Here is a 534,884-nt window from a genome sequence, read left to right as displayed (position 1 = left end):
ATGCTTCGATACACTGGGCTCAGATTGATGGGTTATGAACAGGCTTGTGCAGAACTCGAGGACAAGCTGTTGAGGAGACAGCGGCCGCTGAGGACCAGAGCAGAGGAACACTGATAGGGACTGGTGGTACAGTAAGTCTCCGCACTTTCATACAGGAAACAGGTTTGTGTTCCTCCTGGTACGATTATGTTTTTAGATGTAGGACCAGATCTACGGACTCATGTCAAATGCAAAATGTAACACTTTTTTTCTTTTGGAGCAGCAAAATAATAGTGGAATCTGCAGTACATTGCTTATTGTAAGCTACTTTGTATGATAAATTTCCATATGTTCCTCCCAAAATGATGTGCTCTCAAAGAGGTCATTTGAAAAACACATTTGCAACAGTGCCAGCTGCGAAAGTAAGCTGGCACTGTTCAGGCACCAACCTAAGACCGGGCTTCTTTCGTAATTTCTAACTGAGGTTTGTTTAATGCTGAAACATGCAGGAAACAGATGAGTAAGAACTTTGAAATCACAAAGTGATCTGGGAAATACAACTAGAAAGCCAGGGATTTCAATAGGGAGGTGATATATGTATTTATACATAAATTCATATATATATATATATATATATATATATATATATATGTGTGTGTGTATGTGTGTATGTAAGAAGTACTGTGTGAGTGTTTGTGTGAATGGGTGAGTGAGAAACATGTGTTAAATGCTTTGTATCTTTATACAATGACTAATAGATTAGTTATGCTGCTTACTAGTTTACCTCTTGTGTTACACCTGGTTTCTGTTGCTGATTTATTGTTTTTTTGCCAGATCATTGCGTGTTGTTTGTGTCTCTGCGATTCCCTCCAGGTTTGGTCTTGTAACTTGCTTTGATTTACATTCTTCACCTGTCTGTTGGATTACTGCTCGGTACTGTTCTGGTGTCCCTGCTCTGCAGCGACTTCGGTTGTTATGTATTAGAATCGATTTAGTTATCATATCAGCCTTGCTCCTGCCTGCTGTCTGTAATTTGATCCACTTCTTCCATAAACCCTGACAAAAAAAAATTATAATCTGTCTGCAAGGAATTGGAAGAATCCCAGCTCAGGTTTTATCCCCTGCAATGGGTCAACTCTTTGGATCCATTTTTCATCATGTAACTGGAGGGGTTGCTCTCATTAGACCAAAACACTCACATGCTTAATGTCCACATAGTGTGTGTACAAATCCATTACAGTATTACCAAACTAAAACTAAAAACTAAAAAGGAAAAAAAGATTATTTGACAGTTGTCTCTGTCTGACTCCTTAGTAAATTAATCATATTCTTAAAATCGTCTGACTTTTCTTTATGGAATATGTTTTTAAATCAAAAATCAAATCAAATTTATTTATATAGCACATTTCATGTACAAACAAGTCAAAGTGCTTTACATAAAATAAAAGCATTGCAGTAGGGAGTGGAAGAAGCATTAAAAATACATAAAAGAATATAAAGAGAAACAAATAAAATAATTGAAATTAATTTAAAAACAAGCAACAGTCTAGATAAGTTAAAAGATATCGTGCAGATTTCATGCATAGACACATGAGAAAAGAAATGTTTTTAACCTGGATTTAAAAATGTCTACATTTGGTGAAAGCTTAATCTCCACTGGCAGTTTGTTCCACTTGTTTGCAGCATAACAGCTAAATGCTGCTTCTCCGTGTTTAGTCTGGACTCTGGACTGGACCAGCTGACCTGAGTCCTTGGATCTAAGAGCTCTGCTGGGTTTATATTCTCTGAACATATCACAGATGTATTTTGGGCCTAAACCGTTCTGGGATTTGTAAACCATCAGCAGGCTTTTAAAATCTATTCTGTGACTGACTGGAAGCCAGTGTAAAGATTTTAAAACTGGTGTGATGTGTTCAGATCTCTTAGTCCGGGTTAAAACTCCAGCAGCAGCGTTCTGGATGAGCTGCAGATGTTTAATGCTCTTTTTGGGAAGTCCAGTTAAAAGAGCATTACAGTAATCGAGTCTACTGGAGATGAATGCATGGATGAGTTTCTCCTGGTCTGTTGATGTTTCTGAGATGGTAAAAAGCTGCCTTGGTGACAGCTTTGATGTGGCTGCTGAAAGTCAGATCTGAGTCTATCAACACTTCGAGGTTAACTTGGTCAGTGGTCACCACTTTTTTATTTTTGCACTTCCAATTATTTAATAACTCCAGGTGTTGTTCGCTTAGGGACAAGTCTTTGCCGTGTTATTTGTCAGCACAATATGCATACAAAAGGAGATTTTCACTCTGCTGGAAATCCTGTTGTTTATTTATCTGTTTGGTATTTAGTGATCTTCTTCTTTTGTGCTGTCAATCCTTGCCACTGTGCTTCTCTTTCTGTATCTCATCTCATTTTCCTCTTTTGCACAAGCACACAAAGGGTTGCAGTCTCAGTTTCATCTAAAAATGAATCAGGTTATGTCTTTGAAATGTAGCCCTGTGGATCATTTAGATCTTGTCAGAGTTTTAGTAAAGAGTCAAGAATGATAGCAAGCAGTAAAATAATACAGAAGGAAAAATTAAGATTGTGTTGTTAATCTGATAGTATGTTGTAGTTACATTGGTGCAAATCTCAAAAATATAGATGTATCACAATCCATAGTATTTAGTGAGTTAGTAGTGGTATAGTATTTATTTAGCAGTTCATCTGTGGGCTGTTGTTTTATAGGTGTAGTGTGCATGTGAGATCATGATAGCGGAGATCCATGAATAGTAAAGTGTGATAAACCTTAAAACATCAGGAGACACTGACGTTATGCTTTAGAACTTGGTGATATGTCCAATAAAAAAAAAAGATACTTCTGTATGTTTAGACAGAATGGCAGTACATAATAAAAATCTTTATATTTTGTACAAATTTTTACCATCATTCGGGTACTTTAGTAACAAAAATATCATTTCAGTTGTGGAAAAAAAATAGTCTGAATGTCTCATCTGAATGAGTGATAAACAATAAAAGAGAAGACGACAAAGAGGTGTATCAAACTCTTTGATGCAGTGTGGACTCAAAATCCGTCTCTCGTATTCTCAATTTTTAGATTGTGGAAGCTTGACTGATAACTTGACAGCAGTTTGTTTAGCTCACAGCTGAGATCACCCTGTAGCTGCTTCGATAAGTATGTGTTCATGCCGTCCCTCTCAAATAGGGAAGTATCCACAGTTTGCTCAACAAGTCACAAGATTTAAGGCTTCCCGCCTTTTTGACAAAATATGAAAAGTCAGTAAGTGGCTAAGTGTCTGCAACTCTCTGTGTCGCCGGTATGGAGGTGGCTACGCTGAGACTGAGGGTAAAATACACACTGGCATGTCTCTCAGGGAGAACAAGTTGTCTAATAGTATTATCTGATTATCTGATATCATATAGTTAAAAAAACAATGCTGTAGTGAATTAAAAAAATCCATATAACACCTAGACTTAGAATGCATCATCACGTAGCGACACGTGTAACAGTCGCATAGCAAGATGTAAGCTAATGTTTAGTGTTGTGGGTTATTTAAACAATCTTGTAGAGGGCTTTAAGACATTAAAGCCGATAATACATGATCATCTGCTTAAAATAAACAGCCATGTCTCATGAAACACTGTACCAGTAACACAACAGGTCATATGTGTTATGGTTGTGCATTTTGTGTGTCATTGTACGCAATGCACTGTGAAGGGATGACACCTTGCCCTGTACTTTTACCCTTACCTTATCCGTCTGACATATCATATTAATGATGAGTAATGCCACACAAGATGTGTGAGAAATGGTGTGTTATTTATATGCAACATTGTGAGAACATGTTGAAACAGAAGCTAATGCTGCATGTCCGTGGCGAAAAAGGGTCAACATCCATATTGTCCAAGGATCCATGTCAGGATACGTAAATGAATCATAATAAAAACGAAATTTTCTCCTGTTTTTGTAAATGCATAATTAAAGCTAATATATTGCGTTCAGTGCAACATTGTTTGGAAGCTTCTGAGCTGTGAAATAATTTTCAAACATTATGTTTTCACTTTTAACATCCATGTGCCTGCAAAGCAGTGATGGATTAACCAGCAAAATTGAAGTTCTTTAGAAAATATTCTGGCATAGAAAAAGTGTATTTGTAAGACAAAATTTGCTGCTTGGAGACTGCTCTCTCATCAACTTATCTTAACAAAACTAAACAAAACAGCTTAGATGTGGCCTCAGGTGCTCCCACTATAGATATGAAATATTTCAGCCACATAACTGCTTTGGACTGAATTTCTTTCCGTAGTAAACTAAGCACACAAGGCAAATGATGCTTATTGGAAGGTATGTACTGCTGATGATGCAGCACCAGATGGTGGCGCTTTTAAGAGAAAAAAAAGTCCATCTGATGAGATAAAACTTTGTAAATCCACCCCACTATAAATGGTTACTACAGAGGCAGGTATTGGCGGTAATCGCAACATGTCTACACAATTCGAGACGCAGCGTATGACAGGTAACATCTGTGGCACGCCCTTACACAGTTTTACATCGTTTTAATGAAATATTCAATCTGAATGGGAAACCATACTTTGTATCTACTAAAGATGTGATTAGACAGCTGCTGTTCGTGGGGGAAGTTTAGCCAATACTCAGTTATCAACCCTGAGGGTTGTTGTGTGCACATGGTATCTCTGAGCTGCAGCATGGATACGTGGGTGGTTGTTATTTGCGTAACAAGAGAAATTGTGTGTGTGTGTTTGGATCTGAGTGTATTTGTCGTCTGTGCCCTTATGTCTACTTTTATATTTGTCTCCGTGTTTATCGATTGAAGCATTGTGGGTGCATCCCTGTTGTGTCACCTGTTTAGGTGTCATATGAAAGAGAAAGTAAACCCTCTTTCAATTCTAAGGTGATATATATTAGGAATGAAAAATAAAAAAAAAAGAAAACATGTTGTTCTTACCAGGTCTCAGAATAAATTAAATACTACCACAAATACAACAGCCCATTACATAAGCCAAAAGTCAAAAACAAGATTTCCAAAAAATTAGCTCGCCCACATGATTCAGTAACTTGTTGAACCAACTTCAGCCTCAATAAATTAATATAATCATTTACATCATTTACAGATTTAATTTTAGATGTCAGGCATTAGGCTGATTTCAGAATCAGTAATATGCTCATTACTTTATCTGTAGACGGGACTTGGCACCATATGTGGCTAAAACAAAATTTCAATTTAAATCAGATCCAACTGATAAAACGATAAGAGTTAGTCATCATTTGATGATAGATACATTTTGATCCGTACCAGAGACTCAGTCTGACCTCTCAGTCAAACACACAGTACATAACTGTAAAATTATTTGGACCAGAAACAGTGATTGTTGTCTTATATTATGCATACATATGTTCACTGATGTCATGCAACAAAAGGTTAAGCTATCTGAAACCGAGCAGAGTATTAAGTGTTTTTTGTAAGTTCCAAAGCAAGTTTTGTAAATCCGTTTTCTATGAAAGTTTAAACACATTTTGACCTTAAAAAATGTAGCCACGTGGAACACATGAATCTTTATGTGGGGAGTTTGTCTCATACAGAGAGAACATCCAAGAACATGTGATCAGGGCCATTAAAGCAGAACATCAGAGAGAGACATAAATGTATCTCTGCTGTGGCCTGGTTAATCTCTGTTTGCTTATTAATGGAGACTCCCTTTCACTAATATAACATTACAAGATTGCACCTCTCTCTCTCTCTCTCTCTGTCAGCTGTCTCTCTGTCAGCTGTCTCTCCATCAGCGTCTTCATATATTCATGAGCGTCTTTAATTCTCCCAGAATTATTTTAATTACCAAAATGTTGAGAGCAGTGATGCATGAAATGTGATGTTGTTGGTTCAATAAATAAACAAGGAATAAATGCCAGGAGTATGTGTACCATATTACCCATTATAAGCATAATTAAGAACATTTTGCCACTCATAGGCTCCAGTGAAAATGATCCCTTTATGTTTTGAGTGAGGCTCAGTTACATGTGGTCCACATGATGTGGATGACCACAAAACCTCAAAAGTTACCAGTTCCATAGCAGCTTGTGGTTGTTCATTACCTTGTAATATTATTATTCAAAACTGCAGTTTCTTACCTTTTCTGCTGATCATAGGAGCGCACACTTGAATCGTTTTCAGGACCCTTTCACTGTAAGGGTCAAGCACTGAGTTATTTTTTTGTAGGTTATAAGATTAAAGGGATATTTCGCCTCTTTTGCCATGAAGCTGTATGACATCCCATATTAGCAATATCATTTATGAACATTGACTTACCCCCTGCTGCGTCCTGTGAGCGGAGTTCCAGCTTCGTTTTGGTGTTGACGAAAGTAGTCCGGCTAGTTGGCTGGGGTTACAAAATAAAGCGTTTTGCTTCTCAAAACAATATGCGTTAATATATTTGCATCACAAAATCGTTCTCCAGGAAAAAGTCAAACCTCACAATCAAGCGATTGTCAATGTTCATAAACGATATTGCTAGTATGGGATGTCATACAGCTTCATGTCAAAAGAGGCGAACTATCCCTTTAAGGGTGAATGTCAGTTGATTAAATTTAGTTAAATGATTTACATTTGGTGACACAGTGGTGTCTGATTTTTTCAGCATGAGTGGCCTTTATTGGAAAGTTGCTTGACAGCTAATGGGACAGAGAGCGAGAGAAAGTTGAAGGACATGCAGCAAATGGCCCCGAGACGGGACGGCTATGTCGAGGATCTTAAGCCTCTGTCGAGGATCTTAAGCCTCTGTATATGGGACGCCTGCTCAACCCATTGAGCTAATCCCAGGGGGACACCTGTTTTATGTCTTTTTTTGTGCATTTTTTGAGGGCACAGAGAGTTGTTACTCATTAATCCAGGGAAAGGATATTTGTGACCTGTCATTACAGTGTCTGATTAGGAACAAGCCATGATGTTTTCTTAAGCTCGAACAAGTCACTTTTACCGGCGTGACTAAAACTAAAAGTGACTTTGCGAAGCAAAACAACTTCAAAACATTTCATGGTATACATCCAAATATACAGTCCAGTGATGCCTTGATGTGGCTAATGTACTGTAACTCTACTCCGTTGCCTAATTTACATGCAAAAATGATGAATATATATTTTTTAGCCCCTCCTACGCTATTTCCACCACACTGTTGGCTTGATACTTCTGTTTGATACTGTGGCACTCTTTGAGAAGAGGAAATAAGCCGTCTGACAAGATAGCAACAAGTTGGATGGAATAGTAAGAAAAAAGAAGAAGCCAAAAAGAGTTCAAAGAAATTAAAAGTGGCTCAGATTTGGTTTATCGGATTATTTCAGTGGTGTTCCCTCAGGCTCTGACACATTGCGCTGCTCTCATGGCAAATCACTGTTTTCCCTCTGTAAATATTGAATTTTGGTTTGGTCAGAGAGTGTGTTGAACTCCTGGTTTTTGAATTATAGTTCAGTAAAGGATGTATCCGTCTTTGCACAGGTTATAGTAGGATAGTAGGAAATGTTGTTTTGTCTCTGTCCGTGGTTTTTGGCAGGAATCTGTTTTCTCTGGGCTGCCATGTCTGCTTTCATCCAGCTCGATGAGTGAGTTGAGGTTAATGTCTCTCATTTTCTGCCAGCTTAGATAATCTGCCTCTTCATATTTTCTGTTGGGGCTAAATTGCTTTGAAGGTTTTATTGGTGTACAAATCAACTTTTTTTGTTACAAATCTGTCCAAACTGTCCCTGTGTTGGGTAACAACATCTAATGAGGCCAAAATGTATGCTTCGTGTAAACCAACATTCACTGAACCAACGACACAGTGACTGATATTTCATCATTCATGGCAGAGCATAGTAATGTGCAGTGTCCCTGCTCTGTGTTTGCTTTGAGTTATGGCTGTTTAATATGCCTTGTTGGACATGAGTGTGTGTGTGTGTGTGTGTGTGTGTGTGTGTGTGTGTGTGTGTGTGTGCGTGTGCGTGTGTGCGTGTGCGTGTGTGTGTGTGTGTTTCACATTGTGTTGTACAGAGGGAAGTGCTGCCCCAGGACAAAGCTAGCTGAAGCATTAAGGAGCAGAATATATTGTTGAAAATGTGTTGTGAGTGTGCCAGTGTGTCCAGCAGCCCATGAATAAACAGCTAATGTAGCTCTGCATTTTCTTTTGTTTACACTGCGTCTGTCTACATCGAAAATCTCGAAAACAATTCTTACCTCTATTTGACTTCTCCAAAGAAGCGAGTCGCTGTTTGGTATTTTCATATTAGTCCTCTCTGCTTTGCCTTTCTTGATATGCTAAGATAGCTATGGGGGTAAATTAATTTGTTTCCATTTATTTGTGCCGTTATTACATTCTAAGTCAGTTCAGCTCTTTCTGTTTCTTTGCATCATTGCAGATGTTCTGCCTTCCCGTGAACTCTGTCTTCCTTGCTTCCTTTTCCTCTTTTATCTTTTGCTTTTCTCTTTCATCTGTCCATGGGGCAGCTGCACAGAAATAGCCTCAAATGTATTCCTCAGCAAAGTGTTTTCATATCTTTCAACCCCTGTGTCTTCCCATCCTCTTTCCCTACGTCCTCTGGCTGTCCTTTGCTCCTTTTCTCATACAGGCCACAATTCATTATGCTAATTGACTTCAGTTCTTCTAGGAACCTGATCAGACCTTGTTCTACTCACATCTTTTTCTCTTCACCTATGTTAGAGTTCTGCCTTACAGTGAGGGATTTGCATGATCAGATTCCCATGGGATCAGATAGCCATTAAACATCCTCACTGTGTGTTTGTATGGACTCCCCCATCATCCCTTCCTTTCCTCTCCTTCCAACAGAGTAAACAGAGCTGCTGTTTGTTCTCTGTTCACCTCTTTTATCTTCCTCCCCACGTGTGACTGTGTGTCACTGTGTTTGTGTATGTGTGTTTTCTGCATGCATCCAGCATAAGCAGCCTAATAGAGCTTCTAGAGAGTTTAGGAAAACTCATTCTCGCTAAATCAGATCACATCGAATCAAATCAGCAATTGCTGAATGACAAACTGAGACGGTACCAAGATATGGAGGGAAGAAAATGAAAAATTATATCAGGGCAGAAAACTTTATCTCCTCTGATGAAAGAGGATAAAGGCTGAATGTGAATTAGTTGGAGGGGAATGGTCTTGCATAGTAAGAGTCAGGGGGATAAGTTGAAGCTGGATATGGAAACAAACAGAGTCAGTCTTTTTGTTAAGCTGGAAATAAAGTAGGCGTTTCAAAAATGTGGAAGTGGCTTTCCCCTCCCTGAATTCTGGTGACTTACATACTTGTAAAAAATGTGGAGAATGCTTGCTACTTTTGTTCTTTGCGACTCCTTCCTGGTTTGTTCTTGCAGGTCATTGGTTTAAAGTGACGTTTATCAAAGATGCGACTTCCAGTGATCATTAGAGCATCTGCTTGTGAACTGTAAAACTTACATCAATAAAGGTGAGGGTCAATGGTCGTGTTGTAGAAACAATGTTTTTTTTTTTTTTGTCTTAACCACGACTGTTTTTTAACTCTAACCAAGTAAAGTTATTTATTTAAAGCCAACCAGGAAGTGATAAAAGTGTTGTCATGTTATTAACTGAATTTAGAGGGGTAAAAAAAGCTGTTGTTATATGTTTTATATATACCTTGAACTGTGTTATAAACGCATGAATGACTGAAAGTACTGTGTGTTAAATTGTCATCCAACCCATTTCCTAACTCCCTTTGAGCATTTTATGACATTTTTGAACATTTTGACCAAATAACCTTTATGATTGTATCAACTGGATGACTTGACTTTTTTCTGTATCCACTCAGTGTCAGTGGGTTGTTGGGAGCTGCTGTTTGTGTCTCATCCTTAATAATACACGTAATGATAGTGTTGGCAGTGTTTGATACCTACTCAAATACAGAGACAAAAAAAGTTTTTCTATTACAAAATACAATTGTAAATGATATAATAGGTAAGCCTCTGGTTGATCTTCTTGGTATTGTAGCATCAGTTATTGATTCATCCCTATTCCTTGATTTTTCTTCATGGCTGATACTGATAACTGTAGCCCAACCCAGTGCTGTCATTAAAAAATCTCTGCATCACAAGGCAAACGTGTTAGCATGTCCTTCTATTTATTCAAATTTTCTACTGCCCTGCAATGAAATATCTCTTTTTTTATGCTTGTCATCACAAGAGTAGATCAAGCAATTGTGGTGTTTCTTGCAACCTTGGTAATATCTACTAATCTTCCTCTCAAAGCTCTCCTTGCCCACTAGAGCCGATTCAGCCTGCAAATGTGCTCATATGTGCCCATTTGTGGCAAAGCTTGTTTCAGAGTTAATACGTTATTTCTCGTAAGAGGTAACCAATCAGATAACGCTGCGGGTATGACATCAATGGAGAGAAAGCATCAGAGCCAACGCAGCTCAGAAAGTAATTTGTTTTATTAGGAATGATATTCACTTATAATAATCAGTCCAACACTAAATTAAAGCATCAGTAACATTGTCAACATCTATTGGGCTTACTCATCTCACACTACAAAGCAATATTTGACATTAACAGATGGAGTAATGTTTGCAAAGTATATGAAAGCGACTCAGTTTCTGTCACATATTTTCCATCCTTTCTTATACTGAAGGATTTTGATTGATAACTGCATCTAAGCGTTAAAAAAAACTTGCATTAAAACAATATTTTTTGCTCTGAACTCTTTTTCAGCCTTACTTCCACATCAAGAGCTGAGTTGTGTTTTCCAGGCACACATTTAATTTCCTCGATCATTTGAAGATCTCAGCCTGTGTCCGTAATGACTTGAACTCTGTCTTCACTCCAGGCGGATGGCAAGGTGGTCGATGGCAGCCTGCTGGGAGATGCCAACGGCGTCGAGCCTGCACCAGGCAGAGTGAAGGATTCTGGGAAGTGGCAAAAGCCACGGTTCTCCAGGAAAGCTTTGATGAAGTGCTGCCTGGTGAAATGGATCATCGCCAGCACGCAGCCACAGGACAAAGGTGAGAGGAGACACAAAGAGGTCTGGATCAGGTGCTGGTGAGACTGACAGAGGTCTGACTCCACAGCGAGTGACTCAAGTATCTTTGGATTGATTGCTGACTTGAATAGATGAGCCTCTCCTGGCCCGCGGAAGTCCCTCAGGGCTCAGCTGACTCATTATGTTGGGCAGTTGACCTCAGGGTCGGATACCAAGAGCTCATTGAACCACATACACTCATCTATCAAATGTGTCCACACTCTTGGTTCAGCATTGATATTCTCTACACACCCAAATGCTCTTCCCATCAGTTTCTCTGTGCTTCTTTCCTATCTGCCCAATGACTGTTTCTGCCTTTGACAAACACAGACATATGTTTACAAAGTTATGCTGTAATTCTGCATTAATCGGGCACCAGTGCAGTACTTACTCTTAACTTTAAAAAAAATTAACTTGAAAGAACTAAAGATTTTGATAGATCTGATTGTTTTGTTTATATTAGTTATCTGCGGGTTAAAGTACTAAAAAATAACTTGATAAATAGTCCACAGACTATATTCTTACAGCTTAAGAAAATTAAATGATTACACTGTTTTCCTCATCAGCTGACAATAGAAGCACTGCATACTGCTGTATTTGAATATTATATAATTGTCTTTGTTTGACTACACCTTTTAGGAGCAACTGCAGTGCCAAACATGCCTACTAGATTAAAAAACAAACAAAAAAAAAAAACAGTACTATCTAATAACTCAGTAAGTCTCACAACGTGTTGTAAGGCAAGGCAAGGCAAGGCAATTTTATTTATAGAGCACAATTCATACACAGGGCAATTCAAAGGGCTTTACAGCTACATAAAATCACAAGAAGACAATAAAACCATTAAAAAGGAATAAAAAAAATAAAAAAAAGAAATTAAAAAAGAAAGAAATTTAAAACCCATTAAAATAATCATTAATTAATTAAAAAGTGAAGAGTGCAGATAAAATACTTTCAGGTGTTATATGCACAGCTAAATAGAACTGTTTTCAGCCTGGATTTAAACATTGTCAGAGTTGAGGCCTGTCTCACATCTTCTGGAAGACTGTTCCAGATTTTAGGGCCATAAAACTGAAACGCAGCCTCACCTTGTTTAGTCCTGACTCTGGGCACCAGCAGGAGACCCCTCCCTGAGGTTCTCAGAGCCCGAGTTGGTTCATATGGCTCTAACATGTCAGAGATGTACTTTGGCGCTTGACCGTGAAGAGACTTGTACACAAGCAGAGCTGTTTTAAAGTCTATTCTCTGAGCGACAGGAAGCCAGTGCAGAGACCTGAGCACTGGACTAATATGGTCGTATTTCCTGGTTCTAGTCAGGACTCGAGCAGCAGCGTTCTGGATGTACTGCAGCTGTCTGTAAAGTATTACCACAGCTGAGAGGCTAATTGAGACTTCTTGAATGTTTTCCGTACCCATTGTGTTGCCTGGACTGGGCTCCAGTCCTGGTTTGTCCATGGACTTGGGGTATTAGTGCGCCATCTAGTGGTTGTGTGATTAAACATGATTAATCTTTTACCCGCAAGAAGCAGGCCTAAAAATATTCTGCCTGCTTGCTCCCAGTATCGTCACATGTTGGTTTGAAGTTGTAGGTTGATTATCTGAGTCTCATTCTATTCTATTTTTGAATTGTTATTACTTATTAGATGCGCAAAAGCTTTAATTTCTTCTTCCTAATTTCTTCCATCATTGCTCTTCTTCTCTTCCCTCTATCCCCTTTTGTGTCGCCATCTCTGTTTCCTTCAGCAATTCTTGCTGTGTCCTTATTTCCTTACTTCTCCTCCTCTAGCATGTATCTCTGTATCTAGTATGTTTCTTTCTGCCATCTTCTTCACTTCACCTGTGTTTTTTTTTTCCTCATTCATTGTTTAATTTGTATAATCTCAAACTGTTAATTTACTTCTTTTTGGCTTTATTGTCACTCTGAGTCTCACCAGCATACACTTTCCTTTCCTGTTCTACTCTTTTGTTTCCTTGAATGTTGACTCTGTGATAGCTTCACCCTCATGTACAGTATAATACAGCAGGTCACTTAAATCTGAGGTCTCCACTCAGACCAAAATCCTGTTTAACACACACGCACACTTTGTGCGTGTGTCGTACAATATGACAAATTGGTTACAAACAGACATACTTATCATAGTGGGTTGGGGTGATGTTTTAAAGGTGGGAATGCAGTTTAAAGGTGGCCTAATATGCACGCTAATACACATTCTTGGTCTTTGACATATTCATTTAATCCTTTTTTCCCCCGTGTGTCCGACTGCAGAATCAGTGAAACATCACTGGAGGGTAAAACAATGAAACAGTGATAAAAAAACAAAACAAGCAGTCATAAAGAGGGAAATAAAGAAAATACCTGAGATGGGATCGGTGTCATTGCAGCAATGCAGAGGAAAGAGAGATTGAGCATTGGCAGTGGGCAAACCCTCACCTCGATAATGGCCAGCAGCTAAAAATAGCAGCACAGAGGATGGGGATGTGTATCAGCAAGAGTAGGGGTGGTGGTGGGTGGTGGTTTGTGTGTGAAAAGGTTGAGAGCAGTGAGCAGTGTTTGAGCAGCTCTGATAGACTACTGGATTGGAAGTACTACGGCTGAGAGTTTGTGGAGAAAAGATGTGGTGAAGAAACCACAAGGAGAAACTGAGCATGAGGAGGCTGCAACTGTGGGCTGGGTCAAGGATGATACGCCTGCTGATGTTTACTTAAACACTCCTAAGATCAATTGATTGGTCTTTTTTTCAGTTAATAGAAAAATCCTGTCGGTTTAATGGACTTACACTCCAAGAGAGTGCCTTTTCCAACAGATGAATGGATTTCCTAATCTGAATGTTACAAAACCTTTTTCTGATCTCTGACAAAATGTTTAGAAGACTGGGATGATAGAGGGTGAAAGAATTTGGGCTTGTTTTTAAGCCATTGTTGTTTATAGATCTTTGTCACAACCCATCTATCCAGATATTTTCAGCAGAATGGCTGAAGGTTTAAATTTGTTCAGTTGTTTTTCAGTAGTTTTGTTCTAATGATCTTCTCAAGTTTATGTTTCTTTCGCCATTTGCTAGATTTAACCATCAGTTATACAAACTGAGAAACCTCATTGGAAAAACCATTTCATTTATCTTTCTTGACTGATAACCCACTATTTCCTATATGATCTGTAGATATATACGGTTTGAAGAAAAGACAGCAAAGTTTTCAAGATGTTTTTTCAAACAGTAGCAGACAATCTTCAGTAGTTAACTGTCTTTCAGCACAGCAGTTATATTTTCCTAAATCCTCCGTCTCATCTTCCTTGACATAAATATATAAATAAGCCATGACATATTGGCCTTAGATGAGGCTTGCGCTCTTCAGTTGACCTCCTGGTTTGCACAGCGGCTTCTTTAAGTGGAAGAAGCTTTTAGCAGTCTATTTGGACATGTCAGCATCCTTGATGCCCTCAAATGGGTGTTGACTGTGAGTGAAGGTGTGATCTTAGCTGGCTCCTGGCTTTTCCCTATAATAGGACAGTAAATATTCTGTACATACCATATATATATGTATATATGTGTGTATATTGTTGCCATGGTGACTCTTGAAGTTGGAGTATTAGCTACGAAGAAGATCCTCACTTTCTTGTTTTGGTAAACAGCTGAAAGGCCAAACATATATGATACAGTATGAGCAGCACTTGGTGATGGATTCAGTGCTGTTTGCGCGTGTTAAATTTGCTTGTTGACTTAGCAAACTGATTGCCAACAAAATAGTTGTAATGATTCACTTTTCAACTGTATCTATTATCAACTATATTTCCATACACTACTGATTTCACTTCAAACCCAGAAAGCTGTAGATGCTCAGTGTGCTTTGTGTTTTTGAAATTAGACATGACGTTCAGTCTGCATTATTAAGAACTCCCACAGCATAACAGAAGAGTCCGATAATGAAGTAAACTGAGAGAAGAACCGGGGATATATCCGTGACTGTAATATGAAAAGTGTAACATGAGCTGGGTCAGATATGGAGCAGAGAAGAAGATGGGAGGGAGCAAAGAAGATATTTGATATCTTCATTGAACCACAGGAGCCTCTGCCTGCATGACATCTGTCTGCAGCAGAAAGTGAAATGAACTCCATAGGTGAAGCGTTCTTACAGTGACCGCTGCGGCCTAATGACCCCAGGAACAGAAGTGTCGATGAGTGTCGGTGTGTTGTGGTTTGTCTGGTGCGGTCAAATGAATCAACAGGACCATCGCAGCTTCATGTGAGTCACCACTTCTGAGACAAGTTTAGTGGAGGGAAAAAACGGTGAAGAAGAAGAGGAGTAAGACAGAGGGAACCTCACCTGTTAGCAAACTGGGAGGTCAGTTTAAAAAGGTCCCTTATCTAAAGCAGAGAGGACTACATCACACTGAGGCAACAACCTTAATAGTTAACACTGAACAGGAGTATTTTTTTTGTGCCTGTTTTAAAACTTCGACATCTTTGCTCTTTTTTTGTTGAATATTATTTTGGGGGTGTTTTTTTGTCATTGTTCTTGGAGACTCTTTGGCGCAGGTGAACTTTAGATGATGACTTCATGCAGGACGGAGTGTGAAAACGAAATCAGCAAGCTGCTGCGTTTCCTCTTTGGCTTCATCACTGGGAGGGTAGTTCAAGGTATTTTCCCTTTTTACTCTGATGCTTGTTGTACTTTCTTATTTTTGAAATAATTGTAATGTTTTATGTTTTATGTAATTATGTTTCTAAAAATAGTTGGCTGAATGTATTCACTAAATATGAACAAGTAGAGAGTACAGTTCCTTTAATCATTATTTTCGCATGCTACTTTACACTTTTAGCTTTTCTCTGCCAGAATGGTGCTTTTACTCTTCTACATAGATTTATTTGATATGTATGGCTACAAGTTACTATCAGAGCATACATTAAATAACATGTGAAATTTATAAAATATATACAATACTCCTTACACAAAAATATTGTCTGTTTGGGGTTAAAAGACACTCCTCTCCTCTAAACTCCTCAGAAAGTCCTAAGATGTCAAATTATCCTAAACGAAGACGACCTTCTAACTTTGTTTTACTTGATTAGGGAACTGGCAACCTCTAAGACTCATGTTGTTACCCACTCTAAGGAACTCACCCGAAACTTTATTTTGGTATCATAAGCAGTTAAAACTACCTGCACCTGTAGTAACCTTGAGATTCATATTCTTTCACATATGCCATATATGCGTCATTCAGCTGATTCTTATGCACTTGAGTCCATGTTTGCATGCAGCTTTTACTTTTCATGGAGTATTTTACGCTGATGTGTTGGTACTTTTGAGTCCTTCATCCACTCCATTGAAGACCAATTTTTCTTGCAAAGTATGTTCATTTTGAAGTGTGTGATTGGAGTTTGCCTTAATTCGCATGTCTGACTGTTTGATTGTTTGGACCGTGCTGGAGAATGATAGACATTGGTCTAATTTTTTATATCATAGAAATTTTAAGGTGACACTTAAAAGAAGTGATGTGCAGTCATTTTGTTTCTTAACTGCTGGGAGGTGCTTTTTATTTTAAAGTTAAAGGAGTGTGTAATCAGTGGCCCCTGCAGTCGTATCACTGCTCTCTTAATCTTTAATCTTTTTTCCAACTCTGTCCCTCTTGAGGTAATCTTCATGTCCTTCTGTTCTACAGTGATCAGACAAAAGTCTCTCCTGTCCTCTTTTGTTCTTTTGTTCAACAAACACGCCGCTTCATCATCACCAGCAGCTGAATAAGCCATGGCATCCCTTGCTCTTCATCTCCTCTGTCTTCTCCTCATTCACACTCATTTTTCTTCTCCCCGTCTTTTTTTAAACATTGATCGTGTGTCCCAGTGCTGGAAATGTCTTGCTGTTCCCCTTGTTCTATACTCTCCTGCAGTGTGTACAGGAGACAGGTGAGCACACCTCAGGGTGCAGTTTTTACACATCCTCTTTGGGGAGACAGGAGTTGATGATGGAGCACCCTATTAAGAAAAAATTGGTTTTATTTTGCTTCCCGCTTTATTTAGCCTCTCTGCATCGTTAGTCTTTTTGAAAGTTTCTCGCTTTAATTGTCATAATTGAGCCCAGCTCAGATAGCTTCAGGTCCCCACTGATTAATTCTAATTCCTCCCCCAGCAGGAAAGACAAAAAAAGAGAGATAGATACTTGGATGCTGAAAAAAAGAGAAAATCCGAGGAGTTAAAAACAAGCCAGGTAGAGGGAGAAGAGAAGAAATAAGCTTTGCTTATGAAGTCTGTGTTTTAATTACACAGCTATGGCAGGCTTTGGACATCCTTGGATCAGGTGATTTCATGAAATGGAGATTAGATCTTATAGGGACCGGACTGTGTTTTAATTGGAACACATCGAGCAGTATAAAGGCTGAGGGAGAGGCTGGAAAAGCCTGAAAACACTTTAATCTCCTCCCTGATTATTATTTCTACAGCTTTGAGCTGCTGTGCAGCTGGATTAAAGTTATGGGGTGTTGTTTACTGAGTGGGTAGAAGGCAGTTCTTGTCAAGATCAGATGCAACATAGAGACGCTTTTTTTTTTCCCTTTTTTCACTTCATTCCCTGGAGCAGGTTGTTTGGGAGAGTTGGACAGTTTAATCTGCTTTCTGTGGAGTAGAAGCAGTGTGTTTAAAGTCGCAGCTGGTTCTGTATCCACTCTCAGTGAGCAGATTTCCACTGGCATGCACAACTACATGATTGTACTGACTGTAAAAAGCAGGCGTCGTTTCTGAACCTCTTTTTATAGCACAGACTTCTTCATGGTTTGGTCTTTCCTTGTATGCTTTGCTTGCTCCTGATACAACATTCTTGTGAAACAGAAACCGTCCCCATAAAATATCCACCTATTGGTTTGCAGAACTTGATCCTAGAATAATCTGCACTCTCTCATGTTACATTTCCTCTCTTCGCTGATTGCTTTAGCGAAGAACTCTGCTGCAGGGCTTTATATTGTGTGGTTTCTAACGTCCTCCAGTGGACAGAGAGGCTTTTTGTAGTACATGTTTATAACTTAACCATATGACTTGTAAATGTCTGTACTGATGACTTGTCAAAAACCAACAAAATATTGGGTAAACTATAACAGAAAAATAAAAAAATAAAAAACATGTGAGATGCAAACATTTTCGCCATTTGAATTTTTATCTGCTTCGTCTGACATTCAGGGACTTAATGTCAGGTTTGGGTGTGGAAGGGTGGACACGGATGCGGACTTCAAAAAATAAAGTAGATTTATTTAACAAAAAACAAAGTATAAACAAAAGGCGCGGCTAAGCCGGATTCAGAAAACTTGACTGTGGAAAACAAACAAAAATATTTGGCAAGGAATAAATAAATACTTAGCTTGACAAAAACTTGGAAAACGTGGTAATCATGGGAAGCAGGAATCGTGGCATGGGTTACAACTGACATCAAACAAAGATCCGGCAAAACTGAAAGGGGAGGCAGGAAACTAAATAGGGAGTGAGAGTGATTGGGGAGTGAGTGCAGCTGAGGGAAAAAACACAGGTGAAGTGAGTGAACTAATAAACAGAGTGCAGGGAAACTAAAGCATGACAAAACCTAAACCTGGACTGAAAACAAACATAACCTAAACATGAAACTAAAAAAGGGGGTCCATGGGTGTGACACTTAAATTATATTTCTGGACACGAACGGCTGTCACTCATTACGAATACAATCATAGTATGGTTCAGGTTTAGGTTTAAGGATATAGATATTTTTAAGTGTTATCAAAACCATTAAAAATCTAAATTCATCAATGATTTAATTTTGTTATAAACTGTTACATTAATGCCTTAATTCACTGCAAGTTTTCTTTTGTGATAACATTAACTTACAGAAGAGACTTTTCAACCTCTTCCAGTGTTAATCAGATTCTGTCCGTTGTTGTTTTGCTTGTGCCGTCCAGGAATAAAAGCTCCATTAACTTGATTGGGATTTACTGTAAATGCACACTGCAATCCAGTAAACCCTCAACAACCATTGTGTGTCGTCATCACAGCAGGATATGTGGGAAATTAGATGAATTAATTCCCACTTCATCAAAAACTGCAGCAAAACTATCATTTCAACCAAGGACAAATAATTTTATGATGCCATCGATGCACAGAAGGTAATTCATTTAACATGTATAGCCTACATCTGTTGGAAAATCCACCAACCAGAACCTTTAATGTTCTGTATTAGTTTAAGTGCGGATGGTGCAGTTTGCATGACACTCGTCATGTTGTGTGAATTCACACAAATGACCTAAACTTGATAACTTCAGTATCTCATCAGAATAATTTGTCTGTGTGACTAAAGCTTGTCTTCTTTCAAGATCAAAGTTAGGCATCTCTATCACAATAAGTGATACATACAGACGATGATCATCATCACCCTCTCAGCTTAATGCAGAACCAGACTGTAACAACCAAAAGCTCATTTTTGGTGGTTTATTGTCACTGTTGTTGACACTCTGTGTCACATGACATTTTCCTCTGCGGCTGGCTGCGTGGTGCCAGCTTTGTGTTGTATTTCCAGCTGTGCTCTCTGCTGTCAATCTTTTGAATGAAATCATATCATCCATCCATCCATTTTCTATACCCGCTTAATCCAACTCAGGGTTGTGGGGGGGGGGGGAACATGCAAACTCCACACAGAAAGGCACCAGCAGGGATTCGGACCAGTGACCCCCTTGCTGTGAGGCGACGGCGCTGAATTCATATCATTATATGAAAATTGACTATTTCTTTAAATACATGAGTGAAACTTAGATTACTCTTGATCTTCTGAGATTTAGAACAGTAGTTTTTAAAAATGCACCCAAAACAGTTATGAAAAACCATCAGACAACTAAATTAGATCATACAGATCAGAGAATTCCAGTAGAATCATCATTATCATTGTCATGAGTAATAGTTTGACCAGAAATGAAATCTCACATTAACGACACAGGATTTAAAAAACATAAAGATGGCTTTTTACAGTAGTTGCAATGTCCATCATGTCAGGAGGAAACAAAATCCCCAGGAGTAGCCATCCATCCATCCATCCATTATCTGCCGCTGCTCCGGGGATCGGGTCGCGGGGGCAGCAGCTTGAGCAGAGAAACCCAGACGTCCCTGTCCCCGGCCACTTCCTCCAGCTCTTCTGGGGGGACCCCAAGGCGTTCCCAGGCCAGCCGAGAAACATAGTCTCTCCAACGTGTCCTGGGTCTTCCTCGGGGCCTCCTCCCAGTGGGACGGGCCCGGAACACCTCACCGGGGAGGCGTCCAGGAGGCATCCTAACCAGATGCCCGAGCCACCTCATCTGACTCCTCTCGATGCGGAGGAGCAGCGGTTCTACTCCAAGCCCCTCCCGGATGACCGAGCTTCTCACCCTATCTCTAAGGGAGAGCCCAGACACCCTGCGGAGGAAACTCATTTCGGCCGCTTGTATTCGCGATCTCGTTCTTTCGGTCACTACCCACAGCTCGTGACCATAGGTGAGGGTAGGAACATAGATTGACCGGTAAATTGAGAGCTTCGGCTTCTGGCTCAGCTCCTTCTTCACCACGACGGGCCGGTGCAGAGCCCGCATCACTGCAGACGCCGCACCGATCCGTCTGTCAATCTCCTGCTCCATTCGTCCCTCACTCGTGAATAAGACCCCGAGATACTTGAACTCCTCCACTTGGGGAAGGATCTCATTCCCGACCCGGAGAGAGCATTCCACCCTTTTCCGGCTGAGGACCATGGTCTCAGATTTGGAGGTGCTGATTCTCATCCCAGCCGCTTCACACTCGGCTGCGAACCGCTCCAGTGAGAGCTGAAGGTCACGGCCCGACGACGCCAACAGAACCGCATCGTCCGCAAAAAGCAGAGACCCGATTCTGAGGTCGCCAAAATGGACCCCCTCAGTGCCCTGGCTGCGCCTAGAAATTCTGTCCATAAAAATTATGAACAGAATCGGTGACAAAGGGCAGCCCTGACGGTGTCCAACCCTCACAGGAAACATGTCCGACTTACTGCCGGCAATGCGGACCAAACTCTGACACCGGTCATACAGAGACCGAACAGCCCATATCAAGGAGTCCAGCACTCCATACTCCCGGAGCACCCCCCACAAGAGTCCCCGAGGGACACGGTCGAACGCCTTCTCCAAGTCCACAAAACACATGTAGACCGGTTGGGCGAACTCCCATGCACCCTCCAGGATCCTGCGGAGGGTATAGAGCTGGTCCACTGTTCCACGGCCAGGACAAAAACCACACTGCACCTCCTGAATCCGAGATTCGACTATCCGGCGGATCCTCCTCTCCAGTACCCCCGAATAGACCTTACCAGGGAGGCTGAGGAGTGTGATCCCCCTATAGTTGGAACACACCCTCCGGCCCCCCTTTTTAAAGAGGGGGACCACCACCTCGATCTGCCAGTCCAGAGGCACTGCCCCCGATGTCCACGCGATGCTGCAGAGGCGTGTCAACCAAGACAGCCCCACAACATCCAGAGCCTTGAGGAACTCAGGACGGACCTCATCCACCCCCGGGGCCTTGCCACCGAGGAGTTTTTGAACCACCTCGGCAACCTCAGGACCAGAAACAGGAGGCCCCACGTCCGAGCTCCCCAACTCTGCTTCCTCATCGGAAGGCGTGTCGGTAGGATTGAGGAGGCCCTCGAAGTATTCCCCCCACCGACTCACGACAACCCTAGTTGAAGTCAGCAGAGCCCCGCCCTCACCATACACGGTGTTGACGGTGCACCGCTTCCCCCCCCCCCCGAGCCACCGGATGGTGGACCAGAAACTCCTCGAGGCCGTCCGGAAATCATTCTCCATGGCCTCCCCGAACTCCTCCCAAGTCCGAGTTTTTGCCTCAGCAACCACCAAGGCCGCGTTCCGCTTGGCCTGTCGGTACCCATCAGCTGCTTCCAGAGTCCCACTGGCCAAAAAGGCCCGATAGGACTCCTTCTTCAGTTTGACGGATTCCCTCACCACTGGTGTCCTCCAGCGGGTTTAGGGGTTGCCGCCACGACAGGCACTGACCACCTTACGGCCACAACTCCGGTCGGCCGCCTCAACAATGGAGGCACGGAACATGGCCCATTCGGGCTCAATGTCTCCCACCTCCCCCGGGACATGGTTGAAGCTCTGCCGGAGGTGGGAGTTGAAACGTCTCCTTACAGGGGATTCCGCCAGCCGTTCCCAACAGACCCTCACAATACGTTTGGGCCTGCCAGGTCTGACCGGCTTCCTCCCCCACCAGCGGAGCCAACTCAGGTGGTGATCAGTTGACAGCTCCGCCCCTCTCTTCACCCGAGTGTCCAGGACATACGGCCGCAAGTCCGACGATACGACCACAAGGTCGATCACCGAGCTGCGGCCTAGGGTGTCCTGCTGCCAAGTGCACATATGGACACCCTTATGCCTTAGCCTACACATAAAAAAAGGAAATAGCATCCTTTGCCTTCCTTTATGTTCCAGTCATGTATTTAACTTTTCATTTAGATATAGAGGTGCTGTTGGATCACATGAGCTATGCAACATTATGTTGAGCCATATATACACAATACATACGGCGCATTAATGGTTTATGTTGTTCCATCTGTTCTTGTTTACAAGACAGAAAGCTACAGGTTTTGTTTTTTTAAGTTATCAACTGGTAAAGGGAATTTAAGAAAAAAAACTGCCATGACAAGTCAGAGTTCCTAACTAACACATTAACTTCACTGCCATGAACAAAAAGGCAGAGAGCAAAGTAAACCAAAGACAATCTTTCTGATAATTTCCTTTATGTGATATAACATTAAAAAATGTAGCTTCCATCCTTCTTAAGCTCCTCTGAGTGTTTGTTGTTCATGAAAAAGACAACAAAGCCTGGAGGCAGCCATGGTTTCACACTGTGTGTATTGAATGTTAAAAGGTCAAAAATTATGCAATTTTGAGGTGTGGCTTCCCACTTCCAAGGCGCATCGAATGCATCATTAACTTAACCTGGGTTATGTGAAGTCTCCAAGAAAAACAAGGAGTTACAGTCTGCAGCTTTATTCCTGAGCTTTGGATCTCAGTGCAGGCAAGATGGTTAGAAGTACTGTGTTTCCTCCTAAAGATCCTGCTGTAATTCATTACTTCGTGGCTACATTTTGATGCTAGTAGTTTCAGGGAATATCACCATCAGAAAGTATGTGAATCATAAAAGTATTGTAGTCTGCAAAGGCATAAAAGAGAAAGACTGAACCCAGCAAACTTTAAGGTGAACAATGCACAATGCAACATTTAACTAGTTATAATTCACATCATAGGAAATAAATAGAGAATACTGCAGTGTAGTGTATCCACGTGTCTTGGGTGAAACAATAGAGTAAAATTGGTTTGTTCTGGGTTTGTCAGATGGAGACAGTGTACAGGAGTCCCATTTATGTTTTGTGTATTTCGATCAGAAGGGAGGAAGGGAGGAAGGGACTGGGACGGGCAGAAAAAGAGAGAAATGTGGAGGTGTGCGACGTGTGTGATGTGAAAGGTCAGAAGCTCTGAGGTGCTTTTTGATCCTGTCCAATTTTTTTTTATTTACCTCCCTCTCTCACCCTGTGATGTGGTGTCACAAACTCAAACAGATTTTCAAATGTGGCCTCTCATAAAAGCTCACGCACACATACACACCAAAAGCTAAACTCTCCCCCAACTGTCGCCTCTTTTACGGCGCCTGCAGTTGCCTTTTAGAGTTTGTCAGAGTCAGACTCCCTCACTTCTCTTCTTTTACCCTCAGCTAAGATTTTTTTGTTCTTTTTGTGTGAAACTTAAGGATTTAAAATCTCCTGTAAGCATTTTTTTTCAGAGCTTTTACATTCATTCCTTTAAAGTTTGGACCTGGCCTTGTTAGATCAGCTGCAGGATGGGAGCTGTGATGGCAGCTCTGTCTGTAGAGGCCAGGAGGCGCCTCTCTCGGCCCAGCTGCCTCTCACACTGCGGTCACAGCGCAGCCAGGTACCATCGTTCAGGTAGGCCCACTAGGTTACACCTCCAGGTTATTACTTTGTCTCCACATTTTCAAATACAAAATCATTTATCACCCCATCTGTTTGTCAAAAACTTCTTCACTCTTTCTCATCTTTAATAGAGGCTGGACTGGATGTGACTTTCTCTTATTCTCTTATCTTATCAACTTCTAGTCTATTAGTATCAAAGCAGCATCATAACATCATGTTGTTGATAAAAAAAAACAAATCCTTTTAATCGATGTGTAATCGACTGATGTGTAACTGTTTTCAATTTAAAGCGAAAATGTTTTCTTGATAAGTTATTGTTTATCAATTAATGTGACAATCATTTAATTTTTGATACAAAACATTTTCCATGTGGAAAAATCAATAGTTAAATTATATATATATATATATATGTATATAAAAAATAGTAAAATGTTTTTTTAAAAATCATAATCACATGAGGATAATTGTATATTCAGAAATATTTCTAATTTTCATGGAGAATGAGCTGTACTTTATGATTATCGGACTGCTGTTTTATATAAAAAATGATCTTTTAGTTAAATAAGTCCGTTTTGGGCTTGTGACTAAAGGTTGAGCGATATTAGATTTTGAATGTGTTTAGTCTCCTTTTGACAAAATTAACCATTTTCAAACACAAATATTGAGAGAAAAGTCTGTAACCATGTCTGTGCAAAACTAAACAAAAATAACCATTACACTTAAAGATTTTGAGAAGGCAACCAGATTAAATGAGAAACTGCATTTCATGAACAAAAGTTTTGTTTAAAAGATTCCCATCCGACACCACTCAGTAATCTAAAACAATAACTTGTATGACGTGTGTATTATTAACAATATATCAACATTTTATCTGAAAAATATATACACGAATATAAAATGTATAAACCCTAACTTTCAAAGTATTAGAAACTACCCACAAAACATTTTAAAGATCATCTAATTCATTTGATTCATAGGGATGATGTTTAAATCACAGGTGTGTGTATAGCTTCTGAAGAACAGTCTTCTTCCTCTCTGTGAAGGCCTTTGTTGATGTGTCTGATTGAGAGGAAACCATCTGGATCACTATTTCCCTATTTACAGTCTGTTGTCTCAGCAGGCAGCACCAGGCCTATCTGTTAAAAACCTGTTAGTGGTTTAATGGCCTGGCCAGAGAAACACTCCCACTCAAAAGACCATGCAAAGTCAACAGCATCAATATACAGGAGAATGAACCTAAACGCTAAAAATAAACCAAACACGCACACGGACACACAGTTATTTCTCATTAAAACATAAGTCTGCATTTGAAGATCACAGTAGTTCATTGTGATAGGCACGATGGAGTTGGGATTTAAGCGTTAGTGTGTAGCCTCAATTTTTCTAAATAAGAGTCTACAAACTTGGAGGGAGAAGAGGGAGGAGCTCCACTGCTACCTCGCCACAGAGATATTGATCGCTCTCACTTTGGCCTCCCATCTGTGTCTCGGGCCGATCCAATTTATAAACACACATTCACACACTGTAACCTGATGCATTAGCAAATGCTGTGTCATCAGTTACTGTATCCTCTTTTGACCTGTTAAACGCACACGCATGTTCACAAAACAAGTAATATTTCTCTAAGTTGTGTGTAGTGAACCTGTGGCACATGTTTCAGGAACCATTAAGGTAATATAGTAATGCATTTTGATAATAATAGGAGAGGTGGCCCATCACAGGGTCAGATAACAAAATGACAAAAATGACCACTAAAAGTTGCAAACAGGCTTCAAATATCTGAGAAATTATTTTAGATTGATGGCGATTTATTACAGAGATGCAGTGTGATCACTGAAAGTGGTGCAAAGCTGATTAAAAAAAATACAAAATAATTAAATTTAGATTTAAATTATTCCTAAAACATATAAAATGACAAAGATACAAAATGTACCTGTCAGTAGCAGCTATTTATTGACAGTTATATGTCAATAAATGAGAATAAAAAGAAGTTAAAAGAAGTTTCTTCTCAAGAAGGAAAAAATGTGAGTCGTGCACCCATTTTTGCTCATTATGCAAATTTGAGTCCATATTTAAAACTGTGCCGCAGAGTGACCACAAATATTTCTTAAGATGCCTCTGGTTGTAAAAGAATTTAAGAGGTGAATGTGAGAACTGAGGGGAAAGTTTCGAATGAAAAGGCCAAGTCTCACAGAAGAAGAGAGAAAGTCAGCGGTTGGCCAAACTTATGACAGAGGAGATGGAGGAAGGAAGAGGAGGGGGTAAGCTCCAGGATGCGAATCAGATACACAGAGGAGTGCAGTGGAGTAAAGAGAGTCCAAGAATAGGATAGATGTTAGGTTCCTGAAAGGGCGCTTCGGTTTTAAACTTTGGTTGCAGCAAAGGCTTACTGAGTGCGAGGGGAAGTTTTATCTGGAAGTAGCAACAGATTAAATTCAGGAAGCTGCAGAGAGAGGTGGGAGTGGAGGAAAAGTACGTGCAGAGGAGGCTGACACCGGGGGAGGAGGTTTTATTCCCTACAGCTCCATACTCTCAGTTTCTCAGGATTTCCCTCCCTGGATGCTACTAAGTGTCTTCTCTTCAGAGCTTTCGTATGTAAACCTTGACTTGGACAGCAGCGCCGAGCCTGAACTGAACCACGAATAGTTAAGTTAATGCTGAAAAGTCTACCTGAGGTTCACTGTGAAAGAAACACTGAAGCAAACGGGGTTGCGTGGATGATTTAGATCATCGCAACTCTCAAAAGTAAGCCTGATGATCAGCTTGACTGATTGCATGGATAGAGCAGAGGGGAGAAGAGTGTTTTTTATTGGATGCTGCTGGCACTAAAAAGTCCGACTGCACTCAGGTTGCAGATGAAGCATTTTCTGAATGTTTTTGCTCCAGATCGGAGGTTTAATGAATTCCTCAATTAGTTTGTGGTTATAGTGAGGTACTTTATTTCTGACTGTTCACGTTGTTTTATTGTTCTAAGGCATGAAAGATGAGAAGATTTGGGTAATTCATGTTAAAGGATACTCTTGTATTTACTCGGACCTCCATCCAGATGATATGTAGTAAAATCATAGGAATGGACACAAAGGCTCCTCTGCATTCTTTTCTCTTTCTTAATGACAGCTTCATCCAACATTGTAGGGTGATTTATTGGTGCAGACTATGCTTTGAGGACTGATAGTGGTTGTTTGGATTCAAAGCTGAGCTGTAACTTCTGTCCAGGAAGAAAGTTTGGAAAGTGACTCTAAACGCCTCCTTTAATCCACTGTGATAAATGGCTTGTGACACAGCCGTTCTCCCTCGTGGGTCTACGGGGGGAGATTTTCCATATATGTCAGCTTCCACATATTTTCCACGTCAGCATCAGTGTTGACATTAGCACAGCTTTCGTCCAGCTCGCTGGCCTGGTTCTCATGCTGTGTCCTGGGCCTGGAAACAAACTCATGCTGTCACCCATCGACCAGACTGACTGCTGTCGCTTCTTGGCTCACCTCGTCTGAAAACACTTGCTGTTGTCTGGTACGACCCGGTGTAACTTGGGCCAGCCCAGGCCCTAGATAATCTTGACCAGGCTTGGCCTTAAGCGGTTCCTGGAGTCATGGGGATCCAGGGCATGGAGCTGTTTGCCATCGGTGTCGTTCTCATCATTTTCATGGCCGTTCTCAAGCAGTTTGGCATCCTGGAACCCATTTCCTTTGAAGGTAAGGGCCAACACGTTCTTGCAGTTTGGTGTTATCTTGATAATAATTGTCATCCGAGGGCAGCACTTTAACCCGCATTTTAACACCACACGTGCATGTGATAAATAGTCTGCACCACATAATAATATCAAAACATTTTAAAGTGTTAGGTAATGTTTCTTGTAAACTGTAAAGTTCCATGTATTTTTAGGAAAAACTGAGAAATCCTTAAATGATGCTGCTGTGTTTCTGAATTTGGTGATTAAATGACGGCTAAAATGTTCCCTTATGGGTTACGTAGTGCAAGCTTTTAAAGTCAGGAAAAGCGTAATTATTTTTGGGATAAAGTCTGTTATCAAAATGTCCGACATCTCAGTGTAGTAAACACAGCTGGAGGTGTATATTAATTAAATGGATTATTTCTAATAAGGACAAAAACGTAAACAAAGAAGTAGTATCTGCTTTATACCTCTAAACTAGGTCAAATTTAATGTTTTTTTAGCTGATGATACCTGAAAATGGTTGATGCCTCTTTATACAGCATGATGCACTGTATCAAATTGCAATTCTTGTTTTTATTCTTTTCATCTCTAAGATATGGGGTAATTTGCTTTGTAGATTTACTCTGACTAATGAAAGTGAATTATTGAAAATACTTTTTTTTTTTTTGTTAATTGGACAGTTTTGCAAATCAGTGTGCATATGATACCATAACTCATTTTCATATTAAAACACAACATTTCTGAAAACATATTACTTTTAAGTGCAAGAAATCACCTGGGGATGTTTCATGTTGACATCTATTCGGTAGAGTTCATTTCACAGGAAAATAAAGCTTCCCAATGAAATTTTGTTGACTTTTATAATCTGTATTTACAAAGACTGTTGTCTCGGAAATTAATTTGACCAGAAATATAATATTTACCTCAGTAGATATTTATTTATCTATTTTCACCAAACATCATAGTTTTATTTCGATATACACAGTATGTTTAAATAAGTATTTATTTCTTTGTCCTGTAATTTCTGATATATAAAGTAAAAGAGAACATTTCAGAAACTCCACAGTAAAAACTTTTTTTATTGCATAATTTAAAAGAAAATTAAGCAAGAATTTTGAACCGGGTTTGATCCAGTGCTCAGATACCTGGCCTGGAATTGTGTGCAAATTGGCACAATTTTGATGGAAAACACAACATTTGTGTATTTAATATTTAATAAAGTATTTAAAAACCCATCGCTGTTTTACTTTAAGCTATTCAAGTCATGCAAGTTTTATAGTGAAAGTTTTGTATTGCTTCCTTGTAAAACATTATTAATGGACTATTACGAATTTAGTTGTAATTACAGAGCAATATATAGAAGGAAGTTTAAATATACATTCACCGATACTACTGTAAGCATGTAGCTTGTGTGTTAACCCATCAGCAATGAAAGTAATCCAATAATTTAGATCCATATAGAATGATATAATAGATCTGTCATGACAGGACAGGTGGTCCTACTGGTAATCGTCAGTTATATTAAGGCTTTTTTATGTAAATTATATTTACATTATTTTGAATCTGTGGTTAATATATCTTGATAGTTCGGCATCTGAGATCAGGTCATAACTTTGTCCACAAAGACACTGAGAGTGAAGCAAGTTAGTTTGGCATATACTACATACAAAAATAATAGATAAAGACAAGACTTATCGTTTGTATCAGAACAACTAACCACTTTTTATAGTGATTTCAATCAATGTACAGTTGCCCTGAGAAACATAACAATTATTAAAAGAAAAAGAGGCAATGGAGTTTACAAAGTTCAGTTTCTAACAACTGTGTCATCACATCACTGCTGGGTCTTACCCCTCAATCCTTCTTCTAAAAATGTTCTATTAAAACAGAGCTGTAGTTTAGTCCCTTTCAGTTGTATGTTTTTTTTATACCTCTAAACTTAATATTTTGCACCAGTCCTTGTCCTGTCAACATCAGAGTGCGAAAAAGGTTCATGGGTTGTTTTACTTTGTTTAAACATCATCATTGAAACCTGGATGGTCTGTGTACATTTGACTGTATCTGAGAAATCAGATATTTTGAATGATTTAGTTCCCCATGATTAGACTTTTACATTGAAGGCCAGGGAATCAGAGTGCCCTGCTGTGAGCATGCCAAGACAATTACAGCCGGAAGGCTCCAGTCTGCACGTGCCTCTTATATGGCCCTGCTTCATAAATTAATAAATTCAACAAAAACACCAGTAATGTCTTTTCATAATTTATCAGTCCTCTTAGTCTCTCCAATCTTTAATTCTCCCAAAAGCTCCCCCCTCTCTCCTCCCCCTTCTCCTCCTCCCACTGTGGCTCTGTCTAAACCCCGGTTTAGCATTACTTCACATTAATTATACATGCAGTATCGAACAGGCTTTCTCTGAGGCCACCTAAATGTGGAGCCTGGATTACTCCTCCAGGACCCTGAAGGACACTGGCCATCCGTCTGTTGCCTCCAAAATTCTCATTGTGTTTCTTCATCCTCATTCCAGCCTCTTCATCACGCTCCTCCTCATCTCCCAGAGGGACTAATTTACCAGCTGCAGGGTCGTCAACTGCTGGATCAGCTTCACCGCGTTTAGCTGTTTGGAAGATCCAGAGTCGTTATAGTTCAGGCGGTCCAAGTAGTTGAGCTCAGCAAACATCTCTGTACAACAGCTCATTGACCAGCTGTTGCTCACACTTTTTTGAGTCTTCTGCCAGCTGCTGCACGTCCGTCACTGATGCTGCCCTGTACTGTTCTTTGGAACGTCACACCACTAAATACATACTGTGTTCAGTTCTACACATTGCTACTGCATAGATGGATCTTTTTGATGAAAGAGGTTCTAGACTGAATTGATGATTTACAAGTTCAGTAATGTAGGAAAAAGATTACGCTATACATGTGCGTCATTTGACTTTTTGGAATCCACAGGTGCAGATATTTTCTCCTTGATGACTGACTTATGATAGAAACAGCATTATCAGACTCTCATTGTGGTCCAGATTTACTTCCGATCTAAAAATCTAATCTAATATTTAATTCAATTAGTAGCTAAATAGGCAGTATTATCATTTCCTTAAAAAGATTGTTAGTTCGTCCTTGTCTAAACAACTTTTTTTTTTTTTTTTTAAGGAATCCGAGTCGATTTATGTAAAGAGGGAACAAAGATTTCATCAGCTTCACTCTGCCTCATTTCCTGTCTGTGTGTTCAGAGAACATTTTAGTCCATTTTAGGTAAAAATGCAGGCAATGCGATTCCCTCCTGAAAGTCCTGGTTTGAGCTTCACTGTGCAGAGGGAAGTTTGTGTAAAGAGGGACTCCTAAAAGAGAAAGTTCCCCCTCAGTCACGCTAAGTCTGTATGTCAGAAAGATTGATCATTTAAGCATAACTATATGTTTGATAATGACACGAAGCATCAGCAGTAGGTTAGAGATCCTGTACTAATCAGCAGATGAATCATTTGCAGTTGCTTGTTTCTTAAAATATTCACATTATCGGCACGAAACGAAAAGATCCTTTTAAATTTGCCCCATTAGAAATGCACACATCAACTCTTGTTTATGTCTAAGCATGTGTGTGTATGTATACTTTAAGTGGGACGTAATCTTAAACAAAACTGCTGGCTGGGTGATGGCTGTCTCAGTCTGATGGCGATTTTGGATTCAGTCCAGCTCAGGTTTATTTTGAGATGACATCAATGCCAGAGGAAGCCTTGTTATTAGAGATGTACGAGCATTATCTTGAGACTTTCTGATTCCAGTGTCTGGTATTTTTTTACTCAGCAATTGACTCTGGGTGCGGCTATTTTAAGTAATGAGTCATCAATACTCTGAAAGGAAAGAACGGGATGAGTTTAATTTGTTTACAGCTGTTAGATAGCTTTTAGCTTCTTTAACACAGTGCACACACTTCATATTAGAGCTTCCAATTTTACTAATTCTGATCAAGTTCCCAAAAAAAGATGAAGCAGTTCAACATAAATATTTAACCATAACATCCCTTCCAATAGAGTCTGGATGCTGTTGGAAAGTAAATAAAAACAGAATGTAGTGATTTACAAATCCATTTTTATTACGCCTGAAAGCCTCAATCTTTTAATAATATTATGTCTTTGCAATTTTAAGTCAAGATTCTTTCATCTTAAACTCTTTGAAGTATGTGCCAACACGGTCTTTTGTAGAGAGGTGAACACACCCACGTCTTAACTTCTGACAGACCCTTTAAGATGCTTTTCTTTTTAAAGAAATCTAATCTCATTACCGAGCTGTTGCCAAACTAATTATTTGTAAAATTTTCCATGAGGCGGTATCTGAGTTATGGCTGCATATTAAAACTGGCCTCCAAAGTCACTATTTTTTTTTAAATTATTATTATTAGGAAGTAACATAAGACATAGAATACATATTTGTTCAAACTTTTAAAATCCCATTTTTATCTTTTTTTCCTCCATTTCATGGTTTCAATATAATTTTCTTACTTCAGTGTCTGTGTTCTCGAGGCACAAAGACCAGAAATGTTGGTAGCCTCGTCTGAATTCGACTGTTTATTCACAGCAGTGATCTTCTGCAGCAGTCCTTAGTCATTTTAACAGTAGTGAAGTTTTTTGTCTATTGATAGTCCTGCTGTTTTATTTCTAATGAATAAAAAGAGAAACAATCACCTCGGAGGTTGAGGTTTATGTGAGATGTTCCTGCTGTTTCATTAGTTTCCACTGGAGGGAGGCAGACAGTGAGATGAGCTCTGAAGAAGCGTCACAAGGCCTGAGGGAGCGTTTCCTCACCGTCTCTCTTTATTACATGACTGTGTGGCAGGACTCCACTCGTTAAATCTGTGCTACAGACCCCAAGAGAGGCGCGGGAACAATTAGAAAGTGGATCGCTGAGCTGAGAGGGAAAATGAGATTCAGGACACCTGTTAACCTTTGTCAGCACCCTCTCTGGTTCCTTAAAGACAAATGATCATTTTCTATAACATATTTAGCAAAATGAACTCCAAGCTTTGTTCATCTTGACCTTTCAAAGCTCTGATACAGAGTGATGTTATGGTAGTGCTGTCTGGGTTTTTTTGGTTCTTGTGATGAAAATGGGAGTGACTTCTCTACTGTTCCGCAGGAGTTCACAGGTTAATTTTCAGGGGAGAAAAAATGATGTGATGGAGGGAGGAAATAGCAAATGATCAGTTGTTCAGTCTGTGATGGCTCACAGAACTCTTTCATATGAGTTTTGTGAGCAACTGCAGAAGAGGGATACTATTGGAGGAATCAAAACTACCTTCTGCAAACTAAAGAAAAGAAAACATTTGTGGATGAGTTTTCTGCACCTCCAATTGCATTTCTTGTGGATTTCCCAGATTTTGGGGTGAATTTTTCTGTCTTTTTTGAGACATTTTTACAGCAATCGTCTAAACAAATTGGCCTTACTGAAGGAGTTGGACAGTCGCACTTTCCTCTTAGTTGTGGAGTAATCTGGTGAGCTCCATTTGGAGCACAAGAGAGCACAGGGAAAAAAATACACTCAATTAAAAAGGCAGAAGGGGAGGGCTAAATAGAGTAACAGAGTTAGCAGGGGAAAGAAATGTGACAGAAAAAGAGCGATGAGTGAGTGACACTGTTTCAGAGACAGGAAAGATAAAGAGGAGGAACAGACTGTGAGAGGCTGGAAGACACGAATGGATTCAAAGAATGTGTAGATTCAGTCCAGTTATGTAGAAGAGAAAAGGAAGAAAAGGACCGGGGAAGATAAGCTAGAAGCAGAGGTGAAGATGAGTGTGAGATGGGAGACGGAGGGACTTCAGACAGTTGGTATCGTCTGCCTTGTGATCATGTTCCTTAAGCTGATGCACCTGCTGGGCCTGATCGACATCACTGAAACCGGTGAGACAACACGGGACGGGGTAGTGAGGATAAGGAGGAATGACGTCAAGTGAGAGGAATGGAGAGATTATTTTATTCCATCCAGAGATATTCTTTTAAAGACATGAGAAGGGTACAAAGGGTATAAGTAAAAAAGACGTTTTCCACTATGTGGGATTTGACGTTGGGGTCATTTTAAGGGTTAAATTAATTTTAGTTAGATTTGTCAGCAGATCCCATGAAAACACCAGCAGTGTCAGTCAAACCCCTGTCTGTAATACCTGAGATCATTGAGTTAACCCCAGAATTATTCATATACAATGCAAAGTTTTAATTTACAGTGAAAATATTTGCCCGACAAGCTTCTTCTGGCTGGAAATTGCAGTAAAACCCTGAGCTAAAATATAAATGAAAAACTTTGAATAAAATTGTCATGCACGGTTTTATCAGCCACCTCTTCTTCGACTTTACTTGCCACCATAGCAGCCAAATTGTTGTTGTAATTGCTAACAATGTATTTCTTTTTGCATTTCTCTGGTGGGATTTTGGACCACTTCTGTAATGATTTACAGGTGTAAAGACAGTCAGTCTGATCTTTAGTTACTTCCACAGATTGTGAATGGAATTTAAGGTCTGCACTCTGGATGGGCCACCCATAATTTGTTGACATTTACCATTTCTTAACTTTATGTTTCATATTGTTGTCCAGTCAGAACTGCCCAAGGACAATTTTTACTCCAGACTGTCATTCCTCAAGGTGCTGTTTTCTTCATCTAGGTTGCATAGGCTGCTGGATAAAAATAGCCCAAAGCATCACATTCCTATCTCCATGATCCATGAACTGTGATGATAATTGAATGGTCTTTATTTCTATCAACGAGTAATAGCCACATCCTCGTGTCCACCCATCTCTGTTTTATCACATCTGTCCACAGAATTCATGACTCAAACCTGTCTTTTAAGTCTTGGTAAGTTTTTGTGTGCCTGTGTTGTTTGGGTGAGTTCTCCTTGGTCAATGACCTGCCTTGTGCACAGTCCACTGGATTATCAGACTAAGATATAATATAATATGGTGCAAGATGACTGTGCAGGATGGCTTTGGTGGTGATAACTGGACCTTGATCCTTTGAAAAGAGAATTATTTTAAGATTTTTTAGTAAAATATCAGAAAAATAACAAGTAACAGTGACCTGAAACCAACAGTCAGTGTGATCAAAACAAATACTAACAAAGTAGAGCAACATGATTTTGGAGTGGACCAACCAGGCTTCAGAATCCAAGAATGCTCCATCTGTGCAGGAAACTAAATACCAGAGTGTTTTTGAAGAAGCCTTCCAACTTCAAAAAGAGGTTAAGATTCCAGTTAGGGACATTAAGGAAGTTTGTTTGAATACTGTACTGATAGCTGTGGTGGCAGGTAACCAGCAATTACAGAGAAGAGTGATCAATCATTTTGGACATAGCAATGTTAAAAGTATGTATGCAATTCCTATGACACAGATAATTACTGCCATTTCGAGCCATAAAAAAATGGCTTACTAAGATTCATGATAAAAGCAAGCACAGATGTGAATAATGTTTAGGATTGAACAAAGCAGAAGTTAATGGAGTATCACTTGCAGCTGTGCAATAAGACACCTTTGTTGTTTTAGTGATTATTTAAAAGCACTAAAGCTGAATAAGATATGTGATAACAAAAACATCTGGGATCTTTTCTCAAAGATCAACGGTGTGATCAGTTCACTGTAGTGTTATCAAAAACTATGGACTATCTTTACTCTCATAGAAATATGTGTATGAAGTACAGTATCTGAAATAAAAACACACATAAACACCCAGTCATCATTTGTGCCAAAGAAAGGTTTGAGTTTTATCACATCATTCTATAATTAAAATAAAAATGGCTGACCGTGAAATGAGACACACTTGCATGCACCAGGGTTCTATGTAGGATCATCTTGGCTCTGGCAAAGTTCTTTTGAAGGTGTGGGTATTTCTTCTCAAACCTTAGATTTAACCTGCATTATACAGGGGAATTTGATAATGGTGCATTTGTACACTTTACAAGAAAGATGTTAAGATGGTATAAGCTAAAATTACAAGGCACATGAGCATGGCCACCCTTGCAGATGCAACCCATACTGTCAATAGATGTATCTTACAACACAATAACTTACAGGTCTGTGTGCAGTCTTTAAGTAAATTCATGTACAATACAAATACAGGATTACCCCATAGGTAGAATATAACACTTCGCCAAACCCTTTCATTATGTTTGAATCTTTTTCACAGAAAAATAAAAGCTGAGGGTCTGATGCTGTTCCCCAAAGGTTTTCCCAAAGTATAGCTACGGCTCGGAGTCCAGCGGTAAACAGAGAATAAAATAATCCCAGAGCTCATAGCAGTGTTTACAAACTGACTGTGAAGATCAACCATAAACCGTGTGTGCTGAGTTTATGTTTGATGTCTGTGGACGTATTGTGTTGTGTGGGATTATTTTGGTTTGTTTTCAGGCATTTCATTTTTAGTGAAATAAGAGATTTAGACTCATGGGCCTGGCAAAATTCTGGTACAGGAATGTACATCACAGGAAAGTCCGAGATGCAAAAAAGACGCATGCAGAGTCACGATAATGCAAAAGTAATGAGTTTTGATCAACGGACAAATTATTTTAGTGCAAGATGACGAATGTTTAGTTAATGAAAACTTTATTTAAATGTCTCCACATACTACAGTTTTCACTTCTGTCTGCAGTTGTGGAAAGTTCTGAAGAAAAAGATGAATGGTTTAAAACAGGTTGCTAATGCTCTGGAACCGAGATTAAGAATTAATTTATATGCTTCAAGGAAAAATGTGTGTTACATTGAAAATAAACCAGAATTATTGGTTTAGCATCATAGGAGCTTCATCATCTGGTTCAGAAGAAGAAGCTCTTTCTTAATTTTCACTGGACTCAACAAACCTGAAATGAATGGAAAAATGTGACCTCAGACTGGATCCCCTCCAGGCTTCAGTTCCAGTCTTGCTGCTTTTTGGTTAATATTCCAGTGTAAATTATGTTTTACTGCTCTGCTGGATAACTACAGTCTTTTCCCCCCAACTCCTCTGTACAGATCATAAAAATCTCTTGGCGTCCAACATGCCTTGACTTGTTTTCTTTTGTTCTTTCTTTCTCTTACTGTCACTCTCCCACTGTTCTCCATTTACTCTCTTTCACCCCATCTCGGTGTCAACACCCCTCCTCCTCCTCTGTTCTCTTTGTCTAAAGATGGTGAGTATGGAACAGCAGAAACCGAGCTTTCTTTGAGAAAACATCCCTCCTCTTTTTTTTTTTTAAAGTTTTCTTTTCCCAGTTATGCAGTGCTTTCTCTTAGCGTGTGTGAACTTCTGACCAATACTGCTGCAGAGATTACTTTGTGATTTAAAAGCATCTTTAAATGAGATTCTCAAATTAAGATTTTCTGCAATGGCCTTTTTGGATAAGGATGCAATAAAAGATTCTAGTTTGGTGACACCGCCGCCTTAAAGAAAGTACCCCCTCCTTTTTCTTTACTTCCTTGTCACCTTCCCTTTGCTCATTTACACAGTTTTCCTACTTCTTTTTCTTGAACTCTTACGTTTTCCCCCACCTGCCGCCCTGTTGGATGTGTAAACCCACCCTCACCCCCCAACTGTTGGCCTGCAACCATTCACTCGGCGTCTGCCTCGTCCTTCCTTTTTCTCTCTCTATCTTTCCCTCTCTACATTATTTCTCTTTCTCCCCCCCTTCCTGTCTGTCTATCCATCCCTCTCTGGCTCCGTCTATTCCTCCTACAGATAGCAGCGACAGTGATTTGGAACTGTCGACAGTGCGTCACCAGCCGGAGGGTCTGGACCAGCTGCAGGCGCAGACCAAGTTCACCAGGAAGGAGCTTCAGTCTCTGTATCGAGGCTTCAAGAACGTACGTGTGGCTGCTGCCTAGATGCTTTTAATTGCCATTGTAAGGTGAATTATTCTGATATATATGCATCTCTTCCTGTCTTGAGCAGGAGTGTCCCAGTGGACTGGTTGATGAGGAGACATTCAAGTCCATCTATTCTCAGTTCTTTCCCCAAGGAGGTTAGACGTTAAAACAATTTCTCCCGTCTTTTTCTTTCTTATATTTTAAGGGACTGTGCAAAAAGGGATTACCATAAAGGCATGCATTTCATTTTCTTAGAGATTTTGGTGGGAAAAATTTGTAAGTACAATGGAAGATCTCTCATTTTTTCATATTTTATTGCAGGATTTTATTTGTCTTATTGACCTAAACAAGGGCATCTTTGGAAAAAAGAAGGTGTGAGTGGCAGCATCTGTTGCTCTAACACATGTATGCATGGTTCAGCAATAATGGCACCTTTACAATTATGCATTTTAACCATGTTATGAGACCTCCATACCATCGTGAATGCTGGAGTATCATTAACAATACATCCTTAGTATCCTGAGGGCTGTGGGGTGAGTCTTTGTGAATTGGACCTCTCACCAGTGTTGGTCAAGTTACTTTTAAAAAGTAATTAGTTATAGTTACTAGTTACTGCTCCCAAAAAGTAATTGAGTTAGTAACTCAGTTACCACATTGTCAAAGTAATTAGTTACTCAGCAAAGTAACTGTGGCGTTATTTTTTATGTTCTATAACGCTGTTACGTTCTATAACATCTTTAACATCAGATATGTTCATATTAACTGATTGAAGAATAAAAACACTATATACAGTAATTTAGAACATTCGGTATTTATTTGAACTCAATAGATTGCAGCCTGCCATAAGATGCATAGAAATAAAAACATAAATATTGAATATAAAATGGTGATGGTGGTCACCTGTTTCTGACCCGAAAAATCGAGTGTTGTTTGTTTTCGAGTGGCTCCGTCTCCTTCGCTGGGGCTCACGCTAGCTGCATTTGGGCCTGGGGTTGGGTTAGCAGCTGCAGAAGCAACAAGTGTTACATTCGCATGGGTTGATGTAAGGTGCTTCATTAGATTTGAGTTACTTGAGGCAGACGTGGATAAAGTTTTTTTTCCCTGGGCATAGCGTGCATGTTACATACACATTCTTGCCTTTTATCTCCACGGGTGAGAAGTAGTGCCAGTAATTCCAGTTAGAGAACGCTACCTGTGAACTTCCCTGGCTCGTCGCCATTGTCGCTGTCTTGTGTGTGTAGCACCCCACTGCTCTCTCCTCTAGTAACTGGAATGCGAACTTAAACTCACTGGTGGGGTGGTTAGTTGGGTTCGTTAAGTTCTGGTAGATACCACGCAGGTTTACCTATGTTGAGTGAAGTCTTACTCATCTAATTACCATACACACATTTGAAGTAACATAAATAATTCCAGACAACCAGCTAACTGAATATTTTCTTTTAATAAGAACTTGACAACGGTGTCATCATCCCCACCCCTGCTCTCTCCAGGCAGCATGCAGCTGATGTGTAGTGGTATTGCAATGTCATGGGAATAACTGGTCTACAAAAATGTTTAGATCTGGGGAAAGTGTCAAAGTTACATCCATGCGAATGCCAGGGCAGGTTTTCCCAAAGCAACACGACGAGCAGTGTTACTCACTTTACTTGTCAGTGGTTTTAATGTTGGGGCTGATTGCTGTAAAAGGCATCTTTCACTCTGTCTTCTCAACAGCAGACTGAATCAGTGTTCTGTTTCTTTTTCATAGATGCAACCACCTACGCTCACTTCCTGTTCAATGCTTTCGACATTGACAGAAATGGTTCAATCCGCTTCGAGGACTTTGTCATTGGCCTGTCGGTGTTGCTCAGAGGCTCAGTCACAGAGAAGCTCAACTGGGCCTTCAACCTCTACGACATTAATAAAGATGGCTACATCACCAAAGAGGTGTGTGAAAGTGGGACACATAACTTTTTACAATGAAAAGTTTATGAAAAATGACCATTGAAATATATTCAGATGACATCCCCTTTTTGTTTTCATTCCCCAGACTGAAAATATAGGCTGGGACAGGAGGCCCTGATCATTAACATACCTAAACACAAACTACACTGTAGTAGTTTTAGTCAATCTAGTTTAAACTTTCTTTGCATTTAGCATGTTCAACTAACTAGTTTGTGCTCAACTTTAACAGTTTTACACACAAAAAATATCTTTTTATGATAGTGACATTATATCTTGTTGATTTAAAGCAAACAATAGTAATTTTTTATACATTTAAATTTTACAGCAATTTCAGAATCTCTTTCATGTCTGTCATGGAAGTCATCTTTCGTCCTTACTTGCTTCAGAGTTAGTGCTCAGTCATCTGGGGTCGTAACCATAACGGGAATGAAAAATTCATAGTGAGACCCTTAAGAGCTGTGACACCAAATGGAGCACCGCGTTAGTTCTGGCAGGCCACGTAGTCAACGCCCCTTTGCCTATTAGCTGACGCCGACCCAACCCCTATGGCTTTCCACAACCAGCTGCGCTCAATGGGTAATCAGCTGCGGCTCGTAATTGGATGCTGGCATTTGGGGCACTTCATTTAAACTTGGTTTGCTGTCACTGCTTATTTTTTGCTTTCTGCTTGCACCCACCACCTCCCCTGCTCCACCGACTTTTCATTGCCAACAATGCCATACTGTTGTTCATTGTTGCTTGCTCTGTTCTAGGGGGTTTGTTGCCTTTACAGCAAATGGAAGGCACTGAGGATGCTGCTGTTCCCTGTCTTGGCTTCCATGGAGCTCATGGAAAAGTCGGGAACTTCCTCCGAACAGAGCCATACCGCCAAACACAATTGTATGCATTCAGAATACGCTTCTGAAATTCATCTCTGTTTCTCGTCTCGTTTTGACGAGAGTGGTTCTGACAGAAGTGTAGTTGTGCTACTTACACACACATATTGCTTTTAAGCTTTTATGGATAATGGCATGCTAAACTGTTCTACAGCGAGCTACACGTGTAAAAAAAAACAAAACAGCTTTTTAACATATTGTCCATGCCTGAAGGGACCCTGAAAACTGAGCAGACAGCCAAACTTGGAGAGAGTGTCCACTGTGCCTAAACACGCCCAGGAATTGTCTGTTCTTGCAGTCAGATATGACCTTTAACTATGTTGAAAAATATTTGAGACCTCTAGTGATTGTGATAGCAACTGCATATTTGAGCCCTACCTACGATTATTTTTTTAATCCAGCCCAAGTGTTTTTTCATTTCTTAACCTGACAAAATTATGTTAATGCCCAAAGACAACCAAAGTGACAACATTTTGTTGTGTTGTGTTTACATGCAACCAAGGAAACCAGCAAAATTACATCCATGAGGGTGATGGTTACATTGTAGAGAGAATATATTCTCGACCCAACCATCATCGTTTTCTAGCCCCAACCAAGAAATATCATTCTCTAAACCCCACCAGAAAATAAGTAGTGCTTTAGTATATACAGATATATATATATAGTAAAGTGTTGTTCCTGTTGTTGACTGAACAAAAAAGTCGGTCATTATAGTTTTGGTTTCGATCGGTTCAAAAGACTTGAGAATGATGTCTGCTCAATGTTTAATCGCTAATATAACTCTTATTTCACTCCTGCTTCGTGTAGGAGCAGTACTTTACAGGACACCAATTACTGCTCATTGTTAATGATGTGAATGCCTTTATCAGTCTCTGGATTTGCTGTACATCAAGGTAACAAGAGGGTACTCTATTGAATAAGGCTAATTATCAGATTTCACCACCTCCCTACCTTTGCTCAACAGTGCATGATTTTAAAAGTGATGTGTTTTAGTTATTCATTTCTAATAGTTTTATGCAAACATTTGTTAGATCTAAGAAGACAGTGTTTGTCTTTGATGTGAGTTTCCCCACGCAGTAAACGACATGTAGGTTTGATTAATGAATTACTCCATATTTGCCTCCCTCTGAGGTACACTGATGTAACCTCACCTTTATCTTTTATCCTCACCGTTATCTTTATCTTTACCTTATTTATGCTTTGTTTTTTTTATACTTTATTGTGTTCATTCAGGTCTCAATCACTTCACAAACAGTCATGATAATTCATTTGTGAACACATTTTCTCATTTTTTTCTCCCCTTATGTGCATTTCACCTTCCCCACCTGTAAAATTTACTAAATGAAATACATATGAGTCATAGTCATGATAAACAAATAAATAAACAAAAAATGAATACTAATCATCATAGTAATAGTAAAATATGCATTAAATACATTGAACAAAAAACAAACAAACATAAATATGTACCAATACAATGCATGCACCTATGTATGCTGTTTAACCTGTGCTTAGCAGTATTCCTCTTCATTTTAATGTACATGTACTCTTAGACCCTCCCGCCCTTCTAACCCCTCTTTCCCTCCCATCTCCAAGCATACATCCATCCATCCACGCATACGCCCACATTCACACCCATATAAACGCATCAGCATATGTTCATCCATCCACACATACACCCACATTCTCATCAGCATAAATGCATCCACATGCATTCACAATCCCCCATCCCTCCCCTTCTTTCTAACCCCCCCCCCCCCCCCCCCCCCCACACACACACACACACACACACATGCATTCACCCATCTATATACAAACACACTCATGTCTAAACCCCATACACAAAATAACAATAAAAATTAATCTAAAGTAAAAAACTTAAGTAAGTAACCAATTTAACCAAAATACACTGCAGAGGGTATGCATAAATATGAATTGAGTATTAATTTCTCATGAGGGTGGTTTAAGATGGCTCCTCATTGTAAAGGGCCCATTTTTTGTCGTATACATTTTCTTTATTATTAAGTCTATACATTATTTCCGTATTTCTCATTTCCTCTATACTTTCCAACCACTTATCTGTACTCGGTGGTTCTATTTTTTTTCCAATTTCTTGTTATTTGTTTAAGTGCTGTTATTCTAAAGACCCAAAACAGGTAGAGGTGTTCCTTTTGCAGTCCTTCTGGTATTATGCCCAAAATAGCACAATGTTGTTGTATTGACACTTCCTTACTTAGTTTTTCTCGCATAAGATATTTAACCGCTTGCCAATACTTGTCAAGTTTATCACAAGAGTAAAATATATGTGTATAATAAGCGTAGTTTACACCACATTCCCTCCAGCAGCTGGTATTGGTTTGCGTGTATTTTTGATTGTCTTAAGAAGTATCTAATATTTATCTTCCAGGCATACTCCTGCCAGTAGGGGGATCTTGTATAGGTGTTGGTATCTTTCAGACACCTTTTCCATTCCTCTTCACTATTGGTTTTGTACAAATCCTGCTCCCACTTGTCCTTAATGTGATCTAACTTTTCAGCCCCGTATTCCTGTAGAATGTTATATATTTGTCCATTTATTTATGCTTTGATAGAATAAAACAAATAATTATTTAAATATTTCACTTAAACAGAATTTTTTTTTGCCACAGCTGCTACTTCATCACTTTTTACTATCAAATAGTTTGGAAATTCTTGTTGAATTTATAATGGATATAATTGAAAAACGTGTTCATATTTCTCAAACTAAAGTCTGTAAAAAGTTTTTGCTCTAAAACAAAACTCAGATGTTGACTGAAAAATAAGCCTCAAACTGAACCTATCCCATCTCAGTAGTTGGTGCCATATTGTTTGATTCTTGATTCATGTGTTGAGTACACAACAAAACATAAACTTTGCTCGAGGTCCGTAAGATACGAGCTAAACAAAGTGATTGTTTTTTCACTTGCTTCTGTCTTTTCTCCTCAGGAGATGCTTACCATCATGAAGTCCATCTATGACATGATGGGGAGGTACACCTACCCTTGTGTGCGGGATGAAGCACCTTCTGAGCATGTTGACAAGTTCTTCCAGGTTTCGAATGCACACACACAAAACAACAACAAATACACAAGATATCTCTGAAAAAAGCCTCTGACTGACGTGTGTGATGTTTCTTTTTCCAACAGAAAATGGACAGAAACAGAGATGGTGTAGTGACTATCGAAGAGTTCATAGAGACTTGTCAGAAGGTGATTCATGCTTTTTCACGCAGTCCCACGCACAAACAGATGCCCTTTGCTGCACTATCAAAGCCACCTCATAGTTACTCATGTTACAGGTCAGGGTCCCTGATTCAGTGTCAGTGACAGCAGGATTTAATTGGTTAATCAGACACTCGTGTTATCGATACCCACACGTCCAGGAAAAGGTCCCCCCGTTGTCCAAAAATATTGCTGTTTTCCATCCCCCACTGGAATCAGACTTTTTCATCTTGTGTGTTTACATTAAATACAATTAGCACAAAAATTTTAAAATTCAAATTGATTTCCTGTCTGAAATCTATCTATCTATCTATCTATCTATCTATCTATCTATCTATCTATCTATCTATCTATCTATCTATCTATCTATCTATCTATCTATCTATCTATCTATCTCATCTTAACTTTTCATGTATAGCACAGAAAATTTCTAAAGGTACAAAATATGCCAGGCTTACTTGTTGTAAAAGACAAAGACGGCCTGTGCATTATTGATTGACAGAAAATATAATAAATCTTATCAGAAAGTATGTTCAACACAGATCCACCCACACCAGAGGGGAAAAAACATGTGTAGTCATTTTGTTTACTCCCTTCCTCCAGCTGCAGGCAAACATGGATTCCTGTCCAATTTCGAGGCAGTGATGAAAACCAAACATGTCATTTTCATTGTACCGTGTCATGACCCAAAACCAAAAAGACTGGAAGTGCTTTAAGACAGTTTCTACAACATGAAGGAAAAGAGATTAAATCATCCACTCAGCACATTATCAAGAATACAATTGTCTGTGTTACAGTTTTTCTCTATTGGTTTGGCTCAATTTCTTGAAACAGAAATTGCATTCTCAAAACTCTAAGATCATTTGGCATAACACTCTTATAGTTCAGCACAACACCATAGCTAACCTGCAAAAGCACACATCTCTCCCAAAACTGTTCACCCATGCTTCAGACCTGATTTCTTTCCCATGTAAAGAGTCAGTGCCACCCAAATTGCAAAGATCTTTCTCAATTGCCTAGGCTCATTTCTTGAAACAGACCGGACGTTTTCAACACTCTTTAGTACTTTTTGCAAAACTAAACTGAATGGTTCAGCAAAACACCATGGTTCACCAGCAAAAGCTCATGTCTCCCCCTAAACAGTTCACCCATGTGGCAAAATGAAGTTTCTTTCTCATTCAAATAGTCAGTGCCCCCAAAATGCATTGTCCTTTTGGCATTGTGTGAGCACAACAAGTCAAAATGTTTAGATGTTTTGTCACTATGGCATAGGACTACCTAACAGAATACAATAGTGTATAAAACTGAAGGAAAAAAGTTTCACAGTAAGAGTAGCCTCAAAGCACACACAATACACTCAGACCAACCATTTTTATTCACATAAATACTGTGAAGTACGTAACTTCCATACAGTATAGTATTGTAGAAGGAAAATAAAAATATACATAACACACATATACTGTAATATAAACACAAACAAAAAACAAGCAAAATTATGTGGCCTACAGTACTGTAAATAAATCTGCAGCTTACAGAAAACACTATTGCAACACTTTACTGGTCGCTCACCCTCACCCTCCCCCGCCCCTCCCTCATGACCACTGTCCTCACCCTCCTGGCCGTCCATACGTTGCTGTCTGTCTGGCCACAGATTCTCATCAACATCGCAACGTATATTTTCCCTTGCAATGCAACGCGGGAAGAAACGCCGTGCATGCCGCAACCATCCCCTACACTGATCTCCTGTAATGCAGCGTCCATTACACTGGAGCAGGGATCTTTGGTCTTGAGCATGATGCTCATACACTCTCCACCTCCAAGCAGAGAAAAACTCCTCAATAGGATTAAGGAAAGGGGAATAACATGAGATTCTATATGGTATTGATGGTATCATGTTCTTGGCCCATTTTGACAATTGAACAGATTATTGTGCATGTGATGACTTATACAATGAAATCATGCTGATATATTTTGGATAGAAGAACCATTAGACCAAGAATCAACTAATCAGTTCAGATCACCAAAATCTATTCACCTGGAAAATGTGCTAAATGTAGGCAAACTGTGCAAACTGTAGGCTACTTGTACTTAATCTTTTGCAGAGATGCACTGAAACAATTCACACATGTATTAAGACAATTGCAATTTGATGAAAGCAATGAGAAATGCCATTCTGTTGTGAACAATTGCGGAGGTGGTTTGGAGATTTCTCCATGTTATTTTGATAATGTAATTTCTGTTTCAAGAAATGAGCCAAACCAACAGAGAAAAACTGCAAAGCAGAAATGTATCAGTCATAACCTTTTATGTTCAGTCAGATTCAATGTTCATCTTTTCAAAGATTTCTGATCCATCTGTTTGTTTTTTGAGAGTTAAGGTTTCAAAAGAATATGTTGTACCATACCTCTTACGTAAGCCACCATCATCTCTTTAAATGTTCTCAGGAAAACGTGAAATAGGTGTTGTCTTTTGTTCCGTTCTGTCAGATGATCCCACATTGATTCAATAATGAGGTTGAAGTCCAGTTCTTGTGTCATTGGGCATACCTCAGCCTTTTCTCCCTGTTTCTCGTCCTAAAGAAAGGCTTCCTGGCAGCCACCCTTACATGGAGACCCTTTCTGATGAGGCTTCTTCTTTCATCCTCCACTTGTCCAGTTTCTTCTTATTTTTAACATACTGCACACTGTGCTGAGATATGCCAACTTTATGGCAAACAGCTCTTTGGGAATCGTCTTGTTAGTACAAAAATAATATTTCATGTTTGTCAAACTGTGTTATCCTTTTCATTTTTCATAGGTGTAACTAAAACAATTGGAATAAAATGATATGTCTTTGCAAGAGGCTGCTAGTAACAAAGTGCCTAAGGATACTGTTCAAAATTGGTTCTTTGCTAAATTGTCTGTTATGTATCACCACACTGGTTCATCCATTGAGTTAGGTGCCTTTTTATGCTTGAATGATTCATAGTTTGCAGTCAAGTCGCTTAAACAACAAAATAAAACAGAGACACATTCCTTTGAAATGGCCAGATACAAGGTCTGGACTGAAAATGAGCGAAACCATGTGCTCAAAAGTAGGGCAGCCAATATCCAAAGAAAAACTTGAAAAGACCCACAGAAAGTCTTGAGAACTATTGCTCAAGATCACTTTAAAAGTTTGCAAATAAAGTCTGTCTCCTTGGAAGCAAAATCTAAAGAAATGAGGGTGTGGCTCTAGGTTATTACACAGTGCTGTATGCTGTTTTAGCAGCTTCTCCACATAAGCTGTCATTATATCATGCAACGTTTTTCTCATGATGTGCAGCCTACACGATGCATGTACACATTTTTTTTACGTCAGTTGACTTCACATCAATGAATCTACACTGATGCAATCATGTCTCTGGGCTTTCACAGCAGATAAAAAGCCTAAACATTGTACATCCTTTTACAGTGCAGAAAGCGTTAACTGGTTCTCAGTGGAGGTTTTATCTCCTAACATATATTGTAGCGCCTGGAAAAGGGAGTTATCATTGAGAAAAAGAGAAGTCATACTGGGGCAAATATTTGACTGTTGGCTTTTTTTTGTTAGAATTTGGCCACAAAAAGTGAATCGTATTGTGGAGGATTTTCTGATTACCACTTTTCTTCCTGATTTCACGATTAGATTAAACTATGTGGGCTCATTCGTGTTGTGTTTGCTTGTTCTGTAAACATCCGTAGAGCTCTGACTCACATGGCATTAGAGTGGGTCTCAAACTTTCTCTGGCATGCATCTGCTTAGAAACTGAAAAAGAAAACAGTCCCCCAGTACAAATTCTATCAATTAGTCATGATAAATATATGGAAGAAAAAAATTTTTTTGTGCATTTACTAAAATATGTTTACATGGCTTTATGTGAAAAATAAAACACTGTTTTCTGAATGGCATACATTGCTGCCTCACCTTCTGGTTATAATGCCCTGTTTTCAGCTGACTGATCAAATAATGATGGTGTGAGGCTTACACCTGGTAGACAATACATATGTGTTTAACAGTGAATTTGCCAAGTCCAAGATGTGAAGTCTGGACTTCCAATGAGGTGTTTCAAGCAGTTTGGGAGCAGCAGCATCTGTAGGGAATAAGAACTCTCTTTAATCTTCGCTTTTTCCTTCATAAAAAATGCCAGAAAACTATTCCTAATAAGGGAAAATCCTTAAAGTATAATATGTGTATGCATAATAGTTTATATGTGTATTTATGCATCCAAATAGTAAGTTGATACAGAACAAATAGTTTTGATCACAGCTTTGAATGAAGAGAAAACCACAAACTGCATGTTTTGTTCTCCATGCAACTAGTAATTTTATAGATCTGTTTTCTTCAGTCACAGCTATCTCTTTTAAAGCCGTTTGTAACCAGGATTATACACGAGAAAAAGCACCAGTAAACCCCAACAACAACAACAACATATATTTGTGAAGACATGACTTCAGAACCACATAATTGAACATAAGTATAGATTTGGGCAGTAAAAACAGACTCATAAGAGCAAACTGACAGGTGAGAATGTCTCAGTGTTGGTAAAATGTTCTTTAAATGAAAAATCGTGTCTGTATCCTAAATCCTTAATGAATCTCACCACTTTGAGATGCCACACATAGAACATTTTAAAGTTATTAGTTGTTTTGTTTTTAAAATAAATAGTTCAGGTTGGGTTTTTCCCACCATCTTTGGGAAACCTACTTTATGCATCAGTAAACAAACAACAGGCCATGGTGTAATAGTTCTATTTACAATTAATGCTCCAATCGCTTTTCCCTGAATGGTGTCACTGTATCGACTAGGCAAAAAAGATGTGAACTTTTACAACTTTTGTTTGTTTCAGACTTTTTCATTGACCGATGCTTTTTCCATATTTTTTATCTCCAGGACGAGAACATCATGAACTCCATGCAGCTGTTTGAAAATGTGATATAAAAAAAATCCGGATGCTCTCAGTTGTTCATTAGCACAACTCACATACAAACGCTGCAAACTCATCCACTTTGCCCATACCTCAAACTTCACATTAATGTATGCTGTAGGACATGCTGGTAATGTAGGTACTGTAAAAATACAGAAAACAAGACGTTTTTCTACTTCCCACCGGGCTCCTTTAGCTGTATCTTACAACTGTTCGTGGATTAAAAGGACTGCTTCCTGGGTAAACTGTATGCCCACGATAGTGCAACAGAAGAGCTCCTTGTGCTTTTATAATCGGAGAAAAAAGGATCAGCAACCAACAAGGAATGAAGCTTACAGTAACGCTTTGACCTGAGGCCACATGGATACAAGCTTTAACACTAATGTGCACTAACACACACATGGACCAGCTGTCTCTTCAAGAGCCTTTAGAGCGCTGGATGAAGTACAAAAAAAGACAAAAAAAAGAGAATAAAGCATGTTTGTCATGAAATATGTGACGTGAATTAGCTTGCACTACAATTTTATGACTATGTATTATACACGCCTGAAATAAATGCGCTGTAGATACTTGCACCTGTTACACCACTGATGCAAACCAGTGTGTATGTATATATGTATAGTTAATAGTTATATTATATCCTGCATTGTGTTGGTCTCCTCAGTGCTGCGCTGACTGATGTAATAGGACCAGACCTGAATATTTGTTGATGAAATCTCTGTGTTCAGCAGTTTGATATTTATCAGGTTTAGTAATTTAAATAGATTGTTCAAGAAAATTTCCTTTTTTGTGTGTTTTGGAAGATTATGTTGCCTGGTCAGATTGGAAAAGATGTGCGTCTGTACGGTGCTGTGGAGAAACTAAAGGACTGGTAAAAGTGTGTTTCTATGCTGAATTAAGGCTTTAACGTGTTGGTTCAGTGTATGTGAGCATGCTGACTCAAGTCCCACAGTATTATGTACAGTCGAGCTGGACCTTTGTGATGTCGGTTCATTAAAGTTGCTGTCAACAGCCCTGACTTTTCTTTTTAATGTGTCTATTTCTGCATTCTGTGACAAAGCATCTTCTACTGTGAGTGAACAATTCAGTTCAATTCAGTTCAGTTCAACAGTAACCACCATGGGGAAATTATATTGCTGTCTTAGAAATAACTGCTATAGATATGTTACTCTTATCGATATATAACAAAATAGAATAAAACTAAATTCAGGTAAACTTTAGACCACAGTGAGCAGTGTTGTGCAAGTTTACATTTTACAAGAAGTAGTTAAGAGTTCACTTCACATAGATTCAAACTGAACTACTTGGTATTAATGGTTTACTATTTCAAATTCTATTCTATTACTATTTGAAGTCCCAGAATTAGCTAGTGTGTGTTCATTTATCACTTTCTTATGACTGCTTCTAAATTCTCTTGGTACATACTGTTATGGAGGGCTATGAAGTACTGGAACATGGGCACCATGGCCATCTGAGCAGATACATGCACATCTCTACATGTATCTATTTTATTACAAACCTAATTACTTAAAGTGTGATAAATAAAATATGTTCTAGTGCCTGCTTTATTGGATCCTTTTCACATACCATTGAAAGTATGAGTCAGCAGAGGCCGAGGGACAAATGCTTCCGTCTCAAATGTAACATCAAATTACTATAAGATGACTTAAGAAAAGAGGGGAAACAACAGCAACTGTGTGACAAAATCTGGTGTGGGAGCACAGCAGCAGATAAAATCATACTCAGTGACAGTGAATGACACAGCTGAAACTGTCTGTGTCAAGGCCAAAACAAAAGTTAAACTTACTGTACATTACAGGTGCTCTCCTCTAGCTTTTTCTACAATGCTAAGTCATCTATCAAATCTATCATATCCAGTTGGCAGGCCTCACTCTTTTGTCACTTCTTTATAGCCGTCTTCTGAAACCTTTTGTTTTGGCACACGACTTTTGTCAGTTTCTGTTGTGCAGTCGGCTGTGATTGCTTTTTCTTCTACACGTCTGTCACCAAACACGATGTACCTGTAACTGGCCTAATGCAGTTAAGCTAGTTGTATACATGCTATTTATGCCTGTGGTCGGTGCAGAAATCATTGCAAAGTCTGAGGCCTCCACCAGCACGTGCACTAGCAGGAACCGTCATTACACCCAAAAGATAATTTGCAACTGAACAAATGCTACTGAAAATTTAGCAGTAATTCGCCGAATATCAACAGATAACTTTCTACCCAAAGTAAAAACTTTTGTAGTTTTGATATACATTTATCATTTTTGCATTGTATACAAAAATGTTCATGTTAATGTCCTAAATATAGCTCCAAAGTTTAAATACCAACATTTTAAAGGTATTGAACTTCTTAGTTTTTCAAGAGAGTTTGTATTAACTTCCTTTAAACTTTATATAAAAGTGTTGATTGCGGATAAAAGAAGAAAAAATAAAGATGTTATGTGTGCCACTTCATATTTAGGTCATTTTTTCAAAAGAAGGTCAATTTTACTTTTTTCATAGCAAGTTATTTGAACCGTAAAAGGCTTTTCTTTTTTTTTTTTATCTGTGTGATACCTACTGAGCCTGTTGAATACCATAGGAAAGCATCTGCTTCATGTGTCTTGGTCAAATATTTGTCCTGTCTCCAGTTCAAACTTTCACAATAATACCAAAACGACAAGTGCTTCTAAAGTTACAAGCTGATGATATCAGAAATAAGTTCAGGAAACTCTAAAGTTGCGAAATAACGTACATGTACAGAGTAACTGAGCAATGATTGACAATATCAAACATAAGCAAGAACCAAATAACTTCTATATGGTAAAAGCTTATTTATAAGAAAGAATAAGTGACTATTGAGGCCCAGAGAGTGAGAAAAAATATGACATTTACCATTAAGAGCTAAAATTCATGACTTCAAAGGATTCAGAGTGGACCTTACAAGTCTTGCCAGATCCTCTGCACTTAATGGCATTTTCAACATCTGTTTTTTTTTGTTTTTTTTTCAAGAAAATGTATGTCATGATCTTAGAGGGTCGGGTGAGATGACATGAAATGATGCCTACATTTATTATTGATATCTCACACTCTCTCACATTTAATTTGTGACTCTTTAAATATGTGAATAAATGATCAAAGTGTATGCAGGGTGTGTATCAAACTACTGTGTGGCAACAATATTCATAAACTAATAAACTGTATTTAAGTAGGAGTGCTATATATGATAGTAATTGTTGAGGAAGGAGTTAGAAACCGCTCTGGGCGTACATCTTTAACAACTTGGGTTTCAGTTGTTCTTACATGAAGATAGCACTTTGTTGAATCAGAACAAATTGATTACTGATCACTTAATGAAAAGTTGTGATGTTGGGAGATTATGTGCCTGCAGGTCACTGTTGACCTGTCATATGACTTAAGTTCATTTGGCATCATATCTCAAAATACCAAAGAACGATTTATGAAAATATGGTAACTCCTGTTACCCTGAAATCATTAGCAATGTTTTCTCTAAATTCTTAAAGATCAGGTGGTTTGAGTTTATCACCTTCAGCAGAGGTGAAAAAACCCCAATGCGCTTGCACACACCCTTTGCATGTAAAAATAGGCGTAAAGGGCGTGTGCTAAAGTTAAAGGTGTAATAATTGGCAGTAAATGTATGTGAAGCATCAAACTGGAAAGTGTTTGTTCATTAATACATCTTAATGTGCAAGATTTTTAAATTATGCCTTTAAATTGTGTATTTATCTTTACTTAAATGTGGACTTTGTTGGGTCAGACGCAGTTATTTAAATAAATCCATCTGAGAGGTTTAGAGGGGGAAATGTGTTGATCTTGGATTTGCTGTTAACACTGACATCTTAAACATAAAGATGAATTTTGTATGGATGTATGATAATGTTCTGTTTCAGTTTGGAAACCAACTTGTAACTACAACCGTCACATTAATGTGGTGGAGCAGAAAGTGGAAAAGTGCAAACAAGAAATGTAAATACTCGTGTAGATCAAGAAATGGATTCTTGAGAGGTTCTACCAGGAATAGCCACAGGGGCCAAAAGAGTCAGGGGACCTCTATTCTTATCAAGGAAGTATATGTCTTTGAAAGAAACACAAATCAACCAAGAGATATGAATGAAGAGATGTAAGCTGAACAGAGGTAATTCAACAGATGAATATCTAACTCATAGTCATAGAAAATTTTGTGTAAAGAAAAAAATTGTGTAAAGTATGACTGACAAAATGAGAGATCCAAGTAAAACACAAAATGGCCACCCAAGGAGCCAAAATGACCAAAATGTGAGAGAAAATTGTCAATACTAAATGGAAAATGACCAAAAGGAATGTAAAATTACCAATATGAGACACAAAACACAAAGAGATGCATAGCATTAAAAAATGGCTCACAGTGACCAAATGTGAAAAAAGGGCCTTATAAGACCAGAAGTCCTGCAAAATTATGCAACATCTTAAATAAAGAAATGAATGAATAAACTAAACTAAATGTAAAAAAAAAAAAGGACCAATCTTGATAAAACGTGCTTTATCTCTTTCCACCACTGGTTGCAGCCTGAGCCATGTTATTCAACTTGGTTATGCCACAGTAATGACTTGATCCAAAACGTGTGCATGTAGGCCAGTCAAGACAGTGCAGGTAAACAACCATCAGGTGGCACTGTGGCAGAAAACAATGGCCCAAATCCCAGCAGAAACGTGGCTTATAAAAGGCCCACTTTTATAAGTTTAGGATACAGGGAACTCACTGGTTAAGCAACTGTCAGACCAGCATTAAAAAAATAATAAAATAATTAGCTTATGCAAGGAAGGTTATTATTACAGAAACCGTTCCACACTCTGCTCCTGACATCTTGCCGGGAAGGGACGCTGTACTGCGTCAACGCAACGCCTATTTTGATTGGCTGATGCTCGAATCCAAGGCGGGGCAAGAGGCTGGCTCTTGGTGTCACGGGTTATGTGGGCATGCGTGTTGGCGACGCTCAACCCCCGTGGCTTTATGAAAGCCGATATCGCTCCCTGGGTAGCGCGCCTGGCAGCTGTTTCAAAACGATTGAGGTAATATATAGCCGAAAGGAAGGAGCGCGTCTTGATCTAACGGTGGTTGCAGACGGTCTTTTCTCTTCTCTTCTTCTGGCTGTGGTGTGAGAGCTGCCTTCCGCGTTAAGGTGTCTGTGCGCCTCCTGCTTCAGCAACACAGACCACGGGGACCAGCCAGCGGACGTAACGTTACCCAAGAGGGGAAGTGGGCTCCGTCTTCTCTTTCATCGGGCAGGTGAGTACCAAACGGGCCATTTTTAATCCTAGGTGACAGATTTTCCATTCATGGGGATTTTAGGCTGGCGAGCCGGAAACTTTTGTTTTTGATGCCGTCAGAGCGTCGTCAGGTCAGGTTGGTAGCGCGTAACGCTTAAAGATTTTAGGGTCTCTCCTCCGGCTGATTATATGACTTCGTGGGCCGGCGTGACCGTGGGTCTGCTGATGCTCTTAGCGTGACCGTGAAAATCAAGGCCCAATTAGTCAAGCTCGTCCTTCATCTCCTTCACGATAAATAATTGTGAAAATGAATTTCCAAGCAGGAACCATCACTTATCTGTGTGTTACGGAGGCCTGAAGCCTCAAGGTTTCCAGATAAGGGAGGGCTTTATTGTGACTCTGACACGCCAAACACGTGCTGAAAAGCTAAATATGTAACAGTAAAAATCATTTTCATGGATTTGTTTGGATTAACTAGGCGTGAAAAGGTAGAGCTGCTGAGAAACAACCGTCTCCAGGCGGCACTGGCTGGGACATTAAGGCTTGCTTACTCATTAAGATTTATTGTTTCCTGGTGATGATAGTGTCCTGGAGACGGGGTTATATAAATGCAAATGTATGCTAACAGTTTGTGCTCAACTTGTTTGTGTATAGGTTATTCTAAACACAAATTTCTGATAAGCTACAAAAAAAAAAAAAAAGTAAAATGAACAAATTTTGGTACCGACAACTAAAATGTGTTTGAAGATGCTGCATCCTTATGGAGTCTGGATGTGGGCCCAGTTGTTGAGAGATCCAACAGATCTCAATATAAACCAGCTTATGGATGACATTCCTATTCTTAGGGTAGGAATTTATGGCACATTCCTGGCTTAAACAAAACAACTTTATTGTGAGACTGAAGTTTTTCATCTTGCCTCCTTTATAATCAGGGTCATTAAACCATGATAAACAATACATTACAGAGAGTATGTTAAAGCTCTTTATTATGCTCCAAAGACTGACTTTTTGTTCTCCTGTATGTCAGCGTACTTAAAACTGAGGAAATTGTGTAAGATCCCTGATCAGTTGGACATGATACTCCAATAAATGTACGATGGTTCCCTCTGCAGTGTGATAAGCAAATGTCTATGTGCTCGGTTTTAGTTTGGACCATAAAGATGCTGGGTTGTGGCATTTTTTTTAAATCTTGTCCAAAAGTGCCCACAACCTATTTTTTTTTTATTTATTATTATTTTATTTTATTTTTTTTAGTTTACACATAACTTGAGAAACTGGTATGTTGATGTTTAAGATCACAAGCAAGATTTATAATAATAATCTGAATTCACGGGTATGTGAGCAGTTACTTCTACCCCCATTGTGGCAAGCTGGTTTTTGGGTTGTGTTCTTCCTGCAGTTATCTAAAGGTTTATCATCCAATAACAAAAGCAAAAGATCCTGGTGAACTTTGTTGTACACTCACACGCAAAGGGGTTTGACTCTGGTCTAAGTACCAATGTATGTAGAGTCAAAACAAATAAACTAAGGCATAAAAATCTGATCATTTGCTAAGATAAATTCATTAAAAAAAAACTAAAACAACATTGTAATGAGGCCAAACTGCATAATAAGAGGGTCTGGGAATTTACTTGGTAATAATATCCAGATAGGCCGGTACAACTGCTGCTAATCTTCTTCTGTACTCTGAATCCTCACTTTTTCATTTTAGATGTGACAGATGTTTTTTTTTTTTACAACCTAACACGCCCCTTCCGCACCTCTGATATCTTTTCAGTGGCTGTGCAGTAGTCTTTTGGGCGTCTTTATCTTGGTTTCCACACCTGAACAGATGTTTTTCTGCCTTTTTGTTTCTGGAATTCAACCTGGGTCTTGCGAGCCACAAGTCAAGTTGTTGCATAACTTTAAGACGGGCACATGATGATCCGTTAAGGAGAAGTCACAATCTTCAGTGTGAATCACAGTTTTCCAACAGGTTCAGAGTAAATTTGAGCGATCACATGATGAGTTGTGCATAGTGTTGCATGGATACAACGGCTGTCACTCCAACTCAAGGCTAAAAGCTCTACTCACAAATTTCTGCATCCTGTTTTTGTGCAGCTTTATGATCGGAAGTAGTGTATTTCCTCTGCTTTGACGCTTCTTTCAGGATGTTTGTCCGTTTGACCACTCGGGCTTCTGTTTACAGAAAAAGTTGCCAGGTCACTGTTGTGGTGGTCTCTCCTGTTGCTGTTGGACTCCAGCGTCTTGTGCGTAAGGGGATGATGGATTTCACCACAGACTGGACTGTGTAGTGTCCTTGTCCGGCTCTGCAGCCACACTGAGCACGGTATAGTTGCACATGAACCGCATCTTTACCTGCTGCAGCTTCTGGTTGGAGAAACCCTCTGGGCTCATTAGAAGAACCAGGACCTCGGTAATTTGCTGCTGTCCAGGACAGTGGAGGTGGTCTTTTAGCTATCAAGGAGCACTATGACCGTGACATGGCCAGCCTGCTGATGGGTAAGCATTTGAAAGAGAGGGTGGTGCTAGCAGGTTAGCAGTAACTGAACTTTTGTAAAAATGCATTTAATCACACACCCTTTACAATCCCGTTATAAGTAAATCCTATTGTAAATCAAGGATGTACAGGTTATAGGATTGTCCAATGGACCACCCTAATGATCCAAGTGTGTCATTGCACAGAGAAGGAGGAGCTGTTGGCGGGTTCACATCACCGTGAGGGGAGCATTGATTATACAGGAGCTGGATGTGAGGTCGTACAGGCGCCACAGCTGCCTGAGCTTCGGAAGGGAAACTGATCGTGTAATACAGCGCGTATCAAAAGCCTGTGATGGTGGTGCATATTAAACAGAAATGACATTGTACGCCATTGGGACCAGACGTTCTTGTTGTTTCTTAATTGTTCTTGACATTGTCAGCATGCAATAAGCTCAGAAATCCCAATAACAGGTTGACTGCAAGGTGGATTGGGGCATCTTAGTTGCGAGTTAAATCCGAAGATCTCTTGAACGTATGTGGGATGCTCTCAGAATTATTTTGCCTCAAAACATCTCGATGACGAAAACAACAAAGCCCCACGGTCTGACTGTCACATGGAGGGAAAATGGTTTAGAACCAGCTTTGTCAACGGCAAGAGGAAAATTGTTGTCCATAAACCACAAAAAAAAAATTGGAGGTAAATATTTATCTTTTCAGTGGCCAGATGATGACATGAACTCTGTCATCCAGTTTGAAATGAAGATGGGCTATAAGCATGTTTTCATGACACTAGGAGAAAAGTATGTAAACATGTTAGCCTGACCTATATCGTTCAAAATCAAATTTCTCAAAACCAGACTAACACACTGAGGTAATGCAAATCCCACTAAATTGCCAGTGAAACTTATCTCATTCACACATATTATTTCTTTAATCTATCAGAAATTATGACTGCAAATCAGCCAATTAAGCCTGTACTGCGTTTAGACTGTTGCTCAGTCAGCTCTAATAAAATCCTGATCTTACAACCACAGCATCATCGGCGTCAATCAAGTCACATAAAGATGTCTGTGCGGTGAGTTTAGCTGTACTAATGTGCCGTGATCTCCCACAGAAAACAAAGTGCGATGGATAGTGATCGCAAATATGCAATCAGCGGGATGACTGATATCATCAGTTCATCTTGTCCAAAATACCGCTGTCGTCACTGCCATTGTTTCCCTTCTCAATCCTTCACAACAATTCCTTTTAGTCACTCTGACTCAGGCATTTTGAGCAGAGGCTCACGTCACAGGATGACGGGCCAAGCTAAGGTGAACAGGGCCGTAGAAATCTTTCTTTGCCCTGTTTGCAGTCGGCAACACGTGACTAAGATTACACTGTAATGTTGAGTCATGCTATGCAGGTGTGTGTGTGTGTGTGTGTGTGGAGGGGGGGTAAACAGTGAAACCGTTCAGCATGTGGGCGTTTTAAAAAAAAAAAAAAAAAAAATCACTAAAATAACTTTTACTTCTGTTTTGAAGTCATTGTTTCATTCAATCTCGCTGTTGAGTAAAGAAAAGGGAACTTGCACGTTTACTCTTCCTGGGCGTCGGGTTGTGTTTGTGTGATGAAAGAAGATGGAGATTTCGTGGCCAAAGGCAGCATAGCATGCCATATGATTCTTGCATAACACAGACTGTCCAGCTGTATTAACCTCATAAGCTAACAAATCAACTGAATCAGCATCAAGAGTCATTTATTCCCCTCAGCACCAGTGAGTGGTGGTTGTGAGCTGTCACTGATGCTCTCTGATTACTCCTGTGTTATATCAAACAGCTATTCTCAGCAAAGGAAAAAATGTCATCGTCTGTTTGATCGTGTCAGTGTTGCTCGTTACTGTCCACAGCGACCTGCGCTCTTGAAATAGAGAAGACGTACATAAGATTTAGTGCTTCACATCTGGCTCCCCTTCTGTAAATGTGGATGGATAAAGCCATACAGGTCACTTAATGAGTTATTGTTGATTTCAACTAACCTCACTTTAGTGCATCCGCTAAAGCTGCAGTCGGCAGGTTTTCAAAATTGCGAGTCTGAAGTCGGAAAATTCGAACTGATACAACTTTCTAGCCTGATTAACATCGACTTTCAAATCTCTTCGAGATTCTGGTCTGACCAAGACCATAACGAATACGATTCGAAATGGCCTGGTCAACCCGCCTCCCTCGGGTTGCTACTGGTTGTGGCCAGAAAAGGCTGTGCCTAAGCTTAAGCCAATCACACCACTCTTTCCTCTGACGTATGATTTAGCTACCAGCGGGGCTAACTGGTAGATTAAACTCTTACCAAAGCCAGTAGGGAGCAAGGCGAAAACGTCTTTCCTGTCAAGAAATGATTCAAGGGCTGTTCTTTGCTCGATTTTTAACGAGAATCTCCCGTCGAACACTTTCATTACAGCATCTACAGCAGTGTCAAAAGCTTGACGCTGCTCCATGTTGATATTGAATGAAGCGCTTCCGTGTACAATCCATGGGTTGAGTGGCAGTTCAACCACGTCACTACCTTGAACACGCCTCTACCCTGGGCCGTTGGCGCTGCTCAAAGTTGATTGCTTCCCGACAAAGTGGGTGGAGTTCCCATTTTTTCGGGAACTCGAATCCACCTGAATGAGCAGTTTGCCTGAGTAAGTGTAGCAGAGCCGAAGGTGTTGCGTCACTGCGAGGGCGGAGCCTGGGTAACAACTTTCAGGTCCCTCCCCCAACCTTTAACAAGCTCCGAATCGCCCCCCAAACCCCTCCCCCTCTGTGGACGAAGTTGTGCACATGAGTTCACACCAGTGTGAGCGCACACAAGCTGCGGGTAGACTCACGCTCAGCAGCGTGTGCACAAGCTGTGATTGACAGGTAGAATTCCTCCACCCTAACTTGATTGGTTAAAAACAGCCGGGAACGCTCGGTTTTTGCAAGCATGATTACAGGCTTCAGAGGGAGCTACAGATTTCGTTATTTTTCCTTAACAGCCTATTTAATATTCTACTTCCAGAATCCATTGACAGTTCAAGCTAATATGACTAAAAAAAAAGTTGCCGACCGCAGCTTTAATGTTTGCGTTGTAAATTTCAAGTATTTTTAATCTTGTTGGTTTTACGGGAGAGGTTCTTTATGTCACTCCTACTATAATTCACTTAGTATTCAAAGGCCTGTGTGGGCCATTACTGTTTGCATTTATGTTAGAGTGAGACTCAAACACTCTGTGGCACACTCAAGTTTTTTTTTCTGTAGTGATTCTTGCAAGTCCTAAGAGACTTCTGGAAGACTTCCCCAGGCCTGAAAATCTGCATGAATAAAGATACTCCCACCTGAGGGAGACTTCTGCACGACGAGATCCGTCTCAGAATGTGGTCGAGTCTGCTTCCGGGTCTCGGATCCACACGCCCACTGGATCCATAAAGACCTTTTAACTCTTGGTCTGCATTATCTAAAGCAGGGGTGGCCAACCGGTCAGAGACTAAGAGCCGCATTTTTTTACTGTGTTACCACAAAGAGCCACATTATTTTTGAAAAATGACCGAATTCTCTCCGTTCCATCCGTCTGTTCTTGACTCGCTCTCGTCTCGGTCACGTGACGCATCAACGCTGATATTAAGCCCACGAACCGAGCAAAATGAGTCAAAAACAGGCGTGTTTGGAAAGCTTCTTCCCAGTGAGGAGACAGAAGAAGAGGCTGTGACCACTAAGAAAAAGAAAGCTGCATTTTGAAGGTATGTTTAAGCGTTACCATAGCGACCAGAGAGCGTTAGGAGGCAGAGAGGATGTTACGTCAGGAGGACGCTGCTAATAAAGTTACACACAAGTACACAGTGGATTCAAATTTATTATTATATTTACTAAATACCACAGAGTCTGTGTTAGTTAGTGATGGGAAGTTTGGCTCTTTTGACTCGGCTCCCAAAGAAGAGCCGGCTCTTTCAACTCCCGAACGGCTCTTTATTTAGGATCTTTTGTAGCCTATCATTTACCTTTTAACTTTGCAAAAAAAAAAAAATAAATCATGGTTTATGTGTTGAAAACCCTTTTGCTTTCAGTGTTTTTATGAGAGACCTTATAATTGCCTAATTCTTTGCATTTATTCTGTGACAAAACCACTTTAACATTTGTTTATTTCAATTAAACTTTTTTATTGCACAAATTAACAATAAACTTCAAACAAATCCACAGAACAGAACCAAACTCAAGCTAACATTAATAATGTCCTCAATTAAACTTTTTTATTGGACAAATGAACAAAAAAATTTCAAACAAATCCACAGAACAGAACCAAAACCAGAACCAAACTCCTTAATTCTCACGTGAATACCACATGCTGGTCACCATGCTGGCCAATCATAACAAAGCTCTGTCGTAACCAGAGCTGGGACTGAGCACTGAAAGTGAAACCTAAGCAGCGAATGGAAAAAAAACTTGGAGTCGGCGGCTCTTCTGATTCACTACAAAGAGCCGGCTCTCAGAGCCGATGCTTGTGCGCATGACCCATCACTTGATATGAACTTAAGAGCCGCATGAAACCAGACAAAGAGCCGCGGGTTGGCCACCCCTGATCTAAAGGTACCAAAGTGGATCAGGGGCCTCATGTACAAAGCGTGCGTACGCACAAAATAGTGGCATACGCACCTTTTTCACGTCAACGATCAGATGTATCAAGAGCGAAAAGACCGTGGAAATGTGCGGTGCCTCACGGCAGCTTCAGGGCTGGTGTACGCACGTTTCTGCAGCTGCTGATTCTTTGACGACACCTAAGGTGATGTTGGGAAACTGTTATAATAAATAAATGTGAAAACAATTAGTCCTCAGACTGTGATGTGCACATCTGAGATAGATGAACAATTAATACTGATAAACAATTAACACACCCATGTGTCTGCAATTACACGAGTGGATATAAAAGCAGCGCAAAGTGGTGTAATGCATACCATTAAAAACAATGGCTGCTTTAGCTGTATTAGAAGACTTTGCAAATGATGCAATTCGAAGAGAGCGTGTTTTCACTAGACAGAGAGGATTTGATGGCATATAATGGCGACTCATTAGCTGTTTTGAGGGAAATCTTACTAGAACTGTGCGCAGAGCTGCGGCCGTCGTTGGAGCGCAACACAGCGAGGAGCCATGCGCTGCCTGTGCTCACAGGTGATGTGCACACTGGGGTTCCAACCGGGGCATTCCAGGGGGAGCTGGCCAACCCATTGGGACTGTGCCAGCCAAGCCATGACAGCCGTGTGGGACAGAATTATCCGCATCTCAGTCACGTATATCAAATTTGCATACAATGCAGTTGAACAGGCCAACATTAAAGCTCAATTTGAAGCGAGAGCCGGTTTTGTAATCGGAGCTATCGACTGCACACACATTGCTATAAAAGCGCCATCACATGATGAATTTGTATGTTAACAGGAAACATTTTCTTTCGATCGATGTACAGATCATATGTGATGCGTAAATGCAATTAACCAACATTGTGGCGAGGTGCCGTGGTTCAACGCACGATTTATACATTCTGAGTAACAGCATCGTTGGGAACAGACTACAAGGTGGCACTGTGTGTGATGGCTGGCTTCTTAGTAACTTTATTGTGTAATTGTCCTAATATTATTCCCCGTGACGCGCCCCCAGTTTCTATCCCGTCTTCACAAGATCATAGTCGGTGGTTAAAGTTAGTTTCTTGCTGTTTTTTGCTGGTTAAACTTAAGCTTAAAGGATAAGACCGGTTTTTTTACATTGGGCCCTTGATTTCACATTATAACATGATGTTCTACTCACCCCTGCTTGTTGTTGGTCATTTGGAGCTGTTCCGAAGATATTCGCGAGGCGTCTGGCTGCTCTCTTGAGATATTCGGCCATGAAACGGTTTCCTATGGGCAAGTTTATACAGGCACAAACTATGCTGTTTATAATTTATTAATTACTGTACACTAGCACTGATAACGTGGAGGTGCGTCGCTTACTTAAAAAAATCCGGGTTACTAATTTTGAATTTTAGCCGAATGAATAAATAGGCAGCAGGTCTGTGGGCTGTCTGTGGTAGTAGCACGACGATGACGTCAGTAACACCCACTTTACGACAAAAATTCAAAATTACAGTAACCCGGATTTTTTTAAGTAAGCGACGCACCTCCACATTATCAGTGCCAGTGTAGAGTAATTAATAAATTATAAACAGCATAGTTTGTGCCTGTATAAACTTGCCCATAGGAAACCGTTTCATGGCCGAATATCTCAAGAGAGCAGCCAGACGCCTCTCGAATATCTTCGGAACAGCTCCAAATTACCAACAACAAGCAGGGGTGAGTAGAACATCATGTTATAATGTGAAATCAAGGGCCCAATGTCAAAAAAACGGTCTTATCCTTTAAGATCTTTTTAACAAGCCCCTGATCGTCTCTGTGGGCAAAGAGCAGTGTCACCCATAGTTGCACCGACTCTCTGTTCAAACAGTCGGTCACCCCCCCACCCGCCTGTTTTGGCCACACTGCGGCGGTGGGCAGCCAGTCTCCGCTTCACATCCACCTTAATGTTGGACCACTTCTTCTTCACCTCTGCTTGTGAGGCTTCTCAGACCCCACAGCATTGACAGCCTCAGGCTCTCCCACCCACTCCTCTTGCGTTTGCTGCTTATGCCGGAGGAGGACAGCGTGCCAAAGAACACATTTTTGTGCGCCTCCACTTCAGAAAGTAGCACCGACATCTCGCTTTCCGTAAAGTTCAAATTTTTTCCCGTCTTATTCATTCTTTTTTCTTTATTTTATGATTTTGCAGCGAGGGGAATCGCAGGTGCAGGGCTCATTTAAATATGATTTGCAAATTTAAGTAGGGGCATGGACAGGGAGGAGTCGGGTGCTCCGACATGTGCGCTCAATTCCACGTTGATTGGGATGTACAAACGAAATGTGCTTGGATTGGTACGTGTGCACATATTCTTACATCCGACGTTGGAGGGCATTTGGGTTTGAGCGTACGCCATGTTTCAGTAGGAAATCCACGCAAGTCTTTGTACATGAGGCCCCAGGTGACTGGGCAGTAATCCAGAATAAAATTGTTTATAGACTCTGAAGTTTCATCTCGGAGAAGAAGTTGTGATATGATTTTTCATTCCACAACTGAACCAGTTAGTCTTTGAACTGATTTGTTGATTTAAAGCATTCGGTAACTATTTTGTTCATTAGTTATGATTAAAGCAGTTTTTTTTCTTCAAGCCAATCTTAGGAAGATTCTCAGCAGATATTTCGCCGTCAGTTTGAAATGCATTGAGTTTTGACCAGGGAAAACAATTTTGATCTTTTAGCATTTCTGACCTTACGTACCTATGACTCACTGTGTTATCAAGAAATCAATGCCGCAAAGCATTCATGACGAACAGAAAGAATGGCTGCAGCCTTCTCCCAGAAAAGCGTTTTTCAATAAGTGATAGAATAAGAAAAATGTGCGTCATTTGAAGCTTTTTTTTAAGTCCCGTGACATTTCTTCAGGTCAGCCGTTTATATTATAAATTTAAAAAAACAAAAAAAAAAAACAGAACCGTCTACTGACCCACATCATGTCTAAGTTTCATCAAAATTTAATCAGCAGCCTGACAGATGATGAATGGACTGGTAGCAGCACACTAAAGAGGATTACTAATTGGCTTTCTGTGTCTCGTTCCGCTGGAAGTGTGCCACGTGAGGTCTGCTCCTATATCCTCATTAGGAACTCTGTTCAAAGTGTTAAAAATGATGTGCGTCCACATTAATGTTACCAGGTCAAGGGAATAAGAAAAAATACAAACTTAAGGCTAAAAGTGCTTGAAACCGTTATTCAATCAGCAGGCTATAAACCAACATGCTGAATTTATTATCACAGAACAGTCCTGTGTAAGTCGTGTTTCTTTGGTCAGTCTGGTAACTCGGTCCCTTGCATGATCTCACTTTGTGTTTGAGGACTGTGTTCAGTGAGTCAGTCATTGGTTCCTGTCCTCTGCCCACCCCGGTCTCAGTGACTGTCGTCATATCGTGCCTCTCCGTATCTTTCATGGCCTTATTTGTTTTGTCAGTCCTCTCCCTTGTTACACCTTCATGCTTCATGTCAAGCTGAAAACTTCTCCTGTAGCGTATGAGTGTGTGTGTTTTTATTCTATAGCTCCAACATTAAAGCAACAGCATTAAACACAACCGCTAAAGTGTTGAGTTTAGATGTCTGACCCTCGACTTTGTGGGATTCACCTTGTGTATTTCAGAGTTATATCAGATGATCATCTGGATCCAGTTGCTTGATATTTTTCACCATCTTTCTTGAGCAGTTGTTGCTTCTGAGTTGCACACTTGGCACCATAATGCTGTCAGTGCAGTGAACGTTGGATAAGAGCAGTGACACGAAGATTAAATGTCCTCTGAAAATAACTCCAAATGATTAATAGTGACGTATAGCTTATAATTTTAGTTACTGCATTTTGTTTGGTGTCCTTCTGTTAGCCATTTATAAAACAAAGCTTTTAAATTCTGATTCAAAATGTCGATTACCATGGCAACAGTCAAAGCTTTAAAGCATTCGAGGAGCCCTATTGCATGAAGTTTTCTATGGTTACTGCAGCCTCACCAGTGTGACATTGTCCTTTAGTGAACTGAATGCCTCTATTAGCAGGCCGCGTTCCAGGAAGAGTCGAGCCGTCTGAGAGCTGTTTCCTAATATTTTCTGACATCGAGCTGACAAAGCCAACGAATAAAAAAAAAAAAGGAACCTGTGGATTAATCAATAACAAAATGAAGCTGCATCTCTGCATTAAGTTTGTGAACATCGGCTTGAATTGGAGGTGCAGACCACACTGTGTAGTATCTTAATTCTGTATTACAGGCTGCTGAGCATCACTGAAAGGTAACCCAGTTTTGCTGTTTGAAATGTGTCGGTACACATGCAGCCTTTAAACTTGTATAAGTGTTTTAATGCAGTGCAATCACAACGTTTCCTCTGTGGTGACCCACTTTTTATGCACTTTCCAACTATTTGCTTGAAAAACTCGTGTGTTTGACGTCTCGGGTCGGGCATTTTCAGCTGATAATTCCAACTGTTGAGGGACCGGGCGAAGTCTCTACGGTAACTTTGCGAACAAGTGACAGCCAGTAGCAGCGGGAGTCTGGCTCATGTAGGCTTAAAAGATTTCATCAACTTCAAGCAACAATGGATACTTTCAATTTATATCCCTGCAGGGCTTAATGGAAAAATGCCTGAGGCAATGGGAGGTCGAACAAACCTATACGAAGTGTTTCAGTAGACCTTGTCTGAGAACAAATGTGAGAAACTTCTCTCTTTCGTGTGCTGCTGATGGCACGCTGTGCGTTGCTTTGAGAACAGGATGGAAATGCAGCCAAAGGCTGAGCATCTCTGTCCTCTTTGGTTTCACTAATTGAGAACTGTGTTCGTCCAACCCACCATGGATGTCAACTTGGTGCATAACCCTTAAAAGGCTTCAGACCAGTCAGAATGTTGAATAACGTATCTGCACATACACCAAGTCTGGAAGTCGTTGATGAGGAACAGTTTTTCACAGTTCATTTTGTGCAGCTGTGGTCTATTTGAAATGTGTGTTCGTGTGTTGAATATTCCGGAGCTGATCCCTCTCGTGGCTTCATCATTTGGAAAAGGAGGCAGAAAGTTGAAGTGGATCCCCAGAAGTCCTGAAGTGACGCAGCACTTCTGTCTGCTCACATGCTGCAAAACAAAAAGGCAAACAAAAGGGATTCTGGCTAAATGGGCAAAAAATGTTCCTGTTTTTATAGTTATCGCCTACATTTGAGCAGCATATGTAACAACAAATCCTCCAGCAGTCTAGGTGCCTCTGCACATGCAAGTCAATGAAGTCTTTGGATTACATGTTCAGGTTACAAAACAAGAATAGCTCACACAACACGTGCTCATGTGGTTATGTGAGGGGCTTTTTTTTTTGGGGGGGGGGGTGCATACTGGCATGTGATTCTTCTTGTAAGTTTTGTAATTGATCTTGTGTTAACGCATGGGCAGCATCTGTGTGTGGCTGATAAGAATGAATTGTTTTTGCAACAGAGAGCCAGCATGACACGGCAAGTATGCTCTGCCTGAAATGAATACAGCACCGGCTCAACGGGATTGTGAATAGAGAAAGAACAAGGAAATAGTTGTTTTAATTGAGCCTTTTGGCTTTGTCTTGTCTGTTTAATAGTAGTGCTGGCAGGTTATGCCCTAGAACCACAAAATGTGCTCTTATAAACAATATGCTGCTCTGAGAGTGTTGAGAAATTTCAGTGGAAACTGCATCCAGTGCTTCACTTCTTTTAATAGAACCAACATGGAAATTAATAGCAAATTATATGAAGTAGTGGTAAAACATACTTTATGCTTAAAAATAAGGCAGCTCAGTCATTGATGGAGGTTTTTTTTTCTTTATAAGAATAGAAAACGTTGATCAAATTTGTTGAGGCTGAACTAAACACACTGCTGAGTGGTAAGGGGTGAGTTTGGTCTGAAGGCAGACTGCTGCAAAGGAAAGTTTTGCATTTGATTTGAAACATTTAAATGTTTGGATGCTGGTTACTATGGAAGTAGTCAAAGCATTCAAATCGACGGGGGAAAAACATCTGTCCAAGCGAAAGGTTGAAATGTGGCGTTTTTGCTTACTTGGCTACTAATTTTGTCCTTTTTAAAAGCATTTTAGTTTCACTCTGACGTTTCACGCTGTTGTGTTAGCTCAAATTAGGGGGAAAAAATGAATCGTCAATAATGGTGACAGTCGTTCATTAGTCAAGTCAGTTTGCAGTTTCCGGCTTAGAAAATTAAGATTTATAACTTTTTTTCCAATTATTTAAAAATAAAAAAATTATTTATCACAGACTTGTAAACTGAAAATACTGAGTGTGTTGGGACAGATATTTAATGGAGGGGGGCGACTGCTTTTAAAACAACTCTTATTGCTTTGCGTTTTCCTTATGAATTCATTCATAAAATCAGCTGGAAGGGGAGGGTGGCATATTTGTGGTTATCTTTGGCACATTTAGAAGTATTAACAGACGCTCGGTGCACAAATGGGTCGGCGGGCCTTCTCATTCCTTCTGTCTCGAAACATCTGTGGTCGCTATTAAGACAAACCCCTCTTATCTCTGTCCACCTCTGCGCGACTGGCAGGGAGCTCACCAGTGTAAACATGACCTTGCTGCTGCTTTACATTCTCTCCCTTCTGTGGTGAAATGGGAACCACTCGGGGGGGGGGGGGGGGCGCCACATGTAACTTGTGAAACTTTAAAGCAGCTTATCCTAAAAAGGATGTTTGTCTGCATCACGTGACATCTGTGAAACTGTATAAAAACCGATAAACGGCGTTTGTAGCAGGATGTGACTCGCCAGCTGTTAATATTTTATAGATTAGAAGAACTTTACACGTCCTACTATGTTTTTATCCTTCCAGGTCAAAGTGTACAGGGATTCATGAAGTTAATGTACGGTCCTCAGTCGGCATAATTGTCTTTCCTCAAATGTTTTTTTTATTTTATTTTATTTTTTTATAATTTGGCTGTTTTGTTAGTTTTAGGTTCTTATTAGCTCTCATACCTTTTAGTAATACACGATAAACGGACACTTAGCTTAAGCTGGAGGAAATCACAAGAGAAAAAAGAAATCATAAAAAACCTGAAATCTAAAATCTGTTTAAAAAGTAGCTCAAACCTGTAAATGCACACTTTAATTACAGTCGCCTCGCCAATCGGAAGGTTGGTGGTTCGACTCCAGGCTTCTCCGGTCACATGTCGAAGTGTCCTTGGGCAAGACACTGAAACTCACGTCGCCTACCGATATGAATATGTGTGAATGAACAAAAAAGCACTGTGTGTAAGGCGAGGCAAGTTTATTTGTATAGCACAAATCAACAACAAGGTGATTCAAAGTGCCTTACAAAGACATTAAAACGGTAGAAATAAAAAGCATGATTTAAGATTTAAACAAAAGGAAGACATGAGAACAATAGATAAAATCAGTAGTTAAAATGTTATTAAGTTTTGAAACTCAAGCTTCAGATTTGGAGCTTTATTCAAATGCAGCTGAAAATAGGTGTGTCTTCAACCTGGACTTAAATATATTGAGTGTTTCAGCTGATCTGAGGCTTTCTGGGAGTTTGTTCCAGACATGTGGAGCATAGAAGCTGAATGCAGCTTCTCCATGTCTGGTTCTGACTCTGGGAACTGATAAAAGACCGGATCCAGATGACCTGAGGGGTCTGGAAGGTTCATACTGGGTCAGGAGGTCACTGATGTATTTTGGTCCTAGACCCTTCAGAGCGTTATAGCAGCGTGCCGTGCGAGTGAATGGGGAAATATGTGATATGTGGTGTGAAAGCGCTTTGAGTGGTCAGACTGACTAGAACAGTGCTACACAAGCACAGTCCACTATTTATTTTCTAGCACCAACATTGGCATCTAGCATCTACATTTCGATCTGAATCTCTGTTGGAAGCTCAAAGAAAAGTTTGACACTATTCCCAAACCCTCCTCATCAATCTGAAGGGGTCATCTTTGAGAAACTTAAGTCTTTTTTTTTTTTTTTTTTTTCATCATTATCTGGTTGTGTTGACACAAAACAATCAATCGTGTGATTGGCAGATTAATCCGTATTGGTATAAAAGTCATTTGTTGTAACCAACTGTGATTTTAGTCCTTAATGAAGATCTACAACTGAAAAAAAAAGTATCCCCGACTTGTGCCTTTTATAAGACTGATATGACTGATATTCTTAAGCACACAAGGAGCTACTGTAAATCTTGAGGCAGATTGGAGTCATGCTGCAGGGATAGTACAGAACAGTCTAAACATTGATGCCCCCACCAGCATCGCACACTCTCAAAGTGTTTAAGTGCTAAATGAAACCAGTAACGCAAACATCTGGCTCGTCCTTCTCTTGTGGAATCCCACACATCACAGCTCAAGCCTGCGTATGAGCCACAGATCAGGTTACCATGGTTATAGATCCAGGCGGTAAGTGTCCACCAGGCTGTGTATTCCGGGATGAGTTAAAATTACCGCAGCAGTTATCGTTGTTCCTCTTCGCCTCTCTGCTTTTCCCCTCTTTTTCCCCACCTCTCTTCGATCCTGTCTCCCACAAGCGAACACACACTTTCTCTGCTTCTTTTTCTACATTTTCTTTCGCACAACGTGTGAAGTTATTTTGATGAAACTGCAGATTTCTCGTCTGTTGCATAACCAGGTTCCACCCTCCCTTCTCTCGCTCTAGTTCCCAATGTCTCCCTTGTTTTCTGCTGGTTGTCTGATGTTTTGTTTGTGTCTATGTATGTGGACGTATTCCTAGTCAACAGCAGACAGGAAAACACACATGAGTCGAAGTGAGAGAGGATTTCGCGCTACAACAGCGTTGCTCTTCTGGCGTTAGCGCACGGATCATCAGACCTTAAGTCACCCAGAGGCTGCGGGGATACTTTCCGTCACACTCCACATCTCACAGCTGATGCACAGTGCTGTGAGAGCCAGAGGCTGGTCAGCACGCAGGTCAATTATTCGCTCAGTTTTCATGTGCTCTGTGCAAATTCTGCCAGTTAAAATACGACTGAAAGGGAATGTTCTACCCAAATCAGACATGTGCTTTTTCCCTCTGGCCCGCTGTACCATTTATTTATTACGTCGTTTTGGATGCGTCACCAGTCGAAATTTCTACCTTTGCCTATACACTTTAACTTGGTGGCTCTGGTGGTGCTTAAAGGTTCCAAAAGAATTTTGGGGGAAAAAGTCATCAGCAGTTTCTCTCTTTTGAGCTCGTAAAAGAACAATCACAAAGACAAAATAACCAGAAAATGACAGAAAACAGTAGATGAGGTGGGTGTTACCCCCATCAATGGATATTTGCAGGATTTAGTTTAGTTATGTAGAAGAAAGCCGCCACGATTCCAAAAGGGCAGTGAAGTCACTGATGGGTGACGCGAATGTCACATCAGTGAAGCCAGAGATGCTCCTCTCCTCTGCAGATAGCATTTTTAAGGTCTCCTTCCCAGTAACAAAGTTACTTTCTTTCAGATGTGATTCACTAGGGATGCACAAATATATCAAACAGCGGCTGATTTTGATGGCTAATTTCTGTGCGACTTTGCTCTCAAACTTATAGGATTTGTTTACATAAAATTTTGTCGGGCACAAAAGATTTTTCCCTGATCATGTAAGCGCCAAGAATTCATTGAGTTGATGAAAGTGTAACAGAAGTCTGAAAAGTCTTTTGAAGCAGTTATATTGTACTGGGATGTAAGGATGGTTTTAATGCATTTGTATGAAATGATTTGTGCTCGCTCCAAGGTGGTGTGATGAAGGGCTGAAATACTTTAAAACTGTTCAATTCCTTTTTCTTTTTCTTTTTTTAATGGTTTGTGCTAAATTGTTTTACTGCAGGTAGAAAGAAAATGGATGCTTCATAAAACCACAACTTTTGTATATGTTAATGTTGTTTTTAGTGCTTTGAGCTCCATAAGTGAAGTACCAGCCAGTTTCATTATGTTCAGTACAGTCGATATCTCCAAAACGAAAAAATAGATGGATTATTGGCGTCACAGGCTCGAGGAATCCATGTTTGATTTTGGGTGAACTTCTCCTTTAATAGTATAACAAATGACTTGTGATTATATAGCATTATAAACAAAGTGTGGTTTATTATCACATGGGTCTTAATTTTGTAGTTCGGTGAACATTATATTTGACAATGGTTCATAATTTGGGAGTATGTTGGGATCAAAAGTCAAGAAATGAGTAGATTCAGGCCGGATTCAGCCCACAGGATGTGATTAAGCGGCATGTACAATACTTCAGGAAAGTATACAGAATATGATTTCATTCTTAAATGAGGTCTTAAGGTTTGTGAGTTACTAGTATTTAATCTAACATTCCTGATAGGTGTTTCATCTACAGTTTAGCAACAGCTTCCACCGTCATTGTCATTCTCCACGGATGCAAAAGGGTTTTATCAGGAAGAAATAAGAAGATACGAGTTGGTAGTATTAGAAAAAAGCCCACCTCGTGGCCCTTTGGTGGTTTGCATTTGACTAACTGCTATCTTAATCACTGTATGACATCTGATTGGTCAAATCTCCCTACAAAGAGGATTTTTTTTTTTTTTAATTGTTAAGCTGGTGCTCTAAAAATATGTTAAATGTAAATTGATGCTATAAGTCTATCCATCAGTTTCTCATGTCAGCTAAAGAAATAAAGCCCCGTTCCTGGATCTCGTCTTCTCTCCTTTAACTCTCATGAAAGGCTCCATGTTATGTCTGGCACTGTCTGATGCAGGTGTCTCCAGCCACATTTCACCTTTTATAATCTGAATTCTAATCAGCACGTCAGTCACACTAATACGTTTTGTTTGTGATTAAATGCTATCTGTCAAATTAACTTTTGTCTTACCTCCCTCCTCCTCCTTATCCTTGACCCCCCTCTGTGTTTCTCCTCTGTGCCTCCTCCCCCTTCTCTTCTTCTCTTTGCTCTCATCCTCTCCTCTTCTACTGCCTCCTTCTTTCCCTCTCTCTTGCTCCTTCCACACAGATGCTCCCAGCCGCCCAGCTTGACAGGAGTGATGGGATGTGTCAACTAGGTATTACACCTGTCCCAACATCTTACACTGCAAGCAGGGATAGTGGCTCAGGAGGGTGCGGGGGGCCTAAAATTTTACAAATTATTTAATACTTGTTGGCAGAGGAGAGCTGGCAGCAAACGTGTAGAGAGACGGAGGATGCAGCGATCCCCAGCTAGACTTGAATTGGCCATGAGATCATCATTTTTATTTCTGCTGTGTAAACGCAGCAAAACCAATGGGTTTGTCGTGTAAAGATAAAACTAAAGTCTTCTAAAATGGGCTGTATTTATATTCGTGTTGCTCATAGTACAAACTCAGTAACCGGTATTATGAGCGTGCAGCTCATAGTCAACAAAGTCGAACGCCACATAGGACTAATTTCCAGTAAAAGTAACTCAAAGTGACTCATGTAAGGAAAAAGAAAAAAAAAAAAAGGAGCTGCATCCTTTAATGTATGTTTTCGCTGCCAAATGGCACTTAAATGAGCGTCACAGACAAATGTCAGTTGTAGGAAATGATGAAAATGAATCGTTTAGAAATGGATTTGGGATACATTGCCGTAATGGTAGAACAATGTTTTTATCAGGAAGAGCAAACTTGGTATGGTAACTTGTTTTCCAAGTGAAGAATTGAATATAAAATGAATTGCTTTGAATGATTCAGCAGCTTTGTATTGGAGTTGAGCGAGAAGAAGGAAACACAATCCTCTGTGATCCATGAATATGACAATAATTTGTTTGGATGCCTGGATCAATATTTATAGGTGGCTCCATTGGAGTGTTGCAGCACTCGGCTGACCCCGAGCATTCATGCATTATGCAGTTTAATTCCATTGGATGTGGTTTGTATACTCGCTCTATTTGGTTAATGAGTTCAACACGAAGATGCTGCTAGTTTTTGTAAACAAGTTGAAACCAGCAGCCTTCCAGTTTTCTCAAATCCAAACAGTAGTATTGAAGATTTCTCTTGCAGTGTCGTGTTTATCTGAAGCCCAGAGCTTAATTTACTGTCCGTCATTTGTAGGGAAAATGTTTTCTTTTCACACAATGTGCACAAAAGAATCTCTTGATTTGATACAAGTCAGCAAGTTCAGCTTTATTTGATCAGGAACCTCAAGACACTTTTTTTTATAAGATATGCAATGAACTTTAGATGAAAACGCTGAATATTTGTATCACGTTTGAAGTGGTTGAATAGATCATAAGTCTTATCATCTCACGCTCAGAGTCCGACAGAAACAATCAGTTTTGAATGACTTTGGGCTCACGATCGACCAGGAACAAGAACGTGACGCCATGGCAACATTTCATCTTACTTTCCGTTGGTTCCAGTGCACTAAGTGCGTGGCGGAAAATTTAACGAAAGAAACCGACTGTTTTATGAGGTATGTGAGCCAAAATGGTGAGAAAGAGGATGGTGCAGATGAACTTCACTGAAGTTGACACAACACCAGGACCTAGGAACAACCTCCCCACGCCTGATAGAACAAACTGACATTCCTCTTTCTGCCTCTGCTGCTTTTGTTTTTTTTTCTTAATCACCTCCCAACTGTTATTTATCTTTGCTTTCTTTCTCCCTCCTCTTTCACAACCCTTTTCATAATCTCTCCTCTCTCTCTGCCTTCCCCTCTTTTTGTGTCTATCAGTCAGTGATCGGTTGGCAACAGTGTTGAACTTCCCAACTGAGCTCATTTTAGTGCCCAAATCATTTCTCAAATGGTTTATGTTGCAACAAAGGATCATTTTATTCACTGATACATATCTTGATCAATTTATTAACTGCCTGGCCAGTTAGAGTTCACAAATAATGATTGATGACCTTTTATTATTGTTGTAGCATCTCTTTGATTGTTGTTTTTGTCTGACTGACGGTCCAAAAAAGCATATAGACAAAGAAAATCAGCAAATCCTCGTAATTGAGGAGTTGGAATCTGTTCTTTCCTGACATTTCCATCTGAAAAACGACTTAAACAGTTGGACAGGAATTAGGAAACTCGATGACTACGTGATTAGCTGATCAAGAATCTTTCAAAGGGATTTTTTTATCTGTAGCAACCAGGAGCACCTGCATCTGATGAAAAGAGAACTGAAAGGGTGTGGTGTGGAAAAAAGAGGCAAATATAGCTATTTGTACAATCATATTCCACACATTGAATACTTTTTTTTAGCCGATAAATAAGTTTTTGTGTGAACTGATCAACAAGAAGTACGACCTGGCTGCCTCTGATGTTCTCAGACCTTCACAGTGAGATTAGGATATTGGACGCCTTTACGAGGATCAATATATAAATCTGTTTGTCTGTGTGTTTGTTTTTCTCTAAGCAGGTGAGACACTCCTGGATGATGTCATTGGACTGAAGGATTCATCCGCAGTGTTAACATCAGAGCAAGATCCAGGAGGGACTGAGCAAGAGGACGACATTACGGACGCAAAGATGGGCGTGGGGAAGAACACCACCTCCAAATCAATGGACAGCAGCAGCGAGGGTGGAAAGTATGAAGAGGAGGGCAAACATGGCGCAGACTTCTACCCTATTCCGGTACGTAGCTCTGTTTGATGTAGTCATTTGAAGTTGTCATGGAGATGAAACCAGACAGTTTGGAAAAACAACAAGCTCGTACAAAAGAAATGACAAAGATGGGTTTGCACACAGCCTAATAACCGTCCTCTTTTCCCAACGCCCATAAACTCTCTTCTGTTCTTTGACTCACATGCACATGCTTGAAACTGATTTTGTTGCCTTTGTTACTGTATTTGTTTGAGTGGTCAACCACACCGAGCAGTCCTCTTCATACACATTTAGGGTCCCGTCCATTTCCTTTGTTTGTCTTCTTGACACTAGGCTGCGGCTTCATGTGGATCACTAGGCAGGTTGGTAACAGGGCAACATTATCTGAGTCAAATCACACAAAAACACACCTCTGTTGTTTTTTTGTTTTTTTTGTTTGTTTTTTTTAAACAAATCCAGTGGTGCAAATGAGCTGAGGTATTAGGGATGAAATGGAGCACATGTATGTTCACTGCAGCAGCAGAGAGGATGATGGGGCTCTCTCCTAGAGATGGATGGTATTCAGAGGGAGCTTTGTTGTTTAAAACAGAATTTGCTCAGGCACCTGAGCATCTTCCTTTGGAGGATTTCTGAAGTAGTACTCGCCAACAGGGGTGGATTATGCATCTCATCTGGCCAGGAAACACCTTGTGACCTCCCAAGAGAAGTTTTATAACTTCACTAGCAGGTCACAACATTAAAGAAGTGAAGTACTCTAATTGATGGTACTTTGCAGATTCATGTTTTAGATTATATAATTATGTCACGTTGAGGTGCTATCATTGACTTTTATCAAAGCAGTAAATCCACAAAGAAAACAAATCTGGGTTCAGCAGTTTTACGAGACTCTTTTCTGGTGTCACAGTTTAAGTTTTTTACGTCACTGTCGCCCCTCTTAAGAACTTCACTCACAACCAAATGATTGACACAGTGTGGACATTTAGCAGCTTAAGAGCCCGAGAACATCCTCAGAGGCTGATGTGCATCCAAACAGATCTAACAAGCCAGCTAACTTGCACTCATCAGCCTTCTAGAAACGCAGACTACACGAATGCAAACAGAAGGAAAGAATTTGCGTACGGCACCGTTTTAAAAGATGCTGGTCCTTTAAAGTCTGCTGGTTTCCTTTAGAAAAATAAATGGCTTGAGTTTCTATTGACAGATTTTGTGCAGTTCAGTTGAACACAAAAGAAATTCAATTAGAAGTCAGACATTTCCTTTGAATTTAATTGTCCAATTAAGTCATTGTGAGGCTATACTTGTTTCCCTGCTGATACGTGCATTCCCTCTCTGCTGCCTAGTTTACTTTTGCTATACTTTTGTGAATCAGTTTTGTTTCAGTTTGTTTGCGTGTGAAAAATGTTTTCCTTAGAGCAGGGGTCGGCGACTCGGCAACCTTTAACACTCAAAAGAGTCATTTGGACCCGGTTTCCACGGAAAAGCAAACACTGGGAGCCGCAAATACTTTTTGGCGTCTAAAATGAAGATATTGTTTTTTTTACCTTTACGCTTTGTGTAACGAAAACTAAATCCATGAAGTGCTACACAGAAAATGAAATTTTATTTATGTAGTGAACACATTTTGAACATTTTGAAATTAATAAAAAAATAAAATAATGATTTGAAACAAAAAAAAAACACGCCGAGTTAAAGGTCTCTTTCTCACCACAAATTAGGCATGCTGGTAAGCCACTCTCATCAGAGGTAAAGGCAAATTAATCTGCCCAGGCATCATTAAATGTTCTATTTTCTTCAGATATCTTTCTTTTCTTACATTTCTCCATACTTGGCCTACATGGGGTCTCGATAAATGCAAAGGCATTTTGGCAGGAATATATTGCACATATTTTGAGCGACGAAAAATAATCAAATATCATTTTATTTTAATATTTCAAGATCACAATAATCTTCCAATTTAGAACTACAATAAATAAAATAAAAAAAAACGAACGAACACAAATAAAATACACTTCAATGGGATACTTTTTAATTTATTTTCCCAAGCCACGCGGAGCCGCAGCATAAGGATGAAAGAGCCGCACGCGGCTCTGGAGCCACGGGTTGCCAACCCCTGCCTTAGAGCTAACTTTCAGGACTGAGCTTCAAAGATTCGTCTTTGAAACCCTCTTCTGAACTGCAACGTAACGGCAGATTCGGGTGGGCGGATGGATGACTGTACTTTCATCAGTTTGTGTGTCGTCTTTCAGGCAGGAAAAGGGCTTCTCATGTATTTTTTGAAACGACAGGGACACACTGAAAACACATTTTAGAGAAACACACACTCGCACGTAGCCCATGCTTACACTCACGAAGAAATTGGTTTGCTTGATGACAAGTTTGCATAAATCAGGAAGCGCATGTTCCTGTCCAGGACGTTTAGTTTGTTTAACAATTCGTCGGAGAATTGGCCTTGTATTTCTGTTCTTTCACACAGCGTAACGCTTAGACTTACACTTTTATAGGCTGTCAGCATGTCTGTCTTTTCTTGTGGCTTTGTCAGCTGACAATTTGTCAGAGCTTACATCCTCATTCTGCCCTACAGGTGCCCACAGTGGTTGGCCAACATGCTTCGGCAAGCTGTGATTGCACAAACTGCCTCACACTAAATTGTGTGCGTTTGTGTGTTTAGGTGGTAGTAAATGGAGTAAACAGTGCCAGTGGAGACCAAGACACTGAGAACACCGAGCTGATGGCCATCTACACTAAGGATAATCAAGTAGCTGAAAAGGTAACTTGAGAGTAAAAACATAGAAGTGAAACACAATCCAAAGTGACCTGACAAGTGTTAGTTTGCAGTTTGAAAAGAACACACTGAGACAAAGTCACGTGGTTAAAAATGCTTACTCATAGGCTTGTACTTGTTATGATACTGTTATTCCATAACCGCAGTCTTCACCGTACTTTAAGTGTCTTTTTCTTTTCTTTCTTTTTTTTTTCCTTTGCCCCACATCCTTTAACTTATCTAAGTGTGGTTTAGTAACATAACGTTTTGTCAAAAGAGCCGCTGGTTTCTATTTATCAAAGAATGTCGTCTCAAATGACTGTGCCAGCTGTGGTCTTGGCTCTCCCTGTGACAATAAAAGCCCCCCTGTATGTTCCCAGCTGAGAGGGAGCATAAAGTGTGCCTCTGTGAAAGGAGTCATTGACATTTTAAAGTGAACTGCGATGACATGCTGCATTATTTCTTGTGAATTTTGTGTAAGGAGTCGAAACCCAGCGTGGAACGGGCAGATGACACCATTACTGTGGTGACAAAAGCTGCAGTTTCCTGCTCTGGCCAACTTCTCTCTGTTTCATTAGTGGTTTGCTGTCCAAACTAAGAGAGTTTTAGGATAAATTTCTGAAATGAAATGGTAATCACAGAAGATTCCCCACACAGAGTGACCTGTAAGCAATTAAATGTGAGACGTTTAGTTTTTTGTGTCCCTTGTTCAAGCTTGTTTGAAATATCTTGCTCACTGATCAACTGGTTCTGATGATTAACCTCAACAGTAGCAGTCATGTTGGAGCTACAGCAGGGTGCGGATAAAGCCACAAAGGTTTTTAAATAGATGTGCAGTGACTCGGTCAGTATATTTATGTGTTGATTTGTAAATTGGCAGTAAGATTTCACCTCATCCAGTTGGTAACATCATGAAGCTTTAGGCCACAAAAGAAATCCCAGATTTTTATAAGAAGGTTTTTGTTCATAGTCTCTCAGCTCGCCTCATTTTCTCTCTTTGAAAATACCAAAGACAGAAACGTGTGCAGAAAGGTGCTGATGAGATGTGAATCGGAGACTGACTGAACAATCTTCCTCTTTTGTGCCCTTTTCTCCCTGTCACTATGACAGTGCATTTTTCTTTCAGGGAGCATAATGTGTTTCACTTTATCTCATAATCTTCTATTTATTCATTCCTTGAATTCAGGCATCATCATGACTGCCGTTCCAACATGCACATTTAACATTCTTTTCCTATTTTCCTGTATTTTCTTTCTATAATTTAATCCGTGATGCCTTACTGTGACGTTAACACAAAGCAAAGTATACAAGACAAGATAAACAAGTCAAAGCAAGATATCAATCATGTTGTTTTTAATGTTTTTGTGTACATAGAGCTCAATATCTGAGACGCTTGACAGCACAGACAGTATCGATGCAAGGAGGATGGATATGATCTATACCATTGAGGACACCCCACCCTGGTACCTGTGTGTGTTCTTAGGCTTACAGGTAAATCTACACATGGATTAATTGAAAAAACACCACCTACACATGTCTATTCAAACCTCGGATGTGTAGATTGTTGTTTTCTACGCAACCTCGGTTCAGTACTTTTCCTCCCGCCATTCGCAGTACTCATTACACAGAAGGACGACAGACAAAAATAGGATTTTGCTCCCAGTAGTCATCATGCTGGTGGTTCTTGAAGATAATGCCCTCACTGTGTGGTCATTATGGTGAAACACACTGCGTTTGTGTCTGACACTGGACTTTTGACATGTCTCAACTCCCTCAATCCCTTAGTCACTGCATGAAAGCGCTCATATCTGAAGTGTATGATACAGGTCACCAAGTCGAACACAAAGCCCTACAAACGCCACACTGTAATTGTAACTTTTATCTCCGTTACTGACGCTAAATACATAAATTTATCAAAATTGTGGAGGAGAAACGGCAAATGCTGCCGGGTAAAGATGAAGAAATGAATCTCTAAACCACCAAGCAGGATAAACCGCCATTTACATCTAAGCTACCTACAGTTCAAAGTCTTTAAGGAGGATTTTGTTCTCATCAGCTGCCTTTGTTTAAAAAGGGTTTGGCTTCCTATAGAAACAGAAGTTACCCCCACATGGGGGAGAAATCCAAACCAGGTGTAGCGAGGTTAGAGTGCTACTTAATTTTCATACCTGCTGCCTGGCTTATAGACACAATGAGTCATAAGGATCAGGGAGTCAAGGGACCGTTACAGCTATTTAAAAGGTGATTTCATCTAAAGGTGAACTGCTGTCAAAGTTTTAATGACGCTTTTGTGAATTATGCTTAACAGCAAAAAGTGATGGACAACCAAAGATGCACAGATCAGTTATAAAATGGGACCACATACCTGATATTGACAGGTTGTGGACAAAGAACATCTTTGGGTGTCCTGAAGTGTTTGGTAGCGATAGATCCTTAGGGCCTTGTGGGTTGGGATTGTGTGTGGATTCCCACAGATGCCATCAGTATCAGGGGAATTTGGAAGCTGAATGAACACCTGTTTTTCCACTTGTACGGTTCAAGTTCAGGTTCGCAACCAGATCCCAATTTGGGAGCCAGTTATTTCTGTTTCCACCTCCAAAGTACTTGCTCCTGTTTTGCTTTTGGGCAATTTTTAAATGTTTGTTTTTCAGTCATTCTTATCAACATTGGGATTTTTTTTTTGTTTTTTTTTTATAAAACCAGTTTTGTGGATCCCACTGGAGAAGGCATTTATAAATCCTGCTTGTATTACTGCTCCTAAACTCTAGTTACTGTTTAGAAACACCGGTTTGTGCTCACAACCACCAACTGTTTAAAACATTCATTTAGAAACTAGACTGATTATATTGAGGCATGAGGTATGTTAGGACAATGTGACAAACACTATAATCTCTTTTTGTTTTTGTTAAGGTAAACTGCCTCCCCAAACATGTATTTATGAGACGGTTAAATTGACTTCATGATGTAGTGGCTCCCTGCTTGGGAAGATCAAACCAGTTCTTGGCTAGAACAAACTCAGAAGAGACTCTAGTACCAGCCATAAATCGGCTTTGGCACTGCTTTGCTTGAAAAGGTACTCTGAAGCCTTTCAAAGCAGTGTTTGCAGGGCTCTCTGCTGTCCTGCTGGGGGAGGCTGTTACTGTAATAAAAGTAATTTTTTTTTTAGGTCGTTTGCGAGTATTTATGTAAAACCCATGTGAGTACCAGGATGCCTGTCAGTGGTTTTAATGTTGTGGCGAGAGAATGTGGGTAAAAGATGCAGAAAGTTTTAAATGATAATCAGATGTAGTAGAAAGATCCCAAAAGGGTGTAGCTATGGTGACAGTAGAATCGTGCCACGCCAATTCAAGGGACACACATGCGTATATGCACCCTGACCCTGTGGCCTCTTGTCTTTCCAGCACTACTTGACATGTTTCAGTGGAACTATTGCGGTGCCGTTCCTCCTCGTTGAAGCGATGTGCGTCGGCTTTGATCAGTGGGCCACCAGTCAGCTCATAGGGACCATCTTCTTCTGCGTGGGGATCACCACCCTGCTGCAGACCACACTGGGCTGCAGGTAAACAACGCTGTCTCGCAGCAACACAAAGAATGGAAACGCCTTTCTTGAATACATCAAATCTATGCTGACACCTGTAGTCTTTGCACACTGATAGGTTGGACTTGGTCATTCTTTTCATATCCCTTTTATTTCTTTTTATCTCATCACTGAGTAGCACTGACTGGCCATTCAGACCAGCATGTCGTTCCTCTTTCTCCATCCTTCCTCTTAATGTCACCTCGTGAGTGTGTTTGAGTGTGAGCTTGCCTTTTAAGTTCTTTCTCTTTTCATGTGACCGCTGCTCTCGGTTGAGACTGAAACTTTCCTTGATAAGAGTAGAAAGTAGGCTATTCAGAAGTAGTCCGTGCTTTATAAATTTAGACGGGAAAACAAGGGCAAAGAAAAGTTCCAAAAGTACTAAACAAACTGGGAAATTTACTGCAGAGGAGGGAACTTGGTGTTGGTCAAGTGTTGCATCACTTCTGGGCAAGTGATCCGAATACTCTGAAGCTATAATTGATTAAATCCACAGGCATTTGTTTTTGAGAAGCTTGTGTATTTGGAAGACCTACTTTCAGACATGCCAGTACACACATGTCAAGAATAGCTGATTCGGCCTAGTTCTCACAAACTTGTTGTGCACATTAAACTATTTTTCAGCTTGTGTCACATTGCTCAATGCTGACAAACACTTTTCCTTCTTCCTTCCTCCTTATGGGTGACTTACAGTCCTCCGTCATCCTAAAAATCTGGAACCAGCTCATCTTTTGTCTTCTTTTTTTTTTTGTTATGAATCCACTTATGCAACCTTAAATATGCTTGTATAAAATCTGATGTGTAAGTTTTGTAACCAGTGATTCCCTGGATTCAGCTCTGGCTTTATCAGTCCTACTTTTCACCAATAGAACAACAACTGTCATGAGACATTACCAGTTGCCATGGATATTATCCAATCCTTTAGGGGGAGATGTTTTAATGAAAGCCAGGCCCGGCTGGCAGTAGTTGTTGTTTTTCTTTCATAAAAGGAGATCAGTTCCAAGAGGTAAACTGCTCCATTTCCCCCCTCGTTAATAAACGTAATCTTTCCATCTTGTCATAACAGATTCTTTGTGGGTCATTATCGTTGCTGAGGTGCAGCGGCCTTGCCAACAAAGTCACATAATTCAAACAGAGGCAGACAGTAACTTGCTGTTCTTTTTGAGATTGACTCATGTCATTACGAAAATAGTGTGCAAGCCGCGTCCTACTTCCCTGCCTCCCTGCCTCCCAATCATTCAGTGGGAAGCCCAGAGAAACATGTTTTCTTTTCTTCTTTTTTTTTTTTTCAAGGGTTACGAAAGTGAAATTTACTTATGTCAAACAAATGTCAGGAAACTCTGTACTGGCATGCCTTGCTAATCATTGTCAATACTATCGGGCTTTACGTATCTATAATCTAGAAGTCCAAAATAGCTGAGATGCTGAATGAAATGTAATAAAAACAGAATGCAACGATTTGATTGAGCGTCTCAGATCATCAATCTGTATTAAAAAGTTGACTTTGAATATTCCATCTTACAGTACATAATACCATCACAACTGAAAAACAATAATCAGTATTTACTGTATTATAAGCAGGCACGACTCTGCATGAAGAGCACTGCATGAGCTCAGGGAAATCCTTGTTTGTGAACACAGTTCAACATGTCATCCACAAATGCAGCATCACTGTCTCAGAGGGTGTGAAGGCTGTCATGTTTTCAAAAATCCTAGTCAAATTGTTTCAGATTTGTCATTATTGTGCTTAAGCTCTGAAATAATTTTTGCCTTCATTAGCAATTTTAGGTTTTTTTTTAAGATACTTTGGCGTCGTGATTCCTCGAAGATCACGTGTAGTCTTTTTGGAACATGTAACAGGTCAAGCTGTTAGTGAAGTCGGCGCCCTCTGTTGGGCATTAGGGCCAACTACTTTAACCCCTCTTGTGCTTAACACTTGATTGTACAATAAAGATGTTCACATTTGTTTTAAAACAAGCAAAGTAGTTGAATTTATTAATTTAAAAACTGATGGAGTTGGAGGAATATTTAACTTCTTAGATGAATGATGCATTAAAACTGTAGCAACATTTTGAGTTTCAGGTAATGATATAATATGAACAGCAGCACCAGTATGAGGCGTCTCTCTGCAACCTTGGATCTCCTCACATTTGAGAAACAAACTTGCATACTTTGACGGCACAAACTGGGTTATTTGAATATGTATTCTGCTGTAATAGCCTTCAGAAAATGTTGATATAAAAAGTTCCTGGCCAAAAGTGTAATATACAATGACGACAAGGACATTTAAAAAGAAATTTAAAAAAACGGTGATGGAGGGTGTTGGCTCTCAAGTTAAGAAGTTATGTAAGTTGTTATCCTTCTCCCTGTCTAACCTAGTTCTTTCTTGTTCTCTGACACAAACAAAGACACACAAGAGTCTGGTCTTGGCTTCAACGTGAGAGGCATTCCTGTCACACCAGCAGCCCACTCTCTGAGGCAGGGCTGAGCTGAGGTGACACAGTGCCTATCTGTCCATCTCTCAGTGGATTACTGTCTCCAGAGAAATGTCACTGAATGGAAACGACTGAGGGAGGCGGGGAGGGAGGGAAAGGAGAACGTGGGGAAAAGAGCAGGGTGATGGCGTCACTAAAAACCAAAGAATATACCTCTTTAGTAGTTTGTGTTCACACAATTCATAGGTATTTGTTTTTTGTGCTTTTACCTTCCAAATATTTGATTTGTAATAAGATAATGCATTCAAGTGCAAAGCCCTGGCTTTTTTTCCTTTTTAGTTTACGTCAATAAATGCAGAACTGTGTGGGAAATGTGCCCCATCCGACATGTACTTATTAGTCCTTGCTGTCTGTAATGGACCAGATTTCACCTGTTCCCAGATGATTTGGACTGACGGTGTGTGCAAATCTCTTCGATTTGGCATCCCTATTATATTTTTGGCCTCAGAACTATCACACACATCTACTCGTATTATCATTGCCACTAAAGAATAAGAGTTTGTGTATTCATTGCAGCAGAGAGATCTCCTTTTCAGCTCAGTTGCATTGTAATTGCCTCAGGATTTATACAAGTTGTATATTTTGCTTTCGATCACAAGATGCGACTCTTGAACCACATTAGAGTAGTGTGTTCATGTAAAAGTGAGGCGCATTGAAACGTGTGCTGAGCGGTAAAAGAGGTGCAGGGAGGCGGGGACATGCATTGTGGTTTGATTAGTCATGGTGCCAAGTGAGGGTGCTCTTCCAAGGAAGGTGGAGCACACGTGTGCGTTGCACCCACGTAACCTGCTTATGTATGCAGGTGGTAGCTGCACACATGTGAAATGTGTAGTACACTTCGATGTTTCTTTTATTATATCTCTCGTCCTTTACGCTCCTTTGTCAGTTTTATTTTTTTTAATTTTATTTTGATTATGAAAGTGAAGTAGAGTTTCTGTGTGATACCACCATTCTTAAGGTTTTTACCCTAAAGTCCCCAGACTGTCTCTCCAATTAATTTTTATATTGCTTTGAAAGCAAGCAGCTTTACAAAGAAGCATGGTTATACAAGCACCTTATGTGGGTGTAGAGTTATTGGAAAACGGCACCCGTTAAAGACTGAGGCCTGTACTCTTTTTAACGATCAGTGGCTCAACCCCAATCTGAGCCTTGCTACATAATCGGGGGTTTTGACATGACGGAAATTTGCTTTGAAGGGAGTGAAACTCTTTGACTCAAATTGATAACAAACTGTTAAAACTCAGTAGCTCACCATTGCCCTCATTCCTTTCAGTAACATTCCTTTTTCGGCTTGTTTTCACTTGTGCTCTGTACCAATAGAAAATGTAGCTCCCAGTCGCCCGGAACCCTAAACTGCATAAAGTGGATGAATAGAAATGATGGAAATCATTGCAACCTGCCTCTTCGGTTGACTTGTCAGATTGTTTTTATTTAGCTTTTTCACATGCAGCCCAGTTGGCATTACTCTTAAAATCTCTTAATGTCAACAAATGCACGCCTTAGTGTCTTGTACAGTCTAGAATCTGCCTCTCTCATAAAGATGGAGCCACTGGATATTGTAGGAATGATGGTGGTGTTGTCCAAAATAACTGATTGGTCAGTCGGCTGGGTTTTAATGAATTCTAAATCCCTAAATCCTACTTTGTAAAACGGAGGACTCCAGGAGGATTCTCTTCATTGTGAATAGCGTTAAAGACGGGAATAATGGCTAGCAAGATGGTACAAACTCTGTATCCCACAATAATGGGATGCAGCCTTTCTACACAGAAACGACTTAAGTATTTCAGCCTTTAAAAGTCATATTTGAGCAGATTGTTTCTTGTGTTTAGGTTGCCTTTGTTCCAGGCCAGCGCATTTGCCTTCCTTGCACCAGCCAGAGCCATCCTGTCACTGGACAAATGGAAGTGTAACAACACAGGTAATACTTCTCCTCTACCTGACATGATCAATATGGATGCTCATTAAATAAGGCGTGATAAAGACTGTGGTTATCATTCTAACTCCATATGTTCTCAGATCAAGGCAGTAGAGAGTTTGTCTGTATGCTTAAACAAATATCTCGAGTTCACACATGTATTTTGTCATCTTCTGACTCTTTTCCTCATCTTTTTCCATGAACAGTTCTTCCAGTACTGAATGGGACGGAGCTGTTTAATACGGAGCACATCTGGCACCCCAGGATACGAGAGGTAAGGCGAAATGGCAAATACGAAATACGATTCTCCTGTAAAGGTGTTCTTGTGGAAAGGCGGGTTGGGTTTACCGTTTGGAAAAAAAAAAAAAATTATTCAAATTAACTTTAGAAACTCCTTATGCAACGTTTTACACAACTGTTATTACATACGGGTCATTTCTTAACCTAATATTTCTACAGTTGCACGACAGAGAAATGACTGTCTGCATGTCTGCGGGGTTTGGCTTTATATGGCAGATGCTGTAAATCTGTGTTAACCTTTTCAGTTTGCGTAAGCCTGTTGAGTAATTGTCTTTTTGCGTGACGTGAATGAGGCAAAACTCAATCAGATCGAATTGTAAAACGGAGGAAAGTGCATGTGATGAAAGTCGACAGCGGAGAGCACAAACCGAGTTATCACTCAGAACGCCGATCCTGTTTCCACATCTCATTCAACCGTGGTACTAACATGGTCCAACATGCTCGTTTCTGATTCTTACAAACAGTGTTTCCCACAGAATTTTTGGAAACTATGGGGGTGGGGTGGTGGCAAATTCACGCGCCGTAAATTTGTGCGACTGCAGATTTTATTTCATTTGATTGATTTGCACACATTCATTCAAATATATAAAAAAAATACACAATAAAACCCAACAAATTTTAAAAAAAAAAAGGAATGTGTGCTGGAGATGTCAGAAACCCTTGTGGGCTTATGAGGAAACCTCATCTTGTCATTAAAACCCAATGATAACAATTGTAATAGAAAATATTTACAGGTTAAAACTAAACTTCATGAAAAATATGAATGGATCATATACAGTGAGGACTTATGCCTTTTTGAGAAACTTGAAAAGGTTTTCCTTGATAATAAAGGGTATGGGAAGTACACAATGAGTTCAGGAACACATCAGAAGTGGTTTGGTTTTGATATCTTTAAAAACAAGGGAGCTATTACAAAATAAAAGTCTAAAATGGAATTAACTATGCACACTGAGTAAATGTTCTACCTAAATGATTTTTCTGGAAACTAAAAGGCTGTGAAAGCTTTATAGTGAGTTCACAAACCCATCAGAAGTGGTTTGGTGTTCATTGGTTGAATATCCAGTGAGAACAAAAAAAGGCGTTGCACTTTTGCGACGGTCCCTAAGCGCTCCGGCTGCCGTAGTTCACTTAGAAGTATATTCGGCGCGGTTACTCTGATCTTTCAGGCTTACTTTGGTGAGTTGATAAAGCCTGTGGTATGTTAGTCTTAGTTTTCTGTAAATATTAATACCATCCTGAGGCTAATCGGTGCGGTTTTTGTGACGCTATTACAATTACAAACCCGGAAAATAGGCGAATGTCGAATATAAAACCAACTTCTCCCCGCTCCGCCTAGTCGGGACGGTTGAACCACACATGCGGGACGGATGAAACACCTTATTTTAAACAGAAACTATTGAGCTTACTATTTTTTTAAGCAACATACTGGACAACATACCAGTGTACTCGTCATTGCTCAAATTTCACATTATTTCTCAGAATATAAATAGGTCAAAAAAATATGTTTGTCAACGAAATCACGATGATTACAGCTGACCTTTATGCACGCGCACCCACTGATCTATAACGTGTGTCAATCGCCCCGACAGCGACTAATAACACATAAACCTTTTTTGCCACTAAACTTCAAAACTCTGACACTGCACTCTTTAGGACATGTTTAATTACTACTTCACCTGTTGTATAGTCATATTGGTTGGTTTTCGAGGAAATCGCTGTGTTTCAAAAAAAAAAAAAAAAAAAAATCGCTGTGTTTCCAAAAAAAAAATAAAAAATCGCCGTGTTTCAAATGATTGGGATTCGGAAACTATGGCGGCCAATAGGAAACTATGGCGGCCCGCCATAGTTTCCTCAATGTATGGGAAACACTGTTACAAATAATTTTACATGTTGTTTAGCTGGAGGGAAAGAAAAACATGGTTCCGTACAGTTTTCCCCTTAGGCAGTTGGTTAGTTGAGGGATTTGATGGCCGCAAGGCAAATGTTAAGCGTGATGGATCAGTGCTGAGCCTAAACTGACCTTTACACGTTTACAGCGTGCACACTTTCTGTTGTGAGTTAGTGCCACTGCTCGTTTTAACTGGGTCATTTCTTTGTTTATTACTTTAACCCTCTGGAGTCTAAGGCCTTTCAGAGACTTTGAGGCAGTTTGCAACACCTTGACATTTTCAAGTATTTCAACTAACTGTAAACATCTATGCAAAAGTGACACATATGGTTATATTCTGAAAAGCCTCACAAAAAACAATATGAGAGTAAAGTGAATGTAATACAAACAAGTTTTATTTAAATTGAGGGTAAACACAACTGTACAAAAAAACAAGTTTTAGAGGTCTTCAAACAGTGCAAGAAAACACACTATAAATATATCTAGCCAAGACTTTTGAAGGTTGAACCTTGTAAACAAAAGTGTTGGCTGCATAAAAGTAAAAAGTGCAGTCAGAAATGTTTTGTTGTTTCCACACAAACTGTAAAAAAGTAATTATACGGTAACTCAATGCAGTGTCTCTGTTAGTTGAATACTAAATAGATGGGTGTGTAACACCCCTGATTGCCCCCACCCCCCTGTCACTCTCTATGTGATAATTGTCTGTCTGGGGCAGGACATTGTTGTTGAATGGGGCGTGTTCTCACCTGTGAATAGCCACTGAATCACCTGGTACTTAACATGTGAATAGCGATAGGTGTGGCCTAGGAGGCTGCTGCAGTCAGAGATCTCTACAGTGCATCTCGACAACATGACCTCTCCTGTCTGGAATTTCTTCAAAGTGTGCCAGAAAGATGTGAAACTTACTGCGGTCACGCCATCTGCGCTTCGGAGAGGCACGGTCGCGCTAGCTACACTTGAAAATCGAGTGCCCGTTTACATCGCGTCATACGGTAAAGCGTGTGAGCGGATTTATGGTGCATTCAAGTGCACCCCGTAAAGTCAGAAATCTATATCGAAGTTGATTTTTCATTTGTTGGAATACATACACCTGTCATTACTTGGTTGTTTTTTTACTACATTCTTTTTAATGATTAAAACAAAATGATAGAACAAAATTATTGAAGCATATTCAGAATCAAACTCATTTCTGCATAGTCAGATTTGAACCAAATCAAAATGTTCTCTGCCGACTCCACAAGATTCTTGTTCTACATGTCCCCAGCTACCTCTGGCGGTTTAATTTTTATAAATGGTGCACTCTCTGCTAGATGAAAGGCATGGAAATGTCCGATTCCTTCCGTGATCGGCAGTGATTGGCAATCGGGCAGATCATGATTTTGGTGATCGGTGATCGGTCTAAAAAATGCTGATCGGAGCGTCACTATTTTATTTTTTTTTTGTTAGATGGTTTGTTTTTTTATTCTTTTTCTAAATGTTTTATTTGAATTTTGACATCAGCTCGTTACAGATATCATTATATTCCGTAGTTATCTACTCCAGCAAAGCGCATAAAGTCCAGCTACAATATTGTCTTCTTTAGGACCATTATAGACATTTAATGCACGTTGACAGGGTAACATGTCTTTTTGCTACTTTACAGGTGATTTATTTATTTATTTTTTTCTCTCCCGACTTTTTTTCTCCTTGTCCTTTCGGCACATCTGTGCTCACACTTGTTAAATAGAAAAGAATTGATAGATACTCAGTAAGCCATTAACGAGCAGGTTTTTAAACTGACAGAGACATCCGGTCTCAGCATCTCCAATCAAGGACAATAAATTATGTTACTTTGTAGGTTTGCAGTTTGCCTTTCATACTGGCAAGAAAATTGGGCTGTGCTTACATGCAAGCCTTAAGGCTGATTCTTACTCGGCGCAAACGCGCTTTGACCCATTCTTACTAGCTGGTCGCAAATGGCGCAAACGGTCACGTGTCCCAAAATTCCGCCACGCCCCCCTCCGCAAGCTAGAAAATCCTCGCGCGGCGCGAGGGCGCGCACACAACTTTTTTTCTGACTTCGCGCGCGTTCCACCGGAAACAGCTGACCAAGAGAAAGGAAACATGATAGATAGATAGATGGATACTTTATTAATCCCGTGGGAAATTTAAGGATCCAGTAGCTTATACAGAATACAAAAAACAACACGAGTGCAACACAACACACAACCACCGACAACAGCATACTAACATCACAGATCACAGTTCACATACACAAAACAAGGAATGAACAAAAACTGTACAGAGGAGGAGTGGGATGCTTATGTTGACTGTGTGGATAGTGCAAAAACAGAAACAAAGTGTGTCCGTGATAAAGTGTTAGCAGTGCAAATGGGAGAGTGCAATAACGATAGTCTGTGAAAATGGCTAAAATAAAAAGTAGAGGAGGGTGTGTTGGATGGTTCACGCAGTGAAGTCCATCTCGCTTCTCCTCTCCTTGCGTGTGGCGTTGAAAAGCTGAATGGCCCTGGGGACAAAGGACTTCCTCAGCCTGTCCGATGAGCATGCCAGTGACCGGAGTCTGTCACTGAAGACACTTCTCTGACTGTCCAAAGTTTTGTGCAGTGGGTGGTGAACATTGTCCAGGATAGTCAGCAGCCTGCTCAGTGTCCTTCTCTCATGAACACTGCAGAGACCGCGGTGACCGAGAGGGTGCGCCTCTACAAACATCTGTACGACACGTCTATGAAGTTACACTGGGACAACACGGCAGTTGTCAGCTCTGAGATACATTCAGTTCTACACCCAGAGTAAATTCATTCCGCATCAGATTAGCCAGCCTCTGCTGACGTGACACCACAGGTGGCATTGTGTATGCTCTTCTTCGTCCGGTTTTTCAGCTTGTTTCCTCAACAGTGACGCCCGCTGGTCTTGAGAGAACTGCAAATGTGACGCATTCTCGGCGCAAACTGCGCTTATGAGCTGAAGGAACTGTGAAGGGGCTGGCGCTTTCGATGACGTCATTAATGGTTCTCGAGCCAGAACAGTTGCGCGTTTGCGCCGAGTATGAATCAGCCTTTATGCAGGCTTTCAGGAGTTAGTCTATTTAAAGATTTTGTGTGTGTGTGTGTGTGTGTGTGTGTCTAGTGGCAAACTGGCAATTTCATATTGCTACAGATTCTGGAATAAAAATGTAGAATTTCTCTTTAATAAGCTGTTGGTGTGGCTGTTATGGGGGGGGGGGGGGTCTTTCCTCTGATATTGGAAATCTTGTTCATAATTTAAACCAATAAAAACGAACAAAAAATTATATTTTTCGTCATTTTGAGAACCTGTGCTGGGTGCAGCCGCTTCGCTCGCACGAGGTTTTGATGTTGTGCAGCGCTTGAAATGGACGAGCAGGATTTTTAACCAGCGCACATTGTCTCAGTGTCCTCATCCACTTGGTCAGTTTGACACTGCAGAGTGCCACAGGTCAAGTTACCTTAAATGGAACATGCAAAACAATAGAAGTTGACCCAGAGTGCTTTCTGTTTAGAGCAATGAAAGGAAGTATAGTATAACAACAGTTATGTAACAACGTTGCAGATGATTAAAGAAAAACATGAAAAAAAAAGAAACTTTACTGTGTAAAGACAACAACAGTGAGTAATAGACAAGTAATGGTGCTCCAATCATTATCAGCTGATATTCATCCTGAATAAATTGATGCGTGGTCTCAAAAAAAGGCTGATTAGAAGTGCCTTTGTTTTTTCTTTATTACAATGGATGATAGAGGTCCACTGTCTAAAGCAAAGCTAGCTAGAAGGTAACTTGAGTCCTCGCAGCTGCAGTTGAGTCAAGTAACTTCATATTCAGGTCAGATTTCTCACACATGAGTGAATTGTTGAACAAGCAATAGGAAACTTTAATATAAAGTAACAGTGTGCTAAAAGAGAACTTGGCAAACTATCAGCATCACACAGAATTAAAAGCAAGTGGGGAAAAAAAAAGATGAGTCTTGAAATGTGCTTTAAAATGGTGGAGAAAGATTTTACATTAACATTTCAATCAAACATTATTCTTTGTATTTTGTAGAATAATGATATATTAGATATTTTTCATGCCCAAGAAAATTGCTTGATAAACTTTGTTTGAAATCTGCCCACTCGGCATTACCTTTTTACCCACAGTCTGCTTCTGTACTTGATGGGTTTAGTTCAAAGACAACATGGTGTAAAACTGGGATTTTCTATGTTCCTGACGCCTTCCTGAGACTCTACAATTGCTTTGTTCCATCAGATACAAGGGGCTATCATCGTGTCGTCCCTAATCGAGGTGTGCATCGGAGCGCTGGGTCTGCCCGGGATGCTGCTGAAATACATCGGACCTCTGACCATCACCCCAACTGTAGCCCTCATTGGGTTGTCAGGCTTCCAGGCTGCTGGGGAGAGGGCTGGAAAGCACTGGGGCATTGCTATGCTGTGAGTTCCTGCAAAGTAACGCACTGATGTGTCAGTAAAGACCTCTTTGAAGGGACATTTCACCTAAAACCCACGTCTCTGTTGTTCTGCTTGAATGTTGGAGTGCAGCAGGGCATTAGGCTATTATGAGTATAAGGGGGGGGGGCAGGCAATGGTCTGAGCGTACAGGTGTTACAGCTGTATCAATGTCATGCTCTTATCTGTTTGACACTATTTTTGTCTTCCATTAAGGCTGTCTCCGTTGGAAACCGCTGAAACTACCTGAACTAAAATTGCGTTGTGTAACCAACTGTCTTTCAGAGCTGCATGTTTCATAATGAGAAGACTTCAGGCTTTGATAATCATCTTAATCTTTTGTAAAAAATCAAGTAGTCGTAATTTAACTGAAGTGCAGTGCAGTGACTGCATTAAGTATAACAAATCAAAGCTTTCTAGGTGTCCTCTGCTGCAGAAAATGTAACAGAACGAGAACATATTAGATCATGTAGACTGTTGTAATATTCAGGTAGTATGACCTCAGCTCCCACTGAGTCATTGCCATCTCCTCTCGCTCCACAGGGACAGAGGGTTTGTGCCCGTAATTGCCACTGATTTCTCAGGCAGTTAGGATAATTGATTGCCTCTTAAGCCTCTGGAGTTGTAGTCACACACAGAAAGGACTAAATGGAAAATGGTCGTACAGGATTAGTTTTCTCACAGGGGCCATTTCAAAGGATAAGAAATAATAAGATGCTGTTAGTCATGATCCACCCGACTGAGGAGGCCTCTTTGTGCCTGCAGGACTATCTTCTTGGTACTCCTCTTCTCTCAGTATGCCAGGAACGTTCACTTCCCCCTGCCAGTCTACAAGGCCAAGAAAGGCTGGACCTTCTATAGGCTACAGGTCTTCAAAATGTTTCCAGTAAGTACCAGCTTTCTGCCTTTTACACAAACCATGTCTGGGCTCACTTTTATTTATTTTATTTTTATTTTTTTTGTTATCCTAACCTTCCTTTTTCTTGTAAAGAATTATATTTGGTTTCTTTACAGCTAGGTGCTCATTTAAGTCAAATCATTCAACAGAGCTAATCTCATTCTCCCTGGGAAGTGTCTGAGTAGTGTGTAAATCAGTCTTTTTCTACCCTCTGCTGGTCAAATAATTAAAAACACCACGGTTACCTGAACAGTCAGCCTTATATCAGTCTCATCAAAAGGCCTCCCTCTGCTGTTATCTCTCTATTTGAAATAAGGCAGCGCCGCCTTGGTAGCTGACGACAAGCGTTTTTATAAAAGCTCCTTAACTTCTCTAGTTTTCTGTCAAAAATGTCTTGAATGACAATTTAAAATCCCAGTGATGCAGAATTCAGTGTCTTTTATATTCTGTGAAGTCGAGTATTTAGCTGTAGGTAATGATGCCACTTGTGTTGTTTGACCAAAAGGTGACGCATTAAGGAAATCTTTTAAAATGTAAACAACTTTGATAACCAGCTAAGATTCAAACACAAATCTTCTAACAGAATATTGCTCTGTTATCTGCTCTGGTTGACACTTTTCAGTTCGTCCTCATGCTCATTTGATTCAATTCCCCCCTGAGTTGATGATGTATTTTTTTTATCTTTTTCATGGTATATAATAACTTAGCTGAAGTGAAATCAGCATTCAGGACTGAAACCAGGTAAATGTGTTTTTCTTTTATGAATCCCTGATAAATTCTCTCATGTCTCTCGCACCCAGATCATAATGGCTATCCTGGTGTCGTGGCTGTTGTGCTTCATTTTCACTGTGACTGATGTTTTCCCGCCAGAGAAGAACAAGTACGGTTTCTACGCCCGAACAGATGCTCGTCAAGGAATCCTTTCGGCCGCACCGTGGTTCAAAGTCCCCTATCCTTGTAAGTCTGTTAAGAAGGGTTCCTTTTTTTTCTGCTGCTACTCGTGAACATTTCAGAAGCAAAACTTAGACACACTTTAATGCAACAATTTAATGATTTTTTTTTTTTTTTTTCAATCTTGAGGCAAGGCAAGGCATCTTTATTTATATAGCACATTTCATACCACAGGCAACTCAATGTGCTTTACATAAAGACAAGGCATTTAAAAGAACAGCATAAAGCAGCATTAAAAACAAGCAATTTAAAGAGAAAAAAGTAGAATAAAAATTAAAACACAGTTAAAAGCAATCAAAGAAGAGGGGAAAAAGGAAAAATATAAACTTGACCGCCTTTCTGAAGAGGCCTCGGCAGCGCTTCCTTCGCATGAATGAAGGCTTTGTTGAACTTTATTGTATTTTCACTACCTTCTGCAATTTGAAAGGCAGACGATCTGCTGTTCAGTGAATCTGCTCCTGAATAATTTGTGTCGAGCATGAAAATGAAAGTTTGCGGTTCAGCCAGTGAACTAGTTCTTCTCCCAAATGTTGGGCCACACAGTGAACGCTGCCTAGAATACATGACGTGGCTTTCTTTGCAATATCCTGACCTTATAAGCTCCATGAGCATTTCATGATTGAAAGGGGTTTTGATTTGTATTTTTCCACGTACCTCGCCCCATCTTGTTAGCTCTGCACTCTGTCATTCAGCTTTGCCTCTTTTGTTCTGGTGTTTCAGTGGATATGTACTAACAGACAAAAAAAATCGGACATATTTCCAAGTCTCACTGGTGCACTTAGTTTGAAAATTTAGCCGCACTGTCTCCAAAAAAAAAATGGGTCTAAATGGTCGTAGTCTGAATCCCTGAAGGATGAAGGTTTTTGAAAAGGGCTGTGACGCCAAGCTGTGGATACTCTGCCTCTGAGTTCTCCATTCATTTGATAATGAATAGGAAGAGTAAGTTCACTGAGGCGACAGTTGTAAAACTGCAGCTGTGTTCTTTCAGTGCTGTTCGGCCCTAATAATACAGTGGGTGTTGAGTCTGGTTGTGTTGCATGCTGAAGGGTTAGCGGTGTTGTTATAGAGATGCTGCCTGTTAGAAAGCAGGCATGTCTTCGCCCTGACCCACTCTGTGTTCTCACCTCTACAGTCCAATGGGGCACTCCCACTGTAACGGTCGCAGGTGTGATCGGGATGATGAGCGCTGTGGTGGCCAGCATCATCGAGTCAATCGGCGATTACTATGCCTGTGCTCGCCTTTCTTGTGCTCCTCCACCTCCCATCCATGCCATTAACCGGTAACTGTCATTCATCTGCCTCCTTATTCAAATACTTTAGTTGCTCGACATGACTAATTCACCGTAAACGTGTTAATGATGCAGCGCTTCCTCTGTCTTTGTAGGGGGATATTTGTCGAGGGTATATCCTGTGTGCTGGATGGTCTTTTTGGGACAGGAAATGGCTCTACCTCCTCCAGTCCGAATATAGGCGTCCTGGGAATTACAAAGGTAACACACAGCTGCCTTTATTTCAGCTGTACTAACATGCACTGCATTACAAAGTAGTGCTGTATGTGAATGCAGATGTCAGGATGAGTGTCATTCAGCAGGGGGCGTGTCAAAAGTATGCATTTTCTAGCCTCAACAGGTTCTTACAGTCTCTGGACCAAAAAAGATCTGAAATGCTTACTTCTCTCCACTGATTGGTCCTCCAGGTGGGCAGCAGACGCGTTATTCAGTACGGTGCCGCCATGATGCTGCTGCTTGGGCTCGTGGGTAAATTCAGCGCCCTGTTTGCCTCGCTGCCTGACCCTGTCCTGGGAGCCCTGTTCTGCACCCTGTTTGGAATGATTACGGCGGTGGGACTGTCCAACCTGCAATTTGTCGACCTCAACTCTTCCAGAAACCTGTTTGTCTTGGGTTTCTCAATCTTCTTCGGTCTGATGCTGCCGAGCTACCTCAAACAGAACCCGCTGGTCACCGGTGAGTTTCACATGAATACAAACAAGAACTAAAAGAAGTAATTTCAGATCAGCAAGGTCGGTTAGGGATGAATTATTTCAGTATAAATACTGATACAAACATTTCACAGTCAAACGCTGATCTTCTGTCTCTTTATCTCTCTCTCAGGCATAGTTGAAGTCGATCAAGTGCTGAATGTGCTCCTCACCACTGCTATGTTTGTCGGAGGATCTGTTGCCTTTATTTTGGACAATACTATCCCCGGTAAGGTCTTGTAGACTTTAATTTTTTTTTTTGGACCATGATAAAGTTTATATGTGATGGGCTGTGTGATATCGTGACAACATAATGGTAGTTCAGGTTACGCATCTTATCTGGCTGTGACCACTAAGCAGGCACAGGTTTGCTTAGAACGCCGGAACAAGTTGACTCAGTCGTTAACGTGATCGCCAAGATCCCTCGAGGGGAGCCGCAAGACGTGACTGGGAGAAGATTCTCTGGGCTTAAACCTGCTGCCGCTCAGAGAAGCAACAGAGGACGGATGCACATTTATGGCTTTCCTCTTCTTTTTTTTCTTTTTTTTTCTCTTCTAATTTTTTTGTTCCACCTTGTTTTATTCAATTTTTAAATTAAAAGGACAAATTAAAACGAGACAAATATGCTACAACTCCCCAAAGAGTCATGCTCGGTCTCCATCAGTCTCAATGCGTGTCAAGATCAACCCCAAATAACCAAAACAAAAACACGAGGCTTTGGGTTTAAATGAATATCAAGGCAACATTTTTTATTGAATATAAGGCGTTACATATATAATAGATAACTAAGATCCATCATGTGGATCATCCAACAATTAATTTTTCGGCCAGTTCATAGTAGCTGCTTGGAGTGGCTCATCTTCTCATGGAAATGTCTGTGTTAAGCGTTCTGGATAAAGAAGACATTAGATGGATGGTTTTTCTTGGGCCTTTTTTTTTTTTAATGATTGCCACATGTTGTTGATGAAGACCAAATAGAGGCTACAGCACCAGAAGATGCATTTAATCCTAATTTCTCCACAGCAGCAGTGACGCCTTGTTTACACTTCTGTTTTGGAACATCTATAACAACCCCAGAAGACTCTATGATCATATTGCTTCTTAGTTTGAAGATTGAACTGTGGATTTGGAGAAACTCCTGACTAATCTTTCTTCCTCTAATCTCAGGTTCCCCTGAAGAACGAGGCATCAGGAAACTGAAACGTGGTTCGGGTCTCAGTGCAGCAGAGCTGGAAGGGATGAGATCGTATGATCTGCCATTTGGAATGGACTTCATGCGCAGGCACTCAATCTTCAAGTATATCCCCATCAGCCCTTTGTTCACAGGCTACCACTGGGGAAGGCTACGGGAGGCCGCCAGGAGCAGAATGGGACATGGGGATGTGGTGAAGGGAGGAGGAGCAGGAGGAGGAGTGGGAGGGGAGGGAGGCACCGCACCAGGGGAGAGTCGGGTATAGCCAACGGGCTGGAGAGATCTTAAACGTGGCTGATTGTGGGGGAGCAAGGGATGGTACACTAAAATGAAATGATGGGAGAATGACGCACAGAAGCGGCGCAGGATTCTGTGGAAGAAAATGTGTTGCACCAACTCCCCTGTCAGTATGTGTTTTCTTAAGCTTGTGTCTGTCTTTTCCCACTTCTCACTATGCTATTTTTAAGCATGCTATAGCAAGTCACAGCATGCTATAAAAGATGTCACCATGTGGAGGTTAGTCGGTGTGCGTGCATGTGCGTTCAGTATGCAGCAAGAGAAAACGGGTTTGTGCTTTAATTTACTTCCTAAAGAGGACGGGTGGACGTCGGACAATCAGAGCTGAATGTTTGATGATTCACTGTCTCAAAATTGCTGCTAACTTGTGCTCCCCAAGTCATTTTATAAGACGCATTCTACTAAAAGCACAGTAGAGTGGATTATGTCAATTGAGGAACATGTTATAAATCATTTGCCTCTAAACTTGTTATGCAACAACATTAGAGATACACGCACACACACCAACAGCCTCAGTAGAAGTAGTTTGAGCGCTTCAATGCACAACGTGGGGTCATGCAGACTGGTGGTAGTAGTTTGTCAGGTGCCCTTAGTCACGCAGAGTGATTGTGTAATTTATTTTTGCACTATCTGCCTCTTGAGTTCAAAACTAGAATGTCACTTCAGAGCCCTCCCCCCCTTTTCCTCTGTCCCCATGAAGCAGCGCATCACATCTGCTCCGCTCCCACTAAACAACCTCGCTTCCCTGTTTGAAATGTAGAGAGTGCTAATATTCACAAGACCTCCCAAATGTCTGGGCAAAAAGATCACCAACACACCCCTTTACATCACCTTACCATGTCAGTATTATGCAGGAGTTCCTAAGAAAAGTCGACATTACGTCAACACATTGAACACATTGAGCTGTTAAATGGGATTTAGGTTGATTTATGTTATTCTGGAGCTAACATTTTGATTTGATAACCTTGATTTGCATTTCATGTTGGCTCGTGCATAATGAAACGAGCTTTTAAACTGTCATGGTGACAGCAGTACATTTATTAAAGCTGCAGTGACGCACACCGTAATAGACGGGGCCTTGTTCGAGACACTTTGTTTACGTAAGGCTCGAAGTGGGTAAATGATGACAGGAAAATAAAATCATTTTTATCCGGTGACTGGAGAGATATCTGATCCTCTGTTTGGATCTTCTCTCGCAGTATTAGGAGTCACTTGGGATATCTTTTTAGCAGTTATGTGCCGCATATCCAAGCTTACTTTGTGTTTCTATCAGTGTATCCAGCATAATTGTCCTGAAAATTAAGGAAGGTTGTTTTTTGTTTAAGTTTAGAGCTCTTTTCTTTCCTTCTCTGCGTCCACTCATGACAGTTCTCACTATTTAAATGGTGTTGATGACTTTCCCTCACATTCCTCCTCCTGTCCTCGGTCATCTGCACAGCGCTCGCTCTCACCCCCACCGTAGTTAGTTAACTGCTGATATGTGTTACTGCTGACGTCTGATGTTGCTCAGACTGTGGCACAACTATTTAAAGCTTCACCTTATAAACCAAGGTGTGACCCTAAGGAGTGGATACTCTGATTATTCAGTCGAAACAAAGCAATTTAGAAAATACCTTTTTTTTTGGAAGAGTTTGCAGCAACAAAGAGAAGCTCTACTACAAAATAAATTTTAACTGAACTGAGATTTTACTGAACCAAAATGCTAGAAGTTCTTTATTTGTATTTCTCCTAGTGGTCCGTTGGCATATACCAAAATTTTAATCATTTGGCATTTGTTGCTACTGAGAAATGCACACGTCTCTTGTTTAAGCTATTTATTTATGAGAGAGAAAGTGGTTGAGAGATGTTTTTGCAGCAGGATTGTGTCCCAGTATGGCGCAGTGTTGAAGTATGTTCATCAGTTTACATGTTGATCCCCTGTAAAGACCACAATTGACCGCTACTCCTCTGCCTCAGTTACAGTCAGCGCTTTAAGAGGCACAGAGGACAGAGGATTTCTGGTGGAAGATTTTAGTTGCTTCCGTTTCATTCCATTCATGGCATGTTGTTTTTAAAAGCATAAGGAAAGCACTTTGAACCACGTAGGTGTTTCAATCTTCAGAATCAAGCCTTTTGTTGCAAGTACTGTTGGCGCATGGAATGGTGCCAAAAGGTTCAGGGTCCGAGTGAGTAACTCTCACTAACCTGGAACCCTAAAATGTCACTAGAGTGCTAATTCAGCTGGCATGGACATTTTTTATTTTTTTTGGTCAGCAACCTGAAGACAAGTGGCTGAACTGCTTTGCGAGATTATTCTTGGTATTTTGTATCTGATTGTAGCTATAGCTCCCTTTGTGACTTCATCACTGATATGGTCATATTTATTTATTTATTTTTATTTTTTTTGCCTCTCATAGAGCAGAAACAAGTGTTAAAGTCCAACATGTCCACAGACTGGCACATCGAGCAAAGAAGAGGAGCACCAGACTTGCAGAGACCAAAGTCTGTGTCTCAAATGGGGTTGTCACTTTCCTCCAATTAAAACTCCAAATTTTCACAGTAGCTTTTAACAATTTGTCTTATTTTGTTCATTTTATGTAACGATTTATGTATCTACATTCGCCTGAAGAAGAAGAAGAAGAAGAGTCAATAACTGGCATTAAACATTGTAATGAATAGATGGACAACAACTTGAATATACAGGCTTACGAAAACATTAAAAGTACTGTTGATTCTGTAGCATCACACAGACCTCACCTTCAGGTTTTCAACATGCAGTAAAAGTGATCAGAGAGAGAAAATAATTCATGGCTTACATGGCCAACACTCCTTATGAGGAGTCAACACGCAGGGTCCGTAAAAATGTTGGATTTTTCTTGTCAAATATTTGATTCGATGTTATTCTATCTTATAATTATTTTTTTTTTTAAGAAATGTGAACATAACACGTGCTGAAGTCACAACAGAAGCTGAGCCCGATGAGGACTATAAATCTAAAACCTCACCATCCTCATCTCGATGTGCAATCATCTAAAATGCAATGGGTGTGATATCGACACACCAGGTGATGTTTTTGACGTTCTTTCCCACACTGTTAGTGTTACTCCGGGAGCTGGTGGTGATGGAGCAGAAATCAGAGAAGCCATAGCCTGCTTCTTATCTCTGAGAGATGGAGGCTGATTTGGTGTTTTTGGCACCTCCTTGTAGAGAATATTTCAGTACATGGCATGCACACATGATGATAACCTGTACAACATGTGACCTTGTTTTCTATCTCATATGTTCATGCAACTGGCACTTCTCCCGTCACATTGTCTCTCATCTCCCTACATCCCCTCCGTTTCTGCAGTGAAAATATATTGACGTCCTGTCATGTTTGGTGTACCTGGTTTTCTCCCCGGGAATGCTTACTGTTCATGTTTCTGGTCGCAGGAGGAGACACCTGCTGGTCACCTTCTTAAGAGCCTGCTGTTCACTGGCAGCTCAGTGAACCTGCTTTATCGCTTAACATCAAGTCAAGGTGAACAATGGTTTTCTCTGTGGCTAAAAGCAGCTTCCTGTTGATTTTAACTCTAACCTCCACAGTTTTTATTAATACTTTCTCTTACCTTTGGAGTTTATACTAGCGTGTGTGCATTTCTCACAACGTCGTAACATACGTCGATTACAGAGGAAAAAACACACGGCTTTCTGGCCTTGAAGTACATTCAAGGCAGTTTAACCAACAGATGGCTCTTAAGAAGGTGACCATGCGGTTTATAACACAAAGACATTGATCCCTTTCAGTTATTTTGAAGGGGACGCTACCTGAAGATTATACTTCTGTGTAAAGTGTTTTATCTTTTTCAATGTTTTTTTTTTTTTTTATACATCATTTTTATGTTTTTGCAAGCAGATATTTGTAAGAAACAAATCATAACTTTAAATCTTAAATCATGCTGGAAAACGCACCATCTTGTTGTACTTTTTATTTCAAAAGTAAATACATTTTTGACCCTATTTTGAAACTGGTTTGGTGGAATCCTTTTGTTTGTTAGGACCTTTTTCATATTGTATTTTTTTACTCTAACATTGCTTTCTGTCCATGTTACACATTACCAGTTCAAATCAAAGAACGAGCTAAGAAACTTTAAATAGATGTTAAAAAAAAATGTATATTTAATGTTTGCTAAACATTCTGGAAGATAGATTGTGTAAACTAATTGTAGCATCAAAATGTTTTATTCTTTGTTCTTAAAACTATTTAATAAGATGTTATAGAAGTGATTCGGTCTTTTGTCTTTTTTGTCATCAATCCTGGTGGTGACAACTTTATTTTTATTTTATTTTTTGTATCGTTATTATTTTCCCCTCCCGCACCGCATGAATCCATGAACTGCAAAGAAGAGGTGGATATACCTTCTCAAAAATGAAGCCAATGAAAAATAGCCAGCGAGGGTGACATTTTTTTCACACTTGATTAGTAAATGCTCACCCAATTAGTCCTGTTTTTAGTTTATAGTTTTAAACCATTCTTCAGGCAAGAGATTCATATTGAAAATTCTGGCCACATTTAAATAAAGCTGGGAATACCTTAGGTGGGACTCTCCGGTGATTGAGAGTGAAAGAACTCAAATAGGAACCAAGCAGCTTCTTAGATTTTACGCCATTTGCTCTGCAGTATTTTGCTGGTTATGTCGGCATAAAACTGATATTTGTGGTGGGCTTCAAAATTCAACAGTGAAAATAAGACCACGTGCTCATGTATTATAGAAGGGCCCTCGTGAACGCTTCACCTTTTACCAAACATATTTAAAACATATATTAAAACATTTTTCAATGTTGTCAACCAAACTAGTTAGAACCCTTCAAAGTTATTGCAAATAATTGAGACAGACTCATCGTCGCTAGTATAATACAATCAAAATCAGCCAAATCTACCTAAGTGGGAAAACTTGTTCTTTTACTAGTCTTTATAGGAGACCTAAAAACTACCAACAGTAGTAGTAGCAGTAGTCCCATCCTATATTTTGCTTTTCAATCAAATAAGAGACAGTCCTATGGTACTGTTTTGCTACTTTCCAGTTTCCCAGAATAATCTTAGCTAGGGTCAGCCCAGCCTCTGGACCTTTTGAAACATGTTGTGCATTTGTGATACGTTTCCTAACAGATGCTGAACAGAAGGAAACGGACTAATAAGGGAGCCATTCCACATCCTCCAGAGCTATGACCCAGTCGAATAAAGCTTAAGGACAGGGCAATACAGGAAAAGTTCCCACCTCTGTTTTACATGTCTAATTTAGAATGTCATTTAGCTTAATCCTATTGAGTCTTGTTCACATGGTAAAATATCATGAGAGTAATATCTTGTACCATCTCCCTTGACAGAAGTCTGTTACATTACAATTTTACACTGAAAGATTTTAACATTCCTGGGTGTGTAGCTGGACGCTTCTAACTGCCCCAAAGATTTAAAGACATGTCGGCTAATCATAAGACATTAAATTACCATCGGTATACAGATCTCCTAATGCACTGGAATGCAGCTCCCTCCATTTATATTTTCCGAATACAAATATGCCATAGTGAGGCATATTTCTGTACAAAGTTAATACCTTGTTCTCAATGTGCAAAAAGTGTCACAAGATTTAAATAATCCATCATTGAAGTTGAGCTGAATTATCTTCCGAATATAAAAGGATAAACCGTTATTTACAATGTAAATGTGCGGGCAGAGTTTGATAGGACATTGTACTTGAATTCACCTTTAATAAATGTGGGTGTTCATTAATAACAATGAGTATTCCTGCTGAGTGCGCGTGCTCGGCTGTCCTATTGTTGCCATGTTTTCATTCATCTCCGCACGCAGCGCTAACAAAGGCGCGTCAGTCTCGGTTTTTGATTGGCTGCTAAGCTGGGGCCCCGCGACGCTGCTGTGCCGCGAGCTCCACCACAACAGATGGACTTCTCGCGCTCTCCTCCTCCTCCTTCTACCAGCCGTCGGATGCACTGCTGCTCGCGCTCTACTGATTGTTTCGAACGATAGGAGAACGAGCGACTCGAACGAGAAGTCAGCCGTTAACGGACAGTTGAGTAGCTACGCGAAGAAGAGGAAGGAAGGCGGAGGAGAGGGACCGAGGAGAAACGCTGAAGGTAAGCCGGGGGAGTACCTCCTAAAGTCGGCAGGAATCAAACACTGGGGTCGGTGTAGCTAAGTCGGCTTATCATGATGATGTCTGAGGGGAGATGTAGCGATACGCTCATGGGGTAGTTTGAATATTTGTTTTAAAAAAAGAGAGCTTTATATTGATTTTACAACCCTAACCCTACAAAACAGTCACAGCTATTTTTCTAATAAGATTCTTAACAACACCCATAGACTAAACAAAGCTTTAATACGAGTAATTTATGGTGTGTTTAATTCACAACGTTTAACAGACGTAACCCTCAGCTCTTTATGTTACGTGACGCCTCGACGAAAATCATGTGCAGAAAACGATATAAACTGCCTTTCTTATCACACGTGGTTCCTACCAGGGAGCGCACAGAGCTATGTATTACTAAAACAGGTTACATAACAAGTAATAGAGATTCCTCTCAGCACACAGATGGCCAGCTACAAGAGACAAAGTGAATGCTGTTGCGTGCAATTCGCATTTGATTTTCGGTATATTTTAATCTCCACTTTATGTCAACATTAGATCCTTCCATGGGTTTTAATTTGAAATGTTTTAGGCATGCCAGGATTCAACTTAATGACCATGTTGAGTATCATAAAACAGCACTGGCCAGCACCTCTAAATCATAGTCTGAGCAATAGATGTTATTTCTAATATATATTTTTTAGTTTGGGTTCAGTTTAGATATATGAAGCTGGGATCTTTTTACCCAGTGGTTCATAAAAAGAGAAAATGGAGAGCAAAGATTTTGACTTTAGTTTTTCCTTGAGATTTACTTCTGCTTAACAAAATGGTTGTTTCAGCTCTATGTTCAGATACTGGAGGACCTGTATTTGGATTGAACTTGAGCTTCACAGCATTTTTGACAACCCCGGTAAGGAACAGGAGAGACTAAACACTATTTTTGGCTCAGTGTTCAGTGTTGTGGGCCAGTTTCTGGAGCTCGGTTGTTTTTGGTGTTGCTATGACAATAGTGACAATAGTGAGGCAGAGCAATAGTAATGTGGAGGCTGAAAGGAAGGCAGGGGAGGTGGTGTTGGTGAGAGGACAGGCGGAGTTTTGGAGCTATTCATCCGCCGTGTCAGCCAAAGACGTTGACAGAGGAGGTCCAGAGGCAGCAGGGCAGGAGGGCAGAAAACGAGGGGCAAGTGTATCAATGAAAGAGATAATGTGGGGAGAAAAGTCAGGAAGTTGTGGTCATGAGTTTTAAAAAGGAGTTGGACAGCTTTGTTCATAAGGGAACAAAAAGGAGGTGGAAAGACGAGAGGGAAGCTGATTCATTTTCTCAGCAGAAAAATTGGACGGACACTCATGAACTGAGTTACTGTGGTCCGAAACAACTGGGCAGTGGAAGGCGAATGAGACATAAGAGGGGAAGATGGAGACTGGGTATTGGCTAACATTGTAATGGGGCACAGGGGAATTCAGGCAGTCAATGAGTTCTACATTTGGACTGTTTTCCAGCACAGACAAGAGCGCTCTGATTTGAAACATGACTGGGTCAGCCATGGGTCAGTCTGGCTGCATTTGTATGTTGATGTTGGCTACGCTACTGCAGTATGTTATACTGGTTATTTATGGTTATAGCAGGCAAAAGCCATCAGTAGTTTGGAGCACTTTCAGTTAAACATCAAAATGATTTATACAGTATTTTTTATGGCTTTTATCAAGAGAAATCTAAATGTGTAATAATTCAGATCCTGAACATGTTATGGGTGGAAGTTTGTGTTTATGTGGCTTTATAAAAAGCAATGCTTGGGTAGTGATTATTTCTCGGTTTTCACTTGTTCAATTCCGTTAATTTGTCATCTACTGTAGCAAACATTGATGTTAAAATCAATAAAGCAATATTAATAGTTTTTGGGGGTAGCTTGTGGTACTTCCGCTGAGCTGTAGGTGCATCACCAACCTTTTGAGTTCTCAGGCCGTGTCCTAGAAAATCCTAGATTTTTCTAGGATTAGTTTATTTGTTTATCTCACTAGATAACACATTGATCCATTCTCACACTATGATATTAAATCCATGTTTTTGTAAATTATGAACACTGAATGTTCACAGTTATCGAACAGCAGTGTCGCCTTTACATCCAGGAAGAGTGCTTTGTGACTAAACAAACCCTGGATACCTCGTATAACACCATCAGTTCTGCACTGTGTTAATGTCAAGCTTTGCTTTGAGGTTTCAGAAAACATTCCCAACATATAACGATGCTTCAGCAGCAGCATTAAAGGGGAAGTGTCTTATTCAATTTATCTGGAGCCTGTGGTCACGTCTGAATTGTTTTGGTTTGACAGCCGGCCACGTGTCCATCTCAGACCACTGGCATCACCAGCTAATTAGACTTCAAGCCCAGCCGCCTTTGATCACGACTGTGATATTAAAGGCTAATGACTTTTATTGTGTAAGTCAATGGTGAGCTTTTGGCTGCAAGACAGGCATAATATAGGTGATGAAATATTAACGGCCCTGGCATGAGACTTGACTGATTGGTGTTTAATATTTAATTTGTCCATTTTATTTCAGAGATTGACAGCCTGCTGCTGCTCATCAGCACTGTGTGTAAGGCTGCCTGTGAGCAACTTTTGAACTGCTGAGGTATGTGTTTGATAACGGAGAGGGACGGTTCGTGTACAAGCTTTATTTTTTAGCTCATGATAGCTCCTTCGTGCTGTTTGAATTGAGGAAGTTTTGGGCTGTATAAGGGTTAGTGTCAGTTTCCTGTGTGACTGACTGAGCAAAGGAGGAAGTGATTTGACGGAAGGGGAGCACTTCCTTTAAACACCCCCGCTCTTCGCCGTCTTTTCGCTGTCACAATAGAGAGAAAAGACCCTCGTGGGCTGTTTGAAACCGACTCCTGATACTTACACACTACCCGAGGACAACGTATAGCGTCGACCTGACTAACGTTTTACTCTCTCCTCACAGGCGGCTCCATCTCTCTGGTGACTCAAGAAGAATTGACAGTCTTTACTACGGTAAAATCTCTTGAACTCTTGCAATGCATATTTATGTTACATTTGCTCTGTGTCTGACTCTAAAAGGCTGTTTATCAGAAATTATTTGTTCTGTGCTTCAGTAATTGTTGAGTTATTTCACTCTGGAACAGAGTGGTGGTGCCACCAACACTAGTAGCAACGATTTAGTCCTCTTTACTTCCTGAAAATGGTCAAATCCAGTGAGCTCAGCAAAAATGTGAGTGATCTGTTGGAGAAATGTCCCATGGATTTCATTTTTGGGTCGACCAGAGTGCGGTCTTTCTATGTAGAGACATAAGTCAAGAGTATATAATGTGTTTTGTCAGAAGAATGCTTGGAGATAAATCTTTAAGCAGCTGAAATAATTTGAAGCAGCAGGTGGCCCATGTGTGCCGCACCTGTCCATCTCCTTCCGGAGGATTCTCTCCTGCCAAATTCACAGTCACGCACTGAATCAACAAAGCAGGAAGGAAAACTCTACACGGTGGTGGCAGAGTGCCTTTTTAAACAGCTGCATGTATGAATGCACTGTGTGTTTATGTGTAAAAGAGGTAGACATTTGAATTAAAGCGGTGACAGGACAGAAAAAAAGATGTAAAAAATGGGTAGAGCAGCTGCTTCATGACACGCTGAATGTTTTGATTGTGTCGAGGGACTCAGAGGTGGTTTGACTAGAATCTGGGGGAAATGTTTGACAGGAAAGTAGATAGGATCTAGTGTTATTGTTTACGGCCTGGAGCTTATTCTCCTCCTCTTCCTTCAGTCGCTTTTTTTTCCCCCAGGGCCGTTCTCTTCGTGTCTGGTTGTCATGAGGAGTCATGAGACTCAATCCGATGGATGAAAATTAACTCTGTGGTGCTTCTTTGTTCCTCAGCTCCTCTCATGCTTCCTAAAAATGGATGATACACAGGACGGGGTCCAGATTGGAGAGAACAAGTTCATCAGCAAGTAAGGGATTCAATTCCACACGGTTTCTCACGTCGACATGTATTCAGCGTCATCAAAACATGTTCGTGGTCACACAGTTTTCTGTCTGTTGGCTATTTTTCAGGCATACGTGATGTAAATGCTCAGATTTATTGAACGATGAATATATTTATGTAGGCGTTATGCGAAACCAGCATAACTAAGTAAAATGACTCACAAATCAGACTAAAAGTTCAGAAAGAGAGCATCTGTAAAGAATGTATTTATAGAAATGTCTCGATAAAAAGCTTCTTTGTTGTAGCTGCTGAGCAGCTCAAAACATCTCATCAGAGTCAAAGTTTTTTCCAGAGATGCTCCAGTTTTTGTGTCTTTGGATGAAGTTGGTTAACCGCAGAACTTTTTTCCTTTATGTACATTTTATCTATTAATGGATTGATTTAATTTTGTGCAGTCAGTAAACACAGCGCACACATAACACAAGTAATATTTTAAGGTCAGTGAATGCACGGTCCCCTCCGCTAGCACCGAGCTGAGAAATCATCATTTTCTGGTCAATAGAACAACAAATGCAGAGCTTTATTTTAAAGGTTTTTATCTATTTATTTAAGTTTTATTTCTGCTGGATTTTGAACTGTGACCGAGCGAAATTGCAGAGATGAAGTCTAAAAGTTGTAGTTTGTGTTTATTACAGTTTAATGTACAATTAAAAACGAAACGTACGACGTGTTGTTGTTGGTTTTAGTTCCTAGAAAGAAAATCAGAATCAGCCAAAATCGGCATCACCGGGTCATTCAATAGGCAAAACAAATCAGGGTTCTTTGCCAAATGTGTTCAAATTTTGGCATCAGTACTAATAATCCAAAATACATTCGCTAATTGCCAAAGAGCTGGTGCTTTCATAAGATCCTTTATAATAAAAATCAGACCCAGAAGGGCAACAGGGCACATTCGAAGCTGAATAAGAAAGTTATATTACAGGGTTAGGGTTCAAACACTTGCACTGACCAATCTGTGAATGGCTTGTTTGTTCTCATTTGGGGAGAAGCTTCTGCAAAATGAATTAAATTTACTCTTGTAATATTCATGTGAAATTGAATTAAAGCCATTCATTCCTTTCAAATTATACACGTACAGCGAATCAGTTCAACCCCATGTGCCATGTTTTGTAAAACATTGAGCAGTGATGTGTTTTCATGACTCCGGCTAAAAATCAATGGTATAACATTTTGTCCTCAGTGATTTTCTCTTCTCTGTCTTCAGGGCAACAGTCCTCTCACATCTTAAAACATACAACCTCTATTATGAGGGACAGAATCTACAGCTACGCCACAGAGAAGTGAGTAAATAGAGACAGATGCCTGTCTGTTCATCCCTTTAATGTTTCATTTTCAACTGAAGAATCCCTGTGACTTTGACCTTTTCTCTTTTGCTCTCAGTCATTTGCAACATTATATACATTATCCATTACACCGTCTGAATCTGTGAGGTGAATAACTGTCCATTGTGTGTCTATATTTGTGTGTGTGCATTGATCATAGCTTGTGCCTCCTAACAGGAAGAGGAGGAGCTGATTGTTGAGGGCTTGCTAAATATCTTTTGGGGCCTGCGGCGACCAATCAGGCTCCAGATGCAGGATGACCACGAGCGAATTCGACCACCCCCTTCCTCCACATCCTGGCACTCTGGTTGCAATCTGGATAGTCAAGGGTAAGTGGTCCAAAAAGATCCAGTTACACCTCAGTGACCGGAAATGGTGATACATGGAAGGTCAGTGAGAGCAAATATAGATTATATCTAGTTTGTCTGAGTAATCGGATTGTATTTAGCATTTTTAAAATAACTCTTATTAAGTTGTTTTGTTTTCTATGTCTCTGTGTAAGTTTAATCAGAGTTAAATCCACGTAGACATATATACAGTATATATCTTATATCTATATCTATATCTATCTATATAGATATAGATAGATAGATAGATGGATAGATGGATAGATGGATATGAAATCTTTTAAGCTCTACTATTGGCTCAGTCTTGGATTTTGCCCCAAGATGTAACACATCTGTCTTTGTCAATAAACTCAAAGCTCCTTAATCAGCTCTGTAATCCCATTTATCAAGTGAAGTTAGTCTTGTTAAGAATGGCAGGCCTCAGCTGGCATTTTGTTATAAAAAGGTATACAGAACAAGGACAAAAGAGCACAGTTGAATAATTCCAAGAAATGGCACACCTGCTGAAAACTTAAAAGAAATGCTGTCAGAACCCGCAGCAAACAAACAGCTGGAAGGTACCAGCATGTGTATGGCATACTTACTTCAAAGTTTAAGTCTGTCCTCTAACCGTACAAAGTTCTGCTCTGAAACCTCTCTCACATTTGGTTGAAAGAAACATTCAAAGCTTTTTTCATTGTCTTTAATGAGTTAACTGCTTTTATTGAGAAGATATTTTTGCAGCGGTCTTAAAAACTGTCTCTCGTGTCCCTTCTGCAGCTCCCCCAGCAACACAGAGGGCCAGCAGACGACACCGATGAGTCCGCCCGCCGTGGAGGTGACGCCTCCTGCCTGTCAGCCCGAAGACAACGGTGTGACGGAGGAAGACCCAGAAGGTGAGTGGCTTTGAAGAATTAATGAATACTGACACATAAAGTCTATTACTCCCATGGCGATGAGTGCTCCATGGCCCAGTCAACATCACACATCAGTATGGTGTTTGTGCAAACGGGAGGTACGAAGTAACGCTGTGACCTGTCTGATTAGCAAATAACCTCTTAATAAGCACTGGATATTTAACCCATCATCAGCTACTTTATGTAAGCTCTCTAATCCAAATTGGTCATTTATTGTGAGAAAGAAATCTCTCTTAAAAAATAGTCAAAATGTTTTTTCTTTCAGTTTAAACGTAAAACTTGTACACAGTGGGTAACCCAACTTTTACTTATGTTCCGCTTCTCTCTGGGTACTCTGGTTTTTCACTAAAGCGTACGAAGCATTGTGAGATTTTTAGAATTCTTTGTTATGGTAACGGCACCGGAACATTTCTGCCCATTTATTTCACAGAGGACAGTGACAGCTCCGCTCAGCTCCTAAGGACAAAGAGTGATGCCGGAGTTTTAAGACGAGGCCAGCGAAGGTCCCCGAGCGACCAGAGAAAAATCAGACGCCATCGATTCTCCATCAACGGCCACTTTTACAACCATAAGGTGGTGTTGTCGTTGGATTCTTTGAAAATAATGCAAATAATGTCATTGTGCGCTTAAAAGAAGTTTCACAGGCCTGAACTAAAGTATTGTTGTTATTTTTCATCTATTGGTTTCAGACGTCAGTGTTTACACCCGCTTATGGTTCCGTCACTAATGTTCGGATCAACAGCTGCATGACCACGCCTCAGGTGCTGCGAGTTCTCCTCAACAAGTTTAAAATAGAAAACTGCCCGGAAGATTTCGCACTCTATCTTGTCCACGTTAGCGGAGGTGAGTGTGGGTCATTATGAGTTTTACTGGCTGCTCCAGAGTGTAAAGATTTAAGGTTGAGCACAGCATTCATTTCACTGTTAATGCAAATGTCCCTGTAGTTGTAGCGTTTGCTATCTTAGCTGAAGCATCGTGGTAATACGCACACATCGACTCTGTAGAGTTAAATTTGCAGAATAAATGAGAGGCAGAGGAGTATCACACATTGGGTTTTATAGGAGTGGATCAGTGGCAGCAGTGGTGATTGATTGCATTTATCTTATATAATTCAATTTTGTTAACCGCTATCTTTGCGTTTGTGTTCCAGAGCGTGTGAAACTCAAGCGGACGGACTATCCTCTGGTCCTGAGAGTAATGCAGGGTCCATGTGAGCAGGTCTGCAAAGTTTTCCTCATGGAAGAAGACTTGGGTGAAGAAGTCACATATGATGTAAATCAACACGTTCACTGTAACCTTTTCACTTGATACAGAGAGCCTCGTTTCCTTTAGTGCGCATTTGTCTCTCTGAGCCTTATCATAAAAGTTCTTTCCTTCCACCAGGTGGCGCAGTATATCAAGTTTGAGATGCCTGTCCTGCGGAGTTTCATCACCAAGTTGAAGGAAGAGGAGGACAGAGAGGTGCAGAAACTCAGGAGAAGGTGACAGAAATACCGTATTTCTGCGTAATCTCTGCATTGTCATCAACTGCAACGAGCGTACAGAAAAGTTTTTCTACCCTGGTCAACATTTGATCTCCTTCTGTCTCCATTCTCATAGGTACAATTACCTGCGGTGTATAATTGAAAAGCAGCTCCATTGTCTTCCAGAAGGTGCAAAGTGTATGTGATCCCCTCATGGTGAGGTTTTCCTCCAACACACCAACAGTGTCACTTCCTCCCTGCTGTGACTGACAGAGTGCCCAAGAATCAGCTGACAATTCCTGCAAATCTGTCAACCTGCACTCACGTTTCTAACATGCTAAATTGTGTGCATGTTAAAGTGTGACTCTCATCTCTCTGCTTCCTTTCTGTAAGGCACAGTGTTCACAGAATGACATTCCTCTTCCTCTGAGTGATTTGAACCTTTTTAAGGGACAAAATGAGCCTGAAATGAAACGTCCCGTCGTCTGTCCTCCCTCCAACAGTGTTCATATCGTTTTAAAGCGCAGATGTACTGTCGTGTGGTCCGAGCAAAGTGCCTGTTTGAAGGTTTATTAAAGCACAAAACACAGAAACTTTGATCAGATATTTTAGATTTAATGTCGAGTGTAAGATTTTAAGCAGATAGTCAGAATGTGCATCTGAACAAGAGAACAAGATAGTTGTTTTTGGACGTGACACCAGAGCACAAGCAACTGCTTGTAGCCCCAGATACAGACACCAGTTAGTCCCATAATGCACTGGGGGCTTTTACATTCCCTCAGATTTGGGGATTGATTAATTGATGGTCTTTCTTTCATTGCAGCAGAGAAGTTTTAAAATATGTTGTTACCATCTGTCTGTCGCCAGTCTGATGGTCATAACTGGCGCTTCTACTCTTCGACGGGCTCGGAAAAGTGACAACACTCCCGTAGGAACCTGTCAAGTTCACTTTTTAACACATTTATCATCTTAGTGTAAATTTGGGGTTATGCCGGGGTTTATGTTCTGGACTACTTACTGTTCAGAACATAGTCGATGTAACCTTTTACGAAGCAATACGTTGCATTTACATTCGTGAGGAGTTAACAAAGGAGAAATGACGTGTTGATTATTGAGTGCGTGTGCTCGCAGGCAGATTTTCTCTCTCCTCAGACCGATCCAGGCCAGCTCTGAAGGAGCCGGTTTCTCGCTGCAGCTTCACACAGACATGAGATTATTTCCAATCTTCCCATCAAACTCTTTAAGTACGACTTAAATAAGCAAACGCAAATGTTTTAAGCCTTTATCCTTTTGTGCTAAATGCATCATTGTCTTAAGCTTGAAAAGAAACGTCTTAATCGAAGGAAAAAAAAACAAAAAACTTCTTTACGTCCAACAGAGAGACACAAGAAGCACAACACAGAAGTGTCCCCCCCTCCCCTCCCCTCCCCCCCCCCCCCCCCCCCCACACACACACAGTCATACTCACACTGTGAATGATGCTGATGATCCTTTCAGAAGAATGTTTTAAACGTATGAATGAGCATTTCAAAGCAGCACAGTATGTCTCCACATGTACAGCACTTTGCATCTGTCTGCTTTAGACTGCGTACCTCCCATCGGTTCAGTATTTTTGTTCTTCTCACCGTGGACTGCGTCCTTAACAGTGACTGCTTGACTCCGAGGGTGTGCATGTTATATTTTTAATTACCCCTTAACACTTGCCTGCTTTTGTATTGTCTTTTACAAATTACTGAGGGATCATTGGGCCTTGAAATGTGAAGAACTCCTGCTACAACTCTTGAGAATGAAGTTTTTTTTTTTTGTTTGTTTGTTTTTTTTTCCTTGCAGTGATTGTTATTTAATAAAAGATTGTCTTAATGAGTATGCGTAATGTCCCTCTGTAGTGTTCTGGTCAATAATACACAACCCTGAAATCTTCCATCCTTCTTTTAAAATGAAAAATGGACTCCGCCTCCAAAGACGGACAAGAAAACAAGTCATTGTGGAAGCTTCGGGAGAGCTTGTGGTGTGTCCTGGTTTCTTCTAATCAGTAAGTGGTTAAATAATTCCGACAGAATTAGAAACACAAGCGTGGCCGCGCTCGCACTTGCAGGTATTTAAGCGCGTCGGCATCGGCAGCTTACTGTACAACCCAGCCAATGAGCATTTGTGAAGCTGCTCCACCCGATTGAGATTGTCTGGAGGATAACAAGCTGACACATAGTTTCCTGCAGCACAGACAGGCTGAAGACCCTCGAGCTGCTGACACGCTTTGGCTTTTGCTGAAAGAAGAGGAGCTTCTGTGTTCTTGTCACTCTACAGGTGAGACTGATTATTCTTTGAAAATCAAAGTCATTCTCTGAAGTTATCATGTTACCTCATTATTGTGAGCAAGTCTGTAGACGTTTTCTGTATTTAGCCAGTTAAAATAACGCTTTTTGTGATACTATTGGCACAAATAAAGGCCTATCTCTAGAAACCATGATGAATAAAACGCACAAAAAACTATTTTATCATCCGTGTGAATCCGGCCTGTGGTAGCTGTAATCTCGGAGTCACTGGATTAGGCTACTCTCAGACCAAGTGACCCAGTGTAATTATAGCTCGAACACATCATGAGAGGACACAGATTAGTGTGTGCAGTTTGTTGACAGCACAATAAATGATGTCATAGTAGTGATAGATGTATGAAAACGGTTTTATTCAGATGAACATTGTGAGAGCAGCAGTTACAGTCACGGGTAAAATAATGGGATTTCTCTTTGAAAAGAAGCAAATTCAACGGCACTATTTGCACAGATTATGGTCGGATCTTTAGGTTAATTTTCCCAGCACAAATATGTGTGTGTATATAATGGTTCAACTTGTTGAATTCATCATTTAAATGTTATCTGTATTTTTGTTTTTATTCATTTCTTCCAAATTGATCTCCTTATCCTTTCCCCTCTTGGTATAAATAAAGTATGGTGAGGTCACAAAGAGTTGGGGTTCATTTAGGATAAAAATATCCATCCAGCAGGCCTTGTCCACAGATCCAGTCTGCCAAATCCTAGTTAAAAGGACTTGGAGATTATGAAAGCTATCTGATCTTATGTCAGCTTCATTGTTACGACACTGTACTGCTTGTGTAAGATGGGCTTTTCAAAGCTGGATTAAGAGAAGTATTCTCTACTTCTCTTGACATAACAGTGATGTAAAAATATCACACAGGGGGACTAAAGCAGTGCTGGGCACATCTCATTAGTCTGTGTTTGTGTAAGAACTTTGCATCTGCAAGAGCCAAGGTAGGTTTTTTTACAGAGATTTCACTTTTTGATACAAGCATACTTGTGCTTAAAGCAAGAAGATCTGGATGTAGTTCAGGAAGAGAAACCCACAGGTTAAGATTTTTTGGAATAAGATAGGCTGTTTGTTGTTATGAAATATGAAGAAAAAGAGACTCATTTCGAGTGTAAGTAATGCAAAATGATCCCGCGGATAGACTCATCTAATATCATGATAAGAATAACTCAGAAGGCAGAGTAGCCTTTATTTGTCAAAAGGATTTTCCTCCTAAAGCAACTGGATAATGTATGAACTAAAAGTAAGACCAACTGGACCTTTCAGTCTGAGGATGATTGGGTTTTGAGGCTTTTGCAGTGGAAGTGCAATATGGAGATGCTTAACTTTTTGGTTTGCTCGTATTCATTTGTTTATTTTCATTCTTTTAACTGAAGTAGACCCACCTTAATGTGACACTTACAAGCAATGCTTGAAAATCAATATTTTCCAGTGTTTTATGTGTGTATGTGTTTCTAAAATGACCGCCTCTCACCCACTGACAGCTGGGATAGGCGGGTTTAGAAAATGGATGGATGGATTCCGTGTTTGATGTTAAGGCTTAAAGCCGCACGCACCTGTACGACAAATTTATTTCTCACCTCTGTGTTTTCCTACTTTTCTTTCTACAGGTTAAAAATCATGTCGGGGCTTCAGAAACGTCCCATCACAGTGACCCTCTGTTTGCTTCTACTTGCCACACTGCTGCCAAGCTCTGAGGCCCGGCGTGGAGGAGGAGGAGGCTTCGGCCGAGGAGGAGGAAGAGGAGGTGGTTATGGCCGGGGATGGGGCGGTCAGGCCTACAGACCGCCGGCACCTGTACAGAGCAGCGGTCCCAGTGCGGGAAAAGTAGCTGGGGCAGCTGCTGCAGGGGCAATAGGAGGAGCTATGCTGGGGTCTGCATTGAGCCGCCCTGGGTATGGATATGGATATGGTGGCGGATATGGAGGATATGGTGGTTATGGAGGTTATGGGGATACGGGGGCTATGGAGGGGGGTATGGTCCCCCACGATATGGAGGTGGCTATGGTCCAAGGCCTGCCTATGAGCCGGAGGGCTCTGGAGATTTGGAGTACTACACAGGCGCTTCCAGTGGCCCCATTTACAACAGTATCGTCGTTGTCATTGGCTCCCTCGTGTCCCTGCTCATGGGCCACTGGGGGGCACTCGTGTAGAGCTGGAGACGGAGCTGACATCCCAAAAATAGACTCCGAACCAACCCTTGTCCAAAAATAACTCGTGACCTGACGGTAAAGAGGATTTTTAAAGTCACAGGATATCTGACTTTAAGAATGTTCTTTCTTTGGTGACCCTCTGTGAGGACTGGATAAGGATGACATCATCCTTCAGCCTGCAGGTTTTCTGCTGAACAAGAAAGCAAGATGAGAGATTACACTTCATGAAGATATTTGCCAGAGATAATTTGATTTAATCAACGACTATGTGCATTATAGCCCACTCTCTCGGGTCTTCCTGAATGTGGCCACTGTTTTTGCACATGTGATAATGATTCTGTTAATAGTAGTGACAGTGAAGATGGACCAGTAGATTATAGATTATACTGTAATCAGATTAAATCTACCTCAAGAAATTATGCAGGGACTAGGTTTAAAAGCATCTTCACATTTAACATAATGCCATTTCTTAATACATCACATCACCTGATATTATTTTAACACTTTTTTTTTGTCTGTTATGATTTAAAGTCTACTTTGCATATTTGAAGGTTTATGTTTGAAATATTTGGCTTGTATGCACACAGCTTTACTGAATTAAAGTACGTATTTTATGCCATTTTGTAGGGAGAGATAAGTGTGCTTCCATGTTTAATGTTATTTAAATAAAAACACAAAAAACATTTGTGTTGATTTTTTTTTTCCCCCTACAAATACAACCTAAACTATCAAAAAGTGAATAAATAAGACAATAATATTATATCTGGTTATTTTTGAAGTGATACAACAGTGGCTTTCTCTTTGCAGCCCTGTCATGAACACCAGTTTGATTCAGTTTTTGACTGATCTGATTGGTGGACTCATGAATACCAAAGAGGAGGCTACAGCTGTTCAGGAGTTGCACCGAGTTCTTCTGTTCCCTTACAGACGACAGAGAAATCTTTTGTTGTTCAACCACTGTTGGTCAGAATTAATGATCCGTCTCAGTTCCCTGCATTTGTTCATCTGCCCTAAGTTTTATGTCCATATTCCAAAGTCCTTTTTCACATGAAGTGCTACACAGTATAGGGCAAAAGACATCCACACATAAATGAGTTTTAAGCATCGTATTATTTTCATCCTTCATATAAATCTCTCCTTGTATCTAAATTCAAGACATTTTGGATACCAGAGATGCTACATTATATAAAATCTTGTGGTTTCTATTTGATCATGAAAAGCTTTATTATTATTATTATTATTATTGTTGTTCGTGGTATAATTCATGCGAAAACTAAAAAAAACATTCACCGATTGACTATTTCATCGCCGGTTTTCGCTGCAAATGTTAAACCAAATTCAAGATTTAACTCATTGTGTAATAAAAGCAAATATACTCAAAGGTGGGTTAGTAAAGTTTATTAGACAAATTTATCAGACAAGCAAAAAGTGCAAAACAATCCCCAGTAGTCAGCAGAACATCCATAAGTACAGTAAATATGTCCTCCGATAGGAAACAACTCAGTCGGTCATTTGTATCAACAACTTGTTACAACCCAAAGATATTTTCTTACCATGATAGCATATAAGGACGGATGGGTTGATAAAACTGTTGACCTCTTCAAATAGGTCACAGTTTAACCACACTGTTAATGTTGCAACATCGACAATGACAGTCACACAAATCCTGAACTTTTTCCCCATACCCACGGTATCCAGTATGCAGAGGTGTAAAATGTCTAAATTCACCTATTCAGGACGTAGTCCTGTGGGTTTAGGATTATTGAGACATGGGCCTTTTCAAATACATTTAAGACCAGACCCAAGATCATTTCGACTACATGCAGACACATCAAAGACGCACAGAGGAGGGTTTTTTTTTTTTTTTTTAAACAAACTTTCAGAAGGAATGGGCAGAGCTCACATGAATGTGTGTGTAGACATTCCAATGGAAAGTCATACAGTATTGAAATGAGTTCTGGGTATTTTACTTTGTATTCCTTTGAATTTTCTGCTGTGGAAAGTTTGTTCTTGCAAACTGCAAGAACAAAGCATAGACATAAGCATAGTTATATATAAGAAAAGGAAGGAATCATAATGATGTCAGCCGTTGACTGTGGAATGCTGTTCTGAAGCCTTGATTTGGCGTATGACCATCACCGAATTGCTCTTCTTGAAACAATAAGTGATCATTATTTGGTGCAGCTGGAGATATTTTTACCAATATCTAATGTCTAATTAGTTAATTGTGGAACCATCAGTTCTCTGAACACAGTCAGTCTAATTCATGACACCGTACTTAGTATAGCATGTGAAAAGTCGATGTTCTGTGAGTCTGTTCACGCCAGAGGTCTGCAGGAGCCAGCAGCCATCAGTGGAACTTATGTGGACTTCCACATGTGCTTCACTTTTGACAGCGAGCAACAATGTCCAATTTTTTTTCATTTGTTACAATGCTGACTCGAAAAAAACATCAGGTACGCCCTCTGTCAAGCAACACATGAAGCTCTGCCCCGTTACATAAAGTGGTTTGTGTTTCCATAAAACTGACGAGCAAAAAACTGAAGCAAATATTTCAGATGTAGCAAAAAGCATGAAAGAAAGACTCGGTCACTGTGACATCTGAGAGAGAAAGATGGAGAAGGCGTCGAGATGGAATAATTCATTCTTCTCAGCTGCACAGAAAAACAGTGGTGGAACACAACTAATATTTCTATCAAATTAGAATTTACATTTACTTGCTCACTGCCCAGATAGCTGCAACATCTTATTTGGTATAGAGCATGCTCAATGGAACAATGACCATGCCATGACCAAATATTTTGGCATATGTCCATCAAATGTATTGTAAAAAAGAAAGAAAGAAAATGAATAGTTTGTTTGCAGCAAAAACTCCAGAGAGTGCCTTTAGAGCGTAATCAGCTTCTATGACTGGAAACATTCTTGTACCAGTATGAATGTAGCGCACTGCACATAAACACAGCTGACAGTGGGGGATAACATTCAGATGGGTTCGCACATGCGAGATGTTACACTTTAAGAGCACTTCTGTGATCTCAAACTACTCCAGCAAGTGGAGAAAAGAGGCAAAACAGTGGAGGGCAGGAAAAAGAGAGGCAAGTGGAGAAAAAGATCAGGAAAAGATCCAACACACACTACAAAGAAAAGGTGGGACATGAGGAGAAATGCCAGAAAAAGAGAGAAAAAACACTCTGAATGGACCACTAGTCCAACGTAAAGGAATTAAGGAGTATGAGGACAACGGCACGCTCACAGTTGCCTTATTCAAACAATGACAAAGAGAGATAATCATTTCTATGTGAGATCTGGATATGATAACAGTCCGCTTATGTTTTTTAAGTTGTGAATACATGAGTAAATATTATCTGTTGCAAATAATAATGCTTACATTGAATATTTGTCTACATCACTGATATAACAGTATAGATCAACGGACAAGTAAGAGCCCTGCAACACCTGATCATTTCAGAACATTACCCGCTGCTTTCCAATTCTTTGAACGGCCACACAGTTAAAGCAGTCGCCTCGCACTTGAAAAACGTCCCTTATTCCAAAGCAGTTTATTTACAGGCCTTCACCCTGAAGCTCGCCCCACAGGCGCAAGCCAACCCTATGAAATGCTTCTCATATGGAGACAAAAAGACAAAGACCAAAGTCACCCCTTCTTTTTTCCTTTGAACATAAATTAGAATAGACTCAGAATGTCTACTGTTATAAAATAAGTAGATTTACAGTAAATGGACTTAAGAGGCCTTGAATTCCCTGTAATCATGAGAAAAGGTTACAGGTGTATAGTGAATGTATGTGTACCGTTATCGATCGTTTCTCTTTGTGTTCTTCCGGACCTTTAATACACAGTTCTGTGCGTGTGGTCCACTGTGTCTCCCAACTTTAATGTTAATAGTCAGTATTAAATAAAAAAGGGAATTCTGAGTAAATTTTTGCAAAAATAAATTAATAAAATAAAAATGGCAGCTGTTTGCCTGAATGTAGCGTCACACTGTTTCCTGGTGGCTGTCACAGGACGTATGTCCGCAGTTGCTTAGGAATATAATAATATACCATGAAGGTCATTATTTTCTCTTTTAGAAATTGGTGCCTGCAGTGTACTCAGCCTTTCTGACCCAAACAGTTTACTATAACTTAAGCGGTGCCAGTACAGTACTAAACTGTGATGCATTATTGCACGTTTAAGATAAAAAGCTAACAATTGGACTTCTGCTTCTCCCTGTCATCTGACAGCGAATGCCAACCTATGTTGTGTGCTATGTAATGACCAAAATATTAGAGGCTGAGTTACGGTTTTCTTTCTAATATCACAATAATTCACTGGACTGCCCCTGGTTATGAAAATTAAATTGAAAAGTCACTAAAAGATTTTCCGATTCTGTGTGTGAAACTGTGTTAGAACTTTAAAAGGAGCATTAGCAGTAAGAGATTTCTCCCAAATTATTTCCCATCAACATTTCACATTTTCTTTCCAGTGGCACATTCCCGGCCACTTCCCCTGCAAATCAAGACTTTAATGGAGTAACGTTAGGATGTTGCTATTAATTACCGTCAATATAGTACTGAAAACCACAGCTAAAAGCCCCTGGAAACCCATCTTCAGTCCTTGAGCCTCTCCAGTCTGTCTCACCAAGTACTTTTCCGAGTAAACCATGTACAACTCCACGCATCTCCTGGCCTTCAGCTGCTCGATCAGAGCCGGGTAGCCGATTTCCACAATGCTGACTGTATCGTCATCTTCAGCGCTGCTAATGGTCTGTGAAGCTGGTGGCACAGCACCTGCTGCAGAAAGATTTAAAGGCTGCGGCGTTGAAGGTGCAGAAATCAACGAGGTTGCCTCTGCACTGTCGTTCTTTGTTGAGTTGCTGCCTGTGTCACTGTCTGAAGATGAGGGGACTGTATCAGAGTTAGTGGTCTTAGCTGTAGTTGTGGAACTGGCTGGTTTGTCTCTTGGCTTCTGACTGTCTGCAGGCAGGACGTCTGTCCTCTTCATGCAGGAGTTCATGTAGTTTTCATAGGTCTGAGGGGCTGGGCTGAAGCGATAGTCTCTACTGTAGTCGTTAGTGTCAGAGGACTGAGTACCATATTTCTTGTACATGTAGTTGTTGTAGTAGTATTCCTCCTGGGGGTTGCGGAAGTGGAAATTAGGACGCGGGAACCTTCCTAACCCATAGCCCACTGCCATTCCTACTACAGCCCCTCCAGCTGCTGCCATTACTGCACTGCGCCCGAACCCTCTGGATTGGGCGTTGGGATACACCCCCATTGCCTGGACCGATTGGGAAAATGGAGATCCACCCCTGGTACCATAGCCCCCATAACCAAAGGAACCACCATAGCGAGGGCTCAAGACTTTGTTGTTTGGGTTATTGTTGATGTATCCACCTGGGTAACCACCATAGCTACCATAACCTCCTCCGTATGGGGACCCTCTTCCAGGATACTGGTTATAGTAGCCACCTCCACCCTGCTGCCTGGGGTAGCCTTTATTGCCTCCTTGGTTATTTTGTGTGGGCTGTTTGGGATATCCACCTTGAGAGCTGGAGCCCTTGCTGCCTGTATTGGTGTGGGTGTTACCTCGGTTGGATGTAGGGACCTTTTTTGTATTGAAGCCTTTACCGAACCCCCCTTTCTTAGCAAGTAAAAAAGGGGTATGAAACAAAAGAAGTGACAAACACAGCACAGATGGGGCATACAGCATCATCTTCACCCTGTAAGGAAGGAGACAGGTTAAAATATGTGTTAATAATACTTGGAAAGCATCATTTTACAATTAAAAAAAAACGTATGGGCTGCTGTGTGGCGTTGTTTAGTCATGTATTCCATGAACTTCTGTTAAGCCAAGCATTTACTCGGAGCATCAATACAATTTTGTATCGTGCAGCTTTGCCCACCCAATTCGCCATAATGTTTCAACACAAAACTGTTGGCTGTAAGGTTGAGCTGAAATAACATTGTTCACTTTGGACCTTGATAGTATTGTAATTAGCCAAAACAGCAAAAAGCAGCTATGCATTACTCTGGATGCATGGGTGGCAGGTTATTTCATTACGTGGTGGGGCAAACTTGGAGAGATACACATTTAATATTGTTAATATTGAATTAAGAGAAAAAAAAAAGCTCCACATTTTCTTCAAACTATTTTTGGGCAATTTAAAGTCTAGTATGAGGAATTTTGTTCCATAACAGCGAAAGGACCTGCATCTTCTGTAAATAAAAGTTAGATTTTAAGGTAATGAAAATATAAAATTCTGAGAAGACGGATATCCGTTTGACCTGAACTGGAACTTGAAGGTCGCGCCAAACAACCCACTGGAAGTGTTTTTTACTGGGACTCAAAGGAATCTACTTGTTTCTCTTTTCCTCCAATAGTTTTTCTCAATTCCTTCCCGTTCTGGTCAATAGCTGCACTGCCACACCTGCCACTTGTCCATTATCCTCAGCTGCTACCAGTCATGAATCAGCTCACCCACAGTATTTAGGCTTCCTGTTTTCTCACAGTCATTGTCAGAGCCTCGCTGTTACCACCTTGTTTTCGGGTCTTGGTCAGTCAGGTTTGGTTGCTCCTTAGGCTTTTGTTTTATCAGTTCAGGTTCACAGTGTTCCGGCTCGGCGGCGCTTTTTGGCACAGCTTCAAAATATATCAAATCAAGTCAACTTCTTCTACAGCCTCCTGTCTGAATCTGTGTCAGCATTTGGGTCCTCACTTCACCACTAACCCTGACACACTTTGCCTGATTCTGAAAATGGAACAATTTGGTGTTTGCAACACGTTGAAGTGGCAGCCACATTTTAGCTTGCTGAAAAGGGGGTTAAAATATGCCATGGAGAGCAGACATTACTTGCTCTTCAATTATCAATCCTGGTTGGTGCTCACTGGGTGGAGACAAAATGGTGGCGGCAGAACAAGAACTTTGCTCCCTGTGATTGAATTATGCAGAGGCTTTTTCTCCACTTGTTCCATTGCTCAGGCGCCTGTGTCTGAGTGCCTGGCCTGTAAATCAATAACCAGGACTGGATTTGGCAGATTTTTTTTTTTTTTTTTTTTTTTTTTTTGCAGTTTACTAATGCATATTGTTTATGAGAGAAAACACAAAATGCATCATGAGTGTATGGTTCAATTATATAAATCAATATTTTTGCAATATTTTTCAAAGCAGCAATCATTTTCATCCTTTTGATATTCATAAGTAAGGACTTTCAGGCAAATATTTACCCTGTTAAATCACTTATCTCATGGCCATCATCATATCCCAGAGCCGAAGCAACATATGAAAACACAAACTGACTTGCTGAAATACTGATTCAATCATCCATATATCCAGCAAAATCTCTTTTTTTTTTTCTAACTTATTTTTCCTCCTTGGTCTGTAATTATGAAAGGTGTTGGTGGTCATGTCCACAACAACGCTACGCCTTTGAGGCACAATGCGTTGCATTGATGTCAATATTTGAAATACTAAGAAAAGTGAAAAAGCTGTTGGCTGTGGGTCAGTCAGGAGGTGTTTCCATAGTGTAATCCAGAGGTCTTCAACAGGGGGTCCGGAGGTACTGCAGGGGGGTCGCGAAATCTTTGGTTGATTAGACGATTTTTAACATTTAAAAAAAAAAAAAAAAAAAATTTTTTTTTTTTCAGACAGTTTTTTTCTCACAAATTGTGTGCAAACGTGTGCCATCCACAGATGGTTTGAGGATTCATTGTCCCATCTACATGCATGTTTAAAGTTAAAATCTGTGGATTATTTGAATAGCTCAGTGTTGTATGCAAGATGTTTGTTTATAAATGGCAGTGGCACGGCCACCCTGTGCCTTGCACATGTTTAAAATAAAAACATGAATATATTAACCTGTGTATTATTTGAATAGCTTAGTATTGAATGTACAATAACAGAGTAGCTATGTTTATACACGGCACTAGGCCCCGTTAAATATAAAACACAATTGTATGCCATATAAATAGTAGGGGGGTCCCTGCTCCAAGTCTCCATCAGTTTGGGGGTCCCTGGCCTGAAAAACGTTGAAGACCCCTGGTGTAATCTGTTGGTCTATGAAGGGCTCCGTTTCAATGTTTGCTGTCAAGCAGATGTGGCCGTTAAAAACAAGGCAGTGTCCACAGAAACATCATCAGAAAAGAAACCATCTGCGAATTTATGTTTTAGTCCTGATGTGGCCGCAGATCTTTGCCCAGGAGCTGATGAATGTACACTTGAACCACTCCAATCTCAAGAAGGTCAAAGCTGACTTGTCAGGTAAATATCAACCTATGATCTCATGAAAAAAACATTAGGACATAAGGCCGGGATCTGGCCTTTACATGACTGACTCTCCCCTCTGAAGGAAAACCAGTCAAAGCAGCAAAGGCTAGGTGTGGCATCAACAGTTCACCCTAACACAGCCCGGGAGGTCTTGTGAGAATACTGATGCACATTTGATGCATCACCCCTTGATCTGAATAAGATTAATAATGAAAAACGGAAAAATAAAAAGCAGCTCTAAAGATTGCCTTTATATTCATAATAGCTCTCTGGTGGTAATAGGGTAACCTATTATTCACAGGGCTTCAATGTATGACCGCTACAAAACTTGCATTCAATTAGAAGATGGCGCATACCAGGTAACTGTTACATTACACACGCGGAGGTCATATTCATTCCTTTTTAATGGTAAAGAGGTGATCGCTCGAGGACTAAACAGAGTGCGTTTTATTTGCCAGATAAAAAGATGCGGCCACGTTGAATTCAACCTTACCTTGAGTAATGGCTGCTCGGTTGTCCACTTTTCGCCTTATTTTGTCTCTGAGAGCCTCCAGGTGGCTGTTTACCTCCTCGGAGTTGATGGAAACGTTTCCACCGTCTGAACACCGCTGCTTGACTGACGTAAAGCCGAGATGTCGGTCGCCTGGAAACAGAGGACTGGGGCGGGGCTTGATTTGACTCATTTCCCTGCTGCTCGAGCCATGTGATCATGCATGTTTGATGTGGAAAATCACAACACACAAACAGTGGTACCATGAGGGGAACGTTAAGCGGGCTTTACTCGTGTTATTTTCTACAAACAGACACACTGCTGTGTGACTTCCATTTTACCGTATCCATGAAATACAATGAAACACTTTTAAATCCTCCTCATTCAGAACAGAACCATATATTCTATCATCCAAATCATTTTTTTTGTTAAGGTTATATTACATTTAAATGTGTTTTTTACTTACTCATTAAACGTCCAGCAGTATACAAAACTATGTACAAGTCCTTAGGCATGCATCGTTTCTCATTTACTGCCAGAAAAATGTTAAATGGGTGCAGCAATTTATTGAAACGTAAGATTATGAACAGAAATACAAAAGCAGAGATTTTGCAACTCTAACAAGCTTGAAAGTCAATATATGGTCTGAGCACCTTTATTTTTCAACACAGCCTGAACTCTCTTAGACAAGCTTTCTGTCATTTCTGTAAGTAGTCTTCAGGAATAGTTCTCCAGGCTTCTTGAAGGACATCCCAAAGCTCCTCTTTGGATGTCGGCTGTCTTTTGTTCCGTTCTCCGTCAAGATGATCCCAAACTGCTTCAATAATATTGAGGTCCGAGCTCTGGGGGGGATTCATCCCCCCATAAAACCTGTTGCCACTGATTTTAAGTCCAGTTCTTGTGTCATTTGGTAGAGAGATGATCAACTGATGGATCTCTCAGGTCCTGCATCAGGCCTTTTTCTTTCTTAAGGACATCACTTTCAGATATTATTCATCTATTGGAGATAGTTTTGTTAGCTCTGTCACTTCTTTTGTCCCACACTTGCTCGGTTTCCTGTAATTCTTCTAACACACTGCACACCACGCTGAGCTATACCGAGTTTTCAACGAATAGCTCTTTGGGGATCATCTTTTTGGTGCAGAACTTTAACATCAATTATCACAGTTATGCAGACGATACACAACTTTATGTGTCTCTGTCAACGGACGACTGCAGCCCAGCAGACGTACTGTGTCAGTGTCTGGAGGAAGTAAACACCTGGATGAGAGAGAATTTTCTACAATTACATGAAGACAAAACTGAGATCATTCTGTTTGGTAGCAAAGAGAAGAGGGTCAGCGTTGGTAAATATCTTGAGACTCGGGACCTTATAATCACTGACCAAGTTGGTAACCTCGGAGTGTTGATAGACTCAGATCTGACTTTCAGCAGCCACATCAAAGCTGTCACCAAGTCAGCTTTTTACCACCTCAGAAACATCAACAGAATTAAAGGTTTCCTCAACCAAAAAGACCAGGAGAAACTCATCCATGCATTCATCTCCAGTAGACTCGATTACTGTAATGCTCTTTTAACTGGACTTCCCAAAAAGAGCATTAAACATCTGCAGCTCATCCAGAACGCTGCTGCTGGAGTTTTAACCCGGACTAAGAGATCTGAACACATCACACCAGTTTTAATATCTTTACACTGGCTTCCAGTCAGTCACAGAATAGATTTTAAAAGCCTGCTGATGGTTTACATCTGTGATATGTTCAGAGAATATAAACCCAGCAGAGCTCTTAGATCCAAGGACTCAGGTCAGCTGGTCCAGTCCAGAGTCCAGACTAAACATGGAGAAGCAGCATTTAGCTGTTATGCTGCAAACAAGTGGAACAAACTTAGCCTGGCGACGCCATCCTACGTACTTCCGCCCAAAGATTTTGGCTCCGCACATAGTCTGGCCAAATCCCCCTACCTCGGTTCGCTCAGTGTTTTGCCAATCAGCAAACAGTTGCGAGTGGTGACGCAGAACTCACGCGCGGAGTCCATTGTAGTCCATATAATTGTAGTTCAACCGCAGCGGAAATAAACATGGCGACGGAAGAACGCTAGAAGCTATCCATGAAGTTGTCTCAACTCTGGAGAGCATTACACAATTAAAACGAGAGCAAGAGGAATGCCTCTTCAATATTGTTAGTGGCAAGGATGTCGAAGCTCTCCTTCCAACTGGCTTTGGGAAAAGTTTGATTTATCAAATGGTACCGGTATAATGAAAGCGGATGTGGGAAGCGTGATTCGCGAGCTAGAGCCTCGCGAGAGTAAGCATGAACCTCGGCGCATAACCAACGTCATTTCTAAACATTATGATTGGTTAAGGGAACTCCGTTACTCCAATGAATTTAAGTTGCTGGGTAAGGTCCCGCCCTCCATGGAAACGGATTCCTCTTGGGTTTTCCCAGACTGTTTGACAGAGTCAACAGTCGGCTTTCGCCCAGGCTAGAACAAACTGCCAGTGGAGATTAAACTCTCACCAAATGTAGACATTTTTAAATCCAGGTTAAAGACATTTCTGTTCTCATGTTTCTATGCATGAAATATCTTTTAACTTATCTAGACTGTTGCTTGTTTTTAAATTCATTTAAATTATTTTATTTGTTTCTCTTTATATTATTTTATGTATTTTTAATGCTTCTTACACTCCCTGCTGCAATGCTTTTATTTTATGTAAAGCACTTTGAACTGTTTGTACATGAAATGTGCTATATAAATAAATTTGATTTGATTTCACAGGTCAGTGTTAAGTGGTTATACAGGGGGAAAAAAACATTTCTCAAAGATGTTTGGGTACAAGAACCTGACTAAAAAGCAGCCAATTTTGATAGAAACACTTTAAAAAGACCTTTAAAGAGTCTGGGAAACTATTCGTCAATTCCCGTTTTAAAGATGACATGAAAGTCACATGAAAGAAACGAGGGGTGGATAAACTGGACTTTTACTATGTGGCTATTGTGGGTACATTTTTTATTTTTAATTCAAATTTTTTCAAAAATCACAAGATCGCCCCAAGGCTCCAGCACCTCAGTCATAATGCTAGTTTGGGAAAACCCAGTATTACCTCTGCTACAAGCTGAATATTTACTTTAGATTTGGCCACAGACGAAGACCCGTAAAAATTAAATCATTACAAACCAAAGCTTACTTTGATTAAAACTGTTTCATGTAATTATTCATTTGTATGGTTGACTCTAAAAGGAGATCTGCTGATATGAGGTGGATTCATCAGAGACACTAAGCAAAGGAAAAAAGCTCTGAGCAGTATTCTAGCTGCATCATGTTTTTGTGATGCTTAGAGAAAGCTGTGGGAGAGGAAATGAGCAGTTGCGGGTGCTATTAAGAGCTTTTCTTTTTGCATCAATGCATTCACTGAGTTGATGGAAACTGCAAGTGACAAATTATTCAGTGAACTATACGCATATCATATATTTTTTCACAAACGAAAGGCAATCATGGCTGGATTGAAACCTCACATTAATGCCAAAAATCAAAGAAGCCAATAATAAGCAATACATTGGGGTATAGTAAGCTCCTTACAATAATAATCGTATATTTCCATATCAGTAACACTGCTTGCACCAGCAAGAGTCCAAGTCTGAAGCTGTCTTTGTCTCACAATGGTTCTTTTACTGAGCGTATAAACCATCTATTTATGTCACTTTTGGTTGTTTCAGCTACATGCTAATGTCACTACGCTGACATGTTATCATGTAAGATTAGGTCATTTTGATAAAGATAACTGACAGGATGATGGCATCTAATGAAAAACACTAAAACACGACACAACCCCATTTTTTAACCAGTTAGGACACTATAAAAAAAAAAAACTTCCTCACTTTGAATTCAATATCAGCAACATGTTTGAAAAAAGAAAGTTTATAGAGCAGCGTGTTTACCACTGTGTTGCAAAGTTTCCTCTTTTAGCACACTCTTCTGAAAGAGATACGTATTCCTGTTATTGACTGATATTAGGATTTCAGGTGTTTTGTTTCAAGTCAGCCGTATCACGTTTACTAATGTACCTCAGTACTATCACAGATAGTAGTATTTTGAACCGAGTACTGATAACAAACGAGAGTGTTCCTCCCCACAGCAGACTTTTTGCTGGATTTTGAAGTAAAGTGATGAACTTTGATCACTGACAGTGGTTTTCTGAAGCATTCCTGAGCCCAACACAGACAATCTTGACTTTTGTAAGAGACAATTTCACGTTTTTTTCTTTGACATATTTTCAGTTGAAATTGCATTCTGTTTCATTAACAATTTACATATAATTACAATACTTTTGGAAGTGAGGTTTTTAAACATCTTTCTAGAGCTTAGTTCATGTTTATCGTGTCCTTCTGGGATTTTAAATATCTGGGCAAAAGCTCATAGGAGTCCGTCTAGCAGTGACACTCTGCTTATCTCTATATTTCTCCATCACCTCAGAGCTAATGAAGGCCTCAGTCCAGAAGCATCAACATGTTGCTGCTCAGTAGCACCAGTGTCGCGCTGGTGATCACGGACAAAAGGCCCCTCAAGCCCGTCTCCATTCCCTGCCCCCGACTGCTGGCAGTGGGAGCAATCTTTTTCTTTAGGTACTTTTCAGAGTAGACTGTGTAAAGTTCGATACATCTTTTGACCTTCAACTGTGCTATCAATGCCGGGTAACCAATTTCCACAATACTAACTGTATCATCATCACCATCGTCATTTTGGAGGACTCGTGAGGCTGCTGGAGGTGCAGGATTGACCTCACTCTTATTCAGAGAATGGGGAGTTGAGGGTGAAGTGGTTGAAGAGTTTTCTGCTGCAGTGCTGTTGCTTGTCGTGTTGTTGCTAATGCCAGTGACATGTGCAGCTGCAGTTGTGGTAGTTACAGTGACATTTGCAGCAGTTGTAGTTGTGGTGGGTGCTGGTTTGTTGCTTGACTTTCGATTCTCCTGAGGCAGCAGGTCTGTTCTCTTCAGGCATGAGTCCATATATTGTTGAAACGTCTCAGGTGTTTGACTAAACTGGTAGTCTCTGCTGTAGTCATTGCTATCAGTAGACTTTGTGCCATATTTCCTGTACATGTAGTGGTTGTAGAAGTACTCCTCCTGGGGGCTGTGGAAATGGAAATTAGGATGTGGGAATCTTCCCAATCCATAGCCCAGGGCCATTCCTGCCACAGCGCCTCCAGCGGCTGCCATTACTGCACCACGCCCGAACCCTCTGGATTTATCAGAGGGAGCAAATCCCATTGCTTGAACTGAGTGTGAGTAGGGAGAACCACCCCCGCCTCCATGGCCCCCGTATCCAAAGCTGCCACCATAATGAGGGCTCAAGATTCTGTTGGATGGGTTGTAGTTTATGTTACTACCTGGATAATTTCCATAACTGCCAAAACCTCCTCCATATGGGTAGCCTTGCGCGGGATGACCACCGGCTGGATACCCTGGATACTGAGGGTAGCCCCCTTGGTTGGGGTACCCCCCTGGTCTAGCTGGATATTGTGGGTATCCTCCTGCTGGTTGCTGAGGGTAGCCCCCTTGGTTGGGGTACCCCCCTGGTCTAGCTGGATATTGTGGGTATCCTCCTGCTGGTTGCTGAGGGTAGCCCCCTTGGTTGGGGTACCCCCCTGGTCTAGCAGGATATTGTGGGTATCCTCCTGCTGGTTGCTGAGGGTAGCCCCCTCGGTTGAACTGTGTAGGCTGTTTAGCCTTTTTGAGGATTGACTCTTTAGACTTGGTGTCCAGATTAGTTTTTGTTTTGGGAGGCTTCTTAAAAAGATTTAGAATTCCTCCAGACCCTCCTTTTCCTCTTTTGGCTGCCAGTGAGCGATCGAGATGAATCAAAAGAAGAGACAGACACAGCACAGCTGTTGCAGTCGGCCGCATCTTTGCTGTGCAGAGGGGAAGGAAATGTGAAATTAACAACAGATAGACGAAATATGAGAACAAGTCAAATATTGCCTCACCATATTCGGAATATATATTTATATACAACCAATTTATGGATAATTCAGAATAATTTCAACCTGGCATATATACCATTAATCAAACTCTGTAGCTCTTAACTTTGTACTTTTGCAGTATATATAAAACTGTGTATATCAGGTAAAAAGCATGAGCACCTCAAAGCTTTTCCAGGAAACTTAGACTGATAATCTTAAACCTTGTTTTCCATTATAACCAAACTAAAAAACAGAAAAGTAGCTTAATGGAACAGACATAAGTGCATTAGGGCTTCCCCTCCAAAGCAATATTTTCCTGATAAACCGTACTCTACACCTGAGGCTTAGAGAACAACGTTTTTACTCATAGAGGTACCACAGCCACATTGAAGGAAAATACTGATCTTTATAGACATTAACTACTTCCCAAAAGGTAAAGCTAACAGGTTTAAAGGATTTAAATGTTTAAGTGCATGAAGATGATTGAAGATATAATCAGATTAAATCATTAAAGTAAATAAAGAGGACACTGTTACAAACGTTAGCCAAAGATATCATTCTTGGTCATTTCTTTGAGGAAAATGATCCAATAGTACTGTATATATCTATGAGTGGAGAAAGTATGAATTTATGTCGGCCCTTGCTTTCATCTGGTGTGATGCCCACCGTACAGTAACAACTAAAATTAAACTTCTGTAACTGTTGATCAGTCTTTCACATCAGTTTGGAGGAATTTTTGTCCGTTCCTTGATACAAAACAGCTTCAGTTCTGGGATGACGGTGGATTTCCCCACATGAACTGTTCGCTTCAGGTCCCTCCACTACATTTCTGTTTAATCAAGGCTGAGATTAAGACTTGGCCATTCAAAAGCCCTAATTTTATTCTTCTGTTGACATTCTTCAGTTGAACGGCTTGCATGCTGAGGGTCATTGACAGTCAGGTCACAGACAGATCAGAAATCTGTAATATGGTTTTAGACTCTTCTGAAGCATGTGACCTACAGTAACCCCAAACCAAAGCTCCCTATATTACACTACATTTACTTCTCTGTCATTTAACATGTACACCTCTAAAATCAGAGCAGAAATTATTAGATTAAACCATTCCATGTTTTCCCTCTAACACACCATAGAAAAATAAGTATCACTATCTACCAACCGTTCTGTATAAAGTATAACATATAATACCCTATGCTGACACACGACACAGCTTTCGCGTGTTTTTACAGCACACAGCGTCGCTCTGCTGTCACCAACGGGAAGCTGGCAGATTCAAAATAGCAGCGTAAGAACTCCTTTAGGCTCAAGGCAGGCAGACGCATGTTAACCTTTGCCACTTATTAGTTTGTTATTAGTTGCTTTGAGCTTTTTGAAAGCTCAAAAATCATAATCCACAGAAAGGGAAATTATTTTGCCCGCTCATCTGATTTCCCATGCAAATGTTCAAATGTCTTGTTTTCCTGGAGAAAAGCCAACCTTAAGGAGAACAGCAAAACATGGAAACACATGCTGGGAAAGAGGTTAGAACAAATCCAGTCCACTCTCAAAACCAAACATTCAGAAACACGGGGCCGCATATACTGACCTTGTGCTATCAGTGGACACACTAGCACTGCTGTGCGACTCCCTCCGCTTCTCCTCACCCCCCTTTTGAGGATACAATTTCAGCCCCACCTGCCCTCCACCATCTGCCAACACAGACTCAAATAAAAACACACATGACATGCGTTGTTTTCCGCATGTGAAAATAAAAGCAACATTAAAAGTCTGCAGCCTTGTTCCCCATTTGATCTAACGTTAAGAAGTTGATGATTGTGAAGTAGACATATATATCTAAGCATGTTAGCATTAAATCAACTTAACTGGTCGGATAGTTTTGCAGTTATGCTGTTATTAGCAGACAATATCTTCTTATAGTGAGCAAAGATGAAAGACTGACCAACTGAAATAAAGCAGCTGCAGCTGCTGAGGACATCTCTGTTCACCACTTGACATTTTCAGCATGAATTAGTTGTCAAGATTTAGCCCTGCTGATGTCTGTTACCAAGTAGAGGAAACCCGTTGGTTTTCTTCACAACAAAATGAGCTTTGTTATCTCATGGTCATGAGATTATTCACTCATGATCTTGTGAATAAAGAAAATGTTCAAGCAAGACTTCTGAACATAGTTTACAAGATGCAGATATGCACGTGATGATAAATCCCTCAAACACATTGTTGTATTTCCCTTAAGAATATGTAGTGGCAAACAGAGCAGTAATTACCACTAATGTGTGTGTATATATACATATATATATATATATGTATACTGTTCATACCAGCAGGCAGGCTTTCATTTGTATCACATTGAAATCTTTGCTTTTAGTTAATATCTTCAACACTTCTTCAGGTTATTCCGATCAGATGTAATATGATTTCATATCTTAAGGAGCTAAACAGAGTAATCAAAGACAAAACAAACATCCAAAATCATTCTAAGGACTTTTCCTACCAAATGGAATACAATGGAAGTGTGTTGTTTGTAGATTATTGTGCAACACATGGCGCCACCTGGTGACCAGGAAGAATTAATGAATGAAAAAAAAAGTTATAACTGGCTCTAGTTGTAACCACCTGCCCTTTATCTATGAATACGAAGCCCCCCATCCATCCATCCATCCATTTTCTATACCCACTTAATCCAGTTTAGGGTCACAGGGGGAGCTGGAGCCTATCCCAGCTGTCACTGGGCAGGTCACTGGTCCATCACAGAGAAGCCTCCCAGAACAATGTAAAGACATTTGATTTTATACCCATCTTACAGTCAGTCGACAATGAAGGACAGGAGACAGCTGTAAAATATGTAATTGTTTAATTCATATGAATTATTTTCTGTCATAGCCCCCACACTCATTTACCTTGTAGAGTGATGCAATGCAGGATAAAAATGAACTGGACAGCAGTGCAATATTTAGAGTCAAACCATAAGAGGAAGCAGAAGGTAGTTACAGTTTTCACAAAGGAACAGCGCTGTTAACACGCACAACAACGCCGATGACTGAAAAGTAAACACACACCGTTAAACAGAGCGACATGACCATGGTGGTTAAGGAGAAATGAGTCATGGACTTCCAGTCTGGTACCTGCTCTGGACGACAGAGCAGGTACCAGTGCAGTCACATTGTTTCAGTGCTGTGGGATCTTTAGGTTACTTTGTCGTGCAAAGTGATCAGAGAACCTTCCAGCTGATTCCCCCTCAACAAGTTGCACGAAACCTTTCTCAACCATCTGAAAATGAAAACTGACTTTTTTTCAAAGCAGACCTGTGGTGGCTCTCAGCTGCCTGCAGTGATATGCACTTGCACTGCAGGACCCTGAGAGGCCACCTTTGGTTTAGGTGTGATTACAGGTGCAATGAACCACACTAAACCACATCTGTCAACCGCGAGAAGTGAGGCGAAACCTGCCTGAACCTTTTTTTTTTTTTACTGCATTAAAAGCACAAACCCTTAGTTTGGGGGGGAAAGAAGCATAAATCATTTCACGTCTAATCCAAACTTCAGCGTAAATGCTGTTTTTTTTTTGACAACAAGACAGAAAAGCAGCTATAATATTTGGATTCTTTTTCATGTTTTCTTGATCTCCGTCACACTGCAGTTGCAGTGCAGTTTGATAAGGTGGTCGCCCCCCCCATCAGCATCAACGCTGATCATTACACGGCCAGTACAGGACCCATCTGGATCAAATGGGAAGGGGAAAGGGAGACATTCTGGTAAAGCGAAGAGGTACAACTGGGCACTTCAAACACACTGAGGTGATGGTTCAAATCAAAGACCTCTGCCGACAATCGCCCTTTAGCCTTAGGCACACATTTAAAACCAAATAACACGTCTCCACAAGCAGCCGTTTGGTTTGAAAGACTCCTTTCATGCGCCACATCCACTTGCAGGAGGTGCGTACAGCCATGAGGAAGAGATGACGTGGGTACAGGAGCATGGGAAGGTTACAAAATCTGAAACAACTGGGAAAGGAAAAGAAAAAAAAAAAAAGCATAATATACAAAACTTTCCAATAATAACTTTAAGGATCATATTTCTGGAGATTCATTGCCCGCTTGTCCATTTTAATTAGTCATTACACAATAAATGTATCTCTTTTATTGCCACAAAAATAACTATCTCCACTGTGGCTTCAGGATTTAAGCCCCCTTTATAACAGTATATCTATATGGGTAACATCAAGTATTTTCTCTTCAGTTTAAAGATATTTTAGCATCCTAGTGTTAAAACACAATACATACACCATCTATGCACATAAAATCTGTACTTTTGGTACAGATTGTCCTTTCAGTGGCTTATCAGTGGAGGCGGACTTTAGTTAAAACAGCCACCTTCAGATTTAAGGAGTGAGCCAGCTCTCTATAATGTAACAGTCTTCATTCACCAATTACAGCAGCTGTAAACTAAAGGAGCTACACCAGCCCGTTGAGAGGCAGGGCCGGTTCTGCTTATCCACCAGCAGAGAAGAAGAAGAACTTCGGACACGTTGACTGAAACCTCAGAATTCGTCTTCTTAAAATGTCTCCTTCGACCAAACAGCGCAGCTCAGGTTCTGAAGCATATCTGAAGGTGGCGCAGTGACTGAACCGAACAGTTCAGCTAAGATTTAAACGTCTGCAAATAAAACTAAATAAAACCCAGTGAGGAAATGCTGGCATTTGCATAGCAAACTGTACAACGCTGCTGCTTCTGAGACGCAAGACAGGGAAATGTACATATTTACAAATTTACAGGGGAAGGAGGAGAAGGAGGGGACTGTGGGAGAACTCCTCAGACAACAGGGTGATAAGGGACTGCAGAGGGCGGTCGAAGTGCCACGTCCCAGATGTTGGGTCAAAGACATCTCACCATCAATGTGGTGAATTGTCAGGGGGGGCTATTGAAAACCGAGTGGACAAATGTCAGAGCAGAGGTTTGATGGTGGAAAGATGAAGCCAAATGTTCTTAGGAGGTAACGAGTAGAGGGACAAAGTAGCCAATGAGATGTTGGTCCAAAGAGAGAAGAGAGGCGTTATGGGGCTTTTCCTGAAGGCTACTGAATGCAGGCCATCACCAGGGAGTCATCTGACACCCCTCTCCCCCCCGAGGACACCAGGGTGCGAGTCCTTCTGCTGTCAGTCCAGAGGCTCCTGCTGCTCTTTACACACCGTTGGCACTCATCTTGCTCTTCTGGGTCACCTCTGTTGCTGCTTTAGCCTGTGAAAGAGATGACAAATCTTTATTTATTCGTTTAATGTGACCACTTACTGGTGGTCGGTGAAGCAGTGAATATGCGCTCTTTAGTGTTGATTCATTTACACAAAAGAAACCTGAAGCGAATCTAGGACGAGTGTAATGATCAAATCCAAAACCCTTCGAGGTTAAGACATTCAGCCCAAATCTGTTTTAGGGCTCCAAAGTAACACAATAAGCATTTCTGCTGTCCAAGATCTAATCCCTTTGAACAAAAAGTGCCATTTCTCGGCCTGGAGAAGAGCGCATCGGCATAGAGCTTAACTGCAGTGGAGGATGTGGCGAATAATCAATACTCACTTAGCCAGTTGCATGATGTCATCGCTTTGACAAGAGACAGTGAAGCATGATGACAGTAATGCAACATTTCCTCAGGAAGGGGTGTTGTCTGGACTTTGCAGAACAACATCCCGTGTGAGAAATGGAACGTGTTTAGAAGTCGATTGGCTCATATATAAAGAGATGTAAATTTAGTTTCATGGAAAATATTTTGTGGTAAACATATTACGTAACAGACCTTACGTGGAGCATTTAAGCCGAATTACGTATGTTAAGACCGCTGAACGTCTGTAGTAAGAATAAAACAGGGTGCTAATTAGACATTAATTCCACACGCCACCACGAATGTGTTGCATTATCGGTGGTTTGTGGCTCAACGTTTCCAGCTTTGAAGTCTGTGTATAGAGCTATCAAAGTTAATCAGCTCTAAAGCCGCCTGGCAAGACCAATTCAATCGCAGGAGTTTGAGAAGGCTTCCACAACGACACAGAGGAAGTTCAGGACTGAAAACAGTTTCGCAGATCTCCCCGGCAATGTTCCCTCTAATTGTTCATGTGTCTGGGCATACACACAAGCTCTCTGAGCACACTGAGGACCACTGTGAGCAACATCAGGTGTGCACACTGTGGCCACACACCAGTATCACACCTGTTCAAAACCTTGGATCATACAAGTTACATGGCTTATTAAAAGAATCAAATCACAGCAGCAATTTCCATTAGTTTACTTTTAATATAAGTGATTTGGCCCACTTAAAATGAAAAAGACAAAAATCTTGTTGTTCATGAGATGTGTAGTATATATGAGAGTCATGCTTTGGCCATGGGAAGAGTCATGCTTGCAGCCTTGTTTTGCAGAGTAGATCTTTCTCACTCGAAAAAGAAAACAATCTCACCCTGTTTCACCGCTTGTTCTTCTGTTTACACATACTCAGACAGCCATTCCATCCTAAAAGAACCGCATTTCTTTTTTTTTTACGTTGGCTTGGTGAGTGGATGTGTCGCTGGCGCTGCTCGTTCGTTTCGCCACTGTTGTTAGCTAGCTAACCTGCACGGCGCGTATGGGCAGGGCACATATGAAAGCACTATCAATGCTATGATTGGCTGCATAGCGTAAGTAAACCGTATCATTGGCTGAACACCTGTCACTCACTTCGTTACATTGAAAAATGGTACAGAAAAACATCAGGTCTGGTATTAGATATTAATTAATACGTTTATGGTGAATTTTATTTTATGCGCTACATAGATTTTCTTGTGCGCTGAGAATGTGCGAGCAAGTGCGCGATTGCGCAGGCGCGCAGTTTAGAGGGAACATTGCTCCCCGGCATCTTTTGAAAAGACCCAGCCCGGACTTGTTGCTTAGCTTTAAAAGTGTATTGATAAGTGGCTTGGCAGCGTACCTGCGCAACGGATCGCTTTTCCATTACTCATGAATACTTCTAAAGAGTATTGGAGCGGAGTGCTCCCAGCGGAGCAGCTCTTTCCCACTGTGAGAGATTAACGCGTCATGTGAAAGAGATCTGACTGGAGTAAGAGGTTCCTGCCCGTATCAAACACCACTCTGGTTCCTGTGGACGCTGCAGGTTTACTGAGCTCTCACCTGAAGGACTTCGGCAGGTGTCAGAGGTTTGTCAGACACCACAGGCGCCTTGTCTCTCATCTCCTCCACCTAAAACGCACAGAGAGCAAGAAACGCGAGACAAATTTAGGATTAACTTTTCTTACATCTCTTTGTTTTCTTACGCAGTTAGGACGGGAAGATCGACATCACTCCTGCCAGTAAATACGAAGCTACACCTAGAAGCTGACTAAATTAGCCAAGTTAAAGCACCATTTAGCTGAATGCTACTACATGGTTACAAGTTTAAAAAGGAAATGTGCCAGGATTGATTAAATGAGGTCTAAAATACTTGGAGATTTTGTTCACATTGCGAGAGGCCGTGCACTGACCGGTCTGTCTTTGATGATGAGAGCGGGGTCTGTCAACCTATCAGAAGAGACCGAGGCAGCGTTTGCTCCTGAGTTCTCTGCCGGAGGAGGAGCAGCAGCCTTCTGCAATAATAACAACAGAGAAAATCTGATAAGGCAACCACATCTCCCTTAGGACTGTGCAGCAAACCTCACTTTGGTTTATCTTCTTGTCTATGGTATTTTAATTTAATAAAAAAAATCTCTCGTTTAGATTTAATGGCTAAGGCCCTAAAACAATTTTAGGATAAAACTTTGTTGCAAATGTTAAATATTAACTGGAATAGTTGGTGCTTTCCAGCAGAGAAGCAAAGACTGAATGTACCAAGCAGCAGCGACACACATACCAGCTATAATACAGCTGGAATTTTAAGCAGAATCAAGCGCTCTGTAAGCTGGATATTCATAGATCTATACAATACTGTGGCTTGTGAGGGCAACTGAACAGGTCGAACCTCGAGTTTGGGAACAGGTGGGATGACGGGGGGTTTTGGCTTGAGGTCTGTGAGGTACATGGCCCTGGAGAGCAGCAGCAGTGATGGAGGAACGTTCTCCTTCAGGTGCAGGTCCAGCCACTGCGCGGTGAGAGAGAGAAAAAAAAAAAAAAGAAAAGATCACCAACAACACATGAGAAGCTCACAACTTTTAGTCATCAACTGCTCTTCAGTCACAGACTCAACAAAAAAGCTACAAACAAACACTGAGGCGCAAACCTGCTGCAGCTGCTGACGTAGCTGATCCGTGGTGAGACCCAGAGACCTCATCCCACGACTACGACACGCCGCCTGCAACTCCGACACACTCATGGCCGGCACGCCCTCTGCTGCAATCATCTGTGAAGACGTGGAGAGGAAGAGAAAACAGTTGCACGAGCGTGAGAAAAGAAAACGGGTTCACAATAAGAGGAACTAAAATAAAGTTGGGAGGATGAAATTTTGTAGATTTACAACCTTAAAGGAACCACTCAAGTTTCGAATCATATCACCCTAATGTCTACAAAGTTAACTCAGTGAGACCTGGAACTTTAACAGTTTTAGTCAGTTTATCTTCTTTATGAATCTGCATTACTTCCATGCGCTGAGAGCAACTGCGATGGCTACTTCGTGACAGCGAAATAGAACAAACAGCCGCACAACTACGAGGTACCGATCCTCCGTCTCACCTCATCGTCCGACTTGATGGTTCGAAGTTGCAACATGAGCTGAAAACGTAGCAAGTTGTTTGTGCCGATGGGCTGCAGCTCCAACAGTTTGCACAGAGCAACCAGCTGGGGGCGCTCCAGGTGCTCCAGCGTCAGCTCGTCCTCGAACAGCTTCGAAAATCGGACAATGTCCTTCGTGGTGGGCTGCTCGCCGGTGCCCCGAACCTGAGATGATGCATTGAGTCACAGTCACTAAAGAGTAAAACCGCTGCGAGTTTTCATTTCAGATCGTGGAAGATTTGTGCATTTTTGAGTTTCATTCACCGACCATCATCACATTCCTGAAGCGCAGCACGGAGTAACTGTGCTCCGTTCGCACAGCGGTTAGCATCACCTCTGCTGGGACTCACCTGCTGAACGTATTTTGAGAAGCGCTGCGTTTCATCGTCCGTCTGAGCTTTTGCTTTATTCCTTCGGGCCATCTCAGCGATGGTTTCTTGGAGAAACTTGGCCAATTCGAGTTTGGCAGCCAAACCCTTCATCTGCTTCTCCTCCTGTACGAGGAGGATGGAAAAAATCCTTCAGTTCACTTTGAAAACATCTGTAGTTTGATGCATGGTCGGCACTAACAGAGATCCTATATCCAGAGGCCTATTTTTCTAACAACAGAACAGAGCGTTTGATGCTTCGTATTCTGAAAGCTGGGACACTTTTTCACCTTTTCTGCCAAGGCACAAAATTTACTTCTTAATTGATGGCTATTTTTTTTTTAGTGCAACTAGTGTGCCATCTTCGTTTTAAACAAATAGCACAATGCAAAACAGATCATCTGTCAGGGAGTCTAGCAAAGGAGTTTGCAGCTTAATGAAAAGGGGATTGCACAGATCATCCATAAAACATGTATTTTACGTGACTCGCTGATACCTCCCTGGTTGTTACTGGCAGTGCTGTAATCTGCAACTACCATGAGATGTTCACATTTTCAGAGGCTGTGCATGTCTTTGTCGTCCAGGAGCATAAGCGCATATCTGTGAATTAATCAGGCGAGCTCACAGACTGCTGACCGGACTGGGGAGCCTTATACAGACACCGGCTGCCTTTATTTACAAGGAGATCATTAGACAACTGAAGAATTACTATTGCATTGACAACATTGTTCCAACTGAACATTTAGGTAAATATATACGTATTATTCAAGCAACTATAAAGAAGTATAAAAATGTAATTAAGAAATAGCAGCTTGAATGCTGCCTTCCTACATGGCCTAAAGCCCTGAGCTGCACTGAAGCCTGTAGCAGGGTCACTCAGGCGGCAGCGTGTGTGCACCTTTGTGTCTGTGTGTGCATACAACACATGCCTTTTTGGACTCCGACTCGAAGGTGGAGGGCAACATTTCCGGGAAAAGTTTGAGGAAAACGGGAAGAAGGAACTCCATGAAAGGGACGATGATAAACACCATGAAGGGCAACAGGCGGAAGAGGTCAGCGCAGGTCCTCAACAGCTGTAAACACAAAAAAAAAACAGCGATGACGTGACAAAATGTGGATAGCAGGGGCAGCATTTGAGCCTGTTTTCGGTGCTCGAGTCTTCGCGAGTATTTCTGCCTGTAAGATCCATTACACGTGCCTGTCTGTCCTCTTCTAAAATAGCTCAAACATAGTTTGGCCACGGCATGTGCACAGCTCGTGTCTCTGCATCTTTGTACACCAATCAGCAAGGCAGACAGTCAAAGGATTTCAAAGATGAGTCAGCAACCTCTCAGCATGGTCAGTTCAGGAGGTGTAAGAGTTTTAAAAAGGTTGACCATCAATACCCGTCACTGCTTCAGTGAAGTAGGTGGCATGTTTCACTATTGGCACTAGGCCTGCGCAGCACGGCGAGGTCGTCAGAACCAGCACTTTTAACGAAAGGCGCTACCTTTGGTTTCAGCGAAACATCAGCTGTAACTGAGCCTGGATGAAATCATCGAATCCACTGTGCAGGTAAACCTACTCACTGACCAGAAAAGACAAAGAGAGCCCAAACAGTTGAGTTGCTGAGTGATTAAATAGCAAAAACGGGTTCATCTTTCATTGTAAAGTATCCCAATCAGCATGAGAATTTCTGACTTTCATGTGATCATTTCTTTAGGTGCTATTGCATCAGTTTATCATCCGAAACTCTACAACACCTCTATCAACAATTCTGTAGGATTTCTCGCATAGTTTTGCATGTGTGCGTAATCTCTACACTCTCAGAAATAGGGGTAGAGTACGAGTCCTTTTTTGTCCCCTGAGGTACAATCTATACTAATATACCCCCTAGGGTTAATTATTGGACCTAAAGGTACCTTTATGTACCTTTTTGAGGGTCCAAAAGGTACATATATGTACAAAAATAAATGTAAAAGGTACATATATGTACCTTTTTTTTCTACATGCTGGGGTACAATAGACAGTCTGTGTTAGGCTACTTCAGTATAAGGGTACAAAATTGCCACCAGATGTACAAGATTAGTCTCTGTAAGGTACAAACCATGAGGGTACAAAACTATACCTTCTGAGGGTACTGCCCCAGTGACAAGCCATCGTACCCCTAAAGGTACAATTCTGTACTTTATTTTCTGAGAGTGTACACTCCTGCTGGTAGTTTAAAACTACATTTAAAAACAGAAATGATAGAAAAACACATATTCAGACTTGTAATTGACACTAGGTGATGGACACTGCATCAAGTGAAGAGCAATGTCCTTCTGAGAGCCGCTTTTCTCACGATACGCCACATCATAACGGTTCACATCAGCCTGACAAGGTGCTTTGGTTGTGTGGATGGAAGCAAGTGCAAATTTTCATTGCGATTCATTTTAATTTGACAGGTTTTGTATCATTTCAAATTGCTTGTGCCGTCTGATGAAACTCGCCTCAGTTACAAACATGAGGGAGGACATACGAGTATAACGCAGTCCCAGTTTTTGGACATAGCTTAAAGCTGGTCAGACTTAACAAACACCAGGCTTCTCTTACCCTTCTCCTCTCCCTGCGCGTGAGCAGTTGTCCATGCAGAAGCCTCCACACCATCCGACCGGCAATCTTGATGTCGATACCGAGTAACCGGAAGCCATTATAGTAATGCTTCAGCTCATCCACAATCCTCTGATACAGAGACTTTTTGACAATCGCCCGCTCCTGAACCGGAGGGACGGCGGCTGCTGTGGACGTGGGAGTAGGTGCAGGCGGAGGATGGGACTGGGGCGCGGCCGCCACAGAGTCCTTTTTATCTCCTGTGGAAGCATCCTGGGAGGCTGCTGGAGTGGCCTCCGTGTCCTCCTGCTTTATGTCTTGGAGCCAAACACCTGAGCTGTGCAGAGAGCGGGCGAGCAGGGCGGAGCCGTGGCCACGGCTGAGGGCGTGGCCTCGGAAACAGTGGGCGTTGCTGTAGCGGGAGTGCCTCAGAGGGAAGGAGGATGAGAGGTGGCGGGGAGCGTCTATGTGAAGATAGGCTTTGGAGGACAGAGAGGAGCAGCTGTGCCTCTTAGAGAGCAAATATGATCCCCTGCTGACAGAGAAAAGAAAAGAAGGCTCAGATATTCAGCATGATATTGTTCCATGAAATGTTAGAAAGAGGTAAAGGGAGTATCTGCTGGTGCAAGAACGGGTGGTTTCTAGGCATACATTCTGTATTACTTATAACAGGGCAGAATATTCAGTATGAAGTTTCGGCTTCATACTGAATATACAACAATCACACTGTTGATCAATTGATTTATTTATTGAGCAGAAACCACAAAATTGCATCACCTCCAAAGTGAGGATTTTCTTTTGGATTTAACTCTGTTATTACAACTGATAATGACTGTAACTGAACATTGAATGTAGTGTTGCACCAATACCGATACCAGTATCGGGCGGGGCCCTGATCGGCACTAAAATGGTGGTATCAGTATCGGCGAGTACCAACAAATAGGGCGCCAATACCATTTCCGATACTTGTATGACATTTGAACGTCTCACGACACTCGCTACACTGTGTTGTGATCACTGTGCAGCTATTGCTATTGGCCTGCTCCAGACCAATGAGAGCGGGCCAATAGCCGCTCTTAACCAATGCCGGGGCAGCTTTTTCTATGTGTGAGGAGCAAGACGTCTGGCGACACGGCACTCTGTCAGCTGGGGAGGGAGCCATTCGCAGTCATCTAGAGCTGCCGGCGACGAAGACAGCTAGCCAGGGGGAGTTTGCAGCGCGAGTGTGAGGAGGGGAGGCTGGGTGCTTCCTGTAGTCAAAACAGGGTCCACGATAGAGAGTGCTGGGCCGCCATCGCTCCCTGTGCGGTCGTGACAGCGCACTACCAGCCGACAGCCAGTTACCGTCTTCGCCGTCCAGCAAAGCCCCGGGGAGTTGGACGGCGGCACAAGCTCAGACCCCGGGGGAGGGTCTCGCCAAGTGGGCGAGTTAATTATTCCTCTCCTTTTAATTTCGTGTTTTAGTGTTTATGTATAGGTCAGCCTATTGTTATGTGGTATTGATTGGTGGGGTTTCATGGGGAGGAGTGACGGGTCTGTGGTTAAACGGGCGCCACATGCTGCAGGTTAGCCACGTGTTTTGTGGTGTGTTGACTAGGGCTGTCGCGATAACCGCAAAATGCAATCACCGCGGTGCTGAGAGGACCTCCGCGGTGCGTGTCCAGGCCACCGCCACCACCGCCCACCGCACGCACGCTTGCACGCGCAGAACAACTCGAGAAACTAAACGAGTTTTTAAGACTGCACAGTAGATACAAAGCGACTGACAGAACTGATACTTTTTAAAGCCAGCACAGTAATAATGATACATTGTATATTCCCCTCAAGGCAAGAGAAACACATTAACACAGCGAGGTGCCGCGTTTCTGTCGTCATCTTTGCATATAGGCACCGCACACGCACACACGTCTGCATGCTACTCGTTGTGGTCTCATTCTCCCTCGGCAGCTGATATTACAAGAATATGCCTACTCAGTGTCGTAGCAATAGAAGTTAAAATAAAATGCAGTGGCCTACCTTTATCTCGGCTTTACTCCTCTGCCTAGTCCGGACACTTTATGGCTTTGAATCTTCCCTTATTATCCATTTTAACATTGTAAATGCGACCGTCTAATATCAACAAACAACTAGCTTCCACAGAACCACAGCTTGGTGTGCACATTTGCTGTTGGGAAATACCTGATCATTTCAACAAAACTGTGTGAAACTATTTAAAAAAAAAAAAAAGTTTAAAAAATGTGCCGGGGTTGGTTGGTCGGCGGCAGTCTGTTAAAAAAAACTGTATCCCGGACACGTGAGCTCAACTGCTGCACTGATCTGCTTCGTTTTTCTCCGTCATTACTAAACGAAACGTGCGCAGGTCTGCAACAATGTTGATATTTGCCATGTGGCACTGGCAACAATGTTGCAGACCTGGGCTATGCTGCTTGATCTCCGCTATGTTGGTCTGTGAGCGAGTAAATGACAGGCAAAGCAAAGTGAAATGTCAGAATCGCTGGGAAAAAAAGACGGATTATGCGCTCGATTTTCATCTAACATTGCATGTCGTGGAAAGTAGTCTAATGAAAAAAAATGCGATATCACCGCATACCGCGCTGTTTAGCGGCTATGAGTCACCGCGGTGGGAATTCCCTCACCGCGACAGCCCTAGTGTTGACTCTGTGTGCTGTGTTTGAAGCGTGCCTTAAAGCTAGTGAAGCTAGCCTGACTTGTAGTGGGTTTTCATTCAGTGTGCTGTGTTAAGGGTTAGTCTGTCGTGTGTCGCGACCAAGGAAGCCTGCGTTCCCAATCCTTCTCTCTCTCCATTAGATCGGAGCCCCCCACCCCATGTGTTTTATGAACTTGTAAACTAATAAAGATTTAACATTTTACATCCAAGTAGTATGCAGCTCTTCATATATATATATATATATATATATATATATATATATATATATATACATATACATATATATACCGATACCACTTTGTTTGAAAAAAAACAAAAAAAAAAACAAAACATTTTTTTATATATATATATAAAAAAATGTTTTTTTTTTTTTGTTTTTTTTTTCAAACAAAGTGGTATCGGTATATATATATATATATATATATATATAAAAAATTTTTTTCAAACAGAGTGGTATCGGTATGGTATCGGCCGATACTGCACAGCCAGGTATCGGTATCGGGGCCAAAAAATGGTATCGGTGCAACACTAATTGAATGTACTCTCTTTTTCCCCTCTCCTCATTTTCTGACCTTTTCTCCACCTAATAAAGGGTCAATTTATTGTTTCTAAAATCTTTAGTATAATTAATTATGACTGGCAGGGACCAAATTCTGCTAAATCTGTCACAACTATGTCAATTAACCACTTAATAGCATCTATTTGGTATTTCTATCATTTGTTTATCTACCCACCACCAACATTTTAATATTACAGTCATTTTAACAATTAAATGCCAAGGAAATGTTTAAAACTAATCAATAATGCTTGTTGAACTCTCCAAATCTATTTAAAACTTTTGCTCTTAAACAAACCTCTAAGATCTTGACCCATCAATCTTAAATCAATGAATGCCTTCATTCGGTTCCTCTTAGGCGTCACACATAAAATCAACTCAGTCAATTCAGAATCCTTGCTGTGTGCATGTTGAGCACATCTAGCCCCATAAACCTCTCTGTAACATGCTTTTCTGAGGTCTGTGTCGTCTTAATGATTAACTCGACCAGCAGGTAAAGTACCAGCTCACTGCGGTGCACATCGGTCAGACAAAACAAAGCCATATGTCACCGGCAGGAATAACTGCAAAAAGAAAAGAAGAAAAGAAGAACCAAAAACCTTCTCTGTCGCTAACAAAACCAAGAAATGAGAGGGAACTTCTGTGCAAATAAGTAACGTTAACCTGTTAAAGATAAACTCTCATCACATAATGTTAGTTCGCCGGCACTGAAGAGAGAAACCAAAAGGTTCACTTGAGGGACAGTTCTCATCCGTGTTGGACCGGTGCACGACTGAGCGTATATACTCTTAATTTCTGCCTCATCTTCTTAAACACCCCGAGTGTTAAAGGTAGTGACGTGTAATAGTAGTCTGCCAAAAATGGGGCAATAGTATTTGCGGGTTGTCGCCTCTCCGTTGCTGGGTAACGTCAGGGAGTAAACATCGGTGCCAAATGAGTTCCCTGAACCTCACGTCTTAACCTAACAAACCCATCCGATGAACGCGCAGAGACGGAAAGTGAGAGGCGCCGTGTACCCTGCGATGAAGATTACCGCTGGTACTCTACATGCCATAAATGTTGCTCTACATCAGAGGTTTAATCCACAATTAAGAGTTTATTAACGACACGGAGTTTGGTGGATGATCAACATTTCTCTGAAATGTTTTTGTGACTCATCACACAACATGTTCAACTCATCCGGGAAACCTTCACCCGTCTCTGAAAAGTCGTCCGTTATCCAGGGATTGGCTGTATATCCACCTTTGCTTTGTCTCGTGACTACTTGTCAAATCAAGTCTTTTCCTCCCGAGGCACAAAGTCGCAGACACTGAACTAAAGTACATTTTAGCTCCTTGAGGAGACTCATTTTGGTGAACACACGAGGCTGCAGTGTGGCGCTCAAAACCCCCCCACTGAGTAAGTAACCGTGTCGTTACTTCAGCGTCACGGCGGGCACGAAACGCCGCACCTTTCCAGCTACGTTTACCCGTGCAACATCTGGGACATCTGCTTGCAGTCGGCGGGACAAAACCAACCGGACCTCCAAATTTCATTTGACTGAGAAGTGCAAAACGTTCGAAATACGTGCAACACAAAGAACATCTCTAAAGTGTTTTCTAATCCCGCATTGTTCGATAGCTCCGAGTCTTATTTGTTCCCGACAGGAAAGATGGAGAAATGGATCCTCTCGTCTCAGCCTCCAAAGGTGCATCTTTCTCAGTTGAAAACAATGACTTTACATTAAGTGTACGGAAACAGGGGTCTAAACCAGCTTTTGTGGACTAATCTGTGGAATGTAACAAACCTTTATTCTACAACCGAGTCATCGCCGTCTTTGTTGCAGGGGGCCCGAGATAACTGAGAAAACCCAAGGTCAGAAAAATCAGACCCACAAGGGAGCCGTGTTGTCTTTTCTAATCTTGCATCATGAGACACAGAGCTCTGGCCCTCAGTAAATTAGACAGTAAAACACACACCGCCTGCACTCTGCTGACTCTCCCAACTGTTGTTGTTTACCCAAACTTTGTATTGCCCGCTCGCTCCCAGCCCACAGAAAACAAAGTCAAGTGTGTAACAATGCGCTGCCAGCTTACCTTGATCTTGTGACTGCAAGCAGCACCTGATGACTGAAGACTGCCATTGCAGAGGCAGATCACGGAGTTCTGTTGGGGAGACAGGGCTCGGGTTACAGCTCAGGTTACAGCTCACACACACACACACACACACACACACACACACACGCTGCTGCTGTTACAGGTTGACAGGAACACAACACAAACTGTCATAAAACTGCATCTACGCAGTCACTCTCATAACCACGCACACCAACTACTCGCACGGCAAGTAAACTCATATTATGTCATGCAAAGTTAGGTCAAAACTACAGAAAAGCAGGTGAGCTCGTTATTACGTAAGAACAAAACTTGACTGGCGTCTACGGCTTGTTACACTTATCCTGTGTTACACAGGGGTAGACGATTTAACATCGGAATGACCCCTCCGTGGACTTCCTGTTTCGCACTGTGTTGATTATTAATCAGACGTAACTCGATACCAAGCTCCGCAGGAAATCCGCAACGTTTGGTAATTTTCCACAAACGTTACCCCCACACAGCAACCCTCCAAAATGTCTTCATAATCTAAATGCCTCTTTAGAGACACTTTCTACTTGCCGGTAAATATAGAATAAAATAAAGAGAAATAAGGGGGAAAACAACACCTGCACACTGTGATCATGCTAGTACGTCATTACAAACCGGTGCCTTTCGCTAGCCTAGCCGGTTAGCTTAGCCGGCGGTTGCACAGTTAGCTACATACTGAACTGAAATGGAGCTCACTCACCTCCAGCGCCAATGACCGAGCTATGGCTGCCGCTGCTGACTGGGCGTTGTAAGGCTTTTCGGTGAGACGTGAAAAAGATAATCCATCCAAAACAATCTGTCAAGGTGAACGGGAGTGGCGAGAGTAACGTCTGGAGTGGTGATAAACCCATTTACGGTGGGTTTATTTGATTAAATCATCTCCGTGTTCGTCGAGCTTCAGCCTCAGTCCGTGTGTGCAGCCTTCCCAGGCAGCCGCACTCAAAGGTCACGATGGATGCATGCGCGAATGTTGTGTGCGGAGGCCGAAGATCGTTCAGCTTTGGAGAGATGGATCACTCTGTTTCGTTTTAAAAAAAAATCTGTCCAGAGTTTCCACATCACCACACATCAGCCAGTTTTTCAAGACAGAAAATAAATTGCAGTATAAAAGAAAAAAAATAATATGATTCTTACAAATGTATGAGCAATAACAAAGAAAAAATAAGGAGTTTAAAGGCTGGCTCATAGATCTTTCCCTTCGTAAGTTTGTCACCATCCTGGTGCTGGGGACATTTGGGAGCAGAGTATTTCTGCAGCACCACTCTTTAAAGTTACCAGCTCACTGTCCCCTGACTCTATCTGATCCATCCCATAACCACACAGTCACCAGAGAACTTCTGCAGGTGGCATGACATGGCAAGGAATTTGTTTTGGTGATTGGTGCAAATAACAGCAAAGAGTATTTACACTGTGCACAGTGATGGGAATGTGCAATAATCTGCGGTGGAGCTGGGTGGTCAGTGAGGCTCTTTATCCTTTTTGATAAGGCTGATAAGTTGGGGAAAAAAGTTGGGAAAAAGCTGCTTTTGTAGCGAGAGGTTTTGGTTCAGAAGGACCGCAGCATCTTGCCACAGGGGAGCACCTCAAAGAGTTTGTATCCAGGGTGCGAGGGGTCAGCTACAGTCTTTGTTGCACTCCTCAGAGTCCTGAAGGTGTACAGGTCCTGGAGGTAAGGTAAATCGCAGCCAATCACCCTCTCAGCAGAGCGGATGATACGCTGCAGCCTGCTCAGGTTATTTACGGTGGCAGCAGCGTACCATACGGTGATGGAGGTGTAGAAGTTCACCATCGTTGTCCTTGGCAGGTTGAACTTCTTTAGCTGTCTCAGGAGGTTCATCCTCTGCCGGTCTTTCTTGATAAGGGAAGTGATGTTCAGCCCCTCACTTGAGGTTCTGCGTGATTGTGGCTCCCAGGAAGCGGAAATACTCCACGAAATAATCGCTGGGATCCAGTGCTGATGGTCTGGGAGTCAGAGACATGCTTTCCCACCTTCACGTGCTGCTTCCTGTCAAACAGGAAGTCAGTGATCCACCTGCAGGTGGAGTCAGGCAGGCTCCGCTCGGAGAGCTTGTCCTGCAGAAGAAGTGGAATGATGGCGCTGAAGGCAGAGTGGAGAAGTGGAGAGCCATGCTGACGGTGTTGTCTACAGACCCGTTAGCTCTGTAAGCAAACTACAGAGGGTCCAGGAGTGGGTCAGTGATGGATTTGAGGTGGGAAAGCACAAAGGCACTCAAATGACTTTATTACCACAGAGGTCAGGGCGACAGGTGAGGTGTTGAAAATGTTTGTGAACAGCTGGCCAGCACAGTTCTTCAGGGTAAAATCTGAGGCACAGAGAGCAAAAAGCAATGGTGCTCCTGTATTACTGACCATCACGTTAGGCAGGGAGCATCTAAGAAAACTAAGGCCTATTTAACAGTCAAAGACCCAGGAAATACCATACCAACTTTATTTATAAAGCACTTTAAACACCCACAGGACCAAAGAGCTATACACAATCATAAAATAGAAAAGGTCAAATATAAAAGCAGTGATAAAATATGAACACAATAAAACAAAGTCAAACATCTCAGATTGTGCCAAAAGCCAAACATAAGAGATGGGTCTTCAGAAGGGATTTAAAAACATCAAGTGAAGAGGCCTTATGCCCAAGGGAAGGTCATTCCATAGCTTGGGAGCTGCTACAGAAAAAGCACGGCCCCCTCTGAGCTTGCCTTTGTCTTTGGCACCCTCAGAAACAACTGGTCAGCTGACCTGAGGGAATGGGAGGGTGTGTAAGGATGTAGCAGCTCAGACAGGTAAGGAGGGGCAAGGCCATTAAGAGCTTTAAAAGCAAATAAAAGGATTCTAAAATTAATCCTAAATCAAATCAAATCAAATTTATTTATATAGCACATTTCATATACAAACAATTCAAAGTGCTTTACATAAAATAAAAGCATTGCAGCAGGGAGTGGAAGAAGCATTACAAATACATAAAAGAATATAAGGAGAATGAGAAACAAATAAAATCATTTAAATTAATTTAAAAACAAGCAACAGTCAATATAAGTTAAAAGATACGTGCAGAAATGTACAGGCAGCCAGTGTAAAGAAGCTAAAACAGGGGAAATATGGTCAAATGTTCGTGTACCTGTTAAAAGACGTGCAGCAGCATTTTGTACCCTCTGAAGCTGGGAAACGCACGAATCACCAACTCCTATATAAAGTGCATTACAGTGATCCAGCCGCGTGGTTACAGATGCATGGATGCATGGAAATAGCCTGACGTCCATTTTGAACTAATTGTCTCTCAGGAGGTTGGATGGTAAAAAGAGAGAAAAGGAGTCAAAAACTGTACAAACAAATTAATTCAAAAGGGCTAGTGTAAGATGCTCAACATATGGCTCAGGTTCTGTGCAGTGTTTCTGCCGTGGATCAGTGGTTAGAGTGGGTCCTGCTGCAATAACCAGAGGTTTGGCGGTTTGATTCCTACTCTCGCCACCCAAAAAGATTGGTGAACTGACAGCTGGAGGGGTGGCACTGCAGTCCACCTCCTTGCCACGGCCATGGTGCCCTTAAGCAAGGCACCATGCTCACCGGGTGCTGTCAATGGCTGCCCACCACTACAGTGTATGGCCAACCTGGATGGGTTAAATGCGGAGGAGAAATTTTGTGTATTTCCCCGCATTGAATCTGATCTCAATCTTAAACTCGGGACAACAAGTTTACAGAAACAGGAGCGGAGTGAGAGGTCTTTCTGCTCACACCCTCCCAGCTGCAGATCAGGCGAGGAGGCGTTGAAAAGCCAATCAGAGACTGTGGTGCAAACGTAACTAGTATTTTTTTCTTAGCCTTTCGCTAACAGAGGAAACGTCTAAACAATTACAACTGAACAGTCACGCAAAAATAAGACCAATTGAAACTCTCCATTCGATTTTTTTTTTCAAATAAATGTAAATTGAATGGGTGACTCATCAGTTTCTCATTTCATCTGAGTGCAGAGGTAACTGTTAAAGCAGGCCGATGGGTCTGATGCCCTGTTCCTGTTTAAAGTGGGCATGTGGAGTAAACTACACATCCCGGAGTGCCTCTGTTGACCCCTGCGGCCCGGATCTGTGCGGTCTGGCGCCGAGCTGAGGACCGAGCGGGCCATAAAAGCAAGCAGGGCGCTTTAGTGAAGCCGAAGGAAGAGGGAGCTAGAGGTTATCATTTAGAAGACAGGAAGAGGCGAGGATTGAACGTGTCTGTCTCCAACAGGGTTGTGACTGAATGCTCTGGTCCTCACACTGAGGACGAGCCAGGCTTTGGGATTGGGTAGCGACCAGATAGCGTAACACCCCCCATCCTCCTCCTTTCTGTTGAGAATTTGCGTTAATACGAAAAGGAAAGGCTTGAGCTTTGTCAACAGTGCAGGATTGTTTTAAGTTTTTTTGATTTTTTTTTTCTCTCCCTATAGATTAAACGAGGAACCGTTGCAGGCTGGTGTATGTGTTTAGAATGGGACACGCTGAAGGTATTGACATCTTTTTATTTCCCCGCATCTTTCGACTCGGCATCTAAATCTGTGCTGCTCCTTTGCTCTCCGCTGTGGCGACAAGCGTGTTTGCCATATCTGTGCGTCGTTTGCCCCCCTCTTGCACCCGCTCGGACGGTTTTGCCCGTTTGCTAGCTGGCTCGGGGCACATTTTCCTCCAAACCGCCAGTGATGGAGGTATAATCACGGCAGACAATTTGATTTAAAGGGGGCACAGGCAGCCATATTGGCAATGGAACGTTAGCCTAGCCAACATTAGCTTGTCCTTTCATCTTGATCCATGTGTGCTAGGTGCAGATAGGTAAAAAGCAAACGTTGAGACGTGTTTGACTGAAGACTTACAGACACACTGCCTTCTGTTGTCTTTTCTACCCTTTCAAAACGTCCCCATCTTTCCATTGTGGCCCCTTTGATGCCAGATAGCTCGAAGCTAGCATCGCAAGAAGCTACAACATCTCTTAGTGAAATATTTTTGTGTGCGCAGTCGGGTTTTTTTTTTTAGGTAAAACCACACATCTGTAGCCAGGTGTTACAGTTTAAAACACCAGCTATTAGCCAAAAATATTATTACAAGTCGATACAGAGCAGCCAGTGACCGCTCATCGACACCGTATGGATGTTTACATTATTCACCTTTCTGGGGCTGAGCAGCCTGAGTTTGCTCACAAATTGAACCACAATGAGTGGATTAGTCCAATTCACTTAACCCCTTTAACCCGATTAATTGCTCTTCACAGATATTAAAAGTGACTAGAATAAAAGGGCAGCGCAGCCACTGGCAGCAGCTCTTTGTTTTGTTTGTGCACCATGTGTTTGCGTTGATGTAATAAAAACACTAAAATGATCTATTGCTTGTGGAGAGAGGCGCTGCACTCACGAGCAATGGCTGTCAGAGAAGAGGCTGCACAACCTCCCAGTCCCAAATACAGCAGGTTTACACATTTAAGAGAGTTTCGGACCGAAAAAGGGTGGTGTTGTTATTTTGGCTGAGAATTTACCATAAAAGTTCACAGATTGCCCCCTAGCATCCGACCCCCGAACTGACCCCTTTTTTACATGTGCAAGAATTTCCTGGTTTTGATCATATGCAGGATTCGAGAAACCGGAGTATTTTTATTTATTTTTTGTATGTTTGGCTGTTTAAATGTCCACCCCACATTACTATTAGATTTTATGTAAAAAGAAAAAAAGGGGGGACTAACACTTGCATTTTAGATGTAAGATCTGGGATTTTGTTTCAGCTAAGTTTATTAGGAGCCGAGGTTGGATTGGCTTGGATGTCCCATGGGTACTGCTGTCAAAATCCTAAATTACAGATATCTTTTTCTTCCACATTTACATCACCACAAACCAGGGTTTATGACCCTGTTGGCAAAGCATTGTGAAGCTGCCCTTTGTAGTCTACTGCATACAAAGTGTCTGACGGACATTTGAACATGTCACAATGTTGAGAGAAGTCCCAGGAACGGGGCGATTTGACGTCTGTAATCTTGTGAAGTACGGATGTGGGGATCTTGCCTGTTTTTGGGTGTGTTGTTCGAATGACGACGGTTTAACCGCAGTCCTACTGTGTCACACGTTTCCGTCAACAGGTCCAGTCAAAGAAAAAGACAGTTAAGGATGCAGGAGCCCAACAATGGATTTCTCCTTCTCTTTCATGCAAGGGATCATGGGAAATACAATTCAGCAACCCCCTCAGCTCATTGACTCAGCCAACATCAGACAGGAAGGCACCTGTGACACCGGCAGTGACCCGGGTGAGGATGGTGGACCCTCCTACGATGCTGCCCTGGATGCAGAGTTTCCTTACCCGCCGTCAGCCTCGGAGGACATGCCGCAGGTCCCCAATGGCTACCCGCCAGGTCTGGGCATTTACGAGCCACAGGCAAAGTTTTCAATGTACTCTCAGTTCTCCAACGGCTCGGCTAACGGTTACGGGGCCATACGGAGCTACGGGGACCTCCTTCCGGGGGAGGGAACGGTCCTGAGAGGCCCTGGTCTCCAGGAGAGGCCTCTGTCTCCTGTTTCTCCCCCGCTGCCCACACATCACCCACACCTCCACCACCATCACCTACATCACCACCACACTCACCCCTTCCACTCAAACCCACCTCATATACAGACCCACTCGCAGCCACAGAGTCCTCCGCCGCCGCCGCTACCCTCCCAGCATCACCTGTCCCAGACGCCTCACATCATGACACACAATCTGCCACCTCCTCCCCCATTACACTTGCCTTCGTCGAGCCCTCCTCCCTCTCTCGTCGACAGCACCCCCTCACCTCAGCCTGCTCACACCCTGTCCAACACCTCTAGCGGAGTCCTGAAGAAAACCAGCTCCCCGGAGATCAAGCTGAAGATCATAAAAACGTATCAGAACGGAAAGGAGCTGTTTGAGTCTGCGCTGTGTGGAGATCTGCTGCAAGAACTGCAGGTATTGCATGAATGTCTGCACATCGTGTGTACGCTGTCTGTGCATCGGACTGAAAACTCTGTTTTCTTTTTGCGTTTTCCTTTACCAAGGTTTATTTTTCAAAGGGAAGAAATAATCAATTATTCTTATAATATTTAGAATTATCGATGTTAATGCTGAAATAATCGACTGCCTGATCAGTTAGTTGATTATCCAGATGACTGTGGAGGTGTATTCCACACAACCACATTGCTCATTGCTTAAATCCAGTACCTCGGTCTCTTTCTCTGCTCCCCGCTTACCTCCGTAAGGTCCTTACAAGAAGGTAAAGATCCCAAAAGGCGTCAATCAGTAATAAATTTTCTTAATTGTTCACCTGATCTTTCATAAAATAAATGTTGAATGTGCTCAAATGAGAGCATATAGTGTCAACACTGTCTCTGCTCTCTTGCAAACTTACAAAGTTGCGTGTTAGACAGCAGTTACTTAAAAGTGTTTTTCATTTATGTTTTGCTCAGGATTTTTAGGGCAGGTTTAAAATCACCAATCCGTAGGCCTACTACACTGTATTACTCTCGGACTTGCAGCTAGCTCGCTAACTGTCCCGCCTTCATCACTGAGGTGCGTTTTCCCTCGCTGATTGCAATGAGCAGAACTTGAATTGTCTATTTAAGTAGCAAAACAGTGACAACAAGGGGGGAAAAAAAGGATTATATTAATGAAGAATGAAAGTGAACTGCAGCAATAACTGCTGAGAGAATCAAAAGTTTTCAGGAGTAACTAAAGTCGGTGGATGCTCTTTGAACTGATTTCATGCAGAGCAGAAGTGATCGAGGGGTTTGGGCCCTTGAGCCAAATGTATTGTCTTCAAATGACGCACAAATATTTGATGTACCAGCTTGATAAACAGAAAGATTACACCACATACTAAAGTCCAACGAGTCCCTTTAAAACGCATATGGAATCGTCACTATGCATATCTTTGTTGACTTTAAGTCTTCTTATCAACCGCACTACACCCTCACCGACGCGTCCTCGTCATCTTCACAGTTTTCCTGCGCCTATTTTTCTATTTTCTCACCTCATGAAGGAGTCTCAGAAGAATGAGGCCGCTCAGATGCAGCGCAGACATGAGAGGAAGAAGGAGAAGAGGAAAAAGAGTGCGAGGCTGCAGCTGCAGGTTCAGGAACAGAACCTGGACTCGTGCCAAACGCAGGCAGGTACAACGGGCCAGACGGACGACACCCACGTCCAGCCCCAGCTGAGTGAAACGCCGCCGGCCCAGACAGAGAAACCTCCGAAGACCGTCATCAAAACTGAACCAAAGACGCCAAAGGCAAGAGTTCTTTGCACACCAGTTGTTGTAGTGTGTAGCAGACATGCAGCACTTGTGATTGTTTAGACTTTGAAAGCAGATCAGTGACTCGTTTGTGTTCATATTTAGGTTCCTAAAGTTCATCATCCGTCAGTGATCCAAGAGACGGGCTTCTGTAAGGAGTTTGTAATTGGGGATCTTGTGTGGTCCAAGGTGGGCACCTATCCCTGGTGGCCCTGCATGGTCTCCTCGGACCCACAGATGAAGGTCCACACTCGCATCAACACCAGAGGTAAGACCCATCAGAAAAACAAAAAGCAATCCCAACGCATTTTGTCAATGTGTCGGGACCTAAAATGAGACGGCACGTGTTCCCCTCTGCTGCACAGGTCACAGGGAGTATCACGTCCAGTTCTTTGGCAGCGTCGCAGAGCGAGCGTGGATCCACGAGAAGAGGATAGTCGTGTACCAGGGGAAACTGCAGTTTGACGAGCTTCAGGCGGAGACGCTGCGCAAAACTACAAACCCTGTGGAGAAGCACAAAGTATGTCCAAATAAATCAAAGCATTGTTTTTTTTTACTTATTTTCTCAGATGCTATGTAGTTGCACAATTGTACTCTGGCTTGTCCTCTATATATAGGACCGTATGTTCTGTATAAAGCAATAAATCAACGTCTGCTCGAGTCATGCAATCTCATGTCTCATCCCTCGTGGGACACCTTTATAGAACATCAATATGTATACTGCAACACTGTCTTTCACTTCCAAGAATTCACTAAGTAAAAATGCTAATTTTGCAGGTCCCTTCTGAAGCATTTCAGCCACTAAGATAAATGCAAATGTCTCGTGCCCTTTATATCTCGACTGCGATTTACAGTCATATGATCTGAGCAATATTTAATTCATCATGGAACACAAAAAACTATTTAAAGTGATCTGATGGAGCCTTCCCAGCTGTGCAGGATGGCACCACTGCAGCCCCTTACCAACAGAAATGCAGACTTATGAACTGAGTGCTAGTCGGGGGGGCGCTCTCCTCTAGTTTTGAGAACAGGATGTTCAAGATTTTCCAAAAAGAATTTGAAATTTTGATTGGTCTCACCACAGAACATTTGTCACTTAGCCTCAGTCCATTTTAAATGAGCCTTCGCCACGGGGGGGGGGTTGTGGGTGGTGGGTGGTGTTCACATATGGCTTCTTCTTGGCTTGGGAGAGCTTTAACCTCAAGTTTGTGGAAACCATACTGTGATTCTACCTGTTTTAGATGATGCCAGTTCAGAAATTGGAAATGAATGACTTTATTTATTTATTTATTTTTTTTCCCTCCTCTTCTTTAGCTTCTGAAGCCTATTCCTCAGCGGGAGCGTTCTCAGTGGGAGGTGGGTGTTGGCCACGCTGAGGATGCCTTCGTCATGAGTCGCCAGGAGCGAATCGACAACTACACTTTTATCTATGTTGACCCCGACCCCCACGAAGGCCCCTCGAGCAGAAAACCCAACATCAGAGCCGAGAAGCGAAACCGGCGCTGCAGCGGCTCAGTCATTAAGAAGGAGGACGGAGGCGTGAAGTCACCAGACAGACAACAGCCGCCGCGAAGGCAGCTGCCACGGAGACAGTGCAGCGTTTCAAACACAGACGACAACACATCCCAGCCCCCGAGTGAAGAAAAGAACCAGATGGAGGACCAACGCAAGACGGCCTTGCCAAAACAGAACGCTGGCTGTGATGAGCGAGTACGACAGGACTCGCCGCCTCGAGTCAGAGCATGGAAAACGGCAGCTGCAAGAAAGCTGCTGCCTCTCTCCATCACCATGAAGAGGCTGAATGTGGAGATCACAAAGTGTGACTGGCCTCTCCTGCAGAAAAAGGCCGCTCCGTCCCCAAAGAAGGAAGATGAAGAGGAAAAGGAGGAGAGAGGAGAGAGAGAAGCCAGACAGCCCGACCTGGGATACTGCTCGCCTGAGGTAGGTGTAACTCTGTGCACCTACACAGAATAGATGTATGACAGATCCTGTGAGCTCATGTCCAAATGTTGCTTTCAGCAGGACAGCAGAGCTAAACCTGAGCCCAGTCCAGAGGAGGAAGAAGAGGGGGATGAGGGGGAGGAAGAGGGGGACGAGAGGAGAGGCTCCCCCGCAAGTCGGAGGAGTGAGGAGGGAGTAATTCAGCAGACGTCTTCCCCTGGATCACAGCACAGTAGTCCACAAGGTGAGTGCATTAAACGGGTCGATTTGCTGAATATTTCACCCGTAGAGTCACTCTGTGAAGTCGGGTGCGAGATGAAAGTCAATATTTTTGTGTTTTCAGGTTCTCAGGAGAGGAAGCTGCAGCGGCGGTCAGTCAGGAGCAAGTCTGAGTCAGAGAGAGGCAACGATGCCGTCCCTAAGAAGAAAACCAAAAAGGAACAGGTATCAGTCATCCTCAGCGAACCTGCTGTTCAGACCCAAAATAGCATGCATGGAAGTAGCTGCAGTTCTCTCAAATTTCATACCCCTCTCTCCCCACATCTGCTTCATTGTCCTCTTATTTTCTCTGCACTATCCTCTAACCATGAAAAAGGTGGAAGAAGAAAGTCAAAAATGAATGAATTAGATAGACATAAGCTTAGAATCCCAGTCGCAAATATATTTTTAGTTCTTTGTGGGTTTATCGGTACCTAAAATGCTGCCAATGGATTTGAGATGATAAAAAAAATCACTTTTATCAACCGTTTGTCGTTTGTGCAGCAATCCTTTCTGCCACAAAGCTGTAAGATGTTATCACACAAATCAAAAAGATCACCACGTCTGTATAAAGTCTCACATTTATCCTACTCGCAGGCTGAGATGGCTCCAGAGACTACGCTGAGGACGGGTTCACAGAAAGGTAGGCGATTATTCTTTCACACCTGCTCTACATCTGACTGGAGGCTACTTAAAGAGAACCAAATCCATCCAATCTGTGTGATCCTTTAGGGGCCAGTGAAATCTCAGACGCATGCAAGCCCCTAAAGAAGCGAAGCAGAGCATCAACAGATGTTGAGATGGCTTCCTCCCAGTACAGAGACACCTCTGATTCTGACTCCAGAGGCCTCAGTGACCCACAGGTAGGCTTAAACACATGTACAGGGACAACCCCTGACACACACACACACACACACACACACACACACACACACGTTTCCTGCACACAAAATAGGTTGATCCTGTTCAATAAAAATGTTTTCTATATTTGCTTTCCTTGTAAGTGAGATACAAAGTTTCAGTCCTCTTCTTAATGTCTCATTTTAACTCCTTGTCCTAATTTGATAACATTAGCACATGAAATATGAAATCAATGCTTTGGTGCATCTGTGCTCCAGGGTTTATTTGGGAAGAGTCTCGACAGTCCAGCTGCAGCAGATGCAGATGCTTCGGATACTCAGTCAGTGGACTCCGGCTTGTCCCGTCAGGACAGCGGCACCGGCAAGAGAGACACTGTGTGCCAGGTCAGAGCAGCACGGGACTCATTTCTGTTCAACTCTTTCCTCTAAGAAGCTCACACGCTTTATAATGATGTAACCAAATGTCTTTCTTTCTTTTTTTCTTTCTTTTTTTTTTAGATCTGTGAGGTGTACGGAGAGGGTTTAGTGGTGTGCGAGGGTGACTGCAACAGACAGTTTCACCTGGACTGTCTTGGTCTGTCGTCCCCACCTGAAGGCAGATACATCTGCTCGGAATGCAGAAATGGTGAGGAAATCGGACAACTCCTGCATCCTCACCGTCCTCTCTGCCAATCCGAGTTTGTTCTTTACTATGATAGCGTGTCATTCTTTCTTTTTTTAGGCAGTCATCCTTGTTTTAGCTGTAAAACGGTGGGTCAGGAGGTGACCCGCTGCTCTGTGTCTGGATGTGGTTGTTACTACCACGAGGAGTGTGTCCGAAAACTCCCGGGTGCCTCCAGCAATCCTGGGGGAGGCTTCTGTTGCCCTCAACACAGCTGCTCAACCTGCTGCCTGGAGAGAGACCTGCAACGGGCCAGTAAAGGTAGAGCAGCTCCTGATTTGCCTCTCGGTTTCTCTGGCGTCCTGTTCGAGCGTGCAGGTCGAACCTCTATTCCTTTGTTGTAACGTGTAAGAGTGAAGCGCTGGAGAACAGAATGAGACGCGTTGCATCTTTTACTGATAAACATCTTGAACTGATCAAGTGTTATTTTATATTTTAATGACCTTATTATAACATCCAGTTCACACTCAAACTAAAGGGGCTCCGTTTGATTTGAGTGCTGGAGAAGAATAAAATAATTGCACTGTTCCAGGAAATGTCTTAACATGACGGAGTGTTTCCTATCTGAAAAAACGTCTTTCTAACTTAGATTTGGCATCTTGAGATTTAACAAAGACTCCTGTACACTTTTCACAAACGCACACCACCATCAATCGGGGATCTGGATAGTGTAGTGGTAAGATTGCCACCAGGGTTCAAATCCCCTGCATGAAAGGTACTACCTCCAGTAGGGGTCCTCAGGCAAGACCCCCGTTACCCTACCTGTAAGTCGCTTTGGATAAAAGCGTCTGCCAAATGCATAAAAACATAAAACATCAACAACACTCTGGTACTTGGTCAGTGTTTGGTCTGACAATTGAAATAAAAATACATAAAGCTTCAACCTTAGGATTAGACAGGAAGTGAACTTCTCATTGCTAGTGAATTTGATGCAGGAGAAATAGGCGGGTGCAAAGACCTGAGAGACTTTGAGGCCATAATTGTTGTGGCGAGTAGACTGGTTTAAGGCGTATTATTAGAAACAAACAAAGTATGAGCTGTCTTCTTGGTCAGCATTGTTGCTCGTCTGAGCAGGCTGTGTTTGGGCATTAGAACAAAGAGTATGTTGTAAAATCAGTCAGCTTAGGTGAGTTGAGCTACAGTTCTAGTTCGACCTGGTCATTTAATTGGACCGCCATTGTTGTCCCACTGTCCATGCACCGGGGGGCGTATCAAATGCTGCGATGCTGTGGACTGTGTAGAATAAAGCTTCAAGACATTCTGCTGCTTCTGTCTTGCTCTGTAGGCGGTCATTGTACATGTAATTAAAGCCAAATTCACTGCACAGACTTCGTCTTTAACTTGCTTGAATAGTAATTTTGTCAGATGATGCTGCGGCCACGAAAATTAAGATTTTATTAGAGCGCAGCAGCAGTCTGGATGCTGATTAGGCTGAGCCTTCTAAAAAGGCTGTATTAATACACACGTACCTTTTACCGTTTTTACAAAAAGATAGAACTTTGAAGGACGTGCAGAGCGCCTCGGTCCATTTGAGTCGATGTAGAACTGCATCATCTGGGTGTATTAGCCCTGTTTGCGGTTAAGGTCAGACTAAAGCCGCATTCGGACAGAGCAATTGAATCTAAGAACTGCCTTCTTAGAACTGCTCTGTCCGAATCGGCTTTAGAATTTCGTTCTGATAACTGTCCTTCTCCAGCGGAACTGTTTCAGTTTGCATTCGCACATGAGTCGGGACCTGATAGAGACAGTTACATGTTACTTTAGCGCCACATTCAACAGCAAAACAAAACCCGTGAAAAGTAAGGAGAGAAGGAAAAAACACCACAAAGAAGCTAACATGGAGAGCGGGGAGGCCACCGTGTTCATGGTCTGCATGATGGTGATATTAATCATGGACGATCACATCGGGCGTCTAACATCGAGGCTGGAAGAGCTCACAGAGAGAGTCAGGATCGAGCGCAGGCCATACTTCTTCGTTTCATGAAGAAAGGAGAGCAGAGCGCCGCAGACAAAGGAGACCACGTGTCCGTTTAACTTATTAAACACGCGCAGGTTGTGTCTGTGTCGTATGAGTAAACATTGCAGCCGTGACAACATGACATGGGGCGTAGCTACCGACCACCAAACACCTCCGTCAGATGTGTTCCTATAGAACCCAAAAAAAGACCCAGCCTCGGAGAAGGAGCTGAAATGGTTATAGGAACTGAGGGAGATGGTCCCGAGTTCCTGCATGTGCGAATGCGGGAAAGAACGGCCCCGTTCCTGAAAAGTTTATAGGAACTGCCAAATGGTCCTACAGTGCGAATGTGGCTAAAGGTACTTACATGTGTTTTTAAAAAGTTTGGCACAATAATTAGTTTCTTTCCGGTGTCATGTAATAAACGCTCCGTGTTCTATTGAACAGAATTTATTTGCACAGCCTAAAACTCTCCACCTGCTAGTCTGGTGATGTTAGTTTTGGGCTCCTTAACATGTATCTTATTTTGAATCCCGTCCAGCTTCTCGGGTGATTTAGTTTGGATAATAACTTGAGCTTTAAAAAAAAAAAATCAAATTGTTAAATGTCTCATTGTGAAACCGAATGTTTCTTTTCTGCTCCGTTAACATCTCACAGCTCTTCAGATTGATGCTTTGACTTCTATTCTCCTTTTTTTTTTTTTTTTTTTTTTATCTGTTTTAGTACTTAGGAGGTAAATTAAGTCCAACAGCCACCAAAAAGTGTCATGTGGTTGCTCTTTTCTTTAATAAGATTACTGCTAGAGCCCATAAAGAACTACGACCTGTATTTTTATATAAACTCAGCAGTGAAAGGAAATCATCAGCTCTTTGCTGCACTGTGACAATAAAACGGCAAATACGACGAAAGTTTTCAGTTCATCTAAAGCCAGAGCTGAGCGTAGAAAATACAAGATCTTAAAAAAAATCTCATCCTCCTCTTCCCCTCCAGGGCGTCTGATTCGTTGCATCCGCTGTCCGTTGGCCTATCACACCAGCGACGGCTGCATGGCGGCTGGAAGCGTCATCCTCACCCATCACATCATGATCTGCAGCAACCACGGCAGCGCCAAGAGGAACGGCCTCCTCACCTCCCCCATCAACGTGGGATGGTGCTTTCTGTGCGCCAGAGGTAAGCTGTCAAAGCCGCCAACACTAAAACACCACCACAGCCAGGATTCAGCAGTGACCTTTTCCCCGACTCCACCACAAGTGATGATTTTTGCTCCCCCTTTCTTTTTACTTGCCCCTCACATTAGAGTTCCATTAACTCGGCCTCCATGACTGTAGTTCTTTCATCTTTTTTAGAAATAAAACCACTTTTTAAAGCAGTCGCAGCTGCACTAACATTTCATGGGAGGGGGGGGGGACTGAAACCTACCATGTTTAGTATAGATGTATGTTTAGGGTATCGTTCATGTTTTTAGCGGTGTTGTTAATCAACAGCAGCACTTTTAGATGTAAAACTATGAGTAACTCCAGCTGTTACACTGCACTCCACTTAGAGGGATCACTTCTTTCCTGAATGCTGCTGAGGAAGAAAACTGAGCTTTTTTTTTTTTGTTTGCTTTTCAAACTTTCAGCCAGTTTAGACCTGACACGTAACAACAAGTTGAGTGCACTGTTTGGCCTCCGTGTGTAGGGACAAAGTTTTTGTGTTAAACTGTGTGTGCGTGCGAGTGTGAGGCTGTGCTTATATGTTTCTCTTTTTGTGAAATCTGGGTAATTTCGAGTTTGACTGCGGCTCACCCCCGTCTCTTCCTGTGTGTCTTGTGTAGGGCTGTTAGTGCAAGACCTTACTGACACCATATTAAGTTCATATGCCTATAAGTCCCACTACCTTCTGACTGAGTCAAATCGTGCTGAGTTGAAATTACCTATGATTCCCTCTCCTTCGTCAGCTACCAAAAAGAATGTTGGGAAAGGTAATTGAACAGTTTTTCTCTTTCTCCTTTGTCCCACTGGTTTGTGTTTGTGTTGTGCCTGCTCCCCTTCTCAATTTGGTTTCCCTTTTTTTGCACACATCTTTCATTTCAAAGCCTTGAGGTGCATAGCTAATTAACTGGTAAAACATGCAGTTAATTTGAACGCAGAGTCGATCAAAGGGACTTCAGCCAAGTTCAATATGATAACGGTGGGCCTCATGCAAGAATGTATGTATTTTTTTTAGGACACTCATCCCAGAGCTCGCTTCTCATATGAGAAGTCGGAGTCACAAGACAAAGCATGTTGAGTTCCAACAAGTCACAGTTGGAGGTGTAAATAGCAATAAGCTACGTGAGGGTCATTGGTAATGTCATTAGTGGGGCCCCCCCCCAGGTTAAAATGTCTGCCGCTGTAAGCCGTGCTGCTCCTGTCAGGTTTATGAATGCCACCTGCTCCCTGCATCATCATCATCCTTGAGTATAATCGGTGTGTGAGGCTACCTTTGGGTTCTACACTTTAGTTATAAGTCTGCAACAGACACAGCAGCGGCATCGCAGGACCAGCAACCATCAGGAGAATATCAAATCAAATGCTCTCAACGTGTTTTCACACCAGCAGCGAGGCAGAAATTAGAGACGGAATGTTGTAAACCTTTCAAACTCGAGTGCACCTATTTGCACTGCTTTTGCAGCAGGTGTCAAGTGACCTATATACAGGACGTGTGTCAGATGACAACAGGTGGTCACACTGTATAACTCCTGGCACGCTTGGTGCTGGGTGTGGCGTGGCATTAACAGTGAGAATTATTATTAGTATTAAGAATCACACTGTACAGTCCTGTTCAAAAGTAAAGGCTCCAAAGCAAAAACGCTGCCATAAATATATATTTCTTTATCTGTCTGCATCATATAATTGTCAGCAAAGAGGAGAAAAGTAGATAAACTCTCTGTCTAAAACTGCACCAGTTCTATTTAACCCTGGTGTTTTGTTTTTCAAGGTGACATTTAGCTCGTTTCAAGCCTTTTTGGAGAATTGCCACAAATGTGCTGATTTATCCTCTTTCAACCTCCTCTTTCCCTTCATTTAACGCCAGGCTGATGCCTTGATGTTGAGACCCGACTCTGTGGAGGTTCGCCACAGGACGTCTCGCTCTTCTTGTTGCTGAAAATGATTCTGTACGACTTCTGCTGAATGCATAGGATGATAAAGGATGAATTGTGCTTCCTGCATGATATAAACACCTAAAGTGCATTCAAATTCTGCACGGCACAGTTCAAAAAGGGAATGGACTAGCTTAAAGTTGAATTGAGAGCCTATTGTAATTTGTCCTATCATAGTAATTAGTTTTGTGCGTAATGGTTATTTAAACTATGTTATGTTAATTATTCAGACAGTTATGTGGATGTGGACTAATCTTCGGTCATGTGACAGATCCTGACTTCTCATGAATTTCAGTCTCTAGCATTGTGTGCCTTGTTCTGTTCATATCAGTGGTTCTTGCATGAGGCTCAATCCGAATTTGGTTGAACATGAACTATCAATCTGTCTTTGCAAAAAAAGTGAAACGAGATTACTGAATCCCCCTGCTTGGAAAACACAAACTTCCAGTTGTGCCGTGCTCTGATTCAGGATGCTCTGCGTCAGTTCAGGTTGTGGTTTGTGGATCCTCTCACTGCTGGAGGTGTACTGCTTTTCTGCTTCAGCACTCTGGGCTTGTTTTTTTTAATTTTTTTTTTAATTTGAAAGGCCTTGTCCAGACTCACCTCTTCTGTGCTGACTGCAGCCATTCTTTTGTTTGTTTGTTTGATTTGTTTTTTTGACTGAAATTTACAGATGGTAGTATATATTATATTTTTCTTTTGCGTTGACCTGCCTTGGATGGAATGCAATTCAATCGGGACTAGATTTGTGTACATGTAAGCAATCACAGGATGAAAGCGGTGACATTGCTCTTTAATTTTGGCGTTAGTCTTACATTTCATTAAAATCCACTTCTGTAAATGGCAATATGATTCCATGCAAGCTGGTCTGTGCAGGATGTGACGTGATTTGGGCGAGTTTGCTTCACTGGCAGGACTGCATGGCTGCTTATTGCCAATAATGTGTTATTTGAATATAACCCTGATTAATTTCTAACTTGCTCGCTGACTTTATCCAGCGCTGCCGCATGTATTTCCCATAAAACTGGTCTTGGTACAGTGCTCTGAATCTGATTGCCAGACATGCTGTTACTGCTGCAGCAGAAGCTGTAACCAACATGAGAACCACATGCAGGGTCTTTCCAACCATGCTTTTTCATGCAGTGCAGCTGTCGCAGGAGCCCTCATTCAAGCAAAAAGCTCCTGGCCTTAGTTCTTTTACTCAGAATAATGACCACATGCTACTCTGGTAGCTTTAGATACAGATGTTTCCCTTACTGGAACTCTATATCATCTCACAGTAGATGTTTGACAAATTACAATTTGATATTTGTATGTTTCTTAGGCTTGTCTGCAAATGAGATTCAGAGTTTGTCCAGGTGTTAAGGTGCATCACCCTAATCATACACTCCTCCTCCTCTCTTTGCATACTCACGTTCCATAACGCATGCACACACACACACACACACACACATGTGTACATCCATACAATTGTAGGAGGCAAGTTGCTGTGCTGCGACTCATGCCCAGCTTCCTTCCACCCGGAGTGTCTGGAGATGGAGATGCCCGAGGGCGCGTGGTCCTGCAGTGATTGCAGGGCAGGGAAGAAACCTCACTACAAACAAATTGTTTGGGTCAAACTGGGCAACTACAGGTAGGCAGTGAGCTCTGTTTATAGTCTGCTGAGGGTTGTTCTTCTGTCAGCATGTGGTGTGGTTACATCTAAATGAATTCTGGTGACATTTTATTGTTATTGATGGCAAGAAAATCTTATGAACCGACACTAAATGTAGAACCCAAGTAGACAAATTCGGATCCTTCTGTGCCCTTGCACTGTTACATTACCTGACATGTTCCTTTGATTGCAAAGGACACGACTCTTAAAGCATACCAACCTACATCACGATGCTGCTGTAAATCTGCTGCAGGAAACGGGGAAACTTGAGCCCGACAACTCATACAGACGGGTGAAAAACTAACATGATACTGGCTTTGGCCTTTTCGTAGCATGAACTGACATGAACAGAAAAATTAAAAAAATAATAGCAGTTTTTATGTCCAGTTCAGCAGATTTGCTTCACACCTCACGAAACAGGATGTGATGTCATAGATGCAGGCAATCAGGAAATGCTGAGCAGATTACTGCTGTAGTGCTGTTTTCACACATTAGCACAGCCCTCAAATCTTTCAGACTTTTTCCAGAAGGGCTCTATCTGAGGATGCAAATGCTCACAGCATCAGGCTTTTTGCAGAGCTAATCCAGCCAGTTCCAACAAAGCTGTCTTTACACAGAGATTTTGGCATGCGTGTTGTCACCAACTTCTGTGTTGAGGTGCCGCAGCTGCCAGCAAAATTGTTTTTAATCAGACCGTAAAGTTTTCCAGCTTGGTGCTTAAGAGCGACTGCCGAAGTTGGCAGAAAATCATCTATTATCATAATCATAACGGGGTAAGTTGTATGTGTGAAGATAGTGTGATGACCAACGCACGTTTTCACTGTTTATTCTACTGAGAACCAACTTCTGTAATATTTACCTTGCATATAAATAAATAAAAATAGGCACCACTTCAAAACTCGAGACTTCTCAGATGTACATCTAATGCAGCCGGTGGAGATTTACTGATCTGTTGACATGGGAGCTAACGTGAATGTCCCCACGTTCTGCCACACTCCCAGTTTGAATCTGGTCTAGATATCAGAATCAACACAGCAGGTTGTCTCTGCTGGGTTGTTCGTTGTTTAGCACCCGTTTTTCTGTATCACTCATCACCTAAGACGCCTGCAGCACAAATATCTTTAAAAACAGTCGACATTACAGAGCCTCTTATGCCATCCCCTATTTCAGCCTCCTCGTCTCCTCTCCCCTCCATGTAATTAATTCGTGTAATGCGGCCGGAGGAGAGTGGAGGTTTGCCAGAGTTCTAGGCAAGGACGGTCAGGTATGTCCTTTGAATGAGTCTTTACAGCATCCATGTCTCAATTTGATTTAAAAGCAGAACTTTTGACACGCATACTCATTCAAAATCAATGCGCAAGTGAGTCCAAACTTTTAACTTGCGCTGTACATTGTTAGAGACGCCAGTAATGCTTCTCTGATAGAAACGGTAAGATCCAGTGACCAGATCTGTGTTTTTATTTTTGAAAACATTGCTCTTGAGATCAGTTTTTGCTACACTCTACTCTTGCTTGCCGTCTCTTTGTTGTTACACGATGTCTCTCTCTGGGGCAGATGGTGGCCAGCGGAGATCTGCAACCCTCGCCTGGTGCCGTCTAACATTCAGAGCCTTCGCCATGATGTCGGTGACTTCCCTGTCTTTTTCTTTGGCTCCCACGACTACTACTGGATCAACCAGGGCCGAGTCTTCCCCTACGTGGAGAATGACAAGAATTTTGTAACGGGTCAGATCAACATCAACAAAACCTTCAAGAAAGGTAACCTCTGCCAAGAAAGTTTCCTCCTACTTCCAGCCTGATCTGTTCTGGTTCTGTTCTTTCAAGCTGAAGGAGAAATGGATTTTCTGAGATATTGTCGATGTTTCAGCTTTGGAAGAAGCAGCCCGGCGGTTTCAGGAGCTTAAGGCGCAGAGGGAGAGCAAGGAGGCGCTAGAGCAGGAACGCAACTCTCGCAAACCTCCACCCTACAAATCCATCAAGGTAGTGTCCATTTGATATCTCATTGGATTTGAAAAATGATTTAAATGGATGTAATGTTCATTAAGTCCTTCTGTTTGTGTTGTCTTTTTCTATAAAAGTCAAACAAGCCAGTGGGGAAAGTGCAGATGCATGTGGCTGATTTGTCAGAAGTCCCACGATGCAACTGCAGACCAACAGATGAGCATCCTTGCAGCTTCGACTCCCAGTGTCTCAATCGCATGCTGCAGTACGAGTGCCATCCACAGGTCTGTGTGCGTCTTTTTTACCTACCTAGAAGTAGGAAGAATTTAAAAAAAAAAAAAAAAAACTGAACTTGCCATCTTAATTTTGTTGCTGTCAGGTGTGTCCTGCGGGAGACAGCTGTGAGAATCAGTGCTTCTCCAAACGGTTGTACGCAGAAAACGAGGTCATAAAGACAGAGGGGCGTGGCTGGGGCCTCAGGACGAACCAGGCGCTCAGGAAGGTGCGTGCTGCCTTTTTTTTTTTTTTCCAAATTCTCAGATTTACTTATTTCTCTATGAATTGGTGAAGAACGTGATTAAAGTGGCCGCCTGGGGTTGTCCTTTTTGACAACTTATACTTTTCCAGAAATGTCCATGGCTTTCCCTGACTGACCCATCATCTCGCTATGGCAAATACTGGATGACATATTTATCAAAAGCTCACAGGGTTAATGGCTGTCAATCAAACATGTCATATTGAGTTGGGGTTTTTTTTTAGATCAGGGTGTCTGTTTGTTGCCTAAAACGATGCAAATGTGGTGTTTGTTGTTTTCTCCAGGCTGACTTTGTGACTGAGTATGTGGGAGAGGTGATAGACTCCGAGGAGTGCCAGCAGCGAATCAAACGCGCCCATGAAAATCACCTGACCAACTTCTACATGCTCACCCTCACCAAGGTAAGCACAAGGGATGGAACAACACCACAGAGGTGGTAGTTGGTGCCAAAGCCGTTAAAATCCTGATATTTATGTAATGTAAACGAGAAACTTTCTCATCTTGAAACTTTGTATTGAAGCATCAGTTCATGGGACATGCACAAAAAACACTGCAGCATTGATTAATGGAGAGCATCTTTTACCCCGGTCTCTTAATGTCCGTGTTTCCTGGTAGGATCGTGTGATAGATGCTGGCCCAAAGGGGAACTCGGCTCGTTTTATGAACCACAGCTGCAGCCCAAACTGTGAAACCCAGAAGTGGACGGTAAACGGAGATGTTCGCATCGGACTCTTTGCCCTCTGTGATATTGACGCTGGTGAGTTCACTCGAAACATGGAGGTTCTTCTGTATCCATTGCATCCACTCAGAGTAAACTCGAGGATCTTTTTAATGAGGGTCTGGTTCTTGGTATTCTTACAGGCACAGAGCTGACGTTCAACTACAACCTGCACTGTGTGGGTAACAGGAGAATGTCCTGCCACTGTGGGTCTGACAACTGCTCCGGATTTCTCGGGGTGCAGCCAACGGTGTGGACGTTTGCTCCAGCATCATGAATCTAGCATTATACTTCAAACATGAGAGCAAAGATGACTTTGAGAGCTGTTCTAAACGCCATTTCTTTGTTTTTTTGATGTTCCCTCCAGAGTGTTGTGGTGATGGAGAAAGAGGAGAAGGCCAGGAATGCCAAGCTGAAGCCGAAGAAGCGAAAGCTGCGGCCGGAGGGCAAACACGCGCACGAGTTGTTCTGTTTCTGCTGTGGAGAAGGAGGAGAGCTGGTGATGTGTGACAAGAAGGACTGTCCGAAAGCGTATCATCTGCTGTGTCTCAACCTCAGCAAGCCCCCATATGGTGAAAACTACATTTCCTTTTATATGCATTTGTTTTGATGTCGATATTTTAACTTCTATAGATGCATCATATTGAATTGGAAGAGTTAAAAGAAATGGGCATTTATTTGGACAGTAGTGTTTGCATGCAGTCTCAGGCAGTTCGCTCGAGTGCTAACCTACAGCTCACCTAAAATAAACAGAATGTGTTGGTTGCTTTTGCTAAGATTTGAAAAAAAACTGACACTTTGCCATTGTAAAAAAGTACAACAAAATGTTTGGCACATGCCCAAATATTAAAGAAAGAAAAGCAAGAACATGAAAAGCAGATACAACTTAACTTTATTCTAAAGCTAAGGGACCAGCTGCATCACCACCACAAGATCCAATAAAAAATTAAGAATAAATGACCTATTAGAAACATTTCATCAGCAAGTGAAGCATGTCTTAGGCCGGAAGCCCCTGCAGAGATGTATGGAGCATCAGGAGGAATAATTTAACTTATGAAGAGAAGTTAGAGAACAATTTGTGCTGATTTGTTGACCTTTTTTGACTTCTTGTGGGGGCGTGCTACAATAAGATTAAAAAATAAATAAATCAGAATGAATGAATTGTAAATATAGCCCAATTAAAATGAGCTGAATTAATCATGACTAAACATGCTGAATTTGCTGCCAGGGTTAGAGTTGCCAGCAAGTTGCGAAGACTAATGTCCAGATTTCTTTTCACCGAGAGGGAAATATTGTCCGTTTCAGAATATGTGTAGTCGTGAATTACAAGTGGATGTTTGCATGATTATATTTCAAATGGTAGAACATGAATGTGGTATCAGTCACTGGTTTAGCATATCTTTCAGATTTATTAACTTTGTTTTGTTTGATCAGTTTCTAGAAATCTAAAGAGGTCAATTTAATCATCATTCAGTCCTGACTGCTCAGATTTCTAAGTTGGGAACAGCGACAGTGTCGATGATTCTTAATAAAAATACATTTTAATACAAGACGATGAACACAAAAAACTTCTTTTTTTAATAATTTATTTGGCCTCATCTTTGAAAAAGCTGTTTAAGAGTTGGTACATTTACATATACACGCGTGAAATGTCTTCCATATTAATGGCTTCAGTGGTCTGTTGAATTGACCTCGTTCAGTCATTCAAATATTTATGACATTTAAGGTAAAGCTCCCAACAGATTCATTCAATCATACCCTCGAAAGTGATGGAGAGAGAGCCTCGTTGAGCAGGCAGGATTTGCCATTAACACGAGAATTCTCACGCTCTAGCAACAACACGTCATTGTGCGAAAACAATTCGTAATGGCATCAAATGCACAGTGGTTGAGTAAAACACCAGGGTGGGAGCAGCTGTTTGGGCTTATTGAACAGTCGTGGTTATAAAGAGCTCTTATTGGCTTCTCACTTGCGAGATTGTTATTGTGCTCAGTAAAGAGTAGTTTTCACCAAGTCCAGAAAAACGTTATCCTTGGCTTCAGCTGGGACTCTCCACCATATTTTCTGTGTTGGCGGAGTGTGAGAGCAGAGAGTTGAAGCTGCAGCACATGTAGCTGCTCTCTGAATGGAAAGCGGAGCATGTCTTGTCACGGTGTGGGGTGTGATTATTTTGACTTAGTTTTTTTTCTTTTCTAATCTTCATTTAAAAAATGTGCTGACGGCACCCCTTCATCATCGTTCTCCACTAATACAGCTTGGAAGGCAGGTGCTGGATGTCGTAACCATTTTTCCTTTATTGTGATCTGCATTTACTTCTCTGCTGATGTAGAAACTAGATTTCAGACTCTCAGCAGCTGGTAAAGAGGTTACAGTTCACTCAGGTTGGTGGGAGGTTTTTTGTGTCCAGTAGTCGGCTTATTATAGTGTGTAGTTTGTTGTTATTGTGGCGATATTTGAGACGGATATGCAGTTAAGTTGTGTGTTCCTCTTTAGTTGCAGAGCTAGGCTTCAGACTTCGTTGCTTTGAATCTCTGGCTGCCTCCATAGTGACCTCTCCTTCTGTTTGCAGGGCGATGGGAGTGTCCGTGGCACGACTGCAGCGTGTGCGGCGCCCCAGCCTCGTCTCTCTGTGACTTCTGCCCTCGCTCGTTCTGCGGGGATCACGAGGCGGGGGCGCTCACCGCCTCCTCTCTGGATAACCGCCTCTGCTGCTGCAGCCACAACCCTCTCAGTCCACTCGGCTCCAGTTCCAGTTCGACCCAGCCGCACTACTCTGCTCTGAGCCCCGTTCGGGTCAAAGAGGAGCTGGACGCTGGCCAGCCGGCCGCAGAGTGATACCGCAACTCTCACAATACCTCATTCCCCGCGAAGCACACTCTGATCGGCAGCAGTGCACTCCAGGCGGGAATACAGTGCTTTTTGAGCAGTGTGATGGCTGCTGTTCAGAGCCGAGACGCGCTGATGAACACTTAATTGCTGTCTGTGGCGAGAGCAGAGTGACTGAGGGAGGGACGAGGCATAATTGTGCGCCGCATTCTCTCCTCTCTTGCCACAAAACACCATTACTCACACTCTCTGCAGCCCACCTGCACCCATCAGAGCTCCCAGACCACCACCGCATTGTGTTTTCTCTTTATTACCGTTACTTTCACAGCTGTAGAAATCCTACGTGTGGTCACACTGTCGGTAACGGCACTTTGAAGAACTATGTGAGTGAGGGGTAGAGCGGAGGAGGAGGAGACGTTGGGTTGAACCTCTCCATGTTTACCTGCTGTAAGCTGCGGTCAGCACCTCACACACAGGATGGCTTTACGATGAAGACCAGCCAGCTCGTCTTCATCGCCTGTGACACACTCGTCACCCTTCTTATCACTTCTTGTAGAAAAGGAACCTGGTGGGGGGGGGGTAGGTATTGACTGAATTTGTGCAATTTGTTGGTTTTTTTTCAGGACCACACTACATTCCAACCTTCCTTAAACATGGTTTTAATATTCTTATGGGTATAGATGAACATAATTATATACAGTATCTATGTTTGTTAATGTTTACAGACAGATTCTTTCACGTCATCTCGATGAGTGGTGTATTACGTTTGTTTGTTTAGGTGTTGAACATTACACAGACCTCCTTGTGAAAATAGTCCTATTAAGGTGAAATATAATGGTATATAGTGTAATGGTATGACATTACAGAAGTACTCGTGATTTCATATTACCAGTCTCACTCGCCATTGTGTATATAGTTGGCTCACAATATTGTAAAGTACTTAAAGATCAGGAGGCGCAGAGCCTCGTCTCTCTTGTTTCTCCTGGAGGAAGGAAAAGCTTTTTTAAACGAGACAGTTTCTTGTCGTTTTCTTTTTCGAGTTACATTCTCACGTGTCCTCCGAGTAGTTCCTGTTATTTGTATAGTAGATGGAGGCGCCCAGCTTGTGATCACTGGTGCTGTCTTAAAGTATTGTTGACAAGCCTTAAGTTTGATTCTCCCTGTTTTCCTTCGTTTATTTTTTTGTTTTTGTTTGTTTTTGCTGTAGTTTGTGCTGCGCAGACGCAGTCCATTTCAGTAAATTCATTTCACTTGTGTACTGTGACAGCTCTGATGCTCAGTTTTCTTTTTCAGTGCGCGTGTGTGCGTGTTTTTTGTTTTTTGCCAAAATTCTCTGAAAAGCACTTTTACACAGCTCGTTGCTACACAATTTAGCTTGGGCAAATATACAGAAATGTATATACAAAGTGTTTCAAAATGGATACCTCTTCTTGTAGTAACATTGGAATTTAAACTGTGTCGTAACATTTTGCCTCTCGGTCAGAGATCTGGTGAATGCTGGGTCTTTTTTTTTTTGTTGTTGTTGTTTTTTCAAGAAAACAACCTAATCTCTTGTATTTTGGGTGGGAGGGGGGTTGGGTTTTTGGCACAAGTAGGAATGACTTCTGTCCCAGCTTCATTTAAAAAAGAAAAAAAAAAAAAGTCCTCAGTGTCCTCTCGAGGCGCCTCTTCTGTTTCCACCACAGGGGGGAGGGGGGGCATCCTCACGGCTGGGGTTTATGTGATGGTGTAACAACAGTCCAGTATAATGTACAAACAGAAACTTCTGTACAGTGTTTTTAATCGCTCATCTGTCAGATCTAAATTTTTGTATTTATTGCACCACATTTTATACTGATTTCTTTTTCAAACACCAGTGCAGTAATTTGTCTCCCTCCTCACTAGGATGTAAGTTAAATAGACGGTTTAAAACAAACAAAAAAGAAAAGAATAGATGGATAAAAGAAAATAAAAACATGGGGAGCTTTACCTGATATGCCTGTATCTAGCCATTTTCTTATATTTGGTGTAATGATTCCACTTTTTGGTAACAGCAGCTGCTCATCGGCCTTTTTTTCGTGACTCACTGTAATCAGTGTTTGAAAGCAGTTCAGTGTTGGAGCGTTTTTCTGTTTCAGAGCAGTTTCTGTGCAGCTAGGATTATCACACAGGCTCAGCCTTTTTTTTTTCCCCAGTAGTCAGGTGACCAGTTTTTGGTAGTTGTTGTTTTGTTTTTTTTCACTTGAGAGATTTTGTCTCCATTTTTTTTTATTTTTTTTTATGTCAAAAGTCGAGCCACAGGGTGAAATGATGCAATTGATTCCAAAGCTAAGATATGCTCAGTTTGCCCGTCTTTTTTTTTTCTAAAAAAAGAAATGATGCAGCAGTCCTGCAATCCCGAAATCATTCAGTCATTTTTGTTGCCATAGTTTCAGAGGTCGTCAGCTATTTGGTACGTTCTAAAAGTCGTCGTGTTCTTTGTTTTTGAGCTGCCATGTAGCTTTTCTTTTAATTGAGGCCTCCTTTATCTGGATGAGATTGGAACAGGTCAGCAGCCACCACAAATTGCTGAGCGGTCGTGGAGCTGATTCAACGCCTGCTTTTGAGTAGAGAAGCTGAACAATCTAAAGAAAAAAATTTTAAGATATCTCACTGTTTGGCTGCAGTAGTTTAAGATACTTTTACCTGATGAATTGGCGGCTGAATGTGAATGAAGAAGAAAGCCTCAAAAGAGAAAAGGGAGAGGGAGCCACTGAATGCAAAAAAAAAAAAAAAAAAAATGCAGCGAGGAAAGAAAATCTCCAGTTTGCTTTGCTGAAAATTCATAAACATTATTTTGTTCTTTTTATTAAACATGTATGCAAATAATCCTTTTTTTTTTTTTTTTTTTTTTGTTAATATAACTTTACCGAACAGTGAAGCTCGTGTTTATGAACCAGAGGCTGTAAAACTTGCTCCGTGTGTTTGTTTATTGGACCACGAGTCAGAACTTAGCAGTCCTAAACTCAGATTTATATGGAGCCGATTAAAACGGACTCCTAGTTTCAGAAGCTCTTCACGCGCTTGATTTCTATAGAAAACATACGTAGAGAGGCAGGAAAAGGTAGTTTTCTAACTTTACTCTAACCCTTTGTTGTAGACCCCCCCCCCCCCAAGACAAAAATTTGATTTCTTTATGCAGCTCAACACTGCTCTCCATTTTTTTTTTTTTTTTTTTTTTTTTTTTTTTTTTCTTTCATAGTACTTCATTGGGTGCATCATTAAGGCACTTTATATACTCAAAACAGTCTGTGCATCTAAACTTGAATTGTCTTGATTTGTATTTATTCATGTTATTGTTTTTATGCAGGATTCATCTGTGTGATTACTTGACTGCAGGCATCCTTGACTCCTGTTGCTTCAGAAAATGTCTGCTGGATAACTTTAGGATATATAACTGTTCTTGAATCATTTTTTTATGTTTCTTTTTGTGGTGAATGTTGAGCTGGATTGCATGCTTCCAATATCAGACGGCGATTTGTTGCCAGCGTCTGTTTTTTGTTTCTGTTCGTCTTTTATTTTTCTACGATATTGCACAGAGATTCTGCAAAACCGAACAGCCTTTCTTTTCCTTTGCACCTGTGGATCGCATGATCAACGCTCATTTCTTTGTGCCAGTTCGTCTTCTCCTGCCCTGCTGAGCTGATACAGCAGCAGTATTATTGGTTTAAGTGTCCCTGTGTTAACCAAAATTACGTGATGGTGTATGTTTTCTTTGTCGTTGCCCGTATTTTGTTTTTGTTTTTTGTTTATTTTGGGGTTATTTTTTTGATAGACAGCATGTTTGTTCTCATTTAAGTGACCCTTAAATACGCCTGAGGAGGATTTTTCACTTAAATTTAGGATGGACCACCCCCTTTGTGTGTCAAAGGGCATGTTTCCGTTCACTGTGACGTCTTTTTTTTTTTTTTTTGTGCAATTTGCCGACTGTCATTAAGTTTTTACTTGACATGCTGTCAAATAGTGTTGGAATAAATGAATAAATTCACCTGCATAAGCACTCATCTCTTTTTACTTGTAGTAAAATTGCTTACAGTAACTCTAACTGGGGTCATATCTATCTCTCTTGGTGTTGCTTCAATTAAAACGTGGATGAACACAAAATGCCATGTTGATTACTGTTCAACCTGTGTTACTGCATACTACATATTGTTGAGGAACCTGTAAATAGTTTGCATAGAATCATGTTACTGTGGCGTGCTCTTTTTTTGCCTGTACAATTCTGCTTCTAAATGTGTGTGACTGTTGAGAAGACACTCTTTTTGTACATGACTGTCTTTTTATTTGAGAATATCGATTCTGTCCTTTTTCATTCTAAAAGTTGAGTTTTAAGAGTTCAGACATGCCTGAGGTTTGACTTTAATAAAGCTGTACTCTGTCTCAGTGAAACACTCACAGTATGTAACTTTTTAACCAGCTCGTGGCTTAGTAAAACCACAGGGGATCAGAGGCAGGTTTGATTCTTGATTTTAACGTTATGAATAATCACCTTGATGGCAGATGAATGGATACTTCATCACCCCACTGATGCAAATTATTTTCTGCCACACAGTGTTGTTTACCATTAGCGTTGTTGTTAGGGTCCCAGTTGGTGAAGGAGCTTTTGTTCTTGTCGGACCAAGTCCATGGAACTCTGTACAGACCGATCCAAGCTTTAATTCCAGATGGTTTTGTCCTGTTAGCCTCAGCGTTTTCTTCCTCATTTTCAATCATTGCTAAGTCCGTGCATTGATTTATTCAAAGTATCATCTAAGGGTAATCGGAAAGAAAGCAAGTTAAAATAACACTGTTACATGGGAGGGGGGGAAAAGGCATCAATTTGTTTTTGTTTTTTCAATTTTTTTACGTCCAGAAGACTATTTAATGTGACGTGGCTTCTTGCATCCTTGTATTAAGGCGCGTAAAATAACCTACAGAACTACTTCCGGTTTTTAGAAATCTACAAAATTCATTTTTAAAAGTTTAACTACAGAACAGACAATGAAACAAACAAACAATAAAATAAAAATACGTAATCATGATTGAATACACAGAAAACGGAACACAAAAGAGAAGTTTTACACCACAAAACACAGTCTCTTTAGTTAATTGTTAGAGTTTTTGGAGTGAAGCTGGTGGCCTTTTTAGATACATGTTTTCTTGAAAAACTTAAAAAGTGAGAACATCTTCTAGTGTAGAAAAAGAGATGTATATTTGTGTTCATTTAAAAAAATTACAAAAAATAATAATACCACACGTCGACTCACAGTTATGTTTGAAGACTGTCAGATGAAACAAGCAGACGTGCTTCAGCCTGGACTATGTTATGAAAGCCCTAACCGGAAGTGTCGCATCTTTCCGTGGGCTTCACGCGCCGCTCACCTCCTCCGCGGCATCCCTGTTTCTATCAAGTCCTGAAATTCACGACTTCCAATCTCAGCAGAAAGAGGCCATGTCGAGGCCTGCTTCGTGCTATTGAGACACGTTAACCTGAGGGCGAGGATACCAAACCCGGCCTGTTTCAGGTCAGTGACCGACACAGAATTCTGTGTTTGACAATGCGGAAATGGGCCAGATGTATTGTTTGACAGATGTTGCTAGCTAGCTTAGCTTTTCACAGATCTGTTTAAATGTTAGCTTGTTTTTTTTTTCCTGTCAGGTGCAGTGATAGGCGGTTGTTGTAAGCTTGGTTTTTATTTGATGACGGCCTACAGATATTTTAGAACCATCTGAAGACCCGGTCTCACCTGGAAGTGAGGGGGCACAGGTGCGTCGTGTTGGCCTTTTATATCTGACACGTAGTGCAGCTGATATCTACTGATGGTAAGAGTGGTGGAGATGCATTGCAGCACATTTTCCTCATTAATTTGGTGGGGTTTTTCCCCCCACCACTCTTTAAAACTCATGGAGAAGTTGCATGTGACCCTAGATTTGACACTTATATCAAATTGAGGCAAGTTTTTTGTGTGTTTGTGTGTCGTACATTTTGTATAAAGGTTGTTCAAAGTACTTTGATAACTACGTTAAAAGTAAGAAAAGCTTAAGGGATTCAAGAAGTCCCAAAAAAAACCAACCTGAACAAGTTTAGTGCACTAGAGGCATTATCTGAAAACTGTAGACGACACACAACTGGAGTCTGATGAGATGAAGCTGCTGTGTGCTTTGGGTACATCCTCCTCTCTGTGCAACTCAGAACAGGAAAGGAAAGCCTCTCGCTGTCTGGGTGTGGTCGGTGTCGGCCGCACTGGGGTCATACCCAGTAATCACATGAAGACGTGAGCTGAAAGAGGGCATGGTGGTTGCCCTGGTGGGTTTCCATGTTAGGATGCCCCGTAACGCCAACAGCAGGGAGACTGCTTTGTTTTGATAAAGGGAACTTTTGGTGCTGTATTTTTATCTCATGTGGTCTTTGGTTTGTTTGTATTTCTTGATAAGTTTTTTTACTTTGAGCATTTGGTCCATGCTCTACTATGATGCTGACCTTTATGACGATGAAACATTAGTGTGTTTTCTTTTTTTTTCCCTCTGATATTGCAGAGAGATGCACCTTGGGGTGTCATCAGTCGTGACTGTGCAGGCTTTGGGATTAACCAACTGATTAGTTAACCATGGCATCTGCTAACCTAAAAGAATGTAGGCAGCCTCTGAACCAGCTCCAGTGAGGCATCAGTTGATCGGAGTTGGCTCGTCTGTGGTTCGTGTTTTGAGCTTTCACGGTTTTGAAATTTAAGTAGTGGATTATTTGTCGTACAGATAGTTGTGGCTTATGATTTGCTATTTCTGATTTGTTAAGTGTTTGTTACGAGTTATTAGGCTCTCCTTTTTCATGTGGCTTAGGATTGATATGTACCCACAGTGATGCATTTGTGTTAATCTTCAATCCTAAATCCACAGCACTGATGTACATGGATGCTCACCAACATTTGCATTTACTGCGTTTATAGAAAAGTAGCCATGACGTAACGTCAACATTTCCCATGACTGCAGATTTTAAATCATGAAACATTTTGCTTTGAGCTGATACCAACTGAGGTGCAAACATGGCTTGTCAATTATGCTTTCCACAAACTTCCCATGTTTTCTGTGTCCATGACTTTAATGATTTTTTTCTTTTTCTTTTAGCTCCAGTTAAGTTAAAAGAAGATGAAGTGACAATGTTTTCTGTTAGCTGAAGTCCACTCTGAGAAACAACATGAAGAGGAGGCTGCTGCGTGGCTTCCTGTCGGAAATTTCCATCCGCTTGGCGCTGTTGTTCGTGTTCCTGTAAGTTAAGTTTTTTTTGTGTCTTAAGTCATACCTGTTAATACATAGGTGCTTTTGCAGCGTAGCTGATCCGTCTGAAGTGCTGATATTGTTTTTCCTCGACTTAGTGTGACGGAGCAGCTTCCTCCTTTCTACCGTGAGATCCAGGCCGAGGAGATGTGGCTGTATAAGTTCCATCGTGTGGAGAGAGACCACGTACCCACCTCTCTTATGTTTGTAAGTATATGCATCTAAGTAAGTGGCACAGCTATCTATTGTTGTCTGTTATTATTTCTACTGAACAGTTCATCAGGCTGATCAAGTTAAGTCACCTTAAAACTACACAGCCACTGCCAACCTAAAGCATTCAAATGTTTTGACTAATGCAGAAGTTGTGCTTTCTCTGGCTCTTCTGCATTAGTTTTGGTTGATTTGTTTTGGTTGTCTATTGTCATTGTGGTTTTGTTATTTAAATCTAATGTGGAATCTTTCAACAAAATTTAAATTTTTTTTGTTTTTCCTGCGTTTCTTGTTCTTCTGGTCTTTTCTGTATCAGAGTGTAGCTGTTTTTACCCCGCTGATAGTAATCCTGGCTTTCACATTCTTCAATAAATCAGAGCGTGGAGATCTGAAAGAAGCCTCTTTGGGTAAGAAACAAACTCGAACAAATTTTAAAATATCTGGGCTAGCTTTTCAAGTTGATGTGTCTTTCTCATGATTCAGTTCTGTTTCCCCCTGTCTGCCAGCGGTGACTCTGACTCTGGTCCTCAATGGAGTTTTCACCAATGTCATCAAACTTATTGTCGGAAGGTAAGCATTAGGTACCTCATCGTAAGTTTAGCCTGTGTTGCAGCGCCTCAAACCCTAAATGTGTCCTCTTATGTCCCCTCCGTCTCGCTGCCTCCTCCCTCAGGCCGCGACCAGACTTCTTCTACCGCTGTTTCCCAGACGGTCAGATGAACTTGGAGCTGCGCTGCAGCGGTGACCCAGATGTTGTCATAGAGGGAAGAAAAAGCTTTCCCAGTGGACATTCCTCCTGTAAGAAGCCATTATGGTCAACTGTGCTTGTATATAAAGCAAATGAATGCACAAAGTGAGGCAGGGGGGGCATACATCTAAAGATAGATAAATGTATGTGTGTATTTTCTCCCTCTGGCCCCTTTTCTTTTTTCTTTTTTTTTGTATGAGTAAGAGCTTCTAGTGTTACTGTAACAGAAGTCTCTTGTGCTCTGATCCTTGCCCCCTCTTTCTCTGCTGCTTTCTCTGACTGCTCTGTGTCCATAGAAAACTTCCTCTCGCTCTGATCACCCTTTTCTCCTTTGTCCTAGTTGCCTTCGCTGGTTTGGGTTTCACAGCGCTGTACATTGCAGGAAAGCTGCGCTGCTTCAGTGCAGCAGGGCAAGGCAGAGCATGGCGGCTTTGTGCCTTCCTCGCCCCTTTGCTCACTGCGACCGCGATTGCCCTCTCCAGGACCTGCGACTACAAACACCACTGGCAAGGTCAGAGTTCAAAGTCTGCTCGGATATGAAATCGCCACGTACACAATGTACAGGAACAGATACTCGGGGCTAGTTTGATCAAGGCATCATGTAAGAAAAAGATAAAGAAGTAGCTGCGTGAACATTGGCTCAGAGGAGCGAAGCCTAAATGTTTGAAAACAAAATGAAATCAAGCGCTCGTCATAGTGCCATTCCCCCACATCTGATTGATTTGTTGTAGTAATGAATAAATGAACCTCTCCAATATTTTACAAGAAAAATGACTTTAAAACGGTAGAACATAACAAGCTTTCTATAACAGAATTTTACCCTGTGGTTATAGTTATTTTAAAGTGAGACTATACATAGCGAAATATAAAACCCAATTTCAGTAAGAAGCATGTTAAATTTACTTGTACGATGTTCAGCATTAAATTTAGACTGGGATTTATCGTCATGTCTAACTGACACTGCCTTACAGCTTGTTTCAAATAGGCCTGAAAAACAAAATGGATTAATAATCAAACGGTACTTATGGGCAACAATGTTAATGAAGCATTACATTGTATTTTTGACTTTTTACATTGTTGGTAGAGCAAAACAAACTATTTAAATAAATAAAAAAGTCAAACAACATTATTTAAGTGAGTTATAAACAGACTGTTGACTAGAATAAAAGTCAAATAAGCACACGTTTCATCCCATCACACGTCATGTCGTTAATCCTCTCTGTCCTTTATGCAGATGTCTTAGTGGGTTCCCTGCTCGGTCTTGCCTTCGCCTGGCTCTGCTACAGACAGCACTTTCCTCCACTTCAAGACCCCGACTGCTACAGGCCGCTGCGCCACAGAGAGACTGTTCCCACCGCACAGGAGCGCAAGCTGGCCAACTCCAACTACATCCTGCCGCTGTAGAACAGCTGTAACCGCATTATTCTCTCTACTGGTGTCATTTATACTGGGTTACACTGGGATCCCTGATGCTTTTGCATCGTTAGGACTGGACTTCATGTCGGTATTTGACGTTTATCATCAATCTTAACTGTAATGTGGGAATTTTCTGAATTGACAAATTAATGCATTATCTGGTGCGTCAAACAAACAACAAAACAGATGTCATGACAAAATGGATTTATCAGTTTTAGAGCTAGTTATCGTGACATTGATTTCTTTTTTTTTCTCCACGTCCAAGCTCTGCACACACTGTGTGTTGTGCCGATCGATGACCAAACTTAAACCACCCACAGCAGCTGTGCAGGTTAACTAAACAAGCACCGCGTCGATCGTTCACTGCCCCTCAGTCTCAGGCTCAGCTGCTGGGAAACGGTGTGTCATGCGGGTCACTATTTTGTGTTGTTTTGTAAACTTTCAACTTTTTAAACAAGCAGGGCTGAAGCATTGGGGGGGAAAAGACCTGACAACTCCGTTTAGTTTCTTTTCCTTAATGCTCAGGCTCAGTTTAATGGGACACTGTACGAGGAGGAAGATTGAAGCTTAAAGAACGGCTTCATAACAGTTCAGAGTTGTTTCCTTTTAGCCGCCGCGGATGGTTTTGGAGCGGACTCGGGTGTAATAATAAAACTAGTCAGACGCCGGGAGCTGACGACGCAAACTGAATCAGGGTGTCGATTTCGCTGCTGATTACGTCGGCTCAAAGATCAAATTAGCACAAGCACACGTGTCCAAAAACTTAGAGGACATGGATCACATGATATGATGTGGCAAAACGTCACATTTGGGACCACACGAGCAGCTTAATTTGCAAAGGATCACACTAAGATGTGATTGAAGGGTCCAGCGTCAGTGGATCTCTGAGCTTAGATTTAACTTGTCAGAGGAAGCCTGGAGTAGTACGGGCGGTGTGAGTGGGATGCTTGCATCTGAAAGAGGTGGCTAATATGAAATAAAATATTTTGGCAGTTTGCCCATTATTGTACATCATGGTATTTATAGTTTATGAAAATACTTTTTCTGGAAGATTCGTTTTCTTAATGAATATGTTTAAGATACAGGAGATGGTTTCATTGAGAAATATTAAAACGGTTTCCTTGGATGATGGTTTTTGGTAAACTCAAACTCTTGTAAATAGTGAATCCACGCAGGTTGTTTTCAGACTGTTGAAATAGATTTAGTACTTAGAGGCTTTTAGAGGTAAAACTGGGTTGGATCTCCTTTGATCAGGGGTTTTATTTAAGAAGAAAAATAGCAAATACCTCCAGATCCTTTGGTTTTTTTGGGGGTTTTTTTTGTAATTTTTTCCTCTGGTAAAGTATAAATAGTGTTGTACATGCCCACCCCTTTGATTTAAGATCAAAAAACAACTCGATCAGCATGACTTGTTTATGGCTGCCTCTGTTGGTAACTGCTTTGACTCTTTATGTCTTCCTACAGTATGCTTTGAATGTTTCCATTCACAGATTTATTTGATTTGTTTTTTATTACTATCTGGGAAGGCTTCACGTGCCCTGTCCTTAGTATAACATCCAGATGTAGCAGTGCCACTCTGTGCTTCTAACAGTTTTACCAGTGCCTGCTGTCCTTTAAAAACTTTTAAATCTCTGCTTTAGCTGGACGGCTCATATGATCTTTTTACTCACGAGTTAGAATGACTGTAAAAGAAACAACGAGGTGAATGTTTTCCTGCCTCAGTGGCCTCGGGCTTAGAGTAGGTCTGGATTTCGTAACGGCACACCGGCTCCTAAGCCAACTCCTGTAGCTCCTGTCTCGAGTCTGAATGTTCAGTGGAAGTGGAGAGATGAGGTCCACGGGGTAGGAGTCGGACTTAACTGATGGGCATCAGTGGGGTTGGACTGTAGCCTCTCCAGCAGGTGGTGCTAGGCTCCCAGTGCTCCTGCTTGTCAGGTTTCTCATGCTTCTCAAAGCTGGACTGGCATCTCAAGTGGTTTGTTATTTTAGTTCTCAACAACCCTCATTTAAAATGGTCAATGCTACAGTTTGTATTTCAGTTTTGTTGTTTTTGTTTTACTTCTTTAAGATCATACTGTACTGTCCTTTAATTATGTTTGACACAATGGATTTCTTTGGAAGTTCATGTTACTTTGACTGTTTCTAGCCTGGACCTCATGTTACTGTCTGTGTGTGAAACCAGCCAAAGTATTGCAGGGTCAATTTTTTTGTTGTTCTTTTTCTCCTTTGAGCTGAGCCAATAACATCTGGATCACAGTGATCTCAGACCGGACTCGGCAGAAACAATGTTTGAATTTGTGCCTTTTGTTTTCCACGTTACTGATTTCTGTTCATGAATGAGGTGTATATTTGATGTCGGTGTATGCGCTCTCTCTGTGTTTTTCCACATGTACAGACAAAATTGACTTGAGAAGAAAGTACACAACGTTTGAATAGCATGCTGCCTTTCTTTACCTCTGAAAAGAAAACCTTAACTATCCTAAATGCCACTTTCATTGCATCAGATGTGAATGTTTCTGTGTGGAAACTGTAAATCTTTATTAGAGGGACAGCAAGAAAAAGAGACAGACCTTTAAGACTAATTTATTTATTCCGTCACTCTCACGGGTATTTTTGAAATGATGTAAAAGTGTATTTAATTTTAGGGCGTGTTGGAGTTTACTTGAATTTTGTCGTATTTTCCTTTAAATGTGATGACCTTGAAATTGGGATTCATACCTGGAAATATTTGGGTTTTGTTCATCAGACTCTGATGCTGCATTTTGATTAAATCCTGCATGTTTCGCTGCTCTTCAGAGCAACAAACCATCCTTCACTTCCATACATCCTACTATCTTCTGTAACTGTCAGTACATGTATATTGTGTCAGGTTGATGGAAACGTTTGAACTGCCATCATATAGTAGCTAAACATGTTGGCACCGTGTCCTGATTGTCCACATTGTGATGCTATAGACAAAGTTTTTTTTTGTGACACTTGCCCATGTTTTGTTTTTGTTGATTGTTTTTTTTGTAGATAACGGGATGGGAGGGAGTTTTATAGCATTGAGTATTCTGAGGTAATTTAAGTAGGGGGTTTGTCAAATCTCAGATCAAATAATCCTTACTGCCCTTCTCCTTCACATGATGTGATCAAAGCATAACGGTGGAAGAAGTTTTCGTGTGTTCTTTTTCATGAAGCGATGCTAACTTCATTTGAGTTTTGTAGAAAGAAAAATAGATATCCAAATATGCATAATGCAAAGTAGCAATTTCAGAATATTTAATATGACTGGACTGTTATCACGGATGCGTTGGTGGTCTATCGCTGGTGTTGCAGCTGGTAGAACTGGAGACATTTCAATCCCCGTACAAGCTACTGGTTTAACTGTGAAGTCGTTCATCTACATTGATGCCCAACAGATTATTTGGTCATTAATTGGTCTTATCGATCCTAAGAAATGAGGTCGCATCAGTCGTCAAAGTTCTCAAATAAAAGTAGCGGAGTAAAAAGTGATGCATCAACTGACATTTTTATTGAAATAGAAGGGTAAAGTAGTGTGAAATAAAAGTCTAATACAAGTACCACAAAATTGTTTAGTATAAGATAAGATAGAACTTTATTAATTCCCCAAGGAAATTCCTGTGCCAGATGGCTCCAAAATTACAATTACAATGTAAAATAAGTGTAATGAGTAGAAAGCCAGATACGTTAAATACAAAGTAAAACACAAAATGGCAATTTTCATTGACGATAATGTTGGTAATGTTGGCAGTGTTATTGAGAGGCTGTATTGCACCAGATAATGAATATTATTGTACATGGTAGTAATGATAATAATGAAAAGTGAAATAATATTGCACATACAGTTAAAATATTGCACATCATATAAAACATGATGTAATATAAAAGTATGTTGCACATGGTTTAAGAATAAGAAGTGTACTATTGCCCATGATACATGGAATACGTGGTATGCCGACGTTTCTAAAAATCTTTACAACAGCATCCAGTCCTGTAAAAACATCTTTATGGGAACATTCAGTCACCTGAAAACTCACACCTCCCTATTAGGGTTCACGAATACGACCTGTTGCAGGAATCGGTGCATGTGTCTCCTTGTCTCTGCCCCTTCCTTTCTGGCAGTCTTGTTTGTTTTTCTTTAGAAATAAACTTTATTCAAATGTTGGTCAGTACAAAGAATGAGAAATAACTGAGCGCATGAACAACAAATGATACCAGAGGCACAGACAGTTAAAACAAATTGTAGATTATTTTAAATAAATGTTATAAAGCAGACATAGTTCAGTGGTTTGATGGCTTTCCTGTTTCTAGAGTGTTGTATCGCTATAATGTATTGTATGGTTTCCCTTTTCAAACATTAAAAAAAAGAAGGTTTGTGAATAGAGAATTTAGATTTATGAATATGGGATTTAGCAAGTGACAGACTTGGATGGATTATAGAATATTCATCTGATTTGTCTGGAGAATAAGAAAGGGAACCAAGCGACACATCTACTTATGAAAGAGAGAAACCAGGATCCGTTTTTTGGGATATAAACGTACACACATTTTGCCAGAAAGCACAGGAGAAATGACAGGGACCAAAACAAAGGATACAGATCTTTTACAGACGAGCAGGTTACATCAATATCCATTTTGTTTCTTCATAAAAATAACTTGCAGGGATAAAACCAGTGACTAATTTTCAGAGATACTTCGTTAATCTTCTTTATAATCAGGTAGTTAGAGGAAAGATACCATATTTTCTTCCAGTTCCGGTCTGGAGTGAAGCTATTCCTGTAAGAGACTACACTTGGAACAGAGATCATGTCCTTTTGAAATAAAGCACGTTTGTCACAGTTGTTATTTCTCTTATTAGTGGAAAAACACATTTGACCTATTGTAGAATCAGCAGGATCCAAATTCAGACGTCAGATGTGATAGCATCAAAAACAGTAGTATTTTCCTTTGGTGGAATACCATACTTGTCTAGAAGTTCACAGTAAGACACTAAAACACCATCACAACTGAAGAGCCGCTTGACTAAATAAATTCAATGGTCAAACCAGTTTTCCAAAACTTAAGATTTATGTTTGTAAAAAATGTCTCTATTGTTCCAAATGTAGTATCAGTGGGGAGAGAAATTGTGTTTATAAATGAAAGACCCTGTAACTGCAAAGTAATACAAATTTAAGTCCACCCACTTTTGAAAATAGATAATTGATAATTGATAAAGATCTCTGGCAGTCTTGTTTTCTCACTTCACTGGTCTGCGCATGACGCATATGACGTAGATGGAGTCTCTGCGAAATGATTGGCTGGTAGTGACGTACGGATTTGGCGCCACATTTCCAACAAGGAACACAGCAACGCAATCTGCTGTGGAAAGACGTCCGAGCCTGACAGCAAACAAAAATAAATACCTCTTTGAGGCACTTCAGGGTTGTATTATCTGAAACATTTTATATCGATACTGAAAAATGTTTATCACGGACATAAGGAAGGATTTTTATGAAGTTATAGCCAACCAGGTAAGCTTTTTTGGGCTAACTCGTATCATTAGGTTTGTTAGCTAGCTCATGTAAACCACTTTAATGTTCATAGCAGAAACGCCAGCGTCTTGTGAGACGTAAAACATTTGCTTTACGTGCTAATCTGATGTCTCTTTGCATTCAGAGAGTCGCGCTCCTGGTTGCAGCGGACATCGATGCTCTCTGTGCCTGTAAGATCCTGCAGGTGAGTTTATGGGATACCTGTTAGCAAACATTAGCTCCTCTGCCCAGGCTTCCAAAGCTGGTTATCAAAAAACTAACAGTATATTTGTTTTTTTTAATTGTCGATATGTAACTATTATTTGTTGTTCCGACAAAGACTACATTAATTGCTGATGAAATATTTACAGTAATATTTGTATATGAATTTCTCGTGGGCTTTCTTTTCCGTGGAATGATGCCTCAGCGTTGTCTCTGTTTCACAGAGTAACGAGTGGAAATAAGAATAAGGTGTTTGTGTGTTTAGGCGCTGTTTCACTGTGATCAGATCCAGTACACACTTGTGCCAGTTGCAGGCTGGCAGGACCTCGGCACAGCCTTCCTTGAACACAAAGAGCAGGTATGATAACTTCAGACTTGAGTGTAAATGTACATTTGTGTGACAGAAGGCAGGGTTAAGGAAGACCTGTTGAGTTTCCCCCACACACTGATCTAAATGTATTGATTTTGTTGGGTTTTGTAGTTTCGATATTTCGTTCTGATCAACTGCGGGGCGAACGTTGACCTTCTTGAGATGCTGCAGCCAGACGATGACTCCGTCTTCTTCATCTGTGACACTCACCGGCCTGTCGATGTGGTCAATGTCTACAATGACACCCAGGTGATGTGCAGTGATCTGCTCAGTTCAGAGTTTCGGGGCTCTTGCGGGTGCTGGAGATCATGAAAAATGCTAGACGGTGTTTTCATGTTTTGAAACTGTTTGTAAATGTAATTTCACCTCTTTGATAAAATATCTGAATCGTTTGCTACTTGGATGAAGAAACCGAAACGAGCCCGACTGTTTTGCATCAGCAGCTATATCCACATCAACGCATAGATTTTCATCTTTGGAAACTTTATCTGTTTGCATTTCTTTATGCATCTGACCTTGACCATCAGGTGATTTTTGTATCCGAAGTTTGCTGTAAATATTTAAAGAATATAATCAGCCCTAGCTGGACAAAGTGAGCGTTATTATTATAACTCCTGTCATATCCTTTACAGATCAAGCTGCTCATCAAACAGGATGATGACCTGGGCGTGCCCTCATATGATGACATCTTTCGAGATGACGAAGAAGACAATGGGGATGACTCTGGAAATGAGAGCGATGAAGGCTCGGAGCCGTCTGGTAAACGGAGGAGATTTGATGAGGTAAGTTGAATTAGTAGATCCAGCAGAAGTGAGCTGGAGGGCTGTGGAGCCCCTCTATGACCATGAATAAGTAGAGGTGGGTGTGGGTGGATGGGTAGGTGCACTGTGGAACTGAATGTCATTATGATCATGTCATTGCAGGGGGCAATTGAGAGAAGAATTGAAAGACAGCGAGCGAGGAGGGAGTGGGAGGCACGAAGGTGGGGTGTTTTCACACGTTTACCTAAGCATTTAGTTAATGTCACTGAAAGGTACAATGTCTACGTTTATGATACCTTTTCCCTCATTTCACAGGAGGGAAATCTTGTTTGACTATGAGCAGTATGAATACCATGGGACTTCTGTAAGTACACGGTTTTAAAAGGATGGAAAATTAACCCAAACTAACACAGTTCTGTTATTGTTGTTAATATTATTACTGTAATTATTTCCACATATGTGTCACCTCTCTCAGGCTGCAATGATGTTTTTTGAGCTTGCCTGGGTTTTGACCAAAGACACCAAGGACATGCTCTGGTGAGGGTTTTTGATAGTTTTCTTTTCTTTTTTTCCCTCTTTTTTTTTGAAAATGTGAAGCAGATGTTTATCGCACGGTAAAGTCTGTTAAAAGTAGTCTCTCTCTTTCTTCTTTTCTTTTGTTTTACTTTGCAGGTGGGCCGTCATAGGGCTGACAGACCAGTGGGTTCACGATAAAATCCCACAGTAAGAACGTCCTCTGTATTTTCATGAAAACTTCAAATTGTTTTTATGAAGTGTCTCAACAGATTTATTTAAATCATTTTTTTTCTTTTAAGTATGAAGTATGTAACAGATATCGCCACAATGCAGCGACATGTTTCCCGTCATAATCACCGAAATGAGGATGAGGAGAACTCTCTGTCCATCGACTGTATGAGGATCTCCTTTGAATACGAGTATCCTTAATCAATCCGACGTGTTTTATTGATGTCATCCTGGCAGGAGCATTTTAGTGCCCTTTATCTTCCTTTAACCCTATGCTTCAGCTTGCGTCTCGCGCTCTACCAGCACTGGTCTCTGTATGAGAGCATCTGTAATTCCTGCTACACCTCCTGCAGCTTCAAGCTTTGGACCTTAAACGGCCAAAAGAAACTTCAGGAGTTCTTAGCTGATATGGGGTATACATCTTAAGTTTTCTCTATTCCTTCTTCTTTTTTTCTTGAAAGTTTGATTTGCTAAATATTATCTTTCTTTAAACAGACTGCCCCTGAAACAAGTGCGACAGAAGTTTAACTCCATGGACATCTCGATCAAAGAGAACCTGAGAGACGTCATTGAAGAGTCCTCTAATAAATATGGGTATGAACATAGGCTTAAAATAACATTCACTGTTTTTTTATTTAGTGTCTTTTAAAGTTAAACTCTGCTGTCCCCTCTTCATCAGTATGAAGGACATCCGCATCCAGACGTTCGGTGTTCACTTTGGCTTTAAGAACCGTTTCCTGGCCAGCGACATGGTGCACGCTGCTGCTGCCCTGCTGGAGAGGACAGAGAAAGAGGACAGCGACACTGACAACTTCATCAAAGCTCTTGAATCCCTTTCAAGGTGAAATTATAATTCTTTAAAACTATAAGAGGAGAGTTTTATTCAAGTGCTTGGGTCGCCAGATCCATCATATTTCTACATTTAGAGCTAGACCAACGTAATCCTAGTCGTTAAATAGGGTTTTAAACGAATCGCATGGTTTTTATATATGGTTTTGATTTTATTTGTGACTCATCTGTTAGCTGACTTCCTTAAAAGAATAACGTTAACCAAACTTCTGAATGACTTCTTTTCCACTAGTGCTAGTGACTTTCTAGTGTCCTACTCAGAATAACATGAATTAGTTGATATATAATGGCCCAGTGATGTCATACATTTTCACAAGTTGACACAGAATCTCTGCATCTGTTGTAGCTGCCGTCCAATACTGATGCAGAGGCAATTACATGCACAATAACATTCGGTAATAACATGAGGTTATTATCCCACAAACTTTGTTAACATCCAAAAATGTCAATGTCCTTCCTTTTAAACTGTTGAGCGGGTAAGAGTTTTACGATCAGATGACAGAAACCCTTGAGTTAAACGTTTCTGTGACTTTGCTCGTGCAGGAGTAACCTCGATCGTCTACATGCAGGCATCGATCTGGCTAAGAAGAAGCTGATTGCCATCCAGCAGACTGTAGCCAGCTGCATCTGTACCAACCTCATCCTGTCACAGGGACCCTTTCTCTACTGCTACCTGATGGAGGTACACGAGTCTGCACGCCTGATTACACGTGTTCATTCAGCATGGATAAAACCTTCATCCTGCTTGTTCTTTTGTAGGGAACGCCTGACGTGAAGCTCTTTTCGAAGCCCATGGCCTTGATTCTGCTCTGCAAGCACCTGCTGAAGGCTTTTGTTCACTCGGTAAGAATCAAACAAACCCGATCCAGAATGTGTGGGGAGTGGAGCCTGAGCTCACAGTTATTGAAGTCTTTCCACTCTTTCGCTCGCTGTGTTTTCCGTTGTTTAGACGAGGAATAAACGCTGCAAACTGCTTCCTCTCATCATGGCTGCACCCAGGGATGTGGAAAAGGGAACCGTTATTGTCGTGGGAATCCCACCAGAGTCTGAGACGTCTGACAAAAAGAAGTAGGTTCTCTCTTTGAACTGCTGTTAACAAGAAGACGAGCTGATCGGCATGACACAGCTTCAGGAGTTGTTTGATGGAAACTTATTTATTTTCTTATCCTTCATGAGTTTCAGTTCTTTCACAAGGCAGCTGAACGAAACATGCAGATACAGAACATCTTCAGTGTAGAAACGTGTTCATGGGACGCTGCGGTATTGACGGCAGAGAACTTGACGGAACTTGTCTCATTAATTTTTGTTCAGGTCAACCAATGACATGAAATGGTGTGGATGCAATGGAGGTTAGAAGTCACTCGATGGCCTGGAAGACTTTATTCAAATTAAAATCAGAAAAAAGATCACATTGCGCCTCTTTTAACCCTTTCACTAGAACATGAGGTTTTCTGGAAAGCTTCAAACTTTCCACTGAAAACTTTTATCTTATCAGCTTCTGAACTAAGAGGAAACATGAAATAAAAAACCTTCATTAGGCTTTTATTGTAAATGACTGACGTTCTGTTTATCCGTGTGCTTTAGAAATCAGTTGAAAAGTGTTGATGCAACACTTGCCGGCCGCTCCAGGCTTGAAAAACTAAAACCACAAAGAAAAGTTGCAAACTTTGATTTTAGAGATGCTGAAACCTTTTTATTTCTGTCATATTTGCTTAAAATCACCAGCACAAACTAATCTGATGCTTTGTTCTGTCCTCAAAGTTTCTTTGGTCGAGCGTTTGAGAAAGCAGCAGAAAGTACCAGCTCCAGAACCCTCCACGACCACTTTGACACTTCAAGTAAGTACCTTTTCTTTAATAATAATAATAATAATAATAATAATAATAATAATATTATTATTATTATTATTATTATTATTATTATTATTTACGCAGATGTTGGGCTGCACGGTGGGGTGGTGGTTAGCACCGTCACCTCACAGCAAGAGGGTTCCAGGTTCGATTCCCAGCTTGGGCCTTTCTGTGTGCAGTTTGCATGTTCTCCCCATGTACACGTGGGTTCTCTCCGGGTACTCCGGCTTCCTCCCACCCCCCAAAAACATGCATGTTAGGTTAATTGGTGACGCAAAATTGTCCCTAGGTGTGAGTGTGAGCACCCAGCCACTGTGAGCACGAGCCAGTGCATTTCCAGTGCTGGTCCCAAACCCGGATAAAAGGTGAGGGTTGCGATAGGAAGGGCATCCGGTGTAAAACATGTGCCAAATCAATGACGCGAGATCGACTCGCTGTGGCGACACCTGATAAAGGGAGAGGCCGAAAGAAGAAGAAGAAGATTATTATTGAAGCTGATGCCAGTCTCTTCTGTAGCCAGTAGGTGACAGCATTGTGTTTGTTAAATGTGATATTTCTGTTAATCATTCAATCTCTACTGGCAAGCGGCACAACGGGCAGCATGAAATAATTATGACATTTCATAAAATGTTTGTAAGAGTTACATTTTTAACTCCTCCGTCATGTTTCATATGTGGCAAATAAACAGACTATTTCTACTCATTTCTTGTGTGAAACATTTCCAAACTGCCATCATTTGGATATTCAGCTGCACAAAGTTTAACCGTTTGCTTTCCAGTCTCCTCGATGCGTTCACGTTTATCAGCAGCCTCTTAGCCTTCATCTGTGTTTCTCTCCGCAGTAATTGAACTGAAGACAGAGGACAGAAGTAAGTTTCTGGACGCCCTCATCACACTCCTTTCATGAGCTCATCGGCAGCCACAGAACTGCCACCTTTGAGAACACGTCGACACTCTTGGTCTGAACTGACAGTCGTGCTCGTGTCTTCATGTTAGACGCTACTGAAACAAATCAGTGGCATCAGACTTGTAGAGTGTGACCAGATGATGATGACCATGATTTTATGTTGTTTTTTTAAAGGTTTTAATCAGTTCTGCTTGTATATTGTACAGTTTGTATGTAAATGCTTTTGGGTTATTTTTTTTTGTTTTTTTTTAAGTTGCCGTCTTTTATTCCTGTCTATGTATGTGTGTAGTTCACATCTAATTACATTATTAAATGTTTAATAAATCAATTTAAATTACTTCAACTGTTGGTCTGTCAAGTGGTATAATTGGTGATGATTTACGATGCTCAGTCATCAATTGAGAGATTTCTTCCACAGGCAAAACTTGTGCGTAATTTAAGCAGGCCTTGAGACACAGGTATCCATCTTGCTGAAAAACTGGTTTGAGTTTAGAAAATTAAATTTAAGAATAATTTCTTGACCACTTTTAGTCTGCAGTGAAAAATGTGATGATACCATAAAGATCTGTAATAATAATTTGAATAAAACGGTGATATAAATAACTATATATATATATAGATATATATAGTTTTTCTTTTATTTATATATATATATATATATTTCAGACAAATGCAAAATGACACAATGCAAATCCATCCTAGAGCTATAACAGGTAGAGCCACGAGGGGTCTTGTGGTTGTCCAGTCAGAGCTTAAGCACAGCAGAGAGGGAAGATGAAAGGCTTCAAGTTGTATTCATTCACATTTTAAAGCTTGTCAAATCCACCTTGTGCTCACGTTTGTGTCTGCATCACCTGTATCTGTTCTGCTGTTAAAATTAAAAATTTGGGGGGGGAAAAGCATTTCATTAGATGCAAGCTGTACATGTCCCTGAGTGTGGGAGTAGTTAAGTGCAATTTCTCATTATTGTTTGTTATTACCGATGGAAAAAGTGACACATTGTGCAAGAAAGATTATATACAAACATTTAACTAACAAATTGGATTTTATCGGACTTAAAGAATCACATAGTGAAAAATGAAATGACCTGAACCTAGTAAACGCATCAGCTTTAATTAGGTTAACAGCTTCTCTTGAGCTCAATCTGCTCATGTTGGCCAAAGGTCATTGTTGAAAACGTGGCCCACTTTGCTGAATTTAGGCCAGGCCTTTCTGGTTGTGAGTTGCTGCCGCCCAACTGCAAAGGAGATGCCGGAGCGGCTCTCTGCGGGGTAATTAAGATCCTTATCGTTCTCGGATCAGGATGAGATCATGACCTTCAGGGTGAGGGGTGTTTGGGTGGTTTCGCAGGCAAGTCCGGTCTTAGTCGCCGCAGCAGGATTTAAACGTGCCACGATCTGCATTGTGCTGCAGCAAAGGGATGTCATGCAAACGATCTTATTGTCGGGAGGACGCGTGCGTCATCATGACTTAACTCTCAGAGTGCTTTACATCCATTATGGCATTGTTTACAGTTACAGCAGAGGGATGTTATCTAGGAGAAGTGCCCCGGAATGCTCAAGAGAATGTTTAAATTTAGAGATTTAATTATCAGGAATTTCTGCTAGAAACAATTTTTGCAGCCTCTCCTTTTCCCCAAAGTTTGTTTTCATCCTTTTCTTTCTTGTCCTTTTACATTCTTTAACTGATCTAATCTGATTTAAAGGTCTCATTACCAGGTCTGTCTGACTTCTGATTGCAGCGCCACCTGGTGTGTTGACACCTGTTTCAACCTTTTGTGAAAGGTTTGCTCATGAAACAAAATGAGCCTGGACCGTCCTAAAAATGTAGATCTCAAACTGTTTGGTAACTAATTTACTGAATGAGATGTTTATAAGACCTATAAAGCATCTTTTTCAAAAGAAAACGGTGTGATCAGTGTCCTACAGTTTCATGGAGATGAGAGAAATTGTAATTACTGCTTGTAAATCTAACTGTCATCTTCAGTAAATGCCATTTACAATGACTGGGGTATGTTTACACGATAAGTTAGGCATTAAATGAAGTTATCTAAACAACCTAATGATACTGAAGCTTTCCATTTTATTACATAATCTTCATGAGCAGATGGAGTTGTTGCCCAGTGTTGTTAATGCAGTTGCAACTGTCAAATATCTGTGTAATTTTAAAGCCATTACAAATAATTATTTTTTCAAACTAAGATTCATTGGCCTTGGCTCATTTTCTGTGAGGAACATAAATCCGAAAAAATTTTCAATGACCCCCCCTTGTATACCCCCCATCACATTTATATTACATACAGGGTCTTCGGGTCCACTGGACCCGGGGCTAGTGAAAATGTGGAAATCATAGGTCCTGTGCACCCATATTTTCCCTTACTCCTCTCTGGAGCTCTGTGTGTGTGTATGTTGGTAATTTACCAACTTTGTTGCAAAATTAGAGCACCCAACACTGTCTGAACCCAGATTCCCACACATTTCACCATTGCACCCTCTGTCTTGCGGGAACCAATCTTGGGGACCTGACACTATAAAACGCTCTGTCAGCGTGGTTCCATACCACAACTGATCAAGATGGCAAAGCGACTCTCTGTTCAGGCTGCCTTACAGTTGGTAGTTGAAGAGACAGAGGGTTTTGATGGTGATGCAGAGGAAGTAGAACGTGAGGATCACCCGAAATGATCATGGACCATAATGCCACAAAAGGAGGGGTGGACAACCTCGATAAGCTGGTGACTGCTTACAGCTGCAAACGGAAGACCCTACGATGACCTCTGGTGATATTCTTTTATATGTTGGATATCTCCTCGTACAACGCCTTCGTCATTTGGATGTCACTGAGCCCAGAGTGTAATGGGGCAAAGCTGCAGAAGAGGAATTGGGGAAAATGTTGGTGAGACCTCAGATTGAGAGAAGACGACATCTTCCAAGAACCCCAATCTCTGCAGCCATTGTGAGGAGGATTCAGGGGGAAGATGATGGTGCCACATCCTCCCAAATTACAGAACCACCATCTGCAGAGCCTGAGGTAAGTGTTTGATGCTGCTGCAGTATAATAATTCATGTTTCTGAGAGAGAGAAGTGTTAGTAAAGATCCTTATCTTTTCTTTATTTTAGATGGCCGGCAACAACAAAAAGAAGCGCTGTGAAGTGTGTGGACCCAAGAAGGATAGAAAAACACAATATACATGCACCCAGTGCAAGAAGTACATATGCAATACACACACAGTGAAACTCTGCTCCTCAAGTGTGGTATAGTTTGGTATGAAAATAGTCGTGTTCAATGGGGCTAATGTGTTGTTCAGACAGATGATGTGTAAACTGACCTGACTAGGTTGAATATCTAATGAAATTAAAAAAAATAACACTTGCTTCATTTGCTGCAGATTGCTGCTGATTATGTTGAATTAAAAGCCCCAAAAAGCAATAGGTCCACCAGACCCAGCAGGACTCCCTGTGTAACAAAAAGACGAGGACCCTATGAGGGTTAAAGTGCAAAGATGCATTTGTGTTTGAACAAAAATTGGCGGGATTTGTCAGTATTTATTGATTGTTTCTTTGTCGCAAAACCACTTGAATGTAAATCTGTGACATGACAAAATGTAGACAAATAGTTGAAGATATGTGTCCTTCAACAAATCGACCTCACTTGCTCCTGACAGGTCACATGGGATTGTCACGGGTAATTCAGATTGTTGAGAAAATTAAGATGATGTACTCTCAGGAACACATACAATCTACTGTCCTCTTTGTTTGCTAACTCCTGGGTTGTTATTTTCGCACTTGCCTGACACTCACCTGGTCAGCGATCACAGACAGTGGCGGTATCACTCAGCCTCTTGGTGCCCCGGTGTGACATCCACCTGTTGAGTCCTTCATTTGGTCGTCTCCTCTCAGCCATCAATCACTTTGCTCTCCATCCCCCCTCTTGCACCTCTAGCGAAGTGGGGCCACTGCCCTTTACGCCTCTCTGCATCTGAGGAATGTGGCAAGCACCAAACCCAACACACACACACACTCTCGCTAAGGAAACATCTCTGTAAGGGAGGATCACACAGACAGTGTGTAGATGTCTGGCGCAGCTTTTTGAAGGCTTCGCCCTCGAACAGCGTGTTGCCTTAACGGGGGTGAGATGTTGGTGGAGTAATGATGTCAGCCACCGGAGGCTTATACAATGTTGTTATGTGAGACACTGAAATCTGTAAAACTTGTCTTCAGTCTGTGAAATGTTTTTAATTTAAGCTCACAGAACATATACTGTTTATTCACAAAATATCTTCAAATACTGGCTCTCACAGAAACTAGATAGCATAAATTGACTTGCACGGTTGTAAATATTTCATCCTATATCTCCAATCATTCCTTTTTTTATTTAAATTATTTCACATTATTACATTATTGTTTACATTATTTGTACCATAACTTCCTGGAAAGGTTGATATCATTCTGACGCTCTGACCTGGACCATTTAATCATAGATTTAGTTTAAGTGCAGATCGTCCTGATACTGTAATGATTTTGGTGATTTAAAACTTCCTTGAAGCTGAAACATCTCCAAAAGTACTTCTCAGGGACAGAAGAAAGGTTGTTTCACGAGACACACTCGCTCCTCCTACTTGAATTAGAGATTTATCTTTAGGTTTTAAGAGGTTTCTATGAATTTCATGACACAGTGCTCCCGTAAATGAACTTATGGTAAAGTTTAAATTGCTCAACACTCAAATAAATCATTGGCAGCTGCTTCCCTCTTCCCTTTGTGTCTCTTAACAAACCCAGATTCCTGATAGGATTAGCTTTACAGGACAGCCTGAGACAAACAACTACAACTGACTGTTTCTGCCCGCTGCCTGTCTCCGAATCATGCTGTGAGTGGACGATCTCTAACACAAGCACTAAAACACACACAGAGCCACAATATAGGAGCAACCACACAGTTTCTCATCAGCTCTTTAAACCTTTGTCTTCTGTGTTGCTGTTCCACCTTTTTTTCAGCCTGTCAGCCCACGCATGCCCTCAATGATTTCTAACCTCTGCCACCTTTAACCCCTCAAGCCCTCTCACGGCTGGAGGTGCTACTCCCTGGATCTGTCTCTTCCAAACTTTTTTAAAGGTGTTCAAGCAAAAGAAGATTAGCATTGCCAGGAAGAACATATGCAAGAATTTGATACTGACTGATGTTACTGAAGTTGGCTCCTACTTTTGCCAAAATATGCTGCAAGTCTGCTGAAATACCTGGTTTTATCCATTTCAAATATAAAAATATTCTAAATAATTGATCTGTTTTCCCCTCTGCTGCTCTCCATATGAAGGCCATCTGCCTTTAAAAGTCTGTATTGAACCAACAAGTGATTTTTACATCAATGTTCTTTATGTGCAAACCAAAATAATCAATGCCACATTAAGAGTTGTAGTTTACAATTTTGCGACAGATGGTGCACCTCATTAGATGGAACACAACAATGTATGAGATGTATGACACTTGCTAGAACCAGCAGATGATTAGCTGAGCTAAAATCTGGAAACAGGAGGAAACGGCTAACCTGGCTCTGTTTAAAGCTTACTACCTAATGTAATATGATCTCACACCCCTAGCAAGCAGTTGTTTGACAACTAAAGCAAGATTGTATGCATATCAGTTTATTTAGTTAAAATGCTTTATTAGATGCTTATGTTTAGCTTTTAGACTCTACCTAACTTACCACGTGTCCTTTTTTATAATCTATTTCATCCTCTTTCCTGATTTCTAATTATAATCACACAAGAAATGAATAAACCTTGTGCAGGCATCATTGACCTTTGGCTAAATAAAAGTGCTTAAGATGGGTGAAAGTACTGGCTACTGGCACCACATTTCACAGACCTTTTTTCTTCTGTCTTGCTAATTTTTACAGAATCACAGAGGGAGCTTATTTAGAATCTCATGCTCACATGATATCAGTCATTGCGCTGGCTCTTATCATGCCAGATAAATCAGCTTAAGCTTTAATATAAACGGCAATGCTCCTTGCACGAAGATGTTTTAAATAAGGTACGCTCATGTGTAAATACTTTGTTCTCCATGGCTTGTTATTTGAGCCACAGTGGGGACATATCCAGCAGGCGTGACATCCTCATTATATAAGGGTTTGCACACTGGAATGCTAGGAAGAAAAACTGATTAAGAGCAGGCTCAAACACTAAGTCTGCAGTCGGGTGTGATGAGAGTGTCTTTTACTGTTGGTCTCTGCGGTGGGTGGCTCAATCATGCAGGACTCCCTTTAAAGGATAACAAGCAGAGCGACCTTCATTTTTGAAAATGCATCGTGGTCGTCTGCACAAAGACGGAGAGAAGATCTCAGGAAAGAGAGCAAAAGAAAAAACACACCAGTATAAGGTTGACTTGTTCTATTCTTTTTTCTCTCACACGTCGAACAGATGTTTTTGCGTCCAACAGTCTTGAGAATAAACGTTTTCATGGAAGAAGCTTTTAATGTGGAAACGATATAATTGAATCTGTGTTTACTGTGTCCTATATTAATATTAGAGTCCAGAATACCCCTGAAGGCCTAAGCTCGATGTAATTCGGCCTGATGAATATATCTTGATGTGCTTTTTGTTAATGAGGAGGTTTCTTTTTCTTTTTCTTTTTTTTTATCCCTGACTGACATCACATACATTTTGCTAACCATGCCAAATCAGAAATGCTCCCTGATCTCTCAGTAGACATTCCAGGACTCCTCTTCATCTCAGGAGAGGACTTTTATTCCTCACCACTTTGTCTGCGCTGACTTGTGTACGAGTGTGTGCAAGTCACTACATGCTTTTATGTGCCCAATTTTATGTAGAATTGCCTCCTACTGATGATATATAGTATGGGAACATGATCTCACTCACACAGGCATGAAAGGAGTTGAGACTCCCTCGTTCAACTTCTCCTCTCTCATATTTCTGAGATAAAACCCTCCCTGTGTGCACTGTTTATCACTCTGATAAGAAAACACACTTCATCTGTAGCCGTAAAACATTGTTGGCTTGTTTCAAATTACACACAAAGACCTAAATATTGTGTCGTTTTTGTAGTGATTAAATATTTGGCAGAACTTTTTTTTGTAAATACTGAGATGAGGTGGGGTTTGGGTTAAGCGTACAACTCTCTGTTCCTTGAGTAGGGAAACTGTTATGACATATCAAAAGTTGAAACTGAAAATGTTTGTGTCTGAAACACATATGCTCATTTTGAATTTGATGCCAGCAGCATGAATTTAAATTTTTTTTTTAAAGGGTTAGCAAAAGACTGGAAAAGTTTTATACAGGAAAAACAACTCACTGTTAACTTGTTTAACTGACAGCTGATTAGATGATTTGGCAAAAAAAAGAAAGAAAGAATAGCATTTCAGATGTTAAGAAGGAGAAAGGTTCACTACGGTATGAGAGACCGTGTGGGTAAACAGTTCCAACACTTTTAGAGGGTCAGGCTTCTATGATACAAAATATCATTTTCAAATTCAGAATCTTTTAAAGAAATCTCTGGACACAAGATACAAGACCAAAAACTAACACTGAATGGCTGTAATCTTCAGGCCCTCAGGTGATGCTGCGTTAAAGATAGACATCATTTTGCTGTGAAAATCATTGCACGGACTCTGGGAACACCATGCTGATTTCAGCAAGCCCATGCCAAACTACATTTTGCATGTATTGCAATAGTATGACTCCTAAATGTAAAGGCTGGGTGCTGAACTGGCAACCTGATACCATGACAGAAGATGAAATTGCTGCATTGATCCACAAAGCAAGATGTTGCAGGTTCACAATTAAGGCTCAAAAATTGTACAACCAGAATATTTTCCTTAGTCTGTTCCCTTCTCAGATACAGCTCAAGTACTTTGCTAGGTCTGCGTGTTACAAAATACATGGTTAGACAGTTAGAAAACTCACACATATATTATTTGTAATTCATGGGTAGTTCATGGATAATTATTCCTATCATGTCACTTACATGCTGCCAGACAGATTAACTACAGCCAAGGGATAAGTTACCATCTCACAATCTACAAACATGGATTGTGACACTGTCCCTTCATATCAGACATGAGGACAAATGTACCTATTACACAGTTTCTGGTGAGACTGAACTGAAACCAGCTGAGACCATCTAATTATGACATTTGCAGTATTATTGAATGAACAACACAACGTTTGAGACGCCAAACTGTTCAGCACATAAAATCTTTCATTTATTTTCTTTTATTAAAGAGGCTATAAGTTGATGATATTTGAGCAACACGAAAATACCTCATTCTTGTCTTCATCTAACCAACAATTAATAGAACAGGTAACAGGCTTTAATGACTCTGAACATCAAATCCTGATAGTATGCATCTGTGGTACCATTTTCTCCCTGTTCATGTATTGTGTGTCTGCAGTATGTAGTGTATCATATGACAGGCATATTTCAGTATGCCCATTTACAAATTAAAGTTAGTTCATACACTTCTCTCTAGATTTTGGGAGAAGAGTTGATGAGTGAATTCTAGCGATCTGCTTTGTGCATTTTCAAATGATTCAGCTTAGGCACAGTCTAGCTGTGGAGCATGAGTGTGTATCACTCATGAGGTTAAAGATGCCCTGCTTCATTGAAGTTGTGTCATTACATCAAAAATGACAACTCTGTGTTTTGAGCCTGCAATTACCTCAAGACACTTGGTACATTTAAAAAATCTATGGAGCTTGACTGGAATTCAAAATAAATGGATTAAACACAACTATAAAATGATGGACTTGCCATTCATTTGTCCCTTATTGTTACAATTAGAGCTCAAAATTCAACACATTGTTTGGTGGAATTTCTCATTTCCTTACATCAAAACAATCACAACCCACGAAAGGAATACTTTGTGTTTTTACGCGTGTTTTGTTTGTTTTGTAAAGGTTTCATCAGAACAAATGTGAGGATAAATGTGAGGAAGTAAAGCTGAAATTGCATACCTGTTAAACACTCATGAACCTTTTGTTTGCTTGCACCTGTCTTTCTGTATTTACACTCGGTTTGTGAGTAATTTACACGGATCTCCAAGTCCAGAAACACACGCAGTCCACCCTCCTCCGCCTCTCCACACCCTCCGTGTTCCTTCCTGCTTCCTGTTCCGATGTCCCCTGCACAGGAAGCCTGGTCGTGCAACAGGTTTTCAACAAAAACCAAGTCACCCAGCTGTAAACTTTGTGAACATGCAAGAGAGCAGAATGTGTTTTTTTCTTTTCTTTTCTTTCTGATCTCTAACCACGCTAGCTCTCTTTTTGTTTCTCAAACAAACGACTCAGGGGGTCTTTAACTCTCGAGACAAAGCCGCATTTGTCCTCCACAGTTAACCACCTGCTGACTCTTGGCTTCACTATCTGTAAGCATGCTTCATCCAGCTGGGAAGTCTGCAGACTGTATGCACCTGCTGGCTCTGGTGTAAGTCTGAGTCAACCAATGACGACATTGATGAGGTCCAATTTGTTCCAGGAATCATTTAAACTGCTTTAGTTGCCTTGTGGTATGCATTCTTTGTATAATTAAGGCCCTACATTTGCACACCTTCTTTAAACTGGGTCTGTGACCTGTTATTTGTTAGAGTGAGGAGTGCTGGGTCAATGGTTGTGACCCCTGTTGAATGTGGTGGTTTCTGCTCCGATGAGATCACCCCTCACTTGTGCAGGGAAGTGACTTTCAGTCTTATTCAAGACCAGCCTCAGAGTTCAGAGTTCATGTCATGAAGCAACTTCCCAGCTCATCCACCCCTAAAATGCAAGTCCCGCCAATGATGCACAACCTGACCTCAGCCATGCGACCTGCTCCATTGGGCTGATTGAGGTCAAGTTTGTTCATTTTAGACATGCTCTGTGAGTCACGCCATCTGTTTCTGAGAGGAACTTCCTTAAAATGTAAGTTACTTCTGGTCATGTTTCAACACTTATGATAACATGTAACATTTGCTCTTAAAGTGACACACAAATATGTTTTGCTGTCACAGCTGTTTGCAGTGACCATTATGAGCTCTCAGAAAATCCCTCCTTCTCCCACCAGACTGTTGTGCATAGGCTCTGTGTATGTTGGTGTGTGTGTGTGTTATGTGTCCATGCTTGCTGGAATGTCTGCCAGCCAGGCCTTTTATTAGGCTCATCCATACCACCACATTATAGGCTCCCGTAGCCAGGCAACTGCAGGTTCTGCCTGGTTACCATGGCGAGTGCCCATTGAGTGACGTCGCTGGCCCTATTTGCCTCTCTTCTCATTGGAATGAGGGCTTTTTTAAAGGTGCCCCCACCCTTTACCTCCTTCAACACTAACACATACATGCGCTCAACACGTTACTCACACACACACACCGCTTCGTCACTCTCCGTGTGGTGACAAGAGGAGTGGAACTAACAATCCGACAAAAACATCTCACAGAGGCAGATCACACTGCGCCTCGCAGGGACTGCCTTTGTATGGAGAAACCCACCCAGACCAGAATGTTCACACTGTAGCCAACTCTTACCTATGATCTGCTTTCTGTGCTCACACAGACATATTTTACTGGAACAATCTAACAAGTTTGAAAATGTCATTCACTGGAGGGATATAATAAACATCCATCCAACCATTTTCTATATTGCTTAATCCAGTTCAGGGTTTCGGGGGGGGCAGGAGCCTATCCCAGCTGCCATCAGGCAAAAGGTCGCCAGTCCATGACAGGGCCCCAAAGTGGCCAGTTATTCCCATTGCTGTTACACTGAAAATAATTTATGAATCATTTATTTTTGTAATACAAATTCAAAAGTATAAAGGAGGACTGATTCCTCTGAAGTTTGTATATTTTAGCAGTTTAAAAAAAATTGTACTCTTATTAAAGTGGCTGATGAATTTTCTGTCAGTCAATTACAAATTTATTCATATCTTTAGAAACATTAAAGATTGAATATTCATAACACTTTCACAGCAAGCAACTGAATTATGCTTGTAAAAGACCTTGGAAATGTGTGGGATTTTGTTGTTGTTGTTGTTGTTGTTGTTGTTGTTGTTGTTGTTGTTGTTGTCTTCAGATCCAACTTGATAAAAGCTCTTATAACTTTTCTGACCCCAAGGAGCTCTATTGGTCCAACTTTGTTTTGCGTTTTGCTTTTAACCGGTGTTCTTGCATGTACCCCTATGTATGATACTTAATAAATGAAAATGTCTTGCCTTGATGAAAACTACATGGAAATAATTGTAGCAAATGTGTCCACTTAGTCTCTTATCACAAGTGAATTCCCCCCTTGAAGTCTGCAGATGGCCTAACAATCTCTCCTGGCTGACTGTATACAGATTTCCTATGTTCAACATTTAAGAGGCCATATGACCTCAGATTCTTAAGTCAGCAGGCAAAACAAGTATGGATAAGCTCCTGTAATCCAGTCACAGTTTTAAATCAGGCTGCTGTTACTCATAGACTGAAATATCTCGTGTTTTTCAGCTGTTGCCACAAGTTAAACAGTCCTGTAACTTCTTTACTGCATATCCACAGTATTTGAGCAACTGTGGTGCCCATTAGGTAAACTGAGGATGTGAAATTTGGAGACTATCTATCTTATCCTGTTGGAGGGAGATAAGGTTGAAGACTAATGAATGAATGGAATGACTTGCAGGAAGACGATTCCAGCAGCTACGCCACAGCTTTAATTTAAACGCCTTTCAGTGACTGCGGATGAAGGGAGGGGTCTGAAACGGGAGTGTGTGTGTGTGTGTGTGTGTGTGTGTGCGCGCGCGCGCGCGCGGGGTGGGGGGGGGGGGGGGTAGTATTGTGAGTTGAACAGCAGAGCCCCACTCTTGCTGAATGGGCATTGTCATCTGGATTTCTATGGATAACCAAAATACTTTCTCCCGCCGTGGGGGTTGGTTTATGGATTCATGGTGGGAACGGCATGTTTTACGCACAGCCCAGGAGAAAAGTCCTGCCTCTGTTTTATTTTAAGAACACACTTTAGCTAAAGATTTAAGACAATATATTCAGTTTAATCTTAATCAAATGAAGCAGTATTGCATCTTCGTATACATGAATAATGAAACATTACATCAAACGTCAACAAAGCAACAGAAAACATATTTTTATTCCAGGAATTTGTGAAAAGACAAGGTACTTCCTGCACGGACAATAATGCAAAAAACTTTCCAGGTGCTCAGTGCGGCCGAATAACGGACTACATGTTGTAACCTACAATTTCAAGGCTCTCTGCAATGAGATCCAGAGGGAGACAGCAAACCTCAGACAGCCCTCCTCATCAACCTCTGAGCTACAACAAGCCTGTCCGGGATTAATTAGGGCTTTAAAGCGTACGCACTTTTCTTCTCCGGTCTTTATTGTCACTGGACATTGTTGTGAAGTTGTTGGCTGTGTTCCCCTCGGAAATGTGTCTTTGAATGTGTGGGAGTGCGCAGCCTTTCTCAGTTACTGTACAACTTTGTGCTGACAATGCAACAAAACAAAAAAACAAACAAACAAACAAAAAAAAAAACAGCCGTAAATATTTTCGGTGCCAAGACTCCCTCAAGTAAAGAAAAACATTGTGGTTACACATCAACAAGCAATTCCAAATACCAATAATTTCGAAGATTTATAAAAGCAGGTACCTAACAAATATACTCCTTTTTGTCGCGAGCTACTTCTTGTGGCTGATAGTCTTTATTTTTTTAATCTCCTGTAGACGCAAAAAGGACGTGTGAATATTTAGCCCGAGCACACTGAAGGACCAGTGTAAAAGCAGCAGAGGTGCTTCCACTGATCAAGGTTTAGATTTCTAAAAATCAATCAAACAAACAAACGAATACAAAAGTTGGAGGTGCAAAAACAACGTCCGTAAAATAAAATAAAAATCAGTTTTTTTGTTTTCAAAAGCTGCAGGTCACTTTTACGCATCGCCTGCTGTGAGCCACGTAACTACACATAATTCCTCTTGTCATAGTCCCCGTTCTGCGTGGTTCTCTTTGTCGGCGCATATTTTACCGAGTATCCCGAATTCCCGCTGGAGGGACAGGAGCAGCACAGCAGCGATCCTCCGATCAGCAGCAGCGCTGCGGCCGCCCAGCCGATGTAGAGCGCAGCGCCGATCTCCCTTTTCTTGGATGGGGGCACCTGCGGATTGTAGAAGTCCGATATGATGCTGTTGGCCATCCAGCAAAGCGGCACCAGCACAAACAGGCCACTGACGATATAGACTATCCCACCGGCGTTCACCACTCGAGCTTTGACATACTCAGTGCGGATACAGTTGGTGCACTGCGCCCCAGCAATCACAACCATGAGACCCAGCACACCCATCACGGATGAGATGATGGTGAGCGCTCTGGCCGCCTGCAGATCGTGGCCGAGGGAGAGGATAGAGTCGTGCACCTTGCACTGCATCTGGCCCGTGCTCTGCACCACACACGACATCCACAAACCGTCCCAGATCGTCTGAGCCACCACGATGTTGGCTTCGATGAAAGCCGTCACCTTCCACATGGGGAGCCCGCACGCCACCATTACCAGGAGCGAGCCAATTACGCACATCGAAAGTCCCAAGATCTCCAGTCCAGCCGACACCATTTTTACGTTCAGTCTAGTCTGTCTGAAGTTCCTCAAACTCTCCAACTATTTCTCAGGTGTCTGAACCTGCTGTTTTGCACCTTGCTATGGAGTAGCTCCAGTCGTCAGTTGCTCATCTCTCACCACATTCACTTGGAGGTGTACGATAAGAGCCTAAGTCTCTTTGTTTGTGCGGGGATGTGAAAACAACTGGATTCACAGTGGCACCGGAGTATGGATATCTGTGAGGTGGGGGTGTGTGGACTCCAGGAGAAACTTTCCTCCAATCCGCTGCTCCCGCATCCTCAAGGGGCCAATGAAAATGCAGGGAAGTTGTGCGACTGAATAGCGGTCCAGAGCGAATTGTGAGTTTGAACAGTTATTTACAATGAATAGAGGGGGTGAAGGGCTTTTGCGGGAAGGGGGAGTTAGGGGTGTTTTAAGGTTATGGAGCATCAGAGAGACATTGGTTAATAGAATGAGGACCCTTGTTACTGATTTTTCAGACAACTTACAGATAAAGATGTGTTATGACTGCAAATCTGCTTTAAAGTTTGGGCCAAGTCAATGCCTTTAAAATTAATGTAGGCCTATTCTTTATTTCCTCTTTTCGTCTTAGAACAGCCAGAAAGACCTATGGAATGGCTATTCCCGATGCAAGCCTATTATAGATTATATTTGTGATATTTTTCTTTTGGTTTGTTTGTTTTGATAACGCAAAACAATTTATATTCAGAATTAAATTTGGGAAATTTCAATTAGTTGTTCTTATGCTTTATAGACTAGATATTTATTTTGATTATATCTATTTGTCATGTTCATGTCCTTTAAAGCTGTACTTATTGTCTAATGGGCTGTTTTATTTGACTTCTGGTAGGATGGATGGTAAAGGTACCAACAACATTAAAGAACCATGTGGGAACTGTGAGGTTCTAACCTTTCAGAAACAATCAAATGTGTCTGCATTCCAGAAATAATACAGACCAAATGTACACCAGAAATGTTCAAAAAAGTGCTTTTGACTGTGTATAAGGACCTACCATTTCATCTTAAATTCACATATCTTCATTTCCTATGGATTTAGCCTTCTTTTGGACATCCCTGACAGCTTCCATTTGAACTTTAAAGAGTTTTTTTTTAAACATATTTAAGATAACACTAAAATGTAAAGACTAAGTTAACGTAGGTTACCGTAATTGATTAGTGTTGTAGAATAAACTGTCATAAAAGATTAAAAAAAGATTTAAAAAAATAAAGCGTTGTCCTGTTGTCCAAAGTAAATACAGTGGCATACAATGGAAATATATTATTAGCCTAGATGGTCATCGGAGTGGTAGCTACGGACAGTTAAAAAAAAACATAGTAGCGAACAAAAATATCTTATATTCCCAACGGCAAGACCTGTTGCATACCAGACATTGAAATTAACTGTTTTACTGTAGCAGCCATATTGGCTCCTGCCAGTGTGGTATTCAATACTCCAAGTGTCCGACATTTGAGCCACAATGGCGTCGGTGACGCCACACGACAGCGGTTGGTAACGAAAACCTTCTGGGACGAGGGCGGACTCGGGGAAACGGTTTCCGGGTTCCTCTTCCTGGGCTGGGACAGAAACGACAGACAACAGACTCCGGTTGATTAACCATTTCTCAAAGTTGCGCACAGGTAAGAATGCTCGACTGTTTAGCGCTCTTTTAGTTGTAAATTTCTGAGTTCGGTCGGAGCACGGGGAGGAGGATACGCTGGAAAGTACTGAAGCCGAGCTGGCAACATGACACCAGCCGCGGTAACAACTGTTGCATGCTAAAGTTTGGCATGTAACGTCAACTCAGCTTCAGCGTTGTTTTTTAGACCCAAAAATGGTTTATAAAACATGTTTTTAAAGCGGAATATACTCGAGATGGCTGCTATTATCCACTAAGCTGTTTAAGTATAAACAGCAATGTCACTGTCCCAGAAACTGAGTGAGTGTCTGACAGACTGGGTGTGGTGGACATCAACTGTTTCAGTCTACAGAGGCCCTCACACAGGTTTCAAACTCCCTGACCAGTGACTGAAGCATTGTTTCATTTTCTCCCTCATTATTTTTATTTGACACCCTTGTACTGGTCCACACTTATTTTTCTACAGCTTTTCAGAACACTAATTATGGCCGGACACATTTCTGAGTGCTTTGAACTCATTTATTGGCCCATTGTCCCAGCTCGTTCTTGGCATCTGTGGGGCAACTCTACACTTATTGTAAGTAGGCCTACATATTTCCTGAATCGGTGCTATGTAAGATTTGTTTCGACATGCTATCCCCTGGCATTGACTCCCACAAATGCCTGTGAAGCCCATTTATGTAACCTCTGAAATCTGAAACTGCTTTCATATGTCTGATTATTCCTCGACCATCTGATTATACTGCAGATTTGCACAGTAAATAAATTTTGCTTTCAGACAACTTTACAATAATGGTGGGAAACGGTAACATAGTTCTCATTATGTGTCTAAGATGTGGCGAAGCGCCACTATTGAAGAATTATCATCCATCTTTGCTTGTGTTTTCGGCTCAGTGAAAACATGCAGATATACTTCCGCGCTTGCTAAGTTGTGACTATTACACGATGGCAGAATTCGCGAGCTGTAATCTCTGGCTGGCAGCTGGCCCTTTCTATACAAAACAATTTAGCTTTTTATACCCAGCAGGACAGAGATCAGTGTGATATCAGAGGAACAACATCTCTTTGTATCGGAAGACGTTTCAGGTCTCTGATCCAGCTCCTTCACCGCTCTCTGACCTTTGCCCTTCCTGTGACCTTACCTCACAATCACTGTCCAACACACGAGTGCCGGGAGACACATGTTTGAAACTATAAACTACAAGCCAATGTGTTCTGTCGTTTCGTGCTGTCAGACAAACTGACAGACAAAGTGGGCCTGGACTATTGTGTCAAAGCTTTGAAAAATGATATTGCAGAGCAAGAATACCTTTTATACATCGGCGTGTACGAGAAAACTGGATAAAAAGATGAATTTAAAAAAAAAAAAAGCACACTGACAAGCACTGGTTTAGCTTTAATAATGAGGAAAGTGGTTGCCATGGTTGAAAGTCTTTGATGAAATATTTGATGATGCATGTAATTTTCTTGTCAAAGTTTGTTGGGAAGTGTTTAGACACCTTTGATACATGAACAACTGGAATCTCTACCTACTGCCAAGTTTTGCTCCCAGATTTAGAGATGTTGAAGCATTCACTATTTCCTTACTAATAGTGTAGCTGAATTTTAGCCAAATTTATTTCCCCTCCCAATGTTGGTTAAATGCCCAATGTAAATGTGTCTTTTTTTTTTTTTTTAATGTGTGTTTTATCACAAAAACGTGAAGAAAAAAGTGTGACAGTCCTGGTCCAGCTGTCCAGGATCACATCTTAGGTTTGAGCAAATAAAGGAAAATGTCAGTATTTGTTAACCTGTGCTCTTTACCGCCATCTTTTCCCATCCATGTCAGTCATATGAAAGACGGTATTGATTCGGTCCAGCGTTGAGTTCAAAGGCCATAAATGTCAACTGTTTCAGCAGTTATCAGTGTTAAAGTAAATCAACTTGTTTTTCTTTTGGTTATCTAACAGATGGTCAGCAAATTATTTGGCCAGACACTATTTGACCATTTTTGCTAAATGTGTTATCTCATGTAAGATTTTGTGGAGGGTTTTGAAGCGTGTAGCCTCGTGTGACCTTCCCATTGTTGTATTTGGTGGATGTGAAACACCATCTTTCAGACAACAAAGCTGATCAAAGACTGCAATATAATTCTAAATACTAATTTGTGAGCTCAGAATAAAATAAATATGGCTTAACAACAAACTGATATAACCTACTGCCTTTTATAATGGTCCACAGGGTAATCCATTCTTTCCTTTTTGTCCTCTGAGCTGATAGATTCTCAATCTGAGCCTGTCAACAAACCAATAGGAACATGATTGGATAGATATGCCAACAATTAGGCCAGCCGACTGGTCAGTCAGTGGGGTTACATGGCACTGAAAGGATCGGATAATTGGCTAAATTATAATAAGATTGAGTTATTAAATGCATGTAGACACCTTCATCTGACAAGAAATTGGATCGGATCGGATTACTCGCGATCGGATTAAGACCCCGAGATAATTCGGTTGAAAGTTAAATTAAACGTGTTTGCAGTGAAGCACGTGGTGAATTAGACTTTGCGTTCTGCGCATGCTCAAGATTTTTTCCCGGGGTCGTGAACCAGAAGTCGGAAGAGACGATATTACAATTGTTGTCGCCGTCAGAAAGAAACAAAGAAGGTGATGGAGAATGCGCCGTTGTGCATTGTGTTTGTGCAACAAGCAGCTCATCACAAACGAAATGTAGAGGGACGTAGCTTCATCTTGCTCTTCATACGCCATTTTCTCGATTGCCTGAGTTTGATTCGATTCATTCACCACCATATATCCAAGAATAATTACCCTTGCTCAACTCATTGTTATTGTAATTTAGCCAATTATCCGCTCCTTTCAGTGCCATGTAACCCCACTGAGTATGGTTAGAAATACAGTTAGCTAAATGGCCATGCAAGGCTAATTTCTGTTTTTACCTTTCGTTAGTCAGTAAAATCAGGTACTTTTAACTTGATTCAATTAAGTTTTATTTATATAGCGCCAAATGCTATCTCAAGGCACTTGAAATCCATAGTTGAATTTAATCCACACAGAGAGCAGAGGAGATGTTCTCGGTGCAGTCTTGGCCTAAAGAAGCATAACTAATAGGGGTGGGCGAAAAAAATCGATTCATGTACATATCGCGATTTTTTTTATTTTTTTTTATTTTTTTTTGTTATATGGGATGATTTTAAAAATCGATTTTTCTCCCCTGAATCATATATATATATATATATATATATATATATTTTTTTTTTTACTCTTGTCCTGTCCAGCATTATGGCAGCAGAATTGTAATCTGAATACCGTTTATGCTAAACACATTTGCTATGCCAGGGGAAGCTTTATCGATTATATTACATCATATCCGTGTCCAGATAAACTTCATCAATTCATTACATTAAGTTATGTTAAAACTGGCCCACATTTGTGCTGTGTGGACATTTCAATTCATTTTGTAACAGTAAACTTTAAAAAAATGCCTCTTTTTGTCTCAGTTGAAATAAATGTCAGCTGCTGGACTGACTGACACAGACTGATGTGCATTGTTTTTGGGAACGACATTCATTCTAGAAGTGTATGATTCAACTTGTTTGTTTTTTTTTAAGGAGGAAGAAAATTGCAATTACTAATTATCGCAATACTTGGAGAATCGCCATTATCAAGAATCGTGATACAAATCGAATCGTGACCAAAGCATATCGTCCCACCCCTAATAACTAAGGGATGCTTCAGGGTCACCTGAGCCATCCCCAACGATAAGCTTTATCAAAAAGGAAAGTCTTAAGCCTAATCCTAAAGGTAGAGGTGTCTGGTTTCTGAACCCGTATGTGAGTCAAAAATGACCCCAAGGTTTCTTGCAGTTGTACTATAAGCTATCTAGAGTCCATATCGCCTGAGGTGCTCAGGTCCAAAGCAAGGAATTATCCCTCGAGATTACACAGCAGCTGTTTGGCTGTTGCTGGTTATGATGTTCTTGCTCAATGTCAGACCAATGCAGGGGTTGTCATACTATCAGATTTTTGTTATCCATCTTGACCAAAAGAATCAACAACAGCGATATGGTTGTATGATAGAAAATGGGAGAAAAAAACAATAATAATGCTGTCAGGCCAATGAATCTCTAAGGTTGTCCGATGGTCTTTTGTCTCTGTCCTTTAGCACCAAAAAACACATGTTCATATGGTGGAAGGGAGTGTGTAACAATGATTGGACAGAAAATAATCGGTCTCCACCCCCAAAAATAAAACACACACACCTTCTCTTCAGGGCTCATATTATTCCCAAACCACAGCTTCAAGCCAGTATTGTGTCTTTATTTCTGCACTGTTGCCCAAAACCACTACCTTTGACCCCCAAAGGCTACTTACATGAGTCAGACATTGCTTCATTATGTTCAGTGGCTTTGAGGTCTCTCTCTGTGATCTTTTGCCATCCATGTTGTTATGCCAGCAATCTCTTCAAGATTGCATGTTGGGAAATTATTGTATCTGTGTTTCTAATAAGTGTAGAAAGTACTTAATCCAAGCGGATCTGGTGTATGGACCCCTGACACTGCCTGACAGGAAGTTAAATAGTTCTAATATTACTGCCCCTGCATGGCTTCAGCTAATAAATCAACTCTAAACTGGCATCACATGCCAAGAACTTTAGCTTTTTTAAGATGGCAGGGTTTTTTTTCCCCTTTTGGTTCAAACTGTTTAATCCCACCTAAGTCTGGTCTATTGATGGCCATGTTTATGTGTGTGGAAGCAGCTCAGCAGTCTGGCGATTAAATGGCCATTATTAAGAGAGCATTATTGAAGTGTGCCTCCCGCCTGTCTGTCCTGTAGTGTTGTCTTTGTGAGATTACAACTGCGTTATTGGAACAGTTTAATTAATCTGCTGCTGGACTAATGTTGGTTCCCACAGAGTCTGAAGAGGAATAACACTTGGGGTATGTGTATGTGTTTGTTGCACATGAGCACACTTGTGTGGGCAACTGCATTAGCTGAGGAGTCCATTAAGAATGAAAACACATTAATTATGTTAACTGGTGTGTTTTTAGGCCTGAAACCAGTTATTCAGCTTCATCAGCCCTAGGCGGTGAGTCAGTCGGTGGGTCAGTCCACCAATTTGCTCCAAATTTCCAGGGCTTCCAGTAATCCCAGCACTTTTTGAACTATGAAATAGATTTGTCATGATATTTGAAGATATCCATGGTGCACTAAAGATTCATCTTAAAAAAGTTTCACTTTCCTAACTTTTTCAGCTCAAGTTAAATTAGTATGAAAGAACTTTTTATTCAGTTTTTGTTTCCATTACACTTATGCTCAGAGAATGTTGGTGATTATTTATTAACGTCTCTTCGTTTCCTGACGAGGCCTCAAATGTTCTGCATGTTCTTTGATTAGGTTCCCCCCTTGTCCTTACCTTGCCCTTGTCCACCCTGAAAGATTGGTGTGTCCCATTGCTGTCCTGCATGTGTTTGGTTTTAGATATAATCAAGGGGTTAGACACGTGTTCTCCTTGCTCATTCAGCCAAGCTTCTCTGTATAGGAAAATCTTCAGGAACCAAAGGGATAAACACCCATTGTTCTCCCTTTGGGCTCGATGAAACCACCCTGTTAGAATGAGGGATCTCTGCCCACTTTCTTATTGATACAGAGCCTTGACCCCATCTACCATCTAATGCATCTAACTTAGCGAAATGCTTCCCCAGCGGTCCAAAAAGACATGTTTTTGCCACAAGCCAACAGAGAATGATGAAATCCGGTTCCCACGCCACCTCTTTCCTCGGCTATCATTTTGTAATCACCGTTTATCTCCATTTGGCAGTGTGCAATAGCTTCCTCCGTCCTAATGCTTATCACACTTCAGCTGTCAAGGGCTTGTGTATCAATGAGAAACTGGAGGCAGTTCTTCCTGCTCAGTCATTGTGTTGATAATATATCAAGTGACTCCGTTGCTCTGTTGTCTGTGGGCAGAAGCACGGGATACACGAGACTGTAACAGTTTAATGGCATTTTGGGAATGGTGTGAAGAATGGTGCATCCATCAGCTTGTCCTGACTGGAACATCTGATCTGAGTGTGCAGATGTTTCTGAGTTTACAACATAGATATTCTGCAATAGAAGCCTGTTTTTTCACAGTGCAGATTTACTGAAGATGCATGATGGAAGCATAACTGGGTCTTTCACATTTTTGTAAATGCTCTCTCCGGGTCGGGAATGAGATCCTTCCCCAAGTGGAGGAGTTCAAGTATCTCGGGGTCTTGTTCACGAGTGAGGGACGAATGGAGCAGGAGATTGACAGACGGATTGGTGCGGCGTCTGCAGTGATGCGGGCTCTGCACCGGCCCGTCGTGGTGAAGAAGGAGCTGAGCCAGAAGGCGAAGCTCTCCATTTACCGGTCAGTCTATGTTCCTACCCTCACCTATGGTCACGAGCTGTGGGTAGTGACCGAAAGAACGAGATCGCGAATACAAGCGGCCGAAATGAGTTTCCTCCGCAGGGTGTCTGGGCTCTCCCTTAGAGATAGGGTGAGAAGCTCGGTCATCCGGGAGGGGCTCGGAGTAGAACCACTGCTCCTCCGCATCGAGAGGAGTCAGATGAGGTGGCTCGGGCATCTGGTGAGACTGCCTCCTGGACGCCTCCCTGGTGAGGTGTTCCGGGCCCGTCCCACTGGGAGGAGGCCCCGGGGAAGACCCAGGACACGTTGGAGAGACTATGTTTCTCGGCTGGCCTGGGAACGCCTCGGGGTCCCCCCAGAAGAGCTGGAGGAAGTGGCCGGGGACAGGGACGTCTGGGTCTCTTTGCTCAAGCTGCTGCCCCCGCGACCCGATCCCCGGACCAGCGGAAGATAATGGATGGATGGATGGCTATCTTATCTCAACATGAAAGTCATTCGTCAAAGATGCAGAAAAAAATGTTCCCATTGCACCTGTTCAAATAAATCTTTTGTCTCTTCCCACTTGCAGGCTTTTCAGACGTGCCGTAAAGAGTAGCAATGTCGCAGTCTGGAGAAAAAGCGAAGGTGAGTAACCGGAAGATAGTCACCACGTTGGAGGTTTTACAACAAATTCTGACAAAGCAGCAGTATATAGAGGAGGCGTTTGGTGAATAAAGTCATGGCACTTGTAATCTCATGCTCACATCCTTGCACAAGCATCCAGGGAGGATATCCTGTATAAATTTCATGGCTGGACTTTATTGCCTGTTGGAATTTCTCGATGATATGCATCATCAGCAATCTCCCTCCTGCAAATCAAAAAATTTAAAAACATGAAATATTTAGGAATCTGATTAAATTACTTTGTTGATTTATTGAATGAAAGGATCAAGTGATGTAGTGTGTGAAATAATCCTATTATCCCCTCATATGTGGTGCATTATATAATTTAATGGCCGGTTTGTAACTCGTGAATTTCTTTTCTAAATACTTAAAAATCTGTTTGCCCTCTTTGACCTACAGTTCCCAGATGCAGCAGGCTATGTAGGGTTTGCAAACCTCCCAAACCAAGTGCACCGAAAGTCAGTGAAAAAGGGGTTTGAATTCACCCTAATGGTTGTAGGTGGGTAACCATTCTTGTCGTTTTATAAAGCCCAAATGCATAGTTTTAAGACTGTATATTTATTCTCTTTTGTTTTTGTGTGTCAGGGGAGTCTGGTTTGGGCAAATCAACACTCATAAACAGCCTGTTTCTCACTGACCTCTACCCTGAACGCTACATCCCTGGTGCCGCAGGTACACTCTTTTATACACATGCATATGTACAGACACACGTGCGCAGCGTAGTAATGAAGAAAAGTCTGTTGCGATGTCTCCAGCAGAGCATTACTTTAAGAGGAATGTTGGGAATGCTGCAACCTCCAAATATGGCGCTGCCTTTCTTATGACTGGACTTAGATTAAGACTTCTTCTGGCTTGAAAACAATTATCCGAGCCCTCCCCAGTCAGTTAACTTAGACATAAAATACATATCCCTTTTATATGACACAGCTCTGTAGGTTTTAAGGCGCAGCTTCCTCCTTGAAGCCTGTCATTGTGGGATCTCAGCGGCTTATGCATCAAGTCACCTTGTGTGGGGAGGAACTTGTTTGTACTTTGAACTTGTTGGTATTATTGTTATGAATCTGCCTGTGTTGAATGTTTCTCATTCTTTGAATCCACAGAAAAGATTGAGAGGACGGTACAGATTGAGGCATCCACTGTAGAAATTGAGGAGAGAGGGGTGAAGCTTCGTCTCACCGTGGTCGACACCCCTGGATATGGCGATGCCATCAACAGCCAGGACTGGTGTGTTTATATGTGGTGGAGGAGTGATAACAACTTGAGATGTGTCTGCCATTCTCCCCCATCCTTCCCTCCTGTCCTGCATCTCTACACTTTCTCACATTTCCTCCCCAACGCCTCATGTTTTACCTCTGCTGTTTGTACTTCCTGTGTCTCGATACCTTTATACTCTTGCTTAAGGTTTCCAGAATCGTTTCAAGTGATTCCTTGTGTGCTGAGAATATTACACCTTCTTTTTATGTTTGTTTGTCAGCTTCAAGACCATCATCCAGTACATTGACAATCAGTTTGAACGATACCTCCATGATGAAAGTGGACTGAACAGGAGGCACATAGTGGACAACAGGGTGCACTGCTGCTTTTATTTCATTTCTCCATTTGGACACGGGTAAAAAAAAACATTTTTATACAAGCACTAACAATGATAAGTAGTTATATTTCTGGTCTAAAACATCTTTATATGTACTGCTTGTTCAGGCTCTGGCTAACATTTGAGCGTTAGTCTTTTTGATTATGCAGAACCATAGTTTCTTGTATAAAGTTTCCTGTAATTTCAAGTTGCAAAATTCTCACCATTTCCTTATATAATTTTTCTCTCTAAACTATTTTCTTTTTTTTGTATCTTTGCTTTTCTCTCTATTTATTTTTCCTGTCCCAACTGTCCTCCGTTTTCTGTTTTTTTTTTTTTCTTTCTCAAGTCTGAAGCCTCTGGATGTGGAGTTTATGAAGGCCATCCACAGCAAAGTCAACATAGTCCCTGTCATTGCAAAGGCTGACACGCTGACACTGAAGGAGAGGGATCGTCTGAAGAGAAGGGTGGGTTTGATAAACTAACACAACTAATTTTTCTGGATATTCTGTGCATTGGTTTTATTTTAACAGCACATGTGTGGTTTATCCACAAGGCTAATACCATCATAACGGCACAATATTGTGTCCGTGCTTACTGACAACCTGGTTTGTCTGGCATCTGTGTGTTTGTATGAGAAAGCGGGCATATAGTTCTCTTTTTAATTGCAGTGATGCATGGTTTTCTTGTTGTGTTTTTGATGACACTGCCAGGTTGTTCAGAAGGGTAGGGAGTGGCGACATGAGAGAGGAAACAGTAGGAGGGACGCACAAAAGTTTTATATGATATAGATGAAGCACATCTCATCGCATCTTAACCCACCCCTGATGCTTCCTGTTGGAGGTGACCCAAGAGTTTGCCTGAACGCACGCTCCTCAGCTTCCCGCTGTCCAGAGGGGAAAGAACAAAGTAGCACCTAAAATCACACACACTTCACCGGAGTGTGCTTAGCTGATAACCTCTCACATGTAAAGTTATGTTAGTAGGATTTCCTGCTTCTGTAGCCTGTTACACATATGCCTTTTCAAGCTGGGACTTACGTGCCTTTGCTGGGCCTCGTGTGATGTGTAAAAGTTCAGAGAAGGAGTGGGTAATCAAAGTTGACCCACTGCCGATACTCCCTTTCTGATTGAAGAGATGTGCTTAGCCTTGCACTCTAGCTAGCCTTTGGATGCTTTTCTGTGCCTCCACTGGTGGATGCTGTAGCCAGCAGGGACCAATTGCTGTCCACACAACAAAAATGCTTGCTAGTCTAGGTCTCACTCCCTACCAGACAACCCTGTGCCCACATTCAGATTCACTCCCAGCATCTAAGTTAAATTATATTAAAGGCCTACAGAAAGCTGACACTACACCCAATACATAATGATAATACATACACAGAGGAACAATAATGATCATTGGACTCTACACAAAAACATTTCATAAACGCATGAAATTTGCGATTTTGAATTTGCCGCTTGGAAATCCTTCCTGGAATTCCAGACTTCCACACCGCGGGATGGTTGCCCTGAAATCAACTCTCCACCTGGCGGAGAGTGTGTCCGCTCTCCGCCAGGTGGATTCCCCCTGAGCGTCCGCACCGCAGGGAGCTGAACACGGCGGGATGGCTCCGGCTGATTTCACCAGAGAGGAGGCAGACGAACAGGGAGACACAGACACAAGACCGCGGGTCTCTCTGCTTCCTCTGTCCCCGGTGGTGTGAGCTGCTGAGGGCAACACACGCACTTCGTACATCTACTCACAATAAAAACTGCATTGAACCCAACGTTTTATATTTCCAAGCGACGTCCCGCGGCACACATCGAAATTTGCCGTGAAGCTGTCCAGGTCTGGCAAACTGCTGCTTCGCTGCTAGAACTACTGGGGGTTGTTCCAGCAGCTGGCACTCGCGACGTCACGCACCTGTCGTTCCAGTTTGCCAAATTCAAGTCAAATGTGGTGATAGTTTATTGGGCCTAATCAGGACTATCCAGGGGCCTAAAATTATTTTAAAATCATAAAAAAATGCCATGGTATATAAGGAATCGATCTGCTACTTCAGTTTTATGCAAAAAATCACCTTTCTGTAGGCCTTTAAAGGTTTAAGGAAAACCGTTACGTTTAAAAAAAAAAAAATTTTTTTACTTCAAAGTCTGAGTCATCGTTTTAGATATTTGGGATCTCAAGATTGAGCAGCATTGATATTCGCCCCTTGCACGTATTCTTTATGTTTGGCTTGATGAAGTTGAATAATTAATTGATTTATCTTTTATTATGAAATTAAATTGAATAGAACATTTTTTTCTTTTTTTTTTTAACATGAACTAATTTACCAATAAAATGTTATTATTCTAGTGAATGCTAAACATTGATTCTGAACAGCTTCTTAGATGTGAGCGTTTGGTGTGTTTTCTCTGTCATCATTATGGTATTGTACATAAAATATGTCAGATCCCAGACTCTGAGAAGTGGTGTCAGGCATTCTTTCGCCATTCTCTCACATTAAACAAACAAAACAATGACCTGAGAAAGTAATTGTTAGGCTAATAGACAATGAAATGACCACTGACTGAAAGTCCTACTGCAGGGACATGGCCATTGTATGAGGTTTTAGCCACAAACAACTTTCATCTCAGGCCACTTCAAGCTTTCCTAATAGGAAGTTGTCCTGTCTCCCCACCTTCCCTTCTTGCCTAGACCTCCCACCTGCCTCTCAGTCAGCTTTCGGAGCCGGTGGTCTGGCAGGCATCGGGCTTGTTGGCTGACAGGCTAGCAGCCAGGCAGTTTTGTTCTGAGCTTCTACAGTCCAGTTGCTTCAAATCTCTGATGCAATGCCTTGGTGAAACAGAAGGCCTTTCTACTTGGCCCCCACTTTTCTTCCTGTACTTCTAAGACAGCAGGATTTCTAATTTATCACTGTATGAGAATATGTGCACATGGTAATTCTACTTTTTCGTATACGTTGACCAGTGCCAGTTCTTCCATTGCCAACGAAGAAATCCCTCCTCGGCCTTGTCCTAAAGGGACCTTCTTGTAGTGTTGTTTTATGCTGTGACCTTCCTCAAACCTTCAAAGTGTTCCTTTGGCACTTAACATGAACAAAACCATGTTTCCTGCCACCAAGAGTCCCACCTTAAACTACAAAAAAATCCCCAAGTGTGGTGGCCTTCTGATCCCGCCAGGAGCATTTAAAACAGAGTTCAAGCATAACCTTTGCTTAAATTTTTTGTTTTTTTGTTGTCGCTTACTGGAAACATGTAGTCAGAGCTGTGGAAAAACAGAACGTAGAGCAGTGGAAATATTGTGCCTGTATCATTTTGATCTGATCTCTTTTCAGCTAAACTGTCCACAGCACTATTTGTCCAACAGTTTGTTCACATGCTCCGCTAAGTGTTCCCTTAACAGACATTTCCCATTGTACACTAAGCAGCAATTAGCAGGAGAGGTCGGCAAAAGATTCAGCTATGCACGTACACACACACACACACACACACACACACACACACATGCAAACACATTGAAATCTAATAAGGATAAAAAAAATTTTTTCACCCAAATCTATTTTCTATAATTCCAGACAAAATCTATTTTATTTCGTTCACTAAAGCCTATTTGGAATTTATCTCAGCCCTATCTAATGTTAGTAAGTTCCTGGAAAAGCCATTATTATCAGGAAATGCAGAGGCTTAATTGAGCTATCTTCCCCACATTTTGAAATGCCATTGTGTGTCTCTAAGGAGGATGTATAATTCCCGCTATCTCTCGTTGAGTCGCAGTTTGAGCATACACAACTTTTATCTTCATCTCTGTTTGTATAAATTGCTATGCTGCTGTGATGCTTTCTGTGCAGACTTTTACCAGTAATATTTCACTCTTTGGGCAACAAACTTGATGTACTTTGAAGCAAAGAGACAAAAATGCATGTTAAATTCCTGATGGAAGAACATTGGGTTGTGATCAGTTCACCTGTACCCTCATGTAAGTCTTTGTAAACATTTTACACATAGACGTATTTATGATGAAGACCAAAGGTCAGGAATGTATATCTGTGGATGTCTGTCTGGAAATAGTGAGACGCATATCGTAGCTGAAGCTGAACACAGATATACATTAAATGGGATTAGAAGAAAGCAAGACCACTGAATAAGTTGTCCTCCACCGTTGAACAGTAGACTACTTTACACAGGTAGAGCACAACGCCTGTTTTTTGTAGCTCTGTTGCTGCTCTCCCAGCAGTATATTAATTTCCGTTTTAGGTTAAGCCTGTTCATGTAAAAGTGAGTCATTAAGGATATCTGGTACACTCAATGGATCTGAGCATTTTTGAATGCGAAAAATGAGTTACTTAATGTCCTGACTTTATTAATATGTCACAATAACACCCTTCCTTGCATACATGGAAACAGTCTTTGTCACCGCAAAGCGTCACAACATCGTTAATCTCTATTAAGTGTCTCAGGGGAACTGGCTCTAGTATTTGCTCGTTTGATCAGATTAGTTGAAGTGGCTCTTAGGTATACATGCCTAAATGTTGTGGTGCAGTCCCCTGTATTTAAGTGGGGCACCAGGCTTCCCTTTGAGGAGCACCAGCAGCCAAGAACCTGCCAGAAACCTGAGTGCGGGAGGATGATTGATAAGCCTGAGTGTTTCGCCCTCACAATTTATTAGTTTGTTTTCTGCAGGGCACTTTCTCACCCTTTGGTGCCATTTGTCTCGTGGTACATTTGCCCCCTCCCTCCCTTCCTCAATGCTGGTCCAGTTCTTTTTGTTATTTTTAGGGGGAAACCGCTTGTATAGAACAATATAAGTTTCCTGCAATGTTTCAAGACTGTTCCACTGACAAGACACAACCTGCTGCCCTACACAACTCGGGCTCTAAGGACACAGCGAACAAACCTCCCATCGTTTACCTCTCATCCCCTTAGTTATGCTTGCTGCTTGCGCAGGCCTCCTTCTCCTGGCAGTGCCTTGCTCAGCGGTCTCTTTCTTTGTCCGTCTACCTTTGTGTCCTCCTTTTTTTTCATGTGCTCTAATGCCAATTTCCTTCACCAGGGTTGCTGTGGTCTCTGACTCATAAGTTGCCCTGAGGAGGGTATATTGAGTGGCTGATCCTCTCAGTCTGGGACCTTACAGTCATATCCTGTGTGGGGCTTTAGACTCAAAATGCTTTACAGGCTGTTTTCTGTTTGAACAAAGAAAATGGTGCTCAGCCGGTTTAGACTGGAATTCTGGTTGAAGAAAACAGTTGAAGATGCCAGCTTGTTTTGTGTCTCTTTTTAAGGTTTTGACAATTTAAAGTTTGTCAATGTCTGTTATGTGAAATTTCCTTTAGAATGCAAAAGGCTTATAACGGTAGATAACTAATCTCAGCTTTCATAAATGACCATGTAGAGGGAGGGACTTGTACTCTGCTTTTTGAAAAGGTCTTGCAGTAACAACAGCATATGGACATTTTAAAGTTAATAGTATAGCTGTCTTTCCCATAGGTAAACCTGCAAGACATTCAGGACTCTTTTAATCAGGATGAAAAGTTAGCAGAAGCCAACCAAATGTGTAATATCTGTTCTTCCTCAGGGTTAAGCTTAAAGACTGCTCTCCTAAGCCAGAACTCACAAAGTGATGGAGAACTCCGCTCTATTCTCACACTACGTTGAAGGCAAAAAAAAAAAGGCTTAATGATAATATGTACGTAATGAGTCTAAGAATCTGTTCCATTTGAAATATTCTTTCATTGTACACAGTTAACAAGAGCCTCATGAGTAAAGGTTGACGGATGATGACTTCATTGTTGGTTGCTCTTGTGTTAGTGTGTGTGTCCCTGGTTCTTGTGCTTGGCCCTTTTCCTGCCAGTGTTCAAACACGCGGATATATTTATTTTTCTGCCCTCCTGCAGTCATTGTACCCGGGCATGCTCCACATCTCTACTGATTTTGAAACAATAAATATCTGCTTTCCCTCATGGAGCGTACAAGTCAATTACTCACAATCTTTTGTTCTCAGAAGAAGAGAGCGCAACCTGACTTCTGATACTGTGTACGTTTTGCTGTTGTGTTTGATGTTGAGACCGTCAGACCGAATCACAAAACCTGATTTGTGGTTGAAATCCTAAACTCGCACTGTCCCCCTCTAAATCTCACTTAAATACAAGATTACATGAATGGCTCGATTGTTTCTCTCCATGCTCTTTGATCAGAGGAGAGGTGGGTGGTCTTAACTGTACTAATATGTAGCTCAAACAATAGAAGTGTGAGGGGGTGTGGATTTAATCCATGTGGATTGTTGCTCATATGATGCCTTTATGGAGCCGCGGTTCTAAGACTCCCTCCGTGCTTTCCATCAATAGCAAGTCCAACTCTTTTGGTTCAGACAGTGGCTGAAGATGCGTGCACATTTTGGACCATCATGCCAAGCTGTTCTTCAGTTTGGTGACTCACTGAGTTCCTGGAGCTACAAAGCTCCACATACGTAACACACAAACTCTTTTCTTCATCCTGACGCCAGATTATACTAGTTCACAAGTGAGGCCGCAGTCGACCACCGATATGTGTATGTAAAAGTGTGTGTTTGTGCAGGAGGCTGGTATGAGGACTAAATCCCTCCAGCCCCCTGAGATCAGGTATTGTTGGGGCTCCCTCACCCCCGTCCAGCTCCCTGCAGGCGGGAGAGAGCAGGATTTGTTCTCTTGTGTCTTGAGGTTGGCAAATTAATTTTGGGAACTAAAGGATAGTAGTTACAATCTAGCAAACAAATAAGCTTCTCGTTTTGTGTTGCTCGGTCTTTATTTCTTTTGTAATGTTGTAGTTGAGGTATGCAATGTTTTTTTAAATTCTTTTATTATCAATTATATGGGTGCAATGGTCAGTACTCTAAATGTAATGTTTGATCTGCTTTTGAGCCCCGAGTTAGACTAATACAAATGGTCCTGTTCTGTGGTTTGAGAAGTTGGTAGTGAGTGGATAAGTTTATATTGTTTATAGACAAAATGCAGTTTGTTTTTGAAATTTCAAAGGGCTTATTCCATTTTATACTTGGACTGAGACTCATCACAGTATAAGTGGGTTGGACCTTTATCTTATTCAGAAAGCAACTGAATTTCCTTTTTTGTCGTGAATTGGACAAAGTGACTTCATCAGACTCATACGCGTGCTGTGATACAAGTCAGACTTAGGCTTAAAGCTGGAGCTGTATTGGGACACTTGCTCGGATGTGAGTCGAATGTCAACAGTAACTTGTTTGACTGATTTTTAAAGTTGTTAATTGATTGATGTGAATTCTATTTGGCTTGCTTTCACTTTGCCTTTAATAAGAACAAAACAAAAGATAATCAAGTTTTTCTTTTTCTTTTCATATTTGTTTTACCAGCGTGATTTACTTTGCAGATGATGGTGTAAATTATAGCAGTTTCCATCAATAAGCATTGAAATAGGCATTTATTGTGTGTCAAAGTATGCATATCTATCTATATATATATATATATATATATATATCAATTTATATATATATATATATATATATATATCAATTTATAAACCTTTTTATCTCATAAAAAATTTAGTTGTTTCATGACACTTTGTCACTTGTTGGTCTGCAATTTGTCAGGGTAATTGATTATGTCAGTAAACCCTTTGCCTTTGGCTAAATAAATGGGAACAAATTAGGTGTCTTTTGAACAGGCTGCTTGTAACAAAGTACCTAAAAGAATAATTTAAAGCTGGTTCTTTGCTAAGTTGTCCATTATATATAGACACAACACTGGCTCGTTCTATGATTTATGTGCCTTCTTCATTTCTGGATGATTCACAGGTCAGTGTTAAGTTGCTCAACAACTGGGGAAAAAAAAACCCATTCCTCTAAAAATGGCCTGGTAGGAGGACTGCACTGAAAATGATGTTCAAAGAAAAACTGTGAAGCACCCTCAGAAAGCCTGGAGAACTATTGCTCCAAACCTTTTTAAAAGATTACATGAAAGTGCATATTTTACTTGGTCAAAGGTTGTTGACTCTTTGAACCTTTCTCAGCTAACTTGGGGCACCCTGGACAGGTTGCCTTTCCATCACAGGTCAAAAGTTGACTCAGTATTTTAAAAAGAAATTGAAGCAATTTGGCAAGAATGTAAGGAAATGCTTCTTTGTCGCTGAAACTCTCCCAAAATCCCTTTCAGACATAAGATCCATAAGAACAGTGACTTTCATCAAGCTGTTGAAGTGATTAAATTTAGTCATCAATTACTTTTTGTGTTTATGTTCTGCACAGTTTCAATCAAACATGCCGGTTAAAAGCGATGGAGAAAACCACCGTTAAGCATGCGATACTTGTATTTAATCCCAGTTTTCTCACAATATGTCATATCGCCATAACAATTCACATCAGTGTGCCAACGTTGTGGCTGCGTAAAACCTAGCAGCTGTGAAAAATATAACTTTATTACATGTCTATGCATGTTGGAAAGCCATTGATATAATTGTCATGGCATAATTACACCACTGTAAAAGGCACAGTTGTTATCAGCTTGAAAAAAGCATGATCTTATACTTCATCTGAGGACACCACGTCCCCCCCAAAGCTTCGGGTGCAGCTCAAATGCTAATCACAGTTTTCTCTTGTTCATTTGGCTTAGATGCTGGGGAAAAAAAATTGCTAGGCACTGCATCTAATTATTGAAGCTAAGACCCCAAAATGGAAAAGTAAGCACAGAGTAGATAATTATTCATTAAACACGAGCAGCTGATCATATACCAGAGCAAGAAAGTGGGGCATGTATGCTCTGAGTTAGATTGCCGTTGCAGTATTTTACAGAAAACCTCAGATTAATGGAAAGTGACGTCTGAAAGGGGCTTCAGTTGTGTTTTCGTTACCTAATGCTTCTAGCTGACCTCTATGGTTACATCTCAACCTACTTTCTCTTTCCACAGAAGTGCAAAGATTTTGCATAAAAGTAAAGGCATGGATTTATAGGTACAAAGTAAGCAGCTGTTTGGCCCTACTGGAATCTGATTAAGAGTGCAGAGCAATCTCCATGACCGGGATTTTCTTTTAATAAATTCTTCAACCTTGGAAAAACAGGGCCCCAGTCCATTAACGTCAGAACAAGTGTCCCACCAGTTGGTCCATCCTTACAGAGTTTTTCTGTGCTTCACAACACTGTTCACTCCTCTCCCAGTATAATCATCATACAGATTTAATGAAGAGATGGAACAAACTAATGTTCAGAGAGGAATAAAATGAATAAAAGCTACTTGAAGAAAAACAGGAAGGAGTATTTGAAGGGGATTAAGTGTTTTCCCTGAATAAATTAAGCTTAAAAACCAACTGAAAGCTGGTTAGATACACTACTTAATGGTCATTTCATCCCCGTGGTCAGACTGCCAATGCTGGTAGGGAGCTATAAGGTTATGTAAATGTTACTTCAATGTTATGCCACTCTGGTACCCAACTGTTGGGTTCCGTTAAGGCTTGATTAGTGTCGAGATGCCCTTATAAAGTTTTATTTTTTTTCATTGAAACTTTTTTACTTCTCCTTTTTGTCCTCATTGTTGATTTCTAGGAATGCTCTGGTACATGTTTCCACTTCCAAGTATTGTTCCCTGTTACAGTTTTTGTTTAATGGATGTAAACACCATGCCAGCCCAGAGAAGGCTCACTTCTGTCCTCAACTGACATTAGACAAAATTCATTGTGAATGTGTGTTTATGATGTTTTATTGCGCCTTTCTTTAGCACGTTATTGTGTCCCTCCAGCGATGTTCGTCATTGAATAACAAGAAATCTTGAAGCAGGTGTTTTAGTCATTCATGTTTTTGTGGGTTTTCTTGTGAGATTAAACCAGTTGTGAAAATATTGTTCACTTGGCAGGTTGACGTGGTGAAAATTTGAATCCCTGTAATGATGGGTTTGCACGTTGTTTCTTTATAATTGGAGGTTTTGGTACAACCTGCTGTGCAGTCACAAAAAAATATATTGCTTAGTCACGTCTTCCACCACATCACCCAACGTAGTTATTTCTATGTAAAGGCCTGCAGGTGTTCTATATTTGGACCACGCATGACCACTACAGTATAATTAATACTGGTACTGCTATTCCTAGAACTGAGTAAGCCTGACTTTTCTGTGGAAGTACATGTTTTGGTATGATTCATCTACCATTCATCTAATTTCTGACCCATTTTCTAACTGACCAGCTGCAGCCTCCACCCTCACAATTCAAGTGTGAGGGTGGAGGCTGATAAAGAACAAACTCCACTAACATTACTTCACATTCTGTTGTGTGAGGCAGACACACGAACCGCTAATTTTTTGTGATCTTCTAATTAATACTGAGGCAGAGTCTTGTGTGGTGCTGTTTATCCATCACTCTGACAGCATGCAGTGGCCCTCTACAGCCAACCATAACAGCATAGACGGGTGTGGGGGTGGGTGGTGTATTATAGCGTCACAGGATGGTCATAAAATCGAAATTGCTCCTGCTGCCAATCTCCCTTTTGCCAACTAAAATATACGGCTCAGTTGGGGAGAGTCTGGTGTAACATTAGGAATTAAGGCCTACATTGTGTAGAGTAAATCTGGAGTAGACAACAGGGATTTGGAGCAGGCAATGATTTTGACATCTTATGATCCCTGAGAGGTCTTGATTATAGGTGTCAGGCTGTTCTAAGCACATGTTACGGAACAGAATAATTCAGGTAAACAGCCATTTGGGATTGGTGGGGTCTGAAAACTGAAGATGGCAGACGACAGACTTGTTTTTTTAAATGACCTGATAAAGTGAGAAATATTTAATGGGAGCTTTGCTTCCATTAAATATTTTATTCTGTCCTCATCACTTAGAAATTTAACTGGCTGCTTTTTCAGTTTCTCATTGAGGTTTTGTTTTATTACATATCTCATCTGAATCTGTCTCTGTCTTATCTGCTTGCGTGTGGCTGGATTTGTTGTTTTTCTCGTTTTTTCCTGTGATTGTTTCGCGTGTGTTTATTTTCCCACTGAGTGTACAGTTTCCCAAAATTCTTCATGTGCTGCCCCTCCAGTTATGTTTATCCAGCCTCCACATTGGAGGCTTCTGTACAACGTGTGTGTTTGAGCACACGAGGGAAAAGAAGTCTCTGGTCCGGTGTCACGCTCTCCTCTGAGTCCTGCAAAGGCTGTTTGTTTTTAGATCTGCCCCACAACAATGCCCAGCTCACCCCGCACACACACTGTGCACAGAGCTCACTGAGAAAACAGGCGACAGCCATAACACGGACTCAAACAGGAGCTGCGCTCCGTAGGAAAACCTGCGCTCACTTCCTAGACTCCTGGCTGACTCATTACTGTCCCATTATACGCCACAGCACATGAAAGTCCCCCAAAAACAACGCATGACATTTTTTGGCTTCGTTACATAAGACCACATTGTGCATGTATAAATTCTGCACTTGAGAAAACAAAAGAAAAATGCAGCTTTGATGTTAAGAATAATAAATACTGACATCTGTCGCAGAGGTAGCAGAGAAGAAAGCTCCTTTGTTTGAACTTGTTTCTTCACCGGTCAGAGAAGGAAAAGAAAAGGAGGGTGAAAACTTTTGTTTCTGATTCTTTCAGAACTTCAATGCGCACACAGACTGCTATTTTTTCACCTGTCTACTCCTCTAATCTCGTCCCCTTTTCCTTCACGGTGGGACTTTAATTAAATGTGTTGCTGCAACAACAGTCACTCACTTACACCCTCCTATTACTGCTGAGAGCTTTCATACTTTCTGGTTATGGGTCAGAGCAGAAGCTGTCATTTAATCCGTAAGATATAAACACAGTTTTCTGTCAAGCCACCCATTTTAGAAATATCTTTTTGAATAGTTGTGAAAGTGTGTGCTTTGCTGGAATGAGCTGCTGCCTCAGCCTCACGTCTATAGTTTTAGTTTAAATGAATGATTGAAAAAGTTTCAATTGGATTGATTATCAACAACAAACTGAAAATGAAAGCTTACAAATTGAGTCATTTTTATTTGCGTAGATTTGGACAGAAACGAGTTCTTATTAGCATTGACAGCAGGTATAGTTCACTGGTCAATAGAGATATGTTTTGATTGATGTTACCAGTCTATACCGTATATCTGTCACGGCACATCAGCCGGGTTAAAGAATTGGCTTTTCTCCATGATGTTAGACTGAGGCTACAACCACCTCCTCATGATGTATTTCTCTGGCTTTAACCCCTTAGGTCCTGGATGAGATTGCTGAGCATGGGATCAAAATTTATCAGCTACCTGATGCTGATTCTGATGAGGATGAGGAGTTCAAGGAGCAGACTAGAGTTCTGAAGGTGATCGGAGGACACACAGTTGATGTCTGCTGGAACAGTAGTTACACCAGACATTTCCCTCTGCGGGCTTAGTGATGGACGCCATCTGTTTGTCATCCATCCTTGCCTCCCCTCCTTCCTGATATCTTTATTGTCCACATGTTTTTCCACAACTCTTCTTCTTACTTTGTTTCCAACGCTAACTCTGAGCTTCCTTTTCCAGGCGAGCATCCCTTTCGCTGTGATTGGCTCCAATCAGTTGATTGAGGTGAAGGGGAAGAAGATCCGAGGTCGTCTTTACCCCTGGGGAGTAGTAGAGGTTGAGAATCCCGAGCACAATGACTTCCTTAAACTACGCACCATGCTTGTGTGAGTCTCCTTGGTAATTAAACCTCTTAAGTAAAAGGATTTTCTGGAGAAGTCTTTTAAAACCTGGACAGAACTTCTGCTTCCTTAAGTTTATTGCAGAAGCCCCTTTAAAAAAAAAAGAAAGAAAGTGTAAATTAGAGCTTTACTGCCCTCTTGTGTCTGAGGATCTGATTGCACGTCTGGTTGTTTCAGGACCCACATGCAAGACCTCCAGGAAGTTACTCAGGATCTGCATTATGAGAACTTCCGCTCTGAGAGGCTGAAAAGGGCGGGCAGGTGAGATGCTGCTTAACATCAGTAGAGGAGCTTCCCTTGTTTTAACCGATGTTGATAATATTTAATGTTTTTTCTCCCCTTTCAGAGCTGTGGATGAGGACGTGGTGGATAAGGACCAGATTCTGCTACAGAAAGAGTTGGAGGTAAGAACACACAGCTGCAAGCAAGGTCCTGGTCTCTCTAAGAATAATAATGGGTCTTAACTGCTTTGATAACGAGTGGATAGTTTTACACAAATACAGGCTTGCCTGCCATCTTTGTGACTTGAAACTATTGGCTGCTGTGATTGTTCCAACTCTTTGTATATGTTCTGAAAACGAGTCTTCAGTGTGATTGTACTTTTCAAAGAGGAAAAAACAGCGGCTCATTCATTATTTTCTATATGTATTGTTTACCTTTTGGGCCATGGAGCCTGCATGTCATCAGGCTATAACCCGTTTCCTGATTGCTGTTGATTGGCCTGTTTGGGTTACCGCTGCAGTGCACCGTAAAGAGGAGGCAGGGCTCAATCAGAGCTGTTTGTAAACAATGTACCCTGGCAGGATATGCCATCACTTCCTGCATGGATGTTTTATGGTGGGAATGACCTCAGTAACATGGAGCTCTAAACACAGAGTGAGGGACAGTAGTTCATTTCTCTACATGCTGTCAGGGTTTTCTTGGGATGAAATACTAAAACAGCTGTTCCTCCCTTGTACAATTTCCCAGAGAGGAGTTGATGAGTAATTCTTATTTGTGAGAGAGGTGTGCTCTTTTGTACCTTTTAGCTGTAGAACCAGAATTCAACTGTTCTGCCAACAGGGAATGGATTCAGATTTAAAGCTGCTAATGCACATTAGATCATATTTGTACCTGTAAGCTGGCCAAGTACAATTGAAGGTTAAAGTTACGATCGTTATTGAAACATTAATAGAGACAATATTACTCTGCATGGTCACAGATACCAGTTTTTAATATAGTTAGTCATAGTTTATTTATAGAGCACATTTAAAACAACCTCATTCGACCAAAGTGCTGTACAGAAGCAAAAGCATAATAAAAATAATCATGAACACTACAACAACAAATACAACACAAGTTCAATGCCTTTATTGATATTGCAGAGCTGTAGTGTTCCAATGACACTATGGAGAGTTTTACTATCAGCAGCTAAGCGACTGAGCGAAACCACATCAGCAGGCTCTCATTGTAACAGTGATGGGAGCAGCCAACACAGTACCCAGAGTAATTTAGTTGGAAGTAATTTACACTTCTTATAAAGTGGCACCTACTCAGTTTCTTTACTTTGTTATTAAATAAATTTTTTTTTTTTTTTAACTGATCTCAATGAACGTACAGTTCTAAAGCTATTTCACTGTGTGTGCAGCATTTCATCCAGAATCCAAACCCTTTCAAGACACAGTATGAAGTCGTAATGTAAATGTATTTTATTTATACAGCCCTTTACAAACAATCATTACGATGTACCCAAGTGCTTTACAGTAGGTAATAAATAAAGAGTTATACTTATATAAAGTTATAAGTCATGACGCTGTAAGAAGCTTAGAATAGAAGTAATTCTTACCCATTATTATATAAGCCGATAAAATCTGAGTTGATATCAATGGCTCGATCCCAATTCCTTCTCTTGGTTATACCCCCTTTGTTTTCACTCTACGAGATGGGGAAGGATGCTCCTTTTCTTTAGGGGCATTTGGATGACTTTGTGGCCGCGGTTCGTATGTATCCAGGAGTAGAAACTGTGCAGCTGGATTTGGTTTCCCAGAACACATTAAACACAGTTTGGAAACTTGACATATTTTATTGAAGAAAAAACTCACTGAAGTTGCATCTTCAGCCACAAGATGGCGATATACAGAGAAGTCGTGGAGTGAAGACTTAATGTTTTCATCAGTATAACCTGTGAAAGTATTAAACCATCCTCTTTAAATCGTTATCATTGTCTACTTGTCAGTTTCATGAACATTTATTTAGCCATAAGCCATCATTCATCTACTGTCTGACCTGAATTTCATGCCACCTTCATCCCGCTCTGCTGACTTCACAGCTGAATAACTCTTTGATTTACTCTTCATTTAAGTGATTCACATTATATGCATCTCTTTAGATTATTTATAACAATGCAGGCTTGACTGACACATAAACCTAAATAATATTTAATTTAGCCTACTATTTCATGTTGTAGATGATGTTTAGTAAAATATCACGTTTCTTAAACTCATTGTTTTACACTGAATAAATAATTAAGATATATTGTTCTCTTGAAAGAGAAAGGCCTTTAATATGTCACCTCAACCTGCAGTCTGCACACATGTTTTAGTTTCTGCTTCTAAGTGGCTTAACTTCAGTGTTTCTGCTGATTGTCGTCTTTTTTTCTGAGTTGATGCCTTTTCTTCTGCCAAAAAGCTGAAGTTCCCACCGGAGTATTGGCGTCGGAAAAGATCCGCCCACGTCTTGATGCTTTACAAATAAAAGTTCAGCTTCTTACCGAACCCTGACGTTTCGTTTGTAATGTTCTTCTCTCCGTAGCTGAGACGCATGCAGGAGATGATCGCTCAGATGCAGGCACAGATGAAGATGAAATCAGATGAGTGAAAGGGCTCCAGCCAATGGGAAGCACGGTGATCTTAATCCCCCAAGACACACACACACACACACACACACACACACACCTGGTCCAATCCCTCCTGCCACCACCCTGCAGTCACACTAGACGCCCACGTATCCCGGATCGTACGATCTTCATCTGCACACCACCACTTCTTCCTCGTCTTCTTCTCTCCAAACATCCATCCATCAGCTGTCTGGAGCTTCTCATCGTTTTTTTTTTCTCCTCTTCAACATTTTGTTAAAAACTCTACTCACAATCCAACAGGAAAAGTGTTAGGCTTTAGATTATCATTGACATTTATGTGTTATTTAGCCTTCAATCTTTATTGTTGCCAGTGACGACGGTACTAAGAGGCTTTGCCTTCACGCTCATGTTTACAAGAATAATGTGTGGATTATGAGTTTTGTGCAGGTTAGCACCACTTTCCATTTATTTTTCTGTCAGGTTTTCATTGTTTTAACCATGTTTTTACCTAAAGGTTTATAAAAAAAAAAAAAAAAAAGGCATGTTTTCTTTCAGCTTCTGAGTAATTCAACACCTGCCAGCCTCTGGATGGCTTCAGCTCTTTAGTGTCCGTTTGCCTCTGTGTCCAGAATAAGGAAAGTTTTGTTCTGAATGCTGTTTAACTTTAATTTGTTGCCAACATTTAAATCCGACCCCACTCCATTATGCAGGAAACAACCAGACTTTTGGACTATATTGTGTTTTAGTATTTATCTAGAGTTGATCTTGGTGTCTGTGCCAAACTACAGACTGTAAACTAATCAAATAATTCAGTCCTGTATGTTTATTTGTCCATATTTGCCTCAGTTAGGTCATTTAATGTGTTAAATGGTCTGTTTGTACACTACATGTGCAGTTTTTCAACATGCTGTGCTCATGCCTTCCCAGTTAAAAATCACATACTGTAACATTGAACTCCCTCCAGCTTTCTGTGAGCAGCAGACTAAAATCCTAATTTCTCTCCAACGCTGCTGTTAAACTGCACTGTCACTGATGTGCCATTGGCATTATTATTTTTTTTTTTTCTTGTTTTTTGCTTAAGTTAACATGGTTATTATTTCTCAACCTCGTGTCAGTAAAGAGTTGTTTCAGGTGTCAACGTTCTTTTGTATTTCTCTTAAATAAAATTAGTTTAGAGAACAAAAGTTGAACTTGGGTGTGCTTTTTTTAAAGGCTTTTTTTTCTGGTCTTTGTGTGTTTAATTCAAAGCAAATTTGCTGTTTGTTTTTTTACTGTTTTGGGTCCCGTGATTAGATTTAACGGGAAAGTTTTTTTTTTGTTTAGTTTTTTTAATCTGGACCATATTTCAACAACACGGCAGCTCTGCACTAACAGTGCAATAGTGCGTTCATTCATTCATTCATTCGTCTTAAAGTATTGGTGAAATAAAGACAGATAATGCCTTATTTAGAGGCTGTATTGTTCACTGTTATCGGTTGGTAGATGGAACATATTTAAAAAAACAACAACTTCCCCTTTAACTGTCAACTCAGTTGTTATTAAATATCAAAGAGATGCTCTCTTCAAATAATTCATATCTGAAACAAACGTAGCTCGGAAATCTTCCTCCAAAACAGGCAACTTATTTCTACTTTTGTCATAAAAATACAGATAAGTTTAGTCTAAAGTGGGACACTGGTGTCAGTGGGGTTGCTGGTTCGCGTCCTGTCGGACCCCCTGCTGGTGGGGAACTGCAGTGTGACTGGCAGAGTCTGAGAGGAGGAGGGGTTTTCATCTGTCAGCTCAGCCCGCCCTCCTACTGTCTCTCCTGGGTTTTGGAGGCGAGGCGAGGGTGAACCGTCGCTTCAGTGAAATCGAGGGAGGAGAGCGGTCAAACATGACGACCAACATCAGGTACAAAAGCCGTATCCCGGTTAAATCAGGTGAGCGTGGTTCCTTTTGGATTATTCGCAGTTATTTATTGAGGATCAATGCGGTGATTGCTGTATTTTTCTCTCTCACTGGGCGTTGCGCTGCATCCCTGCACCTGCGCCGCCTCCTCATCCATCCTGTGACGGCCAATAGAGGACGGCGTTGAGGTATGAAACACCATTTAATGTGTTTGATTTATAATGATATTCTTATTTACTGTCGAGTATTGCCAGAGATTATACTCGCATCTCAGTTGAGGCAGAATCTTCTATATTTCAAATCTCATTTCTTGCAAGAAATTGCTCTCTGGTCGATGTTCGCGTTTGGCTACTTCAGGCTATATTTGTAAGTGCACGATGCACGGAGGACAGCCGTGCCATCGCAGGCTGAGCGCTGATCCACAGACTGACAGGCGGAGGGGGGTTGCATCTCATTTTTAGACGCGTATGTGGAGCAGGCAGAGGCGAGCAGCCAACCAACATGGTACCCGTAGCGCAGCATCCTCCCTCTTCATCCTCTCCTCTCTGCTGCCTGCAGATTTATCAACGATTATTTGCTTGTCGACAGATGGATTTACCAACTTGCGAATGCTACAATAACACAGCTCACGATTACAGTCGCGTCTGCTGGCAGTATTTAGTGAACCCTTGCTGACCATTGTTCATCCGAGAAAAACAGCTGCAACAGGAGCCTTCAGGGGAGGTCGGGTCTCTGGTGACCCCGGGCCTTCCTCCTCCCCCTCTTCCTCTTAGCATGTAGTCAGGGATGTATTTGCATGTGTGCCTTGATATCTAATTTAGCCTGGTAATTAATGAATATTAGACTGTAACAGCAAAAAGTCCCAAGATTTGAGAAATTGAATCCAAAACCTCAAATAATCAGCATGGATTTAAGCTTTTTATTAACAGATACACATGCCATGTGTTGTATGTTAAAACATCCATTTCCATTCTGCATCCTTTATATATACATATATGTATATATATATATATGTGTGTGTGTGTGTGTGTGTGTGTGTGTATGTATATATATACACACATATATGTGTATATATATATATGTATCTCTCTCTCTCTCTCTCTCTCTCTCTCACTCTCTATATATATATATATATATATATATATATATATATATATATGATGCACGGTGGTGTGGTGGTTAGCACCATCGCCTCACAGTACGAGGGTCCCAGGTTCAAGGCGACCTGTCCAGGTTGTACCCTGTCTCTCGCCCAATGACAGCTGGGATAGGCTCCAGCTGACCCCAAACTGGATTAAACGGGTATAGATTATAGATAAAGGTATGATCCGATGTGAGTGAAACCAGTTTAGAATGGAAAATCAAACTCGTTAACAACTCTTAGACGTCTAAAGTTGTGACTCAGATTGCAAACTCTGGTTTGTAATATATCAGATGCCAGAAAATCTGTCACCATGTGTTTTATTTTAAAAGCTTTTTATATTATCCAGGGTATGAAATATTGATTTTGAAGTAGCCAGTACCCAAAGCTGTTTACTGTAATTGGATGGAAAGTATAAACTTTTACCTCTGACATGCAGTGAGAATGAAGTACAAAACTGTACCCAAGTACAGTATTAGATTAAATGTTTTTTGGTGCTTTCCAGCACTTCCTGCTCCTTTGGACAAAATGAACTGTAACTAACTGTAAGTCATGTTCTTGGGAGGTTAGAGATATTGCCGTAGGACTTAAAGTACAGTCTCCTTGCATCAAAGTACACTTGGAACTATTTGATCACTAATTTTTGCACCTTTGTTTCTTGACTCTGAGGTATTTAGCACAAGTTGAAGACAGATTTCTTTTCTAACATAGATTTCTAAGTGGACCCAGATCTCTGGTTTAAATACCTTGATTTGTTGTCACATAGTATTACCACTGCAGCATTGATCATATTAATAATGAATTAAACATAGGACATTGTCATTTAAGTAGATAGTGCTTTAATTGTACAAAAAAAAATCCCCCAGGTCAAACTCAGCGTGATTCATTGAGTGTAATATTTAGATTACTACACAGTTTTTACACCTTGTGAGTTTAGCTGCTGGCTGTCTCTCCCACATGCTCCGCATGCTTCTGACCTTTCTGGGAATATTGATAAAAATATCACAACTGTGAACAACTTTGGTTGCAGAGTAAAAGAAGGAGGCTGGAGGCTGGAAAAACAGAAATCTCAATCATTTAGCTGACCTAAAGCTGAGATCATAACCACTGAAAGAATCCTGACTGACAGTCAATCCAGCATCATCAGCGACACCCCGTCCGTCTTTTTCTTCTGATTCACTCCCATCAGTTCTTTATCCGTCATACTGCGTTGCCAGGAAACTGTCTTTTTAAAAAAAAAAAAAAACATTTTTCACACTTCTCCTATATGAGGGAGCGTCAAACGCCTTCTGACCTACCCACAATCCAGCGTGGTGATTATTCTGTGTGTGGGCGGATATTAACCGAACATTCTTCTATCACAGATTACAGAGAAAATCAGCCACTGTCTTATCGGCAGCTCTCTGAAAGATGTCACCCATATAGTGATCCACAAAGACAGAATCACCTGAACAACAACCAAAAAATGGAATCATTACTGTTTTTTTCCTTTTGAACAGGTGTACATTTTCTGCCATAATTTCCCGTGTTCAAAGCATTTACACACGTGAACGTTAGTAAATCAAATATTCCCACCACAAGGTTCAATCTTCTTTCTCCTTGAGAACCTTTTTTTCTTAAAACTGGATGCTACTAATGATTGCAGACAACAGCTAATGAACCAGTTTCACTACAAGCTTCATTAGTAATTGTCTAACAACAGGTTTTTGTGTCAAAATTAAGAAAAAAAAATCAGCAAAAGCCATGCGAACCCAAGCTGAAAATAGTCTGATAAGACAGTAAAACGTGTGTTTCTCAAAATCTCAGTAAGGAAAAATGCATTATTTCTCTTTCTCAATTATCTGTCATGAAGAGGAGCTCATCCTCTGTTGTTCCTCTTGTCATCATCGTTAATGCTTTTCTAAAATGTGCCGAGGATCACACTGTGATGTCTGATAGGTGACAGATTTTTACAGTCTTGTGAGACGAGCTTGTGTTTTTGGATTTGATCCAGATAATATTTAAATGCAAACAAAACCCTGGATTGACATTAAAAATGGATCAAGTTGCTGAAGACGGTGAATACTGCTTTCGACTGAGGCACTACTTTGTAGTAATATTGATTTGCTTCAAACAGAACAGTGCGACGTCCAGCGTGTCCTTCCAGCATCGTTTTCCTGCCTCGATCCACCCAGAAGCCCTTCTGGAGTATTCTGAAGTGCATGCGTCAACGAGCAGCTGCGGAGAAAGTCCAGACCTTATTCGTTACACATTCTCCACTTTTAGAAAAAGAGAAGAGTAGAGTGTTTCCACATTACTGCGCCTCGTTGTCATCTCTTTCTGGAATGTCCAGTAACACGTCACATGAGTCGGACTTCTCCCTGGAGCAGTGTGCATGTGTTGAGTCAGATGCACCTGCACCCACACATCTGTCTTACTTCACTTCAGATACTCTCAGCTCTCGTTTCTATCCTCTGCTTCAGTCCCCCTCCTGCTTCCTCCCCCTGTCTTTAAATCCACAAACACACACTCGTTGACGCAGATGGGACTCGGCGAGGACCAGCTGCAGAGCAGGGACAGGCGTATCTCGGGGGTTGGGTGGGGTATTATGCAGGATTCGATTTCTCTGTAGCTCCTGCTGTGAGTGGCTGTGCTGAGAAGCCTTGAGTTTCTTCTGTGATCACCATCTATCAGTTGATGGTAGAAAACCAGTTGGTTTAGCTTGGACTGAAGACTGGAACGAAGGGAAACATGATGAGGGTCCAAATGACACAAAATCCACCCAACTTCCACCAAAAACTCCCCAGACCTCTCCAGCCAAGTGTAAAGACCGCAACTTCGATATTAGTGTCGGGGTTATGTGACAAACTTTGTGTTTGTTCAGAGTTGTTGCCAGCCCACCAGCTCAGCAAATAATTGCTCCCAACCAATTAGTAGAGTGGCACTTAACTCTATAAGAGGGCACATTTTAACTTTTGTGCTAGTTGGTGGGTTTTTGGTCACAGCCGGTCAGCTTCTCCCTGATTCTAGTCTCTATGCTGAGCTAAACTATTTGCTGGCTATTTGCAGACCTTGAATTTAATGGACAGTTGTGAGTAGATATTGATCTTCTTGAATATTTACCCAAAATGTCAAAGAATTGATTGTTTTTTGTTTTTAGCAGTTTTTGGGGTTGAAAAATCCTTTTGTTCCAAGAGTTTCTGTGTCAGCTTCAGTCACTCTTTAGTGAAGCTTCGTAGTGTTTCCCCAAATATTTTACAATCCACAGCAAATTTAAATGATGTCTAGACATCTTTGCCATCACTTCCTATAGTTTTGCTTGACATGTTTTTCTTTGTCAAACAAACACTAAGTTTAAAATGGCTGCCCAACAAAGAGGCAGCAACTTGTTTGGGATTTCAGAGAATGAATACTTTGAAGAGGAAATAAAACACTGAATATGTTCTACTGTATCAGTTAACATGTATGAAATACATTGTGAATTTCTACCCTAAAAGCATTAAGATCAATGTCTGTGTTTTCTCCTCTTTGACATTTGATGTTTGTTGAGTTAATGCCCAGCAGTGTGTTTATGTGTATGCGTACTTTCTTTTTCTCATGCAGCAAACATGCATGTGATGTCAGTGGTCCAGCTGAGTGTGTGTGTTCAAGCTGTTTTATCCCTGAAACTGCCTACATCCTTTTCTCCTCTTTTGCTCTTGATTTTAGTCATAACACAGCCTCGGTTCTCTGTTTCAAGAAGCGTTTAGAGAATGAGTGACACTTGACCCAGATAGCAAAAGTCTTTGAAAAAAAGTCTTTTTTTTTGGTTGGCCTTGATATGTTTAGGATTAAAAATGTCTTGGACATAGAGATGAGGAATTAAAGCAGTTATCCAATGAAATGAAGGAGGACAATCTAGATTATTTCATAACTGTTCTTAATGTAACAAACAACATATTTAATCAATTATGAAGCTAGTTTTTAAGTGGAAAACAGTGACATGGTGGCTTTAGCTCCTATTGGAGCACAAGGTTATTAATTGTGATTTCACTGTACTCTAACAATCTGTGGTCCACTTATTTAATTTCTCTTTGACTGCATCACATGATCAGCATTAGCAGATTGAGTTTGTTCAGTTGTCACGGGACAGAAAAAGTTCTCTGTTTTTTTGGGGTGGGGATTTAGTGAACTAGCTGAGCATGAAATAAGTCATTCTCAAGTTTGGAGTGAATGAATGAGTTAATAATTTGTAGCTGTGGATATATGAAACATATAATTGTGAACATGGAATCATGTCCTACAGAAATGATCTACAGCGTGTGTTGAATGAACATTTAATGGGTTGATAGATGTTTCACATCACGCCATGGAACAGATGACACAAATACACACACAATCAGCTCCTTGTTGTGGGATTTGTTGACAAAAAGAATTGTGCAGATGCATCAGGAGTTCCTCTGTGATTTTAGACGATTGTCAGCCGTCCTCAACAAATCCTCTTAAACATATAAGATCATCGGCATGCTCCCACAGGCATCATTTGTCTTTGAATGAGCAGATGTTAAAACTGGACGACAATGGCCAAATGTCCCTGAGTGAAGCAATTTCATTGGTGCTTGAGCAATTACATGCTTTCAGATTAGCATGTTAAAGGGCCAAGTGCATGCAGGCATTTGGATCCCCACTGAGACGAAACATAAGAGGGAGAGGGGCTGTCTTTATGTTGTTTTCCCTCCCCTCTCCCTTTTCGTCTCACCCACTCTCACCCCTCTTACCTCCACTTACCTCCCTCTTTTGCATCACTTGCTGGCCCGCCATCCGGTCTGCGGACAACAATTTAGAGGAATCATTCGGGGCGGATGGTGTGAAAGTGTCGTCGGGTAGGTTGGGAGGTGCCGTCAGTAAAGGTCACTGCTCTTCATGGCTGCATCGCAGGCCTTCTGGCTGCCTTAAGCCTAGAGCACACACACAGCTCACAGCCTGTTTTTTTTTACCAGGAGGGAGCTGATGACGGGTATATGCAAAGCTCGGTATGTTTATCATTTACTTTCACTTTTTGGCAACCAGTCTGTCTAACTTTGCATGCTAGTTTGCACCTTTAGTCCTAAGATATTACAGCAACTATTTTATCCATTGCCATGTAAGACTACCCTCAGGAATATTTTCTATCCCCCTCATCTGTGTGTAATTACACCGATGCACATCGTAAACATTACACCTGCTTAGTCCATCAGCGATCGATTTGAAGTCACACTGAAGATGAAATGGTATCCTGCATCCTGCTCTCATTAATCTGGCCCTGTTAGTGGAATATCAAATCCAAATTAGCTTCAAAGTTGTTTTTTTTTACCTTTTCGAGGTTGTTCATAAAGGGATTTTTTTGAGTGTTTTTTTTGTCATCTGGTATATTAGGACCCATTAATGGACTGATGTTGGAGACTTTTGCTTGACTGACTCAATTCACCAAATCTAATTTTCTTTTCTACAACTCCAAATATAAGTCATAAATGTGATGCTGAATTTCTCGTGCCGGGTAAAGATATTCAAAGGCTCTGTTTGTGTTTCTGTGCTGCGATGTTTCACTACTGTGGACCGTCCTTCGTTTATGAAAAGGGTCAGCACTGAGTGATGATGCTTTGTATTTGTGTGCGCACTCTGGGGCTCAAGTTGTTTGCTGTGTCACTTTGGGGCTCATTTCCGATAGGGTCAAAACTGTGTATGAACAATTGAGTGACAGATCTCTGCCTCTCTGCAGGACTGTCCAACAAACTGGGAGACAACAAACACAGTCAGAATCTGAAATGATTATCACTTTTTCCTGCATGTTTGGTTGCAAAAAAACTCCTCAAAGTTAGAGGCTCTTTGAGGACTTGCACATTTTACACAAAAATTCAGTTTCCTTCAAATGACAGGTGGTGCATATGGTTCGAAAAGTAATAAAAAGTCAAATAAGTAGTTAAATACAAAGACACAATCACATTTTATCCCTTATGGAGAAAAAAAATATTTGCTGGTTGTGTGAAAAATTGCAGATTGAGGTTTGGATTAGATTTTCCTTTCACTTTTCTTGATTTATACTTCTTCTTGCAGGTGGTTATTATATTCTTTGTTAAGGTTTCACAGCCAGTATTTAGGTTTATTTTTAGCAGGACTAAGAAATTATACATTCAAGTGGAAATATAAGTTTGATAATAAATGTGTTCAAATCAAGAGAAATGACACAATAACGGCAGAAGGTCAACAAGTCTGACTAACAGGGATACTAACAGCTCATTTCAAGCTACATTTTCATGATATATCCATGAGTTGAAAATGCAGGAACTGGAGCGTCCCAATGACCAATCCAGTCACTTTACAGAGTGGAACCTGTCAGATTTGCCAACTTTTAGGCAGGTTAAAGTCATTTTCATGTAAGATAAGCCTAAAATTGGAATTTTAGTAAAATGTGATTAAATTCAAAGGTTTAAAGATGCCAAGAGAGGAAGTTCATGATCCCAGATTAGAGCACAAGCTTGAAGTATCGGTCTGTGTGATACAGGGCTGAGTATTGTACGGATTTACAAATTCAGTTCAATTTTTGATTTGAATGAACTTGATTCAATGCTAATTTAGTTATTTTAGGTGCAATTTTGCATGGATAAAGGTAAGATAAGAACCAAAGGCTTACTCTGTGAGAACAATAGAGATAAAGCTCCACAGAATAGTCATATATTGAAATATTGGTGGATTTTATTTATATTCATAACATCATTCAGATTAAGATAGATTTGAAGAGAATATCTGTCTTTTATACCATTCTTTAGGCTTTATGGCACTGTTTTACTTACACCACAAGACTTGTTTTCAAATCTGAATTCAGGGGTTTATGGTCAAGCAAGTAGATCACAGCTAGTTTGGACACCAGCCCCGCTTCAATAGTCAGTAGTGTGACGTGAAAACTTCCAGAGTGCAAGTTTTAGAAAAAGTTTAACAGTTTGAATTAATTTACTCTGGAAATGTTCAGCATATCCAGAGAAAAACTAGAAACAGGAAACAGGAGTGAGTTAGTTTGTCTCTGTGTGGGCCTGTGATGGACTGGTGACCTGGTTTCACGTGTCCAGGGTGTACGCCACACCTTGCCCAATGGCACCGATGACAGCTGGGATAGGCTCCAGCTTTAGAAATTCTTTATTTTAGATGTTTGACAAGTGCTGAAGTGTTATCTGAGAGTCAGGGCTGAGATGGTGAATGAAGAGGTTCTTCCAGGACAACATTTTTCCTTCACTCATTGATGAGGGATGTTTATTTGAATATGTTGTCAGCTTTTTCATGAAACAATAAAAGTGTGACCGAATTGAGTGTTTGTGTATGTATGCGTGTGTGTGTGTGTGTGAATGGGAGAGAAGGACAGCTGGCGACAATGAAAGACTGACCATGGGGGGTTTAGTTGGGGGGGGGGGGGGGCTATTGTAAAACCATTTCAAGACATCTGCTCTTTTCTTCCATTCAGACTTCTTCCATTCGTTGCACTTCTCACACACTCAGTCTATCGAGATCTAAACTCTAAACTCTTCATCCAGCATCTTACTTTCCTTTTTTTTAAACTGTGATGTTGCACACCGGCGTCATCCCAGCCGAGAACATCTGGATTTTTTTTCCTTCACTCTACTGGTGTCAGAAAGCTCAAACCATAGGCGTTTTTGTGCCGGTTAAGTCCTCTGTCTCCCTCCTGTGGTGTGGGGTGAGTCCATCACGCCCTTTACGTGGCATCACCACGGGGCGTGTCAGCTCAAGGAAAGAGGTCCGGTTTCTTTTATTTCAAAGAATGTTTAAGTTCTGCTACCCACTCGTGTGAGTCAGACACACCCGTTGAATGCACACTCACACACACACACACACATGCTATGCCGTCACATCTGGAGTCAATCAGGTTAAACCTCTGCCTTGAAATGCACCTCAGCCACATAACTACGCAAATTCACTCTTGAGTGCCTGGAGGAGAGACCATCGTCGCTGATATTTTTTATGTTCTTTTCCGGTCCAGACCAGCCGTTTAAGCCACAACATCCTCACTACCTGCTCACATCTTTTGCGGCTGAAAAATACACCACAGACATAATAAGAGAATTTCTTTAGAAGGACCTAACAAGACAGATTGATTGAAACAAGTGACATGTAATGTTTGGTTGAAGATTGCACTTTGCTGATAAGAGATAATACTGATATTATTCATGAGCTGTCAATGAATTTGACTCCTGAGGCTGAAAAGATTTGTCTTTTAAGTAAAGAAAACATATACTTAGGACTATCTGTTGTGTAGATTTGCAGACTAAATACTGAAGAAAAACTATGCTGATTGGCCGAATATAGTTATTATTTTGTTTTGACGTTTCACTTTATATCTTCTTGAAGGATTCCTGTGAATGCTATTTGTAGCTGGTTATATAGGTGGAACAAGCCATGTATCAGTGCTGGAAACTGCTATGGATGTGGATCTGGAAAACTACATTTGACTTTTTTAGTACTTTTATTAGTTTGCACATTTTAAAACAGTGAGTCTAACAGTCAGTACGTTTACATGACGCTAGAAAAAAAGGAGAAAATATTGTGTTAGTCAGACCCCAAGCTGACTTTTTGCAAAACATGTAAACATGCTAGTTTGACCAAAATCATACAAAATCAAATTCCTCAAAGTCAGACTGAGAGACCCCAGAAAATGCTGTTGGGAGTCTATTTAATCCTCCATGTATACACTCATTTAGGCTCAAACTGGACTAGGTCACTTGTACATACTCCACAGTTCCCACATAGTATGCAGAAGAAAAAGTAACAGGATTACCACAAGGGACGGCGTGCATCTTTTTGTAAACAGAAAAGCACAAGTGTATATTAATACAGCAGATGTCCCAATAAAGCTGCTCTCATTCACATATTTTTTGGTTTCTTTGGTCAGATGGCTAAATGCGTCAGAAGTTGTGACTGAAAAGCAGTCTATTAAGACTTCCAGTCAACCCGCGGTCGCTCGAAGCATTTCCAGACTGTCGCTCTGCTCTTTGTGCAGTGAATTCAGCTGCACGTGCATGTAGCCTTATCTCCCACAGATAAAGATGGTAGCAGCAGAAGGTTTTGTACGTCGCTCATACAGTCCACAGGGTTGCTGCTTCAGACATACTTAAGACGATTTCGCTCCCGTGCATGTATAAAGGATCGAGGACAGCGATCAGTGGATAAGTCGAGCTGTAACCGTAGCTTGACAAACCTGTGCGTAAGATTGTACTGACTGGTTGTCACAGCCAGCAGTCTGATTATTCTGTTGGGTCGTTACTCGAAAAGGATGAGAACTACTATTATCTATTATCCACTTCTCAAAATTACTGTATACCATTTAGGGGGATCTATTGGCATGGAATATGATATTCATTGCTCTGCTTTTGATTTGCATGAAAATAAAATTCATTTTTGTGTTTCCTTAGACAGTGCAATTTATATCCAAAGACCTCTTTCATTGCATCCTCCTCACAAGTGTTTTAAGCGTAGGAACTTTCCCTTCTTACCACTGGTACCCCTGTTACTGAGAGTACCAGAACTATTATGTGAGTCCTGACACTCCCAGCGTGTGTTTGCAGCACTGTGCACATCTGATTGGTCAAGAACAGCTGTGTTTTATTTCTGCCAGTCCTTCCCAGACAACTACAATTTGAAATATCCTTCTTAGCTCTCTAGAAAAAGTCTCTGGGACAAGTAGAATTTGCTCATATAGCATTACTATGTTTCTACCCCAGAATGGACAAACCCAACAGTGGCCATCCATGTTTTTCCACACGTTTACCGTCCACAGCAGTTTTTGAGACACGCTTGGGAAGGGAGGTTGAGACTGCATGTAATCAGCTTTTTCACTGCATCCTACACACTGCTCCTTTAAAGTTTCAATGTATGATATTTAAAACTTTCATGAAGTAGTGCTAATTAAAAAATGACTGCCATAAAGGCGTCCTTTTCCAGAGAAAGTCCTTGTGTGTTGTAATCTGAGCTCCTGTGTTCTCTGATGAGGCAGCTGGTCATCCAGTGACTCTCAGCCTTTTTTAGCTTGTGGACCGTTAAGTGAAAGTAGTGTCTATGTCGGGCCTTTCATAAAGTTTCTGGTGTCTGGGAGTTGTTTGCAGTTTCACCTGAGAAGTACTTCTTCTCTGAACTTCTCACATTGGTTTAATTTTAACAGCAGAAGAAATATCGGATGTTGATTTAAAAAAAAAAAAAATGGGGGAAACTGGAAAAAGAAAAAAAGAAATGAGATAAAAGTACAAATCGTAATTGTAAATGTAAATTCATGTTGCAGAATTTTCATGTCATGATTGCTCAGCTTTATGTCCTGTGTTGGGACATGATTAGAGACCCTGACTCTGAACTGTTCTAACAGTCTATGCTTCGACCAACAATGACAGTAAAACATTCAGTATCTGGATCTTGGATCAATTTTTGTTAGAAGCCAGTTTTTGCACGATTAACACTTTCACGATGCTTCTCACATTAAATTTCTGCTCTCCGTTCTGTAGTTTGACTTCAGGAAGAGTTTGGATGCAGAACAAAGCTTCTGATGCAGTAATTTCACTTTGTTTCATCTAAACATGGATTCTTACATGAAATTTAAACAAAAAGAGAACCTGGTCTCCATTTGGGAGCACAGGTCAACACACACAAACATGCACAGAGCACTCACTGAGCATCTTGACTGACAAGTTAATTAACTTGATTGACTGATAATCTCCCTGAACGTGCCGAGACCTGCAGCGTTTGTGTGGTTATTGTTTGTGCTGAAGTTGTTACTTGTTCAAGCAAGATCCTCTGTGTTTCACTTCTTCAACTCTGAGAACAACAATGCAGAGCATCTACTTTCTTTCAGTGTGAGCCGGTGGTAATTTCTCTGAGCGTAGAGATGTATTTTTCAGCCGTCCAAGCTGGGGGAGGGAATACAGGCTGAATGAATGAGTTTCTTTTAGACCTTCTCCTCTTCCATCCCTCCCTTGTTTCCTCCCTCAAATTGCCACCTCTCTCTTACTCCCTCTCTCCGCTTGCGCCGTTCTCGCAGTGAGAATTCCTCCATACCTGTCTGAACAGGGAGAGTCGGACCGCTGTAGGGCAGAGGACAGAAAGAATTAAACAAACCAGAGGGGCTGGGGGAAAACAAAAGGAAGAAGAGGGAGAACGGGAGGAACTTTTTTAAAGGGAGCAAACAGGAAGGGAAAGACGAGTTTATTGAAGTCTTCAGTGTTCGCATTTGCTTTTTCCCCTTTCCCTGCTGGGCTGTTTTTTGACTTTCTGAGAGGCTATTTTGGTCCAGCAGTGTCTGAGTGGTTTGGGATGGATGCCATCATGCTTCAAGAAAAACTGGTGGAACGACTTCTGTGCCCACGAGTGAGAACGGCCAGACAGAAGGTAAAGAGTTGGATGTGTGGGAAGAAATGTGAAGGGAAGAGAAACATCAAGAATTTATACACATATGCAAAGGGCTATAATGGCAGTGAGCTCAGCATTGGTTTAAACAGGAAGCCCTTACACCTGTGGACTCACTGTCAACACCTTTTTGCTGGTATTGCGTTTCTCAGTTGAGCTCTGTTTCTACTTGTGATATTTCTACAGTGTCAGCTCTACTGCTGTGACTGATTTATCTGCAGCTTAATCAGCAGTTTGTCTTTCTGGCTCTTTTGCCTGTGACTTTCTTTTTTTTTTCTTATTATGCAAATGTTGGTTTGTATGTTTTTATAAATGCGATCCTCACCCGAGGGGGCTATCGGAAATGCCCGTGACAAGTTATGACAGCGTAAGAGGACGCTCACTGTGCGTTTGGCTCGTGTGTTTGGAGAGTAAAAAAAGAGCTTTTCAGGTCTACTGAATGTAGCTACTGTCCGTGTGTGAATGCTCTCTGCAGGCCTCGAGTGTGTGCTCATATCTACACATGTCAGCATGTAGTGCTGTGGGATAAAGATGACGTTCTGCCTGATGCAGCGGGAGCAAAAGCTACTGTCCAACACAGTGAGCGACTGGTATCCTGTGGTTCTCTTTGTGCTTCTGTGAGAGGTTTAGTGGGAAGTCTGAGTCGCTGGTTATTCTCAGCTGCTCTGAGAGGAATGCTCTGCACGTGTTTTTCCATGCAGTTGTAGATTTTTTGTGTGTTGTGGTAATTTTATTGTAGCAGAGGCTGTCAGATCCATTTTATCTTCACATTAAAAATCCTCCTAGTTATTTGGTAGCTGTTTCTGTTTGACTTTTTGGTCTTTTGTGTCTTACTAAGGACCAAAAACAATTATTCAATTCGTACAATTACATTAGATGAATCAGCAACCTGTTAATAAGAAACCCTATTACCAAACTTTTAAAAGTAAGCCACTCTGTGTTACATTTAAACCTTTATAATACTTTTACTGGATGCTCCATCTAGAATTAACGATCTACAAAGGTGAAATGTATATCTTTTAGCATCTAAGGGATTTTAACCCATTAAAATCGGATGCAAAATACCCCAGTTCCCATGTTTAGAGGGTTCCTCTGGTTTTAACAGGTTAGAAATGTTGTCTTTCGTAGACTTTGACAGACCAATAGAGACACAAAGGGTTGAAAATGTTCCCAGAACTGTGCAGCTAGAAGATTAAGCAACACAACTCCATTAATCAGGTGACATTCCATTGTGCTTAGACAGAAACTGTAAGCATGAGTGGCACACCTGAATAAATCACTGTCTGTATTTACGGGGTGTGATTTGAGTCTGTCAAAACTCAAAACAATGAGAAGAACCACAGGGGAAGTTCAGTTTTTTTCTACTTAAGCTCTTTGGATAATGGCAGGAATTTAGCCGTTGCGTACCTGCTTCTTTGAGTTTCCATTCTATTGTCTATAGAAATAATGTGTAAGTTGAAGCCAGCTGACAGGGTATTTGACACAACAACTTCAAAGATTTAAGCTGATTTTCAGGTTTTGTGTCAATTTAATAGCAACATAAGTGCATTATTTAGTTATAAATGATGCAAAAGGATTAATTTCAGAAAAAACATAAATATTAATGCACGTAACTGTAGGGGAGCTGGTTTTGTTTTTCTTTATTTACTGCTGGTTATTATAACTCTTCTCTCAATCCAAGTTAGCGCCCTTTTATAAAAAATGTTTTATGTTAACCTATATCAGAATTACTGGATGCTTTCATTGTGTATTTTTGATGTGATTCTGCACCTAAAACTATGGAACTGGCTCTGAAAAGTAGAATATTTCCCTCAAAAATAAATGTAGCGTAACATTTGTGCATACTTTAAAGCAATACTATGTAACATTTCTACCTTAAAATAACAGCTTGAAAAAAATTGTGCGACTAGAATGAGTTTTAATATTACGATTGGCCTGTCTCCTATGCCCTTCGGGGGTCTGAGTTGGAAAAACTGCGCTATGTAACTTTGCTGGAGCGGCCCGGGAGCTGAGCGGAAGTACTTCGACTTGCTTTCTGGCACACCTACTGCAAAAACAAATAGACCCCTCTCACGCTCCCAGGTACATTTGATTACTCTTACCTTCTCGGTCTACATAGCTTGCACCTTCTGACTCCTCGCCGGTTCGTCAACAAACGTGAAACGTGAAAGCGAAAGGGTGTTGTATTTACGACAGTGTAACCGTACATTACCTCCAAGCCTGTAGGGGGAGCTCCATAATGGGCTTTTTGAGAAGTTACATTGTATCGCTTTAAACGCCCTTTTTATTTTAACATTCTGTCGCTGTCTTGTTTCTAAGTGTGAACTGAATATTTTGGCTTAACACTAATGACCAAAGAAAACAATGTTAAGACATCACTGCAGGTTTTAGGAGACTGATACATTCACCTTTCTTCTCTCGCTTTTAACTGACTAAACAATTAGGTAGTTTCTCAAGACTGTAATTTAGGGCTATAATGAACAGATATTTTTATTCTTGGTTAGTCTGCCAATCCTTTTTCCCTCTACTGGTTCAACATTTTGCCCATAACTTTCAGAAAATCTAGGAAAAGTCCTGTAACAACTTCCTGCAACCCAGTGTTGTTTTGTGTAACCAACAGCTGAAAATTGTTCTTTCCAATGTTATAAGAAGGAAAAAAGCAACAAATCCTCCCACTTGCATAAATGCAACTCAATGTTTCTCTTCTTCTGATTGAAAATATTTAAAACTTTCAGTTTCTCTTGTCAAATTATTGTCTTTCAGTCAGTTATTTCATTTCGAGACTGTTTGAGCACGAAAGTAATTTTCAGAGAAATGAATGACGTATTTCATAAGCCACGTTTTAAAATTAAACTCCATCTTCTTCTTTTCCCTTTTTTCTGTTTCAGGAGAAACAGTATGTGGGCTTTGCAACTCTGCCCAACCAGGTCCACAGGAAGTCTGTGAAGAAGGGCTTCGACTTCACGCTGATGGTTGCAGGTCAGATTCTGACTGAAGACATGAACATGTAGAAATCTTCACCAACTGTCACACGGTTGCCAGTTTATTAGCCAAGCTTTATTTATTATTGTTGAATCTGGCTTCATGAAGGTTATTCTGTCCAGTGTTTGTCTTAGAGTGGACACTGGTGACCCTTGTGCTCAGTTTAGGCCAGTTTTTCTAACATTCATTCTTTCTTCATAGACATCATTGGGCTACATGATAAATCCAGCTATGTGGCCATGACGTTTTTTGAAGACCTGTGTGTTTTGTTAACGTTTTTAGACATACGTTCATATCTTGTTATATGCAGGAGAGTCTGGGATGGGAAAATCGACTCTGGTCAACAGCCTCTTCCTCACAGACCTCTACAAAGACAGGAAGCTACTGAATGCTGAAGGTGAGCCTTCATGCTGTTTATTATCACTGAATGTTGCTCTAGAGTTGAAATTTCTGTGTTCAGACTTCTGTTTGATGAGTTTTGAAACATGCCGGTCTCACAAAGTTTGTGAAACCTATTAAACAAGGCTCAGAACAAAATATATATATATATATATATATATATATATATGTATGTTTGGTGGTTGATGCCTGTCTAAAGCCACGTAATTCATTACAAAATCAATAAAGGAAATCTAAACCAGAAGAGCCTATTTCACTTTCTCAGCTCATTTTACTCCATGTCAGTTTCTGTCCTTCATCCTCTTTGTGTCGATGCTTCGCAGAGCGCATAAACCAAACCGTGGAGATCATCAAACACACTGTAGACATCGAGGAGAAGGGAGTAAAGCTCAAGCTGACCATTGTCGACACACCGGGGTTCGGAGACGCCGTCAACAATAATGAGTGGTGAGCCGCAAAGTCTGCCTGACATAAGGTTTGATTTCCACGTTACTTGGTGGAGCTGCTTATGAACTTGTGTTGTATGTGTGTGTTGTAGCTGGAAGCCGATCACAGACTACATAGATCAGCAGTTTGAGCAATACTTCCGTGACGAGAGCGGGCTGAACAGAAAGAACATCCAGGACAACAGAGTCCATTGCTGCCTCTACTTCATACCTCCATTTGGGCATGGGTAATAACACACACACACACACACCACAGTTTCAAGCCCATGACCACAAAAGGATGCATCATTACAGAAAATAGTGCAGATTTTGATATGTTTACATCAGTGTCCCCCTCACTCTGGATTTCTCCCCGCAGGCTGCGTCCGGTGGATGTCGAGTTCATGAAGGCTCTGCATGAAAAAGTGAACATAATTCCTCTCATAGCGAAAGCCGACTGCCTCACGCCCAACGAGATAAAGAAGCTTAAAGACCGAGTGAGTCAAAGCTCCACAGTTTGCTTTGCAGCATGTTGACTGTACTTTTTGACTGTTTATGTTTCTGCTCTCATCCAGATACGAGAGGAAATAGACAAGTTTGGCATCAAAGTGTACCAGTTCCCTGAATGTGACTCAGATGAGGATGAAGAGTTTAAACAACTTGACAAAGAGCTGAAGGTGAAGGTCCCTGTTTTTATCATTTACTTACTCAATGTTAGCGGATGTATTTGTACTTTTTGCCACAGGTTCAGCTTATTACACATATTTGACACACATTTTACACATTTTTTAAATTATTTTATTACACTACTATAAAAGACAGCAGCATCTTTCATTGACATTAGTTCCAATGAAAACTGATCAAATCATATCTTCTGTATTTGATTTAAAGGTTCCTGTTGAAATCCTCATTGGTCCACTTATTGTATTCTCACAAAGTTTTCCACCCATTACTATTTACTTCCTTGTGAGCAGAGTTTGCTCAGTTTGCAGCCAGTTTAAATATTTGTCTCTCAGCTCAACTTGCTCAAACCAAGTGTGGATGACTGAGCATACATTTGTTTTGGAAGATTGTCACAGGCAGTCTAATCCCCTTTAACGGGCTAACCTTAGATTGGGTTTTGCCAGTTCTAGATATATAATATGAGGGAAGCGGCATTTAAATATACAACTTATTCTGCTTGGTTGCAGCTGCAATATCTTTCGGAGCTGGTTTCCTTAAACAAATTTAAGCAAATTTTAAACAAATTGGAGTCAAATATGCCCGGTTTTGTAATGTTATAGTTGACCACTCTTTCCTTGTTTGGCCAATGACTTCAGACTTCAGGTTTTTTTTCAAAATTTTCTTAGCTTCTAATGTCTACGATTGATATAGTTTATAGTTCCTTTATATCATATCTACATGTTTACATTATTTAGTGTACAGTGTTAGTTTGTATCAAGGTATTTCTGCTGATCTAAACTGCTGCCTGTCTTGGCCAGGACACTTTTGAAAGGAGATTTTGTATCTCATGAGTTGCCTGTTTCCTGGTTAAATAAAATAAGTGACATCATCTTTTACGCATGCAGACAGCTTCAGTTTTATGCAGCAAAAATCTATGTCTGTCTGTAATTCTTATTCGTCATTCCCAGTAAAACAGAGGTGAAAAAAGTTTTGTTTTTCCTCCTCAAAGCACTGAAAAAGCCCCACAAGAATGTGTCTAATCACAAAATCAGTTCCCTTGGATAATCTGCAAACTTTACTAAGTCAGACAAAGAGACTTTTTGTTTGCTGGGGAGTGGAAAACTACTCACGGCTTATTTTATTTTTTCTTCATTGTATTAAGTATGTCATGCTGTTCCCTGAAAAGTCTCAGCCACATGGGACAATTCTAAGATTATTTCTTAGGTTTTTTTTTGTCTGTTTTGTACCCCGTAGCTGTCTCATCATGCAGAATTGCTCAAACGTAGATTGGCAGATTTGGTTCCAAACTGTTTCGGTGGCTCTTTTTGTTGGATGATCTGTTTTGTAATGCTGGTAAAAATCCTGACCTGTTCTGCTGGCAGAGACTCTGTCTGAAGCGAGACTTTTGCTCTCGGGTTTTGAAGTACATCAACTTCAGAGAACACTGAACACGTGAAGCTATTTCATGCCCATGATGCTAAAGCAAGAAAACATTTGTTTGAAATTTTGCAACTGCCTCCTAAACATTTGTTTTGTTCTTAAACTGAAGTGGAGCAGCAGCTCAGAGGTGATAGATGTTGGGTTACAAACTGTCTTTCACCCGTCACAATAATTACAGTCATGTTCCATGCTCAGTCAGATGGAGGTCAAAATAACACCCTTTGTGTGCAGGAGTGCACTCCGTTTGCTGTGATTGGCAGTAATACAGTTGTGGAGGCGCGAGGACAGAGAGTGAGAGGAAGATTGTACCCGTGGGGGATTGTTGAAGGTATGTCCACATTTCTGCTGTAATCAGCCTGAATACAAACCTAGACACAGTATGCATGTTGCAACCTGATTATTAATAAAAACATTTCTGTGCTCAGTTGAAAACCAGTCACACTGTGACTTTGTGAAACTGAGGAACATGCTGATTCGCTCCCACATGCACGACCTGAAAGACGTAACCTGTGACGTCCACTATGAAAACTACAGAGCGCAGTGCATACAGGAGATGACCAGGTTTGTGTGTGTGACAGTGTCTGGCGACGGATTCAACTGTGAGAATCTGCTGATATTCACAGGTTTCAGATTTCCATCTCACTCCTCCTCTTCCTCACCTTCTTCCTCACCTCTCAGTAAACTGTCTCAGGACAACCGCATGGAGAGTCCCATCCCCATCCTGCCGCTGTCCACTCCAGATGCGGAGACTGAGAAGCTGATCAAAATGAAAGATGAGGAGGTAAGAAGCAACTTTTATAGATACTTTTATTTATTTTTTTAATGAGGAATTGATCTTAGAGGTTTCACGAGCCTGTGATCTGACATAAAGATGACAATTCTTCACAATACATTCCTGTGCGATTTGACACAACATGTCACAACATGCTGGAGTACATTACCATATGAATAGTTACAGTATGAAACGATACAGCACAAGATGGGACATCAGAGTAAAACACAATGGACTTGGATATGATGTGATTGGTTTAAATCAATTATACAACACAATAAATGACAATGAGATACAGTTTGATTTAATATGTTATGTCACATTATGACGCAGTCTATCATCTGAAGTACAAGATGATCAATAAATTGTGATACTGAACAAGAGTAAAATGTGCAGGTTTAAGTTTTTCAGTCTAAAAAAGTAGTTACACATACTTTCCAAAGATTTCCATAAATATTACGTGTTGTATTTTCCATGGATACGTATGTGTCATGTCGTAGATTAATCTTATTCTGTAAGATGTTCGTTTATAGAAAACTGTTATCACGTGACGATGAATACAGCAACAGACTGTCGAGTTTTTGGAGAAGCTTGATATTTGCAGTTTGAGGCTGAAATCCAACATTTCTATCAGAATCCTGAATTAATTAATGTGTTGATGCATTTCTGAATTATTTGTCTTCTGCACAATCAATGTGTAAAAGACATTCTTTTAAATTCACAGTGATTTAAGTTCTTTCTCACCATGGATGCAGATGCTACTTTTTGCATCTGATAATAAACATGCGAGTCATTCAGGATATACTGATGTGGACAATTCAACCCACCTTCCTCTGTGTCTGCAGCTGAAGAGGATGCAGGAGATGCTGAACAAGATGCAGCAGCAGATGCACGACAAAGACCAGTGACCTCTACTGCAGCAGAGCTGTGCAGTGGCGCCATCTGCGGTCCCCAAACGACAGTGAGACCTTCAGTCTCGGACATCAAGTGTTAGTGGCAACTCTGGCTCTACATTTCTCTTCGGTTTGGTGCTTTGTTTCGTCTGTTTGCCTGGAGATTTTCTCTTTTTCTGAAATGATCGATTTGCCCATTTTGAGCCCTTCTCTGTGGTCCTAACATGAATAATATAAAATTGTAATTTAAATAATACTCAGTGTATCTAATTTATAATGCATTGCTAAACCTTTTGGATATAGTGTCAGGGTATGTGCTGCGAGATGTTTTGTAAAGAAATTTAGTTTTTTTTTTGTGATGATTACATTTGAACGTGGCTGTTGTTTTTTATTATGCGATTGTGTGTTTGGTTGTGCGAGAGTATGTCATAACATTCATAACACCAGGTATCTGTCCATTAAGCTCCTTTTCCCCATATAAAGATCCCGCATTTACTTATCTTTTAATGAAATGCAACTTTCGCTCTTAATTTCTTCATAGGCATTAAACTTTTTTCGACTCTCCCAGCGTTTTTAATGTGCTGTCTGAGCTGATATGCACCCATTGGCACTGGCTTACTGTGAGAGAGGAGCTCTGACATAAAGAGAGGACTCATGCAGTACAGGGTGCATGTGCAAGCCTGCTCTCATTACTCACATCCGCTGAACGCTGTGGGCCTATTTTTACTGCTTTACAGCCAATTCCCCCCGTGCTTGTATTAAATGCATCATGGCCTCCAGTTTGCGCCATTCCCACAACATGATCCCTTGAAATTATTATTTTGGTTAAAAACTGATAGTTTGAATTTCTCTCCTTTGAAGTAAGGTACGCCATTGAAGTTGTGTAACCTATATTTGTATTAGGAGTGTGCGTGCGTGCGTGCGTGCGTGTGTGTGTGAGAGTGTGTTAATGCTCTGCTGATGCTGCTGATGACCTGTACGTACTTTGCCTGAAGGCTGTGAGCTCAGTCTGTGTCCCATTCTCAAAGGTGTGACAAATAAACTCCCTTTTCTTGTCTGTCCGGCTTCTCTGCCTCTGCATCATTTCCTCAAAGATTTCGAAGCCCAGTGATCACAGCAGAACATCCTCTGTCACTTCCGCTTGTCAGAGAGTCTGAGCAGCAGGAGTCCGAGCTGGAGCTGCTGCAGGGACTAGATCTGCTGATTCATACTTATCTCCTGCAGCCATTCTTCCTCTGGACAGGGTCTCTGCGTCATCTTTCTTCCAGTCACAGGGGGGATACAAAAGCAGTTACTTCAAAATGGGAGCAGAAGTGTTCAGATAGTTTCCTAGAGTACCAAAGTGTACAAAATAGTGTCAGAGCACTCAAAAGTTCAGTTAACAGTGCAAGTGTTACCATGAAGATATGCTTAAAGTGGCACAGAGTTAGCCCGCAGAATGACCCATTTCAGCAGGAATAACATCGCAGCAAGTGAAAGAGAGCAAATTGTATCAACTTATTTACTACTGAGCAGTCTTACGCGAACCTTTAATACTACATCAAAATGTCTTGTTTATTCTATTTATTGTTATTGTTCTGAAACTGCAAAGTTTCGAAAGTTATTAGATGTAGTGGAGTCCAATGAAAAGAAACAGAAATATTTAAGGAGAAATACCTGAAACTTGTATCTAAGTAAAGTTCTTAAAAAGTTAAACCACCACTGTTACTAAATCCTTATTAGACTCACTAACTGACATGTTTGTTAAGCAGATAAAGCCTTTGCTCTGATGTAGTGTGAACTAATGAGAACATAATTAATTAATTCACTGTAATCTATATCAACTATATTATCATTAAGTCATAAAAACTCCCCTTTATGATGAGCTTTGTTTTACGGTGTTTTTAATCAGCACAAATGTCACATTTTTGCATACTTTAAGTCGGAACAAATTCTAAAATATTTACCAAACTCCCTGTATTTTACCTCCAGTTGGCGACAGAAAAACAACTCTTTCCATGAATGTGGAAAAGATCGAATTTACTGAAAGAGTTACTGAGTGATGTTCGATCTCGACGTGCATGTTCTGTGCATACATGAGCATAGACGTAAGTTTGTGTTTATGTGTGTGGGGGCTCACAGTTTAACAGCAATCTTTATCAGTGAGTGCCAGCTGGCAGCAAGACACTCTCCCTCTGACAGCAAAAATAAAACACACAGTCATCTCCAGAGGACGCGCAGAGCTAAAGGTAAATGTCTCTCCTCAAACTTTGCCGACTTTTCTACCCTAATATTATTGAGGCTTAATTGTGACCGACGACTGAGGTCTTGTTGATGTACGATGAGTCCGTTTTTAAAAGGAATAATCATTTCTAATTTTTTGTAATATAAAGAAAAATAAGAAAATATAAAGAATTCTGAGTTACATATGACCAGATGATTAATAACACTTTTTGCTAAGATACTTTGGTACCGTGTTAACTTACAGATGAAGTACTTTGATTATTCATTAGAACATCAGTACTGCATATATAATTTTACGTGAAACCTGTATGGAATTTGCTCTAAATAGAGTATTAATTCAAGATAAAAGTCACAAATATTTGGTGATATTCAAAGCAGGTGTTTCAGTCGTTTTACATTTTGCTTCTTGAGTGATCAGAACAACTGAAACACTTGTGGAACAGCAACATCGCAAAGTAAAGCCTAAGAACAGGAATCAGTTGTAATATATCTGAAATAAGACTAACACAAAGAATTTTGTTGAATGGCATTAATTTGTATTCTAGGAATATTTTTTTTATCCAAACCGCTTATAAGAAATGAGATTTTATTCAGCAAGCAATGCAACATGGTGTAATGAGTCAGTATTTAAAGGTTATGCATTATAACAGAGAGTTTCCTTTAATTTCCATTTCTTTGTGCTAGGTTTCAGTCAGTTCAGCATAGAGGGATTGATGCTTTTTAGTCTTTGAAAAGAGCATATTGTATATTTAGTTTGTTTCCTCTTTTAAATATGTTACATAGCTTTTCAGGACAGAGTTACAAAATCCAAACTAAACACTTTTTTATTGTTTTACCTTCTCTTAATATTACCCAGTCACATATTTGCATAACGCCTTCCTGTCCACCAAACAGCTGACCAATCAGAGCAGACTGGGCCATTTTTTGCATCATGTCCAACTTCCTGTGTGATCTGGGCATTTATGGCTATGAGAACGTATTGAGGTTTTCTTTGTAAACAGAAACTGCAGAGAAAGTCTGGACTTAATTCCACGCACATTCTTCAGAGATTTCTCATTCTTCTTGAGTAGAAACAGCTTTAAAGGGAAAGACACTAAAACTGAGGGCTTCAGATAGCAGGTTACAAGATGTGCGGCAGTTTCTAAACCTGTAATTTAATAAGAGTAAGAATAAAATTAAGAATAAATTGGGCCTGTTAATGTTTTACTGAGGTATAAATCTTTGCATGTCCACCGTTTACAAGCGGGTGATTTTAGGCTTTAAATGAATGCTATTCACAGTCCACAGACGGATGGTGTCCGTGTACAGATTAATCTAAGTCAACTCCTCTCCTCCCTGCAGTTTGGCAACAATGGCTCGGCTTCTGCTGCTGTGTCTGCTCCTGTTTGTTGGAGGTCAAAGGTCATCAGCCTGTCCCAACCTCTGCACTTGTCATGGTGGTCAGGTGGATTGCAGCAGCAGGTCTCTCACCTCCTCCTCTATGCCCACCGGTTTCCCTTCAGGAACCACGGAGCTCCGCCTCCAAAACAACTTGTTGACCACCCTCCCCAATGGGCTGCTGGATGACCTGACCTCTCTCCGCTCCGTGTCCCTTCACGGTAACCCCTGGGTGTGTGACTGTGGCGTCCTTTACCTGCGGGCATGGCTGCGGCGTCAGCCCGCCAGCCTCACAGCTCACCTGGGGGTCAACTGCAGCTCTCCTCCCAGCCTGAGAGGCCGGCTGGTGGTGTATTTAACTGAGGAGGAGGTACTGGAGTCCTGCCAGTACTGGTACTGTAACCTGGCCTTGGTCTCGCTGGTGTGTCTGTTTGTTTTCGTGGCGGTGCAGGCGGTTCTGTTGGTGGCTCTCATTGTTTTCCTGAAGAGGTTCGAGAGGATGTCCAAGGAGGCGAGACGGACCACAGAGGAGAGCTTCACAGCCGGGGAAGGTCAGAGGGAGAATGACTACGAGCGTTTAATGGACAGCAGCATCTGAGATGGAACTCTGATGTTTAAAGAGCTGTTTATCGTTTGCACACTGGAGATCAGGGATGTCAAGATATGTCAATATCAGATAATATCACAATAATCGTAACTTTAAAAGAATGAAACGTCAACGTCATGTTGATAATAAACATGGGATTATTTTGTGATTTGATCTTGTCGTTGATGAAATCGAATAATTACTGAATGAAGAATGTTTTTTTGTACAATTTCCAAAGTTTCTCAGGTCTGTTTTAAGTGTAATTTGAGTGCCTCCACTCCACCAGACTCACCAATGATCTTAGATATTTCATTGTTTTTCATTTTATCTTAAACACTTGGACTCGTTGATACCAGAGGCCATTATACATTTATAATATAGTTTGAACAGGACCCCAACCAGTGTTGTTATCATCATTTGATTACAATAAGAACAACTTCATAGTAATATGTTTAACTGTTAAACCGTGTGACCAAAACATCTCCTGAGCACGACATGCTACTTTCTTTTTTCTGCAACTGTGTTAACTACATACTCTTGTTATATCCTGTTTGCTATATATCAGTCAAATGTCGTTACCAATTTGTTTTTGTGAATAATGAAATGTTTGTACTTTTTTAACAACAGATTTTTCAATTTGGGCCACACCCCATGTTTGTGCAACATATCAGGAACAAACTCCAGTTTTCTTGAAATGTGATGAAAACAAAAAAAGACTTGTTAAGATAAAATAAAGATATGTTTGTCAAATTTTGAACCTCCATCTGTTTAACATCTCGACTGAAGATTGATGCACGTCCTATGTTTGTGCTCTGATAATTCTCAATAACTCATTTCAGCGTTATAAATATCTTAATGTAATTTTTTGATCCAGTAATATGAATTTTTTTTCTCAGCTCATATTGTGCAATATGAATTTAGTTTTTTCTGGTCCCACATACACTTTTAGTTTTCTGAACTGCATATGAACGTGTTTAACTTAAAATGATTACCAAAAGATTCCATCTAAATCTTATTGCACCGCATGGCGTTTTTTCCTGATGCATTTTCATAGATAAACCTGCATCCTAAACTAAATGACCAAAATAAAACCCTTCTTAAGACTTTTGATAATAAAAATTGAAATAAAACAGATCGATTCTATTATATTCACCAAACACTGGCTGAAGTTTCCTCTGCCGCGGAACGTTTCTATTGAGTCGATGTTTCCGGAGTTTTAACGGACGGACGCTCGTATGTTTACACGTGAGGTTTGTGCAGGACTGCATGTTTTTAAAGGTGTTACAGTTTCCAATGTCGTTATTTGAGCCAATATAAAAAGGATTTTAGTGTATTATGATATCCGTGAATATGTTGTCGATTGTATAGATTTAATTTATATAAATGTTACACAGACAGCTCATCGTTGTTGAGCTGCTGTCAGCTTTATTTCGTGGTTTGTCTATGAATACAAATGATTTCTCTGGAGAAATTTTGTGACTATTTTGTTATTTGCTCAAACTCAGACCTCAGTTTAAAATGGGAAAACTAAGGAAGAGGCACAACTGGAAAGGAAGACAACAAAACGATCCTCAACAACCAGCAGATGGAGAGAAGACGCCAGTTGTGGTGGAACTGCAAGGTGGGAATTCATTGGATTAACTCATGAAGTCCCCCTGGTTTGCACTGTACTTGTTGGCTGACACGGAACAGTTCCTTCACATCTCTGTTTGTCCTCGTTGTCATCAGATGGGTCGAGACTGAAAGGTGTAGATGAGAGCAACGCTTTGGTCCTCCCGGCCAGCAAAGCCAAGAAGAAGAACTCCTCGCAGAAGCCTGTTTCCACCAAAAAGCCTCTGACAAAGAAGCAAAGGAAAGAGTTACAGAAGGTCCTGGAGCGCAAGGAGAAGAAAGCCCAGGTGAGACAGGTTGACACGGCGGATTCAGTCCAGCTTTAAAAAAAGATGCAAGGTAACAGACCTCTTGTCCAGGTCAGTGCTGTAAATGCTCTAATGTGAATCATCTTTGGGTTTTGAACCAAAATGCAATACTGAAGTCTCCGGAAGCTTTTGTAAGACAAGCTGTTTCTTTTTCATTTTCAAATATTTCTTATTCAGCTGATAAATAATGTAGATGTGGAATATAAATGTATTTTATGTCATTGGTGTCATTTTCATTCATGAGAAAGAGTTTTAGAATTAAATCTGTCTTTTTATAAATGAAGGATAAACCTGAATCCTTATTTAGGATCAGCTCCCTTTTGCCAGCTTTCCTTTAAATCCATCAATTATTGAAATGAAGCAATGAGTGAGGTACAAATCAGGAATTTTAAATGTGCCAAATGTCAGCTTTTATGGTCTGGTCAGTTTTGTTGTCTGTTTGTTTATCCGTCCACAAGACTGTTTGTGATATAAATGAAACGTTTTTCCAATTTTAGATTAGTTAAAGACTTAACTTTGGTTGATTTATTTTGTTTATTAAACACCAATAGAGGGGGTTTATATTTTGTAAATGTAATTCTTGATGTGTTCCATTTCAACCTTTTCGTGGTGTTTTCACAGACAGTTTCAACATCTGTAGAGAACCACGTAGACTTTTCTGATGATAGCGTATTCATACTTGCTCAGTCAAGTTTACCGAACATATACGCTGAATCATCTTGCCATCAAGACTTTGGCGAAGTGAATATGACAGATTAGATCACCTCCGGCTTACGCGTTGCCTTGTCTTCTGTCTAGAGAGCAGATATACTGACCAAACTGGCTGAGGTGCAGCTTCCAGAGTCTGAACTGAAGCTGCTGTACACAACGTCCAAACTGGGAACAGGAGACAAGCTTTACCAGAGTAAACAGTGAGTGCAAAACCCAAATATATCATGATGCTTTACCACCAAAAGGATTTTACGCTGCGACTAGAAACCTTTGGTGGAGCTAGTTGAGGAGACCAAAGTCTGAAATAAAGTGCAGAGAAACCATTTTGTTTTCTTGTTCAAAGATGGTATTTCTTGATTGTTCCGTCCATCTCAGTCGTCTCGCATTCAGCCTCTGCAGTAACTGGAAAATAAGATTGTTTACTTTGAATTTTTGGATGTTTTTTAACTGAAGAAGCTTTAGTAGATGGGTTGTTTTTGTTCCTAAGGTCATCAGATGAAGTGAACGATGGAGACTCGGGTCCAAAAATCAGCAGCGTCAGCGGTGCGAATAGGAAGAGAAAATGGAAAGAAGAAGAGGAGGAAGATGATGAAGAACAAAAAGCAGAAGAGAGTAGCGATCTGGACACATCGTCTGAGGAGGAGGAGGAGGATGACGTTAATAATACGGCAGAGATGAGGGAATCTAAGGAAACCATCCCTCCCTCTCAGGAGATGGAGACCAAACAGGAAGTGAAGCCGGAGCAGAAAGAGAAGAAGATCTCTGATGGGGAGAAAGTCCAGAACAAGGTGCCTTCGGAGCCGGCTATCTTCATTCCTGTTGACAGGTCTCCAGAAGTACAGGTGTGTGTTTGAGAATGTTAAAAACTGCACACTAAACATGTCAGATTTAGAAAGGTGTTTTTTTTTTTCATTTGGTTTAAGCACTTAATTTGTCGCTGTAGGAAGCTCGCCTGAAACTGCCAGTGCTGGCAGAGGAGCAGGTCATCATGGAAGCAGTGAGAGAAAACCCCTGCGTCGTCATCTGTGGAGAGACGGGGAGTGGAAAGACCACACAAGTCCCTCAGTTTCTGTATGAAGCCGGCTACGCCAGGTACTTCACTCACTTTATCGAGCCCTATTTACTTCATTTGCTGTACATTTATTCATAGAAAGGGCCCTCGTGAATACATACTCATATGTGATAACTTCGGTTATCGTTGTCTTGTTTGTCCTCCAGTGGGAGTGGAATTATTGCTATCACAGAGCCCAGGAGAGTGGCTGCTGTCAGCATGTCTCACAGAGTGGCCAAAGAGATGAACCTGCCCACACAGTAACAAACATTCACTCTCTATAGATACTCAAAATATTCCTCCATTTACTCATCTGAAATCCACACACTTGGAAGAGTTTGTGACTGGTAGATGTTTGCGTTTCTGTGCTCAGGGTGGTGTCGTACCAGATTCGATATGAAGGCAATGTGACGAGCGACACAAAGATCAAGTTCATGACAGACGGTGTCCTGCTGAAGGAGATTCAGAAGGTGGCGTCTTTTGATTGAATATAGCATCTAGCCACCCTGTTGGCCCCACAGAGCCTTTAGTCTTTGCATCCCAGTTTATATTTTTAAGTTGGTTTTTTTAATAGTTTTATGACAGAGTTTTCTTGTAAAGTCATGCATGGTATGGAGTGGTAGCAAATGAGTGACACAAGATTTCAGAGCTCGCTTTATTTCAACTTGATGTTTAACCATTTAGGAATCCTGCTACCTTATTGGTTATTCTATAGAGCATTTTCTTTATTAATTAATTAAAAGTTAGGTCTGCTATGTGACTTGATGAAGACAAACAACTTTGAACAGACAGCATTGGGTACCTTTGCTAGAACATGGCTCTATAAGGATTATATATAAATGAGCTATTGATTCTGGCAGATCTGCAGAATAAAACACTAAATAAAATGTCTAATTATATATCATAATACATAAAACCAGTAATCGTAATAAATGTGTTAATTTGTTTCCCCTCTTATGTAAAGCTTGTCGCCTTCAGCCTCGGACCTTATCGACCACATTCAGATTTGTGTCTCATCAGCTTTACTATAAAGCCTAAAAAGATGGACAGTTTGAATCACCGTCCCGTTACTGAACTCAAACAGTGTAGTTACAAATCATGCTGGAGTTAGTTTTTCATCAATGGACTTGTGATGAGTTACTTTCTCCAGAGTTTCACTCTCTCTGTCTTGCGTCTCAGGACTTTCTGCTGCAGAGGTACAGCGTGATAATCATAGATGAAGCTCATGAAAGGAGCGTCTACACAGATATCCTCATTGGATTGTTGTCCCGTATCGTCCCACTTCGAAACAAGGTAGGAGACACAACTGCCGTGCTTAATGCTTCTGATTTACAAGGTTTCAGCATATTTCTGTTTCATTCTCCTCGTTTCTGCAGAGAGGCATGCCCATGAAGCTGCTGATCATGTCCGCTACTCTGCGAGTAGAGGACTTCACAGACAACCAGAAGCTCTTTCGAACACCTCCGCCTGTCATCAGGGTGGATGCTCGTCAGTTCCCTGTCACTATCCACTTCAACAAACGCACCCCACTGGAGGATTACACCGGAGAGGTCTTTCAAAAGACCTGCAAAATCCACCGGATGCTGCCTCCAGGTACTTTCTGCATGAATACTTGCTCACTGCAAATCTAGACTTTTATGTCTGTCAAAAACTGTAATTAAAATGTTTTAAATGATTTGTTTGTAGAAATAGAAAAGTTTAAGTCAGCAGGACAAAATGCGGCAGTTGTTGTTGTTACAGTTTAAGCTTCATACAAACAGCACTTTTCCTTCTTTAGGTGGTATCCTTATGTTTCTGACTGGTCAAGCTGAGGTTCACGGTCTCTGTAGAAGACTCAGAAAAGCCTTCCCTTTCCGGAAGGGTAACGCAGCCACTGGTGCGTAATGAGACTCATCACACTCGGACATGTCATTTAACGGGTAGAATATTGTTTTTTTTCCCAGTATTTACTTGTTTTTGTGTACAGGTGAAGATGAGGAAGCAGACACTTCAGAAGCGATGAAGAGATTTAAAAAGGCCAAACAGAAGAAGACTGTTGTGAGTCTGCTTGCACCTAATAGTATTTTCCAACCCTTGTCTGACGTGCCCCCGCAGGCCTGTGTGATGCATCCAAAAAAACCCCATCATCAAATGTGCTCTGTGGAGCAACTTTCCAGCTAGATATGGTCTACTTTGAGCTTAACTTTTTAGATTAAATTGCAGTTTGTAGCTTTTAAGATTAGTCAAACACGCCTTTGGTTTACACCTATGTCACCCACACTTTTCCATTTGTTTTTTGAACTGTGATTCGCATCATGTCCTGAGTTAACAGATATTTCCTGTGCACGTATTAAAAGTGTTTGAACTGTTTTGACTCCAGTCTCTTCCCCGAATCGACTTGGATAACTACTCTGCCCTGCCGGTGGATGAGGGAGACGAGGACAGAGAGGCGGGAATCGGAGATGAGGAGGATGGAGGCTCGGACCTCGACCTTGGAGACGATCCCGCTGACGCAGGTGAGTTAATCGGAGGAAAGGGTTCTTTATGAAACTGGTGGATTTGCGATGAGTGTTTAAATTCTTACTTGTGTTTTGCGTCTGTAGAGGAGAAGGCTGACCCGTCCATCCCTCTCTATGTTCTCCCACTTTACTCTCTGTTGGCCCCTGAGCAGCAAGCTAAGGTAAGATCAACATCTTTTGACTGATTTTAAAATTGATTTTAAAAACTCGAGAAATTCCAGTTCACACATTTCCACATCCACTGCACTACAGTTTTATTTTAGAATAAACTCAGTATTTCTAATCAGTTGTAGGTTTAGAAATTGCTTTAGTTTTCAGAGTGTGTCCAGTAGTTGAGGAGTCATATCTCATGTTCAGTATATTGAGTTATGCTGTTTTATCTTGTATGTGTGTGTTTTACGTCTGCAGGTGTTCAGGCCTCCTCCACCCGGTACTCGTCTGTGTGTTGTTGCCACTAATGTGGCTGAGACATCTTTGACCATTCCTGGCATCAAATATGTGGTAGACTGCGGTCGAGTTAAGAAACGTTTCTATGACAGAGTGACGGGAGTGTCGTCCTTTAAAGTCACATGGACCTCGCAGGCCTCAGCCAATCAGAGAGCAGGTAGAGCGGGACGAACAGAGCCAGGACACTGCTACAGGTCAGAGTTATTAACACATGTATTAATTATACATTATACAGCAATTATTATTAATACATTTATTTAATCCTAATTTGTTTTATATTGAATGATTAGTATCCCTTCTGTTGTATTTGTTGTTGTAGTGTTTATGATTATTTTTATTATGCTTTTGCTTTTGTACAGCACTTTGGTCGACTGAGGTTGTTTTAAATGTGCTCTATAAATAAACTATAACTATGAAATGTAATAACACGGTTACTTTTGTTGATTTTTTTTTTTTTTTTTTTTTTTTTTTTTTTTTTTACTTGAGGGCGATTCTCTCACTGGTTTGTCTCCCTGTTTCTGTTGTATTTGTGCAGACTGTACTCCTCTGCTGTGTTTGGAGACTTCAGTCTGTTCTCTGAGGCAGAGATCACTCGCAGACCTGTTGAGGACCTGGTTTTACAGATGAAGGACCTCAACATAGAGAAGGTCAGCAAAAAGTCAGGTGTGAAAAGCTGCTGCGTAAGGAAAAAATAAATCATAAAAACAAACTTTGAATTTCCGCTTTTGCAGGTGATCAATTTTCCTTTTCCCACGTCTCCCTCCGCTGAGGCTCTCGTTGCAGCAGAGGAGTTGTTGATCTCATTGGGAGCTCTGGAGGAGCCGCCTCGCACTTCAAGGTAGCTTCTGCTGCTGTTTATCTGTTTTCATCAAGGTCTTAGATTTTCTTGGTTTATATAACTCTTTCTTTAAATGGTGCGTGTAGTGTTGATGGTAATTTGTGTCGACTTCCACGCTCACAGGGAGGTTTTGAAGTTACATCTTCTTCTTATTTGTCTTTTATGTCTTTAATGAACATTTGAAATTATAATGCAGATTAAGATGATTATTTCTTCAGTTTTATTTCCACAAAATACAACCTTTTCTTCTTTTCATTGATAAGGATAAAAGAGATGCAGCGAGCGAGGCTGAGCTGTCCCATCACTCCCTTGGGAAGAGCGATGGCTTCATTTCCTGTAGCCCCGCGGTATGCAAAAATGTTAGCACTTGGGAAGCAGCAAGACTGCTTGCCCTACGTCATTGCTGTGGTCGCGGCTATGACTGTCCGGGAGATTTTTGAGGACCTTGACAGGTGGGCATGTTTTCTCTCATCATTTCAGTTTGTGTTTAAATAGACAAAGTGACATACAGTGTGGCCAAAGTTTGTTCTGCAGGGGGGAAAAAATATAGTGATTTATGTTTCTGAAGAAGAATGTTTAAAAAAAAAAAACAAGAAACAAAACCTGGACCGCTCTTGCAACTCAGAGCATGTTATTGAGCCGTTTACTTGGCTGTTATCTTTATAGCTGTTGCACATTTTCATCTCTCCTCAGACCTGCATGTAGTGAAGATGAAAGCTCTAAGCTCACCCAGCGTCGGGCTCGGCTGACCCAAATGAGAAGGCTGTGGGCTGGGCAAGGAGCCTCACTCCAGCTGGGGGACCTCATGGTCATGCTGGGTAAGCTTACTGTATCAACAGGCTGGAGTAAAGTCTGTAAGGTTATATAACGGCCTTTTGAAACCTTAAAATGATCATTTAGTTGTTTTATTTTTTTAATTTGACGCGACATTCCAAAGTGAGATATAAACACAGAGATGTAACTGTTTCTTCAGCTTGTGCATATTATATATAGAGTCCTGTCACAGTTCCGTATACATGTGTCTGTAGGTGCTGTTGGTGCTTGTGAATTTGCTGGCTGCACTCCCAAGTTTTGTGAGGATAATGGGCTGAGATATAAAGCCATGGTGGAGATCAGGAGGCTCAGAGGTCAACTTACCAATGCAGGTACACACACACACACACACACACACACACACACACACACACACACACACAAGCATTCACAGATGAGCTCAGCACATGTCTGCTGCAGAAACAAAGCTGAATATTCGCCGTGTTCTTTGCAGTCAACGCAGTCTGTCCAGAGGTGAGAGTGTTTGTGGATCCAAAGATGACGCCACCAACAGAACACCAGGTGGTTTGTTTGCGACAGATTGTTCTGGCCGGACTCGGAGACCATCTTGCGAGGCGCGTCCAAATCGAAGATATGCTGGACCCAAAATGGAGGAACGGGTACAAGGTTAGTTGATCCAAAGGCTGCGTTCGTGGTTTAGGAGAACGTGCTTGTTGCTGCTCTCCTTAATCTTCTGGCTTTTTTCTGTCTTTATTCGCAGACTCCTCTTATAGATGACCCGGTGTTCATTCATCCAAATTCTGCGCTGTTTAAAACGCTGCCAGAGTTTATCATCTACCAGGAGATCATGGAGACCTCCAAGATGTACATGAGAGGTAAATGAATTGACTGAGGTGTGCCGGAGACGGTAAATGAAAACAGTACTTTTTATTGGGAAAATACCCACAAGTTTGTGGGAAGTTTTGTTAGAACTTCTATAATCAGAGGTTTATGTTGAAAATAAAATATGATCTTTGGCCTGTTTTTGAATAAGTTGCTGTGCTTATTTTTGAAAATTTGGCTGAATGGCTTGCTTTACATGAATCAAAGGATGTCTAGTTTGAAGTTGTCTTTGCTGGCTGAGAAATCTACGAGACTTTATATTTTTTTTCTCAGTTGTGCTCAAGTTCAGGAAAGTAGTTTGAGGTGTTACGAGGGCAGACTTGCAAACTGATGGTTTCACCTCTTGTTTCTTCCTGTCAGGTGTTTCAGCAGTAGAAGCAGAGTGGGTCCCAAAGCTTTTGCCCCAGTACTGCCACTTCGGCCCCCCCCAGGAGTCACCGTCGCCGTGGTTCTGTTCCTCCACTGGCACCATCAGATGTCACCGGCTGAGCACCTTCTGTAAGTACTCTACAGTGGAGCGCCGGAGCTGATGGGTGTCTCTGCCTGCATTTAAGTAATTGCTGTGTCTCTCCTTCAGTCCGTGTGGGTTGGCAGCTTCCTGCACTGGAGATGGAGTATCCTGAAGGTCTGGAGCGCTACAAGCTGTTTGCCAGATTTCTTCTTGAGGGACAGGTACTGCAAAAGCATTATAGCTGGTATTCTAAAATATTGGTTTCTGCCATAAATATTGAGCTTGTTCTCTGATTTTCCACTTGGGTTTGCAGTGGTTCATATTTATTCAGAGTTGACATATTTTTTTTATTAGAATTTTTTTAATTGAACCTTTAAAGTATTCACCATCTGTGACGAAAATGATATTCACTTACCAGCATTAATAAAAAAAGATTCCAACAACTAAAGGTACAATTACACAAAAGCTGCAGAAATGATGGCTGCACCTGACAAAAAATATGTTATTTGCTCTGTCCGGTTAACAGGTTTGTCCCAAACTAAAGAAATACAACAGCCATCTTCTCTCAAACGCCTCCATCATGCTGAAAACATGGGCAAAGTAAGTCGAGGCTCTCACACAGACTGTTCTGCTCTCTTCCCTTTATCGGTCTCCACCAAAGCGGTTTTAGCAAATTACAAGCAGCAGTGTAAACACATGAGCTCATTGCTCCTCTCATTTTCCTGCCTTTTAATGTTTTATTATTACCAGTCGGTGTTTACGACCATCGCCTCACAACAAGGGGGTTCCAGGTTCGATTCCCGGCTGTGCAGAGTTTGCATGTTCTCCCGTGTATGCGTGGGTTCTCTCTGGCTTCCTCCCACCGTCCGAAAACATGCATGTTAGGTTAATTGTTTGCTCTAAATAGTCCCTAGGAGTGAGTGTGAGCGTGCATGGTTGTTTGTCTCATTTGTCTCTGGGTGGTATATACCGCCCAATAGCAGCTGGGATAGGCTCCAACCTGCCCCCCACACCACACCACAACCCTGAGTTGGATTAGGCTGGTATAGAAAATAGATGGATGGATGAATGGATATGATGTGTAACTATGTTCAAAAATGTCGGTTGTTTTTGATATCACCAACCAGTGTTCCCAAATGTGTTGTGTGGAAAATGATGCTACAAAGAGCACTCACAAAGAATGACTGATGATATTAAAGGAAAAGTTTTTTGTTTTTTTTAACCTGGACCTTATTTCTTAAGCTTCCTATAAGCCCCCCGATAGCCCCGGATAACAACAACATGGCAGCTATGAGCTAACAGTGCAATAGTATGCGTTCAGTCATTCATTCGTCTTAAACTATTGGTGAAATAAAGACAGATAATGCCTTATTTAGAGGCTGTATTGTCAATGCCCTGTTCACTCCCGTTTTATGTATATACGCGGATCTCAAGTGATCTAAATACCGTCCAAAGGACGCCGACTTTCCCCAAACTGCTATCAGTGAGTCGATGAACGTCTTCCCCTGTAAGACATTGGTTTGTAGATGACAAACACTGTAATATGTGATGGTTAGTATGTGAGCGCCAGTCCCACAACAGCACCTTGTTCAAGTTGATTGGAAAAGTGTTTTTGACTAATTTTTCTCTTAATGTCGTGTCTTTGCTATTTAAGGCTGCAGCCCAGAACTGAGGCTTTACTAGGAGCGCTCGTGTCAAAGAGGATTGACCACAGAGAAGCACTCCTGTCTGTCTGGAAGACTGAAGATAAATGTGAGAAATGAATGTGGTTGGCTTGTTTCTTTTCTGGTTTGTTTAGACTTTATGTCATCTAATTGTTTTGCTTTTTGTCTCCCTTCTACAGTTTTGCTATCTGCATACTACCAGTGGTTACCTGAGGCCATGCACCAGGAAGTCGCCAAAATCTGGCCTCCCCTATAAAGACTAGCATTAGAAAAACAGAAATAACACAAAGAGACTTTGACCTACATCTCAGCAGAGCCTGCCTCACTGTAGAAAGGTCTTCTTCAGATTCTGCTGTTTTTTAAACACCACCACCACCACAACATGGATTTTCTTCAATTTTGTATTTTATTAATCGTATCTATGACTTGTAGCTATTTTCAGGCTGAAAATGTCAACTAGTGCTCTGTAATGAATTTTTATCTGTGCACTGCTGTCATTATTGTATCTCTGATTTGGTCTTCATAAGACTAATAAATAATGATGCTTTCACAAATTCATGCTTTCAGTCAACTGTGACTTACAGAAATGAAAAGGCAGCAAAATCGATTTTACACCTGAAGGTCACCAGTGTGCGCTCAGCAGAGTCAAGCCAGTCTTGAATAGTTATGAATTGTAATTTTCTTGAAAGTGGTGCTAAGCCAAAATCAGATGATTTCAGTGTTGACCAAGATGGGTGGCATGGACAATAAATTTCAAGATAAGATTGACTAATCTCAATTTCAACAACATATTCTAGCCATGTGAACACAAGCGTCATGGATTATCTGACAGAAAACTTGTTAAACTATAACCAATACATTGCCATGACAGAAAATACTTTTTAAATACTTTAAATACTATTACTATTACTTTAAATACTATTTATAGTTTTATAACTTTGACCTTGGAAATAAAATTCTGTGGTTTTACCTAGTTCATGCCAAATCTCTGTCTATAGCTGTTCCAAAAACAGTTGAAACACCTACTTAAAAATCCCTGAAATCATATGTTGAATGATTTGTGTTCTGCTATGCGATTTATGCATGTCACTAAAATTATATATCACTGCCTGCTGCAGCTATTTTCAACTTTATGGAGTATCTACCGCCGAGTTTTCCCCTGTATTTCCATGTGTGCTACAAGAAAAGTGGTTTATCATCCCTGTTTGTGGCAGCCGTTACGTGAAATAACGTATTAAAAGCGAATGGAATGACGTTGCTTTAAGGGGATTGGCTGGCGTCTGCGATGTCGTCATTTCCCTCTGACAGCTTATGAGCTTCCGGGAGAAGAAGGAAAACAGTGGCTGTTGACAGAACAAATATAAGAAAAACCGAAACAGGCATTTGAACTCCAGCCTTTTGACAAATAAAACCTAAACCATCAACATGGTAAGTAGCTTGCTGACCTTGGTCACTACTGACGTCAAGTTTTTATTTAGATAAATCGTAGTTGCGGCAGTTAAGCTAACGAGCGGCTAACAACAACACCACCGACAAGCACAAAGATGCTCTGTCATGATCAAATTAAAGTCCTACATGGATGCTACCAATCCACACAAAACTATCGAAATGCTTCTATGTGTGTTATTGAAAGACTGTGGCTTGTTCCACAGTTTTCCTTCCACGTATTTGATCACCCGATGGCCCGGGGCTTCCAGAACCGCTTCTCCACTCAGTACCGTTGCTATTCGGTGTCCATGCTGGCGGGACCCAATGACCGTTCCGATGTGGAGAAAGGAGGCAAAAGTGAGTCCTAAACAAAACCAACAAAAAGGGTTTTATGCAGTCAGGACAGTTCAAGGGATAAAAATGTCTCGGTTCTTCTTTCTTCTCTTCTGGCTCTTGTCCCTCATGAGCCTATAACACCAGATTTTAATGTAGTGTTTCCAAAATGGAGCAAAAATGGCCGTTTAATTGTAAAATCTACCCAAACACGATTCTCATTGAGGACATCTTTCAGAAAATAAAACAGGAATTTGTGTATGAACCTCCTAACTTTAGATTTTGAAATGTTGATCAGGACATCATGAGATATGTTGGGCTATGTGAAAATTTAAGAACATTTTCACAACTTTTTAAATTTAGAGACCAAACATAATCAATCTATGATTAGAAAATACTCTGTAGCTGACTTTTAGTGTACTCGTATTCAGTTGGGCGTGTTGCAAGACGCTTCGTATCTTCTCATCACTTTATCTCAAACAGATGCAATTAAACTTCTGCCCAATTTGTACATTTCTTTTTTCTTTTTAAAGATAGCCATTAAAGTTCAATTTTATATGGCACAATATATAAATTATGATATATAAAATCAAAGAATAAATTAAATCTTTTTCATATACTAATAGCTAGACATTTTAGATAATTCTCAATATCTTAGGCGATATTGGAGTCACACCATTCTCATGTTTATGACAACACAGCTTGTTTATGCCAGTAATAATAACTGATCTTTCCTTTCTTTTCAGTCATCATGCCGCCTTCAGCTCTCGACCAGCTCAGTAAGTGCAATTAAAATCGAGCTCTTCTTCATTGTAGCTACTCTCTTTAGACCTTCTGTGACTCTTGTTATTGTTTTCTTTCTTTTGTACAGGCCGGCTTAATATCACCTATCCAATGCTGTTCAAGCTGACCAACAAGAACTCAGACAGAATGACCCACTGTGGTGTTCTGGAGTTTGTGGCCGATGAGGGAATCTGTTACCTGCCACACTGGGTGAGAAACAATAACATATATATATTTTTAAATCATTGAAACAAAAATAAATTGTGGTCAAAAGAACAAAAGAGCTCATAGAAATTTTTTTCATGTGATCTCAGAGCAGAGATGATATCCGATTGCATGTCTTTTATCGTCTGAACTTTTCAGTCCTGATTGAACTATTTTAATGTCACCCTGTAAGAAACAGTTGTGGTAGAACTGATGTTTGGCTAATTTTGCTCGTTGCAGATGATGCAGAATCTCCTGCTGGAGGAAGGTGGTCTGGTCCAAGTGGAAAGTGTCAACCTCATGGTGGCCACTTACTCAAAGTTCCAGCCTCAGAGTCCAGACTTCTTGGACATAACAAACCCAAAGGCAGTGTAAGAACCTTCATGTGGGAAAATGTATTTCACCCTTCCTCAGGTTTTGCGTTTGGCTGAAGTGAAGCTGTTCATTTATTACAGACTGGAGAATGCACTGCGAAACTTTGCTTGCCTGACGACTGGTGATGTCATTGCTATCAACTACAATGAAAAGGTGAATTAATTGATTCAAAAAGTGTTTGTATTGTGCCGTTTTTACTGTGTCCCACTGGTCGTGAAACCTGTGTTTGCTTCAGATCTATGAGCTACGAGTAATGGAGACCAAACCAGATAAAGCAGTCTCCATCATCGAGTGCGATATGAACGTAAGGCCCTCATTATTAATTCAGCAAAAAGCAAACCGTTCTGTTGCCTTTGCTTATTCAGTTTTATGTCATGACTCTGTTGCTCAGGTTGATTTCGACGCTCCTTTGGGTTACAAAGAGCCTGAGCGACGACCTCAGCACCAGGAAGAACCAACAGTAAGGACCAAACCCTGAAAGTTGCTGCACAATTTGTCCTCTGAACAATGTGATAAAACATGTCTCTTGTTAGGAGGAAGAGGCAGACCCCAGTAGTTATGCTGAGATGGATATAGGATTTAGAGTAAGTATATGTTGCTGTAGTTTGCTTTCAAACACATAGTAACTATTTAGGATGATTGATTAGTGTGGTGATGGAGCTGCTGTGACTTCTGTGTTTCATATCTGAAGGCTTTCACTGGCTCTGGCAATCGCTTGGACGGAAAGACAAAAGGGATTGAGCCCAGTCCTGCTCCTCTCGCCCCAAGTGACATCAAAAGGTGATTTTACACACGAAGACATTAAAAATAAAAGCTTTTGTCACATAATAGCTCTACAGTTTTTTGTTTTTTTTTGATTTTCAGAGGAAGTTATGCTTTTAGTTGATTGGAGACTTTAGTGAGAGAGATGAGGAATAACATGAAACCAAGATTTAAACAAGCCATCATTGTCAGCATGGTCTTAACAGAATGAATTCAAACAGTCTGTTGCATTTTGCAGCGTTTGGAAACACCTCTTCAGTCTTTGTTTTACTACATGTCTCTGAACTTCGGACCATCTCATCTGTGCTTGGTATAATGTTTAATCTCTGTTCACAGAGGCATTCCCAACTACGAATTCAAAATTGGCAAGATCACCTTCATCAGAAACTCCAGACCTCAGCCCAGGAGATTTATAGATGACGTAAGTAATGTGAATAATTGAATCAGATGTTAATTCATTCTTCTTCCACGTGTTCTTAGTGCTTGAGCACATTTTGTTGCAGCTACTTTCCATAGCACTTTTTGGTTTCATTATTAAATCGCTTTCCCTTATAAAAGGCTAATGACACATTTTCCAGTTACAGTCAGAATCCTTTTATTTTTCTCAGGATGATATAAACCGATTCATCGCCTTTTCTGGAGAAGGACAGTCGCTACGTAAGAAGGGCAGAAAGCCTTGAAGAGTTACCGATGGAGAGTTTGGCTTGCTTGGCACCTTCAGCAGCAAAGTAAAAACTGACTGCAGAATCACTGGGGTTTTGCCTCTCTGTCCTTTCCAAACAGGAGCATTGCTGTTGAGGTTTGATTATAGACAGTGATATTTTGCTCAAAAGGAGCAAAATATCACTGTCGGTTGTAATTTGGTATTTGCAACTTCAGGGTGATGGATTTATTTTGAACTAGGCAGAATATAATGTGTATCACCAACACAAAGAATAACTTGAAATTTATTGTTGTCATGATACAAAATTGCAGTTACCTTTGAGCGTCCAATCTTTTCGGGAATTGTTATATTTTTTAAAATTCACCTTAAACATGCTACATCCAACATCCCATTGTTATGACAGGATGGGAGCAATAATACTTTTGTTTTAATTATAATTAAAAAAAATGTGGCTGGCTGTTTGTTTTCTCTGAGTTATGGTAATACATTTTTTTTCTTGGTTTATTTATAGACAAATAAAAAGATTGTGTTTTGAAATGACTTGGCGTTGATAACTATTTTTTTAATGCCATTCAACGTACAACTAAATGAGACTGGAGTAGTTAACCTGAATTAAACATATTTATCTCAAAATTAGTAGATGGTTAATGCAGGGGTTTTCATTTATGAGTGAAGTGGTTATAGTTTGGATAAAATTACAAATACTGCTTATAACTCCATTGGATAGAAAATATACAACAAATATGTAACCACCAAGAAGAAACTTCCATGTTTGACAAGTACTTGACTTGAATTCAAGTGTTTTTAAATAAATTGTTTCAAATAACTGTAGCGATCCACAGCCATGCACACGTGTATGCTTGTGACGTTTGTAGCCCCCTCGAAAGTGCTTTGGGGTATTTTTCAAAGTTAGCGTTGCTGAACTGTGGTGCTTTGTTTTGAAATTAAATTTAACCGGAAGTGCTGCCGCCGTTAATGCTATGGTAGCTAGCAATGGACCAGCCGAGGAAAGCAGCGTGGAAGGTAATTTACACAAAAATGCATTTCCAGTTTCTTTATGTCCACCACGGTGTCATTTGATTTAATTTGTTTTGTTCTTGACCATGCTGGCTAAAAATGAGGAAAGGTCAATCTTGGCGAAGTATTTAGCAAAGAAATTAGCTTTAGCTGCTAAAATAAAGTAGCCTTAGCTGCTATAGAGCAATGTCAAAGAGGAGCGGTGAGCTTTACGGTTTTATTTTTTCCTAATGATTTCCTTTAAATCTGGCTTTTTTTGTAAAATCTGTGAATGACCTATTAAGATTTGTAATTATTTTAACTGGACCAAGCACATATCGTGTTTTGAGCAGGAAGCTGTCCCTGTAAACAAAACTTTCAAGACCAACGCACTTTTAGAAGCTTTCATGTAAATCGAGGATTTAATTTAGTAATGTTCAAATATTTAAGGCAATATATTTATATGCATCTGTGGCGTCATTTACTAAGTTTTTAAGCTACGGATCAGTGACATCCAAAAGCTTTAAAACCTGACTACAGGTGAAAAGTTTGCACCTACAGGTGCAAAGTTTATTGCATTCTTTTGAACTTAACTCTGGCATGTTTGTTTCCAAATGGCTTTTCACATATGGTTTCAATGTTGACGTGACTGGAATTTAAGCCACAAAAGTTTGGTACTCTCCAGGCATATCCTAATGTGGTCTCGCATTATAGTCAACTTGAGGTCTATGGGATGTAACCACGGAGACAAATACACTGCAGTGATTTACTAGCAATTAAACACAAAGGCTTAAACTGTATGCGTTAGTCTGACTGATGACTTTTATCTTTATCCATTTAGCCACCAAGAGATTGTGAAGACTACTGGAGTGAGTTCAGACACTGCAAAACTCTCTTAAATTTTTTTCACCACTACTATGCCTATGGCACCACCCCATCCTGCCAACAATGGAAAGAGGACTACAGTTACTGCAGAGAGTGGGAGAAACACGGGGGCAAAGAGGCGAAGGTGCAGCTGCCGGAAATCACATTGTTTAAAACCCTCGACCCTGTGATGCTTATGACACTCTCCAGGCTGTCTGAATGTCGTAAAGAATGCATTTTGTGTTTGTGTTGCAGGAAGCACTGCAGAATAGTGAGAGGAACCGAGTGGCACAGCAAAGAAACTTCACCCCAGTGTGGGAACTGAGGCAGGAACCTCCAAGAGACTGGCACATGCCCTTAAACCAAGAAAACTCACAGGACTCTTGAATTTCTGAACGCTGCTCCTGCTTCATGAACTTTCACAGTATGCTGAGTTTCACTTAATGGACATCCATTAGAGCGTACTCAGCGCTGTGTGCAAATACCCAGTTTTGGCAGCATCTAGTGGACAGTGACGAGGATGACAGCGTTCGATCAACCTGAAAAACAACATGATCTCTGTATGAAAGGTACTGTTATTTGTAAAAGCTGAATGCTACAAAGCGTGAGGAAAGCAAAGCAGAGGCTGACCACACCAAGGCACCCATTGAAAATACATTCTATAATATCGGATTTGAGAATATATTACCCAAGCAGTGAGGAATCTGAAATGCGTTGTTTTCGTAGGGGTTAAATCTGAAGAGGCACTTAACATTTTGAATACTGCCATCGAGCAGGAGCATCGCCATGTTAAGAGTGCGAGCAAACTTGAAAAAATGTTGTTCTTGCATGCTGTAGTAAAACTTGTGATTATTTCTTATTGCTATGTTAAATATGCCAGAATTCAGCCTTATAATTTCAACATGTGGTGGAAGTGTGCCGTTATGGAATGAATTCTGAATAAAACTGAACACAGAATGTTAAATAATTCAGAACCAGTTGGATTATTAAAAAATGTACATATTTTATTTTTACTCCTATTTTTTAACAGGGGTGTGAAAGAGAAAGACAAGTTGATGCATAATTTCCACGAATATTGGAGCAAATGCTGATGTGACAGAGTCTCATAAAAATCATGACAATTCAGGGAAGCGTTCTGAATTACAGGCTGTAAAACGGTTTCTTGGCTAACAGATTTATGTCCAAACATGTACATTGAAAGAAGACACAGCGGCTGCACCCACAGGAGTTTCAGGTCCATCACTGTGTATACACTTTAGTAACGTTGTTATATTTCCCATCAGGACCGTCGTAATTTTGGATCGGCGGTGTGTAGGCAGGGCCTTCTTGAGTGAAGGGAAAGAGAAGCGGGTCTGGCTTCAGTGCTGCCTGGTACAACTCCTCAGACTCCAACTTCAGCTCCTCCAGTGCTTCCCTCTGTGCTTCCAAAGCAACTTCAATGGCCTCCACTTCCGCCAGGTGCTGCTTCTGCAAGATAGTGAAAAAAAAAAAAAAAGAAGAGCTCAAAAGGGGACATTTCAGATTAAAGCTTTGGTGATAAATTTGTCTAAGATAAACTGGAACCTGTTTGTATCGACTCCAATCCTTCAGCAACAGAGCCCGACCCTCACTTTCTTCAAATGACAGCCTTGGAGCGGAACGCTCCCTTTGTAAGAGAATAATGAACACAAATTTTAAAGTCAGAGAGGAAAGATCCAATCCAGAGTAAGTTGAATACAGACAAATTACACATAAAAGCATTTGATATATGTTGCAATCAGAAACCATGTAAAACAAACATTAGCAAGTGTTCTGATGCTGTTTGAATGTAAGTCGTGGTGAGGAACGACAGTGAAATGAGTTGTACCTCGTTTCGTCCAAGCATTTGGTCGGAGTGATGAAGTCCTCAATGGGGATAAGCTCAGGTGGAACCCTCTCCAGCTTCTTCAGCTTTTTCTTCAGCCGCTCCCGCAACATCTGCTCCCTCCTAGGGTCCACTTTCTTCTTCTTTTTCGGCTCGGCTCTTTTTCAACACAAACCACATCTCTATGAGACCATTTTTCAATCACGAGATGGATTTTGAAACATTAAGAAATAACACACACACTATCCATTTAGATACACCCACACAGTGTATTGTTTTTCAGTACAGCTTTAACATAAATTTAACTTTTACAAGTTTCACAATGTACATTTTTCTGGGACATTATCACTAAAATTAGTTCCATGATTATTATCGAGGTTTAAGTTAGATGTGGTGTCATACTGTAATAAACTGTATTGAGAAGTGTTCCTAACTTTTGTCCTTGAAAAATGAATCAAACTAAAAATCACCCAAAAATAAAACGCACAAAACAACACAAACCATGTCTTTATATGCTTTAACACTGAAGGGAAAACTAAGCACAGCAGGCTGGACTGGATCAGACTGATCAGATGATGATGATGATCACTAGATTGGCAGCTACACGAGTCATCTGTCTAAATTAACACCGTCATATAATGTGTACATATTCTCCCACGGATGGACCTGTATCAGCAGGCTTTTATCATCATACCTCAGAGGAGCTGATGTCTTTAGTGTCATCACTGAAGCGAACCAGGGACTCTGGACAGCATGCTGGTGTTCTCCCAAATGCAAGCTGCACACAAACACAGAGAAACCCAGTCATGAGAGCGGTATGAATCAGCTAGGGAACCGATTTATCAGCATTTCTCCTGTATAACCTTAACTGAGTTAGCTGTAGGTAGGAAGCAAAGGTCGCTCGTATCGTACCACACACACTTACCGTGACGCAGCCTGGCGGGATAAAACCCCGCAGAGACAGCGAGAAAATACCAAAGACATGTTTCCAACTCCCTGTTGTTTCACTTTAAACTCACACTCGGGGCCAGAATAACAGAAACGCTCACATGTCGCTTCACTTGTCTCCTTGCCTAATTGACAGAACAGGCAGGTCGCAGAAAGATGACGTTCAAAATATGCGCGCATGTCACTTTACGGCCCCGCATTTTCGTGTATTTTTGCAGCGCAAAATGAAAAAAAATCAAATAAATATAAGATATGTAATTAATATATTTATCTAAAATATAATAAAATATCAGTTCATAATATATTTACTATCTAACTAGCTGTGTTCATAAATTTAAGTGGGACATTGAAGTCGAATCTCATTGTGCGAATAAAAAGTGCATTATTTGGGGGAAAGGTCGCTGTGAGCTCATATTCACACTCACCCTGGACAGATTGAGAGTGCCACAGCAAGATATCGGTCTTAAAGTTTTATTCTGACTGGAAGATCGTTGAACCAACATCATGGCACTTCTCCGAGGTAAATAGGCATGTTTAAGTTCAGTATTAATGCGAACAGCAGACAGAGTCGTTGCATTATGGATGTGCTGCACTGAAATAGCTCATGTCAGATATGTACAAGTTGTGCTACAGTGCTTAACTATCAGTTATCTGAAATGAATGGTACTTTTGTCAAATTGAACCCATTTTTTATTTTATTAGATAACTGTAAATGTCATAAAGGACATTTGAAACCCTTTGCTGGACATAACGTCACTGAATGTAGGCGAAAGGTGACAGGATGGTGTCAAGATAATTAACAGCTCTTTCGTGATTCTTTTTTTGTGGGAAAATTTGCAAAACATCATTTCATATAATTGCTTTCTTTTAGATAATCATAGTTAACATGTTACTGAGAAATTTAACCATAGTCATCATCATAATACTTTGTGTAATTACTGTTGTGCAAGTTCACACTTGGCAAGTGGCACTTAACAACACCTGGTTCAAAGTTCAGGTCATGCAGATTCAAATTGAACTAGTTAATGTTCATAGAAATTCCAAACTAAGTTCACATTCATTTCTCTCTTGGCTCAGTGATTAGAGTGGGTCGTCCAATAACTTGTTCCAATAGATTGGCGGTTCGATTCCCACTCTCGTCACTCAAAAAGATTGGTGAAACTGACAGCTGGAGTGATGTAAGTCGTCCTCTTTGTCACGGCCGAGGTGCCCTTGAGCAAGGCACCGTACCCCAATGCTCCCCGGGCACTGTGAATGGCTGCCCACCGCTCCAGTGTATGGCATCTGTCTCTATAATTGTGTGACCCTGTGCATTTGCATGTGTGTGTCAACAGGTGCCAACCTGGATGGGTTAAAAGCAGAGGACAAATTTCATGTGTATAGCAATAAATCTGATCTAAATCTTATAAGTACTTCTCTGAGCTAGCTTACTTATATGGCACATAGTATTATGGAGGTCTATGAAATACTAGAACATGGGCCCCGGGGCCATCTGTGCATTTGCATGTATTTATCGATTTTGGTTCTAACCATCCAAGATAGTCGAAATCAAAACTGTGAATTTAAAAAAAAAAAAAAATCAAATCAAAAGACACTTTTAGTGGCTAGCCTACTTGAGGAGATTATTTTGTGCTCCGATTGAAGTAAATTGGCCAGCAGAGGCCCAGTCACAAACGAAATGAACAACACACTAACAGAAGGCAACTTCAGCAGCGAGTGAGAAAATTTCAAATTTAAAAACATTTAGTGACAACCGCAATGCTGTACACCTTAAAGAAATGATGAAAACAGACCAGCATCTATTTAACAAAATCTGATGTGAGTGCACAGCAGCAGATAAACTGATACTCAGTGTCAGTGCAGAGCACAGATGAGGACAGAGTCTGCAGACGCGCAGCTGCCTGAGCCAAGGCCAAAACAACAGTTCAACTTACTACTTCACAATCGTCCTCTGAAACGCCTTTTTTTTTTAAAGTACATTGTTTGTCAGTGTTTTTGCGTAGTTTTACACGTGTCTGTAACTAAACATGTCTGTATTTGTCCTACTGCAATAGCATTAGTTGTAGAAATCATTGCAAGTGGCTTCCACTTGAGCATGCACCTGCAAGGTTTGTGCAGGCACAACTCAGCATGATAAGTTCACAGTCCACAAGAATGTTGTTGAAGAGCTGTGGTGTTCATCACTTTAAAAACGGCCTTGTTCATTTCAAAATTCACAGAAAATATGAACACAACTCACGAACATGCTCAATTGAATGCATTCATGCACACCACTGGGTAGAATCTTGTATTTGTATAAAAAAAAACAAAAAAATGTGTCTAAATTTTATTGCTGCTTTTTTTTTTTTTTTAACTATAGGCCACATAGAGCGGCACTTAATCTCATTGTTCATCTGTATGTCATAACCTGTGTATTGTCATAGCAAATAAATGAGAAACTTAAAGTACAAGCAAAAAAATAAAATGAAAAGTTTTTTAATTGCTTAATGAATTTGCTAAAATAAAAATTCAGTTATTTACAGTTTCATTTTCCCTCCATGTGTTTTTATTTTTCACTTTTCTTTTCTTATGTCGCTGTAGCTTTTAGCTGACTTTGTTGTTCAGGGCATTTTCTCATCGAAAAGTAGAGCATATTACACAACACTTGATACACTCCACCAGATCCAAAATGTCCATACCAAAATGAGCACCCAGTGCAGGTCAGGACATCATGTACTTCCAGATACCATACCTACTCACTCTGTACCACTGGCGTGTTGTTCTTATAAAGAAACGTCACATCTGGTTGAAATAAAATTAACTGACCTGATGTGAAAAAAACCCAACATTTTTTCATGTATTTTAGGTTTTTGCACTTTTTTCCCCTTCCTCCGTTGCTGCTGGGATCTGACGTTGGCTTAGAGGAGGAAGATGTTGACACAATGGTGCTTCTTTTTCTTCCATAGGTGTGTTTATTGTAGCTGCCAAGCGCACTCCATTCGGTACCTACGGTGGCGTGCTGAAGGATCACAGTGCGACAGACTTGGCTGAGCATGCAGCCAAAGCTGCCCTCGCTGCAGGGGGCGTGGCTCCAGAGCTTGTAAACAGCGTCATCATGGGAAATGTCATGCAGGTACTCCGGTAGACTTTGATCACAACAAATATTTGCTAGAACTATTTGTGTTTGTTTGCTAAACTTTAACTTTTCTTACTTCATAATCTATTTTAGAGCTCAGCTGATGCTCCATACATTGCTCGTCATGTCGGTCTGAGGTGTGGTGTTCCCATCCCAGTGCCTGCTCTCACTGTGAACAGACTGTGCGGGTCTGGTTTCCAGTCCATCATCAATGGTGCTCATGTAAGCAATCCATCAAGACCAAAAAACACCCTTAATGGGAAACAAATGTGGAGGAAGGTGTATTATTGAATGTTTAGATGCACTCCTACTATTTAATGGAGTTCAGTATAACTGTTCTGCTATGAAGTCTACTTTTATATTGCCTGCATCATTATGATACCGCCCTATAGGCTGGTGTGTCGTACAATTATACTGCATTAATCAACCTCATTATGATTTATTTGAGTCCTAACTTTGTGATTGATTATATGTGGTTCTAATAATCTGACATACAACATATAATGTCACCAAAGTTGTGCAGTTTAAAGAGGATGAATGTAAAATGAATGTAAAAATTCAACATGTTCCATATATTTAGCCCAATACATCTTATTCTTTTGCTTGTTGCTCCAAAACAAAAGCCTGTGCTTTACTTGTGTGTTTGCAGGAGATTTGCCTCAAGGAGTCAGAGGTGGTCCTGTGTGGAGGCTCAGAGAGTATGAGCCAGGCTCCGTACGCTGTTCGAAACATCCGCTTTGGTACAAAGTTTGGATTCGATCTCAAGGTTTGTTTTTGCTTGATTTTTTTCTATGACTGTGAGGCAAGTTCACCACTGCCAGGCTTTCCTTGTGTTAGCCAGCCTTTAAAAACCTAAACCTGCTGTCAGATAAAAGGGAAATGCGACGGTTAATTATGATCTTTCTTTGTTTTGTGAAGCTTTCCTCTTGAGGGTCTGTGTGCGCTCACATGAAATGGGTGTTCTGTGTATCATTTAATGCTTCGTCAGCACAAAATATGACAATCACCTGACCCCTCATTCATAAAAAGAGCAGGTTGTTTGAATGGATAACAGTGAAAAATAATATAAGAATTGTTAAAGAAAAAAATTATTAGTTGCGCAAATTGGTAGGTTAACACATGCGTGTCGCTTTATATCATGATAGCCGCACATAAAAATCGTAACTTTTAATGTGATAAGTGCGTTTGGCTCTGACAATGTACCTTAATAACATCAATGACCAAAGTGAAATTTTATCGACTAATATGTCTTAGTGTGTGTTGGATCCGATGTCAGCAGTAAGCTGTAAAACTGCTTGTTGGCAAATTGTAACAAGATATAAAAACATATATAACCCATTCTGATTCAACAACGGAATACATGGTTACCATGGTAACACAGACCATAACCTACACGCTATTTTAGTGTAAATGCAGTGTCTCTGCTGGCTTAACAGGTTTACATTTGAGCTGTTCCTTCTGCTGTAGAAGCTAAATCGCAAGTCAACACAGAGTTCAGGTCAAAAGGGTTTAGGACTAATATCCACATGTTATAGAATGCATATTAAAAAGTTGTCTCTGGATAAACATTGAATTGTGGTTAAATTTGCCAATTAAAATGCCAGCCAGTTAAGCTATTACAATCCGGCGTTTGTTAAACCTCAGTTACGAGTTTTAAATTTTGTTGCAGTGTTAGACATCAGGTTTCAACATCCTGCCCGACAACATTTAAATGAATCTGCTGTCTGGGAGAAAAATCAATGAAAGGCTTTTGCTTTTTGTCCAGATGATTTTATCCAAAACTTAAACTGCTCTTGAGCAGGTTTTGAGTTCAGACTAAGTTGCCATGGTAATCTTCCCAACATGACTCGTTAAGCAGCTAATCTCTCTTCATAGTGCACCCCTCTAATCTCTGAGCATTTGTGCACATATAAACATGAATTAACAGAAAGATGAGTGTGTTATTGTTCTGTAAATGTTTACACAAAAATTAAACCTGTCCTCACCTGCCTGACAGCTTGAGGACACTTTGTGGGCGGGTCTGACTGACCTGCACATTAAGATCCCGATGGGCATCACAGCAGAAAACCTGGCAGAAAAATACCAGATCACACGAGAGGCCTGCGACAACTTTGCATACCAGACTCAACAAAGGTGGAAGGCAGGTGAGCAGGCGGTAGTTTCTGATGCATTTTTTAACATATTGTAGCATCAGTTCTCTAAGATAATGATTTTCTGCAACGCAGAAGTTGTTTAATAGTCAGACTGTAACTTTTCTCCTTACAGCTCATGAGGGTGGTCGCTACACCGCTGAAATTGCTCCCATTGATGTGAAAGCAAGGAAAGGCAAGGTGTCCATGGCTCAGGATGAACACCCTCGGCCTCAGACCACATTAGAACAAATGGCCAAACTGGCTCCTGTGTTCAAGAAGGGAGGGACCGTCACAGCAGCTAACGCTTCGGTGAGTTTATGTGCTCCCTCTTCTCATGGATACAACTTCATTTGAATTCATCTGTGTTAAATCCTGGAACAATAAGAGAAATTCTCAATCTTCACCTTAAATTGTTCAGCTTTGGTACCCTGAAAGTTGCCCTTGTAGTTGTTTTTTAGCTTTATTTTATTCCAAGGAAAAGTATTACATTGTAGTTTTCTATCTCTAGATAAAGTCACATATGTAAGAAGAACCGGAGGAAAAGGCTAATTCTGTTTTTGATGACAGATCCAGTGGTGGTGTATTAAGCTCCCCTAAGGCTACTAAAAGAAGACATGACACTGGGTTTTGTTCTCTTGAAAGAATGATTACTTTTAGCTGTTTTTGGGTTTTTTTCAAAGTATTTGTTTGGGCTTTTTATGCCTTTAATGTTAGGACAGTTTGAGAGAGACAGGAAGCAGGGTGCAGAGAGAGGGGAAAGACACGCAGCACAGGGCCGTTCGGTGCGGGAGTCGAACCGGGGCCAGCTGCAGCGAGGACTGTAGCCTCTGTACATGGGGCGGCTGCTTAACCCACTACGCCACCGACCGGCCCTACTTTTAGCTGTTGAACCAGTTACAATTTGTTGGAAGGGACAGTAAAATCTAGGTAGATGTGAATATCATGCAGCAATTTTACTTGTACCAGGAGGAGAAGTCTGCAATTCCTAAATCTGAGTCTCCTTTTGATCTGCAGGGTGTCTCTGATGGCGCTGCTGCCGTGGTGATCGCAAGTGAGGATGCGCTGAAAGAACACAAGCTCACTCCGCTGGCCAGAATTGTGGCCTATCATGTGTCAGGCTGTGACCCGAGCATTATGGGAATTGGTGAGTGACACCTCTGTTACAGAGATGTAATTTGACACCATTTGAATTAAACAGAATTAATGATTTAATAAACCTGAACGTTGTTTCCCTTGATAAGAAACTCTGGTTTCCTTTGATGGTCTTAGGTCCGGTCCCTGCGATTACAGAAGCTCTTAAAAAAGCGGGTCTGTCCCTCAATGACATGGATCTCGTGGAGGTGCGTAACCAGTGGAGGGGGGAAAGAAATACAACAAACAAATGACTGAATTTCTAGGCCTGGTTTTAAAATATTACTTTATTAAAGGTTTGGATGAGCTGTCAACAAAATGTACTTAAAATAAATGTCGGTGTTGTTTTGCACAGGTGAATGAGGCTTTTGCTCCTCAGTACCTCGCCGTTGCCAAGGCTCTTGGACTGGACCCAGAGAAAAGCAATGTCAACGGGGGAGCCATCGCCATCGGACATCCTCTCGGTGCCTCTGGAACACGCATCACTGGTCACCTGGTGCATGAGCTCAGGTAGGGCAGTTGTTAGCTGTTATTCTGTAGGCACAATGAGTTATATCACGGGGAGATGTCTGCTTTGACTAACAAAGTTTGTTTCTGACAGGCGACGAGGAGGGAAGTACGCCGTTGGGTCTGCCTGTATCGGTGGAGGTCAGGGCATCGCCATCATCCTCGAGAACTGCTGATGGACAAAGCTGCCAGTTGCAGAAAGATATCTGTAGACGAATCTCCTGCACACATCGTCCACTCACATGAAATGAAATACAGTAGATCTCTCTGAGGATACATTTTTTTCACACCAAATAATGTTCTAATGTGGCACAGCTGCTCAAGTTTCTTCCTAGCAAAAGAGACCGAAGTGATCTCTGTTTTTTCTGCTGACTCTGTACTTACTTTCTGTCAGTTGATTTATACGATACCTCAGAAGATTAATAAAAAACTAACTCCGACCTGCGCCTTTGTGCTCGTAGCACACCCCTGAAGAAGACTGTTATGTATGTGCCTAAAAGGCAGCGCGAGGTCTCTGGCAATGCTAACATATGTAGCACGTTTTTAAAATGATCTGTTTTGCCTTATGATGCTCTTGATTACTCCATTTTTGGGTTTATTGTTGCCAGAACCTGCAGCGCCTGCAACAGCTGTACTTTTCTACTTCTGTGTCAAAGCATCCCGAATCAAATGTTCAAATAAAGAAAAAAAAATTGAATTCTGTGTTTTTCCATGATCAACCCGATTCTGTCATATCTTTTTTTTTAAAAAAAGATTGTTAGTAAGCTTGCAACTGTAGTTCATTTCTGTAACCTCTGATTAGATTCAGATTTCTTTATTGTCAAAAATAAATACTACGAAATCCAAGGCACGGGGTAAAACGGTGCTCAGTTAAAGAGCAAAAAAAAGTACTAAATGAGCTAAACAGTCAATTTAAAAGGCACACATGCAAGCGTGAAGGCGCACTCAGTGCAAACATGCTGTAAAATTAATATTCCACGCAACAGCAGTTATTGCATCATTATTTGACAGTTATTGAATCATTCACTGACTGCGTGATTGTAGCCTTCTGTTCAATATGGTGATGGCTTCTGGATTGAAGGGGTTCATCTGTTTGGTGGTTCTTACTTTTACTGTTCGGCTGCCTGAGCGCAGTAGTTCAAACAGATGATTGGCTGGGTGTGATGAGTCCTGCAAGATGCTTGTTACTTTTTGGAGACAGGAGGAGGTGGAGATCTCCTCCAGGACAGGAAGGTTTGTGTTTGTGATTTTCAGTTTACTCTCTGCAAGGCCACGTACCACACAGGGCCGTAGGTCAGGACACTCAACAGAGCAGTGGTAGAATGACAGCAGCAGATGGTGTGACACGTTCATCTTCCTGAGAGCTCTCAGGAAGTTTTGGCACTGTTGTGCTTTCCTGACCTGGCAGCTCGTGTTGTGGGTCCATGTGAGGTCCTCCAAGATGTGTGTGCCCAGAAACCTGAAGTTAGACAACATCCACAGTCTCTCCATTTATTACCAGAGGCAGGTGAAGATCATTCTTCTTTTTCCTGAAGTCCATGATCATTTAATTTGTTTTTCTGGTGTTTAACATCGGGTTGTTAACAGAATACCAATCCGTTGGCCTCTAAACCTCTTCCCTGTAAGCTGTCTCGTTTCCTTCACCAATGAAGCCCACTAATATTGTGTCATCTGAGAAACTGATGGTGACATTGGTGTTGTGTGTAGGCCTGTGGTCGTGTGCATGGGCGTAATTTCGGCATGGATATAAGGGACGCGTCCCCACCAATATCCAGCGATTATCGTTTTGTCCGCACCAATTTGATCACTGGGGCTGGGGGGAAAAAAACGGTCTCCCGTCTCATTCGCATTGCGGCGAAGAAAGGGTTAACCAAAAGTCCTTTGCCAAAGGCTGACGACCAATCTGATTGGCTGTGCCTTCCCCTTCTTTCACGTGAGACTCTAGGTTGTGTATGGTTGCTAGGAGGCAGGAGCGCCAAAAAAAAAATAAGCTGAGGTCTTTTCGGTAGGTTCTATCACTGCGCTAATCAGTGGTGTTACCACACGGTACGTTATTAAATTACTCTGGCAGGCTAACGTTCCAGAATCTTTGGTGCAACGTGGGTGACACGGGCACATGACTGCCAAGTGAGATGGCAGGCAAAAGAAAAAAAGTGGACATACGGAGCTACTTTTCAAAGAAATCTGTAAGTCACACTATCACTCGCTAATGAAATGACGTTTGGAACACAGCCCGTTAGCAGGGCAAACTCGTTATCTATGAATCAAGTTGTCTACGATGGCACAACTAACTGCAGAGACTGTTGTGCAGTTGAATATCCAATGGCTGTCAATATGTTAATGTTGCATTATGTCCTGCAAATGATAGAATGTTTGTGACAGTGACACAATAACTCCTCGTCAATATAACACGAGACAGATTTATCACGAGGGCGCCTTTGTAAAACGTCGGCGGGCACCTTAGCATAATGACAAACAAAAAAAAGCTATCCTTAGCTAACATTTTTCAATGAAATGGCATTCATGGCCCATTTTATTGTCCAGGTGACAGATCCAACATTGTTTAAATATAAATCACTTAGACTAACTGCTTAATGCTGTATAGTTGAAAATAAAGTAGGCCTACATTTTTTCTGTTATTGTAATGTTTTGTTTCATGGAGACCCGTTTCATGGCAGAAGTAAACAGACATGTAAACTATCAATGTGTGTCATTGATTGATTCGGTTGTACACCGACTGAAGGTATATCATTTGTGGCAGTTTTGGGGGGTGGGGGTGGGGGGATTAGGTCCCTGTCCCCACCAATGTCAAAGCCAAAGTTACACCCTTGGTCGTGTGTAAAGGGAGTACAGGAGAACACAGCCTCGTGGGGCTCCTGTACTAAAAGACAGAGAGGAGGAATTGTGGGGCCCCAGCCTGTTATTAATGTTTTGTTTAGAAAAACTTAATACGAGACCATAAAGAAGGAATTAGTGAATGCTGTAAACTTATTGATCCCAGTCTAGTTTTTTTTATTTTTATAAATGTTCAAAATTAAATATACAATGAAACACTCAAAATGTTTTCAATAGAATATTTATATTAAAACAAGTATATGCTTTAAGGTAAACTAGTTTTTTAATCAATTAATTATAACTGTGGTGCATTTTAGGGCCAGCATGACAAAAATAATCAAATATGCCTACCATTATCCTGAATATCGGCTATAATGATGACTGTGTTGTATAAAGATTTAAGCTTTCACTTTTAGAAAGACCCAAATGAAGGATAATTGTTCATTATGCACATGATGTTTTCTGGAAAATAAACGTTGTACAGTGGTTTCACTGTGAGGTAGTGGAATAACTGAGGAGGGAACACTTAATTATATAATGAAGTACCTAGTTGATAAACCAGTTGGTAAAATTACAATCAAAATTAAATTCTATTTTTAAAAACATCATTTTTATGTACCTTATGAACATCCATTCACTTGGTGGAAACTGACAGAATATCACCCCGCTGTTTACAAACAGTAGATAAAAGTTAGATGAAATATTGAACATTAAAATTTTGTGGATTTTTTTTTTTTTTTAATATTAGCTATTAAAATTATACAAAATAAAATACGTTTTTTTCGGGACTAAAGAAAATCATTCTTAAGACTACAAAGACCATCAAGTCATCGAAGCTTGACGTAAAGACGTCATCGTCATGCGTCCTTATAAACGTAACATCCCCGGATGTCGGTCTTTTTTTCATAGCAAAGGTAAGATGGCCTTGCCTTCGTGTTACTGTGAGAATATAAATCTGTTTTCATCTGTTGTATAGAATAAAAACTGGCATTTTTAGAGAACATGAGATGAAACAGCGTATTTAGACGATACGTTACATATCGTTATTACCTTGCTTTATATGTCATGTCTCTTACGATGAACGGTTTAGCATGTCGGCACTTCGAGGCCGCCGGTTAGCCTCCGTGCAGTCCATAACGTTAGCCACGCTGCTTATAAAAGCGCTTCTTCTTCTCTTAGTCCTCCGCGTGGTTTATCCATAGTATTTAACTGTCGCATTGTTAGATTTTACAACATAATCTTGACTCCTAAAGAGACCTAGAAACCTAATGGCCAATAAAGCTAGCATGCCGTGCTGTGATGCTAATTGCTTGCTAGTGAACGCACTTGTCATGCTTCTTTTGCTCTGGTGATTTCTCTCATGCGAGCTGCCGACTTAAGAATGATTCTTAGGTTTTTAGTAGGAATGTACCTTTTGTTTTGTGCGTTAGTGAATCCAAATTTTAGTCCAGCAGCGCGGTTAATTCTAGTAGAGGTTGTATCATTGATGAGTTACACTGCTGTAATTGGCACTAGTTTTCTAGCTGCAGTGCAGCCTACGGTTTCTAGATTAGGCTGCTGCAATAAACCACCTCAATTTGAATTCCTGTAACATTAACACAACAGTGTCATTGCAACAATTCATTAATAAACATTTGTTTTGCTTTGAATTGTATTAGATGGCAGAGGGAGACGCAAAGTCTGCCAAGAAGAAGCACGGGAGCCGGAACCCGGTCCTGGCCCGGGGCATTGGCCGCTACTCCCGTTCGGCTATGTACGCCCGTCGGGCTATGTACAAGAGGAAGACCAAGACCACTGAGACCAAGGTGAGGCTGGACTCATGACAGCGTCAGGGAGGACTAGAACACCCAATAACCTGTTTTCATCCAGAGTGCCAGCTTGAAGATGGTGGAAGATTTAAGATTTCTCTGTGTGCTTATTGGTAGCTGTAACGAGCAAAAAAAACACCAATGCTCTTTACATGTAAGGCCAGAGTCATTTATGTTTTTGAGGCGACTGTGGCCTTTCAACATCTGTCAGATGACGCTCAGTGTATTGAGTATGTGGTGGCCAGCGCTATCATCTGTCATAGCATGCCAATTCAACAAATTGATCCACAAGGACAATATCATCCCACCTCAGTGCACAGCAGAACGCCACAGGGAATTATTCCTACCTGTGGCTATCAAGCTGCACAAGTGCTATAACCATTCAGTGTTTGATCTTTACATGATGCAGTTAAATTATATAAAATGACCATGTCAATATATGTTCCTATTCTGTGTGTATATTTGTGCTGTGGGTGTTTGTATTTCTGATAGTTGGTAAAGTACATCAGAATCTGAAATGCAAAACTTTTTAGTATAATTTTTCACGCTCATTTGCGCTTTCTTCCAGGTCGAGAAGAAGATTAAGACTAGACCTCAGTTCACCGTTGTCAAGACTGTTGGAGGAGACAAGAATGGCGGCACCCGTGTTGTCAAGCTGCGCAAAATGGTGAGCAATGTGTGAACTTCTGTTGTAAGAGTTGGGTTTATTTAGTTCAAATAACAGTTGGAGCTGTTACATAAATTGTCATAAACTGGCAACTTTTGGCAAAAAAAATGTGCAAGTTGAACCAAAACCACTTTTCTAATGCATGTAGACACGTTGGTCTGACTAAAACTGAAGTTCTCCTCACCTGAACTAACACACAACATACAGTTGGGGTCCGTCTCGCTCCTGCTTGTATGTGCTCAACCAGACTAAAAATGGGCCGAGGTTCTCTGTATTTGCTCCGAAGTTCCATCTTTGTGTGAAAACAATAAAGTGTAAGGGTACATTAATACAGCCACATTCTTAGTAGTACTGCGTTCATTCGCGCAACAGAAATTGTGATTGACGATCAGCCCACTAATGCTGCGTGTACACCAAGGGGCGACCTATGCTACCTGGTCGCTGGAGAAGCTTCGCTTGAGAATTTGCTTTGGTAGCTTTGTTCGCTCGTGACGTCACATTTAGAATGTTCCATTTTTAAAGGCCCCGCGGCTGTGCAGCACCACTGCAAGAAAGAACAAATGAGGAAAGGGAGGGCAGGGACACGAATAAACGTGTTGTTATTTACAATTTGTTATACAAGATGTACATCACGTTACAAATGATGTAAAACTACATTAGGTACACCTGAGAAGAGCAGGAATAGCAGAGGCAGCTGTGAAAAACAAACTAAATTTGAAATAAAACTTAATTGCAGTGAGAAAGGTATGCGTGGGGTTACTACACTATTGTATTGAAGCACTCGACACGGCAATTGCAACAGTCTCAGGATTAAACGACTATTGTTTGGATAGGAACCAAAGTTTACACGTCTGTTTCCGCGAACCCCGCGGATTGTAGGACCCCTACAATCTGGATTGTCATTAGTTTTCGCCGCACCGCGTCATAGCTCATTACCATAATGTTAGCTTGAGTTTAATCGCTGGAATCCGCTCTGGTAGCTCAGTTCTCTTCGCCACTGGCGAATCCGCTCTGGTCGCCCAGTTAGCTCACCCTCCATAGAGAAATAATGATTTCCGTGCTCAGGTAGCGTAAGTCGCTCTTGGTGTACATGCGGCATAAGACTGCCAACTCGAGATCACTTCAGGTATTTCTGGTCTATTGTTCTGCTACAATAAAGTTCTGATTTTAGAAATGAAGCCTCATCTGACAAAATCGTTCAAGTAACTACTAAAAAAAAAAAAAACAGCCCTGCAGTGAATTCTGACACGCATACGTGTGTGACGATCTTCTACAGAAAAAGCTGGAAGCAGCAGAATGTTTCGAGCGTTTTGTCCCACCGTTTACAGTAATGTGGCTCCAGACATACTCGTATCAATAATTCGATTCTGATCCAGTGTTTGTATGCTCCAAAGACACCGGTCCAATTAAAGAGGAAGGTTGAGCTGTAGCCGCAGCTCAACTCAACTGTATGTGTGACTGTGCTGATGAAGTTGTTCACTCCCTTAGTGAAGGACAGATGGGAGATAACTCCATCACAACCATGCACAGTTACTGAGGTTCTGTTTTTAGGAATAATAAACCTAAATGGGAACGTGGCTCAGTCCTCTGCATGTTGCCATTTGTTGATGCAGTGATGTCACATCTTTAAGGGCTGGTGTCCGCACACAGCCTTTTCCCATTTTTGTCAGAAATTATAGAAAAAAGTACAGAAAGCCTGCTGCTAGGAGCTGATCTCTCTGAATATTGCAGGTTTTTACCTCTGATAAACATTCCTTGATGCTCTACTAATAGGGGTTTAAAAGTGGGGAAAAAAAGCTTTATAGACACTACCTTATTGTTGCTTTCCCATGTTAAAAGTTCAGTGCAGCTTTACACAAAATAATAATTTGTCCTCTTTGTAGCCCCGCTACTACCCCACAGAGGACGTTCCTCGCAAACTGAAGAGCCACGGGAAGAAGCCCTTCAGCCAGCACAAGAGGAAGCTGCGCTCCACCATCACACCAGGAACGGTCTTGATTCTGCTCACTGGACGCCACCGTGGAAAGGTAACAATTTTGCCACATACACTTAGAGATCTGAATGTTCTTGGAAAGGTTTGTGTTGTTGTATTTGCTCTTTGATTAGTCAGAAAGATCCCATTGAGATACAAGATCTCTTCTTTCAGGGAGCCCTGGTCAGGTTGATATCTTAACAGGGTACATTAAAGGAGAACTGCAGTATTTTCAACATTAAGCCTCTTTTCTGAGTCGTCTGCAATGTTTTAGAACCCCCCTCACCGCTTTTTTTTATGTTTACTGCCGTCTCCGGTATTTGCCTAATTTTGATTCATCTCAACCTGCTTCAGAACGGCAAGTCATGCGCATGTCTAGAAAGGTCCGTAAAAGCACAATAAACGTCCGTTTTCAAAATAATCAACTCACTGGAGTGGTTACTGGTGTGCACTGGTAATCCATATCAAATTTCGTTGCGAAAAGTTGCTTCTGTCATGTTTTATTTGACATTTTGTACTGGATGTTCGTTGATATTACTCGGCCACCGCTAAGAAAATAGTGCGAGCATGAACGAGCTGCCAAATAAAACACGACAGAAGCAACTTTTCGCAACGAAATTTGATATGGATTACCAGTGCACACCAGTAACCACTCCGGTGAGTTGATTATTTTGAAAACGGACGTTTATTGTGCTTTTACGGACCTTTCTGGACATGCGCATGACTTGCCATTCTGAAGCAGGTTGAGAAGAATCAAAATTAGGCAAATACCAGAGACAGTAGTAAACATCAAAAAAAGCGTTGAGGGGGGTTCTAAAACATTGCAGACAACTCAGAAAAGAGGCTTAATGTTGAAAATATCGCAGTTCCCCTTTTAATGCTTCTGCTGCAGTAATTAAAAGCAGACACATGAACTGTTTTATGATGCAGATTCTCAGTCAAATTAAGTCTTAAATCGCATTAAAGATGAAAGTCCACGAGGGTGTGTTCTGGGATGAAACTGATACTCCATGTGATACGATCAACTCAAATGTTAGTACTGCTGTCAGATGTGAACAATATTACGACTGAAATCCCCTTTAACACAATTGTCATTGATGTACATTTTCATGTACAGTTTCATTGATGGGTCACGTGTAAAAGGCATTGCTTTTATAATTTATCGTAATCTTAAAACACTTTGTAGCCCAAAAAACTAGGCTTTTGCTAGCCCATCACAGTTGGCGTATAGATGAAACAATTAACTAGGATTTAGAAAAGATTGATATCAATATTCATCTATACATGTATGGTTAAAAGTGCATTTTTTCATCACAAAATCTGATTGTAGATGTTCACATCCTAACAGAAGTGATAACACTCAGGAGCATAATGCTGGACTTGAGTCATGGTAACAGGGTATCTGTTGCTGCCCTGTTGTATGACTGGCATCATTTTGCACTTCATTTCAGGGCAGGGATGATTCTCGTTTTTGAAACACAATATTAGAAAAGAAAAACTGCAAACAAGAAGAATGGTGCATCCAATGTTTTTGCTCAAGTGCACATTGTGGGTTGAACAAGAAAGCTGGATGCATAATTATAATGTAACACCCTCGATATCACAGACACTGCCCCTCTCTCCCACTCACATGCTGCATGGGCAAGTTATAGAAGCAAGTGTGCCTACACACACTTTCAGCTGCAGTTGACCTAAATATTGTTTCAGCTGGAGCTGACGGGCAGAGAACACTCCATAAAGTTTGGAGTGCGTGTACTGTAGGTTTTTTTTTTTTTTTTTTTTCCATCTAAATAGCCTAAATAGATTTTCTACATGCACCTGTTTAGCTGAATAGTTTTAAATCCTATGTTTGTGGTAGCAGTTTTTTTGGAGTCTTGCATCTAAAATGGCTCAGTACAGCAGATTTTATACAAATGTTTGTTTTTTAGCGTGTGGTGTTCCTGAAGCAGCTCTCAAGTGGTCTCCTGCTTGTCACAGGTGAGAATTAACGTTGCAGAAGAATAATTTATGAAGCAGTTTTTGATATTGTGCATCTTTATACTCAAGGTTCTTTCTATTTTTTTCCCATTTAGGCCCTCTTGCCTTGAACAGAGTCCCCCTGCGCAGGGCCCACCAGAAGTTTGTCATTGCCACCAACACCAAAGTTGACATCGCTGGTATGAAGATCCCCAAAACCCTGAACGATGCCTACTTCAAGAAGAAGAAGCTGAGGAGGCCCCGTCACCAGGAAGGAGAAATCTTTGATACAGAGAAAGAGGTAACTTGTATTTTTGTCCCAAATCACAGCATTTGGTAGTAAGTTGCTTATAGGACTTGAACTTGAACCATACGTGTGTGTTTGTTTTTTGTTGCTCTGCAGAAATATCAGCTGACAGAGCAGAGGAAAGAGGACCAGAAGGCTGTTGATGCTCAGCTCCTGCCCCTCATCAAGAAAGAACCTCAGCTGAAAGGATACCTGCGCTCCACCTTCTGCCTGTCTAATGGTGTCTACCCACACAAGCTGGTTTTCTAAATGTTATAATAAAGAGTACCACCTACTTCTGCCATCTGTGAACTTGTTTTCCTTAAAATTTTCTGCACTGTGGTGAATTTGCACATATTTCAGGAACACATTTCTGTATTTAGAGACGCATAGTAGAAAAATCTTTGGAGCCATCTCGAGGCTAAATATAGAGATTCAAAACCTAGGAAAGGAAACGGTCAACCGTTCTGAGTGTTATCCTAGTTTCTTGTGGTCACAGCCTTAAAGCACTGGTTGTTTACCCACGGTAACGAGAAGATAAAAATAAATAGAAGGGCACCTGCAAGCGACCAGAAACTGACTCACATGGCTGTAACCATGTTAGGAATTTGTATGTGAATCCTCTGTAGTTAGTCCACACTGATTTAAGTCCTATCATGTGATCAAGTTATATCACTAAAGTTGACCTCAGCATATTTGGGTGATTGGACACAAATTGATCCATTTATATTAATGGGCAGTGCTGAATTTGAATACAGCTATGCTTCAAACATTAGCTATTCATCCCAGGTTGACTGGCCTAAGGAGTTGATTGAGCTAAATGAGCACAGCAGACATTGAGCCGAGACAGCTTAACAGCTATGCTTTAATTAAAAAAATGACATGTCTAATGTAACAACACAAAAATAAATACAAGTGTTTCATCTCTTCAACATGGCCACGTTTTTTAAGTTTTTTTTTTTTTTCTTAAATCCTCAAAAACAAAGTAGAAAGCAGCACAGAAAGGCGGCGGCCCCTTGCCAAGGAATGATAAGTGCCTTTTGTCAGTCTGTAGTATTGAGAAAACGCCTCCACTCAGCCGGACTTGAACAACAGAATGGCCACCTGACCCAAGTAGAAGTAAATGAAATGCTTGGTCTCATGAGTCACGTAACTGCCAAAGTTCCTCCCAACGATGCAGTGCCAAGTCGGGTTGTATTTCTTGTCAAACTCCTGTGGGGGGAAAAAAAAAAGACAAGAAACATTCAATTAAACGTGGGCACTTATGATGAAAACACCCACGGATATCAGCTTTATACAGCAAATTAAAGAGTATATCTTTAAGAGTGTTCAATCTTCTGACAATATTATGTAAAAGCAACATTACACGCTCATTAGAGTAGCTGGAGGAAATGATAAACAGTATGCTTTCAATTACATGACTACCACTCATGAATCAGCCTTCCATAATAGACCACATATGGCACGATATCAACTAAATATGTTCCTCACATTCTCAATAATGCGATGGCAGCAGAAATCTATTGCTACCAGGTTTGTCCATGTTTTCAGGCTCTCACAGCTCGACTTGCTGAATCTGGAGATATAGGCCGCCCAAACTTGTGCTGGATGGTATAATGAGATAAAACTTATTTTCCCATCTTTCGATTATTCTCATTGTGTCCTCTGATGCTGAAACAAGCTGCCAGTAAGACTAAAAAGGTGCGATAAACCAAGGAGACCAAAATGTGGATGTGAGAAATATGCATGACTGTCCAACAGTAACAGGTTTCCCACAGGCTGGGCGTGCATCAAAAATGATGCACAGGATGGTTGAGTGCCAAAACCACTTTACATTACAGTCACGTAAGTGAAACGCAACTAATCTAACTTTAGCACTATATTTTCTTCTTTGTAAATGTGTTTAAATCATCATCTTGATTAATCAAGATCAAAAGACGGTGAGTGTTTTTCCCCACTTTACCTTTTTAATGTAGGCAGCGATGTCTTTTTCGATGTTGTACTTCTCCAGGGCCTGTGTGGCACACTCCACGGCGTCCTGCTGCATGTCCTCCGACATGTCGGCGTTTTTGATCACTGCTTTTCTGTCAGACATGGTTGCCCTGGGTAACCAAAACACAGCGGAGAATTCATCAATCTCACAGGCGCATCGGCACACGCACACAATGTAACTGACAGAAGAGACCGATCGAACTAGCAGCCATCAGCATCTTCTACTGACTTAAAAGTATAAGCGATACAGCACGAAGGCCATGGGGACAGAGAAGAAAAGTTAGCGAAGCGCCGTTACATAACAACGGCTACATAATATTTGAACGAGCCTTTTCCACAAGCGTTACATAACTTCCATCAGAGGATGGGTCGTTTGAAGCGCGCTCTGCGTAGTTTCTATGGATACGCAAGACATTTAAGATCATCGTCTCAATTTTTCCGAGGTTTCATCAAGTCTCTTGTAAAGGTTGGGATCACAAATTAAGTCCCGTTTCTGCGAAAACATCAAAATAGACCCCAGACCGCGCAACAACAACAACAACAAGTAGAAGAAAAAACTCCCCTTTAGAGGGTTTGAGTGTGTAGGTTGGAAAAAAAAAACACTCAAATTCTAGTAATAAGACAGACGGGATATTATCTTATATTTCTCCAGTGAGAAGATGGGTCACATGCGCACTCGCCGATAATGAGCTGCTGATTAGCTAAAGCACAATAACTAGCTGCTCATTCATCAAGAAAAAGGGAGAAAAAAAACCTTTAACGCACATAGTGCCATTAAAGAAATATTTAGCAGAACAAATCAAATACAGTTATCTGCATGCAGGGTTGTAAATTTACCTTCTTGTCTCCCGTATACACAGTTAACAGTTTTTAAGGGATGACTGCTCCTGTAGTGACAACTCCCGCGAAGTGGTTGACACAAAAGTAATGTGGGTGTGTAGCGGTTGGAGACTGCTGCTTCGTCGTGGCCCTATTGGCTCGTATAAATGCACAAAGCACTGTCATTGGGCAGCTCAGGCCTATCTTTCTGGTGTTTCTGCCAGCATTTTATTTCAACCCATCATGCACTGCGGTAGGGTCGTTGTTAGGACAACTTTGGTAAATAACTTGTTAACGGAATAACGCTAGCTGTATCATACAGCAAAATGGCAGAGTGCTACCAAAGTCCTTATTAAAGTTTCAGATTTCACCAGGCTTACAAACTATTTTCTTTTTTTGTACTTTAATTTTTTTTTTTATAAAATAAGTTTTTAAAAAGTACACCATAGCTGCCAGCTAATACCATAAGTTGCATTTGTAAACCATGACTCCTCATTAAATCATGACGCTTAATACGTTTTTAGGCCAGATTTGATTTCCAACACGTTACCGTAGAAACTATGTCCAACTGTTAACCCAAAGCGGTTGATAAAACAGCTTTCATCCTTCGTTTTCAGCATCACATGCTCTATCAGATAAATATCTATGTTGTTACAACAAGAAATAAAATAGTTACAAAAATCGATGTTCTATTACCGAGAATATAGCTATTCCTGCTGAAGCCTTTTCCAGACAAGTGAATATTATACACTATGACAGTGAGTCATTCAACAACATTTTCAACTTCTATTTTTAACAACACTTCAAAAGCAAATGGAAAATAACAGAGCCCTGCATTTTAACCATTTTATTTCACTCATTCTGAAATGAATCAGTTGAAAATGAACCTCACATTCCCATTTCTTTTAAATATGTATGCATACATTTGCAATAATCAAAAAGGAAACCAACACCTAAATTAAACTAAACTAAACGTTCAAGTTTAACAACAAAGTGAATTCACCTCTATCAACCGTATGCTATTGTCGTCTCACAAGCACATCCAGTAGATTCATCAAGTTTATCGGCCCATTCACTTACAAATTTCAATTAAGGAAAACAGGGAAGCCAATTTGTTTCCAAAATTCAATGATCATTGGTACTTCGTCTAAAACCAAGAGCCCATCAGTCACATTTAGGTTGCATTATTGTAGAATTTCAGCTTATTGTGCCCACACTGGTGGATAACTGGTACAGACAAAAGACACTTAAATAACTTCCACAGTTTAAAAAAGCTTTGCAGAGCAAAGTCAGTGTTAATGAACATTATTTTTACTGGACAATACGTTGAAATACGATAGTCTCATTGTTCAGGATGAAGAACAAAAGTAACAGACGCTGTCCCTCAGTGAAACAGCTCCTCTCAGCTTAAAATCCCTTTTTTGGTGTAAAAGCAAGGTTATGTTAGCGTTCAGCATGATCCGTAAAGCTAAAAAAAATTCAAGGCAAAGCACCTTTACAAGAATACATGAAAACCTAATTTTTTTCCTCTCCTCCAGTTGTTCGAGTGTTGGGGATAAAATATTATCAGTGGAGATCATTTTAACTTGCATGAAAAATATATCCCAAAAATTTAAAAAAATAAAGAAGACTTTCACAGTAGTTTTCTTTTCAATATGACAGGTAAATGGTAAATAAGTAACAAACCAAGACAAAATAGTTTAAATCTTGCTTGTAGGACAGCTGTAGCTTTATTTACAGAATCTACTGTAAGCTGTCTTTGGCTTCACTCGCTGCGGTCCTTTGGCTCCTTGTATTTGTAGTGGATGTATTCAAAGATGTCTCTCTCACTATCCACCAACAGAGGCTCCCCTGCCACACCTGCAACAGATTAATAGTTAAAGAGAACAGCCTTAGAGTGAAAGCTGAAAGAAAAAGGCATCAGTTACTGGCTGACCACTGAAGTCGCACAGAGCTTGAACTGAGGTTTGGTCGTGTGTGACTGAGACTCACCAGTGACACCAAGCGGTCGTATGGTGTACTCGTTAAGAGTGAAGCCCTTCTCCAGAGCATGAGTCCTCATATTTTTATTGAAGATGTCACTTCCAGTGAAATACAGAACTCCACAGTAGTACTGGTCCTTGGGAATTAACCTTTGGAAAAGGGGGGAAAATACACAAGTCAGCAAGAACAAACTGATGATTGGAAGTTTATACAGAAGAGCATAAGGTTTCCTCTTCTGATGTTGTTGCATATATTAAAATAGTTAACAGGGCCAGTTTGGTATTATAAGCTCAAGGCAGAGTTTATTTACTCTCCATATTTTTTGGACAGTCACAGTTTGATCCAATAAAAGAATCTTGTAGCAATATACATATGACAAAATTCAGAGTAAAGGCTGACAGAAATATTGAGATCACCTTATATCAATACGTCTGTGAAGGTATTCCTCTTCATCGTCATCACTCGGCTGCAGTTGGCAGACTCCCTAGAAAACAAGATCCAGCACATCATAACCAGAGTCATGTGCTACAGAGGACGGGTGTAATTAATAGAGTTAACTGTGTTATCGGTCACAACATCATACAGCGCAGAACATCAGAGAAAATGGGATCAGGCCTCACCATGAACTTGGTGTCTCCTTTAGAGAGAGTGTCGGTCACAAACCCAATGGACTCAAAATGCTCGACTACATCATGAAGGAGCTTGGCCTGCAAAACAGAGTCAGCACACAGTGAATTTTAAAAGAGAAAACAATTCCTGTCTACTCACGGTAACTACTACAGGATTAACAAAGATTAAAAAAAGCCTTACCTGCTTCTCAGTTTCAGAAGTGTAGTCTGGGTGGGTCAGCAAAATATCAATATCACCACTTGACGATGCACCTAGAATTTATGAGCATGATTAAAATAGCCTGAAGTGACACAACAAATAAAAGACTAGAGATAAACGACTTGATGGTAAAGATTACCTCTCCTGTAACTGCCACAGATTGTTCCAATATATTCTGTATCGATTTTCTTCAACTCCGCAAGAATAAGAACCTCCAAAAAACAAACAAACCACACAATAAGTTTATAAAGAAACATAATATCTTTTGAAGATATCAGAAATATATAAAACTGCAATCACCTCCATCTTTTCCATTTCAGATCTTGGGATCCTTTTCTCAAATTCTTCAAAGTATCTAAATGCAGTACAGTAAACTATTTAACACATTGCATGACTCCAGATGCATAACACATTCTTTGAGCTTTTAGCCAAACTCACTTGAGCCCAATCTTTTGATGATGATTTAGCTTGTGCTCGACCTGTTTCAAATCTAAAAAAAAAAAAAAATGACAAAAGAACTAGTCAGCACACAGCTAACTGAAATGATTAGTAAAGCTAAAACTACACAATGCACACTCCAGTGGAAATGTTTGAGGATTTTGTTTAAATGCTTTACGAACCGTCCAAAGTCTTTACTCCTTCTTCAAAAAACTTCCTGGCAGCAGCAGGCCTAAATTAAAGACCCAAGACGTGAACTTAGTTACGTGCAAAGAGTAAAATAAAATTATCTGAACTGATAAATCTTATAAAACTCATGTGGTCCTCGGGGGGTGGACACTGAATTGGTCACTCGCTGCATTTTAATTAGTCACGAAGCACTTCACAGAAAATGTCCATATAAAGCATTTGATACCTAATTCAACCGTACACAAGTGATACTAAAAACATACCCAATTCCAGTAACTCTCGTGAGAAAATTGATGGAAGAGCTGGTGTCATCATTTCGGATCTAGGGGAAAATATTAAGTTAGATTTCTCACACTGGGGCATCAGTCACATATTCCCACACAGATCCCATCACCTTTTCCAGTTTCCTTAGTTTGCCAGTTTGAAGGAACTCATCAATCTTCTCTGCTATTTTAGCTCCAACACCATCCTGTTGAAATGCGAAAAGTAAACATGAATGCGCTGAACAGTGTGATTTGCAGAAGTTTTGTAATATGCACGGAGATGCTGTTGACAACATTTTCAGGTTACAACACATTCATTCATGAGGACTGTTATTTAGACCTACGCTTTTCCCAGCTAAAACATTCGAGCATTACAAACTTTCATTAACGCAGGCTTTATGCAGTACTTGACACTGGCCTGCTGTGTCCTAGTGCGGAAATGCTGAGCAATGTGTCCCATTGTCATCAGATTTTTACGTATTAACAGAGTGACAGAAATTTACTGATGTATTATAAGCAAAGGCAGCAAATGAAGGATTAGTGCACATACCAGTTTCCTGGCCTCTTCTCCATTCCTGATCTTGTTAGGGTACTTAGCAATGGTAGATGCTGCTTTCCTATACTCAGTAGACAAGAAAACATGTAACGGCGAATATATAAAGAAACAAGCAAATTAGTAAAAACCAACAAAAACGACAGGTTTTACAGAATTAATCACTGGGTTAATGATTACTGGCCTTATGGAGAATGCTACTCAGTGCATGGTGTACTATATGTCCCATTATCATGTGTAATAGTCTGTACCGTGTATCCAGTTTTTGCTGTTGTAACATCTCTATATCTACAGATATAAACTAAGTTGAAAACATAAAGTTGATGAGTAACAGCTCAAAGTAATACTTCTGAAAGTACAGTTGAGTTTTAAAATTGACCATGAAGCTCATTTAAACATCTCTGTTAAAAATTTCAGTAACAACACTAAACACTAACTATATCAAATGGTAAGCTTCTGAGTAGGATTGTTATAAAGAACAAAAAAACATTGATTTTTCGCAAAGCACACCTTATTGCAGTGGCTAAATTTACCTGTATGCATTGTACTTGTGAATTGCTCTGTTGACATTTTTCTCGTAGTTGGCCAGCTCTGTAAACAGAAGTAACTTTCAGACATGACTTCCCATCTCACTCATACTCCAATTTTTTAGAAGCAGGGCAGCTGATGGTGGAAGGTATTTAAATATTTAAACGCATCAAACTGAACTCCAGAGAAATCCAACTAATACTACTACCAATAATCGTAATGTTAATGGAGAACAGAAGAATCAATTACGGTACTGATAAGTATGTTATTTTAGGGAGATTATTTCAGAGATCTTTTCATTTAAAAACACAGTAACTGTCATGCTAGCTACTGCTAACTGAGCTTGACTTCACGTACCGACAAGAAAGTCCGTTATTCCCTCATTTAGGGATTCCTGTGGCGCTTTCCTCTTGCTCATTCTGGATTTGACAAAGACTCAAATATTATTTTGAAGGCCAAAGGTTTATTTGTATGCAGAACAAGATATCACTTCTTTGTGTTTTCAGCTAGCCTCTGACTAGCACGTTAGCCGACGTTAGCTCACGCTAAACAATGACCCAAATGCGTAGAGGGGTGGGACATGCGTAATACGTCATGGATACGACGTGCGGCACTGGCGGTGACATAAACTATCTATCTATCTATCTATCTATCTATCTATCTATCTATCTATCTATCTATCTATCTATCTATACGTTAAATAAAATATTTTTTGGTGCAACATTCAGTTTGGTATGTTTTAATAGTCAATAATAGTCAGTATACAGTAAAAAAAAAGCCGCTTTTAACTAAACAAAACCCATCTCATTAAATGAAACCTAATGAACATTTTCTGAAGCTTATAAAATCCCTGCCTCTTATTCACACAAGACAGCTGCATATCATTTAGTTGTATTTACTATACATATTTTATGCTAATTCTTTGTTCACTTTTAATAATCTCAGCAAGCCTTAAAAACCACTCTGTAAAAAATATAGTTTTTTCTTTTTGCAAAACACCTCAAAACACTGCAAAAAAACGTCTATTACAAATAGTCCAGTATTCTGTTACATCAAGTATCTATAAAATGAAGCACTACATTTACAGAATCCCCCCCACACCCCAGTCTTTATAGGTCCAGGTCCTCCACCTCATGTGTTAGGAATCAATTTTTATATAAACTTTGTCTCTGGAGAATATCTTAATGGCCTCCTCGATCTCAGAAAGCCTGCAATCAAGTTGAGCCTGACGTGAGCGAACACTCAGACTGTCAGCTTTTAGGGGGAGCGAGAGCAGCTCGGTCACCAAGGAGCGGTGGGCTGAGGAAAAAAAAGTCAGCAGTGACACGATTAGATGGGCAAATACTGCGGCACATACTGTACTAATACATGTTGTACCCTAGACTAATGCTATCATTATTAATGTAAAGGTGGACACTTACTTTCTTTCAGGGACTTCAGTGTTTGCTGTCTCTCGCTCTCAGGCATCAGGCTGTGACCAGCTGGGATTGTGGGGTCAGGTGCATTTCTTTTCCTCTCCTCCTCCTCTTTACGCCACTGCATCTTTCGTTCTTCAAGGCTGTGAATGCACGATATTGTATGTGTTTGAGTCAAGAAAGAAGACATGTCAGCCATTTATCAATAAGATAAAATATGGCTTTAAAATACTCACTACTGAGGCACCTGTCCCTTGACTGCACTGGGCAAAGGTTTATCCCTGAGGTTTGTCAGTGACTGTGAGCGACGAATAACCGTTTTTCCTGCAGCTCGGGCATTATGTTTGATGAAGTCTATGGCCTGACCTTGTACCTGCAACTATATTTAAAAAAGGTATTTTTTTAACCATGTTCTTATGCCTAATATTCATGCTTTGTGATCACCAAAATATTTCCCAAAGTCATTCCAAGTTAACAATTGCAATAAGTTTTCCCACCTTCAAGTCTTGGTCCTGTGTAGAGTTGCCGGAAGCAGGGCGCTCCACAGCTACAGGCGAAGGTCTGGAGGGTGCAGCAGACCCACTGTTAGAGTGGGCCTTAAGATACTTTTGACAGTGTGGCTTAACATTTGGACTATACACCTAAACAAATGAAAAAGATTAGTTCACACATGATAAAGGGAATAAAACATAGTCAAGGGCTCTATCACAGATATTCAGCTTACTTCTAGTTGGGCCATCACCCTGGATGGGACGTCCTGGTATTTTGAGGAGGTCCACAGAGCTTTAACTGGAACAGGACGAGACTGTGCTCTCTCAGCCTCCTGCTCTTTGCAGCGCTTCTGGATCTCCCGAAGTCGACGTATATTCTCTTTGCTGAAGTCATGCACTCGCTGTTCTACAGAAACAAAGCAATGATAGCTGTCTTAATTACAGTTTAACACACTACAAGCCTACTTGTATTTTTGTTTCCAACAGGTCTGTCTTGAGAAAGAGACAGTGTCTCAATGTCTCTGTATAAATAAAAAGATAAAAAAAAGATTCCCATTAATAACGTTTTTAATATATATGTGTATATATATATATATATATATATATATATATATATATATACTGTCTCTTTCTCAAGACACTGAAGACAGACCTGTTGGAAACAAAAATACAAGTAGGCTTGTAGTGTGTTAAACTGTATATATATTAAAAATGTTATATATATATATATATACATACTACTTACACTTACTTTGATTGGGAGGATGAGTGATGGAGACACCTTCTAGTTTCAGGAGTTCTCCCACAACCCCTTTCCGTCCACGTTCCAGAATGTGGGTGGCGTTAGGGTTGATGCGGGGCCGATGTGCTGGTGTACGAGCGCTGTAGCATTCTGGATACAACACAGGGTCTGGAGCAAGTGGACCGAAGACATGAGCCGGCGTCCCATCATGGTTTCCTTCTAAACGACCACGAGCTGGAGGAGGTCAGAAAACTCAATTATGTAACTTAAAGTAAAAACATGTTGTTCAATGAGGGTAGCAGCTTTCTAAACAACAAAATATTTGTTAAAGGAGAATGCTTATCACCGTGTTGTATTATTATTATTTTTTTTTTAAACTCTGAGCATTCAGGAACTGAGGACATAAACTGCTGTAGTTTTTAAATGCTTTACAATTCTTGCTTGATATTGCATTTCCAATGGATGATAGTTCTGGGTCAGTTTAGCATTATTCAGAAAAACGTAGGGTCAAAACCATCTTCAAATAACTGCAACGCTGGTCTTTTATTTAAACTTTTACACTTCATCAAAACTTGTAAACAACTGGGGTTGTAAATTTGTCATTTTTGGCCCTACATTAAAAAAATACACATGCAAAGTAAACATGTATCTTAATATGAAGAACTGTTCAGCTGTATCTAACCTGAAACTGGTCGTTTGTAGAACTGAGGAAACAAGGAAGGATCTGGGGGGATTGGCCCAGATATTGTTGAAGGTCCCTCACACATCTGAAGTAGCAGGAGCTGACGAAAAGTTGCAATAATATTGTCAGATAATACACAAAAATTAAACGGATGAAGTTACGATAAAACTATTGCTTGTTCGAGTACTCATGAGTCATGACGTGTTGATTAATGACTTTCATGGGCCTACAGGTGGTGTAGAGGCACCCTTCAGACAAATATATATTTCCATATTATTTACAAATATCCAGATATCAGTACTATAACACAGACTGAAAATAAAAATAAAAACATTCAGAAGAGCATTTGATTTAATCTAATGTTTTGATCAGTCGCCAGTTTGTCATGGGGCTACAGCATAGCTATAACATAAACACCTGTATAGAATGAATGAATGGATTAATCAGCCAGTTTATTTAAAATGTAGATGTGAACATCACCATCCAGCCACTGCTTTTTTTTAAAATTTACAACATTGCTTTCTAAGGCTACGAATAGCCAACCACAGCTATTGTTTATTAGCCTGTTCTAAATTTAGCTCATCAACACGGGCTCTTTCGACGAATTTCTGCGATGATACGAAACACACACAAAAAAATCGCAGTGACCTGAGTTAATGTTGACCACACATTCTATAGAAGTTGGCTAAAAGTATCAAGTAAATTTGTTTACCTTTTAAAATCGTCGTTGTATATCGGTTAAGGATTTAATTCAGGCACACCGATGACGCTGAGGTTAGCAACACTTGTTGCAGTATTCTTCACCATGGCAACGGAGCACGCGCACACAGAGCTTGACCTGATAGAGTCAACAGATGTTTTCCACAAGGTACTTTACGACATCCAAATCCATAAATTGAAATATAAGACACACTAGTAGACGAGTGACAACAGTATTAAAATAACAGATGTAAAAGTGTAAAACTCCCATCCCTTGACGTGTTCACGTCGTCCTCTCCTGCCTGCGGAGCAGTTCTACGGCGTGTATTTCTATTGTTGTGATTGTTCCCCATTATATCCCGAGTACTACCTTTCAGGCGGTGGAAACACAACCCCCTAATATTACATATGCCCCATCCAAATCCAAACTAATTTAACTTCAAATATTTCTCAGCTTACATTAAAATATGATTATTTGGTTTGTAGGTAGTTCTGCGAACTGCGAAGCATAGGGAAAGAAAGTCTGGGAGAAAGGTCTGCCTGACAGCCGTTACTCGAGGCTGAGTTTCATATAACACTGTAATAATTGTAATGGTCATTGCTCTTGCCAATCGGAAGGTTGGTGGTTCGAGCCTCTGCTTCTCCAGACCAGGTGGAGGTGTCCTTGGGAAAGAGGCTGATCCTTAAAAACAATAAAAAGCTGGTCAGATCTGTATTTATCTAAAAGATCTAAAACTCCATGCCAGTCAGTCTGCATTGATGGAGGGGCGATAGAGACTGTTCATACCTGTAAATACCCAGGGGTGTTGCTGGATGATAAACTGGAGTGGTCTGTCGATGTGGAAGCCGTGTCTTCTTCCTGAGACTGCTCAGGTCCTTCAATGTCTGCAGTCTGCAGTGACACGATGTGCATGTTTTATCACACTGTCACTGAGAGTGCACTGTTCTATGCTGTTGTCTGCTGGAAGAGTTGCACAACAGACAAAAACTGTACCCGTCTGGACAAACTGGTGAAAAAGGCCAGTTCTGTAGGCAGAAGGCTAGACCCTCTCAGTGCTGTGGTGAGGAGGAGATTATATTCTGTTTTGGAGAACAATAAACATCCCCTCCACAGCATCCTGCAGGAGAAAGGAGCAGCTGCAGTGAGAGGCTCATCTCAAAGCGCTGCAGGACTGAGAGGTTCAGGAGGTCCTTTGTCCCCACAGCCATAATTCAATTCAATTCAATTCAATTCAATTCAATTCAATTCAATTCAATTCAAAAATACTTTATTTATCCCAGAGGGAAATTAAATGTTGATGTAACTCAATTAAATCAAGGAGTTATTATAGATGCTGATGGCTGTGGGCAGGAAAGATTTCCTGTAGCGGTCCGTTTTGCATCCAAACTGAAGAAGCCTTTGACTGAAGAGACTCTGTTTTCTGATAACAGTCTCATGGAGAGGATGTTCAGGGTTGTCCATAATTCTCTTGATTTTATGCAAAATCCTTCTTTGCATTATTGTCTCCAGAGGTTCCACAGTCGTCCCCAGAACAGAACCAGCCTTCCTTATCAGGTTGTTGAGTCTTTTTAGGTCCCTGGTTCTAATGCTGCTGCCCCAACAGATGACGCTCTCAACAACAGACTTGTAGAAGATCTGCAACATCTTGTTGCAAACCTTGAAGGACCTCAGCTTCCTCAAGAAGTACAGTCTGCTCTGTCCTTTCTTGTAGATTGCTTCACTGTTGTGTCTCCAGTCCAGTCTGTTGTCCACATGAACACCAAGGTATTTATATTCCTCAACCACCTCCACTTCTTCTCCCATGATGGAAACAGGGTTTGATCTGACCTTGTTTCTCCTGAAATCTACAATCATCTCCTTTGTTTTGTTAACATTTAAGATGAGATGATTGTTCCCACACCATGCCACAAAGCGGTCCACCAGCTCTCTGTACTCAGCTTCTTGTCCATCTCTGATACACCCGACAACTGCAGAGTCATCTGAATATTTCTGTAGATGACAGGAGTCTGACTTGTACTGGAAGTCTGAAGTGTACAGAGTGAAAAGGAATGGTGAGAGTACAGTCCCCTGTGGTGCTCCTGTGCTGCTGATCACCTGGTTAGACACACAATTCTTCAGTCTGACAAACTGTGGTCTGTTTGTCAGGTAGTCATTAATCCAGGTGATTGTTGAGGCCTCCACCTGAGTCTTCTGGAGTTTCAGACGAAGCAGATCAGGCTGGATTGTGTTAAATGCACTGGAGAAATCAAAGAACATGATCCTCACAGTGCTGCCTGCTTTCTCCAGATGACAGTGGGTTTGTTGAAGCAGGTGTATGATAGCGTCTTCAACTCCAACTCCATGGCGATAAGCAAACTGCAGGGGGTCCTGATATGTGCTGGTTTGCTTACACAGGTAGGTCAACAGGAGTCTCTCCAGGACCTTCATGATGTGGGATGTCAGGGCAACAGGTCTGTAGTCATTGATGACTGAAGGGTGAGTTTTCTTTGGTACCGGAACCAGACAGGATGTCTTCCACAACAGTGGTACCTTCTCTTGGGTCAAGCTAAGGTTGAAAAGGTGTTGCAGAATCCCACAGAGCTGCTCTGCACAGGCCTTCAGGACTCGGGGGCTGACACCATCTGGACCTGCAGCCTTGTTCCGGTCCAGTCTCTCCAACTGCCTCTTCACCTGACTTCTAGAAACAGAAAAGTGGGAGGGGGAGGCAAAGGGGACAGCAGCATCTCCTGATTTGGTTGAAGACAAACTAGTGGAAGCAGAAGAATCCATGACTGAGGTGGAGGTGGAGATGTTACAGGAAAGCTGTGGGTCAGAGGAGGGTGGGATGTCTCTTTGGCTGGGAACAGGAGGGGAGGATGGTGAGCTTGTTCCTGAACTGAACCTGTTGAAGAATGTGTTCAGCTCATTTGCTTTAAGGCTTTTTAAAAGGGACTGCTGACATGTTTTTCTCAAATTTAGTTATTTAATCATTTATTATTATTATTGTTCTAATATACAATCATTGTAAATATCTAAAAAAAATTAGCTACTCCACTAATTTGAATTTCCCCCACTGTGGGATGAATAAAGTATTTTTCAATTTCTATTTCTATTTAAGAAGTGCTGTGTGAATGTGATTTGCAGTGTAAAAGTTCTTTGAGTGGTCAGCAAGACTAGAAAAGTACAATATAATGCAATATATACAGTCTATTGACCATGTTATACTAAAACAAATACAGTACGTTCAAAGCTGTCTCCCACATTTAAATCTTTTTTTTTTTTTTTTTTTTACAATGGTAGTGGAAATAATAGCAAAATTCTAGTATCGCAGCAACTGAGAGAAGCATTTTCCATATTTATGAGTTGTTGCAATCATTAGAATAACTTTGACTCGCCAGTCGCCATATATTATGAATATATTAAACTGACTACTACTATACAGACTAAGCTCAGGTAGCAAATGTCGAAAAATGCAAGTACCTCCAGGGTCTAAACCCTCAATATCATACAGATATTCAAATAAAAGCCAAAACAGAAACACACCCCATTTCTTTGGGAGTGATATTGGAGCCATTCGTGTTTACAAAGGGAAATCATGTCAAATATTAGACAGTACAGCTCACCATTTGATAACTTTTTAAGCTCAATGTCACTTGCACAACGGCCCCGCCCTCAGCTTGAAGCGTGACTGCGCATGCGCGGTTTGTCTGTCTGTGCTTTCTCCTTCAGCGTACTCAGCTGCCCCGAACAGCGCTGCGAAACTCTGCACACTCCGCTTCATAAATAAAGGTACCAATCGACTATGTTTAGCATACCGTTAATTCTCATATTGTTCCTATGTCTGTTTACCTGAATGGCATTTGGTTGGAGTCAAGAGTCGCTTGACTTTGAGTGAGAAATTAGTCACACACAGAGAAGTGGGAGTACCTCGTACGCTTACGGCAGGTTTTTATAGTTGTTCAGGCCTGTGTATCCCTTTGAGCATCTGAAAATCAGTACTGCAAACTGTAAAATCTTTTTTTTTTTTTTTTTTTTTAAACATGTTTGTTGACCGCATATTTTTTTCAAAATTGAGAATTACTGCTGTTTTTTCTAAGCCAAAAAAAAAAAGAAAAATGAAAAAGATAAATAAGTTACCAATTTATCATTTTGGTTAAACACCTACACCATGTGATTGAAGCTACAGACTGAGGCAATATAATGTGAGGTGTTGTAGTGCGCACTACAGGCGATGGGAACCAGAGGTGATCGCATCTGGCGACGAACGTTCAGTTGTGGGACAGGCCGATATGATGCCATAAATCTTGTAAGAATGTCTTATCAGGGTGTGTGTCTAGGAGCACAAGAGCCACGAACACTCACAGAACAAGGACCGTTATCTTTCTGGCCCTGCCTTTAGCTATACAGCATGCTCTGCACTGGTAGAGACCCACACCGACTATCTATCAGGCAGACTGCTTTGAGAAATAAGTTGCACCTATATCGTTCTGACTGCATGAATGTTTGTTGTGGTGTTAACTTAATGTCGCTCATTTTCAGTGCCGCTATCCAAAGTCCTGAAATCGGGCCTTTTTTTTTTTTTTTCAACTGCCAGAATGTGTCAGAGGTTATAACAATTTAATACAGGATGATGCAACAATAATCCCAAAGCCACTTGTAAACACATGGTCACGCACAGCAGCAGTCTTGATGTTGTTACTGCACACTCAAACCCCACTGAAAGTAACTGCTGTTCTAAACAGATAATAAATGCCATCATTACATTATGCACTTTAAGTTAAAGCTATAAATTGTCTGAAGTGTAACTTGACTGCACTTGACCTTATCTTAAACACACATTCCTTGCGATATATGACACACACACACACACACTGACTTGGCTGCATGTGTTTGGAGGTGAGGCTAATGTTGAGTAATGACCTGTTTACGCATTTTTCTACCTTTTTTTTGTCCCGTATCTCCTTATCAGAAAGGAGTGTTTAATCATTGTGTTTCATGTCAAATAGCTCAATTATGGCTGTTTGAACCACTGAATAAAAGTTAGAATTTTTCCTTATTTGAATAGTAAAACTATGTATTTTGATTAGATTTATATGTAGCGTATCTAGCATACTGACTTCACCTTCACAAGTATAAGAAGTTTCTAACATTTTAATAGATTTCTCAACAGTAGTACCTTATCAGAATCAAGAGGTACATTTTCAGATCAAATTGGCAGTTTGTTTGATTGTGGACAACCACCATCTTATGTTTGTCGTAGCTTCTTTCCTGTCATTTTGACCTTTGAGCTCAGTCTAGGCAGTCATTTGGTTACAGTTTATGAAAGCATTCGGATGAGTGGCAGGAGTGTGTTTGTGTACAAGCACCGTGTGGAGGTACAATACAGACAAGCACATCTGTTTTTATAGGGGTTTTAATAGGCTGAACTCGGAGAAGGACACATGTTGAAAGTCAGGCCATGTGTCGTAGTGTCAGGTTCACCTGAGCTAAATTTAGAGCTGAGATGAAGCGGTGAAGGCAGAAGGAAAGGGTCAAAAATGGACCGTGTGAGGACGGGGGGGGGGGCTGTCGAGAAGGAGGATCTGTTGGCTGAAATGACAAAGACAGAGCAGGAGCTGGATGGCGTCAGCAAAAAGCAGGTCAGGTGGCACAGACTGTGGTTGCTGAGTGTGAAATGAAGAGCAACATGGGGACCACAGGGCTTTCTCACATGTACTGACTGAGAATGATGGAGCGCTCAGAAGTGCTGAACACAGTAAGTGAAGAAGGGAGGCTGCAAAAACAGAAAATCTTTCACCAAAACATAAATCACGTTTAGTTTGTTCACTTTCGAGATTCCTCTTTTGATTTTTTGATTTTTTTTTTCTTACAAGTGGCAATTTTGAGTATTAAAGTAGCCATATTAGATTTTTTTCATGACAAAGTATCAAAATGACAAACACAAGGATGAACTTACAAAGAATCACCAGCTGAATGTGTACGTCTGGCTTCAAAGAGTTTTATAGCAGATTTCTGCACATTGTCAAGCTTTCTAGATAGTATGCTTCTATTTCATTGTGTTGTTTTCACACAGCTTATCTGATAGATAAGCTTTAATTGTACATGGCTGGGCATTTATTACCTGAAGAGCCAGACATTTCCCTGAGGAAACTGTAGTTATAAAACTACAAAAGGAGTAAAACCTGCACTTACATTTACTACACAAGGGAAAAATGTATTGCTGTCATTGATAAATAAAACTTCAGGATATTTCTGGGTATTACCTTGAATGTTGCTTCTCATGTCATGAGTAATAAAATTAAATTTGAGAGCCCGTAAGTGGTGCACCACATTTTAATGTGCAAAAGGTACTTTTTGCAGTAGGTTGTTGTACTGATGTATTTCTGTGGCCAATGTGGTTCATTATAATTACACTGTGATGTCAAGTTGCTTACAGTACCTGAATGAATGGGTCATTTTTTTTTAGGGCTTTCTTGGAACACAGAAGCAGCGCATTTCACCAGATCATCGGTGCACACAGGCCATAGACTATTTTCATGCATGTACACAGCACTGCATGGAAATATTCTGAGGACTGTGAATTGTCCACTATGACACAATACCCATAGTAGCAGTACAGTAGGAGACATGTTTATATTCAGTCACTCACAAACAAGACCATACATTGTGCTATGATGGTGTCAAAATGGTGCAGGACCTCTTGCCAAAACCGTTCTGTTGTCCCTCTTTGCTCTTCAATCGTCTGAGGAGACATGGCAGAGACAGAGGGGATTGTGGTGCAGCAGGACACGACAGAAAAGGTCGCGCAGGCAGAAAAGGTCGAGCAGGCAGAAAAAGTCGTGCAGGCAGAGAACAAAGATGTCTGTGTGACATGTCAGCCCCAAGTACCCAAAGGACATGGTGAGTGGTGGGTGTGCATGTACAGCGAGGTTTATCATCATGGTCCCTGGATTGCACTTTGCCTCCATCATGGATCAAGGCTTTACCGTGGGATTTGTCAGCTACAGAGTGCTGGATTCTGGCATGTGATTGTCTGTGCTGGCTCAGTCCTGAATGCACTGGGTGATGGGCAAAGTCTTGTTTCTATGCAGAAAAGATGTGATAGGGGAGATTAACTGTCAGGGGAGCAGTGCAGGGGCACAGGAAGGAAGGTGAGTCACTAGTTAAACATTAAATCATCTTTGGACTGTAAGTAAAGGCAGGTTCAGTCTAAATGCTCCTCCAGACACCTTGTCTGATATATCTACCTACAGAAATGTCATGCATTTGCACTAACTCAGGGGATTCTGATGACTGTTTGAAGCACTACGGTGCAGTGCAGTGGTGTGCAGGAGTGGTAACTGCTGACTAAACAATCCGGCTTACTGCTTATGTTAGCTCTGCTGCACTGGCTTTTGTGGTGTTTTTTTTTTTTTTTTGCACTTAACAAATTATATATCTCTTTCTCTCTACAAGCAAAGCATAATGAGGACATGATTTGCTTAAAATACAGAAGTGACTGTCGATAATAGTTATTTGTGCTTGCACATTTACTGCCTGCATCTAACAGAGAAAAAACATTTTACTACCCTAACAACTTCTGCTGCTGCTGCTGCTACTGCTGCTTGCTAGTTGACTGTTGCCAGATAATCAATAGTTTTGACATGTTGGAGGGAGAGGAGAGCAGCTGGATATCACCAGAACCCAGACATGTTCTGTCCTGCTGCCTGATAGTGATGTGTGCTTATTGTTTGGAAGTAAACATTTAGTAGAAAACTATCTGCAATGCTTTCTTGCATGTGTATGTGCCCATAAGTGCCATCTGAGTTGCACTGCTCAGCTTCCATTAAAAAGGGGTTTTCAGAATGGGTTTAGTTGAAGCATATGTTGTAGTTTTATCCATTTAAAATTACTGATTTTGCTATATTAGTTTATTCCTTAGTGGATACTTTCTAAGTAGCTGTGGTCCTATAAAGTACAGTAATGTGCAAAAGCCTTGAGCCACTACTAATTTTTTCCTTTATATGTTGCTTCCAAGGAGACAGGCTTTCTGTCATTCTAAGTGGTTTTGAGTAATAGTTTTCCAGACTTTCTAAAGATTTCTCTCTGGAGCCCAGCTGTCATCGGCTGAGAGGCAGGGTACACCCTGGACAGGCCGACAGTCCATCCCAGGGCTATATATGTAAATATAGTATAATGGACAACTTAGAAATAAAAATCTACAAAAAATATAAAGGGTATTGCATCATTCCCAAAGAGCCATTAGCTTTGCATGCAGTGTGCCATTAGAAACTTTGAAGAAACTGGAGTAGTGGAAGACAAAAGAAGGAGTGGAAGGACTGAAACACTATCTACAGCAGATGAACAACATCACAAAGTGAAAGTGAAAACCAAAGTGAAAAATCTAGCAGATGTTTCACACAGGACCTGTGAGATGGATCTGGACCTTCAGTCGATCCTGTTCACTGAAGCCTCATCCGAAATGGTCTCCATGGTTGGTTGGCTGTCAAGAAACCATTTTTAAATGACATAAGAGTGGCAACAGGTCTTGTGGAGGGATGAATCCTCCCCAGAGCCCGGACCTCAACATAATTGAAGCAGTGTGGGATCATCTTGACAGAGAACGGAACAAAAGGCAGCCGACATCCAAAGAAGAGCTTTGGGAAGTCCTTCAAGAGGCCCGGAGAACTATTCCTGAAGATTTCTTAAAGAAATGACAAAATAAGTTCTCTAAGAGGGTTCAGACTGTGTTGAGAGTAAAGATGGTCATACCAAATACTGACTTTCGAACTTGTTAGAATTGTACAAATTGTGTTTTTATCTTATCTACTTTTATTTATTTATTTTTTTAGCACATTTCAATAAATCACTGCTCCTATTTCCTGTTTTCCTGGCAATACATAAAGAAACGAGGAGTAGTTAAAGAATTTTGCACATTACTGTAGATGATTACAAGGTAGAGACGGAGGAAAGTTGTGGGTTTAATGGAAGATGCTTTGGAGTTTCCTCAGGAAGAATGAGTCATCCAGCAATTTTGAAACTCAAACCCTGCTGGGAACTAAAATCCAAGATGTTTTGGGATAAGAAAATCTGTTACTAGCAAGTTCCCCATCATTATGTGGGTGCATTATTACTCTGTTTGAATGTCTCTTTATAGCATCACTCAGGGAAATACACTTAGTTTTGTACTTCCATGCACGTTGTGCTGTTGTGAACTATTTGAATGTCCATTTCCTTAGGCATAATGGCCGTCCCTCCTGCATATTCAGACTTGGGAAAACCTGCTAAAGACATCTTCAACAAGGGCTTTGGTGAGTTAATAAGTTCTCTCAATTTATGCCAATAGTGTGTGCATATGTATGTAACTGTTGCTCTGATGTTGTTATTTCACGGCAGCTGTTTGGAAAGAAGCGTCTGTGTTGATGCAGGACTCACATTAAAGAACATGTTGTTCACTTGGTTTCGCTGCTGTTTATTTTTGCTGCTGCTTTTACAGCCATGCAGTGCTGCACCAGGATGTTATTTCTCCAGCCTTTGTTTGTAGATTTCTTTTTTTAAGTCCCTGAATTCTCATCTCTCTAGGCTATGGAGTTCTGAAGCTGGACGTCAAGACCAAGTCTCAGAATGGCGTTGTAAGTACCACTGTTGTCTGTGAGCCTGTTAAGTTTCAATGTCAATTTCACTGCCTCTCTATCTAAGCCGTCTTGTGTAGGTCAAATGACTGACTCACGTGTTTGCAGTTCGTGTACAACACACAAAGTCTGCAGGGGTTTCGTTTAACTTTAGTCCATAAAGCAAGATATAGTAATAACACCGGAAGAAGTTTGACAAAGTATTCAGTTTTGGCTTTAGCGTTTGTGTTGCTATGAACCTTTTTCCGCAGCAAAACCATAAATGAGCACTTGCACACAGACTTCTGTCCTTGCCACAAAACTCATTCCTCATTGGGGAGAAAACACATAAAAACAAAAGCGTCTCCCCTGTCTGTTAACTTCCGCTTTCTGCAGCGCTGCTGTCATTTTTTCCAGTGAGAAGACAAATACTTGCATCCATACTACGTGGTTCTCCATAACTTCTTCTGTCTCTTCTTTTTTTTCTCTGCTTCCTCTTTGGACTCTTCTATCAGATGGTAAGGAGTGAGAGTGTGTGTGCATATGTGATGATTAAACACAGGATCACTGCAGGGTAAGCCAGTGGTGTGTGCAGGCTTTCTGCAGAGTTTTCCTTTGCAGCGGTGGCTCACCTGCGTGACACCTTTTCCCCCCATGGCAGCCGTAACAGCACTCATCCCTAAATACGCTCACAACCGACCTCTCCCTCACAGTCCTGCCAATACTTTCAGTTGTCCTTTCCCAACTCGTGTTAAATAGTTCTCCCTTGACGCAATGAGCCATACAAACCTGAGAGGGATTGTGTGGCAGAGGAAAAGCCCGCCCCCCACCCTATCCTTTGTATGCATTCTTACCACCTCTGCATCTCGTTGCTGTATCTGCACTCAACTGTGCCTTTCTGCTTCCAGCTCCACATCATTTTTGCAACTCCGCCTCCTGATTACTGCATCCGTTTTTGTTCTGCAGGAGTTTGCCACTTCTGGCTCCAACAACACAGACACAGGGAAGTCGGGGGGCCACCTGGAGACCAAGTACAAAGTGAGCGATCTGGGGATCAACTTCAATCAGAAATGGAATACAGACAACACTCTCTCCACAGAAATCACCATGGAGGACCAGGTTGACTCAAATGTTTTTAGCACTTTCAAAATACGATACAATGTTATACTTGAACCCAGGTTTGATGTTAGCTCATCGTCTGTGCTCCTTGTCTGTCTGTAGCTGGCTAAAGGCTTAAAACTCGGTCTGGACACATCATTTGTGCCCAACACTGGGTAAGAGGAATCCTCTTCAGCAGATCTGCAGTTGTTCAGTTGATCTATACAGATGTGTAATGATAGCTTATTTGTAATGCAGCATTCCTCTCTAATTCTTTAGCAAGAAGAGTGCCAAACTGAAGACGGGCTACAAGCGGGACCACATGAATGTGGGCTGTGACCTGGACTTCGACATGGCTGGTCCCACTGTCCACGCAGCTGCTGTGCTGGGCTACGAGGGCTGGCTGGCTGGCTACCAGCTGGCTTTCGACACTGCCAAGTCTAAACTGACTCAGAACAACTTTGCCCTTGGATACAAGGCTGGTGACTTCCAGCTTCACACCAACGTGTGAGTCTCTACATCCCAGTGCAGTGAAATACAAAATGAAAGCTTTTATCCGGTACTTTTCTCAGTTCACACATCCTGTTTCGGTGCTGTATTTCAGCAATGACGGTTCAGAGTTTGCCGGCTCCATTTACCAAAAAGTGAACTGCAACTTGGAGACAGCGGTCCACCTGGCCTGGACGGCTGGCAGCAACAACACCCGCTTTGGAATTGGAGCCAAATACCAGCTGGATAAGGATGCCACCCTGTCTGTAAGAGCTCATTTAAAACAACGTGAAAATGCTAATGCTGTTTATCATGCTCACCATCAGAATTACTGTCTTGGTATGTTAGCATTTGTCCAAGTGAGCACTTAACACACAAGAGGCTGATTAAAAACTCTCATAAGCAATGATGATAATCTAAATGAAGGTTTGACCTGATGATGATGATGCTAAAGAGTAAGTCAGAGTATTACCAAAGTTATCCCTATTTATCCCCTGGGGGGATTTAAATCTGTACTAAAATATTAAGACAACCTCTCACACCACATTATGTCAGCCTGCTTATAGAAAAGTAAAAATTTTATGTTTTATGGCCATTCATTAAACTGTTGTTGAAGTATTTCATATGAAATGATGGCTGTTTGTGTAAAAAACAAGTATATCTGAAAATATTAAGAGCTAATATAAAAGAAATGTATGAAATTTCATACATCATCTACCTGCTCTGTGACCTGAAGCTGTTGCACATACTGTATATAACTGATTAAACCCAGCTTCCATCGACTGGCTGATTATTATTTTGCCTGTTTGTGACGTTTTGTTTCTCCTCACAGACAAAGGTTAACAACGCCTGCCTGGTTGGAGTTGGATACACACAAACCCTCAGGCCAGGTTAGCTGACTGACTCTTTAAAACTGTTTTCTGTAACAACAGCAGCATGTCACTATGGTTTTCTTGACTCACACTCTTGACGCTCGCACCCGCAGGAGTGAAACTCACCCTCTCGGCTATGATTGACGGGAAGAGTATGAACGGCGGCGGACACAAAGTCGGCATGGGCTTCGAGCTGGAGGCATAAAGATTTGGCAGACAAGAAGAGAGGAAAGCAACATAGAAGAAGAAGAAATATCCCAAATGTGAAGAAACCACAAAGGTTCACCCAGTGATGCATAAACACATTTTCCCTCTCAGTCCCACAACACACATATATACACACACACACACTCACACATTCTTTGGCCTTAACCCTGAAACAGTCTCCAAGACCTAAATGTTCACTAAATGAAGACTTATAGAAGAATTTTATATAATGCATAGCGCCCACAACTCTCCTTTGATGCTCCTCCAGAAGAATACAACAAGATAAATGAATTATCTTTTAATGTGCTACTTGACTGAATAGAGTGCATTTTAATGTACCTCAGACCTATCTGTTCTGTCAGAAAAGTGCTTTGAAGCTCCTTTTTATTTTGACTGTGTGCTCAACTGGATTTTTGACGTTGGTATGATTATTAGGGGATGCTTGTTTTGGTATGTTGTGGTTTTGTTGCATGCTTTTAAGCCTGGAGGGAAGGTTTTTGTTTTTTTTTACTTTTCATTGTCATATTGAGACGGTGATTGGTAACAGATGCAAAAGAGGCTGAAGAGAGTTCAGCAGATTAGAGATCCCGTTTCTCAGTCTGATTTACTTTGATTTCACCACTTGACCTCAATAACACAGTTACAAACTGTGAACTATCGGTTGCCTAAAAATCTATTTTTTCAGGTCTTCTTTGGTGGAAAAGGGCCGATTGCAATTTGGATCTCTGTGCCACCTCTTTGTCTTGTCAGGTTTATGTCCTATACCTGTTCAGCCTTTATCACTACATTTCATGTCCGTGCTGTGCTTTGTATAGGAACGTTAAGTCTAAAAATAGGACCTCAAAATAATGTTATTCAGTAAATAGAATAAAGAATGTCAAACACAATAATCTTGTTGGCTTATGTGTCTTTTTATTTGGAATGACATGACACAGCGGAGGGACAAAACCAGTGCTCTCGCTCCCAAAAAAATGGATATTAATCTTAGAAAACACCATTTTCAGTGCTATTAAAAACCATGACAACGTACAAAATTATAATTTGTTTTACAAATAATGAGAGGAACATTCCTTTCCGACGTTATTAAAATCTTCCAACAGGGAAAAGTCTGTGCACAATAAACAACAGGATGACACAGAAACGTGACAATATGTAAAAACTTTGTACGATCCATACGCAGTACCACCAGCGGGGTTAAGATCAGAACAGGAGGGGCAGTTTAGAAGCAAAATTATGACACATACATACAATAGTGAATTGGTGTATCTGTCATGGAGGTAAAGTAGATTATTACTATTAAAATGTTAGCTCAGACAGATTTCCAGCTCTTCACACTTTCCTTAAAGTCCATACATCTGAATATTTTTTCATTTGCTCTATCAAATGTTTCTAATTCCATTGTGGTTTAGACCATAAATCATGCTTTGTCATCATCTCAACATATAGCCAACCTAGAAACAAAAATCTTACCTTGTGGGTTTAAGAACACTGTATTTTACAAATGTTCTTCCGCTTGTGTCTGCTTTCCATTTAATCACAGTGTATTTACAAAATGATCTCATTCATGCAGTTATTCAGGAGCTAGATGTCTCCAAATTAAAGAAATCTTGGACATTGATATGTTTTAGTTATGCCCTCAGATTATTAGAAATGAACATTTTATTTATGACAATGCTAATCTGTCCAATTCCATTTGAGCCTGTGACAAAGATGATTCTACACATTACAGGACTGTACTACCTAAATCCTTCCTTCAATTTGAACAAGAATACCCAAAATGATAGCTTAGAGTCACTTCTACCAAATGTAAAAGTGACTTGAGTATTTCTTTTATACAGCTAAGATAAGGAAAAAAGAACACATGGGTCTTTTATTTGTTGCTGTGTGACATTTAAAGCACAAGGCCCTTCAAGGCTCTTTGTTGTGTCATCTGTTCTTTCTCTGTCATTTGATGCTGCACACAGTCCTGTGGACGTCTGGAAGTATGCGTCTCCTTTTTGCTTTTATTTGAACATCTAAAATAAAAAATTGACCATGTCATTTGGAAATTGTCTTGACTTTAACCAACATTGCAATAAAACAATAAGTGTCCAAATACTGTAAGTAAAACACAGATCAGGGCAGATGTCTTATTTGTTTGACTGCACACAAGTCTTCAAAACCTGTGGTTTCCTAAGCCCACCAAACATCTCCATACATTTCAGTACGAAATTATTTACATTTGTCTAATTGTAATTACATTTAAGGATAAAACTTGCCATTCATACATACTGTTTAAAAGAGTGGTGCAAGTATCTCCCATAACCTCCAGACTGCAGGATTGCATAAAGGAAGGGTCTACCTGGGGTTTTATTGATAATACAAAACCACTTGTGGAATGGCTGATCTGCCTAAAACAAATGTAATTTCTCCAGAACATTAAAGAGAAAAGATTGTACATCTGCTGAATCTCCCTGACGATAACCAATCAGAAATATAATTAGCTTCAAGTGCACTTCAGGTTGGAATGAATTATCTTTTAAAAAGTCAGACTGGAGTCTGAAATATCACAAAGAGAATATGTGCCGGCAGCTAAAGCTCTATTCACATTTATCAGGCAGAACAGCTGCAAACACATCCCCATGTAATTCAACATCCCATCCACACAGAGGTAGTAGAATACCACATGTAAGCAAAGAGTGAAACCCAGCTCAGGAGAGGTCACTGGAGAAATTCTGGTCTCCCTGCAGCCACGTCCACTCCCTCAACATCTAGGAGAAAAAAAGGGAGCGGTTTTGAAAAAAAAAATCAGCTCATAAAGTTCAGGGGGAAAAAAATCTGCATTTGACCACACCATACACAGCATGATGAGTGTAAGTGTTCACCTACCCCTATGTCGCTCTCTGATTCCTGGATGGTGTCATGCAGCAAACTCTGGAGTCGACTCTCAAATGTCCTGCTCTCTTCCACAAGGGACTCGTCACTGCAGACACACCCAGAGAGATTCGTGCAGCTGTTACTCGTGGCTTTGACAAGTTTATCAGAATGAGCATCGGTATCCTCTGAAAGATTCTGTGACGCTGTCTTTAAAGAAAGCTGGACACCATCGGTGTAAAATATAAAGGCTACGTTTGTGGGAGATTTCGAATATATGAAGCAACACCCCCACAACTGTGAAAAGTTATGAGCAACATTGTTTGGGTATGTGCAATATCAAGTCAAGATGATTTTCTTTAGTCCTCAATAGCATTACCAAACTGAAAAAGCATTCGGAGAGTGCATCCTCAGCCAAGGCCAAGACGCTATGTTAAATGAAGAAATCCACGTCCAGATAACTTATCAAAAGTAGTTTTTGCATAATCTTTTTGGAAAAATAGGTCTCGCCCTGTTGGAAATATTTGTGTAAACACAAACCCCTGTGGGTGAATATATGCATGTGTTTAAGGTTACTCACAACTGCTGTAAGCTGTGTCTGGGGGTCAACAGCGGCGGCACCGATGAAGGGGTTCGTAATCCATCAGGACTCCCACTCACTGGGCTGCGAACTTTACTCTGTGCAAGACATGGCAATGCACTTTAATGTGGGTTAGTTCACACAGTCTACTGCAGCTGCGACAAAGCAAAATGTTGGTGCTATCTTATTGACAGGGTGTTTGCAGTTTTTGAGCCGATATTCAAACTCTATGTGGCAATAAGGAATATCGTGCTATATGGTTTATTCCTGTTAACAGGCCTCCTGGGAGAACACAAACTCACACAGGCCACTTTGAGCAGGTTCCACAGCTCCTTCTGTCGCCTCTCCTGCAGACCCATCAGGACTTGTTCGCTCTCAGCCATCTTCTGGACCACACCATCCACCTTGGGCAGCAGCTCCATCACACGCTGACGGCACACTGCGGTCTTACTGCATAGCAAAGACAAAAAACAGAATTTCTTTTGGGAGTTCCCAAGAATACGAACAGGAAGGTCTGCTCCAGCGGATTATCTGAGCATCATCGCATTTTTTACTGATAGGAAGTGTTTTAAATGTTCGAGCTTGCACACGCAGCCAGCAGTGTTTTCACTTCTTCTGTGTGATAAGACATCTTCTCAGAACTATATGTTGTACATACTAGGCTGACAAATACCCTCATGTATTCTTTATCTGTAAAAATCTAATGAATCATGTCTAGGGTACAATCTCTAATGAAGTAGGAACCTTACTAACCCCAACTCTGATCTACAAAAACATAAAAGAAATGAAAATATTTCCTTTCAAAATAATTAGTTTTATATTTATATTTTCCTGGTAAATGGAATTGTTTTCAGAAGCCGTTATATATTTGATAGTTTTGTGGATATGTACCTGAGGTGTGTGTAGAAATCTCTGAGCTTCTTCTCGTAGAACTGCACGGCCTGAACCACCAGACGCACCAACTCCTGACTGTCTCCGGAACACCTCTGGTCTGAGCAGGGGAAGTTAAAGGAAGGAAAATGACAAAGAAGGTTTATTTTCACATGCAGACACCGCGGCGTGTGTTAAATAAGACGTGAGCCGATGCGTGGTAACGTCCAAACCTCTGGGTTTCTCTCTGAGTTTGCGGAACAGCTCCATGGCTTTTCCTTCACTGAGGATCAAAGAGGGGAAGTAAGCAGAGTCCACGCTCAAATGACAGTTGGTTCTGTTTTTTTAAAACTTTTTTTTTACGGTCAAGTTTGGTACAGACTTACAGTGTGTCCAAGGCCTCACCGCTCCTCCACGGCTGCCTCTGCACATCAACTATGTCTGGCTGCAGCTGCATCATCTCCTCCTCCAGTTCACTCACCTTGGCCTAGACACCCACACAGGTTTTTTTTAAACCTTTTTTAAAGGAGGGGGAAAAACTCCTTCCACACACACTGAAACACGCTCAAGCCTACCTGGCCACAGCTGACAGCAGTTTGCTCCATCTCCCTCCACACACCCAGAAGTTTGTCTGATGCTACAAAATGTAAAAGAACGTCAGTCATCAAACAGAGGCAAACTGTGCTGCTCTAGACAGAAAAGTCTGGATAAATCAGTTTCTCCCGAGGTAGAATACATCATTTATTTAGCTCAGAATGGGTTGCCAGACAGATTAAATGCAGCTCTCGTGTCTGTGGTGTAAACACTGCAATCCACCAGCTTTTGCAACATGTACCGATCCCTGTGGCTGTCTGCTCTTGGTATTTGTCCATGTCTATGTGGAGGCTGGTGTTGAAGAAGTCCAGCTTGGCTGTGAGTCTCTGGTGCATGGACACCATCTCATTCTTCTGTCTGGACAGTGAGGAGTTGTGTCTCAGCAGGCTCATGCTGGAAGAAGGAAGAATAGATATGTATTTATTTCTGCAAACAGATGCATGTGTATGTGGAGGTTTGTATAAGCACTGGTGTATTGTTTGTCCTACATGGCCGCTTTCTGCCCCTGCTGCAGTCTTTGCCAGTTTTCCTTCAGGGACCGGATAGTGTGCCACGCCTGCCCACAAGTCCTCCTCAGAGGGCTGTAGGCCAGGACGTGCTTGGGGTCAGATTCTGTGGCAAAGACATAAGAAAAGGATGTTTACTATTATTTACACTTTATTTGACAAATGAATACAGCTCACATTAGTTAAAACTAACTGAAATAGGGATTCAGCTGGAAGACAAATGACACAAACTCTGCACTTACGGACAAATCGGATGTTTTCAGGCAGAGGTCGGGGAGCAAACTGAGGTTCATAAGTGCAGGAAGAGCGATCAAACAGGAAGACCAGAGGCAGGTCTGTTCGTCGCCCATCTACCTCCTACAAACACCAAATATCAAAAGCGCTATGAGGTTCAGAAGTTTAGTATTTGGTGAAAGGTTAGAGTGAACAGTGTGTGTGTTTGACAGTATTACAGTGTAATCTACGGCGCACTGAGTGGCCAGTGCGTGAGGCTCCAAGGCTAACCCCGCCTCGAGCAGAAGCTCCTGATTGGCTGCTGGGATGTTGGTGTCTTTCTCTATTCTCAGCTGCAGGTTGCCCACGGTCTCATCATCTGCGACGGAGTAAGTCAAGATCGTAGCAGACATCATGTTCAGGACATGAACCAGCTGAAAGGACAGAGGCAGGGAAAGGACATGATAAAAAAAAAGGATGCACTAATCCCTAAAATTCCATCAAACTTGAAAGGGTCAAAGGGTTGCCTTTAACTAAAGCCTCAGAGTGAGTCTACACGGTTATTTCTTAAAATACCTTGAGCTGCAGAATGAGCTCCAGCTGGGAGAAGCAGTCACTGGGTGTAGTGCTGCTGTCTTTGCCCCTCTCCTGCGCGGACCACTTTAACATCAGCTGCAGCCACTTCTCCATCTTCTCTAGCAAAAAACTGCCAAACGACAGTTACCGCGTTAGAGTAAGATAATGAATACTTTCATCTGTGTGTATATGTGTTTGTCTGCACATAAAGTCACCTGTTGAGGTTGTTGGACAGGGGCAGATGTTTGGAGAAGCGGATTTGTCCTGAGAGGTCTTCATAGACAACGATATGATCGTCCTGCTTCAGCCTGACTTTGTTATGCCTAAAGAGACACAGGTGGGTCATAAAAGAAGAAACTTTTTCATTTTTCACAAGTGTACAATTAATTCTTTTATTTTCAACTCATTTTGATTGTGGTAAATGTTGACCTGATATTTTGACCTTGTATTTTTCCTCTGAGTAAATCAGACACCCCTTGAGCTTTACATCATTCATTGTATTCGTGGGGAACAAGGGGCATTGATGTTGGCACAGCCCACATATCCTGCTATTCACTAGCAACTCTTTTTTATTGACATGTTCCTTCTGTTCAAATAATAACATTTACTTGCAATAAAGCGTATCGTTGCTTGACATAAGAAAACATAATTTTTCAGCTTCTAAAGTTATGACTGTAGTCACAGCCATGGGGGGATAAAAAAGATGTGAAGTTGTGGAAATCTAGTTTTGGAGAAAAAAATGTCTTTAGACTTTTTGATATGTGGGCAGCTGTTATTCTGGTCGGGTTGACTTTGAGCAATTATACTAAACCCTTAAACTGTGGTAAAAGTATCACTGGCAAATGTTTAATAGAAACAAATGTGCTGTGTGTTTAAATCACTTCGCTGTATGAGAATGAGGTGAATGAGGCTGTTAGTTGCTCTACCAGGGAACCGGTTGCCAGGTTGGTAAGAAAGGGCGAAATCCTGTGATACACTCGAACACCAAAGTGCCGAAGCTCCAGTAGTCCACAGCAACCGTGTACTTCTGTCTCTCTATGAGCTCTGGAGCCTGAAAGAAGAGAAATGAAACACAGCAGTTAAAGTCCACAGCGTGGAGAAGAAGTTGGGCGTAAATGTGTTCACTGTAATCACTTACTAAGTACTGCAGTGTTCCCACAAAGGATGTGCAAAGGCTGGTCTGGTCCAACTCTTTAGCATAGCCGAGATCTATAATCTTGTGGATCAACTGAGATTATCAGAGAGAGCAAAGAAAAAAAGAGACATTAATAGGTAAATCTATTTCAATTGTTACAAATACACAACTTACAGGAGAATGCAGACATCTAGGAGAAATATTGAAAAACAAGCTGATGGTGGAGTAAATAAAGAAAAGAAAACACGTTAAATAGCTAGGTTTTATATGTTTTGGCAGATTTTGTTACCCTTCAACAGAGCCAAGCCACACGGCTTTTTGCTTTAGTTTTTTTTAATATCTTAACACAACTTCTGTCTGAAAAACCACCAACCTCCAAACTCATGAACCGTGAAGCATGTGCAATATCTTGGATTTACTGTTTTTCTTGTATGCAAGAGAAAAACAAGTGTTTTTGAAAAACTATAAACTTGACCTAAAATAAATTTCGCTTGGCTCAGTTTCCTATAAACTCACCAGCGTGTGCATAAAAATGAATATAACCTCTTAATGGTCTGCCCTCGGTTAAATGACATTCTCCACTTTCCTGCGTCCTTTGGCAGGCTGGAGTTTGACATGCGGCGTCAAGCATGATGGACATGATTAAGCGAGCGCAATTCAAATCAAATCAAATTTATTTGTATAGCACATTTCATGTACAAAACTATTCAAAGTGCTTCACATAGTGGAAGAAGCATTAAAAATACATAAAAGAATATAAAGAGAAACAAATAAAATAATTTAAAAACAAGCAACAGTCCAGATAAGTTAAAAGATAGCGTGCAGATTTCATGCATAGACACATGAGAACAGAAATGTTTTTAACCTGGATTTAAAAATGTCTTCATTTGGTGAAAGTTTAATCTCCACTGGCAGTTTGTTCCACTTGTTTGCAGCATAACAGCTAAATGCTGCTTCTCCATGTTTAGTCTGGACTCTGGACTGGACCAGCTGACCTGAGTCCTTGGATCTAAGAGCTCTGCTGGGTTTATATTCTCTGAACATATCACAGACGTATTTTGGGCCTAAACCGTTCTGGAATTTGTAAACCATCAGCAGGCTTTTAAAATCTATTCTGTGACTGACTGGAAGCCAGAGTAAAGATTTTAAAACTGGTGTGATGTGTTCAGATCTCTTAGTCCGGGTTAAAACTCGAGCAGCAGCGTTCTGGATGAGCTGCAGATGTTTAATGCTCTTTTTGGCAACACAAAAGGTCACAGCAAACTGCAGTTTTAAGTTCACAGTTTTCCACATTAACTAAGCAGTGAAGGGGTAAACATGTGGATGTGAGAGAGTCTCCTTCACTTATTTCTCATAACCCACAGACAATATAGGCAAAAAGCCTCTTTGCTGTGGTTTGGGTGTATTTGTATTTCACTGGGTCTTTAACTCACTCTCTTCTCCCCTTGCTGCAACACAATGTTTTCTGGTTTCAGGTCTCTGTGGATGATCCTCTTGTTATGTAGGTAGGTCAGAGCCAAAGCTAAGTGACAGAAAAAGAAATTAGAGTTGCATGAATTTAAATTGATAAAGTTACGGCACAATGACATTTGGGTGGACATTTGAGAACAATGATATGTTATTTGACAAATGAATATAGCTCACATTAGTTAAAACTAACTGAAATAGGGATTCAGCTGAAAGACAAATGACACAAACTCTGCTCTTACGGACAAATCGGATGTTCTCATCTTCATTCCCATCCAAATCTTACACTACTGATTTACTGATGTTTCACATTCCTTCATAACGTTATCCTTTGGTTATAAAGATTTGGTTTATATATTGCCTTATGGGCCGGGTTGGGACTATTATGTCATTTCAAGTATCTTATCTAGTGAAAGCATATGTGCTCATAATAAATACAAACAAGGAGTTTTAAGTGATAAAAAAAACTAGGTCTTGTCTTCTCCTATGTATATGACATCATTACGAGTGTCTACAGCCAATATCCAGAAAGTTCACTCTGCACAGGTTAACTTAACGTCCCAGTGTGTAACAGTTAAAGTCATTTGTTGACAGAAATGTCACATATAGTCATAAATCAACTCTCATATGGCTGAGATCACCTGAAAATAAGAACTGTTGTGATTTTATTACCTTAGAATGAGAATACGGTATCCAAAGACGCACCAGGTCTTGCTTATCGAGCTCCACCATGTTATTTTTGTCTATAATTTGGTTTCAGGCTTCTTCACTGCCCGTTAACGTCAAAAGCCTCAGATGCGTTTCACTTCTAAGCAGATACAGAATGCTGATGCACACAGCCATCAGTCTGTTAAACAACCTGCTGTGAGCTGGATGCATGAAATGGACATAGTTACCATGATGTCACCCAATTTGGGTTTTTTGGACTGTTTTGGAAGGGCGGAGTTTTAGAGTGGTACTTGAAACACGATTGGACAGCAACTTTAATGCCTAATATGTACTTATTTACACAATTCTATTCAGAAGAACAACCAACACACTAATAAGATGAACCTTGCTCATGACTTGTGGGGAAAACATTTTGATATAGTATTCCATGACAGAGGTTGAAGCTTTTTTAATGGGTGTAATTTGTGCCTGGGATGTTTTGGAGCCCGCCGTGGCTATAAGTGGTATTGCACATTAAAGCGCTTTCTATTTGGCCTCGCATTTCAGTCCTCATAGCCATCTCCTTTGATTATGTGCAGTCTATGGTACACACTTCTATTTCACTGCAACCATGCGGAGAGTTTAACTGCCAGAAGTCTGAGCCTGTTTTGAGAACCAAAGGAGTTGTGTACACACGCAGTTTTTAATATAATTTAGCTGAAGTTAAAGTCTAGCAGGTTTTCTCTCAAATTCCGAATGAAACTCTGAGGTCACCTTACTTGTGCGTCAAAGGGTGAGTGGTGTGTGTGCTGGAAAAGACTATTTATATACCTGAATATGAGTGTGTGCATGAGTGAGTTAATGGGTGTGGATGTACAGTACATGCCCGTGTTGCTGCCCTACACTAATAGGGCAGTTTAAAGGGGATCAGTCATTATCAGGAAATGTCCACTAACTTGGCACAGGAAAAGGAGTTTCTGTCAGTCTGTATATGTGTGTGCGCACACGGGCGTGTTTGTGTATGTGTTTATCTCAACCCTTCACTCGATATGTTACGATTCATAACATATGTTGCCTCTCTAAAACTTTTTTATACTGCGAGAGGCATATGGTGCATGTTGTTTGTGGTAGTACACAATGCTTGCGACAGCGTGAGTTTGTTGACGCAAACCTCGGTATGAGTGGGAGCTCTCGCCGTGGTGACTAACAGGCAGGAGTTTCAGGTCACTGATGACATCATGATACTCCTCATCAGGACTTTTCCCCCCTTACTACAGGAAACCTATCCCTCTGCCAGCTCACTCCATCACTCAATAAATCCATTATTCTCACACGCATGATTTGAAATGATAAAATAGTCAAAAATGAACACTTTAACGCTAGGGAGTGAAAAAAATACTCACAAATATCTTGTAATAGAATCAAAACGGAGCCCTCCCTCATTCCACAGCAGTTGTCCATGAGGTTGAGATACTGAAGAGAGCATAAACACACAGTCAAGATCTGAGTAACATAATTCATTGGAAGAAAGCAGCACAAGTGGACAATACAGGAAAGAGTTAAATAGTATTTTTTCTCCTCTTTGGCTCCTCTCTAAAGCAGCTACTTTCAGTCCATTAGCTGGACATGTTTACAGGGATCAGACAAACTATAAAGTGCAAACTGAGGCACCAAACCTTTTTCACAAGGCAAAAAAATAAAGTAATTTTGTAATTCACAGAAATCATTGTACAGGCTGTAAATATTTAGTTTGACTTAAAACACTACATGTAAAGCATCTGACAAATGGAAAGTTGTAGCTGAACAAAACAGGATGTAGCAGTTTTCTCGGAGTAGTGCCCATTAAACGCTGCATCTGCCCCCAACTCGCCTGCTCAGTTTTCAACCACGTGTGATGCATTTACATTTTTATGATACTGTGGTTTGCAGTGGATGGCATTTTCCTTTGACTGCTGCCCTAAGGCTGCACACTAAGTTGGTTTAAAACTAAAATCTGCACCACATTTATCCACAAGAATGAACATCAAACAACTGCCTGGCTGCTAGGTCCAACAACTCAGACTTAACAGAGAAAACAACACAAAAATAGACGAGGTAGAACCATTTTATGCACCTCTGTTTTCCAATTCCTGACCCCGATATGAACACTCACAGCAAAGCTTTGCGAAGAAAGAGTCATGAAAAGCCGTTCAACCAGGATTACCATTCCATGTTATTTCATTGTGATTCACCTTTTAAACACAAAGGTCTATGGGCTGTAATCTGGTGAGCTAAACCACATAGTATGTCCGTGCACACACCCAAGCATTTACCTTTCTCAGGTCACCACCCTGACAGTACTCCATGGCCAGCAGTGGCAGATCGTTGATTGCCACCATTTTCTGCATCCCCTCAGGAACTTCTCGAGCGGCGACCACGTTAACATGATTCAGCCTGAGTCAGAAATGACCAAAAAACATTAGTCAAAAGCAGAAGTACTGTATATTTTAGTTTTCCTTTGCATCGAAACTGACGTGTTGACAAAATCTAGACCAGCAGTTAACAATTTTTTATTTTTTTTTGGTGTAGGACCCCTAAAATGAAGCCACGCCGATTTGCCACTTCTCTCACACATGTCGATTAACAATGTGAAGCTCACATTAGAGTTGATTTTGGCCTGGGTCTGGGGGCCCTCTCGGCCTGCTTCTGATTGCTGGAGGGGGGGATTGTGACACTATACACTGATATTTAAGTATGGTTATTATGTGGGACCATCTATGTGTATTGCATGTTCATGCACACACACACACACACACACACACACACACACACACACACACACACATTCATTAGCCCAGTAGCATGCTCACTAAGCAGTTGTTGTGCTGTCCTGTGGTTTAAGGTCACCTGTATATTATATGAGATTGCTGCTGCTTGTGTTTTTTTGTTTGTTTGTTTGTGTGTTTGTTCTCTGCTTGTCTGCTTACAGGTGCTCCTGGTGCTTCTAAGGCTGGATTCCCCACAAAAGCCGTGAATCGTCTTCAGTTTTGTTTTTACAGGTGTAGCAGCTGGTTGTCTGATTTTTCATTGTTTTTTATGTTTGTCTCTTCATGTTTCTGTTCCTTGTTTCTCTTCTTCGCTCTCCCTCTCTCTCTGTCCCCCGGTCCGGTTCGGCACTATTATCATATCATGTTAAATATTGTAACAAATAAATATATAAAAATGAGGAGTTGATGGGCATCAAGGGGAGCTTTACATTCATAAAGCTTCCCTTGGCATAGCAAATGTGTTTAGCATAAACGGTATTCAGGTTACAATTCTGCTGCCATAATGCTGGACACGACAAGGGAAAAAAAAAAAAAAAAAGAGTTGATTTTTCCTGATATGTTGCAGAAGGCTGGAGATAAAAGATCACCCAGTTACACGAAAAAAAATAAATTTAAATGGATATTTAAACCCAATCAGTGTTCTGGGCACCAAAATACATTTATCTGTTTTCAAAGTCTGTTCATCTTATCATCTATACACACTATACGTTTGCATTTCTTCTCCATAGCATCGTACAGCAAATTTACCCAAACTACTTTCAAAATTCCTTGAAAAAAAACAACTGATTATATAACTCATCCTAATACACCGTGCACAGCCAGATTTCTGACCTTTATGTTTTACTTTTCTCCTCTCCCTCTCATTCTTTCCTGTTTCAAAACTGACTGAAACAATGTGTCTTGCAGTTAAAAAAGCAAAGGAGAATACAAAGATAACAAACCCAAAGAGATACCAGCTGTTGCAGGAAAATGACTAACTCTGTTACCATCATGCCGATCCATCATCAAAGGAATCGTGAGCCGGTGTTTAATCATTAGCAGTCATAAACGTGCTCTTGTTCTGCAGAACTATGGGCGTTTGGTTAAATAAGGAATAAGAAAACAAATCTAACACCCGAAGATGTGTAGTCATGATGTGTATTCTGAAAGTTTTGCGATCTGTTCAAGACTTCCACAGTTTCTCAAACTCAATATTGAGTGATCTCATTTTAAAATCATTCTATAAAAAATTATCCACAGTGACAAAGCAAAATCAAGTTTTTGCAGTGTTTATTAAATCAGCTGAACAACTAGAAAGAGGATCAGTAACCGCTCTGACTCTTTGTAATGATATTTTGTGGCTCTGCTCTGGTGCACCCTACCATTACCTGTTGAGATGCTCCTCCAACGTGACTGGAGTCCAGCAGAAGTGAACTAAATTAGCGGTTTACAGAAAGTTTGAAGGAAGGATAAAATAACATTTCAGTGGCACTTTAGGATGACCAAAGCAGCAGCCACCATCGTTCTGAAATGGAAGACCTTTGAAACCACCTGTATACTTCCGTCCTGCCCGGATTAACAGGGTAATCAGGGACGACGGTTACTGGTCAGGAGATAACTAATAAGAAAATGATCACTATTGATGACATCCAGAGTTTTTTTTGTGGAGAAGGGAGAAGCTTGCAGTTAGGCGACCATCGGTCCACCAATCAGTGCTTTGTGGTGAAGTGGTCAGACTGATGCCATTTCTCATCAAAAGACACATGAAAACCTTGTAATTATACAAAAGCCTCTCAGATGAGAAACAAAGTCCTCTGATTTGATGAAAAAAGCATTTCCGAAGAACTATTTGGCCTCACTTTCTAACGGCATGTGGATGAGGAACCAGACACTGAGCATAACCTCATTAATAGCATCTGTACAGCCAGACATTGTTTCGAAACTTGTGTTTTTCTGAGAAATGAGCTTTAGGACTAAGACTAATCGAGGGAAATACAGATGCAGAAAAGTCCAGAGAAATCTTGACTGAGTACTCAGCATCTCAGCCTGGGGGGGGCATTGACTTTAAACAGAGAGGTATTTTAAGTCGTGGAGCGACCCAGTCAGAGATACGACCTGAACTTAATAACTCTGAGAAACCAGGAAATGGCTGCTCACCAACGCGCCCCATTCCAATGAGGTTAAGCTTCAAGCTTCCAAAGAAAAGATGTGCTAAGTTTGTAGGACAAGTTCCAAGAAAACTTGAGGTTTCCACTACTGCAAAAGGTGCTTTATTAGAGTGCTGAAGGGCCGAAATACTTTAATATGTAAGCTGAATTATTTATATTTGGATATTAATCAAGGAAAAAAAAAAAAAACAGCACCTGAACCTGAATTTGTTCTGCCAGTGTTGATAGTTGTGTGTAAGTTGATGAGGAAAAATGACAAAATCGTGACAAAATGTGTCTGAAAACTGTTGTAAAGATTGGATGGAAACTGAATGGCAGAGATTGTGGGACAAATATTTTTAGAGTCTAAATCTGTTAGCAAATGAAAAAATAACTCAAAACAAGCTCTTTAAGCACATCATAACTAAAAAACATAGTCAGTGTTAAGTAGCTGTAATAATATAATAGTAGGTTGCATTGTCCCCGGCCCTGTGGTTGTTCAAGCGTGGGTGCACGGGATTGTGGTTGTGACCATGTCTGTCTGAGAACAACACACTTGTTAAAGAGGGATTAAAAAAAAAGAAGTGTTTTATACTAATGTTTGCACCATCAAATAACAAAACACACACACCTCACATCTCACAAACAAGCACAACCTACATAGGCTGGTATTCTATTGGTGTGACCTGACACTGGAAAACCAAACCGTCCACAGATGTGTGTGGAAATCAAATGCTAGCCCAAGCAGGGGCAAAACGAGGAGGCGGGTCATTATGCTGCTAGAAATAACCAAAGTGGCCAAAATAACCCAAACATTCCCTCTGGACTAATTATCTAATTTATGATTTTTTTACTATTTGGGGATCCAAATTTAGTCTTTGTTTTTAAGAAAACTTGTGAAACAGATGGGCACTTAAAAGCCAAAAAAACCCATTAGCACCAAACGTGTCATGGAATATACCGCGTTGAGTCACAATATGTCAAACCAAAACAAGTCTCATGAGCCAAAGAAGCACCCTAAGAGCATCAGAGTTTTGGTAGAAAAAGAAATGGGGGGGGGAATTACTAATTTCTTCAGCAGAGTTAAAAACTAATGCATCGAGAGCAGGAAAAGAGACTTCTCAAGATTTTTACAAGTGGGGACAGAAACTTAAAGCAATACTATGTAACTTCTCAAAAAGCCCATTATGGAGCTCCCCCTACAGGCTTGGAGGTAATGGACGGTTAAGACACTGTCGTAAATCTCTTTCTCTTCCTTGCTTCATCAGTCAACGTCTTCTTCTGTTTCTTCGGTGCCTCTGCCATGATGATCGTACAGACAATGTTGCGCTAGCTTAGCCTTATACCTGGGAGCGTGAGAGGGGTCTATTTGTTTTTGCGGTAGGTGTGCCAGAAAGCAAGTCGAAGTACTTCCGCTCAGCTCCCGGGCCGGTCCAGCAAAGTTACATAGCGCAGTTATTCCAACTCAGACCCCCGAAGGGCATAGGAGACAGGCCAATCGTAATATAAAACTCATTCTAGCTGCACAATTTTTTTCAAACTGTTATTTTAAGGTAGAAATGTTACATAGTATTGCTTTAAGCAACAAGCCATGGTTAGACAAAAAACAAACAAAACAGTTAAGAAATATGCTTTTTATCACTTCCTGCTTATTTTGGGGGAAATTCCTCTTGAGGGACAGGAAAAAAAAATGTGCTCACGTCTGTTCACCTGTACGGCTAAAATAATGACCGACAAGATAAAACAAACCTATTCTCTTCATCGATGCATGATCATATGATGTCAACATGATTTAACTGAACTCACAGTCTGCGGTGAAATGACAGACGATCTCACGAGCAGTTTCTGTTTGGAGGGAGTTCTGGTGCTGTATTATCTTATTTCGCAGATCACACTTTTCGCTGCACTTTGAGAGCTCTGATGGTAACAGAGTAAGGGCCGATGTAGGAGGCCTTTATTATTGCTTTCTCTCAGCAGGAATTTGAGGGGATTAATCCTGCGCTCACCACAGGTGGTGATATAATGAAGGCGCGTTAGATGTAACATAGATTAAGCCGTAGGTGATGTGAGACATCTAATTATGCTTCTTACGTTCTTGCTTTGCGCTTATTTTCATTTTAATTTCAATTTACAGACAGTTATTAGGCCAGATACCATTTGCATGTTAGCACTGACCAGTGTAGGGAATCATGTGATTTCATCTTTGAATACGTGGGAACTGGATCCTAAAGTTAAGACTATCTCTGCACATTATTTGAGGCGTGTCTAAAACAGGTCTCCTCCCTCCACCCAGGGGAGTGACTGCATGCAAGCAGTCATTACATGTGGTCCTGATGAAGGGATAACATTTTTGCCAAAGAGCAACTCCGTTACAGATGGAGTGAAAGTAAAACTGACCTCTTCATGATCTGGATCTCCAGACACCATCGTTCTTTGTTCCTCTCGCACAGCTCCTGCCGACACTGCTTTATAGCAATCTGCTCCTCTGTGTCCTGAAAGCACACACACACACAAGTTTCTCTCACAGGATTTACACCAATTTACATTTATTTTGACTAAACAATCGACCTTTTAATTTTTTAGATTTTCCTTTCACTCTAATTTGGTATTTTCTTTATATGTCACTCTGCTCTGCTTGATCAGTTTGACCTCCTGAGTAAATTATAAATAATATAAATTCCACTGGTGTGGGCTTTCAGGGGTAATCAGAATGAAGAATCAGTGATTAAAATTAATTATTTACCATGATTCCTAAACAATTTTCTGAATTTCATTGAGGATGCTCCCTGAAGCATTGATACGAGGATACCTTAAGGTCATTCGAGTTCATCGTTCCATTCAACACAACACAAGCAAAAAACTGCCTCATCAATTATCTCAAAAAAAGTGCAAGAAATATGAATGGAACGACTGATGGCCAGTTGTCCTTCTTTGACCATTTTGCATCTGTCTCTCAATCGTGTTGCTTTGCACGCTACAACAAAAGAAAAATGTGGTTGTATCCGACTCAGTATGCCACCCAGTTCTTGGTACAAGCCACGATGATCTCCCTCCGTGACTGCTGAAGTGCTCTTCCAGCAGGAACACATTACTCAGCGAACTCCACTGGCTACCCAAAATAGATTCAAAATACTAAAGCTCGCTACAGACTCATCTCTTTAGAAAACCCCTCCCCTAACAACACCTTTAACACCCTTACACACCTAACCTACTTGCACTTTTGCACTTGTTCTTCTTATACTCTGTCATTTACATAGATTGACAGCAGTGTACATTGATTTAGGGACCAATGTATAGACCAAGGTTTCACTGAATGTTGTTTCCTTACTTGTAAGTCACTTTGGCTAAATTTGTCTGCTAAATGACTAAATATAATACAAAACAGATTGCAAAGCATCATTTAAAGGGGGTTTAAAGTAACCTTTTAAACCAGGATTCATAGTTGGGCTCAAACACTTGGTACCAACTTTTTCTTCAAAGCATCAAACCCAAATGACACATTATCCACTTTCCAAAAATAACCACCAGCACAGGTCCATTTTAATACCTGTTTCTCATCAAGGAAAGGGTACCATACTGCTTCCCATAATGTGGTCCAGTTATAACTCACAGTATTGTCACTGATGCAGGAAGACAGGGAAGTTTCTAGTGAGGAAGTTTATTCATCGCAGCAGCAGTGGTACCTATTGAGCGCTCCTTAGTTAAGTGTTTTTCCTTTCCCTCCTAAATCAAGGAGGGACCATCCGGCTTGTTATTAGCCTATATCTCTGAAGGTATGGTAGGTGTATTAGTACCTATGTAACTGGTAGCTGGTGCTTTTCCATTGCATGGTACAGTACGTTTTGGCATGGTGGACTGTAGCAAAACAGTACATATATTACCTGGTCAGAAGAATCATCTCCCATTACAGTTAACAACTCTCTACAGAAGCACACTAAGTCTGAGAGACCAACACACAATTTACTACAAAAATCACAGGTATCCTATTTTGTGCATGATTAATGAAAACACAAGCATGCTTTTAGCATATTTCAGTCAGACTTTGTTATACTGCATACTGCATATGTCATGACGACACGGCTTTTGTAGTTGAATAGTCCGGGTGCTGGACTGGCCTGCCTGCAGTCTAGATCTTTCACCGACTGAAAACATTTGGCACATCATCAAATGCAAAATATGACAAAGAAGACCTGGGGGCTGTTGAGCTGCTAGAATCTTATATCAGACAAAGAATGGGAGGATATTCCTCTCCCAAAGGTCCAGCTACTGGTCTCCTCAGTTCCCAGTTTTACAGACTGATGTCAAAAGAAGAACGGATGCAACACAGAGGTAAACATGGATCTGTCCAAACTTTTCTGAGACCTCTTACTGTCATCAAATTCATGATCAGCTGATAGCTTTCATGAAATAGTAAAATGTCTTACTTTCAAAATTAGTTTTCTATGCTCTGTTGTGAGTAAAATATTGGCTTATGAAATCTGTTAATCGCTGCATTCTGTTTTTATTCGTATTTTACACGATGTCCCAACATTTTTGTACATGGTCATAAACTGGTCACAAACTCACAAAGGGACACAAAGGAAGCAGTGAATACAAACTCCAAATTTTGACTCACCATCCTGCTCAAAGCTAGCTCTTAGTTTACCTTGAAATTGAGGGTGAGTAACATAAAACTGAAGCAGAGCTGTAAAGGAAGGAAGAGGAAGTACCACTGAGTGGGAATGTCCATATTCCCATATCGTCTTGCTAGCTGTTGATGTAAGTCTACAATGTGGTCATCCTGTGACTTAGAGTGACATCATTACAATAAAAACTATTGCACTGAATACACAAAGATGCTTCCTGGACTGATGTCATTCTAATCTCTCAAGCAGCGCAGGTACAAACCTAAATGGGCTACCTATACATATCAGTTTTTAACTGAGAAGTTGAAATTCCTTCTTGAGTCATCGCTGCGTCAAACTTGAGCAGACACACACACGATGTGAGGTTCCATTTTTTTGCTTGCATTATCTCTTCTCTCGCAAACAAATCTGGATATAATAACACACAAAAATCCTCCAACATCCTCACGGCACCAGAGGTTAGCAGAGAGACGTTCTCTGTAGCATTCAGTGATACATACTGCATGTATTATTCGTAAACTGCAGCGAGGCATTACCGATAGCAAAATTTACTGCAGATTTAACGGAGCATAGTTAGAGAGATGTGAAGACACAAAAGCTGGTGGCCGACTCCATAGAAAAACAATCTCAAGTGCAATCGTGGATCTATGGTTTAGAAAGCAGACCATGTCATTTCAGTGTTAACATCTAATTATTCAATTATTCAAGGAGGGAAACACTGAATTTTAAAGAGAGATAGTTTCTTTTCTGCAACTGTAAGGCAGTTTTTATTAGAAAAAAAAGCTTGCTTTGACATATATTCAGTTTAATGTATATGCTGCCAATTTATAACAACCAAAATATATATGAGAAACCCAACAGTTCCACAGTGTAAGCATTTGGCAACGGTGGAGTAATATAAACGGGAACTTGCATTGATGATGACAGTGTTGATGTCTCCAGCAGCGGTGGCTTTTATCTAAGGTCTTAAAATGTTCATTGCAACAATCTGTTATTTAAACATCCTCATTCCAGGGACATTTACCACCATTAAGATTACAATCGTATCCTCTTACAATCCCAAGAAAGACTTCCCCCAGGAGACAGTATAAAACAACATGTTGGAGCTTTGTTTAAAGCTTGCAAAATGTGTACCTTATTTTGCCATCTTGTGACATTTCCAAAGCCCCCGGTGCCGAGCCGCTCCTTCAGCTCCCAGGACCCACAGCTCTGCGTCTGCTGCTGCAGGGGGACTCGATTCATTTTCTCCGCACCTGCACATTATATAATAAATACCAAGAATAAACTGAGGTTACAGTGACTTTAGGGGCTCTGGGATGTTTACCAACACAAATATGGCAAAAATGAGAATAGCCTGAGAATAGTACCAGAGAAAATGCCTGGCTGCCATCTCAATTAAAAGAGGCAATCATCATTCTATTTAGAACATCTCAGTCTTTGTTCCAGTACCAAAACATTTACTCCACTGACTGATAATGTGAATAAGTTTGGAGTTTTGGATTGTATTAGCTGGAGAAAACAAGCAAGAAGACACCTTGACACCTGACTTGAGGAATAAATAGATAATAAGCAGGTCAGAAAAAGGAAGAACTGGCAGTGACCTTAAATGGAAACAGGGATGTTGAAGGCTGCACATGAATAAATAACAGGAAAAGCTCTGCACAAGTGTAAATAATACAATTCAAGACACACTTTGTTATGGTCAACTCAGACTCTTAAGAAAGGAAGAGGGACATAAATAGGCAAATGTTGCTTTCTGGAACACGCATGCTTTAAGTGGAACTATCAGTATCGATAACGCGCGTAGTTCCCATGAAAAACTCTCAGCGCTTTTTCCAGTTACGCAATGACACTGACCAAATTCACGAATGGTTCTTGTACAGCGCTTTTCTCGTCTAGAGAACTCAAACGTGCTTCCAACCCAGAGCCGGCCCAAGGCATATGCCAACTACGCGGTCGCTTAGGGCCCCCACGCCACCAGGGGGCCCCAGAGAGCACCGAGACGTTGTGATAAAAAAGTTAATATATACATGAAATTAAAATAACATTGAATAATTTAAACGAAATTGTATTACACCAGAATTTTTTTTTTAATTTTGACAAAATACTAATACTAGGTTAATTTATGCCTCCTGTTGGTTGCTGCCACCATTGGGCAAAATTATTTAAGTATTGTATTTATTATTTAAGTATTTAATTTTGATTACAACTTTATTTTACTGTAAGATAATGTGAATATCATTTGATTCTATTTTGTATTTGGATTTTGAACATTTTGCACACCATTGCACATCTGAAAGAAATTAAACTATTTAACGTGTTTACTATAAATGCAGTCTCCAGCCTGCAGATGTTACTTTCAAATAGTTAAATTAATGAGCCATACTTATACACCACTCTTTATGTAGAAGTCAATTAAACAATATTTATGAGTTTGCTATCCCTTTAAGGTTAAAAACAAGAATGACACCTGTATAATGTAAGATGATTACAAATAATGCTAATGATTGTGGGGTTCAGTGCGCTTCGACTAGTAACCCGAGGAAGCCGGTCCCATGGGGAACCACCGAGCCTCCCATTGGTGGGGGACTGCTCTTCCTCCTGAGCTTCAGCCGCCGCAACTCACACATCACGAATGAGTTCACTTTATAAGTTGCTACAGTGATTTTTCTGTATCCAGCAAATACCAACAATATGTACAGTGGCCGCAGAGGATTAATGATGAGGCCTATTCAATGGTGCAGAGGAGCAGCATGCCTCAAAGCCTGCGTTCACCTTTAAACTCTACATGACTGATCTCCACACCACAATACTGATCTGATCTCTGCTCATAGCTGAATTATACATTCAAAGACACAAACATCGCTTTGCTTTACGTTTCCAGCCATTACAGCGCGCAACAGCTAAGTTTGGGAGTTTATCATCATACAGACAAGCGCTTAAGTCAGATAAGTCCTACCTTAGACTTCCTAAGCAGCGTTCACTCACTTTCACGCGCGATTTTCTTTTTAAAACTCTGCGTGTTTTGATTCTATAACTGCGCGGAATGTTTAACGCTACTGTACTAACTTTTGGCGACACAACAAATCTCCAAAAAAGCTTTCTACTTCCTGATACTCATATTTCCTGTAAACCTGATGAGATCGGTCCCGCCCACACGGAGTCAGAGTCCTCTCCTCACACAAGTGTAGTCTACGGGACGCATGCCGTCTTATTGTATTGCTTTAGAAAACAATAATCAGCGGGGGAGGGGGGGAACTCCAGCAAGATGGCTGGAAACTCACGATTCTGAGAGGCCTTTTTATTTGCACGACTAGAGCCTTCAGTTTGTATGGACAGCTCAAAAATGAAAGGAAGTGTAGTTTTTAAAGGAAAAAGTTGGGAAGTGTTATACCATTAAGGGGGGTGGGTGGGGGTGAAAAGTCTAATGACAGGAGTGAGGTTTTAATAATGAACTGAAAATAACGCATCAGTAAGGTAGTTATCTTTCAATTCTGTAGTAGCATTGCTATATAATAAGTGCCTCGGGAGCATCTACAAGTCCTTCACTGTGACTCAGAAGGACCAAAGCATGGATCTGAGGAAAGGAGAAAAGGTGAAAAAAGAAAGGCATCATCACTGAGGATAAAGTTTTGTTCCTCTTCTGTGAGTCTGGTTCTTAAAGTTATGAATACATCCGTTATTTTGGGGTGATGAATCTCTCAGTCAGCTTTCATGACCTGACAACTCATCTTCATCTTGAATTACACCATTTTAGTTGCAGTGGTTCTCTTTTTTTAAAAAATATCTTTCCTGGACAGATTTGTCATGGATGTTTTAATTTTCCCAGTAAAAACACCCCATAAAAATCATTTTTTTCCTAAAAAGATTGCCATTCTTATGAAAGATGAACAGCAACAACTTTGAGGAAGCCCTGAAAGATGGTCTCAAATATTTGGTGTCACCTTAATTCAAGTATCAATTTCAAAACGTAATGGTCTGTAATTTTGCTGCGTCATTGTTGAGCCAACGGATGTTGTCTTTGGAAAAGCTGCACTTCAGACTTTCCATCACTATCACAGTGATGGTTTTCGTCTTTCGTCACCTGCTTTTCTTGGAATTGAATATCTAAATAAAAATCTAGCTGAAAGCATGCTGAAATGTGCCCAATGTTTTTCTGACGTAAACTGGGGGGGATGTGAGTCTCATGTTATCAGAGACTAGAAATGTTTGTAATGCAGAAGTCCTTTCTGTGTACGTAAACAAAATAAGATGCCGCTCTAAATCTTTTCCATTATAGAGCTCAACAGAGTTCTTAAATGGAACTTGAAACGACAGACCTTTGTTGACTGTTTAGCTTTATTGTTTACTCATGCAAACCTAGATGACGGAGATGGTTGAAATGTTGTCCTCAATTACATATTATACCACTAGTGTTTATCTTCCATGGGTCTCAGTTGCTTTTGAATTCTGCCACAAGTCTCAGTTTGGCTTTCAACAGCTAACTGTTACCAGTACAGTTCTACAGTTGAGTTGATGTTGTTGTTAGCTAACATTTAGTCAAATATTGACAAATAGACATATAGACACAAATATTGACATCTTTTTTCAAATTTTAGTCTATTTATTAGATCGTCTTTTTAAGAGCATCGTGTGTTTCAAACTTTTTAAGTTGTCCAAAGAACTGCTCTTACTTTTCTGATGCTAAAGTTTCACTAATGCTAACTTTTAAGTAATGTCTAAAATAAGTAGACTCCTGGACAAATTGTGGCTGTTGACATTAGTGAAGCTGCTGAACATACATCTCAATACACTCCATGTTGGTGGGTCTATCTACTTAGCGTTTTGTGTCACTTTCAGGTAGTTTCATGAATGAGCGGTGTGCTCCACTTATTTGTGTTGTTGCTGTTGTTGGTACCTTTGGCTTCGCTTTGCTGTAGAAAAGACAGACGTGAAAGTGGTCAAATATTTGCTTTGTGATGAAGTGAATTTAAGTGTTAAGATAATGAACATTGTCTAGTGCATGTGTTGTCTGTGTTTTTCACTGAACTATTTATGGTTTTAAGCACTTTCATCCTCTTGGTAGTAAAAACGGTTGCTGTCAGCCCCTCCCAGCTCTAACCAGCTCAAGCTAACTATCAACAATCAGCATTTGATTAACATGTAGCATCATCACAGGAGCCTATGTGTTGTTAGCATTTTGGAGGACCACACGTCTTTATGTCTATGTTGAAAAATTGGCTTTCTGGGGAGGTTAAGAGCGACACAGACAGATGCGTCTGTGAAAATATAAACTCTTAGAGAGTTATGTATAGAGATAAAGGACAGCTGGAGTGAAAGTTGTGTGTGCTGCAGCAGGTTATAGAGAAAATTTAATTTGAAGAATTGTGTTGTTTCTGCTACTGATGGAGTTCAGTCACATTCTAGCTCTGAACATTCCTTCAATTCAGTGAATATGAATCCTTCTATTGCAATAAAACGTAGATTATTTCTAAGGCTGTGAAACAACCATACTAAAAGTGAAAGGTGTCAGAACTGTTTCTATGACAAAAAGTGCAAAATGTATATAGTGGGAATGATGTTTCTTACTAATCCCACTGAAACAAATGTTTCCCATATATGCTTATGTGCTTACTTAGTTTGTAGATTTGTGTGAAGCTATAAAAAGATGCTAGCCTGACTCTGCCCAAAGAATGGGGCAAGTATTTCCTCTTGAACGCCACAAAGCTCATTAACATGTTGTGTTGTTTGTTGTTTAACACCATTAAATACCAATTTGAGGCTTCAATACTGCTTTCTCACCAGCATCAGGGTAGCAAATATTCTTCTTGTAGACTTTAATGGTCTCTGTTCAGGCCTCAAAGAGACAGACTCTGGTACACAGATGTGACATAACATGATTATTTTGGATTCAGATACTTCTAGAATGAAGGAATTATAAAGACACTCACGCACTCATGAAGCAAAACATTTAAAATGTTAAATTTTTCTGTATCCACATATGTCATGAATCCCCTGTAATGTTATAAGTCACAACTAATTAAGCTGATGGGAAGATATAACATCTGTGATAGATTACGTTTTTTTAAAAGCATCATTCTGGGTTTTTTTGTGCTCTTCTCCAAACAACAATTAAGAGTAATGAAACAAAGAGAAATTGGACTGACGCCCTGCTAACATTACATCCCAAAGTGCTGTATTCTAAGTGATATCACGTGAGTTTAATAGTCAGCAAATACAAAGAGTATGAATCTTTCATAGTGGTTCTATGTAAAGATGGAGCTATTCTTGAGGCTAAGTGACTGATTTCCTGAGGAAGGGATGGGTTTAATAAAGATGGCTTGTGGTTGTAGCAAATGAGTCCTGGAGCCAGCTTTAAGACCATAAAAAGAATCAGAGATCATAACCCATCACAGAATGTCAGAGTTCCTAAATATCATACCAATATTTGTCTCATTCAACACTGGTCATAATGACAGCTCTAAACCTGACTTGTTTTAACAAAGATTGGTTGTATCTTATGCAAATGGTAGCAATGATGGACCTACAAGAGCTTCATAACCAGTAAAGATCAGAGGCAAAAGTTGTATTTGAGACACTCCATGTCAGCACATTAAAACCCCCCTTCCCACAATGGATTTTATTAAAAGCATTCATTTTGAGACTTCGCCCCAGATGTTTGAGGTTCAGCTCTCAGAAGTTAATTTCTTACTTTATGTTATCATTTCCAAGCTTCGTTTAAATTTTTCAATGGATGGGGTTGAAATTTGTACAGAACATCCACAAAATCCACACAGATCATTTGCAGTCAAAAAGCTGTTGCTAATTTTTTTTTGTGTACAAACAAATAAATATTTTTTTAAAAATCCTTTCATCTCTACTTTTCAGTGTCTCATAACCACTCTTTTTGCTCTGTCTTTTTCTATCATCGTTGTAAGTTAGTTGGTCCTGTGTCAGAAAACTGTCCCAGATTGTGTTTTGAGGAATTTTAGGGATTATTTTCTATGTGGAATTCATTGATTGTTCACCATAGTCTGTGATTAGGCAATATAAATTCCTAAGGAGCACCTTTGTCCTGAACGTGTTCACTGGTGTCGCAGACAGGGATGTGGGAATAATATGATTTTTTTTCAAATTTGATTCCAAAGAATTAATTTATTTTAACCTGAAGCGTAAACCAACGCATGTGACGGTCCCGCCCAGCAGACTCCATCGTCATCCGGCCCGGTAAGCCACGCTCCCACGGTGAGGTCACACAATCAGCCCTTCCTCTGCAGGCTCCGGTGGGACCGGAGCGCGCCGATAAAAGCTGGGACTGCTCAGTCCGAGCGGCAAACCATAAAGACCCGGACAACGCAACTACTACTGCATCCACACTGACAAGTGACTGTTTGAAAATATTTGGTAAGAACATTTTCAGTTTTTTTCAATTTTATAATCGAATTTTCTCGCGATGCAGATCGATGCACTGCACTGTTCCCTCCTAACAGCAGCTGCTTGCTGTGCTTCGATCTTATTGTAGCACAGTTATAAAATGGTTATTAGCAGTCTCAATTAACTGTGCTTGTATTGTTACATGTTGCATATTTGATGTGTAAAGGAGGATGAGTTAGATTAAATTGGATTTAAATGTCACGTCCAGTTTTGACGCAAAGTCCAAAATCAAAGAGAACGTTTTAACAGCTACAATGTTACTTGGTAATAGTTCTGTATCTCTCCCTATAAGATATGATCTGAAGCTTTCTCTTTCATCTTAGTCGTGCACACAAGGATAAGCAAATATAGTAATTAAAAGTAATCGTTTATTCCTAATCTTAAACTCCTTGATACGTTTCTCATGAAGTCTGACTGCATTTTTTTTGGACTGTTGCAATTATTAATCAGCTTAATCTTTCAAATAATGTAGTCACAGAAGTTGTGTGTAGTCAAAACTGTTGAAACTCTAAATTACATTGTGTTTGCTCACTGAGCTGGCATCCCGAATAACACAGCAGCTCTCTTTGAATCCAACTCCACCTGCTAAAACTGGTCAGAGTGAAATTCACACACAGATGCTGACTTTTTATCCCTGTGCACTCTAAACAGTGTGAATAAACCTCTTAGAATTTTGTAGCTGCCTTATTAAGTACTAAAAGAACAGTGAGTATTTTACTAAAAACTCAGTGGGAGTGCGTCTGTGAACCACTTTGAGCCAAGATACACAAACCGTATCCCTGACAAGTAGACTCTTATCAGGATAATGAGATGGGTGAGCCAACACTTTGTCAACAATCTGTCCTCTTACTTGCGTCTTTCCCGTGCTGAGATTCTTCATCACTGTTACTCTTAACTGTTGCATTTTGAGAGAAAGTTGAGTTTGTATCCATTATCTGCATTCCAGGCTCAGCAGGGTTTGTGCTTCACACTGATGTTTGACTCAAAGGCTTCGTAGGCTGGGTCTTAAAACTTTAAGTTTTCAGAGCTGGATCAGTTTGTTGGAGAAATTAAAAAGATCACATTGAATCTTCATCCTCTTTTGGCCATGCCAGGCTTCTCATTTCTGAGCAAAAACCTTCTTTCACATCTTTACATTTTTGCGTGTTCATCTAATGGCAGTGATACTGCCTATAAATCACTTCAATGCCTTCCATCTGTCTCTAAAGTCCTGGAAGCTGGTATGACTCAGGGCTACTCATTCTCATTTTGCTGACCTCTGGGATTTGATCTCCTCTTCTTCCTCCCTCTTTACATGCCCCTCTCCCCTTTCTGTCTGATTTATCCATCCTTTCATGCCATTCCCCTATTCATCCACTAAATGTCTATCACCTGCTCCTTATATCTGAGTCTCTTGGGTTTATGGATGTGTGTTTCTTTCTGATAAGGAGTTCATAGGATCCCACTGCACACAGGGAGGCTGGAAGGTAACAATGCAGCTCTCTGTTCTGTGAAACTTTACAGAAACCAGATCACAGCTGGTTCACTGAAGGCTTGCTGAAAACCCCCTAGAAAAGAATGCACAATGCCTTCTAAGAAGCTTACATGGCAAGACATCATATGTAATGACTCATTAACAGCATGTACTCATGCAAGAAACTTCAGTTATAAAACAGCACCTTTTGAAGATATTGTAAAGCTTTTCGGGTAAGCAGAAAGTCAAATCAGTTCAAAACAGTTTAATGTTCAGTTTTTGTTCTTATTCAAACCACTTTAAACATTTAAATAGTGTTAACACTTCCACAAGGGCTGAGATATGTATGAAATACTGTTATTAAATCTGACTTCAGTTCCAAAGAGAATGGGTCTGTAATATAGGTGTTTTCTCTGCTGGGTATCAGTGCATGCAGTCCTCGCACTATGAGCACTCCTGAGCAATCTTTTGTTTGTTTCCCTCTTTCCTTTAGTGTATAATCTGCCATGTAACAACATTTTTCTAAATTTAAAAGCTCTGCTAAATACATGGCCTCTAATCTGCCTTCTTGGCATTCCTGGCATTTTCTGTTTTTTGTCTTTGCTACTGTGTAACAAATTTGCATAATACCTGCCTTTTGGCTGGTTTCGCAGGCCTTAACAGAGTCAGAGCAGCTGCTTTACAGTTTGATATTTTCACTTATATTGTCTTGCCTCAGCCACTTTTGGTGACTCAAACTTTACAGCATCACAAACATGCCCAAAGTTCTCCATTTTTTTCGTTGGCGGCTACAAGAGGGAACTTCCGATTCAAGCTTAACACATAGAAATACTTGCAAGAGTCCTCATGGGTGCGCATGACATCATCAGCCTTAATTGGATAGGATCCTTGTAGACTTATTTATGAATGTTAAAGGCAACATTTGTGTTTTTTGCAGACTTAAAGCAGTGTAAGTATGCACTGAACACGAACCAGCAAAACAGAAATGTGAAATAATGGAAGCAGCTCCTCTTCTATGAGTGAGTGTAGCCTGTCTGGAGGAGAGGCTGTGTGAGGAAATTTGCCACTATCCAGATAATCATAAATGAAAGAGTACGCCTAAGATGAAGTCATTTTTTTTTCTTGCACAATATTTTCTTCCCAACATACATGAGACACGTAGCTAAATTGTAGTATGGATGTAACACATGCACAAAAGCCCAATCAATCTGTGCAGGTGAACAGAGAAAGCAAGAATTAGCCTCTTTTTAAAAATCAATAAATGATGCAACTGTTTTTGCTTGTGCCAGCTGACCAACCAGAGCTAGACTATGTTTTTTTCAAAGGTAGACCTCAAACATACAGGAGCTAAACAAGAGAGTCTCAGAAAAAGGATGAAAAGAGAGGCTGCTGCTACGTACAACATGGGGAAAATTATGTTTAAATTTGAACATTATCAAATAGAAATCAATTCTGGTAAACTACCAGAATTAAGACATGAACACAGTTTAGCAGTTTAGTATCTTTGATTATCAGTTCTGACTTTGTAGGAAGAGGAACCTCAGAGAAGCTTTAAAGTGCACCACAAACTATAATTTGGACTTTGCAGCCAGGTGCAACTAAGCTCCTGCACCATTATCACGTTGGCATTTTGGTCTTGTTGCAGGAATACAAGAATGTCTCACATCCAACCTTCACTAGCACACCGTCATCATTACACATCTGCATTATTTGTCTGGTAAGCTCCTTTCTGAGATGCCAAAGACTGTGGTCATCGCTGAGGATAAATTTAGTTAAAAACACAGAAATGCAACTCAACCAGTCACACTTCCACTTTTGGACATAACTGCTGCGCGAGAGAGGGTTTTTGTATATGTTTCTTACCATCTGTCGCATGTGTTTACCAAGCCAAACTGCGGCAACTGAAACCCACTACTATGACTCAGAGTCTGGCTTCTACTTCTTCAAAGATGTTTCCATTTCTTCTTTTTAAATTTGACCTACTAACAAGGGGAATCACAGTCTCCTCGGGCTGCATAATTTGTTGTACACGTTTCAGCAGTTAACAGACTGGTTGTAACAGAGAAATGCTTTAACCCTATAACTGCTGATCATTTTCTGAGAGGGACTTGTTTGTGAATTGACCTCCGTGTCTGGTCATCGTCTTCTCTGGTCCTAATTACCAGAATTAACTTTCATGTGTGTTGTGGTTGAGATCCAAGCAGTGTGTACACACTGAAGTTTTATGGTCCTTAAATGTCAGAAACAATGGATAAAAAGGGTAACTATTTATTGCTTCATTTTATTAGAACGTTCCTGATCTTTACAGCTTATGAAGTTCTTGTAAGACCAACATTGCTGCCAGTTCCATCTAAAACCTCGCATTCCTGATGATTTGGTTACTTCTCCGCCAATACAAATTTTAACAGCTGATCACATGTAGAAGTTTGAAATTTGCGACCAAGGAATTCAGATTTGCATTTAAGGTTTTAAAACAGACTGCAAAAATGGCTGAAACTCAGGCTGGTTGTATAAGAGTGGTGTTTATGACACCCAAACTGGGCCCCTTGGGTGGGTCACACATGTGTTTACGTCTGATGTGTACAGAGTGCGTGCGCTTTTGTGCGTGCATGTGTTGATATGTATGCACGTTTCCGAAATGCATGGGGCCTGGACTGGCAGCATTTCAGCAGGAAACACATGTTTTTAGCTGACAGGGCTGGAGAGAGGGGTGACTGAACGGAGCTGAACAGCTGCACAAAGGAAACAAAAAGGAAACTGGTGTTGTTGTCACCCTGCCAGGGAGGCTCTGTTGGGGGCTGAAAGCAGAGGGTAGTGGTTCTTTCATTTTGTTTGAGGCAGGGACACATTTATAAGGGACCTGTCCTCTTCATGGTGAGTGCGTGACTTTGTGGTTTTATAAGTCAAATCCTGAGTGGGAGCGTTTGTTCTGATGAACAATGGGTAGAACTGATAGTAAATCTTTGAGGGTTGGGGTGTTGGATTAGCTCCACGTTCCTGAGCACTTTGTGTCTGTGTGTGTTTGGGTGTGCAGTTGCCGTTGTAGCGTGTTTTTTTTTCTTTTTACCTCACTGATATGTTAAAAAAAAACACAATGCTGTGTTTAATGAGCTCAGCCAACCACAGAAGGTGAGTCAGTGGAGAACCCGGCAACATAGAGGAAAGGACAAAACTGGCACAAATCCAGATGGTTATTGCTGTGTGTCATAGTCTTGCACAAGTTTGAGGAAGAAGCTCCTCTCTGTTATTTTCTTAAACAATCATGACATTCTTTATATAGCGATAAGTTTTGCTTCCGAGCTCAAATTTGTGTGCAGCTCTCCCATTTTTCTTTCTACTCCTTCCTCTACTCATCTCCTCCTTCTCTTGTGACTCATGTTTACTCACTTAATTGAGGAGCAGACGGTACTCTCTTCCTCTTTGCTGCACAACAAGAATCTTTTCTAGCACCAGAAACGAGTGTGAAATCGAACATCCTATTCAAATTCTTCAGAGGGAAATAAAAGTTTAGTAATTCCCTTCTGTTTCTTTGAACTTTTATCTTTGAAGTCCTGACTTACTGTATTGTCACATATATTGTTTGCTCTGCTGGAGCAGGAAACCACCAAGATAAAAGTTTTCCTCTATAAGTGCAGCCTTTCGTTGCTACGGGGTTGTCCAGATTGTGTTGTCCAATGTAGTAGTCTGACTATTTTGTGGAAGAAAGAGAAGATAATGTAGGTCCTGTTTATCTATGTTGGAAAAGAAACTGATGGACTATGATGTCGAATGTAAACAAACTGTAGGCGGGGGTTGTTAGATGGAATGTAAACAAATGATGGAAATTAATTTAAGGTGGGCAGAAAACTTTACTCAAACAATGCTGCACAATTCCTGTTTGGTTAGAAAGGTCCGTTCAACTTAAAGAAACTAGAAATGACCTCCAGGTTTCCACAAGTACCCCACCATTAGTGTACTAGTCTTTCCTCTACAGTAGTCTCCCTCTGTAGCAGGCATACTGTACAGATGGAGGAAGGAAGTGGAACAGAGAACAAAGTTCCTGCATTTCTCATTTCCTTATTGTCTCACTATTGATGACATATCTACAGGATGACTAAAGTTTTATTTGACAAACTTTACAAAGATGAATGCCCTCTGCCTGCGTGAGTCACTCACCTTAGTTTGACAGAATTTCATGCAGACAAACAGGATTTTTGCACAGCAACAGGACCTTAATTTTGATTGTGTGTCCAGTTAATCTTGCAATATGCTTTCCTGAAAAATTGCAGAAATAAGGTATAACAATTACCAAAATTACAACCACAATGCCAACATGGTAAGAATAACAAAAACAATCCGTACTAAAGTGCAAAATATGTTGAACAAAGACAATGATAGTGCTCAGATGTGTTAAAACAAAAGAAAAACAGAAACAAAAAACATACATTTGCTTGACACATTGTCTGCCAGCTGTATCTAATATGTGTTTGCATTCCACTTTTCAGCATTGAAGACCACTTGGATTGAAGACCTCTAGGAACAGCCATGACAAGTTCCTTTGAACTAATAGTTCTCCTTGCTGCTCTCTGCTGCTGCCTAGCGGACAAAGTAAGTATTGAAGGACTGTACCATAAGCTGTTACTGAACCTTACGTCTGCAACAAATCCTGCAAACTTAACAAAAACTTTTCCTAAATCCATTTAGTTTTATATGGTTTGCAACCCATCTAAAGACATGTTTAGCCTTTTTATCGTTTTTGCATTAGGGCCTTTGTTTCATGGTGATGCACTTGTAAACACTGACAGGTTTGAACATATAGATATATATTTATATATATATATATATGTATAGCTCGTAAGCTTACTGATGTCCTGCAGCGTACTCTGAACTAAAACTATCTGTATGTGAAGGATGTTTATTTTTTCAGCGCCATAAAGAAACTGGCTGGCTGGGTTGGAAAGCAGTGCCAAGCCACCAGCGTCCACGCACTGCTGCTCTGTGTTTAACTGCTGCTTTGCGTTGCAGGTGGAGCTGCGTCGCACTAAGCGAGGGACTCGTTTTTACAGAGGTGAGCCTGACAGGCAGCCAGCTAGACGGACCCTTTTGATTATTCATGTGGAGAAGTCTTCACCTTCCTATGACACCTCCTGTGAGCTTCATTACACTTCTGTTTGTCTTTTCTACCAACACCATCATCATCATCATTCATTGTCTTCTTATTCTTTCCTGTCAATCATGTGTTTGTTCTGCTTCTAGTTTTTGTATGTTCATGTTTGCATGAACCAGTTTTGATTTCTCTGTTGTCCTGTTTGATTTGGCTGTTAACTTATTGTTTGTGTGTGTGCGTATATGTGTGTCTGTTTCCTCAGTGCTATGTGTGGATAGTGAGACCTCAGCAGTGCGTAGTATTGGGGACACTTGGCTGCGATGGAAGGGACAGCGTGTGGAGTATTGCCGTTGTGCATTAAAAGGACGAGAGCTTTGTCATGTTGTGCCCGTCATCAGTGAGTGGGACATAGATCCGTTTACACAAACAAGCAGACCGTCTGACTAACTTCCTTTGGCCTACTTTTTCTTTGCAATGAGTACAACATTATTGTCTTTTTGATCATTTCTGTGTCAGTCTGCCTGTCTGCCCTCACTCACCTCTCTGTATAAACCTATAATTTGCTGTTACAATCTAAGATTATTATTTTTTTGTTGGCTTGCCCCAGTCATGTGACCAGATCCCTGTCATTTCAGGGGATCCAAAACGAACAGCTTTTGGGTCTCATCGTTTTTTGAGGGGATGTAATTTAGTCTTAGATTATTTGAAATACTCTTGCCAGACCAGCCATTGTGCGCACTTTCATCCCATCTGACGAATTCTTTGAAGCATAATTACCCCTCCCTCAGACAAATTATAACCACATTTTCAGCCAGCTAAACTGCCGTGAACTCAGAGAGAGAGGGGGTTGCTGTTATTCTGAGCACTAGACTTTTGGAAATATTGACATAACAAATGAAAACCTGGACTGGTGGATGCATAAAACCAGTTCTGCTCCATGAAGAAATCTTTGGCATCATTTCTTAAAAGAGAAGCTACAGTATGCTGATGTTTGTTTTAAGTGACAAGAGAGACAGAATGAGCCCCTCCACACATGCTTTTACATATTGTGCAAAGCAACATTTCTCATTGTAACCAGTCATGTTCAATCATTCATGTTCTGATTGCTTAAACTGCGGCCGCCCCAAAGAACTGGATGATGTGTGACTGACTAAACCGGCTCTCTGTCTGCCTTTTCCAGACTGCTACGTGTCTCAGTGTTACAATGGAGGAACCTGTAAGGAGGCCGTGTACACGTCAGACTACATTTGCCAGTGTCCCCCGGGCTTCAGTGGGGCTCAGTGTGAGATCAGTGAGTACTCGCACTTACTTTTTGAAAATTTTTTCATTGAAATCACTGCCTTACTCGGATGATTTAATTCAAGTCCTTGAAATCTGGTCTCCTTTTCCTGCAGAGCTGGTCACAGTCTGACCGCTTAGCTCACTTGGAACATCTCAACCCAGTAATTGTTAACACGCAGTTAACTCCCTGTTTATCTGTTTATCCAACAATTTCTATCATGACTGATATCCTTCAGTTAATCCCTTTTTGTTTTATCTCTACTTCACTGTACATGTGAGCTGTTTTTCTCCTCTTGTAATGAATATAATCATATTTTTTTTACATCTTCAAAAGATGTTTCCAAAAGCTTACTTTGTTCAAACATGATCAACATTCAGTTCGCAGTGAGAGAAAAGCGGCAAATGTGCAAGTAACATGAGAGAATTTGGCATTTTTTTTGGCTATTTGGTCGGCTTCCCCTAAAGTTCTGGGATGTAACGCCACTGTCCTAAAAGCAGATCTTTGTGTGAGTCCTGCACATGTAAGACCATAAAGATGGATTTGTTGTCACATCAAAAGCCCACAAAAAATGTCAAGTGACCATAAAGTAAAACAGTTTGGTGCGGGGCTGGAAACCAAAGTTGTGAACACTGGTATCTCAGCTGCTTTCAGGCCTGGGAATGTGCATAGCAAAAGTCATTGTACTGCATAATGAGTCAGGAGCACATAGTTTTAAGGTTCACAAACTTCTCTAGAGTTACTTTAACAGTGGATAAGCTGAAAACTAGCTTCTCTTAGCTTGTCTTCTTATGCTGCAACAGGTTCAACCAGCTGTTCTACTTTGTCTGATCGTTACATGTTTTTTTTTCATTTACTTAAAAGCAGAAGTTAACTCAGCCATGTCCATAAACTTGTGGCCTGTGACACAGCGGTGATTAAAACCTGTTAGTGACACTTGATAAGGTCACAGTCTCACTGTGTGACTCCATAGTTGGTGTCATGGGCCTGTGGCTTACAGAGAAAGTCATTAACGATGGAAAAACATTGAAGGATATGAATGTTTTTGTTTCTGTGGTTTTAGCACCCCACCCTGGGACAATTATCCAGAACTTGGTCGTCACAGTCAAGAGATTTTAGCAATAGAGTTAATATGGCAATAGTTTATGTTTGGTCATTATTTGAAACCACTAAACCCAAGTTGACCATTTATATATGTTACATAAGAAAAAAAAGTTTTTTAATCATTTGTCCTTGGTCGTGAAAGGTTTTTCCAGATCCAATAACTAGACTTTACTGTGTCAGAATGAATTAATTACATGAGTTATTATGGTGATATGAGTCTCACATATAACTCAGTGACTATATCTGTGTTTTCCGTCTGTCTTTCTCCCACAGACACCAATGACAAGTGTGTTGTGGGACGTGGTGAAGGCTACCGTGGCACACGGAGTATCAGCCAGTCAGGAGCAGAATGCATCAACTGGAACTCTACGTCTCTGAGAGGAAAGAAGTTCACAGCTAGAAAAATTGATGCCAGCAGCCTTGGACTGGGCAATCATAACTTCTGCAGGTGTGTGTATTAGTACATTTGTGGGGAGAAGAAAATCTGGGATTTTTAATGTACTGTACTCCAGCAAATAAAACCAAGAGTTGGATCTTATTGTTAATTAAAAAAAAATCCTAAAAAGTCCTACAGGAATGGTTCATTTAGCCCCTTTTAATGAAATTTGATTTAATTCATTGACTGATATTATTTGTGCTTGTGATGCTGGAAGTGTCTCCAAATAATTCAGTGAAACCGTCTAAAAAACATCAGTTTGCCATAGTTTTCACTCAAAAGACACAACCAGATAATAAACTCTTTGTAGAATGTAATTAAGATGCCAAACGGTTCCCATGTTTCTCTTTTTCTCCACATTTACTGTCTTATCTTTGCTACATTGGTGCTTTAAGTGTTTTAATTTGTGTGTGACTGTGACACCAGAGTCACTAGAGCTCAGAAAAACAAATGAAAGAAAAATATCTTCTATCTAAGATTAGTCAGATCTAGATCTAATGACAATGATTGTTTTTGGGAGACAAAATTATATGAGCATCTGATTTCATTACCTGGTTTAAGTCTCTTGGGAGCAATGACATCAACTCAGCGTTTTCTGGTAAAGGCTGACTAATCCTTTACATCAGCTCGGAGGAATTGACTGAAATTCCTCCGTACAGAGCAGCTTCCAACAGTGGGATGCTGGGGAGATTCCCCACATGAAATGCTCACCTCAGGTCCTTCCACAGTATTTCCATGGAACTTATTCAGTTTATGGTAAAAAATGTCCTATTTTTGTTTTAGAATTTACTGGTTTAATTCAAAATTCATTGTCCCACAGCAAGCCATCCATACTCAGCTGCAGCAGAACTGACCCAAACCATAATACTGCCACCTATATGTTACATAGAGAGGACAAGGTTCTCATGCTAAATACAGAAAAACTGAAAGGGCTGTCAAACCCTTTCAATCGCCATCCGACTGAACAGGCTACCCATTAAAGTCATGAAATGTTCCCCGAAGTCATATTTTGTTAAAGCTCACAGAGAGAAGGATTTTTAAAATTTTTATTAATTAATACATTTTTTAGAATTATGTTTTTTTTCATGAACATGTTTATTTACCATCCTTGCTTCTTCCTATACTCCTCAGGAACCCTGACCAGGATAGCTCCCCATGGTGTTACATCTATAAAGGCTCTCAGATTGCTTGGGAATTCTGTCCCTTGCCCAAATGTTCTGAAGGTAAAGAGTTACCAAAACGCCTCATATACACAAAGCTGAAATACTGTCAATTAAACGCTTACACACTTCTGTTGGTGTGTGTGTTTTTCCACAGACAAGAACAGAGGGTGTGTGCTGGGCTCTGGTAAGTCATACAGAGGCACAGCATCTGTCACTAAGAGTGGTTCCCGCTGTCTCCCGTGGGATTCTCCTGCTGTCAAGCGCAAGCGTAACAGTGCTTGGAGATCTGATGCCTTGGAGCTGGGGCTGAGCAACCACAATTTCTGCAGGTACACCAGCGCATATTGTACATGCAAAAACTCTTTAGTGTTCCGAAAGATTATTACAACTCAGGTAATTCTTCATCCAACAGGAATCCAGACGGTGATGCAGGTCCATGGTGTCACACCTACAACAACATGATGCTGACATGGGAGCTGTGTGACATACCCAAATGCTGTGAGTTCTGTCATTTTCATGGCTACGTTAAGTGCGATGATCAAGAACAATGGGATTAGTTTTCTGCTGTGAATAGGCATAAATTAGTGTGATATGAGACTAAGGCTGCTTTCCCATTTTTTAGCAAGACGTCCATCTGTCATCACCACTCTTGGTCCTCGTGCTCCCACCACAAACAACAACAACAGAGGTAAGACATCTATGGAAATCCCCACAAGTCTATTAATCAACAGATCTGGTGAGTACTAATTTTTTAACAATCCCACAATCTGCCCCTTCTGTAGCAACATGTGGCCAGCGGTTTGACAACTCTCTGAGTCGCCCGTCATTCCGCATATTTGGAGGCAGGGAGAGTGACATCACCGAGCAGCCGTGGCAAGCCGCCATTAATGTTTACCAGGGCCGTCACAGAAAGTACTTCCATCGCTGCGGAGGAGTGCTCATTGACTCCTGTTGGGTCTTGTCTGCTGCACACTGCTTTGAAATCAAGTATGAAATAATCTCATCTCTCACACATACATTTAAAATAAAATAAGATTTCAAAAAAAGATCATCATATATATGGTAAAACTTATTAAATGTATTCCCTTTTATTTTCAGTGATAAACCAGAAAAATTGCAGGTGATTTTGGGAAGAACATTTCGGAAGAGAAACTCTAGCAGCGAGCAGATTTTCCAGGTTGAGAAGTACTGGATCCATGAGAAGTTCGACAATGAAACATTTGACAATGACATTGGTAAGGAGGCATTTTAATCATCTTTTCTTTTATCTGTCAACTTTTTGGCATTCTTTATATACACGTATAGAACATATTGTTAAAACACCTAGCAACTTAATGAGGCAGATGGTTTAAAGTTAACAATGAAAACACAAAGAGAAACTTCTCCCAGCATGTTTTTCCTGAGCAGTGATGATATGGAAAGCCAAAGTGGGCAGGAAAGGCTTTTTCAATCATTAAATCATCCCTCAGTCTTCAACCCACATCTTCCCAGTGTATTACCCTGACTTTCCTCTGGTCACTTTCCACTTGCAGCTATTTTGAAGCTGAAGACGGACATTGGCATGTGTGCTGTAAACTCTCCAGAAGTTCTTCCAGCGTGTCTGCCCGAACGTGGGCTGATGCTACCTGACTGGACTGAGTGTGAGATCTCAGGTTATGGAAGGGACGCAGAGTGTAAGCAAAAATGGCCCTTTATTATGAGTTCTGCACATTCAATAATGCCCCTTTTCCACCGCCAAGCTAGCCCTACTCTACTCGGTTCGATATAGCCCAACACTACACTACACGACACGGCACCAGTTACATTTTCTTTTCCACCCAAACTGTGGCCTGGAAGTGGGCGGAGTCGGCCCGTTCACCACTAACGTGACGTCGGTTTCAGGTGACTACAAAGTGTCACGCCGCGGTTAGTCAAAAGTAAACACAAGATCGAGTGTAATGTGTAATGCAGTTGACAATCCATATTGTTTAGTTAAACCAAGCTCTTTATTAAAAAAGACAGCACAAAAGTAAACAGCAGGAGTTGTCTCAGATACAGGCGGTGACGCCAGTGTTGGTGCCGCTGGAATGCAGATAGCAGCTGTTGCCTTAGCTGCAGATTGCGATGCCATTGTCGGTTCTGAAGCCTGCAGGATTGGAGGATCTTCGCTGACCTCAGCAACCGAACACTCATCGGTTGCACAAACCGAGTCTTGAGTGAAAAAAAATAAAAAGTGTGAACATACGAAACGCATACACGTAACCGCATAGGTGAGACACTGTGCTAGCCTTCCAAAACAGCGTTGTTTGCTAGCTCACTCAGAACAACTTATGAGACGTCTGTGTAACTTTTTACACAAGTTAAAGACTGAACATGTATTTGTTACGATATAAAACATGCATTTGTTAAGACATATGCGTTGCACCAATGGGATAAGAACAACTTACCATTTTTCATCGCCTCCAACAAAGACGTCGCCGTATCCATGCCGTTCGCCGGGCGGTGACCGTAAATGCCGTCCATTTGGTCGAACCACTTCCATGTCTTTCGGTTTGACCCACTCCGGCTGTTGTGGTCCTTTACCTGCCGGTAATAGCTCTTCAGCTTGTCTCGGCACTGCTGAGAATTCCGGTGATAGCATGGCTAGCCATCAGCTTGGTTATATCCTGGAACACCTTCTAATTTCATGTCGCTCCATCCAGTTCCTTCTGCACGCGGTCCTCAGCCACCACACACAGAAAGGTCTGCACCTCGCTCACTGGGTTGGCTTTCTTTCTCTGGTCTTCCATCTTCACAATTCTGTTTATTCTCTGGTTCTCTCGCAGTTGTGTTTTCATACATGGCGGGTGTTTCATACATAAAGCTCCCCGAGCTTCGTTGCGTGTATGACGTAATTTCACCTGACCAATCAGTGGACAGCACTGATCATGTGACGTTTTAGCATCGACAAGTACCTACTAGACCCACCTCTGAAGCAGGTACTTGCCGGGGCTCAAAATTGTAACGGGTCCCACCTTCAACCCGCGGTGGAAAAGCTCCCAACCAGGGTAGAGTGGGACCGTGTAGAGCTGTGTTGGTACAAAAATGTTCGGTGGAAAAGGGGCATAACTAGTTCACAAGGTGACCCTTAGTTAACAGGCCAGAAGAGGGCGCTGTTTGCATATTTTCACACAAATCTTTGGGAGGCTGAATTTATAACTCTCTCCACAGTTTCTGCAGAGTACTCTGAGCGTGTCAAAAGAGGATACGTCCGCCTGTGGCCCAAAGAGCGCTGTGTTCCAAATGTGCTGTCTGGACGCACAGTTACCTCCAACATGCTGTGTGCAGGAGACACCCGAGGCCTGGATGATGCCTGCAAGGTAAGAGTTTGATTTTATAATAAAAAGATTTAGATTTTGTAACCTAACTTCCTTGCTACTAAAAAGGGATGACCTTACTCAATGTAATTATTATTCACCTGCAGGGGGACTCTGGTGGCCCGCTCGTCTGTCGAAACAATGACAGGATGACTCTGATGGGCGTGATCAGCTGGGGTGATGGGTGCGGGCAGAGGGATAAGCCTGGCGTCTACACACGTGTCACCCATTACATCAACTGGATCAACAGCAAAATTAAAGCAAACCCAGTTTAAGGACAGAAGGACTGCAACGTTGTTGGATGACCCGTGAACACAGGGTGAACAGCAATGCTTATCATTTAGGAAAGAGAGGAATCCGCAGCACTCTGATTGTTGTGAGAGCTAGTTTATCTGTGGATCAAAGTCCCAACAGATGGAGGTTTAAAGTCAGCAGGACAGAGACACGGGAGAAAAGACCTCGGTTATGAGTTTGCGTTCTTGGTTTTCTGTTAATCACTATGTTTAACGTGACAGTATACAAAGACAGAAACAGAGAGCTGCTTTTTTCCTCCTTGTGGGTAACCTATTGAACCCGATGATACTTCCAGTGTTTTAATGATTACAAAGGCTTGTCTTTTCAGCTTTGCCTTCAGCAAACCAGTGACATAGGCAGTTAATTTAACAATACCATCAGGAAATACAAGTATTTTCTTCTGCTCTTTCGTGGTGTTTTATACAAAGAGGTTACACTTGTAAATATTAGATCGGCAGCACTTTTACTCCAAGAGAATCCTCCCTCAGCAGAGGCATTTACTTTGCACAGTACTGTAAACTACATTGGGACATTTTTTACTACTTCAAAGGGCATTTAAAAAAAAAAGTTTGGGTCAAGATGGAAGCAAGACGTAAGTTTATGTAAGCTTAATGACTTAAATGCAAGCATGCTATTTGCTAACGAGGGGTTCCAGACCTACAGTCAAACCACTTTAATTATCTGCTGGTTCAGATTCAGATTGTTTTTGCAGATTTTTATCCTTTAGCTTGCTGCCTCCTAACAGATGACAATAGGTGAACATGCAGGAAACAGGAGATCCTCACTCCGTTCGAGAATCCTGTGTCCTTTTAAACATTTAGTCAGAGGAAGTGTAAAAATGTGGCTTGCTCTCAATGTTTTTTGCACCAGAGCACTTCTCCACCAGACACCTGGGTTGATCCCAGAATGTACGATACACATGTAAATTTCTCATTATTGTGTTTTTTATTGAAGTTTTTATATTATATTGCTAATTGACTGCAAAGCTGAACTCCTTAAACTTGCTTTGTTCTGTGATAGACTCTTAAGAGAAACTTGAGTTTCAGATCTTTTGTATTAAATTAATATTTATGTGTGTTTTACATGGTTTTGTAGAAACTTTAACATGTGTATTTACATCCTGTGTGCACTGTAGCCTAATAATTTATTGTCATTGTCAATGTCATTATAACCACATCTTGCATTATACTCCTTTGTCAATAAAAATATTTGTAGAAAAATTTGCTATGACTCTTTTTGGTGTACGTTTGTTCTCCTCAAGCTCAGGTCCTCTAAAAGAGAACTGGGTGTTTGATCTCAGCTGTTTCTAGAACAGCTCCCTTCTAACCAGAAATGTCCAGTCTGCTGCTGGTGTTACAGTTTCTTATACTCCTGTTACCAATAGTACCACTTTAGTACACTTTTTTTCACATGTGCTCCTGTTCCTTCAGCTCTTGGTAGTTCTCGATCTCACTCCCATGGTGGATTGCCACGTCTGTCCAGCTGCCATCATCTGCTCCTTGTCCACATGTGGTTGCTTGGTTGGTCCAGCAGCTGTGTGTCAGTCTCAAACTTGCTGCTCTCCAGGATATCCGCTTGTTCGCTGTTTTTCTCAGCTTTTTTCACTGGCATGTCCCAGCAGGTGTTGGGGACTTCTTATGCATTCTTACAGCTAACATCTTACATCATGCCACTACCCGTACAGTTACAGGGACATCGTTATAAAGCAGCACTTTAGTTGCTGCTTGCTGTGGCAGACCCCTGCCTCTGTGGCTCTGCATTTCAGGGTCTGTGCAAACCCCAATGTTAGCTTGATCCTGGATAGTGGCTCTGATTTTTAACTACCTTGCAACTTAAAAAGTGATGACCTTACTCAATGTAGTTATTATTCACATGCAGGGTGAATCCTCAGCCCTCATCTTTCTTTTTTTTTTGTATATAACACTTTATTTTTTATTTTTCAAACACAGAACAAACACTACACAGAGTTGGTGTGGTTATGTTACAAACTGAATTTTAAAAAAAAAAAAAAAAAAAAAAAAAAAAGGAGGGGAGGGAATAGTTAAATACATAAAACTGACGGGCACTATTTCCAGTTGAAAGTAAGCTCTCCTTTAAGAAGGTCAGAGCGTAGATCACCGGGCAGATAGTCCATCAGGGGTCGCCACAAAGCTTTGAAGTTTTCAGTGTTACTAACTCCAAATATTTCCCTATTTGTTACCGTAGGAGGTTTTTCACAAATCCAGTTCCGCAGAATACATTTCCGACCCAAGAATAGTAATTTATTAGTGAGCAGGAGTTTTTTCCCTTTTATTTTTTTGTCTAGGGGTGGCAGCCCCAATAGACACAGCCCAGGATCTTTACAAATTCTCGTCTTTAGAATCGCACTTATCTCTTTGGTTACACATTTCCAGAACCTGGATATAACAGGGCATTTCCAAAAATAATGAATACATGTTCCAATATCATCTTTCTGTTGTTTGTACAACCTCAGTGTGCTGGAGTTTTTGCCATGACCTTAGAGGCATTATTTTCTTCCTGTGGCCACTTTGCCACTCCAGCTGAGTCTCTAATAATGATAAATGTCATAGTATCTCGTTCCAGGCTCGGTGTACGAGCTGATGGCTTGACAGCTAAGCTGGTTTCAGGGTTGAGCTGTAACAAAACAAGTTGAAAACTCGAAGAATCGAAACAGATACATTCTAACAAGACCGCTCAACATCAAAATGTACCTTCCTCTGTGGGGTGGTGATGTGTTCATTTGAAGGCTGCAGAGACAGTCATGTAAGCCAGTTGTTTACATGACAATTAGAGGCTTGTAATAGGGAAATTTAAAGCCATGTTCCGTCTGTGTAGCTGTTCATTTAGAGGAAGGCAGTCTAACAGCAGGTGAGGCGGTCTGTCTGCCAGCCACAGGTAGGAAATGCAAATGAAGCAAATGATAGCTGCTTCACATTCTCACTGTATCGCACGCTTTCAATCTTTAAAACCATTTGCATCGAAGGACTGAAACAAAGTCATTTCCTCATGACTCGTGCTGTGAGAGTCGACCCCAAATCTTGACAATGGTAAAGTAAATGTTTATTTTGTCATATTGTTACACTCTGTTAACTTTGGATGGAGGGAAAAGGAAGTGAGCATGTGTCTATTGAAACCATTTTTTTTAAAGATTCATGTAGTTTCCATCACTTCATCAATTTTCTCTTTTGAGTTCTGAATCGGGGAACGACAAGATGGCAGCTACACTGTTAAAGTCATGATCGTGTTGAGTGTGAGGGCAAATCTAAGACAGCTGGTGTGTACAGATTACTTAAAGGCAAATGTTTACCTTCAGGCATCAGTCCTGTCGTGCAAGGTCAAACAAGTTTGTACTTTGTTCAAACGTTTCCATAAATCAGATTTTATTGAATTGTTCAGAATCTAATATATAAATGACCCAGATTTTGATCTTAAATTGGATCTCACTGTTTCCTTTGTGTGCGTTTGAACATTTTGTGTGCGATGCTGGATTCAAGAAGGGAAATGAAAAAATAAACCAGTACATTGTTTGCCTTCATGGTAATCAATATAGCATTGTTACTTTTCTTTCCAATGGTTCTGCTATCTCTTCCCCATGACAAGTTTCAGACTGGTAAACGTGACCATGACCTAAGTGAAGGGAGTTTAGAGCAGGAAAATGAACTAGTTTGAAGACAAATGTTTAAACCAATTTCATTTGTGAATGCTGGCTGTGATCGTTTCATACTGCTTTAATTCAGTTGTCTCTTGCCAGTTTTTGGAAATTCTTACAAGGTCCAAAAGTGTCCTAATGCCTTTGCTCTATCATATAAGGTGACATAAAATCAGCACTAAACATGGATGCTATAATCTAAAAGTGAAATCTCATCGGACAAGTACTTCACTATCTCTCTCCTTCAAATGATACACTGTGTTTTGAAACCAATCAATGCTTTTACAGGCTCCTTATTGAGCGGTTACTTATTAATACCAAAACAGAGTGATAACTCAGAAACACTATTTCCATTGTGGGAGCGGTGAAACTTTTCAGTGGTACACTTTTTGTCCGTGTTTGCACAAGATTTCACCTCATATATGGGTCACTTTTTCCTTTTCCCTGCTGTTTGTTTCTGACTTCACACTCCCCATCAGTGAGAAGTTACAGCAGGCAGCAGTTCAACACAGCAGATGACACAAAGCCCAACACTGTCACTGTAATTTGACCCAACCCTTTGTTACTTGAACTCTTACAAATAACTGCAGCAACGGACATAAATAGCACATAACTTTTGCAGTTCTCTTTATCACCTCATCTGATCCTAAATTCAGTGGTATAGGCAGTTGACAATAAGGCAACTATTTTCTGTTGTGTTTTGGGACACACCTTTCTATCTGTCAATAACCTTTTACTCTGCTCCAGCACTTCCTCTACCGTTGCCTGGCACTGTGGGAAAATCTCCACTTCCTGATTTGCCTTGATGTGCGTGTTAATCTCCTCCTGCTGACCTCAGTTAACATCACACACTGCAGATTATATTTCCTGCTCTATAACTGATATTGTCACGGGTATTATCATATTATGTAAAATGGTTATTTGTACGGATAAAGGACAAAAGATTTAGCTGGAAAAGTAGCCTGGAAACATAACCTCAGTCACTTGTGAAGTGAACAAATTACAATTAAAAATGTAAAATGTAAATAGAAATATTGCACCAAATTCAAGATGGGTCACATATTTCATGAAATGGCAAAATGCCTCACTTTCAACGCTTATCATATTTTCTATGTTCAACGGTGAATAAAATATTGTTTTTTGAGATTTGAAAAACATTGCAATCTGTTTTTAATCACAGGCTTTTAGGGTTGGCGTTGTCCTTGCACTGCAGCACAGTGTCTCTGGGAACAAAGTTGCAATATTTGTTACATAAAATTTGTCTGACTGACTAGGTTGAAGTTACTTATCAAATCTAAATGTTTCCTGTCTTTCCCATCCAGTGTAAACCACTTAACACAAAATTTGAGCATTCTGTCATAAGTTGAGAACATTCTTTGATCTCTTAAGATATACAAACTCTCAAACCAAATCAAATTATTCTTGTAAGAATTTTAATGTTCTTTTAAGCTCAAAACCTACTTTCAATATCAGCTCAGCATTTGATGGTTACATAAAGTTGCATGTTGCATTTATTCCATCTCCATTCACACTCACTTTAGAGCTGTCTCTGTAATGTAATGTTTTCCATCTCCCACAAACAGATCTTAAACACTGCCATTACCAATCCTCTAAACTGAGAATGCACAGACATGGTCAATAAAGCGGAATACTGTCATTTTAGTGGAAGCTGATTTAACTGATTTACTATGTTGGGAATGAAACAGCAATGTTTCCTCCATCATTATTAATCACTGTCCTTATTTACACTTTCAACCATATTGTGCTAGTATATACCTTGTTGTAATAATAGCATGTGATTCACCACATGTTTATATATGCTGCTCAAAATACCTGTTAACTTGTATTTAGGTGTTTTGTACTATAGGAGATCCATGTCTGCCCCACACAAAGCTCTATTGTAGCCATTACATGACTCTCCCCAAAGAGCAGCCACTGACTCAGACTGATAAAAAAAGCTGATAGATGACTGAAAGTAAATGATTATTGACCACACAAGCAGTTTAAGAGCAGCTATATAACAGAGTGGCCACTCTGTACCTACCTAGAGGCTCCTGTCTCTCAGCCTCTATTTGTCTCACCAAACCACTAAAAGCTGTATTTCACCAAGTTTCTGCTGTTTTTCAGAGCTTCTTTGGAAAATTGAAGAACCTGTAAGTATAATGAGCAAGACACAATCCTAATTTATTCTTCCACGCAAAGGTGCATCATGCGGCACAAAACGACTCTTTGAGCCTCCTGTCTCCTCTCCCTTTCAGACACAGTGGACCTCCAGCTCCTCCCAGAAGGACAGGTGAGTTTTTGCTTCACATCAGACAAATATGATTTCATTCCTCTTGTGCATGTGCTCTAAAATGCTTGTCTATACATATGTGTTTCAGATAACAATGCAGCGTTTGAATGGCCACAGGATGAGTTTGTAAGTAGGAGGAAAGGAAACTGTTCTCTCCATTTTGATTATGAGCACATCTCTAATTAAAGGTGGGGTATGAGATGTTTTCTGGAGCATTTATTATCATATTGTCTGAAAACCTCCTCACGACCCCATTGCACCCACTAAAATAGAATGTTTGGGGAAAAAAATTAATATTTTAGTCCATTGTAGAGGGTGTAGCAAGAGGAAATGTCTAACCAATAGAAGTAATGATGAGAGTTACTTCTATTGGATTCTGACGTGCCATTCAACCGTCAGCCCCCCTCACCCCTCCCCCCTGCGCGTTCACAGACTCGTGACTTGTTCACGTGTTTTGAAGGCGTGGTTTCGAGGGGTGGGCTGAAGGGAGAGGCAAGGTTGTGTAATTTCAAAAATATAGCTTGCAGGAACCGTTTTTCCAAGATCTCATACCCCACCTTTAAGTGTTTTTCCTGTGGGCTTTTATTGACTCATCAGCCCAGTGCAATGTACTATAGGAACCCTTTGAGTCACCTGAGCTGTTGTCACATGTAGCTAATAATGCAGATGCTATTCAACCATCCATCACCCACCTGAGATTTGTTTTGAAAGGGAGAAGCGGAAGGATGTCATTTAGTCTCATGGTTACATTAATGGAAATGTGGGAATGATGACCACTTTTTTTATTAATATGGTCTCAAAGCAGGATGACGAGGAGAGCGACATGTATGAAGTGCCTCCCTGTGAGCGTGCACCTGTGAAAGTACCACAGAGAGAAGTAGAAGAGAACATTTATCTGGGTGAGACCACTGTGCCAAGTCTTATTTCAGAAGAGGGACTGAAAAAAGACAATCTTTTTCTTTAAGAATTTGTGTTTTTTTAGAGAGGACATCCAACCCTGCTGTTCCACAAAGGCAGGCTGCTCCTCCACCACCCCGGCCAGGCAAACCCTCGGTAACTACATCTCCTGACAGTCTGTCTTTGTGTCTCGCTGCAACTGTCAAGAATTGTTTTAGTACATTTGACTTGTTTTCATTAAATCATCTCACCTCTGTCATCCAGAAACCTCAACAACGTGAGGAGTTCCACCCTGATTCCAACACCAAAAAACGTAATTCACCATTGTTTGCTGTTTTTTTTTGGTCTTGAATCTCGCACACTTCATCTCTTTAATCTTTAATCCTCTATCAGCTCCTGAGATAGACCGAAATGAGAAGCCTGGGAGGAAGAAGATGCCCCCTCCTCCCGTACGCCCAGCTCCTGCTCCAGTGTCTGCCCCTGTTGAGGAAGGTGCAGCTCCGCCATCAATAATAAAGACTTAAAATAAGTATCAGTTGAGGGGCAGGCCAGAAGGTGACAAGGCAACCACACATACTGACAATAATATGCGGTTTGTGTGCTATTCACAGAAATACAATCAGCTGTCCTCTCATGCAATGTTGCCTTTAATGTTTTCTTTAGAAGAAGAAATTAAAAAGCAGAACCAACAAGCAGCAGCCCATACCAGTGAAAAACAAAGTGGAGAGTGCCACCTACTGAGGCACCTCTGAGCTGCACTTTTTGTGCCTCAGAAACGCCACTTAACTCATCAACAAACTCCAAAGTGATCTTCAAGAACAGCAAAGCAATCCATAGTTTTTCATTCTAATAAATGGATAGATGCTTTTCTGCCTGAACGTTCTGCATTTCACTCATTCATTGTTTTTGGAAACACCTCTATATTCTAAATCTTGATGAAAACATCAAAGCTATTGTTAATATCTGTGCATATGAAGACAACAGTCTTAAGAAATAAACTGATGTTTGATATCTTTAACACCTAATTTTAAGAAATGTGAAGAACTCTTTTACATGCAAAATTTCTGCTTTAAAATATTTGACCTCAGCAATACTACTTATTTTGCAGAATATCCCATTTCTACATAATGCAAATTACGTTAGATAATTATTGATGTTTTTGTGTATGCAGCAAAATATTTGCACCGTGATTACGTATGCAGGAACAAAACATTTCAATATGCAGAAAATGTAAAAGTATCAAACTTTAGTTGTGCTTTAGTACAATATGTGCTTAATAAAATGCAGGGTTATTCTTTCAGCTAATTAATGAATAAATTGACTGAATAATGGGTTCTGTGTTTGACTGCAAGTACAATTGCTCTATATTACAGTGTAGTGGGTGTACGGTTGCAACATCATAGATCACTAGAAAGTGTTTCTTGTCTTTCAGATGTTTATCTGGATCCAAATGAAGAGCAGGTGAGTTTAAATAGTTTACTTCTATCTACAGAAGGGTGGCTAATTTGGGTATATTTGTGAGATTATTGATCACAAGTGCTTGAAAACAAGGCAAGTGGACTTCTTTTTCAAGGTCAAACTGTAAGATGAACAGTAAGAATGGAGGTTAGATACACAATGATGGAGGCTGGATAGCTGAGCCTACCTTTCAGGATATTGGAAATGTTTGGAAAGGTCTTTTGATATTCAGTATCTACATAACACTCCTTTAGGATAGCACTAAAAGAGACAGTATACAGCATTTACAATCTGAGATTTTTCTGACACCTCCTACACGGGAAGGTGCACCCAAGGGGGCTATTGTGTCATAAAGGGCTGGTTAAGGTACCAATTATCTGCTGCTACATATAAGACAATACATGAATATAGTGATATATATAGACACAAGGTTTAATATCCTAGGAGCCAAGAAGACCATTTAACATTAGCTCAGTCAGAGAGAATTGAAACCAAAGAGCTGAAACTCAATATTAAGTAACATTAAAATGTTACATTTTTAGTCACCTGCCTCAACACTTAACGCTCCTTTTGTACTTGAATATCCTGTCTTGATATTAGTCATATTGTGTTTCAGGAAGATAATGATGACTTGTACTTAGAGCCAGAAGCAGGTATGTACGTTACATAAACTAGCCTTACATTTTTGATTATGAGTTTGCATAGCAGTGTTTAATGAGATGGTGATCACCCAGACGGTCTGTTTAATTTGACTACTTCAAAATCTTAAGAGAAAGAACACAAGATCTCATGTCAAGATGATGGAAAAAGCAATAAAAATGCTAATTTTTTTTCTCCCTGTTCCTCAGCTTGCTCCCCTGTCTCACGTGGGCCAAGGATCCCTCCGTCTCCCAAGACAGCTCCTGCTCCTCCTCCCATAACTATGTAAGTGCACCTCACTTTGAGTCATCCATCCTCTTATCCAGATGATGGCATTCACTAACCTCATGTATCCTGCTCATACTGTCCTCCAATCCATACAACCTTAGGGTAGGAGTTATTGTAGTTGCATTGTACTGTAAATTGCTGATGTCAAACACATTGTGAAAATTCATATTCTCATTATCTTCAGGGTGAAGCCCCCGGTTCCCAGAGAGAAGTCTGTGAGTGTATATTACTTGTTATTTTCAGTGACCAGGAGTCCGTCCCCAATAAAAAGCAATGCTGGCAAAAAAGATTGCCACAGCAGCAAAATGTATTTCCTCTCTTTCAGGGTCCAAAGCCTCCTCCCATGAAGGAGTTAAAACCAGGTGAGGGGTAAAATCTTTGTTGCCAGAAAAAAAAACAGCACAAACCCCGTCCAAAAGAAATGACAAAGTTCAAAATGATGCATTAATTATACATTACCTATGCAGCTCTTTCAGTTGAAGAGAGACGTACCCCTTTTCCCACCAAACTCCCCCCACCGACTGGTGTGAAGCCTCAGTTGCAAGTGAACCTGAAAGAAGCTAAACCCAGGTAAGAGTAAAGGTAATGAAGACGTTTGTTTGACAACCGCAACAACTGCTTAAAATGGTAAAGCTATCAAACAATCATAAAGCAGTTGATCCATCTTGAAGTTCCTGAATACTTCCGACTTTAACTCAGTTCTCAACATCGATTCTTTCTCTTCTTTTCAGTCATCCAAGTCCTCCTGTGGCAGACAAAAAACCTGTTGGTAAGATCACTTGTTCTAAACTTTGCACAGATCAAATGTAATATATATATATTTAAATGATCTGGTTGCTACCAAATAAAGCTTTTCCATTAACTTGTAGTTTTCTCTTTGTTTTAAGGTGGAATGAGGGCGACCAAACAAACAGGGAATGAGGTATGGCATCAGTCTGAACAGAAGATCTAATGTTGGAAGAAGTGCTCAATACTCTTCCTGAACTAAAAGTACTAAAAACAGTTTTGAGGCCCCATTTTCAAAAATGTTTATTATTCCAAACAGTGAACTTATATTTTTCATTCAAAGAGCTTGTTTCGACATTTGTAACTTTTACAAACTTGTGGTTTCTGCTCCACAAATCAACTTAAATCTAATTTTCGGGGGAGAGGAAAGCAACCTATAAATAACAGATCATTGTGAACAAAAACATTCTAGTCTCTGCAACCTCTCTCCTCTTGTCTTCCAATAATCCAAGATATCTAAGTAAACTATTTGTAGATGTTTTTTCTGTTTTCAATTACAAAACACCTTGAGTCTTATGCTTGCTGTAATTCATCAAACTTTCACATGGCTCATAAAGCTCATACAAAGATCACAAAAGGCTTTGATGCATATGTGTCCCACAGTGCTGCCTCCACCTCCAGTTAAGGGTCAATAACATCAAATTTGGTGTAAAAAAACCTTTTCGAATAATGTGTCTTGTACCTATAGAACAGTAACCAGCCCTTCAATGACAAAAGAGTTTTTTTAGATACCGTTGGTTTCATTCTAGAGTTTGTATTTTCCTGGGACGAGATTTAAAAATGTTTATTGAGAGTGAGAACGATAGGAGGGGTCTGATTACGCCACAGGGTCTGACCAATCAGAGCAGACTGGGCATTTTTGGAGACTGTTTCTAGTTTCTGTTTTAACTGGAAATATGCAAATAGGAGTAAGCAGTAAAAACTGTGCAAATCTGGGGAAATCTGTCATGTCAGATTAAGTTTTGAAATAATAGATAAGACAATCCCAATGCCAAAGTCACATTTTATGTATAACTACTTGGGCATGGTTCTCCAAAGTTGACTTGAATAACTTTTTGGACAATCGACTGACAGAAATGCAACAGAATTTTTATAGCTATTATCTAATATATGTAAAATGACATAAGGAAAATAGGCATAGTTGTTCTTGTATCACTTTAGAATCAGCACCCTCATCAGTCCTCCCTCATACTGCACTGCCATGTGTCTATGGTAGCCTAGAAAGGAACAAACAAACACTGGCACCAAAGCAGAACGTTAACATTTTTCACATCAGAACTTGGACATAGACGAGGGGTAGTTAGCTGGTTGCAGTTGTTGGAAAGATAGCATTACATCCAACACCTGTCTCTACTTTAATTGCTGCAAAGTAGTTTAATGTAGTGGTTCTAGACCTTGGGGGTTGAGTCCCTCCAAACAGCAACTAAACAAATCTTAAAAGTTTTACGATAATTAGAAGAAGAGGAAGAGGAGAGCAGTTGCCCAACCGAAATTTGAATAATCTTATTCAAATGACTGTTTAAGTGAAGTCAGTTAAATTATATGGCACATTTGAACAACACGCACAGTCAGAATACTGAAGATATTAAAGAAAAAGAAACAAACAAAAACCATATCAAAATAACAAATAACAAAGTACACTGAATCAACATTAAAACAAGTCGAAAAAGCAATTAGATATTTGACTATCTGATCAAGCAAGTTTTGCATCTCAGCTTCAGAGATGCTGATGAGAAAGCCTGATCTGACCTGAATGCCAGTCTGGACGGCAGCATGCTTTTACAGATCACTTAGGTCCAGTCCATTCAAACACTTGTGAGAAATCAAAGCATAACTTTACGGTGTTCCTGCATTAAACAGGCACGTGATATATGTTGTGTTTACAGAGGAAATGTTTTTAAAAAAGTACAATAATTCACTGAGGAGTTTATATAACAAATATAATATACATAGTAAATAGAGATGTTTTTTTTCAGAAATATAGATAAGTTGAAGTATAACGACGTAGAGCACAACTTAAACCTTGGTAAATGTACTGTTGTTGATACATTTATTGTGCGTCACATCCCAGGATAAAGAGTGGTTTGCAGGAGACTGCAGCAGAAAGACGGCTGAGGATCTCTTACAGAGAGTCAGCAAGGTAAACTATCTTATCTCATGTTGAAGTAAACAACTTGTGGTGGGAGTGCTATTTCTATAATACATAAAGTTTTTTCTATACTCCCTCAATTCCTCATTCTTTCCCATTTATTTGTATTTGAATCCTCTCCTTTAACTTTCAAGCTTGTCCTCTCATTTTTCTGCATTGCAGGATGGTGCCTTTCTCATCCGGCACAGCTCGGCCCAAAGCACCCGCCAGCCGTACACCCTGGCTGTGCTCTACCAGCAGAAGGTCTATAACATCCCCATCCGCTTCCTGGGGGACATGCAGGGCTATGCCCTAGGAAAAGAGGGCAAGAACAACGAAGAGGTGAGGGAAAGAAATGTGCTGTTTGGCGAGATGATGAGGACAGGAGACAAAGAGAGCTGGATTCTGGATTTAATGGAGCTTTATGAAATAACTTGTTGAAGCACTTTTCTCCCTTTATTCTCCCCTCTGACATAGATTTTCACCAGCCTCGACGAGATGATTTCTTACCACAAGAATAACCAACTGCTTCTGATTGACAGCAGGAGCCAGGCCAAACATAAGGCACATTTAACTCACCCTGTACGCCCTTAAAACTACACTGACACACAAATGTTGTGCTAACATGACTCATGTGGTTAAAGGTACAAACTAAAAAGTTTCCCTCATGGAAATACTGTAGGCTAACAGTGTGTCTTTCACAGAGGTGCAGCCACACCCCTATGAAACCTATCATAGCGAGAACAGAGACCTTTCAATGAGAGACGTCGAAAACCCTCTTTGACACGCAGCAGCTGCAAGACACAGCTGCAACGTAACATTAGGTTTGAACTTGACTGTTGTTTGACTGAGGGATGTTTCTCTGTTGCGCTGTCATCATTATAATGACTATTGTACAAGTCAGCGTTTCTCTAGTAAAACGTAAACTGTCACTTTGTTACTGTAACATTCAGTCAGTTTTCACATTTAATCAAGAAATTGGTTCATTCTGTAGGACCACGCTAATTCAATAATTTATTCAGCTGTAAACAGTGAATTTATGCCTGTAAGGCATCCAACGACCTAACACGAGCTTCTTAGTGTGCTGCTGATACTCACCATCACTGTTTTTTTTTATCTGTTACTGTTACATTGTGTTGTTTGATCCTTTGCAGATATTAACATCACTCATTTATTTGAAGTACAACCACAGTACGCATCGTCTTCTGATTTTGAACGTTCTGGGTTTTTAGCGTGATATTCTAGAAACTGTGTAATGCTGACTAAATTACAAACCGACTTGGATTGTTTTTATTCTATTTCTTTTGCTTTAATTTCTCTTTATTAAACTTGTTTACCAGTAACCATTTTAACCTGCTCCCCAGAACTGACCAAAGGTGTTTTTGTGGTGTGTGTTGTTCATTTAGAGGGTTACAGTAAGTGCATTTCGAGACTGATGTTGGATGAAGTCATTTAAGTAAACTCAACCTTCCACTGTTGTCGAATCTCTGTTTGTTATGTATCCTAATCAGTGAGGGTCACCAGGACCTGTGTGCGTGCATGAGTGTGTGCGTGTGAATTGCTTTCCTGCAGCTGTTGACCAGACACTGGTGGATCCACCTGCTTCCTGTCAGGGTGAAACCATCTCCTCTGTGGTTAAAGCATAAATCTTGGTCCTGGAACTACAGACTGCAGAGCAACGAGTGTGTGATGATTTAACACTTAAAGTGTAGAAATATAAGCGTGACTGACTTACATGAATGTTAAATCTAACATTTAGACTACTCTTACAGATAACAACTCCAAATAAATGTATTGAATTGACTAAATTCAGCCATTCAAGTGTCAAGTTGTGGTTGGAATTTGCCAACAAAGTGTGACACGACACATTGAGGAAGCATACTTTCTGAGCTTCTTATGCCTTTAATTTTTTGGAAATGACTTATGTTGGGTAGTTTAACGTTTTAAGTTTTAATCATCATGGTAGAGTTCAGACTGCTAATGACCTACTGAGCCAGTCAAAGCCTCCTGAAATGCAACATGCAGTGCTAACCGTTTCTTGTGGTGAAGCCAGAGGCCAGAAGAACTTTTTAAATGCAACTTTGCAAACTTAAGCTGTGCTGCCATGTTAATTTTATAGAGAAGAAGCTTTCACCTGCAACCCTTCCAAACAAGCCATAATTATTCAGTCTTTTTCTAATCGTACTGTCTTTGATTTTAACATTTAACATAATAGCTGAGGCCTGTAGAGCCTGAGATGTAGCTCATTTTGGGATTAACTTAATGGAAAATTACCCGCTCTCTTTTATGTTTTCCACTTGTGAATGTTCTGTCTCACTGTAGAATGATGGATTTGAAATTGCTTAGAGATGGCCTTATAACTCTTAGGAGATTGATGAGCAGCAACAATTGCTTCTCTAAGATTATTGCTGTTTTTCCACTTTGGCTCCAGACCAGCAAACTACCAAAACATCTGCTTTTATATAGGTGGTCCCTTTTGAGGACGATCAATTAACAAAGCACATTTTATTTGCAGCACCTGGCTGCTACTTACCCCTTAATTCCTATGGAAGCAGTCAGGGTGGACCTGGTAAAGACCAGATTTTTTTTTTATCATGTCTTGATACACAAAATTGAAAGAGAGCATGTTTTCTTTTTCACATGATTGGACAGATGAAATCAAACAGATTCAAACAATTAACAGGCATCAATTGCAACTTTTTGGAGCGACACAGCCAAGAAAAGAATCCTATAGCAACCAGAGTGACGATGATGATGTTGATGAGGTTATCCAACACAGAACAGACATGGTCCAAAATCCTGCTGGAGACATGCAGAGGTCTTGTTTGTAGTTGTATTATTTGCTATGGTTGCAAATAAAACATTTATATCCTACTGCAAAAGCGTAGGTCTTGAATATTGTTAGATGTAGCATTTAATAAAAGCATGAAACTATGTCAAATCAGCAACATCTCTAATGACATTGTGCAAGTCAAATCATTTGGCCTGGGGCTTTCTGATTGCAAAAGTCTGTGTAGTAGACATCCTGTGTGTAATACTTACTCATATACAAAACGTTGATGATTCTGAATTTTTTTTTCAAACAAACCAAAAACCATCAGATTTTGACTTTCAAACTGACTGAAAACTGAATCTCAGATTGTTTTTCGCCATTTGCAAATATGTCTGTCTCATCACATCCTTTATTCAACTTTGCATGAAGCCAAAAAGTTTGATAAGTCATGATAAAAAGTTATTTATAATACAATATACTACATGATTCCACTAGGCACAACACCAGTCGCAACAATGGTGATGATGATGATGAGAGGAGGCAAACCCAGAAAAAGTAAAAAAGATGCAGCTTTAGCATTTTGTGAAAACTCTTAGAAAAATCAGCATTCCTCACATACATGCGTCACCCATACAACAGTGCACTTTCCGGAATGATGAGTGTAAAATGTGATGAACTTATGCAAAAGGGCCCCGTCTGTTCAGGACCCGAGTTGTTGGAAAGTAGGGAGGAAGGGGTTGCGGCGAAGGGTTACAAACTGCACATTTAACGTGATGAATTGACACCTCCGCGGAAGAGAAGAAAGCATGACACAGGCAGGCCAATTACGCAAAGTCATTTCCATAGAGTAAGTCTGTGTTGATTTTTAGGCCAGCCCCTTATCTTTACAAGGCTCCGAGAGAAACTGGCTTGGCTCAGTGTAGTTAAAGTGGACTATTTTTCTTAGCGGAGGTGCGGAGTTTTCGGCTGAGTACTTGTGAAGGGGGCTACTGAATGGGAGCAATCACTGGATTCGTGTGATACCACCGCAAGCCGCCCAGGCAACACTCAACAGCCCATCATTTTTGGCTTTTTAGGGCGTTTAGAGCACGCAGGGAAGAAGACTACCCATATTCTCTTGTTGTCCCCCTTCCCCTCTCCTTCCTCACGGATTCTTCAGACAGAAAAATCACGCAGAAATGGCTCAGATACTGCCGATACGATTTCAGGAACATCTGCAGGTAAGCGCCCACAGAAAACAGCCTCAAATAAATTTCGGCTCGTTGCTTTTTTTATTTTGGAGCTGCTCCTCGTCCATGTAGCTCCGCACACACACGGCACATGTCGCATTTAAATGGAATCTGAAATAGGGCTGCAGGGTGGTGCTGAATATAGCCACAGGCCTAGTTTTCTCCTGCTGGGCAGATGATGACTTGTGAAAATCGAACAGTCAGGTTGTACACAGCTCCAATGCGGACCGGTGTGTGTGGATACCCCGCAGTTTTCTCCCTCCAAGTTGAAAACGCCGCTGTCACTATCGGACAAACTGCGGCGTTTTTGACTCTTTCTGCTGCAGACAGACTGAGCTCAGCTGTTCGCTGTTGCACTGTAACTGAGACCTGAATGGCACTTGCTCCCAAGCTTTGTTGCTACCATGTTTTTGTCATGCCCCGCAGCAACAAATTCCCACTTTGTAACCCTATACCGGGCGAGTGCATTCGCGCGTGTCTATTTTTTGCGCAAAACACCACCACTTATGAATAATATGAGGCTAGTCCGACGTTTTTTTCTTTCTTTTTGAATTGTGCACTCAGAATCTGCCGTACTTATTCGTGTTGCAAACCTGCAACCCAACAGCAGTCTTGTGGGGGACTTGTGTCTTGTCTGTCATAACCACAGCTTTAACATGAAATCTTGTTTCATATAACAGCAGCGATATTAGAAGTATTTAACTTGTCCCCCGGGCTCCATGTGTTGTTTCATGTCAGAGGAGCATCTGTGCGGCTTCAGAAATAATCAGCATCACCGTGTAAGTGGAGCACAGGCCCTGCGTAGTTCTCCTGGTGGGAAAAAAAAGAAAAGAAAGCCCAACATAAAAAAAAAAATGCCCCGTTTACAATCCACGACAAGAAAAAGAAAACAAATAGCCACTTATACGGTCGTCTGCGGGGGAAGCTTTTCCACTACGGCCCCCTCTCTCCTCCCAGTGTGGACTTTTAATCGTCCCACAGCAGCCCCCTGTGCTCGGCTCCTTGCAGCCAAAAGAGAAACTTTGTGACGCACCCTCCACCTCTACTGGTCTGTAGCCTGTTGTTATGGTAACAGCAGGCAGTGAAATGGCCTTTCACTAGAAAAAAAAAAGCTCAGCCCCCCCCCCTTCACTGCTCCCTTCCTCTGGCCAGTAACCCCACTTTCTCAGCCAAAGATCCTCTTTCCAACGAAAAACTGTGCTGGCTAACAAAAACCTTGCATACGACTGCAGGAGGCTCTTCCTCTCCTTACTGTACATTATTCACAGCTGTGGCCTTTGTAAATATTATTGTGATTTTTATCTTATTGTATCTTGTTTTTTTTTGCTTTTGTAATGGCATCAGTTATAATGGCGATAAAGTCTTATCTCAATGACAGGAGTCGTGTTGTTGCTCACTGAAGTAGCACAGTGCAGTACCCGACAACGTCTGGGTCATTGGTTCAAACTGCTCTCAACAGCACATGCCGTTCCCTTGTGCATCAGTTGAAAAAATCTTGTCTTGAGTCACTGATAAGCAGCAGACTTCTCTATGTTCCGCCTCTACCGTGAAATCCCGGCCCTGCCCCAGTTGTATCCCCCTGTGAATGTAGGTGGCTCCAGCAGAGGGAAAAATCCTTGGAATTTACAAACCCGAGACTTTGTGCCTCAAGTTGTTTAGCTTTTTTTTTCTTTTTTTTTTTTTTTCTTGGCCTGGTATTTACAGTGTAGTGTCTGCTGTCGGGACCATGGTTCAAGAGTTTCAGCCCTTGATGAGGCACCAGCTTGTTGAACTATTTAAGTATCTCTGTTATTCCCATTTAGAATGACTCTGAACTCTTGTTTCTGTAGTTTTCACACACCACTCGCTATGGATTAAAGTTTAAAAACATTATCATGCTTGTTTACTTGGGTATGATTTTTGTTCTCAAGTCCATGCTGTGAATTAGCATGACTATCTACGTCTTTAATTGTGACTGAATGGAGCTCTGATAGTGAATTATGAAAGTGGTAAAATTTGAGTCATTAGAGTCGTTTTGGCTGTGCTGCTGGCTGTCAGTGTGATGGCCTTATTGTGCTGTATCATGTTTAGCAAGTGCAGAAATGTCCTACAGCTCTGGAGCTCCTGAATATTATCCTGTCAACCTGCAGCTCTGCGGCTGCTTGTGCTGCTGCATCTGCGCTGATGAAATGATGCCACCATGTCAAACCAGCGGATGTGTTTGATAGACAGATGACGTAAGCGGGCTTTGTTAAAGTCTGGCAAATTACATCAGGGTAGGAAGGAGGAGGACAGAACAGGCTCCCTGAATACATCTGCGACTGAAAGGACGAGGATAAACATCTGCGCTCAGTCACTGAATCTCAATCATGAATGCGTTAAAAGTGCAGTCACGCCTACCGATTTCATTCTTTATCTTAATAACTGTTAAATGTGTCATTAACTGTTAAGCCTGCATGGATAAAATGATTCAGATCTGCAGCGTATTCTCTTAAATGACTGATTTGTAGATGATTTTAAGTAGAGTAAAATATGCACACTAAACTTAATGAGCCCTAGAAGATTTACTTTCACGTATAACAAAAATAAGATCTCATCCTTACATCTAAGAATCTGAAATCAAAGAAGCTGAATCAGTTTTAAACAGTTTTTAAAATTGATTGGGTTGGAAACAGATTGTTAGGCTTCATGGGAGCAGGAGAAAACTGCAGTGACATTCATTTATTTTTTTAAAAGAGCCTTTGGAAAATCTGGCAGCAGAACCAAAACTAAAACCTGACAGGGAGCTTATCAAGCAGCTCATTGAGCCTTCTGTCTGTGGACAACCAGAGCAGTGCTGACACTGGTCTTGTCCCATTCTTTAGGCCTTTTTACACATCCTTTTTAAGTCGGGAATGATGCACCGTGGTGTCATGTGTGAAAGTACCAAGGTGGCATGGAGGGTTGGAAGTTGATTCACTACTGATAAGTCTGAGTTAGCAAGATTGGTAGTAATGGAAGCTAAGTTGGCTACGTGTGTAAGGACAGAACATGCCACTCTAATCAACCATGCTGGCATCACTCAGATGATTCTGTGACGCTTATGTGTAAGCACACACTGATGCAGCACTGAGCTGCTCTGTCTGGCATGTTTGAATTACCAAGGAGGAACAGGCTTAACAAGGATGTCTTTATTTATTTATTTATTTTTGCACCAAAAAGCTGCAAACCAATGTGTGAAAAAGGTCTTTAGTCAGGGGAATTTTAGCTGAAAGTCATAGTTTATTCTTTGACAGAAAACCTGGAACTTCACCTGGTCCGCATTGCACCGAGATGTGCTAACGTGCAGGTGTGGTGGGCGGGAGTTTCCACTGCAGGGTGGAGCCAGTATTTTCTAACAGCTCCCTAATGGGCTCTTTCAGCCTCTCGAAGGCTGTTTAGACCAGGTATTACTATGTCCTGGATGATGTGATTGCAACTAGAAAGCAATAAGTGCATGTGTTCACAACTGGCAGAAAAATGTGGCTCACGTTTGTCTTAAGTAACCATTTGTGATCAGACATCTAGTATAAGGTCCCAGTTATACCTTCACGGAGGTACATGTGACGGTTTCTGTTAACGTCCATCCACAGGTTAGAGTGTTCTGCTGCTACTTTGGGGCAGCATCAGAAATATCTTAGGTCTGGGCTGTTCTTGGCTGTGTTAATGCTGTTGTTTTTTCTTAGATTTGCTTTGCTGTGGAAAAAACAGAAGTTCAAGTGGAACTTTGTGATCGAACTTAGTGTTAGCATAATGAAGATAGTGCAGTTGTTGTCTGGGCTTTTCATCCGCTTTTTGGTGCTTTGTCCTCTTTACTCTTTTCTATGAAAGTGGTTGTTGAGAGCTCCTTCCGGCTTGAGCCAGCTGGAGCCAACTTTCAACCAGTCAGCATTCAATCAATACATAGCGTCATCTGTGGAGCCTATGTGTTTTGGAGGACCAGATGTCTTTCTGTCTGTGTTTAAATGTAGCCGTCTGTAGAGGTTGAGAGCACGCAAATGGACCTCCATTTATACCTCCAGTATACCTCCATCATGGAGGTATAAAACAGTCCTTGGTTACATCAGTCAGGTGAGTCACAAACATGACATTAGCAAATTCTGTGATATTATTGTAAAATCATTATTCAGACATTAATACCTTTCAGATTTGTCTGAGTTGCATTTAAGCTTTTGCATTTTTATGAACATTTCCATGAACTCCAATGCAGAATGATGGGGAAAAAAATGGCACAAGAAAGCTGATTTGTGATATTGCTGGGCTCAGCTCCAGTGCTCCTCTGCTCACTAAAGACAAACGAGCTGACGCTCTTAAATTTTCAGCAGTTCTGTTTCTGAACTAGTGTCTGAAGAAGGAGCCTCAAAAACAAGAAATCGCAGACTCACAATAAATTCAAACTTTACATGTAACAAATACATCAAGGGGCTGTATGTGTCTTGTAATGCAAGACCCTCTCTTAAATGCTCCATGTTAAGTTGTGCTTTGTAACCTTGAAGATGCAGATTTGAGGAGCAGAAGTTGGCGCAGGGTCGCTCTGAACATTTGGGGCGAGATCCATTAAAATATAATGGATAATGGCAGGTCGGATCCCGTTTCCATTGTTGTGTAGGATCTACCTGACTCAGGAAATCGCATAACTTTGTGATAGACTCTGCTATGATGTTTCTTTAGAGCGCACCAAAGCAGCATAAGTTTTGAAAATGACTCTTGATGTCCGATCTAAGAACACATAACAGCGGAGGGAGCCAAAATGGTTGTCGGCTCTGCCCGTGAGGCAAATGCGTCTTTGAAGGGAGCGTTTGAAAGAATGGTTTGCCTCTGAAAAGTTTTTTTTCAGAATTGATACGTGTTCTTAGTTTAACTAGAGTTGCCCAGTAGTGTCTCAGAGCCATACATAGGTGTCCCGCAGTGAATACAGTTTTCATCCCTAGAAATGCCCCTGAAAAGAAGTCCAACAATGGCAGTAACTATAATACAGATGTGGACTGCTCTTAAAGGATCCCACTGGGTTTTTTGGTTGGGAAAAACAGTTTTTTTCATCTTTCTTTCAGCTTCGCTTTGGTCTCAATTAAAATCCAAGGAAAAAGGTCAGCATTTAACCAGGAAGATTTTGTTTTGTTGTCGAATGCTTCTGCCAATATCGAATGCCAAATAGAGTTAGATGAATGTTAACAGACTAATTTGATCTGCTGTTATTCAAAACAGCAGCAAGTGTCAAGCTTCTCATGTTTATTTTCACCACTGTTTTCCATCTAAACTGTCAGCTGGATACCCAACTTACATCTTAACTAACATCTTATGTTCTAAAAGAAAGGGAGGCAAGAGTCTTTTTTTCCCGCATTCCTCACTTTTTATAGGTTTTGCGTGATCCCTTCATGAATCCAAAATCTTAAGGCAGAAAGGTGCAATGCATCCACCCAGTCTGTGACTCATCAAATGCTGTCCATGCTGTATTATCAGTGAAGCTCCACTGCTCCACTTTCTGATCGTTAATCTCAGCAGTTTAGGCAAGGTGACACACACGTGTCTGATGCATTACTACATGTAGTTTATGAATCTGTGGAGACAGCAGGCCGTAGTCGTGTGTGGTGTGATTTTTAGTTTGCAGTCTTCCACTGAGAGAAAACACAGGAAGGATTGTGTTCTGGTGAGTCAGTCACCCCACCCTGAACTGTAAATTGCCAAAGGCGTCTGTTACTGGAAGTACTCTGACAGACCTACCTCCAGCTCCCGTCCGTTCTTCCTTATTTCTAATAAGAGGTACATAAATCATTCCGACTTCTTCACACTGGTTCTCTACTCTCACCCTCCCTCCCTTTGTTTTGCTGGATGCTGGGCAGTATCCTCAGCTCCTCCCCCCCCCCCATCCTTATCCACCATCTTTATTGTAGCTCCCTCCTGTCTCCACCCAGATAATCTTGGCAGTATTGAGGAGATGCAACATATGGCTCCAATCTTCCCTCCGGTCTTCTCTGTGGCCTTTCCAAGGCGTCCTTATCTTATGGATCCGTGCAACTTCCTAGAAACCAGCAGTACATCAAGTTACAGCACAGTCATCACAGTGTTGGTCTGCTGATATTGTTTGTATGCATTTTTAATCTGGCTACTTGTAACAAAGTAATACATAAAACAATCAAAATGGTTCTGGGAAACAACAAGCTGTTCCTTTAGCTGTTTATTAGTTATTTGTTCAATAAAGACGAAGCTAAAACAAAAGAAACAAAACCCCTTTTGCCTTCAGCAATGCAAGGCAAATTCTGACTGATTTTTGTTCAGATGAATACCTGATATATTTAAATGTATCCTCAATAGTCATGAGTGAGTACTTACAGTTCAGCACAAATGATGATTTCCAACTCGAACAAACACTCACTGATTTCCACTAAATGCTCGGGAAGCTTACGCAATGCTTTTAAAAATTGTCTCCGTCTTTGATCTTCTTTAGATTATTCTTGGGAGCTGGCTGGAAAATCTCCACAAAAAGGTCCAGAGTGAATGTTGTGGAAATTTGCTCTCTCACATGCCGTTCCTCTGGACATCTCTGGAACATTTCAGAACTTAAGTGCATGTGTGAAGATGGCTGGTCTCTGTTTAAAAAAAAAAAAAAAAAAAAATAGTGTTACTTTCTGTCAGTGGGCTAATTTAGGTTTGTTAAAAGGCAGCACACGAGAAGACGCTAAATGGATAAAACAAAAATAAGGAACATCGTTGTGTTTCATTCTCAGCTTTAGGGTTGATGTTGGTTTCAGTTAAACTTATAATGTTACATGACGAGGGTGCATTCTGTTGGTCATAAAATCAAAACGGTGTCTAAAAGGCTGTGCCAAGCTTAAAGCTGAAGGTTAAAGGTGATTTGAAACGCTGTGATTAAGAAAAAAAGAAGAAGATTTAAGCTGCCTTGATCGTTTGAAACAACAGGGTGTCATTGCAAATGTGAAAATGCAATTTATTAGTTATGGTAAGAAAACTTGCATCAAAGCAGATTTTTTTTTTTTATTGGAGTCCTCTGATTAATCCTTCAATGCTGAGCGCAGGTCCTTCCTGTTTTGAAGAAAGCTTGACTTAAAAGACTCGGCAGTCATGATTTGTAGTCCTGCTCCACCAGCCAACTGAGAGATAGTACGGTCCTTGTGATGAGCATGAGGATTCCTTTCTGCTTGCCTCAGACTGCATAATGCAGTCAGTTCCGACATCGGATAGAGTGCATGTTTTGGTCTGTCCTCTCAGTCTGCAGTTGGTTTGACAATATGCGCAATGATTTCTCTCTTCAGCAGCTAGAGTTTGTTCTGCCAAGATTTGACATGTTTTGTGACTCTTCTTCATTGACATTGTTTTATTGAAATCTTCTAATTTGTTCGCAATGGATTTCATCGCTGGATTATAGCATGGATTTAATTTCATAGCTTTGCATTTTTTTCTGTAGACGAAGGTCTGGTGACGGTAACGATGTTGGCATTGCAAGTAAAAGAAAAAAAAAGAAAACTCCCTCCTTCAATCATGGTTCTTAGAGTTCCTTCAGTAAATTATTTGCAGCCATAATAAGAGTGTAAAATAAAGCTCTGCTGAATGCCCACGCTTGTTCTCTGGCTCTGCGTGCCATCAGAACTCGTTTCTGGAAAAACAACCTGTGAGAATATTCCTGGAAAACTGGAGCTCACCTGCTGCTATTTTAATCAAAGCTCTGTTTTGAATTCCCTTTTGCCCCTTCCCCCCTCTGAATGATTGCATTTCTATTATTCTTAATTCTTGTTTTTTTTCCTGACTCTTTTTATAATGACATTAAGTGTCCTATGATGGGGTAGTTGTTCTTTAACAAAGACAAAAGCTTGCCCAGGTCTTTGATATCCTACTCTGGTATCTGAGAGATGACGGTGTAGGATGCTACCAGTCTGAGGCAGTCAGATTTACAACCATGTTACTAAACCAGCCTTCTAAAACACATTTATATATGTTAGTCCAATTGAGATGGTACTAAATCAGATTTCTCACACACAGATAATGAGGTTGGAAGTTAAATTACTCCGTCATGTGTAGGTTTGGTGTCTTTGAACCAGAAGAAGTTGGCACAAGAAGGAGAAGCTTGAAACGGACAGTATTCACAAGGAATGGCGTGCACCTCTTTTGTAAAATTGTAAATTGTACATGTACAAAATGTACAGAGTTGTAAATTCATCCAACTCATCAATTTGACATGGTACTAATTTGCCGCGGACTACATTGTTTGTCAATAGTTTTGGTCCAAGACGGCCATAAAAAAAAGCTGGAGTTTGATAGTACATAAGCACAGCTGGGGAATCCCATTTGCTGATCTAAATCTGTGGCAAGGAGAGTAGCCTAATTAAATAACCCAGCCAAACTATAATCATAGCTCGACTTAATTGTGCAAGGCCCATTCACATCCATTTTAAAGTCTGGAAGGATGCACTGCAAGGTTATTGGGCTAAACCAGGGACTTTTATTTTTAGCACAAACAATTCTGGAAAGGATGAAAATATACAGTGACTCACTGCAAACTGAAGATCTTTAGACATGGATATTTTTAAGGATTTATATGCATGACAACATTAAAGTCTCCTGTAAATCATCTGTAAACACTGGATTAAACAGTCGGTGCAACTTTTGAGTCTGATGGTATGAAAACAGACCAGCACATCTGAAGTTCACTCTCAGAAACGGGCAACAGCAGCTGTTTCCTCGTACGTTCTCTCTTTAAGCTAAGCTAAATTAGCTGCCCTTGGTCCCAGCTTCCTGTTTACTGTACCAACATGAAAGTGCTTTTGTTCAGTTCTTTTAAAGGATAAGACCGTTTTTTTTTACATTGGGCCCTTGATTTCACATTATAACATGATGTTCTACTCACCCCTGCTTGTTGTTGGTCATTTGGAGCTGTTCCGAAGATATTCGCGAGGCGTCTGGCTGCTCTCTTTAGATATTCGGCCATGAAACGGTTTCCTATGGGCAAGTTTATACAGGCACAAACTATGCTGTTTATAATTTATTAATTACTCTACATTAGCACTGATAACGTGGAGGTGCGTCGCTTACTTAAAAAAATCCGGGTTACTGTAATTTAGAATTTTTGTCGTAAAGTGGGTGTTACTGACGTCCTCGTCGTGCTACTGCCACAGACAGCCCACAGACCTGCTGCCTATTTATTCATTCGGCTAAAATTCAAAATTAGTAACCCGGATTTTTTTAAGTAAGCGACGCACCTCCACGTTATCAGTGCTAGTGTACAGTAATTAATAAATTATAAACAGCATAGTTTGTGCCTGTATAACGTTGCCCATAGGAAACCGTTTCATGGCCGAATATCTCAAGAGAGCAGCCAGACGCCTCTCGAATATCTTCGGAACAGCTCCAAATTACCAACAACAAGCAGGGGTGAGTAGAACATCATGTTATAATGTGAAATCAAGGGCCCAATGTCAAAAAACCGGTCTTATCCTTTAACGCTGTGCGGAACATATTTGCCAAATTTTTGAACTTTGTCCTTTTGGTTTGGCTTTAGATGTTGGTTATCTGAGCCAGCTTCCTGTTCTGTGCACCGATCATTCTTTCACTGCTGAGAAATCAAAAAAGCAAATGGAGCTGGGCGATGGATTTGAGGATCTATTTCAGCTAAACTCATCCATGTCGTTTGCTTTCTATACACCTGTGTACCTCCAACCAAAGGCTGCGCACATGTGGCTGGTAAACACAACTCAGAGAGCAAAGAAAGATTCGAAAGCTTCCAATTCCTAAAATCTTGTCCCTTGCCCACAGTCTGTCAGCTGCCTTAGACTCCAGACCCCTACGACTGTCTCCAAGATGAAATGGGCACAGCTGATCTCATTATCTTTTTCTGATTTTCAGTTGCAGAACCTGGGTGTGAACCCGGCCAATATTGGCTTCAGCTATCTGACCATGGAGTCAGACAAGTTCATCTGCATTAGGGAGAAGGTGGGTGAGCAGAACCAGGTGGTGATTGTGGACCTGTCGGACCCCACTAACCCAATAAGGAGGCCGATCTCTGCTGACAGTGCAATCATGAACCCCACCAGCAAGGTCATCGCCTTAAAAGGTAATGTGGTGACGCACGTAGCCACACATGCAGCCAACCACATCGTTGGCTGAGAGATGAGAAATGCTGTGTAGTTGAGAGAAAAAATAGTTTGTTTTTGGGAATATGGCCTTAAGCCAAGTGTTGAGTCTATTATTGTTGTTTAAAAACCCAGAATAGAGCTTCCATGGCATCCAAACTGTTTATTGTCTTTAGTTTGAACAGATTTAGCCATCCACTAGAACTTTTTGTGGAAATGATATGCCACTGCCATAAGATGACTATTGCTCTGTCAGTGCTTTAAACATGTAAATTGCACTAACATCCATTGCCTCACTGTACTAAACTGGTGTTGTTGATTGATTGTCTGCCACTGTGTCTTGCCCTCAAAGCACAAACACAAATGCTGATTAGGATGATTTTCCTGTAATGCTTTCTCTCTCCCTCCTCTCCCCTTCCTCTGAGGATAACACACCCCTCTTTGCCCTTTCCCTGTGGTCTGTCTTTGTCTTTCTCCCTCTTACCTGATTGACACTTTGCTTTGTCTCCCTTGCTTTCTGTCATTTCTCAGACGGTGAGTTGCTTTCTGTCCGTCTGACCCTCTGTTGTGATGATACAGTTGCCATGTCTCTCTCATAAAAGCCTCCCCCACATCCCTCTAAAATATGCAGAGCTACTTTGACCACTAATGAATCACAGTAGTTATTTAGAACGTTGACTACCTCAGCCTCTGCTCTGAGCTCACCTGCTGGCATATACCCTCCTTTTATGAGAACTACACATGTGCTAGCATGACTTGTTGTATGCTGGTAGGGTGTATGTGTGGTATGCATCATCAGATATTACACACTGAAAAGAGCTGAGGCACTGTGTGGGTCTTTGCACGCCTGTATGAGCAGCCATATTGATGTTTAGATCTTTCCTTGCACCATATAAGGGAAGCCATTAGTGTATCCTAAAGCTTGTGTGTGCTAATGGAAGTTTGCATTACCTCACGTGTTTGTTTTGTCATTGGTAAGTGGAAGATGTTACAGGTCACATTTAGGACTAGCAGTGATATTCAAGAGCACAAAAAATGTATTATAGCTCAGCCATGACTAGCCATTATTCTCAAAGCTGCCATCTGATCTCTGTAGCTTGATATCAGTTAGATCCAGGTGCAAATGTGAGGTAGGTTATTGTGTTTAGAGTAGTGCTTCTGCTGTATTTAAAACACATCAGACCATTCAGACATTTCTATTTGGCCAGGTTCTGAGATATTTGTGATAGAAAGATCACCTGTTTCTTCATCAGAGTGGAGAGCAGTATTATGCGTGTGCTACTCTCACCATTTGATAAGATATTAGCTGCACCATCTCCAGACTGTCGACGTCTCGCTGTCTTTTTGTCTCACTTCTCCCCTCTTGTTTGCTTACCTTCCTTCAGCTGCCAAGACCTTGCAGATCTTCAACATTGAGATGAAGAGTAAGATGAAGGCTCACACCATGACAGAGGAGGTCATGTTCTGGAAGTGGATATCTGTAAACACTGTTGCCTTGGTGACGGATACAGCAGTCTACCACTGGAGCATGGAGGGGGATTCCCAGCCAACGAAAGTATTTGATCGGCATGCCAGCCTGGTGGGATGTCAGATCATTAACTACAGAACTGATGAGCAACAGAAGTGGTTACTGCTGATAGGGATTTCTGCACAGGTATGAGCAACTCACACACATGGACATGCTTACTCATGACTCATAAAACAGAAGAGTACATGGCAGGAACATGTTTTTGAAGGGAATTTCTCTCTCTCCCTGCTGAATGAAAAGCCCAGGCTGAGATGAATTTATCACACTTTTGTCTCCCTCCATCTTACCCCTCTGTCCACGGTCTGTAGTGTCAAACTTACAAACAAGAGCTTCAGAATCACTGAAAAGCATGTGTTTTAGGAAGCATTTTTCCCAAAATATAGAAATTTCCCTTTAATCTCATCAACCAAATATACAAAGCCAACTTTCCAATCAATATTGCTTTCTAAAATAACACATTCACGCATTACATATGAAATATAGCTCCTCTGTAAAACTCTCCTGAACAAATCCGTCACGAACCATTCTAGACTTTAACCTGCGGAGCCTCTGATCTGAAACTACATCAACTCTTATTTTTCCCTGCAGCAAAACCGCGTTGTTGGGGCGATGCAGCTGTATTCTGTTGACAGGAAAGTGTCCCAGCCCATTGAGGGCCATGCTGCCGCCTTTGGGGAGTTCAAAGTGGAGGGAAATGACAAACCTTCAACCCTCTTCTGCTTTGCTGTTCGCTCACAGGCTGGAGGAAAGGTAAGAACCATTAGGTTGTCATTTTATCAGTGTGAAATAAACCCCTGAACAAACGGCTTTAAATTGCATTAAAAAGGTAATTAAGCTGAAATCTTGCAAAAGATCTTTGAATGATGAGTAATGTTAATAAAATATTTTATGGTAAAAATTGCTTTACTTGTGGACTTTCTTCTTCCAGTTGCACATTATTGAAGTTGGTCAGCCAGCTGCAGGAAACCAGCCATTTACTAAGAAAGCAGTGGATGTGTTCTTCCCACCAGAGGCCCAGACAGACTTTCCTGTAGCTATGCAGGTTAGGAGCTGCTTCTGCCACCCATCAGTTTCTGGTGCATGCCATGGGGCTGCTTAATGCCTAAATTCTCTCTGATCATCCTCCTTAGATTGGCAGTAAGCACGGTGTGATTTATTTGATCACAAAGTACGGTTACATTCACCTGTACGACCTGGAGTCTGGAGTGTGCATCTACATGAACCGAATCAGTGCAGAGACCATTTTTGTAACTGCCCCTCATGAGGCCACCTCTGGGATCATTGGTGTTAACAAGAAGGGACAGGTGAGAAACAAGCAGGAGATGAGTATTTGATTGATGGGCTTTCACCATAACTTCAGTATAAGATCAACTTTTGATGTTCAGGATGACTTCCGAATAGATTTTCATGAAAGTTGATGAAGTGAATACTGAAGTGGGTTGTACGTGGCAGGCCATCTGAAAAGAAAGTGTCCTAATCGGGTGTGCTTCCTTTCATGGCTGCTTTACCTCACTAATTAACTGAGCAGTATTCATGCGATCGTTTTTTTCTTCTTCTTGCAGGTCTTGTCAGTGTGTGTCGAAGAGGAAAACATTGTCAACTACGCCACAAATGTCCTGCAGAACCCGGATCTAGCCCTGCGAATGGCTGTGAGGTCGAATCTTGCTGGAGCTGAGGAGCTTTTTGGCAGGAAGTTCAACACTCTGTTTGCCCAGGGAAGTTATTCAGAAGCTGCAAAGGTTGCTGCATCAGCACCCAAGGTATGCCAGTCTCTGCTGCCACTGTGTTGTGTTTTCACACTCTAATGCATTAGCAGGTGTGCCGGCAAAAAGTCACGCTTATACTTATGTGCTTAATGCTTGTTGAATACTTTTCCGTGATGTGATTTACCCTTAGTGTGATTCACTGAGAAAACATGTTTCATGTGGATTTACAGTAACAGCCATGTAATTCTTCAAAATAACTAATTTTTTTCTGCTCCCTTTTTTTTTCTCTCCACCAATAATGTTCCATTGTGTGACTCTCGCCTCAGGGTATCCTGCGAACGGCTGAAACCATCCGCAAGTTCCAGAGTGTCCCAGCCCAGCCGGGTCAGGCCTCTCCGCTCCTGCAGTACTTTGGTATTCTTTTGGACCAGGGCCAACTCAACAAGTTTGAGTCTCTGGAGTTGTGCAGGCCCGTTTTACAGCAGGGCCGCAAGCAACTGCTGGAGAAATGGCTGAAGGAGGACAAGGTAGGACGGCAGCATAAGAACAAGAATGCGGCTTTGTTGGGCCTCGGGATGCTTCTTGTCTATTGATTATTTGCTAAATATCTGAATGTGAACATATGTGTTGCTATATGTTATAGTTATCTGATTTGTCCTGGTAATTTCTACTCTACTTTTTGTGTTACAGCTGGAGTGCTCAGAAGAGCTGGGAGACCTGGTGAAGGCGTCTGACCCAACACTCGCTCTCAGTGTGTACCTCAGAGCTAACGTCCCCAGCAAGGTTATTCAGTGCTTTGCAGAGACTGGGCAGTTCCAGAAGATAGTGTTGTATGCTAAAAAGGTATCCATCGACCTCATACATCCCTTTTAAATTCCAATAATTGATTATGTATGGAAAATGAACCCATATTTATGATGTATCTGGATTTTTAAAATCACCCTCTCTGTGTTTGTTTTCCATTGTTTTAAATGTAGAATTATTTTAAGAGGTGCAAAGAGAGTTGCATTTTCACCCTTTGTGCCTTTTTACAGGTCAGCTACACTCCAGACTGGGTGTTTCTGCTGAGAAATGTGATGCGGGTGAATCCAGACCAGGGACTCCAGTTTGCCCAGATGCTGGTCCAAGACGAGGAGCCGCTGGCCAACATCAACCAGGTTACACACGCATCAGCACCCCCACCACCACCTCACTTCCACCCAGAATCCTCTGCGTGCCGTCCTCTAAAATACATCTGCGTGTTTATCATTGCACACGCATGCAAACACACAAAGTGCCCAGTGTGGGAGCCTTCATCTGTGTTATTCCAGATGTGCGAGAAATGCCAGGAATTCACTGAGTCAGTGACTCCTTCCTTCATTTAAAGCCTCTGCTCTGTTTCAGACAGCGGAGGATAAAACGGTGGAAATTAAGACCTCTGTTTCCTCTTAGTTGTTGCCTCCACAGATGTCATTAAATATGAAAAAGGAAAACATCTGGCTACCACGCCTGTGGTGTTTAACAATGTGTGACCTTGCTTGCTGACTCAAATCACGCTTCACATAAAAAAAAAACTCTGATTTTCCTAAGTTTTTTTGTTTCTTTTAACTTCTCCTTTTAAATTGCTCTTTGGTAGATTGTAGATGTTTTCATGGAGGGCAGCTTGATCCAGCAATGCACCTCCTTCCTGTTGGATGCTTTAAAGAACAACCGCCCAGCAGAAGGTCACTTACAGACACGTCTGCTGGAGATGAACCTGATACATGCACCCCAGGTAAGCTCTCTAATTTGTCTTCCTCCTTTGATTGCACACAACAAATACTGTTGATAATATTAAGGCGAATGCAATTTACACTGAGGTGTCAGTGGCCAACGATGCTATTTGCACCAAGGTTAGAAGAGCCAAAGTGGGTATGTGTCTGGACCATATTATATAAAGCAAAATGGAGATGAGCATCTGGGTGCTTACAGCCAACAGCACTAACTGAGTGTAAACAGCCAAAGAGCTGCTGTGTGACTGCTTTCACATGGATGCAAAATGACACAGGAACTGTAAATTTAAACATGATTGTGTGCTCATGAACATTTTAAGGTTGCAGATGCCATCCTGGGGAACCAGATGTTCACACACTATGACCGTCCTCATGTCGCTCAGCTGTGTGAGAAGGCAGGACTGCTCCAGAGAGCTCTTGAACACTACTCCGACCTGTATGATATCAAACGAGCTGTGGTGCACACACATCTGCTCAACCCTGAGGTACGCCTCTAGAAGCGTGGTCATGCTTGTGAAAAGCCCTCCATTGGGAGAAGCTACTTTTTGCTTAGATTAGATTTGCAAATGTAATTCGAACCTACAGCTTCCTTCTCTTACTCATTGAAAGTGTTTCCTGTCTCACTTTCTGCTCGTTTTCTTTTCCGTGTCCCGTTTTTTCATGTAGTGGCTGGTGAACTTTTTCGGCGCCTTGTCAGTAGAAGACTCTTTGGAGTGTTTGAGGGCCATGCTGTCGGCTAACATCAGGCAAAACCTGCAGCTGTGTGTTCAGGTTGCATCCAAGTATCACGAGCAGCTGGGGACTCAGGCATTAGTGGAGCTCTTTGAATCCTTCAAGAGTTACGAGGGTAGGTGTGGCGGTGGGCCTACTTTGGTCTTGATGGATAAAAATCAGTGTGTGTGTTAAATGAGTGCTTTATGTCCCAATGCTTTTGCAGGTTTTGGCCCCTAAGAGATCTAACTAATCTTTGTGCTGTTTCTTCCCCTGCAATCTCTTTTCAAGGCTTGTTTTACTTCCTTGGGTCGATTGTGAATTTCAGCCAGGAGCCCGATGTTCACTTTAAGTACATCCAGGCTGCCTGCAAGACAGGCCAGATCAAAGAGGTGGAAAGAATCTGTAGAGAAAGCAACTGCTATGACCCAGAGAGGGTCAAAAACTTCCTAAAGGTATGAAGACACCCTGATGTGTGTTATGATTTCTTTTCCTTGTGTAAAGATTTCCTGCATGCAGTTGATCATAAATGAATCTCATGTTTCTGCTTTCAACAGGAGGCTAAGCTTACAGACCAGCTTCCTCTTATTATTGTGTGTGATCGCTTTGACTTTGTCCATGACCTGGTGCTCTACCTCTACCGCAACAGTCTGCAGAAGTACATAGAAATCTACGTTCAGAAAGTAAGATTAAAGACTTCTTCTGAAACTGGTTTCTACCTAATAGTTGTCCTTCTTCAACTGAGCTGCATTCTCAATTTGTTGTTCTCAGGTGAACCCCAGCCGTTTGCCAGTGGTGATCGGTGGTTTGCTGGATGTAGATTGTGCTGAGGATGTTATTAAGAACCTGATCATGGTGGTCCGAGGTCAGTTTTCCACTGATGAGCTGGTCGAGGAGGTGGAGAAAAGGAACAGGTAAGGCGAAGTGATCAATGAATGCACCAATTATTGTCATCTTGCAGAGATGTGTCTGTACGACTTTACACGAGTCAATTGGTACCTGCTGCTTCAAACACGTTCTGCTACAAAACCATACGTTCTACCATTAATGTGGAGGCTGCTTTGATACATAACCACAAGCATCACATTTTAGATCAAAAACACTTGTCCACTGGAACAGTATAGCCTCCCCTGGCACCTGTACATTGCACAAACTGATCAGGAACTGCTCGAGAAAACGGGCCAAACATTAACATGGCCTCCAAACTCACCAGATCCTAATCCTATCAAGTTATGTGCTACAACAGATCTTCCACAGAAGCTCCATCACGCATTCAGCAAGATCCAAACGATCTGCTGCAATGTGTCTAAATGCCAGACACCCCAGGACACGCCAACACATCGGGTGTCCATGCCCTAACGTGTCAGAGATTCTTAAGCAGCACAAAGTAGATGTACTCAATATTAAACCAGAACTACCTCTTACAGTAGAGTACAGTACAGCACTGAAATAATGGGCCAACTAAATGGTAGACAAGTCTTCAAGCCACAGTTTAAATGAAACATTAACCTAAGAAAACTCTTGAGGGATTCGCATAATTTAGTTTTAATGCCATCTGACCTTTTTAAATCAAATACGTGGACACAAAAAGAAACTGTTGAAATGCATATGAAGGTTGCTATATTTATCTTTTTCTCTGTGGATGCTCAGTTTGTGAAGTTCTGAGACTGAAGTAAATAATTTGATTTTAGCACACAAGAATCTTCCAGTGGTGATTCTGTCTATGCTTTCCAGAGGAACAGTTTTCAGAAAACATCTTTCACGGATGCCTCAGTGATGCGAGACAGATGAGATGTTCCCTTTTCTGTATCAACAAATAAGAATGTGAGAGCATGTAAACCTGAAAGCTTGGACTGTGCTGAATGCACAACACTGCCATCTAGTTCTGTGACCACTGATCATCAGGCGGTAATAAGCCACAGCTGCTGAGTTAACTGCCTTTCTCTAAAGTTATTTCAGTTATTAAAGTTATTGCAGCTGATATTTGAAAACACAACATAATCACAAAACTGTACACTTAAAAACAACAACAAAAAAAAAAACATACACATGAAAAATTTAGATAACAATATTTTAGAAATTACAACAGGAAAACAAAGAGCGTTATTAAAAAAACACCTCATTGCCACAAAAAAAACTTCACAGAGCACATAAAAAAAAAAAACATTAAAAAAAAAAAAGTAACGTTAAAAAACAGCTGAATGAAGCTGAATGTTTTTTGTGGAATGCTCTGTGCTGCTTTGCTATTACGGGTTGTGCATTCTGAAACAATGTATTTTGTCACCTCCGGGCCGCCGCAAAAAAAAAAATTCTATTCCAATATTGTATCAGGCTGAAACTTCTTTTGCCATGGCTGGAGTCGCGTATACACGATGGATGCGAGGAGCCAGCGACCCACAACGCGCTGGCCAAGATCTACATTGACAGCAACAACACGCCGGAGCGTTTCCTGAAGGAGAACCCGTTCTACGACAGCGCCGTGGTCGGACGCTACTGTGAGAAGAGAGACCCCCACCTGGCTTGTGTGGCTTATGAGAGAGGACAGTGCGACCTTGAGCTCATCAAGGTGCGCAGGTGACGTCGCACGGAATTTAGAAAACTAATCTAGAGCCATTTTTAACCGCTTGATGTTTTTCCCCTCTCAGGTGTGCAATGAGAACTCATTGTTCAAAAGTGAGGCTCGATATCTGGTACGACGGAAAGATCCCGATCTTTGGGCGAATGTCTTAGAAGAAAGCAACCCTTACAAAAGACAACTCATCGACCAGGTTTGGTTACCTCCCGCTCTGCTCCCGAAGTGACCGTGAATGAGAGCTATTTCACCGCCTTTAACTTTTATTTTGATCTCCTCTCAGGTGGTGCAGACGGCTCTGTCGGAGACCCAGGACCCAGAGGAGGTGTCGGTCACAGTCAAGGCCTTCATGACTGCAGACTTGCCCAACGAGCTGATTGAGCTGCTGGAGAAGATTGTGCTCGATAACTCCGTCTTCAGTGAACACAGGTGCCTCAGACTCACCGCTTGTTCTGCATCAACATAATGTTACCATGATACTTGCTGTTTTTTTTTTTTTTTGTTTTTTTTTTTTTTGTTAGTAATTTACTTTCTTTCCCTGCAGAAACCTCCAGAATCTGCTGATTTTAACGGCCATCAAGGCCGACCGCACTCGTGTGATGGAGTACATCAACAGGCTTGACAACTACGACGCTCCTGATATTGCAAACATTGCCATCAGCAATGAGCTGTTTGAAGAGGCGTTTGCCATTTTCAAGAAGTTTGACGTCAACACCTCGGCCATACAGGTCAAATAAATCGCACAAATTGCACCAATGATCAAGTTTAAATGGCTACAGTCGGTGCTTGGGCTCAGTTTGAGCAGAAGTCAGGATTGTTTTACACAAGACATTTCTTAGTTTAGTAAAAGTTTCCTTTTCCATAGTCTGGCCTATTGATTAAGTTATCTAAAACACACAAATTAATTTGCCAGTGCTGAGTATAAGTATTAGTAGGTTTGCTTTCTATGTCTCTCAGTTGCTGTTCTGATCACTGCTGGAAATGAACTGTAAAGCACAGCTGTTGAGACATGCTGGTCAGTCCTTGGGTTTTAACTCATTTTAAGACCCTCATTGAGCTCATATCGTGCAACTGTCTTCATTCTCGCAGGTATTGATAGAGCACATAGGGAACTTGGATCGTGCCTATGAGTTTGCAGAGCGTTGTAATGAGCCTGCAGTGTGGAGCCAGTTAGCCAGAGCTCAGCTGCAAAGAGAACTGGTCAAGGAGGCCATCGATTCCTATATCAAAGCTGTCGACCCGTCGGCATACATGGAGGTGGTCAACGCAGCCAGCAAGAACGGTAAGCCCTAGCCTTGCCGCACATGTACTGTTTGTGTGGTTGAGCTGAGCTGATGTCACGTGTTTGTGTGCATTTCGTAGATAACTGGGAGGACTTGGTGAAGTTCCTGCAGATGGCTCGAAAAAAAGCCAGAGAGGCGTACGTGGAGACGGAGCTGATCTTTGCTTTAGCTAAAACGAACCGCCTGGCTGAGCTGGAAGAGTTTGTCAGTGGGCCAAACAATGCTCACATACAACAGGTGAGAAAAACATCCCAGCTGTGGTGTGGTGAGTTTTGTTTCCTCTAGAGGCTGAGAAATTGAGGTTTTAGTTCCAGCAATTCCATGGCTTTGGCTGTTATCAAACATCAGTCAGTGTTTTAGAATGATTTCTTTTAAGGATGCCTTAGGTATTGATGGGATGAACTATGTTGCTGCAGCAACATGTGCATGTTGTTTTTAAAATTATTATTTTTTTATTTCCTTTCTCAGGTGGGCGATAGATGTTATGAGGAAGGCATGTACGAAGCGGCCAAACTCCTGTACAACAACGTGTCCAACTTTGCTCGGCTGGCGTCCACATTGGTCCACCTCGGAGAGTACCAGGCAGCTGTGGACAGTGCCAGGAAAGCCAACAGCACACGAACGTGGAAGGAGGTAACTGACACTCAAACACATTCTCAGCAAGTGTTTGACAATGGATCATTGAGATTTTTTTTCTTTTTTTCTTTTTCATATCAGCTTTTATCAGAGTAAGTCAAAATATGTGAACCGCAGTTCAAAGTAAACCTGAAAGTGTAACCGTCAGTAAATTTTTTCCAGTGCTGCAACGTTTATGTTGTCTGCTGTAAACCACATCTATAGGTAGTCGGTGTTTTCAATTATTGGATCATTAAACACAAGCTTTCTTTTATTCCAACTTTACACATGATGGACGCAGATAGATTATGCATCAATAAGGCTTTATATATACCTGAACAAATAATTGCAAATGCGAAATTCTCTTATGAAGTAACTGGTCTGCAAACATTTGCATTTAAGTTTGTCATTTTTGATTGAATGAGGGCAGTAAAATTAGAAACTGCTAATAGTTATGTCATAAAATAAAGCTGCAGTCGTTTAGGTTATTAGACTTATAGTGGAGGCGAGAGATTTAATATTTCAGTTGTGGCAGATTTGGAGAGGGCCACTCTGCCGCATCCGCAACTCAGAACAGTTCCAGAGCCAGAGACTCGGAGTAAAAAACACTAAAGGTTTTAGCCATGTTCCTTTCTGCTTGGTATCAATAGGTTTGCTTTGCGTGTGTGGATGGCGAGGAATTCCGGCTGGCTCAGATCTGCGGCCTTCACATTGTGATCCATGCCGACGAGCTGGAGGACCTGATTAGCTACTACCAGGACCGCGGGTACTTTGAAGAGCTCATTGCTCTGCTGGAGGCCGCGCTGGGTCTGGAGCGAGCCCACATGGGAATGTTCACTGAGCTTGCCATCCTCTACTCAAAGTTCAAACCTCAGAAGATGAGGGAGCACCTGGAGCTCTTCTGGTCCAGAGTCAACATCCCAAAGGTAGGTGGCCTGTTTTTGTCTGTGTTGAAGGCTTTGTTTTGTGTTTTGCAGTTCAGTTCAGCTATCTGTAGAAAATCAAAGAGTTCACTGCACATAAGGAGGTTGCATCTTTGCTACAAACGGCTTTGATTTGTTGTAAGATCTTTGCTTCCAATCAACGCTCTATGAGGAACAGAATGCCTTTTCCTTGATTTTCTGATTTGTCTGTTACCTCTGGCCCTGTTGTGACATCATTTAGCAATAACTGCAGTAATAATAACTTGCAATGATTAATCATACCAGTGTTATGCAGTTGTTTATCCTCTAATCCTTATACATTAATTTCAAAACCAAATAATACAACCAAGAATCTGTTCTGAGGAATTTTGAAAAGAAGACCATTCGATTCCTGAAAGCTTGCAAATATCTTTTTTTTTTTTTTTTTTTTTTTTTTTTAACTCAAAAGAGCATATTGATATAGGAATGTTAAAAAAATGAGAATTAAAGAGATTTTTAAATAATTTCTTTTATCTGAGTAAGAGAGAATATGTTGCAATATTTGATCTTGATTGGTCAGTTTGTGTCTGTCTGCCTTTCAAAAGCACAAATATGTGATGTTAATGTCAGTCTTTGACAGCATAGGGACATACTTCAGTTATATGAATATCACAAATCCATTTTTGTGTTTACCAGGTCCTTCGTGCAGCCGAACAGTCTCACTTATGGGCAGAACTGGTTTTCCTTTACGATAAATATGAGGAGTACGACAACGCTGTCATCACTATGATGAGTCATGCAACAGATGCATGGAAGGAAGGGCTGTTCAAAGATATCATCGCCAAGGTAGACGCAAGTATTTTTGACCGACCTGGTTGCACTTTATTTTATTTTTTTTGCAAATTGTAATAATCTTTATGGGTTTTTCTTTTTCCCATCAGGTTGCAAATGTGGAGTTGTACTATAAATCTCTTTCCTTCTACCTGGAATACAAACCCCTCCTACTAAATGACCTGCTGACCATTTTGTCTCCTCGGCTGGACCACAGCAGAGCTGTCAGCTTTCTTAGCAAGGTAACCGACAGCCAGGTCGTTCTTTGATAAGTACGCTGAATATGGTTATTTTCTACATGGACTGCTCAGCTTGCTGTTATGACATGGCTTGGGTTGTTTTTGCTTCACCAGATGAACCAGCTGAAGTTGGTCAAACCTTATTTGAGGTCTGTCCAGAATCACAACAATAAATCTGTCAACGAAGCTCTCAACAACCTGCTGACGGAAGAAGAAGACTACCAGGTTTGTAGATTACTGCAAAATATTAAAGACATGATGAGAAAGAGGTGAAACTTTAGTACCAGTAACTGTTCGTTTCAGCTTTTCTGAACATGTTTTTAAATAGTCCAATTGACCAGTTAATACTCTTAGAACAGATATTTTGAAGTATCGAGTTGGTGGGTAGTGCTGTTTCTGAATCTTAAATGTGTATGTTTGCCTGCAGGGCCTGAGAGCGTCTATTGATGCGTATGACAACTTTGACACCATCGGCTTGGCTCAGAGGTTAGAGAAACATGAACTGATCGAGTTCAGGCGTATTGCTGCTTATCTGTACAAGGGAAACAACCGCTGGAGACAGAGTGTGGAGCTGTGCAAGAAGGACAAACTCTACAAGGTAAATGAAGAACCTGTAATGGTGATATTGGAAAGGAATTGAGCAGCTGCACAGAAACGCATTCCTTAAAAGTGTGAAGTGCCTTCCTGTTCCAGTAGATGGCACTGTTTGTTTATTCTTTGCAGCGTATCGCTGCAAAAAGTTTTTGGAATCGAATCTAAAAAAAAAAAAATAACATGAAAGCTTTTTATACGTTTCTCATGTAGAGTCATTTAAATCGTCTACATTTCCATTTTCCCCAGGATGCCATGCTGTATGCTGCAGAGTCCAAGGATGCTGAGTTGGCAGAAACTCTGCTCCAGTGGTTCCTTGAGGAGGGCAGGAAGGAGTGCTTTGCCGCCTGCCTATTCGCCTCCTACGACCTCCTGCACCCCGACGTCGTGCTGGAGCTGGCCTGGAGGCACAACATCATGGATTTTGCCATGCCGTACTTCATCCAAGTCATGAGAGAGTACCTCACAAAGGTTGGAAATGAAGAGCAGCACGGAAGCTTGTTTTTACCCTTTTTCTCTAATGGAAGGATAGATTCAAGTTTGAAATATTTTAGAGGAAATTCAGCATTTTTATTGTGCACTTAAAGTTGCAGCTAATGGGTGGTTAAGTGATAGTAGTTTGTAAAATCTCTGGAGGCATTAAGAAATGGGTCATTGTGATGCTCTGAGACAAGAAGGTAGACAGTAATGGCTGTTAAGTGCATCTATCAGTGGTCATTGTACTCTCCTACACTGCTGACCTGTAGACATGCAAGGTCACATACGGTCATCTCTTTGGGTTCTTTTCCAGGTTGATGAGTTTGCAGCGAAGGTGATGGTCTCTGGCCCTCTTTTTATTTCTCTCTGTTCTGTCTGTTTGTTTTTGTTGTAACTTATGTCTGAGGTTTCTGATGTGGGAACCTAGCATGGACTGTAGACTGAATACGGCCTAACAAGCTCTGGTCCCAGAGAGCTGTAGTAGTGGTAGTATGCAGGCTTTTGTTCCACTCCAATCAGCACATTTTGAGTTTATCTGCCGTAAACAGATTTGAAACTGTCCACCTGTGAAAGCTCATTTTAATTTTCAAATGTTGGTTTTTCAGTCGTTGAGGAGGGGAAATAAAGAATCATGAATAAATTAAATTGCCAGAGAAGCTCTGCTGTTTATGGATGTTTTAAGTGCAAATGTGAAAAGCAACAGGCTAAATGTGGAAAAAGAGCACTGCTTTTCATATTATGAAATTGCTTTTTACGCTAAACATTGTTCTTATTTGAGGATAATTTTTTTTTTTCCAAAAAGGTCAGTGCTACAAAAGCCAATATTTAAAGGAATATAACAGCTATCTGTTAACAGTATAAAATGCTGTTGTTTTGGAAGCCAAAGGCAGTATTATGAGAAGATTTGTCAAGATTTTTGCATTTTGACTTAATCCAGAAGTTATATGAGAAGTTATTAGCGTTGTTATTAAAGTAGTAGTTTTAAAGCCTGACTCTGTGATGATGTCTGGAGCAAAAGCCTGTTCAGAATATTTTTTTTCTTCCTGATCAGGTTTAACCTGTGTGGGCCTAACAGATGCCTCTCGCCTTCCAACTCCTCTGTCATGGGGCTGCATCTAGTGTTAATTGGCATTTGTAAAATCTTTCTTTTTTTCATTTTTTTTCATTTTATTGTATAACATAAAAAAATATATATTTCCACTTGGCTAATTCTCTTGAAAGCTTCTTAATGAAGAGAAGTAAGGGAACCAGCCACCGTAGATGGATGCATCCCCATGTTTCTAACTGCAGGTCAACCATTTTTAGTGTTTTAACTGTTGGATTTGCGCAGGGTGTCAACACTAACCTAATGGATATGAGTCGTGTTTTTTCTCAATTGTCAATTTCCTAGAAAGTTAATTTCAAATGTGCCTTTCAGAAATAATTCCCCCCTCATACACAACACATTAACAGAAAAATGCTTTTCACCTTTTTTTTAATTTTTTTTTTTTTTATCAGAACTATTTATTCTTCAGTCCTGTTACTGCAGCTTAACAGAGATCCGCACTGATGTAGCTGCACCACTGTTAAAGCCCGTTTTAGTTGCATCAGAAACCTTTGTTTACAAAGCCGTCTCCACATTTGAAGCACAATGCCTGATTATTTCTTTGCACTTGAAAATGAGGAGAAATGGTGCCATGATTAGGTCACTTTGCGAACGCTAAATGCTTGGCTAGGATGAGCTGGGCCTGTGAGCCTCTGACATGCAGCCTGATTTAGTCGAGCGAGATGAAAGACCCCTTAATGAGAAATCTGTCAGAAGAGCCTGCTCACTGCCATGAATGGAATGCATGTGAAAGCTGTGCATTTACTGATACAAGGCTTACTGGAAATGGAGCATTAGCATATAGGCATGTACTGTGTAGCCTCTCCTCCACTCAATATAAAATATATTTCTTAACCTTGATACCTACTTTAATACTACCTTTTTTAAAGGGTCAATTCACACCACATTCAAATCACTCATTGGTATCTAGTCACAATGTAATCATGTAGTCTGTGTCACTTATGCACACTCAGGTGCACAAAATGATCAGAAAATGATGTAAGAAACTTAGTCAGCATCTTTCCAAATGTAAAAGTCCCTGCTCTTTTCTTTTTTTAATGCAACTTTTTTTTTTTTTAATGGAAACTTTTTTTATGACTATTAAACAGTCTAAGGGCCTTTTTTTATCTGGAAAGAGACATTGTTTATGAGTTTTTCAGTCATTTTTCAATGCTGTACGGCATTAGCAGGAGTCTCAGCATTCACCATCTCCATGATTAGATACCGTTATTTTGTTGTTATTTCGGTGAACTGACCCTTTAATTGTTGACTTAACTTTTATACTGGAAGCTGTTTTAAAATTTCTGACCGGACCTGCATGTCATCTTGTCTTAGATAATAGCTGCACTTTGAAGAATTGTTTGTAGTTTTGTATTTCAGAAATGTTTTTTTTTCCCCTCTAATTTACTTAGTGTGGCTGCACAAGTGAAGCTTTAGAGTTTAGGCTCTCCTACTGCTAAAAAAAAAAAAAATACATGTAAAAAAAAAAAAAACTGTGATGACTACATTGTAGGTACCCTGCAAAAGTCTTTCTTATTTTTTTTTGATAAGTAGTTTTTTGGTGAGCTGGGAAAGTAATGGAAAATGCTTTGGTTTCTGCAGATTACCTACAATGTATGAATTTGGACCGTCTGTGGGTCTGCTCTATCCTCTTGTCTCTGCTGCCCTCAGGTGGACAAACTGGAGGAGGCGGAAAGCCAAAGGAAAACCGAGGACGAGGTGACGGAGCCTCAGCCGTTGGTGTTCGGTAGGTTTACAGACAGTTGTGGTTTCAGAATAAAGGATATGAATTTCACCCAGATCGAATAAGGCTAAAGACCTGTTGTTGGCTTTCAGGTTAAACATTAACTGGATGTGCACTGCTTGCATGAAGATGATTGATCTGATCTATTTGTTTTTCTATCCTTTTCAATTTCTGTTAATTTTGCATGCTCTTCTCATATTTTGTAATAGCATTGCATTGTTGAATGTTGGCACACCTGTAGTAAGTGTTCTCATTTAGCTTTTAGAGTTTTTATCCTCTCATTATTTTTGTCATGTCTTATAAAAGAAAAAAGTAGGATAAAACCGAGAGATTATTAAGTCTGTTCACACCACTCAGTTTCAGCACCTTCTAAAGAGATTTCAGGCTGTATTCCACTGCAGGAACTTTTGGGCAGGTTTAAGGCTGAATGCTCCTTCGACGTGTTGTACACGGACGCCTGCTGGTACTGCTCACGGACTGAAGAAAAGTACAAGCTCTTACTTTGGGAGTTACAGGCATGGGTCAGCTGTTTAATAGGTTGTCAGTTACTAAATATAAAAAAAAAAATAAATCTCTTGATGAAAATCTTACACTTTATATGAAAGATGCCAAATCGAATCTTTCAGATATATATATATTTTTTTATTTGCCACTTTTTAGTCATCTACAGTCAATCAGAAACGAGACTAATAGCAGCTGACTGCTGCCCACTCAAACATCACCATAAGCAGAGAGGCTCGACGTGTTGAACGGAGGCTGTTCCTGTGAATGTTAACACTGTTGTTCCTGCAGTGGAGACTGTTGAAGTGACTTAAACAACAAAAAAACCTTTTTATTTTTGACAAATGACCTCGGAGCATCCACATGTTCTTCCTTGCAGAAATGTTGAACATTTGTCCATCAGTATGTAACTCGGCGTCTGTTTGTGTTATCAGGCCAGCAGCTGATGTTAACCGCTGCTGCTCCAGTGACTCCTCAGCCGGTGTACCCGACCTACGGCTACCCTGCTGCCGCTGCAGGTTATCCCGCTCCACCTGCATATGGCTTCAACATGTAGAGTCCTAACTCCTCCTCCTCTCCCAGCCATCTCTCCCGTTTCCCCCCCCTTACATATACTCACACACTTGACCTGAACCAAAACTGAAACGTGCTGCTGTGGGTCTCGGCTTATGGCATGGGGACTCAACGGGACCCAACCCACATACACTGAAGCTGCAGAAGAGCTCTTCATCTCCTGTTTCTTTATGCCCAGTATTGACCGATGGCATCAGAGACATTCGAAGGACGTCAGTGGCATCCCAGTGGTTCGTAAGCCCCCCATCATCTCTGGACATTGCAACGGCATCCTTGATCTAAGCAGCATGAAATCACCTCCCAGCTCGTGGAGGAATTAACATACCTTTAGTGACACCAAACCACTCTGTCCTGTTGCTGTTCCATGTAGACTTTATTAACCATAGAGCAGCTTTGTTAGTTTTTTTTTTCCTGAATTAATTTACAGCACTGATGAAGAAGAGACTTAACTGAAGAGCGGGGGGGGGGGGGGAACATGTATGTGTCCCCTCCAGAAGCACTGTTACGGCCTTGCATACTCTGAGGGGGTGGCTCATCTGTTCACGTTTAATTTCACAACTGTCTCATGCTCTGATTAGAAATACAGTTACTGTGCAATAGTTTTGTCCTTTCACAACAGGTACAACGTGTTTGCTGTATACAGACGAAGGACACTTGTTACTGAAGATGCAGTCTGTGTGTGTACGGCATCTAAATCCACCAAACCAAGTGACTCTCGGTGAAAATTTCCGGCCCTTGCAGCCACAAACCTGGGTGATCTTGCTAGTGGGCTTTTAAGAATCCAGAATTGGACATCTGGAGTTTCGGGGGTGTTTGTGGATAAAAAATGGAAATAATAATAAACAAAAAAATGGAAGAAAGATATAATGAAAAAAAGGTATATGCTGTAGTCTGTGCATGTGCTGCCTAATGATAATGCTGCAACCAGGAGCACAATTGTCATGTTACACTCAAGTATATCAAGTATTACCGATGTTTTGTCGAAAACTAAGCAATGAATGATGAAACTTTCTCACCCAAATAACAGGGAACGGTGGTAAAGCTCCATGACTTGAGATAAAAACACATGTCCTGGTGCCAGCTTGTTAGAAATCATTATTGTACTTAAGACAGTGTTTTAATTTAAATATATTGAAATATCAACTAATCAAAGAAGTCAAATATTATGGAATACCTTATGTATTGTCTATAGTGTATTGTTGTAGTCTTGAAAAGCATAATGATTTTTGTAAGAAAAGGACAAAAATGCAAAAACAGCAGTTTAATAAACGGCAAAGTCTTGAGGCAAGGCTGCTTAAGATGGCGATGGTTCAGTTTTCTTTGTTTGATAAAGTCAGCTCTGTCCCATGATCTGGTTTCAACCTTGAATTTGTGACAACTAAAGGCAAAAAACACCAAACAACTGAGCTGCACTGAGAGCGCTCCTTTTTACTTGCACAGAGGAATAAAGTTTACAGTGTTTGGTGGTGAACCCCCCCCCCCCCCCCCTTTTTGTTCAGTTTAATAATGATATTTGAAAGCTAAAAGGACAGTTATGGATGGTTTTACAGATGCCAACGTGGTTCAACACTGCCAGCCGTCTGCAGCGCTCTCAATTTCATTCTCTGTTGGATTTGAACTGACATTTCAGCGTCAGAGCTGCCACGACTTGATGGATGGTTTCTATCTGAGTGAGAGCTGCAGCCTGTTTGGACAGGGTGTGGCCGAGATGTCTGGAGTTATTGGTAGCTGCTGAAGGGGGAACTCATCCGGTTTTGGCTGTAAAACGATTCAATAACAAAAGAATAAGTCATTCTTCGGCATTCATATGTAACGGAGACACTGGAGGCTGCGCCCCGCCCTTTTTCGACTGAAGGAGAAAGTGGCTGGTTTCCACGGACACGCTCGGAGCCACTGAACACCCGATTGGACTCTTCTGCAGGCTCGGTGGCTGTGAACTTCATTAATACGGAGGAATTAAGTCAATCGCAGCAGCAGGACACAAAAACATTATTTGTCATTACTTCCGGTTTGGTTTTGCGCTCTTACGCACTACCGTCGACACTGCGTTACCATGGTTACAAACTTAATATATTGGGAATAGTCGATCCCAACTTCGTTGACAGTGTCCGCCCACTATCAACAGAGGGATCCGGGAGTATCCGGGTGCAGCTGCGATCACCTGCTTCCAGGAGAGCGCACCACGCAGCAGCCTTCCATGTGTTGCGCGCTCCTCACCAATTGAATAAGGGGGGGGGGGAAGAAAAAGAAAAAAAACTGCCAGCTACTTACTTATAGAAAATTGAATTAAAACAGAAGCTTTTGTAGATTTTTAAGAGTAATCATGCAGGATAAAGGCACATTTTCCAGCCCCTTTTTCAGACCGCGGTGTCTGGCGGCCGCGGCGCCGAGTGGGAAGGCGAAATTAACTCACCCGGGAAAAGCGATTTTGGCAGGTAAGCTCACCGTGATTTGTTACACGGAAAAGTCGGAATGTAACGAAATGTCCCTGGTAATGCGGGTTACAGGGAAGTTACAGTTTAGGAAAAGGACTCGCCTACTGTTCTCGGATACTTTGTGTGTGCTTGTTTCAGGTGCGCAACGGAGCTGGAAATACCTGGGTAAGGTTGTATGTTCTGAAGAAATAAAATTGGAGGATGTAATTAGCGTAAATATTTTGTAAAAATAGTTGTATTTGCATTCACGGATGCATTTATTCCTCACGACGGTGTTAGGATTTGCAGACACAGAAAGCAAAAACTAGAAATTTCTTTCCATGTTTTGATTTTCAAATGCTTTTCTCATAGCCTATATCAAGATTCATGACATTCAGACATGTTACTTTTTGTTTGTAAAGTTGCACTGAGAAAATAAGCGCAACTGAAGTATCTGTTCGCAATGAGAGACATGACTAACCGATAAAACACAGCATTGTTACAGAGTTAGCACATCCTCCATCAGGTATTGGTCACACACCATTCTCAGCTGCTCATCCTTGATTTCAAAATAGTCTTGAGAGCTCGGTGTTAAACCAGAGCTCCTACTTTCATCGTCCGTGTCCAATCATACTCAGGTCCTACCTGCTGCAGTGATTTGATTATATCCTTCCTGTAGTGTACTTTCCATAATGGCATTAGAAGCAGAGTAATGCAGTGGTGTAGGGAAGACTCTTACTCACTGAGACAGTTGGGCCAATCTGCCTCAGCTTTTGTGGTGGTCATCCTTTTAATGTTGATTGCATGCTCACCAGCAGACCGTGTATTTTGTCATGAAATTGATGAGATCTTAAGTTGTATTTATTTTTTTTTTTTATTTGATTTTTTTTTCCCTTTCTCCTCAGCACTAATGACTTCTAGTCTTAAAAGTGGCAAAATCAAGGAACAGCAGCTCAGCTGACCTTGTGGTGTTGGCATATGTTTTCGATCAGTATGTCTTTGTTCTTTGATACAGTCACAGCATCCGAGCATTTTATCTTTGACAAGATGAAATCTATTTGAAGGAAGAAAATGCAGAGTGGTCGCCTTCCAACCAAAATATGGGGTGTTCGATCCCTATCCACGTGTCAAAGTGACCTTGGGAAAGACTGAACCTTACTGCCCTTGATTGGTTAATCAGAGTGAGAATGTAAAAGTGAATCTCTGCATACTATATAGAGTGTGAATATATATAAAGCACTTTGTTTGAATGGGTGAATGCGAATCTCCTTAAAAGTGCTTTGTAGAGCATAAAAAATGTTGAAAAAGCACTATATGGATAGTATATATATGTATATACTATACATATGGGGATCATTTACCATTCATCAGTCATGGTGAATATAAGGCTAAGCACAGCATTTATGATAATAACATTTTTTTTATCATACAGTTCTTTTTTTTTTTTTTTTTAAACATTGAATAAACTGAAGACTCTCCAAGTTAGCTGTAACCATCAGTGGTTTGGGTACTTTTACCTGGCAAGAAACCCAAGTAACTAATTAAATCAGCTGACTGACTTAGCCATCTCTGCCATGAATCACTTCAGAAAACACCCCCCCCCCCCCCCCCCCCCCCACACACACACACACACCTACATGTGTGATGATGATCAGGGTGCCCCAGCTCCAGCTGATGAAGAGTCTCGCAGAGGTCTTCCGAATTAATTCTACATGCTGACACGCGGCAGCACTGTGCTGATTTCAGTTTTGTGCTCTGGCAGCCGTACATGCTGAATGTTTTATAGCTCTGAACAAATTCCTTTTGATTGAAGATGAAAAAAACCATGCCTCATTTTTGGCTGAAACCAGCAATAATTTGCGCTGTCCTGCACTTTACTTTCAATATCTAGTAAATAATAAACTCCATGACTCAAAATTTTAGAAAGAGAAAGTTAGAACTAAAGCAAAATGTGAAACATTTCATAGTTTCAAAGGATAATGTTTCACATTTTGCTTTAGTTCTAAGCATTTTGCATTCATGCAGCCAAACTACAGTGCCAGTAACACTGGTTTCAACCTTCAGTCATTGCAGATTCAGATCCTTCTCAGTTATGTGGGCACTAAATAGCCATTGTCATCACACGTGTCCCAAATGCATGAGCTAGAGGGAACTTACTAAACCAACTGGAAGGATCAGGAGACTGTTATTACATAAAATTTAATAGATTCATGTTCATGAAGGCCAGAAGGTGCATAAGGTTTGATAACATTCCTGAATTTACTGGTAGATTCATTTCTGGCCCATATATTTGAGACGGGTGTGTGATGCTTATGCCTGTTCAAGCAACAAGACCATATTTTCACGCTTGAATGCTACAAGCAGCATGGACTACACAAACAAAAGAGAAACATTCTTCAAGAATGTAACAAATTTGAATGCATCTTTGGCTGTAATAACAATACATTTTTACATTAAGGGTCCAAACTGCTTTTTAATCTCATCTTAAAATCCCATAGTTCAGTGTAAATATTTTGTTTCTATTATGTGATTATTTTTATGCTTTTATTTATTTTCATTGTTTTTATCGCTCATGTCATTGGTTTGATAGTTGTGCTGTCTTAGCTGCCATTGTTAATGTACAGCACCTTTTATTGATACTGTTGTAAGAATGTTTCTTTTGAGTTTTGCAAAGAATTCCACTTGTCTTCCAGATTGTTGACTAGCGAGTTCAACCTGTGTGTGTTTGGGAGTGCTTATCTGCCTCTGTGTGAACTGTGTAACTGTTTTTGCTGATAAAATGGTGCGTCCACAGAGATTCCTGAAGAATTGTAACACTGAAAACAGCAGATGATTTAACAAAAGACTTAATGTGAGCGAGTGAGCTGCTGAGAAACGTATGGTGAGACCTTCCCCTTCCCCCATCTGTCCTGTGCAGCCTGATTGACTGGTTATGGTCCAGTGTTGCTCCCTGTGCTGTGCCGTTTAGCTCGTGTTGGGCCTGTCTGTCTAGTTTAGCAACCACAAAGTGATTTCATCCTCAGTCTCAGCTCTGTGACTCCTCCAGCCTTGCTGTCATCAAGAGACGACTTGTCTTTCAAAGGTTTGGAAATGCAACTGTGTCTGTGGGATGACTCCGTTATAGATGAACTGTCTCTGGCTTTTACCTGATGTATCATCCATGAAAAACCACAGCTGATAGTATACATCATCCGAAGACAAAGTCTTCTCGCTCAGCTTTGGCAGGTCAAAAATCCAGTTGATGCCACTTCTGGTGTTGGGAATGCTTTTTGAGATGTATCTCTTATAGTTGACAGAATGTTTTTGTTGATAGAGCAAGTCACTTGTAAATGCCCAAGGCTCTATGTCGACAAAGCAAGTAGAAATAGAAGGTCAAAGCTTAATGGATTAGAGAGCCCACACTGGCAGTGGTGGGGAGGGGGGGTTGCACAGTTTTCTGTGAGCTCTTTCTGCTCCCATTGGTTAGTCTTCACCGAACAGCCAGTGATGGTGACTGAAGCTGAGACATGGAAGTCGGGAGAGTTTTATCTGTGAGAGGCCTGAAGGAAAGAGATCGGCCTAAATGGGACTCTTGTTGTGATTTCACATCCCTTAATGGCTTTAACTTATATCCCTCCTGCTCTGGAGAAAGAAATTCAGAGCTGCAGAGGGATTGGCAGCATGAGAAAGGTTTTACTTTATCACGATTTCCTGATAGATTGGGCTTTGTTATATCATGTTTTCTGCTCTTTTCCTTCCCTACATCCACTTCTCTTTCTCCAGCCTCAGGGCAGCCAGTTCAGTTTTCTTAGTGGCTGTCTCCTCTTAGGCTCAGAGGACTCGTCAAACTGTAGCTTACTCCCTGTTTCCTCACGTCACAGACGACGAGTCCACTCTTATCCACTGTTCCTGCTGCTTGCAGACCCTGACTACCAAGAGGCGAGATAATAAATCACAGAGCAGTCTTCTGTTTAACCCCCCACTGTAACAGCTTGTCAGCTAGATACTGGAGAAATGCACCCACAGACACAAATAAACAGAAGACTAGGATTTATTGTGCTTATTCTAGCACTTATTCTACAGCAGGGCTACATGACTGTTTATTTTGAATAAATAACAGCACCCTGCTGGTTGTTCAGCATGTTTTCATAATTACTGATCATAAATGATGGAGGTTTTCTGTCATTCAGATTTCCATCTATCAGCCACACCTTTTTCATTGATATAAGATATTAAGTTGAAGAAACCTGAACATTTTAAGGGAAAATCATGAAGCGGGAAGTTGTAGTTGCTCAATTAACTGCAGCCGGGTCATCAATTTTCAGTAATTACCTTGCTGGGTTTGGAAAAACTGATGTTTTAGACTTGAGAAATGATTGCCCTCAACAATCAAGGTGACAAATTCCTCTTTTCTCAGTCAGATGGGTTTTTGTAGTCCTGAGGCCAATTTATGTCTTGGTAAGTGCGAAATGTGCCTCTGTGTTGACCAGTTACAATTTTTCAACCATGTGAATCAGAAAGCCTGTATTCTCATCGCATAAGCGGAATATTTTGATGCATTTCCAACATTAAACCCCCAAACACAATACATTCAAATATCATAAAATGCAATAGATATAGATCAAATGCATCTTTCACAGTGCTGCATCGCCCATAGTGCTTAGTATAGATCACATAATGGCAGTAGTAAACATCAGATTTTTTTTTTGATTAGTTACTCTGCTGATAGCTGTGGGAAAGAAACCACCTCCGAATCTGGTGGTTTGTGCTTTGGCTGCTCAGTTCAAAGACATCATGGCCAGTGCTGGAGAGATCCTTAATGATGGTTTTTGCTCTCCTGGTGTGGCATTTAGTTACAGGAGGATGGTGTGTACAGGGTTTTTTTAGGCTCTACATTGAATACAGCCGCCTGCCAAAAACGGACTACACCAATTTTACATGTTTTGTTGACATTTGGTCTTACATGGTCCCAGATGTTTGTAGTCATATTTAAAACAGATAATCCATAGTTTTATTATTTTTGTGTCCATCATCCTCTTTAGCCCCCTGGCTACAAAACCCTCACATTATTTCGTGCATTTTAATGGTAATATAAACATTTTTTTCAGCCCCACAGCATAATCTTTAATCATCTTCTAAAAAGTATCCCAGTGCTAATTTATTAATGTCATATTAAAAATTGATCTGCTTCATGTGGCTCAGTGCCATCCACCAAGCTAATGCATTTAGTGGTGTTTTAAGGTTGCAACAACTTATATATATATATATTTACCTTAATTGTTTTTACTGTGCATAACAGTGCTGGATTGCCCCGTGACTGAACTCTGCATTCAATATGAAATTAGATAAAGTAGCTATGTGGGTATCCGGCTCATCAAACTACATCTCTTGTTCTTGTTTTGATTTGTTTAGAGTCTCCTTTGCAGCAGAAATAACATGTTGTGTGTTTAAGAGAGCAACAAATCTCTTAAAAGTGGCTACTTTGAGAAACGCATCAATTACGTTATATGATTTGTGAACATATTTATCAACAGTCATGATAGCGAAGCACACATGAACAAGCACAAAGCTGGTTCTGTGTACTTTGACAGATGTTTCGATGTGTGTCCATTGACAGATTTTTGCCCACTGTTGATGATATATGTGTCCATTTGTAATCACAATTAGGTTTTTTCATTATTTCATTTCATATTGTCAGATGAGCATTACGTGTGCTTACCACTTAAAAATTTGTTTAAAAATTTCCAATGTTTATAAATTTACACATTTTCACAATGCCTTTAGACACAGGAAATGCCGTGAAGGCTTCCAGAAAGTTTACGCCGGTGTGTCCTGGCTTAGCTCCTCTAGCGTGTTCTTGCTCCCCTCCTGCATGTGCAGTTTATTAATTGAATAATCCCTCAAATATTTTGCTGAGGCAGGAGGAGGGTGAAAAGTGGAAACAAGAAGGCACAGATTAAACAAATGAGTCAAAACTCACAACTGCCTAAACATGTCAAGCAGACCAAATATACACCTTGTTTGGAAACACACAAAATATAAAGTTAGCCAGCTAACTCGTACAGCTAAACAGATACGTAAAATAAAACATAGAAACAGGAATCCCTTGTAACCTTGGTTCCAGCTGTGTACGCTGTAAAAACAGCCAGTGCATTGCTGTTCTGTTCATGTAAATCAGCATATTTTCCCGCAGGCTTCTTAGCAGTTAAAGCAGTTCCCATGTAAAATTAATCAACATCCTCCCTGTAATTAAGCATCAGTGGAGAAATAGAGAGTGTTGTTTAGGACAGAAGGCCAGATGTCAGATGAATAATTCTTTTAATCTTTTGCTAAAGACGAACAGAAACATTCCGGCTCTGTTAATAGGATATCTCGTATATCACATCAGTCCTCAGGCGATATTCTCAATTTGGAGTTAAGATATGGACGTAATAGCACCCCCCCCCCACACACACACCCAAGATAACAGTCTAACTAAAGCCCATTTGATTTAATATTCAATTCTGCTGCAAAATGATTAATTTGCTGCCAAACACACACACACTGTGAACACACAAAGTTTGTTGACTGCTTTGGATGATATTGTGATTCATTAAATAGACACAAAAAGAATAATTGCTTTACATTAAGTAGTATCAGTGCTTTAAAAATATCAATACAAAGCAGCGGGGTGCAGTCAATAAAAAAATAAGTCAAATATACCCTGTATCTAAATAGCTGTAAGTCGCTTTGGATAAAAGCGTCAGCTAAGTGTAATGTAATGTAATGTAATGTAATGTAATAGTAAATAAAGAAAATGTACTCCGACATACAGTGGGTTTTGTAAAGTAATTTCCTCTTTACGACAACAAAAAACCCCGTTTTTTTTTTTTAATGTAAATATATAGAATGAATTTAGAAGTAGAAAGAGTGGAACGGATGATAAATTATAAAACAATTACTAATCCTAAACAGGATTAACTGGTACTTTCAAAGCAGAGTATGTAACAATCCATAGTTAGTACACCTGTAGTATATTTAATTCTAAAATAATAGCACTATCCCACCTGCTTTCTTAAACAACTCAATGGCATCTGTTTTGATCTCACTATGGAGTGTGGGGATGGCTGTTTTAGCAGAATATATTTGAGATATGATGTTGTATTTTGGCTCCAAAGTGCGTGTCAAAACCCAGAAGCCCCTGGCTGTTAACAATTAACAACTACAGTTTTCATGACACCTGGTCTTCACTACATGATTATTGTCGCTAAAAGTATTAACAACAACAAAAATGATCCTGATATCAATAGGAATAAAATATTGCTTTCAGAATAATCCATCCATAAATTTTTTTGGCACCTTTTATGGGATATGAGGAAATCAAGTTGCAGCTTGGTGTGGCACAATGTGCAAATGGCAAGACTTCTCACAACACAGTGGTTTCTAATCTTAAAGAGGGTCCTGTGGCTGAATGAAAGTAAATCCAGCTAACAAGTTACAGCAGTGTTTTAATCCATCTGGTTCTGGCATTAGATGTTCTGTAGTCATAAATGATCAACTTTTTTCCACATGCAAATACAAGGCCCTGCACAGTTTTCACTGCTTCTGTGTTCTGAATATCACTCCACTGGCATTTCAATATTTTTTGCGTATAATTGTAAGTGCCACAGGTCTGTGCGGATGTGTTGATTTTATGACATGATCTGGAGAAGTTGGAGGATGAGGAGAGAGGAAGGAAGGTGCTGCCGAGAGACAAATTAGAACAGGAGAGCAGAGCGAGCCTGTGAAGATAAAGATTAATGGCCATTTTGCTCGTGTAACCCGCGTTTGGCAGTCATTTCGGGTGTCATCTGTAAAAGTGTGTGTAGATGTGTGTGTGTGTCGGATGTAGGCTGCAAAACAGACTTGAAGACAAACAAGCTGCATCTTCTCCACAGGTGCTGCACATCTGATGAGGATTGATCACGTGTTTGTGTGTTGCTGAGCTGCTGCCTCTGAGTGACTGCTGGTTGGTTTTCACATGCAGACCTAAACAATGTGAATGAGGTTTATTGTTCCCTCTTTCCTAAGACACCCTGACCCACTGATCCCAGGTCAGGAGAGCTGTTGTGTTCATGTGATTTCTGTTACATCTCAGCTGGCTCACAGTTGCTTAACGCTCCAGCAGGAAATAATGAATGATAACTCGCTGTTCAGTGGTTAAAGTGTTGTTGTTTTTTGTGTATGTGTCTATAGGCACGTTTACATGGCAATAGAAAAAAAAATATGTTGATCTATTCGTCCAACCAATACCAGACTCCTGAAATGCATCCGAACACTTTAGTCCAACCAAAATCTTATGAAATTGAGTTTATCAAAATAATACGGTTGAGGATCAGTCAACTCTGCATGTATACACTCATCTGCACTCAAATGGGCCTCGGCACTCTGCACATGCTCCAAAGTTCCATCTTTTCGCATCTTGTTAAAAAAAAAAGTGTATATCAATACAGCCAAATTCCAAATTAAGCTGCTCTCGCTCACATATTTTTATGTTTCCTTTGTCAGATGACTAAAAGTGTGAATTATGTGTTAAAACAGTAGTTTTAATACAGAGTATTAGTTATTATAAGTTATTTTTTTTGCCCTCAGATAGTAACCAGAAACAGATGATAACAAATTCTTGTTCGTAGGGCATTTTAGTTTTTGACTTTCCATTCGTTGTTTTGTTTTGGTCTTTTGGAAAATCACTGTGGGTTTCCTGACATGACATAAATACACATCTGGTTCTGCAGAGATTCAGGAATTTCCTCTGACTATTTGAAGTCCATGGTCTGTATGTTTCTGTAAAACGTGATGTGTGTGTTTCTCTTGTACAATGTGCGTGTTTGCCGATGTCATTGAGTTAATGGAAGGTCTTGGCCCTGGTAATGGAGCCCCTCCCTGCAGGCTGAGTGGATAATTTAATTAATGTCAGCCCTCTCTCCATCCCTTATGACTCATCTGTTTTGCACATAGGCTTTAGACACTTCTGTCGTCATCTGCTCAATTATGTCTGGTTTCAGGCTGAACCCTCTGGGTACTCACATGGTCGTTGCTTTCTTTCTGCTTGTAACCCTTACTGCAAACGCACAATAAAAGCGATGCAGTCCAACATTTAACCAGCAGCTAAATGTCCTCTCACAATATTCTCTCTATTCTTTCAATCTAGTGTAGCCATGGCAGGAACATTTAATATATCTTTGCCCAGCTCGTTACTCTTCCTCCCTGGGCAGCAATGACTTCGATGTTTATGGAGTGAAAGCCATTTGTGGAGTCACAGTAGTGATCCATGACGTAATGGCGCCTCCTTGTAATTTATAAGAGGGGTAGGGGACTGAATAAGGCTGCAGCCACACAGACATGGCATGCTAACCTTATATGTGTCGAAAAATATCCTTGACCAGTGAAGAAGCGGCTTATTTTCCATCTCCATCGACCACTTTTCTTTCTGTTCAAGTTTTCCCTGCTATCCCACTTTTTGTATGAAAGACTCCAGTCTCTGTTTTTCTTTATTTGCAGGTGGAATTGCTGGTGGTATAGAGATCTGCATCACCTTTCCCACAGAGTATGTCAAGACCCAGTTACAGCTGGAGGAGAGGGCCAATCCCCCAAAATATAGAGGAGTGGGTGGGTATCTATCTATCTATGTTCTGTTTTTCGTCTGCTCTCTCTCTCAGGAGCTCGTTGTCTAATTAGCATGCCCAGGTACATTAGTGATTCTGGCAGGCTGTTACTGTGCTTGTTTATATGACTTAGAACAGACCAATGCACACGTGCACACTCACTATCCGTGCACACTACTGTATGAAAACACATAGGATCTGTTGATATCAGCTGGGTTCTGAGGATTGGAGACTCTGCTAATGAACACTCGAGACAGCTGTTGCTTTTCTTGCTCAGCTGTGCATTTGGCTTAATGGCACCATATTTATTGCTGGTCTGATGCCTCCAAGAAGCAAAAGCAACATCAAAGAGGAAAATCTAAATTTGGTTAAATTTGCCTATGACATGACATGATAGGTATAGTCTTCTTAGTTATTAAATATCCTTTTCTAATGTAGATGTTGTAATGTTGAAGTTCTAAAAGTGTCTGATATTATTGTGAATATTCTTTATTTCAATACAGTGGTGGAATGTAAGTGAGTGAGTCAAATTCTGCCTTCTGAGCTTTCTTTTGGGCACCTTTCTACTTCTACTCTGCTAGATTTCAGATGGAACTGTTATTGTTAACCAAGTAAAACTTAAATGTTTAGCTAAATAATTCCAGTGAACAGATAATTGGTAGTTTTGATATTTTAATGATAATAGAGGGCCTGTGACAACATTCGCTCACTACTGTGAGGCACTACTTCTGAGATATTATGTACACCACGTGTGCTTGTGGGACTGCAGGTTTGTGATACCAAGAGGATGGAAGGGGAGTCTAATTTCCTCATCAATCATCTCAACTGTTTGTGCATCGAGTTCTTTTTTTTGTGTGTCTGTATCTGTGCATCAGATAAGAGAAAACTCTCCAGCTGAGATTACCTGCAGGATGACTCCTGAGTGAAATGTTACTAAAACAGCATTTGGAGGGAAAACTGTTCAAATGTATATGAATTTATGTGTACAGTGTGTATTCTGATTTAGCGGAGGATGACAAAAATCATGTTCAGTGCAGTGTAAACAACTCAATATGAGAAAAATGGTTAATTACTGAGTGAGAAACAGCTGTGCACAGCCAGCTTTAGTTAAGGTTGTCATGGAGATGTTGACTGGAATATTTTAGCACAGCCAGAATGAGAAAACAAAATCTAATGTGACTTGTAAAAAAAAGAAAAGGCTATTCACTCAAATGCTTCCATATCTGTCCGAAAGGCTTAACTGCACTCAGTGCAGCACGCCTTTGTTGTGCATGTCGGTGTTACATTTGTGTTGCATGTGTCAAAAATGTTGAAATTAGTTAAACAGTGTCTGCAAAAGTCATGACTTTTTCTTTTCTTTTAGAATTCTTCACTTGTATTGAAGCATTAGCTTACTTTACCTAACACGGCAAGAATTTTTCTTGTTACAGCGTACTTTTAGAGCGGGCTAATAGTACTTAGATACTTCATTAATGAGGCAATGAAGTAAATATATGCAAACACTGGATTACCAATACAAATAGTGATTAATCAACAGAGAGTTTTCAGTCAGAGGCTTCTTCAGCCCTGAAGTCATAAAGCCCAGACCAGGAGGTCATTTAGGGGCAAGAGGCAATACTCATACATTATGACTCTATAACTCTATATCTAAACTTCTTGGTATTTAACGATTTGTTTATTTATTTAAGGTTTATTTGTCCTTTTTATTAAAAGTAGATTTTTTTCCCAGAGTCATCATTAAACTACAACAATATAACAGTTGTTAACAACAATTACCTTTTTGGGGAAAAAATCTGTTAAATTCAAATACTTGTCTTGCATTTAGTAAATTTGGACATTCTAAAATCCCACTGTGTGTGTGTACATGTGTCTATGTGTCTTTCTCCAGTTGACTGTGTGAAGCAGACAGTACAGAGTCATGGTATTAAAGGACTGTACAGGGGACTCAGCTCTCTGCTGTATGGATCTATACCCAAATCTGCAGTCAGGTATGTGAAACAACCGAATAGAAGTACAAATGCAAGGCTAATGCAAAAAAATGCAGGTTTATACAGGTTTGGATTGCTGAAGAGACCCTGTTCGTTACAGTTGTTGTTTGACAAAAAGATTTTTTTTTTATTTATTTATTTTTTTACAAGTTCATGTTGTAAATTAAAGCCCTGGTGGAAACCAAGTGAAGAACTTACACAGGTACACTGTTAGATGTGTTTTCCACACAGTTTTTACAGGATGAGATCGTTCCAATTAGTGCAGTTTCAACAGAACCAAGTCCATAAACCCAGTGACCCAGTGAGTTTCAGATGCAATACATGTATCCATTATGTTTAATATAAAAGATCTCAAGCTTTGAAATAAATAGTAGCTGCAAGTATAGCATGTTTAATGAAAAATACACAAAATTCTGAACTAGTTTTATACTCATCCTAAAAAAATAAAACCTTTTCATATGATATTTCACCACTTAACATTTAGCATTTTAAATCTGTTTATATTCGGACGATTATGAAAATTTGAGTGTTTTTGTATGCGGTAAAGATATGTTAAGTAAAGTAAATACTAAGTTAATCTGTGGTGATTTTCTACCTGGAACCTCAAACTCACACTCCAATTATTCTAGTCCATTACCCACAAGCTTGGCAGAAATGCCACACCAGCCTTCAGTTTAATTATGTTATTTTTTCACAGCAGTGACATTTATCTACAGGCAAGCGTGCACGTTGCAGTTCTTGTGTGTGCACACACACATATATGACAGCCAGACGCTTTTGTTGTTGCTTTTTTGTTCTCCTTGTCATTCTTTCATTCCATCCTTCTCTCTCTTTATTTCATTCTTTCAGTGTGTGTGTGTGTGTGTGTGTGTGTTGTGCTGGAGGGTAGAGCGTGTCTGTACAATAGAGAGACAGGCCCAGCCAGGCGGAGCAAAGATGCCATTCACACTCAGACAGGGTCTCGCAGGGGTACAGAGATTGAGACTTGTGTGGGTGCGTGTGCGTATGCTGTTGCATACAGTGTGTGTGTCTGTGTGTGCGCAGCATGTCAGTCAATTTTCAGCGTCATTTCCAGAGGGAGCTTGAATAGTTTTGTGTCAAACTGAAAGTCGTGTTGGAGCGTAAACATTTATCCTTTTCAGTGTTTTATGATCCTATTCAACTGGTTGTGTGGTTGAAAAGTCTTATTTGACTACAGTGAGTAATAATGATTATTAAGGAGGTTTAGGCCATGTCAGTCTTTCTCTTCCTGCCACCAGACTACATTGTATATTAAAATGTTTGTAATCTGCAGTCTGTTGGGTATATACATTTAGGGGCAGCAGTTCCCAACCATTCAAGTTCGTGATTTCCTAAAACAAAGCTAACTATCTTTACAGACATCATGTTTGTCAGTTTTACATCACCGACCAAAAATATTTCCCTTTGTTTTACGCTGATCATATATTCCTACCTAAAGAGGTAAAACTAACTGTATCTTTTACATGTTCCTATAATCATAATCATCATCTGAGAGCTCAAATTGATCTTGTAATTCTTTGAGAATTCCCTAAATGCAAAATTGGAAATTACATACTTTAAACAGCAAAACAATTAATATAGAATATAGAATATAGGAAGCATTTATTTTGATTTATGGAGAATAGCACTCTTCAATTGACGACTTTTTAAAATTCATTTTTATCTCTATCTTTTATCCTCCCTCTGTTTTCCTCTCTTCCCTCGCTCTACCACATTTTTGCCTCCACCCACCCACGCTCGCTCCTCCTCCATCCCATTAACTGATTAAATTTGCTCCATCATATGGAACCTACAAAGAATGGATACACTATAGACTACTGTGGACGAATGTCAGGGACAAGACAGGGACATCCAATTGAGCCTCTTGCCTTTTTCTTCCCTTAACCCTTCAACCATGTCAATGTCCCTCCTCCCTGCCTGCTCAGTCCTCTCCGGTGCAATCCATCTCATCCTCAGCATCTCTTCTCATCAGAGCAACTCACCTTGTAGGAAGACCCACTAATGAAGATTGGGCCGCACTTCACTGTCGAGGATGACTCATCTCTGGCTGTGGATGTCAGCCAAAAGATGTTTCATTATCTAAAAGAAAAAGTTTAGTCCACACATTTAATGGGGAAAGTAGTAAATTGGCAAAGGAGCAGGGCTGACAGTGGCATATTTCTCTCTGGCAGCCTTTAATGAATAGCATTTGTTTCACAGGGTTAGTTATTAAGTGCACTGCCATCCCTGTGCAGTCTGAGCACACTTTATGTGGAAGTATGCCTTTCTCGAAAGCTAAAAAGGTGTTTTTTTTTATTGAGATAGTGAGTTTATTTTTATGTACCATTAGTTACTCCTTGACAGTGGGAGTCAGTAAACTGTGGAAAGCCTGTCTTTCAAAATCTGCACGAGGAGCTCGAGGAACAGATGTGGAAGCTTAATGAGCAGAGGGAAATGTTGCAATTGAAAGGCAGATGGAGAAGAAAACTAAAATTACATGAGCCTTGTAAAAACAAATAAATTTTGTTAGAGCCGAGAAGATGGCAGGTAAACATTTGAAGCAGACAGAGAAGAGACAGAGGGAAAACGAGGTATTCATCAAGACCTGGAGTCTGTCCTCCCCCTCCCCTTTGCTAAATGTACCAGGCAGTGTCCTGCTGTCACCACAATTCAATTCCTTCTATAAATAACCTTTCTCGTAAAGGACTCGCTGGCACAACATTTTCTGATTGCAAAGATACACAAACCACACCTCTCTGTCTGGGCTGGCTTCCATGGCAGCTGCTGCTGGTCACTTGTTGGTTACTGAGACGCTGCAGTTTATTAGTGCATCTTTAATGAGGATGCAGCCAGGGCAATAAAGTGAAAACCTTGAGTGCGATTTGTTCTTTTCAGCAGTGTGTCCACTAAAAATATGATTTGGAAGGAAGTTTCATGCCTTTTGGTGGTTGTGCTTGTATTTGTGCTCATGTCTGCTGAAATCTCTTCCTCTGCTGATTTTTGCAAAATGTGCTATTAAAACGATACTAATTAGTCTTTTTTTCTAATCTTACTTTCACCTTTGTGTTAAAGCTGCAGTCTGCAGGATTTGTTGTTGTCATACGTAAAGTCCTAATTTTTGGCATTTTAAGAGTTTACATGATCTATCAGAACGCTTGAAGTTGAAAACGGTGACCTCCGTAGTCGCAAAAATAAGAAATGCTTATTTTTTAACCAAAAAATAAAAAGTTATTCAACTTCCTGTCCCGCCCCATCAAAACACATGAGAACTCGTGCACGTAGACGTGCACGCCAGATGCGCATACACGACTCCTCATTCATCAACTCACCTGTCATTTGCGATCATGGAAGACACAGTAAGTAGACAAGCCCGTAATGAAGTTCAATAGTCTAGATAAATAAGCGTGGGGACGAGCTTACCTTGTATCGCGCATGCACAATCGGTGATTGACAGGCAACAGAGCCCAGCTCGTAACCTGATTTGTTACCTTTTACCAGTCCGGTCTGCAATTTTGTAAACAAACCTGCTGGCTTTGGAGGGACCTAGCGGGACATATAGGGGACCTAGAGAACTAATTTTTTTTTGTATTGGGGTATTTAATGTACTACTTTCAGAATCCCCGGACAGTTCCAGGCATTATGCTTGAAAAAGAGTTGCAGACTGCAGCTTTAAGGTTGAACATAATCCCAGATGATGTGCTAAACCAACCGAGGAATTGTTGCTTGTTAATTCGAGCTCACAGTATTAAGATTGAGAGCTTGTGTTTTTGTACGCTATCATTTTGGTAAGAATATTTGAGAAATTACAACCAGTCACAAACATCGCCGACCTTCTGCAATCAGTTAAACATCTAGAAACTAATTTCTGGTAATCAAAACAACACATTAAATTTCACACATTACCCCAAAGCTCTCATTCTGGAGCTCCCTCGTACAACACAGTTCATAGTTTTGTGTCTTTACGGCTCTCTCCCACTAACAACATGAGAAAGCGCTTGTCGTCTCTGTTCACTTAAAATCTGTTTATGATAAATGAATTAATTTTATGTGTGCCTTGGAGCATAACAGCTGTGAAACAAAGATTTATGTTTTATTGCTCTTTTAACTCCTTCGTTAACGTCTGAGACTTTCTCATTCACGTTTCTCATAATTCCCTTCTGACTCTGTTTTCCTTGTCAGGTTTGGGATGTTTGAGTTCCTCAGTAACCGTGCAAAGGATGAGTCTGGCCGACTGGACAGCTCCAGGGGCCTGTTGTGTGGACTTGGAGCCGGGGTCATGGAGGCTGTTTTGATAGTCTGCCCCATGGAAACTGTCAAGGTATGTTAGCAACCGGTTTGTGGCTCAATTTCTGAACTGATTTGTTTGACTTGTGGTGTCACACAGGCTGGATTCCAGTGACTACACAGTACAGGAAGTGTCTGTCCCATACTTTGCTAACTTGTGTTTCTTTTCAATTTTTACTCTCTGGATTTGCACAATGTTTCAATTAAGTTTGATCCGCAAAATGGATATATTGCTGTTTGTCTAAGATTTGCTCACATGTGACATCTCCCAAATGTTTCTTATTTTCTCAAACAAATTTTAGGACAGTCGCAAGCACGCAAAGAGACGTTGTCAAGTGAAACGTACCGGTGCTTAACACCCTCAGTGTGGGAATCTACTTAGATGTGTCTTTGAAAAACAGTTAGACTAAATAAACAATTAGGCAGTTTTCACCTTTCAAGTAGTGCTTCGTCAGTAAAGTAACATTTTCTGTTCTGGAGTCAGTTCATATCAGCCTGTTGCCTTTTCTTTGTCTCCCAAGGTTAAATTTATTCATGACCAGACTTCAGCCAACCCGAAATACAAGGGCTTCTTCCACGGAGTCCGAGAGATAGTGAGGGTACAAGGTAAAGACTGGCTTTAATGCATGTGTTTTATCTGACACCTGCTGGTCAAACAGGGTAATGCAGCTGAAAACCTACAGTGTTCAGTGTTCATCCAAGATGTTGAAGACTTTGACCAACTGAGAAAAGTTTAGCAAATTGAACCTCTTGCTTCCTCCCTGAACAGGATTGAGAGGAACGTATCAGGGTCTAACTGCAACAGTCCTCAAACAAGGCTCCAACCAGGCGATTCGCTTCTTTGTTATGACGTCCCTCAAGAACTGGTACAAAGGTCAGTGTACACAAGGACAAGTCCTGTTTACATTTGTTTAATATTGCTTTGGCTTTTTTTAAAATCTGTTGAGATAAGTTATGCAGGGAGAGAGTTTTTAAAGCATGTTTTTTTTTTTTTGCTGAATGAGGACTCATTGGAATGTGATGATTAGAGTGAGACAATTATCAGACAATAGTCATGTCCAAATTGCCGAGCTTTTGGCAAACTGCCTACAGGGTTTCGTCTGCAATCCATCCTTTTCATTTGTGAGGGACTACATTTGAGTTTGTGCTGAACCCAGCGTCTCACTGTCTCTGACTTGCATGTCATCTTTTTCACCAGGTGATAACCCCAACAAATCTATTAATCCATTGTTGACTGGGCTCTTTGGAGCCATAGCAGGAGCAGCCAGTGTATTTGGAAACACTCCACTAGATGTCATCAAGACAAGGATGCAGGTACACAGCATGATGGCTACAGCATAGGACGGGGGGTTGATTAGTTATTTTGGTCAGGAAGGTTACTAACTGAGGGAACTGACAGAGAAGTAACTTTGTGCACCCATAAGAGGAAAGGAGATTCAATGCTTTATTATATCTTTTAGAACACAAAACACTGAAACATCCTTCATGAAAGGAGAGGAAGTAATCTTTTCCCACAATTCCTTGCGACTGCAGCTTTCAAGTTATACGAACCGTGATTCATATCAATAGAAATGAGGACAGGTGGGTGAATGTAAGCACCCTGTGAGAAGAAGATCTCACATTTGTGTCTCTCTCTTGAATCTCTCCAAAATGATGCGTGTATTTTAGCCTCAGAATAACTTTTTAACAACTGTAATCCGACTTCTTTCAAACCCACATCCTCGCTTCATGTAAATGTGGTCAAATAATTTTTTTCAGTGCCGTTGTCTTTTTATGAGTCCTTCCAAATTCCAAATCTTATCTTGTGACGTTTTCCAACGAGGTCAAGGAAAAGTGATTAGGTTAAGATCTTAATTTGTTTCATTATTTATTATTTTGGCTTATTGGCCATACCTAGGATTTTGTGTTCTTTGCTGTTGTTTTAATTCAAAACTTGTTAACCTTGTTAAATCATCATTTGTGACTTATTTTCTACATATATATATATATATATATATATATATATATATACTGTACATAACTCTTATTTCTTTCTGAAGGGCCTGGAAGCTCATAAGTATAAAAGCACACTGGACTGTGCTGTGAAGATCCTCAGATACGAAGGCTTGGCTGCGTGAGTACAACTCCACTTTTATTTGCTTTAGCTTTAGTTTGTGGTGTTAGTTTCACTGCATCCCAGACAAGCTTGCATCACTTCTTTAAGATTCAAATTTGTGCTTCAAAAACTGCATTAGAAACATATATTGGTTTATAATTTATTAATGAACATACACCAGAACTTTTGAAATAAGTGAAACACTGAAATAAGTGTTTAAGTAAATAATTTGACCTCTGTAATACCATAAAATTGTGTTTTCAGAATATGCTAAATTAAAAAAAAAAACCTTACAAAATGACTAAAAAGAAATTATTCTTGAAAACTTTCATCCTGAATAATGAAAAATATTTCGATACCATTGATTGAATACGTGTGTTACCTATATTACTATATTATTACCTATATTATTGGTATTGGTATTTGTATTGGTATATTGTTATTTTTCCCTCACTGATTTAGCTTTTTCTTGTTTGTAGTTTCTACAAAGGGACAGTTCCCCGGCTGGGCCGTGTGTGCCTGGATGTGGCCATAGTTTTCATCATCTATGAGGAGGTAGTGAAGGTCCTTAATATAGTCTGGAAGACAGCCTGAGCTGGGAGATGTTCAGAGAAGATGGCAGCTTCCAACACAGATCTAAGTTTAGTCTCATCAATCCAGCTGTGAAGTGGCTGAGACGGAGAGCTGAACTTAGATCAGTGTCTTTTGCTGACCTGGAAGACAAAGCGCACATAAACAGAATCTTCAGAGAAAAGGAAAAACCTGAAATGATTCCCACATTTGGACAGATGGAGTTTAGGCAGATCTCTGATGCTCAGCATCAACATTATGACAGGATTAAGGATTGAGGGTCTTTCATACAGTGGGATTAAAAATTAGCTAAATAACTGTGGAAAAAAAAAAGCTTTTTCCTGGAAAGATCTCACCATATTCTAAATGTGATAGAAATCTGAATACTGTAGCCAGCAAAAGCAGCTTTTTTTTCAAGTTATTTTCCTCCCTTCCTTTGTGAGCCTGCTCTGTGAAACACCCCCCAGTGGAGAACTTTACTGCTACCTGCTCCCAGCTGTTTTACGGATGTTTTACTGCAACAGTGCAGGTGTCATTCTGGATTTTCTTGAGTTAAAGTTGCTTTCTGTGTCTTCTTGTGCCTAACATAGTTTTAAATGAAGAGGAGCCAGACTGCAGCTGGTTGCAGTTTACAGTCACATAAACTTCAGCAACTTCCATAGCTAGGCCTTTAACAGATTTTATTTAGAACATGTATTATTCCAGTTATTTTTATACAGAGTAGATTCTACATTTTCTTTATTACCTACACCATAGAGTAATGTAATGTATGATATATTTTAATCCTGTGCCGAATGCCAAACCTATTATACTATGAAATTGAGTAAGGACAAAGTAGTCAAGAGAAGAGCAAATATGGCAAAACCTGTGATGTGAATAATAAAGAAATTTATTTATTGAAAATTGATTGTTAGCTGTAGTTAAGAGACTATTTGTTGTCAATTCGTGCCAAATGTGTCACATTTCTTTCTGTGAAGTGTTTATAAGATGTCTGGACAATATTTAATTGCTTTATTTCACTGTGACTGGCCCAACAACACTTTCCATCAGGGGGGAAACAGTACTGTTGATCTTAATACAACACTCTTACCATTTGATGCTTCTTTGTTCTTTGTTTACATTAGAGGCAGACTTTATCTTTTACTCTCCCTCCAACATAAATTCAAAGGGTGACAAGATTAAAAATAAAGAGAAAAAATAACCTCCTACACTACGCATTTATGATCTTTTCTCAGAATATCACAGTTGGGGCTGGGGGGGTCTTTTCAAATTTCTTTGATGTGCAACTTGAGATGAGTAGTCAGCGAGTAAGCCTGCCTCACTCGCTGTGAAAAAGGTTGGGGATATGTTCAGATCTTTTTCCAGCACTGTTCAATTTCAGTGCTATGGTCCATTCAGGTTTTGCTTTTCACTCATGTGCCTTTTGCTGTTGTGTTTGCTGATCAATGCTTAATTAGAGGAAGCCTCATCAGTTATCAGGTGTCTAACCTGCGCTTAAATGATCTAACAAGCAGCTAAAATTTGTGGCACAGTCATGTTGTTTTTACACAATAAATGAGAAATCCCCTCCCTTCTCATTAAAAGTGACATAAAAAAGTCAGAATATACGTGTGACTGTAATTATTGTATTAAATTTACTTTTTTATTGAATGTTAATCTTTTTTTTTTTTGCATTTTTCTGTTTTGACCAAACAAAATGCTTGTATTCTCTACTGCCAAATACCCAAGAGAAAATGTTACTGTCAGAGCAAAATCAGTGTATTCCAGGGTGTGCATGTGGGTTCGGGGTCGGCTTTGTGGGTCGTTAAGAAGATACTTGTGCAATAGATGTTGCCCCCTCTTTTTGTCTGTAATCAATGTGAAGTCCTTTGTTATAGGGGGTTTCAAAACTCATTAAAAAAGCATCTGAATCCTTGAAAGCATGCAGATGGGTTGTTGTTTTTACCCCCCCTCTCACTCGCTTGTCTGTTGTTCTGCCCTTTGGTTACAGCAGATAATGTTGGGACAAACCATGGGGGGCAGGTATACAGGAGAGGAATCAAACAGGGAACTCATTGTTCCAGTTTTGGCTGATGCTCATGTTGGGTGAATTAACTATCCATCTCTTTCTTTCAAACACACACATACACACACTTCAGCTCAGTGCGCCCCAGTGTTTTTTGTGCGAAGGAATGCGCAGCTCTGCAGAAGACAGGAGTGAAGACAGCATGGAGTGGAAATTTTGGCATGAATGAACAAATGAATAAAATGCACTTAGACTGTAAACGTAATGCATTAAATACTTTTAAAGTAACAAAAGTACAGAAAATGTTGATGATATAAACAGGTTTGTCAGTGTATCAGGTACATTTAACTTAAAAAAAAAAAACTCAGTTTGATGCAAGTTTTTCTCAAAAAACCTTTAATGGACTTTATGTTCAGTTTACGTTGCAGTAGTTTTTGTTGCCCTTAATTTTAACTACATTGTACCGATATATCTTTAGTTTGATCCTGCCTCGCTGACTAAACACAACAGCCTCACCACCCTGCAGATTCCAACAAAGGTTACAGTTATGTCAACACTGTATTTGTAATATTGCATTCATGTTTCACCTTTTCTATAAAAGACAAACAATGTTCAATAACTTTTATGAAAACACTGCTCTTGTTTTAGTTTATGTAAATGCTGACATTGGAACTGGTGGTGTGTTGAATTACTTTACATGCTGTAGTGTTGTTGAATGTAATGTAAATAGTCATAGTCTATTTTATTATTAATCTGAATCTCTAATAAATTAAAAACTTGCCGTGAAGTATAAAATCTAGAACATGAAACATGTGCTTTGATATTTTCCTTTAAAATGTATTTAGACAAAAGATCAAAGAAGCCTTAAATGAGATTAGATAGATAGATTACTTTATTCATCCCTGAAGGGAAATTAGGTAGATTGCTCAAGTAAGTGTCCCTTAGATATCGAGTTGCGTTTGATTAAATATTGTTAAAAATAACTTCATGAACTTATCAAAAGTGCTGAGAAAGAAATACTGTACATGCTGCCAAGTGAACTTAAAACACTAGAGGGAGCTGTGGCTCAAACTCATTTGTAAATATCTTCCTCACAAACACACGTGCACGCACACACACATACCACAGTGATGAGAGATGCCCTCTCACTCTTCAGATCTGTACAATAGGGCTTTATGAGGAGCGTCAAAGCACCCACCAACTTCCCTTCATCTTAAAATCATCACTCCCTCCTCCTCCTCCTCCCCTTTTTGCTGCGGGAAAGTGGGCTGCCAAATCACAAAAAGAAAAGACAAAAACTCTCATCATCTTCACAGACATTTACTACACAGCTCAGGCCTTTGGATGATGGAGCTCCGAAGATTAATAGCCACGTTTTTCTGTTATTTGTATTTCTTATTTTTCTCAGTTGCTCGACAAACTTTTCTTAGCCAACATGTAGGGCGCGAATACTTAGATGAGAGGAAAACATATATTTTAAGTTATTTCAAGGTGCTGATCTCCTCGTTATGCTATATTTACAATATGCAAATACAAAACAAAAACAGTGTTTCCCCCTTTGATCAAAATAGTTTTGCTGTATTTGAGTGTTAACATATCTCCCCTTCGTTATTTATAAAGTTAACTTGAAAAAGGACAAAAAAGAGTAAAAACAGCATTGCAACCACTTCAGGTTAATACAGCAAACGAAATTTGATTCATTTTTCCATTTTAAACTTTGAAAAAAGCAATCTTAATATGGCTGCCTTAATCTTAACAGAACATTGTCCTTTTCTGTTTAATTTTGATGCATTTTTACAATACACGTTCTCGGTTCATTTAGAAGCAGGGAAGGGTAAGTAATGTTATTGTTCTGCAGTCTTTCTTTCAGTGGTGTAGATGCATTTATAGTTCCAGGGGAAGGGTGGAAATAAGTTTCTCTGAAGGATGTGTCTCTGTACGCAGTGGCAACACAGAGACTGTTATTTCCTTTTAATCACTCATTAACTTTATATAAAAGGGGCTGGGACGCTGTCCGTGGTGCTGAATTTGATTTCGTGATTATGAGCTAAAACTGTTATGGACGGTTTCTATACCTTCTATGTACTGTTTACGTGTAATGAAAAAACACGTGAGATACAGACTTATTATACCTGCTGTTTCGGATCTTTGTAAGTTGAAATGTTTCAGCTTTATGGCAGCGGAACAAACCCGTATGAATACCCGTATTGGGGATAATTTGGATCCAACTGGGCTCACCTCACGGGACACAAAATCCAACCTTATATACGATATCCTCCTATCTCAATATTAAGCAATTGAGTGAGCAAGAGGGAATTAACCACGAAAGGAGGCTGGCACTGTACGTCTTTTCCAACAACCATCAGTAGGTGTAAGGGGGGCGGTGTCCGCCACAGAAATAAAGCAGAACTGTCGCGCACAGCACTCAGTTTTTACGCACCAGTCGCTCGTGTACATGTCAGTACAGAAGTTATAAGACCATGTTGTACTTGGATTTCATATAGAAAATATAGCATTTGCCGAAATAACATAATTCAGATCAAGCAGAACTCAAAGTGAAACCTTAGCGGAGTGTGAGTGTGGAGCAGGTGGTACTCGAAGAATTTCCGTCATGGGAGCACATGGATGGAGCTCAGTGCGTCTTGGTTTCGTAGTTTGTGGATATTTAGCGTTTTTCTGCGGTGAATTCGTCCCACCGACTGAAGCGGGCTGCAGGGAGAGGGAGAGCCCAAATTGCTGCACCGGCCGGAATAACGAATGTTTTGAGTACACCAGGAGAAAGACAGTGTGCTACTGTGACACCTACTGTCAGAAAACCAGAGACTGCTGTGAGGACTATCAGCACGTGTGCCAAATATCTGGTGAGTTTCTTGTTCTACTGTCGTCACATAAATTCGACATCAGATCATTTTCAATTTGTTTATTTTATTGCGGTTTGAATGCCTAAAGCTTTGGGCACTAAATAACTCCTGATTTGTCTAGATTCTAACTGCGTCCTGTTCAGTGAGCTTGTTGTCCATTGTTGTTTAATATGGGGCAGGGATGGCTGACATTGAGGTGACACAGAGTCAGTGAGACATACTACATATAGCTGTCTCCAATGCGCCCATTAGGGTTGTTTGTTTTAGTTGACCAGCCTGAAGTGACCACTTCTATGTGAACTCAGAAGAGTATCTCCAGTCTTTGTTGTGTATGTTTCAAAAGAAAGCTGTGTACATGCGTTTTTGGGTTTGTGGTGTTGACCCTTGGCCTTCACATCAAAGCTTGAGATTGCACATCCTGGTGGTGTGTGTGATCATAAGAAAATTACAAATTCTAGATTACAAATTACAAAATCAAATTTCCTTTTAAGAAAGAAAGCAGCTCTTTGATCGAGGATGGTTGTTCACAGACTTCAAATGAGAGTTTCGGTAACCTTTCCCCCCCATCACCCTGGCTACTGCTATATATGGACAAATGAGGGAATGGACACCATGGTAACAGGCTGCCAAAGATGGTCAGGATTACAGTGGAGCTGTGTTGGAAACAGACAGGAAACGCTGAACTGTAAACCTAGGCAGCTCTTACAGTTGAAATAACTCATGAAGAGTAATTATCTGTGTAGATACACTCAGAGTGTGACTGTCGTATTGAGAGCGCTGTAATGAGCACCTACAGGGTCAGTCCTATGAGTCAAAGAGCTCTGTAAGTGCTGCAGTGATCCCTCTATTTAGGCACGTTTAAGATAGTAACCTTTGTTAGAGTGATGTCTCTGTACTGCATGGTGAATAGACTGCCTCACTGTGACTTGAGTCATTAACTTAAAAGTGTGTAAGTACTGTGATGGAAACAGTAATTAGACATAACTTTAGACATAACACTTTATTAGACATAACTGTTTTCCTCAAAGATAGCTGAAACACCTGTTGATCACTGTTTAACTACAACATGGTGTGTTATTGCAAATGTTCTCAGAGGTATCACGTTTTGCACATTGTAACCCATTTGAACCTGTACTTATACTTAATAATTACCCTTTACAGATTGCACTGTCCCTTGATGTACATTTGTTTTTTTGCGATTTTGGGCCATATTGATATTAGTAACAACAGATAATGTTGGTACAAATTTGACTTCTTTCTGTTTTTAGAAACGCTCGAGAGAAGTGATCCATCTTAGTAAACATTGTGTGTGTGCTTGATTTAGCTAAGAGTTGTGTTCATAATAATTGTCACATATTGATGATGCTTAGGAGATATTTGTATGTATTGTTAATTGAATGTGAGTTCTAAGCCATTATGTTGGCCCAAACAGAAAAAAAAAAGAAAAATCACTAAACTACTCGAATTATCATTTAACAGCTGCTAAATTCTAACATTGCAACAAGCATTTTCTATTTTGGTGTCAGTGAACAAATTGTAGGTTCGAAACAGATTTCTCACACTGTAACCCATCTGATTATGATACACTCTACAATTCTGTTAAAAAGCCAGGCTTGTTGAAAACAAAATAAACTAGAAAGCAGCGATTTAGACTCAAGTATTTTTAGTTTGTATTCCCCAATCAGTCAAGCAGGCATGTAGGAACAGAATTTACAATCCCACAGCCAGCTGAGTGGATTCCAGGCATCACTTCATCCCACGTGTCTGCCAAGCTGAGCGTGAACAGAACAACTCAGGTTAGAGTTGAATCATCACCATACTGTTTGACAGCTTCTGGCTCCTCAGAGGTCACAGCTGCCATATGCACCGGCTCTTTCACATGTCGCACAGGGACTTTTAGCACTGTGCAGCTCATTTGTTGCTCTAACAGCTCAATACTGGTGTGACAAACAACAGTCACTCTACTTTGTGATGGTGAGATGCAGGTGTTGCACGGTGGATTATGTTCTGCAGCTGGATGTGGGCACCTCACAGTGACTGTAAATCAAAACATGCCTGCTGAATTCTTCATGTGAAATGAGTTAGAAGTCATCTGCTATAGTTTGTGTTTCTTCATGAAGTCTCCTTTTTGGTCTTGCCAGAGATATTTCTGAACATGGGAGTGATGGTAAGTTGACAGTGTACTTTAGACTATATATGTGTCACCAAGCACTGAGTGATGCTTAGAAAAACACCCTGATTTCCTGTGCAACCTGAGCATCTCTACAGTGTAAACACAGCAAGGATGTGTCCCATCAAAGCACCCTGATATTTCATCACCCACTCTACCGTTTATCTGAGTCAAATCCAACAGCAAGGCAGCACATCAAGGAGTTTTCTGTGTACTGTCTGTTACAGTCTGTAATTAACTCGTGTCAGCTGTAGCTTCACAAAGAGCTCAGAGTGGGTGACCTCAGAGGAAAGTCTGAAACACTGGCACACTGTTTGTATCACTTGGATACAAACACTGCTCTTCAGAGTGTGATACCAGTGTCCCCAGGGAAGTCGTTCAAATGAAGTATTTGACAGAAACGTGTCCTGTGTTTAAACTGTTTGAAGGAAATTCATACACACTTTTCAAACTTATCACACGTTTCAAAGTGATGGATGAGCACCAGAAATCAGCGCTGGTTTTTAGAGCTGTAATGTGTAAACGTAGCACAACTAGTTTTATATTTAGAGGGGAAAGTATGCCACAAACAGTAAAACAGTTGAGTATAACCTTAAAGAATTGGGTTCTGGATGAATTTGATGCTAGAAACAATTTACTGACTTTTATAGTCCTGTGTTGTTTTAGCTCTTCAGGTTGGCTTAGCAATACTTGGGTGGAGGGGGTTATATAGGTTGACGGTGGTTTTCATTTTCCTAATATAAACCACAAAAATGGGTGATCAGCTTGGCCTCTCGCTGAAGGTCGTGATTCCTGAGGGCAAATTTTAGATGACATAACTAAACTCAAACAGTTTTGGTTGGAAGTTTAAACACATTTATCATGGATATGAATGTAATGATTGGCTGCTGTTTTTCTGGAGCAAAATGACACAATATGCATATTTGATAGAAAAAAAAACAACAATTTGCTGTACATGTTCAGGTTTATTTAGGATTTTGTGAAATTACCACAGGATCTACATTTTACATAAAGGCTCCAAGGTATCCATACACCTATAAAAATCAATAATTTAGTGGTATTGAAAGTTACCAAATGTCTTAACTTGCCAGGACCTCTTACCCTTTTCTCTCAGTGATCAGGATCAACTGCAATTACGAATTTCTAGTTGTGCTAAAAGACTGGGCTGACTTACACACAGTACAGTGGAAGAGAGTTATTTGGGAGTACAGTGAAAATACCCACTGTACTGCCCTCCTAAACTGAGAGGAAATTGCGATTCAGATGGTCATGAACATCTCTGGAAGTAACAAAGTTCTGTCATGAATTAGAAGTTGCTGGAACATCAGTGACATTGTCTGCACTCAAATATATTTTACATCAGACTGCAAAGCTACTGTACTAGAAAGTGCCTCTGCTCCATAATCAACATATTTAAGTTGCTGAAAGGGTCATGATCAGTTGATGATTAGAAAATGAAGAATTTCTTTCTTCGGTAATCCATCAGTCTTGTTCAACCACTGCTTAATAGCAGAAACTTAGACATAATCGGGTGTTCCAGGAGGACAATGACCCCTCACGCATCAAAACTGGTTGTGGAATGGATGAAACAGGATTTTGTAGTAGTGTTTCCAAACTCTTGACCTAAACCAAATAAAAAAATACAGACACTGTGCTTCAATTTCAGATCTGAGCACAAAATCAAAAAATTGTTTTTTACTGATGTCTGCCACTACTACCAGGTGGTGATCAGTTGACAGCTCCGCCCCTCTCTTCACCCGAGTGTCCAGGACATACGGCCGCAAGTCCGACGATACGACCACAAAGTCGATCATCGAGCTGCGGCCTAGGGTGTCCTGGTGCCAAGTGCACATATGGACACCCTTATGCCTGAACATGGTGTTCGTTATGGACAGTCCGTGACGAGCACAGAAGTCCAACAACAAAACACCACTCTGATTCAGATCGGGGGGCCGTCCCTCCCAATCACGCCCCTCCAGGTCTCACTGTCATTGCCCACGTGAGCATTGAAGTCCCCCAGCAGGACGAGGGAGTCTCCCGGAGGAGCACTCTCTAGTGCCTCCTCCAGGGACTCCAAAAAGGGTGGGTACTCTGAACTGCCGTTCGGTGCATAAGCACAAACAACAGTCAGGACCCGTCCCCCCACCCTAAGGCGGAGGGAGGCTACCCTCTCGTCTACCGGGGTGAACCCCAATGTACAGGCGCACAGCCGGGGGGCAATAAGTATGCCCACACCTGCACTACGCCTCTCACCGCGGGCAACTCCAGAGTGGAAGAGAGTCCAAGCCCTCTCGAAGAGGCTGGTTCCGGAGCCCAAGCCATGCGTCGAGGTGAGTCCTACTATATCTAGCCGGAACCGCTCAGCCTTGCGCACCAGCTCAGGCTCCTTCCCCAGCAGAGAGGTGACGTTCCACATCCCAAGAGCCAGCTTCAGTAGCCGAGGATCAGACCGCCAAGGTCCCTGCCTTCGGCTGCCGCCCAGCTCACACTGCACCCCCTGGTGGTGAGTTGGCTCCGCTGGTGGGGGAGGAAACCGGTCAGACCTGGCAGGCCCAAACGTATTGTGAGGGTCTGTTTGGAACGGCTGGCGGAATCCCCTGTAAGGAGGAGTTTCAACTCCCACCTCCGGCAGAGCTTCAACCATGTCCCGGGGGAGGTGGGGGACATTGAGCCCGAATGGGCCATGTTCCGTGCCTCCATTGTTGAGGCGGCCGACCGGAGCTGTGGCCGTAAGGTGGTCGGTGCCTGTCGTGGCGGCAATCCCCGAACCCGCTGGTGGACCCCAGTGGTGAGGGAAGCCGTCAAGCTGAAGAAAGAGTCCTATCGGGCCTTTTTGGCCAGTGGGACTCTGGAAGCAGCTGATGGGTACCGACAGGCCAAGCGGAACGCAGCCTCGGCGGTTGCTGAGGCAAAAACTCGGGCTTGGGAGGAGTTCGGGGAGGCCATGGAGAACGACTTCCGGACGGCCTCGAGGAGATTCTGGTCCACCATCCGGCGGCTCAGGGGGGGGAAGCGGTGCACCGTCAACACCATGTATGGTGAGGGCGGGGCTCTGCTGACTTCAACTAGGGACGTCGTGAGTCGGTGGGGGGAATACTTCGAGGGCCTCCTCAATCCTACCGACACGCCTTCCGATGAGGAAGCAGAGTTGGGGGGCTCGGACGTGGGGCCTCCCATTTCTGGGGCTGAGGTTGCCGAGGTGGTCAAAAAACTCCTCGGTGGCAGGGCCCCGGGGGTGGATGAGGTCCGTCCTGAGTTCCTCAGGGCTCTGGATGTTGTGGGGCTGTCTTGGTTGACACGCCTCTGCAGCATCGTGTGGACATCGGGGGCAGTGCCTCTGGACTGGCAGATCGGGGTGGTGGTCCCCCTCTTTAAAAAGGGGGACCGGAGGGTGTGTTCCAACTATAAGGGGATCACACTCCTCAGCCTCACTGGTAAGGTCTTTTCGGGGGTACTGGAGAGGAGGATCCGCCGGATAGTCGAATCTCGGATTCAGGAAGTGCAGTGTGGTTTTCGTCCTGGCCGTGGAACAGTGGACCAGCAATATACCCTCAGCAGGATCCTGGAGGGAGCATGGGAGTTCGCCCAACCGGTCTACATGTGTTTTGTGGACTTGGAGAAGGCGTTCGACCGTGTCCCTCGGGGATTCTTGTGGGGGGTGCTCCGGGAGTATGGAGTGCTGGACTCCTTGATATGGGCTGTTCGGTGTCTGTGTGACCGGTGTCAGAGTTTGGTCCGCATTGCCGGCAGTAAGTCGGACATGTTTCCTGTGAGGGTTGGACTCCGTCAGGGCTGCCCTTTGTCACCGATTCTGTTCATAATTTTTATGGACAGAATTTCTAGGCGCAGCCAGGGCGTTGAGGGGGTCTGGTTTGGCGACCTCAGAATCGGGTCTCTGCTTTTTGCGGACGATGTGGTTCTGTTGGCGTCGTCGGGCTGTGACCTTCAGCTCTCACTGGAGCGGTTCACAGCCGAGTGTGAAGTGGCTGGGATGAGAATCAGCACCTCCAAATCCGAGACCATGGTCTTCGGCCGGAAAAGGGTGGAATGCTCTCTCCGGGTCGGGAATGAGATCCTTCCCCAAGTGGAGGAGTTCAAGTATCTCGGGGTCTTATTCACGAGTGAGGGACGAATGGAGCAGAAGATTGACAGACGGATCGGTGCGGCGTCTGCAGTGATGCGGGCTCTGCACCGGCCCGTCGAGTGTAAAGAAGGAGCTGAGCCATATGTTCCTACCCTCACCTATGGTCACGAGCTGTGGGTTGTGACCGAAAGAACGAGATCGCGAATACAAGCGGCCGAAATGAGTTTCCTCCGCAGGGTGTCTGGGCTCTCCCTTAGAGATAGGGTGAGAAGCTCGGTCATGCGGGAGGGGCTCGGAGTAGAACCGCTGCTCCTCCGCATCGAGAGGAGTCAGATGAGGTGGCTCGGGCATCTGGTGAGAATGCCTCCTGGACGCCTCCCTGGTGAGGTGTTCCGGGCCCGTCCCACTGGGAGGAGGCCCCGGGAAGACCCAGGACACGTTGGAGAGACTATGTTTCTCGGCTGGCCTGGGAACGCCTCGGGGTCCCCCCAGAAGAGCTGGAGGAAGTGGCAGGGGACAGGGACGTCTGGGTCTCTCTGCTCAAGCTGCTGCCCCCGCGACCCGATCCCCGGACCAGCGGAAGATAATGGATGGATGGATGGATGCCACTACTACCAAGAGAAGTGGTTAAATCTCCAACCAGAATCCTGATAGAAGTATAAATATAATAGATTAAAAAGGTTGCACAAGATTTCTGTATTATCATACTCCTCCAGGAAAGAAATTCCACTTAAAAATAATAATTGAAAACTATGACATACATGTTAATAATGATTTATATAATGAAGTACATTGTCTTTGTCATTAGTCCTCATTCATACTTTTAATACATCTAAACTTCACAGCAAGTTTCTCATCAAGATAATTGCAATTCCTCTTCACAGACTCAAGAGATCATTCTGGCCCACTCCTCTTCTGCTGTGGTGTCTGGTAGTTCTCACTCGAACAGGAAGACAAATTCTAGCCTCTTCCTCAGATAAATGAGAGTTTTGCTCATCGTACACTTCCCCCTCTTGCAGGCCCCTCTGCTTCTCTTCCTTCTCTCCAGGGCACTGTATGTTGTAAAGCCATGATGTCTGCTTCTTTCCACCTATTCCACTCCCTTTTTTTCTTCTGTGCTTCCCACATGTTCTCTCTTTAACCTGAACCTGAAACGGACCAGCTGTTTAAATTCTTAAAGTTAATTTTGTCCTGGCGTTCATGAACTGCCGCACCAGCTGCTGGTTGCAAATTTGATGTCCAACATCTGGCCTCTTCATGGACAGAAAATACAGGTTTTCTACTGGGTGTTTCTCTCTCTCTTTTTTGGATACTTGGAAGTGTATCTGTTGTTTTCATAGGATCTTGGAGGTAAAACTGCTGGTCTGACAGTGATTGAGAGTAACAGTGACATATTTCATCTGATTGATAGGTTAAACCAAAAGCTACGGATAGATGGCACAGCTACCTGTGTTGGCTTTATGTGTTCTTCTAAAACACGTATTTTATGTAATTGTTTGGATACAAATGCATATCTAAATTAAAATGAACTTTTGCACATTATTAGAGAGAGAATCCTACTTATTCTAATGCCATGATAGGGTTAAGGTTTTTCTTCTAGAGGAAAATTCTCAACCATTGAATCAATCATACTTACAAGTCAGATTTGGCACATACTCTGGTTTGGCATATGTCACTTCCTATTATACACACTGTACTGTGTTGTAGTTTGCTGGCTTGGTTAGGTTTTTATATCTCAGACTAGATCAGTTAATGATACTGGACCTCTCACAAAGTGGCAAATTTAGAACTGTAACATACAAGTGCGTTTGTCAGGGTGCATATCATGTCAAACACAACACGGCAGGAGGCAGGCTGACAACAAACAGTCAGATAACTCAAAAACAAACCCAAGCAGACTAATCGAGCTGATAAGGGCAAAGTCCAAGAAAATGCAAAAAAATAAAACAGTGGATACTTTTCTTCTTCACTGATCATCAGGTTGGCCACAGATGTTGGCCTGGAAACACGCTAAACTAGAATGTTAAAACTCTCAGTGTTATGGTGATTTTGTTGGTATGTAAACGTTAGCATTTAACTGCTTACATGGCTATAAAACTTTCATTCTTGTACAAATTGTGAAAAGCATTTAAAATTGGTGACCGTCTTCCCGAGATGTCCTAAAGTGAACCTAACAGTAGGAGGTGAAAACAAAACTAACCAGAGTGGGAAAATTGAACTAAAGTCCAAAAATAAAACAAAACTGAGTAGAAGGAAAACACCAGTTATCCCAACAGAAGTGTACTGGTAAAGCTGGAAACATTCCACCGTGCTGGTGCTTTTTTTTCTTTCAGCAATGCTTTTATGGGGCATATCAGGAACTAATGACCAATACGGTTAAGAGTGCTCATTATGTATGTCAACATTTTTCCTCTTCTTTTTTTTGTTATTTCTTCATTTTATAAAGATTAGAATTATAGTAACCCATGTTCATGTTTAATCTCATGTAGAATCTGAAGCTGCAAGCACCCAGACTAGCCTACCCGTTTCCACAACATTGTGAATTCCCTAATTTCTGTTTTTTCTATTTTTTTTCTTTTTGTTTTTCCTTTCGCCTCCTTGTTTTTCTGTTGTTAGAAAAACTAATATTTCTTATCATTTGTTTGGTGTTGTTGTGAGGACATGCAACGTAAACACAGTTGCAAGGCTTTGCAGTATTACAGGAAATCTATCTCAGCTGTGTTTTGAATGAATCTTTCAAATAGAGTGGTTTGTTTTGCTCCCCCTTTGTCTACAGGAAACATTTATGTGCCAATCTGGTATCCAGACACTCCGTGTCCTTCACCCATATTAACGAGCATATGGTTCTCTCTCAAGTTGTTAAACATTAAAATGTGTGTCTGATGGGACCAAAGCCTAACTCTACTGTAGAAGAAGGGTGACTGTGGTGGGTTTAAGGTGTAGTGGCCCTCCAGACCAACTGGACATCTGTGACCCATCGGCAAAGAAGTGGGGGTGGATTGAGGGGGAAGGGGAAGTGGAAATAAAAGAGGACAGATGGTTGAAAAAAGGGAGAGTGCTGGACAAAACAATAAGGGAATGGGAAAAAAGCTAATTGGGCTTTTAACTCTTTTGTTATGAAACTCTAACATGGAAGCACAGCTCAAGAAGAGTGAGAGGGAAAACAAAGGAATTCTACTGAACAACTCGTATATCAATAAATCGCTCATTTCAGCATTTGAAGATGTTGAAGACACAGAGTTTGATTTCAAATAGTGGTGATCTGAAGTGCTGTTGATGGCCACTAAACTGCTATACTGCTTAAAGTCTGTCAAAGCTAATAGATATTTGTATGTGTTTGGTTTGGGCCAATATTTGAACACCAACCAGATTTGTACCAACTGTTGCCAAATCTTATATAATCCACAGTATGTGTGAGCTTTACCATAAAAGATGCACACACGCGTAAATCTATGATGACTAAACATGTTTAGCATCTCCTCATTCAAAGTGAAAACCTGATTAAGAAAATATCTTTTCAAGGACCAATGCAGACTCCGCAGCTGCCCCCCTGTAGTTTACTGCTCCTGTTAAAAAGTTCACCTCAGGGTTTACCTTGTGCTCAAGAAGAATTAGACAATACTCTTCCAATATCAGCCACACGTGTAGAACTGTCTCTCTTTCCATGTAAAATTCCTAACTGAATGAGTGCCATTTGTTTCCTGTATTGGGGTCAGAGGTCAGAGGTGGTTTCAGGCTTTCCAACTGGAGACTTGCTCGTCACAATGCAAACTGGGGACAATGGGGCCTGTGTAGGTCAGACTGTCAGCAGGCTTATCATGTGGGTGGTGGGATTGTTGCACTCTTGGTACCAGAAGCAGAGTGGGGGACCACCACAGTTTGTTAATTTCTTTCTGACCTCTGGTGGCTCGGGACCAGGAGGGTGAGACCTCCAGACAGGGCCTTCGCGCTATTTTTGTGTGAGTTAGTCGATTCAAGGGATAATAGTCCTGTGTCCCCGTGGGTGCGGGAACAAGCTGACCCTATTGGTTCCACTGCACACCCTCTGCAGTAAAAACCTAAAGTGCCCTGCTTGCTAGTGTTTGATGTTGTAAGAAGAGAAAACAGCAGCATCAAAACGGCCCCATGAACGTCATAGGATGTAGAGGAGGGAAGGAAAGGCAGGCAGACAGGAGCAAGGATAAGAGGAGGTGGAGGAGGCAAGAGTGGGAAGTTGATTGGTGTCTGATCCCATTACGCCCATTTTTCAGTCAAACTCATGCTTGTCAAGAAGTCTACCCTGGGAAATGTGTTTGTCTGTGTGTTTTAGGGTGATGGCTGCCCAACTGAGGGGTTTTATCCTACAGAAATAGTCTTCTTCGTGTGCCTGTATGTATGTGGTGATCTGGGAAAAGTAAATGTCAGGTGGGCAGCACTAATGTGCAGGAATGCAGAGATTCCACAGTGGCTTTTGTGGATGGACCGTGCCACTGAGGCAGCTGCCCCCCACCCCTCTGAAACTCCAATAGGACTATGGGAATGAACCGAACAGGCGGCATCTTTAAAAGCTCTCTTTCTCCCGCTCACACGCATAAAAGCATGCTAAGTCACAGCACTGCCCTCATGGTTAAGTGAGTATTATGAAGTTAAGGTGAGGTTCGATGGTATCGGAGGATTAGATTCAGTTTTGATATATTGATCCATTCCTTTACAATAATTTCAACAAGAACCTCCAAGAGCTTCCAGCTGGGTCCATCTGTTCTCATTATACATTTTTGCATGAGTTTTTTTGAGAGTCTTGCTCCCTTTTGTTTATGTGTTTATGAAGTGTGCATTTCCTCCCCAAAACAAGGCTGTTAAATGTCTGCTGCTATTAGATTTCTGTGCTGGACAGGGCTTGATTACTGCTGGAGTCTCTTGGCCTTGATCAGAGCAGCAATCTATGTAATGAAACTTCCTTTTGGCTTGATGTAATTGGCTAAATCTGCCTACTGAGCAGGAAGTCTAATTACTGTTGCTGCTGTTTATGTGGTGTGCTGAGTTCACGGGTGTGCATGTGTGTTTTTAAGGGGGAGACCAGAGAGAACAGGATGCTAAATTAGCCCCGATGTAAATGGACCCACACGTATGACCTGGGTTGGCAGACTTCCTGAGTCTGGGATGTAGCTGATCTGACATGAATAGTTTGTAATGACCCAGTCACTCATTGCCACCTTCCTACCTACTATATCAGGGTGTGTGTTGTAGCTCACACTTAAAGACAGTTTGGCATGACAGCAAAGATTAGGGGAAAGTTTACTAAGTTTACTATTTCCTCTGGGTTAAGAATCTTTGAATTTTTGCCATTTGAGCACTTATCACAGGAAAAGCTAAAAAAAAAGGGATTTTCTGATGTTATTCTTTAGATGCACTTCTTGCATTTGATTTTTCTCTTATTTTTGTTTGTCATCTCACTTTACTGAACTTCAAATTTGACTTGCCTATATACCCATTGTAACCTGCAAATCAGTTTAGTTCCCTTATACAATCTGCGACAGAACAATTGTGAAGCAACCAAATGAATATAAATCGTCTCCCATCTCTGTCTTCCTGCTTCCCGCCAGCAGCCATTGACTGTGTGGTTGGATCATGGGGTCCCTGGTCATCATGCACATCGCTTTGCGGTGTTGGCAGCACAGAGAGGAGTCGCCAAGTATCCATTCCCCCCAGAAACGGGGGTACACCCTGTCCTGACCTCAAACAGCGACGAGGATGTTTTGGAAATGACGCCATATGCAGCACTTTGAAAGGTAAGAAACTTACTTCCCCTGAGTGCCTTTACATGGAGGCTTTTTTCCTTCTGTGTACTCCTGGTCTGAGCTCTGTTACATATTCATTTGTTTTTTCATGTTTCTGTGGGTGACCTTTTGTTAACAGTTGTTAACCACATCTATTGTGAAACTTCCCGTCCAGCTGAACTATTTCAACACCTCAGTTATGCTCTTAACTGTTAACATACTTTCCCAGAGGACCAGAACGCAGGCAGACAATTTTCCAAGCAGAACATTTCCAAGGATGATTCAGTACCACCGTAATATGTCACCCTGAGTCATCTGATTAAATAAATCAGTTTCAGCCAAAGGGTTAGATGGTACAGATTAAATTCATATTATGAACTCTTGTGGATATGAATAAATACCAGACATTTGTTCTCATCTTCATCTCCGTCTAAATATCTGATCTCCAGAGGTTGCAAAGATCCTGCCTGATTCTTTCAAGAGGAACTTCAAGGACCCGTGGAGGCGACCACACATGCTGATGAAGGAGGAAAAGGCCAGGTGAGGCTTCCTGACAACAATTAACCATTTTGTTTTCGTCTGTAATGAAGGATTTCAGAGCCACCTGTCCAGAGGGGGCTACAGCTGAGCTGTGTGTTAAATGATCACTTTTCTGGTACTTGAGATTTTAAAACACAACAAAACAACAACCTTAAAATCAAATGTTGAAACTGAGAATTTATTCTAATTTGCTCTTTTTTAAGTTTAATATATTCTCATCTTGAATTTGATGTTGAGGAACATGTTTAAAAACAGTCAGGAGTGGGAAAGTTTAAGTTTAGTTTTAATGTAATGCTGAAAACTAGTTAATCATCAGCAACCCACGAACATGAGACCAAGCCCAACATGCCCTGAAACCTAAACTACCATTTACAGTTGGTTGCTTGTCCCCCAGAAACAAGCCAAACAAGCATTTCAGCAACAATATTTATGAGTGTATCCCCTTTTGATAAGAGCCATGTCCGTGTAAAGAGGTTTAATGGGTGGTGTAAAACCACTGTGGACCCTTTTTAGTCACTTTAGTTTTGTTTAATTTCTTTAGACTTAAGTTTCATCTGCACTCGTTGTTTTATTAGGCACCAAAAAGACTTGGTTGGGGTTAGGAAAAGTTTAAGTTGGGGTAGTCTGCTGTTTCATAGCAAGAACTCTGGATGTTTCAAAGTGCAACATGAGTAAGATTAACATCTGTGAAGTCACCGCTAATGCTAAAAATATATACATGTTTTGGAGAAACATGGACAACCATGCAGACTATTCCTTTTTTTGCTGTCCTTTTCTTGAGTCACAAATAGTTTATATTCATGTTTTGTAATGTTCAGCTACGTGTTTGGAATGAAGTTGTAGACCATTATGATTAAAAAGCACTATCTATGTATGTCTTTCTTTTTTGTTTTGGTGAAATATCACTATATATTTATATCAATACAAATGTTTTAGAAGCCCAGCTCATACTTTTTTCTGTAATTGGGCACTCTGTTTGGTAGCCAAAAAAAAAAAAAAAAGCTACACAAGAAAAACTTTCAGATGCAGCTCAGTCTGGCATGAATCTCAAGGTTTCAAGGTTGCAGGATTTCATTCCAGGTTCATATCAGTTTTTAGTTTAAAGGTCGCTCTAAGATCAGCTTTGTGTAAGATTAGAGAATACAGACCAAGGCCAAGGTTGTGGACGCACGTACAGGCCTGAAATCACTTTTGCTGCGTAACATGAACCCTCGCACTGAAAAAATGCATCACAAGCTGACCTTTACTGATAAGACAACTTTAATCCACGTAAAGAGAAACCTTCTCTTCACACATGTCATTGCTGATCTGAGCTGATTGGAGAGGATCTTAAAGCTGGAAAAATCTGAATCATGGGAATAAAACCCTGGCTGTTTTCCTGACAGCCCACAGCCTTTTAAACTGATTAAAATGGACACCAGATACTTTTGTTTTGACTGTACGAAACACCAGGGAACTGTAAGCACACTATTCATTAAATGGGCCTGAATACAGGTAATTTCACACAGACATCTGGTCTGTTGATAGTGATGTCATGATTGACCTAGAAAAGGGGGTTACTGGTGATTAACAATTGTCTGTGAATCTCAAATTTGCATGTTTTGAATGGGTAATAGAAATTGCATTTACAACTTGAATTGTAGAGGCTTAAGATAAACCTGCGTCACCGTATTTCAGGAATGAATAGGGCAGCATTTTTAGAGGAATGAAGAAGGATTTACAGCATTTGAGATTAGGTTTTGCAGCAAGGTTATGTCTACTCATGGGACGGAAGAAAGTAAGGAGAGGTCAGAATTCCAGCAAAACTTCTTGTTTAAATAGAGAATAACTTCATTGTTTGTCCAATATTTTTTGGCTTGTGGCCTTCATTAGGGTCATCATCATAAAACATCCAACAACCAGCACTGAAAGGGACAAGTATGAAACAGAATAGATAAAAACAAACCAATCAGATACGTGCACATAGATCAAATAACTAATGGTTTAATGGTTCCAAATTGGTCACTTTCCCAGGTTCAAATGAGTGCAACTCTACCATAAGATACATCCATCTGACAAAGAAAAACACCTCAAGTCCATGTTAAAAATGAAAATTAAAAGTGATAAACATGAGGAGGAAAAGTGCCAATGGGAGAAAAAGACTTCACTATGTGATAAAACCACAAAAAAAATTTTATTGAGAAAAATTACATCTCCACCTCTTTGGCTGAACTTAAATTTGGTGAATAGCTACAAAAACAGAGAAAAGATGGGCTGTTTTTCATTGAAGTGTCTTGCAACTATGACAAAAAGAAAGGAAATTCCACTTCAAGAGCCCCATGTGTGCATCCACAGTAACATTTGTTTAGAGGGTTATTAAACTTGGAATTCTATTTTAAATAATCCAAAGTTAAATGCTACTTGCAGTTCCTCTGAAATTCTTTTTTAGTCAAGTTGTTTACTTAGATTTTCCTTGTAAATGTGGTGATAAAAGCAGCTGAAGCCTCATGTTTTCTTTGAAAGATCTCCCCACTTGGATTTGTGTTTGGTCACAGCTGACTGAGTTACAGCAGACAAAGTAAATAGTGGAGTGAAGTTCAAAGTGCCCACCAGAGGACACACCGATTAGAAAGACAAGACTTTAATTGTTTCCAGTCTGCAGACTGAGATGTGTTGACAGACGCATAGAGCAGGTGACCATGACACTTCTGGATCACCTTCAAAAAGAGCAAATCTCTTATCAGCAAATTGATGTTTTGTCTGATTGCATTTAGTTGGATTGCCAGATGGCTTTGAGCCAGGTTTGATTGTTTCAGAGGAAATAGGAGGACGAGGAAGAGGTGCAGGAGGAGGGAGGCCTTGTCGGAGTGCTTAAACTCAGCATGTGTCTTATCTGGACATGTTCCATTTGCCAAGTTTGTTAGAGATGCTGCACTGGCACCAGACCAAAGAACAGAATATTGGATGCTGAGCGCTTGGCTGTAGATACCTGTACAAATGCCTGCTTTCTACCCTGCTTAGTTCTCACAGGTTTCATTTTTCACAACTGTTTTTCGATACTCATAACAAGCTATTGAGTCACCAGTTTTTTATTCTTCTCCCATCCCTTCCTTTAATTTGTGCTCTTGCAGTTACTGTGTGTACCTCCGTGTAAAACAGGCCAGCGCAGCGTGTAAACTCAAACTGTGGAGTTCTCAGCTGGTGAGAGAGAGGCTGGTCTGTGCAGAGTGCCAGAGTGACGCCATGTCAAAGTCAGATCGCTGTGGAGGCGACGGACTGGAGAACACCAGGTAAAAAAACATTTTATTTCTACAATATAACAGAAAAATAACTACAGATACACTGTTTTTAGTTTTTTTACTCACAACATTTTGGGGATTGAGTTGTCAATGTGTCACTTCTAATGGAGTTTAATTTGGTTAAAATAATAGAGACCTTTTCAAAGAGGAAGCATATTCAGTGGTGTGACACTGTGTACACCAATCACATGCATAACAATTTGCTTTGTAAACTAGATTCAGCACCATTCCAAATATGTGAATTGCAGTATAAAATTTATATACAAATTTTCATATCAGTTTGAAACTTCCCAGATGCTTACAAACATTAGAAAAATCATCTTTTGCATTGTACATTTTATGAAGTTATTTGACATTTAGGAGTAAATCATTTTTGACTGAAGCAATATTCCCTTTTTAATATATAGATATATAGATATTGTCATCAAACTTCTTTGATTATCAATCAATCAATCAATTTTATTTATAAAGCACATTTTAAATAAACGCAAAGGTTACCAAAGTGCTGTACATTAAAATAAACACAATAAAAACATCATAAAACAAAACTGTGCACATAAAATAAACAACCTAGACGGTGGTAAAAACCAAAGAAAAGAGGTGTGTTTTAAGACGACTTTTAAAATAGGACAAGGAAGGGGCCTGCCTAATGTGCAGCGGCAGCTCATTCCAGAGCCTAGAGGCAGCAACAGATTATCATTCATGTTAAGACGGTTTTTTGACATGACAAGATTAAAAACATTTTATGTCAAGACATGCTAATAAGGCATTTTCTGATTAAATATGTGCTAATGTGCACGGATGTCCAGTAGACAAAGTAAAGAAAAATAGAAAATGTATTTTAGACATTTTGTTTCCTCGACTGTGACAGAGGACATGTTAAATGGATATTCAGTTTTTTTTTTTTTTCAGAGGGCCTGTGTGATGTACTCAAACTGATGTACTGTATGCTTAGTCACTATTTTCCCGCTTTTAATCCTGCCGCTGATCAGGTCAGTCCATCACGATTTGAGTTAGACTTGTGGATAGCTTACTTTTGCAACAATTTAAAAGATGTATGTATTTGTTCCCCTCCACGCTGTTTCAATAGTGCAAAATCCTGATCACTGTATAGATTTCACCGTTTTACTTGTGCTTCATTGTGCTGTGGTTAGATGTTAATACTCTACTGGCTGTATTGAGATATCACCCAATTTGCAGTGTTAGCTTTTCAGAAAAGAACTGCATTTTTATCACCTATCAGGTAGGATATCTCAAAACCTTGCATCACATAACATATCGTTGTTTTCACTTTTGAAATCCCTCATTTTCACGTCCTCATAGTTGTTTTGGCATCAGTCACTGCTGACTGGCTGCAGGATACAGTGTGGAGCTGCACTGCAGGCAATGAAGCAACAAGCACATTCTTTGGTTGAGAAAATAGTGGCTGAGTAAACAACAGTCTGATGTAAAAGTGGCGCTGTGTAAAACCATTTATAGATAGCATGCTCTTGAACAGCTTTGACATTTTTGAGGAAATTCACTTTTCTGGTGGGTAGCTTTCAGATTTAGTTTGCTCAAAATGAGAGTTCTCTGAGCGCTGTGAAGACACCTGAAGCAGACAGCAAAAAAACACTCATACAGACACCAAATAGATACTCAGATACTCAAAGAACCCCACTTACAGACTGCAAAAGGCTAAAATCCTAAAATTGAGTAATCCATGATGTTACATCCATAAACAAAAATTAAAAAAATTATAGAGCAATAAAAGCATTTGCTAGTTTGTCTGTCACTGACAACTGTGAAAACCTGTTAACAGATAATGTTAAGATGCCTCGCAACCAGCTGTACCACATTCTGGATGACTCTGTAGGAGATTATTAGTGCTGTATGTCTAATATCCATACTCTGAAATATTTTTGATAACTGTATTTTCTTGAGTTAAAGGCACCTGCATATTTGTTACATTGTTTATGCAAATAAAAAATATATGCCATTCTTCTCCAGAACATTCTGGGCAGCAGCTTCGGTCCCAGGCTGTCATGGGTCCTGGGTACGAGAGTTGTCTTCTGAGAAGTGTAGGTGTCCTCCCTACTCTGTCCTCTTTGTGTGAGTCGACACGCAGCCGTCAGACATCAAAATGCAGGGACAGGATTCCCTTCAGAGCTTCCTGCTGACTGCAGAGAACCCTCCCAGACAAGCTAGACCCTCCGATCCGGAGTCCTGGAGAACCCAAGGAGATCAGCTGCATCCTGCCACTTTCTTTTCTCACCTCATACTCTGCACTGTATAACCAGTTGTTAAGCACACGGAAATTTCTGCATTTAACGTCAGATGTTACTGCCACGTTTCTCCTCCAAAGCACATCCTACATGTCAAAAGTCTACATGTCTTTTTACCTCTGAATCTTTGCTATCTACCTCCACCAACGCAACTGTGTCTGCTAATGCATAATGTAAAGATATAGAGATTTATTCATTTGCTTCACCCATTTTTTACTTGTAATTGTTTATACGTAGTGTACATGTGTCTATATAGCTACACTTCTTTGTATCCACAAGAAAACAGTTAAGTCCAGTTAAAAAAAACAGTAGCTGCCCTCAGTTTAAGTCTCAATCCAGTTCTGAATCATCAGTGGGCTGGAGATGCTAAAAACTGGTTCATCCAAGTTTCATTCTTCACTATATTAAGTCAATATATCTCTGCCCTGCAGTTTTGTTCCTGCTGATATTTCTTTTTAGTGAAAACTTACCAGCAAACGAAGATGAGTATCGGGTGTTTATTCTCAGGTGCTTAGATTTGTGTCTTCGCCGCTCATCAAGCTTCCTCTTTCATGTCTGCTCCTTCTATGGTCAGTCGCTGATGTATTTAGTAGGTTAAAATTACTAATAGCTGAAATCACTTTCCCTAGTTTAGACCTGATATTATTTTAGAGGAAAAGGAGCCATATGAGAGAATTTCATGGTGGTTCTCTCTGTCCTCTGTGTCTAAAAAAAATAAGCCTCAGGACTGTTTTCTCTCTCAGCTTGCTCTGCTCACAGGGGAGCTTTGTAAGCAGCGCATCCTCCAATATAAATATCACACACAGACAAGTTACTCCTGTATCTTTAATCTCCTCCCGATACTCCCCACAGCTTATTCTTGTTTTTCCCTTTTCCTGTGTACGCCTCTGAATTGATGTTTTCTTTAAAAGAAATTGCAGATCAACAACAGCTTTGCATCCTTGACTTGAAGAAAGGAACCGGTTAACTGGCTCAGTACTTCTTCCTCTGTCTCTGTCACAGCTGGTTTAAGAGGAGGACAGGTGTCGTCCTAAGAAAGGGATTTTCTGTCTGGATAGCTGTCACTTTCTCTTCATCTCCCACATCTGTATTTGTGTTTTATTTATTATAAAACAAGTGATGATTTTATTAGTATCACACAGAATATTCTGTACACTGTCCATTAGTGAAAATAAACAGCTCGACTGTCATCTCTCCCACACTTGTTAGATCTTTCTGACACGTGTTTGCGCACTTCATTACATTTTTCTTTACAGAGACCACCATTAGCATTTATGACTTCTACCCTCTGCAATAACAACTATGAGCACAGCTGTGATAAGTATATCCCTCTGTTTAACTAGTTTTTACATGCAGAATTTCACAGTGATGGAAAAGCACAGTTTAAAATATGTAACATAATTCAAACATGTAACCATTAAAATATTTTTGTTGGATTCTTGACATTTTTGCCTGGTGTTTAAATGGGATGACGACAGACAAAATGACAACTAATGTGTGTAATCATGTATTTCATCTGCATTCCCCTCCAATTTGGGTTTGTTTTTGTGATGTAAGTGCAAAAACATGATGTTTGGATGGCTGAAACACGAGGACTGAGACACGGGACAGCTTACATCGTGTGTCAGTACATCTGCCACTGGTATTTGTTTAGGTCACCTGTACAGAAAACACCAGATACCAAGTGCCTCCTCTTTTATTTGATGTATGGACTAGATAACTAAACATGGAGCAGATGTTTGAGTCTGAACCTGAAATGAAACAACACTATATGCTTACAAAAGTGTTACTAATTGTCATAACTGACATAACTTTTCTGAATTGTTAAAAAGAATAGTGCACTTTTGCTTTTCCAGGAGAGCAGCCCTCCAACATAAGCAGGGGTGTCACTTCAGACACTAAGAAGAAGATCGGTGAGGCTAGGAAAGCATTTGAGCTCAAAAACTTATAACATAGACCTTTTACTGTGTGACTTATGTTTATGAAAGAGACACGTTCGTGAACAAAGGAAGTGCACTTTTTGACTTTTAAAATGACAACGGATGTCTAAACAATCTCTAAGACTTTATTGATGAGAATTCTAGTGACTGAAGGGGATTTGTAAGAAGTAATAAGACCAGAGCCTCACTAATCAACACCTAAAATAAATAGGCCATTTATTAGACATCCTCACATTGCTCCTTTCGTGCGTTTTTATCTCAGAGGCTCTTGAACTTCACCTCCTCCATTAATCTCTTCAGCCACCCTCCCTCCTGTCTATGATCTCCTCCCTCCATCCTCTTCCCTTCGTCAGCACAACCCTTTATTTTCTCTCACTACAACGGTGGCAATAGAGTGTTGTCACCCTGACAGTCGATTCCCTCTGCTGCACTGTCCCTGCTGCTAACACACTTTCCAAAAGGCAGGAAGGCCCATCTCTGGCCCAGTGGCTGATGGGCTCCGACAGCAGTGTGTTCTGGGATTACAGTCGCTGAAAAGGGGGGCATTCCAGCAATGGCGGCTTTTGTCACAGCCCAGCCACTGTTTGTTTTTGACAAGACAGCTGTTCAAAGCCCTCCCAGCCCCAGTGTAATAGTGTGAAGTGAAAGAAGCCAGAAAAGACTTCCGTTTATTGTTGGATGTGTGGTTCCACCTTGACCTCTAGGTCCCTTCTTCAGCAACATTCATTTGAAATTGCAGTCTGAGTGTCTCATATCACCACATTCTCCTCACATCTGATACTAGTGTTATAATTTTCAGATAAGGACAACACTGTAAAACATGTGATGTCATTTACACGTGGACATCCTGCTGAACCAGCAAACTATAGATCTATATGCTGTATATCTACACACATATAAAGCAAAATGGGCTGCAGAGGACATATGAATGAAGCTCTAAAAGGACCACGAAGAGACAGCATGCCAGCAAAAAGATGGAATAAAAAAAACATAAAATGACAGAGAAGAGCACAAATAGACATAAAATGCTTCTTTGTGATGAAAATGACCAAAGTTTGAACCCAAACAACAAAAACTTAAATCAAACAACTACAAAAGTTACTAAAATGCCAAAAACAGACAAAAAACTATGGAAATGCAAAGTGACCTCAAGGAGATGGAAAATGACAACAAAGAGAAAAAGCATTAAAAGATCAAAGAGGCTTAAAAAACCCCCACTGAAAACAAAAACATAACAGTGATGTAAATTACTCAATATGAAAGACAACATAACTAAAATTGTGCCTTAGTTGCTTCATATTCATGTCAGTTTGGATGTTGGGCTCTTCTGTGGGACAATTGATGGGCCTTTCACATGCCCCGAAGTACAGACAAACTTACATGCAAAAATATTTGCTCTTCATGTACAAGTTTCACAACGTGCTTCCCTTCTTTAATTCCTGAAGCTGTGCTGTTTCCGAGCTTACTCTGGTGTTAATGATGTTGCAGCGGCATGTCAGGTAATGCCTGTATCCTCTTCTATACTTTATGTGTGTACATCACAAGTGCCACAACAAGGTGCAACCTTCAGGTATCACATAAATGCCTTTTCATCCAGAAATGCAGGGACCTCCCTCAGCTGGGGCCCCAGGTAGTCGATACCCCCATATTCGCCTCTGTGTCGCCCCCAAGTTGTGTATAACTTATATGTGTTGTAAGAGGACTGAACTGTAATTAGCAAGTCATCCTAATGAATGCTTGTTGCGGCTGTAGGAGCAGCTGGTCCAACACAGAGGAATGATAATGAATGGACGCCTCAAAATAAGCACGAGTTACGCATAGCAACACAGATGGTTCACAACGCAGCCAGCAGACACTCACACATCATCACATGGTAATAATTAAGAAAAAGATTAAAAACAAATAGCAGTGAGTTCAATTTAAGAATTGCACATAACTTTACAGGGCAGAATATTTCAGGACTTTGTGAATTTTTATTGCAATAAGCCAAAAACTGCATTTATTGAGCAAGGTTTTGATTTCAGCTTATTGCGGAGACAGCGGAACTGATACGCAATTTATGTTGTAAAAATGTGAGATAAGACATGTTTTGCGCAAGTACCCAGTGATGATTGTTGATTAATGGTATCTTCTGAAGTTGCTTAGACCTCAAGGCCACATGGTGATATACAGCATCACCTTGTGGCACTTTTGACTTCTTGCTCCATTTATCACAAACTCTTCAAAGTACACCTGAGAGTCCCCTTAGAAAACTGTTTTTATTAGGTTTGTGGGTTTGATTATAAGACATTACACGGTCAAAATAAAACATCAACCATGGACTTATTCATCAACTTAAAGGGTAGTCTTGGGATTCATTTTTTTTCCGCAAAAATGTAAAAGTGGCTTTTCAACTTGTGAATTCACAAAGTCTCATTCAGTACCGCAGCACTGAATCAAACTAAAACAATTTATGTAAAGCTGGAGAAAGAACAGGAGGAAAATTCTAAGTATCAAACAAAGTGAACTATCTCAGGTTGAGATATGCCAGCGGAAACAGAATCAACACAGCAGAAATGTCTGTAAATATTACATGTAAGGCAAACACGTGTTGAGTTAGGTTTGATGCTTGCGTGTGTTTTCATACATTTGTAGTGAGAGGTTTAAGAACCAGCCAGGCCTGACATATGAATCATGCACATGCCAAAAAACAAACAAATTATCCAGTTTTTGCCCACCTACAGAATCCAAACAAACGGCAAATCTTTTGGATTGAGAAAAACTTAAAAAAAGATAAAGGAAATTGAGACAGTGAAAATTTCAACGAAAACACGGTTTGGAGGTGGAAGAAGAGACGCAAAACTACAGGAAACAGACTTCAATCAGCAAAGGCCGTTGTGAAGAGTCAAGTGTGAGGATGACCTGTCGTGCGCTTTTGTCTAAAAGGGTCCAAGGGGGAGGCCTTATTAGAGTTTTTTAATCTGCTGGTTTGTGTTGTGGATCTTCAGATCCATTTTGTCCACTTTATTAAGTAGAGAATCAATCGAGTCGTCCTGGTCCTCAATCTCGGACTGGAGACCGAGTCCAAGGTTCTTCAGTCTGTGCAAGCCATCGCACATCTCATCTAAGTCAACAGGAGATATCTGACATTAGTTAAGAAGTGAAATGACAGACAACACAGGGATTTCTTTTTAAATCATAAACATCAGAATATATGCTGAACATCAGAATGTATACTGCTATTCTAGAGATTCTAAAATGTATATTTTATGGTTATATTATTAAAAAACTACTCTGTTGTTCTGGAGTTAACAGGATAATTTAAACTTTGGCCATTCATGTGACTGGATTATATAAAACCATTTACAATAATCAAGTAAGGGCAAAAGATTTTTTTTTTTTTTTTTTACCCAAGTTTTTGTCAAGGGTCTGGTGAGCCTCCTTGAGGTGTCTGTTCTGAGAGTATCCGTTCTCTCTGGATGAGCGGTCATCCATTGACGCAGTAGCTCCAAAACCTGAAACACAGGAATCAGAGATGGTGGGGCCCAGTTTGTTGTATGTGGACATCATGTTGACATTTAGTGCCAACTCCTACCTCCCGTATCCAATTTTCTCAGGTTGGGGTGGCTGGCTTGGTACTTATCCTCATTTTCTCTGCTGCCGGACAAGGCACTCTGTAATCTGAGACCGACACAGAAGCATTATTGTTCAGCCATTTGGTGAAAGACAGTCAATGAAAACCATAATAAAAATAAAACAGAACATTTTTATGAGAGCCTAATGGTTTTGATTTAAAAATTGATTTAAAAAACAAACACACTTGTTTTTGTTTAATCAGGTTAATTTTATTCGAATTAATTGTTTTCTCTGTGTAGTGTTTAGCATTAGAAAATACTGCACACCATTCCATTTAAAGACCTAGATCATTGCTGTCACCACTCATTCATTTATCTCAAATGTGTATGTTTACATTTCAACATTTTTTTTTTTAAAGGTGGATCACGTAGGATTCATTGACACCTATAGGTGACGTCTGAAACTAACTGAACATCCTTGGTCTCACACTCCCCTTTCAAGAGTGTAGGAGAAACGAGGGTAATCACTAAAATGCAAAAAGCCCTAACAGTGTTTTGTTTGTATGTTTTGGCCAACTGTAACAACACAGGGGTGCAACACAATGGAAACAAGCTGACTCTTGTTTTTCAGGTGGCTGCACACAAATAAAACGATAACAGATTTTATTTATGGATAATTTCTACAAATTTGATGTCCTTAAAGCCATAATGTGTAATATTTCACGTTGTCTATTAACAAATTTGAGTCTTATCATTCACAAGTATTACCTCAATCGTTATTAATTACCTCCATCACAAAAGTGCAGTGTTCTTATATTCTTTATATTCAGCATACGAATGTACATAAGAGTGTTACACTCCAATGAATGTCTCCATGTTGCTCCGCCATTTTAAAACTACGGAATTTGTAGAAGGACATGTCATCAGCTTTGCATTTTCCGTTTCCACATTGGAAAGTCGGGAGTAGAGTATTTTTTTGTAAGGGAAGAGATAATGAGAATGCCCACGATTACTGTTTAGCAGGGATTTCCATTCCTGTTAATTAAAGTAAAGGAAGATGGGAGATGTATTATTGTCCTCAAAAACTCACTTACAAGCAATCGCTACGATGGTCCGGTGAGTGAAAAAATATTTTATTCGATCCAGAAATTTTGATCCCGACAATAACTATTCGTCTTAGAATCTGTAATTTGTGGCATTTTTATTGGTATATCAAGGAAAGTAAAATAACTTTAAAATTCTTTGAATTGGATGAAGCTGAGGAAGAAAATTTCAACCTACCTTTCATTGGCTTGGTAGGTACTGGTAGGCTGCTCGGGTGGTGGCTTTGTCTCTGGTTTACCCTTGAAGTAACTGACAAGTCCGCCCCACACACTCTTGATGCTGGTAATATGCTTCTGGCTGGTCTTCAGGTCCTGATCCATGTTGTCTAACATCTTGTCTGTTCTCTTCAGAGCCTCACCCTGCCGCACCAGCTCCTACACACACAAATACAAAATAAAAAGGACAGATGACAAGATGGACGAAGATAGAGGGGAGATGTGTACCTCAAATAAGTACTGACCAACTGTCTCCCTCTCAGAGACAATGTGAGCTCTCAAGCTTTACGTACCTCTGCAGTTTCCACACCCATCTTCTCTGAATCATAGATGAGGCCGATGGAACGGTAACTGCTGTCCACAGCAGACTTAGCAGTGCGCATCACCTCCTGTTGAAGGTACCTCTGCTTCCTCTCTGCTTCAGTCATCCCACTGTCGCTGGGGTCATCGTCAAAATCCCTTCTTTTAGGCTTAAAATCTTCCTCATCGTCATCATCTGCAAAGGGGTTGTGGGATTTAGGGTAGGCCATCTGTGAAGCAAACACATTGTTTTGACAAAATAGTCTTATCTAAAGCTTTCAGCGTCCGACAATAGTCTCAGGTCAAAGATAAGTGTTCCCCTCCTTCATCAGATTTAGTTGACACTGTTTTAAACACTATCTTATTGGAAAAAAAGGATGAAATCAGTTGGTAGATAAGAGATTTAATAACATTAAATTTCCAGAGCAAATCATCAAAAATACTGCAAAGGTTAGCATTCAATTTCACATAGCAAAAAAAAAAAAAGATGGTATTCTACAAACAAAAATGCCTTCGAATGCCAGTAATTTGATCAGTTTTTGACTTCTCGCAGACTTTCAAGTTGGCATCTCTATTAATCGAGAGAGTAACTTGCTGATATGACAATTCTGATCATATAGTTTGGCTCAATAATTACCACACATAATAAAAAAAAAATGAAGTTTTACATTTTAAATAAATAAACACACACACACACACACACACACACACACACACACACACACAGAAATATATAGAGAAAGATAGATAGATATTAGAAGAGGAAATTATACAAATGCCAAATGACAGGTATCTTCAACAAGTCTCTACTTCCACACAAACGACTTTTAAGTAAAGGATACAGTCAAACAGTTTAGCACTCAAGACATGCCCTAAAGACTGCTGCATTATACAAACAATAAATAATAATCATCATTGCTCTGTATAAGCATTTCATGGGTGTTGGTTAGCCAGTCAAGACTAGCTTTTCTACACAGACTAGCCAAACAACAAACAATCAAACGAACACATCCGCAAAACAGGACACAGCTGCACAGCGCCATTAAGGGCGTTTTCTCCTCATAAAATAGATTATGTCTAAAATGAAACCGTAAAATATTGGCAAAGGTAAATGTACCAGACGTACCTTTGACTGTCGCCACAGCAGACGTCGTTGTCTCTCTATCAGCTGACTGTTCGCTGCCCAACACTTCCTGTCACGTTCGATGACGTTGCCGGTTGCTCTCCCAACCTGTTAATCCTGTGGAACGAAAACGCACACGAAAAATATTTGCGCTTAACGCTTAAATGCGACAATAGACGAGACAGTTCGTCGTTATCCCTCCACTTTTAGTTTGGTGGCATTCGTAAAATAATATGGAAACCGCTGGTGTGTGACGTACTAATGTAAACTCAAGCCTCCGCTGAGATTGTCCCTACCGAGCTGCCGTACTGCGGCTTTCCCAGCGCTAGTTGCCGCTGCTGGACTGGCTCCTCTGCCAACTGAATTCATTTCACTGGCTTGATGTAGGGGTAAACATGTCTGTAATGGGAGGTGGTACGAGAGGGTTTTATTTCAACACAGTCCTATCGCTGGCCCGCTCTCTAGCTGCCCACCGTCCCGCGCCGGTCGATAAGGTGAGAAATGACAAACCCGAGTACTCTCCATTTGGCGAATTCTCACTAATTGGCTAAGTTAGTGACGATTACCTGCGCGGTTGTTCGGGGTGTTGCTCCGCTTCCGCACAGGAGGCGGCTTATTTTGATCACATATGTGATAGCCAAGCTAATATTAGACTGGATAGTGTGTGTCAGCAGTTAGGAGTAACTCATACAGGCTCTCTGTGAAAGTGTTTTTCTTGTAAGAGGAGAGGGAGGCGATGGAGAGGAAAGTGGCGTCGCTGCTTGTGAGGTGCCTGGTACCGCATCAGACAGGCAGAGTATTCAGGCTTCATGAGCACTGCAGTCAAACAGGTTTTCGGAGAGATGGTTGAGAAGAGTTCATTATGTGCTCAGGTCGTCTGTTAGTAACCTGTTGCAGCTGGAGGATGATTGATAAGTTCTCAAAAGAGTATTTTCTTGGCCAATAAAGGAAGATTAGTGAGTTTGAATAAGGTCATATTTATATTCGGTTGAGTAAAAGTAATAAATAATCAGTATACTGTTGTAAAAAGCGTTGTTTTATGGTGCATATGAGCGATATGTCCCCATTTAGGGAAAGTAAAGGGAATTGACTGTGATGTTGAGAAGCTCAGGTACATTAGTTCCTGGAGAATTTGACTGTGGTTATCTTGGTTCACTTGCTAAGTGTATATGGGATTAAACAACATGGTTACAATACTATGGGCTTCCAGGGATTGAGCAAAACTAAGCAAAAAGGTGGAGGGATTGTGGTGGCTTTCTTTTCCAGGTTCATCTGAGGGGAGGATAGATAGTCTCAGATTGTCTCAGATTTAGGAATTAGTTGGTCAGAACATACACTAAGGGCTTGCTTCCCAGGCATAAAGCAAACTTTGTGAATCTCAGGAAAAAGAACAACACATACAAGCTAGTAAGAAGTTGAGAAGTAGAGAGAAGTTGAAAATTAATTCACAAAAGTCAGAAAGGGCTCACAATGGCATGCATAAAATGGCTGGGTTCTGGGTAAGATGAATGGTCCGATGATGGTGTGTGTATCATTGTCCCGGACTGTAAAATATAAGTTTTGATATAAATATAAGTGATGCATATTACTAATACATTGTATCATGTTTGTGCTCTTTTAGGTCAAGAAACTACAATGCATGTGTCCTGTGGAAGTCCGTGGTGTATTTACTTTAGATGTGCGTCGCAGAGATGCTGTTATTGCGCTGGCTGTGTTTCTGGTGGAGTCCGGCTTACAGGTGGGTGGTGTTCAGTAAAGAGCTGAGCACAATATTATTTTGCTGTGATATAGCTGTAAATTATCACTGTCGCTATAACACAATTATTAGTCCATTTTCTTTTCCAGCCTTACACAGGAATTTAAATACTGTATATCACCACGATAAGCTTATTTCTGTAATCTGTTTTAGCTGGTGATTAGACATGCAGTTGACCATGTAAGCCGCTAACCTCGTCACGCTGAGACACGGCGTGGAAAGCTTCCCTCTTGAGCGTGTAGAGATGACAGCTTTACTTGACCACATAATTTAATGACATATTGTCTCGAATGCAATTTTGACTGTGTCGGAATTAATTAAGCCTCATAAATTTCAATTATAAGAGCTCACTTGGCAAGTAAAAGTCCTGCACTTGTTTGTGGTGTGTAATGATTTGCTTTACTCTGGCAGCACAAAGACATACTTGTTTCCTACTTGCTGAGCTTATTGAGAGGGCTACCACGTGTCCAATGGATCGAAGAGAGCCTGGGAAAGAAAGGAAAGGGTAAGAGGAATCCTCTTAGATAGGGGCTTTTTGATTTTACACTAGCCTCTATTTACACGTGCCGGAAGTGAACTTGTTTCTTTCAGTGAGATGCAGTTTTCAGTACTGTATTAAGATACACGTAAATGGTTTTAATGTGTATCAATGAATTGCATTTATATTGGCCAGATGTGATATTGGAATGAGATACTATGAACCATATTTGTTTCATTGTTCTAGTAAATCTGTTGTTCAGCTGTTTCAATTGCATGTGTTTGTGCCACTTTGTTTGCCTTAGAATTTCTCCCAGTTGCAGAAAACTTCAGCTTCTGTCTGGTGACACTTCTCGCAGATGTGGCTCAGAGGGACTCGGAGTACCGACAAGAGGTCTGCTCAGCTGTGAGAGTGGTGATTATCTGGTTGGGGTACACTGTAGGAAAGTAACGTTTTTGTTTCTACTGTTTTGTCTCCAGATCTTAAACACCATGATGGAGGTCATGCAGACATTGCAGGAAATGTGCCAAACACCTGATAATCATGACAAAGGTATGTATGTAAATATCAAAGCACCGTATGTCGTCATCCTTCAAAGTGAAAAAGTTTCATTTCTGCTCTCTTGTCTGCAGTCTTCATGTGCAGGTATGTTGTTCCCACTCTGCTCGGCATGACTCGAGCATTTGGCCGCTACAGCAACACAGAAGAAGCCCTGTTGTCCAAGTTGTTCCCCAAGGATTCCCCTCCGGCTCGTTGTGTCGCAGAGGAAACTGAGGGCGTGCGCCGCAGGTCCTTCAATGACTTTCGATCTATTCTGCCATCCTCTCTGCTCACAGTGTGCCAAAGTGACAGTCTGCGCAGACGCAACGGGACCAACCTGGATTCGTCGGCACAGGTTGGTTGATGTTGTGACGGAGCAGTGTTCAGAAAAAAACATAGTGTTGGAATGGTTTACATCATTGTGTGATTTTTATTTTACTAACAAATTAGATAAAGCATTATTCAAAGACTTGTTATATTTGGTTAGTGATTTTAAGAAATATTTTGTAATGTACTGTCTCATAGATCTCTGGAGAGTCAGGAGGACACTCACCCTGCTCTCCCACGACCCCCGGTCCACATTACTTTGAAGGTAAAAGAAACATTTTTATTCACAAATTTAACCCCGCATTCCTTCCACTGATCATTGTGGGCCAGCAACATTATGTAAGAAAGGTGTGCCTTTTTTGTCATTATTAGCTCAAGATAATCAGTAATCTGCGACATCAAATCTAACCCTGGAGAATTAGTTTTTCTATTAACAGTTTTAGCAGAGCAGCCTGCTTGTTGTTGGTCACCAAAGTTTTAATTGATGTGGTTCTGCTTTCTCTCCAGTTGATTTTTTTTTTCTTCATATTGCTCTGCCTTTGTGCTCTCCAGGCATATAGGAAGAAAGTAAACAATGGAAAGAAAGATATGAAATCTCAGTAGACTAAAGTATAGCGCAGTAATAAGACGTTAACCTTATTGCATGCATTTTAAACGTTACCCATTACACGCATAAAGAGCCAGCTGTATGCTGCCCCTTTTGAAAAAATCTCTTTTTGTCCACAGGTGCCTATCTTCCAGACAGCAGCACAGTAGACCCTGACTACTATTTCTCCACAGTCAGCTCCAGTTTTTCAGTATCTCCTCTCTTCATGGGAGAGGGTGAAAGTGAGGTGGAGGTGCCTGTTGATATGCTTCGACAGCTCCTTAGCATGGTGCAGTAGCATATTACACATTCTCTAAAATACCGCCTCTGTTGTGTCTCATCTTTTGAATTTAAGCTCCATAAATTGTTGTTCTTGTTGTTAATCTGCAGGTGAAGAAGTTTGTTTCCGACTCTTTTTTGAAAACTCTGGATGCCACTATGACAGAAGTCATAGAGGTAATTAAACAACCCCCACCTGTTCAAAGCATTGTAACTGCATAAATATAGGCTGTAATCAGTGATATATTCTTGTCTGCCATTGTCTCTTTTTGTTGTAAAGTCTAATCCTGGAATCAACCTCTGTTACAAAGCCTTCAGTGACCCTCTCTATGTGTGTGTGTTCAAAATGCTGCGGGACACACTGTACAACATGAAAGGTAAAGTATTATCCTTTATTGTTAAAGCCAAACTTATTAAAGCCAAACTGCCCTTTGATGTCTGTTGCTCTATTTGTGTGTTGATGACTTATGGAACTTTGTCAAACTTTCCTTACTCCCCTCTCAGCTTTGCAGCCGACATATGTACGGGAGGTGCATGACTTTGTACTGGAGCAGTTTAGCAGCAGTCAGTCAGAGCTGCAGCGGATACTTCATGACACGGGGGGGTTGCCGGGGGAACAGAACCCCCTCAAGCTCCGTTGCCAAGCCAACGCTGCCTGCGTGGACCTCATGGTGTGGGCCGTCAAAGATGAGCAAGGTAATCAATCTTTTTAGAGAGTCAGCTGTGCAGTGTTTTTGGATTTGTCATATCAGAGGGATGCTGGCTGGGTTTATCTGTACTGGTTGCGTCATGTTTCCTTCATGTTTTTTTTTTTTTCTTTTCTTTTCTTTTTTTGGCAGGAGCTGAGAATCTGTGCACCAAACTGTCAGAGAAGCTGCAGTCAAAAACATCCAGTAAAGTCATCATTGCCCACATGCCCCTGCTCATCTGTTGTCTGCAGGTATTAAAATTGGAAGATGGAAAGAGCAGATTGGGCAACAGATTTGCCCAGTAAAAGTGAAATGCCAAACAAAGCACTTGTCATGACATAAGAGCTCACCGGAGTGGTTATTTCTGTTAATTCATTAGATACTGATTTCAATTTCTTTGGATCGTCTTCTCCTCCTTCTCAGGGCCTGGGCCGTCTGTGTGAGAGGTTTCCAGTCGTTGCTCACTCTGCCAAAACCTCTCTCAGGGATTTCCTGGTGGTTCCTTCTCCTGTTCTTATAAAACTCTACAAGTATCACAACCAGTACAACACAGGTACTCACTGTACTCACTAATTACTTCAAATCCACCTCAGACCTGAGATTCAATGCTCCCGTATTTATCAAGCATTTATCAGTTTGTTGTAAAATATTCCTTGGCTAAAAATAGAGAAGAGAAAAAGAATGAGAACGCAGTGTTGAATCCTAAGTATCAGCAAGTACTATTGCTGTATCTCACTTTCAGAAAACCTTCAACTGCTGCTTGCATATAGTTAGACATTCAAAAGGGTTCACCTGAAACTTGTCTTGAATAAATCAACTGACTTGTCTTACTTGTCTCTATGTAACCAAGAAAAAAAAAAAAAAATGAAAAAAAGCCAAATGTCCAGCTCACAGTATGTATAGCACAGGACAAATGATCAGATCCAAAAGTAAACAGGCCAATATCAGTGGGACTGATACAGTGACAAACATACTGCGTCAATAACAGAGTCAATGTCATGTACCAGCCTCATCCAGCATTGATCTGAACAGCTACAGATAGAGACAAGCAGAGATATTTCTGGGCTGTGCCGAGAACTTGCTGCCTTTCCATTGACTGTTCATCTCCTAAATTTAAAACATGCCGTTCAGTTTTGGTGCTGAACTCAGCGCTTCTCTGCGTTTTGTGTAGTGTTTCATTTTATAAGCTCTTATAAAGTGTGTTGCGTTTGTAAAACTGCCACTTTTTTTTTTTAAATGTACAGGAGAAATAAGGATAAACGTGACCAATGAACATTCTCAGTCCACGGTCAACGTGCTGTCAAACAGAAAGGACCAGCCTTCAATGTACGAGCAGCTCAGAGACATCTCCATCGATAACATCTGCAGGTCAGATATAAACACACCTTTTGTGATTAGAGATGGTTTAAAACTATTTCCTGTGTTTTAAACGCTGCATCAACATCTTTGTGTTCTTCTCTCTCAGATGTCTGAAAGCTGGTTTGACGATGGACCATGAGATCGTGGTGGCTTTTCTGGCCAGTCTCTCCAACCGTCTGTACAATTCACAGGAGAATGAGAAGTGAGCAACATTTCCAGTTGGAGAAAAATGAATTGGGTCGTTGAGTCACCCAGATTATATTTAAATTCAGATTAACAGTTTTAAAAATACAACTTGTCTTTCTGGCAGAGATGCTCATCTAATTCCAGATCACACCATTAGAGCACTTGGCCACATTGCGGTAGCTCTGAGAGACACTCCTAAAGTTATGGAGCACATCTTACAAATCCTTCAGCAAAAATTCTGCCTGCCTCCATCACCGCTGGATGTACTCATCATAGATCAGCTGGGCTGTATGGTTATTACTGGAAATGTAAGTACAAAGTCACAGTGATTAAACAGTTGTCTTTGTTATTTAATTTATTTATGATTGAAGAGGGATATAAAGGTTTATAGAACTAACAGGGAGTTTGAAAATTAATAAATATAGTCTTTGTTCAAAACAGATATAAAAGACTAAGACTAACTTATATTCTGTGGCTTCAATGGGACCAAAAAAAGGATTTCCTGATTTCCCATGTGAGACAGACCGGCACATTGTTATTACTGTAAGTTTGCCAGCTGGTGTTTATTTGCTCAGCACGCTGTGCATTAATAATAGCTTTCAGTTATCAAACCTGACACCCTAATGGGGTTTAATATGGTGTCTTTAGTTAGCCATGAAGCCATAATCGTGAAAGGCTACAATTAAGGACTATAAATGGATCAGTCCAAATGTTTGCAGATACGAAACACTTTGGTCAGTGTCGGTTTTTATGTTGAATTAATTTGATTTTGTTTTGGAGAAATTTGAATGTTGCTTAATTAATCTTAAGTTTTAACTTTGGAGCTTGCAGTCTTTCTCTATGTTACCCCTTGTCCTTCTGTCTTGTAGCAATATATCTACCAGGAGGTCTGGAATCTGTTCCAGCAGATCAGTGTGAAAGCCAGTTCAGTGGTCTATTCAGCCACCAAAGACCACAGAGATCATGGTTACAGGTCAGCATCTGCTTCTTATGCTATGCTTTAATTTCAGATATTCAAGGGTACTGGTCTGGTTTCAGTGTACTAAACAAAGGATTAGGTAGCAGTTTACATCTGTTAATCCCTTTTGATTATAGATGGGAGCTTGTTTAGTTGTTTGTTACAGCCTAATTTCTATGTAAAGGACTAGGGATGAATTTTTCCAGGAAATTCAAAAAGGTGTGATGTTCATGCTCTCTCCGGTGATTTGAATTACTCACTGTCTTCCACTCTGACTGCACCAATAGTGTACAGGACAAGCGAATTGTGTCATAGATGTGGGACCTGCAAAATATTAAGTTCCATTAAACTGCTTGGAAAGTATTTCCTGTAAGAATAGACTCCCAAAAAAGCCCACTCTGCAAAGCTTGGCCAGCTCCAGTGGCCTGATCAGGCCCCCCTCAGTATTCTTCATCCCCTCTTTAAATTTTAAGAAGGTTATCACCATTTTAAAATAATTTTCCTGGAAATGGAAAAACTCTACAATACCATTAAGAACACCAGTCTATAAGGCTTACTGTTTTATTGCCAGATATAGGTGTACAGGTGAACAATACTTATCAGCTGACATTATGACCACCTCCTAAAGTTCAGTAGGTCTTCATTTTTCCACCAAAACAGCCCTGACCTGTTGATTAATGAACTTCTCTTAACCTCTGAAGGTATGCTGTTGTATCTGGCAAGTAGCAGGTCTTCTAAGTTATGTAAGTTGCGAGGAGAAGCATCCAGGATCCTGACTTGTTTGTCCAGCATATCTCACAGGCTGAGATCTGGTGAATTTGGAGGTCAAGTCGTGACCTCAGTCTCATTAATTGAATTCCAATTGGCTTGAATTGGACTTACTATCTAAGTGCCTTGAGATGACATTTGTTGTATTTGGCGCTATATAAATAAAAATGAATTGAATTGAATTGAATTGAATTGTGTTCCTCAAACCATTATTTAGCTGTTTTTTTTTTTTTTTCATTGAGGCCGGACATATTATCCTGCTGATAGAGCTCACTGCCATCAAGGAATACTGTTTATACTAAGGGGTGTACTTGGTACTAAAACATTTTATTTGTCAAATTCTGAATAAACCTAAAACAAAGAATAAAAAACAGTCTGAAAGGTGAAACCTTCAGATTTTGCTGTAAATCGCCAACTTTACCCATAGGGTCGTCAATATTTCATAAATGATTGTTTGCGTGTCTTGATAAATGTCTGTGCACACATAGACTCCATATTTGCTATCTTTTTCTGCACAAGGCACTGTTCTCTGGCCGTGATCAATGCTCTAGCCAACATTGCAGCCAACCTGCAGGGGGAGCAGCTTGTGGACGAACTGATGGTGAACCTTTTAGAACTGTTTGTCCAACTGGGCCTGGAAGGAAAAAGAGCCAGTGAGAGGGCCTCTGACAAGGGACCAGCACTGAAGGTACGTGCTTCACTGCACACACATCCAAGCACAACAGGAAGTTGATAACAGACATGTTGGTAAAATGTTAATTGCCCCTTATCTCTCTTCAGGCATCAAGTAGCGCTGGAAATCTTGGAGTCCTTATTCCAGTGATTGCTGTGGTGAGTGCTTTAGATTAATTCTGTGCCAGTGTTTTACAGTTGAACACTCACGCAGAGCACGGTTCCTACAGATGAATCCAAAGTGTCAGTTAGGTTTTAACTTCATGAACAAATATTTACCCAGTCAGCTGCACTACAGGCATCTGTGTTACCAGTTCACTTCGGCCTTTACACATAATCTTTAGAGATTACATTTAGAGTAGCATTCAGAATATAACTGATATACACTGTATGTTGCAGAAATAGGCTTACAACAAATGCCACCTTCCATAATATTGGCTTAGGAGTAGTTCTGAGTATTTGCATTCTAAGTTACTAGATAAGGTGATATAATCTTCATCAAAAGAGAAAAAAAAAAAGTCAGAATGTAATGTATCAAATTTAAGTTTTATTCACAGAAATTCTTGTTTGTTTGATAATAGTTTTAAGTATTTTTCGTACCCATTTTTTATGACGTTCATTCTTTTTCTTTGCGAACACGGTAAAGTATTAGCGTAAGAACAGTTACATAATGTCATTTGGAGCACATTTCCCCATTATCCTCGTTGTAAATGATGAAACATTAACAGACAGATAACAAATATTCAGTGAATTACTCAGACAGACTCAGCGCTTTGAGTAATATGTAGAAGTTTAAATGTTCAGTAAGAGACCACAGTAAAAACACATGAAGACTCCTCATCTAGTAAGCCAGTAATGTGTCTGATGTTCTGTGAAACAGGAATGCACACGTAACTTGTCATTGATCGTTTAGCTGTTCAGTTTTGAGAGGGATTGACTACCCGACCGATAAACACGAGACAGTTGGTGCGGTGCTCATAGATCAGGAAGAGGAACGGATGATCCACGGTGAAGCGAATCTGAGAGGAGAGTGGCATGAAGCCCACTTGGGTCAGAGCCGCAGCTTCTGTTCCCTCTTCATTCACAGTGATAGTTCCCTGGTGCTTCAGCTGCATATCAGAGCAATAGAAATAGTTGGGATTACTGAATACTTCTGATAAGATACCCAGGCAGCTTAATGACGGACTGACTGTTATTTTGCCTGTTGTGTGTTCCTTTTTTTTGTATGATTGATTTAGTTTTACTCACCCAGTTCATGGCAACTTTTGCAGAGGTCATTCTAGTGAAATCTCCACTCTCCTTGAAGATGTCAGTGAGGCCCATCTCCTTCAAATTTTCAATCAAGTCATAGTTTTGCTCCAGTTTAAAACGAGGAATCGAAATCTCACGGGTCCTGAAGGGAGACGTAGAACAGTGTCCTCATTATACAACGTTTGAATCACAGCTAAATCCAGACATTAACCATATTTCTCCCCAAACCATTAACCAGGCAGAACTTTTCATTCCAAAACTTGTTGCACAACGTTGACGCCTTTTCTCAGGTATAGCTGTAAAGAAAAAGCTTGTGAACTCTTCAGAATTTCCAGAATTTTTTAATCGATTACTCATAAAATGTTGTCTGAACTCCATCTATGTCACAATTATAGACAAATACAGTCTGACTAATCTAACAAAACCTGCTCACAGTTGTTTTTCCAGTCTTTATTGAACATGTTGAGCAATCGTTCACTGCAGGCTGGGAAAAAGTAATTGATCTGAAAGTCTTTAATAAGGTGGTTGCAGGGAGTTCTACAAGTTACAACATTTAAAAGTTGACTTACTTTTTCCAGCCCTAAAAAGATGAGTGAATGTGTTAAATAAAGAGAAGATTTAATCGTACAGCTGTAAAAGTTTCTAGCTCATATTATTTGCATCTAGTTATAACTCACAAGTTAATTTCGTAAGCGATCAAAGCTGTAAACACTTCCACACATTCCAATGTGTTCACAAACTATTTCCTGTGAATGTTTTCTGTTGTGTGCTGGGGGAAAAGCCTCTGACCTGTTTGTCATGTTTTTGAGCCACTTTTTGACGACAGTTGGTGAGAGCTCCTGCTCCAGGGTCCTCATACCAGTGATCTTTCTGGGCAAGGCAATGAGCATGCTGATGTTTCCTGTGTATGGGAGCTGAAAATAAGGAAGTTAACACCAATGTTACGTTGCTCACTTGGATTATTCCTGGATCAGTGTGGATGGTTGTCAGAATTCTTTGTGAAAATCAGTGTAAAGCCTCCCACCTGTAGGATGTCGCAGTCCAGTTCATGGTCGGCGGCTGCCAGGTAGTTCCCCTTGTTGGTCATCATAGGCACACGTACATTTGTCTTTTCATTAACTCGAAAGGTGCGGTAGTAAGTCATTTCTTTTGGGAATTTCTGTTCCCACGTCCCTATTTATGCAAACAAATGAGAGCAAAGGAAACTTAAGACCAAAGACTGAAATCAGAGAAATTTTATGTCATTGTTTTTTCACTCACCTTTGAAGTACAAGTAGTTGAGTAGCATCAGTACCATGTTTGGATCCACAATCTTCAGTGGTTCCCTGATCAGCCCTTTGGTGAGTTTTTGTATGCGCCGGTTGGCCTTATGAAGGAATGCAGGCTCTCTGAAGTCCACGGACTGCGGCTCGGCAAAGTAAAAAGCTTTTGTCTCTGCACGGAAGGCGTCTTTCACCGACACGTCTTTTTTTACATAGACATCGTTTACAGAGCGCAGCGTGTACCCAAAGTTCCTCCTGAAGAGCCTGTGCGTCAGTTTTCTGAAAAGCTTATGCACAGTTGTGTTGTCATAGTGATGGCTAGCATTGACAAACTCGGCGAATCCGAGAGCTGTGTAGATTTGATCCTGAGTTTCAGGTCCCGCGCCCAAAGACATCATCCCCATAGCAATGGAAATCCCAGCAGGTGCCAGCAGGATGTTGTCGGTCTGATTTACATCGTTACGAAGACTTCGATAAAGGTTAAAACCGAAGCGGGCATTCACAATGTTGAGGCGTTGAAGGCGAGATCGACCATGGAACAGCCGGAGAAGTCTGGCTCGGCGAATCTTTGGGTCGGAGGGCTCAGCGAAGATGTCAATGTCTGGGGCTGGCGTGGCAATGTCGTCTATCTCATCCCCCTCTCTGAAAAACAGCAACAAATTCATCATCTAAACATTAAAAAGTAGAATCAGTTCATGTTTTGAAATTTAGCTTTTAAACACTTGGTTACACACATTTTTCAATATCTGCCTAATAGCCTGATATTTATTGTGAAAAAACTTTTTTTTTTTACTTATTCATAGTATGCTTCCAGTTATTTATATCCAACATTGAGTTATGCATTATTTAATCCAACTCAAGTAAAACCACTAAAACTTACATGTAGTCATCACTGCCCGCAGCCAGGATCTTATCAAAATCAATGTAATCTTCATCCTCAAAGCCATCAAAAACTAGGTCGTTAGTGACGGTGTTTTCTTTGTGGAACTCCAAAGGAATGGCCTCTACATCCTCTACACCACTTGGTGCTAACCCTTTGGGGTTCGGTTCAGGGTCGCTGAAGTGAGTACTGAGCTCTTTGATGCCAGCTAGGGATGGACTGGCCAGCAGACAGGCCACAGAAATGACAGTGATGACCCACATCTTGAAGGCAAAGGCAGAAGTAGATATTTACTACAACTCGGTCAATGATCTTATCAGCATTTAGTAGATTTGATTGATTTAAGTTCTAATAATGCTATACAATACAAAATTCAACAGCTTTCTGTTAGAGGTAGAGGTCTGTGAAATGTCTTACCTTCACTGTGTGCTGGAGGTAAGTGCTGTATTGCTTCTGTTTGTAGGACTAAGAATACAAAGCTGAACTTTGATGCGGGCTTCTCTTGAACAAATAGACCAGATCAAACAGTCCAAAAAGTCCTCTGACTGACTAAAATCTTTAACTCTTCACAATTCAGCTCCTCTCTTATATTATGTCAAACAGTTTGAAGGCCACAGGTCCGCTTACAAATCTATTGTATTTTCTTTGTCTAATTTACATGTATCTCTTTTATTTTACACTTGTCCAGCATTTTTGATGAAGAACTAGAGCTATTAGTATACAAATGAGTTACCCTTCTTTATCCTTCATTTTAATATTGTGTAATAGAGCATGTATGCTCAACGCTTGTCACCCTTTTTGATTGTTTTTAACTTGCAGTTGACTCGGCGCCTTCCGCCAATCAAAGAGGCCAAGCCCCGCCTCCAGAAGCTCTTCAGAGACTTCTGGTTGTACTCCGTGGTCATGGGTTTTGCTGTGGAAGGATCAGGTGAGTGAGAGATGAAGTGAATTTAGGTATTTCTCATTTTTGTAAAAGGTTATGCACCTTGATGCCATATTATGTAAGGCGAATGGGCGCTGATGTTAAAGTTTCATGACTGGAGTTTGCTTTAGTAGCTTTGGATTTCCCAAACAACATTGATATTTCTTGGCAAGTGGGTATAATACAAATATTATAAATTTTAGATAAAAAAAAATAGATTTATGGAATGCTTATAGGTTCAAATAACCTACTCAGAACAGAGATATAAGTATAACAACAGACGCTTTCTTTATATATTTTTTTCAGGGCTTTGGCCAGAGGAGTGGTATGAAGGTGTGTGTGAGATTGCTACCAAGTCTCCTCTCCTCACCTTTCCAAGTGGAGAACCTCTTCGTTCTGAACTACAATACAACTCGGCTCTGAAAAATGACACAGTGACACCGGTGCAGTATTAAAAAAATCTAGATCTATTTCTTCATGTACTGAAGTAGTTAGTAGTTAAGACTTCTTGAAATAGCAGCCATGGGTCTCACTGTTGCTATTTTCTATTCTCCAGGCCGAGTTGAGTGAACTGCGGACAACCATCAGCAATCTGCTCGACCCTCCACCTGAAGGATCTGCCCTCATTAACAAGCTTGACTTTGCCATGTCAACATACCTGCTCTCAGTCTACAGATTGGAATACATGAGGTCAGCTCCACAACCATAACAAATAGGAAGACATTCTTATCTTTTGGCTCCACAAATTCCTCAATATACTGTCATTGGAGTGAGCAGCGCTTTGATATCTCTCTTTCTCTTGTTCTCTGTCAGGATGCTGCGATCTAATGACCCCGACAGGTTCCAGGTCATGTTCCGATACTTTGAGGTCAAAGCCATCCAGAAAGATAAATCTGGTGAGGGTTTTATGCCTGAAACCCTTTGGGTATCCTGTTCCCAAAAGTCTAATTCAATTTCTCATATTCAATTTTGATCCTCGCAGGCATGCTGCAGTGCATTATTTGTGTCGGTGATAAGGTATTTGATGTCTTCCTTCAGATGATGGCTGAAAAGGTAGGTAGCATGGTTTCTTTGAGTGGCGGCAAGAATTATCTAAAGGTCTTAACGTTTCACTAAGCATAGATTTCATTGGTTCGGTGGTAGAGGATAAAAATCTGTGTTTTTCATGTTTAAGGCAAAAACCAAAGAACACGAAGAGGAATTGGAGCGCCACGCTCAGTTCTTGCTGGTTAACTTTAACCACACCCACAAGAGGATCCGTAGAGTGGCAGACAAATACCTCTCTGGTTTGGCTGAGACGTAAGTTAAATTCAATCAATTAGCTTGTCTGCCTTCGGTGTGTTCATCATTTCTTATGTGAGTCCCTCTACCTTAACCAGATTCCCCCATCTGCTTTGGAGTGGTCGAGTTTTGAAGACTATGCTGGATATTTTACAGACACTTTCTCTGTCTCTAAGTGCTGTAAGTATCAGGAGAGTGGCTGTGTAAACAACCCAGTACCAGGTTGTTGGCCTGTGTCTCTTTGATGGGTAAAATACAGAGTTCAAATAAAAGGAGCGTATGATTAAATCTCAGAGAAGTGTTGAAATATTTGCAACGATACACTTCAGCTGCAACAAATTTATGTGTTTTTTTGTTTTTTTTAGGACATTCACAAGGATCAGCCATATTACGACATTCCAGACACCCCATACAGGATCACTGTTCCTGACACATATGAAGCCAGAGAGGTGAGTGTGGACTGGTACTACAGTTATGGCCACTAGAGGGCAGCATGGTATAAGTTTTAAACACAATCATGACACTAGTCCTCATTGCTTTTTTGGAAATCCTTTTTCAATCACAGAATCCATTTATCTGCCAAATGAAACTATATGATTTTTATTAAACTTTGTGGCAGATTTATTGTTTTTCTTATCATATGCTACATAATAAATCCATAAGAAAGAGCAAACATTATTGTAGCATTTTGTGAAAAGACATATTTTACTCAAACTTAAATGTCTAGCTCTTCATTTCTTCAGAAAGTGTTCCATACTTGTGTCCTTGCAGAGCATAGTGAAGGATTTTGCTGCTCGCTGTGGTGAGATCCTGAAAGAGGCGATGAAATGGGCCCCTTCAGTCACAAAGTCCCATCTACAGGTCTGTTTCTTTAACTTTAAGTATCAGAGATGGCCACAGATTTCTTTCAAGCATTCAGTTTCATTTGATTGTACCTACCTCTTTGATTTGCAACTTGTTGTTTTTATTATTATCGTTATTGTTTTAGGAAGTTAAAGTTTTAACTTTAACAGAGATTTGCCACATCCCTTATATTGATGTTTGTACCTTTTCTGACCGTTTTTGTATAAATGCAGGAGTACCTGAACAAGCATCAGATCTGGGTATCAGGGCTGTCCCAGCACACTGGTCTGGCCATGGCAACAGAGAGTATTCTGCACTTTGCAGGCTACAACAGACAGAGCACAACACTCGGCGTGAGTCACAGATGCACATTCTTGCATGTCTGCACACAAAACTTCACAGAGAGCCTAGTTATTGACCCTTAGAAGTTAGATTTACCCCAGATTAAAGTGGTCTCAATTTAGACAAAAAGATGTACCTAGTTAATGGTAAATCCTATCTACCGATCATATTTAGACATATTTAAATGCTGCTGAACACATTTCAGTCTAACACTAACAAAGTGTTATCAAATGTAAGTTTGGTTTCTGTCGTAAGGCCAGTTGACTACAGTTGTTGAACTACCAGTGGCCCTCCTGGCTTGCTGATTTGGTGCTCATTAACATTTGTCCAAAATAATGGCTTTTTAACAAGAAAATTGTTGCTGCTTGGTGGAAGCCTTTGCAGTTTTGAGCTGAAGCGTCTTGTTATTTTATGCACATACATGTTTTATTCTTCATGAATTCTGCACAGTTTCTCTGTAAACAACTGGAATGGATCTGGTTGTTTACAGTTCTGGATGTTTATGTGTGCACGCTTACTAGTCTGTGGGACATTATTTTGCTTGCTATGCATTTATTCTCGTTCTTGGCCTTGCATTCTGCTATATCTGTCTTTTGATTTGCTTCATTTGTTATATTTTGTCTTTAATAAACTGCACCGAACTACCTACCTGGTTGCTTGGCTGGTTTACGGATTTGCTGGTTACCTGGTTACTTACCTGCTATGGACGGGTGGGTTGGTTGGCTGGTTGTCCATTTGGCAAACTGGTCATGCTGATGCTGTCTTCCACCATATGACCAACTATAGGCTGCTTTCCCTCAGGTTGGTCTCAACACTAATTACAGAGACAGGGCTCAGCCATGATACCGTCACTATGTATCTCACTTTCCTGGCTTGTGATTCTTTGGCCCCAAGTAGTACCGAGATTGTGTTTTCCCATTAGACAACCCAGCTGACAGAGAGACCAGAATGTGTGAAGAAAGACTATTCCAACTTCATGGCATCACTCAACTTACGAAACCGGTACACAGGAGAGGTAAAGTGTGTTCTGAGATACTTTATGGTCTCCTAGACACTCTGCACAGTGTGATTCCCCAACCTGTTAATGTGCTGTTTAGGTGGCTGGTATGATCCAGTTCTCAGAGGCCACTCACAGCCAGTCAGACCTCAAAAAGTTGATGATCCATCAGATGACCAGTGCTCTTGACAGAAAAGACCCAGAGGCCTTCACTCAAGCCATGTTCAAGATGGCTGCCCTGCTTATAACCACCAAAAGTAACAACCAGCTCTGCCTTATTGCATCTCATAGTTTTTAAAGTTTAGTGCAAGTTGCTTTATTTTATAATTCATTAAATTTTTGGTCATTTTTATGTTGTTTTTCAGACTGTGATCTACAGCTGCTGCACCACCTGTGTTGGTCTCCACTGAAGATGTTTACAGAGCATGGCTTGGAAACTGCGATTGCCTGCTGGGAATGGCTCCTGGCTGCACACAATGGGGTTGAAGTGCCAGTATGTACATTTATCACTTTCTTAAAGTTGGATTTAAAAAATTTGTTATTTGAATGTATGGTATCATTTGATTCAAATATCTTATCCTCTCTTTTCTTTTAGTTTATGCGTGAGATGGCTGGAGCTTGGCAGATGACAGTGGAGCTGAAGATGGGTTTATTTACAGAGACTCAAGTTGAAGCTGGTCCTCTTGCAGTCTCAGAAGAAAGTCAACCTGCACCTTGTGCTCCTGATGTAGTCCCTCACTTCCTCTGGATAGAGGTCAGTGACATAAACTACCAATCCATTTTCAACTTATTGTTGCTTGTCTTGCTATCCTGTTTTATAGTTAAAGCGGTTTTAAAATGCAGGATGCAGAGATCATAGGACTTGGTATCAATAAATTACACATAATACGGTCCTGCTTTGAAATCTACGAGGATATAATGCTGCATTATTGATGTTTGCTTGATGGTTGAAGAATGCCAGAAGACCTTCCATGAAAAAGTACCCACTGTGTCTAGTATAGTTGCTAGAAATGTAACTTACCATCTGCTAAAATTTTACCTTGAATTTCACTTAATCTTAAAGGGATAGTTCGCCTCTTTTGCCATGAAGCTGTATGACATCCCATATTAGCAATATCATTTATGAACATTGACTTACCCCCTGCTGTGTCCTGTGAGCCGATTTCCGGCCTCGTTTTGGCGTTGACGAAGGTAGTCCGGCTAGTTGGCTGGCGTCCCGAAAATAAAGCGTTTTGCTTCTCAAAACAATATGCGTTCAAAAGAGTAATACATTTGCATTACAAAATCGTTAGCCAGAAAAAGTCAGACCTCACAATCGCTTGGCGCTATTTCTCTCTACCTTCGTATCACTACGGGCTGTGTAAACCGTGCAGAACGAAGTGCAGACCGAGCAGTAAACTCCGTAACAGGTGCGGCTGTCGGCAGGTGGTTGAACGCATTGATATGAAGGGAGGCAAAAATAGCGCCAAGCGATTGTGAGGTCTGACTTTTTCTGGCTGGATGATTTTGTGATGCGAATGTATTACTCTTTTGAACGCATATTGTTTTGAGAAGCAAAATGCTTTATTTTCGGGACCCCAGCCAACTAGTCGGACTACCTTCGTCAACGCCAAAACGAGGCTGGAACTCGCTCACAGGACGCAGCAGGGGGTAAGTCAATGTTCATAAATGATATTGCTATTATGGGATGTCATACAGCTTCATGTCAAAAGAGGCGAACTATCCCTTTAATTTCATGTATTATTTTAAAATAGAATTAAGCCAATAATTTTAAGCATTTACGGGTCAGAGGTGTGTGTCATTAGGACTTATTTCATCAGGACCAAAATCCCTGTTAACTTTATATGTGAAAATATGTGCAATATATTTAGTTTGCTTTGTATTGCGTTTCGAGACAAGTTGCTCACGTCTCATCTGAATGAAATTGAGTGTCTAGAATACTACATGGAAATGAGGAGCATCCACCATCAGCTCACAGCATCTTGAATCTCTCATTATTCTCTCTTATTTTAGTTTTGTATTTCTTTGTCGTATTTCTCACCTTTATATGCCTTCAGAAAAGCATTTCAGGGAATTCTTTCCGTGCATTTTTCTGGATCCCTCCGTAGACAAATATCCTAACTTTTTCCTGCTCTCCCTCCAGTTCCTGGTGCAGAGGTTTGAGATAGCCAAATACAGCAGTGCAGACCAGGTGGAGATTTTCACTACCATTTTGCAGAGATCTCTCTCTCTAAGTGTCGGAGGATCTAAAAGCGGCCTAAACCGACATGTTGCTGCCATTGGACCAAGATTTCGGTATAATTACTTTTTCCGTAGAGTGGTTAAATATTGTGCTAAGCAGCAGTAAGAAATACTAAATCGTAAATAAATATACTGTATTGTCATCTTTAATTGGTTTCAGACTACTTACTCTGGGTTTGACTTTGCTGCATGCCGATGTTGTGACAAACGCCACCATCAGAAACGTCCTTCGAGAGAAGATCTATTCCACAGCTTTTGACTACTTCTGGTAGAGAACAATCTAATCTTTTTTTTTTATTTTTTTTATGTGTGTGTGTGTGTGTGTTTGCAGAAAAATCTTCTGTTTTTATTGAAATTTAAAGGTCCTTTTCTGTCCACTTACATCTTTACCGTATCTTTTTTTGTGTAGTGTCGCTCCCAAGTTCCCCACTCAGACGGATAAGAGGCTGAGAGAAGACATCAGCATAATCATCAAGTTCTATGCCAGCCTGCAATCTGACAAGAAGTATCTAACTGCCAATCAGCTGGTTCCCCTAGGTAGAACGCTCAGAAATCTGTGACCTCATCTCTCACACAGGCTTTTTTTTAATTATACTTTAAGAGTATTTATGCATTAGAACAACAGAAGATGGCGCGTTGACCTTCATGCTTTCATTTAGGGTATACATAAATAAGGAATTTGTTGGGCAGATTTCTGATATTTTTGTTTGTCTAGATCCCCAAGACATGTCGGTGAACAGCTTGTCTGTAATGGCGGTGACCGACAGCCGCAACAGTCTCGATGCAGCGGTAGGCCAGAGGCAGCAGGTTGCTCAGGGATGGATCAACACCTACCCTCTTTCGTCTGGGATGTCCACCATATCCAAGAAATCGGGTAAAACATGCCGAGTGTTAAAAGGAAATTTTCTGTGATGCACCATTTATTGTAAAGATTGTCACAGCAAAACTTGACCTCCGACCGCTTCTTCTGCTCACGTGAAGTGGGTCATTTTAACGTCATACAAATCTGTAGATTGCTCATGTTTTTCTCTTTGTACTGTTTCAGGGCTATCAAAAAAATGCAACAGAGGTTCCCAGCTTCACAAATATTACATGAAACGCAGGACTCTGCTACTGGCTTTACTGGTATTTTTTTACTTTTTAAACAACTCTTTGCATTCACAAACAAGTGGCAGTAAGGAGAACAGCAGAGAGGACTAATACATGTAGAACATCATTGTGAAAGGGATGTTCCTTGCTAACCCTGTGCGTTCTTGTTCAGGCCAGTGAGATTGAGCGCCTGACAATCTGGTACAACCCGCTATCCACTCAGGAGCTTGCTATTGCCACAGAGCAGTCGGTGGAGACCAGCATTGCAAACTGGAGATCCAAATACATCAGCCTGACAGAAAAACAGTGGAAAGACAATGTCAACCTGGCCTGGAACATAGCGCCTTACCTCGCTCTGCAGCTGCCTGCCAGGTACACAGAAACTAAATGCATCACAGCTTTCGTCCCCTGGAAATATCCAGCATTTTATCTAAAAAATGTTTAAATTGAACTTGAATAACATTATACGGGTTAAACCAGCAATAACGCAACATACAAAATACGTAACATTAATGAATTTTTACCTTTTTTATTATTGCAAAAACTAAGTAAAGGATACTTTCACTTCGGCTTCTGCACCTTTATGTTAAAACTGGCTGAAACAAGAATTATAGTTGCAGCATCACCTCACTCTATGAATGCGACAGCACAATTAGTCTCTGAATAAGAATGTCCGCATCGTACCAATCCAATGCCTTATTTGACCCTTTTATTAAATGTGCATATCTCATTCACCAAAGAATGATCCATCCACACGCTTTGGCAGAGTTTAGCTGATTGTTGCTGTTCATCAATTACAAGTGTTGTGTGATTTTAATCTGAAGAAGTCTTCTTACTTTAAGGATACTCTTTTTGGCTTTTGTATTTGTCTTTCAGATTTAAAAACACAGAGTCTATTGTCTCTGAGGTGACCCGTCTGGTGCGAATGGATCCAGCAGCCGTCTGTGACGTTCCTGAGGCGGTCAAGGTAAGATCATCTGCTCGATACTACAAACCACCAGCATGGCAGTTGTGTGTATTAGCTTCTACCCTTTTTTTTTGTAGAATATGGATATTTAGGAGCTTCACAGATCTCTGGTGTGTGCATAAAAGGGAAAAAGACAAGACCCAAAGTTTGCATTGATGAAAATTGCCTTTAAAGATGTACTCAACAATTTGAAATGAAGATGTTGAACTGCATTACAACGTGGATAAACAAATATAACATAAAAAATACACTCAGGATAAGAAAATGATGTATAAATGCATGCACCATATATGGAGACTGGAGGAAAGGAATTTTTAATATTTATAAGTCCTTCAATAAAGTTATTAGTCCACTGAAATTAATGAAAGGAATTACAGGATTTCTTTGTTCATTGACACGATCCCGTGACTTTGTTGGGATACGCAGAGTTCCCACAGACCCAGTAAAGTCCCAGACATTCAAACCGTCACAAAATATGTCACACTACTGATTTCAGGCAACGGGAAATTATTTTTGTTGTATAAAGAGTCATAACAGCTATCAGTCATTGCAAAAAAGTGATTGTTTAGAGTTACTACTGTGGGCAGGAATGACCTCCTGCAACGTTCTTTGTTAAAGCGGAGCTGAAGAAGCCTCTGACTGAACACACTTTGTTTGATCACAATGCTATGTAGAGGGTAAGCAGAATTGTCCATTATGTTGAGAAACTTTTTCTAAATCTTTATTTGCATCACTCCAGGAGCTCCAGAGCAGTCCCTTGTAAATCATTCTAATTCAAATGGATGATTGACAACTTTCATGTACACAGTCTGTCGAAGTATTATTGCAGCAAATTGACAGAGCATAACCAGCTTTGATCCATTTCTCTTTTCTTTCTTTCTCTCTACTTTACTTTTTTTATGCAGTCCTGTGATATGTTATGACTTTAACCATTTGCATGCCTGACTATACAGCATATCAAACCAATACACCCATCTATCTATCTATCTATCTATCTATCTATCTATCTATCTATCTATCTATCTATCTATCTATCTATCTATCTATCTATCTATCTATCTATCTATCTATCTATCTATCTATCTATCTATCTATCTATCTATCTATCTATCTATAACTGCGTTACCACTACTGCGTGTCAGTTAGGTTGCAGCAAAAGTTAAACAAAAGAAACAAGTTTTTGCCACTTGTAGTTGTCATTTCATGTGTATTGTCACACAAGTAATTATTTTGTTGTGCAAGTTTAATCGAGTCCTTAGTTCTGCCTGATTGAGCTCTTAACGAGCTCCATACCTGTCTAAAGAAGAGGCAGGGGACTCGGAGCACAGCTGTCCCCATAGAGCACGCTACCTCAGCAGATGATCTGCTTTGACATCTTCAACTTGTTTATCCCACTCACTTTTGTAGCTCATAAACACAGCCCCCACTGGAGGCTTGTTAACAGAGATCAACAACCATCAGATCTGATCCCGTGATGTATGCTGCCCATTGAGAACAACTGACCTAAATGTTGTCCAAGATTAATGATTTTTTTTCAAACTTTTTTTTCTTCAGTTCCTGGTGACATGGCATACAATCGATGCTGACTCTCCAGAGTTGAGTCATATTCTGTGCTGGGCCCCAGTAGACCCCCCAACTGGACTGTCCTACTTCTCCTCAATGTACCCTCCTCACCCCCTCACCGCCCAGTACGGGGTCAAAGTGCTGCGCTCCTTTCCTCCTGTACGCACATATACACATCACATCACATATGGACAATGAATTGTTGTAATTTTTCAGAAAATATCATTTTTTCATCTGTGCTTGAAATTAATTTTTATTCATATATATGTTTCTAGGACGCCATTTTATTTTACATCCCTCAAATTGTCCAAGCCCTTCGTTATGACAAGGTAAGTCCTATATTTTCTGAGGCTGCAAATGCTTTTCAAACTCTCTTGTGTTGCTTTGGTTTTTAGTTTTTTTTCCCCTTTTCATCCCATTGTAGATGGGCTACGTGAGAGAGTACATCCTGTGGGCCGCTCAGAAGTCTCAACTGCTGGCTCACCAGTTCATCTGGAACATGAACACCAACATATACCTGGACGAGGAAGCACACCAGAAAGACCGTAAGATATTCACCCGCTCCTTCTCTGCCCAGTTCGACACGAGTGTGACACATCAACAATACAATGTGGGCGCTTACAAATGTTTAAAAAAAACAATGATCTTGTGTCATTTTTCCCCGCAGCTGACATTGGTGAGCTGCTGGAGGAGATGGTGGAGGAGATCACTGGCTCTCTCTCTGGCCCAGCCAAAGACTTTTACCAGAGAGAGTTTGACTTCTTTAACAAGATTACCAATGTGTCGGCCACTATCAAGTAAGCGCGTACAGCTGTAGCTGGAGGCATGTTTTCAGGTCGTTCATTCTTCTGTCCGTTCTTGTAAATGTCTGCTTAGACTCGATGCTTAGAATTTGAAGATCAAAGTCACTGTTACCCCATTTCCACTAACATGAGCTCAGCACTAATTTGGGGCTTGTGCTTGTTGACTCAGTTCAAAACTTCCCAAGAACCAGTTTGCTTCAGCACTGGTCAGAGGGTCAATATAAATACGCGTCATTGTGTCGCTTCATGATAGGTGTGTTCAAACATTGGTTTAATTTCTTTTGAATCTCCCTCTGGTTTATTATGAACTTCTGTTGTGTAAAACACTGCTAACAGGGAGTTTGTCCTCCTCACACATTGTTTGTCTAGTTGATAATCAAATAATATCACCTACAAACAGCAGATCGGTGTGTAAAAGCTGATAGCAGCGCTGACCTGCATTTATACACAAAGACAAATGTTGAAAAATGCTTTGCAGATTTGGAATAAGGTTATAAGCTTACACTGCTGTTTCAGCCTCACATCCATAACAAAACTTTCAGAGGGAAAATGCTGTTACTGCTCTAGTTTCTAGTTATTTGATGGTTGAAAGGCATACGACCATAAGCCAGCAACTGTAGTGTAGCCAGAGTTTTTGAAGTGGAAGTGAGAACAGGAGCAGTTTGGAGGAATCTGGAATGCTTTAAAAAAGGGGTGCCCTTTATTTCATGTACCTTACAGCCCCTTTACCATATGACAAAACCTTGATTCAGTTCTTTTCTCCTTAATCTCTCATTTTTGTTACTTCTTATAACATATAAGTACACATATTTTGATCTATCCTCCATCTCACAATATCTTAATCAATGAAATGCTTTCTCAATAACTGATGCAATATAATATACTTTTAATCTAATCAAAATCATGTAAATTGGAAGAATATAGAAAACATGGGAATCTATGGTTTAGATCTTTTCCAGAGGCCTGAAAGTTATTATTACTTCAATGTAACACCTGTTGAGCAGAACCCTCCAGGCAATATTCAAGGTGTTTATGAAGGGATAAGTTTTCCCAAGATGTTTTGTTCTTTTTACTGCCACCAGTGTTCTGCTCTCTAAATCCCTTTGTTGTTCATTAATTTAACTATTGTTTGCTCCTCTGTCAGTTTGATTATGCACCACTCTGGAAAACTATACTGCGTTGCCTCTGACTACAGCTGTTTTCTGACAACCCTCCATACAAAAAGTGTTTTGTCAGCCCACTAGAGGGTGACAAATTCCCCTTTGCCCTCATTACAGCACTAATTGCAACAAACCAGGGGACAAACCTCTTGTGTAGCCTGGCTTCCTCTCTTTATTACTCCCAGTGATTCTTCTTTGTGACCAACAGCAGAGCCTGGCTGTCAATTATGGTCTGAAGTCATTCAGCGAGAGGCACATAGGTGCTAGAGGGGAAAGTCCGTGTTCACGTTGTTTTTTTTCTGTCAGGCCATTTCCCAAAGGGGAGGAGAGGAAGAGGGCCTGCCTGGAAGCCATGTCAAAGATTAAAGTCCAGCCTGGCTGTTATCTTCCCAGTAACCCAGAGGCCATAGTTTTGGATATAGACTACAAGTCTGGGACTCCAATGCAGAGGTGGGCCTCAAAACATAAAAATGATATGAAAAGCAGCAACGAATATGCAAAAGCCTCACTAAAATATACCTTTTATTCACATTGTGTGTCTCCCTAGTGCTGCTAAAGCTCCATACTTGGCCAGGTTCAAAGTTAAGAGATGTGGAGTTAGTGAGCTGGAAAAAGAAGGTACTGTTAGTTATAAAAGTCTCCTCCAGACATGTTTACAGATGAATTCAAATGCCCCTTTTTGTGTAATAATTTGTCTCCATACTGCATACTGGCAAACCTCTGTAGATTGAATTCTTCTAAATGTTGCATGCGTCTTAACCTTTTCCCTTCAGGTCTGCTGTGTCGCTCAGACTCTGTGGATGAGGCGAAAAGTGAAGAAGAGGCCAAGAGAATCTGCTGGCAGGCAGCCATCTTTAAAGTTGGAGATGACTGCAGACAGGTCTCAGCATCACAATCCCGACCATCCACTTGGCACTTTAAATCCATCATAAATCTTCGATCTATTTTGCCCCTTCCTTTAGCATTTGCTTGTTTGTGTTTGCAGGACATGCTGGCTCTGCAGATCATCAGCCTCTTTAAGAACATTTTCCAGCTGGTGGGCCTGGATCTTTATGTGTTTCCTTACAGAGTGGTGGCCACAGCTCCTGGAGTGAGTTCTTATAGCACTAAACTATTTCCTCATAGGTTTTCATATGACAAAAAACTTGAACCTGAGCTTGAACACTTAAAAATTCAGAAATGTACCACCTGGAGCTTAACTGAGTTATTATTCGAAAGCTGGGAATCACACATTTAAAGAACTAAGACATGTCAACCCTAAACGCTGCTGGACAAGACAGTCACAAGGACTCCCATGGCCCAGATTTGATGGTTTATTGTTATTAACAACTTAACATTGGACATTTCCAAGTTGTGCGAGCAAAACTTTGTCTTTAACTCAATGTAATATTAGGAATATTCTCCACTATGTCTAAATATTATACATATAATCCATCCTTGTTGCCATGAAAGTTGGTCAAATTTATTGTCACTATATTGTCACTGAAGCAACGTGGCTAAATCACTTGACATTTTAGCTTGGAAGTCCACATAGCTTGTTTAGAGTTAGGTGTTAGAGTGAAGAAAACCCTTGGTCTTGAGCTTTGATAACATTTGCTTGTTCTTTGCCACGGCTGCTAATCTTAGCACTGCTAATTCGGTATAATTTCTGAGATGAGTCAGGCCTCTGCTCTGTGAACCCTCACCTCCTGAGCATTGGTACTCTTTGGTTTCAGTTGCTGTTGTAATAACACTAAACCTTAGTTACATTAGATTAGATCCGGCCCATCTGATCAACCATCCATCCATTTTCTATACCTTCTTCATCCAATTCAGCAGGTGCTGGAGCCTATCCCAGCTATCATTGGATGAGTGGCAGGGTACACAAGGCGAGACACAACGAAACAAATAACCACTCACTCCTCGGGTCAATTTAGAGCCACTAATTAACCTGACATGCATGTTTTTGGGCGGTGGGAGGAACCCGGAATACCCGGAGAGAAACCACACATACACAGTGAGAACATTGCAATCTCCACACAGAAAGGCCCCAGCCGGGATTCGAACGATGAACCCTCTGGCTGTGAGGTGACGGTATTTACCACCACACCACCATGCAGCCCCACCATCTGATCATGACGGGCTCGTCTCTGATTTATTCTGGTACACAACCTGCGTGAACGTGGCATGTCTCCACCAAACCAAACATTAATTGCGGGCCGAGATATATGTGAAGGTTCGGCGTCATGTCTCAGGTCTTTGGATTTATCTGGGCCCATGAAAGCCTCTTAACTGACCAAGACCAAAAACTGTCTAAAAGTGAAGATATAGCTGTCGTCCCTGCTATCACCTCTTCTTTTTTCCTCTGTTCCACCAGTGTGGAGTGATTGAATGCATCCCGGACTGCAAGTCTCGTGACCAACTTGGGCGACAGACAGACTTTGGCATGTACGACTACTTCAGGAACCAGTATGGAGATGAATCTACACTGGCATTCCAGAAGGTAAGTCCCTAATATCACAGCCTCACACGGGCTTTTCCACATCATCCCCTTTAAAAGTACACTATATTTATTTCCGTAAAAGTATTATTCTACTATTTTATCTGATATACCCTCCAACACTTGTCTTCAGGCACGGTACAACTTCATCCGCAGTATGGCAGCTTACAGCTTGTTGCTCTTCCTGCTGCAAATAAAGGACCGGCACAACGGCAACATCATGCTGGACAGCCAGGGCCACCTCATCCACATCGGTGTGTATCGTGTGGAATTCCACAACATGTTTTAGACTTCATTGCAACTTGATTATTGATCAGTAACTGTTGTATATTTTCACTTCATCAGAAACCTTTTAATTGATTTTTAAATTTTTGCACAGTTTTGTCAACAGTCCTCCAAAATGTCTCTGAGTAGTTGCTTTTGTATTTGTAGTTATTCTACCAGACATTAGCTTTATCCGTTCAACTGATGCGTCCTGAAAAATCTTACGCCATCGTGGTTTTTTTTTTTTTTTTTTTTTTTTTGCGTGTGTGCTTATAGACTTCGGGTTCATGTTTGAAAGTTCCCCTGGTGGGAACCTTGGCTGGGAGCCAGATATCAAGCTCACCGATGAGATGGTGATGATCATGGGTGGGAAGATGGAGGCCACGCCTTTCAAGTGGTTCATGGAGATGTGTGTAAGGGGATACCTGGCTGTCAGGTGAGTACGTAGAGAAACTGAGGTAACTATTGACCGCACCGTAAAGCTGTAGTAATAATAACCCTTGTTCCTTTGGTGTTTCAGGCCCTACATGGATGCTGTGGTCTCCTTAGTTAACCTCATGCTGGACACTGGCCTTCCCTGTTTCAGAGGACAAACTATCAAATTGCTCAAGTGAGTCACACATTTGTTTGACATGGTTGCATTGTTGCCCTACTGTGACAGTAAATAAGCAGCTGAGCAGATTGACGTCATTTCCTGTTGGCACTAATAGCTTTTTTTTTTTCTTTTTTTTTTCCCCCCGCATCTAGGCAGCGATTCAACCCGGGTTTGAGTGAGAAAGATGCGGCTTCCTTCATCATCAAAGTCATCCAGAACTGTTTCCTCAGCAACAGGTTAGTACATTCCAGTTTTTTTTGTTTTCTTTTTTTTAAATGTTTGCTCCCAGAAAACAGATGTCTGATTGCATCTTTTTGCTGTTGTTTTAACAGGAGTAGAACCTACGACATGCTCCAGTATTACCAGAATCAGATTCCATACTAAACGTTTGTGCCTAAGCATGTGCATATGTTGGCTGGCACATGGTGTGTATGTGTGTGAGTTTGTGTGTGGGTCTTTGTTAAATTAGCCACTGAAGATTGTCACTACTGTTTCTGCAGATTTTTAGATGTTGTCCTTTTTGTTTTGCTTTAGCTTCTTGTTTCCTCGCCAAACATATTTCCTTCGTGTTATGTGTCTATTCCCTTATTTATTATGTTTATGCTGAAATCAATGTTATTCTTAATTATTCTATTATTGCACTAGCATCTTGACTTTTGTGTACTTGGAGGAATAACTCTTGGTAATCTGCACGTTCAGTTTGTGCCAATTTTTAATGATGTTTATTAATGTGGAGTCTGTTGATTTGTAGATGGGGTTTGAAATGTAAGTGGATACTTGAAGTAGCTGAAGTAGACCGGTTTCAGTTCTGACCAATGTGGCCTATTCTGTCATCCTGTACTTGACTGTCCTACTGTGCTTTTTGTTATTAATCGACCACTCGGAGTCCTTTGATCTATGGCATGGTACTCAGCTTGTATTTAACAGTGAGACTTGACTGTATAGATGTGGGTTATACTGTCTGTATTTTGGGGTTTTATTTGTTTCCAGTTTCAATGGGAGAAATGACACCAGGGCTGAGTTTTGTATATTCAGTATCGCCAAAGGGGACAGGAGAAACATGCACTTAAATCAGACTTTTCTATTGCTTAAGGGATAGGTTAAGGCAAAGTTTAAATGTTGGGCAGTTGCATGAAGTTAAATGTTAACTACCATGTAGCTTGTGTCCGATGTGGCTCTTGGTGAATATATCTTAAGTAATCCAAAGTGCTGTGCTCCATGTTCATAAGCCTTCATGTAATGTTACTGGTTGTAAAGATTTAGCTTCTCTTTGTATATTTATATCCATGATCCATTTTCTGTATCTTTTCTATCTTCATGCCTTTTGAATGAGAATGCATACTATATGAACTCAAATAAAGATCTATTAACTTGAAAAAACGTTTTTTTTTCCATTTTTTGCCATCAAATATCTTTAAGTGCTATATTTGACAAATTACTGCTGAAATGTCTTATATTGGGTGTTACAGAGAAAAAAATTACAATTTATCTGATTATGATTTTGTCTTTTAATCGGGGTAAACATCTGGAAGAGCAGAGTTCGCCATTAAGCCCAAAAGCTGATTTGAAATACTGATGTTTAGTTTGGAATGAGAGGTCATGAAAGTACAACCCTGTTTCTAATAAAGAAAATTAAAAAAAAACAATGGTTTAAACCCTATGTAATTGAAGATGGTGCAGAGAAAAACATTAGGTGTCTGTAGAAATTTGATCCCAAGTTTTAAAAAGATTTGAAAAAATATGAATAAATTGGACTGGCGGCCTGTCCAGGGTGTACCCTGCCTCTCGCCCATTGACCGCTGGGATAGGCTCCAGCCCCCCCCCCGCGACCCGAAAATGGATGGATGGATGAATAAATTGGATGTGGCCAACAAAAGCCGCTGATGGGCTAATTCTGTAAAGCTTGGAAAACTAAGTAGACCGGCACCTTGACTCCCGAATTTTTTAAGAAGGTAAGCTGTATTACCACGCGGTTAAAGATTGCATTGGGAAAATCTGCCAAGCAATGTAAGTAAATAGTTCTCAGCATAAATTTGCATCCCTGATGGTATGGGGGTGCATATGGAACATGAAATTGTTCATCTCTGAGGGCTTTACAGGTTTTGGAGCTGTGTACACTACCATTCAGGTACCATTTTTCGGGGAAAGCCTTGCTTATTTCTGTAAGACAACACCAAGCCACATTCTGCTTGTATTATTAGATCATGGCTCTCTTTAAATTTTATTTTCATTTGCTTTTATTAAGCCAAGAGGATAGAGAGTCTGTTCTGATATATGATAACAGTATGAAAACAACAGTTTCATATTGAGAAATTGTTGTTTGTACACTAACGATTACAACACCACCAACAACAACAACACACGCCTCTGGAGTTCTAAAAAACAGGGGAAAGATATGCTGGCCAAAGTAAATCCAAGAAACATTTCACATGCAGTGAAAAAGCTGTTTCAAAGAGCTGCAAGTTTTCTTCAGGGAAGTCTGTAAAAGGCCCTTGAAGGTGTATAAAGAGCAGATTTTCTGTAAATCGATTGTATTTTAGAGCTCAATTCATGCATGAGGAGCATAAAATGAGAAAGAAATTTGACTAAGCTCTATGTACACTCTTGTAATGAGCACTGATTAGCAAGTGGACCTCTTCTTGATTTTCAAGAGCCAAAAAGAGGTCTACTTGCCTTCTAACTTTGAATTTTGGATTGTATCGTAAATATTATCATTATAATTTCATTTTCTCTGTAGATTTTTTTTAATAATTTATATTTCTTACTGAACACTGATGTCTGCATCATTTTAGTACAATGATGTTTTTTTAAATATGAATTTAGATGCACAAAAGATGATAAGATCGGGAAGGCTTGGTAACTCCTTGTACTCCCTGAGACAAAGGTAAGAGTGGAGGATAATCTGTGAGGTAAAGTAAAGTGGGAAACAGTGAAGTGCCCTCAGTGAGTTTAATTTGAAAGACTTTGTATCCTCTTCTTTGTACTGCATGTTTTGTTTTTCATGTGCCATCCGCTGTGTTTGTTGCATATTGGCCTCCAGCAGAGGGCAGCATGTGACGACATTTTCAGTGTTAGTCAGAGCTCATGGGTTGCTTGTGTTGGGTAATTAGAAAGAAAAAAAAAGCAACTCACTCATCACTAATGTGAAGCCAAATAAACCAAGTCAGTGTTCATTCTCATGTATCATAGAAGGCTGTCGTAGCTGTCCCTATGCAAAATTTCACAATAGTTAAGAAAGAGTTTGTGAAGAGGAACTCAAGATTGAAGTTTTCCTCTGAGGCAGTGAGAGTGACATCACCTGGGTCTTGAAGTGTTTACAGACTCTGTCTTTGAAGATCTCGTTCTCAGACAGAAGAATGGCTTTAAAAGCAGGATAACATGTACTTGCCTGTTTCTCCTGCCATGAGACGTGGACTTGAGATACATTCTTGTGGGAAATGCTCTGGCAAAACAGGTTATGTTAAATACACAGGGAAAGAAGTGTAATGAGACACATTCATGCAAAGCGTATTGAAATTTGGCACGTTTACTTCAGTTTTACAAGTGTATTAATTAAGTAGCACCAAGCAGCAATTTCTGCAGATATGATTAGGGAGGTAAATGAAAAAGAAAATGAAATGAGACATTAATACTACAACATACATAACTCAATAAAACTAGCTTTCCTATTTAGGTAGCTTACAAATGAGTCCATATTCTTGCTTTACCACTTTGCATGGAATGCTCATTTATCTAACTTTAAGAGCAATATTAGTGTGTTTTGGGGACGTGGGAGTGGGCTGTTGGATGCATCAGCAGAGGAGACTGAAAGCCCTCAGGAAACAGCCGACACAGCTCAAGTCAACACATCAGAGGCCAAACAATCAGTATTGGACTGAGAGGGTGAGAGCAGCAAGGAAAGATAAATAAGAGATCCCATGACAACACAGAGCTGCTCTTGCTTTTTCACAGCTGATCCACCAGCTGTTTTAACCAAAAGCCTACATATTCAGTTGAAGGAAAAGGTGCTGATTGTCACATGTGGGTTGATCCTCAACGCTGTTTGGTTAATATTTCACTGCATACAGATGGGAAAACAGCTTGATGCATTTTTGATGAGATCAGATCACTGAGTGTCTTGGCTACTCCGCATTGTCAAGTATACTGTTCTACTCCCTGAGTTTTAAATTGTGTGTGTGTGTATACTGCAGATGGGATACATGCACTGGCTTGAGGTCTGAACATGTATCATAGCTAAAAGAGAGAAAAACTTAAAAATTACAGAGTTCAATTGTTCAGTTTTCCTGTATGACAGTGGCAGATGCTTAAATCAAGTTATGAATTTCCCTCAGCACACGAGAATATTTTGAAACTGATTTTGTGTGTGGGGCAGTTTAAGTTGTGCTGGAACAACTGATATTCAAAATGTCAGCAAACGCCCATGAATATCCAACATCTGCATACTGGTGCGTTTTAGATGACCATCTAATTGGTAAATTCCTCCAGCTTGTCTTCCTTTTGTGTCCATTTGTTCAAACATTGCTCCATGTGTCCTTATTCATCACATGTATCAAACTACAGGGCATCTTGTGACACATTCATGCTTCTGGAACTGGTGCAGCTGAGGCTCAGTATACCAGCCATGTGCTATGCAATAATTAACTCCTCTCTGAACTGTTCCAGCCATTAAAGCTGTAAGGAGTGAAGCTGAGTAGAAAGGGCTGTTTGTCCGAAGAACCAGGGCAGACAGACAGGCCTATTGATGAGATGCTGGAGCTAATCAGGAATAGAGGCTGCTGTGCCCTGAATAGCAGTGTGGATGTGTTATGTTTTTAGTGGGAAAAGGGAAACTATTGCCACACAAAAGTCAGGCTGTTGCCCTCAGTATTACTGCAATAGTTATATTTCTTTTTTGTGTTTTCATACTTTGGATCATCCAGTAAATTTGTGTTGCAGCATCTGAACTTTGGTTTGTAACTCCCAAAGAATACCAAGGTAGTTTTTCTATGTAATATAGTTGTAGAAATATGACTGGAAAAAAATGGGTTTCAAGTGTAACTCGATTGCTGAATGGTCATGGTGCATACCAAATGTGTGTAAATGCCCTCAAGCAGTGAATTTCTGATTTCATTCCTGGCTGGTTGGATCTTTATTATTTGTCTTACCTCACCTTTCATGTCTCTCTCTATTTCCATTCTCTAATTAAGGTGAAAAGGTCATATACATATTAATATACATATACATATATATAGATATAAATGTATGTATGTATATAAATGTGTGTGTGTGTGTGTGTGTAAATAAAACATGCATTAAGGACTAGAAAGGATATTACTCTATGTCTGTGTGCAATTTAAACATGTAACATGATTTTGGAGCTCAAATATCACGGATGTCTAAGGGGACAAGGAGCAGCTCTCACTGCTGTAATGAAAGCACATTGTAATTTATAACGTGTCGGCATGAATGCCAAACCATACAATCCATGTTCATGGTCACTGCAAACATGATGGATAAACACAAATCTTTTAGAATGGCTCCAAAACATTAGGAATGCATGTAAAGTGAAACATATTAACAGCACAACAAAGAAGAATCTTGAAAATGACTCTCAAGTTGAACGAAAAGCTCTTTTAAACAGTACGATTTCTTTTTTTGGTTTAGTGTGTGCACGTGTGTGTACTTCTACACTGAATAGACACAGTCAAACAACCAAACAAAAATTTCTCATTGTTTGGTGACACTTTGTCTGCCTTGGCGGCATTTTGTATGTAGCCGAAGGGCAGCTGTTGGGTCAACTTCTCCTCTGCACTGTTGATCATTCGTGTTATCTGATGACTTCAGGGAGGGGTCGGGCCAAACCAGCACGGAGGCACAGTTTACCTGCGGGCTACAGACTGGTATTTAACAAACAGCGAAAGTTTAAACTTAAAAGCAAATAAAAGCACACGGAGGACATGCATCAGTGCTCAGCATCTCACCCATAAGACAAAATCCATCATGATGATATATGTTAGTGCATTCAATACAAAATATGGTATTTGCATGACGAATCAATGTTTTTAAAAGCCCCTTCTGTGTCTGCATGAAAGAACAGACTCCCAGTACTCACCAAGGGCTAGTCAAGACACACTGGGGCAAAAACTCTCCCTGTTTCCCTTTCTTTATGTCTTTTCACTGTTTCTTGATGCCCACATGTTATTCACTATTGGTTGTGCTACTGAATAGACCCCAGTGTTCGCCCTCTCCTTATCGTGTGACCTTTGATCTGTTTGGACAGCGTGACCAACAGAGGGCTGCAAGTGGAAGACAGTCAAGGGAGCAAAGGCGGAGGAAATCCGGCACATTTCAGTTGCGTTGGCTCTAGATACAATTCTAGCTTTTTTCTTCTGGAAAAAAAGCCTTTGGGTGTGTAAGACTCAGGCCGTAACTGTGCTGTCTGTTCTGACCTCAGAAACATTGACTCATAAATCTAAGTTTGGTCTTGCACTTTTATACATGAGAGGAATGTCACACCTACCCAGCTAAGAGTGAGAGCCTATCAAGAAAACAAAATTCAACTCAACCCATTTTTTTTCAACTAAAGCTCCTTTTTTTGTGGGACAACATGGAATCACTTGTTTGGGTTTAGAAAAAGTCCCTGCTATTGAGGATGAAAATAGAAAATGCAGCCTTTGCCCTGAGACCATCATGGTGTCCTGATACCAACCTTTTACCTCTTACCTCATCGTTTCCACACTAACCATAACTTTACTGATTTCAACATGCTTTTCAAAGTGCAAAGTGAAAAGATCACCATTCACTATCACCCTTTTAAGTAAAAGTACCAATACATGAGTATTAGACTCAGTTTTACATGCAGGAACATCTATTGAATATGGCTCTGCAACATAAATCTGTTTTCAGTCATGTGTCACTGGATTTCAGTTTGTGATGACACTTTGGATTATTTGAGCATTTATTATAAATAAAACCATGCACTAAGTTGGAAAAATAAAAATTCAGACTATAAACAGCCAAAAAGGCTGGAAACCACTGGTTTAGTCTTAGCTTCTTAGTAGCTGGTAATTAAACCTGTCAAATAGATGTAGTGGAAGAAAGATACATTATTTGTTGTGAAAGTATAAAGTAGCATGAAATGGAAGTAATCAAGTGGAAGAACCTCAAAATGGTAAAGTACAAAGCTTCTTTTTTCTACTCGTTCTTTTTGTGTCTGATGCACTTTGTGAACTTTACAAATGATCATCCAGATCTGTACCAGCTAAACTATATAACAATCAGTTTGGACCGCAGTAAACTATATCTAAATGGCAATGACTTCTTCAACAACGATCCTTTTACAATTGTTTCAACACAGGTTACTGGGTGGTGCCAGACTGATGCACGATGCAGTTGTGTGTTTGCCCAGCAGAGGGCTGAAGCCACATCAAACTGCAGGAGCATCAGTTATGAGCGATAACAACCTGAACAGGATGAAAGATCTGAGAAGGAAATGGGCAAAACTTCTCCAAAAGAAACTCACTTCATATTACTACTTTTTGGGTGTTGTCTAGGGTTGCTTTTGCATAGTATGTAGTGATCTAGGCTAATATTTGAATTAAATAACATAAATTCTTGGCAAGAATTGATCAGAAAATGCACCAAATGCTCCAAAATGCTTTTTTTTTCTCCAAATCATACTTCAGTTTTCCCCATAGAACTGAATCAAAAACATTGAGCACTGTCCATGGCAACCAGTCAGCAACAAAAAGCCTTTGCCACTCTCAACCATCATGACCAGTGTTGCCACGGAGACCCATTCAGATGCCCGGTGGTGACCTTTGACCTGAGAGGAGGCTGGTGAATGTAGCTGAAAGGGGCGGCTGGGCCGGGGCATCTGGGGTATCATCTGGCGCCTAACAAAGCCCATCGCCAGCTGGGGAGGAGGGCAGGAGATCCAGAGAGAGGGAGCTGGAGGAAGGGGGCACAGAGGAGAGGGGAGTGGAGAGAAAAAGAGAGAGAACCCTTTTCTTCTTGCCCTCTTCAGAGAGAGTGGCCATTGACACTGTGCATCTCATTAAAATCGGTGAAGCCCCCCCATCTCTCCCCTCCTGTCCTTCTCTCTGGTGCACAGGGCCCGGGCAGCTGGCTCTCCCGGTTTGGCCATTCAAGCTCAAGTGCAGTCCACTGCAGGATAGAGAGAAAAAAGGCAGACAGAGGGAAGGCTGGGACTCAGAGGAGCAAATGGGGGGCTGGGGTTGAAATGGAGGCCGTGGACATATGCCGCCACCATCACTGTGACTTGAGAGGCTGTGCATAGAAACCCATTGCTGCCCTGTTACATCTTACAAAACTTGACCTTTCTCTCTGTTGAAAAGCTTTGCAGATATAGAAATAAAATGGTGTGGATTAAAAAGGTGGTATGCTCAGATGACAAACTCCTTTTTTTTTTATCCCCTAGACTGTCAGGCACAGCGTGCTCCCTGTTGGCACTTTCCTAAAAGATGTGAGTGAACTCAAGAACGTCACTGAGGCGCCAGACACGACCCCATCCGTGAGTAGACGGACAGCAGGATAAAACATGCAAACAGCTGCAGGGTGGCAACACGCGTAATCACAGACAGCAAACAATGACACACACACACACCCATCAACCTCCTAGAGCCCCTCTGGTGTCCCCTACACCCCTGAAGGACGTTGTGGATAAGCACAGGTCTCTGTGTGGGTCATGGTCATGCAGTGTTTGAGTGGGGTAAGTGCATGTGTGTTTGATTTTGTGTGTGTAAAGGCAAAAGAGCACAGCAGGGCTTCTGTCAAAACAGAAAATCTGCCATGGGGTGCAGAAGGTTGGGGGGTCTGTTATAAGCAATTGCTTATATAATGGGCGGGGCTTAAGCCGGAGGGTGTTATGCTAATGAGATTATAACACTGCAGGTACTGGAGAGTGGCATATAAGCAAAGCTGTGTTTACACGGGGGATATAACATATTTTAGAGCATGCACACAATCATTTGCACACAGACACATTTCAGGCACGTGATTGTTTAAGGAATGACTACAGAGCCGATAGCCTGAAAACAACATGTATCACATGTCTGGAGAAATCAGCCTCAACTCTCCCTCCCTCCCTCTTTCACTCTTCAAAACCTAGTTTGAATTCCTAAATTCAAGGGTACAGCAACAGAGCCCCGCGGCCCCCGCCTCCTCGCTCTCTGTCATCTCCACTGATGAATGGGGCTTTGCGTGTGGATTTTAATTACTGCTCCGTCGAGGTGGGAATTGGCCATGCATTAAATTGGAATGAGACACATTTTTCCCCTCAGCAGGGGAGGGGGAAATTGGAGGGTAAAAGGAGAAATTGGTTACTGTATATTAATTGAACCATCCAGTGGCAAAAAGTTCCCCCCACAACTGTGCAAGGCTAAGAAAAAAAGGGAGCTTCGAGGGGAAAGAAACGCACACTTTATGTCCAATGTCTTTAGTCAGTTACCTTACAGGCTAAAGTCCTGATATGTCTTTCCAATAAGTAGGAATTCATTTAGCCAATCTCTTTAAAGTAGAGGAGGCCGTGAAGGCCAGCACGGCAGGGCTCTTGCATGGAAGACAAGGGCATATGCAGTTAAGATGAAGGTCTATTTGTGTCAATTACCTCTGATTAAAAAGGACATTGCATAGGTCAAATTCCATTTTGCAGTCCACCAGTGTAGCTTAGCAGCATCAAATAAAACTGAGCTTTGAATCCATTCACAGAGACACACACACAGAGGAAGGCTCACATTGCATTATGGTGTTCAGTGGACCAAGGGAATCTAAAGAAAGCACTGGAGTCCTCTTACTCTTTTTTATTCTTAGGAAGGGAGAGAGGAGGACCATATTCACTTTTCACCACCACAAACACTGAAATAAATCAACTGAGTCGTGGGGTTGATAGTATAAATGTTAACGTTTATGACCAGGGATAAAATGTAAATACCCCTGGAGTCACTGAAGCCAGTTTTACAGTAGGACTTCACACTGTGGATATCTGGTAAAGAAAATGTAGGATCAACACATTCAAACACCCTGTATATCCCCACAATGCCTGGTCATAAACAAAAGGCCACTAACGAGAAGGACCAGTTTCTCTCTCATTAAGCTTGTTCAAGGTGTTCTGTTTCCAGAGATCAATGACCATCGGAGCTGTTTAACACGTCATACTGACCAGATGTGAGGGCTGATTCCAATAAACCACTGATGGTTGCCTTGGCGGTCTGATTGTGGATTCTATTGTGCTCTAACATAATGAAGTTCATTATGTTAAGAATAAAAAAGAAAAGGGGAAAAAAACAGTGAACCAGCAGTCGGCTCAATTGGCTTTAATTGGGGAAAGGTTCATTCTGTTAAGGTAAGAGATATATATCAGGAGTCTGCTCATCTTCATGTTTCATGTTGATGGAGTTTTACTCACTTGTCATAAGGCTACATATGAGTCTTATTGTCTGAAGGATGGAGCCTTTCAATCATTGCAAAATCTCTCTGTTATGCTGAATTTTACGAGGAGTAGTGAATGGTTGTATTCTGACTGTTAGAAGAAGTTACTGAATACTTCTTGTGTTTAAGAATTTGATAGTCAACCATGCATGCATTGAGTAGACTTCTTTCCTTTAAACTCCACAAAGTGTACCAAAAAAGACAAAGTGTAACTCATTCTTATTAAATAATAACATTACACATTGTAATCATAGTCTCAATTTACCTCCAAAATTAACTGACAGAAATAATAGCTTCATTTACTTACATGCATGCCTACAATGACTTCATGATAAGAGGTTTAGACTTTAACTTGAACTTCACTACCCACTACTTTACCCTAAAATAATACTCTGCCTGACCAAAAAGACAAGTCATAAACTCTGATATGTTGTTGGTGCACCTTCAGGTTTGATTATGGAATGAATTTCCCCTAGCATATTTTCAATATGCTCACTACATTTCTTTCTTTCTTGAGTTACATTCATTTTTCAACAATATCTTGTGTTTTTGATGGGAGAGTCACATTGCAAGGATTCTCAATATACTGTACACTGTGATGGCCAGAATATGTGAGATGTGTGTGTGTCTCATGCTCTCTAAACCATATTTGAGATGACAGTTGTGATTTGGCACTATACAAATAAAAATTTAATTGAATTGAACTTTCAGCGTCTGATACAATGAATCCTGAGACTGTCATCTTGGAATATCGCCTTGTTATCAAGGGAAAAAAAAAAAATCCACCGATGGATGTATTCAGATTGTCAGCTGACCAAATTCTTTGGGCACATAATGTGGCTTAAACTAGACCTGACCAAATAAAGCAACCCCAAAACTTCAAGCTGCCCACACAGGCTTGTACTGCAGGTACTTAGCGTGATGGCTGTAGTACTTCATCCACCTTTTCATTTACTCCATTGTGCCCGTAACTGTTGAACAGGTTAAATCTAGACTGATCTGACCACATGGCCTTTTTCCATTCCCCCAGAGTCCAGTCTTTATGCTTCCTACCAAACTGAAGCCCAGCTCAGAATTTCAGAATGTAAATGGAGCTGACATTAATGGTAGATAACTTGAGACTAAAAATCAGTCAGTCAGTTGGACACTGTGGGCCTGAAACTTAACAGAATCAGAGTGAGAATTTAAAGTGCACATGTTTCAGGTGTGTTTGCCCCTTCAAAACTGATAGAGCTGAGTGCAAAACCAAATATTGCTTTTGTCTTTGACTGATCTCAGCATTTTTGCGTGGACTTGTGAAGTCCTCTTGTATTGGAGGGTGAGAGTGTCCAGCTGACTGTGGTTCTAGTGGAAATGGGCCATCACATGATTTGATGGAAGGTTACAAGGGTCAGCACATGGTCATCTGTAGTCAGATGACAGGCTGAGCTACTTTGATAACAAGCCAGACGGGCAAAGGACAGGAAAAGCGTGACCTGACAAACAACACATGACCCTGACAAAGATCTTTGTTTGTTAGTGCTGGTTTGTCCCCTTTATTCTCTCAGATTCTCCCTCTGTCATTCATCTTTGAAGAGCGTCATGCTCATCTCATCTCAATAAGCACATCTCTTCTCTCATCTCACACTGAAGCTGAGGACTTCAGAGATGTTTATTTTCTTGTTATCTTTTATGCCAGATTATCATATTGATGAGTAGATTAAGCAATGTGTTTTTTACTTATTTTGGATCCAGATATATTAGTTCAGCAGGAACCCGTTACAATGTGTTATATCATTTCTAATGAGTCCAAACAAAAGTTTGCACAACAAAGGGAACACACACAAGCGCGTGCTGTGACAACATACTTAGTGAAACAGATTACTCATAGTGATGGCATATTAGAAATACAAGCAATGTGTGTCATGATGTGAAATCGAAACTGTGACAAGAAGTGATAATGTGCTTCAAAGACAAGGATTTACTTGCAGCTTATTCTAATTTGAAGCGTCCCAAAACACGCAATAAAATCTTCTTCCAACTTTGTCGATGAGTGTCCCATTTTTATCTAAAAAAAATGGATCTGACAGATCTTAAGAAGGATCTGAAAGCAACCTAAATTCAGACAGTAAGAATCTTGCACACACATTTATAAGACTTTGCAACAATTCAATTATTATCTTATATCAGGAAGGAGTCATTGGAGTCTGGCAAACATTGTGCGATATGAAAAAAGAGCATAATTCTATTCCATTAAATATTGTGGGACTGAAGATCAGCTTTAGTGACATTATGGTAAACAATGTCAGCATAGACCATTACAGGTTATAGACATACTGGTGTTGATGATAGTTGTGATACAATTCATTAATTTAGTCATTTTAGTGATAAACATTAAGCAAATAATAAGCTAATTAATTTATACACTAAATGTCTTAAAACAATTTTAAAAGTGCCAAGTTCTGCAGTGACAAACTCCTGCCTTACACTAAACCATCTCGTCATCTTCAGTAACATTATTATGGCATCATTATATCGTTACATGGACAGATGCCATGATAAGAATGAAGTTGTAATGAATTCTTTTGGCTACAATCATTGTGTAGTGATGATAATTCCTGGCTTTGAAGCTGGCTTTACTTCTTCTCAGCTGTTTGTTGTTGCAAATTAATGATATGCTGCCAAAAATATGAATGAGAAGCAAAACTCAAATCAAATCCATGGTTTTCGTATAATTTAGGAAAACCCTTTCTGGATCTTTTTGGCTCGGTGTGGCTTTAAGCGTCAACTCTTGTCCCAAAATTTTCTCTGGAACATTTAAACTCAATTAAAAATTGATTAGATGCTCTATTCCAGTCTCAGGATACTTTGCCTTTTAAAATCCATTAGAGTGCCTCTAAGTGAGCATATTCCTCCACCGCACTCTACATTTTTCAGTGTATCACTCAGAACAACTCAAACACTCCCTCTGGTATGCTTTTCAACGAATGCAAGGTCAAAAGGATTCAAATGTAAACATTGGTATTGTACTATGTCATAACTGCGATAGAAAACGGTCACAGCAAACTTTATATCCTATCAACTCAGGAACGCACATGCACACAAGTTTATTCTTCCTTCTTTTTCCATAGATAATCGGCTTCCCTCATTCCCTCCCCTCTGCTACTATCCCCTCTATTTTTTCTTCCTCTTTACTTCTTTTTTTCCCACTTCCTCTCTCCGTCTCTCTCTCTCCTGCTCCTCCTTCTTCGTCTGTTAATGGAGAGTTGGCAGAGAGCCAGGGGAAGCTTTGCACTGTAGGTCTTCCCTTCTTGGCAGAGCTCCCAGGGTGTGTGTGTGTGTGTGTGTGTGTGTGTTGCTCGGCGCTCTCTCTCATAATCACTGCCATTCAGCACCTCGTCGAAGTGTGTCCATGTTTACATGAGAGGGGTCAGGGAGCAGGCAACAACTCTCTCTCTCGCACACACACACACACTTACACAAACATATGCACAAACTCAGGTCAAGAAAAAGACATGGCACATGTTGAATGTATTATTGATAAGTATCCTTTTATCTTAGTGTGTACTGTGTAACATATGCAATATACGTTAAAGGTATTTGCTAAGTAAATAATGATTACTTACCACTTTGCAAGCTGGTAAGTTTCCTTTAAAGGAGACACAATACATTAATGGCCCCTTTTTCACAAGTTTAGACAATATCCTGAGAACTTGATCAAAAGTCTTTGGTCTAAATAACATGGAAACACAGTACATCTGCCCTGATGTCTCCTCTCCTCACATTGACCTGCTTTAGGGTGTGGAGTGAACCACTCTGCTGCAGAGTCTTTGAGACTGGTGGTGGTCAATGGCCCCTGAAGCACTGAAACACACAGCATACAGTGAATTGAGACTTGAAATTGAAAATTGAGAGCCAACACTAGCATACACAGAAAACACAAGCTCAGGCTACTGTCCACCAAATTGATAGAAAAATACTTTTCAGGCAGCCTCTTTCTCTAATGAATTTTATCTTGTCTGCGATGGGGCCAAACAATTTGCACTGTCTCTACTTTTCACCAAAAAAACAAAGTTAATAAGTTTATTTTGGTAATGGTTGAGCGACACATGTGATTTCAGTGACAAATAGGAAATTAGAGCTTCCATGTTCTCTGTGGGGAAAAAAAGAAAATAGAGATCGCCTGTTAGAATTTAAAGTTCCTGGTCGGGAAATAAAAAACTAGACAAAACCAGACAGAGTGTTGTTTTTTTTTAAAGTCAATTTGAAGTTCTAGAGATGAAGACAGTCCTTTTAGGCCTAAAAAGCTGATCAGTGTGCACCAGGCTACCTTTTAACTAAAAGCCATGTTTCCATAGTAACAGCCAGTGACACCGACTGCAGGTAAATGGATTGCATTTATAGAGGGATCACTCAGACCACTTAACAGTACAACCCCCTTTTTTCTACACAGTCATACAGCGTGTCTTACTCCATACCTGTAGCACTTTACTCTGTCATACACACACTCATTCATATTGGTAAACATAGGAAGCTGAAAGATGTGGTCATTGAACCACAGACACAATGATTGGTGGACTACCTGCTCCACCTTTTTGAGCCACAGCAGCTCCAATCTGCCGGACAAAACAAGATGAATAAAACCATAAAATAAACAGTGAAAACAATAACAGTCTTTGTATGAAACCAGATGGCGAATACAGACAAACAATGAACAGAATCACAGAGAACAACCAAGAAGACAGCAATGGCGAGGATATGGTTATGAGGACGAAACAAGGGAACTGAGGACAACTACTGGTGAGGATGTGAAACAGAGTAAACTGGAAACTAAACTGAGACCAGGACACGAGTACACAACTGAGGCCAGACAAATCTAAGAGTACAGACAAAAGCAAGAATAAGGCAAACCTTGAGAGGAACTACGGACAAACAGGAAAATCAAGAATAGACTAGCCCAAACAGAGAATGAATCCTAATATAAACCAATAACTTAAAACACCAAGAACACAAACAAGAAAACAGAATAAAACAAAACCACTCTGATAAACTCTAAAACTTTTTTTTTCCTGAGGAATTGACACTTTGAAACATGATTTTGAGATCCACAGCTGTTCTTTCTGCTCATGTATCAAAGACCATCTGTTTCTGATGATAAAAATTAACTTCAAGCAAACTCACACAACAGGAGACAGAAGAGTCTCTTTCTAAAAAAAATGACAAGGGGCACTTTTAATGACCATGTGGTTTCCCGTATAGGTCTGAGACAGAAAATTTCTGTTTAATCTTTAATTTGTCTCTATGGACTGATAATTAAATCAATAACCATTGAATACGCAACAAGGGCAGAGCTACATTTACACTAAGATGATAGTTTATCACATAAAGAAAGAATTAAAAATTTTGTCAGCTGAACGAATGACTATTTTAAACTTTAAAACCAAGTAAATGACCCATACATATTAACTTGGTTAAATACTAGCGATGAATAAGCAAGGATATCACATTGTGTTGAAAGTTTTGAGAACAAAAAAGGGTCAGATAGAAAAAATAACTTACAAAATAACCTTCATGTCTGATAATGGAAACACCAGTGCTTATCAGTCAGCTAGTGGCTACAATTTAATATCACTGCCCTAAAGTGTAGCAAAATACATGCAACTAAGGGAGAAGAGGTAGGTATAAGTCAGCATTATCTTCACGCAGCAGGATAAATAATTGGATAAGTACAGAATGTCAGTATTTTAATTTTTGTTTCTGTGTACATTTGTCAACTCAGTACTATTGTATTTGAAAACCTATCAAGATTTGGTCATTTTCATCAATATCTCATATCACCACGTATATATAATTATGTGGCGACTGGATCAGAAAAATAAAAGAATCGTATAAGTACATTTCAGATGAATGCAACACTGTTGAAAAACTAAATTGTTAAAGTACTCCAATCACAGCAGTTAGAAGGGTCACAAAAATGCACAAAGAAGAAAAGATGCAAACTAAAGACTTGGAAAAAGTAAACAACTAGCTTGCACCCTTTATCCTCATGTGGCATCAGAACTGCAACCTAAATGGGGTTTCCAGAAAAACAAGTGGAACAGGAAGAAATCCACTCCATTCACATAAACTGTGATCTGTGTACTTGACAATGGTCTGTTACCTACAACCAGGTACTAAGAACCACAACGATTGGCCCGCCAATAAAGATGAATAATGAGTTTACTCCCTTCCTTACTTGATTGAAATTCAACGGAGAACCATTTCACGGCAGTTTGGAGGCTCTGGTTGCTGTTTAGTCACAAGTATATTGTGAATAAATCATGAAACTGACAAACTCCATGGATGGAAGTCTTAGGAAGGTTAATGGAAAGAAGGGGGGCTGGAGGGCTAATTTAGTCAATAAATCTTTTTGAAATGCCAAAACAGTATTTATTGAGATGAACAGAGCTATTTGTCATTTAATGTTTTCTATCTTTTTTTTTGTAACATCTATATTGAAAAAAATTCAAATAAGAAATTAATTAGAAAAGAAATATATATTCTGCCCATGTTATTACTGTGCATTCTTGTTTCAATGCTGTTTAAGCTTTTGTTGACTGAAAAACTGTGTTCACAAGATATATAAAAAAATAAGGTTATTCCAACCAAGGACAGTTGCATTTCATTCTTACATTTTGGGACAATACAAATACGTTTCTTGCACGTTTCCTCATTTTGTGAATAAACTTTTGTCAAAACATTAGACTGTTTTTTTTCAGGAATGCATTTTGGAGAATATTTTTAAGATATATAATGCTTCTTAACAGTGATGGAAACTAAATCTACCGGTTTATTTAAAATGGTGGGGATTTGTCCCACGTGTCAGATGCAGTAATTACACTAACTGGATTGAGAGTAATGACTCTGATTGTTACAAATTTCAGACAACAACTTTATGATATCTCTCATCAATATTTTTTTACTCTCTGTCTTCTAATTTTGCAAACATCCTGACCAAATGACAACAAGTAAAGGTGATTTATCTGTTTCTTGAAAAATCCTGAACTAAACATTTGCACAGAAAGCACAGGACATGATTCTAGTCCTGAATATTGATGTTTTAAAATTGGAATTCATGATATTAGTGAATTTCTAGTACATTTTTTTTTTGTCATTTGTTTTTTTTTTTTTTACTTTTAACCATATCATCTACTTTTTGTGTTATTATAGAAACAGTCTTAGACCACAGCTGTCATTCTGTGGCTGTAGTTGCCATGGATACAAGCAAAAAGCTAACAAGGCATCACCATAACCTGCTCTGGCATTAGCAGTGTCACAGTCAGCTTTGTTTTAAGGCTTTGCTTGCATCTTTAATGTGTCATAGCTGTCTATCTATTCGTGGTTAATTCTTCTTGGTTAATAATTAGATGACGAGGGAGTCTAAGATTAAAAGAAGCAAAACATATATTAAAAAAAACACTTAACCAAATTAAGCTCCAACTCCCAAAGTTAGGATGCTGTGTAAAATGTAATAATGATAATAAATCTCATAAACCAATACTTGTTTTATAATAGAACATAGAAAACCTACCAAGAGCTGCAACAGATATTTTACTATTTGATGAAAACACATGAGCTCATCTTGAATTTAATGGCAGCAGCACATGAAAAAGCCAAGAGCTAAGTTTTACTGCTGTATGACATCTCCTCTTCTTTCTGTAAAAGTCTGGGAACTAAGGAGACCAGTTGTTGGAGCTTGGAGAGAGGAATCTTGTCATATTCTTGTCTGATATAGTTTACTTTGTCGCATTTTATATTACAAGATAAATCAAATGTTTTCCATGAAAAAATATGTCATCTGAATGGGAATATATGTTAAAAACTTGTATGTACATTTCAGCAGATGAGTGGTTTTCCAGTTCCACAGGCAGTAATGCACCCACAATCCATCAGAGATGCAGGCTTTTGAGTTGAGCGCTTATAGCCAGCCGGCCTATTCCTCTCCTTCCTCTGCTGTCTTTACAATTTTATGCTGAGAAGAAGAATTCTCAAATTGCTCCAAAATTTGCCAATTAACCTAATTAGTTGCAACATGTTCCTCCAGCTGTTTTGTTTTAGTATCACTTACCTTTCCAGCCTTTTGTTGTTCTTGTCCCAACGTTTTTGGAAGTGTCATGGAAGCTTCCATCAAATATGAGTTAATATTTTTCATGAAGTAGTAAAACATCTCACTTTTAATATCTGATGGGTTTTCAATGTTCCTCTGTGAATGAGCTATTCGTGTATGAAACTTGCAAATCATTGCTTTCTGTTTTTACTACATTCTATATGATGTAAGATGTTTAAATTTGAAATATTTGGCACAATGCTCATACTTATTTGTCTCCATTGATCCAGTCGATGTTATATACATCAGAACGGTGAAAAAGCTCTGTGTAAACTTCTTCAACATGGCAGACTTTCAGGTAGAAAACTAGGTGCAGAGAAACACTTTTCTTCTCTGATTTTATGTTGAATTGCTCCATGAAGTTGTGTTTGCAAATGTGGAGGCAAATGGCCAAAATCTTGTCTGCACACATTGAAAACAAACTCTGGAAGACTTAATTTATTTTCTTTGCAGTAGCAACATTAGAAACACCTCACAGCTCTCAGCAGGACAACCTGAACGGCAGGTTTAAACATACGTTTTCATTATGTTCACACTGACAGATGCTGTTGGCATGGAAGAATGTCGCTTGGTTTCTCTCTTGCTAAGTTGTCTTTTTACTTTGTTATTCTCTTTTCTTTCTATCTAATAGCTAGCCTCTGCGCTTCCCCTTGAGGGCCTGGGGACCGTTCCCTTTATATTTGCATGTCAGGAGTGGGTGTGTGAGTGGTTCAACTGTCAGTGTTTGAATCTCAAATAGCCCTGGGATGCACTAGTCATCACTGGATGGCAACTCTGCTTCTAGGAAAAAAAAATGATAAAACACCTTCAGCTGTGCCACTGACTATCTCGAGGGCTGTCCAAACACAATTACCATTTTCAGTGTTAAAACCGAGTCAGGCACATTTAATATTCATGATCCTGGTGACTGACATAGTTTGTGTTTTTTTTATATTAAATGCTGCAGGACCAGTGGTGCCTGCCTCTGCCGCCTCTTCCTGCCAGTGTGTGCATGCAGTATGTTTCTGGGTATTTGTGATTACCCACTTCTCTGTGCGTTGGCAAAAATGTACCAATGTAAATACATACAGCAAAGCCGATTGGTTACGGGCAGCAGGATCTTTGCAGCATGATGTTCCAGTTCTCTCATTTCATTCCAATCTTACATGTTCCATACAGATAAATGCAAATTGTCAAAATAGATTAGAAAGAAGAAAGAAAAAACTTCATCATGTGGAAATATCAGTTATACAGAAAAGGATTGCCGCAGGGTCTAATTAGGATTCTATTTAATTAGTTGTAACGTCAGCAAACAAAATGATTTCACAACAAATCATTATGATCATCTCTTTGATTTCATAACAAACACTGTGTGGGGACAGCTGCTGCTGTGATACAAGAGGCCAGGGTGGGGCTCATGTGACCCTTAAAATGAACTGGTTGGTTTTCTGATTTCTCAAACTGACTATCAAACAGTATATAAAAATGACTTTTTCAATTTAAAAAACAAAATATAATTGAAAATGTTTATTTTATGTTGAACCTAAGATTAATGTAATACAATCATGTAACACTCGCATTAAAAGAATTAAAAGGCTGACTGTCTGTGCACACTTACAGTCTTTCAGCACATACCTTTCTTTATTGGTTGTATCTGAATTGGTTGCCAATAAATATATACACACCCAAAAATATCAGTCATTGGAGTTTCCTCTTTTCCTTGGCTTTTAATACTACGTAGGCTGTTGATTTTATGTTCACAGATGTTTTATTTGGGGTGGGGTTGTCAGTCTATTTATTTTATTGTGTTTTATGTATTTATTTTATTGTACAGCACTTTGGAAACCTTTGTGTTTATTTAAACAGTGCTTTATAAATAAAGTGGATTGGATTGGATTGGATTTCTTCTTCAACAATGTTGCCATTTAGGCCTCAGAGAGGTCAACTCATCAGCATGAGGGGATTCCTTGAAAAGATGAAGAAATAGCTGCTTTGAGCTCCAACTCATACCAACAGCCTTTTTAAAATTTTTTACAATGTGCCGATGTCACACGTATTCAGCAGCCTTTTAACACTTTTTATTAGGTTTCTTTTATACACAAATGTGTTAAAAGTGTAAAATTAACATGATGAGATTTTTAGCATGATTAGCATTAAGCAGAAACAACATAGCCACTGGTCCGTTGGTGAAACATAGTGTACAAGACAGCTGCCTCCTTGTTCCTTTAGTGTTTACAATTGATAAAGTGCAGCATTGAGCTTAGAGCTGGTTAAGTAATTCTCCAAGCAGATTAGGATGCCTACTGCATGCTTGCTGGGGATTGGGCACACAAGCACAATACCACACAATAATACAGCAAGACAGATTACCTCTCCTCAGTGGCACTGCTGATTTTTGTCTGGCACCACCTAGCATCCACAAGCATGCAGGCATTCACATGCGTGCATGGTGCAACTCTCTCAGCACGAGCAAACAACACTCACACACAGTGACATACATGCACCCATACCCTGCACACATAGCTCCCAAGCACTTGAGCCAGATCATCTGGTGTTGAGCTCTTCAGTATGTATAGAGGTATTACGTTCAACAATACATCACATTATCTGTAGGCATGACTACACGGGGGTTCACATGCATGTAAATGTAGGGTGGTTTTTCTTTACATCAGATTTCTACAGTGCATGTGACAAATAATTGTTTCTTATTTCCCTTTATTCTCTGCAGTTCCTATTTCATTCATCTGAGGGTTATTGTATATATAGATAACAGTTAAAAGCATCAGGAGTGACATTAATATGAGGCTGAGGTCATTTGAGAACCAGATTGAGAATTGATTCAAATTAAACCGACAAAGGTTGCAGTGCATGGTGGTCTGCCTGCACCTGCAGTCACAGAGGAGTTGCTTTTCAACCTCTGCTAAGTTTCAAGGATTTTTATCTTAATGCTACTGTTTCTAAAATTTTAATATACCAAGTCAGAAAACACAGGAAATATCTAGGTTGCAGTTTTAAGATGCTATCCCTGTTCATGTTGATAAAATCTGCATGTTTGCTTGTAAAGCAGAGACACTCTGACTATATTGTGAACACCAGAAATACTTTAAGGGTGAACACTAAACATTTCTCATTTCTCACTGTTTCCTTTGCTCCCCTCTGTTCTTAGAGTCACAATGCTGCTGTTTCCTTTGAAAGAAAAAAAAAAAGTAGTTTACTGTTGTTATTTTACAGAACTAACCATTCAACTGTTCATACAAGTTATGCACAAGGACTGCTGGTGCCGTGTTGTGAAAGCACTCTCTGCATGTACACATTGAGCAGGTCTGACCCAGTGTAAGGTCTTGGACTCCCAGAGGCCCAACGAGGGTTTCAGCGTCCTGGTGCTTGAGAATAGCTAGGTGATCTATATTCATTGGCCAGCTATGGAGACGCCTGCTGTCGTGACCTCCCCACCCCCAACAGAAGACCAAACCAGGAACCTGTGTGTGTGTTTGCGTGCGTGTATGCGTGCGCACATGCTCCTCATGGCACTAATGCAGTGTGACAGAGATGAATGGACCTGGACCACACGGTTTTCAGCAATGAGGGTTCCAGAGAGCAGAAACTGGAGAGAGTTATTTGCATAAGAAATGAAGAACATGTAGGTGAGGACATAGAAAAGGAGGAGAAATGAGAGACTCCAGGGGAAAGAGGAGAAATTATATAACATAAGGAAATTAGGTACTAGAGGGGGGAGGAGGCAGGTGTTGGACTGGATGCGGAGGGAAGAGGGGTGGGGGTTCAACAAACTGTATTGGCACTATTTTTTATACTGGAAGTGAGGATGGAGAGATCATTAAGGTACAAGGATGAAGAGAATGACACAAGATGACCAAACAAGGAAAGAGATTAAATAAAAATAGAGAAAAGAGATACACATTGACTATAAAAGGAGGGGTGATGGTGACGGGTGGGAAAGGGTTTTTGGAGTGATGGAATAAGGAAAAGCAGCAGAAAGGGCAAGCAGAGACAAGGTTTGAGAAATTGAGGCTGGTCCATTAATGTTAATCAAACAGCCCTGACAGATCCTAATGAAGGTTTCATAAGGAAGGTTATTCATGATTTCTCCTCATGTTCTCTTTGTTTCACAGCCATCCCAGAGCTGATTTGGCAGAAGGCAAAGTGTTCAGTCTTTGGTGTCATCCATTACTTAACAAGATTGTTATTTCAATTTTGTTTTGATAGAGAAAGAGGGATGTTTTAATATGGAAAAATTAGCAGATAGAAGCAGATTTGAATTGTAATTATATTACTATAAATAGGCCAATAAGTAAGATGACCAGATTGTCATTTGCATGGTTAAAGATAACACATTTATTGTAGATATCAAACTAAATTACTTTTTAAATTTTTTCTTCTTATTGTCATTTCGTACTTGAAATAAAGATACATGATAGCACAAACACAATGTTGATGCCATAGACTGTAGTTGGACGTTTATTCAAAAACATTCCAATGGGTTTTCCTTGGTCTTGCCTGTTTGCTGATCTGTTAACAGAATTTAGAAAATATCATTAGATCAATTTGGAATATTGACAGATATGGCACTGTTATAGTGCCACAAAGCAGTCCTCCAAAAAGCACTTTACACTTGCTGCTACGGTCTGAACATCTTTGTGTGGCAATCACTCTCCCAGTGTGAGATTAGTTTGCTGTATTTAATGCTCAGTTTAAAGAACTGTTTAGTCAAAATGCCATGCTACATTTAGAGCCTCTAACAGTAGTTCTAAAATGGTGCTGCACTCGTAACAGCCTGTTGCAGTAGCTTTGGTCATACTGTGTCTTTCCCTGTAAATTATTGCAATGAGTTTCATTCTGTGAAAATACTGATTAAACATTTTCCTGCTCATGTTTGGAAGGTGGTACTCAGGCAACTTCTTCTGGTAACTCTGACAATTTTTAACACATTTTGTGAAAAATAACTATGCCAACAAGAGAGTTGTTTTCATGTAGGAATAGATTATAGAGCTTTCCAAAACCAAAGTAATGGTCAGAATAAGATCCAAAATCCAGACATGATGAAGAGGGGACATCTAGAATGTAAGATAGGAGCCAAACAGAGAGCAAGGAGGAGGAAGATTAAAACATTTCTTCCCTTCATCGCCGTGGGAAATGTGAGATCACTGGAAAACAGACTGGACATGCTTGGAGGGCTGATGAGGATGCAATGGGAATGTCTGGAATATGCTTTACTAAGACATGATTGCAGAAACATATTCTAGACTCCAGTGTTTCTCTACCAGGCTTTGGAACTATAGGGGTATACAAACGTTGCAGACAGAGTGGCAAGAGTTAAGGAGTAGAGAATGCAGAGCTAGTTAACAAGAGATGGTCTAATCTTTGACATGTTACTGAGAAGAAGCTTCTTTGCACCACTGATATTGAACTGCAGGCTGTGAACTTCCACCCATGTTGTCGAATGAGAGCAGTCACCGATGCTAGCTACTGATGCTGAATATGACATTACCAGCTCAGTTGAAGTGAAGATACAACTTCCTATAGAATATCAAATTATTTTCACCTTAATAATTTGTACTGCGACAGCGAAATTTTCCTAATAAAACTCCATCAATGTGAATGCAACACAGTTGGCATTGATTCATCCAAGCAACAGTTTTGTTCACAAAAAAACTGTTGCACTTTCATTGCAGCTTGGCATTATGTATGAATAGTGCAGACAAAGAATGAGGAGCATCGATCTTGCACCTTTGAGGCCAGCAATCACTGCACTGAATTATTAGTATTGATACGTTCTCAAGGCTTTGCATATAAATACCATGCAACCTTGGGCATATTTCACATAGGCATCATCCATCACCTACACATGGTCACAAAAAAAGACAAAAAAAACCAAAACAAAAATATATATTGTCGTTATGTGTGTTGTTATAAAACACAACATGACTTGATATGTCAATTTTTTGCTATTTCAGGACAAGGGGTTCACAAGGGGAGAAGCAACATGGCCAAACACAGCACACTAGACACTGATGCTGCTGTGTTTCAGGCCACACCTCTGTTTCTGCAATGCCAGCCTGCTGTTAGAAAACGCACATTAGGATACCAGCAGTGGTTCAGTTAGTTAAGTGTTCACAGGTCAAAACAATGAGGTGTCAAGATCTTCATGGAAAGGGGGCTAAACAACTCTGTTTGGAGATTTGAGAGAGAAATCTCTGAATAGTTTGAGCTTGTGAAGAAACAATAACAAAGCACAAATAATCCCATTTGCAAAAACATGTGATGTGAAAACAACTTCAGAGGTGGTTCGACAGCATATAACTGAATCTCTGAGATGCTTTTTAATTCTTTAGAGTGTAGTTTTATCCCAGATCATGATATAATGTCATTACCACCATGCTTAGGTGCAGTCTCTATATGAGGTGATTATCCAGTTGGATGTGATTGAACAAGATGTAGCAGTTGTGGAATAAAACAGAATATAACCTGTAGTTTATGATGTCTGCATGTGTGTGGGGTTGTTTGTATGTGTAACCTATAAGTCAGAATAATTATTGTTTTACAGAGGACGTTCACGCTCTTTCTGTTGGGCGTCTGAGGTGGCAGCATTGATGTGTTTATGTACCATATGCACCATGCTGGCTCCCATTATAGACCAGGGGCTCTCTCAGCTCCCTCCTCCACTCTCCACGATTAACAGCGTTCTCCTGTCAGACTAATGAACATGCCAGAGAGCACAGAAAGAGAAAAGATTGGGGGGAAAACCAAAGAGGGGGGTGGTTATGAAAGAGACATAACTAGGGGGAGATTGCTAGGTATGCAGGGGAATATTAATAAAGGCATAAAAGTAAGACACTAACAGGGAAAATACTTGGCTGGAGGAAAAAAGATGTGATTAGAGGGAATGGCAGTTTACACAGTCAGTCATCAGAGGTGTTTTTATTGTTACAGCAGACCTTCCCGCTGTGTGGAGACGGCTTTACATACATATTTGATGCAAAAGACATGACATGATGATGAGCAATAAGTAAACAAACATTGCAGGTCTGTATCATATCAGTAGACATAATGTAGAAGCCTTTGTTTTATTGTTTTTCTGAGATGGTTTTGCAGTCGTTTGTTTTGGATGGGGAGCTTGCTGCATTATGACTAGCCCTTCGTACTTTATAGCCTGAAAATTGGAAATGTAGAGAATCACTACAAAAAAACTGTTGGTATTATACTTCTTTATCTTTCACCTTCATGAATGCACTAATGAGGTCATTGTGTGTTTCTGGGCATCAATTAAAAGTCACTGGTGTTATTTCCTGTACACATGCATGTTTAAATTGAATTACTATTTTCCTCCAACACATATAATTATAGCACTTCTGAGTTATATTAGAAAGCTGCAGAAGTTGCATTATTTTTCTCTCTTTACAACCTTGTACCACACAGACAGTGCTGTTCAGTGTCCAGTGCTGCAGGCAGCCTTGACTGACACAATGATGATAAGACTATTAAATCTGATAATGCCGCAGCTGTTATGTTCTTTTATTCTTCCTTATAAATGAAAGTGAGCCAAGGTAAGATGGTAATGATGACCCCAGTAAATGCCTTACAAGTAAATGCCTATTTATACAGCAAATGAAAGCATGTACAATGTCACATTTGAGCACTCTGAGAATTAATGTCCATGAATGATGATCAGGAATAATTCCATCAGCTCGTTAATAAATCATTTACTGCTGCTTCCCTGTATCTGGGCTAGATTAGTGCGAGAAATTCATAAAATAAGGAAGGGGGTTGATGGAGGTTGCTGTGGCAACACTAATGACACCCACCCCCACTGTCTTTGTGTGCTGGCTCTTTCCTCAAGACACTATGTAATTGTAGCTCGAGTTGAGGTTGGTGGTGAAAACCCTTATGGATTTGAAAAAAAAAAAAAGATTTATGTTGGCATATACGGAGGAATGAGAAATCAAAGACAAGACTTAAATAAATGTGAGGAGAAACACAATGAATGAAGATGGTTCCATACAGGTGTACTGTGTAGAGTAAGAAATTATAACACAATCAGGCTCTGTGGTGTGTATGAAATGCTGAGCAGAACCAGTTCACTATTCAGTTCAGTTTTGTATGAAGAATACGAGAAGAAAAGATCTAAGTGATGCTGAGAGAGGGTTTAGTGTTGGGGTGTGAGTGGCAGGAGCTTCAGCCACAACGACTACTAAAATGATTGCAGGTGGTCCAGAAGGCATCTGAATGTAAGTACATAGGGACGACATCAGTGGATTCAGGGCATTATATTTTTTCAGTGCCTTAGCATTAGTGTGATGTGTAATGAACAGAAGGGACAATTCTTCTTCATATGACTGAAACTGTCAGTGTAGGATGTGATCAGACTGTCAGCAAGAGCAAACCAGTGACATAAAGAGGGAAATTATAGCAGGATTGCAATGCTTAAACCCCCTCATTAGAAAGATGAACACACATTTAAGTGGTGGTCAGTCGTTCAAAAATCCCTGACTTTGGTCAATAGAGTTGTGGAGATATGATTAATTCTTTATAATTTTCTCCTATTGTTCATTGTGTGTTGTACACTAGAAGAACTTTCATGTTTGACCCCTAAAATTAGGGGATTAAGAGGGTCTTTTGTGGTGTTATTGGACATTTTACTGTCCCTTTAGAGGGAAGTTTTGCTGCAAATCAAACTGTTTTTCTGAATTGTTCGCCTATATCCTAGTTAATTAAAACTAAATTGATGTGTATTGCATGCTGTGGTATTTACAGTCACCAAATCTCAACACCGTTAAAGATCTGTGGAAGACATCAGACCTCAGATGCTGCTCTCAACCACCATCATAGATATGCCAGATGAAGGAAAATTGTTGGAAGAATGGTGTTTCATCCCTCAAGTAAACATCAACAGACTTGTAGAGTTACTACCAATACTTTTCTAAAGCATGTTTTGATGTAAATTGTCACCTTTCTGAATGTTTGGTTTTGTTTGATATCTCAAAAGGAAAATTCTGAGCTACAACACTTCTTTGAAGAGTGGGATTTACAATCTTTACAAACAGTGACATATTTGATCTGATAAACCTTGATCCATCAACAACTGAAAAATAAAGCACCAAAAGCCTTCTCTTGGTTCAAGTTCTTGTTATCTGATCGAAAAGTGCTTGTAAATATAAAAGGTTTTCAGCTAAATAGATACAATCCCACTGAAGGTCAGTCTGCAGATCTTAAACTTTTAGGTTTACTTTGATTCAATTGATTTCTGGGATAAAAAAATAAAGCTTACCTGAGGCATTGAAAGGGGTTTTTCTCTCTCTAAAATACTGTAACATCAAAGTCAACAATTTCTATATAAAAAGTTCACAATGAAAAGAGATTTCGGATAAATCTCCTTACATTTTGGAATGTATAAGTTGTCTTGTTTGAGGCCATCCTGAGCCATTCAATTAACCAAATTAATTGAACAAGTTTTATGTTAGGTACTTACTTGTGTTTTCTTTTTCTTTTTGCTGAATACAGTATGTGTCTATGCATTATCATCCTGTACAAATTATGCTGTCTCCATCTGCATCCTTCGTTTATCTGCAATGGGAGAACACTGAAAAACCAGGCGTACAATCTGGAAAGAAACCCCACAAAGACATATTTCATTCCTTTAAAGTCTGTAATGCCGAAAAGACAACTGAAGTATTTATTTCCCACTGAGAAAACAATCCTTCGTCTTTGCCTGTGTTAGCAAAAGCCAGTACAGTGATGCTTAGCTCTCATCCCTCTGACTGGGATAAGATGACAAAAGAGCCCAGGCTGTCTGAGTGAGGAGAAGCTTAGACCCATAGGCTGATTACTGATTACCACAGTACTGCTGAGTATGCTCAAGCACATAGGCTCAAGGTAGGTTGGGTCACTATGATTAAGGAAAGCTGGGGTTGGTGTTGTAGATTGGAGAGCAGAACAGGGGACAGGGCCACTGAGACCCCACCAAGAAAGAGAAGAGCTGACATGAACCGAGTTAAACTATTAAAGTAAAAATCCTCTCCCTCCATCATCTCTCTGCATCTATAAAGGAACACTTAGCTGAAAAATAGGAATTGACATCAACATTACACTGTGCAGCTTCACTGTCTGGTGGAATACATGGGAGGTTTGAGGTGTAAGCAGCTCGTGCTAAAAGTGTTTTGTCAAAGACTTATTTAGTGGAACAGTGGAACAACAAGGGGCTGCATAGAAAGCCTGGAGCAAATCCTGTCAGTGTGAGTGGGGTCATAGAGTGTAAGAGGGGAACAGGTTCAGCACACTCAAGAAGACACATGAAAAGCAAATGTGCCTTAGCATGAGAAACAATCAAAAAGAATGCTGAGTTCACCTTTAATCTATGTGCAAGTGAGTGTTTGTGAAAAGACAAAATGAAGATTATTAAATCCATGTATGGGCATGTGTGTGAATTCATATACCATGTGTATGTGATGTGTGTGTTTATTTGTCCCTGTGAGGTAGCTCATGATTTTACTGCTTGTCGAGTTATTGCCATGGTATAACTGTCCAATTGCTGGGGGTGAGATCATAATGAACTTGGCTTTTATTGACACAACATTCAGAATCAAGAGGTCATTTCACAGCTCCAGGGCTAAGCTTTTTAATGCATACGTGTATGAGAGAGTCAAAGAGTGACACAGTTATTACACCTTTTATCTTGTCTATGCTAGTGCATATTTAGGACATTTCAGCGATACAGTTTTGCAGAAATATTAAGTAAGTAGCGAGAAGAAGATCTAAAGGGCCTAGCTTCATAAGAATTGTATATCTTATTTAAGTGTTGATCTTTTTTTTCTTTATGTATCTAACTTTACATGAAGAAAAAAAAAAACTTTATTTGACAAAAAATGAGGAATGTCTAACACAAGTAGACATTCCTCAGTCTCAATTGTAGTTGTGGTTGGCTGAAAATCCGACAGGGTTAGGGTGAGCAGCAACTTAAATGAAATACAGTTACTTTGTACAAATGGCTGAGTATTGGCCCATTTTAACACCCACTTTGCAACATTGGGCATCTCGACTGAAGAAAACTAGTCAAGAGTACCTCTTGTCATTTTTTATTTGTGTTGAGAAGATTTAAGAAAAGAAAAGGTGAATATAAATTGGAAAAATAAAAAAAAATTGAATTCTCTCGTGCATGGAAAAGTTTTTTTCCTGACTTGTAGAGGACTTGATACCCATTAGGGGAAAGGGGAAACACAAACGCGTGTCTTGTCTGACCTGGAAAAGGTTGAAATAATGTGACTCATCAGCTGTTTCCAGTATGGCTTGGCACACAATTAGCTCATGTGACTGACCAGCGTCTTCCCACATATTACATAATATCCCATATATTGCCAAAGATGACTTTAATAGCCGAAGAGGAATTTTCTCTATTTTTTCTTCTGGATGTTCAGTGCAGTTGTTGTTTTATCTTTTTATCTATTTATTTTTTCCCCTTCCAGAAACTTGCTACCAGTTAGGACAAGTACCTCTTCGGAATTAAACTCACTATCAGCACCTCGCTGGACTCTATGCAGTCAAATTTATTCACTTCAGACCAGTTAATGAAAACATGCCTTTATTCAAATTTCTCTGTTGCCACTTCTTCAAAACTTTAATTCAGAGGAAACCCCACAATATTCATCTCTTGAAACCACTTTGAATACATGTGTGTTGCTCACTGCCTAAAACTCAGTTGCTGGTTACGATGGAGTAGTAGGGTCACACTAAGAAAAAAAGAGAGGATGACATTTTTCACTGACCCTGAAACTCCTTCATAACATGCAATTTCTTATAAATTCATTGATGGACCTTATTCAAATTTAACACAAACATCTATTTGGGCTCAGCTGAAGAACTCAAATTCAGATTGGATGGAATTTCACGTAAATATCTAAAATGATAGTATAAACAAGTGATGACATCTTACATGCATTTTGACGTTGTAATGTTCTGCAAAAACTTTATTTTGGCTTTCATTCAAAGCTAATACTGTAAAGGAAAAGAAACTTTCATATTCAGTCGATATTTAAATGGTGACACTAAACTTGTGTGCACACTTGTGCTTTAGACATCTCAGATTTGTAATGTCTTGAGTTCATTTCAACAGGTGGGTTACACAGAAATGTGAAATAAATACCATGAAGGACTTCAGCTGTTCTGGTTCTGTTTACGTGACTTTAGAAAAAAATGAAAAAATAAATAAAATCATTGCGTACTTCTGAATTAAATCAGTTTATAATACATTTAAACTTGTTAGTCCGGCTGAAATGCACATGCTCCACAGTTCCTGACGTAGTCTTCGATCCAGAAGAAATAGAACAAGTAACAGAACCAGAAACTAACCACGAGGGATAACTTGATTCTCACTAAGAAAAATAAATAAAAGTAAAGTGAACAATGTGAACAAAGCTGCAAAACTGTCCAATTCACAGATTTCCATAATGCTGATTTGCTGCATGCTACATTGTTTCCAGCTTGTTTTTGTCCATGATGTAATCATCTAGAAAAGCCCATACAAGCTGAACGAGGTATATCTCCACCTATATAACAAGGATGATGACAGAGGTCCAATTAAATGGCCGAGTTGAGCTCTAATCATAGCTTCATCATCCATCAGTTCACACCTTTCAAGAATCGGTGCCTTCAGTTTAGTTTTAGTAGCATAGCACCTAATCATCTGAGGGCAATTTTCATTGTGGGATAAAAAAAACAAACTATATTACATACAAAAAAGTGAGAAAAAAAATTCCTTCATAATAAAGGTAGTTTCTTTAGAGAGACGTTTTAAACCTAACAACTTATCTGTGAATAAGACACAGAAACAGGAAAATTGTTAGATTTTTTTGTTCCCATGAGTCCCATAAATCAAATTTCCTTTGTATAAACTTGATCCTTTGAGCCACTGTATTAAAATAATTCACTTGAATACATGCCAACTTCAGAGGTCTCTAATGACTTCACAATTATCAAGGCAGAAAATCAAATGCAGACTTATTGTTTATTGTAGCAGATTAAGCAGTTCAAGCAGGGTTCAACATCCTGTGAATTTTTTTACATGTCTGAAATATATTCAAAAACATAAATAAACAGCTGATAAAAAAAATTGTCCATCGTTTTGAAACATTAAAGTGGTCAAAGACATGTAGAAAGAATATTTTGAAGTGGAATCATTCAGCAAGCTGAACTATCTGATCACTACAAAGAAATCTAGAGCCATACAGAGCGAACTGGCCAGTGACATGATAAGGAGAAATGTGACAGCAAAAGGTCTTATGACCAACAGCCTCACAGTCACACTTAATCAATAACCATTAACACTGTAGCTTCGTAATGTTAATTCCATACCCAGCATTACACTGAGTCTCACCAATAGGAAGCTGAAATGTTTGCTCTAATCAATTGCACAGTCTTTCTTATGACTCACTTCATCTGTGTGCATGAGGGGAAAACTGATGCTGCTGCAGGAGCACATATTAACACAGATGAGCTCCTCATCTTTTGCTCATGTGAAATCTGGAATCTGCTTGCAGGCTGCAAGCCACAGCATATTTATCCTCCTACCTGTCTATCTGCCTCCTGACACGCACACAAATACACACACACACAGACACACAGACAAATATATTGCTGCCAGGCAGGGCGGAATTACCAAAGATCTGCTTCAACTTGCCCCACAACATTCCCCAGAAACCATGGCAACCAAGGTATGGTGAGAGCGTGTGTGGTGTGTTTACTTGCCTTTAAGGGTCTCCGTTGCCAATCAGCCTTGCACAGTCTGACTGACTGAGCAGCCCCTTGCTGGAGCCACTCTACAACTTTCAGGAGCTGAATAGGGTCAAGCCTGCATGGCAACAATCTCCTCTTCCTTTGTGGCCTTCTAGGATCCTTAAAAGAAACCAGGAGGGCATAAAACTCATTCACTGACTCACCCACTCACTTGTACACACATACACATGGTTGTCCTCTTTTTCTACATACACATACAAGGACAGATGCAGCTGCAGAGTGTGGTGGTCTCCTGGGAGGGGAAGGATAAGTGCAATGCAACCTCAAACTGACCCTTGAATGAAGGTGCATGCATTTGTGCACACCCACGCCGCACACAGACACACACTGAAGGTCTCAAGCACCATGTTTCACCATCCAACTCTATCTATCTTTAACCCATTCCAGTAACTGTAGTTTGATACCTTGGTTGTGAACAGTCAAAGGTGGATTCCTGAGCAGTCCTGGCCACAGGCGGGGACAGCTAAGGGTCAGCTTACACATCTCTCACTCTTCTCAATTATTCATACTCCATAACATCCTCTCCTGCTCCAAGCCAATCACCACAAGCAGAGAATGAGGAGAGGACGCTTGGGGGAGGGAATGGAGAAACTTGGGAGTGAAGAAAGAGTTGATGAATCCGTGAGCTTGGCAAGAAGCTGCCACTCACTCATCCACTCTGAGCTCCATTATCTCCTGGAGGGTATCAGACATGGAAGTATCTGATTCCACAAGCACTAACTGTAGATGGCATGCACACTCGTGCACACACACACACTCATTACACACAGCAGCTTCACTATCTCCCCTCTCACACTAATGCACTCATATGTGTACGCTCAAGAAAGCCTTGACGGAACAATACTGCTGCGATTGCTGTGTAAGCATTAGCATAGTAATGGTGTCGTGAATACAGGGTCAGACACAGCTCTTAGGTTATTAGAGCCATTCCAGGTGCCTTCAATCTAAAAATGACCCTATTCAGCTGTAAATACAGGCTCATTTTCTGTGTCAGTGCAACATTCGTGTAACATTCATGCAGGCCAAATGCGACATAACACTGAAAATGTTTTTCATCAGCACACGATTTGGATTCTTGCCTGGATAAAAAACAAAAAAAATCAACTGAGAGACCCAGAGCATGAAAGTCTTGCTCTTGTTGTCAAATAACTTAATACACATTGGCTAAAGTAAATATTGATGCTTTAGTCTGTTTCTATTAATGGTGTGATCATTCTGAGAGGTACACTGAAGAGTTTCTGACTGCTGACTAAAGAGAGAAAATTACAAACAGTGTAATAGGAAGGAAGTTAAATTACTAGAAGTTGAGGTTGTTTACCATGTAGAGGTGGATGGTTATCTAAAAAAAAATGTGTGAAGCACAAAATTGTAAATGTCAGAAAGCTGTTTAGAAAAATAATAATAACACATCCAAAATTTCAGTGTTGCTGTTTGTGAGTGGAAATGGTTTATGACTCCAGCAGCATTCCAGAACTGAACTAACCAGCTATTCTAGCCTCTGCTTCCTCGTGTACTGCCTATGATGGTGATGCTCCCTCAGCCAGCACCATCAGCTAGCACCACTAACTGATGATAATGATGGATACACAGACTGATGGCTCATTTATGTGCAAAAAAATGCAAGAACAAACAAGCAGCACAGGATAAGCCTCCCTACGGAAAAATAGGGAGGCACTACTTTAGGTCAGCTCAAATTTATACCTTGTTTAGATAAATTGAATTCATTCCATCCAATATAAAGAGTAAATCTAATTGCATTAAACATAATCAAGGGCTCCAGCAATAGCAATAGGACACAAAGGAAGTGGAATTACCAGATTATTATTAGGCAAAAACAGTAGACGCGCCTAACAGATGCCAGTTCACTCTGAATAAATATTTCATTTTGTTGTTAGGAACAGAGCAAACAGCCCCTGAAACTGTTCCACCCTGAGTAAAGCTGTCACTAACCTCCTTCCCACAATGCACTGCAGTTGCTTCAGGGCTAAGGGTGTAGTTCTGTGCCACCAGGGACCTTTTCTCCGATCCTGTAACACACAACCTTTACCTTCATTTTACCCCTTCATTCTTCTCTGATTGTCTTCTTCTGTCCTTGAACACAAGGTAAGGGCTCAAAAGAGAGCAGAGGAGAAAGGTTAAAGAGAGAGCAATTAAGACAATAAACAAAGATTTTTTAAGACCTGCATACAGTATACTGGAGAAAGAGAGCAAGACAGAGACACAGCAATAAAAAAGGGGGGAAAGAAGGAAAAAGACAACAGAAGCAAGAAAGAGAAAAAGAAGCAGACTGAGTTCTGTCCAATTATAGCAGGAGCTGAGGCGTAAAGTGGAAGGACTAGGGGAAGGAGGAGGTATTCTCCCTTAACATACACCAGAGAGGAGAACCAAAGGAATGAGGCTGGTATAGTCAGCAGTATGCATAGGGAGTTTAAAAGTGTGGTGAGAAATAACTACAGAGCAAGGAAACAATATTCCCAGTGATAATAAGATGTCATTACAAATGAACTGATACGAATCAGAATCAAATTTCAACATAAACTATATAATTAAATCAGTAGGTGGACCTCATGATTAAATAAAATGTACTAAAAGCTGATCGATAAACTGAACATACTGTTAATGTGAGTCTTTTTCCTTCCGTATTGTTCAATCTGTACATGCTTCCACTAGGCCAGCTAATACGCAGCTATGTGTCCTACCACAACTATGCAGCTGACATTCAGATCTACGTGTCACTGACGGCAGGAGAACACGGGCCTGTAGATACACTGTGTCGCTGCATCGAACAGATCAGTGTGTGGATGCAAAACAATTTCCTCCAGCTAAACTCAGACAAAACTGATATCGTTGTCTGTGGCCCACAGAAACAAAGAGAAAGTGTTATCAGTCACCTTGAGACTCTTTCTCTAAAACCTAACTATCAAGTTAGAAATCTCGGGGTAATATTGGACTCAGACCTGAACTTTAACAGCGACATTAAATCTGTAACATCAGCAGCTTTTTACCATCTAAAAAACATTGCCAGAATCAAAGGAATAGTGTCTAAACCAGACTTAGAAAGACTGATCCATGCGTTTGTCTCCAGCAGGTTAGATTGCTGTAACGGCCTGCTCACTGGGCTCTCTAAACGAGCTGTAAGACAGCTGCAGTACATCCAGAACGCTGCTGCTCGAGTCCTGACCAGAACCAGGAAATACGACCATATTAGTCCAGTGCTCAGGTCTCTGCACTGGCTTCCTGTCGCTCAGAGAATAGACTTTAAAACAGCTCTGCTTGTGTACAAGTCTCTTCATGGTCAAGCGCCAAAGTACACCTCTGACATGTTAAAGCCATATGAACCGACTCGGGCTCTGAGAACCTCAAGGAGGGGTCTCCTGCTGGTGCCCAGAGTCAGGACTAAACAAGGTGAGGCTGCGTTTCAGTTTTATGCTCCCAATATCTGGAACAGTCTTCCAGAAGAGGTGAGACAGGCCTCAACTCTGACAATGTTTAAATCCAGGCTGAAAACAGTTCTATTTAGCTGTGCATATGACACCTGAAAGTATTTTATCTGCACTCTATGCTTTTTAATTAATTAATGATTATTTAATGGGTTTTTAATTTCTTTTTAATGATTTTTATTGCCTTCTTGTGATTTTATGTAGCTGTGAAGCACTTTGAATTGCCCTGTGTATGATTTGTGCTCTATAAATAAAATTGCCTTGCCTTATAGCAGCAGCGGTGAGCAGAGCAAATTCTGCACACTATTGAGATAACTTTTCAGCTAACCCTCCTGCTGGATGCCCCGTTCTGATATAATGGTGAAAGTGGGATATAAGCACACAGTCATTGCTTGCTTAACAAACACAAAAACATGTTTGATGACTGCTGTTGACACTGCACCTGTCAGGTAGGTGGTGTTGAGGGAGGACACGGATGCGGACTTCAAAGGACAACTGGGTTTATTTCACAAAAAAAAACAAAGTAACGAACCAAAAGCGCGGCTTAGCCGGATCCAAAAAACAGACTGTGCATGACATGGAATAAGTACTTAACTTAACGAAGGGAACGCAGAACATGGATATCTACGGGAATCTGGTCAAGGCAGGTAACAAACACAAAGCTCCGACAAAAACGACAGGGGAGGCAGGAAACTAAATAGAGGGCTGGGAGTGATTGGGGAGTGAGTGCAGCTGAGGAAAAAACACAGGTGACGTGAATGAACTAATGGACAGAGTGCAGGGAAACTAAAGCATGACAAAAACTAAGCATGGGCTGTAAACAAAAGCATAAACTAAACATGAAACTACAAACGTGAGTCCAAGGGTGTGACAGCACCATGCACCACGATATGCAAAGTCTGGAAATCATTATATGAGAAGGAGGAAACACTGGACAAAAGTCTGTACAGTGGTAGCATCTGAACATCTGCCTGTAACATCAATCTCTGGATGCTAATACAGCTAGTACAAGCAAGGTGAGCAACAGCAGCACATGACAAAGACAAAGATATTGAGGACTTTTTAAAAGCTTTGTTTACATGAAACTCAAAATAGACCAGAGTTGTGTATCAAGTTAATAACAATATCAAGCATGAACCATAAAATGCCCATTGTACTGTTACCTTATACTGATATATTCATTTGCAGGTAGACAACCAATGTCACATTATAGAAATGGCCCGCCCTAATTTTCAATGAAATATGAATATCTACATTAAAGAAAATTAAAGAAATTAAAGAAACGTTAACGACTGTACAAGCCTGCATTAAATCAAACTCAAACTGAAACTTGTTCCTGAATCGTATCGCACACCCATGCATACAGATACATATCGAGCTGCCTTATAAGAGAGACATGCACACTCCTAAACACATTCCTGCTTGATAATTCCACATTATCAAGCAGTTAAGGACCACATTCATTTTTGTAATCAGTCATTGAGAACTCTATTTAAACAACTAAATCATTGGTAATTTTGCAAATCCAAAAATCAGCTGAGATAATTACGTAGCATCCAACAGCACACTTAGAGCCTACTCAGACAGGAGACAAGCACTGTGTCAAAAAGAACATTAGCTGCTATCTCCATTTGTGTTTTACAAAAGCCCACTGTCCCCCAAAAACTAAAAATAAAGCTATAACAAAAAAACAGTAGTGCATACCTGTGGTCATTTTCTTTTTAAAAAGCACAAAAACTAAATGTTACAATCATCTTTATGTTGTTGTGATAGTGAGTCACTTGTTCACAGGCTTGAAACATGAACACAGTTACATGTGTCACATGTTTAACTTCTTGCACAAGTTTTAAATCAGTCTTGAGGAACCAATTTAATGTCTCCGAGTACTAAAACAGGAACGTAGTGCGCTATTTCTCCTTTTATTCAAAAGTGTTTTTTCTTTTTTAAACATGATCTAAAGCCCATATCACAGCTCAAGGTAAAGCTTCTCATAGTTCACACCGAGTGGGCTTTTAATGAGGGGCAAAAAGGAAAGAAGAGGAATTTTCTTTGATATTGAGACATTCATCTCTTTACGGAACACTGCTTGATCTTCCGACAGTGCCAAATCATCCAAGGCTCTTTCAAGCTTTCACTGCTATTCCTTTAAAATTAATTAAACCTGATATTGGGAGATTATATTTCATATTTTTTCGTTTACATCAACTACTTTGATAGAAATATATGGTCAAAAACAACTGATAATAATTGGATTTTAGGAGAGGCTTTTAAGAGGCATGTAAGTAAACCACTCACTGTGACTGAAAATACTGTACGCGTTGAGTTGCTTGGATTTTGTGATTAAAGAGGCATGTCCTAAATGTGTCACACTCTTGTTCTGAACATTTACGTTGCACCAGTTACAAGCAGCAACCAGTAATGTACCTGCTGTGTTTTTGGCCCAAGATTATCTGTGCGATTGAGCCTGTGTCAGATAAGTGTGTTTATGCACACTCTGATTAATACTGAAAGTCGGCCAGGGAGTGATGAATCATCAGCAAGCTTTAATTCACTCACCACTGAAGGATATTACAATCAAAATAAAACCACACAAGCGAGTACAGGACAACATACACATACAGGAGTGATACAAACAAATGATTACAAAAAGGGTGAAGATTAGAGAGCAAATGAGTTTACTCATACACTGTGACACTTATTACTCTTTGAGACAAATGTCTTTTCCATCACGATACCCTTCCAATGTTCCTGATTTGTATTCTCTATGCGGCTCATCACGGACGATAAAGGACTGAACGAGAGTCGTACACAGTGAATGGCGTCATACTCAAAATCGAGAGCGTGGAAAGGTTTGAGGTTTCACTGGGTTATTTTTCTCTTGACTGAATGAACCAGACCAAACCTGCAATCAACATCTGATTACATGCCCATTCTTCTTTTTCTCTTTTGAATGGTTATTTATTTGATTACATTTCCAGTTCAAAATGTTGCTGTACTGAACATTTGGTCCCCAAATGACAAAAATATCAAACCTGCGCTCAAATGAACAAATAAATCACATATTTGACTGGATGAAGCCAGCAAATGTAGCAAGGAGCTTTTTATCCAGTTAAAAGGTTTTCAGATCAAAAACAACAAAAAAAGATGTTCATATAACTCTCAGTGTTTGCATTTTAATTGGACTGTTTGCATTACTTCAATATTCTTGTTTAGTTTGTTCAGACACAAAAGCACTCGGGAAAAAATATAAAAAATGTGTCATTGTAAAATGTTTTCCAAGCTGGAATAGGAGGTACTTTTTGCATAATAATACAAAATAAAAATAAAAATATATATATATATTTCAGCATATTGTATTTCAATAATTACAAAGAGGAAAATGGACAATTTTGGCAAATCAGAGGAATTTTCAGTAGGATGTGGCCTGTATTGGTACTTTTAAAAGGGAAGATCCATCTTTTTATGTCTCAGATGTTAGGAAGCCTGATTCAACAGAAAGAAAAGCAGCTTAGTTGCCAGAATAAAATGTTTGGATTTTCTGGAAACAGATAGATGTTATCCTGATAACCGTGATGGAAAAGCGCCCTCTGTAACATGGCATCACATTCCGCATTTCATTTGCCTCGAAAGTTGACTATATTCTTTTTTCAAGTCAGAAAACCAGTTGGACGGGCTCGCTAACCTGGTGTATTATCAGCAATGAGAGTTGATAATACAACTCTCATTGCAATACAAACATATCAAGTGTCATGCTTGATATGTTTGTATTTTGTACACACAAACGCTGTTGCAACACGTTCTCTGATAGAGGTTGGACAAGACTGTGAGTGCAACCGATTCATGGGGTTCAAACTGACACAACAGCCGATAAACAGTTCATCACTACTTTTTTATGTGTGGTCCAGCCATGTTGGATTTTCAGGTCAGAAATCAGTTTCATGTTCACTTAGCTAATGAGGCTGCTGCTCGTCTCGGAGGAGTTGCTTAACTCATTTAGACTGTGGGGGTTGCTTAAGGTATCTTTCTAAAGTCTAAACGTTATTTGAAATGAGCTTCCTGCAACTTGAAGGTTTTCTGAAAAACCCCAAACTGTTTAACATAACCTTTATACCTTTGTTGAAACAGTAAGCATTAAATAATTAAAAAAAAAAACATTTTGTTTAACAATGTTTAAAAAATATTGTTCGTGTGCCCATGAAATGTGAAAAGGATCAGTCAAGACAGATAAAAGTGTGAGCATGTCCTTTCAGATATAAAAGGGAGAATAACATATAAGTTGCATCTGTTCTGAGATGTATTTTGAAACTCCATCATTTTTATCCTCTACCACATTTAAGAAGTCCTCAGGAGTGTTAACAGTTAAAAGTGCTAAAGTGTCATAGACATGAATTAAGATTAATTCAGGGGACAAAAAAGGCAGCTGGACTTGCAAAATAGAAAGTGTAACTTTTAAGTCCTGGCTGCAAATGCAAGTACACAAAAAACATACAGAAATTCTTGCTGATTTCTCTCGAAGACATCCACAGGGCAGCTGCCATTTGCACGGACCAAAACGAACAGAGACAGCACGTGAAGAAGGTCAGCCAGCCGCTAATTCTTATTTAGTTCTGAAAATGGGATAATGACTATAATGAGTATGATTACCAAAATGGAAGTCTTGAAGCACAATAATCTAAACTGTTCATCACGAACAGAGAAAGGTTTTGCGCATTTTGAGTGTGTGTCTGTGTGTTAGAGCTTACAGTAAAACTCTGTAAATGAACTGGCATTAGCATGCTCTGAAAAGAGAAGGGCTGGGGTTGAAGGGAGCAGGTGAAAATCTCACTTTGAATCATTTCCCCTCCCTGTCCCTGCTATTGTTCCTGTCCTCACACATGGCAGAGGCAGAGAGAAAGGATCCTATTATTCCGGCCCAAGCCTGTTCTCCCCGTTTATCGTTTAAAGAGGGGGAAGAGCGGGGGAATATTCTGATGGAAAACAGGGCCTCTGTGGCAGACTAGCAGTTGTGTGCCAGCTGAAAAGACTCGGCGGGCTGAAGCTGCCGCGGTGCCCACCACCTGCCGAGCTCTTTCTCCTTCATCTCTCCCTCGCTCTCTTTCTCTGCCTTTCACGTCAAGAGCTTGGTGACTCAGCAGTCCAGGTTTAATTCAGGCTGAGGCCTCATAAAATAAAGGGAAAAAAAGAAAGGGACAAAAAGATAGTGAAAAGATTAATTTCTTGGGTGGGAGAGTGAAAAGGGGGGAAAGCAGGCAGATACATAGGTACTATATTTTGCTCTGCATTAAAAGAGAAGCCTAAGCTGCACCTGGCTCAGTATTTTAAAAGGATTTTCATGTATCTTATCAAGAGATAAAATTCAAATGATGTTCAAGAAGCATAAAACCTGACATTGAACCTTTACTTCCATACCTCATACAGTTATATGCCTCTCTCTTAGTTTTGGCCTTGTGCTTTTGCAACACAGGCCTTGTATATCCTCCCCATGCTCCATAAACAGACCAACTGAATTCAAGATCAGGTATTGATGCTCAGAGTGTGCTTAGTCTCCATCAATACTGATGGGTTATTGATGAAGGAGTGAGTGAAGCCTTGTACTGCACCATCATGAGACCATCACTGTCAGGAAATCATCTGTGTCTGTGTGTGTGATGAAATAATGAGAATCAGAAGCAAGGCATTGTCTCATATATATATATATATGCACACACTCACAAAAAAATTAGAAAAAAAAAATTAGAAAAAAAAAAAAAAAAAAAAAAAATCAATGAAATCTCACACAAATGGAGATATATACATTGCCTGCAGCATTGCACTTTTGTTCCAAGACACGTGTCTTCCCAGTGGGACGGGATCTGATGCCTTCTTCCCTCAGGAGGAAGGAGAAGGGAGGAGGGTAGAGTTAACTGGACAGAAAGAGGCAATGGCCCCCACAGGCAAGGCAGGCAGATAAAAAAAAAAACTATGAAAAGAAGAAATAGCAATGGATCCAGGGGTGAGCACGACAGAGCTTTGTGTCGAAGAGAAGAGCGGCAGTGATCCATTTCCACGGATGTCTGTCCTGCTCCTCCAGGAGCATCATATAAGGGCGACGCACACAACCTGAGGCTCCCAAGCATTAATTCAACAGCTTGTTAATAATTGATGTGCATCAAAACATTGAAGATATATTCACACATGATCAGAATGAATAAATTCTATTTGAGGGTAACCCACCATCTCGTGGGAGTGAGTTATCAGCCTAGTTTGTAGGTATATTCAGTCACTCATTACAGTTACTTTACTGCAACAGCAAACTCGGTGGATTCAGTTCTGTGTTTATAACAAACCAACAGTATTTGTTCCATGGTGCCATTTGTCAACAAGATTATGCAAAGTTACCTGGCGTACTTTTATGTAACTTGACAGAACAGCAAATGAGCAAAGGAACAACTTTCTTTAATTTTGGTCCTGATGCACTCGTTAGAAATTGTTAGTGTTTTTCACTCTTTGCTTTCATATTGCTTGGATGAAAAGCCAAAACAAGCTCACAATGTGATGATAGGATAGAAAAAAATAAATATTTCAGGGAGAGATTAAGAATTTAAACGAAAGCTTTGGTATACAATTCTATGACACATTTTAAATGAAATAGACTTATGTTTTATCTGTTTACCTCTTTGCTGTAAATATGAGGCTAAATACAGCAGCAGCTTAAAAGCTTAGCTTAGTTTGTAAACTTGGGGAAATAACTATCTCGTCAGTGCCTGCATAGCTCACTGAAGTGTCAATATTTGTTTAATCCATAAAAAAAATTAAGGGCAAGATTGTGAAAGTTCTTTGGGGATTACATGCTGAACTATTACTGATATTTGACTTCTGGTTGTTGCCTCATTTTAACCATAAGAAAGGCATAGAGTTGTACAAGTTTCCTGACACAATTCTATGTCAAAATGTTCCTCACAGAGGTTTAAACAAAGTAAGTCAAGGTCCATCTGTTTAACATCAGCACAGAGACAAGAAGGTCATCTGGCACTGAAGATAAAGGTGGGCGTGGGTTGAGTGTGTGTGTGGTTGTGTGTGTATATACCACTTATAACAGACACTGTCCATCTCCCTCACCCAACGTGGGCAGGCCAGGCATCTCTCATCCACATTCCTCAGATTATAGAGAGCCATCCCAGACGAGCACAGGCAAGCCTGGACCCACCTGGGCAGACCCTGGTAAATTCCAGTCATGCTCCCAGACCCACTAGGATAAGAAGAAGAAAAAGGGCATTTTTGGGGAATGTCTCACTTTACCAAATGACACCGAAAAATACAAGTCAGTCCACTGAGCTGTCTTACTAAGTAAAAGAAGTCAAAACTCATTGTGAATGACCCCTGGCTGGCAAACGGGCTCTCCAGATCTTTGCTGTGGGTAATGTCCACTCTGTACCCACCTGCCCCCCTCCTCCACTCATACTATTGTGTTTGCTTGGCGCTGATGTTAGGGGAGAGAGGGGCTCCGGTGGGGGAGGGCAGGGTAGGGCTATCGACACCAGGGCCATTGTTTCTCAGCAACCCCCATTCAGGGTCATTTAGCATGTGACACCTATAGGGGCACAGTGCGTTACAAATGGCACAGATGGGAAATGAATGTGCCAGCTCACTATACTCTGACCTGAGTCAGGCAGAGTAGAGTCAATGTTTAAAGCAAAGCACAAACAGTCGTCAGAAAAGTGAGAAATGTTGACATAAAGCTGGTGGCACAGTTGAACAAGCTCATCTACATACGGGTGGGGTGGGGTGGGGTGGGGGGGGTCTGCGAACGAATATGTTTTATCTTTGCAAACGTGCGTTCAATTAAGTGACTGGCAGGTAGGAAGCCGACTGCTATTGGCAATCCCGCCAGGGCATTAAAGGAAATGAGAAAGAGACACTGGGGGAAGGGAGCTGCACACAGGCAGGAAAAGGCCCAGTGTTTATCACTGGTTGGCCTTAATTCAGGCCAATGGCTCAAAGAGTGTGTGTGTGTGCGTGAGACATAACACAAGACATATAGCTTACAGTTTGACTAGGAGCAACTGTTTCAGCTAATAACTACTGAAACAATAGCGACACAAGCCAGTTACATAAACACAAATATCAATTAGCTTTCAGAAAGAGCTTATGAGAGAGCTTTCAAGGCAACCTATACAGATAAACAGAGGCCAGGCTAAGTGTTTTACTGTATGTGGCAAACAATAAAAATGTGCAATGTGCAAGAAAGATTGGGAGCTACATCTTTGCCATTTATTAATTTCATGAACCGTTTCCATGTCCCAAATTAAGTCAATACTGGAGTCAAACACTTACTAAACTTCATGAGCAGATAACTATTGCAAAGTTTTGTCCCCACCCTGTACCACACTTCAGAGCCTCCCATGCACCCTGCCCTTACAGCTATTGTCTGTAAGGAAGACTAACAAAGGGTTTTCATTTCACAGGAATGTGTTACACAAGCCATCACTAAGGCACGTCCCTTGAGTGTGCATTAATTAACCCAGAGGCAAAAAGGTAGCTGTACCTGAAATAAGACAACAAAGTGTGACCTCCCCAGTTGGGAAACATTACCCATTGGATTTCCTCTGTGAAAAGAATAACTTGCACTTGATATTTGAGTGTATGTGATAACAATAAGAGTCAGACTAGCTCTCAAGAGAGAAACCCAAACTAAGAAGAGTCAGACACAGTTCTGGTTTTCAAACAAGCTTTTAATGAAAAGATCATAAAATAACAGTTTATTTTTCCTCACTGCTGTACATTAAGACTGCAAGGTTGTGAGTGCTGAGGTCAGCTGTATTACACTTTTATGACACTTTTGAGTTTGCGAGCCCCATCGCTACGCACGGCGGTGGCTCTGACCTGAATACGAGCTCTCTGAGGAGTGAAGACGAAGAGAGAGCCCAGCCTGGGTGCTGCCAAAAGCCACTAAAGGGCCAGAGATCCTCACCTTAAATACTGGTGTGTGCATGTCAGGCGGTGTTTGCAGTCTAAACGGTGGCATCTGTGTTAGCATTAGTGGAGGTTTATGCAGATGCGTGCCAGCTAAAGTGCACCTGGGCGTGTACACCTTTGGACTACTTTGTGGAGTATGTTTAACGAGGGGGAGGGCTTCTCGTCTTTTAATTATTCATCAGCAAAGACCCTATATGTCCATTCCAGAGCCTCTCAGCCCATAGATCCTGATACATTATTGAGAGGCTGTTCCTGAAGAAAACCAGAGAGGAAGCTTGATATGCCCACTTCATGAGCAGCTCCACTAATCAACTCTTCAAGTACTATCTTTTTTTTTTTTTTTTAGCAGCTAGTCATGTATGTCCATTAATGTAGTGCACATCAAGGTGAGACTGTGCCTTTATAAATCCATGAACAAATGTAAATGAAAAAGTTTTATGAAAATATGCTGCTATAAACTCTTTTCAAAAAGAACATTTTGGTTACAGATGGACGGCAAAAAAAGATTTTTAAAAATGTAATGGCAAGACAGCACATTTTTGTAAACACTGAAATTTTTGAGGTAATTTGGTGTTTTCAGTTTGTTTGTTTTTCAGTCACTACTGTGCAGTCTCACTGGAGGTACAGTAAATACTGAAAAATGCAGTAGAGCTGAGAATACAGGACCCTACGCAGTAACACAGAGATTACAGAGGGCCAAAGGGCTAAAACAGGGGTCGGTCTATCTGAGATAAAGCAAGGGACAGTAAAGCTTAGACAGGGTTTAATGGCACTGGAGGCCATTTTAAAACTGGCTTTGGTTCAGTCTGCCGAGGTGAGGAGCATCTCCATAACAACTGCACAGACCAGCCCCTCTAGAAAAGAAAATGCCCGGAGAGGATGGTAGAAGTAAGAACCGTACAACTATCAAGAAATAAGATGGAAACTTTGCTGAGAGCTGAGCACAGTCTCTCGGAAGAGTTTCCTGCTTTGTATATGTAATTTTAAAGCTTTTCTAACACTGCATAATGACATGGTATCTTTAACAAACAACAACATTGATGAGGTAAGAAAGACAAAGAGTAAACCGTCAGTTAAATCGGAACTGATATGAGAGCGTCTGGGTTCTCCAAGAGGCTTTGAAAAACATACAAAGTGCACTTAGTAAAGCTATCTCATCCAACGTTTCTAAAATCCTCCGATATGGATCTAAGAGACACTAAAAATATAAAAATCACGTAAAAGAGATGAAAGAAGTGGTTTAAGACAAGAAATGTAACAATACTCAAGTTGAGACCTTTACTGTTCAGAGGAAAGAAGTGTGGACTATGTGCATGTTTCTGCTGTGTAAATGTTTCTTTCTTTAGCGCAAGCAGCATGGCAACACCCAGGGAGAGCAAGCTTCAAAAGATACAGTAGCCTCCGCTCTGCACGGGCAGTGAGTGTCCTGCCTGTGTCCACAGACAGACACACAAAGGGTTAAAGTTCAACTCCCCATCGTGTGCAGTCAGCCAGTGAGAACTCAAGACCGCATGGGCAAAAAACAAAAAAACAAAACAAAACACCCATAGTAATTACATGAAATAAAAACCCTACAGACTGTCAGGTATAACTGAGAAGATAGTAAATGCCATAGACCATTTTCTTTGAGTTGGAAGAAATATATCAATTCTCCCACAAAAAAAGTCAACTTCACACATTGCGGTTAATGGCTATGTTTTGTGTCTCATTTTTGATTCTCAGCTTGAAATTCTTAAAAAAAAAAAAAAGAAAAAAAAAAAAGGGGGGTCCTGCCTCCACCTCAGTCTCACACACAGAGCAAATTCTTTGAAGAGGTGAGGGCAAGCCCAGAAATAAATACATTCATCACTGACAATAGACATTTGATAAAAAAAAAAAAAAAAAAAAGAAATGAAAAAAAAGAACACTGTCAATAAGTGTTTGCGCCAACTTTGTTTGAGGCTCGGCCAGCCAGAGGTTTGTGCTGCTTTTACCCACAGAATACAGGCTAAAAAAAAAAAAAAAAAGTTTTAAAACATCAGAAAAACAACGAGAACATTCACAGTTAAGACTACCAGATAAGCCTGTTTACATGCAATGAACATATCAATGCTACATTCTCCAGACAGGTTTCAAGAACCACCAGCATAAGAGATGTACCATGTTACACCACCAAAACAATCCAAAGTATTCAAATTCAAGCCTCACCCGCCAACTTCAACATATTAACAGACCCAAGCAGAAGAGGTAGTCCTCAAGTGCGTTTGGGTAAACACAGAGACACGATATGGAGCTAAAGACCCTAACTAACAATGTCTTTTGATTAATATGTCAAGGATGCACTGCCCACCCCCCTCCTATGGTCCCATCTGAAGACAGGCCAGAGGGCAGGAAGACTGGGGTGCAGGGTCACCCCAAAGCCAGCTGGCAGGGAGGGGAGGAGGGGGAGTGCCCCTAAAACCACACACCCTCCCCCTAATTGAATATGCAGTAGCTCAACCCATGTTTAACGCTTTGCTTACGTTTTGGCAGCAACCTCTGTGGAAAAAGCATACAATGAAAAACACACACAATCGCCTCCCAGGCTGGCCGAGCTTCGACTGAGGTCTGTAAAACTGTAAAAGTTCATGTAAACAATGAGATAAATACATATGTTTCTTTTTTTTTTTTTTTTTTTTTTTTTTTTAGAGCCACACATGGTTCCATAATCATTCAAATGTGCTTTGGTTTAAAAAATAGTTTGTGGATTTGGGTATGAGCTTTTCTTTCTTCTAAGTTCTTTGTACAAGTTTGCAACTATTTCTGAACATACTATGTTACTAACTAAAATGTAGACTTGTTTCAAGCTGCCTCGCCTTTGTCAAGGCTTTTCGTGTTAGTTGAAAAAGTACCCCCCTGTTCGTCTTATATATGAAACTAGTGTTCTGCTTTTCCCATGATTAAAATACAGAGAAATTGATTCAATGCTATATCTTACAAATGTAGCTGAGAGTCTGCACTCACAGATGCAGAGCAATCCCTGAAGTATCTGAATAGTAGTAGTATTAGTAATAGTTATAGTAGTAGTAGTAGTATGGTCACAGTTTGGAGTTTTTTTCTTCTTCTTCGTTATGTCGAACAAGCAAGCATTAAAATGCAGCTGCAAAATCCTTTGCAGAGATGGCTAGAGATAACGTTGTACAAACACCTTTTGCACTACAGACTTTATGCTGCGTTGCAGGAAGTGCCAACAAATACAGTAACGTTTGAAGGCAATGCATTGTGGACTCCCTCTTAAGCTAGAAGAGGTCACAAGCAACTATGTATCAGGCAATAAATAACATGTTTGTGGGTGGGGGAGTGTGAAAAGTTCACATGTGCCATGCAATAACTAAACAGCAACTGCTGAACTGCAAGACACTAAAGTCCAATATAACCATGTAACAGCTCTGGGAGTCCAGGATGCAGGAACCTTAAAACGGTAGCGATGTTTATGTAACTGTAGCTGCATCCCTGTGGTAACGAATATTTCACAGACCTTAACATGAGGACGAAAGAGGTATCAAAATAACAAAAAAAATTAAATAAAAAAATCATGAGGACAGTTAAACCAACATAATAGAGGAATGCCTATAAGAAAAACTTGTAGTGAAGGTTCATGATCCACAGTGTGACTGTTGAAAGACTAGATACACTGGACAGGTTTCAGCGGATCCTACAGACAACAGAGGGGCCATTCTCAACTTGTAGTTTTCTAAGATGAAGTACAGCAAAAATGTTTAAAATAATTTAAAAATCATTCTGTTACAATGGAATACAATCAGACATAAAAGGATGCTGCAGGAGACCAATGAGCTGTCCAGTGCATCTCTGCTTCTCCCTTCTTATAACAAGTTTTAACAAGTCTGGCTCAACCCCCCCCCCCCCCAAAAAAAAACTAGCAACTTGAACTTCACATTAAAAGTCTGATTATAATTCCTATCTGTTTTTTTTTTTTTGTTTTTCTTTTTTTTGGTCTGAATTGAACACATAAAATGTCATCAAGTCCTGTTTTTAAAGTCAGGGAATATAAAGTGATAAGGACTCTGGATACAAACGAAAAAGAAACGAGAAAAACATGTTCGGAGAACATGCGTTTAAGCTTTACGAGTTTTGTCAGGTGGTAAAGTTTACATATACCGGCCCACCAATCAGCACAAGCTTTCCTTGCAAACCACAATAACCTTCACCAGTCTCAGAGTCATTGGCCAAAACTCCCTCAAAAGAGTGGATTTATTTGTCCGGACTTAGAATATAATTCATAAATTTGTTTTATACAGCGAAAAGAAATAAAAAGAGAAATAATTTAGTATGCTATATATCTTAAGTACATCTTTTAAAAACTTTGGTTATGAACTTGTCTAGCAATGCTTGTTAGTTAGCTCTGTTCTCCTCGACATTCATAAGATCTTTGGAACACTATACATCTAAACTAACCAACTAACCACTATTTGCTTCCAGCAGGATGCTACAGTACACTCTGAAGTGGGCCACAATGACCAGGGCACCCAAAACGCAATATCTGACAAGTAAAAACAGCTAAAAAAAAAAAAAAAAAAAAAAATTAAATGTGTAAAATCTATTAGCATTAAAAACCTGTGTTGAGAGATGGGCAGGTTAAAGCATTAGGTGAAAAGTTACCATAATCTACACACTTTTTACAATTAATTACATAAGAACTTTCAACTAATCGACAGAGTTCGTAAGTGTAATCAGAGGTAGCGAGGTCACAAGCCTATATAAATAGACTTTTCTTTTTCTCAGAGGGGAGGAAAGCTATACAGACAGGAAAATAAACGTACCCACTGAACGTAAAGTTCAGTCGAAAACACCCTCTCCATAGGCCCATTAAACAACCCCCCCCCCCCTCCCCGGACCCCCCCCCCCCTCAACAAGAAAAATCCCAAGACCTTCCAGTTTAAACATTCACTGAAACATGACAAGTTCTTTAAGTAAAACAAGTACCACAAGGGTTTCATCTTTCCAGCCAGGATTCACTCCCGGGAGCACGAGCAGGCAAAATCTAAAATTTAAAAAAAAAAAAAAAGCATCTTCTCTACATCAAAGCAAACAGCCGTAGAGAGGACTTTATGTATTTGCTATCTGTTAAAAACAAACATGTCCTCCCAACATTAACCTTCTTTCTTTCTTTCAAGACTTTCAGTTAAAGCATGGAGATGGTCCCAACCCCAGTTACCCCTCCTCTTTCATACAGATACCCATCACCAACATAATGCAGGATATAAAGCTGTCAGGGTAAAAATTATCTTTTTGCTGAATTATTGCCAGTATTGTTTGCACGGGTTTTTGGTCAAAATAGCTCTGGAGTACAGACTGGACTCTTGAGTTAATCTGTTTAAGGAAGAAACTGAAAAACTCAAAGGCTTAATGCTTACAGAGTGAAGTGAGGAAGGCTGCCGAGGGGTATGAGGCGAGGGGCTTGACATTATATCAGTACCCACATTCACATTTAACAAACCAGAAGTCATGCCTCTCCACCATGGCTTCGTGACTTTGGAGAGAGATAGGAGGACGTTGTCCCTGTGGAACTCTTGAGAGGCGAGCAGACGTCATTCGTTATAAATGATGATTCGATCCTTACATCAGCAAGATCTCACCATCACCAATAGAGAACTGTGGCTTTCGGCTACATCATTCACTCAACCAGGGCATCATAAACTGGAATTAATATGTAGAACCATGTGTCTGCATTTCTTTGTTTTTGAGATGGAAAAAAGGTAGAGAAATGTTTCTTATTTTCTATTCCCAGAGTTCTTTGGCTTGATGCATTTCTAAGAGGGTGAGGTGTGCATTCTCAGGTGACTGATGAGGTTGCGCTGCTGGGTAAACTTCCCACCACATAGCTGGCATTCATACGGCTTCTCCCCAGAGTGGACACGCATGTGCTCTGTCAGACGGTACTGGCGTGTGAAGCGCATGCCACATTCTTCACACGCAAAAGGCTTGAGGCCAAGGTGGCTGCGCATGTGGCGTGTCATGGTTCCCCTTTGGGTGAACATTTTGCCACAGATGTTGCAGGGGAAAGGCCTGGTCAGCCAGTGGCTCTTTTCATGTTGTCTCAGCGTTGCAGGGTCTTTGTAGCTCTTACTGCAGACTGTACACTTGAACGGACGTGTTTCAGAGCCAAAGTTGGAGGGGCCTACAGGTGCAGAAAGGTCCTCTGCCTCCTCCTCATCTTCCTCTTTCACAAAGGTCCCTCCCTCCTCTTTGATGTAGAGTTCATCCTCAGTGTGTGACTCAACGTGAGCATTGAGCTGCTCAGAACTGGGAAAGCCCTTTCCACAAGGAATGCACACATAGAGGTTGTCCCCGAATGCTGGCTCAAAACCTTCCTGTCGGTACACATAGTTGGCACTTTGGTGCCCTCCACCTGTTCCCCCTCCACCTCCTGCACTCTCTCCATCACTTTGACCACTTTCTTCACTGGGATCCTGCCCATTCTCTCCTCCTTCGTCCTCATCTTTACACTGTAAGGATTGGTCAGATGCAAAGCTGCTACCACTCCCTCCACCAATCCCAGAAGACCGGCCATCTTTAGGTCCCACTATTACCCCATTGACCAGGGGCCTGTCATGATCTTCTGACTTCAACCCTGAGGCCTCTTTTTTAGGCCACTCATTCTTACGAGCACCCTGTCGGGTCTTTTTCTGGGGCGGAGGGCCATCAGGCTGACTTTGGGATTCTTCTGAAGTTTTAGAGGAGGAGTTGAGCTCCATGGTCTCTGAGATGCATGTGTCAACACCTGGTAAAGTGGTTGAGGAGTCATCCAGTGAGGCACTGTTGGTTGTGGATACTGAGGCAGATTGAGGGGATTCTTGGGAGTTGCTGTGCGGGCTGAGGGCATCAGTGGCCGTGCCTGCAGAGTGAGGGCTCTTCTTGGACAAGTCTAGTCCGAGATCAGGCTCCCCACCACTTGCTCCACTGCTGAGATTACCGTTACTGCTGCCATTCCCCCCATTCCCATTCTTCCCAGAGCTGCCAACAAACATCTCATCATCCGAGAGCTTGTCCCGAAGGCCTTCGTCTGGCTGTGGCTGGTCGGCATCTGAAGGGGTCGGGGGATAGTGGTTGTTAGGGCCAGCAGGGGTAGAAGAGGAAAGGCGCTGGTTGTTGAGGCGTAAGCGGCTAAGGGGACCTGGAGTGGAGGGTTTTCCTGGCAGGGGTTTCCCGCCACTACGCTTGAGCTTCTTTCTGCACAGAGCAGCGAGGTCATGGAGCTGGAGGTAGCTGGCTGCGGTCAAGAGGGCACTGAAGTTCTGCTCGCTGCTCTGGTCTGACGAGGACAGAAGCTTCCCAGTATAGATGAAGTCAAGTACTTGTCTGAATACAGAGGGGTTGACCATCTCTGTGTCGAGGTTGATAAGGTTATCGTGGAGGACCAGAGATTTGAAGTAGATGCTGCTTGCTGCCAGGATGTTCTTGTGGGCACGGAAGAGCGCATTCTCCACCACGATGATGACATCACACAGGAAGCCCTTGGCTCTCTGTTGGTTGAGTTGCAGCAGCAGTTGTTTGGC

General features: G+C 40.7%; 33 protein-coding genes across 57 annotated transcripts in view; 21 read left to right on the top strand and 12 right to left on the bottom strand.

Annotated features, from left to right (window-relative positions):
• Positions 1 to 26,242: 26,242 nt before the first annotated feature.
• LOC142382116 (calsenilin-like) lies at positions 26,243 to 49,420 on the top strand. Of its 2 annotated transcripts, XM_075467619.1 has the most exons (7): positions 26,243 to 27,629; positions 37,297 to 37,421; positions 37,510 to 37,579; positions 39,172 to 39,350; positions 43,208 to 43,312; positions 43,408 to 43,470; positions 48,373 to 49,420. In XM_075467619.1, the coding sequence occupies exons 1-7, from the start codon at positions 27,527 to 27,529 to the stop codon at positions 48,418 to 48,420; spliced, it is 693 nt and encodes a 230-aa protein (XP_075323734.1). In that variant the 5' UTR covers positions 26,243 to 27,526; the 3' UTR covers positions 48,421 to 49,420. The 2 variants fall into 2 exon arrangements, with proteins under 2 accessions (XP_075323734.1, XP_075323733.1); XM_075467618.1 differs by lacking the exon at positions 26,243 to 27,629 and having other exon boundaries at positions 36,906 to 37,421.
• Positions 49,421 to 53,385: 3,965 nt separating this feature from the next.
• On the top strand, positions 53,386 to 100,920 carry slc23a2 (solute carrier family 23 member 2). 5 transcript variants are annotated; one of them, XM_075467614.1, is made up of 16 exons: positions 53,386 to 53,678; positions 71,694 to 71,742; positions 74,049 to 74,263; positions 76,902 to 77,000; positions 78,369 to 78,485; positions 80,396 to 80,553; positions 84,896 to 84,984; positions 85,188 to 85,255; positions 91,430 to 91,611; positions 92,392 to 92,512; positions 93,325 to 93,481; positions 94,608 to 94,755; positions 94,860 to 94,965; positions 95,172 to 95,439; positions 95,587 to 95,682; positions 96,621 to 100,920. In XM_075467614.1, exons 2-16 carry the CDS (start codon positions 71,694 to 71,696, stop codon positions 96,908 to 96,910), a joined length of 2,163 nt encoding a protein of 720 aa, XP_075323729.1. In that variant the 5' UTR covers positions 53,386 to 53,678; the 3' UTR covers positions 96,911 to 100,920. The 5 variants fall into 5 exon arrangements, with proteins under 5 accessions (XP_075323729.1, XP_075323728.1, XP_075323731.1 ...); XM_075467613.1 differs by having other exon boundaries at positions 74,046 to 74,263; XM_075467616.1 differs by lacking the exon at positions 71,694 to 71,742.
• A 1,907-nt stretch (positions 100,921 to 102,827) lies between these two features.
• On the top strand, positions 102,828 to 116,224 carry rassf2b (Ras association domain family member 2b). Of its 2 annotated transcripts, XM_075467612.1 has the most exons (13): positions 102,828 to 103,053; positions 105,604 to 105,675; positions 106,006 to 106,055; positions 106,930 to 107,003; positions 108,243 to 108,318; positions 108,538 to 108,689; positions 109,467 to 109,582; positions 110,034 to 110,176; positions 110,293 to 110,446; positions 110,754 to 110,875; positions 110,987 to 111,084; positions 111,203 to 113,370; positions 114,999 to 116,224. In XM_075467612.1, exons 4-12 carry the CDS (start codon positions 106,951 to 106,953, stop codon positions 111,270 to 111,272), a joined length of 984 nt encoding a protein of 327 aa, XP_075323727.1. In that variant the 5' UTR covers positions 102,828 to 103,053; positions 105,604 to 105,675; positions 106,006 to 106,055; positions 106,930 to 106,950; the 3' UTR covers positions 111,273 to 113,370; positions 114,999 to 116,224. The 2 variants fall into 2 exon arrangements, with proteins under 2 accessions (XP_075323727.1, XP_075323725.1); XM_075467610.1 differs by lacking the exon at positions 105,604 to 105,675.
• A 705-nt stretch (positions 116,225 to 116,929) lies between these two features.
• LOC142382113 (uncharacterized) lies at positions 116,930 to 124,431 on the bottom strand. The gene is made up of 2 exons (XM_075467609.1): positions 124,299 to 124,431; positions 116,930 to 121,261 (listed from the first exon to the last, which is right to left on the bottom strand). Exon 2 carries the CDS (start codon positions 121,252 to 121,254, stop codon positions 120,064 to 120,066), a length of 1,191 nt encoding a protein of 396 aa, XP_075323724.1. The 5' UTR covers positions 121,255 to 121,261; positions 124,299 to 124,431; the 3' UTR covers positions 116,930 to 120,063.
• Positions 124,432 to 127,284: 2,853 nt separating this feature from the next.
• On the bottom strand, positions 127,285 to 131,911 carry LOC142382112 (uncharacterized). Its single transcript, XM_075467608.1, has 2 exons — positions 131,837 to 131,911; positions 127,285 to 130,200 (listed from the first exon to the last, which is right to left on the bottom strand). The coding sequence occupies exon 2, from the start codon at positions 130,193 to 130,195 to the stop codon at positions 128,780 to 128,782; it is 1,416 nt and encodes a 471-aa protein (XP_075323723.1). The 5' UTR covers positions 130,196 to 130,200; positions 131,837 to 131,911; the 3' UTR covers positions 127,285 to 128,779.
• Positions 131,912 to 133,085: 1,174 nt separating this feature from the next.
• letm2 (leucine zipper-EF-hand containing transmembrane protein 2) lies at positions 133,086 to 148,212 on the bottom strand. 2 transcript variants are annotated; one of them, XM_075467606.1, is made up of 11 exons: positions 147,958 to 148,212; positions 147,210 to 147,278; positions 141,914 to 142,445; positions 140,269 to 140,412; positions 139,322 to 139,465; positions 138,933 to 139,136; positions 138,484 to 138,603; positions 138,226 to 138,345; positions 137,753 to 137,854; positions 137,403 to 137,471; positions 133,086 to 135,485 (listed from the first exon to the last, which is right to left on the bottom strand). In XM_075467606.1, exons 2-11 carry the CDS (start codon positions 147,254 to 147,256, stop codon positions 135,429 to 135,431), a joined length of 1,539 nt encoding a protein of 512 aa, XP_075323721.1. In that variant the 5' UTR covers positions 147,257 to 147,278; positions 147,958 to 148,212; the 3' UTR covers positions 133,086 to 135,428. The 2 variants fall into 2 exon arrangements, with proteins under 2 accessions (XP_075323721.1, XP_075323722.1); XM_075467607.1 differs by having other exon boundaries at positions 141,914 to 142,442.
• Positions 148,213 to 151,352: 3,140 nt separating this feature from the next.
• On the top strand, positions 151,353 to 175,196 carry nsd3 (nuclear receptor binding SET domain protein 3). Of its 4 annotated transcripts, none has more exons than XM_075467603.1 (25): positions 151,353 to 151,752; positions 153,366 to 154,207; positions 155,277 to 155,522; positions 155,631 to 155,793; positions 155,891 to 156,045; positions 156,840 to 157,466; positions 157,548 to 157,710; positions 157,810 to 157,910; positions 158,322 to 158,367; positions 158,457 to 158,587; positions 158,843 to 158,968; positions 159,083 to 159,209; positions 159,306 to 159,506; positions 162,193 to 162,372; positions 163,019 to 163,165; positions 165,803 to 165,959; positions 167,535 to 167,737; positions 167,847 to 167,959; positions 168,058 to 168,204; positions 168,300 to 168,422; positions 168,740 to 168,856; positions 169,071 to 169,212; positions 169,317 to 169,423; positions 169,541 to 169,745; positions 171,743 to 175,196. In XM_075467603.1, the coding sequence occupies exons 2-25, from the start codon at positions 153,410 to 153,412 to the stop codon at positions 172,006 to 172,008; spliced, it is 4,791 nt and encodes a 1,596-aa protein (XP_075323718.1). In that variant the 5' UTR covers positions 151,353 to 151,752; positions 153,366 to 153,409; the 3' UTR covers positions 172,009 to 175,196. The 4 variants fall into 4 exon arrangements, with proteins under 4 accessions (XP_075323718.1, XP_075323719.1, XP_075323716.1 ...); XM_075467604.1 differs by having other exon boundaries at positions 157,545 to 157,710; positions 163,142 to 163,165; XM_075467601.1 differs by having other exon boundaries at positions 157,545 to 157,710.
• A 2,170-nt stretch (positions 175,197 to 177,366) lies between these two features.
• Positions 177,367 to 185,809, top strand: plpp5 (phospholipid phosphatase 5). 2 transcript variants are annotated; one of them, XM_075467599.1, is made up of 8 exons: positions 177,367 to 177,521; positions 179,119 to 179,259; positions 179,367 to 179,475; positions 179,795 to 179,885; positions 179,985 to 180,048; positions 180,152 to 180,276; positions 180,567 to 180,737; positions 181,461 to 185,809. In XM_075467599.1, exons 2-8 carry the CDS (start codon positions 179,189 to 179,191, stop codon positions 181,628 to 181,630), a joined length of 801 nt encoding a protein of 266 aa, XP_075323714.1. In that variant the 5' UTR covers positions 177,367 to 177,521; positions 179,119 to 179,188; the 3' UTR covers positions 181,631 to 185,809. The 2 variants fall into 2 exon arrangements, with proteins under 2 accessions (XP_075323714.1, XP_075323715.1); XM_075467600.1 differs by lacking the exon at positions 177,367 to 177,521 and adding an exon at positions 178,531 to 178,690.
• Positions 185,810 to 186,992: 1,183 nt separating this feature from the next.
• cdc45 (CDC45 cell division cycle 45 homolog (S. cerevisiae)) lies at positions 186,993 to 193,124 on the top strand. The gene is made up of 18 exons (XM_075468986.1): positions 186,993 to 187,155; positions 187,301 to 187,360; positions 187,643 to 187,735; positions 187,859 to 187,996; positions 188,380 to 188,529; positions 188,671 to 188,729; positions 188,824 to 188,872; positions 188,984 to 189,045; positions 189,181 to 189,231; positions 189,324 to 189,443; positions 189,534 to 189,665; positions 189,748 to 189,846; positions 189,932 to 190,093; positions 190,645 to 190,783; positions 190,861 to 190,944; positions 191,051 to 191,169; positions 191,863 to 191,939; positions 192,793 to 193,124. The coding sequence occupies exons 1-18, from the start codon at positions 187,105 to 187,107 to the stop codon at positions 192,855 to 192,857; spliced, it is 1,710 nt and encodes a 569-aa protein (XP_075325101.1). The 5' UTR covers positions 186,993 to 187,104; the 3' UTR covers positions 192,858 to 193,124.
• Positions 193,125 to 204,833: 11,709 nt separating this feature from the next.
• On the bottom strand, positions 204,834 to 206,634 carry cldn5a (claudin 5a). The gene has a single exon (XM_075467598.1). The coding sequence runs from the start codon at positions 206,422 to 206,424 to the stop codon at positions 205,777 to 205,779; it is 648 nt and encodes a 215-aa protein (XP_075323713.1). The 5' UTR covers positions 206,425 to 206,634; the 3' UTR covers positions 204,834 to 205,776.
• Positions 206,635 to 207,960: 1,326 nt separating this feature from the next.
• Positions 207,961 to 233,354, top strand: LOC142382102 (septin-2). Its single transcript, XM_075467592.1, has 12 exons — positions 207,961 to 208,068; positions 215,025 to 215,080; positions 215,519 to 215,618; positions 215,705 to 215,791; positions 216,220 to 216,343; positions 216,594 to 216,728; positions 217,039 to 217,156; positions 228,864 to 228,965; positions 229,168 to 229,313; positions 229,506 to 229,589; positions 229,675 to 229,732; positions 232,119 to 233,354. Exons 2-12 carry the CDS (start codon positions 215,054 to 215,056, stop codon positions 232,182 to 232,184), a joined length of 1,047 nt encoding a protein of 348 aa, XP_075323707.1. The 5' UTR covers positions 207,961 to 208,068; positions 215,025 to 215,053; the 3' UTR covers positions 232,185 to 233,354.
• Positions 233,355 to 233,960: 606 nt separating this feature from the next.
• septin5a (septin 5a) lies at positions 233,961 to 255,221 on the top strand. Of its 2 annotated transcripts, XM_075467591.1 has the most exons (12): positions 233,961 to 234,086; positions 234,229 to 234,242; positions 249,475 to 249,565; positions 249,879 to 249,965; positions 250,291 to 250,414; positions 250,506 to 250,640; positions 250,772 to 250,889; positions 250,968 to 251,069; positions 252,727 to 252,823; positions 252,921 to 253,056; positions 253,174 to 253,276; positions 254,113 to 255,221. In XM_075467591.1, exons 1-12 carry the CDS (start codon positions 234,041 to 234,043, stop codon positions 254,173 to 254,175), a joined length of 1,116 nt encoding a protein of 371 aa, XP_075323706.1. In that variant the 5' UTR covers positions 233,961 to 234,040; the 3' UTR covers positions 254,176 to 255,221. The 2 variants fall into 2 exon arrangements, with proteins under 2 accessions (XP_075323706.1, XP_075323705.1); XM_075467590.1 differs by lacking the exons at positions 233,961 to 234,086; positions 234,229 to 234,242 and adding an exon at positions 246,208 to 246,568.
• A 191-nt stretch (positions 255,222 to 255,412) lies between these two features.
• Positions 255,413 to 259,096, top strand: gp1bb (glycoprotein Ib platelet subunit beta). Its single transcript, XM_075467595.1, has 2 exons — positions 255,413 to 256,388; positions 257,725 to 259,096. The coding sequence occupies exon 2, from the start codon at positions 257,735 to 257,737 to the stop codon at positions 258,356 to 258,358; it is 624 nt and encodes a 207-aa protein (XP_075323710.1). The 5' UTR covers positions 255,413 to 256,388; positions 257,725 to 257,734; the 3' UTR covers positions 258,359 to 259,096.
• Positions 259,097 to 259,196: 100 nt separating this feature from the next.
• Positions 259,197 to 270,103, top strand: dhx37 (DEAH (Asp-Glu-Ala-His) box polypeptide 37). 3 transcript variants are annotated; one of them, XM_075467587.1, is made up of 27 exons: positions 259,197 to 259,596; positions 259,852 to 259,967; positions 260,075 to 260,244; positions 261,064 to 261,176; positions 261,464 to 261,818; positions 261,920 to 262,068; positions 262,195 to 262,287; positions 262,401 to 262,497; positions 263,207 to 263,320; positions 263,404 to 263,620; positions 263,805 to 263,903; positions 263,994 to 264,064; positions 264,387 to 264,522; positions 264,610 to 264,686; positions 264,934 to 265,166; positions 265,508 to 265,619; positions 265,704 to 265,810; positions 266,074 to 266,262; positions 266,504 to 266,628; positions 266,839 to 266,955; positions 267,078 to 267,250; positions 267,345 to 267,459; positions 267,827 to 267,964; positions 268,044 to 268,138; positions 268,444 to 268,517; positions 269,572 to 269,669; positions 269,761 to 270,103. In XM_075467587.1, exons 2-27 carry the CDS (start codon positions 259,865 to 259,867, stop codon positions 269,835 to 269,837), a joined length of 3,447 nt encoding a protein of 1,148 aa, XP_075323702.1. In that variant the 5' UTR covers positions 259,197 to 259,596; positions 259,852 to 259,864; the 3' UTR covers positions 269,838 to 270,103. The 3 variants fall into 3 exon arrangements, with proteins under 3 accessions (XP_075323702.1, XP_075323701.1, XP_075323703.1); XM_075467586.1 differs by having other exon boundaries at positions 259,197 to 259,624; XM_075467588.1 differs by lacking the exon at positions 259,197 to 259,596 and having other exon boundaries at positions 259,659 to 259,967.
• A 780-nt stretch (positions 270,104 to 270,883) lies between these two features.
• ufd1l (ubiquitin recognition factor in ER associated degradation 1) lies at positions 270,884 to 274,670 on the top strand. Its single transcript, XM_075467593.1, has 12 exons — positions 270,884 to 271,009; positions 271,234 to 271,366; positions 272,089 to 272,121; positions 272,214 to 272,335; positions 272,570 to 272,700; positions 272,785 to 272,857; positions 272,940 to 273,008; positions 273,096 to 273,164; positions 273,238 to 273,288; positions 273,396 to 273,484; positions 273,803 to 273,887; positions 274,075 to 274,670. The coding sequence occupies exons 1-12, from the start codon at positions 271,007 to 271,009 to the stop codon at positions 274,144 to 274,146; spliced, it is 930 nt and encodes a 309-aa protein (XP_075323708.1). The 5' UTR covers positions 270,884 to 271,006; the 3' UTR covers positions 274,147 to 274,670.
• Positions 274,671 to 274,961: 291 nt separating this feature from the next.
• c6h22orf39 (chromosome 6 C22orf39 homolog) lies at positions 274,962 to 276,957 on the top strand. The gene is made up of 3 exons (XM_075467597.1): positions 274,962 to 275,153; positions 275,968 to 276,135; positions 276,246 to 276,957. The coding sequence occupies exons 1-3, from the start codon at positions 275,124 to 275,126 to the stop codon at positions 276,375 to 276,377; spliced, it is 330 nt and encodes a 109-aa protein (XP_075323712.1). The 5' UTR covers positions 274,962 to 275,123; the 3' UTR covers positions 276,378 to 276,957.
• A 16-nt stretch (positions 276,958 to 276,973) lies between these two features.
• mrpl40 (mitochondrial ribosomal protein L40) lies at positions 276,974 to 278,945 on the bottom strand. The gene is made up of 5 exons (XM_075467596.1): positions 278,759 to 278,945; positions 278,528 to 278,611; positions 277,837 to 277,992; positions 277,554 to 277,635; positions 276,974 to 277,457 (listed from the first exon to the last, which is right to left on the bottom strand). The coding sequence occupies exons 1-5, from the start codon at positions 278,815 to 278,817 to the stop codon at positions 277,230 to 277,232; spliced, it is 609 nt and encodes a 202-aa protein (XP_075323711.1). The 5' UTR covers positions 278,818 to 278,945; the 3' UTR covers positions 276,974 to 277,229.
• Positions 278,946 to 279,176: 231 nt separating this feature from the next.
• On the top strand, positions 279,177 to 286,363 carry acaa2 (acetyl-CoA acyltransferase 2). Its single transcript, XM_075467589.1, has 10 exons — positions 279,177 to 279,301; positions 281,727 to 281,893; positions 281,990 to 282,118; positions 282,546 to 282,662; positions 283,893 to 284,040; positions 284,162 to 284,337; positions 285,043 to 285,172; positions 285,298 to 285,368; positions 285,515 to 285,669; positions 285,761 to 286,363. The coding sequence occupies exons 1-10, from the start codon at positions 279,286 to 279,288 to the stop codon at positions 285,840 to 285,842; spliced, it is 1,191 nt and encodes a 396-aa protein (XP_075323704.1). The 5' UTR covers positions 279,177 to 279,285; the 3' UTR covers positions 285,843 to 286,363.
• A 3,773-nt stretch (positions 286,364 to 290,136) lies between these two features.
• Positions 290,137 to 295,485, top strand: rpl6 (ribosomal protein L6). The gene is made up of 6 exons (XM_075467583.1): positions 290,137 to 290,306; positions 290,878 to 290,976; positions 292,860 to 293,003; positions 294,877 to 294,925; positions 295,021 to 295,205; positions 295,308 to 295,485. Exons 1-6 carry the CDS (start codon positions 290,160 to 290,162, stop codon positions 295,458 to 295,460), a joined length of 777 nt encoding a protein of 258 aa, XP_075323698.1. The 5' UTR covers positions 290,137 to 290,159; the 3' UTR covers positions 295,461 to 295,485.
• Positions 295,486 to 296,031: 546 nt separating this feature from the next.
• dynll1 (dynein, light chain, LC8-type 1) lies at positions 296,032 to 298,127 on the bottom strand. The gene is made up of 3 exons (XM_075467584.1): positions 298,020 to 298,127; positions 297,154 to 297,292; positions 296,032 to 296,402 (listed from the first exon to the last, which is right to left on the bottom strand). Exons 2-3 carry the CDS (start codon positions 297,283 to 297,285, stop codon positions 296,265 to 296,267), a joined length of 270 nt encoding a protein of 89 aa, XP_075323699.1. The 5' UTR covers positions 297,286 to 297,292; positions 298,020 to 298,127; the 3' UTR covers positions 296,032 to 296,264.
• Positions 298,128 to 298,833: 706 nt separating this feature from the next.
• Positions 298,834 to 303,363, bottom strand: polb (polymerase (DNA directed), beta). The gene is made up of 14 exons (XM_075467582.1): positions 303,141 to 303,363; positions 302,789 to 302,846; positions 302,253 to 302,319; positions 301,834 to 301,908; positions 301,703 to 301,761; positions 301,433 to 301,482; positions 301,251 to 301,302; positions 301,113 to 301,167; positions 300,952 to 301,024; positions 300,795 to 300,865; positions 300,605 to 300,691; positions 300,401 to 300,468; positions 299,994 to 300,133; positions 298,834 to 299,861 (listed from the first exon to the last, which is right to left on the bottom strand). The coding sequence occupies exons 1-14, from the start codon at positions 303,199 to 303,201 to the stop codon at positions 299,767 to 299,769; spliced, it is 1,011 nt and encodes a 336-aa protein (XP_075323697.1). The 5' UTR covers positions 303,202 to 303,363; the 3' UTR covers positions 298,834 to 299,766.
• Positions 303,364 to 303,908: 545 nt separating this feature from the next.
• Positions 303,909 to 306,908, bottom strand: enkd1 (enkurin domain containing 1). Of its 2 annotated transcripts, XM_075467580.1 has the most exons (8): positions 306,826 to 306,908; positions 306,114 to 306,213; positions 305,441 to 305,665; positions 304,923 to 305,095; positions 304,696 to 304,839; positions 304,435 to 304,571; positions 304,205 to 304,341; positions 303,909 to 304,082 (listed from the first exon to the last, which is right to left on the bottom strand). In XM_075467580.1, the coding sequence occupies exons 2-8, from the start codon at positions 306,196 to 306,198 to the stop codon at positions 303,922 to 303,924; spliced, it is 1,062 nt and encodes a 353-aa protein (XP_075323695.1). In that variant the 5' UTR covers positions 306,199 to 306,213; positions 306,826 to 306,908; the 3' UTR covers positions 303,909 to 303,921. The 2 variants fall into 2 exon arrangements, with proteins under 2 accessions (XP_075323695.1, XP_075323696.1); XM_075467581.1 differs by lacking the exon at positions 306,826 to 306,908 and having other exon boundaries at positions 306,114 to 306,223.
• Positions 306,909 to 310,494: 3,586 nt separating this feature from the next.
• vdac3 (voltage-dependent anion channel 3) lies at positions 310,495 to 321,088 on the top strand. Of its 2 annotated transcripts, XM_075467578.1 has the most exons (10): positions 310,495 to 310,581; positions 313,543 to 313,692; positions 316,011 to 316,082; positions 316,354 to 316,403; positions 317,349 to 317,501; positions 317,604 to 317,656; positions 317,760 to 317,987; positions 318,085 to 318,235; positions 318,802 to 318,859; positions 318,955 to 321,088. In XM_075467578.1, the coding sequence occupies exons 2-10, from the start codon at positions 313,545 to 313,547 to the stop codon at positions 319,044 to 319,046; spliced, it is 1,005 nt and encodes a 334-aa protein (XP_075323693.1). In that variant the 5' UTR covers positions 310,495 to 310,581; positions 313,543 to 313,544; the 3' UTR covers positions 319,047 to 321,088. The 2 variants fall into 2 exon arrangements, with proteins under 2 accessions (XP_075323693.1, XP_075323694.1); XM_075467579.1 differs by lacking the exon at positions 313,543 to 313,692.
• On the bottom strand, positions 319,941 to 341,192 carry ikbkb (inhibitor of nuclear factor kappa B kinase subunit beta). The gene is made up of 22 exons (XM_075467576.1): positions 341,008 to 341,192; positions 339,183 to 339,301; positions 335,821 to 335,915; positions 330,803 to 330,923; positions 329,894 to 329,963; positions 327,809 to 327,897; positions 326,379 to 326,468; positions 326,167 to 326,291; positions 325,456 to 325,563; positions 325,241 to 325,370; positions 324,904 to 325,098; positions 324,694 to 324,808; positions 324,434 to 324,557; positions 324,187 to 324,338; positions 323,927 to 323,988; positions 323,738 to 323,838; positions 323,585 to 323,634; positions 323,373 to 323,472; positions 322,784 to 322,931; positions 322,482 to 322,579; positions 321,917 to 322,010; positions 319,941 to 321,798 (listed from the first exon to the last, which is right to left on the bottom strand). Exons 2-22 carry the CDS (start codon positions 339,288 to 339,290, stop codon positions 321,739 to 321,741), a joined length of 2,235 nt encoding a protein of 744 aa, XP_075323691.1. The 5' UTR covers positions 339,291 to 339,301; positions 341,008 to 341,192; the 3' UTR covers positions 319,941 to 321,738.
• Positions 341,193 to 345,303: 4,111 nt separating this feature from the next.
• On the top strand, positions 345,304 to 360,831 carry plat (plasminogen activator, tissue). Of its 4 annotated transcripts, none has more exons than XM_075467574.1 (15): positions 345,304 to 345,431; positions 351,399 to 351,501; positions 351,919 to 351,961; positions 352,263 to 352,397; positions 353,181 to 353,291; positions 354,657 to 354,831; positions 355,951 to 356,042; positions 356,137 to 356,311; positions 356,395 to 356,480; positions 356,605 to 356,670; positions 356,765 to 356,969; positions 357,081 to 357,217; positions 357,515 to 357,655; positions 359,172 to 359,320; positions 359,425 to 360,831. In XM_075467574.1, exons 2-15 carry the CDS (start codon positions 351,439 to 351,441, stop codon positions 359,590 to 359,592), a joined length of 1,746 nt encoding a protein of 581 aa, XP_075323689.1. In that variant the 5' UTR covers positions 345,304 to 345,431; positions 351,399 to 351,438; the 3' UTR covers positions 359,593 to 360,831. The 4 variants fall into 4 exon arrangements, with proteins under 4 accessions (XP_075323689.1, XP_075323687.1, XP_075323690.1 ...); XM_075467572.1 differs by having other exon boundaries at positions 351,919 to 352,042; XM_075467573.1 differs by lacking the exon at positions 345,304 to 345,431 and adding an exon at positions 349,521 to 349,788 and having other exon boundaries at positions 351,919 to 352,042.
• A 1,604-nt stretch (positions 360,832 to 362,435) lies between these two features.
• LOC142382858 (uncharacterized) lies at positions 362,436 to 373,227 on the top strand. 3 transcript variants are annotated; one of them, XM_075468984.1, is made up of 20 exons: positions 362,436 to 362,506; positions 362,595 to 362,658; positions 365,388 to 365,413; positions 365,519 to 365,553; positions 365,642 to 365,679; positions 366,356 to 366,452; positions 366,536 to 366,606; positions 366,715 to 366,763; positions 366,844 to 366,942; positions 367,883 to 367,911; positions 368,525 to 368,561; positions 368,757 to 368,832; positions 369,020 to 369,050; positions 369,161 to 369,197; positions 369,303 to 369,405; positions 369,567 to 369,604; positions 369,723 to 369,757; positions 371,693 to 371,761; positions 371,933 to 372,091; positions 372,227 to 373,227. In XM_075468984.1, exons 2-20 carry the CDS (start codon positions 362,656 to 362,658, stop codon positions 372,341 to 372,343), a joined length of 1,149 nt encoding a protein of 382 aa, XP_075325099.1. In that variant the 5' UTR covers positions 362,436 to 362,506; positions 362,595 to 362,655; the 3' UTR covers positions 372,344 to 373,227. The 3 variants fall into 3 exon arrangements, with proteins under 3 accessions (XP_075325099.1, XP_075325100.1, XP_075325098.1); XM_075468985.1 differs by lacking the exon at positions 362,436 to 362,506 and having other exon boundaries at positions 362,527 to 362,658; positions 366,359 to 366,452; XM_075468983.1 differs by lacking the exon at positions 362,436 to 362,506 and having other exon boundaries at positions 362,527 to 362,658.
• A 2,230-nt stretch (positions 373,228 to 375,457) lies between these two features.
• cltcl1 (clathrin, heavy chain-like 1) lies at positions 375,458 to 404,241 on the top strand. 2 transcript variants are annotated; one of them, XM_075467570.1, is made up of 32 exons: positions 375,458 to 375,742; positions 385,604 to 385,811; positions 387,216 to 387,484; positions 387,947 to 388,108; positions 388,287 to 388,400; positions 388,489 to 388,662; positions 388,921 to 389,118; positions 389,391 to 389,591; positions 389,755 to 389,907; positions 390,099 to 390,221; positions 390,680 to 390,817; positions 391,136 to 391,300; positions 391,482 to 391,662; positions 391,818 to 391,981; positions 392,084 to 392,209; positions 392,298 to 392,440; positions 393,858 to 394,092; positions 394,172 to 394,294; positions 394,382 to 394,527; positions 394,643 to 394,826; positions 395,188 to 395,380; positions 395,461 to 395,618; positions 395,850 to 396,014; positions 396,647 to 396,922; positions 397,595 to 397,744; positions 397,840 to 397,971; positions 398,083 to 398,193; positions 398,396 to 398,566; positions 398,809 to 399,030; positions 399,350 to 399,376; positions 401,792 to 401,867; positions 402,800 to 404,241. In XM_075467570.1, the coding sequence occupies exons 1-32, from the start codon at positions 375,701 to 375,703 to the stop codon at positions 402,919 to 402,921; spliced, it is 5,052 nt and encodes a 1,683-aa protein (XP_075323685.1). In that variant the 5' UTR covers positions 375,458 to 375,700; the 3' UTR covers positions 402,922 to 404,241. The 2 variants fall into 2 exon arrangements, with proteins under 2 accessions (XP_075323685.1, XP_075323686.1); XM_075467571.1 differs by lacking the exon at positions 399,350 to 399,376.
• Positions 404,242 to 404,636: 395 nt separating this feature from the next.
• LOC142382090 (tricarboxylate transport protein B, mitochondrial) lies at positions 404,637 to 425,810 on the top strand. The gene is made up of 9 exons (XM_075467569.1): positions 404,637 to 405,373; positions 414,851 to 414,958; positions 416,843 to 416,942; positions 421,122 to 421,260; positions 421,748 to 421,832; positions 421,996 to 422,100; positions 422,425 to 422,540; positions 423,266 to 423,339; positions 423,801 to 425,810. Exons 1-9 carry the CDS (start codon positions 405,262 to 405,264, stop codon positions 423,913 to 423,915), a joined length of 954 nt encoding a protein of 317 aa, XP_075323684.1. The 5' UTR covers positions 404,637 to 405,261; the 3' UTR covers positions 423,916 to 425,810.
• Positions 425,811 to 428,304: 2,494 nt separating this feature from the next.
• On the top strand, positions 428,305 to 448,285 carry LOC142382089 (somatomedin-B and thrombospondin type-1 domain-containing protein). Of its 2 annotated transcripts, none has more exons than XM_075467567.1 (5): positions 428,305 to 428,757; positions 440,597 to 440,779; positions 441,217 to 441,307; positions 444,418 to 444,576; positions 446,575 to 448,285. In XM_075467567.1, exons 1-5 carry the CDS (start codon positions 428,508 to 428,510, stop codon positions 446,678 to 446,680), a joined length of 789 nt encoding a protein of 262 aa, XP_075323682.1. In that variant the 5' UTR covers positions 428,305 to 428,507; the 3' UTR covers positions 446,681 to 448,285. The 2 variants fall into 2 exon arrangements, with proteins under 2 accessions (XP_075323682.1, XP_075323681.1); XM_075467566.1 differs by having other exon boundaries at positions 440,594 to 440,779.
• A 2,743-nt stretch (positions 448,286 to 451,028) lies between these two features.
• Positions 451,029 to 455,316, bottom strand: snap29 (synaptosome associated protein 29). The gene is made up of 6 exons (XM_075467564.1): positions 455,089 to 455,316; positions 453,956 to 454,192; positions 453,625 to 453,821; positions 452,364 to 452,449; positions 452,179 to 452,283; positions 451,029 to 451,892 (listed from the first exon to the last, which is right to left on the bottom strand). Exons 2-6 carry the CDS (start codon positions 454,190 to 454,192, stop codon positions 451,735 to 451,737), a joined length of 783 nt encoding a protein of 260 aa, XP_075323679.1. The 5' UTR covers positions 455,089 to 455,316; the 3' UTR covers positions 451,029 to 451,734.
• A 48-nt stretch (positions 455,317 to 455,364) lies between these two features.
• On the top strand, positions 455,365 to 484,002 carry pi4kab (phosphatidylinositol 4-kinase, catalytic, alpha b). 2 transcript variants are annotated; one of them, XM_075467562.1, is made up of 55 exons: positions 455,365 to 455,579; positions 456,707 to 456,823; positions 457,253 to 457,346; positions 457,624 to 457,712; positions 457,799 to 457,871; positions 457,952 to 458,214; positions 458,385 to 458,451; positions 458,913 to 459,061; positions 459,163 to 459,228; positions 459,332 to 459,428; positions 459,556 to 459,747; positions 459,891 to 459,991; positions 460,164 to 460,293; positions 460,985 to 461,108; positions 461,206 to 461,301; positions 461,410 to 461,593; positions 462,155 to 462,258; positions 463,531 to 463,699; positions 463,792 to 463,842; positions 467,896 to 468,004; positions 468,305 to 468,441; positions 468,555 to 468,688; positions 468,812 to 468,894; positions 468,981 to 469,051; positions 469,173 to 469,297; positions 469,378 to 469,459; positions 469,645 to 469,728; positions 470,051 to 470,140; positions 470,356 to 470,475; positions 471,251 to 471,265; positions 471,387 to 471,479; positions 471,562 to 471,718; positions 471,827 to 471,954; positions 472,057 to 472,215; positions 473,605 to 473,756; positions 473,863 to 473,970; positions 474,112 to 474,239; positions 474,418 to 474,576; positions 474,748 to 474,827; positions 474,964 to 475,163; positions 475,668 to 475,758; positions 477,313 to 477,480; positions 477,597 to 477,650; positions 477,746 to 477,866; positions 477,989 to 478,118; positions 479,591 to 479,734; positions 479,832 to 479,902; positions 480,058 to 480,164; positions 480,270 to 480,374; positions 481,641 to 481,766; positions 481,897 to 482,017; positions 482,304 to 482,463; positions 482,548 to 482,637; positions 482,775 to 482,858; positions 482,955 to 484,002. In XM_075467562.1, exons 1-55 carry the CDS (start codon positions 455,481 to 455,483, stop codon positions 483,004 to 483,006), a joined length of 6,303 nt encoding a protein of 2,100 aa, XP_075323677.1. In that variant the 5' UTR covers positions 455,365 to 455,480; the 3' UTR covers positions 483,007 to 484,002. The 2 variants fall into 2 exon arrangements, with proteins under 2 accessions (XP_075323677.1, XP_075323678.1); XM_075467563.1 differs by lacking the exon at positions 471,251 to 471,265 and having other exon boundaries at positions 455,368 to 455,579.
• serpind1 (serpin peptidase inhibitor, clade D (heparin cofactor), member 1) lies at positions 464,288 to 467,339 on the bottom strand. Its single transcript, XM_075467565.1, has 6 exons — positions 467,077 to 467,339; positions 466,195 to 466,838; positions 465,959 to 466,107; positions 465,724 to 465,848; positions 464,932 to 465,076; positions 464,288 to 464,792 (listed from the first exon to the last, which is right to left on the bottom strand). The coding sequence occupies exons 1-6, from the start codon at positions 467,337 to 467,339 to the stop codon at positions 464,601 to 464,603; spliced, it is 1,518 nt and encodes a 505-aa protein (XP_075323680.1). The 3' UTR covers positions 464,288 to 464,600.
• Positions 484,003 to 532,253: 48,251 nt separating the features above from the next.
• hic2 (hypermethylated in cancer 2) overlaps positions 532,254 to 534,884 on the bottom strand; it is a 15,424-nt gene continuing 12,793 nt past the window's right edge. Inside the window, exon 2 of the mRNA XM_075468982.1 lies at positions 532,254 to 534,884. This exon is cut by the window's right edge and continues 70 nt beyond it. Within this exon, the coding sequence (XP_075325097.1) occupies positions 533,139 to 534,884 (1,746 nt within the window). The 3' untranslated portion in view covers positions 532,254 to 533,138.

This window comes from Odontesthes bonariensis, chromosome 6 (genome assembly GCF_027942865.1).
Source record: "Odontesthes bonariensis isolate fOdoBon6 chromosome 6, fOdoBon6.hap1, whole genome shotgun sequence".
NCBI classification, from domain to species: domain Eukaryota; kingdom Metazoa; phylum Chordata; class Actinopteri; order Atheriniformes; family Atherinopsidae; genus Odontesthes; species Odontesthes bonariensis.
This window is presented reverse-complemented; position numbering and strand designations above follow the sequence as displayed.

Bases quoted from the DNA above. Each gene is read 5' to 3' on its own strand.
- gp1bb (XM_075467595.1), top strand. From the start codon at position 257,735: ATGGCTCGGCTTCTGCTGCTGTGTCTGCTCCTGTTTGTTGGAGGTCAA.
- LOC142382102 (XM_075467592.1), top strand. From the start codon at position 215,054: ATGTCGCAGTCTGGAGAAAAAGCGAAG. The intron at 215,619-215,704 runs GTGGGTAACCAT...TTTGTGTGTCAG, and splicing joins ATTCACCCTAATGGTTGTAG to GGGAGTCTGGTTTGGGCAAA. The intron at 228,966-229,167 runs GTGATCGGAGGA...TTCCTTTTCCAG, and splicing joins AGCAGACTAGAGTTCTGAAG to GCGAGCATCCCTTTCGCTGT.
- cdc45 (XM_075468986.1), top strand. From the start codon at position 187,105: ATGTTTATCACGGACATAAGGAAGGATTTTTATGAAGTTATAGCCAAC. The intron at 187,997-188,379 runs GTGATGTGCAGT...TATCCTTTACAG, and splicing joins ATGTCTACAATGACACCCAG to ATCAAGCTGCTCATCAAACA. The intron at 189,046-189,180 runs GTGAGGGTTTTT...TTTACTTTGCAG, and splicing joins GACACCAAGGACATGCTCTG to GTGGGCCGTCATAGGGCTGA.
- LOC142382113 (XM_075467609.1), bottom strand. From the start codon at position 121,254: ATGATGCTGTATGCCCCATCTGTGCTGTGTTTGTCACTTCTTTTGTTT.
- ufd1l (XM_075467593.1), top strand. The intron at 272,701-272,784 runs GTAAGAACCTTC...CATTTATTACAG, and splicing joins ATAACAAACCCAAAGGCAGT to ACTGGAGAATGCACTGCGAA. The intron at 273,485-273,802 runs GTGATTTTACAC...CTCTGTTCACAG, and splicing joins GCCCCAAGTGACATCAAAAG to AGGCATTCCCAACTACGAAT.
- polb (XM_075467582.1), bottom strand. From the start codon at position 303,201: ATGAGCAAGAGGAAAGCGCCACAGGAATCCCTAAATGAGGGAATAACG. The intron at 301,168-301,250 runs GTGAGTTTGGCT...TACTGCATTTAG, and splicing joins CATCAAAAGATTGGGCTCAA to ATACTTTGAAGAATTTGAGA. The intron at 300,866-300,951 runs GTAATCTTTACC...CATAAATTCTAG, and splicing joins CTGTGGCAGTTACAGGAGAG to GTGCATCGTCAAGTGGTGAT.
- cltcl1 (XM_075467570.1), top strand. From the start codon at position 375,701: ATGGCTCAGATACTGCCGATACGATTTCAGGAACATCTGCAG. The intron at 389,119-389,390 runs GTATGCCAGTCT...CTCTCGCCTCAG, and splicing joins TTGCTGCATCAGCACCCAAG to GGTATCCTGCGAACGGCTGA. The intron at 390,222-390,679 runs GTTACACACGCA...GCTCTTTGGTAG, and splicing joins CGCTGGCCAACATCAACCAG to ATTGTAGATGTTTTCATGGA.
- enkd1 (XM_075467580.1), bottom strand. From the start codon at position 306,198: ATGTGTGAGGGACCTTCAACAATATCTGGGCCAATCCCCCCAGATCCT. The intron at 305,666-306,113 runs GTTAGATACAGC...GACCTCCTCCAG, and splicing joins CTACAAACGACCAGTTTCAG to CTCGTGGTCGTTTAGAAGGA. The intron at 304,840-304,922 runs GTAAGCTGAATA...TCATTTGTTTAG, and splicing joins GGGTGATGGCCCAACTAGAA to GTGTATAGTCCAAATGTTAA.
- nsd3 (XM_075467601.1), top strand. From the start codon at position 153,410: ATGGATTTCTCCTTCTCTTTCATGCAAGGGATCATGGGAAATACAATT. The intron at 168,423-168,739 runs GTGCGTGCTGCC...TGTTTTCTCCAG, and splicing joins CGAACCAGGCGCTCAGGAAG to GCTGACTTTGTGACTGAGTA. The intron at 168,857-169,070 runs GTAAGCACAAGG...GTTTCCTGGTAG, and splicing joins ACATGCTCACCCTCACCAAG to GATCGTGTGATAGATGCTGG.
- dhx37 (XM_075467587.1), top strand. From the start codon at position 259,865: ATGGGAAAACTAAGGAAGAGGCACAACTGGAAAGGAAGACAACAAAAC. The intron at 262,498-263,206 runs GTGGCGTCTTTT...CTTGCGTCTCAG, and splicing joins TGCTGAAGGAGATTCAGAAG to GACTTTCTGCTGCAGAGGTA. The intron at 264,687-264,933 runs GTAAGATCAACA...TTACGTCTGCAG, and splicing joins CCCCTGAGCAGCAAGCTAAG to GTGTTCAGGCCTCCTCCACC.
- vdac3 (XM_075467578.1), top strand. From the start codon at position 313,545: ATGGCAGAGACAGAGGGGATTGTGGTGCAGCAGGACACGACAGAAAAG. The intron at 316,404-317,348 runs GTAAGTACCACT...TTTGTTCTGCAG, and splicing joins CCAAGTCTCAGAATGGCGTT to GAGTTTGCCACTTCTGGCTC. The intron at 318,236-318,801 runs GTAAGAGCTCAT...TTCTCCTCACAG, and splicing joins ATAAGGATGCCACCCTGTCT to ACAAAGGTTAACAACGCCTG.
- pi4kab (XM_075467562.1), top strand. From the start codon at position 455,481: ATGTCTGTAATGGGAGGTGGTACGAGAGGGTTTTATTTCAACACAGTC. The intron at 459,229-459,331 runs GTAATTAAACAA...TTTGTTGTAAAG, and splicing joins CTATGACAGAAGTCATAGAG to TCTAATCCTGGAATCAACCT. The intron at 471,955-472,056 runs GTATGTACATTT...CTTTTCTTTTAG, and splicing joins ACAATGGGGTTGAAGTGCCA to TTTATGCGTGAGATGGCTGG.
- plpp5 (XM_075467599.1), top strand. From the start codon at position 179,189: ATGAAGAGGAGGCTGCTGCGTGGCTTCCTGTCGGAAATTTCCATCCGC. The intron at 179,476-179,794 runs GTAAGTATATGC...TTTCTGTATCAG, and splicing joins TACCCACCTCTCTTATGTTT to AGTGTAGCTGTTTTTACCCC. The intron at 180,277-180,566 runs GTAAGAAGCCAT...CCTTTGTCCTAG, and splicing joins TCCCAGTGGACATTCCTCCT to TTGCCTTCGCTGGTTTGGGT.
- rpl6 (XM_075467583.1), top strand. From the start codon at position 290,160: ATGGCAGAGGGAGACGCAAAGTCTGCCAAGAAGAAGCACGGGAGCCGG. The intron at 290,977-292,859 runs GTGAGCAATGTG...TCCTCTTTGTAG, and splicing joins TTGTCAAGCTGCGCAAAATG to CCCCGCTACTACCCCACAGA. The intron at 293,004-294,876 runs GTAACAATTTTG...TTTGTTTTTTAG, and splicing joins CTGGACGCCACCGTGGAAAG to CGTGTGGTGTTCCTGAAGCA.
- LOC142382858 (XM_075468984.1), top strand. The intron at 368,833-369,019 runs GTAAGTGCACCT...CATTATCTTCAG, and splicing joins GCTCCTCCTCCCATAACTAT to GGTGAAGCCCCCGGTTCCCA. The intron at 372,092-372,226 runs GTGAGGGAAAGA...CCTCTGACATAG, and splicing joins AGGGCAAGAACAACGAAGAG to ATTTTCACCAGCCTCGACGA.
- dynll1 (XM_075467584.1), bottom strand. From the start codon at position 297,285: ATGTCTGACAGAAAAGCAGTGATCAAAAACGCCGACATGTCGGAGGAC. The intron at 296,403-297,153 runs GTAAAGTGGGGA...TTCCCCCCACAG, and splicing joins TCGCTGCCTACATTAAAAAG to GAGTTTGACAAGAAATACAA.
- rassf2b (XM_075467610.1), top strand. From the start codon at position 106,951: ATGGATGATACACAGGACGGGGTCCAGATTGGAGAGAACAAGTTCATC. The intron at 108,690-109,466 runs GTAAGTGGTCCA...TCCCTTCTGCAG, and splicing joins TGCAATCTGGATAGTCAAGG to CTCCCCCAGCAACACAGAGG. The intron at 110,447-110,753 runs GTGAGTGTGGGT...TTTGTGTTCCAG, and splicing joins TCTTGTCCACGTTAGCGGAG to AGCGTGTGAAACTCAAGCGG.
- LOC142382090 (XM_075467569.1), top strand. From the start codon at position 405,262: ATGCAGGATAAAGGCACATTTTCCAGCCCCTTTTTCAGACCGCGGTGT. The intron at 421,261-421,747 runs GTATGTTAGCAA...TTGTCTCCCAAG, and splicing joins GCCCCATGGAAACTGTCAAG to GTTAAATTTATTCATGACCA. The intron at 422,101-422,424 runs GTCAGTGTACAC...CTTTTTCACCAG, and splicing joins CCTCAAGAACTGGTACAAAG to GTGATAACCCCAACAAATCT.
- slc23a2 (XM_075467613.1), top strand. From the start codon at position 71,694: ATGCTCCCAGCCGCCCAGCTTGACAGGAGTGATGGGATGTGTCAACTA. The intron at 77,001-78,368 runs GTAACTTGAGAG...TTGTGTACATAG, and splicing joins ATAATCAAGTAGCTGAAAAG to AGCTCAATATCTGAGACGCT. The intron at 94,966-95,171 runs GTAACACACAGC...TTGGTCCTCCAG, and splicing joins GCGTCCTGGGAATTACAAAG to GTGGGCAGCAGACGCGTTAT.
- mrpl40 (XM_075467596.1), bottom strand. From the start codon at position 278,817: ATGTCTTTGGTATTTTCTCGCTGTCTCTGCGGGGTTTTATCCCGCCAG. The intron at 277,993-278,527 runs GTATGATGATAA...GTGTTGAAAAAG, and splicing joins AAGACATCAGCTCCTCTGAG to AGCCGAGCCGAAAAAGAAGA. The intron at 277,458-277,553 runs GTTCCAGTTTAT...ACTATCTTGCAG, and splicing joins ATTGGAGTCGATACAAACAG to AAGCAGCACCTGGCGGAAGT.
- acaa2 (XM_075467589.1), top strand. The intron at 282,119-282,545 runs GTAAGCAATCCA...GTGTGTTTGCAG, and splicing joins CCATCATCAATGGTGCTCAT to GAGATTTGCCTCAAGGAGTC. The intron at 285,670-285,760 runs GTAGGGCAGTTG...TGTTTCTGACAG, and splicing joins CACCTGGTGCATGAGCTCAG to GCGACGAGGAGGGAAGTACG.
- snap29 (XM_075467564.1), bottom strand. From the start codon at position 454,192: ATGGCCTACCCTAAATCCCACAACCCCTTTGCAGATGATGACGATGAG. The intron at 452,450-453,624 runs GTAGGTTGAAAT...TGTCGGTCTCAG, and splicing joins ACCTACCAAGCCAATGAAAG to ATTACAGAGTGCCTTGTCCG. The intron at 452,284-452,363 runs GTAGGAGTTGGC...CCTGTGTTTCAG, and splicing joins GAGAAAATTGGATACGGGAG to GTTTTGGAGCTACTGCGTCA.
- septin5a (XM_075467590.1), top strand. From the start codon at position 246,494: ATGGATGCCATCATGCTTCAAGAAAAACTGGTGGAACGACTTCTGTGC. The intron at 246,569-249,474 runs GTAAAGAGTTGG...TTTCTGTTTCAG, and splicing joins TGAGAACGGCCAGACAGAAG to GAGAAACAGTATGTGGGCTT. The intron at 253,057-253,173 runs GTTTGTGTGTGT...CTCACCTCTCAG, and splicing joins TGCATACAGGAGATGACCAG to TAAACTGTCTCAGGACAACC.
- serpind1 (XM_075467565.1), bottom strand. From the start codon at position 467,339: ATGTGGGTCATCACTGTCATTTCTGTGGCCTGTCTGCTGGCCAGTCCA. The intron at 466,839-467,076 runs GTAAGTTTTAGT...GCTGTTTTTCAG, and splicing joins GCGGGCAGTGATGACTACAT to AGAGGGGGATGAGATAGACG. The intron at 465,077-465,723 runs GTCAGAGGCTTT...GTCTCCCTTCAG, and splicing joins CTCAAAAACATGACAAACAG to GACCCGTGAGATTTCGATTC.
- c6h22orf39 (XM_075467597.1), top strand. From the start codon at position 275,124: ATGGACCAGCCGAGGAAAGCAGCGTGGAAG. The intron at 275,154-275,967 runs GTAATTTACACA...TTATCCATTTAG, and splicing joins CGAGGAAAGCAGCGTGGAAG to CCACCAAGAGATTGTGAAGA. The intron at 276,136-276,245 runs GTGCAGCTGCCG...TTTGTGTTGCAG, and splicing joins ACGGGGGCAAAGAGGCGAAG to GAAGCACTGCAGAATAGTGA.
- LOC142382116 (XM_075467618.1), top strand. From the start codon at position 37,125: ATGTGTAAACCCACCCTCACCCCCCAACTGTTGGCCTGCAACCATTCA. The intron at 39,351-43,207 runs GTGTGTGAAAGT...TTTTCTCCTCAG, and splicing joins ATGGCTACATCACCAAAGAG to GAGATGCTTACCATCATGAA. The intron at 43,471-48,372 runs GTGATTCATGCT...TTTTATCTCCAG, and splicing joins TCATAGAGACTTGTCAGAAG to GACGAGAACATCATGAACTC.
- letm2 (XM_075467606.1), bottom strand. From the start codon at position 147,256: ATGGCAGTCTTCAGTCATCAGGTGCTGCTTGCAGTCACAAGATCAAG. The intron at 142,446-147,209 runs GTAAGCTGGCAG...TTTCTCTGTCAG, and splicing joins CTTGCAGTCACAAGATCAAG to CAGGGGATCATATTTGCTCT. The intron at 135,486-137,402 runs GTGAGAGCTCAG...TCTCTTTCACAG, and splicing joins CACCTGCCGAAGTCCTTCAG to GCTAAAGCAGCAACAGAGGT.
- plat (XM_075467572.1), top strand. From the start codon at position 351,439: ATGACAAGTTCCTTTGAACTAATAGTTCTCCTTGCTGCTCTCTGCTGC. The intron at 356,970-357,080 runs GTATGAAATAAT...TTTTATTTTCAG, and splicing joins GCACACTGCTTTGAAATCAA to TGATAAACCAGAAAAATTGC. The intron at 357,656-359,171 runs GTAAGCAAAAAT...CTCTCTCCACAG, and splicing joins TTATGGAAGGGACGCAGAGT to TTTCTGCAGAGTACTCTGAG.
- LOC142382089 (XM_075467566.1), top strand. From the start codon at position 428,508: ATGGGAGCACATGGATGGAGCTCAGTGCGTCTTGGTTTCGTAGTTTGT. The intron at 441,308-444,417 runs GTGAGGCTTCCT...GTGCTCTTGCAG, and splicing joins ATGAAGGAGGAAAAGGCCAG to TTACTGTGTGTACCTCCGTG. The intron at 444,577-446,574 runs GTAAAAAAACAT...ATTCTTCTCCAG, and splicing joins GACGGACTGGAGAACACCAG to AACATTCTGGGCAGCAGCTT.
- ikbkb (XM_075467576.1), bottom strand. From the start codon at position 339,290: ATGAATCGAGTCCCCCTGCAGCAGCAGACGCAGAGCTGTGGGTCCTGG. The intron at 335,916-339,182 runs GTACACATTTTG...GTGTGCTTTCAG, and splicing joins TCACAAGATGGCAAAATAAG to GACACAGAGGAGCAGATTGC. The intron at 326,469-327,808 runs GTGAGTTAAAGA...TGATAATCTCAG, and splicing joins TGCAGCAAGGGGAGAAGAGA to TTGATCCACAAGATTATAGA.
- cldn5a (XM_075467598.1), bottom strand. From the start codon at position 206,424: ATGGTGTCGGCTGGACTGGAGATCTTGGGACTTTCGATGTGCGTAATT.
- LOC142382112 (XM_075467608.1), bottom strand. From the start codon at position 130,195: ATGCGGCCGACTGCAACAGCTGTGCTGTGTCTGTCTCTTCTTTTGATT.